At 41.7% G+C, this 423,737-nt stretch overlaps 3 protein-coding genes and 1 pseudogene across 6 annotated transcripts; 3 read left to right on the forward strand and 1 right to left on the reverse strand.

The window, feature by feature from the left end:
- Nucleotides 1-51,730: 51,730 nt before the first annotated feature.
- RCAN2 (regulator of calcineurin 2) lies at nt 51,731-318,122 on the forward strand. 2 transcript variants are annotated; one of them, XM_028097869.2, is made up of 5 exons: nt 51,731-51,811; nt 92,727-92,953; nt 292,465-292,638; nt 296,825-296,996; nt 315,524-318,122. In XM_028097869.2, the coding sequence occupies exons 2-5, from the start codon at nt 92,729-92,731 to the stop codon at nt 315,682-315,684; spliced, it is 732 nt and encodes a 243-aa protein (XP_027953670.1). In that variant the 5' UTR covers nt 51,731-51,811; nt 92,727-92,728; the 3' UTR covers nt 315,685-318,122. The 2 variants fall into 2 exon arrangements, with proteins under 2 accessions (XP_027953670.1, XP_027953671.1); XM_028097870.2 differs by lacking the exons at nt 51,731-51,811; nt 92,727-92,953 and adding an exon at nt 219,810-220,078.
- A 40,978-nt stretch (nt 318,123-359,100) lies between these two features.
- ENPP5 (ectonucleotide pyrophosphatase/phosphodiesterase family member 5) lies at nt 359,101-369,295 on the forward strand. Of its 2 annotated transcripts, none has more exons than XM_028097737.1 (4): nt 359,101-359,252; nt 361,482-362,345; nt 363,760-363,936; nt 366,868-369,295. In XM_028097737.1, the coding sequence occupies exons 2-4, from the start codon at nt 361,517-361,519 to the stop codon at nt 367,293-367,295; spliced, it is 1,434 nt and encodes a 477-aa protein (XP_027953538.1). In that variant the 5' UTR covers nt 359,101-359,252; nt 361,482-361,516; the 3' UTR covers nt 367,296-369,295. The 2 variants fall into 2 exon arrangements, with proteins under 2 accessions (XP_027953538.1, XP_087880075.1); XM_088023949.1 differs by lacking the exon at nt 359,101-359,252 and adding an exon at nt 359,259-359,914.
- On the forward strand, nt 359,884-360,055 carry LOC114204702 (U2 spliceosomal RNA; annotated as a pseudogene).
- Nucleotides 369,296-376,257: 6,962 nt separating the features above from the next.
- ENPP4 (ectonucleotide pyrophosphatase/phosphodiesterase 4) lies at nt 376,258-391,625 on the reverse strand. Of its 2 annotated transcripts, none has more exons than XM_028097790.2 (4): nt 391,416-391,625; nt 382,710-383,568; nt 381,890-382,060; nt 376,258-379,766 (listed from the first exon to the last, which is right to left on the reverse strand). In XM_028097790.2, the coding sequence occupies exons 2-4, from the start codon at nt 383,533-383,535 to the stop codon at nt 379,402-379,404; spliced, it is 1,362 nt and encodes a 453-aa protein (XP_027953591.1). In that variant the 5' UTR covers nt 383,536-383,568; nt 391,416-391,625; the 3' UTR covers nt 376,258-379,401. The 2 variants fall into 2 exon arrangements, with proteins under 2 accessions (XP_027953591.1, XP_027953592.1); XM_028097791.2 differs by lacking the exon at nt 391,416-391,625 and adding an exon at nt 391,335-391,402.
- Nucleotides 391,626-423,737: the final 32,112 nt, after the last annotated feature.

The raw sequence follows: 423,737 nt of genomic DNA on the forward strand, positions 1-423,737 counted from the left end.
TGGGAAACTTGAAGAATCAGTGTAGTGGGAACAGATAGTTGGAGACCCGGGAGGGTAGAAGTATGTGGCCAGAGGACAGACTGTCTCAATTTAAAATTTCAGAGGACAAGCAGTTAGGGGTGGGATGACAGTGCTCGAGGGGAGGCTGACATGGTGGTCAGGCAAGGAGAATGGAGTTGAGAATGTAGCCGTGGTGGTATTTGGCATAGCCACCACCTTCTAGCTGTGTCCATATGGCGGAAGGGTGCAGCATCTCTGTGAGCTCCCTTATAAGAATAGTAATCCCATTCGTAAGGGTTCCCCTCCCCCCCATGACCTAATCACCTCCCAAAGGCCTCACTCCTAATGCCGTCAACTTTGGGCATTAGCATTGTACCATATGAATTTGTCAGGGATACAAACATTTAGACCATGGCAGGAAGTAACCCCCACAGTTGCTTACCTTTCTAAGTGGAGCTCAGGCTACGGATTTTGCTCTGATAGAGGACCCTGGACAGCACTCAAAAATGCCTCTCTGAAAACAAACTGGTGGTTGCCAGAGGGGAGGGGGATGGGGAGATGGGCAGAATGGGTGAAGGGGAGAGGGAGATAAGGGCTTCCAGTTATGGAATGAATACATCATGGGGATGAAAGGCACAGTATAGGGACTATAATCAATGATATTTGTAAGAGTGATGGAACAGGACAGGTGGTAGCTAACACTGGTGGTGAGTACCACATAACATAGAGACTCTTGAATCACTCTGTTCTATGCCTGAAACTAGGGCAATGTTGTGTGTCAATTATATTCAAATAAAAAAAAATAAGACCCTACCCCACAAATGCTGCTCTGGGTCCTGTGCCTCTTGGTGTAGCAGTCCGGGAGATGGTGGTCACCTCTGCTACCCCCACGAGAGTGGACCATGGCACCCGGCTTTCATCAGCACAGTATCTTTTGTTTTAGAAAAGGTTTTAGAATACACATCCCCATATTTCTCCATTAATGTTGGCTTTGGGTAATCAAAATGAACTTGATTGGAGTTTTGTTGTTAGCTTTACAATCTCATTTTTTGGTATTTTAATAAATAGCTGAAGGTTATTACTGACTCGGGGAAAACTTGTATAAACCATTTTCTTGACAAAATAACTATTACTTTCTCGAAACCAACAGTAAGACTTTTTGTCACCTGAGCAGTTACTATAGGCCACTCACTTGGCTAAGCCCACCTCTCCTTCCATTTACCTTAGTCTCATAAACACATTTAGTCTGATGTGTTCAGTTTGTTTCTATTATGTTCCTATTTTACAAATGAGAGAAATGGAGCTTGGAGAGACTGAGTGACTAACTCAAGATCACACGGCTAGTAAGTGTTGGAGGCACGATTTGAACCCCGGGCTTCTGGCTGCAACACATGGCCTCATAACACCACACAGTACTGTATTCTTCCATAAGACAAAATGTTACCTACAAGTGACAGCTCTTTTGACCTTGGTGTCATCATAATCCACAATCTGAGTTCTCTCTTAACTCCCAGGGAAAGCGTGGCTCGCTTGTGGTATAGCCTAGATTAGCAAGGAGGAAGAGGACTCCTGTTGTGCACCAGTTTCCTTCCTCCTCAGCTTCCTTCTCCACCCCAACCCCCAACCCTCATGAGAACCTCCACATTGACCGGCTTAGAGTGAGACCCCACAGATGGCAGAGGGGGCCATCCACTGTTTTAAGGAAACAATCTGATAAAAAGTGCATCTTTTGGTAGGGGTATATAAATGCAAATATTGAAAAAATATCGTAAGTTCCAATAATATATCATGTGTTGTCTATTGAGACAGCCTTTGGCCTTTTTTTTTTTTTTTTAGCATTGTTCTACCTCCTTCCTTGACAAAAACAGTCCTTGACAAAAATATTGGTCATTAGGGACCCAATAGGCCATAGGGTAAGAAAGATATATGGATTTTCTCTTCTGGCAGAGTCAGGTACTAGCTAAATACCAAATCGTCTTAGTTTAAGCTTTGTCTTCAGGTGACTTGGAACTTTGGGAAGAATTCTTTACAAGTGACCTAAAGCAAAGGGTGTGGTGTTTGCTTCACGATGCATATAAACTCTCCTTTGATTTTTATTGTTGTTGTTACTGAAAGTAAACGTGTAGAATACATAATTTGAAGATATCAGCCTAACATCTGGTTTTACTGCTTAAGAAGCTAAAATCCAAGCTGGAGAATGTTTTGTGCCCTTGTAGGATGTCCCGTGTTGGTGAAGACAACCCTCTGAGCGAGACGGTTTAAGTGAGTGTTTCTCTGAAGACAGAAAAATGGAACAGATAAGTAAATTTCCAACTTCTTTGGGCAGCAAAACTTTTCATTGCTCAACACACTGATGTGTAGATCTCCCAATAAAAAGTCAGATAAAAGCGGTAAGTCCAACTTAGCGTTAGTTGACTATACTTCATTGTTTGTCAAACCCATTACATGCACACCTCTGCAGAGCCCCAGGGATCAAAACAGTACATGCTGAAAAATGCTGGACTAGATGAGCTCTGTGTGGCAGAGACATTTAATGCCTGCTGAATGGCAGGCGCCTCCCCAAACTTCCCAGGACCCGACAGTTACGCAGGGTCATGTGACTAGTTTGGGCCAATGGTCCATAAGTAGAAATGATGGGTGTCAATTCCAAGATGAAATATGGACATAGGGATATAAATTGTCTTTATTACCCTCTTCTTTCCCTGATATTGTGATGGGGGAGCTAGCAGCAAAAAGAAGGCAGCACCTCTATCAGCCTGGGTCCCTGAGTGTCAATGAGGAGGAAAGAATCCTTTCTCCAAAATTTGCATGAGACAGATTTGCACAAGTGAGCAGGAAATACTGATATTTGCCAGACTGCCTGAGCAATCTCAGAAAGGAAATCTAAACTCATGTTCTTTTTCATGCCTGTAGTCTTCTTTTCTGCAATCTAAAAAGCAATGAAATATTGGTAAATGCTACAACATGGATGAACCTTGAAAACATGCCAAGTGAAGAGGCCAGATAGAAAGGACTATGTATTGTATGATTCTATTTATACTAAATATCCAGAAAGGCAAATCTGCAAAGAGAGCAGATTAGTGATTGTCTAGGGCTTGGGGAGGGGGGAGAACGGTGAGATGCTTGAACGAGTGACAGCAAAGGGGCATAGGGTTTCTTTTGGAGGCCATAAAATGTTTTAAATTGGTTGTGGTGATGGTTGTACATCTCTGTGAATATATGAAAAGCCACTGACTCTTACACTTTAAATGGGTGAATTATATGGTATATCAATTATATCTTAATAAAGCTTGCCATTTGCAATGATGTGGATGGAACTGGAGAGTGTTATGCTGAGTGAAATAAGTCAGTCAGAGAAAGACATGTATCATATGACCTCACTGATATGAGGAATTCTTAATCTCAGGAAACAACCTGAGGGTTGCTGGAGTAGGGGTGGGGTGGGAGAGATGGGGTGGCTGGGTGATAGTGGGGAGGGTATGTGCTATGGTGAGCGCTGTGAATTGTGCAAGACTGTTGAGTCACAGATCTGTACCTCTGAAACAAATAATGCAACATATGTTAAGAAAAGAAGAAGAAGAAGAAGAAGAAGATAGCAGGAGGGGAAGAATGAAGGGGGGAAATCGGAGGGGGAGACCAACCATAAGAGACCATGGACTCTGAGAAACAAACTGAGGGTTCTAGAGGGGAGGAGGGTGGGGGGATGGGTTAGCCTGGTGATGGGTATTAAAGAGGGCACGTTCTGCGTGGAGCACTGGGTGTTATACAAAAACAATGAATCATGGAACACTGCATCAAAAACTAATGATGTAATGTATGGTGATTAACATAACATAATAAAAAAATAAAAATAATAAAAAATAAAGCTCTGAAGAATAAGCAATGTGGTTTGACTCTTAGAACACAAAGCAGATGTGCAAAAAACACAACTTTTTTCTTTTTAAAGTTTATTTATTTGGAAGAGAGAGAAAGAGTGCATACAAGCAGGGGGAGGGGCAGAGGGAAAAAGAGAGAGAATCTCAAGCCAACCACCTTCTGAGCATGGAGTCAGACCAGGGCTCAATCTCAGGAGTGAGGAGCCTGACATGGGGCTGATCTCATGACCCATGAGATCATGACCTGAGCCAAAATCAAGAGTCGGATGCCTAACCAACTGAGCCACCCAGGCGCCCCTCAAAACCGCAACTTATTAAATACTCTATAAAACATCAGAGTTCCAGATTCTGAGGTCCTGTTCTTTGGGGCCAGCAGCAAATCCTATATGAATAATTAATTCTGAGTCCCCTCTATCCCCAGAATCACAGTAAAATTAGGGATGTTCCCAGGTGCATAGAAAAAGGGACAAGTGCCCCTAATCACCAATGCTTCCGGTCTACCTCTGGCCTCACCGCCGTCCACTAAAGTCCCACGACTTCTTGCGGTCTCTGTGCCTCCCTCCGCACGGCTAGAACCCTGGAGCTCTTACATCTCCATCAAACTCTTCGGGACTCGACTCTCCCAGACTCAGCCACCTCCCCCCTTGCCAGGCCAGTGGGAGATCTTTCTTGTTCGGGAGTACTTTTTGCTTCTCCAAACTGCACCGCAGTGTCCCTGACACTCAATTCTCCCTGTTCTTTAAGAGTTGGCCTTGAAGGCTCATAAAACCCCCAAGGTAGCTAAATTTGAAGGACAGACGGCATATGGTAGTGTATCAGTAGGTGCCCACTACAGGCAGGATTTCTGGGGAGATAAGTCCCAGCTACAGGCTTATCTGCATCTTCTGTCACGAAAGGAGGAAGGGTGAGGCAGCTCGGAGCAGTGGAAAGAACCGAGTTTAGACTCAAACCCCTACATCCCAGTCCTGGCTCGTGCATTTACTGCTTAGTGTCTCTCAGCAACAGTTTCCCAGCAGGCTAATTCCAACAGCCACCTCACCCTAGAGCTCAGACTGAATCACTTTGTGAATTCTGCTACCTATCCAGTGCCATATGGCGATAAGACGCTGTGATGATTAAAATGTTTCTGGATCGACTTCTTGGCCCTGTACCCTCCCCTGCAAACTGAAGCCTATATTCACTGCAGCCCTCAGCACTGCTAGACCTAGGAAATTTCTAGCTGTCATATTTTCAGGAACCCCGCTGTGTTTTTCTCCAGGAGCTGTAAGCCCTGCCACTCTGCTCTTCCTGTGACAAATGTCCTCTCACTTCAGTTTTAGACAAACAAATCTCTCATCTGAGCCCCACGCCCTTCACATTCTCCTCGGCCAGCCTGCTGTGACCAATTTCACTTCTCTGACTGACTGTCTTCCCCTCTGCTTTCTCTTGGGGAAGAGGCCACAGTGAATCCCGCAACGGCCTCCTCCGTGAACATGCTCTTTTTGTGTGAGGTGAAGACCAACACCAAACACAAAGGACAAAAAGACTTGTCTAGTCCCCAGTTGCATTTCCAACATTCTTTTCCCAGGCTGTGCTAATCTGTCATCTGGCCAAAGGGAAAAACAAGTACAAAATCAAATAAAAATAAGTCATTATCCCCCATACGTCAGGATCTGAAACATAAATAGATTAGACATCATAAAAATATTTCTAGATGAGCCCCCAAACCACAATCCAATTTGTAAGACTCTACACAGTGAGGTTTTGCTGAGGTTTTTCTATGTCATAATGTCTTTCAAGAAAGTATCTTTGGGGCGCCTGGGTGGCTCAGTTGGTTAAGAGACTGCCTTCGGCTCAGGTCATGATCCTGGAGTCCCGGGATCAAGTCCTGCATCCGGCTCCCTGCTCAGCAGGGAGTCTGCTTCTCCCTCGGACCCTCCCCCCTCTCATGCGCGCTCTCTCTATCTCATTCTCTCTCTCAAATAAATAAATAAAATCTTAAAAAAAAGAAAGTACCTTTGAGGATATTCATTCATTCATTCATTCATTCATTCATCTAAAATGAGCCAACAGAGTGTCAGGCACTGGGTAAAGAGAAAGAGAGAAAGACAGGGAGAGAGAACACATTCTGCTCTCAAGAATATCCATATTAATAGAGGAGTCAGACTATCTTCCTCCCAAGAGCCCTTTTAACATCACATACCCATTACAACCCTATGATCTATGATATAGGTACTAACATTCTCTCCATTTTCAAAGAGGAAACTGAGGCACAGAAGGGTTGAGTAACTTTCGTAAGTCACACAGGCAGCAGGTGGTAAGCCAGGTGTCAATCTAGGCATTTTGGCTCCAGGATCTGTGCTAGCTTCAGCTTTGCTTCTTTTTCTAGTCACTGTTCATATTTTACCCCAAAGGAGTGAGTCAATGCTTCAGATACTATGTTGAAGCCTTTCAAAGTCCCACACCTCTAAACACCACATAGGAAATCAGCTCTTCCAGTAACTTATAAGCCCAAGCATATCTGAGACGTTTTAAGTATCAGGGAGCAGTTCTGTCCACCAGGAGGTTGATTGAGTGCATTTTTAGTTCTTTAAAAAAAATCTGTTTTCGCTAAATCTTTGGGAGGAATAACATATAATCAGAGAAAGGAGACATGAACCCTAGTAAAAAGTATTCACTTTGTCTAGCTTGCTAGCCGTGTTATCAAGATGCTTTGGCAATTTCACTGTGCAAATATCTATATCGAATCCCATCAACATTCCATTAACCCACAGGACCAATCTCCAGAATCTATGTATGGTAGATGTCAAGTACAGTAGACAGCTATAGAATTTGGGTTCATTTCCAACAAAACAGCCACTAGCATTTATAGTGCTTGATAGTGTAGTTGGGGAAAAAGTCCATTCAACCTTCTACCAATTCCCCCACGTAGTTCGTTTCTATGAAACATTGCACTGACTGCTGGATCTCAGCTCCCTGTCTGCCTCCCTTCTCAACAGCCATCCATTATCAAGCCCCCACCCCAGCACACACACACACACACACACACACACACACATACACACACACACACCACATATTCTTGGGACTTTCTGAAATATGGGGCGTGTTTCCTTATCACAAGATTATATGAATACATTTCAATATAGAAAAAGAAAGCAGAGCATCTTTAAACACAGTGGATGCAGAATGAACTGCTGCTATCAAAATCCCAGAGTGGACGAAGGACTTGTGTCACCTCCCAGCGAGGGACATCATAGCCACACCTTCCAGAGCCCAGAGGAGGCTCTCCTGTTGTGATGCCCAGCTTCCATGTGGACAAAGTCAAAACCGCAGACCCCTTGCTTTGTGCCTTTTCCCTTCATACAGTGCCACTTTCTCCTGTTTCCAGTTTCCCTTCACTGACCCAGGAGCCTTTTCTGATTGTCACTGAGGTCGCCAAACACTTTTCCACCAAACTGTGTCTCCTTTCCTCCGGGAGACTCGGCATTACATTTCCCAGCCTTTCTTGCACTTGGGTGTAACCTAGTTCTGAGCAGTGGAATTTGGACCTGAGTGGAAGACTTCTAGGCGAGCCTAGTAAAAACTTCCACTAGAAGAGAGTACCACTCTCTTCTCTCCCTCTATCTGGGTATCTGGGTTTCAGTGAATGGCCCTGAGGCCCCAGTGGAAGGTGAAACCATGGACGGGAGAAGTTGGGGTCCCTGAATGACTGTGTGGAGAAGGGTCACCTCCCACCAGCCCAACCCACATTGAAATGTAAAGAAAGTACTTGATAAAGATTTACAGTGTTAAGCCACTAAAATTTGGGGATAGTTAGTTCAGCAGATATCCAACCCCATGCGTTTACATAAGAATTGTGTAATATAATTTAAATGCTGTGCTGTCCTCTGAATCAGATTTAAATAAACGTCAGTATCACTTGAAAATTATTTCTGTTACCATGCCATGAAGAAAACTAAACTGAGTTTTCTTAGTTTGGAGTGCAAGTACCATAAAATGAAATGAAACAAAATTAATTTAAACCAGATTAAAATTTTATCTGATTTGATGTACTGCCTTTCATCCATCAATAAATGGAATGTGGTGAAATATCTTTATATATCCTCCAAATGTTTATGTTCTATTTATATGACTCTTCAAGAGCTATGTCCCAATGAGCTTGTTTTTGTAATTCTGATCTCCTTCAGAAAATAGTTTTATATTTAATGCAACATGTTTGATTGTTGCTAAGCATCCATTTGGTGCAAATTAATAAAAACACAAGCACTAGCTTCAAAAGCCAAAAACAGAATGGGGTTGGAGAGGAGTCCCTAGAATTATTTCCCTCTGATTTGGAAAAACAATGTTTCACATGTGAAACCCTACCAGGTTTTGTTTTTGTTTTTTCTTTTTCTTTTTCTTTGCTTTGCTTTTGCTTTCCTCCTTTACCAGAGGCTTCTGCTCTAGTTGAGAAGAGAGCATAAGTGCAAAATTGTGATTGTTACACACTTTATTTTTTTAAGTTTTTATTTAAATTCAAGTTAGTTAAATACACAGTGTAATATTAGTTTCAGGTGTAAAATTTGGTGATTCATCACTTCTATACATCACCCAGTGCTCCTCACAAGTGTACTCTCTACTCCCCACCACCCGTTTCCCCCATCCCCCACCCACCTCCCCTCTGGTGACCATCAATGTGTTTCCCCGCTATGTGCATCTTTTTTGCTTCTTAAATTCCACATATGAGTGAAATCATATGGTATTTGTCTTTCTCTGCTTGACTTATTTCACTTAGCATAATTCCCTCCAGTTCCATCCATGTCGATGCAAATGGTAGGTATTCATCTTTTCTGATGGCTTGAATAAATACTCCATTGTATAGATGAACCACATCTTTATCCATTCATCCATCAGTGGACATCTGGGCTCTTTCCATAGTTTGGCTATTGTGGACATTGCTGTTATGAACATTAGGGTGCATATGCCCCTTCTTTTCACTACATCTGTATCTTTGGAGTAAATACTTAGTAGTGCAATTTCTGGGTCATAGGGTAGTTCTGTTTTTTTTAATTAATTAATTATTTTTTTATTATGTTACATTAATCACCATTCATTACATCATTAGTTTTTTTTTTTTAAAGATTTTATTTATTTATTTGACAGAGAGAGACAGCGAGAGAGGGAACACAAGCAGGGGGAGTGTGAGAGGGAGAAGCAGGCTTCCCGCCAAGCAGGGAGACCGATGCGGGGCTCGATCCTAGGACCCTGGGATCATGACCTGAGCTGAAGGCAGACACTTAAGGACTGAGCCACCCAGGCGCCCCACATCATTAGTTTTTGATGTAGTGTTCTGTGATTCATTGTTTGCGTATAACACCCAGTGCTCCATGCAGTACGTGCCCTCCTTAATACCCATCACCGGGCTAACCCATCCCCCACCCCCTCCCCTCTAGAACCCTCAGTTTGTTTCTCAGAGTCCATCGTCTCTCAGGGTTCGTGTCCCCCTCCAATTTCCCCCCATTCATTTTTCTCTTCCTACTATCTTCTTTTTTTTTTAACATAAAATGTATTATGTGTTTCAGAGGTACAGGTCTGTGATTCATCAGTGAATTGTGTAAGACTGTGATTGTTACATGCTTAGAGGTTGATTAACTCCTCTCTAATTCTTCAGCCAGGGAAAAACCTCATCTGCAGCCGGGAAGTGCCTGGCAGGTGGAGAAGGATGGCAGAGCCAGGACTGGACTGACTGCCGGTATGAAAGGACAAGAAATGACTCCGTGTGGTCATTCCAGGCAGTGGAAGCTGCAAAGGAAACCAAGGATTAGTTATTGCAGGAGAGACAATTGTAGGCATGTGAACCCGAAAACAGCTGCGAAGCCAGAAGATCGGAGACGCAAGTCCAAGTTTAACAAAGATATGCGTGACCACACTGCAGTTTAGGGAGACTCTCAGGTTGCATGTGGCTAGCCCACCCAAGTCCCAAGTCTAGAGGCTTCCCCTTGACCATTTAGCTCCCCTCTGCAAGCTTGGTGGGCTCCATGGGGTTTATGAGTGCTTTGAGCAGTGGACCTGCTGCCAGTGGGGAATAGGGTAGGGGATTCTCCCCATGCACAACAAGTCAAACTGGGCTGAAGCTAAGACGCAGGGCTCAGACCAGGATCACTCTCTTGGTTGACAAATAGTCATCGTGCTGATTGCTGATAAGGACAGTCTTCGTCCTATGCCGGCAGGAAGGAAAACTAGCGTGGCCCTTGAGTACAGATGTACAGGGCTCACAAGGTTGGAATGTAGGACACCAGGTTGGCTCCTCTTGGGCCCCTGGCTATGGCTCATGCACCGTGTTAATAGTGAAGAGGCCAGGCCATCTTCAGACACTGAGCCTGCTCCTCTGCCTGTTCCCTTCAGATCATGCCCACCACCCTCTCTCTTTTCCCTCTAACCTCTCTTGCTCAATTTCCCTTTCATCTTTTCTTTCCTTCTGCCATATGATCTTTTCCTAATCTGGAGACTGTGGTGAACAGAAACCTTTCTTTTTCTCAAGTTCTATTTTGCCCAGATTTCATTGGCCAAAGCAAATCCTATGCCCTTGCTGAATGTCAGTGCGGTGAGCACTGGGGGGCGGGCAGTGGGGTGAGCGTCCTCGTGCAGGGAATGGCCATCGTCCGGCTCCAGCTCCTTCTAACAAGTCAGCTGTGGACAGGATTGGACCTGTAGACAAGTGAGGGGACCAACTTATTCCACATTAGGGCATCAAGGGGGCAGAGGGAAGGGAGTTTGATTTGAAGCTTGAAAGAACTATTGAAGTCAGACACCAACCAGATTTTGGCCTCGGTGAGGAAAGAGTAAACCTTGGCATAATACTAGGATTAGTGAGCTTTAATTGATAAAATTTAGTTAATGGATGAACTATGTGTTTGGTCAAATTAACTTGAAAGGGAAAAATGTTAACTAGCCTATCATATGCAATAGGAACTTTGAACCTTGGTTTTATGGGGTTTCGTGGGAATGGCAGCAGATGGTAATAATGAAATCTTCGGGAAAAATTGTATTCGATGAGCCAGGGGACCTCCAAAGATACTCAGTTTGACAAATATTACTTAAATGTCAAATGAAGAGTTTCAGTCTATATTGGAAAGGAAAATTTTCTTGTCTTGTTTGTTGTTGCTGTTGCTCCTGTTCCTTTAATTTCTCTTCCCCTCCTCTCCCCTCCCCCTCCTCCCCACCCTCTCCTCCCCCTCCTCCTCCTCCCCTTCCCCCTCGTCCTCCTCCTCCTCCCCTTCCTCCTCCTCCCCCTCCTCTCCCCTCCTCCCCCTCCTCCCTCCTCCTCCTCCCCCTCCTCTCCCCCCTCCTCCTCCCCCTCTCTCCTCCTCCCCTACTCCTCCCCCTCCTCTCCCCTCCTCCCCCTCCTCCCTCCTCTCTTCCCCCTCCTCCTCCCCCCTCCCTCCTCTTCCTTCCCCTTCCTCCTCCCTCTCCTCTCCCCCCTCCTTCCCCTCCTCCTCCCCCTTCTTCCTCCCCCTCCTCTCCGCCTCCTCCCCCTCCTCCTCCTCTCCCCCCTCCTCCCCCTCCTGTCCCCCTCCTCCTCCCCCCTCCTTCCCCTCCTCCTCCCCCTTCTTCCTCCCCCTCCTGTCCTCCTCCTCCCCCCTCCTCCCTCCTCCTCCTCCCCTTCCTCCTCCTCCTTCCCCCTTCCTCCTCCCCCTCCTCCTCCCCCTCCTCTCCCCTCCTCCTCCTCCCCCTCCTCCTCCCCCTCCTCCCTCGTCCTCCTCCTCCCCCTTCCTACTCCCCCTCCTCCTCCCCCTCCTCTCCCCTCCTTCTCCTCTCTTCCTATCGTTTTCTTCTTCTCCATTTCCTCATCACTATTTCCATCATCATTTTTTGACTTCTTTGAATGTTCAGTCAAGTCCTGTGGAGTTCTTCAAATTGTACTTTTTAATACTAGAAATGTACACCATGGGGCGCCTGGGTGGCTCAGTCATTAAAGGTCTGCCTTCGGCTCAGGTCATGATCTCAGGGTCCTGGGATCGAGCCCCGCGTCAGGCTCCCTGCTCAGTGGGGAGTCTGCTTCTCCCTCAGCCCCTCCCCCTGCTTGTGCTCTCTCTCTCTCTCTCTCAAATAAATACATAAAATCTAAAAAAAGAAAAAAAGTACACCAATTTTCTCACTTAGCATTATATTTGGCTGCATAAAAGGAAAATTCCAAAGTATCAGTGATGTAAACATACAAGGGCTCACTATGTCCCATTAAAGACATCTGAGGTCAGCAGCCCAAGACAGGCTTGACACTCCATAGTGTCACCAACCTGACACAGAGAAAGGCAAAGAAACCTGATAAGGTCACACATCAAGTTAGTGGCTGAACTTGGACCACTGGAGCACAGGACGAATTCCATAACTTGAACAATGAAACTCCAAATGATTTCTAAATTTAGCTCATTTTGAGCTTGCTTTTTTTTTCTCCTAACCTCCTTCTTTTCTGTGATTTCCTTCAGCTCCTTTGTTGGTTTCATCTTCCCTTTGCAGCTTCCATGTGATGAAATGCACTGCTCGGTCTTATTCACCAGGAAAACCGGAGGTGTGAGAAACGCAGAAGTCACCGCCTCTGAGGTGACACAGGCTACCTCCTGATGGTTCTGACAGGATCCTTGAGAGGTAAGAAGAAATACTGCCCAGAGCCCAGAAACGGAACGTAAGCGAAAAAAAAAAAGAGTTACAAAATGGGACACAAAGGTCCTGTTGACTTAGTCATTTTTGGTGCCTTTGACCTTTTCCCCCTATAAATAACTGTTGGGCTAGACTAATATTATAAGAAGGCAGTAGATGTGGTAGAAAAGGAGGCAGGTTTAATCTCAGAGCCTCTGGGCTTACATTCAGATACCACCCATCTCCTAATTAAATGTCTTGGGCAAATTATTTCCATAGCCTCAATTTCCTCATGTGTCAAATAGAGGTAATAGTCTCCACTATTAGTAATAGTTTCCACCTCCACAGGCTGGTTGGCGGGATGAAATGAGACAATATAAATAGACATTTTGGTCCTCCTACTTTATTTATTTACTTACTTACTTATTTAATGTGATTTTTTTTTTTAGAGAGAGAAAGAGCAGGGGAGGGGCAGTGGGAGAGAGAGACTCTTAAGCAGACTCCACGCCCAGCACAGGGCTTGTGCCACCACCCTGAGATCATGACTTGAGCTGAAATCAAGAGTTGGAGGCTTTAACAAACTGACTGACCCACCCAGGCACCCCACTGGCCCTTCTACTTTCAACAAATGACGGTGAACTACAAAGAAAACAAGTCATATGGAAATTCATGTTTACAGAATTAGGTAAATTAGTTACTGATAATTTGAATTTTTAAATAATAATTACAGTGGTTTAAAATATTCTATTCCCAAAGGAAGTGCGGTCATTCAATTTTTTAAAAAAATATCCAATGTACAAACAATTCAAGGAACAGACTGACATCTATTTTACTTACTACTGTGTCTAGACTGGAATGGTTTGGGGTACATGATAAATATTCAGTAAATATTTGTTGAATGAATAAATACATGAATGAATGAAACAACTTTCATTTATTCTCGATAAACTTGGCACTACAGTTGTTGCTGGAAACATAAATAAGACTCACCTTTCAGGAATCTCAAATTTTAAGTATAGACAAACTAACAAGATAATTTCAGGTAATGATTAAGTGCTATGAGGAAAATTAAACAGGATTATATGATAGAAATTGACTCAAGAAATGTGAGGGGGCAAAAAGAGCTTTAGAGGTGATGGTCAGAGAAGTCCTGAGTCTTAAAGGAACACCAGTCACAGGACGATATAGATGTATTGTTGAAGATTTCTTCAACAAGCACCGTATGTACATTTATTTGACTTAAATTAATAGAACTCTGTTTAGTTCATTTTGGAAGTGTTTCTCCAGGTATTCATCACAAGTCTTCTAGTCACAGATATTGCTCTCTTCCTAAATATTGCAAAACTTGAAAATCCTGAGGCTTTAGGATATCCATGGGACAACTTTGAAATTGTTGTATTGGGCAGTGTTTTCTAAAGTATGTCTTCATGAAACATAAGACAGTCATAGATGTCTGACAATAGAGTAACATGTATTACATACATCCTGATGTTTTCTCATCCTTCTTTTCTTTAGAGACAGAAAGAGAGAAGGAGAGAGAGAGAGAGAACATGCACAAGTGTGGGGGGAGGCAGAGGGAGAGAGAGAGAGAGAGAGAATCCCAAGCAGGTTCCACACCCAGCACAGAGCCCAACATGGGGCTCAATCTCATGACCCTGAGATCATGACCTGAGCTGAAATCAAGAGTCAGATGCTTAACCAACTGAGCCACCCAGACGTCTGTCTCATCTTACTTTTAAATATTTATTTTATTTTTTTAAGATTTATTCATTTATTTGGGAGAGAGAGAGAGAGCACCCATGTGCATGGGTGGGAGGAGGCGCAGAGAGAAAGGGAAAGAAAGAATCCTCAAGCAGACTGCCTGCTGAGCACGGAGGGCTTGATTCCAGGACCCTGAGATTATGACCTGAGTTGAAATCCAGAGTCGGCTGCTTGACCAACTGAGCCACCCAGCGCCCCAAATTTTATTTTAAATTTATTTTTTTCCTCTCTGTGTACACATATTAACATCAAAATACAGTTTGGGAAATACTGTTATTGTGTAAAAGATGAAACTTTGGTACAAATAGAAAGGGAAGAAGTTGGTCCTTTGTCCATAAGCCTTGCAATTCTAAAATGGGATATTTACACAGAGCTTTCAGAAACTTAAAATAAGCTCTAGATATCATATTTACATACATTACCCACTTTGAATCCATTGAACTGAAAAGAATTACTCATGTTTAGTTTTTTTGTTTACTGGAGGTTTTCAAAAGTAGTCCTGATGTGAAAGGGGCATATACTTGGGTTCCCTTTATTTTTGCTTCATGAGTATTAACAACATTCAAGCAGATCTGTCTTTGGTTTGGTTGGGTTGAGTTGGGTTTGGTTGGCTTTAGCATAAGGCAAGCAATGAAATATGGCAGAAACTTCATGAGTTTTTTTTTTAAGATTTTATTTATTTGAGAGAAAGAGTGAGTGAGAGAGAGCACGAACAGGGTTGGGGGGTCAAGGGGCAGAGGGACAAGAAGACTTTATGCTGACTAGGGAGCCTGACTCAGGGCTCCATCCCAGGACCCCGGGATCATACCTGAGTGGAAGTCAGATGCTTAACTGACTGAGCCACCCACTTCATGAGCTTTTACATATGAATACCACACTCAGTTCCTTTGCTCTATCACTCACTAGAGGTGATTTTAGACAAATTACTCAGACTCCCAAAGCTTCACTTTTCTCACCTGAAAATAGGGACCGTAATCACCATATCCTACTTTTTGCAGGGGGAGTCAAGCTGATGGAAAGGGCCTGGAAGAGAGTGTCATTCTAGCCTCTTTCAGAAATGTTAGCATGGGAACTGTATATTCTCCCTCTAAACCTCTTTTCAAACCCCCACCAGAAACTCAATGAGAAAAACAGAATGTTTGCTCTTTGTTCCTGCAATGATGACTCACAGAGTGCTGATTTATTGAATCAATTAGTGAAGAAGTAAAATTAGTGTCCTATTTTATAGGTGCAAAATGAACTATTCAGTAAGTACCTTCTAGGTTATACAGCATTCTAAGCCAGCACTTTTCTAGATACTTTACTTTGCTATTTCACCCAAACCAAACTAACAGGAGTTCAAACTAACAGGAGTCCCTGGCTAATAAAATAATTTCTCCTCCGCTGCCTAAAATGTTCTAAAGATGTAGAAAACCTCAACAAGTAATGACTGAATTCATCACATCAGCTGTCTAATAATAACTATGAGCTCTCAACTGTTCCCACCACAGCATCGTGGAGAAAAGTCAGATTGCCTACGTCTTGGATGACTATACCATTTCCAGCAGACCACACGCACAAAATGCAACACAATTTAACTTTGATAAGAACTGATTAAGTTAACAACACCATTTTAGAAGATTGTTTAACAAAACATATTTTTAGGCCTTAGAAAATGTCCATGAAGGATTTCAAGCCCACTCGTCCAGAGCACTACCATAGCACACAATGTTTTCAGTTCTCAGGAATTGTTTCATGAGTCATTCCTAATATTAACCCAAAGTTGAACTAGTGGTATGTTCCTTTGCTTGGATTACTTAGTTTTAATCTAAATGTTGATTTCAGAGCTGCGGAATATGAAAGTAGACTCATACCAACTGGCATGGAGAAAGAGAAGCAGTGTATCATCGGAATGAGGGGAGCTGGAACATTCATTCCACCACATATCCTTCCTTCTTCTAGGATGTGTTGCCTCCTGATGGAAAGTGGCTACAATTATTGAGTGCATCCTGTTTCATCAGAATACCATAGGAAAAATAAATCATGACCAAAGTAGGAAAAATCCTGGACATAAGAGACAAGCCACTCTCTGAGTTTTACTTTGTTCTGTAAACTGATGATTTCATAGATTATTTCTAAGAAATCTTCCAGTTTTCTGATTCTAGCATGGTCCAAAATCCATACATAACTTTTCTCTTTTTTCTGACTTCTCAAGGCATCCAGATACCTTCCATGTTCTTTCTTTACTTTGCTTTCTGTTAAGTCTTTAACAAGAAGCCAAGTCAGTCTAGTCTCCCCAAGACACCTACTGGATTATTGGGAGAGAGGCCAAGTAGTGTTTGCGATGGTGGAGACCGAGTCCCTTTTCCTGAAACAGAAAATCATGAAGTTGAACCTTTAGTTCTACCTGTTGGTCTTTTTCACTACCTGATGCAAATAAAGTCGGTCATTAACTGGTGACCCTTTCATCAATCAAAAAGTATCTTTTACCATCTTCTGTGACATGAATGATACGTCAGGAATTACTGGAATAGTAAGAAACGTTAAGGGCTTTGTCTTTATTACTGAGGTTTTTACATTCCAACAAGAGTGAAAAGGCTTGTGTAAATAAACCGTTGATACCATAGACCAAAAAGATAGCATGTGTTAAATTGTGTGGTATTGGCAATAAGTGCATAGAAACACCTTTGCAAGTTTTGTTTTTGTTTTTGTTTGTTTGTTGTTTTTGTTTTTGTTTTTGTTTTGTGGGGAAAATAATTGGGGTAATGCTCCATGGAGAAAAATGAATGCTAAACGTTGAGAGTGGGAAGAATTAGGACGGAAATGGCAGACATTGTAACAATTGAGGAAAGTTTAAGGAAAAAGATATGAAAAGGTGATGGGTAGGAGCACTGGTTCCCCATTATCTTCTCATCTTGTCAAATAAACCTTGCCAAATAGTGGCTCCAAGGACAAAGAACAACCTGCCTGGCAAACATCTAAGGATGAGGAACTTTCCTGAAACAAAAGGGAAAGGGGATGCATGCAGGAATGTACGATGCTGTCTGCAATTAGAAAATCCAGTAATTAACTTGAGTTTTCCCTAGCAATTGCAATAGTTGACTTTATCCCAGGGCCTAAGGAATTTCCACATTTTAAGAAAGATCCTACTGGCTCTCCTTGCTTCATTAAGGTTACCTCTCATAGATAATGTGTCTTTTTCTGGGCATGTAGGTGAGGATCAGAACCTTCCTTAGGCATTGAGATAGAAAGGTGGCAGGAATTAATTTATCAGGTCCAAAGGCTGTTGAGAAATGTGGCAGTCATAGTAATTTTTTTCAAGCTAAAAGGGACACTTAAGATTATTGAGCTTTTCATTTATATATGGGAGAATAATGTCCAGAAGTTTAGGTGACTTACCCAAGGTTGTCACAACCATTTTTATATGAGAACAGTTTGGTTATAATTTCACTATATGTTCTTCTTTTAGTGAAAAATATTTATATTATTTCTCCCATCTCTCTGCTAGAATGATAAAATCCTTTTCTGATTCTGTCCCAAACATAACCATTTTTTAACATCACACGTGTACCCAAATTCTTGTCCTTGGACACTAATTTGAAGAAAAATTGCACAAGGGATACATATTTCTTGTGGAAAATTTAAAGAGACAAGTAAGTACAAAAGCAAAAATTAAAACAGTCTGCAATTTTGTCCCTAGAGAAAACCGTGGCTATATATTCCATACATCTTTCTTATGCGTTGTATACATATTTTTAATCTAAAAGATGAGATTTTATTGTTTTAATGGTGTGCTATTTTTCAGTCAATATTTGTAAGTAAGTTTTAATGTAAGTGCACATACTTCTAAGCCTCACTCTTGACCCTACATTAAAAAAAGGAGTTGTAGTCATCCCTGGTGAATTGCTTAAATATATTCCATAAAATGCAAAGTTTCTTCAAAACTACTGACCTTGCTTGAAAAAAATATGCATTTGAGCATAGATATACAGAAATGTGAAGCTCTTCCCCTTTTAAAATCAGATGATATTATCAACTCCTATTTTAAACTTGTTTATGGAACTAGAGTAATACAGAATATAGATATATAAAGGTGATTACAGCAGTGGAAGTTTGACCTTTGAAAAATCCTTCCCTGTATAAACAAAATCCGGAATGTTTTAAAACTTCTAAGCCAGTCAGTTTCTTTTTTTATTTATCACAAACCTGGATCAACATAGAATGTCCCCTTTATTTAGAGTATGAAATGAAAATGCCTCCATTCCCTAACCATACCTGAAGGAGATGTCTTTGGACACCATGTGTTCCTTGCCTCAAACCCACCTGGCTCTGCTGGACTCTCAGGCCCTGCAAACCTGGCCTCACCCTGCAGCCCTACCTGACTTCGCCAAATTGGTGGACCTGCTTGTTTGGTTCTGCTTGAGTTTTTCTTCACTGTCCCACACCCATCCTGTTCTTGCTCCCACCTCCATTTTTATACTGATAAGGCTTCCAAGGAATATCCATCCTTTCCTATTCCAACCTACCCTTCCTTTACATTACTTCCTTTACTTTAGACCGTTTGGTATCCTATGTGTGCCAAGCTTCTCCAAAATCACTTAAGACAAGAAATTTCTAAATCCTATGGTAAGTCTTCTAATGTCCTCTTAATGCCATGCCACATTATCTCCAAGGACTACATTCTCCTTTACTGCAGTGAGCATAAATTCAGCTTGTTTAACTACAGGCATGTTTATGGTGGTCTTTCGCTGGAGGACATTGACACCAAAGATTCTTTGAGCTATTAGAATCATAGTCCATTATCTTGATTTTATTTCTTTCAGGGAATGTGTGTATTCTTTTGTTTCCTCCCAAGTAAAGTCTCTAGACCAACAATGAATGAATGGAATGTGAAATTAAAAACATAATACAATTCACATCGGTACCCCCCAATAAAATCTCTAGGTATAAATTTAACAGAATATATATAAGATCTGTATGAGTAAAGCTACAGAACTCTGACAAAAGAAATCCAAGAAAAGCTAGATAAATGGAGGGATAGTCCATGTTCATGGATAAGAAGACTCAATGTGGTCAAGATGTCAGTTCTTCCCAAATTGACCTACAGATTCAATGCACTCTCTATCAAAATTCTGGCAAATTATTTTGTAGGTATTGACAAACTGATTCTAAAGTTTATATGGAGAGGCAAAGACCCATAATAATCAACACAATATTGAAGGAGTAGAAAAAAGTTGGAGGAGTGATGCCACCTGACTTTAAGATATATATAAAACTACAGTAATGAAGACAGTGTGGTGTTGGTGAAGGAATAGATCAATAAATCAATGCAACAGAATAGAGAGCCCAGAAGTAAACTCACATAAATATGTAACTGATCTTGGACAAAGAAGTAATGACAATGCAACTGAGCAAAGACAGTCTCTTCAGCAAATCCTCACAAAGATATTTACAACGTTATAGCAGCTTTATTCATAACTGGTGAAGTATCTTTAAAAACGATTAATGAATCGTTGAACACTACATCAAAAACTAATAATGTACTGTAAGTTGGCTAACTGAACATAATAAAAACAAAAAACAAAAAACACAAAATCTACAATGCCCAACATGCAAAAAACCTAGGTGTTCTCATAGCCTGCTAGTGAGTGTCCATTGCTAAGAATTTTGAAGGGGCAATTTGGCAACATATATTAAAATCTACAACAATAAACATAAATCTGTTTTAGGAATTCCATTTCTAGGGATTGTTTTAACAAAATTATAGATTATGAAATGATTTATAGTCAGACTAGTTCATTATATTATTTATAATAACAAAAAAATGAGAAACAAATATACAACAGAATGGGCCTGAAAAATAAATTAGTTTTAAACCCAAATAATGAAATACCATTATGCCATTAACATTCAGATTGTTGGGGGCGGAGCAAGATGGCGGAGGAGTAGGAGACCTGGATTTCGTCCGGTCTCAGGAATTCAGCTGAATAGGGATCAAACCATTCTGAACACCTACGAACTCAATAGGAGATGGAAGAAGAGAGTAGCAACAACTCTCTGAACAGAGAAGCGACCACTTACTGGAAGGTAGGACGTGAGGAGAAGTGATTCCGAGGCGATATTCGGGAGGATAGACGGCGGGGGAGGGGGCCTCCGTCGGCCACTTCTGGCAAGTGATAGAGCCGCGGAGCACAAAATTGGAACTTTTAGAAGTTGGTTCCGCTGAGGGACGTCACTCCAGTGGCTAAGGGGGAGGTGGAACCCTCGCGAGACAGTGTGGACTCAGGACCCTCGGGGTCACAGAAAGACCAGGGGTGCCTGAGTGCAGCAGAGCTCCCAGGTATCGGAGCGGGGAAGCCGGCTGCAGAGACGGAGCCCGAGGCGCGGGCTCTCAGCTCGGGGTTGCCATAAACTGTGATCCGCGGCCCAGTCGGGCCACTGCGCCTCCAGCAGGGACCCAACAAGCGGCAGAGCCGGGGAGACTCCCCTTCCTCCCCAGGGAGGAGCGACGCAGGAGTGCACCGCAGGGATCTGCTGGGTTTAGAGACTCCACACGGGGTTGGGTGCCAGAGATAGAAACGCTCGGTCACAGGCCGGGTGAGCACGGAGTGCGGCCGGAGACTGGGGACACGGGAGTGACTGCTTTTCTCTGGGGGCGCACTGAGGAGCGGGGCCCCGAGTTCTCAGCTCCTCCGGGTGGAGATTGGGAGGCTGCCATTTTCACCCTCTTCCTCCAAAGCTGTACCAGGGCTTGCAGGGAACAAAAGCTCCTGAGAGCAAACCCAAGCAGCTTGCTTAGCCTGGACCTACGAGGGCGGGGCAATTCAGCCTCCGGCAAAGAAAATTTGGGAACCACGGCAACAGGCCCCTCCCCCAGAAGATCAGCACGAACAGCCAGCAAACCAAGACCAACCTTACCGATCAAGGAGAACGGGAGAACTCCAGCGCTAGGGGAATACTGCACATAGAATTCATGGCTTTTTTACCATGATTCATTAGTTTTTCAAAGTTAATTTTTTTAACTGTTTCTTTTTTTTGAATTTTTCTTTTTTCCTTTTTCAAACAACATTTTATCAATCCCTTTTTTAAAAAAACATTTTTTATTTTTCATTTTTAGAGTCATATTTTATCCCTTCATAGTAGTTACCCTTATTTTTGGCATATATATATAAGTTCTTCTCTCTCTAAAATTTTGATATACAGTTTCTTCTAACAGATCAAAATATACCCTAAATCACTAGTGTATGGCTTTGTTCTAGTCTCCTGCCTGATCACAGTCTCTCCCATTTTTTTTCTTTTTTTTTAAATCTTCTTCTTTCAAACAACTTCTTATCTTATCAATTCCGTTTATAAAACCTTTTATAATTTTCATCTTTACAGTCATCTTCCATCCCTTCATTCTATCAACCCTTATTTTGTACATATATGTCTTTCTTCCTTTAAAATTTTAGCAGGCACTTTCTTCTAACAGACCAAAATATGCCCAAAAGCTAGTGTGTGGCACTGATCTATGCACTAGCCTGATCATATTTGATCATATTCTGTTTTGTTTTGTTTTGTTCTGTTTTTGTTTGTTTTTATCTTTTTCTTTTTCTTTTTTTTCTCTTTCTTTTTTCTTTCTTTCCCTTTCTTTTCCCCTGGTTTCAGGTCTTTTCTGAATTGTATAGAGTATATTTGCTGGGGACATTGTTAACCTGTTAGCATTTTGTTCTCTCATTCATCTGTTCTCCTCTGGACAAAATGACAAGATGAAAAAAATCACCTCAGCAAAAAGAACAAGAGGTAGTACCGTCTGCCAGGGACCTCCTCAATACAGACATTAGTACGATGTCGGACCTAGAGTTCAGAATCGTGACTTTAAAGATACTAGCTGGGCTTGAGAAAAGCATGGAAGTTATTAGAGAAACCCTTTCTGGAGAAATAAAAGAACTAAAACCTAACCAAGTCGAAAACAAAAAGGCGATTAATGAGGTGCAATCAAAAATGGGGGCACTAACTGCTAGGATAAATGAGGCAGAAGAGAGAATCAGCGATATAGAAGACCAAATGATGGAAAATAAAGAGGCTGAGAAAAAGAGAGATAAACAACTACTGGATCACGGGGGCAGAATTCGAGAGATAAGCGATACGATAAGATGAAACAACATTAGAATAATTGGGATCCCAGAAGAAGAAGAAAGAGAGAGAGGGGCAGAAGGTATATTGGAGCAAATTATAGCAAAAGAACTTCCCTAATGTGGGGAAGGAAACAGGCATCAAAATCCAGGAGGCACAGAGAACCCCTCTCAAAATCAATAAAAATAGGTCAACACCCCGACATCTAATAGTAAAACTTACGAGTCTCAGAGACAAAGAGAAAATCCTGAAAGCAGCTTGGGAGAAGAGATATGTAACCTACAATGGTAGAAACATTAGATTGGCAACAGACCTATCCACAGAGACCTGGCAGGCCAAAAAGGACTGGCATGATATCTTTAGAGCACTAAACGAGAAAAATATGCAGCCAAGAATACTATATCCAGCTAGGCTGTCATTGAAAATAGAAGGAGAGGTAAAAAGCTTCCAGGACAAACAAAAACTAAAGGAATTTGCAAACACAAAACCAGCCCTAAAAGAAATATTGAAAGAGGTCTTCTAAGCAAAGAGAGAGCCTAAAAGCAGCATAGATCAGAAAGGAACACAGACAATATAAAGTCACAGTCACCTTACAGGCACTACAATGGCACTAAATTCATATCTTTCAATAGTTACCCTGAATGGAAATGGGCTAACTGCCCCAATCAAAAGACACAAGCTATCAGATTGGATTAAAAAACAAGACCCATCAATATGCTGTCTGCAAGAGACTCATTTCAGACCCAAAGACCCACAGATTGAAAGTGAGGGGGTGGAAAACCATGTATCATGCTAATGGACACCAAAAGGAAGCTGGGGTGGCAATTCTTATATCAGACAAATTAGATTTTAAAACAAAGACTGTAATAAGAGATGAAGAAGGACACTATATCTTACTTAAAGGGTCTATCCAACAAGAAGATCTAACAATTGTAAATACCTATGCCCCTAACATGGGAGCAGCCAGTTATATAAGGCAATTAATAACAAAAGCAAAGAAACACATTGACAACAATACAATAATAGTGGGGGACTTTAACACCCCCCTGACTGAAATGGACAGATCATCTAAGCAAAAGATCAACAAGGAAATAAAGACTTTAAATGACACACTGGACCAAACGGACTTCACAGACATATTAGGAAAATTCCATCCCAAAGCAACGGAACACACATTCTTCTCTAGTGCCCATGAAACATTCTCCAGAATTGATCACATCCTAGGTCACAAATCAGGTCTCAACCGATACCAAAAGATTGGGATTATTCCCTGCATATTTTCAGACCACAATGTTTTGAAACTAGAACTCAATCACAAGAGGAGAGTCGGAAAGAACTCAAATACATGGAGGCTAAAGAGCATCCTACTGAAGAATGAATAGGTCAACCAGGAAATTAAAGAGGAATTAAAAAAATTCATGGAAACCAATGAAAATGAAAACACAACTGTTCAAAATCTTTGGGATACAGCAAAGGCAGTCCTGAGAGGAAAGTATACAGCAATACAAGTCTTTCTCAAGAAACAAGAAAGGTCTCAAATACACAACCTGACCCTACACCGAAAGGAGCTGGAGAAAGAACAGCAAATAAAGCCTAAACCCAGCAGGAGAAGAGAAATAATAAAGATCAGAGCAGAAATCAATGAAATAGAAACCAAAAGAACAGTAGAACAGATCAACGAAACTAGGAGCTGGTTCTTTGAAAGAATTAACAAAATTGATAAACCCCTGGCCAGACTTATCAAAAAGAAAAGAGAAATGCCCCAAATCCACAAAATCATGAATGAAAGAGGAGAGATCACAACCAACACCAAAGAAATACCAACAATTATAAGAACATATTATGAGCAACTCTCTGCCAGCAAATTAGATAACCTGGAAGAAATGGGTGCATTCCTAGAGATGTATCAACTACCAAAACTGAACCAGGAAGAAATAGAAAACCTGAACAGACTTATAACCACTAAGGAAATTGAAGCAGTCTTCAAAAATCTCCCAATAAACAAAAGCCCAGGGCCAGATGGCTTCCCAGGGGAATTCTATCAGACATTTCAAGAAGAATTAATACCTATTCTCCTGAAACTGTTCCAAAAAATAGAAATGGAAGGAAAACTTCCAAACTCATTTATGAGGCCACCGTTACCTTGATCCCCAAAACAGACAAAGACCCCATCAAAAAGGAGAATTACAGACCAATATCCTTGATGAACATGGTTGCAAAAATTCTCACCAAAATATTAGCCAATAGGATCCAACAGTACATTAAAAGGATTATTCACCATGACCAAGTGGGATTTATTCCTGTGCTGCAAGTCTGGTTCAACATCCGCAAATCAATCAACGTGATACCACCATACATTAACAAAAGAAAGAACAAGAGTCATATGATCCTCTCAATAGATGCAGAAAAAGCATTTGACAAAGTACAGCATCCTTTCTTGATCAAAACTCTTCAGAGTATAGGGATAGAGGGTACATACCTCAATATCATAAAAGCCATCTATGAAAAACCGACAGCGAATATCATTCTCAATGGGGAAAAGCTGAGAGCTTTTCCCCTAAGGTCAGGAAGGTGGCAGGGATGTCCACTCTCACCACTGCTATTCAACATAGTATTAGAAGTCCTAGCCACAGCAATCAGACAACCAAAAGAAATCAAAGGCATCCAAATCGGCAAAGAGGAAGTCAAACTCTCACTCTTTGCAGATGATATGATACTTTATGTGGAAAACCCAAACGACTCCACCCCAAAACTGCTAGAACTCATACAGGAATTCAGTCAAGTAGCAGGATATAAAATCAATGCACAGAAATCAGTGGCATTCCTATACACCAACAACAAGACAGAAGAGAGACAAATCAAGGAGTTGATCCCATTTACAATTGCACCCAAAACCATGAGATACCTAGGAATAAATCTAGCCAAAGAGGTGAAGGATCTGTACTCAGAAAACTATAAAATACTCATGAGAGAAATTGAAGAAGACACAAAGAAATGGAAAAACGTTCCATGCTCATGGATTGGAAGAACAAACATTGTGAAGATGTCAATGCTACCTAGAGCAATCTACACATTCAATGCAATCCCTATCAAAATACCATCCACTTTTTTCAAAGAAATGGAACAAATAATCCTAAAATTTGTATGGAACCAGAAGAGACCCCGAATATCCAGAGGAATGTTGAAAAACAAAAGCAAAGCTGGCGGCATCACAATTCCGGACTTCCAGCTCTATTACAAAGCTGTCATCATCAAGACAGTATGGTACTGGCACAAAAACAGACACATAGATCAACGGAACAGAATAGAGAGCCCAGATGGACCCTCAACTCTAAGGTCAACTTACCTTTGACAAAGCAGGAAAGAATGTCCAATGGCAAAAAGACAGTCTCTTCAACAAATGGTGTTGAGAAAATTGGACAGCCACATGCAGAAGAATGAAACTGGACCATTTCCTTACACCACACACAAAAATAGCCTCCAAATGGTTGAAAGACCTAAACGTGAGACAGGAGTCCATCAAAATCCTAAAGGAGGACACAGGTAGCAACCTCTTCGACCTCAGCCGCAGCAACTTCTTCCTAGAAACATCGCCAAAGGCAAGGGAAGCCAGGGCAAAAATGAACTATTGGGATTTCATCAAGATAAAAAGCTTTTGCACAGCAAAAGAAACAGTCCACAAAACCAAAAGACAACCAACAGAATGGGAGAAAATATTTGCAAATGACATATCAGATAAAGGGCTAGTATCCCAAATCTATAAAGAACTTATCAAACTCAACACCCAAAGAACAAGTAATCCAATCAAGAAATGGGCAGAAGACATGAACAGACATTTTTCCAAAGAAGACATCCAAATGGTCAACAGACACATGAAAAAGTGCTCAACATCGTTCGCCATCAGGGAAATCCAGATCAAAACCTCAATGAGATACCACCTCACACCCGTCAGAATGGCTAGAATTAACAAGTCAGGAAATGACAGATGTTGGCGGGGCTATGGAGAAAGGGGAACCCTCCTACACTGTTGGTGGGAATGCAAGCTGGTGCAACCACTCTGGAAAACAGTATGGAGGTTCCTCAAACAGTTGAAAATAGAGCTACCATACGATCCAGCAATTGCACTACTGGGTATTTACCCCAAAGATACAAATGTAGGGATCCGAAGGGGTACGTGCACCCCAATGTTTATAGCAGCAATGTCCACAATAGCCAAACTGTGGAAAGAGCCAAGATGTCCATCGACAGATGAATGGATAAAGAAGGTGTGGTATATACACACAATGGAATATTATGCAGCCATAAAAGGGAATGAGATCTTGCCATTTGCAACGACGTGGATGGAACTGGAGGGTGTTATGCTGAGTGAAATAAGTCAATCAGAGAAAGACATGTATCATATGACCTCGCTGATATGAGGAATTCTTAATCTGAGGAACAAACTGAGTGTTACTGGAGTGGTGGGGGGTGGGAGGGATGGGGTGGCTGGGTGATAGACATTGGGGAGGGTATGTGCTATGGTGAGCGCTGTGAATTGTGCAAGACTGTTGAATCACAGATCTGTACCTCTGAAACAAATAATGCAATATATTTTAAGAAAAAAAAAGAAGAAGAAGATAGCAGGAGGGGAAGAATGAAGGGGAGTAAGTCGGAGGGGGAGACGAACCATGAGAGACGATGGACTCTGAAAAACAAACTGAGGGTTCTAGAGGGGAGGGCGGTGGGGGGTGGGTTAGCCTGGTGATGGGTATTAAGGAGGGCACGTTCTGCGTGGAACACTGGGTGTTATGCACAAACAATGAATCATGGAACACTACCTCAAAAAGTAATGATGTAATGTATGGTGATTAACATAACAATAAAAAATAAAAAAACATTCAGATTGTTGTAAAAAAAAAGCAAGAATCATGAATGTGAAAAAATGTCTATAGATTATTAAATAAAATAAGCAGGTTACAAAACATAATGTATAATATAATCTCACTTTGTTTTTATGAGAGTGTCATGTTCTTACAACTTTCTTATAAATTTGAAGTTATTTCCAAAGAAATTTAAAAAGAAAGTATGTTTGTAGGTAGATAAATATAAAAACAGATAATGGATAGGTGGAAAGAAATACTGATATATAGATGGACACATAATCAGACAGCAAACACGAAGGTGGGGCTTATTCTTTCTTAGGGAAATTGTAAGCTAAATATTCCAAATATATAGGAATAGACTGCCTGATCAACATTAAATCAAGGCCGGTTAGGAGACAGAGGACTGGAAATAAATACACTAACACATCAGCAGTGGGTATCTTCAAATGGTGAGGTTGTGCTGATCTTCATCTTTGCACTTTCTCTCTCTCCTCTAACCCCTGAAGCACCCACATTTGGAACTTGGCATCTGCTGATCTGTGATATTAGTTTGCTTTTTATATCTGAGTGTTCTGCTTCTCAGAGATATTACAAGCTAAATATCCAGGAAGTATGAGTGGACTGCCTGACCAACATTAAGTCAAGGCTGGTTCCAGGTCAAAAGACTTTAAATGAAAAAATGAAATGGAAAGCATAGGGGTTACAATTTCCTGTGGTAGTTTAAGGAAAGCACACATGGTGAAGTGGGAGACTTACTGCTTCAGTGAGTCCAGACCCTGAAGTGGTTCAGAGCACAGGTCTGAAGCCCGGCTGCCTAGCCCCATGCAACTCCGCTCTGCCTCAGCTTCCTCATCTGTAACGTGGGGATATTAACACTGTCCACAACAGAGAGTTGATGTAAAAGTTACAACAAATTAATACTTGTAAAGCACCTAGGATAGTGTCTGGCACTCAAACGTTAGTTCTTATTGTAAAGAATAATGTGTTTCTTTTCTCATTGTAAACATAATGCAGAAAATTCAGAACGTAGATATAAGGAAAAATAACTATCCATCTTCCATATTGCTAACGCTCAGATATAAGGTTCTCAGATAAAATTACTCTTATATTCTGACACACATATTTTCAATTTGTTTCTCTTTCTTTGTATGTATGTATTCACACATATTTTAACTCTTTTTACAAAAATGGAATCATACCAAAGAGAACTTTACAAACTTGTCTTTGTATTTACAATATGGGGATTATTTTTTATGTAATTGAATATTTATATGAACATTTTAAGATATCCTAGTGTTATTTGACAAACAACTAAACCATAAAATAAAATTAATAAAAAAATTTAAAAAAAACAACTAAACCAATAAAGGCAGATTTGGCAACTTGAAGTATCGAATGTCTTTCATATGAGTCAATAAAGAGAATGAAAACATAAGAAAAATGTAATTGTCTACTCTAAATATTCAAACAGTAAAATTAGGAAATGTCAAGAGATTGTATATAGAGCTTTTAAAGTGCTAAAAATAGTATTAAGGACATTTATAAATCTAGCCATGTTCTATTAGGAGGAATTTGATTACTTAATTTTATAAAATAAAGTATTAAATTATTTTCCCTCATTTTTTATTTTATGGCTATTTACAGAAAGAGAAATAGTTGTACTTTATTCCAAGAACAAGGAGATTTGAGCTAGTTCTTTGAATGCTTTTACAAATTTAGCCGTGATCTGACAAAATCAAATACACTCCTCCAGCTATTTAAGAGTCTCATTCCAACTCCAGTGCAGGCGTATTCTTGCCAGGTGGGAGAGGGATGGTCCCCCAGACACAGAGTAAGTGCTCTGGTGTGGTGTTTGCTGAGGAAAGAGAGCATGGTGCAGATGATCTATGGGAGCTAGAAGGGGTGGGGAGGGGGAGGTGGCAGCTGGAGCACCAATGACTTGGATTTCGGCTCCATACATGGCTCAGGAGCCAGACGCATGGGATCTAATCCTGCTACTTTAGCAATTCTGTAACCTCAAACAAGTCATTAACCTCTGGGTGCCTCATTTGCCCCTGGTTGTACCTCTCTCATAGAGCTCTAGTGAAGACCGCAGGGAAAGTGCTCATAACAGGATCTAGAGTACACAGACTGTGCATCATAAGGGTTAGTGCTATCATCATCATCATCATCATCATTAATTTTTATGTTTTTTTTAGGATTTTCCAAGGCTTAGACCTCCATGCTCTGCTGTAGATATCTGCGATGAAAAGAGAAGTCAGCAGGTGGAGAGGTCCTGGACCATCTCTGCATGTGTGTATGTGTCAGGGCAGAGACCTGAGGAAAAGCAGTTTGCACTGGCCCCTTCCATGCTACCCTCTGCCTATACCCAACCATGGAAGAGAAATCGCATAAAATAAAGAACACTCTAAATGGGAAAAAAAAGAGCAGAACTGTCAGTGACTGTCAATGCATAAGCTTGCTGGGGACCAGGGGGTCTGACATACCTTGAACATGTGAAGGGACATGGGTTGACTGTCTAGTTATAGAGATGAAGCCCAGGTTTATATTCATACCAACCGCTAAAGCCTCTCCTCACCAGTACCCCCTGAGCCATGGCCCAGCAGTCGGGAGTTTTGGAAAGCCCCCCTGCATTTTCTGTACCCTGAGGTATAGAGGAAAGGAAATTTTCAGCTGAGGTGGGAGGTGTGAGACAAGTAGAAGGCAAGAGATCCAACATCCAGTTGTGAAGACAATTTCCAAGGCATAACTGTCCCCTCTCCCATACTGCCATGATGCTACTTTCTGTGCCATCGACCCTGCAAGACGGTTTTCTTTCCCCCTTCGTCTGAACTCTGCCTCTGAGATCCCCTTCTCACTCTTGGCTTCCAAATGTCCTTCTGTGTGGAACTCCAGAATCAGCTTTGAAAACTAGACTTATATTCCTCTGGTCTGAGTCTCTTGGCTGTCTTGGGAACACCCCCACTTGAGTATCTGCATAAAACGAGGAGTTCAACTTTTTAGAAACAGAACCATCCCCTCCAATTCAAATCAATTCAATTCTGAAAATGTTTCCTGAGGGCAAAGCCCCTTTCATGCAATTGAAATTATTAGTTTACTCGTTTACCTTAGCCTTACCCACTAGGTAAGGAACATAGGACCATGATTTTGCTTTTTTGATTTATAGCTCCAGTGTCTGTCATAGTACTTGGTAGGTGGTGGATAGTAAACGAATACTTTTTGAATGAATCGTAGATTGAATGAATGAGTGAATGAATGAGTAAAAAAATGATACAAAGATGAGTGTGTGCTGCTCCTGCTCTCCTCAGACTCTCATTTCTGTTTAAGAACACAAAACACGCTGCAACAAGGCTATACAGAAGCACTTAGGAAGTGAACCAGGAGAAGAAGGGAGAGAATAAGTTCCATGAATGATCTGAGGAAAGGAGGAAAGACTTGGTCTTCAAAGCCCTGGTAAGCCCTTCCCCAAATCGCCAATGACTGTCAGTAACACCACTGAGATGCTACTACAAATAATATACTACCCTCACACTCTCACCTGGACATTCTAGAAATGATAGAGTACTTAGAGGTTGTTTGGGCCCATTCCCCCATTGAGCATATTAATCTTGCCTATAGTATACTGGTCTGGTGATTATGGAATCTCAGGCCAGATTACAGTTTACAATTCCAGATCTGGGATTAAAAATTGAGGCCACCCAAGAGATAATGATTGTTCTCTCTTCCTTAGGGAATATTATTCAACCCTTGCCTTTCAAATCCAGATGATTTCCAAGATCTTTTTTTTTTTTAACTTGAAATGTCTGTGATGCAGTTGTTTCTTATAGCAGATAAGGTCTCTGTGCCTTTGAAAGAATGAAAACTTTGCTAGAACTGAAGTGAACACTTTATATATCTAATTTCCAATCCTCACTGCAACTCTACAAAATATGTATTTTTATATCAGTTAGGATGCTTTTTGGAAAGTGACACACAATCCAATTCCAACTGTTTTAAGCAAAAAGAGAGAATTTGTTGGCTTATTCTGTAAAAAGCTCAGTTTGTGGAGTGCAGGCATGACTGTATCCAGGAGTCCAAACACGTTCTTTGACATCTTCTATCTTAATTTTTTTGGTCCTGCTTTTTTTCATTGTGCAGGCAGGTTCTCTCTACATAATGATCTCCATGAGCTCCATTCTTACATCTGTATGGCTCCAAGTCTAGGGCAATAAAGAATCCCTCAGCTCATAGGTCCAAATCTTAGCTAGTATCTCATTGTCCCCAGTGGGGTCATGTGATCATCCTAGATCTAATCATTGTTATGCTCTTATTGGCTGATCTTGGCTACAAGCTCAATCACATGCTCAAACATCACTGTGGAAGAAGTGTTCTTCCCTCCAACATTTAGGATAATGAATAAGAGACAGGTTTGATCTTAATTTCACCAATGAGGTAGGTGAGACTCAAAATAATTAAGGTTACACATCCAGAGAGCAGCTATACCAGCCAGACTCTGGTAAGAAACAGAATCGAATTCAATGGGTTAAAGACCAACAGGCCACTGAGGCCCTGGGAACCCAGGCACAGCAGAACCACTTTGAGGCCTGAGGGGCAAGACCTGTATCCCAAGAGGAGAGACCACCTGATAGCAGCAGTAGCAATGGAGGGACACCACTGCCAAAAATGCAAAGTGAAGAGGGAGCATGGGATGGAGGTGAGACCCCTTGACTTATTTCTCCCACACCCCAATCTTCTTCCCGGTAGGTTCCACTGGGAACTAGGAACCAGCCAGTTTGGGATGTAGCCAGAGCACAGAGCCAGGAAGAGAGGGCCTGGGATGGACAGAGAAGGAAAGAGGGAGAATAAGGAAGCATGGCAGCTATGTCAATTTCTGAACCCAGCCCCAAGTGCTCCAAAAGTTTTGCCTACTCCCTTACCCACATTTTATACTTAGGAGGAGTGTGTGTGGTTAGGACCTCTAGGTAAGAGCCTCTAGATGATGAATCTCTAGGTAAGATGTTTCTCCCCTGCAAACTTAACTGACTGATCTCCCTTAGCTTCTGACTCTTAGATACCTTGAATCTGTAGCTTCCGGTGTTTGTTTCTATGGTGAACTTCTTCATGGCAATACTCATCTCATCATCCCAGCACTAAGATTCAGAATGTTTTTATTTGTTCAGTGCTTCACCAGAAAAAAGCTTAAGCTGGAAGGAGTGCTAGCAGGGACCTTTCAGATGTAACCCCTTCTTTCCATCTAAAGGAGAATGCATTGATTGTCTTTCAAGGAACCTCTGAGATCTGTGCTCGAGTTAAGATAGCCTGCTGGGCTACAGGGCTCGGCATCTTAAAAATATAAGACTCCAGGGTTTATGTTAAATAAGGAAATGAAATGAGAATTCTGACCATTGAAGCAAATGCCCAATGTTATCTAAACTTGGAGACAATTGTTTTTCTGGCAGCACTGACACTATACTTTCTAATCTAACACAGTGTGAACTCTCCAAGCCCTTCTCCCATAGGTGCGTAGAGGATATTTCTATGTTTTGACACAGAGATAGCTGGTATACCTTGTGATTATTTTGCATTCCAGAAAATACACTGGGTTCCATCTCACAAAAGATGATTGCTTTTGAGAAACCGAGGCAGATTAGCCATTGGCAGTCCTGCTGCTTGTCTTCCTGAAGGTTGACTAGCATCACCTCTTCTCGCCACCATCCCAGTGGTCTGCACTTGGACAGTTGTGAACAGTCCTGCACCCGGTCAGAGGAAGAGTGGGCCCTGGATCTGAAGGGTGCATTGAGGTCATCTCTACCAAAGTTTCACCTAAAAGAGGCTGCAACGTGGTCTCTGCCTGAAGATTTCAAGGCACCTGCCCTTTCCCTAAATTTGTGTTTAAAAATCCCTGTTTTATGGTAAAGTGGAATCCCATTTCTATCATGCTCTCTGGTGCTTTCCCTGCCTTTGACGTTGACGGTGAATAAGCTAACATTGTCTTGACCACATTTCATCTTTTCAAATCCTGAAGATAGCAATCTCTTGTCTTTTTGATTTTTTACAGAAACTCAAGTTAAAAATGTCTATTTTCTCCTAACCACTCATCACATGATTTGACTTATAGACTCCTTCTATCTTGGTTTCCCAGCAGCAAACACTTTCTAGTTTATCATTTCTCCAATAAAATGTGACTTATACTCCCAATGAGGCCTGACCCATGCAGAGTACCATGAGGCCACAGCTTCCAATAATCTGTTAGGGTTTTGTTTTGTTTTGTTTTGTTTTCTTGCTGCTGTGTCATGAACTTGGCTCACATTGAGCCTGACTTCAATAAAACCCTTGGATCTTTTCACAGGGACTCCTGCCAAGCCACAGCTCCTCCTTCAGTATTTGTGGTATTGATAGTTTAAAAAAAAGTTTACATTTTCTTTTATTATAAAAGCAATACACAATAATTAAAGGGAATTTAGAAAATACAGTTAGGTAATTTGCTGACTTTTAAAAAAATCAGTAACCATCCCACTATCCAGAGATATTTGCAGCTAATACTTTGGTGATTATCAAGGTAACAAAGTAAAATGCCAAAAGGGTTCAGGCCAATATTGTAAATTTGTGAAACAGGCTGGGAGTGAAACAGTAGGGCATGGGTGTGCCTATTGTTGGCTAAAGATGGCAGCCATTACTCAGGTTGGGTCACCTATTACTCTTTAGAGGTGATGGCTCCAAAAACCCAGAACCTGATATTATGATTTTCTTTTCCTCAGGAGACACTGTAAATGCAGAATTTTATGAGAAATCTGCTTATTAAATATTGGAAACCAATTTATTTTCATTGAAGTATTCATGTCTTTGGACTCTCTTGGGTCTTTGAGCTACTAGTTGGGTGGTTTCTCTGGTGCCTATCCTTCCACCTTGCTTGCTTTCTTCTCTCAACCTCATCTTCTTTACATAACTGACAACAACTTGTGATCACCTCAGTTAACTCTAGCTATCTTGGCCTTGGCCAACCATCCTCATGGGCTCCCTTCCCAACATCGCTCTTCTCCTCTTGGATGGCTTTCAATCCTGTCATCCACATGTCTTTCTCCTCCCTTCCTCAGAGCCTGTACTGGGTTATATCCCTCCTGAGCTTCATTCCCTTTCATAACTCTCACTCCAATTTCAATATTTCCAGCAAGATTTGGTCCAAAAACCACCCTCTTTTTGCTGTTCCCACCACTTTCATGCCATGGAAAGTTTCATCACTTAAAGTCTGAATGACCCAGGCTCAAACCCAGATCTGTACTTGACTAGGTGTCTAACTCTGTGGAAAATTGCTTTGATATCTCTGAAACTTGGTGTCCTTAGGCATGATGTTGGAAATAATCATGTGTACCCTGAAAAACAGTTAGAGGGTAAATAACATACAGAGAGCATCTCAGGAAACCATAACTTGTGATACCATTATACTTTATTTTAACCCAAGTGTAATTAACATTCAGTGTTATATTGGTTTCAGGTGTACAACATAATGATTCAAGAATTCTATACATTTCTCAGTGCTCATCAAGATAAGTGTACTCTTAATCTCCTCTTTTATACTTGGTTTTAATCATCATCATAAGTCATAAGTGGATGCTTACATTAACTATTCTCCTCCCACTTGATTAGGAACTTGTAGCTACTTTAAAATATTCATTGAATACGTGATTAATAAAAGAATGAATGAATGAAGCAAAAGCTACAAGAAGGCTGAAGGATTCAAGTTATTCTGAAATATAGAGATACAGGGAAGCAATCCAAACTGAGAAAGGAAGAAAAGAGCTCGCACTGGGTGATTCTTTTCTTTACTATCTGATACTATCTTTTTATGTTCCCAAGAATTGTTGGCACCAAATCAAGTATCTCATCAGACTGGTATTAGTGGTAACAATTAGTTATTAAATAGCTCATGGATTCTGTAATTTTTCAAATATGTAGGAAACAAAATTTTGAATTCATACCTTTTGGAAATATCTTGTTTTATTAGAGACTTGTCCTTCAGTTGTCCAGCGGCAGACTTTTGCAGGAACATTTTATGAAGGCCTAGGAATACATATACGGCAGTGGCAGTCTCTGCACACAAGCTCACCCTGCTCTGCCCACTGGAAGCTCCACCCAAGCCCTGAAGCCAGAAAATGCCACAGGATCTAAGAAGGTATCTTGTAGACCTAATAAATATTTTTTGAGTAAATTAATGGACCAAGAGAAAGTTCATGGAAAGAGATAAAAATATACTTTATTCATTCCATTCTCACTCCCTGCTCTTTACTAACTGTATAACCCTGGAGAAAGTTATTTTAATCTCTCTGAAACTTAGTTTCCTTGTCCATAATATCAGGAATAATGATGCCTGTCTCTCACTCTCTGTGACCTCCAAGTTAGGTTGCTTTGGGCTGCAAGTAAAAGAAAACCTGGCTAAAAATGGCTTAAACAATTGGGACACTTATTATCTTACTTCCCAAGATGCCCAGATGGCCCAGAAGTTTGCTTATGTCTGGGGCCTGAGACAGCCTGTCTATGGTCCTCCTGGATCTCGTTATGGCCATACCATGGCCACCATCACATCCCCTCACGACAGCATTCAACATAGGAGGCAAAAAACAAAAAACAAAAAACTTCCTACAAGCTACCAGCAGATTTCCCCTTAGGTTGCCTGGCCAGACTTCAGCCACATTCTCATGCCTAAAGAGGGAAAGGAATTATTATGATTGGCTTATACCAATCGTGGTTCATCCCCTGGGGCTAGAGTAGAGAGCACTTCTTCCCCGAGTATTTTGCATCCCCATATCTGAGTAAAATGGGGTGCTGAACTTCTAAGAAAAGGAAGAAATGCTTATTGAATAATGACAATTAATAGTAATAGCTATGTGCCAAGTTAGCTCTGTGCCAAGCACTGTTCTAGAGATTTGACATATGTGAATTCTTCATAACATGTCTTTGTGAGGTAGGTGCTATTATCCACACTTTACGGATAGAGAATCAGGTGTTGAGAAGTCGAGTTGGTCTCCCAAAGGTACACAGGTAGCAAGCTGATAATAGGCTGATTGGCTCGGACACCCATGTGATTAACCCTTAATCCATGCAGCTTCTCGCATTGGTCTGTCACCCTTTCCATTTGACAAAATAGTTCTGGACTCTCCAAAGTGAGGTCTTAGGAAAGTGAAATGAGTACCTGACAATTGAATAAGTACTTGAGTATTGTTGCCAGGGCCCATGCCTTGTGGATAATTTCCAACAATAACAATAATAATAAGACCTACCTATTATAGGCCAGGAGTCATTATGATATTATCTCGTTTGATCGTTTGATTGACAGCAAGTTCATTATTCCTCCCCCCCATTTTACAATGGAAAATGAGGTCAATTAACTTGCCCAAGGAGGTGAGACCTGGGTTTGATCTCAGTTTTCTTTGATTATAAGGTGTGTGCTCTTCCTTCTTCACTCCACAACCTATAAAAAAACAATAAACTAATAAAGCTTACAGCTGCATTAGTCAGGAATCAGAAAGCATCTCTAGCATGGAGGGAATCCTACCAGTGAAATACTGACCAAACAGAGTCACCATTCAAGGAGGCAGGAATTGTAATGTTGTGCGAATTAACCAGCCAGTGGATTTGATCATGGACAACAAGGGTCTTTATGAAGCTGGTCCTTAATATCGGGCTGACAAGAGTTTGCTTCCACTTCTATTAAGATATTTACTACATTCCAGCCAATTTATAGTAAACTCATTGCCGTCTTAGTCTCAAAATTAGACTAAGTTCTTTGAAGACAAAGTCACGTTTTCCTTATCTCTTGATCTTTCATGGCGCCTAGCACAACTTTGTATTTACTGCATTCCCAAGAACTATGTGTGGTATTTAAAAAAATAATTTTTTATTTTGGAATAATTTCAGACTTACTAAAAAGTTGCAAAGATGGTACAGAGAGTTCCTGAACACTCTTCCCTCAATTCTCCTGGTATTAGCATTTTACATAAGCTGCATTATCTTTGATACCAAATTAACTAAGCTGTCAACTTTATTCAGATGTCACTAGTTTTTCCAGTAGTGTCTTTTTCTGTTCCAGGATTCAATCTAGGATATCACATTGCACTTAGTACGAGTGGCATTTTATTTTGAACATCTTTTATTACTTCAAATGTCTAAATGTGATAGGAAAGGAGCAATATAAGTACATAGAGTTTCTGCGTGTAATAGTAATCTTAAAAATAGCCAGCAAAAAATAAATAAATAAAAAAATAAATAAATAAATCTTAAAAAAAAATACCCAGCATTCACTAAGCTTTTACTAGGTGCATTCTGGGTACAGTTCTAAGAGTATACAATCTCCTTTTTTCCTTACAAAAGGTCTGTGAGGTACGTGCCATTATTAACTCCATTTTATGGATAGGAAACTAAGGCAGGGGGCATCAGGTCACTTAGCTACTAAGAGCCATGACTAAAAAGACAGTCAGACTCTCAAGTTGGATATAAATGTGATATTTGAGAATAAGCTGCAAAGATGTGAAAGAATGATTAAGCAGGCTTGTTTTACTATTGTGTTGTGGTAGTAAGTAAGTACTGAAAAACTTGCTATTCCTTCCAGACTTGTTTTCCAGGTCTTTGATTTTTCCATCCACCTCTTGTGAATGAAGGAAGGGCAGCAGCATGCCGGGACCCTGTGACTTTCAAAAACAGAACTGAAGGTCCTGACACCGAGTCTGAAATTCCCTTCCTGTCTTATGCACCAGAGTCTCGCGGCCAAGCCTGAGATATAAATGATAAATGAATGTGGTTGGTCATCACTTTTTCCCATCATAAACCTCTGCCCAAGGGCTATCGTGCTGGAAGGGCAGAGGTGTTGAAAGAAAGAATGGAGGTGAACTGGCAGAATACCACAGAGAGGCTCGAATGGCAGGCTGGCATCTGCCAGACACAGAGTGTTCTAAATGTGTCTTAGTTACAGTGACTCAAGCTCCATTTAATTTACAATGGGGAGACTAATAAAACATCAGAAATGGAAAAAAATCCAAAAAATGCAAAACAAAATGACTGTTCTTTAAACTTCCAAGTTTTCTTTTTCTTCTTCTTATTCAACACAAGAGTCCGTAAAATCGCTTTTCATTCAAAAATTCCTATTGGGAGCATAGAAATTCACCGTGTAGGTTTATAGTTGTGGTTGGTGGTTGATAAACAAGGCTTTATATATATATATATATATATTTTTTTTTTTAATGATGGCAGTGGGACCAAGGAGTTAAGGGGTGGACTCACAGCCAGCTACCAAAACAGATCATAACAGATTCATGTATCCGTTCATTATTCTTTCAACAAACATGATTGAGTCCCTACATGTGTCAGACATGGGGCCACATCCTCTTTCTCTAGAAGAGGTGGTAGACATGAGACTAAATCACTGAGTAGCACAGTCCCTCTGAAAGAAATAGCTCTGCACAGCTTTTACAAATTGTCAGTTATGACCCTTATAGCATGCCAACACATGAAATAGAACAGATTAATGTTGAAAATATCTAAGTCCATTGCACAGAGTAAATAAAGGTATTCTTTCACAAACCTTTCATTTCAGCAATATACGGTGTGTGTGTGTGTGTGTGTGTGTGTGTGTGTGTGTGTGTGTGTGCGTATGTTCAGGTGTGTTTATAAAATATGTTTCTTATCATGGCTTGCCGTCAAAGAAGTTCCAGCAGCATCGATCTGACCTTTAGTGGGGAAAGAGAAGTGGAAGTGGTGAATTCTCTCTTGGAATAGAAGGAGGGCAGATAGAAAGAGTCTCCACAATATTGAGTTGCATCTTGAAGAATGGTTTTCACCAGGTGGATTATCAGACAAAGGACATTCTCAGCTAATGAGAGCAGAATAGCAAAGGCAGATGGGGACCCAGCAGCCTGACACATTGTGGACACGGTAAGTTCTGCCTTTCTCCTGAGATGTGAGCGCTAAGGAATCTTCAAGGCATACACCGTCAGAAGGCTGGGAAGAACTGCTACCCTGTGTGTGCCTGAGAGCAGAGCTTCTCAAATTCAGTGTGTACACAAGTCATTGGAGGACCTGGTTAAAATATACAACCTGGGGTGAGCCCTGACACTCTGCATTTCTAACCAACTCCCAGGTGATGATGATGCTCTGGTCCAGGGACCACACTCTGAGAGGTAAGGCCACTGTGTATAGGTTCTCAGTGGAAACCTATAGCGAGCCTGGCAGGTGTGCACTATACTCTTCCCATTTTATATGTAAGGAAATTGAATAACTTCCTCGAAGTTGTAGGGCATGGTGGAGCGAAGAGTCAGATCTCAGGCTCATAGAGTCCTGGGCTAGGTGAATGGCTGGTATTGACAGTACATGCAGTCCTATCTTTTTTCTGGGCCATTTGCTTATCCTTGTTCAATTTTTTTTCTTCTGTGAACTGGAATATAAGTGCTTATGAAGCAAAGTGGAAATAACACATATTTCACTAGGTTGTCTTAAGGGTTGAATTAAATAATGCATATAAAACACTCAACATAGTGTCTGACACACAGTAGAAGGCCTATAAAGTATTATGATTTAGATTCAAACCCTAGGCCTGAGACCTGAGATTCCAGAGGTTCTAGAACCAGAATCGCTTGTTCTCCCAACCCCCAACAATTCCCCAGGATTCTTAGACAGCTGGCTAGAAAGATGGTGGGGGTTGGGGAATTTTTATTGTGCATTATTTGGGATAATTTTTGCATTTGTTTTGTTTGTTTTGTTGTTGTTGTTGTATGTGTGTTTGTTTTTAGGGAGAGAAAGCAGAAGTTTCTGTTCTTAACCTGGTCAGAGAACTGAATCTCATTAAAGATATATGGCAGTGGAAACGAATCAGATTTTCTTGAGGTTCCTAATGCCAACTTTAGGTATATCCTTAGCCTATCATAGGGGCATGGTATCCTTATAGCTGACATGGAAATCCTGAGCTCAGATTCTACCAGATGGCACCAAACCCAAACCCAAACTGGGTGATGATAACCACATTTCCTCACTTCTTTTCCTCTAGGTAGTATTACCTTTGGCAGAGGGGTACTCTATCAAAGAAACAATAGATTTTGTTCTGAGTTAAATTCCAGTCTCTGGTGGCACATGTTAAAATTAAGTGTATTGGTTCCTTTTAAAGGTTTTTTTTCTGAAATAACTTCAAATTCCCTTGAATTTTTAAATTCCTTTCCTCTTTATACCTTGCATGTGAAAATTCTGATAAATTATTATTACTTTACCACTTTGATCCTTAATTTGCTGTGTGTTGAGAAATGTCTCACTGAGTACAAGGCTTAAACCCAAAGAGCTATTTATTTGGCTGTGGGCAAGTGAGAATTAAATGAAATAAAATTAATTTAATAAGAGTGCAATAGCCAAACTTTGGAAGGAGCCGAGATGCCCTTCGACAGATGAATGGATAAAGAAGATGTGGTCCATATATACAATGGACTATTATTCAGCCATCAGAAAGGACGAATACCCAATTTTTACATCAGCATGGTTGGGACTGGAGGAGATGATGCTAAGTGAAATAAGTCAAGCAGAGAAAGTCAATTATATGGTTTCACTTATTTGTGGAACATGAGGAACAGCATGGAGGACACTAGGAGAAGGAAGGGAAAAATGATGGGAGGGAAATCGGAGGGGGAGACATGAACCATGGGAGACTATGGACTCTGAGAAACAAACCAGGTTTTAGAGGGGAGGGGGGTGGGGGGATGGGTTAGCCTGGTGATGGGTGTTAAAGGAGGGCACGTACTGCATGGAACACTGGGTGTTATATGAAAACAATGGATCGTGGATCACTACATCAAAAACTAATGATGTATGGTGACTAACATAACATAATAAAATTTTTAAAAAAGGGTGAAATGAAACTGTAACTTCTCAGTCTTGGTTCCTTTTGGTGCATCTTTGGGCCTGAGATGAGATAAGGTTTCAATATTTTGCTGGCAAGTAGCGAAATGTAGGAGAACAGTTGGCAGACTGGCAAATCTTTTCACAAGGAATTAGAGGAAACTATTTTTATTGAATTCTGGAATATTAGATCTAGAAAGAACTTACAGATTGTATAAACCACTCCCCTTTCCCAACATTTTACAAATGAGGAAAGGGAGGCCCAGAGAACTTAGCTTCATGTCACACAGCTACTTCATTATAGGCCAAGGAAAAGCTAGAAATTTGATTCTCTTTTCTACTTTTCAGCAGCAGTTTTATTTTTAGTGCTTATTCCATATTCCTCCCCAAACTATTATTCTAGGTGTGATAGGGGAGGTGGTTACAGTTGCCTTGAAGTTGAAACTGCAGGTTGTATGTTTCCAAAACGCAGGTAAGAGGATATCAGAGGTTAGTACAAGCACTGCTGATCTGAAGAGCTCTGAGCTAAGGTCTGGGGCAGCTCCTGACCACACGAGTGGAGGGAGTAGGGTTTCATTGAATCCCAGGTAGTCTTCCTGGAGTGATAACTTTTTCTATCAGGTGACTAGTAGCCACCAAATGTGTGTGTGTGTGTGTGTGTGTGTGTGTGTGTGTGTGTGTGTGTTGAGGGAGGGAGGAGGACCAAGGCATGTCTCTGATACTGCCACAGCCCAGTCTCACCCAGAAGTCACCGTGTTCCCATAATCCCCAGTTCCTAGTTGCTTGGGGCCCAGCCACGTTTCCCATGGATGTCCGTGTAGCCCATCTGAACTGCTATTTCAGACCGAGTGTTCTAAATCAGGTTTTGTATTTTGGCAGAGGAATGGAACACTTTTTCTAATATTACTTCTGTGGGAAAGTGTTTTCTGAGTTCCAAACAACTTAACTTACAAATACATTTTTGGAATCTGACCCATTTATATATATATATATTGAGGACTGCCTGTTCTGGGGGTAAGAACAACTTTACCATGTACAGCTCAGTGTGCCAAATGCAGGTGTATCTTACATGAACTTATTCAAGGAATTTTATACAATAGGCTTAAAATCTGAAGCATGTCTAGGCTTTCTTCCAGGAAGGGTTGGCTACAGGGTTAGCAACTCCCCATAGGATAGGATATAAGGGTACAAAGAGCCCCCCTTTCCCCATTCCTGCCCTCAACTTGGTCTCACCAAACTATCTGAAATTGTCAGTGCCAGTTAAGGCAGGGGGTCTATAGGTACAGAATCAATTTGTTGGAAAAACTTTTTCTTCAACCCAGGTTCTTTGTGTGGGTTTGATTTTTATACTTCAGATTTCCAGGCTCCACTTCTGGAGACTGATAAGTAGGTGAGGGATGAGATTCAGAAAAGTATTTTTTTTTTTAAAGCTCTCTGGAAAACACTGGTCAAGTTACTTCTGAGTCAAGACATTTATTGATTCACTGATCAATTCATTCAATTATTCATTCCTTCATCAAATACCAAATTTGCTCATTGCAATATACATATTGGTACTAAGGATAGAATGACAAGAAAATCATGACTATCACAAGAGAAGAAAGTGATGTGAGTACTATTGATGTTGTCTGGTGAGATTTGGGATTGAAATCATAAGAGGCTTTGCAGAAGCATTGATCCAAAGGGTGACATAGTTGAGAAATAGAACAACCACATTCTTGGGCCAGATTGCCTGGATTCAAAGCCCAGCTTTGTCACTTACCAGCTTATGACCTCTGTCAAGTTGCTTAAACTTTCTGTGCCTCGGTTTCCTCATCTGTAAAATGGGGGCAATCTTAGTACCTCCCTCAGAGGGTTGTTGTGAAAATCAAATGAGCCGATGTAGGACAAATGCTTAGAATACTTGTTTCGAGCTTTAGCGTGTGTCAGAATCCCTTGGAAGTCTTGTCAAACACAGGTTTCTGGATTTTGCCCCAAGTTTCTGAGTCAATAGATCTGGGGTGGGCCTGAGAATTTGCATTTCTCACTATTTGTCCAGTGATGCCAATGCCACGGGTCCTGGGACAACTCTTTGAGAATCACTGTCTTAAAATGTAGCACATAGCATTTGTTGCTATTATTTTCAGTTGATCATTGATGGAAAATTTTGAGCTTGCCCAGCAAAGGCACCCAGGCAGAGGGAACGGCCAGTGCATAGCCTGGGAAACTGAAAGCAGAGGGCATGCTCCAGGAACAGGGAGAAACAGGCTGGCAAAAAGACAGGATGGAATGTGGCCATCACACTCTGAAGAACCTGGCCCCATTTAAGTATAGATGTTATCTGAGAGTAACCAGAGACCCTATTATCAGCCATTACCACCTTAGCACAAATTAATTTATCAGAGTAATCTGTCACCTTGTCAAATCCTAGAGGAATCTGACTAATGCCTGGCAAATAGGGATGCCCTATGGGTTCTCCTTCTTTGGAAAATCAACCCACACTAATGAGTCACAGGTGTCCTTGAGGGCGATCAGTCATCCATACCCCTGCGGGAGGACTTACCTCACTACGGGACTTGGGGATCTGTTATCACACCTGGAATCAGCCTATTGACATCTGCACACTCATACTCCTGGTCCCCAAAGCATTTGCTTTTCTTTGCAGATTTAAAAATAGTACAATAACAGGAGAAAGCTTCTTGTGTCCATCTATGTATGAATATTTTCCACACTATGGACCATGAAAGACTTACTTATATATACATTTTCTACTCCATGGACTGTCAAAGGAGCATTAAAACCAAAACACAACCTATCTGTCTTTTTGTTTTTCTTTTTGTGGGGTTTTCTTTCCCTTTTGGGGAAAACCAAATCATTCATGAGTTTCAGTTTAACAGACAATTCCCATATCGCAGCCAGCCCCTTGCACATTCTTATTTCTGTGAAGGAAGCTCAGATCAGCCTGGCTGCCCTGTGGCTGTTCTTGTGCATGTCATTCTACCAACACTTTAACTGTATAACTTTATATACTCCACATGCTCCAAAGCCAAGTAAGATCCAACCTGGGCAATAGTGGCTTTTATCCTGGCATGGTGAACCTGAAGCCACTGTGAAAGCAGACTAGATTATTTCGGGGCATAGCATGCTGTAATGAATGGGAAAAGTGAAATCTGAGCGGTGATACCGATGTGTCATGCAAAAATGAAGAAGGAGTCAGACAGAGGGAAACTGCTCTTATTGCTGCATCAAAATTGAAGGAGGAGGAGGTTGTGGGCGTAGAGAAATCATTTATAGGAGAAAATACTCTGGTAGGCAGAAAGAAAGAAAACCCACATCTAAGTTTGCAGTTGACTGCCTGTACATTGCTCTTCAGTTATAGGTGTCTTTGTGAGTGTAGGGTGTATGCATGTGGGTGTGCGCGTGTATGTATGCATGCCCACGTGAGAGCCACAGGGCTGTGCAGAGAGGCTCTGTGCTTGCTTTAACTCTCTGCTGTCATCAGCTTGAAATTCTTAATCCCTTTTGATCAAAGGGCCCTGTATTTTCATTTTGTGCTGGGTCCCCCAAATTACATACCTGGTCCCAGAGAGAATTAGTTCCATTGATCTGAGATGACTGGGATATGGCATACAATTTTAATTCTTAATTTTTAAGACTATTTAAAACAAATGTGTGCTTCAACTTACCTGTTCAACTTTTTCTTACTACTTTCTGTACTACCTCTGTGCTTTTTTCACATGAAAGTCCTTACAGCTGCCAACACAGCCACAGTCATTTGATTTCTTTTCTTGCTATAGAGTAGAAGTCGGCTTTTTTTTTTTTTTTTTTTTTTTTGTAGAAGAAGAGATAGCAAGTATTTTCAGCTTTGCCGGTCTTGAAGTCTCTATCACAACTACTCAACCACCGTTGTAGGAGAAACAGCCATAGACAATACATAAATGAATGAGTGTGGCTGTGTTCCAATAGAACTTCATTCACAAAAGCATGTTGGGGCTGGTTTGGCCTGGAGGCCATAATTTGAGGACCTTTACCTTAGAGCATTCTCCTCTTTTTGATGATGGTGATGCAGCCAATAATGAAACAGATGATAGTGATGATGATGAGGATATGGTGATGGTAATGATGATGGTTATGATGGCTAAGTTTTACTGAGGCCAGACATTGGGTCAAATGCTTTATAAACATTTTAGTATAATTTTCACAACAATGTATAGTATGGTTACCATGATCCTGACTTCACAGACGAGAAAACTGAGGTTTAGAGCAGTAATTTATTTATTCAAAGACATCCAGCTAGTAAATAGCAGAATTGAGATGAAAACTTCAGACCTGCCCTGGGCCCCAGTATTTTCAGTCCTTCACTTCTTATATCCTTGTTGCAATTCAGCTCCATGCTGGGCTCTAGAATTGATCCAAACTTTAGGCGAGAGGGATGTTATAAGGAGCTCCAATCTCAATGATACAATCAAGCTATCCTTAGAGCCTCCTGAGGCTCTTGGTATCCAAGGACCATTTCCCATCTTAGGATCTTGGTAATGGAGTCTCTCTCTTGTCCTTTCTCCAAGCTTTTTGTTTGTCAAGATAAGCCAATGTTTCTGTGGGAGACTTCTTAATGACAACAATGTGCTTAGACAGTTATTTTTGTCTTTTATGGTGTTATTTGAGGTCACAGTGAGTCCTTTCGACTGGGTTTGGCCCAGTGTTAGACGAATTTCCTCTCCCTCTGCCTCCATTTATTCTCCATCTCCATGCTTGTCCAGCCCTAAAGGTGAATCTTGTCCTGGCTGCTGCCCCGGCCCCGCTGTCTCTCCCATGTTATAGTAAAGTTAACAAGGCCACAGATCATCCTCTACAGGGTTAGTGTGGCTCTTGAAAGGTCCACTGCCCAATCTTTTGTTTTTCTCTAGTTGTCTTGGGAGACTTATACTTATTCATTTCTCTTTCAAAATCCCTGTGAAAGCACACATATTACTTTTGTTTATTTTTTACTTGTAGAAAGCGTGGTGGACATTAGGTAGTAGGTATTATTGATTATTATTAGGGATTATTGATGGACTGGTAAGTTACATGAGATTGCCAAGGTGAGAGAGAGTTTATCTGTCACAGTGATGATATGTCACTAGTGAGAAAGAGAAAAGTGGCCTGAACAGCTATGATCTGTCAGGCATGATCAGCTTCGCCTTGGTGTTCTCCTCTTGAATACAAACAGTTTCTCAAAATATCCTAGGACCATGAGGCATCAAGACAACAGCAAGAGCTTCTGCAACCACATATAAACAGAAAGAAAAATGTATCCAAACTAGAAAAAAATGATCAAACATTCCACTATCCTGGCTAATACGAAGAGTCTTTCCTTTGCCAAGTATAGCTGTAGACTTACTTCATTTCTCCTGCCTTATAGATAAGATTTTTTAATATTTATGCAAGCAAATTAGTATTCCTCCTTTCTAAGAGCATCCAATGTAGAGCAAAGCATTGCTTCCTCAAACCCTCTCCAAAATCACTTAAGACAAGTCAAATCCTATGGTAAGTCTAATGTTCTCTTAATGCCATGCCACATTATCTCCATGGAGTACATTCTTCTTTATTACAGGGAGCATAAATTCAGCTTGTTTAACAATAGGTGTGTTTATGGTGGTCTTTGACTGGAGGACATTGACACCAGAGATTCCTTGAGCTATTAGAATCAGAGTCCATCATCTTGACTTTATTTCTTTGAGGGAATTTGTGTGTTCTTTTGTTTCCTCCCATATAAAGTCTCTAGACCACATACCAACAATGAATGAATGGAATGTGAAATTAAAAACACAATACCACTTACATCAGTATCCTCCAGTGAAATATTTAGGTATAAATTTTCTATATATATATATATATATATATATATATGTATATGACATATATGGGTAAAGCTACAGAACTCTGATAAAAGAAATCCAAGAAAAACTAGACAAATGGAGAGATAGTCCATGTGCATGGATAAGAAGACTCAATGTGGTCAAGATGTCAGTTCTTCCCAACTTGACCTACAGATTCAATGTACTCTCAATCAAAATTCTGGCAAATTATTTTGCAGGTATTGACAAACTGATTCAAAAGTTTATATGGAGAGGCAAAAGATCTGGAATAGCTAACACAATATTAAAGAAGAACAAAATCAGAGGACTGATTCAACCAGACTTCAAGACGCACTATAAATCTACAGGGATTAAGAGAGTATGATATTCTTGAAAGAATAGATCAATAGATCAATAGAACAGAATAGAGAGTCCCTAAATAGAGCCACATAAATATAGTTAACTGGTGTTTGACAAAGGAGAAAAGGCAATACAATGGAGAAAAGATAGTCTTTTCAAGAAATAGTGCTGGAACAACTGGACATCCACATATGAAAAAAATATGTTATACACACAGACACAGACCTTACATCCTTCATATAAATTAACTCAAAATGTATTATATACCTAAATATAAAATGCCACAAAATATAAAACTCCTAGGAGACAAAATTGGACAAAATCCAGATGACTTTGGGCATTATGAAGACTTTTTAGATAAAACACTAAGGGCACAATCCATGAAATAAATCACTGATGAGCTGGAACTCAATAAAATTAAAAACATTTTTTCTGTAAAAGACACTGTTAAGAGTATGAGAAATCCAGTCACAGAGTTGGAGAAATTATTTACAAAATACATATCTGATAAATAACTGTTATTCAAACTATAAGAGAATTTTTAAAACAATAACAACAAGAAACAATAAGAACAACAAGAAAGTGAACAACCCAATTAAGAAATGGGCAAAAAATCTGAACAGACATCTCAGCAAAGAAAATATAGAATTGGCAAATAAGCATATGAAAAATGTTCAACATCATTAGGGAACTGTAAATTAAAACAATGGTAAGATTCCGTTACACACCTATAACAATGGTGAAATTCTAAAACACCGACAATGACAAATGCTGGTGAAGATGTGGAGCAACAGGATAATTTCACTCATTTCTGGTGGTGATGCAAACTGGTGCAGCCACTTTGGAAAACAGTTCCGTGTTTTCTTACATAGCATAGTTTTACAGTATGATCCAGCAACTGCACTCCTTAGTGTTTACCCAAATAGGCTGAAAATTTATGTTTGTATAAAACCCTGCACACAGATGTTTATAGCAGCTTTATTCATAATTGCTAAAAATTGGAAGCACTCAGGCTGCCCTTCAGTAGGTGAATGGATAAAGAAACTGTGACACATCTAGAATATGGACTATTACTCAGCGCTAAAAAGAAATGTGTTCTCAAACCATGAAAACACATAAATGCATATTATATCTTTTTTCTTTAAAAAAAGAAAGAAGTCAATCTGAAAAGGCTACACACTGTATAAGTTCTACTCTATGACATTCTGGAAAAGGCAAAACTTATAGAGACAGTTAAAACATCAGTGGTTCTCAGAGGTTAGTAGGAACACAGAGGATTTTGAGAGCAGTGAGACTCTCCTGCATATGACTATAATGGGGGATATGTCATACACTTGCTAAAACTCAAAGAATGTACAACACCAAAAGTGAACCCTAATGTAAATTATAGTATCAACTACATGGTTGAAACTGATGTGTCAAAGGAAGTTCATCAATTGTAAGAAATGTACCAATTTGGTGGAGAATATTGATAATGAGGGAGGCTATGACTTTGTGGGTGCAGGGAGTATATGGGATATATCCATAACTTCCACTCAATTTGTGATGAACCTTAAACTTTAAAAAATAAAGTCTATCAAAAAATAAGAATACCCTCTTGCACTGTTGGTGGTAATGTAAACAGGTGCAGCCACTCTGGAAAACAGTAGGGAGGTGCCTCAGAAAGTTAAAAATAGAACTACCCTATGACCTAGCAATTGCACTACTAGGTATTTATCCAAAGGATACAGAAATACAACTTCAAAGGGGTACATGCACCCGGATATCTATAGTAGCATTTCAACAATAGTCAAACTATGGAAAGAGCCTAAATGTCCATCAACTGATGAATGGATAAAGAAGATATGGTGTATGTATTCGATAGACTATTACTCAGCCATCAAAAAGAATGAAATCTTGCCATTTGCAACGATATGGATGGAGCTAGAGTGTATTATGCTACGTGAAATAAGTCAGTCAAAGAAAGACAAATACCATATGATTTCACTTATATGTGGAATTTAAGAAACAGAACAGATGAACATATGGGAGGGGGAAAAAAGAGAGAGATAGGGAAACAAACCACGAAAGACTCTTAAGGATAGAGAACAAACTGGGGGTTGACGGAGGGCGGTGGGTGGGGGAGGGGCTAGATGGCTGATGCATATTAAGGAGGGCTCTTGTGATGAGCACTGAGTATTGTATGTAAGTGATGAACCACTCAATTCTACTCCTGAAACCAATATGTTAACTAACTAGAATTTAAATTAAAATTTGAAACAAACAAAAAGAATACTGTATCTCAGTGGGAGGAAAATGACCATGTTCATTTTTTATAATAGCTAAGATAAATTGAATGTTACATGTATTAATCTTCACATTGAATCTTACGTTTTTCAGAGTTTCTGCAATAAACATATTACTTTCATCACCAGAAAATTTTCTTAGTAAATATATATTTACAAAATAGATGCTATTAAGATCAGTCTTCAGGTTGGTGATGATTCTAGGAATTACTTACTGCAAGTGAGATTTTGTCTAAAGGATTAAGGATGTTTTCACAGGAGGGTCTTGGAGTGAGTGAGACATGTTGACTATCTTTACATATTTGAAACACAGTCAGTTGGAAAAGGAGTTGGACTCTGTCTCCATGGCTTCAAAAAGTGAATAGACCCAGTGAGTGAAAATCCCAGGAAGGTAAGATTGGGCTCAGTATATGAATGCCTTTTCAGATGATTCTTTTTTCTTCTTCTTCTTCTTCTTTTAAAGATTCATTCATCCATTTTAGAGAGGGAGAGAGAGAGCATGAAGGGGCCTGGGGTGGGGCTGAGAGAGTGGGAGAGAAGCAGACTCCCAGCTGAGCTTGAAGCCCACACAGGGCTCCATCCCAGGAGCCTGAGATCATGACCTGAGAGGAAATCCAAGAGTCCTTTGCTTAACTGACTGAGCCACCCAGGCACCCCAGGCACCAGAGAATTCTATTCAAAATTGTAATTCATCTAAATCAGTGAATATTTATGAATTTATGCATCCAGAAGTTTGGAAGAGTAGGAGTCTAAGGCCATTTTCAACTCTGAAATTCTGTCTTTATTTATATTAGTGCAGATTAATCAGAGTGAAGAGCTAAGGTTTACCTTTATGTTTTTGTTGTTTCTTGGTTTTGTTTAAGATGAAATTTTACATCAACCTTGGAAAACACAAGGTGGTGTGTGGGTGAAGGAAGAATAATTGTGAAGCTTATCCACGGCTTCAGTGCAATTTTAATATTGTTATCAGGAAACAGAAAGACATAAAAAGCAAAAAGAAAGAGGCCTATTTATATAGCAATGAGAAAGATAACAGAACACAGAACTGATTTAAATATTATTTATTCCCTCTTCGAGTTGGTCCGCACTCCTACCCCCACCCGGCCCTTCTTTCTTCAACTTTCCCCACTTTCCCTATTCTGGTGTTGTACAGTATTGACTTTCTCCTGCCATCAGCCCTTGTCACCCATGAGCCACAGGCTTCCTCCGGCTCTGAATTGCTTTATTTTGTAAAGCAGACGGTAAGTTTGTTGAGCAAACAGATCTAGCCTAGAATCTGCTTCACATTCAACCGTTTACTGTATGATAGCAGCCTCCCACTTGTCACCGGCTCTCACACAATAGGAGTCCTTGAAGCCCTCTGTCCCCAGGTCTGGTGGCTGCGAATCCTGGCAAAGCCAAGGAGCCCGCGCAGGGCACCTTCAGCGCGTGGGGCGGGGGGGTGTGGGGGGGAGGGCGGGGGCGGACGCAGGTCTCCAGCCAGAGGGCGCCGCACCCACCCCCCCCGCAGACGCCCCAAGGGCCGTCCAGGCGCTTCCCGACCTTTCCTCGACCAGAGTCGGGGGCTCAGTCTGCGTGTAAGGAAAGTCTCTCTTCCATAACTCCCCACCCACAGTTTGCTTCTCCGGCAGTTTCTTCTGGACTGTCGCTGCCCAGTCATCCCTAGCTTCACAATCCCTGCCCACTCCGACACCCCAGGAGGCCCCCCAACCCGGCGGTAACTCCGGGGAGCCCCTCCCCGCTGGGCCGGGACTCCTGAGGACTGGCATCTGCGCTAGGGGTCCAGAGGGGCTTCTCCGCTTCCTGGGCACCCCAAGGGGAAAGCGGGGTGTGGCGGGGGGAGGCTGAGGGCAGGGTGGGAGCCCGGGGAGCGGAGCGGGTGCGGGCTCGGGAAGGGCGCCGGGTCAGGCGGGGAGGGGAGGAGAGGAGGCCACCCAGGGGCTTTCGGTTTCCTGGGGTCTGATTGGAGGTTGGCCCGATGAGTCGGAGCTGGGGGCGCGCCCATCTCCGCTGGCTCCTGCGAGAGCCGCCGGCTCGGCCCCTCCCCGGAGCCGCTTTGTCCCGGCTGACGGCGGCCGAGGTTTGCGGGGAGGAGCGGGCGGGAGGCCGAGAGCGGGGGACACAAGGACCTCGAGACCGGGAGGCGGGGCGCGCCGCGCACGGCCCCACGCCCAGGCCCGCGGGCAACGCGCCCGCCCCCACGCGCTCGCACCGGCGGGCAGGTGAGCAGGCAGCGCCGCGCCCGCAGTAGCCGGCCCCGCGGACGCCCGAGCCGCCGCCTCAGCCTCTGCCGGCGCATCGCGGACGCCCAGCAGGTCGGTTATGTAACCGCGCTGGCCCGCTTGCCCCTGCGCCCAGTCCTGTCGGGGCTGCGCGCTGCGCCCCGGCCGTGCCGGAGGACGCGGCAGGGGGCGGGCGAGCGCGGCGTGGTTCCGGGGCCGGGCAGGGGGGAGGCAGCGGCGGAGGGGCGGAGGGTGGTCTGCTCCAGCTGTCAGCCCCCGCGGCGGCCTGGGGGGGTGGGGATGGGGGACAGAGGTCTGCCTTGACCCCCCCCCTCTAGAGGGCGCGGGTCTCAGAGAGCCCCTGCCCCATTCCTAGTGCCTCAAAGGTTCGCCTTTCCAGTAGCAGCAGGTGCGTAAGTAGAACAAGCGAGGATGACGCCTGTGGCCCCTGGGACTGAGGTTTGGAGAGAGGGAAAGGGCAGGTGGACTACACTCTGTGAAAAAAGGAAGAAAACGGAGAAACTCCTTTCCCAGTGCTTACAAAGAAGTGCCGGGGACGAGGAAGGTACTTTGAGGCACAGCGGGCTGGGAATTGTCCTGCCTGGGATTAGCGGGCATGGGTCATCTAAAAATAACTTCAAGTTTGAAAAGTGAAATAGAAGGGAGTGCAATGTGCCGAGTTTGTCTGCCTGTGGGATGCTTCGCTCTAGAAGTCACCAGAGGGAACTGGCAAATCCCGGCCGCCTGGCCTCACTGGTTTCCAGGGTGTCTCAGTTTGACTTTTAGTTAATGATTTATTCTCCAAGGTACTGTCTTTTTCTTATCCCAGAATGAATTACAGCAGAGTGCATATTTCAAGTGTTCAATGGACATCTAATTTAGAGTTCCCTACCTGAGGTTTTTTTTTTTTTTTTAGTAAAAACAAAAGTTTCTGGGCTCCCTTTAACATACAGTCCCACAAATGAAGGTGAAAAAAATGCTACAACGTTCCAGTCCATACTTCTTCCTTACTTCAGCTAGAATCCCGCTTAACCTGTCACACAGAGGGTAGGCTTTAGAAAAAGTAGGACATTTTTAAAAAATGCCACTCAACTTTCTCACATATTACATCAACATCAAAACACAGGGCAAATATATCACAAGTACAGGGCAACACTTGCTAACTGGCCCCCCTCCATTCTGGGGAAACAGTCAAATCAGAAAATTTCAGAAGCTGGAAAGGATCAAGAAGCAGGTCAGCACTGACTGTGGAACAAGGCAGGGGAGTAAGCATTTGGCTGCTTCTCAGTCTAGCCATTGATTTTCTATAGCCTTAGAGCTATTATCTTAAGTATAATCAGTCATTGCATTGAGTTAGTCTACAATGTGAGTTGCACTTTGCTTTCAAATCCACTGCAAATCAAATCAGCATTTATTGAGCACCTACTACCCAAGTCCAGTCCAAAGAATTTTGTGAGGGGAAAAGTGTCCTCAGATAAAGCTACAGGATTGCAGGAGCTTTCAGAATGTCTGGTGTGTGCAGGTCCTGCAGAACCCAACTAAATCTGGGAGGATGTGGTGCTCTCTCTCCATTGATGAACATTTAAGAAGCCTAAGTGGGAACTTGAGAGATTCGCCATTTGCAAGTTCTTATCACACTCTTCTGAAAAGTATTTACATAATCGTTTGTTATATATATTACAGAAATGAGCTTTAATTGAGATCAGCTTTGATAGTCACTGAGGTCTCGTTTTTTTTTATTCCTTTTACTTTGGGTACCATCCACTTGGTTTATTCAGCAATTCTTTGTTACGCATGTACTGTGTGTTATGTAGGTCCTGTGGCAGTGGATAAAAGAATGAGGCCCATGCCTTTCAGGAATCAATCTAGCAGAAAAGAAGGATAAGAAAATAAGTGATAGTGATCATTGTGGTGAATGGTTAGTGGAGATAGGAACAAGTTCATTGGAAGCCCAGAGAAGAAGGGTGGAGGGAATCTGAAAGAGCTTGCAGAGAAGTTCATGTTTGGACTACACTCCAGTAGGCAGTTGCAATTTTCTAGAGAAGGGGCTAGGTAGGTGTTCCACATGGAAGGAAAGTTTGTGTTGAAAGAACATCTGGGTGCTCTGAAGTGAGGGGGTGGCAGAGAGTTGTTGGGGGGGGGGTGTTTCAGTGAGCCTGGGATGTGAATATACCCTGCTGAAGAGGAGAAATTATACAGCATTTATGAGAGAAATGATTTTATCTAATTTGTATTTTGCACAAGTGACTTTGGAGGTGGTAAGTAGGTGGTGTTGCAAAAGGGGAAGGAGCTGAGATTTTAGACTACTGGAGTGATCCAAGCAAAAATAAATAAATAGATAAAATTAGTTGTGCCTGAACCAGGTAGAAAAGAGAAAGAGAAGAGAGATCCTCAGAGAGCCATTTCAGAGGGAAAATCAGAGGCGCTAGGTCACCAAGTGGGTAAGTGTGTGTAAGGAGTTGATGTCTAGATGGATGGTCAGGTTTTTAACTGAGTTAGGAATTAAGTGAGAAAGATTAGGTTTGAGAAAGATGGGGAATTTTAACTGAAATATTTTCCTCTAAGATCAGGAACAAAACAGGGATGCTCACTCTTGCCACATAGTTCTGGAAGTCTTAAATACAGAGCAATTAGGCCAGAAAAATAAATAAATTGAAAGGCAGCAAATAAGCAAGGAAGAAGTAAAACTGTCTCTATTTGCAGATGAGATATATATATATATATATATATATATATAAAACTCTAAAGACTCCACTAAAAAACTGTTAGAACTAATAAACAAATTCAGTAAAGTTGCAGAATATAAAATCAATATACAAAAATAAGTTTCATTTCCATACACTAATAATGAACTATCAGAAAGGGAAAGTAAAGAAACAATCCCATTTATAGTTAAACCAACAAGAAAAAATACCTAGGAATAAATTTGCTCAAGGAGATGAAAGACTTGTACACTGAAAACTATGACATTGATGAAAGAAATTGAAGAAGACACAAATAAATGGAGAGATATTCCATGCTCATGGGTTGGAAGAATTCTTACTGTTAGAATGTCCATACTACTCAAAGCAATCTACAGATTCAGTGCAATCCCTATCAAAATGCCAATGGCTTTTTTACAGAAATAGAACAAACAATCCTAAAATTTGTATGGAACCACAAAGACCCCAATAGTCAAAGCAATCTCAAGAAAGAAGAACAAGCAGGAGGCATCACACTTTCTGATTTTAAACTATGTTACAAAATTATGGTAACCAAAACAACATGGCATAAAAACACATACATAAATCAGGGGAACAGAATAGACATCTCCAAAATAAACCTACAAATATATGGTCAATTATTTTATGATGAAGGAGCCAAGAATATACAATGAGGAAAGGATAGTTTCTTCAATAATGGTGTTGGGAAAACTGGACAGCCATATGCAAAAGACTAAAACTGGACCACTGTCTTATACCATACACAAAAATTAATTCAAAACGGATGAAAGTCTTGAATGTAAGATTTGAAGCCATGAAATTTCTATAAGAAAACATAGGGGGTAATGTCCTTTACATTGGTCTTGGCAATGATTTCTTGGATTTGTCAACAAAAGCAGTGAAAACAAAAGCAAAAATAAATGGGACTACATCAAACTAAAACTTCTTCAAAACAAAGAAAACCATTAACAAAATGAAAAGGCAACCGATGGAGTAGGATAAACTATTTGTAAATCATTTATCTGAAAAGGGTTAATATCCAAAGTATATAAAGAACCCATATAATTCAATAGCAGAAAAACCCCTAAACGATCCAATTAAAAAATGGACAGAGGATCTGAATACACATATTTTTTTTTCAAAGAACACAGGCACATGGCCAATAAGTACGTAGAGAATTGCTCAACATCACTAACCATCAGGGAAGTGGAAATCAAAACCACAATGAAATATCACCTGACACTTATTAGAATGACTATTACCAAAACAAAACAAAACAAAACAAAAAAACAAGAGGTAACTGTTAGCAGGGATGTGGGAAAAAGGGAATCCCTGTGCACTGTTGGTGGGACTATAAATTGGTGTGGCCATTATGGAGAACAGCATGGAAGTTCCTAAATGAATTAAAAGTAGAACTATTACATGATCCAGCAACCCCACTTATGGAAATTTATCAGGAGGAAACAAAATCACTGTCTTGAGAAAATATCTGCACCGCATGTTCACTGCAGCATTATTTACAATAGCCAGGACATGGAAGCAACCCCAGTGTCCACAGATGAATGAATGGATATATATGGAATAGAATAGAATAGAATATTAATCAGCCATAAGAAGAAGAAAATCCTGTCATTTGCAACAACATGGATGGACCTTGAGGGCATTATGCTAAATGAATAAGTCAGACAGAGAAAGATAAGTATTGCATGATCTCATTTATATGTGGAATTTGAAGGAACCAAGCTCATAGATACAGGGAAGAGATTTGTGGTTGCCAGAGAGTGGGGGATGGGAAGTGGACAAAATGGGAGAAAGGGGTCAAAAGGTACAAACTTCCGGTTATAAGATAAATAAGCCCTGGGGATGTAATGTATAGCATGGTGATTATAGTTAATAATCCTGTACTGTATATTTGAAAGTTGCCTAGAGAGTAGATCTTAAAAAAGTTGTCATCATAAGGAAAAAAATGTGTAACTATGTGAGGTGATGGATGTTTACTAAACTTATTGTGGCAGTCACTTTGCAATATATACAAACACCAAATCATTATGATATACACCTAAAATAAATATAATATTATATATTAGTTATATCTCAATAAAACTGAGGGAAAAGGGAAGTTAATGAGAAGGTAGGTTTGAGAAAGATGGGGAATTTTGACTTTCAACATCAAACGAAAATGCTCCGTAGGCAATTTTGTTTTCAAAGGTAATTTCTTTATTTCTGGTGCTAACCTTCTACTCATCTCACCTTCATTCCCGAGACTGTTAGGCCTGCCTTTAGAGAAGATGGAGATGAATTTGATAGCAGGAAGTTGTTTCTACCTCCTTCCCCAAAGGTGAAAGTATGAGCTGTCAATTATCTGAACTAGACTAGTAGTAAGAGTAAAAATAATTTTAATGATAATAATAATATAACATTCATTCATTGTTTATGCTGAGCACAAAGAAGTTAGAGCCCCGTGAATTATCACATTTGACCCACACGATAACCGAATGAGGCAGCCGCTATTGTTATTCTCATATAATTGATAAGAAACCCAAGGCAAAGAGAGAGTACCTTATCTAGGCCACACAGTAAGAGGCCTGACCAGCACTCTGAATCACCAGTGTGAATTAATACCATTGGAATAAGTCCTATGAGTCTGGAATGTGTTTTTTACCCTATGTTTGAATATTTGTGGCTAATGCTGTAAAAGAGAACAGCCCTGAGTCAGAAGTCCTGGCTCTATTCTGGGCTCTACACCTGATTTGTTGTGTGACCTATGCCAAGTCACAGCCCTTCTTAGGTGTTGGTTGTTTTAAATCTGTACGTTAATGGGAGAAGAGGTTGACTAGATGATCTCTAGAGTCTTGACATTTTGAAGTCCTGCCACCATGTCTCAAATTTTACATTAGAGCCACTGATTTAGGTTAAAATCATGCCTGCCTGGTCACTTTTAGTTTATTCTTATTTTAATTTTTTTTTTTTTTTGAGAGAAAGCGCGAGGGGGGAGGGGTGGATGGAGAGGGAAAGAGAATCTTAAGCACATTCCACACACAGCGTAGACCCCGTCAAGGGGCTCAATCTCACCACCCTGAGATCACGACCTGAGCTGAAATCCAGAGTCAGATGCCCAACTGACTAAGCCACCCAGGTGCCTGCTCACTTTTAGAACAGGAATACGACTGCTACTACTGTTACCACTGCCTCTTCTTTTTCTTCTCCTCCTTCTTAATATAATGATTCAATGGTTCTATACATTACTCAGTGCTCGTGGCTAAGTGTACTCTTAATTTAATCCCCTTTATCTATTTCACCCATCCCCCCACCCACCACCCCTCTGGCAGCCATGTTTGTTCTCTGTATTTAAGAGTGATTTTTGTCTTTTTGTTTTGTTTTGTTTCTTAAATTCCACATACGAGTGAAATCATATGGTATTTCTCTTTCTCTGACTGACATATTTCACTTAGCTTAATACCCTTTAGATACATCCATGTTGTTGAAAATGGCATGATCTCATTCTTTTTTATGGCTGAGTAATACTCCATTGTGTGTGTATATATATATATATATATACCACCTCTTCTTTATCATTTCGTCTATGGATGGACACTTGGGCTGCTTCCCTATCTTGACTATTGTAAATAATGCTGCAGTAAACACAGGGGTGCATATATCCTTTTGAATTAGTGTTTTTGTTTTCTTTGGGTAAATACCTAGTAGTGGAATTCCTGAATCATATGATTCTATTTTTAATGTTTTGAGGAACCTCCATACCATTTTCCACCAACAGTGCCGGGCATGGAGCCTGCTTGAGGCTCTTTCCCTTTCTCTCTCTTTGCCCCTACCCCTCTCGTACCCCTCCAAAATAAATAAATAAATCTGACAAAATTTAAAAAATGAAGAAGACTAACTCAAATGGTGGCCTGTCCTCAACAGTGTGATGTGAACTAGTCTATAGTGCAGGTACTAACAGGGGTGTCTGATGTTGGGGGAGCCCAGTTCAGTGAGGGGAAACCTGAATGAGCCCCTATGTGGAAGACCGTTCCATAGTCACTGATCAGTTTCTCTTAGATGGGTCACTCAGCTTCTATGGGACTCAGTTTCCTCATCTCTGAATAATTGGGATGATTAATGTACATGTTGCATGGCTGCAGTAAGGAGTGACACAGATAACATAAAGTAGGCACTGCATACCGGAGTGCCTCAGCCAACGGGAGTCCTAACCCCTCCCTCCCAGCAGAACAGACAAAAGGAGGTAGAGCGTTTCTTAAGAAAGCCTTCTCCTACTTCATAGGTTGGCTCAGGGCCACCCCTTAACGAGCATCATTTCTCTGTCTTAGAAAGTAGTAGATATTGGGGATATAAAAACCCGCGGCGCGTTAAAAACCTTCCAAGATGTGAATCTCAAAGTATCCATTAGTAGATTACCCTCTTCCATGTAAAGAAGCTTCAACATTCCATAACAAAGTTTTAGGCTCCCCTTTTGTCAAAGCATAAATAGGCGAAGATTACCGTTAAAGAAATAGTATGCCTAGGGTTGGCAATCCTGGATCCCATTATTACGGGATTATTACTATGGCATCAAATAAATGTCGACAGAGTTTTCTTATGAACTTCCTACTCTGTGTTTGTGTGCATGTTGCCTTTGTCTTTAACATGTTCCCTGTCCTTGTGTTGTCAGCCGCCACGTGTCATATGTTTTAAGTTAATTAATCGAGTTGAAGCCTTTTTTAAGAAGCAGCCTTGCACTCAACCGAAGCTGTTTTTCAAGTTCCTTAAAGTGTACCATCATGAATGGTACTTTCCGGAAGCTAGAGAAAAGTTTCCAAAAATAGCTCAAACTTCCTGAAGTTCAGAATGCCCACAGAAAAGATTTTCTATTATTAGTATGGAAAAGGGACTTATTTTCACATCTGATTTCTGCCTACACAACTCACTTTGACACGGGGATGGAACTTGGGTTTCCTGTGCTTTGGAATGTGTGCATAAGAAGATAGCGTAACAGTTAACAGTTGCTGTTGGACCAAAGAATTGCATGATTTGAGAGCTGTATCCTAGTTTTTATTCCAGTTGCCTTAGCTCTTTGTGGGAATAACTGCTGTATTACATGTACTTGAGATAGGCCTCCTACAAAATATTACAAGTTCTTTGAGGGCATGAGCCATGCCCTAATACTCCTCTTAGGGTGTTAGGGACAAAGTAGAAAAAGTGTGGACTTGGCATGAAAAGGCCTGCATTCTCATCCTGGCGCTGTCACTTCCCAGCTATGTAACCTTGAGCTTCTCATTGACCTAACAGTTATAGGAGGTGGTATTTGTTGAATGCTGCCCTTGTTCCAGACACTGCGCTCAGCACCCTGCATATGTTATCTCATTTAATCCTTACAACAACTCCACCATGCGGGTGTTATCCTCACTATTTACAGATGGGCACACCCTGACGATCGGGGCGGGGTGTGGGGGGGGGGGAGCAAGCCACTCAGAGCCCATTCTCTGAATCGCAGTTTCCTTAGCTGTACAAAATTAGGAAAAGAATACTTGATCTTCCCACCGTACAGAGTCATGAGGATGAAATGCTGTGAGTCTGTGAATGTGCACTGAAAAATGCAGAGCCCTGCACGGATGTTAAGGATGATTGCCACGGTGGGGACCTCCCAAGAGATCGGTTATAGTTGGGCCTGGGGTAGTTGGGGAGGGAGGGCCACTGTGTATAAAATGCTTTTATAGAATGCATTACGAAAACTGTATTTCCTGGCCCTGTTTTTTGGTAGTTTGTTTATGATGCCTGTTTTTTTCAAGGGTAACTTGTTGTCTATACCAAGACTTGACCAGACGGGGCCAGGAGGAGGCTGACCAGGCAGTAGAAGTGGGTCCTGCTGGTGAAGAGGGGGTGGAGAACAAGATTTACAGACAAGAGGTAACTGCCAGAGGGGTGTTTTAGTATAAACAGAGAAGGCTGAAAGTCAAAGCCAAGGTCGAGAAAGGCATAGGCATGATGTGGAGTATAAGAAATCATCACCAGGGCTTAAGTGCGAGAGACAGGTGGGACATAGAATCTGCTCAGGAAGGCTAGAAATATTCCCCCAGTGTCTGCTGAGATCTGTCTCCTTGGCAGGAAAACAAGAGACCCTCTGGCCTGATTTTTTAATGGTTTCTTTTTCTTGGACGTAGGTGCTTTCTATAAAATTAAAACAGAAGAGTTTAAAAAGAGAAAATTAAAATCACGTGTATTACTATGAGCAAATGATAATTACTACTAACATTTTGTTGTATGTCCTTTCAGGCTTTTTATATGCATTCCCAACGTAGAATTGGGATCGTACTCTGTGTATAGAATTTTACATTCTGTGCATTTCACCAAACATTTTAAATAACTTTTCATGTAAAGTCGACAATCTTTGTGAACATCGTTTTCAGTATCTGCATAGCATTCCCTTGTATGATTTTACCAAATTCATTTACCTTCCCCCCTATTTTTGAGCATTTAGATGATTCCCAATTAACCAAATTATCAAATTACTTTAACTCAAACAGATGGACCTTCTTAAGGCTTTCTCTGCATGTTGATGTTGCATTTAATTGTTTTTCCAGGAGGTTGTAGCAATTAACAGCCCCACAAGCAGTGCGTTAAAATGTAGGTCTCACCTCTGTCCTGCTTACAGGCACTTTTTTGGTGGAAGTGAGGGATGGTTGGTATTAGTGCTTTCCAGAGATAACCTTTACTATGGAAATGTGCCTACTTAACAATTACTTCAGGGAGGTTGGGCTTTTTTTGTGGGAGTTGAGAATGTGTGGGCGAAGGGATCTGGTAGATTTTACATGCATGATGAGGGTTTGTAAGAGAGTCGATGATAGTGGATTCACTTTTCTCCCTGTGGTTCTATTATCAGGGGCTTGGCATATGATGCCCTGGGCTGTGTGGGGCCGGAACCCTGGCAACTGTCATTGCAGCCTCTTGAGTTACTAAAGCTGACTTAAACTAAGTAGAATAAGCAACCTCTGCTTACGGGAGAATTGGTTCAGTTTGCCTTTAAATCCTGAAAAATAGGCACAGCAGGTTTGCATCCTTATTCGCTTGAGTTGGGTTTACTGGTTCCCTACCACTGTTGGCAGGGCCTTTGGGGCAAGCTTCAGACAAGCATGTCTTTTTCACCTTCCAGGAAGTGGAACACAATGCAGAGTAAACTATTTTGTATAAATAGCTAGGATTTTCCATTGGAATCTTCTTAAAAATCACTTGCATGGTTATCATTCTAGAATTTTAACTTGATGATTAATCAGATTAGTCTTTCACCAAAAGTCTCTGCATTCACTATTAGGCTGTCATCAACCATGTTGGCTATATTGACCAATTTATTGAAATAAACAGCCAATTTGTATCATTTTCCCCCCATGAAATTTTCTGCAAGACAGGCTAAATGAATATAATTTATTTTTTATTTTGACTTCTGTAGCCATTAAAGATAAAAGTCTAGTAATGGGGGTCTCATCAGGACAAATCAAAGTCTAATTTATACGTATCTCTTGAGGTTTAATAATTTGTCCAGAAAGAAATTATTTATTTGATTATAGGTATCATATGAATTTTGAAATAGAGGATGGTAAATTCAGATGAATTAATGGTAGTTCAGACAAAAATTTGGATGCTCAAGAGCAAAGTCCCAGCTTTGACAAGACAAGTGAAAGCAAAGTATTAATTCATGACTATGTTAATTTTTTCCTGCTGTGTTGCATTAATGATATTCATTTGCTCTTTTATGATGTACGGGCAGCCGTTTATAAAAAGATTAAATTTTGGTCAGGCAAGATATTCAGCAACTGATCTATCATAAATGTGTTTATTTGGTATCCTTTATTTTCTTATTTTTCTGTCTCTCAGTGATTTCTGTGCCACACACAGCTGTTGTTCAGCATTAAACCTCAAAATTTGACAAGGTGACATTTGGGTGAAGCTCTGTATTGAAATACTCGGTCAGATTTTCAAGGCGTACCTTCTGACCTTGCGTCTGAGGGCCACAGTTCATGGGGACCCCAAGGGGATTCTTGGCTCACATCTTGGATGTCGGCTTGGGTTCTGCCTCCTGGGATCTCATGCGTGGGGAGAGGGGATTCCTCGTTCTGGTCTGCAGCTGCACTGGGAGGGCTGGTGTCCTTCTGGAGGGCCAGGGAGGTTGGCACGGCCCCCACCTGTGTGTGGACCGATTTGGAAAGGTGGTCTCCTGGTAGAGGTGAGATAAATGGTAAACCTGGACAGCTCGCCTCGCCTCCCCTAGATGCAAGTTACTCTGATTCAAGACTTCCTTCAGGCTGTGTGAAAACTGTTCAGACCATTAAACCAGAAACTGAGGACATTAAGAAACTTAGCCTGGCTCTACATAGGCTCAGTTGTGTATTAGTGACATTATTAATAGCTTACATGGGACATGGGACAGTCCACAGTGGTCCTGTGGGAAAACCCAGCTGTGTGGTTTTGCCTGATTGGTGCTCTGCTTTTTTCATGCTTCTTTTTATTAACCTAAGCAGCTCCCGGGAGGCTGCAAGGCAGCTGCTATAGGAATGACCCTCTTATTCCTGAAATGGCCTTCAGGGTCTCCGAGTGTGGAAATCTCCAAATGTTGTGGTTCCTCATGAGGCTTCTAGTTTTATTCTTTAAAATTGCTTTTTAAAAATCTCACATTTAAGTAGGACTCTACTTTTGGCAAAGGCTCTTGTCTTGGTGAGAAGGCCCAGTTGTATACCAGGCCTTCAGTGTTTCTTCTCACCTTGAATAGAACCTCTTCCTCACAGGACGCCTGGGGGGCTCAGTCGTTAAGCATCTGCCTTCTGCTCAGGTCATGATCCCAGGGTCCTGGGATCGAGCCCCGCATCGGGCTCCCTGCTCGGTGGGAAGCCTGCTTCTCCCTCTCCCACTCCCCCTGCTTGTGTTCCTGCTCTCGCTGTGTCTCTCTCTGTCAAATAAATAAATAAAATCTTAAAAAGAGAGAGAGAAAGAACCTCTTCGTCTTAGCCCAGCTGTCACGATACTCTCACAGCCGTACCTGGCTACTGTCTTACAACTCAAGCCAAGGTGTGATACTATGAGAGGGTGATTTTATCTGAACAAAATTAGAAGTAGGTTAATGGATATTCATGAAAACCAATCCAAGGTATTTTTATGACAGTGTAAATTTCAAGGACATATCATTAAGGAAAGAAGATCCAAAGAATAATAGAGATTAGAGACATTCACTGACTGGTGTTTGGGGGCTGTTTCCAGTGTTTCTGCCAGCCTGATGTGGTGGATTTCCCAAGAGATCCCAATAGCACCCATTCTGCCCCGCCCCCCATCGACCATGAGCTCTCTTTGAGTTATTCTATTTCTAGAAGGCTGATTCTAGATCATGACAGTCCTCCCTTTGACTTTGTTCAGAGACTTTCCCTTTAGAATCTGTCACCCCCATTTTTCTTCTCAGGGCCCCTCATCTCAGTGATCCTAAGGCTTTGAAAAGCTAAAATAATACTTCGTCCTTCTAAAAGACTGGATAAACAAGTAAAGATACAGATAATCTTCTTCCTGCAAAAAAAAAAAAATGATGTTCTGACGGTAGAATATAAACACTTAGCTAAAGGATATATTTTTTTAAGATTTTATTTATTTATTTGAGAGAGAATGAGAGAGAGAGAAAGAGAGAGAGAGAGAGAGCATGAGATGGGGGAGGGTCAGAGGGAGAAGCAGACTCCCTGCGAGCAGGGAACCCGACGCGGGACTCGATCCCGGGACTCCAGGATCGTGACCTGAGCTGAAGGCAGTCGCTTAACCAACTGAGCCACCCAGGTGCCCCTAAAGGATATTTTTTTTAATGTAAAAAAAAGAGAAACTTGTAGTCATTTGAAATCATCTAAATTTAAGAACATCTAGTAGAAATGGGTCATTATCTAGTGTGGTGACAGATCCTTCCTGAGACAGTTGTTTTCCTTGCCAGATGTTTTTTTGTTCAGTTTTAATTACTCTTTTTTGATCAGGCCAGTCCTTTTAGTGATTTTCCAAAATTATCTCTCTTTTTGCTTTTGGGTTCCTACTATTGAGATATTTGGGGTTTTTTTTAAAGATTTATTTATTTGAGAGAGAGAGAGGAGAGAGAGAATGAGCCTTGGGGAGGGGCAGAGGGAGAGGGAGAAGCAGACTCCCTGCTGAGCAGGGAGCCCAACCCTGGGCTGGACCCTGGGATCATGACCTGAGCAGAAGGCAGACAGTTAACCTACTGAGCCACCCAGGTGCCCCTTGAGATACTTGTATGCAGTCTTTATAGTATCCTACTCATTGCTTAAGGCATTCATACACCTCTTTTCTTATCCTAGGATTGGTGGTGGCTTATTTTTAATATACTAATACCATTATGAGGTTATTCCTCGTATGTTGCAGAGCTTCTGTCAGTCTTGCCTGCTGTCAATCATGTCAATGTGAGCGCTGCCAGATATGCACATTCCTTTCCTAATTACAAATTCACTCTTTTATGGCTACTTATTAGTGAACCCCAGGAGACCAATAATAATCATTGAGACAGGGCTGCTAGAGACCAGATATTTGTTCAATTTCCTATTCTAATAAATAGTGAACCACTAAGTTGTTTATAAATAAATCAAAAGTCCTTAAATAACAAAGAAGCGGTTGCGTACAATTTGCAGATACAGAATGTTATAGAAAGGCTACACATAGTAATAATTAGGATAAGAACCGTTTTACTAATGAGAACTAATTTAGAGCACATTGCAAACGGTATAAAATTATAGGTGGACATTCTCCTGTTTCTGCTTCTTAAAATTCTGGTCTTCCTTCAAGTTCCCTCTTTTCTAGATTTCACCAAGCCCTGAGCCCTCTAAAGAGCCACTCCTTTTTTTTTTTTTTGAACCTGTATTTATGGCACATACATGGGCTAATCTTTATATCTCATTCACTCATATATTCATTCATTCATTCACGCACACCTATTATGCACCAGGTCTGTGTTAGCCACTGGGGTATGAAAGCTAGTAGGGCGGAATTCTTGTCTTTAGTGAGGTTAGAGTCCGTAGATTTGAAGCTTACTTGTTTACCTACACCTCCTCTGGACACTAAGTGCCCTGAGGATGAGCTGCCTCTCCTCCTTGGTGCTGTGACCCCCGCTGTACTCCTCACCACGGCCGGCCTTCGGGGGGCACTCAGTCAGTGGTAAAATGAACTGGTCATTAAATCCATCCTAAATAATTCAGAAGCACAAGAATAATGATTCCACCACCTTCCAGTGTCTTGAAAGCCTTTGTTCTCCTCACATAATTGCTAACTGTAAAAATAAGGAACTCCGAAGATAAGTGTGTCTGCTTTTACTTGGTGTGTCAAAAGGCCTTGTCTCAGAAGGGGGTCTGCTGTCGCGTCCCCCTTCCATTCCACAGCCCAGGGATGGCCCGTGGGGTGTCTGGACCTCCCGCAGGGAGACATCCTAAAGGCTTCTGTCTCAAACTCAGATTATTTTGAAATGCTTCTGTTGTGGTAAGACAGTGTATTCTGTGCCCCCCCCCCCCCCCCGCCGCTTTTTTTTTAGTGAGGCTGGGATGTGTGACTAAACAGAAATAATTGTGGCTATTGAGTCCCTGTTAAGCAGCAGGCATCGGGCTAAGCACTTTCCACATGTTACCACACATGTCGTCTCTTCACAGCCCGCTGAGCTAGGCTCTATTTTTATCCCTATTCATTTAGATGCGGGGACTGAGGCTCAGGGAAGTAGAGTACCTTGCCTAAGGCTTGCAGGTAAACACGTGGTGGCACCAGGCTTCACCAGGGGCCCTTCGGCCTCTGCCGCCCATCACTCCCTGTCACAGTGAGGCTTGTGGAGGCGTTCCTGGGCGAGGGGCATAGGACTGATGCGTGGGGACATTTAAACTTTGCGGGCTTTTTTACTTCACTGATAATCCAAAAGGATATTAGCCTATTCTGGGTCATCCAGATGACCATCTATTAATGAATAATAGTGCCATGTGATTTTGGTGCCTGAATTTATGTTTTTGTGTCCAGTCACATTGGTGCCCATACTACTTTTGTTGCTGTGGGCTTATAGGAATGGACATGGGCTTCTGTCATTTGCCACACGTGAAGGCACGTGATGGTGTGGAGCACTAGTTAGTTTTGCGGGGAATGGCCTGCAACATGAGGGAAGAGAGGCCTACTTCAAGGTGGGCGGTGGGAGCATTCAGAACTCCAGAACATCCATGTTGCCGTTCTTAGTATGAGTCACAGTGAGAGTGGAGGGTTATTTTAGCAAAACAGCATCACCTGAATATCACATCAATGTTGTTCATTTAAATAGGATTTTTATTTTTATTTATTTATTTTTTTATTAACCTTGTTTCAAACTTTATTCCCAGGCTTCTTCAGCTTAATTAGCTGCAAAGAATGAATTGTGTATAAGCAAAAACTGAAAAGAGCTGCAGTGTCCAAGGGGCTTGGGCTTAAAAATATTAGAGATCTAGATTTTATCAGATCCATGAACAAAATTTTAAAAAGCAGTCATAATATAAAATAGCAGCTCCCAGTAACTTCTTCAAGTTTTATGTTCTTCAGAAGTTGACTCAATTCAGTTTGCTTCATTCTTGGAAGCTTCATCAAAATTCTCCACAAGATCTGGAACTTAATCATCATCATCCTCTCCGGTAGCAAGTGGTGCTTTTCCATCCACAGACTGGGCAGAGCTTCAGCCAGTCTTCTTAAACTAGTCAGACTGTCTGCACCAAGTTGGTTTAAGATACTGGGTAGCATTTCTGTCAGCTGCTTTGTCTTCAGCATGGCCTGTAATGGTGAAAGTGTTCGCTGCCAGTGATGCCTGAACTTTGGGGTTGTTAAAATGGATCACTGTTCCTTGGTTTGTGAACATATTCACTTTTTCAATACCAGAGATATTGTTTACCCCTAACTTCTCTAAGGAGAACTGAAGTTTTTTATCATCTGCTGTAGCCGTTCTATGAACCACCTCCTTCTTTCGGCGAGCAGTTCCTTTCCCGCCAATGCGCACTTGTGCTTGCAGTTTGGCGAGTTTCTCCTGGTTCATGATAGTTTCTTTCATCTTGTTGGAGCAGAAATGGGACCGTGCGGGGGAACAGGGTTGGCGCTCAGGGGGTCTCAGGAGGACCAGCTGAGATTAGGTGCATACACGCGGGGACGCAAGATGGCAGCTCTAAATTGGATTAAAAAAAAATTTTCCTTGTTAAGCATCTGCCTTGGGCTCAGGTCATGATCCCAGGGTCCTGGGATTGAGCCCCGCGTCGGGCTCCCTGCTCAGTGGGGAGCCTGCTTCTCCCTCTCCCACTCCCCCTGCTTGTGTTCCCTCTCTTGCTGTCTCTCTCTCTCTGTCAAATAAATAAAATCTTTAAAAAAAAGAAAATAAAAAAAATTTCCTTTGTATTTGGTTAGACTATTTAGTTGGAGTGTGATGGTTTCAGAGGAATTGAAACCTAAGAACTTATTTTCTGTTTGGACATATTTAAGTATTGTCACAAATAAGAATGGTTTAAGTCAAAATTGGGACAGAGGCAGTATACATTTCTGTTCCTAAAAAAAGCGGTCTGTACATTTTTCAGATCTGAGCAAACTGAATTCCTCTGCACTCCATGGTGAAAACTTCCAAAACAATGCTCCTCCACCCACCAGGGGTCTGGCCTTTAGGGGTGAGGCATTGACATTTCCTTTCAACCTGTCAACCGCATCTGGGAAGGTTAAAGTCTGACCCTAGAAGAAATTCTCCCTTGCTGTGGTTCTCCACTGACCAGCCCTATCAATCAATGCGCCTTTATATTCTTTGTTACTCTTTGTCCTGACTCCAATAACTGACAGTGGTGTGTGCCCATCACCCGCGGTTTATAATCACTTTCTCAGCACCACCATGAAAATTTGTGAATGCCAGCTAAGAAGTAGTACCAGCCCCACCTAAGCAGGGAAGATAATGACAGTGTATTGAGATTTAAAAGGCTTGATTCAGAAGGTTTGAAAGGTCTTTCATTCTGTCCAAAATTACTACATTCGTTGCTTTTTTGGGTAAAGAAAAGGAAAGCCCTGTTAAACGCAGACACTCAGAGAGGAGAGAATATGTGACAGCGTGTTTATCCTTAGCTCTTTAGTATTGCTTCCGATGAATCCCCGGTAAGAATTTTGGAGCCCTGGAACAGAGGCCAGCGAGTTGTGATGCCAAGAGAGGAGAGGTCGGTTTTATAGCACGTGGGCAAACAGCATGGCTTGTGGGCTGAGGTCTGGAAAGCTGGGAAATAAATCTGGCATGAGAGCAATGCCAACCTTGGGGAGCTTTGGAGAGCCTTTAAAAGAGAGGGCATTTTTTTTGTTTGTTTCTGTATTCAATTTATTGGCCTTCTCTTATGTAAAATTTTAATAAGATTTCCCTATTTTAGTAAAATGTGTAGAAAAGCGTCAAACACCTTGAAGTGCCCAATCAGTATATGTGACTACTATTACCACCATCTGTGACTATCCCGACAGCCTGCATGGTACAGAGAGAACATTGCGAGGTGCAGAGCAGGGAAATCAGAAGAGCTGGGCTTTTGTCCTGGGTGGGCTGTGATATCCCTACGAGAGATGGGGCCTTCCCTTACCACTTTGGCCTCGGATTTCTAGTTTATTCCATTAAGGGGTTGGACAAATTCACAGCCAAAGTTCCTGCCAACTCTTTCATCCTTTATATATTCTCGTCTTTGAACAGATTATTATAGCGTCCTTAAAACTTGCATTTCATTAATGAGAATGGCCATCTGTTATTATTTTTTCTAATGCTCATCTTGAAATGCAGGGCTCTTCTTAGGCAGGGGCTATGGAAATTCTTACTTTGGTCATCTCTAATGATAAAGGTATTCAGTAGCTTTCCAGGACGTCATTGGGAAGAGCTTGAACGAAAAGCTCAGCAAATATTTCCATGTGTTTAGAGTTAGCCATTAAATGGTAGGAGCTGTGGCCATTCCTTTCTTCAACGTTATTTTTAACTGCACTGCCTTCTGCAAGGGTACTTTCATTGTAAAGATGGCAAGATGGATGGATCCTAAATCCCAGCCAAGTCCTCAACTGACCTTGGGGAGAAAAGGATGGCACTGATTTTGTAAGAATCATTAACTTTACCTTATTTTTATGCCTTGCATCTCTTTTCAGTAGATAATATTTATATTACTAGGTAACACCTGTCTAGCTTTTATTATGTGCAAGGTGTTAAGACTTTTACCTGTAACATGACTTTGATCATTACAATATCTCTATCCGTTTTGGACCGATGAAGACATTGAGGCCTAAGGAAGTTAACTAACGTCCCCAAAGTCACACAGCTGATCAGTGGCTCAGCTGGGATTCAAAGCCAAGCAGTAGTGCTCCAGCAGCTGTGGTTTTAACACTATTTGACACTCGCTTTTATACAAAATTACACAAAATGTCATGGACTCAATTTTACTGTTTTTATGAATTGAGCCTTAAAGAGCTCACCAGTAATTTTATCCTGAAAAGGATCAGAATTTTTGCCCCTGCATCCCCATTTTTGACTTTTTATGCTAGTAAGTAAGCTATTAGGAATCTGTAGAGTTCTTGCAACATTAAGTTCTAGAGTTGTAGAGGGGAGAAAGGAGGACTCTCTGGAAGGAGAGACGCTACTGAGCACTAACTGTAGCCAAGGCTTTCATTTGCTTTCTTCCTGTTTACTACTTTCATGACTTCAGTGGCACAGAGGCCTGCACCCATCGCTCAATACAGATGTACTGAGTGCAGAACCAAGGTAGGGTAGGGAGCTCAAGCCAAAGGACCTGGCCGCCTCCAGGAACCTTACAACCTATGAGGGTCGCTTCTGTGTTTGATGACTCACCATTGTGTCTACTATGCGTGAGTGCCTTGCATATTAGAAGCCCTCATGAAATATTATTGGAAAGTTTTGGATTGATTAGGTGACTGTTGATAGCATTGTAATTATGTTACTACTAGTATTCACTGTGTTGTTTTCTACCTGATCATCAAAAGAAATCTTTCATAAGCTTTATGGATCATTTATTTTAGTTGCATGCCATGTACATGGCCATGCATGAACTATATATATGTATATATAGATATATTTTTTTTTTAATTTTTTTTCTCATTATATTAAGATTCAGGAGATCTTCATTCTAGTCCCGATTCTGCTATTCTAGCTGTGAGACATTGGGCAAGTCATTTAACCACTCATTTTCTACTCTGTAAAATGAGCATTGTAATATCTGCCCTGTGATCTCATAAGGCTGTATGGAGGATCAGATAGGTTTGGGGATGACAAATGAAAAACAGTAGTATTTTCAGCATCACCCACCAGTGCTTCCTCATTATCTAGTCCTGACTCCTTCATGGTGTCACCTTGCCCATCTGCATATTTTTTCTTTCGTTTCAAATTTTAAAAAGGAGTCCATGAGCAGCACACCTGTTAGACTAACACTGGAAAGGTAAAAGAGAAAGAAGACCCCTTTTGGTGACTGATGACATCACTTGGCTCTGAAAGCTTTGACAGCACAGATCTTGGTTGTTCATTTTGCTTTGTTTTGCTCATCAGGAGTCTGGTAGACCCTCAACATTTGTTTGTTGAATGAATAAACATAACTCGACCCCCCCAGTGTTGGCTCATGGAATCAAAGAGCCATCCTGCTCTGCACCAAAGCAGAAATAGCAGTCATCCTCAGACACTGGAGAGTATAGCATTCCAACAACTCTTTTTGCATAATTCAGAAACTAACCAGAGTGGAGGGAGATAAGTGATTATAGCAAACTAAATATTAAGTTGAAATAAATAAAGACTGAATTCCAGTTGTTTTGCCTGTTTGAAGAGAAGTGAAGCCTTGAAAATCATCCTTAACTTCCCTTCAAGTAGATTGACCTGGAGAAATAAGGTATTCCGGAATAGCAACCTTCTCTCATCTTCTTTAAAAAAAAAAAAGCACCCCCACCCAACCTCCATGGACTTAACAATTCACTGCCTGCTGGCAGTTAAAAATAAGCCACTGATATTTACTGTCAAGGAGTTAGCCTGGGCAGAAAATGACTTTTAAACTACCAGAAGTATGCTCAAATGAGTTTTGTTTGTTTGTTTTGAAAAATGGCCAAGAGATGCTGCTATGATCCTGTCCATGCTTACTCCTGTAGAATTAGTAGAAGGTAACATGCAACTATTACAGGGTTTCTCCTTAACTAATAGCCATAGACTCCTAAGAAAAGGGTCCTCAGTCATGTGCAGAATGACCTCACACCCAACCTGATTTCCAGGTGACCAGTTACTACCAGGTGGTTACTGACCTCCCTCTAGGACATGTGCTGGCTGCTGAGGGTGAAATGTGGGCCCAAACTGTGTTCTTTCCATGGTCAGGTGGGGCCTCTTCCTGTTGGAATGTGGAGCAGAGCTGAAAAAAAGAACTTTTTCTATCTAAACTGGTTGGGGGTTAATGATGCCAAGGCCAAGGAGGAAATGCTCAAGTCAAGAATGGGCACAGTATTCTTAGGCAGGTTTTGATGTTACTCAACCCTGAACAACACCGATGCATGTCAGGGCTTTCTGGGGATTTTTTTGAAAATTGCTTTAACATCACCTTCAATGAAATAAAGGATTTTCTGGTATTTACCTGGACCAAGAGGATACATTTCCAAAGCTTCTGGGAGATCCTTATGCAGAGAAACAGGAAAGTCATTTTTTTTTTTAAGATTTTATTTATTTATTTGACAGAGAGAGAGACACAGCAAGAGAGGGAACACAAGCAGGGGGAGTGGGAGAGGGAGAAGCAGGCTTCCTGTGGAGCAGGGAGCCTGATGTGGGGCTCGATCCCAGGACGCTGGGATCATGACCTGAGCTGAAGGCAGTCGCTTAACGCCTGGGCCACCCAGGCACCCAGGAAAGTCATTTTAATCTGGTATTTGTCAGCAATTGAACAAAGCACCTAAACAAATCCTTGGAAATCCCCACCAGTGCCTGAAAGAACTGCTTTACAAAAAAAAAAAAAAAGGCATTCATACCATAAAACAGATACGTTCACCTAGAGAAAAACAAGCCTTGACTTTCTCCTAAGGATACAGTGGGACTTTGGCATATCGTATCTGGAAAGAAAATTCTATACCTTTTACTGCCTGTTTTCCTTTCCCAGCTACTCCTTTATCTTGTACAATTTATCTTTATTCCTCTTTTTTGTAGCTGACCTTTTAAAGATCATGGAATCCGTAATCTGGAAACCAAGGTTACTTTTTAGTCTTTAGCTTCCCCTTGTACGTAGCATGAATGCCATTGACCATTCTTCCCTTCTTGAAACCCATTCCCTTTGCTTCTGTGAGGTTTTTTTTAAAAAAAAGGTTTCAGGTTTCAGATTTTAAAACAAAATCAGGAAACTGATTTCCCACCTTATCCATCTCCACCCATTTCTTACTTTTCAAACCTACCATCGCTTCCTGTATTTGTCAGCTCAGGCTGCCAAAGCAAAATACCATAGACTGAGTGGCTTAAACAATAGAAATTTATTTCTCACAGTTTTGGAGGCTGAGAAGTCCAAGATTAAGGTGCTGGCTGGTTCTGTTCTTGGTGAGAGCTCTCTTCCTGGCGTGCAGACAGCTGCCTTCTCACTGTATCCTCCCATGACCTCTTCTTTGTGGCTTTGTGGAGAGAAAGAGAGAGAAAGAGAGAAATCTTTCTCTTCCTCTTCTTATAAAGTTACCAGTCCTATCAGATTAGGGCCTCATCCTTATGACCTCAATTAACTTTAATTTTCTTCTAAAGAGCTTCTACAAATATAGTCACATATTGGGGGTTAGGCTTCAATATATGAACCGGGGGCGGGGGGGGGCGGAACACAATTTGGTCCATGGCATTCTGCTCGTGGTCCCCAAAATTCATGTTCCCCTCACATGCAAAATACATTCACTCCACCCCAGTACCCCCAAAGGCTTAACCCATTCCAGCATCAACTCTAAAGTCTAAAATCCGAAGTCCCATCCAAATCAGTTATGGGTGAGACTGGAACTCAAATCATCCTGAGGCAGAATTCCTCACCAGCTGCAAACCTGTGAAATCAGACACGTTGTGTGTTTCCAGAATACAATGGTGGGACAGGCATAGGTTAAACATTCCCATCTCAAAAGGGAGACACCAGAAGAAAGAAAGAGGTGAGGGGTCCCAAGCAAGTCTAAAACCTAACAAGGGAAACTCCATGAGATCTTGAGGCTCAAGAATGATCCTCTTTGGTTCTGCCCTACAGGCCCACTGGGCTGGCAGAGCCACTCCCATGACTCTGTGGGATGGCCCTGTCCCTTTGCCCATGGCGTGCCACGCCCTCACCTGTCCGAGAGGGCCTCCCCCACGTGGTTCCGTGCCCAGGCCAAGCCCTCTGAAGCCAAGTAGGAAGCAGCTCTTCCTACTTGGGCCAGAGGTGGGACTGGGAGCCCTATGATCTCTAAATCATCTTGGGGTTCTTTCTTCCCTTTTCTTGAAGGATAAAGCATGTTTATTCCATTCATGATTCTTTATAGATTCTCCATGAAGGTGGAAGCTTTCTTTCTAACTGTCTTCTTTTTCTGAGCTATCACCAAAATCGCCTTTAACCTCCACATTTCTACCAAGCGTCCCTTCTTGGCAATCACGCCTTTCCTAGCATGCACCTCAAAACTCTTCCAGCCTTTGCTCAGTGCCCAGTTCCAAAACCGCTTTCATAGTTTTTAGTTATTTGTTATAGCAGCACCCCACTTCTTAGTCCCCAAATTTCTATTACTCTGAGTGGGCTGCCATAACAAAATACCATAGTCTGAGTGCCTTAAACAAAGAAGTTTATTTCTCAGCATGCCTGGAGGCTGAGAAGTCTAAGACCAAGGTGTCAGTTGGGTGCCTGATGCAGACTCTCTTCTTGACATGCAGACAGCTGCCTTCTTGTGTTCTCTTATGATCCCTTCTGTGCGGGGTGGCGGGCGGGGGGGTTGGTATGTGAGCTCTTCCTCTTCTCATAAAGCCAGGAATCTTATCAGATTAGGGCCCCACTCTTCTGACTTCTTTTAACCTTAATCACCTCCTAAAGACCCCATCTCCAAATACAGTGAAAGTGGGGTCTAGGGCTTAACATATGAATTTGGAGAAGAGGGACCACAATTTAGTCTCAAACACTCCTTGCAGAATCCAATTGATAGCTGCTTAGGGCCACTTCCAACCATATACCCCTCTCACCCTTACCTGAGTTCTTGGGAATTGTGTTAATAAACTGAGTATCTAATGGAGCACTCTGCTGCTTCAACAACATTCCCCAGCCCTGGCTTTTACGATTCCGCAAGATGCAGGTTTTATGTCTGAAATGTACATGACAAGATGGCCTCACTCCCACTTCTCTCTCATGCCTGAGTCTAAACTCCTGTAATTTTCTGAATATTCCCGGAGCTCTCCCTCTTCCATGCATTTGCTCAAGATTTTCCTTCAGCCTAGAGTGTTCTTCACCTCTTCCCACTCTCCTTCCCCTGCCCTTTCCCTAAATTTCTGCTGCTTCCTCACTCTCTATTCCCCAATACTGCCTGCTTCTTTTTTGGATTCTCCTCTCCACCTGGATCCCTGCCTCCTTTGAATCCCCAGAGCACTGCCTATTCCTCTCTTCTATACTCACCTCCTCCTCATCGCTCCTTCCATCCTGGGTCTGGGTGTCCTTCTGGAATCACGGTGCCTCTCCTTTACCACCTGCTCAGCAGTGGGTCTTTCTCTCCCAACTCCAAATCATCTAAGAGGTCTTTGCACACAGTAGGTTCTCAATACATAATCTTGAAGGGGGCATATACGAGGTTATATGTAATAGCCAAAAGTTAAAATAGTTTCTCCGTTTTATAAATTCGCTCTCATTCTTTTCATGAGGAGTTATGTAAACTGTGCTCATAAAGATGGAATTACAGAAGAAAATGGTTTACTCCCCATGGATATCTTAAATAAATTATTCAGACCTGAATGTAACCAGCAGTCTTTCATTATCTACTGTAAAAATATTTCAGTGATTGATCTGACAGTTATCAGGTGAAAAAAAAAATCCCACGTTAGTTTTAGATAACAACATGTGGTTTCATCTGTAAAAATACTACTCAGGCCATACACTGGCTGAGCCTGTGCTGCACAGGCACTGTCACTGATGGGCATGATATTCTCTTGTGATGACTTTAGGTTCCTGGCGGTGACATGGACAAGTCCAGACCATTAGAATTCTGAGATTTTATTGGTGACTTATAAATTACAGTTTCTCGTTAAAAAGAATAAAGAGAGGGGTGCCTGGGTAGCTCAGTTGGTTGCGTGTCTGTCTTTGGCTCAGGTCATGATTCCAGGGTCCTGGGATCGAGCCCCACATAGGGCTCCCTGCTCAGCGGGAGCCTGCTTCTCCCTCCCTGTGCCTGCTGCTTCCCCTTCTTATTCTCTCTCTCTCTCTCTCTCTCTCTTTCTCATGAGTGGCACGCGCGCTCTCTCTGTCAAATGAATAAATAAAATCTTAAAAAAAAAAGAATAAAGAGAAGAAAAAAACAGCCAGTTAATTCAGTACACGAGACATTGGTTGAGTGCCTATTGTATGCTGGGTATTGAGATATAAGACTGTGTGTGTGTGTGTGTGTGTGTGTGTGTGTGTGTGTGTGTGTGTGTGTGTAACATAATCCTTGCTATTGAGAAGCTATAGAGTAGGGTCATAATTGATCTTGGTGAATCAAACTGTACCATAAGACACTGCATATAGCAGAAGAAAGGAGAAGAAAGCATGGATATATTTTAGGAGTCCAAATTAATGGGAGAAGACATAAATGTATATGTACATTTAAATATGGTTTATAGCAACAGAAAGGCATGCATGCATATAACTAGTCAAATTGTCCTAAAGCATGACTCCGAATTGTTCAGACCTGTGAAGCCTGGGGAAATCACATTGTCATTTAAGCAAAAACTACAGACTTGAAGCTTGATACTCAGGCAGCCCCGATGCTAGTGCTGTGAATACTTTACTTCTCTGTGGGCTGCTAAAAGCCACACCTAGTAGTTCTACTCTGGAAATAAATACACCTATCTTACTACTACAGAAGAATGCTCCTCCCGTACCTTCCTTCTCAGATTGATTGGCTTAATTCATTTGGAAGAATTCTCTGGATTCCTTCTTCTTTCAAGGAGGCTTATGTGTCTTGGAGTGGGCTAACACCAAGGTTAAGTTTTGATTTCCCCATTCATTCCAGAAATTCTAGTGGTTCCCAACTAGGTATTATAGATACAGCCCAGCATTTGCAGACTTCATTGGAAAGAAGGCAATTAAACAGTTACAGTACAGCAAGATTAGGGCTGTGATGGAGAAATACAGCATGACAGAGAATTTATCTTGGGAGTTAAAAATTTTCAGTGGCCTATTTGTTGCCTGGGTGAGTACTGGGGATGGAGTGAGGAGAGTTGAAGATAAACTAAGACAGGAGCTACAAAGGGACTATCTCTGGACTTTGTTAGTTGCTGTTGGGTATCTAAAATATAACTATAGGTTACAGAACGTTGCTGTTGAAAGAAGGTGCCCATATATCCACTTTTAGAATTTATGTGGTGCTTTTATGTTAGGAGGCATCTGCCACCTTTTAAAATATAGGTTTCTGTTGGGTTGTTTGGAACTTGAAAAGTATTTTCTCGAAGAAATCTCAGAAATTATGACCAGGTCCCCCAGTCTGGCTAGCCCAAAAGGCTATTATATGCATGATGTACTTGATATAAAGTACCAGATTTTTGGCTTGAGAGATCTTAGAAACTGTCTATGTTGCTGCAGGAAAATGTTCAGAATTCCGTGTTGGAATCCAAGCAAGAGAGTTTTTTTCCTCTGTAGCCTTCATGGGGACAACAAGATTTCCTTTTTACCCACCCCCCCTCTTTACTATGCAACATGAAGAGGAATTCTACCAGGCTCAGGGCCAAGGGACTTGGGATTGGTGCTCTAGTAGAGGTAGGGGCTGGCCGGTGGGGAAAAGTGTGTATGCATGATTGTTGATTGTTGAAGGAGGTCCTCAGCAGTATTTTAAGTGTTTTACGTGTATTATCTCATCAAATTGTTACAACACACCCAGGAGATGCTACCATTGTGATTCCTGTAAGATGCTGGTATATTCCGGCACTCAGTCCTTGGACTTCCACTCTGTCTGAACTCCCTTGTCCAGTCCCATGGCTTTACGTATCATCTGTGTTATCCCCCTCCCCGTTAAACTCTAGACTCAGCACTGACTGCTCATACTGAGATGAATGGTAGGAATCCTGTCCTTTTTAAATGTCCCAATATGAACTTCCATAGTCTTCTCCATCTTTGTAAATGGCAGCTTCTAGGTGCTTCTAGGTATTCAGGTCAACACTGTGGCATCATCCTAGAATCTTCCCCTGTTCCATATCCAGTCCATCAGCAAATGCTGCTAGTGCATTAAAACTATCTGGAATCCTATTGCCTGTCGCTATTTCAATTGCTACTGCTCTGGTGCCTACCACCATTATCTCCTGCCTGAATTCCTAGCAGTAGATTCCTAACTGGTCCTCCCCTGTCCTTGCTGTCTTGGTCTACTCTCCAAAGAGCGGCCAGAGAAATTATTTTAAAACATAAGTCAGTTCATGAACTCCTTTATTCAAAATCCTTGGAGTAAAAAGCCAAGTCCTCTCCAAGGCCTTGTACTGCTAAGAGGAGCACGTGTCCTGGCCTCCTGCTTTCCCTCTGGATGCATTTCCTACCACCCTCCCTTCCTCACCATACTTCAGCTACAGAAGCCTCCCAGCTGTTCCCCAAACACACCAAGCTCCTCTGGCTGTGGGCCTTTTTCCTCTTCCCTGCTGGCCTCTTTACCCGATCAGTCCTTCTTCTAGATACCAACATGGCTCACCCACTTCCTTCTTTCTCAGAGACGGAGTCCTGACATCTCTCCATAAAATATATGAAAGAACAAGTGGCCTATACTAATCACGCTACCCAGGTTTTAAGAGACTGGAGGAGTCCTCTGAAGGGTATCTGTGCCTGATGGTGTGCAGGGTCACAGCACCAGGAGGGAGGGGAACAAAGACTGAGCTGAGCAAGTTGCAGACAGACTTCATTCTCCCCCATGTCCATGTCAAAGCCAAGCCATCTTTAAGTGGTCATTACACTTGTTTTTTTTTTTTTCCCCTCATGTGATGCACTTCCCATGTCCTTTTTTAAATACCCATACACTGAGTACATGTTTATTTTACTTTTATTTTTATTTTATTTTGAGGGAGAGAGAGAGAGCACACACATGTGTGCACAAGCCATGGGGGAGGGGCAGAGAGAGAGGGGGAGAGAGAATCTCAAGCAGGCTCCACACCCAGCACGGAGCCCTCCACGCCCCAATCCCATGCCCCTGAGATCATGACCTGAGCCGAAATCAACAGTCCGTCGCTTAACCGACTGAGCCACCCAGGCATCCCCCACTGAGTACATTTTTAGTGTTTTATGTCTAGCATTTGAGGTAATTGTACATTATAAGTGAAAAGACTACCAAGGTTCTGTTTGGAAGAAGAGAAAATCCAGTTTTAAGAAGTGTTAAGAAATGGAGGAGATGAGAAAGTACAGGAACTGGTGGAGAGAAGGAAAATGAAGAATTGTCTGGGATGGTGAAACAAATATTTTTGGGCATCTGCTCTGTGACCGACACTGTCACCCAAAAGGCAGAACTACTAGGTAGCTATAAAAAGAGACAAACAGCAATGGTTTCTCAAAAAGCTACACTAGCCTAAAATAATGTCACTCATCTTTCCTACTCCCCCTGTACTGAGTTAGGCTTTAGGGATCTGGTGGGGTCTTTGACCATCTTAATAAGAAACTTTGACATCTTAATGAGAAGCTTCAATTTTGTTGGCTCTTTTCCAGTTAAACATGTGAAGTGATGCTGGGGTTGGCTAGAAGAGCAGGAAGTTGAAGGGACCCTAGTGTTCTCCCCTAATGTAGAGAGCTTCCAATGCCGTGCTGGAATGCTTGGCACGCCCCTCAGACTGTTCTAGTTGTACTGGCCAGGAGTCTGCAGGCTACAGTGGTGAAGCTGCCATTTGACTATCATGGTGTCTGCCATGATGATTTCTGCTCATTAAAGGTACAAGGGTTTCCATCTGCTCTTTTGGAGAAGTAGAGAGATGATTTACAATCTCCTCCACTTCATTTCTTGTTTTTCTTTTTGTACTTTTAAGTTTTTATTTGAATTCCAATTAGTTCCCACTTCATTTCAAGCATGGCCTTTGGCGTCAGGCCACGTAGAAGCCTTACAATGTAGAGCAAAGGTGGCCACCAGTTCTTAGAAGGTATATAAAGTGATTAATCCACTACCTGTGTCTTCCACTGACTCAGTGTCTCTCCCTAAACCTTCTGTTGGTCTCCCCCAGAAACCTTTTTTTTTTTTTAAAGATTTTATTTATTTGACAGAGACACAGCGAGAGAGGGAACACAAGCAGGGGGAGTGGGAGAGGGAGAAGCAGGCTCCCCACTGAGCAGGGAGCCCAATGCGGGACTCGATCCCAGGACTCTGGGATCATGACCTGAGCCGAAGGCAGACGCTCAACGACTGAGCCACCCAGGCGCCCCTCCCCTAGAAACCTTACTGCCAACACGGGTTCTGTCCTCTATCCTCCATGAGCCCGGCCCCTGATCTGTGGCGGGGAGAGTGAGAGATGGGGTGAATTGGCCCCTCGAAATAAATGGTCCCACTTGCAGCAGGCCAGAAAGGACGTTAATGAAGGTTTTGGTTTGTTTTTTTCCTAAGCTAGAATCTGGGTCAGCTCTGTCTTGTAAACAACACATGGCACCAGAAGTGGGGAACTAATTTTGGATCCTCCTGACTTGTGAGTTTCTGACAATGTGGAGGACACAGACCAGCCTGCGTTGGCTTCTCCAGTTGGGGCCCTTGGTTGAACAGGCTGAGGGCAGGCAGCTGGACTTAGAAAGAAGATATGCTCCAGGGTGCAGCACAGAAGTCCAGTCAGCGTTTGCTCCTGTAGGAACCTAATAGATACTATGCTTGTAAGTTTGAAAGAGGGAGAGGGGGGAAGGAACGAACATTTTCAGCCAAAAAATATAAAAAGGGAAGGATTTTAAAAGTGAACCGAAGCCATCAGGGCTATGACTTACTTTCAGATCAAGAGTGAACTGGTAAATGTGCCAGCAATGAATGATAAGGAAAGAGAGGGTGGGAACGCACAACCTGGATTTAACACAGCAGGAGACAATGGAAATCTGAGACTCAGGAAGTCACTCAGTTGAGAAAGTAGTAATCAAAAGGTGAACAAAGCTCTGGGACATCTATTAGGAGAGAGAGGTTGGGGGGGGGGGAGAGGGACAGAATGAATGGGAGAATAGGGATAGCTCTGGGTGGGTGGAGGCTGGGGTGTTATATTCCAGTAGTCTTGCCAGCACAGCGGATCAGGAGCCCTGCTGGGTGCCAGCCATTACAGGAAGAAGCAAGAATGCTCAACATATGGGAGGAGATGTAACAATGTCAATAAATGGGTTCCCTTTGCCAAATGTTGTAAATAACAACGCATGTGCAGAGAGGCAAGCGGAGGGGAGGCGCTGGGCAGCCCTCCCAGGGTGGAAGATGCATGGCTGGTGTTGGGGGGCCTCTAGCAGTGGGGAGGACTTTTCTGTGAAGCACCCTGGAGCCTGGTTGAGCATTGGTGGCATTTTTAGCTAATTTGGAGAAGGGTGCCGAAGGGAAAGAGAATGGCAAGTGACACTTTTAAGTCTGAAGCAGGGAACATGTATTAGCAAGCTAAATACACAGGCTGAGAAACTCCAGCAAAGTCCTAATTCTTACTCTTAAAGTCGTGTGAGACCCTGGGCCTAACACAAAATATGCCTTCCTTGGAAAGTAAGCAATGATCTGAGAACATGAAGTAGTTAAAGGTGCAAGCAACCGTACGGATTAACTAGTGCAAGCCAGTGGTCCTAGCAAAGGCTAGCGTTTCCTGAGTGATTATCGCTGCTGCCTCTGGCCTAAATTCTTCACCAGGGGATGATCTCACTTGAACCTCTCAAAAGCTTTCTTCCCCTCCCCCGCAACCCCCCTCCTCCCCGCCCCAAAGAGAGAGAGAGACAAACCAAGAAACAGACGCTTAATTATAGAGAACAAACTGATGGTCGCCAGAGGAGAGGTGGTTGGGAGGATGGGGGAAATAGGTGATGGGGATTACAGAGTGCACTTTCTATAATTAAAACAATGAAAAAAAAAAAAAAGAAACTCTCAATAGTCCTGATTTATAACTCTGGAAACTGAGGCTTTGTGAGTGAAACTAACTTGCCTAAAATCACCAAGTAAAATGGCTGTGGAAGGAGGATTCAGACCTGGACCCTAGAGCCCAGCCACCACCACCAGTCAGCAATGGGTGGAGAGCTAGGATTTGAATCTGGGTTTGTCTGACTTCTGAGTTCTTGCATTTCTTACCATAGAAGCACAAACTCTTCTAAAGACCTAAAAAATGGAATGCTCACCAAAAATTTGGGCATTTGGGAGTGGAGGAAGGGTGTGTCTAATCCATATAATAACTCTATGAAGTCGGTGCCCTTATGGTCTCCGTACTGCTCAGTAATATGTCCGAGGTCACACAGCTAGACAGTAGCAGTGCCAGGATTCAGACCTGATAGACCAACTCCAAAGCCCACACTTGACTTTCCTCTATACTCTGTGCCTTGCTGTGTAAAAAGACTAATGACTCCAGGAACGAGAAGAAGATGTCGCCATATGAGAGACAGTTACAGAATTGCTCTGTTGAGGACGAAGATGGCCAATACTAAAAATTGTTAACATTTATTAAGCACTCACAGTGTATCCTAGTCATTGTTCTAAATGCTTTATTTGTGTTAGCTATGAAATCCTCAGACCAGTCCTGTTCCCTACTGTTAAAGAAGAAAAATTCACCTAAGTAAATTTGAAGATCTAATTGGCTTTATTAAGTGATTCATGAATTGGGCAGCATCCCATCCAACGAGTAGAGGGAGCTGCAAAGGGTTGTACAACATGGAGGGTAGGACAAGAGAGTAATCAGCCACAGGAGAGAGAGGATTGTTTCAGGCAAGATCACCTTCCCCTTCCTGGAAGGCCAGAGGGTCTTATCAAGTGGATGATCATATCTTCCTTTGGGGGCGGGAGGGGGTGGAGAATGGAGAGGGCCCATGTGACAGGTTACCATTGGTGCTGGTCAGAAAATTCCTGACTAACTGGTTAAGACCTCATTTGGGGGGGAGGTTGAAACTACAATTAGCTTCGTATTAAGCCCGCATTTGGTGACTTGGCCTTGCCATAAGGGATGCCAGTTCAGGCCCTTGGTTTTCTTCTTAATGCTACTTTATGGGTAAGGAAACTGAACACAGAGAAATTAAGTAACTTTCCAAGGTCAGGCACTTAGTATGTTGGGAAGCTGAGAATCACATTCAGAACTTGAACTCCGTTCAATTCAAGAAAGGCGACCTTCCAAGGATAGGGTCCTGTTTAGCAGCTACTGGTGTTATCCAGGTGGGGAAGACCCAGCCACAGCCCCTGCCCTCAACACCAGGAGGGCGGAGATTAAGAAAAGCACAAGGAGCAGCAAAACGAAGTGTCTTGAGAGGTGGGACAAACATGTGACAATGGGGTCAGCCAGGGATGATCTCATCTCAGTGCAGTGCGGCTCAGAGTGGGGTCTGAAGGCAGTGGCCCCAGAAATGACTTCAGGATGAGTGGCGTGTTGCTAGGAGGGTCTGGGGGCTGGCAGGAGCAAAGCTGAGAAGTGAGGAAAGCTCAAGGAAGTTGGTCAGGGCCACCCAGCCATCTGTCAATGTCATACAAAAGGAGCGGTCAGTAATTGCCTGATGCCGTTTTTGTCATTACTGAGAGAGCGGGAACTTGGGGCTGAGACTAGGAAGAATTTTCCTTCTCGGCACTAGTGAGAGAGTAGGTCCATTTGGACAGGAAGACTGTCATCTTCTTGTGGGGGTCCTGGTTTGCTGGGCCGAAGAACGGTTTTTATTGCATTTGATAGGTCTTAGGGAGTTACGGAAGATTTTTAATGTGGAAGTGACATGGTCGTTTAGCTGTATTTGAGGGAAAAAAGTAGCGTATTGTATGCAGGGCTCTGAAATAAGGCTATTTCTCTCTCTCTTCCTGATTCTTTGCCCTATTGCATTAAAAAGAGCTTACAATCAAGCGGATCATCCTCTGCTAATCTTATCAGAGAGAGTGCTACCTGCGTCCTTGGCCTCCTAATGAGTTCTGAGCAGCTCTCTATCCCTCCTCCTCCCCCTCTGAGCAGCCTTCCAGTCGGCCTTTTCTTTCTTTCTTAGAAGGTCTGAACAACTCTGACCCTTCTTGGCTGGATTTTCTCAGAGGTGGGACGCCCCATCTCTCCCTCTGTGCTCTAGATCCTTTTCACTGTGTTTCTCCCCAGTGCTCTGAAAGCAGAAGGTGAAAGATGACAGGATAAATCTGACTTTAGCTACCATAGCAACCTTCACCTGCTTTGCTGCTCACTTTTGAAGTGTTACCCTCCTGTGAAAAGTTATTTTGCATATAATTGCTAGGCTCATCCAGAGGCTTGGGGCTTTCTTTAAACTGCTTCTGATAGCAATAATGAAAGGATGGTCTTGTGCCTCCACACTGGGCTCAAGAATACATAGTCCACAATGGTGCACACACATGGTTGCTCATTCCCCTTTCATTCTTCCTGTTCTTAAAAAAACACACAGTAAGAAATGGTGAATCTGTGGCGATGTTAATACAGGCTGATTTGAGCTGCCATTTACAAATGACTCAGGTTTAAATACTTAAATCAAGTTCTATGAAATGTTTAGATTACTATCCAATTATAAAGACCGTGCTTGATCTCTTCACTTGACCCCAGGAACCTCTCTCTCCATCACTTCCTGTTGTGTACTGTGCTCCCAGTGGCTGAGCCATACGCTCCACATTATAGTTCCCTTGCCCTCTGGTTTGCAATTGGGTCTGGCCAATGGAAGGTGCCAGCAGGTCACAGAAAGAGAGCAAGATGGGGATATTTATCCCTCTAGTTCCCTCTTTGTGGTGCCACTGTGGATTGGCTATACCCCTCAACCAAAGGTCTGTCAGGGGTCGTCTGCTTGTAGCCCCTGGTGTGTCCCCATTCTGCAAAACCCCCTCCCCTCTTCCCACCTCCTGAGGTCTAGGGATAGTGCTAGCCCAGGGTTTTGAAATACCTTTTGTGGTTTCCTTATCCCCTGCCCACACTTCTGCAAACTGCTGCATTATTAAACTCTTTTCAAATGATCCAGTTTGAGTATGCCATCTGTTTCCTACTGGGACCTTGACTAATACAATGACCAAAGCTCTTCTCTTTTGGATGGTATGTTCTAATTATTGCTTATTTTATTTAATAAATTTAGGGTTCATTGTAGGTCATTCTTTTAGAAATAGATTTTCCCGTCGTGAAGAACAACCTCCTCAATCCTCCCACCTTTCCTAAAAGATGGTGTTTTCTCTACTTGACTCTTCTCTTGCAACAAGTCTATTTGAAACGCGTTTTCTTGACGATGTCAGTTAGTGTTGTGGGAGTGGAATACGAATGCCCTATCTGCTTGTTCCATCTGACCCTGAGTGAATTTGAGATTCTTCTTTCCCTTTTTATTTTGCCCACTGGAAGAATATTCAGGATTTGCACATATTCCTGGGAGACCGCAGGCATTAAAACCCTGCATGCACATTATTCTAGTCAAGTTTGTAGACCCACCACTTCTACAGATTCCAGTACAAAAGGAGATGATGGAAACGACTCCTCCTCCTCCCCAATTTCATCAAAATTCCTGAGAAGCCGCTTCTTTGGGAAACTGAATTAATTGAATTATTTTCCTGTGGGAGCTTAAGGTAGAACAGTGGTGCCAGAAGGTGTCCTGAAGGAAGCCATGACTGAGGAATGTGGGTAATTTCCTTTGAAAACCATGAGTGGAAAACTGCATGTTCCTGATTCTTTCAGATCCCAAATGGTATCAAGAATAGCATGAAGTTCACGCAACTCAGCAGGTGTGAAAATTCTGCCACCGAATTAAATAGGTCCCATTATATTTCAGAAAGAGCTCTAATGGGTTTCTGTGGAGCAGAGCCTAAGAATATCATGTCTCTCCTTTGTCTGTCAGGATGGCTCGGATGGTTTGTTGTTACTAATATTATATTTCAGTCTCCCTTTAAGATGGACAAAAATGATCAAAAGGCCTGGTGTATCCCTAAGAGGGTCTAGATATTAAAATACCAAAAGGGCATCAAAAAGACCTACCCATTAGGCTAGACCAAAAATGATAGCTGAGGATATGATTTAATTTAAAATGATTATTGTTGTTCATATAAAAGTTTTCTTCTTTGTCCCAGCTATCGTTAAAGGATAAATTTTAGAGCCAAAGGGATTTTAAACATTGGAAAACTTTGAGTTTTCTATTCTTTGAAAGTTTGAACTGGATTCATTTAACCTTATATTCAACTTAAAAAAAAATAGCTGTAGACATTTCTTCTCTATTAATGCAACATTGCATTCTTAGTTGTTATCCTTACTAAGTCAATTTGGCATTGTCATATTTAAGTTCCTCCAAACCAACAAACCTCCCACAATCCCTTGACTTGTTTTTCAGTCAAAATTGAACTTAAAGTCAAAGTGAATTATTCATTAATCATTTCCAGCTATCGTCTTTCCTTATTTATCCTGCTTAGCTGGCCATAACATGGAATTGAGGTATTTTTTTTTCCTGTTTATTGCTCTTATTGCAAAAAGTCTTACATTCCTGTTCTTCACTGAAAAAGCAGACAAGTTAAATCTTTAACATTCTTTTGCCTAAGGAAAAATAAACCCAGTGTAAGTTGTTTTTTTTTAAGTCTAGCTCAGTTTCCCCCCTTTGTGGATCAGTATTTACTGTTTAAAAAATTCTTACTTTCTGGTTTGAGTAACCTGGAAAATGAAAACTATAGGCAGATATGAGTATCAAATTAAAGGTTGCAACACTGGAGAAAGCTTTTGTTTAAAGGTTATAAATCGCCCTTTCTTGAGCATTGTTAAACCCAGAGAGAAATAGTTACCTCTTTTGTGTATTTTTTTCTAATCATGGAAAGAGAAAACTCTCCAGGTAAGAAGAGACCATAACAGAAATGCCCCCTAGTCCTTGGATTCTCTCTGGGACGTTCCGCTGGATGTTTGTCACCTGCTCTGTGGAGCTTACTCAGTGGCTGTCACTGATGTAAGTTGCTCACTAAGACATGAGGCAGGACTTTTCTGTTTCAACCTGAATTGTTGAAAGATCCATGGCACCTTTCATTAAATTGTATTCTTTCTCCTTGGTTTGACTTCTTTCTTAGCACCATATACAAAAATTCTATTTCCTCTTTCAGAAGTTGAAGGCAAGTATGACTTCACTCAAGACTCCTTTCCTCTGCTTTCCTAGGCTGTGTCTTCCCATGCCCCTGTTTTTCAGATGACATGACTTTTGGCCCCTGGGTAAGCCTAAATAATGTCCTTAGAAAGACTTCTAATTTTTCTGTAGTGAGTGGTACTCAGAATTGACCGTGATGTTCTCTCCATGTTGAGGGGACTCAAGATGAGATTACTACCACCCTAGGCCTTCCAAGGTGGTATTAGCCTTTTTATAGGACACACCTCACACTATTAATGGGATGATTTTACTTGATAGTGAAGCTAGTATAAATATGAGCATCTCCATGGAGGTTTACAGTCTGGTTTTTGTTTTTATTTGTTTGTTTTGTTTTGTTTTGTTTGCCATGGCTCTCTGCTGTTCTCATGGGATTATTTGTAATTACCCCTCCTTTTATATCCAGACTTATATAAGACTTTTTTTTTTTTAAGGTTTTATTTATTCGTTAGAGAGAGAGAGAGAGCACAGGCAGGGGAAGGGGCAGAGGGCGAGGGAGAAGCAGGCTCCCTGCTGAGCAGGGAGGCCAGCACCCCAAGACTTTTTAGACCAGAAATCCTGTGAGCAAATACATGGCTTCCTATTTGCATGAGTTATACCCTATTCCCAGAAAGGTGGGATTTTTTTAGAATTCTGAATTCAGAAATCTGAATCTCATGCATATTGTTAACACTGTGACAATAATGATATCCAACAGAATCAGATGCCTCTATGAAGTCCCATCTCCTGGGTTTAAGTGTACCAAATAAATGTTTGCAGGGAATGAAAAGTAGGGGTTTTGGAAAGCTTAAATCCTTGTGTAGAAACCCAGCAATACATTATTCTTGTTTATTGAGGGACAATTTATTCCCTTATCTGTGCAATAAACATTTATTCATTTGCTAATTCTTTGATACTACGGGCATCTTTAAGTTTCAGGTGACTAGTCTTCATAGTAGGAGCTGTACCATCTTCAAGTCTTTTAATGTTTAATTAATAAGTGCTATAAGGTTATCTGAGGATCTTGGATAAAATCATTTTCACATTATAGCAAAATAGTGAAATAGTTGAAAAATCTTCCTGTCTTCAAGCTTCCTCCTTCATTAAAATGAGTCAAATTCAAACATTTATATTCTCATTGCTACTAACTTTGTAGGATTATAACCATTATGTCTTGTTAGTGGTGTTTGGGAGGGACAGGATTGTTTGTTTTCTATTTTAATTGCTCCCTTTTGTGTTACAGTCATCCTTCCCTACTGCTGGAGTCACCAGCCACACTCTTACCAAATATTGGAGCAGCAGCTCTATTCTTTTTTCATTTTAATGATATGGGCTTAACCCTCAGGGACACTCACGTGTCCACACACTTACCGGTAGTGGATGGCAACCACCTCCATGGGGCCAGATTCTTCTGCTATTGCCTTGCTCTGGATGAGCCGAGAAGGAGTAATAAATAGCTTTAATTCACATATTATTTTGGAGGCTTCAAAAGACATTCATGTGCTTCATCTCATTTGACGGTCATACTTGACCATAAGACAAAGTCACGTTCTTTCTCCATTTTGCTGATGGGAAGACCACAGTCCAGAAGGCACTCAACATTGAGAAGGAGTGGAGCCTAAGTGTACCTGTGGGGCCCCTTCCAGAATCTCATAAAGATGTGTCTTCTCTGCATGTGAAGAAGTTTTGAGGTTCTTCCAGGGGACCCTTTATATTTTAATAGTGAATAATGGTTTTCCTTTACCAGATGTACATGATGATGGAAATTTATGCTTTCTGAATATCAAATAACAGAAGAATGGTTAAATAAATTATGACAGATCCATATACTGGGATACTATGTGTCTATTAAAATTAGTGTTTTCAAAGAATGTATAATGGTACAGGAAACTGCTCTTGATTTTATCAATGTTTCGAGAAAGAAGTGGGTTACGAAACAGCAGGATCCCAATTTTTTTCAGAAATTATATGTGTGAAAAAGCACTAGAACTAAATATACCAAACCATTAGTACAATTTTCTCTAGATAGTAGGATTATGGTTTGCTTTTATTTTCTTTTTAAAATACTTTTCTGAATTTTTCAGTATTTTTCTTCGGTGAACTTGTATAATTAAAAAAAAAACAAATGTTATTTTAATTACACACTGCAGATTTTTCATTTTAGCTAGAGGAATCCTTTGAGTGGTTCTTGCTATCTTCCATTTTTAAAATTCCATTTTATAAATCTAACCTTGACATCAAAGTAAGTAGGTTGTTTTCAGTATTAGTGGATACATTTGAAGTAAATATCATTCATGTATATATTTTAAGTTGACCACTATAACTCATTTGCTTGTCTGTTATTTTTTGAACATGACTCCTTTTCACATAATTCATTAATTCTGTCAAACATCATTTTGAGGCCTTTCTATATGAACCAGGCTGAAGGTACACCGATGAAGACAGGTCAGTCTCTCTTCTCAAGAAACACCTAGGCTAGTAAAGCAGTAAGCACAGTGCAGGATGATCCATGGGAGAAGGCTGCGCAGGGCGCTCAGGGCAGGCAGAGGAAGGAGGCCATGTTCATGGGCCAAGGGGGAGGTTGGGAAACCTTCCCAGAAGAGGTGCCTCTTGAGCTGAAGGCAACTCTTCTCTTTTGGATGACCAACCTCAGACTTAGAAGTAAGAATCATATATGTAAAGGCAACTATTGCTTCAAAGTTGTTTTACAACAGTTCAGAGTTTTGAAATGAATTTAAAAAGATAAACTAGTTCTTTGGGGCTATATAGGACCTTTACATTACTTTTTAGGAGTTCTTTTGGTCTTCAGAGCTTCCCTTTCTTTCTGTTTGCTTGCGTTTGCAACGGTTAGTGGTAACACCAAGGCATAGTAGTCTTGCTCTGAAATTATCATAATGTCGTGTTTTTACAGCATTTTATATTACTTACCCTTTTATGTAGTGGTTAATGCTGATATTGATCATCTTCCATTTCTCTTTCATTGCCCCACCTCTTCCTCCTCTGCAGAGGAAGGGAGGCAGAGAGATGTTTTTGTTCTCCTTTTATAAAGATAAACTGAGTCATCAAACGATCGATTGACTTCTCCAGATTACGAGCTGACTCAGTAATGGGACTGGAAAGAGAAATCAGGGTTCCTTTGTACAAAGCTCTGACTTCTAAAATACTTCTCCATATAAGTAGAGTAGGTTGTTTGCCAAAAATGCATCCACCTTTTAAATCTTTACTCAAGTAATGAGCTTAAAATAAAGTCTCTTGAAGATAATCGTGTTGTTACAGCTTAGAACAGAAGTTAAGGCTATTTGAGTAGATGAAAATGAGCCCTGAGTAAGGCTTAGTATTCCATCTACGTAATTAATTAGTTCAGCAATGGATTTTTATTTCTTTCGGAAAAAGAGTAATTGAAACATTCTCGGAAAACATTTAGGAACATTTTGGGATCAGTTTTGATTAATTTAATTTTTTTTAAATAAGAGGGGCAGGATTAAAAATGAAATCAGTGTTGACGCATAATAGCTATACTTCGTGCTGTCGGAGGGTTATGACTTCGTTATTAGGAGGTTTCCTCGGGGGTGCCTGGGTGGCGCAGTTGGTTAAGCGGCTGCCTTCGGCTCGGGTCGTGGTCCTGGAGTCCCGGGATCGAGTCCCGCGTTGGGCTCCCTGCTCGGCGGGGGGTCTGCTTCTCCCTCTGACCCCCCCCCAACGCCTCGTGCGCTCTCTCTGTCTCATTCTTTCTCTCTCAAATAAATAAATAAAATCTTAAAAAAATAGAGGTTTCCTATAATCCACTGATGAAAATGATACTATTTTAATGCTCATAGTAATTATTCTTACTATTAAAGAATTAGTACTCTAATAATAAATGATGGTTATTATGCATCTTACAGTAGATATTTGAAGCAACAGTATAAATATGAATATGAAGGAAAACAAATACAAGTATTGCATTGAAATATTTGTAATTACAAATATTCATATATTTTGGATTAATTACAGAATAAAACAAAGCTTGAAAGCTGTACTATATTTTTATTTAAAATAAATACTTTGTTGGGGCGCCTGGGTGGCTCAGTTGGTTAAGTGGCTGGTTTCGGCTCAGGTCATGATCCCAGGGTCCTGGGGTCGAGCCCCGGATCAGGTTCCCTGCTCGGCAGGGAGCCTGCTTCTCCCTCTGCCTGCTGCTCCCCCTGCTTGTGCTCTCTCTCTCTTTCTCTGTCAAATAAATAAATAAAATCTTTAAAAAAATTAAAAAATAAAATCAAATAAATAGTTTGTTGATTTAAATGTAGCAAATGTATTAATGAGAATTTTAAGAACTTTAAAATACAGGAATGGTTCTATTATATTTTATATGGAGTAACATTTTTATTTACCACAATTACAGTGATCTGCTTAATAGAGTTATTACCTCAAATTTTTAAATTTTTGGCTCCTGTCCCAACCAGGCCCAAGATTTTTTATGAAATGCATTATTTATATTGCCATCAAGTGATGCTTATCAGGTTCCCACTTGGGCTTTGTTTCTAGGAAAAATAGAAAGAGAAAAACATAACCTCATCACCTGAATGATATATTCAGAGTTCAAGAGAGATATACATGGAAACCCCTACTTGTCTGGGGATAAGAATTTGGGTCTAACAAATGTCATGAGGGCAGAGAGATATTCTGTGGCACCCACCGATCTGTCCTGTACTCGGCAATGCTGGGACTGGGGAAATGGAACTTATTGAAGATGACCCATCGGCCACATTAGAGGTGTCTGTTGGTCTCACTTGTGTACCCGTGGACAAATTATTTCACCTTCAGGGCTTCTAATTACTGAGCATGACAGGCATGAAAATAGATACAAAAGAAAAATGTAGATACTGTCCTCAAAAGTGTGTGGGGAGACATAAAATCTATTGTAATGTGTCAGTATCAAAAAATGATAAAACTCTCCAGCTGGCTGCAGCTGGGTAGAATTTTGAAATGTTGGAGTGAGGAAATAATAGAATGAATACAGCTAGGTAAGATGAATACTAGAAAGTTCTGTGATGGGGGCAATGAGGAAAGGGAATCTGTATTTATATACTGTGGATTAACCAAGGTAGTACTTATTTTCAAAATCCAGGATTCACAAATTACTTAGGGTAATCATGCCAGGCAGAAGGCAGGTGTGTGTGTGTGTCTTCATTATGGATAAACCATTAACTATTAGAGTTACCACAATCAGGATTTGGGTGGTGATGAAGTAGATTGTGCTTCCTTAAATACAGACTTGCACTGATTTTGTCCTATTTCATTTCTGTGGTCCAGGGCAGTGAGCTCTGGTGCCAAACTCTCTGGGTTTGAATTCTGGTCCTGCCATTTTATCATTGACATAGTAAAAGTTACTTCCTTGCTTTGTTCTTCAGTTTTTCCATCTGTAAAATGGGGATAACACTGTTACCAATCTCACAGACTATTGTGAAGATTTAATAGGTTATTTGATGCATGTTGATCATTTGGAACAGTCCCTGGAACTCGATAAACGACAGGCATTATTAGTAGTGTTGGTGGTGGGAGTGGTATATAATTCATCCTCTAACTTGTCAAAGCCTTTCCCGAGTCTGTTTGATTTTCACAAGGAAGCAAAGGCTCACATTAACTTTCCCAGGTTCCGTATCTAGCAAATGCTAGGCAGCTGAGCTAGAGCCCCCAGCCTCCAATTCATACCTTGGTTAAGTGGGTTTTTTTTTACCACAAAGCTGACTGGATTGTTGCCTGGAGGCAGAGCTGGATGGAAAATAGTGACTCCGAGATCAAGGGGGTAATGTGAACATTTTGGGTCTTCCCCCTTCTCATAGTCCCTGCTTCTAATCACACTCCCCTGTGCTGTCCCGCACACTCCAGAACCGTGGCCTTAGAACCAAGTGTGAAGGAATCAATGTCTACTCTAATACACGTCTGTCTTTGTGTCCTCAGGAATGAGGGGAGAATCTTACTTCATTGGAATGAGGAGCCTGGGGCAGCAGGGGCACATCCCAGAGGATGGAGGACTTTTCTTGCTCTGCTGCATAGACAGAGACTGGGCTGTAACTCGGTGTTTTGCAGAGGAAGCCTTTCAAGCAATCACTGACTTCAACGACCTCCCCAACTCATTGTTTGCGTGCAACGTTCACCAGTCAGTGTTTGAAGGAGAAGAGAGCAAGGTAATGAGCCTTTTTTGCTCCAAAATCATGGAGAGATGTGGCATTATCCCAAAATATTTCCATGGCTTATTTGTGATTGATGTTTTGAAGTTTTGGAAAATATGTGGTTGTCTCTATTCTTGGCATGCATAGCAGGAGGAGAAAAACCTATTCTGTTATCAACTAACTATGACAAGGTTGTAGATGTTGAATCAGATCTCATCCTCAGAGACTCACTGGCCTATCTAACAGAGCACGTGGTATTAGGAATAGCGATTGCAGGAGATACCCCTTGGGCTAGGAAGCAGATGTTGTTTAAAAATTTTATTTTTTCCCATTCTGCCAAAACCATGATTTGCCTTTCTCAAAATGGCACAAGCTCTCTTGTACCCCTACCCCTCCTGCAGTGTGGCGAATGTTCCAAACATAGCTGTGAGCTGAGTCCTACAGGTGTTATTAGAAAGGTAAGTTGGCTGGCCATCTGAGTCTTCGTTTGCTCAGTGACACCACACAAGGTGGAATTGTTAAGTGTGTGGTAAGAATTTGAGGAAAAGTTGTTGATTTGAAATGATTGGGCAATGAGGTTGTCTTGTGTACAAGTATTTTCCAGAAAATGAAATTTCTCATTTTAAGAAATAAACTTGATTCAAGGTAAGTATTCTTGGAAATCAGAGTTAAATATTCTGCTTGGAGATCTTTTTAAAGTTCATTTTAGATTTCTCTGACCTTTTTAGTGGGGTTTCTGAATAGATCAAACCTTCCCTGTGGATGTGGATTTCTAATTACAAACACCCACTATTATAGTATATTATAAAACATGGGCAACATCTTTTGAGGGGAAGGGCCTTTTTTCCTAAACTAAAGTATATGCCTCTGTGTGAGATGTAAGAGTAGGATTTATGATTGCCATTTCACAAACTTGGGCTGATTTTGTCAATTGCTGAACTCCAAACTCCTTTGCCTGAAAACGATTACTGGAAGTCTTTTTTTTTTTTTTACCCTGGATTTTATTGGTTTTGTAAGCAATTCTGATAGCCTGGAGGATTAGGAATTATAAAGATAATTTTATATTGATATTACTTTGGAGTTGAACATTAAAATGATAGGCTAAAAATAGCTTGAAGTCCAAGGCCTTAGATGATTAGAACCTCCAGTGTTGTGATCCCTTGACTATTTGGAGTAAGAAAATGACACATGATCTCTTTGAAAGGAACTGAGAATTTTGCTCTTGGATTATAACCAGTTTATAACACAGATTATAATTTACTCAGAGCCAGTAATTTCCCCCCTGAAATCTACCTGACATTAACTATGAAATAAGATTCTGTGTTTTCTCATTCTATCATCTGTTTATCTAAATTAATCAACAATTAGAAGGATTTTCCTTAGAGGCCAAAAAAGGATTTTGCTTCTTTCCTAATTAAATACTTCTGGTACCTGGTAGATTGAAACACTAAGACCTAGGGAGGAGCTTTTCCCATTCTGGAGTGCTGCTCAAGCATGACTGATCTACTGAACCAGGATTGGTTATATAGGAAGACAGAAGCTTGGGGAGAGTTCCCTCATCTATTCTGATACTCTGATCTGTGATTGAATCATGGATTACAGAATACCCTCATTTAATTTGTATACAAAGTTGGTACATTGCAGCTTGACCAAAGTATTTGGTTTTAAAATGACCTCGATAAAATATTGAGTTGAAATCAACAAGATGTAGTTCAACGGAGCCAGTTTCAAATTATTTAGACTACATTTTTATAGCCAAGGAGGTGAATTTTATAATTGGCCAATGTCTACATAATTAGACTTATTAAATCAGGTAGAAAGTCTTCTACCTTGAGTGATTTTATGGCCCCCGTTTGAGGAAAGTCTATGGGATATCAAATAATCTGATCTAGATTCAGTTTTGATTCAATTCTATGTACTAACTATATCTATATCTATGTATATAGATATAGATATAGTTAAGGATGACAAAGCAAGATGATCAGATACCAAATGAGTTGACAATAGCAAGGAGGCATGATCATGGGACACTGGAAAAATGTATTTGGGGAGCCTTGGGACCCCTCATTTTCCCTGCAACATCTTTCTCTTTAAGTTCCAGACCTATATAGTCTTCCTTTTTCCTCCATTGTTTTTCAGTATCTTAACAAAACTCATTTGTTTTGTATGCCAATCTCTCAGGAAATTCTTTCCACAATGTTCAAAGTTCATGAATCTAACTCACAAAGTCTGATCATCATTATCTTTCCCAAAGGGTGGACATTTTAGGCACTGTGCTAAGTTGGTGAAGAGATATTTTTAGGTGGAGGGAAAAAGAACAAGAAGCATTTCTAGCACTCCTGCGTTTGCCCGTGGACAAAGATGGCCATGGTGATGTTCTAAAATATTTGGCCTTGGGAAGATGCATTTAGCAGCCTGAAGTTAATACCAGGGGGATAAGGCATTGGAAATGATGCTTAGTATTCATTGCAGAGGTCCAGGTGGGTAGCTGGCAACATATAGAACTTGTTAGGGCAGAGCCCTTTCTTTCTTGGCACAGTCTACTTCTGGTTCATTGTTTCTTGATATTGATGGACTATAGTTTAGATTGTTTCTTGCAGTTATTATAAAGCATACATTTTAACTTCCTTAGCTGGCTAGGAATTTAAGCTTTTGCTTTCTGACTATCATGAATGAGTCTTGCACCAATCTCTTCTCTGTCTTCCCACCTGTCTAAGATGATTTTTCTGAGCTCTTCTCCTTTCTGAACTAATTTGGAAGCCACTAAATTGGACTGTTAATATAGGTAACACCATAGGATATGATCTTATTATGCTTGTTTCTGTTTATCAAAGTAATAAATATTCTGACTGTTTATCCTATTCTGACACCTAAAGAACATTTTAAAAACTTCTTTGTGAAAATTGTTCACTCCAATCTTCTGTTAGGCAGAATTCTGTGAGATTATATTTTGATTTGGTGCTTTTTGCAAGGAGTGAGCACATACTTCAGAATGGCTTGTTGTGGTCCAGATGGTTGAGATTTGTTTATATAACACAGAAGAGAACTGGAGCTGGAAGAAATTGGCATCTGCAACCAATAAATGCAGATTGCTGTTTGCATGCTACAGCTTGAAACATAAATATTTTTGTAGGAAGCACATTTAGAACTGGGATCTTCACAGCATGCAACACCTAAAAGTTACTAGGGTTCATTTCCCTTTGGCATGCTCCCCTGGGTTTGCCTTTCTGGATCCAGCTGGACTACAGAGACTCATCTTGCGACAGGTGAGGCTGGAGGGATATCCTGGGGGCTGCCCTGCATCTGTTCTAAAGGTAGGTGAGGGTTTGCTCAATGGGATATTGGCATTCACTAGTAGCTAAAGGAGAACAGGAAAACAACCACCGTGAAACATTTAGTCAAATGAAATTCAGTAAGGAGAAGCCTGACTTGATAATGGCCTCCAAAATGATGAATTTATTCAGTTTAATAATAATAATAATCAGCAATAATAGCAGCAAATACTTATGTAGCATATAGCAAGGTGCCAAGCGCTCTTCCAGATGCGTTACAAACATTAAAGCCTTTAATTGTCATGACAACCCAATAAGGGTAGTGTCTTTCTGCTTCTCTATCTCCTGAGCCTTTATCAGAGTTGTCTTCCCTGGACCCCTCTGCCTAGTTCTGCCTAATGTGTAAGCAGAAGTGACCCGTCACTTCCAGGTGAAGCATTTAATTATGAATGTTTGACCCTGAAGAATGTTCTTTTCATGCTGCTGGGGCAACTGGCATTGTGCCCCGTGGTGCCTGCTCAGGCAGTTTGGGTTGTGGGGTGAGGAGAGTGATGACACAGAGTGGAGTCCTGGCCAACCCATGAGGAACATGTAACATGACAAGAAAAAAACTCTCTGGGTTTGAATTCTGGTCCTGCCATTTTATCATTGACATAGTAAATGTCAATGTTGCTTTAAACCACTGGGAGTTGGGGGTTTATTCTTAAGAGTGTAACTTATTCTCTCTAGGTTGGTACAGTAAGCACAAGTCCTCTCGACCTTTGATTCTAGTTCATTACCCACTGTACCTCACTATTTCTAAACTCTACTATGGAAAACAGGTTCTAGAAATAAATTTGGCCGTCCACCAGCATGAACATTCAAGTAAAAGAATATAAGGCAGAGAACTCAGGTAATTCAATAGCAAGACTCAAGCTAAACGTGAATGCGTCGGTTGAGTCCAAATCAGTCTGCAAAGGATAAACAAGAAGATGATTTACTATAGTTTAAGTGTCGCTGAAGATGGGTTGAAAAAATAAAAAATGAAGTAGTCTATAGTGACCTCAGGGTGGGAAAATGATAACTGAGCATTTGTTTTAAATACTAAAGCAGTTAACAGTTAAATTAGCTACCACGTATAAGGAATACTTGCAAGTTTCACTGTTTTTCTTGTGCTATTCATCCTTGATAGGTGAAAGTGACATTTACAAATAGGTTTGTTGCTTTAAAGAAGATCTAAATTTGTAAAAAAGACAGTGGGTATCATTGTACTCAGTTAAGTTATTCCCGTTTTGTCTTTTCTCTGGACGATGACTGGGAACCATAATTAGTCACCGCTAATCACTTGGGGGCACCTGCCAGATGAGAGGCCCAGCGAGGGGCAGATTTGAAAGCTGCTGTAGGACATTCCCCGGAACCTTAACCTTTCCTAAAGTGACTGAAATATTCCAGAGGCATATTTAGAGTCTTGCTTCTCCACAGCACTGAGTGACCCCCTGGGGCTCGAGCGTCTGACAAGCCACTCTAAATGCCCCACTTAACTACCTGAAAATAATTGAGGCAGGGGAAAGAATTAAGCCTGATGCCTACAGAGTTGAGAGTATTTGGTTTCTGTGCCAAAGAGCAGGTGAGTATATATTCTTGATGGCACTTGGGGAAAAACGGCTGCCATGTTCCAATTAGTCCAGGATAGTATTAAAGAGGGACAGGAGGCTTTTTTCCTTTCTTGGAAAAATGAAGGTACTTGGAAACCATTTCAGATGGTTTCCATCAGAGCTGCTGCTAGCTTATACAGAGACCCTGTGAATTATGAGAAGGCGCCCCCATGGGCAGAAGCAATCTTAGGACATACTGCCTGGGCCAAGATGGGTGAATTTGAAAAAATGGTGCCCTTTTCCCTGAGCTGAAGGGGTGGATGAAGCCCTGAGCAGTTGTGAGTGGCTTCACAGGTGGAGGGCAGGCTCAATTTCATTCTCTACTTTCTTCCCAGGCCAGGAGCCCCTGAAAAGTGCACCCAAGGCACAACCATCACAGTGGCCCTAGTCATAATGGATAATTTTCAGTTACTTCAAATTTAAAAGGATGTATAAATTTAAGGATAACTGTTGAGTTGTGTCGCCTAAGAACTTTCTTTTTTTAAGAGGGAGTTTCAGAGCTGGAGCCCCAGGGAAGAGCAGGGGAAGGAGATTTATTATTATTTTTCTTTGCTTCCACTGGCTGAAAATGGCATTGGCTTCACTCTACCTTTATGGACTTTTTTGATTCTGTTCTTAGGCCAGTGGTCTGAAATTCTGGACCTGTTCAGAGATAACCAGAGAAAGAGAGTTTGGACATGAACTTTAAAGCAACACCCAGGTATCCTTCACAGCGGGCCTGACATTTAGCTCCATGGATGAGATCAGTGTGATATGGATGAGCTGAGAACCGATCGCATTAATATCATACGATCTTTGCTGTATGAGAGTGGGGTTATTAGTGCACTGCTCATACTTCACTGTTATCTACTCATTTATAATTATCTACCCATTTATAATTTTGCATACAGTGTTCAACCATACTCTCCTGCCTTTTAAGAAGAATGGATATATAGAAACAGAACCTGTGTAGTTTATTTTTTTTTTAAGTTTGATCAATTTCTGGTGATGTTTTGGTAATATGTTTTGCTGGGGATGTTTTATTATACAGCATAACCATTGTTTGAACTATAAACACCATAATCTTCCATCCATGTTTTGAGGTGGAGAACCATTGATCAGATACATGACATGGGTAAGATTTTTCATCAAACATGTTGAAATAACATATCTTGTACTTTGTTCAAAGCCTACACTTTCCCCCCATATTTGCAGCTATTACTAACTCCAGGTCATTTAGTCTATTATTTATGCATAGAATACACTGCCTTATATGATGGTTTGGTCTTACATTCCAGCTGGATGATTGCAAGTGTCTTGAGGGCGATAGAGTAAGCTCATGGTTCTTCTGCATCCTGTAACCTTCCCCGAGGTCCTGGATATAACATGGGCACTTACACATTTACACCCTGTGTGAGGACTTTGGATCTAGAAGCACCTGGGTCCAGATCCTGCCTCTACTGCATACTAGTTAGGTGATCTTGGCCGACTTAACCTCTCTGAATGTCCGTTCTCTTATAAAATGGGGTGCACCATACCTTCTTTATAGGTTTGTTATGTGATGAAATGAGGTGAAATGTGTAAGAGGAGGTGGTACAATGCTAGGTCTTCTTGGTAAACATTGGTTCCCTTCCCCATTCTCTTTCATTGCCCTCCCCACCACCCAGCCTGCGACTCTCTGTCTCTGGTTCCAGGAAGGAAAGCCCAGATGGCCCATGTCCTGTGGAGGTACGAAGAAAGACTGGATTTAGCCACTCTTTGTAGAATCCTAATGAAGTTGTGCTTTCCTAGGATAGCCTCGGGTTTCAAGAAAGTTTAATTTCAGCCTTTGCCACATGAAAACTGTTTTTGTGTTTGTTCTAGGATACATGTTGTTCAGGGTTCCCCAAATAAGGTTCATGTGTTATGTTTCTTTCAGAACATAGTACTGAGAAAACTTTGTTTACTTTGGGGAACTCGTATTTTTCTCACTAGGAAGATTATGTAACTTACATGTTTTTTCTCTTAGCTTCCAGGAAGCTCAAATTAAAAATTAATACTCAATCATGGCTACTGTATTTATTCTTAGTGGTCTTGATATTCTGTTTCTTTTGGAGTAACCTAATTATGCATAGGTATAATGCAAGAACATTTTCTGAATTATCTCATCAAACTTTCCTCATATTTTCATGAGAACTTGAACTATTGTGTCTTTAAATAGATAAGGAGACTGGCCAGGAGTCACTAAGGTTATATTTTGCAAGACGTTTTAAATTCCACTCTGAATAGAGAAAAAAAAAATCACCTAAATTAGTAGAGTATATATTTTTAGAATAATATATACACATTTTTTTTGCTATAATTCATATTGTTTGGAAGAATGGTTTTAATATATCTTCAAGGAAAAAAGTGTAATGTGGCAGTCACAGTTAACAATACCTCCCACAGCACATGTGGGCTTTATGTGTTTAGAAAAGCACCTGGTCACATAACTTCAGCTTGACTCTTAAAACTGATTGTTATTCTAATATTTAATTGGTGAGAAAACGAACACATATAAGCCATTTGAGGATATGTGTATTTAAGTTTGAGCTTCTAACGTATCAGTCTAGTCTTGACTCCTAAACGCCTAGAGCCAAATTATTTCATGGGAAGGTGCTCTGATTTCAAGGCCTGATCCTTGAGAATTATATTCTCTCTTCAAATAGATGATATTACTCCTTGGTACTACATTCTCTCCAGTTGTAAGACTTGGACCTGAAGTGCATTTTAAATTTATCGCTATGTGGATGAAGTTCGAGGTTTTGCGAGGAGCATAGAAGAAGAAAAGAGTTTAGCACTTCAAATAGCTTCTTTCAAAAATTTCAGAGGAACGAGCCTTCAATGTGAGAAATTTGGCACCGGTAACTAGCTTTCATTAAATTTGCTTCCTACCCCTAGTCCTGCTCTAAATGTGGGAGTCGCGGGGGGGTGGGGGAGGGGGCGGTCATCATGATTTAGAAAGAGGGGGAAAGGTGAGTTTACATTTGGTTTCCTGGCCATGCCCTCGCCCTGCTTCCTGTTGTCAAGTGGGCTCTCAGCTCCATTGGGGTTGTCTTTCCCCTAAAGGAACTTCTCTGAGTTTACATATCTAAGCAACTATGGTCTCTTTCAAAAGGACTCCTCTTTGGGCATCCCTGGTAGCAGGCTTTGTAATGTTTTGAGTGATTTGCAAAGCCTTCGTATTTAGGGTGGGCTTGAAGTTGTGGAAACAAACTTAGAGCCCTGTAAGGTGATTCAAGGGGGTAACCAACCCTAGTAAAATAATTTTTATTAAAAAGCAACATACCATAATGAAAAATCGCTACAAAATAATAGGAATGGTTTTCTTTTGGAGATTGGGACCTGACTTTGGGGAATTCCAGAAATACACGATGAAAGCATTGTTGCAACAAGGTCACCTTTTTGAAAAATAAACAGTCTTACATGTAAGACCTAGTGTATTGAATAGGATGCAGTTTTTTTTTAATTGTATCTATTTATAATGCCCCCAGCCTTGACCCTCAAACCCCTGTCTCTGGCTTTGTTTCTTGCTGAACAGAGCAAGCCTTAAGAACAAGTACATTGGCTCTGTGGTGTGGGGAACATCGCGTTCTCAAGTATCTCCTACAGTGGTCTATAGTCTTTTGGACTTGAAGATTATTTTTTTCATTTTTTAAAAAAATTCAATAGCCAACATATTAGTTTCAGATATAAAGAGTTCAGTAATCAGTTGCATATAACACTCAGTGCTCATCACATCACGTGCCCTCCTTAATGCCCATCACCCATTTACCCCAACCCCCCACCCACGTCCCTTCCAGTAACCCTCAGTTTGTTTCCTACAGTTAAGAGTCTCTCATGGTTTGTCTCCCTCTCTGATGATTTCCCATCAGTTTTCCCTCCCTTCCCCTATGATCCTCTGTGCTGTTTCTTATATTCCACATATGAGTGAAACCATATGATAATTATCTTTCTCTGATTGACTTATTTCACTCAGCATAATACCCTCCAGTTCCATCCATGTCGATGTAAGCGGTAAGAATTCATCCTTTCTGATGGCTGAGTAATGTTCCATTGCATATATGAACCACATCTTCTTTATTCATTCATTTGTCGATGGACATCTCATCTCTTTCCATAGCTTGGCTATGGTGGACATTGCTGCTATAAACATTGGGGTGCAGGTGCCCCTTCAGATCACTACTACATTTATATCTTTGAAGATTTTTTCTGATCAAGAATTCCCTTTTTAGTGAACCCATCCCTAGAAGATACTATATCCCAAGATATACTTAAGATAAATCCTAAGATGTACAATCTACATACCCAGGGAAGGGCAGTGAGTCATTAGTATGGTGGCAAGGAGAGAGTACTGCATTAATTGAGAAACAAAGGCAGAAGAAAAATTGTTAAATTTCTTTACTACTTAGCCTGTTGACAAGTCCTTGAAACAAGGAGAGTGACATTCCTCTAGGAACTCGGCTGCCTCGATGTTAATACTTTGATAAGGGCAAAAGACAATCTTAGCCCAACCCCGGGATCCCGTAAGTCTACTTTAACATATAAAAATTCCTTTGGAAACTTCCTTTATCTCAACCCTCCACCCCCAAAATACATGTTGGCAATCATCCTCCGAGCATATGACCCACCAATATATATTTTAAGGGTCTCATGACTGAGGGTTTATTACGCAATAATAATGACATTTTCCTAAAAATAACTAGCCCCCTCAGGATCCTGGAAACCTTGTTTCCAAAATACCTGGGAGGCTTATGCCGCTATCCCTAACCACCTCCCAACTCGAAGGTATAGAGTGGGCCACTCCTCATGACCCCGGTGCAGCTCTTTCTGCCCACGGCTCCTGTCCCCACGCTTTCACAAAACCACCTTTTTGCACCAAAGACGTCTCAAGAATTCTTTCTTGGCCATCGGCTTCGAACCCTAACATCTTTCCTACATCATTCATCAGTCTACTCACTCCAACCATCAAATTTTAAATGATTATTGAATATCTACCATGTCCCAAACATTGCTCTTGGCGACCGAGAGTATAAAAATGCATGAGGTGTGAGCCCTCACGAAGCGTAATGTTTCCTGGGGTCTGATAATGATAGCACAAGTCGGGTGAAGTGAGAGTTGGAGACGGGTACAACATATATAGGAGCCCAGGGGAGGGGCACACCTCAAAGGGGAGGGAGAAGGCTCTGGGATATGTTTTTGTTTTTTGTTTGGAGCCCCTACCTTGCCCCTGTACAACAGTCTGGATCCCAATGGACCCATCCTTTGCAGTGCAGTGTGCTGACTGCGGTGTCCTGAGGACAGATTTTTCAGCCTGCCTCTTGCGTAATCAGCGCTGTTGTCCTGTCTCATAGGCCCTGCTCTGAAAGGACAACTGATGTGTGTGGGTGGTAGAGGGAAAGAACGGGCTCTGACTCTGGCAGGGGCTTCCTCAGCGAGTGAACCAGGCCACCATGACATGCGACGTGTGGATGGAACATTCTATATGTGACCCACGTGTCCTGATTTTCTCCTTCAGTGTGTGACATTTTTGCTTTCCTCAGAAGGTGAGCTGTGAGCTTGCTTCTTTTAAAAGCTGCAACCTGTGAAGAGAGAGGGTGTTCTTTGACAACATTACATCATTGAAGCCTCTAGGTGTTGAGTCATCATTATTTTTAGGCAGCTCCATGCTTTTTTTGGTTGTTCTAAGAATAGCCCTTGTGTCTGGACTCTACAGAAAGTCACCTCAATAAAGATCCTGTCACCACTCCACAGTTGGAATGGAATGCTTTCTTAATTGCCAGATTCAGGGCACACTCTTTAGAATTTTACCTGCCAAACATTCTGCATTTTTAGGTTTTCCGCAGTCAACATGATGACTTTGTCAGGAGCTGTCACTTGGATTTTTTCAGCCCTTTGTCAAACTTACATATTGTTGTAAACAACACCAGGAACAACAAAATAAAAAGCCTTCCTCCCTGAAGGGCTGGCTCCTTATCGTTTTTACTCAGTGCCCATTTTGGTTTGTGAATTCCTTAATCAGTGACTTTACCCGTTTTGAAACATTTCAAGACATATTTCCATGCCTTGTATTTTTTAAGCAACTCTAGATTCCTCACATTTGGAGCAGGGTAGAGGGTGCTACTGTTGGCATCTATGCAGGATCAACTAAAAGCAGCCAAAATAAATGTTATTAGAGCCTGTTAAACTAAATAAGCATATAAATTGTAAACCGTATTAGAACTTGAGGACAGGGCAATAGAAAGGACTGAGCAAGCTTAGAAATGGAACTCTGTGGGTCAATATAGAGGCTGGTTTTCCCATTGCCTATTCAGAGCATATGCCCAAATATGATCAATTTATTTTATGTGGCACTTTTAAGCCCATAGGAGTACTAATGGCTTGTGAACATAGCCAAATGCTATTCTAACTGAAACATAAAGGGAAACAACTGCTTGGAATAAAATGAGCCAGTTGTTTAATATCATAGGATAGTATACCTTTTGTGTCTGGAGGTGACAGAAGGGCAATCACGAGATCTGTGTCTATGTATGGCTGAAGGCACCAGTGTTGGTGTAATGGACTTGCTGGGAAGATAGCTTTGTTTTGAGCCATCCACAGGGTCAGTTCTTCTTTTGTTATCTCAGATCTCAAAACCCTCCCACATGGGCCATCCTGTCTCTAGAGAAATGGTGTAGCACAGTGATTAAGAGAGAGAGACTCTAGCACCTTTTAGCCTGGTCTAAAACCCAGTTCCACTGCTTGTCACTTGTGTGACCATGGGCGATTTATTGAACCTTTCCAAACCTCAGCGTCTTCACCTGTAAAGCATCAAGTAAGAGTATTTACCTCATAGGGTGGTTGTGAAGATGTAAGTGACATAATCCATGATGCCTTGATCACAGGAACTGCAAATGTTGGCTAGTAATAATAATTTCTGACCATTAGTCTGATCTTTTGCATTTGGCATCATTTAAAACTCATAGGACTCGGGGCGCCTGGGTGGCTCATTCAGTTAAGCGTCTGCCTTCGGCTCAGGTCATGATCCCAGGGTCTTGGGGTCAAGCCCTGCATCGGGCTCCCTGCTCGGCGGGGAGTCTGCCTCTTCTCCTTCTGTCACTCCCCCCTGCCCATTCTCTCTCTCTCTCAAATAAATAAATAAATCTTAAAAAAAAGGAAAAAGATAAAAACCTCATAGGACTTTTGGAATCTGAACAAATACCAGTTTATTACCAAGAACCGGCCCAGAGGAAAGCTCGTTTGCTATCTGTCCTACATACAGTGCCTTGAACAGCCATACATGACTTTATCGCACCAGTAAATTGCCAATCCTGAATTGTCATTCTCCTAACACCTACTAGAAAGCTTCCTTTTCTTTTATGTTGAATGTCAAATTAAAAAGGCTAGCTGTAGTCATTTGGCTATTCCATCTATATACTTCAATGAGAAGCCTGATGCATGTTGGACTTTATGTTACAGTCCAAACAATGTCCTTAGAAGTTTCTTGAAAAGACAAGGGAGTTTTGCCTTCATGATTTTCTTCCCATTTGGTCTATCATTTCATCAGTTTCCAAGAAAACTGGCTTGGTCAACCAAGCCTTCTTTGTGAGTAATTACAGTCATTTCAAATTTTAATTTCAGGAAACAGAAGTCTACTGAATACAAGATATTTGTCTTTGCTGGTGTCTCATTCTTACTTGTTACAAATTTCGAGTATGTGTTAGTTGCGATTGGCAATGTAAGTGGGCCCAATTACTTTAGAAGGGATTAACATTTACATTAGAAAGAGAAGGTAAATAAGAAAATCAGAATATGATTTTTTTTTTCATATTCATTAAGTACTTTAAGAGTTTTGCTTGGAAGGTTCTTCACTTAATCCAAGCATAATTTTCTGAAGAAAATAGTACAGGAAACATAACAAAATAGATGAATGAAAAGTGGCATTTCTGTGGAAGAGAAACATCATTATAAAGAAGATTTAAATTTGTCTGAATGACTTTGTTATACTTAAAGAAGTGATCTAAATATTAATTCTCCAGAGAATCCTATACAATTGAGGTAGACAGAACAATAGTTCATGCCATTTATGGTAACTTTTTAAAATTTCCTTTGACACAGGTTGTTATTCCTGTAATACTGATTATTGCTTGGCACAAACAAGGTGTGAGGATTTATGTTCTGATCTATACAGAAATCTCATCATTAATAAATAATGCATTGCAACAACATATTTCACTGTCAGAGATTTTGTTGCCAGGAACAGATGTAATATGGGAGGCATAGAGCCATGGCCTGATCTAGTTCAGGGCTTCTCCACTTTGTCACTATTGACATTCTGAACTGATAATTCTTTGTGTGGGGCTGCCCTGTGCATCGTAGGATGTTCACTAGCATCCCTGTCCTCTCTCCCCAGTAGATGCTGGTAGTATCTTCCCCCACCCCACCCACCAAGCTTTGACAGCCAAAATGTCCCCAGACCTTGCCAAATGTCCCCTGGGGGGCAGAATCACCCTGGGTTTGTGAAACACTGGTCTAGTTGATAGTTTCTAACCACAGATTAGAGGAACTGCCTGGGCATTTCTTAATCCCAATTCTAGGACCTCATATCACTGGATAAGAATCTCCTGGGGTGAGTTTCTGGAAGCAACACTTGAAGAAAAAGTTACAATCCAATTGTTGACATCTCATTCTCAGTTCGTTTCTTTCCTCCATTCCAAATGAGGAGGCTGAAATTTTTCAAGTTTTCTCTGTAAACCTCCTTTGGACAGTCATTGGCTTAGTGACATGGAGACTCCTATAAGGCAGCCCTCTGAGAGGTTCTTCCTTCATTCCCAAAAAGCTCTTTTGGAAGATCACACAAGAGTGTGTCTCCTCAGACCACAGGAGACACTGAAGCCTCCCATTTAGCTGCTGCCGTGACTGCCATGACTGCCCCACACCCAGGATGCCAGAAATGGTGGCATTCAGGCCAATGAAGATTTTTGAGAGAATTTGTTGAGTTATCATTGATTGGTATCACTGGTATCATGGGTAGCAAGTCCTCATGTGGTGGGACTCAGCACTTTTAAAATTTTGGCATATATTTGGTGTGCCAGGAAGAGCCGCTGTCTTTGTCAGGCATGTGGTGTGAATGGGGCTTGAAGAAAGGTGGCATTGGAATAATGGCTAATCAGCACATTCACCAGCTGAAGGAAATTTTAAAGTACTGAAGATAAATTCATGACCCTCTGAGAATGACACGGAAGTCTCGGATCAGGGTTTTACAGGTATCCTCTGTTATTAGTGCCATTTTATGGTTATACCCAGTGGTATGTTGAAGTGAGTTCTTAACAGCTTAGCAGATTGTGAGCAGCATCTTACAGTGTAGCTTAAAATTGGCCATGGGAATATTTCCACTATGGAAATGAACAAGCTCTGTAAATCAGGTTTGTTTGTTTTCCTACAGTATTAGTGCCCTGTAGCTGCTGTAACAAATGACCACAAACATATAATTTTCAGCATTGTAAAAAGGAACACTAAGATTTGATATTACATCCCTGATGATTATTATCATTAACCTAAATTTATATGACACATAGAGTTGAAGAAGTTAGTTACTTATCCAAAGCCACCTTGAGAATGCTCATAATTTAGGGCTTTCTTAATTGGTGAGCCAAAGTTGGTTGGGTTTTTTTTTTTTCCCCTCAAAAGTAAAATAACAAGTATACTTAAAATCCAAGGATAATGTTCGATATGTTACAGAGAGCACACACTGGTTCTCAGGTTTATACTAACTTAACTTTTTAACTCTTAATAGAGCAGAATGACATATATATCCCACTTTCTCATGCATGAGTGGTGAAATGACACAATTAAACAAGCCTCCTCAACTAAATTATTTATTATCACAATTTATACTCTGGTTTCTCTTCAAATCGTATAAATCTTTTGCCTTTCATTATCACAATTTAAGATTTTGGTATTGCTAATACCTTCAGTGCATTATCAGTTGCCTAATTATGGTGCTAGTTGAGTTAATGAACCCATTGGCCAAGTTTGCTGCTACCTGATTATTTTTAAGCTTCCTGTGCAGCATTGTTTTTAAAGACATGGATGGCTTTTGATGAAGCACATAAAACAAGTAGAATCAGAAGATGAAATTAACACACAAATTCATTATTATGGTAAATTAGCTTTCCTAAGCTGATACAAAGTGTAGTTAAAATTTTAAGTACAGCTTTTAAACTGTCTTGAAGAACAGTGTTTAATTCATTAGTAGAGAAGTGGAGTAAAAGCAACTGAGAACATTTCCTGTAAGCCTTCTACTTCAGTCCCAACATTTTTGTCTCTGGGTTTGGGCCTCTGTCTATCTAATTTTGAACAGAATTGCCATGATTTTGATATACAAATATGCAGAGGTAGCTTGTGATACAAACTCAAAAAATTCCAGGGCTTTCTTTTTCCTATTTTAATTGGAAATTACATAAAATTATTCTGATACTGTGAAAGTAGAAATTCGTTCTAGTGCTAATGACACTTTTAAATGTTAGCTAGAACATTGGCCTGGGTGAATCAGTGGACACTCTAGGGCCTTTTTTCCCCTTTTTATCTCTAACTTTTAAATCAATGTGAGGTTGAAATGAAAAGAGGCCAGTAAATAAATGGCTTGCTGCTGTTCTACTTATGTGAGGACTATAATGTGTACACTTCTTGTGGAATTCGAGAGCAATTTTAATAATATGACATGAATCGCTTTGCTGGTCCCTAGGAACAAATACTTCTAGTTCTTCTAATACTTGAGAGCACCATGAAGGCACATGAATCACCACCAGCATTTCACTGTTGTTGAGTCCTAACCAGGACAAGGAGTTGACTCTTTAAGGTTGTTTTCCCCCGAGTGAATTTATTGAGGGCTGATATATATTAAATAATACCTTTGGTATAATGTTATTTTTTTTCTCTAGAGGTTTTCATTAACATTTAAAAGTGAGTCATTTTTCTTTTTAAATAAGGATCTGCCATGATGTCTAAAGTTCAAACAGGAAAATACAAGTGTGTGTGTATATATATGTGTGTGTGTGTGTGTGTGTGTATCTATTATATATGTATTGATATGTATAGATACAGATGTATATATAGATATATATAGGTAGATACAGAGACACACACACACACATATGATTCTGGGAAGATAGTTAACGAGAAGAAAATCATTTAGCTGTTGCTTGAACTTTCCAGCAAAAAATCCCTCCAAGAGCACCTCTCACTTCCATATTCTGTTTCTGCCATAATTCATTCATTATTTACACCAGCCATATTCTTCTCTGCCAGAGATCATTCTCCTGATTGATGGCATCTGGAGCCCTCTACACAGAAGTATTTTAAAGGCTGTGTCAGGGAAGATGACTTTTTCTTTCCCTCGTCCCTCAATATTTAATAACTCTTAGACCCTAGAGCTAATAGCCTCCCTTCGTTCCCTTCTCTGTAGTTAGCCATTTCATACAGATGTGCTGGGAATTTGCTATTGCTCATCTCTTTAAAGAATGCAAACTCTTATTTCTCAGTCAGAATAAATCAAAGGGAAACCACACCAAGTAGGTGATAGGGGGTTGCAAATACAAACTGCCCATGAGAAGTTCAGTTTTAAACCACATTAGGGAGACTAGGTGGATTCAGTTTAACTATAAACGTAAGTGCATATATTCCTTTTGTCTCTCACTTTATTCTCCTGAACCGTTTCCTCCAAGCCTTTAACTGCCCCCTACACCCTAATTAATAACTGCCAAAATTCTTCCCTGATCTAAACCACCTTCCTGAGCCAGGTAACCAATAGCTCCTCTTGAAACTCAGCATGTTCTAAATTAAACTCTTGCTCCTTTCCTGCTCACCAGGTTTCCTTCCACTGTTCCCTGCGCTCCTGACCTGAACGCCCCTTCACCCAGTTCTTCAGATGAGCAGCTGTCCTCTCCCTCACCCTCACCATCAACAACCAATCCTGATGATTCTACTTCCTAAACTCCTGTCCAGTTTGACCATTTTCTTTTATCCATGGTCCAGGTATCTTCCCTGTGGACTGTTGGAGTTACCTCTTTCCTGATCTCTGAGTAGCTCCCTCTTGCTGCTCTTCAATCCATTTCACTCTGTACATGGAGTCTTTGTGTTGTTGTTGTTGTTACTGTTTCAAATCTCAAGTCTTATGTGTGTAATACTCACCAAAGTCTTCCCATTCCCGATTTAAAGAAATGATCCTTTAAATCATAGTATTCTTGGCCTGGTCATCCAGGCCCACCCACCTCATAGCTTTTCCCTCACATCCTCATATCCCCTGGGCTTTCTGCCTTCTTTCGGTTTTCAGGAGTTGTCATGTCCCCAGGGCCTTTGCATGTGCTGTTGCATCTGCCAGCATCTGCCATCTGCACCCCCATCCCTACCCCTTCCGTGCCAGTCCCAGACCTCATTAATTCCCCTGCTATGCATTTTCATGGTGTGTTGTTTCTTTCCTTCAGAGTGCTCATCTCACCATGAATGATCCATCTATTTATAGGATTAACGAAACTGTAGGGTCCGTGAGAGAAACATGTACGCCTTACTTGACATTTTCCAGCACTTAGCACAGTGCCTGGTGTCCACATTTGTTGAGGAAATGAATGTGTGATACTTTTAATATTTTCTATACAAATTTTTATATTTGTATATATTTCGGTATAGATATCGGTCCCTCCAGTGCTGCTTATACAGATGGAGACATCTTACACGGAACCAATCTATTTCTTCCAGAAATTAAAACTTTGATTACTCTAAAGATACTTTTTTCCTTCTTCAGTATAATAATTAAGACAACTCCGAAGAGTTGGCCGCCATCTACAAAGGACGTCACCTGAGTTACTTCATTTGAGTCCTACTGCAAAGATGTGAGCTAGAAGATGTGGTGTGCTGGTATTCACAGAGATGTGGCATAACCCAGGCTTGAACTGTGTCTTTTGGTCCAAGACCAGATGCTTCTGTTGTGCTAAGTTGCCTCTTAAATGGCATGTTCAAGGTATACCCCCTAGGTGTGTTTCTGCAATTCTGTTATTCATGCATATTTTGTATCCTGTGTTCCCCTATATTGAATGGAATACTTTAGGTGCAGTTCCCTAATGGACCCTGGTTTTCATAATCTTAGGTCATCATAGTTTCTGCCTATTTCTCACCCTGTGGTTTGCTTTTTAAATATAATTTATATTTTATTTTAAGCTTTTACTCAGTTGATTGCCTGCACTACTTCTGAGGCTGAGGTCATCTGCCTTTATCTTCAGAATATTTATGTCATTTACATTTAAAGGTGACATCTTGACTATATGAATTTATCTCCTCTCATTCTTGATAGTAAAGATGTATTGGTTTCTCCTGTTTCTCTTGAAAAACCAGAGCCCATTGTTGGTCATATATCAATACAGATATATTGCTTTGAAGGTCATGTGACTCTGAGAGCTGGGTTAAGGAAGTAGGATGTTAATAAGCATTTAGAATGTGCGTTGTTATAGTCATCTGATAGGTATGTCATCATTTATTTATTCAATACAGATACTTATCCAGTCCTGACATGCATCAGGGCCTTGGGAAACAATTTGATGAAAAATAATTGCTAATATTTATTGAGCTCTTACTATATGCCTGGCACTGGTTTAGTTATTTTATATATATGAACTCCTTTAGCCTTAATAACAATGCAGTGCAGAAGGTACCACTATTTATGCTGACTTACCAGTGAGGAATTGAAGCACAAGTTCTGCAGCTAGTCCAAGATCAAGTAGGGATGGGGATCTAGAAAATCTGGCTCTAAAGCTTATGCACATAACCACTAAGCTGGGCTACTGACAGGAATCAGTAGCACTTCTTAATGAACATCAAATGAACATAGTAGTCAAGGACAATGTGGTTTTCGAAAAAGGAATTGACTATAATTTTTTGTGATTATTTACTTAATTTCCCTGAGATTTTGGCTTACATGGTTCATTTAGTCAGTCTTTAAAGAATGTGTAAGCATTAGTCAAGATTCCTTATTTTTAGGATTTCTAAATTCAGTTTTAATTATTTTAGGGGTTCAGGAAACCATCTCAGTGATGGTCCCCCCGCTTCATCCCCCTTAATGAGGTGATCCTCCCTCCCATCTACTCCCTATGACCGATCCTACATGGGAGGGGCATTGTCATCACCACTCTGTTTAGGGAACTGAAGGCACTTTCCCAAGGTCACATAGCTACTAAGTGGTAACAAAAGGTTTGCAGACTCAAACCCTCTGCTGTGTTTGTTACAAGTCTCCCACAGTTCAAATCCTTTCCCTACCACTTCCTAACTGTGCCCTGGAGCCAGGGATTTAATATTTCTGTGCTTCAGCTTCCTCATTTGTAGTATGAATGTAAGAATAACTAAGGGTGAAGATTAAATAATTTGTATAAAGTGCATAGAACATGGCCTGTTTTGCAGCAATTGCTCAATAAAAAGTACCTCCTCTGTGACCTGCAGATCTGCTTGTTCTTCTTTTCCCTTCCAGTATGCTAGGCGAGTTTTGTATTGAGGAATTTTGGTTTTTCATTCATTTACCTTTACATCTTTCCATTAGCCAGCTGTTCCTTTTCTTCAAGACTGCTTTGCACTATGGAGTGTTCAGCTGCGTGCTGTTTTCCCATATACGTTAATGAAAGTGGTCAGTATGGAAAGCAATAAAATTGAATGTCTTTTTCAAAAACTGCTTGAGGATGAAAAGATTACAGTTGCAGAAAGCCCCTGTTGTCTTCAGAAACATTTATTTTATAGGAGTACTGGACATAAAACTTAGGGAAGGACCTTTAAGTATAGTGAAATGCAGTTCTGAAACCATTTTAACTGTCTAGAAACAGAAGAATTTTATTCATTTAAAATAGCAATTACATAATGATGTAATTTCTTTGGGAAGGAGTATGGCACACCTTTCAAAGAAGTCATCAGTTTCTCTCTGAACCAACTCTGAGAGTTAAAACTATTGCTAAGTGAACCACTGAGAACTGTTTCATGTATCATCTTTAGTAGGGAAGTAAACTCTATTTCATAAGGATGGCTGGGCTTCTGAAGATCAAGAATTAAGGTTTTGATATTTGCTTGTTTCTTTTTTTCTTTTAAGGTGAGTAGGCACTTAAATATGCAACTCAAGAAACGAATCATAGGTCCTCGTACTTTATGTAGTTCAAATTGTAATTTAAAATTTTCAGCTTCTGATTGTAGAAAAATAAGCAAGAAGACATCAGTCGAGATGGAGAAGTAAATTTAAATATCTTTTTGAGGGGGAGCGCTGGGGTGGCTCAGTCAGTGGATCATCCAACTCTTGATTTCGGCTCAGGTCGTGATCTCAGGGTCATGGGTTCAAGCCCTGTGTCAGGCTCTGTGCTCGGTGGGTGTGGGTGGGGCCGTGGGGAAGGAGAGTCTTCTTGAAGATTCTCTCCCTCCCTCTCCCTCTGCCTCTCCCCCCACTCGCATTCTCTCTCTCTCTCAAATCTTCAAAATTAAATAAATATCTTTTCTTTAAAGCTGGTGTCAGTCTAAATATGTTTTCACTAGAATAACAGTTGTTAAAGTATAGTCTGAAGACCCCCGGTGGTGCCAAGACCCTTTTAGAGGTCTGCAAAGTAACCACAACACTAAGACATCTTTGCCCTTTTCACTCTCCTTCCCTCACAGGTGCACGGTGGAACTTTCTAGAGGCCGCATGATATATGATGATGCCATCACTCCAACAACTAATGTGAGGTGCTCTGTGCATTCTCGTGTTTTAAAAATTATCTGTTTGAATTTTTAATGTGGAAGATATCTACTGATGTAACCCAAACAAACAAATGCTGTTTGGGGTCCTCAATAATTTTTCAAAGCATAACAGGTCCCTGAGACCAAAATGTTTGAGAACCTCTGCTCTAGAAAAATAAATTCAGACAGGTGAGGCAGTCATCTTGCAAGTGCTGCTGATGTCCAGCCCGTTGAAGACAGGGAGCCACAGACATGGCCATAGACATTTCATTTTCATTGCCCATTGCATTACTTGATACATGTCTTGTAGCTACGGGCTCCCAGGTTTTGTGCCAGTCCTCCCCACAAGAACAGCAGCTCCGTGAGGGTGAGGGCTCTGCTGCTTTGTCCACTGCCACTGCCCAGTGCTTACAACGGTATCCGCGAGCCCCCCAGTATGTCTTGTCGAAGGAATGGATTTTAAACCATGACACTGAAATCTCTAGGACGATGAGCTAATTGCATGATGCGCGTGATCTCTCCTATTCCCATCAGCCCTGTGTGGGAGGTGCTGTTGTGACTCCATTCTGTCTCTATTCTGCAGAAGTGGGGCTCCTTGCCCGGGCCACATAGCTAGTCCGTGGCAGCTCAAGGACTGACAGGGTCTGTGGACCTCACTGCCTGCCCTCCACGTGAACCACTCTGCTCTAGTGGCCCCTGGTTCAGGTCAGGTAAGCCGGGGCTTTGGCAGGCATCACAAAGCTAAGGAATTCCATCTAGAGAGGTCCATTCATTCAGGGAAAAAAAAAAACAAGGAGTACCAGGGGAAGGTGGCAGGCAGGATCTTGTGTCAAGTTTGGGCCAGAAAGGAGGCACTGGAGGTGGACTGAGAGACTGACTCCATGACAGAGGCAGGCCACTTCCTGGCTGGTTTCACGCTTTTTGCTTGGGGGGTGGGACTCTGTAGTGGTTAAGAAGGGAGGTCTCCAGAGCGAGGCTGCTCAGATGTGAGACCCGGTTCTTCCGTCTGCTCGCTGTGTAACCTTTGGCAGCTTGCTGAAGCTTCCCTGTGTTCTTTGTACAGTGAGTGCGATGATAATATTTTCACCTACCTCATAGGATTGTTTGAGATTAAATGAACTAATAAGATACGTGTAACCAGACGGTGCATTGTTCTAGCAAATTCTATGTATGTCAGTGAAAGCGGGAGCTGTTTTTTTTTTTTTATTGGTGATTGTCTGGGACTCATCAATGTTGACTGAGAGCAAAAGAGGTGAATCCAGGTTCCAAGAGTCAGAAGCAGGGCTGTTAGGATGGCGTGGCTGAGCGGTTAGCACACAGGCTCAGGAACCAGAGTTTGGCTATTTACTCGCTGTATAATCTTGAATTATTACCTTTTTGTGCCTTAGCTCCCTTCTCTGTGAAACAGAGAAGAGTGCTCACCTCAATGAATTATAGAAAACAGTGAGTTAATGAATAGAAACTGTTTAGAGGAGTGTCTGGACCACAGTAAGTACTTGACATAGTTCATGCTGTGTAATCGAATTATGTCTTCAGTGATTGGAAAATACAAGCTCAGTCCAATCTCAAAAAATCAAAGAAGTGGCAAAAATCATAATTATTTAAGACAGTAAGATTTTAAAGAGGTTAATTCAATCACAGTAAAAACGATGAACGAATGGGGCTCCCACAGTTTGTACAGTGGGTAGAAAATTTACAAAGAAGGCAGAGCCCTGTGCGTAGATTCCTGAAAGGAAGGGTCCGTCTTCTTTTTTTTACCTCATGGCTCCCTAGTGCATGAGGGAGAGAGTAGGGTTGGGCCAGAGCTGTGGCCAAAAGGTCAGGTAGGAAGCTCTCACTCTGTCTCTTTTCCTTTCCTTTCTGCTTCATCTGGAAACCAGAGTTTCAGTTCGGTCTGCCAGAAGGAACAGGGTGACCCTAGATAAGCCACTTGACCTCCTGGGACCACGGTCTTCTCATTTGGAAAGAGGAAGAGCAGATTGAATTATTCTTAAAGTCCCTTCCTAGGCTTACTCTGGGAATTCACTTGAGCTATCCAGAAATACTGGGACTTCTGGAGTGAAATTAGGAATTCAGATGGTCTAGAACACGTGCTTAGGCCCACCCCTTCGGAGGGCACTGGATATCCCAAACGAAACATCAGGAGATCCCCGGGAATGAAGGTCCTCCTGATCCAGTGGCCTGGAAACCAGGGGAGAACAGCCTGAGGCAAGTTTGTGAGCTGTGTCCTGAAATGACGCCGCCGCACTTAAGTAGTTCATTATCTTAACACAGTCATCACTCCCTATGAAAAATGCCCTTGAGAGCTTTCTCTCCACTTCCCCTCCTTGTCAGTACCTCATCAGGACTCCTGTAATCTCGGTCCTATTGTTATCATATTTTAAAATTAGCTTCTTGTGGGCGCCTGGGTGGCTCAGTTGGTTAAGCGACTGCCTTCGGCTCAGGTCATGATCCTGGAGTCCCAGGATCGAGTCCCGCATCGGGCTCCCTGCTCAGCGAGGAGCCTGCTTCTCCCTCTGACCCTCCCACCTTCTCATGTACTCTCTCTCTCTCTCATTCTCACTCTCTCAAAATAAAAATAAATAAATCTTTAAAAAAAAAAAAGAAAAAAATAAAATTAGCTTCTTGGGACCCCCTGGGTGGCTCAGTCAGTTGAACGTCTGCCTTCAGCTCAGGTCATGGTCCCAGGGTCCTGGGATCAAGCCCCGGGCTCCCAGCTCAGTGGGAAGTCTGCTTCACCCTCTGCCTCTGCTCCCCCTGCTTGTGCTTGCTCCCTCTCACAAATAAATAAATAAAATCTTTAAAAAATAAAATAAAATTAGCTTCTTAATCCTTCGGGTATTTTCAACTTCTCTGCCTTGAGATAGGCACGCACTTGGATGCGGTTTTGTGCAGCATTTGCGTAGCATGATGGCAGGTAGAGATCCCCTCCCTGTCCTTGATTTCCTCACTCAATGAAGTACATTTCCTCATTGTTGTTATTTTTATTCTTGGTGAAATAAACCGGAATTTTCTCAAATAAGTTTGGCTTTGAAACTCAATGCCTCGTTCTTTATCTTCATTCACTTAAATGTCTGTAGCATTTTAAGCCTCTGCCTGGAGTATGTCCTCCGTTGTGAGTGATGGCACCCTTTTTCTGTGAGGCTTTGACTTAGTTTCTTTTCCTTCCACTTCCTTTCTTCTTTTTTTTTTTCCTTTCTTCTCTTGACTGCCTCCATTTGTCCTATCCTTAGCTCTTGCTTTTTCTTTCTAAATATTCTTTTTTTTTAAATTGTATTATGTTAATCACCATACATTACATCATTAGCTTTTGATGTAGTGTTCCATGATTCATTGTTTGCATATAACACCCAGTGCTCCATTCAGTACGTGCCCTCCTTAATGCCCATCACCAGGCTAACCCATCCCCCCACCCCCTCCCCTCTAGAACCCTCAGTTTGTTTCTCAGAGTCCATAGTCTCATGGTTCATGTCCCCTTACTCCTGTTGAAAAACAAAATCTAACCACGTAGATTGGAAGATCAGACTGGCTTTATTAAGCAATGTATGGGTAGCATCCCATTTAGCAAGGGGAGGGGAGCTCCAAGGAGCTGTGCAAAATGGCAGGTTTTTGTAGGAAGGTGGGTGAGGCAAGAAAATTATTAGCAAAAAAAAAGATTGTTTCAGGCACGGTCACCTTCTCTTAGGGGGAAAGAAAGGGGGTCTTATAAGGTAGATAACCTCATCTTTGGGGGATGGAGAGAGCCCATATGACAAATATCCTCACCACTGCTGATCTGAAAGTTCCTGACTGATAGGTAAAGACTACATTATAGAGGATGGGGGCTGAGGGGGTAGTTGAAACTGCAGTTAAGTTAGGTATTAAGTCCAGATTTGGTGATGTGGCTTAAGTGACACTGTTTTGAGCCTGGAGTTTTCTTTTTAACACTTGGGAATTGTGTGTATTAATAGCTTCATATCCCCTTTAAGCAGATGCCTTCCAAATCCTGTATTTTGATATTTAGATTTTTCCCCTCGGTTAGTTATGTATATCGTTCACTAGACATTTATTGCGTACCTTGAACAGTGTACCGTGTTGGTGCTGAGGATATAAAGATGGGTGACTTCTTAACATAACATAATAAAATTAAAAAAAAAAAAGATGGGTGACTTTCTCTACTTTCAGCGGTTCAAACTATGGAGTCCAATTGAAGTGCCAGACACCCAGTCTGATAAAGCCAACCCAAAAAGACGGTGCTAGAGTATTTTAAAAACTACTTTTGGAATATGGGGAACTAAACAAATCTCCAAGGGCTATCAGACAAAGGCTTCCCAGACAAGAGGTCATGGGAGGTGGATCTTGAAGGTTGAGTAGGAGTTTGTGAGCTGTGACATCCCCAGACTTCCTTCTGTTATATTTTTCTGATGTTCTACTGTCACCTCAAACTCAACATGTCAGAGTTAAATTCTCCATTTTTTTCCCTAAATTATATCACCCACTTGACTTTGCTATTTAATTCTTTCCCCCTGAGTCATTCAGGGAATACACTGTAGTCATTTTTGTCTCTTTTCTCCTTATTGCTCTACTGTCAGAGAGTCATCCCCATTTTTCGTTCGTCTTTTCCTTCAATCATGCCCACTGCCCCAGTCAGCTCATACTCTGTCACCTGCTGTCTGGATTATTCCCATGGACTCCTAGCTGGCCATTCTGCCAGAGGTCACCTTCCCCATTTAATCTGTCTTTGAAGTCATTGCCATATCAGTCTTTTATAAACACATTTGATTTTGTCACTCATCTACTCAAAAATAATGGCACCCTGACATTTGTTCAGTGCTTAGTTTGTAAAGTGCGTTTCTTTATCTTTTTATAAAAGATTTTATTTATTTGTTTGACAGAGAGCACGTGCGAGCACACAAGCACGGGGAGCAGCAGGCAGAAGGAGAGGGAGAAGTAGGGCTCCCTGTACGAGGGGCTTAATCCCAGGACCCTGGGATCATGACCTGAGCTGAAGGCAGAGGCTTAATGGACTCAGCCACCCAGGTGCCCCTAAAGTACGTTTCTCTGCTTGACTTACTTCACTTAGTATAATCCCCTCCAGTTCCATCCATGTCGATGCAAATGGTGGATATTCAAAGCAATATCACGGAGGACCATAGGGGAAGGGAGGGAAATCTGAAGGGGGAGAAATCAGAGAGGGAGATGAACCAAGAGAAGTGACTATGGAGTCCCGGAAGCAAACTGAGGGTTTCAGAGGGGAAGGGGGTGGGGGGATGGGGTAACCCGGTGATGAGTATTAAGGAGGGCACCTGTTGTGATAAGCACTGGGTGTTACATGCAACTAATGAATCATTGAACACTACATCAAAAATTAATGATGCACTATACAGTGGCTAACTGAACATAATAAAAAAAATTTACATTTTATAATCATCACATTTTTTGCTGTGGGATTAAAAGTTATTTGAAAATTAAAAAAGTGTGTTTCCTTAAACGATCTCATCTAATTATCCAAACAGTCTTGTGAAAGAAATACTATGCTTTCCTGAAGATCTCTTAAATTTAGGATCCAGTAGTCTGTGAGCTCCTGGAGGCAGAGATGACATTTTGTTCATCTTAGCATCCTCAGTGCCTAGACTGTACTACCAGAAATGATGTCCAGTAAATACTGTGCTGTGTATTTGTTTCTCCCTACTATCTGCACATCGTATGTGCCCCCAAATTATTTTGATCAAATGTCATTGAGATTAAGTCATAAAAAGGGCAGTTCCCCCCTGTTTCAGTGCTGATACTATTTGTCCATGCACCACCCAGAAATCAATCACCTCCTTAGGCCAGGACAGTTACTATTGCTGGACCGCCCTGGAACCTCAAGATCCCTAATGGATTCTGGACATCCAGTGCTGTGTAGACGCAGAACCACTCCTCGTGATTAGCTTTCCTTAATTAGGCAAAGACCTTGTGCACACAGTAGGTTTTTTAATATAATTCTTAAAAATATATTTATTTATTTGAAAGGGAGAGTGTGTGAGCTGGAGGAGGGGCAGAAGGAGAGGGAGAGAATCTCAAGCAGACTCCCCATTGAGTGCAGAGACCTACATGGGGCTCAATCTCATGACCCTGAGATCATTCCCTGAGCTAAAATTGAGAGTCAGACACAACCGACTGAGCCACTCAGGCACCCCTTTTATATCATTCTTAATATCAGACTCAATTTACTTGCCTTGTACGGTTTTCGGTGATGCTATATGATAGTATGGACCTAGAGAGTCTAAATGCTCTAGTTTTTCATGTTTAAAAATGTGGGGATTCTGTGGCTTATAATCTGTTCTCTTTATTTCCAGATCTTGTGTCCTGAATTAATAAGAAAACTGGTTGTAGAAGTGATAACATTAAAAAAACTTAAACACCTTAATGAAGTAAAACAGTTTGGATCTGAATCTGTAAGAATTTGAAATTTTGAAACCTGGCAGCACAGGATAGCCAGAAACTCTACTCCTGTCAGACAGGGACCAATTTGCATAAAAAGAGTGAATAGCTTTTTTGGTTGTTACTTGCCTTAGGAAACCATAGAACATAATTTGTCTTGCATTTTATTTTTTTTTCATAATCTATCTTGCATTTTAAAAGGCAGTTTGCTGACATGAGGAATATGATGAACCAGCAAATGACTTGGAAATGTGCTAGACTTTGCAATAACAGTTGAAGTTCTTTCTTAGCCAAAATGCTTTTGAACGTGTCAGGCTTTCTTTCGAAGAGCCCCTGCTGCCATCTGCTGGTCTGCATTCAGCAGCACACTTCTAAATGAAGGGATGACATGGTTAAAGAAGGTGTTACTTTGAGAAAAAAAAAAGCATCTAGTTTAATCATGTTTTAAAAATAGAAGTAAACACTAAAATGAGATGAGGTTACAAATAAATCCCTTAGAAAAAAGTGACTTTTTATAGAATCTTGGACATAAATATAAGATAAAGCAGGGATTTGCCCTGGGTCCCTGGAAAAGTCGTACATTTTCCTGTAGAGGAAAAGTATAAGAAACACGGGAAACTTACTTCTATGGGTGAAGTCAGGTTGTGTGAAGCAGAGATAGATTTGAAGTGAGTCAAGCTCCAAACTTAGGCATTGTGCGTGTGAATGAGGGAGAATTGGACTGGGTAGTGGTAGAGGGAGGGTCCAGGGGGATTGGAGATGGGCAGGAAAGGCCTTCTCAGCCAGCCCGCTCCAACACTAGCTGCATCAGAATCCCCCAGAAGGCTTGGTCAGATGAAGATTGTTGGGCCTCATCCAGTGATCGACTGAGAAATGTTTAATAGCTGGCTCTTTGGGAAAAAAAGACTTTGATTTGTAGCAGTGGCTGATACCCATAGTGTAGGTTCTCCCACTGTGGATGATTTCAGGCTACCCACGTGGCACCACTAAATGCCGCGTCAAGAAGAGACGCACTGTAACACAACAGCATACAGCATTTCCACCATACACCTGTGCTAGGTGCAAATAACCTCAAGGGCAGAGCTAATAATAAAAGGAAGCATTGAATTTCGAATATTACTGTTTCCATTCCAAATGCAGTTCAGCTACTTGAAAGCTTATATAGTTTCATATTTAGCAGCGGTTGTGTTGAACAATCAGCTGGTAGAATTCCTGGGAATTTCACAGTCCGGTCTCCAACGTGGGTGGGAGCTGGCCTCAGCGCACACTCCATCTCCAGAGTGACCTGGGTAGATTTCTGGGGTCTGGGGTGAGGCCCAAGAATTTGCATCTGTAACATTCCCAGGTGATGCTGGTGCAGCTCTCCATGGCCCATCCGAAGCTCTGCACTCAAAAGGAACACTGGAAAGTGACTGGGGGTGTTGAGTTTGCATGGGGAAGGGAGGTTTTCTGAGAGGGAAACATTTGGACAGAGCCCTGAACCACGAGACAACTCCAGCCTTGGAAATGCTGGGATCAAGGGCACCGTGCAGGATTTGCCTTGCATGATGGGAGCAGGGTTAGCTCATCCAGCGTGACAGAGATGGGCAGTTATTAGGGGGAGCAGGAAGTGAGCCAGTCCCTGTAGGATTGCTGCCTTACTCTCCACTCTGAAGAGGGCAGGCTCCTCAGCCAGAGGTGGGGAAGAGCATTGTGTATTTGAGATGCAAAGTAGCCATTTTGGAGTGGGAGAAAAACAGATATCCCAAGGCAGTCTATTTAGAATTCGACAATGTTAAGTGGCCGTTGGAGATTTTTGGTTATGAATGTAAAGTGAGATCAATTGGCAAGACTTGTCATTTTCTCTAGTAAAGCTGAGTTGCCAGGGTGCTGGTACAGAGGAGGTGGGCGATGGAGGAGCCTGAGCTTGGTCAGACGGGAATCATGGAGGAAGGGATCTATGCAGTGATTAAGGGTGCTGGCGAGGCATCTGAGTTATGTGAGGAATTAAGGACATGGGGTGACCTCGATGCCGGATGGTGGGAAAGTGGGAGCCCCACTGATCAGAGGGCTGAGAGAAGTGCAAGAATTGTTGGAAAGGTCAGAGAGAGAGATGCATAAAGTGTTTTCTTTAGACACTCAAGTTGTTTTTTTCTCTGCTGTCATCATAATGATACACTTTAGCCCACTACAGTATTTAAGATATTTTGTTGAGATCCTGGAAAATCCCTCTATTACAATAATTTTCCTTTCTTGAAGTTCAAGTAAGGTTAATAATGATAATGATACTAACTTGTTTCCCAGATTGTTAATGTCAAATGACATGCCAGATTGGGGGTGGGGGGGGATTTGCATGAGAGCACAGTGGTATTAGCACCAGGCAGCTGGACTGGAGTGTCAGATCACTTCATAGCTGTGTGGCTCAGGGCACAACACAATGGCTCTGAGCCTCAATTTTCTCATCAGAGAAATAGGTCTGATAGGTTCCTCCATGACATGTTAGCGTTAAGTGTGTGTAAATCATGGCACAGTGCCTCGCTCTTAGGAAATGGCAGCTTCATTCTTATTCCAGTATCATTAGACCTCGAATACAAATACTTAGGAGAGAGTTTTAGCTTGTTTCTCTGAAATACACCACCCTAAGTGACATCGAATATGTTGGATCATGTCAATGAGATGTGTATAAAGAATACGAGAAAATTGGTGCATCAAGTCTTTTGCCACAGCTCCTGTGATTGCTTGGGGGAACAACAGGGACTTCAGAAAACGACCAGAAGGATTAATAGCAACTGAATGGGAGAGAGATTCTTTCCCTGCAGTACTCAGTTATCATAAATGAAGAGCTCCTTTCTCTTTGTCCAAATTGATATGTCCCTCTGTTGGTTTTATAGAACTAAATTTTAATCTGTGTTCATTTTCATAATCTTTTTTCATCAATCTGTTTCTCTCTGTTGCCTTTTTAATCAGGAAGCTTAGAAACAAATCACAGATCTTGAAGGAGAATCTTATTTGAGAACTCTTTGAGCTAAGATATGCAAATTAAACCAACAGTGAGATACGGTTTTTTATCTCTCCAATAGGCAAAGTGAGTGAAAAGAAAATGATAATACTCAGTAGGGGAGGACGTGCAGTGAATCCCCGCTTGAAGGATTGTAAATTGGTACCATCTTTCTGAAAATCCATTTGATAATACAGCAAGTCATAAAAATGCCCATGTATTTTGACATAGCAATTTCCCATTTAAGCATATATTCCAAGGAAATAGTAAAACGGTGTTGGATAAGAATTTAGGAGTAAATATATTCATTACAATGAAAATAACAAAATAAATAAAGGGGCGATAAACCAAAGTCTAGCCATAGGAGAATGATTTTTAAAATGATGACACATCCATATGATGGTAAAAATTGAATGTTTTTTTTAAAATGGATATAAAACAGAATGTTTTTCATGATTTCAAGTCTATAAATAATAAGCACAGAAAAAATGTACTGAAATAAATCTATCACAACACGAAACATTGTTATCCCAGTACGGTAGAAAATTAGATGATTTTCATTTTGTCCTTTTTTTAAGTCCCTCCACATTTTCCAAATACTTCACAGTAACAATGTATTGTTTTTATTTTAAAGATAAAAGATTAAGAGTTGTTGAACTTAATTGATTAAAAGGTACAAGACTAGATCCTTCCACTTTTCAACCCCCTTTTTACTTTCAACAGTTGGATTCCTGCCATTCCTTCTCTACTGGAATTGCTCTCTTTTTAAAAGTATGTATGTATGTATGTATGTATGTATGTATGTATGTATGTATTTAACAGAGAGAGTACAAGCAGGGGGAGCAGCAGAGGGAGAGGGAGAAGCAGGCTCCCCGCTCGATCCCAGGATCCCAAGATCATGACCTGAGCCGGAGGCAGAAGCTTAACTGACTAAGCTACCAGGCGCCCCAGGAATTGTTCTTTTAGAGGTTATTTGTACCTTTAACTGACAGCTCCACAGCCCTCAGTCTACTTAATTTCTCTATATCATCTTACACAGTCGATTATCCCTTTATTCCTTGTTAATACTGGCTTTACTTAGACATATTCACATACGATAAAATTCACCCTTTTAACATGTGCAGTCACACCTTTATTAAAATACTCTTCTTTTTAAATTTCTATGGCTGGGCAGTATCCTGGTTTGTTTGGTTGTTGGTTGTTGGTTTGTTTTAGTCATTGGGTGTCACCCATATGCCAGGCACCTGTTCTCCTAACTTCACTCTGCCATTCCTCTTCAGTCCTCTTTGCTGGTTCCTCTTCCTCTGCCCCGTGAAGCATCTGTGAAGCTCTTTTCTCTCTCTCAGCATTGTGCCAGTAGCTGGTCTGGTAGATGCTCTCAGCTCACCTCAGCCCAGTGTATCTCCTGAGTTCCTTCACCCACGTGCACTATTAATGCCTGCAGGCTTGCAGGTCCACGGCTACACTCGTCTCTCCGTGTCCCCAGCCCGACATTTTCATTCCTGTGCCCCTTTCTGTATTTCGAACCTGATTAATGCTGTCACAGTCCTACAAGTCAATCACAATAGTTCTAGAGGCACATGTGATTATGACTGTTTCTCCTTGACCACCCTGTCTGTTTAAGGTATCCTGATGCTATAGCTTTCATGCCATTCCTAATCCAGTGTCTTGGGTGTGCCCTTGTTAGCTTGGCCTCTCTCATATGGATAAAGCAGTCGTCTCTGGGAAGCCTGTCTCTTATTTTCCACACAGATGCCAGAGTCCTACTCCTAATGATTGTCCTGGTTATATTGCTCTTCTGCTCCAAAACCATTCCATCAGAATAAAGCTCACGCTCCTTGGCTCAGGCGACATACAAGACGTACACGATCTGGTCCCGGACTACTCTTCCAGGCTGACATACTGTAGCGCCCTGTAACTCACCCGCAGTCCAGCCCAGTTTGAGAATTCATGATCCCTGGGCACACAGCCTTCACTTACCCATCACGATGTACTTATTTTCACCATTCACTTTCTCCTCTGTCTCTCCTCATTAAAATATGGCCCATTTTCCAAGACCAGTTCAAATAAATGATCCACCTTCTAGGAAGTCCTTTGTCATTTCTCTAACTGTGAGTAACCGTTCCCACCTTTCACTCCCGTAGCTATTTGTCTGGAAACTTCTAGCACTTGCCAGAATCTACAAGCCCTTTGCAGTTTTGCCATTTGTGTTGATCTCCCTCTTATACTAATGGAGCCACTGTGCCTTACTTCTCTTTGTATAATTCATGATATTGGCACAGGGTGCTCTGCAAAATGAGCACTTAATAAATATATTTAGCCTTGAAAGGGAACTCAGCATACTGGCATTTTTGACCCTAATCTGGTTTCTAATGCAGTGTTCAGGGCCCCTACGGATTGGCAGATTACCCCCACCTCCTTGCCACCTTTTGATATCTCTGAATGTTTTGAAATAGAGACAAACACTTAGTTACTCTTTTTGAGGGTCAAGTGGCTGACCTCAGGGTCTTGTCACCAGACTCAAACTGATGGGAAAAACTCTAGGACTGGTCACCAAGCTTTGTCTGGGCCCCATTCCTTACTCCAATCCACCAGTGATATCAGGTAGCACTTCTCCCTCATTCAAGGAAGTCACACTTTCACTCTGCAGGGGGTTGATCCGGCCAGTTGGGTCAGCAGAAGTAGTTCAGAACTGTGTGCCTGTTGGGTAAGCAGAAGTAGTTTGGAACTGTGTGCTCTGCTCTGCAACCATAAAGAGACTTCATTTTCCAGAATCTTCACCTGTTATCATCCTCAGCAGGGGGCAAAGAGAAAAGACAGGAAAGGGGCATTTAGTGCTCACTACTGGAGTCAACTTGGATCTAAAATATCCATCAACATATGCTCTTAGAGGTTTTTTACAGTCACGAAGTTAAAAAAAAAAACAAACAATAAACCCAAAACTCTTAACATATCAAATCGCACTCATGCTGTTGTTCCATTGTAATGATTTCCTTCAGTGGTATCTTCTGATTAAGCTAATCCACAAGTTAAGAGAGGACTTTTAACTGCCCTACAGAACTGGAGGGAATTTTCCACCTAAAAATCTCTAAACAAGAAATCTATCTTGATTTCCTAATTTAATTAACCTAATTAATATATGTAAGTACTGCCTATTAATGTGTTTTCAAGATGTAATTTGTTCTTTAAAAGACACACACACTTCTGTTCTTGTATTATTTTCATTCAGTTTGTCTCTGAGAATCTTTTGACTCAATGCTGCCTCTTTCCTTGTGGGGGGAATTTTGTTTATATATATATATATAATATATATATATATATATATATAAAATGAAGTTTTGTTTCTCTTTTTTTACTTATATAATGTACCAGTATGAGTGAAAGTGCTTTTCTTTAGTAGAAGTTAAATCTTTGATACTATCCAGTTTATTCATTGCATCTTATTAGAACAGCAATTCTGGCTAAAGAGAAGAGAGAAAGGATCATTTTTGAAATGAAGAAAAGGGATTAAGTATAAGAACACAAAATTATGGAATTTCTTTATAATTTATTCTTGGCTTGTTTGGTTCTAAGTTATTTGAAATAAGAAATTTGAAAATAGATGTGCAATATTACATAGAATGGATAACTATTAATTCCTCTTGGTAACTGTATAGGCTAAATTTAAATCAAGAGAATGAATTGTAGCATCAGCTGTAGGGGGAGAAGGGTCAGTAATGGACTAGACACAGCCTAAGTTTCTTTCCCCTTCTATGAGCTCTTAAGCTGCCATTGGTGATGTAAGAATAACCATGGGTACGCCCAACAGGCAGCCAAGATCGAGCACCTGCCATGTGCTAAGCGCTTTACGTATGTTATCTCTAACCTTTAAAGTAATAGGAAAGGTTGACCAGCTCTATTTTATGGATAAGAGCTCAAGAGATGTTACATGGCTTGTCCAAGGGCATCCAGAAAATAAGCAGAGTAACCAAGTTCAATCTCATAGGGTTTAGAACTGGGATGACACTAAGAAGAGGTGGTAGAGTAAGTCATTCCTTGTTGAGAGGATGTTCTAAGTTTAAATATTTGACTCCAAGCATCCCACTTTTTATCCTTAATTTATGCGCACATTTCTACTCTAGCAATTCTTGAGTGCCTCAAGTCCTTCAGGACAGACCTCCAATCCATCCCTTTTCATGACCTTACTACCTCCTTACCAACTTAAAGTTTATGCCCCATCACTGTAATGGCCTCCTTCGGAATGCTCTCAATATTTTTGCTACCTTTATTATGTTCTCCTGAAAAAGCCTTCATCCTAGCTTACCTCAGTTCATGAGTCTCCCCCTGCTGGAGAAGAATACACAACTGGCTGATTTTCTCCCTTTGTATTCATTATAAGAGACCACAATTGGACATTTAATCCTACGGGTGTTTCTAGTGTAGATGTTCACTTTTTCACTCTTTTCAATGGTTGTTTCACACCTTCATCTTTCCTCCAGAGCCAGTCTCAGATGATGATGGTGCATCATGCTTCATTGAGGAGCAAGCAGGATCTCTCCACCCTCATCTTTCTTCATGCCTCCCAGTGTACCAACCCGATTCCATATTAACTCATGCTCTCTGCCTTGTCTCCTTTTGCAAAGGTGGAAGTATCTCTGCTCCTAGCAAGGGCCCAACCTTTTCACTGTGCTCAGAGTCCCAACCTATCTTGCCTCCCAGACTTTTTGTACCTACAGTGAGCCTTCACCCCCACATGATGAATTGCTTTCTTTCTACTGGATTTTTCCTATCAGCATATAGAGAGATCTCTTGTCCTTGAAACAAAACAGTCTCCTCTCTGCCCTATGTCTTTTTTCAGCTCTTTCTTTTGTCCCCTTCACAGAAAATCTTCTTTTTTCTATAATCACTGTCTCCCTACCTCATATGGATTCCTCAACCTCTTCCAATCAGACCTCTCTCCCTGTTAATCCACTAAGAAGCTGTCATCAAAGTGATAATGACCTTCCTGTTGCCAAACCCAATAGTTATCTTTTTCCATACCAATCTTGACCTCTCAAGAACATTTGGCAAAGTTGACCATTACTTCCTCTTCAAAATTCTTTTGTCTTTCATGACACTGTAATCTCCATTTCTCTTTCTTACTGATTCCTTCTGCTCAGGGCCCTGTTCTCCTTTCCCTCGTCTAAACTTGAAGTGCCCCTTAGGTACGGAATTGGCCACCTTCTATTTTTTATCTATATACTCTCCATAGGTGGTCTCATTCAGCCATGTCAATGCCAGTGACCGTTTGACTGCCTACCTCTAGCCTTGTCTATACTTCAGAACTCCAGGCTCAAAGATTTAATTGTCCACTGGACATTTCCATATAAGTTGAAACTTCTCCTCAAACTTCATGTGGGTAAAGCAGACCTTTTGGTACCCTCTCAGGAAGCCTGTTTGTCCTGTTACATCTTCATAAACACCATTACCACCCACTCAATTATTCAAGTCAAAAATCCGGGAGAAACATATAATCCTCTATACAAGTTCTGTAGGATCTGTGTCTTAAAAAATCCTGGATCAGACTTCTGCATCCTATCTCTACCACTCTCATTTCAGATCAAGACACCATTATCTCTTGCTTGTAATAGTCTCCTGGTTGGTCCTCCTGCTTCTGCTACTGGGCTGTCTACAATCCATGCTCCTCACAGCATCCAGAGAGACTTTTACAAAGTGCAAATAGGATGATTATGTCAATTCTTTATTTAAAGCCCTCCAGTCACTTCCCAACATACTTAGAATAAAGTTCAGAGCTCCTTACTCTGATGATGCCCTGCTGACCTTTCAGATATTGTCTCATCTATTCTTCTCACCCATTATGTTTCTGCCACACATTCTCTCTCTTTCCCTCCCCTACCTTCCTTGAACCAGCTCTTCTTTCTTCTGCAGACACTCTTCTTGATCATGATAGGATTGGATGTTTCTTTTCATTCAGATCTCAACTTCAGTGTCTTATCCTTAGAGATGAGACTTACTCTCATATCCCTTTTTCATTCTGTACTTGAAAATGATCTGATAAAAAATCGCTTATTTTATGATTTGCTGGTTGGTTAGTTAGTTCATTTCGCTCTCTCCCAATCAGCTCCATGAGAGAAGCACCTTGTGTGAACCCCTTTCTGCTCTATTCTCCATGCCTGTATCCATTTTGTTGATGAGTGAATGAATGGACCAGTATGCCAGAAATAAAATATACTCACAAGTCTTATTTCAGGGATAGAATGGCCAGCGAATGAAAGGAGTGGTTTGGTACAAGAAGCAATGAGACTATGCTTGTCTTGTATGTTAGTTTGAGGAACTTGAAATGTATGAAATAAAAACAGTAATAAGCCATTCAGAACTACTGAGTAAGACTGGGGAGGGGTCAATACGCCACAAACTACCCCGAAGTAGCTGCTGTGTTCTGGTGTTTTCGATATAATTTAATTTTGTTTCCCTGTCACGGTGGAAGGACCAAAGAACAATGAAATGACCCAAGCAGGAAAAAAAAAAAAGCAACATTAACTCAAGTAATCCACGGATGAAATGACCAGCCCTTAAATAATTGAGAACTTACTACATTTTCTAAAAACATTGCGTATAATAACTTTACTGTCTTTTGCTACCCAAGGATCCGCTGAGTAGGTTGGGCAGCTGTGAGTACTTGAGTAGTGCTTCTTACCCAAACTGTGCCTCTGCAAGTGTGTCAGGGGGATGCCCCGGTCCTACAGAAGGAATGGGGTCCCCTATGACGGTCCATTGCTTCCTGTGCCCTTACTGTCTTTCTAAGGGCAGACCTGCTATTGTGTTCTGGCTGATCGGTTCACTTACATGCTTACTGAGGACTTGCATGTACCAGGCACTGTGCTGGGCCCAGGGCTACTGCTATTGCCTTCCCTGCCTGCCCAGTTGCTTCATCTCCTTCGGGTTTCCCACATACTTCCACCTGTCACACCACTTTGCCCCTGAGCAAATGCATTAGTAGGAAATATTTTTCTAGCATAAAGATACTTCCAAGGCAGAGACTGACTTTTTTCATTGATTGTTATGGCGGTGGCTGTCCATGATCTGTATTGGTAAATATTTTCTTGTAACTGTCTTTTAATTTAGTTGTGTGGAGTCCATTGATTAATGGATTGATTCCAACATTTCCTTAGTTTCAGGTACTGAACTAGATGCATGGATGCAGAGAGCAAAAGGACCCTGTCTTTGCTCTCTGAAATTAAATCTGGTGAGGAAAACCATGTTTCTGCTCAGCTTCTAACCATGTATTTTTTTGAAAATACCAAAGAGTGACCTAACTCCACACTAAAGACCTAGGGCAGATCCAGTAGATAATTGCACAGGCTCCAGAGACCTGTTGAAAACCCAGCTCTGCCACTTAGTAACTGTGGCCTTGCAGAAGTTCCTTAATATCTCTGACCCTTGGTCCTTCATATGTTAAATGTCAGGAGAGTTAGAATGTAGGAAAAGTACACAAAATAAGTGTTCATAAATAGTAGCTACAATTATAATAAGAAATAATTGTTACTTGACACTCTTATTTAAATATTAAAAAGTCACTTAAGGGTTCCTTTAAACAAAAAACATGATATGTAGATGAATAACATTGTGACAGACCCTTCTTAATATTTTTGTTTGTTGAGTTGTTTCCTGGCGGGCGACAACAATCATGTCTCTAATTCAGGCCTTTTGAAGTTTTTGCTTATTCTATAGAGAACCATAGTACCCTGTAGTGAAATTTTTGAGCATCTTCATGTGAATAAAGGACTTCACTGAATACCCCATCCAACCCCTGTTGATGCTTTGCTGAAGGCAGGTTTTGGCTACCTTCCGTAAGTGCTGCACGTACACACTTTCCCCACTTCCCTCCACTCTGTTTTCCACCACCTTCCAGTCCTTCCATCACCAGCCTTTGCAAGGAGCAACACAGATTTATGACTTTCCTGACACACCAAGCAGGGTACCCAAACTCTACTCAGGGACCTGGTCTCTTCATGCAACCTAGTCTGGTTTATTAGTATGGATGACTTAAAATCTGTTAGTCCTATTCTATGACTAAATGACAATTATAGGACTCTATTTTATAGCGTGAGCCATCTCCTAGACTCAGCCAATGGCATTGCCTTTGAAAACTTGAGTTTATATATGGCAGAGGGAGGTGCCAGCCACTAGATCATAGAAAGGTGTTGGTCATAATTCCTTGTGGGTCAGAGCCTTGGTGCTGGCTTTGATTTTTTACCTTAAAAGCCTATCTCTCCTCAAGTAACACAAGCAATGGGAGCCACATTCTTTTCAAATTCACCAGAAAGTTTAAAACTTGCCTTTAGTGGGCATGACCCCTGTGTTCTTAGTTGGCATATCCTACATCAGGGTACAAGCTCTTGAACTGTCTCTAAACAATAAAAACCCCTATGGACAGACACACCTCAGTCAGTCTGGTGGAGAGGTCTGGTAACTTGCTTTGCCAGAAAAGATAGCTTCTGGTCCATCATTTAAAGCCCCTAGCCTTCATTTCATTGATCATTGTTAAATGATCAATGGCAGCACTATAGCAGAGTAGGTGTTCACCTGACACTTAACCGTGGGCCAGGTGTTTCTCTAACTTTGTGCGTGTGTTAAATACACATAACATTCATGAAAATTCACCATTTGGAAGTATCCACCTCAGGGACAGTAAGTACACCCACACCGTTGTGCAACACATCGATCCCACCATCAATCTCTGGGAATTTTTTCGCCTTGTAAAACCGAAACTCTAGAGCCGTTAAAGGAATTCCCCATTCCTCCCCGCCCCCCCACCCCAGCCTCTGGTACTCTTGTGTCTACTTTCTGTCTCTATGACTTTGATTACTCTAGGTACTTCGTATAAGTGGAATCGTGCAATATTTGTCCCTTTGCATCTGGCTTATTTCAGTTAGCAGAAGGTCCTCGAGATGCACTGATGTTGCAGCATGTGCCAGAATTTCTTTCCTTTTTAAGACTGAATAATATTTCATTGTACGTATATACAGTAGTCCGTTTATCCACGGAGGATATGTTCTAACACCCCCAGTGGATGCCTGAAACCGCGGATAGTACTGAACCCTATATGTACAATATGTTTTCCTATACCTACATACCGATGGTAAAGTTTAATTTATAAATTAGGCACAGTAGGACATTAATAACGACTGATAATAAAATAGGACACTTATACAGTATACTCTAATGAAAGTTATGTGACTGTGGTCTCTATCGTTCTCAAAATATTTGATTGTGCTGAACTCACCCTTCTTCTTGTGATGACGTGATATGATTACATGCCCACGTGATGCGATGAAGTGAGGGGAATGACGTAGGCACTATGACGTAGCATTAAGCTGACCTGCTGTTGATCTTCTGATGGTGTCAGAAGGAGGAGCATCTGCTTCTGGGCCTCAGTTGACCGCAGGTAACTGAAACTGATGGAAAGCAAAGCTGTGGGTAAAGGGGAGGACTACTGTAACTCGTTGTTTATTCATCGGTCAGTGGGCGCTCTGTGTCCTTTTAGATAGGGTATATTCTATCTGATCTTCCCAGCCACCAGAGGTTCTTCTTACTGTTCGATATTTGAAGCAAGTGTCTTCAAAAGTTTCAGGTACTTGTTCCTGGTTCCATGCTAAAAAGTGGAGTTGCTGATAGGCAAACCTATCCCTGCTGAGCTACAGAGCACGTGAGTTTTCTCCCCCTCCCAGCTTCCTGTGTGCACCAGCCACCGTTCAACGGTAAGGATGGCCGACATCATGCATGCAGAAGGACTTCGAAACCCACAAATTGACAAATAGCTTAAGATCATATTATCCTGTTAACATTAAATATTTTCCAAATAACACTTAATTTATGTGCTTTTGAATTACCCAAAGAAGATTTGCTCTACAAGGTAGAATTTTTCACAGAATAATCATATTTCCTACAGGCTATTCTTAAGAGTCTGCTTATTATCTGGAACCATAACCAAGACTAGGCACTAAGAAAATATTTGAACACTGCAGTAACAGGCAAGGGATTGTATTTGTAAAAGCTGATCTGGTCCCAGAACCGGTTGACTTTTTGTCAGGCATGCATTCTGCCTTGTGGCCAGAAGGTGGAGCCATACGATTTCAAATACCCTAGATGCTGTTTACTATTCAGCCTTTTTTAGTATGTCCTAATCAACTTCAAATAGAATGGGGTCTGTTAGTGATAATATCTCACATCACCTGCTATCTCAAACCTTCGGTCCAAAATATTTTATGAGTTTTTACATAGAGAAAAATTTGTAAAGGAATGCAAGAGAGAGTAAAATATTAGCGTAGTTCCGGGTACATCATGGGCTCCTTTTACATAGTGAAAGAATGAAGGAATGAATGAATGATTCATTTGAAAGCCTGTTATAGAAAAAGTGAGATTGGAGAAAATGGCCCATGGATGCAAACCACAGTCCACCTTTTTTGGCCTCTCCTCTCTTAACGTTGTGGAATGAAAGTGTGGGGTCTAGTTGTAAACATCTATACTACACGTTTTAGAAATGCAATGCCACGGAAGTCAATTGAATATGTAAACTGCAGCCAGAATTGATTAAGTGGTATTCGAAGCCCATAAAGGAGTTAAGAAACCTTTGAAAGGTGAAGAATAATAATGTAGAACAAACTCTGTTAGATTATTTCTGGTTTTATTATATAACTTCTCTGTATCTACTAAATGTGATTTTTAGTATTGCATTCATATTTGCTCATAGAATTATATACAAAAGAAAGTTAATCTGTAGGATTCTGGGATTGGATGAGAATGTTGAAAAATCCTTTTAGGCTATTCCCTTTCTTTACACAGAATGCCTAATATTTATGAACTATGTTCCTAAAAACTCTAAGATAACGTCAAATAAATCAACATAAAGGAATCCAGTCTATTAGCATAATTTAAAAGACATCTTAAATCGCAAGTGATCTTGGTTTGGATTTTTGTGGTTTGATATAACCCTATGAAATTCACAGGCCTTGGAATGTCTCCCAATTTCCAAGGTTTTAGGTGATGGTTGGCCCTTTCTTCACTCCTCTTGACGTTCTGACATAGAAAAGGCAATGTGCAGGAGTAAATGTGATGCTAGCCATCCCTAGGAGGATGGCATTTCTCTTGGCCACACTCCTTCCTGTTGGAAAAAGCAAAAACAACAAACCAGGTAGAAATGTCCTTCCCTTGCCAAGCCCCTAACCAATCCATTTCATATTCCTTATTATCTGGAAACTCAAAGTGGTTGAATAACTCAGTCAGGTAGAGCGCCAAGATAGAGAAGCGAAGGAGATGAGTTCCTTCTCTGCGTGGCGGGAGGCTTTGCTCTCTTTGGCTGGCAGGAAGGAGCTATACCCTAACCTTGCTTCCTGCACTAGGAGTCCTAGTGGTGCATTGGGCATCAATCTGTCACCATCACCAGAAATAGAAACAGTGCTGGAAATACTCAAGTTACACGTGCTTCCCTCCTAGCAGAATCTTCAGTACGTGAAAGGCAGCCCATCCAGCTCTGCTTTTGTAATAGAGGGAGGCAAGGCTAACGTGCGAGCTAACTAGTCACCATCTTCCATAGCAGGACAAAAGAACCCGTGCTGCAGTCTGAGCGGCTCACCAGCTGGTACCATCTGCGGCAGGTTGCCACCAAGAGCCTGCAGACATTCCAGCTGTTCCGCCCTGTATCAGATGGCTCTAAACACATCAACAGGTACCCGGGCAAAGTAGGGAAGTAATAGGAACATTGTCAGTGAAAGCTGTCTCTTCCAGGTATCCGACAGAGGCTGCCTAGGAAACAAAATGTTTGTGATTCCAGAAGGACTCCGACTAGAAAAGCCTCAGAAGTTGTTTTAGAAACAGCTTCTCTCCTGAGGGAATAATCATGGATTTTGTAAATATCAATCTCAACAGACTGATGACTTTGAAAAATCAAAGCTGCTTCTTTCCAGATGGGCAGTTTCAGGGTTGGACAGCACCATTCCATTTTAATCTCCAATTTCTTATTTTATTATACTTCTTTGGGACATACTCAGGTTTTAATTTTTATATAGTCCTCACTCAGTATTATTCTTTTTTTTTTTTTTCCTCCTCTTTCTCCCTTTAGAGGCATACTTCTAAAGGCCTGGCCCTCTGTAAGATCAGGTCATCTCACCTTTATTTTTATCGAGTACTGTTAAATCACCCATCCATTGGAAAGTCTCTGGAATTGCCTGAAGAGACACCTTGGGAACTTTGGCATCTCTGGAGGCCCATGTGGCTCAAAACCTGAGCTGTATCCCACTCACCTAGCTTCCAGTTAAAACCAGCAGGCCCCACCCTTAGGGATTCTGCTTCAGTAGGTCTGCCAAGGGGCCTGAGCCTTTGTGCATCTGCCAGGTTCCTGGGAGTTGCTGATTTTGGTGCTGCTGGTGCAGGGACCACACTTGGAGAACCACAGCTGTAGGTCAAGGTATGGGTTTCCAGACTCGGTTGGAACATAAAATCACCTAAAAAACTTAATGACAAATGCAAATTTCCTGACCCTGTCACAAAATAGGATATTAACATCTACAGAATACAATGATATACAATTATCAATCTTGAGGTAGATTTCTTTCCCCCAACCCCCACAGATATTTTTAAAAATCCTTATCCTTCAAGGGACTCATGGGTGACTCAGTCAGTAAAGTGTATGACTCTGGCTCTCAGCTCAGGTCTTGCTCTCAGGGTCACCAGTTCAAGCCCCTGTGTTGGGCTCTACACTGGGCATGGAACCTACCTAAAAAAAAAATCGTTATCCTTCAAGGTCTAGTACTCTGTCCATGAAGCAGTTCCTGGCAGCAAGAATGCTTTCATTCTTTTTTTTATTTTTTTTAGATAAGAGGAAAAATTTTAATGTTATGATTTTATATTGATGAATGTTTTCCCAGACACAATATAATATGATAGATCATACAACCTCAGTGACTACTGATAAACTTTTTTTTACTTTTACTTTTTTAATGTATTTTTTAAAATTTTATTATACTGTGTTATGTTAGTCACCATACATTACATCATTAGTTTTTGATGTAGTGTTCCATGATTCATTGTTTGCGTTTAACACCCGGTGCTCCATGCAATACGTGCCCTCCTTAATACCCATCACCAGGTTAACCCGTCCCCCGACCCACCAAGAGTGCTTTCATTCTCATGAACAATCAAAATATTGTATTTTTCCTGTTCTTACTACTATTTGAATGTAGACTTTTTAAAAGATGAGGTTTTGCCTGAGAGTTCTTGGAATTCTTCTTGAGGAGTTAGATAAAGCAACTGTTTAAAAAATGTTAAATCATTACTTTCTTTCTCATGAAAAATCCAAGTTTCATTTCCACTGAGGTCTTTGTAGTTGAGTGGCTGCTACCGTATAAGGAAAGATGCAGTTTTGTTTTGTTTTGTCTTGTTTTCAAGTAAGTGTGTATTACCACTAACTCCTGACTGCATTAGCTTCGGACCTGGTTTCATGTAAACCTGGTTATGGTGAGGATGCTAAGAGGGAGCTCTTGCTGTGCTGCGTTTCTGCGTGTTGGGTTTTATCTCTTTTGGTGCCTCCTTCCACGTCCTCACCCCTTTGGGAGTCTATGGCTACTTTACCAAGCAGTCCACCCAGATGAGTTGATGAGGAACAGAGCCACTGATTGTTTTCTGCCACTGGGGGACAGTACAACCTCAGTCCCATGCTCCAGGAGCTCAGACTTTGGGGTTTTAGGGTCAGTTTTAGAGGTTTTTGTCACTTTTATTAGACAGTGAAGGTCACGGGACCCAGCTTTTGGATATTTGTTGCTGAATCCCCCAGCACCTAATTGTATAACTAGTTTCCAAATGAAATACTGTGATTTTTATTTCAGAGAAATCATCAGCTACTTGTCTAGTTTTTTGAAACATAAAATGATGGGAATAAAGCATAAAGTGGAAGGGATTAAAGTGCTATTATTTTCGCTGAAAGTTCTCTGGTATTCAAGGAAGTAGCCTCTAAAACTGTAAAATGTGTCTTTTAAAGTGTTCACAGACAGCTTATGTTAAAGCCAAGGGTTTACTAAAAGCAGAGCGCTAACACCTGTTTCTCTCTTGAGTCATTTGTAAACATTAACAAAAAGAGGGGACAGAAACATTTCTTTCAAATTGCTGTAAACGTCAAACAGCTCTCCCTGGTCTCCCATTAAAATTCTTAATTCCTGTGAAGGCTGAGTGGTCAGTGAGGTTTGGACTAAAGGTTTATGCCTTTGATAAGTACATTTGAAGCCTAAGAAAGAAATGAGAACAGACCAAGAAATATCTGCCAGAATTTAATGACATTTGGAGCAATGGCTTTATCTGAGAAAATTAAATAATACTATTTTTTTTTTTACATTGAGTATACGTGGGGACACTCACATCCAAATTTGCCAAGCCTGTTATAAGATGGTAGAGTGAATCTTGGCAGATTAAATGTACTGGTATGCCATCTTTTATTGCAAAATAGATTGCATCCAGCTATTGCTTAATTTTTACAATACATTCATGAGATCATAACTGGTTTTCTTCAGAAGAAAGAACTGCTCAGAATTCAGGGAAGTGCTTTTATCCTGGCATGTAGAAAAGGAAATGAGAGCTGTGATACAGTCTTACAGGGGTTATATGGGGTTTTTTTCTACAACTTCCTATGGAGAAACTGATATGGCAATATGGTAAGCAGTCTGCCTAGTGTCATATAATTCAGATTTCCTAGACCCTGCCTTCCATTTAACTACCAGGTTGGCTTTTTTCCATTTTTGCAATATTTAACCTCTAACAATTTGTTTGTGTTACATTTAGAAAGGAATTGGTAGATTCAAAATCAATGTATTTGATGTATCCCAAAGAACTACTTTTCTTTTTTTTTTTATTACTTTAAATTCAACTAGCCAGCATCTAATACATCATTAGTTTTTGGATGTAGTGTTCAATGATTCCTTAGTTGCATATAATGCCCAATGCTGATCACATCATATGCCCTCCTTAATGCCCGTCACCCAGTTATCTCAAGGAACTCCTTTTCTGAACTGTATTAAAAGTATATTTATTTTGTGGATTGTACTAAATTTCTAGAATAATTTTTATTCCAACCCACATTTAAGAATTGAATATATAGCTAGTACAGTACTCTAGACTTGGCTGCAGGGTGAATGTTGACAAGAGTAGGGTTTCAAGAACAGCTTTAATAAGCAGATCCCAAATAACATAAACAAAAATATACTTAAGTACTTACTTTATAACAAATTATCTTTATATAGCACCTTAGATACAAATACTTAGTGGTTATGAAATTATAAAGATTGATATTTCTTTTTTTTTAAGATTTTATTTATTTGACGGAGAGAGAGAGACAGCGAGAGGGAATACAAGCAGGGAGAGCGGGAGAGGGAGAAGCAGGCCTCCCGCGGAACAGGGAGCCAGATGCGGGGCTCGATCCCAGGACCCTAGGATTATGACCTGAGCCGAAGGCAGACGCTTAACCGTCTGAGCCACCCAGGCGCCCCTAAAGATTGATATTTCAAGCAGCATGGTCTGTGACCAAAAGAGAAATCACATTCCTCTTGCAAATCACCTGCTCTAAGCTTATAACCTCTCCCCACCCTATACCCTGCCTGAAAACACAAATGCCAAGTGGCCAGTCCCCACCTCAGAGGCCCAGAACACTTGCTCTCTGTACAGTACTGTACAGTGATCTTGGGAGTTTTTGGTAAACTTTTTTGTGCATGCCAAACTTTTGCTACCGTTAATAACTCACTTTGTGTGAAGCTCTATTTTAAATAGTGTGTGAGCAGGTAAGAGTAGATAGGAATGAAAAATATATTCGCGATTCCACCCTTTGATGACACATCCCACTAACCAGAATCTAGCCAGGAGGCCTTGGAAAAGCTAAACATTCAAAGTCGAGAACTACCCAGCAGTCGGGCCTTGCAGAATTATTTTTTATCACAACACACACACACACACACATCTAGCCATACAACACACAGGTAAAATTTTTTTTTTTTCTCACGTAGTAAGTGCTTGGTAACCACATGCTGGTTGGTGAGCTGAATCCAGCTCTTTTGGGAATCCAGCTCTTTAGGGTTTTGTACTCAAACTTCTGCTACTTGAGCTTTTCAGATGCCACGTTTGCCATGTAACTAAAGATGTGTTAACAGTTGTGGTGGATTCGGAAAGCTTACAGGAAATCTTAGGGCAGAAATGAACTTAACACCACCTACTTGCGCTTGCACGGTTCACGAGTGACTTTGAAATTCACCTGATCCCACTGGGGGCAGCCCAGGCCAGCCTCCTGCACAACTCAAGTCAGACTCAGGCACATGCCCTCCTGGGGAAAGCTTTAGGGGGGGTCTCTTGCTGTGCTTTTTTTCTCTCTGTGCTTCTTAATACCTTGGACAATGAGCGCTCGTGGGGGAAAGGCACCCAAATCTCAATGTTCTTTCCAGAATTCAGACTGTAAGGAGACCCTTGGGAGCACTGGCAATGGCCCAGTAGTAGGGACGGGAGACACATTCCCCAAACACGAAGCAGAAAGAGAGAAGACGGTGGGCTGGTTCCTGCCCAGGTGGGAAGGATGGAGGAGGAAAGGTGATTCTGGAGCTGTGAGGGTCTGGTGCGAACCTGTGAGCAGTGTTGTGCTGCAGGAAGGGCTCTGTGGGGGAACAGCTTTGCCTAATTTCATGCCAAGAAACATGGCTGTGCTGTTTACTTGTGATTATACTGGGAGATGGTTCTCAGAATCTAGCGTGTGGGAGTACCACTGGGAAACTTGCTAAAAAACAGAGTTCTAGGTCCTTTCCCAGAGGTTCTGTTATAGAATTGGGCTTAGAAGGGTGCATGTTTAACCACTATTAGGGGTGTTTCTCATTCGGGTGGTCAGGGAAGGAGATAATATTTATATAATATATAATATATATAATTATATATATTATTTTGTATGTTATATATAATTGTATATAATATAGAATTATATATTAAATTATATAATTATATATATTTATATATACAATTTATTTATTTAAATTCAATTAGCCAACATATAACACATCATAAGTTTTTGATGTGATGTTCACTGATTCATTAATTGAGTGTAACACCCAGTGCTCATCACATCACGTGCCCTCCTTAATGCCCATCACCCAGCTGTCCCATCTCCCACCCACCACCGCTTCAGCAACCTTCAGTTTGTTTCCTGGAGTCCCGAGTCTCTCATTGATCGTCTCCCTCTCTTACTTCTTCCCCTTCAGTTTTCCCTCCCTGTCCTTATGATCCTCTGTGGTTTCCTTATATTCCATATATGAGTGAAACCATATGATAATTGTCTTTTTCTGATTGACTTACTTCACTTAGCATATGCCTGGGTGGCTCAGTTGATTTAAGTGGAAGGTATACTTTAAGGAGCACCGTCTGTCGCAGAGAATAGGGTCTGAAGCAGAAGGAAGCCTTTCTTTTCTTACAAATATTGGTCATTTTTTTTTTCTTGAGTATGGCCAGTACCACTTTGTCCCCCCACTGCTATGGGATGGTAGACACGGGAGCCTTAGCCCAGGGCTCCCCTACCTGCAGTGGGGTGTCGAAAATGCCCTGGGATTTCTGGGCCACAGGAGTCAATGCTGATGTGAGGGCAGGGGCAAGAGGAAGAAGCAATGAAAAGCATCACCTGTCAGGAACTAATGAGAGACACTGACTCCCAGGCAGGGTCAGGCTGCTTTCACCTCTAGGAACAACCAATCATGTCCCCCCAGTGTTTGCATTCTGGTCCAAGATAAATGGTAGTTGAGGATGAGAGCGGGTAGGGAATGAGCTTTCCCAGAAGCCTGGACTCAGTGGGCTTTAGTAAATGCTAAGGAGAATGGAAGACCAGGCCAGGTAGAGAAATCAGTGAAAGCCAGGCAGCCCTCTCCGTGGAGGTGATCATATGAATGGGCAAAGAAGAGGGGAAACTCCCGTTTTAGGCAGAATACAGAACCATGGGAAACCAATGACTAGAGGTAGAATCCAGAGCCTGGAGGAGATTTCCAGATATAGGATGTTTGTTTCTGGCTAGGAGATGATGGGTGGGATACTCGGTATTCCATGAACGAGAAAGTTCGCTTTGCAATTGCCCTTGTGTAGTGCTTTGAACTGTGCCCCTCCCCCAAAGGTAAATCCATCCAGTACCTGTGAATGGGACTGTATTTGGTAAAAGGGTCTTTGTAAATATAATTAAGTTGAAGATCTCAGGGTAAGATCATTCTGGACTAGGGTGAGCTCCAAGTCCAGGGACACGTGTCCTGAGAAGAGGAGAGGAGAGGCAAGGGGAAGGAGAAGGGGAGAAACGTGGTGGCAGGGATCGGAGCGCTGTGTCTACGAGCCAAGACACAGCAAGGATGGCCGGCGGCCCCAGAAGCTAGGAGAGGGCTTAGAAGGGGACCGTCCCCTAGAACCTCCAGAAGAAACCAACCCTGCCAACACCTTGATTTCAGACCCCTAGCTTTCAGAGCTGCGAGAGAATGAATTTTTGTTGTTTTAAACCATGGAGTTTGTGGTAATTTGCAACCCTAGGAAGCAAATACACCTTTCCTGCAGTTCTCCATGTTATAGATTTGGGCAGCTTGGCACTCTGCTTTGAAAATGCAGATATCTCAGAGTTAAGTGGTTATTAGCCATTTGAAACAATTTTTGTTAATTAAACATTTTTCCCTCCTAATAATCTGGGAAAGAAAAATAGCTGTTATTATCAGAGATTGGAGGGAAAAACTCAGGGAATTGGAATCAAACACTTATACCTCAGGCCTATTTTGTTACTAGCTATTTGACCATGGGAACGCCACTTAACCTCTCTGAAACTCAGTTTTGCTATCTACAAAATGAGAATTTTAATGCTTATTTATCAGGCTGCTGTGATATGAGGAGTCAGGAAGATAGGCCCGGTGAAGCTGTTTGTAAACTTTGGGCAATTCTATGTATGAGCGCACTTGTTTTGCAGCAGGGAATACTTTTAGAGAGAAGAGTTGCTAGATTTGGGGAAGAGGTAGAGCTAGAATGAAGCAGAAGCTAAGGACAGGTAGCCCCAAACCTCTGCTATAAAATGTTTCCTGGTCTAATGAAAAATGAAAGGAAAACTTGCCTTTTAAAATGTACCCCAGGATACATCATTCTTCCTAGCCCAGGAACATTTTATATTAAAAAGGCTTTGGTCGGGCGCCTGGGTGGCTCAGTTGGTTAAGCGTCTGCCTTCAGCTCAGGTCGTGATCCCAGGTTCCTGGGATCGAGCCCCGCATTGGGCTCCCTGCTTGGCAGGGAGTCTGCTTCTCCATCTGCCTCTCCCTCCTGCTCGTGATCTCTCTGTCTCTCATGCTCTTTCTCTTTCTCTTTCTCTCTCAAATAAAGAAATACAATCTTTAAAAAAAAAAAAATAGAAGGGGAAGGGCTTTGGTTGACTGATTGGGGATCCTAACATGGTTTTTAATATAATTTCTGTGAGTAAAAAAAAATGTATTTGAGGTTCCAAATAATACAGCGCCCAACTTGTGGAACTGGATCCCTTTTTCTGTTTGTGACATGCTGTTAGGAGCGTCAGTGCACAAGATGAAGTGACAGCTTAGCGTCCTGAGTTTATGTAGCTTCTAAAGGTACCGTGTTCATGTGTGGGGAGCATTTTTTGTTCTAGAACAGTGCTTCTCAAACCTGGGCAGCGTGCAGACACTTCAGAAAGGACAAAGATTTTTCTAGACTTCAATTTAATATTTTTCACAGTATGCTACTTAAGTGAATACAACACAAAACTCAATAGGCACAGGATCTCATTGAACGACCCAGCTCTCCAGATTGCTGTTTTCTTTGCAAGCTGCACAAGGCCCACCTGGAAGCAGCTACATCTAAGGGACCTGCAGTTGGCATTGATCTTGGCACCACCTCCTATTGTGTGGGTGTCTTCTAGCACGAGAATGTGGAAATAATTGCCAACGATCAGGGAAACTGAACCACCCCAAGTTATGTCACCTTTACTGACATCAAATGACTGATCAACAATGCTGCAAAGAATGAAGTTGCAGTGAACCCCAACACAGTTTTTGATGTCAAATGCCTGATCGGACATAAAGTCGATGATGCGCTTGTCCAATCTGATATGAAGCATTGGCTCTTCATGGTGGTGAATGATGCTGGCAGGCCCAAGGTCTAAGCAGAATACCAGGGAAAGAAGAGGTATCCTCTGTGGTTTTGACAAAGATGAAGGAAATCACAGAGGCTTAGACAGAAAGGTTGGAGCTGAAAGGAATGTGCTCATCTTTGACTTAGGAGGTGGCACTTTGATGTCTCAATCCCCACCATTGAAGATGGGATATTTTGGGCCAAATCTACAGCTGGAGACACCCACTTAGGTGGAGAAGACTTTGACAACCGAATGGTCAACTATTTTATTGTGAGGTTCAATTGCAAACATAAGAAGGACATCCACATGGACAAGAGGGCAGTCCATCACCTCCAGACTGCTTATGAGTGTGCTAAGCATACATTGTCTTCCAGCAACCAGGCCAGTATTGAGATTGATGTTCTGTATGAAGGAATGACTTCCATACCTCTATGACTTGTCCCCGATTTGAAGAATTAAAGGCTGACCTGTTCTGTGGCACCCTGGACCTTATAAAGAAAGCCCTTTGGGATGCCAAGCTACACAAGTGTCAGATCAATGATTTTGTCCTGGGGTAGTTCTACCCATATCCCCAAGATTCAGAAACTTCTGCAAGACTTCTTCAGTGGAAAGGAACCAAACAAGAGCATCAGCCCTGATGAGGCTGTTGCTTATGATGCAGCTGTCCAGACAGCCATCCTTTCTGGAGACAAATCTGAAAATGTTCAGGATTCCCTGCTGTTGGATGTCACTCCTCTTTCTCTTGGCTTTGAAACTGCTGGAGGAGTCATGACTGTCCTCACCAAGTGCAATACTACCATTCCTACCAAACAGATGCAGACCTTCCCTACCTACTCTGGTGTGCTCGTTTGGATTTATGAAGGTGAGTGTGCCATAGCCATGGATAACAACCTACTTGGGGTACCTGGGTGGCTCAGTCGTTAAGAGTCTGACTTCGGCTCAGGTCATGATCCCAGGGTCCTGGGATCGAGCCCCACATTGGGCTCCCTGCTTGGCAGGAAGCCTGCTTCTCCCTCTCCCACTCCCCCTGCTTGTGTTCCTGCTCTTGCTATCTCTCTCTGTCAAATAAATAAAATCTTAAAAAAAAACAAACAACAACCTACTTGGCAAGTTTGAATTCATAGGCATACCTACTGTCCCCTGTGGCGCTCCTTCTATTGAAGTCACTTTTGATATTGATGCTAATGGCATCCTCAGTGTCTCTGCTATGGATAAGAGTTCAGGAAAAGAGAACAAGATTACCAGCACTAGCGGCAAAGGCTGCTTGAGCAAGGAAGACATTGAGCACAGGTCCAGGAAGCCGAGAAGAACAGAGCAGAAGATGAGAAGCAATGGGACAAGGTGTCTTCCAAGAATTCACTTGAATCCTATCCAGTCAACATGAAAGCAACTGTTGAAGATGAAAACTTCAGGGCAAAGTCAGTAATGAGGACAGACAGAAGATTCTTGATAAATGGAGTCACGAACTGCCTTGATAAGAACCTGACTGCAGAGAAGGAAGAACTTGAACGTCAGCAGACAGCTGGAGAAATTCTGCAACCCTGTCATGACCAAGCTATACTAGAGTGCAGGAGGCACGCCAGGAGGAATGGCTGCAGGCTTCCCTGGTAGTGGAGCCCCTCCCTCTGGTGGTGCCTCCTCTGGACCCACTACTGAAGAGGTTGGATAAGCCAACCTGAGGATAGGTCTAACATTGCTCCACACAAAACATTTGAAGGACCCAAATCTGTAACAATTTCCATGGCAGTTTTAAAGTTGAGCTGCTATAGTAAATACACTGGGCATTCTTCGTCCTTGAATATGGAATATGTGCACAGGGAAAGGAAATAAACATTTCACTTTATACGCACTGTACTGTAAGTAGAAAATGCAATATCTTAAATAAAACTGAATTTAAAATTGGCAACAGAAAATAAAATAAATAGGCACAAAATCCCTGTGCTTATTTCTTTCACATATGCCAAAACATTAAATACAATAAAAACTAAAAACAACCGCTATAAAACACTGGTTAATTTAGTGTGACTGATGATACTCTTTGCTACAGTTTAATCACTGATCACTTTGTGAGTTGGATACTGAATGCTGACACAAGTTCTTCTTCTTTTTTTTATTTATTTGACAGAGAGACAGTGAGAGAAGGAACACAAGCAGGGGGAGTGGGAGGGGGGGAAGCAGGCCTCCCATGGAGCAGGGAGCCCGGGACCCTGGGATCATGACCTGAGCTGAAGGCAGTCGCTTAACCAACTGAGCCACCCAGGTGCCCCCAAAGGCAGACTCTTAACGACTGAGCCACCCAGGCGCCCCATGACACAGGTTCTTTTGAGTTTGGCATGCCTGGTATTCTCCAGAACTTTCTCTATTGGAAATTCTGCAAACCCTAATTTGTGCAGTGGGCTGTGGCCTTTACCAGCTGCAAATACATCACCTGATACATTTGACTCTTTCTTTTCTCATTAGTCTGTGAGAATTAGAGTGGTAGCACTTGTCAACCTTGCAGACATAAAACTAAATGCAAATATGGGCACTGGTCATCTCTAAGATACCATGATCATCCAGATGATCCAAACTATGTCTATATCATTATGTTAAGGTTGTCATCTTAAAACACACACACTAAAAATTCTCATAGTGGTAGTCATGGACCACTTTGAATACATCTTTGGAAGTCCAGCCACTCCCCACAGTTGAGAAACACTGGTATATACAGAACTGGGTTTAATATATGCATTACTTTTTTTCATTTTACATTTATTACAAATGTAACAAATATTCACTGTAGACATTTGAGAAAATTGAAATAATTCAAAAAATAAAGAACCATTGTAATGGCATCAAACAGAGAAAAACTACCATTAACATTTAAATATCTCTTGTTTCCCTCTGCAAATACATTGTATACATATTGTTCTATACCCTATTTAAGAACTTTTTCTCACTTAGCCAAACATTGAGGGCAGCTTTCCGGATTACTAAGTATTCTTCTACAATAACATTTTGATTGCCTTCAATTTGTCAGTTTTGGGTGTCTGTCAAAATGTTCTTAATTGAATATACTGTTTCCAGTTTTCTGCCATCACAAACTTGCTGTGATAAATGTGTTTATTCCTAAGTTTTGTTGCACATAAATAATGAGCCTATTTCCTCGTAGGATATTTTTCTAGTATCAGAACTTCTCTATGAAAGAGAATTTAGGGGGCACCTGGATGGCTCAGTCGTTACATATCTGTCTTCGGCTCAGGTCATGATCCCAGGGTCCTGGGATCAAGCCCCTTATCAGGCTCCCTCCTCAGCGGGAAGCCTGCTTTTCCCTTTCCCTCTCCCCCTGCTTGTGTTCCCTCTCTCTGTGTCTCTCTGGCAAATAAATAAATAAAATCTTTTAAAAAAGAGAGAGAATTCAGAATTTAAAAGATTTGTGCACATACGAATTTTGTGAATCAAATATGTTATATAAAGATGTGGCATTGGTAACTCATAACTTGGTGAGGATGCACAGCTTAGCTGATGACCAAAAACTAGTTGTCATTATTGGTACTTTGGGACAGAAGAGTTGACTTAAAATGGAAACTTTTTAATATCATAGGACATCAATTTATTTACATATAAAGGGTCTATTATTGCCATTGCCTATTAAATAGTCTTCCTTTTTTGCTCTGATTCCCCACACAGGAATGAGAGAGGTCCTGTTTAAAAGGTAAGGCAGATCCTCTCTCTCCTTTCCTCCCAACCCTCCACTGGCTCCCATTTCACTAAGGAGGAAAGCAAAAGGTCTTACGGTATCCCACAAGGTCACATGTGACCTACTTTTTATGGAGAAAATTTAAAAGAAAAAGAAACATAGAGGGCATGAATAAAAACTACAGCAGTATCTCGGACAGGGAGGAACTTCCACTTACCTATTAAGATCCTGAGAATCAGTTATACATAACCCATGTCTATAATAAGAAATCTCCACATGAGCCTGAATGTCCTAACTTGGGGACCAGTTTTTTATCCACTGGACTGAGTTCAAGAATTATACCACACCATGCTTTTATTCTTCTAGCGTGCCCAGCCACATTTTGAACTAATAAGTCCTAAGTGTGGGACTGGCATAGGCTTTAATGAAAAGTAATGCAGGACTTATTCAGCACATTTTAATTTACGCAAATGCCAAATCCTAGACGCTCCACTGACGTCTCTTGGTTAAGACTCGTGTAGGACGACCTTATTTTGGCACCTTTTTGTCTAAATTTACTGCTGCTGATGAATCGAGTTCTTGAATTCTAGGGTGCTCAGCACCTGTCCAGGACTTAAATCCGATCACTGTTAGTAACAACACAGTATCACTTCCTCACCAAACAAGAGAAGCATTAGCTATTGTTACAACAACGCATCCTTTTGAGTAGACACTGCAGGGTATTGTCACAAAGCATGGGCCTTGGAGGGTTGACTGGTGGCTCAGCTTTCAAACATAAGTCATCTTGCATGTTACTTAGCTTTCAGACTTGAACTCACAGGCCTAAGAACCTACATTTCCTCAGCGTTCAGACATGTTCCATTGCCTGCCAAAGAAATGAAGCAAGAGTTGTTGATTTACTGTGGAAGCTTGCTAATCCTGTTGACCACTCTGGGGATGGCAGCAGGCAGGGCGGGGAAGAGCTGAGGGGAAGCTGTACCACTGGTAGACTGGGGAGAAAGTGGGGAGGTGGGAGAGAAAATGTAGGAGGCTCCACCAACCACCACAAACTCGACAAACTAAAATAAAGCAGAAAAAGAAAAAAATAAATGACAGGGAAGAGGCTCCAAGAGGCAAGAAAAAAAGTAGTAAGGGGTCAGGCATTCACTGGAGAAGCCAGTAGGTGCTAGAGAAGGTAGGCAACAGAAGGCAGAAGGAGGAGCTTAGGGAAATGAATAATGTGGAGGAGGGCATTTTAGGAATGAGAGAAACAGCCTTTTAGGAAACCAGCCTTTTAGGAACTAGCTGTGATACTTGTCTACTTCCCTGGCAATTGGGGCCAGGGTTTCAAGTATTACATGCTAAAGAAAGCAATCTGTTTCTTTTCTTTTCTTTTTTTAAATTTTGTTTTAAGAGAGACAGAGTGTGCATGTGCAAGTAGGGGTGAGCAGTGGAAGGAAGGGGCAGAGGGAGAGGGTGAGAGAGAATCCGAAGCAGGCTCCACGCCCAGTGCAGAGCCAGCCCTAGGGCTCAATCTCATGACCCTGACATCATAACCTGAGCCGAAACCAAGTCAGATGCTCAACCAACTGAGCCCCCCAGGTGCCCCTCAGTGAATTCTTATAGCACCACAAGTCAGTAATGTTATTATCCCCATTGTCACAGGGGTCGAAACTGAAAGTTAAATAGCTTTTCTGTAGCTGGTTTGAGCCGTGGCTTTAAATTCACAGACATCAGCTCCAAAACCCCACACTTAAACAAATGTACTACATTTTGGTAGTGCATAATCATTGGAAAACTATTAGGAAGAATTTCAAGGTCATCTGGTTCTGTTTTCAAATTCCAGGCTCTGGACTATTTCAGGCTGAAGATGAGATTTTTGATGGTCTGCTGCAAAATTAGAAAAGTAAGGCCAATGTTATGAAATTTTAATATAACCAAATTTACTTAGAGGACTTTTTATTCTGATATTGTATCATTCTTTTTTTGTAAGTCCCTAAAAAATGGCATTTTTCTAATGAGAAGGTGTTTATAATAGTAGGGTTTCTATTAATGTACTTAGGAATATAAAAACTTGGTGATCCTGTGTTGCCACCTGCCATGTTTTTAATTGTACTGGTCTAGGAAATCCAAAGCTCTTGGGACCACTGATCCATTTTTAACTCATACTTAGCAATTCCTTGCAACAGCCCTGAAAGATGGCCACACAGGTTTTGTTTTTCACATTTCCAATGATAGAATTCACTACTTTTTGACAGAGTTCATGCTCTATTGGGAGAAATTTCTTCCTTTTATTGAAATACAGTCTATCTTTATCCCATTAATGGAACAACAAAGAATAAGCATATGCTACTAGATTTGAAGGCAAATGTGTGAGGCACACATCATGTACACTTTCATCCTTCCAGAAATTATTCTCTGTTTTCTTGTGTATTGGCTGTCTTTCCCATTATGCATTCAATGTCAGCTCCATGAAGGCAGAGACCCTTGCCCCAGCATCTAGGACAGTGCCTGGCACAGAAGCGGTGAGCAGTCAATATTTGTCAAATGAGTACTTTGTAAATAGAGACATTCAATAAGTACTTACTCAGTTTAATAATAAAGCTAATTCATCGTCTGCTTGATGGCACTTCAACTTTTACATAGTCAAAGTCAGCTCTCATGCCCCCAATAAGTCTTCTTTCTTTTTCCAGACTAAGAATGATCAGTCCCCTGAGTTGCTTCGCTGTGGCAGAGTTTCCAGACTCTCACTGGTGTTCTGCCTTTGCACCACCCAGAGCATCAGTGGAGGTCCTATTTGGGAGCATTGTCCAAACACCGAAGAAGACAGGGCACCATGAGGCTTGGCCATGGCCAGCTCCTGGGTCTCTTTCCTCTCTGACCTTCATAACATGGCTGAAGTCTGTCTTGCTTAGGTCACAGCATATGGTTATCTGTTAAGCTTGTCCTTGAGACATCTCCTAAATCCTTGTTGCATTTATTTCTATGAGGTAAGATGTCCGCCACTTGGCAAAGCTTAATATGTATCACCTTTCTATTGCATCTGGAGTTTTGACCTATAATTTAGCCTATTGAAAGCTTTTTAAATCTTGACTTTTCATTCATTCATTCATTCACTCAACCAATGGTTCCTGAGCAGCTACAAAGCATCAGGACTCCTCTTCAAAGCCCGCCTCTTCTCTGCCTTTGTGTCACTGGTGAGCACAATAAACACACTTGTATTGTCATCTCCCTGATCCACTACAGTCTTCTGAGTTGACATCTTCCAACAATCAGTACTCTTGTGATTGGTAGCTTAATGAGCTGTGAATCCCCCAGCTTCTCCTGTCATCTAGCCCCTGCTCTGCTTACGACAGAATAGGAGTCTTGTCCATGGTTTTGTTAGCTCTTGCTCTCAAGATGTGAAATGTGGCCCTGGGAACAGAGCAGATCGCCCCCTGAAGAAGGAAAGAGATGGAAAGGTACTCTGCTATTCATGTCAGCCTCATAAGCAAAGACTGCCCCCCCCCGACCCTGTGCACGCACAGCTTCCAACAGAGCCAGGTATCATAACTCTTCCTGAACACTGTGGGCCAAGGACATCAATTCTCTTACACCTGCCCTGCCCTTCCTGCCCATCAGCTGCCATTTAGCAGCCACATCTTTGGGGAATCCTTATGTGCCAGGCACTTTCCTTTTGTGACCTGAGTCATTTCCTACAACTGCCCCATGAAGTGCAGGTACTGTTATTAACCCCATGTCACAAACAAGGAAACTGAGGCACAGGGTGGTTGTGAAACTTGCCCAAGTCTGGGAGTTGGAGAAATGGTGCTGGCGTATGTGCCAGGCTGCCTGAGCCCACAGAGCCCACCTCTCCCCTCTGACACAGGAGCTGTGGTTTCGGGGCCTGGCTGGCCTTTGCCTCAACTTCCCTTGCTCAGGGCTGTCCCCAAAGACTCTCATTCTCCCCGCCATTCATTTGGCTGCTATGACATCCAAATACCCTGCTGTCCACTTCACATACATTTTTCTCACTCAGCTGCATACAAGAGAGCTGTTGTTGTTACTGTTTTATGGGTCAGGACACAGAAAGAGAAAGTAGCTTTCTCAAGATCAGTATGTTTCCAAAAAGGATTCTCCCCACTCCTGGGTCTCATTTGCTCTGCTTCCATCTACCTACTTCTTAGGCCTCTAGATGAAGTCATTCCCAGCACTCCGCTGATGCCATTCCCTGAGAGTCTAGTCTTCTTAATAGAAACGAGGTTAACATGACTCAACTGCACTTCTGCCAAGCGGTGGAAGTTTATAGCAATTGCAGTTTTTTTGTTTGTTTTGTTTGATTTTTAATGCTAATAGGCCAATACCTAAACTTAAATGCATTATGTAAAAAGCTTGAAAAGAATATAGGAAAGTTCCAAATGTCACATCCCCTGGAGAACCTACCTACAGTTGTGTTTTATGCAAAGCAAGGTAATAAAGGTTGGATTTTCTATTTAGAAGGCCTTGGCCCTAGCGTTTGAATCAGTGTTCTAAAAGGACCACAGGTACAGTGGGAACATTGTCCTGCTCATACAGTATATTTGGTGCTCCATTTGTCTGTGATTTATAGAATAATCATAGTTTGGGACAAAGGTGTCAGGTGGGACTTGGAACAATTTCGCAACGTTACAATCAGGGGCGTAGAATTTGTGTTCTCTCTGCACCCTGAGTACTCTTCAAGTTGCTTCCACTTCAGTAAGATCATTTTCTGACATCAACTGCTTGAAAACCCCCTCCCTCTGGTTTTCCCGTGATCGTATTTTCAACAGTTTTGCTTGTACCATCAGGCAAACCCTTCACACTTAAATATTATAACCAGAATTAGTTCAAAGAGAGTGGTCTGGTCAATTTTTCAGTTTTACTTGCTCTTGAATAATGATGGTATTTCTCTTTATTCTTGTCATTTCATAAGGCAAAGGATCATTGAGGTGGATGTTTGACAAAAGCACTTCTTATTATGGGAGAGGGGAATTTTGCCATCATTCCTTTAGCTTCCATCCCCCAAATCGTCTGACCTGCTAGTGACAGAGGCTCTTTGGCAATCTCGATACCCACTTGAAATACTGCTCCGTCAGAACGTGGTAACCTAATCGAAGGCAAGACATTCGGACTCAGTGGAGACAGTAGGTGGAGGACATTGGTGAGTCCTGAAGCAACCTCAGGAAGGCTATAAAGCCACTACCTCATTTTCTTTGCATTCACAAGCCACATAGAAAAACCAGCTCCAGAACAGCTCTACAAGAGTGCAGCAAAGACTCACCATGCACCTGCAGAGCCCTAAGCCCCAAACACGGTCCTGCAAGTAGAAAGATGTATAGCACAGGATGGAGCCATGGAGGAGCTGAGGATGGACTAGTGGGGAGGCTAGTACCCAAGCAGATCATGTCACTATCATCAGCACCGTGGGAGCATCGAGGGGGAGACCTGAGGTTCGGGGGACCCTTCCCGAGGGAAGTAATTGCTAAGCTGAGTAAAGCAGGACATTCCAGTGAGAGGGAACAGCAGGAGGAAAACTGAGGAGGCCTGGAACAGCAGGCGGAGTGCAAATAGCTACAAAAATGTTGCTATCAACAGCGTGCAGAGAAGGAGCCAGGAGAGATGGGAGATGAAGCTGGTCTGGCGGTTGGCACAGAATCTGGCTTGCCTTCCTCCTGCGGAGTCCAGACTGCATCCTATCGTCACAGGAAAACTTTGCCATTTTTTGTTCTTTTAAATAATTAGTATTTGCCTGATCTTCGTCTTCTGGCTTTTTGTGTTGTTGGTTTTATTTATTTATTTTTTCACTTTCCTCCAGAGTTGCTCACAACATTTTCTGCTTCTAGAATTTTGACTCCTTTGCGTGTCTTCATATGTTTTGCATTTCTCCTTCCTCCTACCAATCATGCTCTGCTCTTTCCAGCCTGAGTAGTATTTATGGTGATAGAAAAGGTGCAAACTTGGAGTAGGGCAATGGATTGAAAGCAGTTCCTCGGTATGTTGTAGGATGCTGTGGCTTCTCTGATTGGCTGCCCGGTTCCCCTTCTTTTGGATTTGTACGGCTCAACTGTATTTCCCTTGGGTGGGAATCGTCCTCCCGTGTTTGAGTATACTGCAAAAGGTTTTGGAGCAAAGTGGTTGGTAGGAAAAGCTTGAGCTTAAAGGTCAGAGAAACCTAGAGATTCCTTTGATCGCTTTTCTTTTTCTTTTTTTTTTAAGATTGATTGATTGATTGATTGATTGATTTGACAGAGAGAGATGGCGGGAGAGGGAACATGAGCAGGGGGAGTGGGAGAGGGAGAAGCAGGCTTCCCGCCGAGCAGGGAGCCCGATGCGGGGCTCGATCCCAGGACCCCGGGACCATGATCTGAGCTGAAGGTAGACACCCAGTGACTGAGCCACCCAGGCACCCCCTTTTGATGGTTTTTAATGATGTTTTATTATGGACACTTTCAAACACGTATGATGAGCCCCGTCACCCAGCTTCTGCCGTTCCCAGCACTCTGCCTTTCTTCTTGGATCCATGACTCCGCTCACTCCTCATGCTTCACAAGATTGGTTGTTTTCAGGGTTTTATTTGCGATATAAAAATATTTATTTAAATATTTCATTTATTTCAGTGTAAAATATATTTACAAATTTGTACATACATTGTAATGTGAAATTTTAACTATACAATTTGGATAAATGTATATTCATCTGTGTGCCCACTCCCCCTTTCACCACAGAGACCACTTCTCCAGAAAGCTCCCTTGTATCACTTCCCAGCTCATTTCTCCATCACTGAGAGGCAAACAGTGTTTGATTTATTTCACCCTTGGTAAGTTTTGCCCATTCTAGCAGTTCATATAAACGGAGTCATGGGGACCTGGGTGGCTCAGGTGTTTGAGCGTCTGCCTTCGGCTCAGGTCGTGGTCCTGGGGTCCTGGGATCCAGCACCATGTCGAGCTGCCCACTTGGCGGGAAGGTTGTTTCTCCCTCTGCCTTCCACTCCCCCTGCTTGTGCACTCTCTCTTTCTCTCTCTCTCTGACAAACAAATAAAATCTAAAAAAAAGAAAAATAAATTTAAAAAACAGAATCACATAGTATAATTTTTGTGCAGGACCTCATTTGTTCAGCATCACGTGACAGACTTGTTTTTGATTTTTGTTTCTTTTGTATCTGTCATTGGATGAGTTATGAGCCTCTTTGAGACTCAGTTCCCTTCTCTAGAAAACAGAATGGCAATAAAAATTAACAAAAATTAAATGGGCTTTACGGTAATAGAAGTGTCCTCTGTAAGGCTAATACTAATCATGTTGTACCGAGATGTGGGAATGTGGTCACCTTCAGAGTTTACTTCTTGTCTGCAAAGATAGTCCATATTTGCTAGTTTTTAATCGATAACTGCTTGCCTTCAAATGTGATACCTGGATAGGCATAATAGATTGGTCAGTGTCCTGGCAGGAAAACAGACCTCGTGCCGAATGGTTCATTAGAAGGAATTTAATACTGGGAACTAGTTGAAAGGTGTTTGAAGCGCTGAGGAACCAAACAGGAAGCTACGAGGCAAACTGGAAATTAATGAAGCAGGAATCTAGCTGCACTGCCAGAGCCCCAGGGCTGTCAGGAAGATATGGTGTCCCCAGGGCCCAGCAGTAGGGCCACCTGCAGGATCTGGAACCTCATAGGAGGCTGCTGGGGATATGGAAAAATGCAGCCACTGACAGGAATGCCTCCCAAAGCCGAGGTGGGTGTGTGTGTGGAGGTGGGCCCTCCCCTGCCTCTTGCACCCAGACTCCTGCTAAGGTGTCCAGTGTCTAGGGAGCCTGGGAAAGAGACAGGGGCCAGTGATCCCCACTGACTCTCCGTCAGGCTAAAGGGAAGTGAGGGATCAACAAGAAAATGATCAGCACGTGCAGGCAAAAAAAAAAAAAAAAAAAAAGACAGAAGAAAACATAAAACGCATATAGAGATAGTTAAGAAAATTGTACTCAGTAATAACGTTTGAGATCATTCTAACCTTCCAGGTGGTACTGACAGAATTTTCTGTGATGATGGAAATGTTTTGTATCTGCACTGTCCCTTAAGGTAGCCACTAGCCCCATGTGGCTACTGAACTCTTAAGTGGCTAGTGCAACAGAGGAACCGAATTTTTCAATTTTATTTTACTTTAATTAATTTAAATTTGAATAAATGGCTAGTGGCCACCATATTGAACAGAACAGCTTATAGAACATCCGTTCAGTAATTCATGTGTATATTCAGTAAGCATCTGTTGAGTAGCGGGGCCCAGACACCATACTGGGAACAAAGAACACCCAACAGACTAGAACTGTGCTTCTGATCTTGAGGGACTCAAACTTTCCTCGTCCAACAGGACAGATTTAAGAAGTGGCGTTGAAGAGTCATTTCCTTTGGAAGGTGTAAGGGCTGGGGAAGAGAAATCGGCTAAATGGCTACCTCTCAGCCTCTGTGTAACCTGTGTCTGACTCCTGGGTAGTCCTCCCTCCCCAACCCTGTTCTCTCAGTCTTCTCTTCCCAGCTCTCCTCTCTTTGAGGCACACTTCCGGTGTCGCCTCCTCCACTAAGCCTTCCCTGGTTGCTTCTCCAGCTGTTTAAAATAAACTCCTCTGGTATTTTGTCTCCACTCTCACCACTTTTGTTATTTTCTACTTTGTGCTCAAGTTCTTTTTTTTTTTTAAGATTTTATTTATTTATTTGAGAGAGAATGAGAGATAGAGAGCACGAGAGGGAAGAGGGTCAGAGGGAGAAGCAGACTCCCTGCCGAGCAGGGAGCCCGATGTGGGACTCGATCCCGGGACTCCAGGATCATGACCTGAGCCGCAGGCAGTCGCTTAACCGACTGAGCCACCCAGGCGCTCATGCGCTCAAGTTCTTGATCTAGCTTTGTTTCTCTCTCTGACCAGCCTGTTAGCTCCTTGGTGAGAGGATTTAGGTTGGTTCTGTCCTTTGTCCCCCGTAGCATTTAGTACCAAATATTGCATATGGGAGATGCTTTGTACTGTTTGAAGACTGGTTGGGGAACCAAGCCTTCCGTTTCTTTTTTTTTTTTTTTTTAAGATTTTATTTATTTATTTGAGAGAGAGAGAGAGAGAATGAGATAGAAAGCACGAGAGGGAAGAGGGTCAGAGGGAGAAGCAGACTCCCTGCTGAGCAGGGAGCCCGATGTGGGACTCGATCCTGGGACTCCAGGATCATGACCTGAGCCGAAGGCAGTCACTTAACCAACTGAGCCACCCAGGCGCCCCCCAAGCCTTCCCTTTCTGCCCCTGTAGCTGTTGAAGGGTGAACAAAAGACCCCTCAAGCACAAGTCCACCACCTAGAGGCCGTAGGAAGTAACTTCAAGCTGAGCCTGTCAAGGAGAGAGGTTTATTTTTCTCAGGCTGTTGTTTTTTGTTTTTTGTTTTTTGACATGTTTCCAGGAATCAATTGTAATGAAAAATCTGCTTTCCATTTCCATTTCCATATACAGGCCATTCTGTTCATCTACAATTAGAATTTATTTTGACATGATAGTCTAGACTACTTTTATGTGGTCTTATTTTGCTTAAGAAACACAGGAATCTGACCAAAATACAAGATGACTACAGCAGTATTTAAGCGAAATCATGCACCGGAGTGCTTTTATTAATAGAACCACTCGAGGTAGGCAGTGTGATGTCTCTAAACTCACCTGGAGTTTGTTTTGCTGGGTTTGCATCATTTGCACATGTGCCGCTGGATCAGCTTGAGTTCAGGAGAGTACAAATGGGACTGTTTTCATTCTTCTGGGAATTGTGAGCTTTGGGTCAAGGGGGGGAGGTTTCTGTCTCACCATGGCTTCCAGAGGACTCCGGGGCTTCGTTGAAGGTAGTTGCCATGACCGAAGCTGGAGAGTAGCTGGAAAATGGACGTCACATTTCAGTCAGGAGCTCTTGCTGTGTGAGGTACTGTTGTAGGTAGTGGTCTAGATTTTTACTGAAGAATAGAATTTAATACTCCTGGTCACATTGTGAGAAAGGGACTACTAGTATTCCCAGTTTACAGATGTGCAAATCATAGTCTGGAGAAGTTAAATGAATTAATCAGGGTGTAAATTAACTATTGGGAAGCAGTCGAATGCCCAACGGCCCCTATCCTCAAACACCTCACTATATTGCCTCCCGCATGAGCATGTAAAAACTAGAAAGCGTGTGTTAAGAGATTATCAGCCAATGCCTCAGAGGGCTATTTACTTTGTAGGGTAATTGGTGAAGCCAAGAAAGCCCGTGAAGACATGCCTTTGCCAGATAAGAGACAAAGTGCCAAAGAGTTTGGTTCAGACAGCTGGATGCTGTTACCCCTGATCCAAGGTGAGCATTATAAGATGCAGTGATCTTGGCTGAAGTTGCATCATTGCACTGCGGCCACAGCAAAGAGAATTCCTGTAAGGACTGAGCTTTCCTTTGTGAGACTTTTTGTTTCATAGTATCAATAGCCATTATGGGAAAGCCACTGCAAATAAAAATCTTTGCCTACAATGTGGAGCCCTAAGATATAGTAGAATTACGACAGAAAGGCTCAGTACCCCGAAACCCAGTTCAGCTTGTATTTCTGTTTCCCACCTGGTTTATGGAATGGGAGACAGCTCATCCCATGTTCATTCTCACTGGATTCCTGTATTTTCTTTTCTTTCTTTCTTTTTTTTCTTTAGAGAAGGTGAGAGAAAGGGAGGAGGGGTAGAGGGAGGGGACAGGAGAGAGTCTCAAGCAGGCTCCAAGCCCAACTTGGAGCCAGACACAGAGCTCGTTCTTACAACCCTGAGATCACGACCTGAGCTGAAACCAAGAGTTGGACGCTTAACCGACTGAGCCACCCAGGTGCTCCAGGATTCCTGTGTTTTCACCCCTGCCCTCAGTTTGTAGAGTTTAATTCCAGGAACTGGGGGGGGGGGGGGAAGCAGCAGCTAAGACACCTGAACTAGAAAAGCAGTGCTAAGAGCTGGGAGATGATGCCCAGAGAGAGCAGAGGGACTTGCACAAGGTCACCCCATTCACTGGTGGCAGAGCTGGGATTAGAAGTCAGGTTTCCTAGGGCGCCTGGGTGGCTCAGTTGGGTGAGCGTCTGCCTTTGGCTCAGGTCATGATCCCAGGGTTCTGAGATCGAGCCCTGCATGGGGCTCCCTGCTCAGCGGGGAGTCTACTCCCTCTCCCTCTGACCCTCCACCCAGCTTATGCTCTCTCTCTCTCTCTCTCTCTCTCCGTCTCAAATAAATAAAAACTTAAAAAAAGAAGTCAGGTTTCCTGACTCTGGCTCTTTCCATTGTTTTATCTGCCTCTGGGGATTGTTCTCTTTGCTCCAAACAGCAGAATGTCACCCATCTTTCAAACTTGTAAGTCTTTTCTGGAATGATATGGGGTAGGGCCTATGAAAATGTATTCACATACATACTTGATTGAATATTTCAGTCTCTTCGCATATTGTCATGTTATATTGTGAACTGAGTGAGAACGTGACTTGGAGTCTCCCAGAGACAGGACACCCAAGGGTAGGAAATATTGTGAGCACATTTTTCTTATATCATTTTTCCAGGCATGGAAGTGCCATTTTCCACATTTAACTTATTTGCTTTCTCTTATTATATATCCTTGATCTCCTAATTAACTCACGTTCCGCTTAATACTGATGTTATTTCATTCTTACTTAAAATAACTAATATATACGTAGTACCTTATAGTTTAAAAGGCTTTTTTACATGCACTGTCTCTTTACCTCTTCAAAACAGCCCTGCTAAACAAAAAGAACAGGTAGACCCCATCCTCACTTGGCTGATGGGAAATTGATTTCCTTAAAGGTTCTGCGTCACAGCTAGTTAGTTAACCAGGAGTTAACCAGGACTCCAGTCCTCTTTGCTCCTAGACCAGTGTTTATGCTAAACCTTTCTAGGAATGGTTCTTGCCCCGAAGTGGGTTTCAGAATCTCCCAGAAGACTTAGTAAACACAGATTGTTGGGCCCCAACTCCAGAGTTTCTGATCCGGTAAGTCTGGGGTGGGATCTGAGAATTCCCATTTTTAACACATTCCCAGGGGACGCTGATGCTGCTGGTCTAGGGACCACACTTTGAGAACCACTGCTCTGCAGCTTGGCCATAACACCTTTGAACATTTGGCAGGTAATCTGTCCCTCATCTGCTCAGTGCTGAAATCCAAAAATCTCTGAATACTGAACATTTTTTCCTGAAGGTTGGCACGGTCTCACTTGACAGCAAATCCCGACCTGCACTGAGGTGGGACTATGTTGTCTTTCTTTACCCCTTGGTGTGACTATTCATACAGTTTACTGCAGAAGCATTTCTCTGTTGATGTCCCACACCTTTCTGGGGTGGGGGGTGTTCTGTAACACACCCGCCATAATTCCTTTTAGAATCTGAAAAACCCTGAAATCCAAAATGCATCTAGTGCCAAAGATTTCAGATAAGGGACTAAAGATGTGTACTAACCTGATACAAGGGGTCACATTCTTTGCTTTTGATGCTGGGAAAGTACCATTTTGGGAGAGCCACAGAAGCAGACACATTTGAACTCAATATATACCTTTTGAGACATCTTTTTGGAGGATTTTTTCAAAGGCTTCTGTCCTTCAGCTGCAGAAATGTTGCTGCCTGCTGAACTGTGAGAAAAAAGTGTTGAGCAGACCTTCCCCCCAGATACCTGGGCAAGTCCCAAGGACATGGTGATCTGAAATGAGTATTTCCTGCAGCTTAATTACCTTTAATAGGGACACCATCAATAACAACATTCACGCTTATGATCATACTTCCTCTAAAGCTTTGATTTTCCACCTGGGAACGAGATGCCATTAAGGCCGCAGATCAGGGTGAGGAGGAAGGAGAGGAGAGCTTAGTATTTTTATTTAATCATGAGTCAGGCTTAAATCATGAGACAATTATTCCAATCCCCCAAACATCATTTCATTTAAATGAGAATGCTTCTTAGACCTATTATAAAACCATAAAAAGCACATTCATCAGGAAACATGAACACATATTGTAACTGGATTGCATGAGATTGCCTGAGCTAAAATGAGTTACAGAGAAAAAAATATTTTAAACCCTCACGATTCATTTGTCTGGAGCTTACAATTTTATGTTCTAATCCCCGGATCATTGAGGTTCATGGTTACTGAGCTGATGTAGCTTTGGTGCCTCGCCATGCTTTCCAGAAGCCCCTGTCTCCTGGATGGCGCTCTAGAGACCCAGAGCAGTTTAATCATTTTTGGAGATTGGTGTCTCGTGTCTGGAGAGTGGGGTGCCTGGAAACATCAGCCTCCCCTCCCCAGCAGCAAGGAGGCTCTTTGTTGTCTGGTTTCTGGCCCATGTTTCACATACCCACGTAATGAGCAAACTCTGTCTGCCCTCGTGAAGACTTCTTTCTCCTTCCTTGCTGTGTGATGCTCACTCCCTTGCCTTCTATGTTCTAGATCTGTGTGCACTCTGAACAAGGTGCAGAACACATTTGCCTGAGTAACCATATCACACTTACAAAGCTCATTGTGTCCCCTGTTCGGCTACCAGACCCTGGAAGGCCTATTTCATGTGTCAGGCCACTGTTCCAGTCAAATAATTTGATTCAATGTGTACTTTAGGTCCAGAACCCTGTAGATAGACCCAAAGTATAATTGATCCAGTTTTTCAAAAGGAGTAACTCTCTTTTAGCATGGTAAGACAACTTGTTGTCAAACATCTCCTCAAAATGGATACCAGTTGTGTTCTTAAGAAACTTCTCTTCTGGGTTCAATATCTTCAACAAGAGCAAGGATTCATAGTCAAGCACTGTTTAGCAGGGCTGCTGCAGCATTGATTTCTACACTCCATAATCCTCAGGGCCTCCTGATTCGTGCGACTGGTGCCTGGAAGTTTGTGCATTGTGCAACCTGCAGAACCAAATATGGCAGCTCTTGTTAGCCTCACCCTTTATTAGTAAATATTCCAAGAATACGGGACTTAATTGAACCATCTTCAGGTCCATACATCCCAATATGTATGGGATTTACATAAATCCCAAGTGGTTAATTCTGTAAACCCTGCATTTCTGTCTGGACAGGATCATGATACCGGAAGACCAGGTTTCAAGCTGAAGCCATAGAATGATGATCATAATCGCACCTACCACTTTTTTGAGTGGCTTAGGCCTTGGGCCAGGTATCCGCTAGCTTTGCTGAGCAGCCTGCAGCTCCAGCTGTCAATGCTGAGTAATGTCTGTTAAGTTGTCTTTCATCACTTTCTATTCCCTGTCTCATGTTTACTCACTCATAAGAGGCAGTTTATAAATGACAAGCCTTGACTATTTATAAACAAATCCTGAAACTCATGACATCTGTAAGGCCAGTCTCAGCCTCTCTGAACTGGCACCATGATTAGCAAATGAATGGCCATCAGCTGAATGGTAAGAAATTAGCTAATCTAGCAGCACTGATTTCGTTAGCATCTACTACGTGCTAGCTGCCATGACTGATGGGGGTGCAGATACTTAGAGGACCTTTATGAGGTCCCTGGCAGTATCTCTATTTTGTAGAGGGGGGAATAGAAGTACAGAGCAGATAGAGTAACCCAAGCTCACATAATTAATAAGTGGTCACATGGGGGATTGAACCCAGGTTTTGCGGGCTCCCCACTTTGTGCTCTGAATTACTATCCTCTACTATTCTTTCCTCCCTGACCTCCCAGGCTGGCCAGGAGGTAGCCTCTGTCTTTGTAACTTGTTCACTAACAGGCTGATATAACTTTAGATAGAGTGAATGCAAATGCTTTATAACCCGCAGGAAGTAATATCCTTATTTATGCCAACTAAATAGTATTGATAGCACAAATCGGGAGTGACCTCAAGAGGCACTCTGCCCCATTAGCTAATTTCTGCCAGAAGGAGACAGCTGGGCTCTTGGCTCTGATGGTCTTCCTCGGTGAGTTAATCATAAATAACTCTGCACACCAAGTCCCTTGTTCTTTCACTTGGAACTACACTTCACAGCTGACTCACCCTGCCTGTTCCACCGGGAGTTATGCTACTCTGATCTAGTCATGTTAAAAAAGCATATGGAAGTGTTCCTCCTGCCAGGATGGGACGTTGCCCACTCTGAACATTTTCCAAGCTAGAGTCATCTCCACAAGGCTCTTTGGAGGAGCTCTCTGGGGCCTTAATTAAATCCTTGAACCAGCAGTTAAGGGGCATCCAGGCTTCCCCTTTGAGCCCACCGGTGACTTTGTGGGTAGGCTCCCCTGAGCCTCTGGCTGGGGCACAGTGTGTTCCGGTCCTTCCATTTTCAGGAGAGAATGCCAGTTCTATCTTTCTCTCATTTAGATGCCATCCCTTGCCAGAGATCTAGCCTGGGGCCTCCAGCCTATCAACCGTGGGACTCCGACCTTGAAGAAGAAGCATTGAGGAAGATGGGCTGGAGGATGTGGGTCCCAGAGTCTGCCTTGGGTATGTGCTAAGTTCTGTCTTGGTTTCAAATCAGAGCTCCAGAAAGCAGCATCCTGGGACCTTTTCTCCTCATGGAATTGCCTTTGCATTTCCCAAGGTGTTCTGAGAGAGAGCCTTATAAAAATCACATTTTTTTTGTAATATTAATTGTCATGCAGCACGGTATCCAGCCTGTCACCAAATGCCCTACACAAATTTCCACTTGAACAAATGCTTTTAAAACCTAATGCCAGCGGGGAAATGTCACAAAACTTTGCTTCTGTTCATGTTGTCTCTTTCCTCCTTTCTGATAAGACCTTGTAACTGTCACCTTTGCCTTTTAGCAAGGAGGGCCAGAGCCCAGCCTCAGTGGTGTCATCAGCCTTTATGATGTGCTCATCCCAACTTGTGTGGTCTCAGCACTCTGGTTTGACTTCTTTATCAATTCTCTAGGTAGGTTTTGGAAAGAGGCAAGGAATTGATTTTTATAATTAAATAAACATTTACTGAGTGTTGATTCTGTGCGAGGCATCGTGTAGCAGTGGAAAGAGTTGAATTAGACACAGGATCACAAAGAATTGTATCTAGTGAACTTGTACATAACAACAGGCAAAGCTGACTGTATCAGGTTTCTTTTTGGGGAGCAGAAGGGAAGAAGCACGGGGAACCTCTGAGAGGAATTGATGCCTATTCCAGGAAGTATGGTATTCAAGCTACGCACTGGAGGATGAAAAGGAATTCATAGATGAGAAGAAAAGAAAGACATGGCAGGCAGGACAGGTGGAATGTCATAGAACAGAGGTTCACACACTTAAGACCTGTAGGCCGGATCTGGCTGACTTCATGTTTGTGTGCGGTCTGGGTGCTAAAAACGGTTTTACATGTTTAAATGATTGGGAAGAAAATCAAAAGAAACATATTTCATGACATGTAAAAATGATATGAAATGTGTTTATTTTTTTAAAGATTTTATTTATTTATTGTCATAGAGAGAGAGAGAAGGAGTGGCAGGCAGAGGAAAAAGCAAGCTTCCTGCTGAGCAGGGAGCCCAACGTGGGGCTCAATCCCAGGACCCCAGGATCATGCCCTGAGCCAAAGGCAGACACTTAACCGACTGAGCCACCCAGATGCCCCAATGATATGAAATTTAAACTTCAGTTTCTGTAAGTGAAGTTTTACCAGAACATGGACGCACCCATTCTTTTACATATTGCCCACGTACTGGTGACGTTTGCACTAGGACTGGCAGAGTCGAGTGTTTTTTTTTTTTTTATGTTATGTTAGTCACCATACATTACATCATTAGTTTTTGATGTAGTGTTCCATGATTCATTGTTTGCGTATAACACCCACTGCTCCATTCAATATGTGCCCTCTTTAATACCCGTCAGCAGGCTAACCCATCCCCCCACCCACCTCCCCTCTAGAACCCTCAGTTTGTTTTTCAGAGTCCATAGAGTTGCGTAGTTTTGACAGAGACTGTATGGCCTGCAAAGCCTTAGATACTTCCTCTCTGGCTCTTTACTAAAAACGTTTGCTGAACCCTGACAGAGAAGCATAAATATGGAGTGTTGTTTTCCTAGGATGGCAAATTGGGCTGATAAAGTTGGTGCATGGGGCAGAGAAAATGCCAGAAAGAAAACAGGGGCCACATTTAAGAAGGTTTTGTCTTTAGAAGGTATGTCTTTAGAACTTTAGTTTACAACTAATATGTTGCCATTGAAAGACTATGAATGAGGGAAGGGTATGATCGTCGGGAATGACATGATCATGTCTGTGTTTGAGAAGAAAACTATGCAGGTTGAGACAGGGCAGGATTGAAAGAGGAGGCCAAGCACAAGAAATAGTTATGGGAAGAGTATTCTGGGCCAGTTTTGTTTTCCAAATAACCATGTGGTGATTTTCATGGACGCTTCACGGGTTGAACTTTAAACTGAGTACCAGACGTGGAATCTTTTTCCTTGCCAGCAAAGGTGTTTACTTTCATCTTTCCTAACTATCTGAAAAATATGCATTGCATTTCTTTGGATTCCAGATTGTACTGCTAGAAATGTGGTTTGATAAGGAAAAAGAAAGATGCTGGGCTATGTCAAGCATACAGAGGCAGGCTTCATGAATTTAAGTGTAAAATAGGAGGGGGTGAAATTTTCACACTGGTTTTATTTATTTGCATTGTCAAAATTTAGGCTTCTTCACAGTGTTAGACCTATGGAATCTAGAAATCATTTTAAAAAAACAAAATACAATCCTAGATTCAAAAGGCTGAAAGTGGTTGTGGGTGTTACAGTTTATCAGCCTCATATTTTATCTGTTCGTTGATACAACAAATATCAAACATCACCCCCTCCCTCTCTTTCCCTCTCCCTTCCCACCCCCCCATATATACCTAAGGCTTTGCGGAATAGGATACTAAAATATTAAAAATTATTTTCTGTTGAAGAGCTGGAGCAACATGTATGATATGTTAAAATAATGGTACCAGATAGAACATGATTATGCACCATAGAAATGCAGAGGAAGAAGCAATTGGAGTGGCCTAGGAAGATGGAAGGATTTGTTTAGCATAAAAAACCAGGGGAAGATATTCTGGCAGAGGGCATAGCAGGTGAAAATGGAAGAGGTTTTGAGGTAATAGGTATTGGGAGACCCAGAGCAGGTTTGGGAGCAGGTTCATGTAACCAGTAGTTTAGTAAATGTGTTCTATGTACTAAGCACTGTGCTACACCATGGGGAGATCAAGATGAATAGGGCATGGTCCCTGCCATCAAGGAGCTTACAGTCTGCTAGGGAGAGCAATTAAATAATTACAGTAGATGTTGAGTTCTGTAATGCAGGCAGCATTACAACCCATCCTGCTGGACTGGCATGGTGGAATAGGGTTTTAGGGATGTTTCTGTGATGGCATCTGTTGGCTGGAACATCAGGGGATAGACTTCCCCTGAGTATCCAAGACAGGACTGAGACTGGTTCTAAAGTTGAGGGAGAAGGGAGTAGGGGATAGTGGTTGGGGGTGGGCTGGAGTCAGGGGTGGAGGGAGAAAGAGAGACAGAGATGGACTCATCTTCTCTTTTCTCATATATCAAGGGTCTCGGTCAACAAGTTCTGCCCTAAGGCTGTGTTTGCTACTGTTCTTAGGTGTCCATGTCTCTCTTGTTTGTGTCTTACTGTATTAGTAAAGTATCGTATCACCATCTTCTTTGAATAATTATTTGAAGATAAGGAAACATATGGGGACAACTGTAGTGATACATTTCCCTCTGCTTAAGGACTAGTTAGTTCTCACTGTGTGAAAAGAAAATACCAACCTAATAAAAGCAGAAGATTCTCAGGTTTTATGTCTCTTGACCCTGTAGCTTAACTTTAGTTTACCGGCCAACAGGCGAACTGCATATCAATCAACAAAAATTTCTTAACAGTAATTTCTTGTAAATTCAAAGAAAGCAATCTTCATGAAACAACACTAAACTGTCCGATGACCTCACTGTAGCTTACTGCTGGGGTATGTTCATGACTGATGACATATCGAGTGAACACCAGCCCAACAGTGGAAGAAGACCTGGATGCTGATTCCAGCTCCCCTATTTACTAGGAGCATGGTAAGGCACTAGGGACTCCCTTTCTCCAGGACTCATTTTCCTTTGATCCGAGGATCTCTTCTGTCTCTTCCAGATCCAAAATACCATTTTGTTTTTATTTTCTTAGAAGCTCAGAACACTTACCTTATAGTCTCCTTGGGGCAAATGTTCCTTTCATTATTTTACAAGTGGAATGATCCGGACTTCTGATAGTAAAAGGATCCAGTAGGACATGAGCTGAGAAATACAAAGCTCTTCTTTTGACAGATAGCCCTTGGCATGGCTTTTTTTTTTAAATTAGTGTCAGAGGTAGAATTTAGTGATTCATCAGTTGCGTGTAACACCCAGTGCTCATTACATCGAGTGCCCTCCTTAATGCCCATCACTCATTACTCCATCTCCCCCACCTTTTCCAGAAGCCCTCAGTTTGTTTCCTAGGGTTCAGCGTCTCCAATGGTTTGTCTCCCTCTCAATGTTCATCTTATTTTATTTTTCCTTCCCTTCCCCTAAGTTCATCTTATATGAACTTATATATATGAGGTTATATATAACCCTCACTTTGTTTCCTGAGATTAAGAGTCTCTTATGGTTTTTTTCCCTCACTGGTTCCGTCTTCTTTCATTTTTCCCCTCCTTTCCCCTATGATCCTCTGTCTTGTTTCTTAAATTCCACATATGAGTGAAATCATATGATATTTGTCTTTCTCTGACGGACTTATTTTGCTTAGCATAATACCCCCTAGTTCCATCCATGTCATTGCAAATGGTGAGACTTCATTCTCTTTGATGGCTGAGTAATATTCCATTGTGTGTATGTATATATATATATACATACAAATCTCTCTTTCTCCCTCCACCCCTGACTCCAGCCCACCCCCAACCACTATTCTTTATCCATTCATCTCTTGATGGACATATGGGCTCTTTCCACATTTTGGCTATCGTGGACATTGAAGTTGGCATAGCCTTTGAGGAGCCATGAAGACACATGGCTTTCTGTTTTCTTGGTTGGAAAATGACCAGGGAAAGTCTTGGGCTGGCTTCGCTCCCAAACTGGAAGGACTCCACTGTAGGTGTGACAAATCCTTTTCCTCATTTTGCAATATCCAAGAACAATTGACAAGGACACTTTCTGAGTGATCATATCTGAAATAATCTTGACCACTTAGCAATTCATATAATGCATGCAATCTAGAGATTTTGCTTAGGAAAAGGAATCCTGGGGTGCCTGGGTGGCTCTGTCAGTTGAGTGTCTGCCTTCGGCTCTGGTCATGATCCTGGGGTCCTGGGATTGAGCCCCACATCAGGCTCCCTGCTCAGCGGGAACCTGCTTCTCCCTCTCCTCCCTGCTTATGCTCTCTTCTCGCTGTCCCTGTCTGACTCTCTCTCAAATAAAAAATAAAATTAAAAAAAATAAAAAGGAAAAGGAATCCTTTAGAATTTCTGACTCTGCAGCACTACTGGAGGAGAAGAAGAAAAGAAGAATCCCTGAGGTGGTCTTGGTTAATGTCCATGACTCTTAGTTTGGGGACTGCAGAGTGACAAACTTGGATTTACAGGTAATCTTGGGCAACAGGCTTCACCTCCAAGATTCAGTGTCCTGATCTGTAAATTGATGAAATAGTACTTAGCTCATAGAGTTGTTGCAGTGTTTAAATTAAACAATAAAATGTATTGAGCGTCAAGCACACTGCTTGGCGCAAACAAAGTGCTCAAATCATGGTAGTTGCTGCTGTTGAAGTCTTGACCACTTTATTCTATCTCATCCGTTTTGTGTCTCTAGTCCCAGTTGACTGCTAGGAAATATGATTATTGCAATCAGGTACAATTTTTCAGCGTTATCTTTTCCACAGGTAATGAGAAACACCCTGGGCATGGTGCCCAGGAGAGAATTCTTCCTTTGGTAATATTCCATATAGTTCTCATACATTAATTTTGAATTAGAGTTGGAAGGGATGTCTTTGGTTACCTAGTCTAACCCTGGTTCCAGGTGACACATGTGATGGTTCAGTAAATTTGGTTTCTATTCAACACATGTTTATTGAACATTTGTGCTCTGCTGCCTGTTTATGAGATCTGATTGATCCAAACTAAATTTCAATGATGGACCAAAATGTTACTTTTACAGAGACATGCAGTCATAAAAGGAGGAACAACTTTGAATGTGACAACTGTATTGGACATTGTCGGTGTTCCACCATCAACTTTCCTTTCCTTAGAGAACCCCATTTTTTTTTCCAGGTATATCCACTGTTCCCACATTCAGTCCATATGCATCAGGGGAAGCTCACCCTATCTTGATCTCCACCATAAGCCTGATGAGTCCAAGAGTAATCTTACCCCATTTGTCAGGCACTGGCACACCAGGGGGGATCCAGGCTTCAAGTTAGGTAAACAAGACAATCTACATCTGTCTAAACGGATTTGAGTTGGGTTTTCTATTATTTGAGGTCAAAAGCATTCTAACTGATATGCACATTGAGCATGAATCAGTTCTGTGTATGAATGATGCAGATTTTTTGACCTGTTTGTCCCTCTTACAAGTTGCGCTCAACATTGAGTGGCAAATGGCTGTCAAGTAGAACTGGCCTGGAGATACCATGAGATAGAATGACTAAAGCCTAATACCTATCCCCAGGCAAGGCCAGCAGCCCTGTACTTATATTTCTAAGGTGTCATATGACAATATTAAGTAATGTAATTTAGAATCTTGTATAATTTAGGGCAAAGGGTAGGAAAAAAAATACGTAGCTTATTGGTAGGGAATTCTTCTGCCCCTCTGTACTTACTCACCCCTGAGAAGGCAGAGTGACACATTTAGTTGATAAATGTGGGGAAAACAATTGGAAATGTTTAGCTTAGCTCATCATTTTCTTCTTCCTTTTGGGATTGGGCCTGCCTAAGGGAAGCAGAGATGCTCTTCTATCCTCCATGTTTTAAGTCTTACTTGGACAACTCATTGTGGAAAAGTCTGCCCTGACCCAGCTTTGGATTGTGATTGGATGAGCAAGTCTGGCCAGGCCCATTTGGCTCTTACTTCCTAAGTTACTTAGCTTACCCTACACTTGCCTCTGTGATTAATAAGAGTGATATTTTGGCTACCATCTTCACTTGCTTAATTTATTCCCCCAATTGTTTAGAACCTAGGTTATTTTTTTGACACCCAGCAGAGTTGGTTCTCATTATAAATAAGGAATTGTCAGAATTCACTGCCTAGGGTAAAAACACTGTAAGAATCATATGCCACTAATTAAAATGGTAGAACAGGTCCCCTCTTGCATATCTTCCTTTCCATCTTTAGTTAAAATTAATTCTTAGCCATTTGGGTCATCAGTCTTTTGAAAAGTTGGTGAAAAATTCAGACCTTCTCCCCAGAAAAATGCACAAACACACAGTTTTCATACAGTGCTGGAATATGTATGTATCACTCTCCAGAGCTACCCGTGTAACCCTATGGGTCCACATACCGCAGGTTAAGACCCCTGAGGTATATATACCTCACTGAGCAGTGAGTATAAATTGAAGAAGAAAGAAGCCTGCAGAGGACAAGGCTGTGGTGCTGAAGGTGACTCATGGTAGTACCCTGGGAAAGCACATCCAATATGGAGAGGGAAGTATGTATTGGAGCTGGGTACTGACTAAGTCTGGGAGTACTACAAAGGTAAAAGATCAGGATTCAGGCAGGATTCTAGCAGGAAACAGAATCACTCAGAAGCTTTAAATGAAGGGACTTCAATGAAGAGATTACCCCCTGAAATGTAGGTAGTGTTACAATAACTAAGTGGAGTATTGAGGCATTCAGGCCAGCAATAGTAGAGAAGTGTTACCCTCAGGGCCAAAGGAGCAAGGAGGCGAAATAGTATTACTAGGCCTTGTCGGGCTTGGATAGTTTGCCTAGAGGGAGTCACACAAGATTGCAAACATGCCCCCAACACTCTCTCCCTGCCCACTGAGTTCTTGCTGGCACCTCCCCATTGGCTGCCCTCAACCAGAAGATAGGGGAGCTGGTGGGATGCATTCCATGGGGGCAGCCTCCTGGGGCCCAGAGTAGGGTAGAGAAGAGTAAAGAATGAATATAGGACATAAACAGAGAACAACCAGGATAGAGGATGAGGGAAAACTAAAGAAAAGGGCAAAGTGAATGGTACTTACAGGTGCTAAGGAGGCACTGGCAGGGGCTTGTCTGTGTATGGACTGGAGATGTGTGCTGAGGACCAAGTCCTCAAGAAAGGTAATCTGAATGTGGAAGAACCAATGCCAAGAGCCCTTTACAGAAAAAATTTGCCCACCTCTGCCCTAGACCAAAAGATAAATAGCTCTTAAATTATATATCTGGGTGCTATAAGCAATTTAGAGCAGAGAGTAGAGAAAAGTTTGTTGGAACCAGTTGAATTTGAGAGGAATTTCGGAGAAGGCAAGCCAAGATAACATTTGTTTTTAATGGTCTTTTGCTTATATATGAGTTTCAAAATGCTAGAATTAATTTCCAGCTATGTAAACAAAAAATGGAAATTACAGTATACATAGAAAAGAGAAAAACATTTCAGCCTACATGTAGTTTATTTTTATGATCTTATAATCTGAGATTATACCTATTTCAAGAGTAAGAAAAATTAAATCAGCAAGAAAAATCCCATACTTAGTTTAAAAGATGATGTGCAGAGTAGATCACCTATTGCCATTGATAAAAGATCCAGCCATACGAAAAAAAAAAAAGAAAAAGGAAGAATGACTCTCCATCTTGACTGAAAATAATGGGTGAGAATAATTAAATGATTTAGCTTAATCTTGAGCTGACATTTCAAATTCATCTCAACCTGCCAAGCCTTTGAAGTTCCACAGTGACATAATTTTAATACTGGGGTTTTCAAGAGCTTTCTAAATAGGTCAGCATTTCATGTAATCTTCAGACTGTCACTAGATATTTTGGGTATTTTTTTGGTAAGAACAGGTGTTCTTTTGAACCTTCTCCTTTAAAAAAAAATACAGTAATTCCATCTGATGGCATGATTTATAAGCCTAGAATTATCAATGGCTTGTGAAGAAAAATAACCAAATAAAATGCATGCCTGATAGTACATTCAGTCAAGACTTTTCCATTTTCAAAACCATTCCTTAAACTAGACTAGTAATAATTTACATTTGAGATGGTTGCTTCTCTACTATGAGCCCCCTAATGTTATAAACAGAAGTCCCCTTTCATGTTCCATTTGAATTTGCATGTGATACAAAATGATTAAAGAAGACAATGTAGGTGTTACAAACAAATTTTAACACTTTGTGAAGCAATCTCTATTTGGAGAACTGGAAAATGGGGCAGAAGACAGGAAGCTAGTATAGGATAAAAAATAAGGAGCAAGGAAGTGTATATGTCTTGGTAATAGCTCTTTTTCTGGGCCAGGTCTCCTATCTAAATTCTTTTAGGTAGTTTAAGGGAGCAGTAAAGTTTTTCTTAAGTCTCAATTGCCTTCAGCTCAAAATAATCCATATTCCAAAGTGGCATATTTGAGAAGACTTCTTTTGAACACCTTCAGTGATTAAGGAAGAGAAATGAAGAACAAATATGTGGAGCTTAAAGTAGATCCTTTAAATCTATAAACTGAGATTTTAAATTCTTAGGTAAGTACTGGAAGAGGTCGTCAAGAGGCCTTGGCCTCCAGTTGTCGTGCAAGCTGGACCTGGTAAATCAGGCTCCTCACTCTCTCCCCTTTGGAATGTATGCTCTGCCCACCATTCTCACAGTAGGATGCAGCCTTGAGAGATCAATGTGTTGTTGAGACCATCTGGACTGAATTTATGACTGAACCCGGTTAAGACCTCTGTATAAACTTTTCAGATTCTTGTTGGCTGATACAGAGATCTACTCATCTTGCAGCCACCCAAGACAGAACTCATATGTAAGTTCCTTGCTTATTAAACCTACCTACCCATCTAGAGTTGGTCTGCCTGTTTCTTCAATCTCTTCTTGCCCTCCGTGTATGGGGGCCAGTTTCAAATTTCAGCCACAAAACTTCCAAGGTTGGGAACTGACAATAAGGAAGTAGAAGCAAGACCACTGAAGAAATTCACAGGTTCCTGACAGTCACCAGTATTTTTCAATATGCTTTATAGTAAAAATGAAAGAAATGCTCAAAATTCTCATCAGTATTTAGATAAACCATTAAGACTGGTCTGGTGGGTTGGCAGGTAGGACAAGCAACCTGAAAGCAAAAATTTGTATAAGGTTATCTGTACAGAGGGAAGGTGCCTCCTGGGAAGAGGTAGAAAGGATGGCCTGCCTGCTATAGCTTATCATCCACGAGCTCTTGTACCAGCGATTCAGCTCCAGACACTGGAGAATCTGTTGTTACAGAGAATATTACATTAAACACACACACACACACACACACACACACACACACACACACACACACACACACACACGGGCAGTGCTTAGGGAGAGAGATCTTCTCATTTCATTCAACATTTAATCAATACCTCAGCACCTCTTATATGCTCAGCATTGTGCTGGACATGCAGTAGTGAACAAAATAGACAAAAACTTCTGCCTTTGTGTGTATTCCATGGTGATGGAGGAAGTCCGTATGGGTAGGAAAAATAATTTTCCCTCTACCCCTCCAAGGTCTTGGCTGAGACCCCTATAATAAAAGGCAGATTAACAAGAGAAAAACACTTTAAACAAGAGAAAAATAAATAGAAGTTTAATATCTCATGTGTACTTGAGAGATACCCAGGAAAAATGATAAACTTCCCCAAGGTGGCCCAAGCTTCTACCTTAAATACCATCTTCTGCTAAAGACCAAGAAAAAGAAGTTGTATGTATGTGTGTGTTGTCGGGGGGGGGGGGGGGGGGGGGGGGGGAGTTATGGGAGGTTACCAGGAAAAGCACGGTAAAAAAGGATAAGGTTGTTACGCAGATTTAAGTCAGTGTCTTCTTCATTGATTAGATTTTCTTGTGACTTACAGTCATGCTTCTCTTCCTGGTATGTAGAGGAAGACACATACAAATGGAGATTTCCTTAATTTATGTAAATTTCTTTTACAAAAGGGTAGCTTATAGACTGTTTTCAGAGATTCTCCTCTGTCTGCTGTTTCTCAAAAATAACCAGCTCAAAACAACTCTTATGCCAAAGACACATATTTTGGGATGGCATATTTTACTCTCCTTTATCAGACAAGAAATAAGATAAGTAAAAGTATGTACTATATTGGACTGTTGAGAACTGATAAGAAAATAAGCAAATAAGCAGGACAATATGATGGGAAGTGTCAGGGTAGGATAAGGTTTGTAATTTTAGGAAGAATGGCCAGGGAAGGCTTCAGTAAGATGGTGACATTTGAGTGAAGACCTGAAGGAGATGTGGGAATGGCTTATGTTGGTACCTGGAGGAAGAATAGTCTGGACCAAGGGAAGAGGCTGGTGTGTGCCCACTGGGTTCAAAGAATAGCAAGGAAGCTGTTGTGGCTGTAGCAGAGTGAGCAAGAGGGAGAATTGTGATGTAGGAAAGATGTTAGTGTTCGAAGCTGACAGCCAAGAAAGAATTCTTGAGACGTCTTTGGTACAAAAAGGTCGTTTTATTAAAGCATGGGGACAGGAGCCCTGGGCAGAAAGAGCTGCACCAGGGTCATGAGGAGTGGCCCATTATATGCTTTCAGGTTGGGAGGGGGTGAGGGATAGCCTAAGTCTTAAGGAATTTTGGAAGCAAGGTTTCTAGGACCTTGAGGGGGCTAGCTATTGTTGCGAAAAGGTCATTTATTACCATCTAATAAAACCTTAGTCATGAGACCCTTCAGATGTATATCAGTGGGCCATGTGCTTGGGGGATGATTGCCAAAACGTATCTTGGCGGGGGGGGGGGGGGGGGGGTGGTTTAGAGATAAAAGATGTTTCCAAAGGAATTTTTATACCTTAAAGTAGACTTACAGGATCCTGGAGTCAGGGGGGTGGTTCAGGCTAGGATTGCCTTTTGTTCTTAGCAAAGTATTAACATTGAGACAGTTGAGCCCCTAGAGGGATGTCACTCTGCCTGTTTTAAGGACTTGTCAGTGGGCTGTAGGTAGTAAGGAAATTTAATAATTTTTCTTCTTCCTTTGTTTCTCACATCAAATTGTATGAGATAAGGTCATTTCTTCCTGGAACCTTGGCCCACCAAGGACTCCAGGGAACATAGGGCCTCCCTGGCCGCTGAGGGATAGTAGTTAGGGGAGGTACTTGATGATACTGCCCCTGGCAGGGGCATCAGAACTCTCAGGGTGGGCATTAGCAGCAGGGGCTGCAGTGAGGAGTTCTCAAGCAGCTTCTCAGACAGCAGGTACCCTCCCCTTGGCCAGAGAAAAAGAGAAAGCATGCATCATGTTGCAGAGACTAAGGGACAGGTTTGGGAGACAATCTCTAAGGTCTCAAGTTGAATTGGGTGAAGCTAATCAGACAGCTCAAGTCCCACACAATCTGTGGAAACAAGAGGCTATGGTGTTTGGATTACCAGCAAGCTAGCGAGTATTGGAGAACCTGGAGTTATATCAGATTATCTAGTTTACACCTAACCTATATCAATTTAAAAATTCAGCTTACATTTCCAAGCTTTTCCCCTTTCCTTTTGTTTGTGTTCTTGGAAGTGATGTTGAAAGGGCCAGGACAGTTGTGGGTTGTTATCTAACTACAAAAAAATAAAAAAATAAAATAAAACCAGGGAGGAAATTTACATTGTGAAAGTATGATCTGTGTTGGGAAGGAAACATTTTACCCTACCTCTCAAGATTCTATTGGCTGGTCTAAGAATTAAATTGACATGAGGCAGATTAACAGGAGAAAATAAAATTTAATTACATACAATATGGGAAATCTACATAAACATGAGCGATTCCAAAAACAGGCAAAATGAGGTATAGCTCTGGGACTTCGAAAGGAAAGAAAGCAATTCACAGAAAGTTGAAAAGGAATAAATGTTTGCTGGGCCATATAGAAACAATAGGACATAGAGAGGAATTTTAACAAACAGATTTTGCTAGGTTACTCCCTGTCTACCATTCTAGTTCATATTATACTATAGTTATCTATGGTAATAACTCCCCTCCTGATACAAATCTTCTATCTGAAAATTTTTAGGCAGTTAGGGGGCGCCTCTGTTTCTTCTTGAGACCCTGCTTCTTAAAAATAATCAGCTTAAAATAATCCACATGCCAAAGAGACACATTTTGGGGTGGCAAATTTTGTTCCTCTATATCTGCTTTTGCATATCACACCTTTGTTCTCCTTCACCCCCTTTTCTTTAGTTCTTTGTAAAGGTTAACCAACATGAAGAGAACAAATTTATGGCATAAGTCAATATACTATAGAGGAAAATTGTTAAAGACTTTGAAATGAACCAAAAAGATGACTTGAGTGTCATCAATGAAGACTAGTCATTGTCTAACATATCCTTCCTGGTTATCTGATTCTATAGCCTCTCTGAGTCTTTCATTCTCTTTGAACTATTTAAGACCTAAATTGTAGGTAACAAACAGCAGTGCGAATGTTCTTGTCCGCAGACATGCAAATGACTTTTTTCTAGTGGAGGTTCTATTTATTTACCTCCCTCACTGTGGAAGAAGTCAGTTTTGTATCTCTTAAAAAACAAAATGCAACTGAGTAAATTTTAAAGACCTTATTGCCTTTATTCAGCAACTCATGAATTGGGCAGCACCCAATTTAGTAGATAGAAAGGAGCTCAAAATAGGTATACCAGTCTAAGGGATTTTATAGGCAGAAGGGAGCAGGAAAAAAAACAGGTTAGTTATTCCCTATAGAGACTGGCAGGGGTCTAGCAAGTAGATTACCTAACAGGGATCAGGTGACTTCTGATGGACTGGTTTAAGATTCCATTTGTGGCAGAGCTGAAACTGTAATTTTTTTTTTTAAGATTTATTTACTTATTTTGAGAGAGAGAGCATAGGGGAGGGGCAGAGGGAGAGAGAGCCTTAAACAGACTTTTGATCTCACAACCCTGAGATCATGACCTGAGTTGAAACCAAGAGTTGGCAGCTTAACCAACTGCGCCACCCAGGCACCCCTGAAACTGTAATGAAATCTCTGTTTGGTTGCTGAGAACTAGCATAAGTGACTCCATTTTAGGCCTATTATTTTATTTTTAACATATCTATTGACCAAATTCATTTCAGTATTCCTGAAATATGTATGTGTTTACATTTTGGATTCTTTTTTAACCTGGTTTTAACATCTTCGTAGTTCCCTTATTAATGAGTTAAGCAAAACTTTTTATCTTATATATATTTATACATATACATATTTATGCATATACATACATTTTATATGTTTGTAAATAACCACTTAAAAATCACTTTTTTTTTTTTCATTATGCGGAGGGAGTTATGGGGAAGGGGGTCATGGGAAGGTGGTCAGCAGGAGAGGGTCAAGGGGAATGGGGTCAGTGGTAGAGGGTCATGGGAATAGAGGGTCAGAGTGGGGGCTCATGGGAGCAGAGGCTCAGCGGGAGGGGGTAGCCCAATAGTGTGGCTTGGTGACCATCCATGGTGTCACCTTGGGTTCCATGACCTCACATTAGGGGTGCTGGTTCTGCAGGGATAGGAGCAGTGCAGGGGCCTGCTTAGTGCCCATCCTGTGCCCAGTGTCCTAAAGTACCCCAGAAGTACGGGTGTGAAGGCCAAGAAGAAGAAGAGAGCCTGCAGACTACCATGAGGAAGACTGCGCCTTCTCCTGTCCCTCTTCCCAGCTGGTCCACTTCCCCCAGGGGCGTTTCTTCCCTGTGTGCCCCCCCTCCAACCCCACTGCACCTTCTCTGGGGCCTTGATTTATTGTTTACCCCTCTTCTTGAATTGACTTTTTGGAAAATATATTTTCCCAGAGCCTGTCCATGTGAGGCACTGTTCAGGATGCTGAGAATATGTCATGACAGGTCTGATGATAGGGGACAGGAAAGGATGAATTGAGACAGCATGTCACATGGACTTGAGTGTGAGGAAGCAGGTCCAAAGTGGGGAAGGGGAGTGTCAGGAAGGTTCCACAGGAAGGTTATTTGATCCAGGCTTGGAGCAGAGACAGCAAGGATTGGTGATAGCTAGGCAAAGCATGCTCAGAGTAGAAGGGGGGAAAATGTCCCTTGAGACTCCTGGGGGGGATGTCAACAACAGGGCCAGTAAGGGCAGAGGCACAGATGCCCTCAGGAAGGAAAAAGGCCTCAGTGTTGGGGCAAGGGCCCAAAGGGGATTGTATCGACTTCACATTTTCCAGTGAGCTGTGGAAAACTATCAGCTGCCTGGAGGAGAAGAGTGAAATATATATTATACATTATATAGTGAGTTAAACAAAACCTTTCATTTTATATTTGTAAGAGTCGTGTTTTTACCTTTTTAAAATAATCTTTTTTTTTTTAATTTGGGGAGACAAATTAATGTTCAGAGACTGGTATTGTCTTTGCCAATAGTTTATCTAACACAAGTTCACTGTGGGAATTATTCTAATTTCACAAGCCAGAATCATACAGGATAATGTCTCTTAATAAACTACTAAGGAAATAACCTACTCCAAATCAATAATAGATTAATCACATTATTGTTCCAGGTAAGGGGTGGTGAAAGGAATAACATCCAAATTTAGTTGAGGTGTATACCTTTATGTGAGTCGGTACTCAGGAGAAATAGCTTAGCCAACCAAGAACTGAAGTCCAGTTGCCAGTGCAGAAAGTAGAAGTCCCTTGTTGCTAGGGCATGTTGCTAGGGAACGATGGTACTGGTGATGATGGGCAAGATGATCTTCTTCTCGGGAGATTGCTCTGATACCACTGCTGATAAGGAGTCACCTTTACCATGTCAGGAGCTAATTGCCCCAAGGTCTTCAGAGAGCTATTTTATTTTTCAATTTTTTAAGTATTTTAAAAAATTGTTGAAGTATAGTTGACATACAATGCTATATTAGTTTCAGGTGTACAACCTAGTGATTGGACGATTCTATATATTACTTACTACTCACTACAGTAAGTGTAGTTACCACCTATCACCATACAAAGTTATTAAATATTATTGACTGTATTCCCTATGCTGTACTTTTCATCACCATGACTTGTTTATTTTATAATTGGAAGTTTGTACCTCTTAATGAGTGTGTGTCTTCATCTGTTCCTGAGCCCACCTCCCCTCTGGCAACCACCAATTTGTTCTCTGTATTTAAGAGTCTGTTGTTTTGTTTGTTCACTCATTTATTTTGTCTTTTAGATTCCACATATAAGTGAGATCATATGGTCTTTGTCTTTCTCTGTCCAACTTCTCTCATTTAGCATGATACCCTCTAGGTCCATCCAGATTGTCATCTCAGACCAATCAGAATGGCAAGTATCAGAGACAACAAATATTAAGGGTTGGTGAGGATGTGGGGTAAAGGGAGCCCTCCTGCGCTGTTTTTGGGAATGCGAATTGGTATAACCACTGTGGAAAACAGTATGGAGATTCTTCAAAAAACTAAAAATAAGAATACCATATGATCTAGGAATTTCACTATGGGGTATTTACCCAAAGAAAATGAAAGCACTAGTTCAAAAAGATATGTGCATCCCAATGTTGCATCATTATTTACAATACAGTAGCCAAGATATGGAAGAAACCCAGTATCCCTTGATAGATGAATGGATAAAGAAAATGGGGTATGTATATGCAATGGACTATTACTCCGTCATAAAAAAAATGAAATCTTGCCATTTCAGAGAGCTATTTTAGATCAACAGAGTTCTCTCACTCAGACTGAACACTCTGACAGTCCTCACAAGCTCTTGGTATTTATAGTCTAAATGTCCTTTGCCATAGTTGCTTCTTCATATGTTTTTATCAATAAGCCACCCATGAGGCCCCACAGCAGCTGAGCATCAGTGAGAACTGATGAGATGACATCTGACACAATTGACTTCATTCTTATATAAAAACAACTCTTTTTTTGGCCTTTGTCATAAGTGAATTAAAACAGCTTCGTTTCAGTCATAAACAAGTGGATTTGAAATGATATCAAACCAATACACATCTTTTAGCCATACTTTGTAGTTATACCTCCTATAAAATAAGTAGTAAAGGAAGTCCCCAAAGATAATATGCAAGTGCCAAAATTAAAGTCTGTTAATTTCCTTCTATACTAGTCCCTTCATTTCTATGGTTTTGAGGGTAAGCTCCTTGATGCATGCCTAAGTAAGAAGAGGAAATAAATCATGGACCTTACCTATCCTTCAGCTCAATTCCTATTTATAGGTCTTCAGAATTTTCTTCCTACTTCTCATGGTTGTTTTAACTTACTGTCCTAGTTTCTTATTTTGAGTATGATTTAGCTTTTTTTGTTTTTAAAGAAAAATGTGCTTCTAAGTTGGAATTCACTAAGTTGGAAAATTGTAAGATTAGAAATAATGTGTTTCTTTCCAAATTCCTGAAATACTTACTATTCATTATACTGCAGCCTGTGCTCAGCTCAATTATACAATATGGTAGAACCTCAAAATCTGATTTTGGATACACACAAGAAAAGAAAGTCAAATGAAACAGCCCATTTAGACACTGGTAGTGTTCTTCCCTATTTGAAACAAAAAAGAGGTGGTGGTTTTCATAGAAATTTGAGTTTCCTATTAATTCCTCCTTTATACTCCTGGATTATTTTTGTTAGAGAATTAGTCAGTTTTTTTTGTTTTTGTTTTTTGTTTTGTTTTTTCCAAAAGGCATAATTATCATCACATGCCATTGAACAGAAGACAAACTCCTTGAAAAGTTTCTATTAAAGTTAGTCTTAATAATTTCTGCATCACACAATACAAATACCATGTATAGTAAATGATAGTTCAAGATCTGTGTTATCAGTGCTTCATACCCTGAGGGAAGGAATGAGCTAAAGCAGGCTCACTGAGTTTTCCATGGGTATGCATGAGAGCAGGATGCTGTGTATACATTTTGGCATGAAGGAATGTATTTATTCCATTAACAATGAAAGTGCATAAAAGGGAGAAAATTACTGCAAAGTAACTTGTCTTCTCGCTGTGATCATGAAGAAAATATCAGCTAGGTCCATATATATCATCATCATGCCTTTCCTTAGGTTATTTGGACTTCCCCTCTGAAGTCAAGTTACAGTCAGAGGGGGAAAGAATACAAAGTTAAAATACAGAACCATGACATAATCAAATTACTAGCATAATGCTGGCTTTAATAGAATGGTCAGCCTCCTGTATAACTTTGTGGCAATATAAGATTGCCACCTCTTCAAGGATTTATTTGGTTTGTCACCTCATTGATTAACATTTCCTTATGGTGAATGGATGTCTTACCATATAATGAAGGGGAAATCCTATAGCATTTATGATTTGCAGAAAATCCTGGCTGGTCCATTCATTTTCTCTAAAATAAATCTGTGTTGCTTAGATTCACTCCTCGGGAGCAGAAAAAAGTTATTAATAAATTTTCCCATTTAAATATAAAGCCTTTGATCATGTATGGTCCCCAAATGGGTGACACATTCATGGCAGAGGTGTTGTCACTGTCCTAAGTTAGGTCTATGACAAACATCACTTTTTGGTCCTGTCTGATACTAGACATCAGAATCCTTCTCAACACGCTAGTCCATAGAATTGATCAGAGTCAGTTTGTGAGATGAAACGTATTTCAAAGTCCAAGGCTTTAGTAAAGATTTAAATTTCAAATCCCTGTTTTAGTGTTGTTTTTCTCTGTCTCATAAAACTTTATCTGCTGAAATTCTCAAATCATGATGATAGGTGTTTGAAAAGTTCAGATAAAATATGTAAGCTCTCATTGTTTAATCTAGCTAAAGAAGAATGGCCATGGATTAGGATTCCCCTAAACCCCTCCTTAGGTACCAACAAATATCTCTAGTCTTTCTCATCTCTGAAATAAAACCTTCAGTAGCAGGGACTGTGTAAAGACAACCTCTTGGCATCATTTCTGCTAAGAAAATTTAAACTAATACATAAGTCAACAAATCTAGGTGTTACTTCACCCCCAGAAAAATTGGCGCCCCAGTTCTTGAGTAAAGCACATTATTAAAAAGTGTTAGTTTTCCAGATTTACAAGATAGCTCTTTCTTTCACTAGGCAGACATGTCATTTTGTTCAACTATAATCTTGACTTATTTACAGGTTCCTTGGTAAAGTCAAGAGCCCAAGGCAACATCAACATGACTTCTAAAGAGCTTGTTTAATCATTATTTCAGATAATAACATAGTTAAACTAGTTTTCTCCTAAAAATTTTTTTAAAAATAAAAATAGTTGGTTGATTGGAATTTTTACTGGAACTTGTGGAATGATAGAAATCCAGTGTGAACTGGAAGTCCAGGTAGTATAGCTGAATCCTGTGTAGCTTTCTATTTCTTAGTTTAAAACCTGGCTCTTGTCAAAGAGCTCCCTGTTCCTGTATATTCCTACAGACTCTGGCAGTGTCATTCCATCTTAATTCTTGTCCCCAGAGATTTCAGCTTATTTCACTTTGATTTCCAGTGTCATTCCAGGCAGCTCAACTTTCTCTTGCCCTTCCCCCCAGGACAATGTTCTTTGTGTCGCTTCTCATACTCTGGGCCTGCTGTGCAGCCAAATCGATTTCCTCTTTACCATGTCAGGGCTGCGATCCATAGAGAAATTCTGGAAACACAGAAATGTTTGAAAAATACGGGCATTGGCTGGGAACAAGGTCTAGCCTAAAACCACTCTGTGATGGAAAGAGCATCCTGATGTTTTGACATAAATCACTCTTGCTGTGTGTGGTCGAGTTATTTTTCTAAAGACCCAGGTGGAGTTTTACACATACATGGGTGTAAGGGGAAGGCCTGTCATTATATCATCTCTCTGCAGCCAATGCTGTACAAATGTAATGAGAATTTAAAAACATACATTAGAACCATAGACGGGTGCACTTCTCTCTCTTGTATCAACAGGTAAATCATCTTTCCAGATTCTTCCCCACTGTAGCCAAGCGGAAGTTCATGGGATTGAACTCAATACGGATTATGGTTCTTTGCCTATTTGGTACCAAACAGATGGTTGATTGACTATTTACAAGCAAAATGTAACCAGCTGTTTTTGTATTTTGTAAGCCCCACTTCTGCTCCATTTCTTAACCTCCATTTCTTAAGCCAATGACATCTCCTTCAAAGTAGTTCTTTTGGAAGTTTGTTGTTGCCTTTTCTCACTTACATAAAGCTGTCTTTCAACCCAGGCCTCCTAAAACCTTGGTATGAAGTGTGATTCATGGAGCAACAGCATCCACAATCACCTGGAGCCAGTTTGAAAATGCAGAATCATAGGCCCCACCATAGAGTCTGCATTTTTCACAAGATCCCTCGGGGATTATCATCACATGAAAGTTTGAGAACCCTAGATTAGGAAAGCTAGTGATTTTCCAGAGCCCCTGAGTAGGTGAAACAAAGGAACAGGTTATGTGTGGAGTGAGGGACAAGAGATACAGCAATGGAATGTGCCTGGGTTTTGGAGTCAAGACTTACCCAGATTCACATCTTGGCTCTTGTTCCTGTGAGCTCTAGAAGCTTAGACTAACGACTTGTGATCTCTGACCCTTGGCTCTAGCATCTATACATTGTAATTCCTGTTGTCATACCACTTTTGATGAGAGATAAACAAGATATAGTCACACAAATAGGATATATTCACAAACAACTGATGCTTAATACATGTCAATCTCCTCATCCATCCTCTGCCATATACCTTTTCCCCATTCTCAATGGTTCTGTCTTTTGAGCATTCCAAATCATTCAGAGCAGTGATTCTGCACTTTTTATGTGTTCAGACATAGCTTGAATATATCCAAATATATATGTCCAGAAAACCATCATAAATAACCTAATTCATAAAATATGAATAGTTGAAAGATTATAAACAGATTCACTGCAGAGTTCTGACAGAATTGGCATGAAATTATTGATGAAATCAGCACAGGCTCCGACATTTTTACCTTCTGTGATTTGACTGGCTAATAGCTCCAGGCGTAAGGTCCATTGTGGACAGAGGTGGAGTGTGTCTTTGCTATCTTCTCACTTCTCATCTACTTTGCATTTGCATGCCCGGTGTCTCTACAGCACATTTTAAACCATCCAGACTGCCTGTGGGGCTGATCCTGGCAGCCCTGTGTAAGTGTTTTTCTCAATTATTTGTCTCTAACAAAAATCACTTGTCCTGGGTTCTATTCCTGATGCTGTTGAAGTCGGTGTTCACTGTGCCTTAGAGCAGTGGTCTCCACAATGTGATCTCTGGAGTGGCAGTAGCATCACTTGAGAACTTGGTTAGAAATGCAAGTTCTTGTGTACTTATCCAAGAACTAATGAGTCAGAATGTCTGGGGGTGGGGCCCGGAAGGCTCTGTTTTCACAAGCTCTCCATGTGATTCTGATAACGCTCATGTTTGGGAACCAACTGCATTAGAAGGAACCAGAGTGCTAGAGATGGATGGGACTGCAAGACCCCCCCCCTTTTTTTTTAATTTGAGAGAGAGAACACACAAGCAAGGGGAGTAGTAGGAGGCAGGAGGGAGAGGGAGAAGCAGGCTCCCCAGTGAGCAGAGAACCCGAGGTGGGACTCAATCCCAGGATCATGATCCGAGCCAAAGGCAGATGCTTAAAAACGACTGAGCCACCTAGGCACCCCTCCTGCAAGACTTTTAATGCAGTAGGATTCGCCTGCTGTGAGGGGCCCCTAGCCATCTCCTGACCCAGTGATTTTTCGCTCTGGCGGCATATTTGAATTACCTGGCAGCTTTAAACAATACTGATTCTTGGGTCTCACCCCTGAGGATTCTGATTTCATTGGCTGGGAGTATAGCCTAGGCACTGGGATTTTTCCTAATTTCTCAGGTGTACATCCTAAGATGTACAGCCTGGGCTGGGAACCACTGATGGAGACCACCATGGGCAGCATAGTCAAGTCACCTGGGGCTTTAACAGTTCATATAGCTGGGCCCTACTCCCAACCAACTGAAACCAAATCTCATGGAGCCTGAGCATCTGTAGGTTGTAAAAGGGCCTCTTCCCTGATGCCTGGGGGAAGATACATGAGGATCAACCTCATCAAGTTTAATGCCTCACTTTATAGATGAGAAAATGTGAAAACTCTCCAAAAGTTCATGTTCAGGGGTCAGTATCTGCTAATGTTCCCACTACATTGGGCATTCACATTTTAACTGGGGACTTGTCAGTTAAGACTAGACAAGGTCAAGGGTAGGAGAATCCCAGGCCCTTTGACCAGCCCTTGGAGATTTCTGGGGGCCTGGGCCCCTCCTCCCTTGGGGAGGGGGCTGTCTTCCCTTCTTCCATCACCATCCCTGCCTCAAATAAGCTGCCCTGAGAAACCCTTCTCAGGTGCGCTTATGACAGTGGGCAGGAGGCCCCAAACACGCAGTATGATCATTATTGAAGTGTATTTTTCATTGACTTGATAAATTCTGTCTTACCCCATAGGATTTACAAAAGTAGAAGAAGGGATTTCTGTAGCAGGGTCTAATGAGGTTTTAAAATGTTACAACCACCATTCCTAGGACCACAAAAGTGCTTTTGCCTAGATAAATGTCATCCTAGACCTAGGGCACCACCAGGATTATAACGTTATTGAATTTTCCGTCTGTACCTCTGATTTGCATGTTGTAAAAATAAACTAAAGATTTTTATACAAAAATTAGTTCTGAGGTGACCGGATAGATTTTTCCAGTTCACATTAAGCCTATGTGTCCTCTGGTGAGGAGAAGGAAAGATAATATCTTGGCTGGAAGTTGGGAGTGACTCCAAGACATTTCGAGTCTCTTTCTGCCCTGGACAAGGTGACAACTGAACTACTTCAAACACTTTTCCTTGTTCTAGCCTCTTCTTTATGTGGTCTGCCTCTTCCGGGCAGTTTGCAATTCCTCTTGCTAACACCTGCCAGAGGGTTGGTATCCTAGTTAAGAAATCCTTATGGGGGCGCCTGGGTGGCTCAGATGGTTGGGCGTCTGCCTGCGGCTCGGGTCATGATCCCAGGGTCCTGGGATCGAGCCCCACATCGGGCTCCTGGCTCAGCGGGGAGCCTACTTCTCCCTCTTCCTCTGCCTCTCCCCCTGCTCATGCTTTCTCTCTCTCTCTCTCTCTTTCTCTGTATCTCTGTGTCTCGAATGAATAAATAAAATCTTAAAAAAAAAAGAAATCCTTAATGAACAATTAAAACCATCATCACTCAACACATACGTGTGACCTTGAACATGTCAACCTCTCTGGGCTCCTGCAGCCCTATCTCTAACACAGGGAGGACACTGTACGGCCTCTCTCACAGGGTTCCCGAGGGGACTAGATGGTTATTATGGGTTTTAAAGCACTCAGTGCCTGGCATGCAATAAGCAATATATGAATGTTTTATGTTTTATTACCATGATATATTTACAATCATTACCTAAATGTTGCTAGCCAATACCTAACTCCCGAACTAAGGCCTGGTTTCCATTCCATAAATTATCCTGGTGATAATTAGGAACATTTTTTATGAACCACCTCCACATTTCCACCAGAATTTTAAAGACACAGCCAAGATGTGGATAATTCTCTAGGGCCTAACATCTCCTCTAACGGGAAGCCCCAGGTTCAGCCTTCTCAACCCCCATTTGGTTGCCCTGAGGTTTGTCTTTAGCTGGGATGACCAACCATCCTGGTTTTCCCAAGACTGATGGGGTTTCCAGAATGCAGGACTTCCAGTGTTAATGCTGAGGCACACTCAAGCACGGTGGGGATGAGTTTGCCATTCTGTCTTCAGCCTATGGCCAGCTGGGCCCTCAGGTCTTGAGCAGTGGCAGCTGGGTGGGGCAGCCTGCTCCACTTACTCCTTACTAGTGAGATAGCCTAATCCCTGGTAATACCCGACCCACATAGCAGGGAGGGTCAAGTTCATCACAACAGAATTATAAGAACTGAATGAATCAAGACTGGCCTCAGAAAATAAATATTGGAAAGACTAGAAAGTTCTATTTAATTTTCTAGCCGATACACTTGGACAGATCCCTTCACCTCTCTGAGTTTCAGTTTTCCTATTTGGTAAAATGGGTATAATACAACCTTCATGTCGCATGGGGGGTTGAAATGCCTGCTTTGGACAATGTATGGGGAAGCAATGTCTGTATCCCTCTGTAAGTGTTCATTGCAGAGAAACAGCATGCTGGTGTGTGAAAAGCCAGGCCCTGAGTTAGAATGCTGTTTCTCCCATTTGCTCATTGTAGGACTTTGGCAAGTTTCCCTCCCTCTCTGAGTTCCAGTTTTCTCCTCAATGACATTGAGAATGCCAGCATCCCCCTTGCAGAGCTTTTCCAGCCCACCAGAGAATGGACCTGCACACGTGTCCAGATCCCTCCATGCCTCTTCCCTGACCAAATGGAGTGCATCTGTATCTGAGAGGAGTGGTTTCCCTCAGGAAACTTCTGGTGGGCTGGAAACGAGGTTCTCAACTCTGGATGCACATTATAGAGTCACTTGAGAAAACTTAAAAAAAAAAAAAATACCACCCTCTGGGCTTCACTCCAGACAAATGAAATCCAAGTCTCAGGGACTGTGGTCCTGGAACCACTGAGCTAGAGGGAGGGCACACATCTGACCCAAAGAGCAGAACAAGAGAAGACAGCTATTTTATGGGTCCCAGGTCAGCACAAGAAGATCAGAGGAGGAACGTGAATCAGAATCGGCCTTTATATTTGTCAGTTCAGTTTACTGAGCTGGCAGGTGTGTGAATAGGAACATGAACTCTGATCCTTCGTGCCAACCATCCTATTTCACTTAATTGCTGACTCGCTGACTCAGTTTCCAAGAGTGAGTTGTGAAGTAGGACCATCATATGAGCCTTTCCTGGTCCTCAGGATGATTCATGTCTGTGTCTTCCTGGCAGATGTTCTAATCCAAGACTACTCTGTGGCCTTCCCCTTCCTGAGGCAGCCTTTTGGCTGTGGCAGGTAGGAGATTCAACCATCTGGGTCAATAAGAAAGGGCTTGGCCAGTCTGAATGGACAGTACACCAGCCCCTAGGCCACTCAGGCCAAGCGTGGAAATACATTATTTTCCCACTTTGATTTTTGAGCATTTTCACCAAAGGGCTTCCTTAGGTTCCTTGGATTGGCCTCTGAAGGTCACCCCAAGCTTTATCTGAGTCATGAGTCATTGCTCAACATCTTTTCATTTCTCTGCCTTCCTCGAAACTCTTAAAAGTAAAAGATGAGTTTCTTAGGTGAGAGTTTCTCACCCAGTGAGAAGTGGAAATGGTAGTACTAAGGATTTCCCAAAGCTGAGTTCATGACTAGCTACTTTGTGACGCTGGGCTTTGTGTGATGTATGAACTGGCCAGAGAATCAGTGATTTTTAAAAGTATTTTAAGCTGTAACATCTGAACTGAGTGAGCTTGGGTTTAATCATGACCTCCTAGAGGGAATAGGGTCATAGCCACCATTGCTTCTTAACTTACAGACAAGGATGCCAAGGGCTGGTGTAGGGATGCCCCTAGCCCTGTGTCCAGCCTGGTTGACCGAGGAGCCAGAGCCCCCCTCCCCGTCAGAATCCAGAATAGCTTCTATTAAACCCTGCAGCCTCTCCGACAGGGATTCTGGAACTTACTGAGAATCTATGAACCACTTGCTTTTGCATCTTCCTATTGGAGGAGAGAGTCTCTAGGTTTCATCTTATTCTCAAAGTGGTCTTTGACCCAAAATAAATAACCAGTGGTCTAGTGCTTTGCCACATAAGTTTACTCTTTCAAATTTCTTTCATAATGGTTATTAGACATAATGTGTGGCATACTAAAGAGATAATAATTACATTACGATGCCAATCCTACAAGTCATAAAGCACTACTTTTTGTTTGTTTGTTTGGGGGCCAGGACTGGGATTCTCTCATCCTAATGCACTAAAACACATAAGAAATTGAAGCACAGAATTCTATGAAAACTCCAAGAAGATTTTGAATAATCCACAATTTTAGATTCCTGTTTCTATTTATACTTTTAAAAAGGATACAGTTCTCTATTTGGCACCAAGAGGAAATGAAACATATCTAAAGTTATTTAAAGACAAAAAGAACCTGGGCTAGCTTTATCATCTTCCCTCCTACCATGCTGTGATATCATTCCTGATGCCACTGTCACAAAGACACCGTCTGTGAGGGTGGTTGTGATGAGATAGTTGAGGGTGACCACAGCCTTCACCTGGGCACTCTCGTAATATGGTGGCATGACATAGACTGCTGGCTGCCCACATTGGGATGGTCCTCGAGCAGCAGCAGCCCCAGTCCCTGGGAGTTGTTAGAAATGTAGAAGCTCAGTTCTACTCCAGACCTTCTGACCCGGATTCTGCGTTTTTATGAGACCCTCAGGTGAATTTGAGCACAGTAAAATCTGAGAAGCATGGCTGTATATGGTCGAAGAAGTCAGTTACAAATAGCAAGTCTGGGGTGAGTACAGTTCACAACACTGTATTGTATACTTGAGGGTTGCTAAGAGAGTAGATCTTAAACGTGCTCATCACTTGAAAGCAGCATCATCTACAATAGCCCAGTTATAGAAGCCGCCCAAGGGTCCACTGACTGATGAATGGATAAAGAAGATGCAGTATAAATATACAATGGAATATTACTCAGCCGTAAAAGAGAATGAAATCTTGCTATTTGTAATGAAAATGGATGGAGCTAGAGAGTATCAGGCTAAGCGAAATAAGTCAGTCAGAGAAAGACAAATACCATATGATTTCACTCACATGTGGAATTTAAGAAACAAAGCAAATGAGCAGAGGGGAAAAATAGAGAGGCAAACCAAGAAACAGACTCTTAACCATAGAGAACAAGCTGATAGTTACCAGGGGAAGGTTAAACAGGTGATGGGGAAGAAGGAAGGCACCCGTGATGAGCACTGGGTCATGTATGGAAGTGCTGAATCACTATATTGTGCACCTGAAACTAATATTACACTGTATGTTAACTAACTGGAATTTAAATAAAAACTTTTAAAAAAAGTTCTCATCACAAGAAAATAATTGTAGCTATGTGTGGTGATGAATGGTAACTAGACTTATTGTGATCATTGTGCAATATACACAGATATCAAATCATTATGTTGTACACTTGAAACTAATATAATGTTATATGTCAGTTGTATATCAATTAAAAAATTGGGGTGCCTGGGTCGCTCAGTCGGTTAAGTGTTAGACTCTTGGTTTCGGCTCAGGTTGTGATCTCAGGGTCGTGGGATGAGTCCCCCCCCCCGCCACCCCGCCGCACTTGAATATTGTCTCTCTCCCCTCTCCCTCTGCTCCTCCCCCCACTCGCACGTATGTGGTCTCTCTCTCTCTCTCAAATAAATAAATAAATCTTTAAAAAATTGAAAAGACATACAATTATATTCCCCCCACTTTACCCCATAATGTGGTGTTTTCCATGTTTTTCTGCCTATATCATTATGTGCTTGGTCCCCACAGATGTTGTTTATGATCAACGGGCCTGGAAGATTTGGCTGCCCCTCTAGTTCTGTGGTAACTAGAAAAAGAGATCAGATCTAAAACTGGGCTAAGAAGGTATGAATATAGGTGAATCACTCCATTGAATATACCTTTGAATTGGTTACCATGTCTGCTTGTGTTTGTCCTAAATTTGCCTTGCTGAGAACTTGTAATAAAAATACTCCTTACCCTTAAAAGAAACCAGCAAGCCCTACTCCCATGGTGATCTAACAGTGTCACTGTCCTTAGGCTTGTTTGGTGACCATGTCAATGTAGGTGATAGGTTAAGATCAAGTATAAATTGTTAGCTATTAGTTTTCTTTTACATCGCTTACCTATCAAATTATATACGTGGACATGCAAGTGGCAGCTATTGTGGAAAAATAATTTGTCTTCTTTTTTTCATTTTCATTTTTCACTGTATTCCTCTGGAGCAGCCTTACTTCCCATACTATTGTACATTCTCATGTGGAGGACATACTACTTGTGCAGAGCCCTATCGGACACATATTTTTAGCCATTGGGGAATGGGAGCTATGTGACTAATTTAGTCTCATTAGAAACCTCTCTGGGTCTCCTGACCATGGAAGGCTTCCGTGTTTGAAATATGCTCTATTTTGCCAATGAAGGAAGCAATGACTTAATGATGCAATTTTTTTTGCATCATTTTCCAATTTTCCTTTTTTTCTTTTTGCAATACTCCTTCTCAGTCTGCATGCATATGGATATATGGAGAGGATTTCCTGAGAGTCTTTTAATAACTAACATCACATAGGGCTGATACACAGCAGTCAAGACCGGAGCTATAGAATTTTAGATTGAGAAATAAATTTATTGCAAATTCACCTTCATTTTAGGCTGATATCTAAATAAGATCTTTTGCCTTTATTTATTATTTGGGGAGACAAATTCTGGTTGTGCATTGCAAAAGTTTTGAAGCTCAGTAGTATCTATTAACAAATAGAATATTCTTTTATTTTTGGTCCACTTTCATTGTGGGAAAAGTGTGTCTATATTTTTATTTGCAATGGTAATTATTTAAGTCTCTAGGCCATAATAACATGTTCATTCCTGCTACTGTGAACAATTGCTGGGAAACCCTTAGGGTGAACGAATGTCTGTTCAAATACAATTTAGGAATTATTTACAAAGTTAACAAAGCATTCTGCTTAAAACATATATATATATTTGCCTAGAGTATTAGTAAGCTCATAATAAATATTTTGTTCAGTAATTGAAATGTGCTTTATTACTATTAAATTGATAAGTAACGTGTGAGGAGATTGTGAAATATGTAAACATCAGGTAACTAGATGGAAAAGATCAGTGATTCTACATTGGCCTCACTTTGTAATCACCTGGGGAGGGGGGAGGCTTTAAAAAAGATTGACTCCAGGGTCTCACCCCAAGAACTTCTGGTTTAATTGGTCCAGCCTATGGCTTGTGCTTCAGGATTTTCTGACTTTTTATTTTGAAATAATTATAGACTCGCAGGAAGTTGCAAAGATCATGTAGAGAAGTCTCTTGTACCCTCCAGCCAGCTTTTCCTAGTGGTAACATCAAAGCCAAGAAACTGACATTGGAATCCTAATGGTAACTAGAGGACCACAGCCGGTGTTTGGATGTCACTAGTTTGATGATCAGGACTTTTAAAAGCTCCCCAGGTGATTCTACTCCATAGCTGGGGTTGAAAACACATGGACAATATGCGTAGATGAGTGTGTGCAAATGTGGACCACGCTCACACGTCCACACCCTAAACACTTAAAACTTTTAATAACAGACTATAGGATAAAAGTGACTGACATTTAGAAGCAAACTTAACTGCTGGAAAACTACACTTCACAACTGTACCAAATATATCTTGGTTTAGATCCTACATCAAACAAAATATGTCTACACACCTGAGGAAGTAAACTAGGGGTTATGACTCCCAGAATTAAGGTCTGTATGAGGAACGGGAAGAAAATTTGTGGGTCTTGAAAATGTCATTTATAGACAATTTAAGTTTGAAAGTCTGATAACATGGAAAGAGACTTCTTATGTCCATAATTATGTATATAAAATTCCCCTTTATCATGCTCCAAATGCAGGTAAGCAACTGCTGTTCTCTTTAAATAAATCAGTATTTCCTTCTTTGCCACCTAGGAAATTAAACACTGTCCTGGGCAAGTGTCCATACTTTTTCTCTTTAAAAAGGGTTGAAATGAGTATTAATCAGTTAAGCAGTGGGAGTAATGAATAAACCCCACAGCTCATCCTAGTGTCTACTCTCAGGCATTAACTTTGAGGTTAAATAGGGACATTTATAACCATAACAAGCTCTAAGCCGAACCTGGGTCAGAGGGCAAAACTTGCCCTCACCTTATACAAAAAGGAGATTTCTCCTTATTTGAGGTGAAATTTTGATCAAGTTAATAGCAAACCTTGCCCTAGTGGCTGGGGTTCATTTACTAAGGGTTGTCTGTGCAGGACCCATCAGCCTTCACTTGCTCCCACCTACAGCTGCACTGGTCTGGAGGTCTTCCAGAATGCCCCCTCCAAGAACAGATCATGGCCGAAGGTTTCAGATGTGGAATGGGTGACTCTTGTCTTCGGAGGTCTTCTTCCTTGTCAGTGACAGAGCTCTGCTTTTTCTCTGATCCCTCCAAGGTACTCTGTGTCCCCAGGTTACCCTGACAACTTCCTGTTCCTGGCCCGGAGCCTGGATCTCCCAGGGGAATTTTACTTGGATGAGTTCCACCAAGTTATAGAGCATAATGAATGTTTGAATCAGAGTTTTGAGAATATTTTTTCTATCTAATATTCTAGGGGAAGGTTCAGGCTTGCAATGGCATTTATAGGAGCTCAGGGAGGCCTGCTGAAGACCATCATATACTTGAGCCAAGGGGAAGAGGCTGAGGGAGCCTATTCATCCAGATGAGGAAATCAGTCCTCGGAGGAGAAAGATGGGCTGGGATGGAGGGTAACGGGCCATTCTTAGAGATTTTGGTACAAATAATTATTCTTCCTCTTTATCCTATTGATTAACCCATCATTTTTTACTTAAAGCTGTGAATTTATAGCCCCCTGGTTAAAGTCATTGGAACATATTATTATAGATCAGCTGGATTAAGACAACAGTATTTTGGATGTTCATCAACTCAAGACTTTCCTATGAACAGAGATGATGATTGGCTAGTTACTGTGGTTTCAAAGATCTCAGTAGGGGCCTACTCTAGCATTTCCTTCTTCCACTGGGGAATACCCTAATGGTACACCTTAATGTACACCTTTATGCCCATGGCTTATGCTTAGTGGGGGCCTGTTGAAATCCAGTTATAATCTGAAATGGGTAACATTATTTTAAAGATAAAAGTCATTTAGTCACAGTATAATTGGTAGTGTCTGACTCCTTCTAGAATTCTGGCTTCTAGAGGGAGAGGAGGCTTCTACAGGGAGAGGAGGGGGCCTGGGTGGTGCAGTTGATTAAGCATCCGACTCTTGGTTTCAGCTCAGGTCATTATCTCAGGGTCGTGAGAGGGAGCCCTGCGTTGGGCTCCATGCTCAGCGTGGAGCCTGCTGGAGATTCTCTCTCTCCCTCTGCCCCTCCCACTTGTGCACACATACTCTCTCTCTCCAATAAGTAAGTAAATCTTTTTTAAAAAACAACAGGGAGAGGAGATAAGGCGCAAAGAACATTCCAAGTACACTGAATTCCTGAGGACATAGGAAGGGAAGTCTGGAGAGCTGATTGCCACAGAAAAATGCCATTCCTCTCAATTTCCTGGCTTCCTACCCACCCCGCCCTAATTATAAAAATAAACTAAAACAATCTGCACCATCAACTCCCTGAACCACCTACGACCACATGCAGGTGTATTTTGTTTTGTTCATCCATCATTGCCAACGGTATTCATTATCTGGGTCCCACTGAATCACTTATTTCCCTGTCTGTGAGGTAGCCTGTTTTGCCAGCTTGGCGGTATGTGCTGTTTACTAGAGGAGCTATTAAATTTTTCACCTGTATATCTTATGAGAGCTGCAGCTGGAAGATAAAGCCTCTTGGAGTGTGGAGCATTGGAATGCGAGAGACTTTCAAGGACATGGCTTCCTTCAGATCCCTGCTAAGGCATCTCAGAATAGAATCGAAATGGAATGTCCACACTAGCTGCCCTTATGGTGTCAGCACTCCACCATAACAAGACATGTTCCAGGCTTGAAACATTTTGACTAGAATGCTAGATAATTAACAGGTTCTACATACAGAATTAGATCTATAGGCAGGTAGCAGCAAAAAAAAAACCCGCAAAAAGCCTGACAGGAAACAGAAAGCTTTGACTGAGAATTGTCAGATACCAGAAGGATTCCAGCAGTGTTATCAACTGACAGGAGCTAGCAAGAGTGTAAGAATAAGAGCTTTGGGGCTAAAATCCTGGCCCTACTTACCAGCGAGGTGCCTCTGGGAAAGCTCTTTAACACCTGTATTTGATCCGGTAATTCCATTGCTAGGAACTGATTCTACGGATACAGTGACAATAGGTAGCATGTTTACTGTGTACCAGGCCCTTTTCTGAGCACTTACATATGTCAACTCATTGAAGCCTCATGACAACCCTAAGAGGTAACACTGTTGTTATCCACAGGAAACTGAGGCACAGAGAGGAGGGCCTGCCCAAGGTTGAGTGAGTCAGCACTCGTGGGAGGCAGCATGGCGCATGGTGAACCGGGTGGCCTCCTGGGCCAGACTTGTTGAGTTCCGCTCCCAGCTTTGCTGTTAACTAGCTGTGTAAAGGGCTAGCATCGTGCCTGCGACATAAGAACTCCCATGCAGTACTTTACTCTGAGGGAAATAGAATTTCCCCTTATGTCACTGATGCATGCAGTGTCGGCTGATTTCAAAGTAATTTCTGTTTGCAGAAACAAGAGCCATGGGAACTCAATTTCTTTAGTGGCAGTGACTCCTGTGTGTCCTATTTAGTGGTTTTATTCATCCCATAGCAGATCCGTTTAATATTCTGATTCTTTAATATTCTGATATAGACCCTATTACCCAGAAGCTATGTAATTTATACCAAATGGCTCTCCTCAAATACTCTATTTCCAGGATCACTCGCTTCCCTCCCACCATGTAGCTGGTGGGTTTGCATGCTCCAGACCCAGGAGGACCTGCCTTCAACATGAGACAGACATACCTCTGTCTAGGCTGCTCACCTCTCAAATGGAACAAAATCTTTTAACATCAACCATGGTCCTGGCAGATAATCTAAAAGTGGGGACACACACTATAAAATGATGTTCCTTGGTGTTGTTCAGTATAAGGTTTTTCTCCAATTTCTAGCTGTCTCCTACATTTATTCATTCACTCATTCATACACTTGTTGAACAAGCATTTATTGACGAGCTACTGTGTGCCTGCCACCCACGATTACAGATGCGGGGTCTGCAGCAGTGAATGAAACCTTCGGTGTTCCTGCACTCAGAGACCTTATGTTCTAATGGAGAAACCAGTAAAAAAGTAAGCAAATAAATATATGATGCGGTAGGTGGTAATAAGTGCAATTGGGAAGCATAAAGCAGGGTAAGGTGTTAGGGAATGGGCAGGTGCTGTTTTGGACAGGATTGTAAGGAGAGGCTACCCTGAAGAGATGACATCCGAAGACAGGCCTGGATGAAGTGAAGGAGTCATGTGAAGGTCTGGAGGAAGAGCATTCCATCCAAAGCTAGCAACAGTGCAAGGGCCCTGGGGTAAGGAGTATGGTTGGTGGGTTAAAGCAACAGCGAGAACATCTTAATGGCTGGAACATAGTAAAGAAGAAGCAGAGTAGTGGAAAATCAGGTTGAGTGGGGGCCAAGACCAGAAGAGGTAAGTTCTTTAGACCATGATGAAGAGTTTGGATCTTGTTCTCAGTGTAATAGGAAGTCATGGGGAGGTGAGAACAGGAAACAGCATGGACTGATTGGCTTCTGTAAAGTTGTGTATTTCTGGCTTCTGTGTGGAATAGATTGTATTAGAACCAGAAGGGAAGCCGGGAGACTAGTCAGGAGGCTCTGACGTTAGTCCGTGTGAGAGAAGATAATGGTTTGAACCAGGGTGTGAGGGGTGAAGAGGCAAGAATGCGCTAGATTTTGAAAGTTCCATCAACAGGATTTGCATATGGGTTGGATGTGGATGAGAGAGAAAGAGAAGAAGCAAAGAGGACTCCAGGATGAAGAGTGCTGTCTTCCTCTGAGATGGGCATCTCTGTGTTGACCTCTGTTACCTGGGTATAGGTTCCTTGCCTACTAGATTTAACACTTCTTGAGACCGGGAATCCTTAGTTCTTCTTCTTAGCTTTCCTCTATCTCTCCCCTTTGTAGTGACTCTGCCAGTACTTGCACAAGGCAAATGCACAATAAAAGCTATAAAACAAGTAATAGGATGCATAAGATGTTTATTAGTGAATAAATGTTCCTAAATTTCAACATTTGTTCTGGATTTGCTGTATGGTTTAGAGAAAATGGCTCACTTCCCGGCTGAATTTTCTTATTGTGAAATAGGGTTCATAATACTTGCCTTTATAATGTAAATGCAACATCAATATACCTAATGCTGGATAGCAAACAACATGGGGATCTGGGATAGAGAGTCTTCAATTATCTGTAGTGAGGGAGAAAGAATAGTGGAAATAATTTGGGGAAGATGTCTTACTGAGGTGTCACTCAACACCATGATTTCAGACTAGGAGGTTTTATTGTCACCACTCTCCTACGCCACAGACAGACTTTGCTGACTGAATGTCCTTTTGTGGGAGCTCTGGAAACAGCCTCAGCATCATTCTCAACAGGGCACTCCATGTGGCTCTCCCTGCCTCACCCAACCCACTCATCTAACAGTTGAGGAAATGAAAGCCCAGAGGTTATAAATGACTTTCCCCATTCCAGCCAAGCATAGAGGGCAAAACCAGAGCCTGAACCTGTTACGTGTTTTTAAGCCTGAACCAATGTGCTTTTAAGTAGATGATTAAATGATAAAGGCTTATGCAGACAAGGTCAGATGTGACAGGAAGAAGCTTTATGTGTGGGTGAAGGGGGTGTGTGAAGGGTGGTGAGTGGGGCTTCAGAATCAGCCCCTCAAAACAGGCTTGGAATAGAAGCAAATCCCAGAGTCCATTGCCCCAAAAGATGTTCCCTGCATCTCAGAGGAAAGCTGACTGTCACCTAGGATTCTCATTTCACTTGATGACTGTTTAAGGACAAAAGATATACACATATCCTCTTTGATCCAATCAAATCATGGAGAATGTGATCTGACATACTGATCTTGTCATTGAGTGTGGGTTTTTTTTTCTCCTTTTATTAAATGCTTAAAGAATTAAAAAGCATTCTCTCATTGTTTACTGAAACTGGGTTCAGTCACCTTAGATCCAATACAAATTGACTGTTTAATTTCCTCAACACAGAAAGCGATACAAACATTTTTTTCAGTTGCTTTACTAGATGTCCTGTCAGTGGAAGTCTAATCTTTATGGTTGAAAATGATGGCTGCTTTGATTTAAATCACAATATAGGATTCTGCTCCGGTCTTACAAATAGCCAAGCTGTCCTCTTCAGACTGAACAATAAAGGGTCTTGGTTATTCATTCTCACACAGGCTCAATTTACTCATTCATATGCCAGAAAAGAAATATATACCTTCTGTTCTTTAAAAAAGTTCATATTAAACAGATATCTCTTAGTGAGTCAATCCAAATTCTGGATGCAGGAATGATTTTTAAGCTGAACCTTTCATTGAGTGAAACCTGGACACTTTGAACAGTGACTAGTTTTCTTTTCTTTCTTTCTTTTTTTTTTGTTGCAGAATTCTTTGATAGACTGTGCAACTTTTTTTGTACAGTTGACAATTCTAATTGTGATGGATTATATTAATTTGAGATTTTAGTGAATTGGAATATTTTAGGTAACCAATAAAAATATTAAAATTTAAAATATTAAAATTTAGGTAGAAAAAAACCCATTCCCTTGTAAAATATATAAAGGTTACTTACCCTTGCATTTTTGTTGAGATGGTTAATAGTATACTTGTAAGCATAAGTTTAAACTTATGTGCTTTGAACTTATGGCTTAATGCAGAATCAATCTCCCAGTGTCAAAGGCCAAAGGCCAGTGATTACATCAGAAGAATTTTTGTACACCTGACGACATATGTCATTTTCCTCACATTGTGCTCTAAAGTGAAAGGCATGGTATTAGGAGGAGGGAAATCCCGATTCTAGACTTGATTCTATGACTAACTCTATGCATAACCTGATGCACAAGTTACATATGTCCACCCAGGAGGGGGAACTCGATTTCCCCGTCTATAAAATGCAGGCTTAGAGCTGATTAATTTCAAAGGTTCTTCAAAGAAGTACCATTCTGTAAATTATGGCGTTGCATTATCCAGTTTTTTTAAATTTTTTATTGTTATGTTAATCACCATACATTGCATCATTAGTTCTTGATCCATTATCCAAATTTTTGTTTAAACAACTGATTGGATCTTTTTTCTATTATTAAAGTGGCACACTTATATCACAGATGATTTGGAAAGTACAGCAAAATAGAAGACGAAAACAAAATTACTAGCAATCCCTCTAATCCAGAGTTAGGCGTTGCTAATGTTTTGGTGCATTTCTTTCCATGATTTTTCTATGGATGTATATTACACTACAGTAATGGGATCAGACTACTTTTTTTTTTTTTTTTACTTATGTCTCTTCCCATGTCATCAGTTCCTTTGAGAACATACTTTTAATAGATGCATAATGTCTCACCGTCTAGATTTGTCATAATTTATTTAAATGGGCCCTAATAGTTGGACATATATTTTTACTGTTATAATTCTTGTGCATAAATATTTATAAGAGATTTCTAAACATGTTACCTGTAAAAGATTATACATATTTAATGTCTTGAACAACATTTGGCATCAGCATTATGCTGCCCTCATAAAATGAGTTAACCAGTGTTCCTTCCTGCTCTATTTTCTGAAAGATCTTGTGTAAAATTGGTGCTTAGTTTATTAATTTTACTGTTCTTTTCAATATAGCACTTAAAGCTATGTATTTCCCTCTATGCACTGCTTTAGCTATGTCCCATAAATTTTGCTATATTATATCACTATCATTTGGTTTAAATTTTTTTTAATTTCCCATTAGGTTTCTTCTTTGACTGAATGCTTATTCATAGGAGAATTGTCTTATTTCCAAATACTTAGGAGTTTTTACGTGTCTTATTTATATTGACTTCTATTTTAATTTCGTTGTGTTCAGGGAATATATTCCATATCAGTGGCTCTCAAAAATTTTGTATTACCATCTTTATACTCCTAAAAATTTTTAAAGACCCCAAAGAACTTTCATTTATGTGTGTTATATCTATTTATATTTGTCATATTACATATTAAAACAGAAGCTTAAAAATATTTACTAAGCCATTTAAAAATAGCATTTTAATGTAAATAACATTTTTATGAGAAATAATTATATTTTCCAAGACAAAAAAAAAAATAGTGAACCGAGTGTGACTGACTTCTATTTTTGTAAGCCTCTTTAATGTCTCACTTAATGGAAAATAACTGAATTTTCACACTTCTTTTTTTTTTTTTTTTTTTTAGATTTTATTTATTTGACACAGAGAGAGACAGTTGGAGAGGGAACACAAGCAGGGGGAGTGGGAGAGGGAGAAGCAGGCTTCCTGCGGAGCAGGGAGCCCAGTGTGGGGCTCGATCCCAGGACTCTGGGACCATGACCTGAGCCGAAGGCAGACACTTAACGACTGAGCCACCCAGGCACCCCTCACACTTACTTCTTCATTCAGTCTGTTGTGGTAGCACAAGTCAGTCAGCTTCCGAAAAACTCCAGTATACACTCATGAGAGAATGAGAATAAAAGAGAAAAATTATGTCTCAATCCTTCAAAAATAGTTTTGACCTTTTGAACCTCCTAAAAGGGTCTCTGGGATCCTGTGGGTTCCCTGGACCATATTTTGAGAACCTCTGAGCTACATGATTTTGATCCTTTTCAACTTATTGACACTTGTTTTATAATGCAGCATATGGTCTGTCATGGTGAATGTTCTGTGTACTTCTGAAAAGAATGTGTATTTCTGCAGTTGTTGGGTATAGCGTTCTATAAATGTCAAGTAGGTCAAATTGGTTTGTGGAGTCGTTCGAATGATCTTTATCTCTTTATCTCTACTGATTTTTTCTCTATTAATTTGAGAGGATTTTATTTTTTTCTTCTAATTTCCATTAATTCCTGAATTAATTTTCTACCAATTTCTATTGTAAAATATCCAGTAGTAATTGTAAATCCTTATTTCTCCCTTTAGTTCTGTCAAATTCTGCTTCATATATTTTGAATTTTTGTTATTAACTACATTCATATCTAAGATTGTCATATTTTCTTAAATGTATATTTTTTTAAGATTTTATTTATTTATTTATTTGACAGAGAGATAGAGAGAGAGCACAAGTAGGCAGAGTGGCAGGCAGAGGGAGAGGGAGAAGCAGGCAGGGAGCCACACGTGGGGCTCGATCCCAGGATCCCAGGATCATGACCTGAGCCGAAGGCAGCCGCTTAACCTTTTTTTTTATATATCCCAGAAATATAAGAAAGGAAAAGGGCAGGGTGAGTTAAGATATTTAAAGACAGAGACAAAGAAAACTTTATATTCTCTTGATTTTAAAATGATAAAATATCTATTCTTATATCCTTATCTCTGGTAATTCTCTTTATATTAAAGTCTACTTTGTGTGATACAAATATAGACACACCAAGTTTCTTATGCTTACTATTTGCAGTTTATATTTTTCTAATCTTTTATTTTTAAGGAGTCTGTCTCTTTAGATTTAAAATATGTTTTGTATACACGTGTGTATGGGTAGAGATATAAAGATATTCTTGCTTTCTTACTTTTTTATCCAGTGTGATATTTTCTGCCTTTTAATTCAAGTGTTTACAATCCGTTCACACTTAAAGTAATTATCAATATGGTTGTGTTTAAGTCCACCATCTTGGCATTTGTTTTCTATTTGTTCCATCTGGTTTATGTTACTCTAGTTCTCCTTTACTGCTGTCTCTTGGATAAATCAATTATTTTTTTAGTATTCCATTTGATCCCTTTCTGTGGACTTTTTTGCTAGTCCTCCTTGTGTTATTTTTGATGATTATTCGTATTATAGAGACTACAATATGCATCTTTAGCATATCACAGTTTACCTTCAATAATATTGTATTACTTCACAAAGTAAGAACATCACAATGAAATTCCTTTCTCACCTACCCAATCTTTGTGCTCTTGTCATATAATTAACTTCTGCATATACTGCAAACTCCACAATTCATTATTGTTATATTACTTTAAAAAATGAATCATTTTAAAGAATTTTAAAATAAATATAATATGAAGGTCTTGTATATTTACCCATAAATTTACCTTCTAATGCTCTTCATCCCTTCCTGTCAATCTGATTTTCCACTGGGGATTTACTTCTCTTCAGTAGAAAGAATATTCTTCATCATTTCTAGTAGTTTAGATGAATAGTAGATGAGTTCTCTATCCTTTTTTTATTGTTGAGTATGTTTTTTAAATTTTGTCTTCGTATTGTTTAACAACTTTATTGAGGCATAAATTACATACCATAAAACACACCCATTTTAAGTGTATAATTCAGTGATTATTAGTAAGCTTTTAGGGTTGTACAACCATCACCAAAATCCAGTTTTAGAATATTTTCATTCCCCCAAAAAGTTTATTCATGCCCATTGCAGACAGTGCCCTTTTCACCCACAGCTGTAGGCAATCATTTATCTATTTTTATGAATATTTCATATAAATGAAATTATACAACATGTGATCTTTTGCTTCTTTCCATTTAGCAAATGTTTGTGAGGCTTAATGATGTTACAGCATGTCAGTAGTTCATCCCTTTCTATTGATGAATAGTAAGTATTTTATTGTATGAATATACTACATTTTGGTTATCCATTCACCAGTTGACAGACATTTGTCTTGTTTCAAATTTTTGGCTGTTATAATAATGCTACTGTGAATATTGGCATACATGTCTTTGTGTCAACATATGCCTTCATTTCTCTTCGGTAAATACCTGGTAGTAGAACTTCTGGGTCAAATTTTAAACTAATGTTTAACTTTCTAAGAAACTACCAAACTGTTTTCCAAAGTGGCTGTACTATTCTACATTTTCACAAGCAACAGATAAGTGTTTGCCTTAATATGTGAAAGTAATTTTTTGTTGGATATATAAATCTTGGTTGATAGTTAATCATTTTTATGTCTTTACTTTAAATATGTTTTTCCATTGCATTATGGCCACCATTGTTTCTCTAAGAAGTCAGTTGTCATTTTCATTGTTGTTCCCCTTTATGTATTATATCTTTTTCTTGCTCTTGCTTTTAATATTTCTCTTTAGTTTTGAATTTTAGGAGTTCAGCTATAATGTATCTAGATCTGCTGATCTTCAGGTTTAATGAGGTTCTTGGGTGTATGCACTGATATCCTTAATTTAGAGAAATTCTTGGCCATTATCTTTTCAAATATTTCTTCTGCATCATTCTCTCTTCTATTTTGGGCACTTACGCTTTAATACTTTATAGTGTCCCACAGATCTCTTTTTCTTTATTTTAGTTTTGGTCTCAATAAACTATTGGCTTTACAAACATGCTCTTCGTCTGGGACTCTATGGGATTCAAATCCATTATTCCAGCCCACGTGAAACCATAAACGTTCCTGAGGAGTTTATCTCATCTCTCCCTATACCTGTCTCTGGTAAATTCTTCTTTCTCCCACTATTACACGAATGATGAAAGCATACGTATATTTCTTCTCTCATGAGAAGGGCTCATTACTTTATGGAATTTAGTTCGCTTAGGTTTCTTTTTCCTTAACTCTCTTATGGGGTGTTTAAAAAGCTGTGATTGCATAGTTTGTGTGACTTATTTTTTTTGACAGAGTGAAACGATGGCTTCTTACAACTTTTTGTATTTAACAGGAAGAAGAAGTTTCTGTGTGTTTTATTTATTTATTTATAGATTTTAAATATTTATTTGAGAGGGCACATGAGAGAGAGAGAGAGCATGAGCTGGGGGGGTAGGCAGAGGGAGAGTGAGAAGCAGGATTTCTGTTGAGCAGGGAGCCTGGTGCCGGGCTTACTCCCAGGACCCTGAGATCTTTTTTTCTCTACTTTTGATACCCCAATTCTATGAAAACACTCAAAAGACATATCTCAGTCGAAGAAAGAATGTGATTTCTCAAAGTTTGGGAAATTTCCGAAGGTATTGCCATGCCCAGCAGACATCCCCAACCCAAATCCCAATCTAGGTGGTATGAACGTGTATAATCAGCCTGACATCTAATACCAGAAACTTTTCTTTTGTGCATTCCATCTGGCTTCTTACCTCTCTCTCTTTACCTTTCTCTGTTCTGGTTTTACTACTTACCACAAAAAAAAGGGAACGTAAAATGAAAGAAGATATGCGTTATGAAAGAAGGTTGACTTTTGTAGGTGCCTTCCTTCTTAGGCTAGCCCTAGAATGTTTAGAAATACAGAGCAAGTCATTTGATGTCCCTACCTGACCTTTTATAGGAGGATGGAATCTTCTTAAAGTGTGAAGTATTATCAATCTGAAGCTTGACAAGATCCGGTGACATAATCATAATGTATTTCTCATTATTTCTAAGTTATATTTCTTATACATAACTCTAATGATTTATTTATTTGAAATCTAACCAGTCATAATCAATGTTTATTTCTAATTCCGTTGTTTAAAAAATTATGAACTTTACCAGAAAATCTTTTCTGATCTGATTCATTTTATCTTTTATGCTTTCCAGCTCTTTTCTCAAGCTCCATTTTTTTCCATGGTCTCTGTGTTGACACATACTGACCATTATACATCAAATAACATTATGAGTACCTGCTTACTTGCTAATTTAAGACATTCACATTAAATTTTAAGATGAAAGATTTTCCACATTCAAGGATTAGTCTTCTTTAAAGAAAAGATTTTATTTATTTATTTGAGAGAGAGAGAGAGAGTTGAGAGAGAAAGAGATCACAAGCAGGGGAGAGGGGTAGAGGGAGAAACAGACTCCTGCTGAGCAGGGAGCCCAATGTGGGGCTCAATCCCAGGACCCCAGGATCATGACCTGAGCCGAAGGCAGACACTTAACTGACTGAGCCACCCAGGTGCCCTAAATAGTCTTACTTATGGTTCTATCCCCATTTTGTTTTTGATTCTGTATAAAATTGGATTTTGCTTTCACACACATTTTCATACACACACATGGATGCTGTATTAGTTACAGTGATGATGTCTGCTGTACCAGAGATGCTCTAAAATCTCAGGGGCTTAACAGAAAAGAGGTTTATTTTCCACTCATGTAAAACCCCATTAGAAGTGTGGTAGAGGAGGGTGATGAAAGGAATAAGAATGTGCTCCATGCAGTCATTCAGAGACCTAGGCTGACATAGTCTGTACCATCTTCAAAACTCGGCTCCAAAGATCAGTTTGAAGAAGAAAAATGAGGGTCCTGCAGCTGGTTCTTATAGTCCAGGCCTGAAAGTGGCATACGTTAATTCTGTTTCTACTCCATTGGACGGAACAATCACAGGATCACCCGTGGAATGAGAACTATAGCCCTGATGGGAAGCTACAGTTCTATACTATTGAAGGAGCACAAGGCTTTGGTGGACTTTCAGCCACTTCTCTTTATACACGTAAATGCATCTGAGTCTTCATGGCTATGCTTCTTAGTTCTTCTAGGGTAAATCTCTAGGACTCTCAAAGCTTGAGGAGTTAAAGAATAGGGTGGTGGGGCAGGGGACTTAATGCTAAGCACCAAAGTCTAAAGCAAATAGAGCTGTTGCTATGGTAGAACAACTCAGAACTAATCCATCCATAAAAGGAAGTGAGAATGGCATTAACTTGTTTTGTGTTTCACTTACGCATTCTTTTACCCATTTATCAGACATTACCTTGATTACTTGCTGTATGCTTTATGCTTAGCAACATGCTGAGTGCTGAGTATACAATAAAACATTTAAACCATTCGGTGAGGTAAGAGCTATAATGGATTTGTGTGCATTATGTATATGGAAGTAATGTGCATTATTTTAGTGGTGGAGGCTGACCTTCCACTACGGTAACATGAGAAATTTCCAGCACAAGTCTTAAGGGCCTATTTGCCTTTTGGGTTTTTAATATTTCCTTACTATATTCTTTTGCCTATAGGTAGCCCTGGTTCCAGCTTTGTACTACACTCTTATAAATAGTAATATGATTATATTTCCTTAGTAGAAAGATCTGTCTGGCCGCGCATGGTTTGCAAGATAGATATGATAGCAGTGAAATTAGAAGCAGGGAGAGTCAAGGGGTTACTATTATAGCCTTCATTGGTTCTCTCTCTCTCTCTTTATGGAACAAAATTGAAATTCCTATCTATAACTCACAAAACTCTTTATGGTCAGGCCTTTGCCTAACAGTCTAGGTGCGTTTTTCATGGCTCTCTACCCCTAATCTCTGACTCCACCTGGGAATTTCTGCAATATTAGTCTACTCATCATTTCTCATACTTCGCTACATCATGCCATGCTCCTGCCTACACTTAATAGTGACTTCCTTCCTTGCTTGCTCATCTGGAAGACTAACAAATTACTTAATTTTCAAAGTTTAGCGAAATATTCCCTTCTTAGGGAAACCTTCTCTAAATGCCACCTCTCTAAGGCAGACTTAGATGCTTCTTATCCTATGCTCATACTATACTTTGTACCAACATCATTTGTAGAAAATATAATTTATGTTACATAATATTCTATTCTGTCCTAGCATGTCTTATCATATTGTAATTCTTTACTACCTTTACCATGACCTCCTTGAGGAAGGAGATAGTGACTTATCTTTCTATGGCCAATTGCCTTGCTGTGTACTGGGTCATATAGTATGTTCAGTAAATAACCACCGAATGGAAGGGGTGGTTTAATGAATGAATTGCAGTGATAGGAAATAACCTATGCAAAGCAGAGTAGTTTTAATAATATGGCATATATCAAGAACTTCAGTTCATTTGGAAAATAGGATGTGTGCAGAGCAGTAGTTAGAAAAAAAAATGGTTGGAGAAGTAGGTTTGTGTCACCATATTAAAAAAAAAAAACATTTAATTCTACCATCACTAAGAAAGCAATGAAGATACTGAACCAGGGAGTAGTATCACCAGAACTAGTTCCAGATGAATCCGGTGGTATTAAATAAAAATTAAATAAAAAGATGAGTGGGCAGGGAAGCATAGTGGATAGGAGGCTGATAGTAGAACCTTGTTATTTTTGAGCTGTCCAGCATCCCACCCCTATTCTATGTTGGGGAAGTCTCCCCTCTATGATCCTTGGTGGGGCTACCACCTCTTACTAAGAGGCTATGGACCAAAATTTCCCTGACTAGATATCCTGGCAGCTGGGCTTGGGGTACATGACTCAGGCTTGACCAACTGAACATCACACTCAGAGAGTATTATACAAAATCACAGGAACTGTCAGATATCACTCAGGACAGCAGAAAAGTGGTGAGTCTGATAGTTGTGGGTTCCAGTGGTAGCATCCTATTTCATTTGTTCCTACAGCATCATCTCAGAGGTCATCTTCTGTAGTTTAGACCCTCTTCATTCCAACTGACTTTCTGAAGCTGTTTCTCAAAATTGTTAATTCTGTAGGAGTTGCCTGCTAACTTCCTTATATGCTGCTTTTCTGCTAGTAGCCAAGAGCAGTTTCTATCATTTGCAACTGAAAGCCTATTCTGAAAGGTATAGAATTGAAACAGTGGTAGACATTGGTGCATGCCCATCCAGCATCCATCCCTCTCCTAACCCAGATACTTGCTTGCACATCCATCCGTTCTCATGCAACCCTACTTCAAGGAAAACCAACACTACTTCTTACTGGAGGAGTGGATCCAAATTGGCTTAAGCTAATCAGCATATTCCTTACCCCAGACACAGTCATGTACAGAGGGTGAACAGGTGACCTAAGTGGGCCAGTTGTAGAATGAAATAGAGGCAGTGCTTGCTACTGGGAGCCATCCTGGGAATCAGGTTTAGAATGACACTGACCTTCAGAAGACAGAGTCAGAGAGACAGAGCCCTTTGACAACCTCACTGAGCCTCTGGATCAATCAGCTCCTCTGGGCTGCCAGTGGAAGGAATCAAAGGTGACTAGGGGTATGATGCAAGGTGACTGGGTGGAAGGTGTTGTCACAATTGAGAGAGGGAGCACAGGAAGAGTAGCAAACTTGGTTATATTAGAAGTTCAGGTCCAAAAATGGTACATTTGCTTTTCCAGAAGTATTTTTGTGCTTCATAAGTTGTTAGTTTCAAATAAAGAGTAAGATTTACCAAATACTTTCATGTATTTACATGTCAAACTAAAGCCTCAGCCTTTTTAAAACAGAGTAGAGATAGTTGTGTGGAATGACCACTGTTCATAGATTTGCAGGTTATTTTTTCCCATGTCTTAGGTTTTAACATGAGAAGGAGAATGAGCTGAGATGGGGGGATGGGGGGCATGTTTCTAGAGTTTTAACTAGTCAGAACTATAACAGTTTTGCAGTAATGTCCATCCCTGATTAATACCTATAAAGACTAGTACGTATTACCACTACAAGTCATAATCCCAGGTTTTACCTTTAGCCTTCTTTTTTGCTTTTTTGTTGCTCTTATTGAGGTAAACATTAATGATATTAGCTAAAGATTGAAATGAACAACTGTAAATGTGTATCTGTCATGGATATATAAAACTGATCACATTTTAACATACCTAAGTTATTTCAGATAAAGTTAACCATATCTACCTAGGCTTAGAACCTTAGAATCTCCTTCTCTCCCTGCGTCCCCTTCTCTTTTTTTCTGGTATCTCCAACCTGCCTCCCTCCTCATGTTACTCCCTATCCCCAGACCATTACATTGGCAGCCAATTAATTGTTAAATCCTAAACATTTTATCTCCATGGTGTTTCTCATATCCACCCTTTTCCTTAAATTACTATTCCATCTCCATAATCCATCCCCTCAGTGCCTTCCGGCAAGAGTCTAGAATTATGAAAATTTATAGTCCTTTTTCACTCCAATTCAACCTAGTGCACAGATCTTTTCATAATCTTTTGAAAGATCCCATACCTTACTGAGTGAAATATACTCACTATTTTCCCTGTCACTCAGTCTTCATCTATGTGGCCATGACCTCCCTTTAGATCTTATAACTCACCATGGCCCTCTTCGCTCTTCCCATTCCAACTAAATGGCCTGTACACTGGCCTTTAAACCACTAACCTTTCTCATAAGACCTGGATCCATCTTAGTTCTACCCAGTATCTATATCAAATGCCCTTCTCTTTCATGAAGGCTTTCTTGATTTTTGTAAAGATCGCTTGATTAATTTAGAGAGAGAGAGAGAGAGAACACAGAGGGGAGGGGCAGAGGAAGAGGGAGAGAGAGTCCCAAGCAAACATGCTAAGCACGGAGGGCTCGACACAGGGCTCAATCCTGTGACCCTGAAATCACGACCCTGAGATCACAACCTGAGCCGAAACCAAGAGTTAGTTGCTTAACCGACTATACCACCCAGGCGCCCTAAGGCTTTCTTGATTTTGCTGGTAGATGGAATCTTTCATCTCTATAAGAAACCCGCTCTTGTCACTGGCACCATCTCCTTGAAGATGAGACTCTGATACTTTCCAATCCAGCCTTCACATCACCACTAGAATGCTTTCGGAAGTGCAGATGTGTTCATGTTCTGTCCCCCAGAACGTTAAAGTTTATGTAGCAGAGAAGTTAAGAGTTCACACTTGGAGATAAGTGGTTTAGATTTAACCTAGCTCTACCACTTTCTAGCTACTTCACCTAAGTCAAATGACTTCCTCATTCTCTAAGTGGGGCCTATTGTGAAGTTTAAATAACACAATGCTAATGAATTAGGTTAGCCCTAATTAAATGATATATGACAGGATGGTAAATTCCAAGTTGCAACTGAGACACAATAAAATAAAAATATAAAATTCCAAGTAGAGGTAGGTATCAGACCAATATGCAGATTTTCAAAGCAGGTGACCCAAATACTAGTTAGATAGCTCCAAAACCTGAAAAGGGGATTAGCAGGGCAAAACCATCGGAGATGGCAAGATGATTCTGTGAGGCAGTTTTCTTTGCAGAGATCCATCCTGGGACTCCTGCTGGTACTTCAGGAGGGCTTTAGGATGGTGCCACCTCCCTCATCCCTAATGTAAATAGGAGGAGGGGTAGTTTCAATGAGACAGTTGGAAAACCTGATGAATGACTCCCACTTTATTGTCCCTTTGTCCCCTGTTATTTAATCTAGGGCTGTGTGTGTGTGTGTGTGTGTGTGTGTGTGTGCATGTGTATGTGAGTTAGCTAGGACTTTTTTGGTTGTTAGTGACAGAAATAGTATCTGAATTGGCTTGCAGAAAGAGGGAGGCATTGGTTGGAATAATACTAGAATATCATTCTAGTGATACTAGATATTCTCCTGACCCAGTTTTGGTTTGGAAAATCCTCACGAGAACTCTGACTGGCTTGGTCTGATCAGGGCCACCTCAGATGAATCCAGGATGGAAGGAGGAGGAGCAGTTCCCAGGGAATTAAATGTCCAAAGACAGGAGTGCTAAGCAAACAGCCTATTTGTTTCTCATCCCTGTCATTTTTCAAGTACATCAACTTCTTAGGCATAGCACTGCCTCTATAAAAATGCACCATCCGATTCAGATGTGGAGGTTCAAAAGGGGAAATATGTCTTCTTAAAGGAGGGATCAAGGCAGGGATAAGACCCTGGGAACTGGGGAAGAGGGCAAGGCAAAGAAGAAATGATGATGGCTTCCTCAGCGTGCCAGTTGGGATTAGTTGTCAGAGATTTGTAGGACCTCAGGAGGTGCTAACTGCTTACATACCCACAGTAATGGAATGGCTGTCCTTGAGTCTGAATGAGGGCATTGCAGCTGCCACATGGCGTGGGGCTGTCTGCTGCAAACGGGGGCATTTGATTTTGATTTTGTGTCCCTCTTTCTCCCCTTTCAGTGTCCCTTTTGCTTCTTATGGACCTGCCCTGCCCCCACCTCACCATCCCCACTGCCCAGTGACCTGAGCCACCTTCATTGGCCTCATTCTCCCTCCTCAGGCTCATTCTCCTTCACAGGGACCCATTTTATACACTTACATCTTGTCCATGTCCCCAGCAGCACCTGTCCTTAGTCACCACTCAGAGCAAAAGATTTCACTTATTCAATTATTCATTCACCCAGCACATGTTCATTAAACTCTCATTGTGCACGAGGCCCCATTGTAGGCACATAGGGAAACCATAGTGAACAAGTTAGGGGAGCCCTGCCCCTATGGAGCTTGCATTCCCATGGGAGAGATAAAATGAAACTACACAAATAAATGTACACCATCAGTTAGTGATAAGTTCTTTGAAGAGAAATAAAACAAGAGGAAGAAGATAGTCAGAGGGTGCTACTTAGTGAGAGATGAGTGAGGGCAGACTTCTCTGATATGGGCCATTGAGCAGAGACCTGCCTTCTGTGGAGGAGTGAGCCCTGCTAAAATGAGGGACATGGCATTCAAGGCAAGGGATGCCACCTGCAAGAGACCTGGGGTGAGAATGTGTTTGACCTGTGATGACCGGACCCAAGTGAGGTATCACAGAAAAAGAAGTGTAAATGGCTCTTAACTGCACTAGCCAGTGCTCCACTTTGCTCATAAAAGTAATGCAAACAAAGCTCATTGAGGCCTTTTGGAGTGTGTTTAGGATGTTTTGCTTGCTCAGGTGAGAAACAGAACCTCAATTAGCTGGAAAAAGATAGTGGGGATTGGCTAGAACAATGCTGTACTAGTGCACATACAGAAAGACCCATAAATGTGTCCATAATAAGGGAAGTGCAAATCAAACTCCACACTAGACTAACTACATCTTGCTCACCAGATGGGCAGATGTCCAATACATTCCGTAACACATGCTGCAGGGAGATACTTTCTCATAAATTGCTGGTTGGGAAGCAAAATAGCACAACTTCTATGGAGGAGAGTTTGGCTGGATCTAGCAAAATCACATATACACTTGCCTTTTAACCCAGCAATTCCACTTCTGCAGTCTGTCCCAAAACATGAAAAGGCATGAACAAAGTTATCCATGGCTGCACTATTTAATAGCAAAAGACTGGAAACAGTCATAGTGCCTATCAATAGGGGCCTAGTTTCGCAAACTTCATAAATGGTGGAATACTATACAGCTATAAAAAGGACTAGGAATATTACTGTATATTACTATGGAATGATCTCTAGGGCCACATTTTTTAGTGATAAAAGCAAGACAATAAAGTGTGCAAATATGCTGTCATTTGTCTAAAAAGGAGAGGGAAAATAAACATATATATTTGCCAGTTTTGCTTTTTTTGGTAACAAAAGAATGGATAAACAATAAAAATGAAATAACAGTGACCTGTATGGGAGGGAGGAGGGGAATGGGGTGGAGGACACAGGGATAGAAGCTCTATTTCTTTGTAGATTTGTAGTTTTGACTTTTGAACCATGCAATATTTTTTATGATTATAAAACAAAATTAAGTTTAATGGGAATGATAATCCTTATGAATTCAAAGATTTTATTTTGGAAAAAAAGCAAACAACTTTGGAAACATTTTAGAAACAAATTAACCTTACAAAGTAAATGTTTCTAAAAGTAAAAATTCTTGAAACCAATGAACCTAACTTTTTATCCAGTTGGTGGGATAGAGGAGGAATTCTTAATCTCAGGAAACAAACTGAGGGTTGCTGGAGTGGTGGGGGGTGGGAGGGATTGGGTGGCTGGGTGATAGACATTGGGGAGGGTATGTGCTATGGTGAGCGCTGTGAATTGTGCAAGACTGTTGAATCACAGATCTGTACCTCTGAAACAAATAATGCAATATATGTTAAGAAAAAAAAAAAGAAGATTGCAGGAGGGGAAGAATGAAGGGGGGAAAATCGGAGGGGGAGACGAACCATGAGAGACTATGGACTCTGAAAAACAAACTGAGGGTTCTAGAGGGGAGGAGGGTAGGGGGATGGGTTAGCCTGGTGATGGGTATTAAGGAGGGCACGTTCTGCGTGGAGCACTGGGTATTATGCACAAACAATGAATCATGGAACACTATATTAAAAACTAATGATGTAATGTATGGTGATTAACATAACAATAAAAATTTTAAAATAAAGAATCCACTATGAGGGGAGCACCTGGGTGGCTCAGATGGCCAAGCATCTGCCTTCAGCTCAGGTCATGATCCCAGGGTCCTGGGATCAAGCCCCATGTCAGGCTCCCTGCTCAGCAGGGAGTCTGCTGCTCCCTCTTCCTCTGCCTCTCCGCCCTGCTTGTGTTCTCTCTCACTCTACCTCAAATAAATAAGTAAAATCTTAAAAAAAAAAAAAAAGAATCCACTAGGATGGAAAACATTTAATTCTTAAAAAAAAAAAAAAAAGATTCTTTTCTTCCCGTTAGTAGTAGTTTTGAACATTAGATATTTTTCCCCCCATGGGGTCAGAAGGTACCTAAGCATATGATTGCAAGTGGAAAAATAGGGGACAGAGATCAGGTATTGGCAGTTTTTCCATTTTCATTTGTATGTGATTTTTTTAATATAAATGTGGGGACATAAAGCATTAATGCAAATCAAAATATTTCAGTGAACAAGTTCAACTTTATAACAATTATACATAAGCCTGTTAAATTTTCCTGGGGGAAAAAAAATAAAGTGAAATTTGCTCCTCCCTGCATGGAATTTATAACTTGGTGGGAGAAATGCCAAAGACAAGATCACAAATGGATATAAAAGAGCAAATTGTGCTAAGTGCAATGAAAAAACAGTGTGGGTACGAGGAGACAGTATAGGAGACAACCGTTCCTAGCTGGGTGGTGTGTTCAGGGCAGGTATCCCTGAGGAAGACCTTTAGGATGACACTTGAAACATGACTCGGCATTAAGCAGGTGGGGAAAGAGGGAAAGAGAATCTCACGTAGAGGGAACAGCAGGTCTGAAGGCAAATTTTGGGAAGGCTTTTTGAAATAGTGGCTGGAAGTTAGAGAACAGAGTCACAGGGGAAGGGGCTAGAGGGTAGCGCCTTGTGAGCCATGATGGGAATGTTGAATTTTATGGTAAACAATGAGCAAATGAATGGAAAGTAGGGTTACAATTAGTTTCAAGCCCTTACTATTATTAGAACAGATCCACCAAGAGCTCTGCTCCAGGTATTACTGGAAAACATTCTACTGCTGTTGTCTCAAAGGCCAGTTGGATATCATATAGTCCTGGGGCTACAGAGATAAACATCCCAAAGAAAAGAGAAGGCATTTCACCAAGAAAAATGTTTGGGACTCATCACTGCCTCCTAGTGTCTCATAACACAAGAGGAAGTCTGCAAAGTACTGTTCAAGTTCTCGGCGGAAGGATTTTTGTTTAAGCCACAAAGTGAGATTCATAAATCCCATTAAAACATTATCAAAAGAAGTTTGAAGGCCCCTGAGCTATTCCAATCGCCTCTCTTGTTCATTTCTCCTAAAACTCAGATCTTTGTAAAATGCTGATGACCAAGACAGAAATGTTTTGTTGAAAGGAGCATCACCTTCTCATCTCGCCCCACTTCTCCATCCATGACAGAGGGCTCAAGGAGCTTGATTTGGAAAGATCACTGTCCAGGTGATATCCGTATACCCATGCAGTCCTTATTTCTTAGACCACATAATCAGGCTGGGGCGCCTGGGTGGCTCCGTTAACTGTCTGCCTTTGGCTCAGATCATGATCCCAGGGTCCTGGGATTGAGCCCTGCATCAGGCTCCCTGCTCAGTAGGGAGCCTGCTTCTCCCTCTGCCTCTGCCGCCCTGCTGCTCCCCCTGCTTGTGATCTCTTGCATGCATGCGTGCTCTCTCTTAAATAAATCAATAAATAGAACACATAACAAGCACAGCTCACCTCAGGCCATATAAGTATTGACCTGCTGACAGGGTCTTTCTGCTGAGAAGTACATGGACCTGAGGCCATTGCTAGGTATATTGGGATGGAAGCTTCAAATTCTTTTTCTGCATCTATGGAGATTATCACATGACTTTATGCTTGAGTCTGTTAACATGATAAATTGTATTGATTCTCCTTAGAATGTTGAACCGATCTTGCATTTCCATGATAAACTTCACTGGGTTGTGATGTATTAACCTTTTTATACACAGCTGAATTTGATTTGCTAACATTTGGAGGGGGGTTGTATCTATATTCATGAGGGATACTGGTCAGCACGTTTCTTTCTAATGTTTTTGAGAAGTTTCCTTTTCTTCCATTTTCTTAAATGATTGTGTAAAATTAGAATTATTTCTTCCTTAAATGTTTGGTAGAATTTGACAGTGAAATCTTCTGGGCCTGGAGTCTTTTTTATTGCTTTAAAACAACAATAACAAGTGTGAATTCAGTTTCTGTAATAAATTCATCAATATTCAAGTTAAAAAAAAGTAGAGGGACTATTTCAAATGACTGTAAGACACCGTAACTTGTATCTCCCTTATGGGATATACCCAAAGGAGAAAAAGAACTGGAAAAAAAAATCTTAAATTGTTCCTTGTAGTATTAATAATGTGATTCCAAGGCTGCTGTACAGATAGTATGGGATAAGGCAAATGAATAATTATGTTTTTGGTAATGGCCAAGATATTTGATATAGAAGGAAGGGGATACAGATATAAGACTGATGTGTCTCAGCAAAAACACTGTAGTCTTGGGTTTGAAATCATCAGTCTGAACTCCTATGCTATCTTTTAAATACATTTATATAATTCCTAGCTATGTCCACTGAAATGCTTATAAATAATAACCAACCCAGTGTGAAGAGCACCTCTCTATAAGTATATAAATTATCATCTGAAAATACATTAAAATACTTGCTAAATGGAACTGAGCCTCCTTGGAGAAATTGTTGATTCTTCATCTGAAACAGGAAATGGACAAGATGAGCCTGGAATATCTTGTCATGCCAGAAGGAGAGGTAGCCCTCGAAGACACTGGGATTGTGTCAAAAGGAGGAGCCAACCTGATTAGACTCTCACCAACCAAAATGGGCAATTGAAGCATCAATAAAATAAAACTACAGTGGATTTAAACTCACTATTAGACTCTCACCAACCAAAATGGGCAATTGAAGCATCAATAAAATAAAACTACAGTGGATTTAAACTCACTATTAGACTCTCACCAGCCAAAGATGGGCAATTGAAGCATCAATAAAATAAAACTACACTGTATTTAAACTCCCTAAATATATTTAATTCATGAGTTCATAATAACACTTAAAAAAACCTCAGTGATCTTCTTTGAAGGATAATAAGGAAACAAATTATTTTTAAAAACTAGCTAATAAAGGAAAAGAGTAAAGTGTGTATTTTGCCTGTCTTACACAAATGTAGGTGAGTAGTTCCTCTTCATGGAAGTAGTCCATGAATACATGAAGAAGGAGTACCATTATTTTGCAAATGCTAAAGAAAGAATGAGTCTAGGCATTTGCATGAGAGGAGAGACAGCCTGGCATTACCTACTCCCTGATGGAAGAACACAACACCATCTAGGAAGGAGTCCTGCCACACCTGAATCCATCAGTCTTCTGAATCTAACTAACAGGACCTACAGGTAACAGAGGAACAAGTTAAATGACACTGTGTGGAGCTCATCATGAAAATACAGACTGGGGAAACTAAAGGACAAATGGCATGATTTCATCATCAACAGCAAACTGCAAGGAAGGAAAAAAAAAAGAAGGGATGTGGGAGAATTCTATAGATTAAAAGAGACAATGAAGACACCACAGCTTGGATTCCAATTTAAACCAACAAACTTAACAAATGAAGGAAAGAAGGAAGGAAGGGGACAGCAGGATGAGACAGGGGAGGGAGCAGAGAGTGGATGAGAAGAAAGGGAACATTGGTAGTTTGGAGCAATGTGCACGCTGGCAGGATATTTGATGATATACTGAGGAAGTAGTCTTTCTTTTGGGTTGTGTGATGATAGGTATTGTGATTTCCAAAGAGGAACCCTTATCTTTTCGAGATATATACTGAAATGTTTACGGGAGATAGGGTCAGACGTCTGCTTCAAAATAACTGGGAGTGAGTAGGGACATGAAGCAGTGATCCTCAGACTTGGCCTTGCATTGGAATCACCTGGAGGGCTAATTAAAATACAGATACCAGCCTCACCTCCAGAGATTCTGATTCAGTCTTGGGTGGGATTCAAGAATTTGCCTTTCTAGCAAGTTTCCAGATGATGCTGATGCTGTTGGTGGGGACCACACTCTGAAGCCCACTGGCAGAGAGGAAGCAAGATTGGCCCCCAAAGTTATTCTTGCACCTGACTGGTGGGTATGTGAAGGCTTATTATTATATCCTTTCTAGTTCTGAATATGTTTGAGGTTTTTGATGATGAATATTAAAAACAAGTGATACCAAAAGACATGTAGAGGAGCAAAGCCTTTGACATCCCATAGCTTTCATGGGAATATTTGTGCTCATTAGCAAGGCAGATTTGGCTGCTGCCTCTGGATGAAAAAGGTGCATATCTCCTCCTGCCTACTTAGAGGTGACTGTAAGAATGGCTTGGCCAGAGGGGCAGGAAAGTGATCTTTGTCTAAAGGGTCTGCATCATGTTGCATCCATTTTCTTAATGTGGTCAGTCATTGGAAAAGCAGTGGTTTGGATGAATTGTATGATTTTATGGCCACTTCTGCTGGGAAAGGGTGCTCCTGAGCAGAGCTGTGCCAGGATTCAGCTGTCAGAAATGGGGGTGATCACTGAATTTCTATGCCCATATACCTTCCTGCAAGGACCTTTCTAAAACTAAAACTCCTAGATCAGAAGGCACCTCTTTTGGGTTGAGTCCCTCTACTTGTCTTTTAAGATGCATTTATTCATTTACTTATCCATTCATGCATCAGATATTTAATAGAACACCTCCTAAGTGTCAGGTACTCTTCTAGCCCTCGAGAATAAGCAGTGAACAGAATAGGCAAAATCTCTGCTTTTGTGGAGATTAAATTCTAGTTGGAGGAACAAACAATAAATAAAAAAGTGAACAGTAATTTCAGAGAATGAAAAGTGCTATGAATAAAATTAAAATGAAGATGCTGGGATAGGGATTGATTCTGTGTGTGTGTGTGTGTGTGTGTGTATGTACATGCATGTGTATGTTTGTGTACACATTTTATTTTAGGTGATCAGGGAGAATTTCTCCAAAGGGATGGTATCTGAGCTGAGAGATGGATGATAGGAAGGATCCGGCCATGAAGAGATCTGGGTATGTTCAGACAAAGGCAATAGCAAAGTACAAAGGCCCTGAGATGAGAAGGAACTTGGTGCTTCTTTGGAATGCCAAGAAAACCAGTGGGTCTGGGAGATGGGGGCACAGGGAAAAATGGTATAAGATGAGATGGGAGAGTGGGTAGGAGCCAGGGCATGTAGGGCCTTATAGTCATCAGCCAGCGTGCTTATATACATACCCCAGACACCTCCAAGCCTGTCAGTCATCTCCCAGCTATAAAATCTACACTCTATCTAGAGAAACAGGACACTATTTTAACATGGAGGCCCCTTAGGGGCTCTGGTCTATAGGAAAATGACTGCCTTTGTAGAGGCAATTGAATTGTATTAAATATCCAATTTGTTGAACCAACCTATTTTAAAAGCGCAATAATTTTATTTTAGAATCACCATATGCTCTCAATGCATATAATTCCACCCTAAAAACACTATTTACTCAACTTAATATTCGGTCCCCTTGTTAAAATACAGATTCCTTTGTGATGGGTAATACTCTGAGTTATCAGTCATTTCATGCTAATATAAATGAGTTGATACCTGTATCCTTGAAAAGAGTTTTAAGAGAGGAAAGCATAAAGTTAGTGGTTTCTGGAGCACAGGAAGGAATCTCCAGTGCAGAAACAAATCAGAATGGAGAAACTAAGGATGCATCAGAAAAAAGTACTTATGTTACAATTTTGAGTGGGTCTCTGCCTCCTGGATAGACTAATGTCCTCCTGCCAAGACTTATCATAGCATGGCTGTTTTCTTGAAATAACAGATGTTAGTCCTTTCTAGCTCTTTCCTACATAGAAAGTGTGAAAGAATGCACAGATCCCAGTGATTACAATGCGGTGTTCCTACTGCCCTGCTGTTCCTTGATGGGCACTGGACATGCATGCTGGACCTAACCTCTGCAGATGAAATGTTTTCAGGACTGAAACAGTGGTCCACTGCAGGCAGATCAGTCAGCTGATGTGAACAGACCATAGGCATCGCTTCCCAACTTCGCATTCAAGTGACTTCATATTAGTTGCTTTCAATCGGCCCTGATAAGAGTATTTACACCACAGAAATCAGCAAACACTAGACCCTGGGCTTTTCTTTTCAGCGAGCTGATTGTTAGACACTTAACAGCATGCCGCTGGTGTGAAATTTTACAAAAGTCAATTTTAGCATATGCCATGGCATATGGAAAGAGTAGTGATGTCTTTGTTTTGCCTCTTGAACAGATGTCGATGGTATTCAAAATTATATTCATCTTCGTATATACTTTACATTTTAGCTATATTTATGTATATATATAAGCTCCATATATGTTCTCAAAAACTTTTCCTGGCATTCCATGGTCAACTGAGTAGACACTAAGGGTCCCTCAAGGCTTTGAGTCATCTGTCTCTTGTTCCCTTGTCTACTCCTGGCTACAGTCAAATTTGAGCTTCAGTATGCCTTGCCCCTCAAATAACCTATTCTTTTTTTGGTCTGAGCATTTCTAGTCTGCTGCCCCTATCTGATGGGCTCCCCTCACCTTCTCTGTCTACCGAGCCCTACCCATGTTGCAAGATCAGAGCAGAGGCCATGTCCTCCTTCTTGATGCTCACCTGCCGTAACTGCCTTCATTAGCCATTGCTCTTCCTCCAGGGTTGCCACTAAATGCTGTCTGTAGCTCCTCAGCCACCATCTCGACGGCCACTGGCTCATTGTATAGATGTTTGTCTCCATGTCTTATCTCCTCCACTGGATTTTAAGCCCCGTGAGGATAGTGAATTTTGCCTATTCATCATTTTACCCTTAAGAGGATCTGGTACAGAGCTTTGCATATAGTCATCACTCAATAAGTGTTAGCTAAATTATCTGCATATATGACTTCATACTCCCCAAAGTGGCCTGGACACCATAGTAAGTGCCACACAGACACACACAGATACACACAGACAGACACACCCACAAAATTTCATCAAATATTTGTATTTGTGGACTGCTTTCATTTAGCATGGGAAATCTCTTACTGAAGGGGAACGGACACTAAGTCCAATTGTAATCCAATGAGGACCAACCACAAAACTTGTACTTGTGGTCTGAAAAGTCACCTTTCTCATCTGCATGCAAAATGGGAACGCTTTGTCCAATCATGTGTTAGAAAGGTGCCAATCTGATGCTCTCATGGCCACCAAAGATGCCACCGCATTCCCAGGGGGAATAAATCCTGCGAGAATGTTAGTGAGTTCTACTGGGACTTTTACAACTAATGATAAAATAAAAACTCATCTGATATTTTCTCTTTGCTCACCCCTGCCATCAAAGAAGGCTATTCCTGTTTAGTTGATTCATTCATTAAACAATTGTTGCCTTCTCTTTCCACTCTGCTCAAGTCTCAGATACAAAGGTGAATTATCCGTGGCCCTGCCCCTCAGCGATACACAATCAGGAAGAGAGACCAAAAAAAGCAACCAGACACATTCAAAGTCTCAGGCGAAATAGAGCCCCGAGGCTCTGACAGTGACCCACATCAGTGCATTTGCCCATTAGACTCTGCCATCTGTCCCTGCATGAGACGTTTGCTCTAACTCCTTTTCCACGATTGCTTTTGGTTTGAATGACCTTGGAGATAGTCTGAAATCTCGTGCTTGGAAGGGTGCTTTTAGAGTTACTGGTCTGCACTTATGTGCTTCAAATAGAATTTCACAAACCTCTAATTATCTTCTCCTACCAGGCCGCCTAAATGACTGACGACCAGCTCTTTAGTCACTCCAAGAATGGATTTCTATTCAGCCCGTGCCCGGGATGCATTAGGATGTCCAGAACATGTGTGGCTGCTGAGCGGCACAGGGCAATTAACAGAAGCCAAGCAATTTGCAAAATGCCTCAACTTCCTGCTCATCTCTGAGGCAGAAAATTGTCACACCTTAACCTCAGGAGGCTCATCTGCAGAATTACTTACCCACCCTCCCGAAGCAGAGCCTCTCATGTCAGATTCTCCCCCTTGCTTTTTGCAAACATAAGCACTCGGCTGAAACAACAGCTATGACTCAGTTCCTAGCGAATGCCGCCTGAATTGATTTAGTCTGAGTTCAGATTTAGCACATAATCATGTTCAATTTGCTCCACTGCACTGCCTAGAGATAAAAGGCTTGGGGGAAAAAAAAAATAGCTTCAGCTTGTGTCAGTCTTGGTGGTGATGTCATTGCCATGAGAGAGCCGGGGCCGTTCATTAGTCGGCTGTGCAGCCTCAGACGCGGGCTGCGTGCGTGCAAAGGGAGCGGGCTCCAGGTGCCGAGTGCCGGAGATCCCCAGGGCGAGGCGGCACCCGGGGCCGGCCACGGCCACATCCACCTGGAGGCTCTTCCCATCACGCACAGCTCTGAGGTCGCCTAGCTCTTGATTGAAAATTCAGGAGGGGGAATGCCAGCCCCTAGCATGGACTGTGATGTTTCCACTCTGGTTGCCTGTGTGGTGGATGTCGAGGTCTTTACCAATCAGGAGGTTAAGGTATGAACCTGCAATCTTCCTTTTCATTGTTGCTGGTTGTGAAGCTGCTCGGCAGAGCCTTTTTTAGCTTAAGGAGACAGGCAGGACTTTGGTTAATAGTTTTCAGCTCACAGTCTGCGCTAGGAATGCAAGCGGTGAGTGCATGCCTGTGTTTAATTAGAATAAGTTAGAAGAGGGACTGGCACATGAATTTCGAATGTGATAAGGTCCACCATTGTCTTTTTTTTGCTTGTCTCTTCTATTAGGTGACCCTCCCCCCCCCAGGCATCCCTTTCACAGTAGACATGTTTTCGTTGTCTCGTATCTGTGTGTCAGTAAGGAGAATTTGCCAGTCCTTAGTGTTGAGAGGGTTATTGATCACGGATTCAATGAAGAAGGCACACATAATAAACGTCCCACCCAGGACACCCTGAGAGTGGGACAGTAAGCCCTTCAGGGCCCATCACTGCACTATGCCATGATGTGGTCTTCCAGTGGAACAAAAGCTGTTATACAGATGACAGGTTCAATCTCTAGCTCTCTGGAAATCAAAGTTGCACAGCAGCCGCCGAAATTTTCTTTGTCAGGCAAAGGAAGCAAGTCATTTTCCCTCAGCAGTTGTCCATCAAGAAAGTTCAGCCGTAAATAAATTTTGCATCTTAAGATGTAGGACTCCAGGCCGTTGGTCCCCACAGATTGTCTGCAGCAACCATTTAATTGTCTAGGTAATTGTCCCCTGATGAGAGTCGGTCTTTTTTTCCCCTCATTTGGTTTTATGTTATGAAAAAGAGTCCAGGCTTGGAAAACGGGGATTTTACTTTCCTTTTTCGTATGGCAAAGAAGAGCTAGCAGAAGCCTTTTACTTGAACAGTTCACACAGAGAAAGGACAGTTACTCATTGTGTAACGGGAGGAAGCAAAGGGGAATTACAGTGCATAATCATTTTCCGCCTTCACCTTAGTCTGTACTCAAAGGAAGACCCTGCATTCTGCATTGTTGAGTGTGTGTAGGTGACACCCCTGGGGCTTCCCAGGTGGGGATTTATGCTTTCACTAGCATATCACTAGCCTAACACTTGGCTCTGTCATTCAGGACTGCGGTTTCGAACCCTCTCTTGACATGGATTCGAGAATCCGGTTTGTTGTTCCTGCATATTTCAAATGTGTGGCTCCGTGTTTACCAATTCTGCTGGTGCTGTGCCTGTGTCTACCACCTGTCATATTGAGGTTCGTAAAAACAGGATAGCATGGTTTAGTGCCGCCTCTGCTTGTGTCCGAAATGGAAACGTGCGTGCGGAGACTCCCAGTGCTGCGAGTCACACCTGCCAGAAGCACCCCAGGAGAGAGCACAGCCATGAAAGCCCCTCCGGTTTAAAACCAACTTCCAGTCCGGTGCAGGTAGCTGGATAGAGAGACATCTTCCAGCAACTGCTGGTACAGAATTATGTGTCTGTCGAGTCAAACTTCCTAGTTCCCCTCTGTCCTTAACAGTTATCTGTTGATTACATGCGTGCTCAGCAAACGTCATAAAATAATCTGAACTTTTTTTAGTCCGAGAAATGATAGTGAGAACATTTTCATTCGGGATCTGCAATATGCCAGGTATTGTGCTTATTCAAGAGGGAGCTTAAAATATGTTTATATGACAGATGGGTCTGTGATAAAGACATACGATATTTCTTAAAGATGGAGTGTTTTGTGGAATTAAGGGGACACAACATTCTTACAGCTGGCTGTCCTTGAGTGGCTGGGAGGGCTTTGTGGAGAAAGTGATACTTGCACTTGAAGGTGGGTAGATTTTGATACAGAAGAGGGGTGGCATGGGGATGGAAAGCATTCCATTTTGCAGTTGGGTGAGTCAATGCATTTGACTGCAGTAGGTTCTCTGTGAGGGATTGGAGGGGAAACCGGGGAGTGAGTCAGGGCCAGATTATAACGCAGCTGACACTGTTCATCAGAAATGTATGGGTTTTTCTGGCAAGACTCTCCCCAGAAAGATGTGTTAGATGTCTTTACTGCTAGACACCACTGAATCACAATGGATTTGTTTCTTTGCGGCAAGTTACCTAATCTTTCTTGTGCCTTATTTTCTCACCTGTAATGTAGATACAATAGTAGTTTCTACCTCAGTGGCTTGGTAGGAGGATTAAAGAAAATTATACATGTGAGATAATTAACACAGCGCCTGACACATATTTAGTGTTCAATAACTGTTAGCTCTAGCTGTAACTGTGTCCCCCTCATCTTTTTAGACATCCTCTGAAGGTGATAGGTTCCTTTTGCCAGTTAATTGGAATGTCTTAACTCCAGCTGAGTTTACAGTGACAATCCAGGACAGTGAACCTGCTTTCCCTCCCAAATCCCCAAATACACACACACACACACACACACACACACACTAGCAACTTAGAAAACACAGCACTTCCTTTTGGACACTTAATGTGAAATGGTGACATTATTGGGGCGCCTGGGTGGCTCAGTCGTTAAGCGTCTGCCTTCGGCTCAGGTCATGATCCCGGGGTCCTGGGATTGAGCCCCACATCGGGCTCCATGCTCAGTGGGAAGCCTGCTTCTCCCTCTCCCACTCCCCCAGCTTGTGTTTCCTCTCTCTGTGTGTCTCTCTCCGTCAAATAAATAAATAAAATCTTAAAAAAAAAGGTGACATTATTATTAAACAACGATCTACTTTGTGCTTATTAAAAAGGGGGAAAATGCACAAACTAAGGCGGGCCAAAGAGGTTTGTTGAGAAAAACCACATGTTCCTTGTTTAAAAGTGAGCATTGCTTCTTGTCACGAAGAGATGTTCAAATGTAAAATTCTGGCACCGAAGTTTCTCCAAAGGTAAATTTCATTAATTACCAATCTCCTATACGTGGTGGAGCCAGGAGTTCCTTTCTTCAAAGTCTTTAATATTTAGTGTTAGACAAAAGGGAAGCACTTGGGGCGGGGGGCATTGTCTCACATGCCTGCAATCCAGCTTGCTTGATCTCAGGCTTTCTTGCATTTTACAGATTCTCCCTTTAAACAGGTAGTGCCCTTGGGAAAGCAACCACATCAGGGTTATGCAACCAGCAAGCACTCTTCACAAGTGCAGTGGTTTATTTGAAAGGAGTGGAGACATATGCAAATCTAACATCCTGTTGCAACTTAGAAGACCTTATCCTCAGCGGGGGATCTCAGCTGGTTGCATTGAGGGCCCTTTGGGCTCCAATGTCCTAAATTTCATCAAAACTGCTAGAGCAATAGTACCAAAAAGAGGAGGAAATCAAGCAAATAGAGTTCTGCCATATTTGTCTTTCTCCAGAAACTCCATTGGTGGTGATATGAACTTAGCTGTCTGTCTTATGGCATAAGAATGTTCAGACAGATGAAGAAATTTGAAGCCCTCCCAATAGAAGGAAGATGATATGATGAAAGGTAGATTTTGCGTGTGTGTGTGTGTGTGTGTGTGTGTGTGTGTGTATGTGTGTAGGGTTGGTTTTGTATGGTATTCTTCCCGTATTTCTGAAAATGGTCTTCCTCCTCCACAAGGAGCCAAATCCTTGGAAAAAATGAAAGGGCTCCAGATATGGGTAATGAAATTAATACTTTGCTTTAATCCATTGGTGCTTAACCCTGCTTGCCCATTGGGATCCCCTGGAGAACTTTAAAAAATATTGACAATGGCCAGGCCCCAAGCCCAGAACTTGGCCGGTGGGAATGGAGCCCAGATACAGATTATCCAATAAAGTCAGGATCTTGTCTCTTCTAGGCTCAGATGGATGCAGGTGGGGTCAGGGAAGAATTACCTGAGTAACCTCTGCTTAAACACTTTGACCCATATCCCCCAAATGAAGATTTGGCATATGCAGTTTTAGAAGCAGTGTCTCCAAGCTGTCAGAAATGTTGAGACTCACCCAACATTTTTTGACCAGTTCACCACACCTGCAGTTCTTCCACCTGGTTCCCAGCCAATGATAAACACTCTTCTCCACTGCTGGCCACCGTGGGTGCCTTCCCAGAGCTGCAGAGGCAGCCTGCGGAAGAATGTCCCCCCTCCCCTTTTGGACAGCCTAGCCTGGGGCCATCCCTTCTCTGCAATGAAAGCTTCCCCTATGGAAAAGAGGTGGATGCCTCCTCTCTGGGCTAGAGGGCTTCTGTTTCATATTCCATGGATCCAGTCTTTTCTCCATGGACATTCATATGGGGGACAAGGAGCTCACAAAGCTCCTTTCTGCTCATTGGGAAACAGGCAGAAGGCATGATAGGTCTTATTGGAAGAACAAAAGTTTCAAAGACTGTTGGAGCTAGAGATTTGTTCATTCCTTCAAGAACATGTGTACGGTGCACTTAACCACTAGCCAGGCAATCCTTTAGGCACTGGGAGGTGGACAAGACAGACATCCCTGCCCTCACGGAGTGTATATTCCAACATGGGAGGTAGATAATCAACTAGTAAACAGATAAATGTATTCTGTAATTTCAGGTATAATAAGGGCTATGAAGAAAAATGAGGCAGAGGGAAGATAAATTATTGGAGGAGGGGTTGCTTTGGGGGTCCTTTGAGCTCCGATTTCCTAAATTTTGCTAAAGCTGCCAGAGCAATAGTACCAAAAAGAGGAGGAAATCAGGAAAATAGAGTTCTGCCATATTTGTCTTTCTCCAGAAATTCCACTGACCGCTTTTTGAATGGATGGCCAGTGGAACCATTTCTGGGAGGTGACAGTTTATTTTTTTTATTAACATATAATGTATTACTTGTTTCAGGGGTACAGGTCTGTGATTCAACAGTCTTACACAGTTCACAGCACTCACCATAGCACATACCCTCCCCAATGTCCATCACCCAGCCACCCCATCCCTCCCACCCCCCTCCACTCCAGCAACCCTCAGTTTGTTTCCTGAGATTAAGAGTTTGTTATGGTTTGTCTCCCTCTCTGGTTTCGTCTTGTTTCATTTTTCCCTCCCTTCCCCTATTATCCTCTGTCTTGTTTCTCAGATTCCTCATATCAGTGAGATCATATGATAATTCTTTCTCTGACTGACTTATTTCGCTTAGCATAATACCTTCTAGTTCCATCCACGTCGTTGCAAGAGGTGACAGTTTATTAAATGTCATTGTTCCAATGTCATTCAGAGATCTAAATGAAGTGAGTGAGAGAGCCATGTATAGTTCTGAGGGCAAAGCATTCCAGTAGAGGGAGCAGTAAATGCAAAGAGAGGCTATCTTATTTGAAGTTCTTCTATTTTACTCAGTCCCTCATTTAGCCTATTTCAACCATTCATTCATTTCAGGGACCTACTGAGGCTATTACTATTTTATGTCATTATGTAGATTTTTAAAAGATGCTCCTTTCTAGAAACTGCTTAAGCAGATTTCCTCATGCTACATTTTATGCAAGTTGGTTCTCTTGGGTGAGGAAGTAATATAAGCAGAAACTTGTTCTCTGCATAATAATTCTTCCTATGCTTGGAATCTTAGGATTGCTATAGGACTCCCCCTTGCCCCCCATTTCTGAAAGGCCAGGGCCTTTTAAGGTAACCCATAACTCCTATTTTCTCTCCTCTGCTTTTGAAAATGTCCCAGTATCCTTCCAATCCATGTAACCTTGGGCAAGTCTCTTAACTTTTCTGGACACATGATAATCATGCTGAGAAAATGCTCAATGCTTCGTGTATTTTGTTTTCCTTTTCACGCAATAGTATGAGATGACTGACTCATGGTCTTTGTCATGCTGTTGTGTGAGTTTTGTAAGAAACCAGCACATCGAGGCCACTTAATACAATGAAATCTCTGTCATTTTGAACCACCGGAAATTTCAAATTACTTGTTTTGTTTGGTGGGAGTTCGTAGGAGAAGGATGGAGCAGAGCTGGTATGATACACTTTGTACTCTGCTTTGAGGAGAGACAAGTGACACAAGTGAACATGTGGGTGATGGATATCGCGGATCAATTTGGAAGAAAAGCTGTGAGTATTTGTCAGGGGAACCACTCAAGCCTCGTGCCTATTTCTCATGCTTCTTGCGAACACAATGCTGGGTAGAAGGTCTGACCTCAGCCACGACCTTATGGCTCTACAGAGCTCTAGAGCTCTTTCAGAGTCTTCAGAAACCATTGTGCTCACTCGGTAACTTAGATGACTTTGAGCTGTACATGATTTAATTTCAAAAATTGAAACCTTCTAGAGTATTCGTGGTAACATGGCATAACCAAAATGTTAACAGAATTCTCATACTGTCATGGATGGCTATAATATTAAACGACATTTGTTTCATGTATCTGTCCACCTTTAGTTTCTGAAAACCAAAAGGGAGTGTATGGGAGGGTGGGTGGGTTGGCATGTTCATAACAGATCTTACCTCTCTAGCAAAGCAAAAACTTGCTCTTTCTCACGGCGCCTGGGTGGCTCATTCGGTTAAGCATCTGCCTTCAGCTCAGGTCGTGATCTCAGGGTCCTGGGATCGAGCCTGCATTGGGCTCCCCGCTCAGTGGGGAGTCTGCTTCTCTCCCTCTCCCTCTGCCCCTTCCCCCCATGCGTGCTCACTTTCTCTCAAATAAATAAAATCTTCAAAAAAAATTGCTCTTTCTCTGATAATAAAATGGACTGGAACTGAGGCCAGTTTTGAAAATAAATGAATTAATGCAAAACTGAACGTGAGAAATTAACCCTAAAAATACTTTAAGAAACTTAACATTCTTAAAGGGCCATATTGAATATTTTCTGAAGAAAGTAGCAAACATCTTTCACAGAGTGGGAAGAAGTGATTTTATGCAAGTGACAGATGCTCCTTGAGAAGGTTAACAGATTTCTCAGCCACCTGTCATGTTAGGAGACGACAAGGTATAGTATTCAACTAATGACATTGTCAAGCAGGAAAGTCAACTAAAAACTTATCTGTTTAAAGAGTCTTTTAACTGTTGGAAAGTAACTGAGACACTGACAGTTTCTACCTCTAATCTAAGTGTCGGATTTATTGAGCAACAACAAGGATGCCATAACATCCTCCTTAACCTCATTCTCCTAAAGCAATAGATTTGAGTGTAAAAATGGGAGTACCATTTACATCTGATTCTGTTCAAATACAACCATCCATAATTTATAATAGCCTGTTTTAGTACTTTCTGATGAAGCTTAAAATTGACAATAAGAAAGAAAATGACATTTGAAACATTTGTTATCATTTGTTCTGTTTAGATTGTAAGCTTAAGAGACATCATGACTTTGTGGTGAGCAGCTCAGCTTTCCAGGGAGGTCATAAACTCTCCAGCCCATGCCTGGCCTAGAATTTCTTTATGTAAAGGGAACGTATCCCTTCCCAGCTCTAAATCTAAGATCATTCCAAATACAACTTAAAAAAAAGCAACATCATTTAATGAGGATTTTTTAAATTTAAATTCAGTTAGCAAAAGTATAGTACATCATTGGTTTTTGATATAATGTTCAATGATTCATCAGTTCAGTATAACACCCAGTGCTTTTATTTATTTATTTGAGAGAGAGCACACAAGCAGAGGGGAGGGGCAGAGGGAAAGGGAGAAGCAGACCTCTGCGGAGCAGGGAGCCCAACACGGGGTTCATTCCCAGGACCCCGAGATCACGACCTGAGCTGAAGGCAGATGCTTAACTGACTGAGCCACCCGGGTGCCCCATAATGAGGATTTCCAGTGGGTAAAAGTTATGTCCTCTCCACTCTGTCTAGAATGGAGAATTTAAAAGTAGTTGAGAATAAAATATCTACCAAGTTAGACCTTCCCTAGAAAATACTCACTATATGTGCTTTCATAGTCCTCTTTTGACTAAATGTATCTAGGTGGAAAATACACACATACACATGCACACAACATACAAACATATGATGGTGTAAGGCATATATATATATACTAAATATTTTTCTTTCTTTTTCTTTTTTCCCCCTTCCACAACCATGGAATGTTTCTTCTGTACTACTCTGGCCTATCTAACTAGATCTTAAAACTTGTTAGGGGATTAAGAGTCCAGGGACAGTGTTGATGAGCACTGGGTGTTACATACAACTGATGAATTGTTGAACACTATATCAAAAACTAATGTTGTACTCTATGTTGGCTAACTGAACATAATTAAAAAAAGAAAAAAAGAGTCCAGAGAAGGTTCCTGGCAAAAACGGCTGAACAGAAGTCTAAACAATTCCTACAGGCAGGGGAAACACTAAGAAACCCATTGCCTTTTCTCTTATTATTATAAACCAAAGGGATGTATACGTTCTTATAGTCTAGCCCAATTACTTTCTCCAGAATCCAATATGCCAGCACTGAATTGTGAACATTTTTTAAAGGTTTTCAAAAAGATCTTGACCCTTCAGCTTCCAGAAAGATGATGTTAGCGAATTTATCCTTCTCTGTTAGATTGACCATGGACCAGCTTTCATCCCTCCAAATGGCACCTTCCTTAATATTCTACTTGTCTCAGCAATAGGGTAGTTTGCTGCTTAGTTGTAAGATTTTGTTTCCCCCCATCTCTGGTGGTTCTAAAGGAATCAGTGGGCAGTGTTCCTTTTGTGCATCAAGGAGTTGATTTGGGGGAGTCATTTAATAAGTTGATCATTAAACATGACAATAGATGTAAACCCCAAGAGATTTTCATCTCCATAGATCAATATTATATGTTATCAAGATAAGCAATTTAGAAATTCTAACAGGGCACCTGGGTAGCTTGGTCAGTTCGGCATCTGCTTTTGGCTCAGGTCATGATCCCAGGGTCCTGGGATCGAGTGCCGCATCGGGCTCCCTGCACCTTGGGGAGCCTGCTTCTCCATCTGCCTCTGCCTCCCTCTCTCTCTCTCTCTCTCTGTCTCTCATGAATAAATAAATAAAATCTTAAAAAAAATAGAAATCCTAACAGCTCCTCCCATTCACTGAGTACTTCTAAAGGCCAGGCACAAGGCACACGCCAGGTATTCCTTGACATCCCCAAAAGAGACCAACGCATTTATTTTCTTGCCCCATTAGAAACAGGTTCCTGATCAGAGAAACAAAACTTTTGCACCAGATTACACAGCTAGGACTTGGAAGAACTGGAACTCAGACTTCAGTTTGCTTCATTCTTCTGCTACTAAAATATTCCTAAGGATTAATTAACAAGCCATTAATTAATTATTAAGAACAAAGATGTTAAGTCTTAGAGGATCAGACATTGAACTCATATGCAGTATTTCTTCTAGTGTCCAAAACAACTCTTTGGTTTGTATTTCTTATCAGAGGCAGGAGTACTTGTTTTATAGAAATCAGTAGTTGAAGTCATTTTACTTTTCTCAATAAATCTAACATTGTGACCCTCCTAGGCAGAGCATTTGTTCTGGATTTCATTTTAAAATTTGTTTCAAAATCCAATAATGCCATCTCGTCGGGGAGAAAAAAAAGTAAAGTCTGCTGGAAAACCCAGGGGCTCACTAACAGGCTGATAACACCTGGCATGACAGCCCTTTTGCCCCTTTCCTGGTGTCACTGAACATTTTCCATTGAGGGAGAGGGGTGATCTGTTAAGTGTGGAGCGGCAGTGGTGAGAGTGTTAATCAGAATAATAGTATTTGACTCGTGGACGGTGCTTTCCGAATTATGCAAAACTCTGCTTTATAGGACATCTCCAAGGTAAATAAGATCACACAGTTCATAAGGGGAAGCTGGAACTGGGATTTTGTTCACGAGGCAGGATCTCGCGGGGGTATCATTGTAGCCTGATCAATAGTACATCTAATAGAATTGATTTCCTCTTCTGTGACCTCCATGTGCCTTTAGGTGTTGCTAAGACAGTCCTCGCAGGCCCCCTTTCCTAGAACAGCAAAGGCAAGCAATGAGCACACTTAATAATTGCAACAGTATATTGAGTACTTACTATGTGTCAGGCACTGTTCAAAGTGCTTTTATTCATTAATTCTTTCATTCATTCATCCATCAAATATGTATTGGGTGCCTTCCTTGTTCAAGGCTTCACACAAGACTCCAGAGACATGGAGATTAACAGTCCTGTTGGGTACAGAAGCCTGTGCTCTGTCATGATGCAGTGTTGGCCTTTATTCCAGTCCATTTCATTTTTCCCAAAAAGGACCATGCTGTTTCGACCTCTAAAGAAGCCTCCTTCGCTGACATGGGGCAAGTGAGAAGGAAGCAAGCCCGGCCTCCAAGTCAGACACCCTACTGAGAATTCTCTATTTAGCTCCTCGGACACTTGCTGACTGTGTGACCTTGAGCAAGGAGACTTATACTTTGCCTCAAGTTTCCTCAGCTGCACAAGGAAGAAAATACTAGTACCCTCATCAGTTGGTGGTGAGGAGTACATGCATTTAAGTATATGAAAAACTTAACACAGTGGCTAGCACACAGAACAGGCACCAGTGAAGTTAGCCTTCATCACCACCACCATCATCATGCTCAATAGTAGTAGACTTCTTTTTTTTTTTAAGATTTTATTTATTTATTTATTTGAGAGAGAGAGAGAGAGCACAAGCAGGGGGAGCGGCAGGCAGAGGGAGAAGCAGGCTCCCCACTGAGCAGGGAGCCCGATGCGGGACTCCATCCCAGGACCCTGGGATCATGACCTGAACTGAAGGCAGACAGTTAATCGACTGAGTCCCCCAGGCGCCCCAGTAGTAGACCTCTTATATAGTTTTGGGTTATCTTGCCGGGGCAAGATGTGTCCGTCATTATGTCAGACTCTTGCCCTGCAGTTTTCCACTCCGCTTTGCACAGGGGCCATGGTGCATTTCCTCGGTGACACTCTGAGGTCACAGGAACTGGAGTGGGAAGCCACTGGCTCAGTGAAGGAGCGAGGAGCCACAGACCCAGACAGGCGGCACGGATGCTGTGGTTGTCGGGCTGTGTCTCTTCCCTGCTTTGTGACTTTTCTTGTCTTGTCCAGATGTCCCTAGGTCAGTGCCCCCTTGAGAGCAGGAGGCAGCAGGAAATGAGGTGTCTGGACAAACAGGAAGTATCTCACTCTGCAGCCACTTGGGGTTGGGCGGGGGAGGAAGCCATTCGGAAGTTGCCTAGATGACTGAGTTAATGGAAAGGGAAGGAGTCTGGAAACCCCCCGCCCCCACTTGACTAAAAATCAGAGGCTCAGTTGTTCCCATCTCAGAACAAAACCCAAGTCCTTGCTGTGGTCCTCAAGGTTCATCTGACCTGCCCCAACTGCCTTGTCCATCTCATCTCTTCTGTGTATTTCTTCCTCTCATTTGACTCAAACTACCTTGCTCCCTGCACGTGCCAAGCATCCCCTTCAACTTGTGTTTGCTGTGCCCTCTGCTCTGAACGCTCCTCCTCCTAGTGGTCCACCTGGCTTGCTCCTCTGTTATGCAGCCATTCCTTGACCATCCAATCTAAAAGAGCACAGCCCGGGGCGCCTGGGTGGCTCAGTTGGTTAAGCATCTGACTCTTGATTCCGCTCAAGTCATGATCTCAGGGTGAGATTGAGCCCCACATGAGGCTCCCCGTTCAGTGGGGAGTCTGCTTGAGATTCTTTCTGTCCCTCTCCCTCTGCCTCTACTCTTCTGCGGCTCTCTTTCTCTCTGTCTCTAAAATAAATAAATAAATCTTAAAATAAATAAAATAAAAGAGCACACAGCCTGCTGGTCACTCCCCACCCCATGCCCTGCCTTGCCTTCTATCATGGCACAATCATAAGTTGACATACTGTGAGTTTATTTTTTGGGTCATTGTCTATAGCCATCCCCTCCTACCAAATGCAAGCTTCATGAGGGCAGGGGCTTTTCCCTTTGTCCACCGCTGTGTTCCTAGAGACTGTCATGCAGTAACATCGAGAAGATGTGTGCTAACAAAGGAATGATAGTCTCCAATTCTCAGTATCCTTGAACGTGCAGTTAGGCCACCTTCTCTGAAAGGCAAGTGAAGATTCGGGTTTCCAAGTAAAAGTCCAGTTTTAATAAGCAGTCAGAGAAAGGTATGTATGGAGAAACACAGGGATTTAAGGCAAGATGCCCATTAATGTAAATAGAGGTTGAACATAAAACCTAATTTTTTCAAAATATATTTAAACACCTCTCTCTGAGCAGGAATTTTAAATGGGCTTATAGACTTATTTTCACCACAGTAATGCTAAACTATAATTGCAGTTCTTTCAATATTGACCTTCACTTCTCATTTCTATTTTAAAACTGCAGAGATAGGTGGAAATTAAATTAATTACCCAAGCTGAGCTGAATTTCTCTTTTGCTTAATAGGCTTCTTGCCCTAAAAACTTTGTATCCTGCCATGTGCACCTACCTCTGACTGTTTATTCACTTGTGTCATAAAACTAGTAAACAGTTCTGTGATACTTAAAACAAACAAAAAAGAACTGAACTAAAAGTGCTACTATTCATTGCCTGAATAAAGAAGCAGTAGATCTGAATTATTAATGAGCAGGTTAGTGGATGTTCTATTTTATATTCTCACATTGTAAGGAAGTGCTCCATACTTTATGGTGCTCAGCAAAATAATATTCTATATTTAAATAACACTTACCCTGTTATTAACAACAATCAACATTTATGTAAGCCTCAGAGGACTGAGCCTTCTTTCATTGAATGCTTATTCATGCCAACCCTTTGATGCAGGTGGGAAGTATTCTCTCAATGAGGGAATTCAGGTTAGAATTGTTCCCCCAGATTATGTACCCAATCAACAGAGACTTTTTAAAGTTTGGTTATTTTTCTTTCACATTCTCATTGCATAGTTCTTGGAGGTGGAACCAAGAAGCAACTTGGTATAATGATTTAGTGGAAAGAAACTTGGTCTTTGGAAGCAAAAAGACCCGAATTCATGCTACGTCTTATTAATGGATTTTCTTATTTATGTAAAGAAAAGATACACATTTCGGTTAAGGGCTATTGGAATATAGGTGATCAATACATTATTACTGATGTCTGTGAGGCATCTCATCCATTCCTCCCATATTTATCAAAGATGATGGAGCACTTGTTAGATAGTAAGCACTGATTCCATACTTGCGAATTCAGGAATGGAGACATGCCTCCTGCCCTCAAGGAGCTCACAGGTTGATGGAGAAGTAAAGGTGGTAAAAAGATACATAGAGTTTAGAAAACGCTATGGTTTGGGTAAGCCTAGTATGCTTTGGGAATCTATAATAAGGTGGTCTGGGATGATGAGGAAAGGCTTCCTCAAGGAGATAACTCTTGAATTACAGCTTTACAGTTTAAGTAGGTGTTTGATAGGTGAAGGAAAGATGAAAGTAGGAGGAGGGGGTATTTCTGGGGGTGGAAAGGGCCTGCATCAGAGCAAAAGTGCCAAGGAGAGTGGTGATGCTATGAAGAAGTAGCACCTGGGTGGATGCTGGATTATACAGAGGCCAGGCCCACATTATAGAGGAGTTGGACCTTCTGCTTCAGTCCAATCGGATTGGGCCATGGCAACCATTGTAAGCAGAAGAGTGACTCATCCTCCTGCTCTGTCAGTCCTCTGGAAAGTCCTCTCTGGTTGTAGCATGACTGTGGCCACACCAAGGCTGATGCTGCAGAGCCATGGAAGAGGAGGGGGCTGCCCCATCCCAGCCAGACAGGAAGAGGGCCTGCAGACCCAGTGCAGAGTCCCAGCATCTCCAAATTACCTTGTTAGTTGTCTTTGGTTATCCCTCTGCCTTTTCTTTTTAAAGAGGAAAGAAGTCAAAATAGAAAAGCAACCATCTGGAGGATGTCATTAGATTGCCATTCAGCAAGGTTGTTCTTGGGGAAAGGAAGGTATATATGTTAGCACTACACCTAGGGTATTCAGGAGGTACATTCCCTTCAGCAGGCATGTATCGATTGTCTTCTAGAGCCAGGAATCTAAAATCATGAATCCAAGCCCTAGTCCCTGGGGAATTGCTTAGTCTGTGGGCAAAGGAAATGAACTTACAGGCCCAGGTGGATGTCCTTTTCCAAAAAGTCTGCCCTAATGCCTCTTCAAATTTTTAATAACTTGGGAAGAGAAATTCAGTGATGTTAATTGCAGGACCTAGAATATTCTGGCTCCCACCACGAAAGCAAATAAACATGCAGAACAAACAAACAAAAAATAACAACTTAATATTCTGTTATTGCAAAAATATGTTCACAGGGGCTAAGATTCCCTGCATACATGAAACAAAGAGAAAAAAACATTTGCTGCCATGTCCTTGTAGTTAACTGTTGCCATCATGCCAGCAGCCTTACCTCAGTACAGTAGTCAACATTTAATAGATGCTGAATAAAAATGAAATGGGGCCATGAATTAAACGTGCCTGAGTTTGTGGCTGGTCTTGTTTTAGGCAGCAGGATAGAGGAACGGGGAGGGCAGGGAGCCTCTCTGCCTGTCAGGGCAGGCTCCAAAAGTTGCACTCATCCATATCACTTAATCCCAGATTCAGCTGGAAAACACGGATGCATGGACACAACCGGATGCAAGAGAGTCTGAGAATGTTCCTGGTGGCCCTGTGACCAACAAAATACCAGGATTATAAACAGAAGAAGAGGAGGGTGGATATCAAAGGATGAATGGCAATTTCTAGCGCAGGTGACAATATACCCTTTAAATAAACGACTTTGGAACTCAGGTTCCAGAATTCACATATGTTGAATGATAGCACAGGAGTTAATGAATCCTCAAACTACACAGTCTTAGGAGAAATTTGTCCAGTTTCAGGAAACAGGGAAGCTTTGATCTGGGGTTTGAAAAGCATGGCTCATACTACACGCTGTCCAATGTAGCTGCTTCCTTTTAGATCAGCTGCTGAAATGAGAGCCCAGCAGGCAGCCTCTCCAGTGCCATCTCAGTGCCGTGGCACTTGCCATGTGCCCATGCTGACTGGGTGTCCTACACGCTTATCCTACTTTATGTATGGCTGCTATCCACTTGGGTAGTTCTGTCTGTTTGCAGATAGATCTTTATTAACAGATGTCGATTGATCTCTAATCAGATCCAGAATATCATTCAGGTCCTTTGAGGTCATTGGATAGGGCTAGAATAATGTTAAATAAGCCAGCAAGTCTCTGCCCCCATGGCTACTGAGATGTCTTCAGCCTTCCTCTGCCTTTCAGAGATGCAACAAAGCCCATGATGCACCAAGAGCTGTAGGGAGACAGAAAGGACTGAACCAGGAGCAAGTAGTTTAATTTCCCTGATAGTCCACTGGAATGCAAGACCCCCAGATGAGCAGTGGGTAGCATGTAGAGAGAACGGGTTTTAGAGCCAGACCAGCCTGGGCTGGAACCATGACCCTAACAGTTACCAGTTTTGTAGTCTTGGGAAGTTTTCTTTATCTCAGAGTCACAGTTTTCTCATGTGTAAAGTATAATCATGCTGTTCTTCAGGGTGTTGGAATAAGAATGTACTTAAGTACACAGCCAATCCATAAATGGCTATTATTTTTTCTTGCCTCTTTCCTCTCTAAACCTTGATGATAAATACCTTAAATTCCACTGAGTCCAATCATGAGATTTAGCTCTGTTAAAGACACAGCAGTTCTTCTCTATTGTAGATCACATTTTAGCTCCAGCCACAAAATTATATGTCATTTTTCTGAAATCCATGAATTTTCTGAGTAACATTCCTGCGTAGGGCATCAGCCATTTTAGTGAAAAAAATAAAAATCCATCAAGTCTTTCAAGGCTGCAAAAATGATAACACAGACAAATTCTCCCATGAGGTTGCTAATATTGATGATACCAGTTGCTTCCTTTGGTTCAACACTGTGGCAAAAATCGAAAATTGTTAAGAGCAGCTATTTATTTGCCAATACTAAGGTGAGATAAACAAGCAGGAATCTTGTGTTAGGTCAACTAAGAGATTTCTTTGGAAGAATTATGATTCCGTCTTTATTCCTTTTTCACGAATATCGGGAAACAAAGTTTCTCCACTGAGTATATTGGACCAGGACAGTATGTGCCCTCATTCAGTCCTCCTTCTAATTTGTGTAATAGAATAGAAGCTCTAAGCACAAAAATTCTATAAAGACTTCCTGGTGGTGTTCCAGCTCCAGATTCTTTCTTGTACATGGAAATAAAATAAACTCAAAAGTACTTTACACTCTTGAGTCTGAATGAGTATAATATAAAGCGCTGAATGTCTCAACTTCCCCTTGAACCTTCTGCTTGACCCACCTACACAGTTTTTCCAGGCAATTATTGTCATTACCCAGACTTGGAGTCTGGAACCTTTCTCACCAACCCCTTTTATTGACTTCAAATGTAAGCAAAACCAAATCTTTTCAAGTCTTTTTCTACTAAATCCAAGTTCACAAATTGTTCATAAGTACCTAATCTGAATGGAGCATCATGTTAATCCTCAAAGGCTAGAAAACTTGTTCCCTCAAAATCATAGAGTCTGGCAGGGCTGACTAGTGTAAGTGCCCGGAGAAAGGTGCACATTTAGTAATATGGGGCTTCCAGGAATCATGGCTGCCTTCAAGTTGGGGATATCAAGAAGACGAGCTTCATCTAAAAGGTACATCTTTAGATCAGAAGTTGCAACAGGGCCACCTATGAATGAGATTTATAGGTTGGTTTTACTCATCCTGTACCATGTTGTTTTATTAAATTTAATGAATTGCTAGCCTTTAAAAATTAGGGAAATTTTATATTTAATATCTACATCCTATCTTCTCTTAAAGGATTGGTAGAACTGGCATCATGGAATCTATTTTCCCATAGGCTACCACTGACTTCCCAGAATTATGGTGAGAATTAAACAAAACATTTTGGACAGTCTATAAGGACTATATTATTATCACCCCCTGACTCTACTTCTTAGCTCAAGATGAGCTAAGTCTGCTCTTTTCAACAAAGCAAGCGTTCTGTAATCCCCACCACTCTCTATTGTGCTACACATATCCTACTGCAGTATATGCAGAGTAGGGGAAGATAAGGCTGTAGAGGGAGGAGTGCGGATGGGTAATGTTGCGGATGACCTTGAGCAGCAACCAAAGCATTGTAATTAATCCCATGAGCCATATGAATCACTAGAGTGTTAAGAGCCATAATTTAGGAAGATCACAGGACCCCAGGAGTCCAGCCTACATTGGAGAAAGGAGAAAGACATGAGGAGGGAGAGGGGAGAGGCAGGGAAATCAGTAAGGAGGCTGTTACAATGGTTTAAACACCCATGTCTCCATTTTTATCCCTCTTTCATTATCCTGCATGGAGATTGTGTAGAGTGAACTGAAAAGAATGGTGGACTAGAAGTTAGAAAACTGGGCTCAAGTTACAGGTCTGCCCTTGCTAGCAGAATGCATGGGCAAGACCTGAGCTTTCTAGGTCTCCTTTGCCCATGATTGAAAGGGCAATGAGGGTAATATTAATCCAGACCTATGGTGAGGATTGAACAAAACAATATTTGGGGCAGTCTTCATGGACTGTATTATCATCACCTCCTGATTTTATATCTACAAACCTCCTTATCAGCAGGTTCACCTCCATCTCTTATCTATTGATCAGCTTAGAGTTTATTCAAAGTATTTCCAGGCTTGGAGCCCTCTAGGGCTTCTTACTATTTTTTGCCTCCTTTGTTGAGGCTTTATGTCAGGACTTCAGGGTTGGGAAGAACTTGAGAGACAACAAAGGGCCCCCTATTTGATGTAGCCATCTCCCTTCCAGTATTCCAGCCTCTCCTTGAACCCCTGCAATGATGGAGCCCTCCCTTATGCCTTAGTGTGACTGTTTTCATGCTTCTTTGTTTCTTCTCTGCAACCCTGTAACTTTAACCCATTTGTCCCTTTAGTAGTAGTATGCTCTGTGAGTAAACAGAGCAGGTTTGCTCTTTCTTTGCCAGAAAAATGCTTTTGTTCTTTGTTTTCTGTTGTTTGTTTTTTAAGGAGGCTCCGCACCCAATGTGGGGCTTGAACTCATGACCCTGAGATCAAGAGTCACATGTTCTACTGACTGAGCCAGCCGGGCACCCTAGCTTTTGTCCTTTGAAGACGGTTACTCTGTCATCCTTTGCACATCCAGAACTTCCTTTCCAGACTAACTTTGAAGTTTCTTCAGCTTATTGTTTACATGACATGGCTATAAATTCCCCACTCCCATCCTACAGGTCTGCCCAGCTTACACCCTATTTCACACTGTCAGCAGCTGTTCTTTCCTTCTCTCACTCGCTCAGCAGTTCTGGGTTTAGATGCTTTGGTCTCATTCCACCCTAGATTCTGCCAAAAAAAGCACCCTCAGCCCTACCCAACCCAACATTTGCCTCGCCTCTCCCTTAGTTCAGACTTCTCACATTTTATGCTGCAAAGAGGCCAGTTGGTCTAAGAGAAGTTTACGTTCTCTAGGGTCATTGCAGAAGCCATATTTGGCTTCCTAATAACATTTGACAGTGATGTGTGCTTGCTGCTTGCCAACCCCTCTCCTTTAGTGTGTTTCCATATCATCTCACTGTATCTTCACACTCCCGTGGAAAGTAAGTACTCTTATCACCATTTCTCTTTCACAGTGGGGAGAGTAAGGCTTTGCAAGATTAAGGAACTGCCCAGGTCAGCCAGCGCAAAAGTGGCAGAGCTAGGATCCCAACTCTAGCTGCCTGGCTCAGCGCCTGCGCGGCTCAGCACCTGCGCGGCTCAGCACCTGTGCTCCTCAGGACCGCGCTGGGGCTCCTCTCCACATCTTTGTCTGATGCCTATTTCTGAACATCCTTTCCTTTGTCTATTTGTTGGATAATTACTTTAGGGCTTTCACAGGAAAGTCCTTTTTTTAATAGAAAGTGTTATTACTATTATCATTACTATAATGCATGAAGGCTTCTTTCCTTCTTCCTGCTTCTTTAAGAAAGCCTCTAATACCATAGGCAGACCACCACCATCTGCAAGAAAATTTCTAATGGAGTTATTGGAGATGATCCACAGAGAAGTGGATGTATTTGAACGCTGAGCATTGCAGTGCATATCCTCATCTCTCTTTGCCCCTCTTCCTTGTTCTGTTTTTGTCCATAGCCCTTATTTTATAATATATTATATAATGCACCTATTTATTTCATTAGCTGTCTCTTCTCACTATAACATAAGCTCCCTGAGGGCAAAAGTGTTTGTCTTTTTTCTTTATTGCTGCATCCCACCTTGGCACAGAATAGGAACACAACAAATACATGCTGAATGAATGATACAATAAGAAAACAATTTCATCACCTTTTGAACATAGATTTTTGCGCTTTGAGGTTCATTGTTCTCAACTACCACCATGACCCTGCGCCTTCTTCTCTCTATCTTCACATAGACTCTCTGGTTAATATCTATTCAGCCTTGAAGCCTCAGCTCACCAAGGCTTTGATTTCCGCCATAGCCCTAGCTGATCTTTGAGGCACACATGTTCTCCTCTGTGTTTCCTCAACGTCCTGTGTTTGTCTCTATCACTGTACCTGCTGCATTGTATTACAGTAGCCCATGCTTGTAGAAGTCCCCACACTAACCCTAAGCTCTTTAAAGGCAAGGACCCTATCTTCCCTGACTTCTTCCTGTTTGCTACTCCAACACCCGGCACAGTGCCTGACATAGAGTCAGTGCTCAATAAATAGTTAATTTGTGAATTAAAAAAATATTGTTTCTCTAAATGGAGATTTGGAACCACAAGGGGAGGCATAAACTAGCTCTGAGTGGGTTTAAAAACAGAAATTGCCATTTGGGGATGGAAGTTCTTTAGTCAGTCAGAATTTACAGAGTGTCCATTATATGCCAGGTCCTATTCTACATATAGGGAGATGTCAGCCAACAAAGTGACTACCATGGAACATTCTAGCAAGAGGAGAGAGATGATAAGGAACATAATAAAAAGTTACATAGTGTGCTTGCAGTGTGCTAAAGAGAGAAGGTAAAAGCAATGTCAGTCACTGATATGAGGAATTCTTAATCTCAGGAACAAACTGAGGGTTGCTGGAGTGGTCGGGGGTGGGAGGGATGGGGTGGCTGGGTGATGGACATTGGGGAAGATATGTGCTACGGTGAGCACTGTGAATTGTGTAAGACTGTTGAATCACAGATCTGAAACAAATAACACAACATATTTTAAGAAAAAAGAAAAAGAAGAAGATAGCAGGAGAGGAAGAATGAAGGGGAGTAAGTCAGAGGGGGAGACGAACCAGGAGAGATGATGGACTCTGAAAAACAAACTGAGGTTTCTAGAGGGGAGGTGGGTAGGGGGATGGGTTAGCCTGGTGATGGGTATTAAAGAGGGCACATTCTGCATGGAGCACTGGGTGTTATGAACAAACAATGAATCATGGAACACTACACCAAAACAAATTATGTAATATATGGTGATTAACATAACAATAAAAATTTAAAAAAATAAAAAAATAAAAAAAAAAGCAATGTCAGAATGGAGGGTGTTGTGAGCTGGGACGGGAGGTGGAATTTTTAATAGGGTGGCAAGAATACCCTAATTGAAAAGATGGCATTTAAGCAAAGGCTTCAGAAGCCTTCCAGAAACATTTTTGCTGAGGTACTGCAATGAGCGAGGCACTGTGTGAAAGCCTGAGAATTCCAAAATAGAGCTCTCACACTAGTGAGAAGACTGTCACGTCAACCAGAATATGATAAACGTGAGGGCAGCTGAAGTAAAACGGGACGCCAGTAGGCTGTGTGAACAGAGAGAAGTGATTTTCAGAAGCTACATGAATGTCACCATTGCCATCCTCAGCCTCACCTCTCTTTAACTCTCCCCTGCTCTTTTCTCCATTGTCTCATGGCCTTTAAAATCGCCCACAGCGTGAGGATGGTCACTCCAGAATATGCACATTTATCAGGAAGAGTTATAAAGTGTAGCTCTCTGGGACTGCAGGAGCCTTGAGGGTTTCAGGCAGTGACCACGGGTCTGGAAGTGTGGGTACGCCTTCTTCATTTGGTGATGCGCAACATCACTTTTGCCCTGGGATTCCTGCAGGAAAAGTGCACTGAGCAGGCCAGGGAGAAAGTGATTTCAATTGAACCATCTGTTGACAGCCCTTGTTGTTTGGCTCTTTAGACATGAAAACAAGCCAATCTGGGAGTCACACAGCCCCTTCAGATGTCACACTGTTATTGACACGCTGCTACTTCTTACTGCATTCCTTTACATCAGGTGGCATTTTGCACAAGCACAACCCCACTCTGTAGCACACTGGCTCTATCCACAGCACACTTTCACTACTACCTTCGCGGTGCCTATAAAGGCTCCCTCTTGACCACCTCTGCAACATGTTCTGAGTACCTCGGCTTACCAGGAGTGGTACCAGGCATACAAGATGGCGATCATGACCAAAAAGGCCTCCATTTGAGAACAGGACTATGCCATGGTTGTGGGAGCCAATGATGAGTTCCCATTTCCTGGACAGTCAGCTTCTTACTGCATTTCCCACATACCAAATTGGTTTAACTGAGTTCAGTGCCTTGATTAGCTCATGAACCAACATAATTTTGATCCTGGTCTTGGGCCTTCTCCAACAGCTGTCTACAGAGAAATATTTTCAACTTTGTGGCTAACAGTGAATCATGTTGATTCTTAAATAAATTATCCTTGTAGCGACGTAGGTAGCTGATTGGTCAGATTTTATTCATAATGGTGTCTTCCCTATAAAAGGTATGAGTCTTCCTTTGACGCTATATAAGTGTGAAATTGATCCACATTTGAAATCTAATGAAGTCAAATGAATCAAGCAGAAATCTTACTGATTGCCCTCTTAGCCTGGGTGCCCAGAAAGCAGAGCCTGAGATAAAAGCTGGAATGCACGTGTTTTACTGGTAAGTGGGAGCTCAAGACCAGGGATGGAGGCCACACAATGGAAAGCAGGGAAGGAACTGGAGCCAGTGCAAAGATAATGGGTAGTGGAGCAGGCCCCTGCTATGGTGACTGGTTGCTGTATTCCATGGAAAGCCTGAGAAGCTGTATGAAATAGGATACAGAAACTTCTGTCCAAGGAAGGGAACAGGGAATCCTTTACTCATTGGCTCCCAGCCACCATGGGCCCAAGTTTCTCCCCACATATCATAACTCCCCTGCCCTTCAGAGTTGTGCATGCATGAATACCAAATATGTTCTTGGGGTACCTGCCTCTGTATCAACAGAGAAGCCTGGGATGGAAAGAAACAGGCACTGAGGTAGAACAAGACCCTCAGACTGCAACTGCATGAAGCTGATCAGAACCCACACAGAACTGGTTACTGCAGCAGTGGTTGGAGTAAGACATAGGTGGGGCCAAGGGAGTGTGAAGTGATGCACTAGAAATATCCAGTACAAACACTGGATACTTGTGACTCTTTATTTATTTATAGTCCACCTTGTTCTAAGAAAGGCAGAAGGTTGTTTGTACACCTACTGTTTGTGCAGCACTCTGCTGGGACCCTGTTTTAAACCTGGTTAGGAAATTATAGTAACTGCTGAGTGAAATGTTGACTACTGTATTTATCAAAAGCGTGGGGGTGGTATCAGTGCAAGGCTCAATGTGGGTCAGATTTCTCTGATGGTTGCTACTGTTATTTTCTCTCAAGAAAAAAAGTCTCCCTACCAACTCCAGTTATAAGTCCTTGATTTCTGCCTTCCTCTGCATACCACCAAAGCATCCCATACATTGTCATCTGCTTGGGCACCACTGTGCTCCTTCCCTGCTGGCCTCCCAACACCTTTCTTCTTGTATGCCTAAAAAAGCTTAATTGTCAGCATTTTCCAAACCTGTCAAATACACACAACTTCTAAATGGTTTCTGAGCTTCCTGAGTTTAAAGAGGCAAGATTTAGGGTGGACAAAGTTTTCTTAAACAAGACACAAAAAGCACTAACCATAATAAGAAGGTGGATAAATTGGCCTTTGTTAAAAATTAAGAACTCTTTCTCATCAAAAGGTACCACTCAGAGAATAAAAGGGCAAGCCACAGACTGAGAGAAGATATTCACTATATATATATATATATATATCTGACAAAGGACTCACCTCCAGAATATATCTAGAAACCCTAAACATTACTAAGAGGAAGACAAATAATCCAACTAAAAATCAGCAAAGTACTTGAATAAACATTTCCAAAAAGAAGATATCCAAATGGCCAAAACCATTATTCATCAGGGAAATGCAATTTAAACCACAATGAGATACCATTACATAGCCAACAGAGTGGTAAAAGCAAAAAGACAGTCAATGCCAGGGGTTGGCAAGACTGTGGAACAACTGGAACTCTCGTTTATTGCTGGTAGGAGGGAAAATTATTACAAACACTTTGGAAAACTGCAGTGTCTTCTAGAACTAAATATATATCTACACTGTGATCTAGTAATTCTATTTCCCTAGACAAATGAGTATATATGTTCACGAGGCAACATGCATGGAATGTTTATAGCAGCCTTATTCATAGTGGTCCTAAAGGGGAAAATACCCAAATGTCCATCACCAGGAGAATGGATGAATAAGTCTAGATATATTCACACAATGGAATGCTACACAGCAATATATAAGAATAAGCTACTATATGCAACATGGATGGATCTCACAATTATAAAGTAAAAGAAGACAGATTTTAAAAGTAAATATTCCATTTAAGTAAAGTTTAGGAACAGACAAAGCTAATCTATGGCTATCGACTTAAGGATAGTGGTTATCTTAGGGAATGGGGAAGGTGGTTATTGTCTGGAAAGGGGCAGAATGGAGCCATATAAGGTGCTGGAAAGATTTATGTCTGGAGCTAGGAGTAGTTATATTGATGGTGGTTATACTGTAAAAATTCATTGAAGTGGATGCTTAAGATTATGCATTTTATATATGTATATTAAATTTCAATAAAAATAAATTAAGATGGGGCAAGGTTGAGAACAGGAAGTTGATGACCCATCTCATCAGGAAAGGCTGCAAGACCTCATTGTTAAATGGGAGAGGAGATGGCACCATAATAAAATTGGAAATTTTTGAATTAGACGTTGACTCAAGAAACCTGATCTTTAAATTTTAACTGTTTACTAATTAGCCATGTAATCCTGGAAAGTAGCCTGTTTAGACCCAGTTTCCCAGCCTGTAAAATGGCTGACTGCTGAAGATACCTTGGGTCCTCCCGAATCACAAGGTCCCAGCGAACTGCCTTCCCACCCAAGGCCAGTATGAAGATATGTGTCTTGTGTTGGTTCTGCTCTGCTGAATGACCCTGAGGAGCACAGGGTCCCAAGCTGAAGAGGGGATAGAGCTTGGAACTCTACACGTTCTATGTAGAGTCCTACCATGGCAGATTGTATAATAGCCAGTGCAGTTCCCATACCGCCACCACATGGATCATGAATTTTCTTTCAGACTCTCACTGAGTCATCTCTAGTTATGGCAGGGAAAACCCGCTCTAGACAATGCAGAGCAGTGGTAACTGATGCTGTATTTGGGGGGGTCAACGTGATCTGGGCTTGAAACCCAGCCCTAACACTGTTTATGACCTTAGGTCACATAAGATCCTAAGCCTCAGTTTTCTCATCTGCAAAATAGGATAGTCACCACTAGTTCAGAATTGTTCTTGTAAGGATTAAATGGGATAAAGTGTGCCAAAGCCCTTAGTACATGGATCCTTCATCACTTGTACTCAATGAAGTGTAGCCATTATTCATTATTTTTAGTGTAGCCAGTGCCTTCTTTGCCCATCATCAATGACCTAAGATTTGGTTGACATGAAGTTTAGTTATAAAATAGCTTTTTAGATTCATAAAGTAGTAAAGCAAGAAAGCACCTTAGAAATGATCTTCTTAACAAGGATTTGTTAAAGTCCTTTTGGGTTGCAAACAACAGATGGTGAAAAGCTAAAAAGAACAATTGATTGAAAGGATGCAGGAGCATCTTATGCAGTCACAGGAAAAGCTAAACAGCAGAACTACAGAATGGCAGAAACCAGGACTTCCTGAGGACAGCAGGATTTGCAGATCCTCACCTGGACGTCACCATTAATGTGACTCAGCTCTGACGTCTTTAGAACCGCGACCCAACATGTCACTTGGTGTCTAATACAACATTTATATGTAACCTGGTGAAACAATTCTGGTTAATCCCCCCCAAACCTGCTCCTCTCACAGTCTTACCCATTTCAGGAAATTGTACTATCAGCCACTCAGTCACTCAGACCATGAGCAAAACAGTCTTTCCTGACTATTCTTTCCCATACTCCCCATGTCAGCAAATCCTATTGATTTCACCTCCAAACTCCACTTCTTACACCCATCTCCCCACTGTAACCATAGTCATACCACTTTCCTTCTGGACACTGAAGTCATCTCCTGACAGGTCTCTTGCTTCCTCCTTGCTCTCCTATAATCCAGTCTCTACCCCTGTCTCTGGATCACTCAGCCAGAGTGATCTTTTGAAACCACAAATTGGGTCATGTTACTCTCTGACCAAACCTTCCAGTGGCTCCCTCTTGCACTGAGGATAAAATCCAAATGCATTACCATGTCCTATAAGGCCCTATGTGATTTGATCTGTTTGTCTAAACTCATCTCTACTTGTTCACTCCCTAGTCTTATGTTCCAGGCCACACCAGCCTTCTTTCTGTTTCTGCCTGGAATGATTTCCCTTAGATTTTCTATGTGATTGACTCCTTGTCATCACCTCCCCAGAAATACTTTTCCTACCAACCAGTTTGAAGTAGCTGCTTACTTGCTCAGTCCCTCCTCATCACTTCTCCATTGTTAAACTTTCACCATTGCATAAGATCTAATATTTCCTTGTTTGTTGTGTGTATCTTCTAATAGAATGTAAGGACTAAGAGGGTAATACCTTTCTCAGTCTTATTCAACAGAGATTAGAGCAGTGCCCTTAGTAGACACTCAATAGATACTTGTTGAATGAATGAATGAACGTGTTAACTTCTTTGTGAAATGTCAAATGCCAGAGAGAATCTGATTGTCCCAGCTGAGGGGCTACATAGCCTACCCCTGGGCTAGTCACCTCTGGTCAAGGTGCCAGGGTCCCTGAGCACAGGCACAGCTGTCTGGAGGCCCATCCCGCTGTATCTTTGCAGTCCGAACAGCCACCCTAAGAGGGTTTAGTCCTCACTTTACAGATGTAGACAGTGAGGCACAGAGTGATTAAGGGACATTCTCAGTTATTGAACCATGTTATTTTCTGTTAGCAGACTGTGCTTTATCTGTTCTTGTTGAAACAACTCCACATCTCTGTCTTTTAAAACCAATAGTGTTAACTCTATGTTGATAAATATTTTCCTCCATTTACACCTACTCTATGTTAACACTAGTGCTGGGATTCTCATTTCCTCCTACAAGAAAGAAATATGGCCCAGATTTTCACTGTGGGACAAGATGTTTCGGTTTACCCACGCCAGGCTTTTTTTTTTTCTTTCACTTCTGAGTTTTTTTAAATGATAATAGAGTCTTGCTGCCCCTTCGGTTGCTACAATCTTACTTTAGAAAGCTATCTGTTTTGTTTTACTTTGTTTTAATTAAGGCCTACACTGCCTGGGGAATTCTGAAAATAGGATCCCATTTTAGTTTCCTCTTTTAGCTAAATGAAATCTTTAGAATGTGGTCATTTAATAGTGAAAGATGTGCCTAATCCATGACAGGAATTCAAATTTGTTTTTAGCTGGTTAGAATTCATATACAACTTTCAATCTAACATTCCTGCTCAGAGATTATTCTATTTTATCTGAATTCCATCCAAATGAATAAATGTCATAACATATGCTTTCAGAGAATAAACTAAAAAGGTATTAATAAATTTGATATGGTAGCTCTCTAGCATATGAGACAAGGTATTAAATGAATTCAGTTTTATTTCCTAGTCTTATTTCTCAGGGCTCTGTGAGTTCTTTAACAGGGAGATAATTAGAGAGCAGAGATTTAGATACGGACATGGTGATTGTACATTTTAAAATTTTATGTATTCATTTCTGTGGTAATAAAACTTTAATATAGCCCTGCCAGCTTTTGCTGTTAGTGTTTACATGTTATATCTTGTTCCATTCTTTGACTTTAAACCTATAGATGACTTTGTATTTAAAGTGGACGTCTTGTCAGTGGCAAAGAGTTGGGTTTTTTTACCCAATCTGATAATCTTTGTCTTTTAATTCATTTGTTTAGATCATTTACATTTAATGTAATTACTTCTATGATTGGATTGAAGTCCATTATATTTCTAATTGTTTTCTATTTATTCCATCTGTTTTTATTTGTTTTTTTTTTCTTTTTCTGCCTGCTTTTGGATTGAGTATTTTTTATTATTCCATTTTATCTCAACTATTGGATTCTTTTAATATCTCTTTTTAAAACTTTACTAGTTGTCCTAGAGTTTACAATATACATACACTATGCACCTTTAATTAATTAGTCTCTCTTCATGTATATGACAAATTTAATATAATTAGATTCTGAATCATTGGTATGATCACCTTATTATTAATTGAGCATTGAAGCTGTCTCTCAGTTTCCATATTTATATTTTTCTTAATCATTGTATTTATAATTACAATAATAATATATGACAACTAAAAGCATTTACTTTGTGCCAAACATTATTGTGAGAAGTTTTACATTTATTGATTTATTTGATCCTCACAATAATCCAGTGTGAGTAGGTCCTGTTTATATATCTCCATTTTACAGATGAGAAAGAGGAGGCAGAGAGAAGTCAAATAACCCACCACAGGTTTCAAGGCACTAAGTGGCAATATTACTTTTACTTTAGGAGAAAAGAACAGGATAGGATTTATTCCATAAAAAGGGAAAGGAGACTGAAGTTTCTTAGTTGCTCAGGTTCCCATGCAAGAAAAGGAGGAAAAGCTATATTCTCAGGAAAGGATGGTAATGGTGAGCCACACTGGAACGATCCTGTGTAGATAGGCCAGCACCCCATTATCCCTGCGAGCCACTGCTAATTTGAAGTAGTACTGGTTTTGTAATTTGTATCTAATTTGACCATATGGGTGTTTTTAAAAAAAATAATTTTACAAGAGCTTTAAGAATAAGATGGTTATACCTAGTTCTATGTTCATGCATATTTAAATAACATTAAGATAAAAATGAATTAAGTCAGCACTAGAGATCTTTGAGAATTTTTTTCTGTATATGTGGTCTATGGACCTTTTGGTTCAAGGACACACTGCCCTCCTAAATGTGATAGCATTGTCTCAGGTTCCCTAATTTTGCTCAAGTGTAGGTGAGTGATTCAGATGCTTATCAACTTTAAATTATAAGCTTCATACAGGGATCATTGAGAAGAGTGCTGAGTGGCTGACATCTATCCATATTTTGTTCAGGTAATTTTGCTTTACTATTTCCAGACATTGTGTAGAGTCCTGCAAAGAGGCTTCTGGAGGTCTCTGGTTTCTAGATGTGTAGCAAGCCACCCACCATTTCTCTGAAGTTCACTTTTCTCATCTATTAAATGGGAATAAGACCTACCATGCAGAGTTTTTGTGGTATTGAATGAGATCATACAAATTAAATGTCTGATACAGAGTAAGTACCCAAACGGTATCAGTATTATTGTTGTTATTGATAGCAATTCTGATCAAGTTCTCTAATATGAACTACAAGTCCTGAAACTGTTTGCATTAGAGGGGCCAGTAAGGTACTCTTGAGAGCCATATGCATTGAAAATATGACCCTAAGAAGCCAGCCTTCAAAACTGCACTATGCTTATGTTCAGATGATATTTTGATTTCTGCTATGGACTGAATGTTTGTGTCCCTAAAATTCATATGTTGAAACCTCATCTCCCATGTGATGGTGTTGTTGGTGGGGACTTTGGGAGATGCTTAGGTCATGAGAGTGGAGCCTTCATGAATGAGATTAGTGTATCTTATAAAAGCTTTTATAAAAGCTCCGTTTGAGTTCCCTTGCCTTCCACCCTGTAAGGACACAGCAAGAAGGGAGCCATCAATGAACTAGTAAGCAGGCTCTCACTAGATACCAAATCTGCTGACACCATGATCTTGGACTTCCCAACCAAGTGAGAAATAAATTTCTGTTGTTTACAATCCACTCAGTCTACTGTATTTTGTTACAGCAACCCAAATGAATTCAGGCAGTTTCTACTCTTTGTAAGTTGGGTAACTTTTTGATTAATTTGTATGGTGTTTACCAAACTGAGAAGCTTTTGGCCTGTAAGAATATTAAGGTTTGTCAAATTTAAAAAAAAATATTTGTTTAGCATAAGTACTAGTAGTATTGCATTGTAAAAATTGAGCCATCAATAGAAAATAGAGTTTAAAGTCAAGAAGCTTAAGCCAGACCTCAAAGAGCATGGTACCTCGTTTGCTTGCTATTTCCCTCACTGCTGCTCCCAGCCCAACATTATTTTTAATTAGTTGAGCACTGTCATGATGCTACCACCCTACACTGAGCGACATTTATGACACTCCCATAAAAAAATCAGTCTTATTTACAATTAGGAATGAATGTCACCTAACTTGGGAAAGTATTTACAATATCTCACAGTATTGAAGGAAAATTTTTTTCTGAATTATTTTTAGGATTTTATTCCCTTGTAAGCTGCTGAGAAGGAAATTGCATTTTGAAACCACAATATTAATGTTAGGCACTCTGTCGTTAAGGATTAGAACAGACTTTGTAATGCAATTTACATAAATTATCAACTTTCTTCTGATGTTTGTTGGACCTTCAGGACTTGACTAGTGCTTTCAAGCTAGTGTGACTTCGGCAGAATATTGAGCAGGTAAAATTTATTTCAAGATGTTCCACCTCTACTTTCTCTCACTTTTTCCCTCTTTGGGGGGAAGTTCTCACTGCAGACTATTCTTTCTCTGCTCATTCTCTCTGTTAAACATTTTGGGGCAGAAAGAATTACAGTTAAATGACTTTCACAGAAAAGTAGAATCAATGCCTTTATTTTAACTACTACTTATTTTAACTACTTTTTAATCTGAAAATATCTTAAGACCTTTCTCTCTCTTAGTAAATAGTATAAATTTAAAAAGATGGAGTTTTCTTATCAATTCAGAGTTAGAGACTGATAGTCTTCATTTGCCATTAGAATGATTGAATCCACAGTGAGAAATATTTTAGAATACATGGACAAATTCAAATATAATTTGGTCCTTGAGGGATTCTGAAAAAAATATATGTGTTCTGTGCTTCCAACTATGGAAAATCCTAGCACCTCTTAACATTTCTCTCCCACATTATTTTATTTGTTTATTTACTTATTTTTGGTTGATTCTATCTGTTCAGACTATTTAGTGGTAGTTATTTAAGTAAGAACTCAGACTTGGGGTTGGTTAGCACTTCTGCACCCTATGGAAGGTAAAGGAGAGACATTGGTTGTATACAACCCTTTCACGGTTCCATGGCTAAGGAGCTGTACTCTGATTATTCCCTTAAGGAGAAAGGGTAGCCTTACCCTCTGAAATGATAAGAGGTTGCCTGGCAGACCTGGCAGAGCCCCTGCTGAGCCAATCAGTGTCTGCAGATCCTTTGCCCTGAAATTCTTTTTTCTTTTTTTTTCTTGTAAAACTGGATGCCCTACCAGGGTACCTGCTTCAGTGAGAGGGTACCTGGGCTGCAGAGCTGGCCAAGTTCAAGACCAGGCCCTTAAAACATAATAAAGGGATGCTGCAGGTCACATGGAGGCTTTATCACAACATTCTGTTGGGGAGGGTTCAGAAAAGAGAAAAAAAATTAGGAGAGTTTCCACTGTAAAGAAAGAAAATGAAGAAGGAACTTCGAGTATCTGGGGTGGTGCATCAGGGTATAATGTAAAGAGACAGGATTGGACTTCTTCAAGGCCTGACTTGATGGGCTACCTATGCAGCCACTCCATGAAAAGCAGAAACTCCTATTTATAGGAGATACATTTTTTAACTTATTGCGTTAGAGGATGGTTTAGTATTAGAATGAAACTTGTCATGGGTGGTTGGTAATTCGTTTATTTTTTATGCCATTTATCTTTGCCTGGAGCTTTTCAGAACATCATAGGCACTTGTTCAGGGAATATTTATGTACAAATAAGAGGCCAGATGGTGGGTCAGATGGCCTCTGGGTGTCAGATTAGTTTATCCTAAGCTGCTATTCCTCCCTCCATTATGATTCAGGTTTTAATGATTCATAGTGGAGAAAAATTGTTTTATGTTTTAAAAATTTATAATAAAATATAAACTTCAATTGGATACTACAAATCATGTATTAAGTAAATGCAGCCTTAAAGAAGGAAAGAGAAACATAAGTATTCATTTGTTTATTAGGTATCTTCAAAGTCAGATGGGATCTACTCAGGATTAATTAAACTCTCTGTTTTGTGTAATTATTTTTAAGTAAGAAGGGAATGTGTGATTCCTAAAATTTGCCATCAGAGAAAGCAACAGGTGGTGTCCCCAGATGATCTTGTGTTTGTGGGAGTCTTTATTACATCCAGCAAATAACCCTCCATTTTTGTGACCCAGAAAGCTGGTATTGTCAACATTCCAAGAGTGGCTCAATCTCTTTGGACCACGTGCAAACTCATAAGAGACTGATGTATAAACCAGGCCACTTCATTAATATGCACTGAGGAATAGAACCACAAAAGTAACTGGGTATTCACATGCTCTGACTAGCTCTCCATGTAGGGAGATCAATGTGGCAGGCCAAAGATAATCCCAAGATTGCTTGATGATCATAGAACCAGAGCAAGGGTTGTGTGTTTAACGGCTTAGCATTATGGCTATTGTACTAGTTTGCTAGGGCCACCATTAAAATGTACCATAACTGGGTGACTTAAAACACAGAAATGCATTGTCTTATAGTTCTGGAGGCTAGAAGTCTGAGATCAAGGTGTTGGCAGGGATGGTTCCTTCTGAGTGTTGTGAGAGAGAATCTACGCCATGAATCCAGCTGAGCTACTGGCAATTTGCTGGCAATCTTCAGCATTCCTTGGCTTGAAGAAGTGTCACCCCAATCTCTGCCTTCATTTTCACATGGCATGAAGTGTGTCTGTGTGAGTGTCTCTCAATTTCCCCTTCTTATAAGGACACCAGTCACATTGGGTTCAGGCCTCCCCTAATGACCTTGTTTCAACTTGATTGTCTCTCTAACAAATTGTATCTTCCAGATAAGGTCACATTCTGAGGTGCTGGGAGTTAGAACACCAACATATATTTTTGGGGGAGACACAATTCAACCCATCACAACTGTTATATATCTCCTTCTGGATTTGAGGTGGATCTGCTGGAGACCCCAGCCTCTACAGAGTACAGAGAGGGCCCAGCAAACCTTGGCCAATTCTGGCCGGGCATGATATCCAACCTCATTTTGAAACCAGCGGCTTCGGATATGCTCAAGGTTATGCCCAGGGCTCCAGATTAGGGTACTTTTCAATTACATGTCTTATTGCTTGGTTAATAGGTGACTTTCCACAATTTCATCCTTAAAAAGCTATCCTGATTTTTAAATTTTGGGGAAGACTTTGCTATGATCCTTGTGTAATTCATTTAAACAGTCCTATCCTATTACACATTTAGGGGGCTTTCAGTATCTCACTATTAGAAACAACACTGCAATAATAATGAGGGCTTACTCTCTACTACTCTATATGTATTGGCTCATTTATAATCCTCATGACAAGAGGACAATTCAATATCATACTCATCTTTTCACCGATGAGAAAACAGACCCAGAGTGGCTCAGTGTGATAGAAGCAGAATTTGCACCCAGGTAGTTTAGCTCCAGAGCCCATGTGCTTAGCACTGAGTCATCCCAGCGCCCTGCTTCTTAGCCTCATGATCTTATGCAAATCTTTGAAGCCAATAAGCAAAAGCGGAAATAATAACAGGACTTACTTTATGAGATTGCATCTTAGAACAATAACTACTATATAGTAGGTGCACAGTAAGTGTTAGCAAAACAACCCCGTCCTCCTCTAGGTCTCCCACCTCCCCAAATGGAGTACAAACCCAGACAGTCTGACTCTAGGGCATTCTTAACCATTGCGCAAGAGTTGGCCCTATAGCCAGAGTAATGCTTTTGATTAAGTTTGCCTCTTCCTTCTTCCCTCCCTTCCTATTTTACTGGAAGAAGTATTTCTTCTTTAGCCCAAGATATCACTTGGTTCTAGACCCTGTCTTCTGCTGCTGCCCTCTCAGATCTGTCACTATCCTTCTTACCCCTGAATTTTCAAATGCCCCCTCTTCCCTGGCTCCTTTCTGTCCAGCTACAAACTTGTGCCCAGGTGTCCTCTGTGTTAAAAATGGCTGCAGTCTTGAAGCCATGCTCCCTCCAGCCACTTCCCATCTTTTTCCCTTCTCTTTGCTGTTCAGGGTCTTTAAATAGCCGACTGTTTTCCCATGCTTTCTGTCTCTCTTCAATTCACTGAAGTCATGCCTTCATCCTCTGCCTATGGAAACTGCCTTTGCTTACTGCCCAGTCTGATGGACACTTCTCAGTCTTGACCTTGTCCCTTCCCTCTGCCTTTCACACAGGTCACCCCTCCCCACTTTCTGGCATGAATTTCTTCATGGGCTCCTATCGGGCTCTTCTTTTATGCTTTTCATCTCTTCTCCAGCTACTTTTCATCTTCATTCTGATCTTCTTCCATCCTTCACATCAATGTTAGTCTTCCCAGGTTCTGTCTTTGGCCTGCAGTTCATCTCTATGTTATGCATCCCAAATTCTGAGTCAGGTTTTACATATGTCCTGATGACTTTCATGTCTGTCTCTCAGACCCAGTCTGTCACCTGAGGCCCCAATCTGTAAAGGGAACTTTTAGCTGGACATCTCCACATGGATAGTCCAAAGGCACAGCTAACAAAACATGTCCAAAGTGGAGTGTTTCATTTCTTTATTCCTGCAAATCTGATGCTCCTTAGGATCACCAGGAATCTGAGAGCCACCCAGGTCCTCCTTCCTCTTGTGGCCCTGTCCCAAGCAATATGGACTCTTCTGAGGACTCTTCCTCCTTAATGTTCTTTGAGCCTTTCTTTTCTTCTCTGTCCTCCTGCTACCACGTTGGCCTGGGCCCCTACTTTTTCCCTTTCGGATTACTACAGCAGCCCCTGAGCGTGGGCTTCCTGTCTCAATTCTCTGTCACCCTCCAGTTCAGCCTACACATCACAGGTAAATTAATATTGCCCTTTTTAGAAATAATTGAAAATATAAAAATGGTATGTGCTCATACTATTTTTCTTAAACCTTGGGAAATGGCTTGTAAATATAACAAAGAAAATGAAAGCTTTTCATTATCTTAAAGCTCAGATATAACCATTATAAACATAGAGATGCATTTCATTCCAGCTTAAAAAAAAATGAATGCATAGTTTTTTCTAATCACCACTGGGATCATGCTCCATATATCGTTTTATTGCTTGATATCTTCCCATAACACATAATGCATTATCCCATATCGTTAGAAATTATTTAAAAATATTGTATTAATGACTACTTCATAGTCTAGAAAATAAAACAAATAAACCATAATTTAATGGCTCCTCTATTGTGGAGCATGTGGATTGCATCTATTTTTTTATTATTTTAATTAACAATAAGTGAACAACTTTCTGCTTGGGTCTTTAACTCTTACCTCTCATTTCCTTGGGAGCAATTGCTAGAAGGGGAATTATTGGGTTAAAAAAAAATGAGTATTTTTGAGGTTTTCAATATATTTTACTCAGTTGCTTCACAGGAAGAAAGTAACAAATTATTCCCTCTGTAATGTTCGAGACTGAATGTCTCACTCACACTTGTCAGAATTGAACGTTCACATTTAAGGAGTGTATTTTTCTGATTCAGTAATCGACAAATGAAACCTTGGCACTTTCTAAATGAAGTCGGACGTGTTTTCATATGTTTATTAGCTATATTGCCTATTTATGTTTTCAGTTTGTTTTTATATTAAGGTATTATTATTACTTTGTATGAGTGAGCAATCATTCTGAAATTCAAATCCTTTGTTTTCCCTATACTCTCCGAGTAAAGTGGAAATCCGCTCGTTTGGCACACAGTGCCCTCTATTATTTTGCCCTTGACCATCTGCCCTTGCTGTGCCAAGATGCACACAAATACACCACAGGCTATTCTGAACTATTTCCAGTTCTCAGAATAATGTATTTGCTCTATATGCCTCATTTCTGTGCAACATGCTCTCTTTTCCTGCCCCAATCACCATTTTGCACCTGTCCCCTGTTTTGCCTACCAAACTGCCAGTCACCTTCAGACTCACTCAGGACATACCTCTCTTAGGTGGGAACTCCTTGTGGCTCTTGGTCTGCATTATGTGTCTCTCTACTCAGAGCTCTTAGAGCATCTGGGCAAGCCTCTTTCATAGCCCTCACCACACTGTATATTTTTTCCTAGTCACAGAGAGGACAAGTCTTGTTTCTGCTTTCCCAGGGCCTAACAATAGCTAGCAGATAGGAGATACACAATAAAGATTGAAGAAACAGAGGGAAGAATGAATGAAGCTGTGATTCTGTACCTAAAAAGGGCTATATTGGAGGTGCCTGAGTGGCTCAGGCGGTTAAGGTCATGATCTCAGGATCCTGAGTTTGAGCCCTGTGTTGGGCTCTGCACTAAACATGGAGTCTGCTTGGGATTCTCTCTCTACTCTCCCTCTGCCCCTCCCTCTGCTCATGCTCACTCTCTAAAATAAATAAATTAATAAAATCTAATAAAAAATTAAAATAAATGTGGGCTATATTTGCCGTGGGAATTTTATCCCAATTTGAATGCCCTATCTGAATATTGTAGTAATATATTCTGACTCTTCATCTGTCCAAATAGGCAGTGCTCTAGTATTTTGCTTATTTATTAAAGCCCCTATGTATAGGATTTGACTACCATACATGTAGTGTCCATACTTTATCATGAAGTGGTTGAAAAAGAATTCTTTAGCATGGATTTGATTATCTCCAGAATTCATTTACTTTTAAGCACAAAGAATTAGAAATTCATGAGCTTAGTTATCGTAGTATTTTATTGCTCAACTTAATTCTAAGGAGAACACAGTGAGATGTGAAGAACATAGAGAAGGGCAGGAGGGCAGGATGATAAATGGATGGATAGAAAATATATCTCACATTTACTTGTTGATTAGAAAACATGTTCATTTGGAAAAGATAAACTTACTAATTGCCTTAGTCCATTCAGGCTCTTATAACAAAATACCATAAATTGGGCTACTTATTAACAACAAATATTTATTTCTCATAGTTCTGGAGGCTGGGAAGTCCACGATCATGTACATAGTGAAAACCAGCTTTTTGAGAGACAGCCATCTTCTCTCAATAACTTCATTTGGCAGAAAGACACTAGGGAGCTCTATGGAGTCTCCTTTTTAAGGGCACTAGTCTCGCTCATGAGGGTTCCACCCTAATGACTAAGCACCTCCCAAAGGCCCCACTTCCTAATATCATCACTTGGCTATTAGATTTTAACATATGAATTTTGGGATAGGAGGACACAAATATTCAGGCTATAGCACTCTATTGTCTAAGAATACATCTGTATCATTTTGGCAGGCTATTTGAGTTTCAATTAAATTACACACTAAAATAAAAAATAATTAAAACTTTAAAAAGGGAAACTGACAAAATCTTGTTGTACAATTAGAACAAAACAAAATTAAAAAGTCTTTCCCAAGGATTTGTCAAACAGAGAGCATAATAAGAACATCCCAAATCAATTTATTATAATAGAAAGCCATGATTCACTTTTTTTTGAGGAGGCTCTACGCCCAACATGGGGCTCAAACTCATGACCATGAGATCAAGAGTCTCATGCTCTACCAACTAAGCCAGCCAGCTGACCCTCCAAGATTCACTTTTGAAACACATTTGTCTTGGAGAAAATTGAAATAATAATTGCATGCCTATAATTTAGTTGATTGGTTTGCTTAATGATTTGGACACCAACCAACCTCTCAAGTATGGAGTCAGCCAAGTTTGTCAATGTCTGTAGCCTTCATAATAGCTTTCTGAGAGCTGCCATTTTATCTGCTCCTCTCTATGGAACAGGAAAGAACTTAAATGGGCATTATACGATTTGCCTGACTGACTAATCACAATTCAGTGTAATAAGTTTGCGGATGGAGCAATTTCGGGAGGTATTTGCATTTTCAACCTTTTAATTCCAGTTTTGGAGTGTAAGAAATTTTAGGCATCCATAAGCAACCAGAAAGATCCAAGCTATCTGTGCTTGTTGCTGAATACTGTCTGCTCACTTATACTTGAAACAACCATTCATCACTTCAAATCCCTCCCTTACTGGCCAGTGGTTCCTAGTGGAAAAGTGTGTGTGCTGCCACCATACAATAAAGGTTCCTTGTTAGGCATGCATCCGACACAGCAAAACTGCATTTCCGGGACAGATATATCCTTGAAAGTCATTGATGAAAGGAGTTCTCACAAAATAAGGCTACAGAATTGCAAAACGTGTGGTTGTGAAATGGAATGTCTTCTTCTAGATGAAGGTGACCTTGTCTATGGGGGCGGGGAATAGAATTTAAGGTGAGTATGTGTGCAAAATTCTTTTTTTAGTTATCAAGAAAAAGACACCAGCTATCATTCTCTTTCCTTCCTAAAGCACCCTCAACTCTGAGCTTTTAATCAAAGCGCTGCAGTGCCTGGGGAGAGGGGGTGGGGAGATCCCAGAAGGGAACGGCACCTGACCCCACCCACCAGCTTTGTGTTGGCCCTGTGGCACTCCAGAGCGGCCTCACTGCGAACCACTTGTTACTCAGCATCAGGAAGACTCGCTCATTCCTTCTCATTTTCCTTCCTGGTTTCCCACCCTACTTGCTTTTATTTAAAAAGCCAGAATAACAGCAGTGAAAACACTGGTTAATTATACTGAATGTCTTTCAGTTCAGCTGGATTCAGCTCTCTTGGTAAATTTTTAAGATGTTAATAAAAGACCTCTAAGAAACACCCTGATTACATTTCTTCCTTCTTATTTCATGATTGAAGCCTCTCTTGTCCTCTTCTACCCTTTCCTAGACCTTAGGGAGCTGCCTTTCACGTCCCCTGGACCCGAACTCCGGCTCTTGGAACTTCAACTTATCTGTTAGGTGCTAGAGTGGATGTAATTGGGCCCTAGTTATGCTTATTCTTAGTTTATTAGGTCAGGAATTATGAGGAAATGGCATAATATCAATTTTACTGTTCCCCATGAGTTTTAATAAGGATTCCAAATCCTACCCTGAAATTTTAAAATTTCCTCTAAGTAATTTTACTTCAACCCTATCATCATGATCTTGCTACTCTGTTTCCTCAGACTAATGCTGACTGGAGGAGATATAATTCTTTCCTTCAGGCTTCCATCTTCCTGTGTTTAGGCATATATCTTTGACTAGAGCCTATGAACTTGACAGTGCAGTATTCATTTCCCTCTACGCTTTTCCTGGATTTGTGAGATAGATATTCCCCCCCTTTTTTTTTAAAGACAAAAATTATTGGAGAACACAATTTACTGATCCTTAAAACTGTTGTGGAACAATAGTTCACAGAAAATGGAAGGATGACATGACTTAACAGTGAAGGGGGGAAGGAGTTCAAATGAAGTTCTAGCGATGCCGAGTTTCATTTGTCACTGAACAGAGCAATAAACCAAGAACAGATAAAGTGGCCTCCTGTAAGCTTCACCCCCATTCATCTTGCTGTTTGTTTCTCTTTCTCATAATTTGACATCTCAGCACTGACTTGTCATGATTTTCTGTGTTTTTCCAGCATATTCCAAGCATGCTAGATGGATAGAATTCTCTATTAATTCTCTATTATTAAAGCACCATAGAAAGAGAACTAAAGATGTAGTGCCTTACATTAGAGGGAAATGTATTTCTTTGCCTAACAGTTTGGGAGTAGTCGGTAGTGCATGGTGGGTCAGTAACTCTGCTCCACCGTGTCATCCAGGGATCCTGGCAGCACGCCTTGCCATATTGCCTGCATGGCTCCACCTCTGGGTGCAAGGTGGCTGAGTGCTCCAGTTTTCTCCGTTTCTCAGCCTAGACAAAAGAAAAATGTGGAATAGGGACAACCAGGTTTCTTTAAAAGTTAGACTGAGAAGGTGCATGCATCACTTCCACTTATATTCCAGTGGCTCAAACTTAGCTTATGGCCTTACTTAGCTACAAAGGAGGTTGGGAAATGTAGTCTCTAGATGAATAGCCATGTTCCCAGGGCCTCAGCATTAGTAGCCTAGTCATCCAGTGTTAAAATCCTCTAATCAGCCTCTATTTTCCCAGAGTTACAGGGGTATACAAGGTTGGTGAACTCAGGACCTGCCTTACAGGTGGGCAGTGGGTGCAGCCACTGGAGGTTACATACCAGATCCAGGAAGCTCCCCTCTCCTCATTCTGCCACTCCCGTTCTCCCTGCTAGAGCCTTAGATTTCTTAGATGGGAGGAATTCCTCATCAGAGATGAAGCTTCAGTGCCAAGAAAGCTGGCTGACCCTCCAAAAGTCACTGCCATATTTGCTTATTTCTATTAGCTGTTTCATTTAGTTGACTGTTTTGTGTTGTTTCTTCATACAGTGTTTTGTGGGCTGTGTACTTTCTCCCTGCCCCAGCTCCCTGTTGCTGCCACTTGAGAATGGAAGGCACAGAAAGGGACACTGAGGGGCAGAGGGTTTGACTGCATTCTTCCTGAGATTCTTGACGATAAAGAATGCTCAGGAATATATTTATCTGGTAAATAAAGGTAAGACCCCCCACTCTCCCAGTGTTTCCCAAAGTGTGATCTTGGACCACTGCCTCAGGTCACTTAGAGTGATTATGTAAAATGTAGAGCCCCAGACTCCATCCCTGGAAATGTGATGGAACTTATTATCTGTTTAATGTAGTTAAATATACATTTTATTAAATATATTACATGTTGTTGTGGATAATTTCTCACACAGAGCACGGGGTTCAGTAAGGTTCCAGGTTATGTGTGTCTGTGTATGTTCAGGTGAAGGTAAAGAAATGAAGAGCTGGTCTCTATTAGAGAACCCATAAATATTAAGGAAAGCAAGGCAAACACATATTGAATAGACATGATAACATTGCATATAATCAAATACTAACTATGTGGTATAAAATCTGATTCCACTGGTTGTAATTGCTCCATGTCCTAGAGCTTCATGTCCATTCAGGAATCATCAAAACTCAAATGTCAGTTCCTCAGGTACCCAAGTGCCTGGTATGGCACTTACCTATGGGCTCTGGCCTATTGAATTTTATTAAAATGAACTATTTTTCTTCCCTTTACCAATTTTGAAGTCCATGTTTACAGACCACTCACTCCCTTTCAACTAAATATTCTGACACTGATTATAAATAAATAATAGACATTTCTTTTGCACTCAACAGTTTATAAAGGGGCAACTCGGTTACTCTTGCCTTCCTTCTTCCTAGCCCCAAGCTTTAGTCAAATACTTCTTTTACCTCAGCCTAGAGGATTCTAGGTTGGGATCTAGAGTCCTCTGGATTTTAGAGGTAACATCTTCCTGAGGCCACCCATGATCAGAAGGTTTATGATCAACTCCTTCCAAATGCAGCTGTGGCTACTTCAGGTCCCAGACCTTCCTACACAGAGGACAGCTGATTATCATCCCTCCCACCACCACCATGGCCACTGCCACTATCCAGCATCCATATACTAATATCTCTTAATGGTTGTCTCCTGGACTCTCCTTTTTGTTTCCAATTACGTTGGCAGAAACTCAGAAGGAGATTAAGAAGTGCTCCCTTCTTTTTGGTATTTAGAGTTCTTAACCCTTCACCACCGTTTTTGCAAGGAGAAGGGACAAATTCACTGCTCCTCTTCATTTTAACTCAGTCCCTTTATCCTTTAAAGCTACACGTAGTTCAAACTATCCTTCAGTTGTATAAAAAAACAATAAAGTATTCTCTGAAGGAGCTTGATGTTATAACCAAGTTTACCAGAGCATTATTTCAAAAATACATAGAACACTTATTTCCTTTTTTTTTTTCCTTAATCACTTGGCACCTGCAATGTGACCAGCTCCACTCTGGATTCAGTGTTTAAGTCTTTAGGAAGGTTTGTGGAGTATGAAGGAAACCCAGCACACAGTAGGTCCTTGGTCAGTACTTACCATGTTATTTCTGCCAAAGGAAGGCCCACCTCTTTTTTCTCCACTTGAAATCCATGTGATGATTTTGTAATATTTATATTTAATTACAGTAGTCAGGAATTCTCTTAAAACAGTATAAGCAGCTAACTGAACATGATGATAATGATAATAAAAAAAACAATATAAGCAAATGGAAAAGGATTCTATCTCTCAGTTAACTGGGCCTACAGGAACTATATCCAAACTGTTATGTTGATGGCAACCCACCATCAAGGTAGGCGAGTATTGAGGACAAAGAAACAAAGTAGTTTTGATTAAGACCACACATGCATCTTGGGAGGGGAATCAGAAAACCAGGGGTTTTGGATGCTATCCTGAAGTTCTTTCTAACCCTAAAAACCTGAGGTTTTATTTTATACGTTTAATATTTAGAGGAAAAGACAGGCTTGGCTTGGAGCCAGAATTCTGCCTTTACCCCTGAAATTGGCTTTTGGGAAAGGGTGTGGTGCTCTATTTGTATTTGAAGGCTGGGAAGAGGCCCAAAGCCATTCTCTGCCGAATTGATCTGAGGCTTTGGCCCATCAATAACTCCCAGTGCGAGATTACTATGGCACCCTCATTGCATCATAAAGATGGATGGTTCTTCCCAGGTTCTAGTTCAGTGGTCCACAAAGCAGGCTTTGGTTTCATGGTGCAATTTAGAAAGTGAATACAAGCATTTTCAATAGATGAAGATAGAGAGAGGGCTTCTTTACAGAGGAATTTAAGGATTAAGATCGCATCATTTTCTCTTAACACATCGGATGACCTATATTTGAGTTATCAGTAACCACAAGAATAGAGCAGTGACCTAATTGCATGTTGGCTATTTGAGTGGTTTCTTTTTGATAAGCATATTCAAATCACTAGGGAAAATGTGAATTATTTGTTCTAAAACACACATCTTGAAACTTTCTATTTTATGCAATTAGAAAAAAAAAAAACAATTGGGCAGCTCAGGATTCTGCTAGACCTTGGGAAAATGGAAATAAACAAGATGGAAGGGGTTCCGGGCCTCATGGTGCTTCCAGTATATTGGTTAGTCATTGAAAGAAAGATATCATTTAAGGTGATAATGGGAGGCAGATTAGTAGAGTGGTTAATAATGTAGGCTCTGGGGAAATGCAGTTGCTTATTCACTCTGAAACCGTGGTCGAATTAGTTACTTAACGTCTCTGAGCCTTGGTCTCCTTATCTGTAAAGTGGAGGCAGTAATACTTACAAGTCTTTTGATAAAATAAGAAATACTAATGCCTTATTGTGTCTTTGGAAGGATCACTCACGTGTCGTAAGTGCTAATACGTACTATCTCTGACTATTAATAAATTAAGTCACCAATAAGAATAAACAAAGAAAAATGAGGGGGAAAAGGTTGAGCTTAGTTCTCTCCCTTTAGCGCCTTTTGGAGCACGTGCTAATTGAAAGCGTATGAATGCTGTTACATCACATCTGGGGTGATTCAGATCTTCCTTTTCACTTGGTGTAGAGAAATGCCATCTTTCTGAACCATTGGCATCTTCCTGTTTTTTTAATACACTTTTGAGGAATAGATCAAAACTGTAGATCCTCAAGCATCACCTGGGAAGCTTGTTTAAAACACACATTCCCAGACAGCCACTCCAGGAATGTGTAATTGAGACAAGCAAACCGAGGGATTCTCATGCACAGAGCAGCTGTGCACACAAGTTTGAAAAACTCTTCCCTTGAGAGCCAGATGTGAACCTATGCTTATAAAATAAAGCCAGATGTCATATACTGGACATCCACACACACCTGTAAAAATATCAAGCTAACTCCCTACCACTATTCCTAACCAGCTGCTGCCCAGAGTCCTGAGCACTCCTCTTTCCCCCTCTTATCCGCACCCCCCCGCCAGCCGCCTGACCCTTCCCCCCAGGACCCTCCCAAACAACCAGGAACAAAAGAGCCTAGCAGGGCATGGGCCTCCGCCATTAGGGATGTGGCTGATGTCTGCTCTAGAACTGGATCATTGATACATCGCTTTAATATTGACCTTGAAAAGGGACCGATCATAAGGAAAAGATGACAGTTCCATTCCTGGATAAAAAAGCCACACACACACACACACACACACACACACACACACACACACACACAGATACCACACCATGTGTATAGATGCTTGTGTGCCCACACACCCCACCAAGGTACCTCCAGCTTGCTAACTACTTTACCAAGAGTCCTTCAGTATAATTAATACCCAACTTCTTTACTGAATAGGATGACAAAGGCTGCCAACCCGCAGGATATGATGAATGAACTACTCTGGCCTATTACTTCATAAGAAGCTACAGCCTCTTGGCAGTAGAAGTAATTCTCCAAGGCTTCATAAGAACGGATAGAATCCCACTTAAATTCAGCTCTGTAGGGAGAGCAAGATCCCTTACTTCTTTACCTTATAATATTGTGTGCCTGGCAATGCCTGCTCTTTGGTATAGTTTTTTTAGCCCACAGTAGTCATATCCACTATGTTCATCTGCCTGTTTTCATAGACAGAGGTTCTTTTAACAATTAAGGGTTGACATCTTACAAAGGCCCAGGTCTGGTATGCCAGTTCTTCGCTTGAAGAGATTAAAGTATTCCTAATACTTTTCTGTTCCCTTTTTAAAAAATTATTTTCGGAGGATGGTACTTAAGAGATTCTGTGCCTTTAAGTGCTCCCTTGAACAGCATTGTTCCCACTTTTCTAATTCAGAAGGCTTAATCACCTCACCTGCATTGCCAAGTTGTGGTTATTACAGCTCTGCACAGAGCTCATCTGGCCAATAGCTTCATCTTTCCTGGAATTGTCATTGATCTTTTAAAGCTTGGAGTGGGGTAAAGAACATTTTGCTGGGAGTGTTAAGGCATGGGCTCTGCTCCTAGTTCTGCCATGTAGCAGCTTTTCGACCTTGACCAAGACTTTTGATCCCTCGGTGCCAGAATTTCTTCATCAGTGAGGATGATGACAATGACCGCTAATATCTACTGAGATCTTATCATGTGCCAGGCACTATTCTCATCACTTTACAGGAACTATGTCATTAAGAAATCCTTTTTTGAGCAGATGTTATTGACTGGATACATTTTATATGCTATCTTGTTGCATTCTCCCAACAGCTCTATGAAGGAGCTATTATGATTCCCATTTTGCAGACGAGAAGACTGAGAACTACAAAGGCTGAGTTCCTTGAGCAAGGCTCTCCTACAGAAAGTGGCAGAGCAAAACATTGAACCCAGTACAGTCTGATAACTAAGCCACGGTTTATAACCACGTATACATTATACTGGCCCTGATCCAGCTAGTCTTAGAAGACAAGTGGAATTTAGACAGGTGGAGATGGATGTGAAGAGTAGTTTGATCAAAGGCCTAGAGGCAAGTCTAGAGCAGTGGTTCTCAACAGGGGGCAAGTCCCACCTCCCCAGGGGACATTTGACAATGTCTGGAGATAATTTTTCTTGTCACAATTAGGGGATGCTACTTGCATTTATTGGATCAAAGCCAGGACTGGCACTAAACATCCTACAATGCACAAGACAGCCCCACACAATAAAAGATTATCTGGCTGCAAATTTGCCCAGATGATAGTGCCAAGTTTGAGAAAGCTCTTGCTCTAGAACAAGACCATTCTGCTTGTGCATCTCCAAAGGAGATGATTGGGCACTCTATTGGTGTCGTCTGATGATATAAAGTACCCACATACGTTTATTAGATAATATAGAATTCCAGCTATCAAGTGGTAGGGCACAGTGAGAACCAACAAATCTCCTTGTCAGCAAGCAAGACTTTGGCTTTTATTAATCAAGTTTAATGTAAGATGGGTTGAATGGAAAGATCTTCCAATGATGTGAGTTCTCACATTTGCCAAGAAAACTTAACACCTGTTCAAAGGTGGGAGGCAAGGGAGGGAGGGAATCCCTGGCTGCGCATTAAAATCACCTGGGAAGCTTTTTAAATACCATGTTTCAGTTTCAATCCAGGAGATTCTGGTTAATATGGTCTGGTGTGGTCTAGGTTGAGAGTCACTGGCTATATTGGACCAGTGTGGACAGTTGCTGAGTAGAAGATGAACCAGCAGCTTTAGGGATGAGATGACCATTAAAAAATAAGCATCCAGTACAGGACACTTTAAAACACTTGCAACAGCCTTCCAGAGATGTATGACCTGAGCCGAGTCATGAGGAAACAGCAGACAAACCCAAACTGAGGGATATTCTAGAAAATACCTGGTTTGAACACTTCAAAAATGTCAATTTCAAAAGCGGAGGAATGTTCTAGAACAAAGAAGACTAAAGAGACATGATAACTGAGTTCAACACATGATGTGGGATTTTCTCTTACTGTAAAGGACATTAATGAAACAGTTGGCAAGAATTGGAAGTGGTTGGTAGATTATTGTATTGATGTTAATTTGTGATTTTGATAACTACGGTGGCTATGTAAGCAAATGTTCTGGTTTTAGTAAACATACATGAAACTTTTAAAAACAAAGGGCATTTTATCTGCAGCATTTTTCCAAATGATTCAGAAGAAAAGTGTGTGTGTGTGTGTGTGTGTGTGTGTGTGTGTGTGTGTGTGTGTGTGTGTGATGCAGGATGGGAGGGATTAAGGATAAAACAAATGGGATAAAATGTTAACAGTTGAGGAATCTGGATGAAGAGTATATGGGGGTACTTTGTACTATTCTATTCTTGCAATTTTTCTATAAATCTTGAAATTATACCAAAATAAAAAGTTAAAACACTCCAAAGACCGTAAGGAGGGTCCTGTCTCTGGAGTCCTTGAGAACTAAGATACATGTCCACCTTTCACGATGGGTGACTTAAATGACATATTTTGTGCAAAGAAAAGGGAATAGATGGAAATGCACCATGGGAAGCCTGAAGATTGTGAAGTAACTTTTTTTTTTTACAGTCAGGGAAATTCGTTGTGACTTCTAAGACCCCAGCCCCCAAGTTAGTCTTCTGATAGAGCTAAGACACTTCTAGGGAGATGCTCTTTCATTGATCACCTAATGTGAATCAAGTTTATCTATGTCAGCCCTTGTGACGTCCTCATTACCTAAGTGCTATAGCTTCCATTAGCATCTTGTCTCAGAGAATATGTTACTCCTCATTTTAAATTCCTTATTCATGACATGGGAAGGGGGGATGGGAGGAGTATATGAGGCCCCATCTATGCCTCCCTCTGGCATAAATAAAAAATAGGTGGAAAAAAAAAAAGAGTACAGGGATTGTTCCTTCTCTACGGACAATAAAATAGGAAATAAAATTAAAATCTACTTTCCAGTAAAAAAGAAAAAATGAAGTAAATGAGCATTTCTGGACACAAAGGTCATTATCTATTTGGGGAAAGTGATTTTGTTAACTGTTCTTTGTGATCCGTAGGCAGGGTGACCACACATCTGCATTTGCCCAGTACAGTCCCAGTAGGTACCAGTCCTCCCAGCAGAATTATCAATGCCTCCTTTCACACTCACAAATGTCCCAGGTGGGATATTACCTCCTACAGCCATCCCCTTGAGGAAATAGCCATTCCTCCTCCTGTGGGAGAATACTGTACACCAACACCAAGGTTGGTATTTTACTCAGATCCCTGGGCTTCATAAGAGAAAAATTAACCAGATCTAGGTAAATCACCATGTGGAAATCTGAGCCCATTTGAGGTAAGAACAGTGATGGATATACAAAGAGAAAGGAAACATGTTCTACAAATGAAACAATAGGAGACTTGAGAACAGAAAGTCTATTCAACAGGACGGTTTTCCTGATCTGTTTTCCCCAACCACCATATTCTAAATTATTTTTTGGCAGAATAAAGCTGTGTTTCCTCCTGACCTTCCAGGCTGAGCCTCACATTCTCAGCCACCATTCCACAAAAGGGCCCAACAGTACTGATGGTATCTGCCCAAGAACTTAATGAAACTCCCATCGAGTTTCAGAGGAAGCCCACCCAGGTGTTTGCTGGAGGCTGCTACTCCCTGCCTCTGAATCTTTCAACCAGCTTCCGGCCTCGCTCACAAAATGATGCCCACACTCATGGCTCCTGTTCAACTCATCTGGGAAGCCAAGGCTCCATCAAGATGAAATAAATTGTCGCTGATGCATAGCCGAGGGACGACTTAACACAGTCCAGAGAGTTTTCAATGCAATTTCAACTTCCATGCTTGAGCACTGCAAAAGTGTGACTGCAGTTTAAATTATTTATGAGAGTATGGGATGGCTCCTTTCAAACACAAACAGCCTTTCATGTTTAAAGTGTTCCCCAAAGCAGCATTTTGAGGGAAAGACTGTGGGTAGATCATAAGATCTGAGACAAGGACAGTTTGTGACGAGATTGGAATTTAAACACCTTCTTCCTGTTTTAGCTGAGGCAGACCTCAGGTCTCATGGATGCCTCTTATGACGGAGGAACTAAAATCCTGGAGCTGCAGAACCCCTTGCTAATGCCACACCTCACAAACTCCTGGACACAGTTGTCATTCCTAGTGGTTTATCTCTCCTCAAATACTGTGTTGTGGTAAAATATGCCCTATGATGGGCACTGCTGACTTCCATAGCTGAAGGCAAATGTTATAAGCTCTGTCCTAACCCTTTAGGAAATCTTTTAGTGGTATATTAAGACATCCAATAGAATTCTCCACATCAAACCTTGACCCCATATTTCTTCCTCTGGAACACTTTTCATTTGGAAAAAGAAACCAGCTCACTGAAATGCTGATGAACTCATAGTGGATATTCTACCATTTTTGTCCCAGTTGTAGATCATATCCCATGTTTTAGGAAACTTTCTAAACTGATTTTACCGTTTTTATGTGCCATTTGTATGGATTGCACATGAGAAGCTAACCAGCTTCTAAGAGTAAAGGGTGGGGAAGAGCCTGTGTTTCAGTAGCCATGTAGCAAAATGGGGCCTTAGTTCTGCGGTCATTCCATAGCGCTTTGTCATCACTGGCCTTGACATCCAAATAGCTTTTCTCTTTCAAGAATTACAAAATAAATGATGTTTATACCAACTTAACAAAAAAGCACTCATTACTTTTAGTGGCTTAGAAAAGTGATTATGTGTGCCATCTGATGGCTTAGATGAGGTCTGTGTTTGGGAGAAGATGGGGGCCAAGTCCAGTCTTGGCAAAATGGCCGACTGTATTTCATTGTGACTGCAATCTCATAGGGAGCTCTCGAGGGGCACAGAAGGCACAGACTTCATGGGCCATTGACTCGGGAATATGAAAGCAATAAGGTCCTTTATTTTTGTTAGCCAAAATAAATAGTATCTGCTGTGAAACTCTAGCCTGCTGATTATAAAAATCACTCTGGCTTTTCTCGTAATTGCTATAGGGTTTTCTCAGTCACTTTAGACCACATCCAAACCAATGTGGAATGTAAAACACTTATGCATGGTCACAGTGTTGAGCTATGGTTCTTGAGGGTGAGGGTGGCCTTGTTTAAATGTAGCCAATCAAAATCCACTACCGTAACCTCAGGCTGCTGCTCCCTAGTCATCTGCATCCGTCTGTCCCAGCATGAAGTGCCCATGTTTCCATCAGCAACCCTCTTAAAAGACTGGGAGGTTACTCTCTATTCTTTTTTTTTTTTTTTTTAAGTTTTTATTTAAATTCTAGTTAATTAACATACAGTGTAATTTTAGTTTCAGGTGTACAATACGGTGACTCAACACTTCCATACATGACCCAGTGCTCATCACAAGTGCCCTCCTTAATCCCCATCACCTATTTCCCCCATCTTCCTACCCACTTCCCCTCTGGTCACCATCCATTTCTTCTCCATAGTTGAGTCTGTCTCTTGGTTTACCTCTCTCTCTCTCTCTCCCTTTTTTTCCCCTATACTCATTTATTTTAGGTTACTCTCTATTCTGGTTCTGATTGTGTCTCCTGGGTCTCCTGGCCTCCCTTCCCACATTGGCAATCCTCTTGAAAGAACTCAAAAAGTGTTTAGAGCTCTTCTAACACTTTTGACACTCAAGAACTATGGGAAATCCACTGGGGCTGCCTTGGGTGCTCTCCGCCAGGACATGCCCCACGATCATGTCCACTCTTCTATTCCTGTACAAGATTGTATGTGTGGGGGTGTGCTGGGGATTGTTCAAGGGCCTTACTGCTCTCCTGGACACCCTTCTCCTCCGAGTAAGTAAGACACAGTACTTTCTGTCCTTAGATCTCCAAACTCATTTGGGGATCGCAGAATTCTATCTGTCCCTTTGAGGTTTTGGCTAAGATTGGGGCAGGATATAGGGCCCCCACTGAGACCTATGGCAACACATAACTGTATTTCTCTCTTCTCCAGCTCTCTTTCTCTCTCTCTCTAGTCTGGAGACTTTTGTCTTCTTTGATGGAAACATCTGACTCTGCAGATATTCTAAATATTTTATATTGGCAGCTGGGACCATATCTTTTGAACTCTAAAGCTGAGAATCTGGCCCCCTTGTTTTCTACTTTCACAGTTGAAGGAGTGGATGATCCACATTTAGCTACCTGAATAGAGTAATGGGATTCGAAGAGTTAATACATCCCTCAACAAATACAACCAAACTTCCAAAAACAGAAGTTCAGCAAACACTTTGCTTGTGTTATCAAAGGTTTGCATGTTGAACCCCTTCTTGTCTGAACTAAGTTCTGGGTTAATCTCTGGATCACAAACAGGAAAGCAGTTAAACTGCTGCTAGGAAGTGGATGGTAAAACAGTCCACGATTTGCTGGCCACGTGATCCACAGGAAACCTCCATGCTGCATCCCATTCAGCCAAAATTCTCGTCATCTTCTTTATCAGCATTTTATGCATCCAGCCTTTCACAGAGCTGACTAAAGGCCAGCTCTGCCCTAAGACCCAAATACAATGGTTAGGCTTGTTCACAAAAGAAACACACAAATCATGAGTTTCCCCCTTTGGCCACATTCTTTCAGCTTTCTAAAGAGGAGATGATCATGATTTGGGCAACAGCCACAATTCCATTTAGAGAAAACACCCATGCCATAGATGGGACACAGTCACAGCTAAGTCTACATCCATATCCTTTCTGCACTGTGTAAGAAGGAAATACATTCATGTTTGCAGATATGTAGGGTACCATTTACATCTGTTTACATATACCATCCAGGCATTTTTAAAATCCTGCACAAGTAGATTTTTTTAAGCAATCAAAGAAAGATGGTAATAATTTTCAGTTACTCTAACTAGAAGGAAGACATTGACTGCAGCAGAGGAAAATCACTCAAGCTCCTTAAGTCTTACTTGATCTGAAAAATGGTAATAGTAATAATGCTTCCCCTGGGGCACCTGGGTGGCTCAGTTGGTTGAGTGTCCAACTCTTGATTTCAGCTTGGGTCATGATCTTAGGGTCCAGGGTCATGGGATTGAGCCCCACATCAGGCTCCGTGCTCAGTGTGGAGTCTGCTTGAGATTCTTTCCCTCACCCTCTGCCTCTTCCCCTGCTCATGTGTGCTTTCTCTCTCTCTCTAAAACGAAAAAATAAATCTTTAAAAATAATGTTTCCACTACATACCTCAGAGGGTTGTGAACATTAAGATATAATCTATATCAAAGATAGATTACATAGGTAAAAGCAATATATAAAGCCTGAAGTACAATAAAAACACCTGCTGTTCATGTTTTTATCATCATTAGTGGTAGGATATAACACGTTTTCATGGATGCAACAGAGAAGGAGAAGTTCTGAAGTTCATGCCTTCATCTTCAATGAAAGGAGAAGCAAATTTTTGAAAGTCTGTTGGTCCAGTTGCTTCACTGGCCAAAAGGACAGCATAATGTTGATACCATCAGGAAGGGCACTAGGAAAAATGGTGTCAGCATGAACCCCCCACGTCCAATATTTGGAACACCAGCTCCTAAAATAAATAACAGCGCAGCTCTGGTTATCATTCCTTGAGATAAACATAGCCAAGGCCTACAAGGGCATAAAAGCAGGACGGGTAAAATATTCTAGAACATTTGAAAACATTAGGTACCCTTAAACTCAAACAAAAAATGCTACGTGAAAGATGCTTACCCAGGGGGCCTACATGGGGTGAACAAAGCCCTTATTCATAACTTGTTAGTGTAGCAAAACCATTAGAAACTTACAAAAGCCAAACTCAGGACAAAAAAAGAAAAAAAAAAAGAATCTTACTTTTACAGAAATATCTACTAAATCTGGAACAAACATGGAACTAATTCTTTTAGGGGTGATGCAGGCTGAAAATATTATTTTAATTCAAAAAGTCTTGTTTCACCCTTAGTAACATTTATGTTTTTTCTAATTATAGAAACATGACATATCTATAGAAAAAATGAAAAAAATACCAAAAAAGATAAAGAATATTAATTTAGTTCCATAACAGAAAAACATTTTGACGTATCTTCTTCCAATTATTTTCCTTTTTGTGTAATTTATTTTATAATATTTAACATAAATAAAAGTGTTTACTTAACATATATGTAAGTTGTGAAGCATAATAAAATAAATCCCTATAAACCTACCAGCTAACTTAGGCACAAGTCATTGTTCCTTGTCTCAAGAGGCTAATACTATAGTTTCATCAGAGGTAAGACTATAAATTGGTGCAGCCACTGTAGAATCCAGTATGGAGGCTCCTCACAAAACTAAAAATAGGAATGCCATATGATCTGCCAGTTCCACTTCTAGGCATATATCCAAAGAAAATGAAATAACCCTTGAAGAGATATCTACATCTCCATATCCACTGCAGCATTATTTACAATAGCCAAGACAAAGAAAGAACCCAAGTGTCCATCAACGGATGAATGGAGAAAAAAATGTGGTATTCATACACAACGGAACATTACTCAGTCATTTAAAAAAAAGGAAATCCTGCCATTTGTGACAACATGGATGGACCTTGAGGGCATTGTGCTAAGTAAAATAACTCAGACAAAAAAGAAAAATACTGTAGGTATCACTTATGTATGGAATCTAAAAAAAAAACCAAAAACTAAAAAACAAAAAACCAACTCATAGAAACAACAAGTTGGTGGTAGCCAGGGGCAGGAACAGGCTGTGGAGTGCGGAGGCAGGTACAGACCTCTAGTTGTAAGAAGATTAAGTTCTGGGGATATAATGCACCATGGTGACTGTAGTTAACGATACTGTATTATATATTTGAAAGTCGCTAAGAGAATAGAGTCTCAGTACAAAAATAAAAATGGTGAGGTGATAGATGTGTTAAACAACCCTAAGGTGATAATCACTTTGAAATCTATACATATATCAAATCATTATGTCAGACATCTTAAACTCACACAACGATATATGTCAACTGTATCTCAATAAAGCTAGGGGGAAAAAAAAAGAACCTCATTAAAAAGAATGATCAGAAGAGGCTGGGATAGTTTTACCAGGCTGTGGGTGAGAGCACAGGTGGAAGTCGAGAGAGACCTTCTGCATTTAACTTCATTCTGAATGTTTAGATGATTGTTAGGAGGATAATATTTTGCTACATCTATCTTTTTAGAAATACCGGCTATTTTGGATAACAATGGGCAGCATGTTGTGAGCACTTGAAAAAGTCCTGCTATATTGAAAACATTGGTGTTAAAACCCCAGCGGCTTCTGGCAAGGTCTTTAATTTCTTTACAATAGTTTCTTCCGTAAAAAGGGATGATCTCTGTTACAGTTTTAATGACATGGAGCTTACACCTAAAGAGTGTTAAAGGTTGGCGTTAAATGACCCAGTCACCACAGTGTAGAGCCAGGTCCTCTATTTTGCTGTCCCTTGAGGCGGTGTGTGTGACACTCAACCTGTTTTTAAGAGACACAGAATGTTTACCACCTGTCCCCTTTGTGAGAGGAGGGCGTCTACTCAAAGATGGTTTCCCATGTAACAGAAAATATTAAGAGGAAGATAGGAGATACAAAAAGTGGTAGAAATAACCACTAGTAAGAATACACTGGTGGTCGTCAGAGGGGAGGGGAGTGGGGGATGGGCAAAATAGATGAAGGGGATCAAGAAGTACAAGCAGCCAGTTGTAAAATAAGTATGTCACGGAGATGAAAAAAACAACAGCATCGGGAATATAGTCAATCATATTGTAAGAACTTTGGTGACAGATGGTGACTACACTTACGTGATGAGTATCGCATATATATATATATATAAATGTCAAATCACTATGTTGTACGCCTGAAAACTAATATAATATTGTATATCAACTCTACTTTCATAAGCCAGTTAGGATGTCTAACTTGACAGCGTTGTTACAGAATTAAATGAAATAACAGAGGAGAAAGTGTCCAGCACAGTGGTTTGATAACACAGCAGAGCTGAACTGTAAGTTCCCTGCCTTGGAATTGGAGAATGAATGAATTAAAAAAAAAAAAAATACCCTTTTTTAAAAGTTGATGATTCGTGTTATTTCCTTAAAGAGAGTTATGAAGGTATTCCTTGGTTTATCTGGTTTATTTTAGGCCCCGTGGACTCAGGGTTTGTTAGATTGAGCCATGTGAAATGGCCAATATTCGATGGTTTTTAAACTCCATAAAATGCAATTCCATGTGGTTCATTCAGAGGGGAGGAGGGTGGGGGGATGGGTTAGCCTGGTGATGGGTATTAAGGAGGGCACGTTCTGCATGGAGCACTGGGTGTTATACGCAAACAATGAATCATGGAACACTACATCAAAAAGTAATGATGTAATGTATGGTGATTAACGTAACATAATAATAATAATAATAATAATAAAGTGTTTAACTGCTCTCTCTACTAAAACGTCTCTGAGATGCCAGGAACGAACTTAACAAGAAGCAGCCGCAAGCCGTGGCATTGGAAATCCGAGCGAGTGCCATGTGAGCAGATCAGAAGTCCTGGAAGACAGCAGGCAGGTGGGAGCCCCTGGGCAGGAGCAGGCTGCCCCAGCGATGGCCCCTGTTCTCTCAGGCCCCAGAGGAGCACCCAGTGCTCTGAGCATCGCTCTGGCCAACCAGGCGGAGTGGCCCGGGTTCCACAGGGCAGCCACGGCGGGGCCTCTCTACATTCACGCTCGCAGCCTCAGTATTTGCTCCCAGGCTGAACCCTGTGGGTAAACAATCACGAAATAAAGTGGGGAGTCAGCCTTTGAGGTTTCTTAAAGAGTGTTGGGGATGCAGGAGAAAGAGCAGAACCTGAGGGAATCTGAGTTAAATCACTTTCAGAATGACACTGAGACAGAGCTGCAGGCTTGGCCCCCATCCCAGAGTCAGGCCACCCTGGTTGGCTAGCCCTGAGTTCCTGTACTCAGCGGACTCCTCCTAGCGTCTGCATTCGGCAGCCTGTCAGTACATCCCCCCTCCCCCCGCGCGCCCTCAGAGTCCTCCAGGTCCTCCCAGCACGCAGGGAGGCGTGAGGCATGCATGCCCCAGTCTCAGAAGCATTGGCAGTGGCAGGTTCTCAGCTGAAGAGAACAGCCCTCAGCCCCGGGGGGGGGTGTGGGGGCCACCTCAGCATGGTCATCGTCCTTCTGGAGGGAGAGTTTTCATCCAGTGACTGGCCTAAGGGATATAAGGCGCTGAACCAGAGACACCACAGGATTTGCTAAGGTCTTTGTGGGGACCGTCAGTCTAATGCGATGGCAGAATATGTACATATATGTTAGTGCGGTGGCTCGGAATGTCCACTCACTGTCACCTTTGTGGGGGAGGCCGTCTCCTCAAAGCCGTTTTCCCATGTAACAGAAAATATTAATTCAAGAAAGAGAAAGATAGGAGATACATAAAATGGTAGACATAACCCAAGACTGAGATAAAAAGGAGTCTTGTCATGACTGATGTACAACAGGCCTAAAATTGAACCAGTGGAATCCGGGCCTCAGCATTGCTGGGGTTCTGTGGTGAGACACTTCAAGAATCCACTGATATAAAACAAATTGCATAATTAGGACCTGGACATAAAATTTCACGGTGTTACTAATGGAATAAAAGCTTATCTCTCTTCTCTCAAATAAAAACAGAAAGGCATTTAGAAATTCTAGGAAGGAAAAATGAGACAGATGTGATTCCGTGATGAAACAAGCGAAAATGCGTGCCCTTGATGAAGTGAAACAAATAATGTTTTCCGAAAGGACAATTCCAAACCCCCATATGTCAAGAAATTTAAAAGGGAAGACAATGAAGAGTGTCGCAAATAGTTGGTCAGTTTACTTAATGCTATTATGTGTCCAACTTGTGGTTACTTCCCCATGCCGCTATTTCTTTCCTACTAGTGCTTTTGGTTCTATTTGCTTTTTGCTGTAATTTTTTTTTAAGTAGACTCAGGTTCTTTTTTTAATTAAAAAATAGAGGTTTTAAATTTTGACTGAGACATCAGCATTATCTTCTGATTTTCATGAGACGGGGGACTTAGGTGTTATACCTGGAACAAACCCATTTTTCTTCAGACCTTTTCTTTAAAAGTTCAGAAGACTCCTTTGGGAGGCTACTATTCCTTGTGTTGAAGAAACCTTTTTCTGAAAGCCAGCAATTTCTTATCTTTCTTTAAGTCTTTTTTTCTGATAAATTTAAGTAAAATTGATCAATGACATATTATTGTTGCGTGCCTTTAACCTTTAACAAATCACTTCTCTTTTTGGCCTTGGCTTTTTGATAGGGAAAATTGGGATGAAATTTGTATTTGAGACTTTCTTGAAAAAAAAATTATCACAGACCTGTGTTTGTTAGGGAATATATGATTTCCAGCACTATACAGCTGAATATCTTTGGCTTATTCAAAGCCTTGCATCGTTCACAAGGTCAAAACATATCAGAGGAGATTCTTGTTTTTTAAAATTGCTGTAATGTCTTCTTGATTTTAAAAATCGTGTCTGTACATTCAAGACCCAAATTCAAGTGCAGTTTTGCCTCTGACTAGTGATGAAGCCTTGGGCGTGTTACCTCCTGCTCTGTGCTTTACGTCTTTCGGTTTTCAAGTAAAGGGGTTGGAACAGGTCACCTCTACTGTCCCTTCTAAGAATAGAGATGAAAGTGATGTTGCAGAGAAAACTTGATCACTGGGAACCTTTGGGAAAAGTCATTAAAACTGAGTGAGCGTTAAGGAGGGCACATGATGTGATGAGCACTGGGTGTTACACACAACTGATGAATTATTGAACACTACATCTGAAATGAATGATGCACTATATGTTGGCTAATTGAATTTAAATTAAAAGAAACTGAGTGAGATAAGGAGGTCTGATGCTTACATTCATGTTGCAAAGCTAAGGTTGGTATCGTTCTTATGTAAATACTGCTTAGTCTCAAATGCACCTTGATTAAGCGACACGCAGCAGAAATAAACTATTCTGAAGATTTTCAAGGCAGATTGCAGTTCACGTTATTGATCAACTGAGGCCCAAGCTTGTACTATTTGGAAATCTTTTCAGGTTCTCCTCTTTACTTGTTCATGGGAACCTCCCACACAGTGCCCCACCTACCCGATGGGCTCCTTCTTTGTAGTGGGAAAAGAACCAGTGAAAACAAAGAACTTGCAAAGAACAAGATAATAATCAAAGTAAAAACAATGTAGTGATGGTATGAGCAAAGCAATCAACGGGTGTCATCGCTCACCAGAACTCTACAAATGTATTGATAAGTGCAAAATATTGAAAACCGCTCATCTCCAAGGACAGCACTAATAATTTCCAGTAGCACAGTTCCATAGATCAGTGTGTTCTCTGAGTTGGGAAGCTCGTATGCCTCAAATTGTCCAACCCATGTCTTCCAGTCTGATGCTACTCAAACGTAAATGGGATGGTGATCATCTGGGGATCTTGTGGAAATGCAGATTCTGAATCAGTGGGTCTTGGGGGTTTATGGGACTGAGATATTGCTTACTTAACAAACTCCCTGGGGCTGCCGCTGCTGGTCTGTGGTCTATAGGTTGTACTCTCAGGATGACATACAGCACTTAGAACCCTGCCTGCACTTAGCGAGGTTTGTTAAGTGTTGGTGATGAAGGCGATAATTTCCGTAATCCTTAAAAATTTATTCTGTCACTGTCTCATTCGATTACAAATAAGTAGCCCTTAGTAGAAGGAAAAGTCTCTAATATGTGCATGCCTTGCTGCTATGAACAGCAGAGCAGGCAGGCACGTCCAGACAGGATGTACCCATCAGCAAGACTGTCACATCTTCCTAGGGCTCTGGGGACCACAGTTTTGGAATTACTGGTTCAGAGGCTCAGCCAGCTGATGACCACATGCCCAGCATGCCCTGAACAGTCCTGATGTTACAGTATGATCAGTGGCACTCCCCCTTCAAAGTGTCCTGGCTCCGGCAAGTCATGGTATAGTGATTCTCATTCTAGTGGACACTGACGACAGATTACTGGCTTCATCCCATTTGCATGCTTCTCCCCAAACTTTCTGTCACAGGGAAAGAAGGGAATGTTTAGGCAAATCATTCTTCTTGGCTGACAATGATTTTGGTCCTAAATCAGGCTTATGTCTGACAGTCCTGAACTTCTGTGTGTAAAACACACACACACACACACACACACACACACACACACACGTGGGTATTGTGGGGAAAAAAACATACTTTCATTATTATAATACTATCTGCAGCTACTTCTAGTCTGAAATGCCGATGTGAAGCTCCTATCCTTTCGACAGGAGAAGCTTCTTTTCAGGCTCCAACCATTTCTCCTAGGAAGACGCCAGAATTCTTCACCCTGCTGCTGCTCTGTGAGATGTGCATGAGCAAGGTTGACTGAAGACATAAGATGCATCCATCTCATTGGGTTAGATGATATGATAAAGTCATATCAAACCAGCTTCTCTCTGCCCTCAGTGGGGTAGCCTAGAGGTTAAGACTAGAACTCCAGCTACTGAACTATCTGGGATGAAGTGTGCATTCTCTCCCTGACTGGCTGGCCACATAAGGGAAATGTTGAGGCTCTCAACCCATTTCTTCATCTGCCTCATGAGCTTTATTGTCAGACTGAAATGTATTGTCACATGTAAGGGGCTTAGAGAGGGGTTAGCTGTTTCATAAATGTCCAGGTGAGAATCTAATCACTGTGCAAAAGTGCAGTCCCAAATCATGCTCATTGTGAGCTACAGCTGCAGAGTTGGTGTTGTTTTTAGTAGGTCCCTTTCAGCCAGATGTTGACTGTCATGTTTCAATCTGGAAAGCTTTCATTCAGGTAACTTGTCTCCCAAATTTGTAACAGATTGAAACAATCATTTCAGGCTCAAATCTCAAGGAATTTGAACATGAGGGATTTAATTTTATATAAGGTTTTGTCATTAACAAGTATTCTTTTTATGTAATTATATAAAGAACAGAGAGAAAAGAAGCTAAATAAACAAGAAAAAGCATAAATGAGAGGAGGAAAAAGAACAGTGAAGAGGACCATTAGGAGCATAGCAAACTACATTTTCTTTCTAGATTTAAAGATTGAGTCATAAAAAGTTGCTCATATGTGCGTCTCAAAAGAATGCAAATGCCATTTGAATTTCGAATAAGTTAGGGATACCAGGCTGCCTTTGAAAAGCTTACTTTGATCCTAAGCCAAATGGTCAAATGAATGGATTAAATTTTAAATTGCCTATCTTCAGAAGGATGCGATATGGAACATATTTAGGATTTAGCCCTTTAATTTAGCATTAAACACACTAAAAATGTCCTCATCAATTATTGACTGCCTGTTATTAAAACAGAGGCTTCACTTCAATCCGGGGAAGACAGAACACTATTTGTTTTCAGAGGTGCATTTCCTACCTCTTTCGGTTACAACACGGTGTGGCATTCAGGAAAGGGGTCATTTCCAAAATTGGTCTCTGAGCCGGTGAGCACTTTGTCCCGTGTGCATCAGCCGGCGCACGACACATAGTTTAGAATTAAAATAAGATGCAGTCAGTGGAGCATATCGCCAAGGAAATAAATGCTGTAAGAAACACGCAAGAGCTGACTCTTAAAATAATAGAATCTCAAATCTCATTTTTGTCGCATTTTCCACAATTCTGTAAGTATTTAATAACAGTTATGAGTGTGCCGCAAGGCCAGGCCTGAGGAAATACGGCTTAGGATCAACTATTCTTTTTGTTCTCTTTTTTCTCAGTCCCCCGATATGCCCTGACTTAGAGGTGACATCAGATTCCTAGGAATATATAAATGCTTTGATCATGACTGCTGTCCTGCCTGGAACAAAAAGCTTCTTCAAAAGTCCCCCCCCACCACTCATTTTCCACACATCAGTATTCCATCCGTCTGTCATATACCATTTCTCCCTGAAGTCTTTCTTGACCATGCGCATGCACGCGCACACACATACAGACATACTTTGATGACTCATTATTCTGAAAGGGGATTCTGAGTGTGTGAAATAATCAAAGGAAGTGGAGGCTAACCCCAAAGGGAGAGAGGGTATGTCAAGGGAAGTGCTCAAGAAAGACTTCAGGGAAGAGGTGGGGACAATTTCATGTTGGCTTCCCTATTATAGTACGGAGGATCTTCGCCCATGTGTTTAGTACACATTTATTGATTTTATTGAAGGGTGACTTGGAAGAAAAGAGAAGTTACACCAAAAAGCATGGGGGAGGAGGGAGGTCTGTTCTCTCCACATTGCCTTGTTCATTCATTACCAAGAGAGTCCTTCCCATAGCGCAGGGGTCCTGCATGGTACACAGTTGGCACTCAGTAATGCATGCATGTGAAAAGGACAACAAGGGTAAAAATGACACCATTTCTGCCCTTGAAGTTTCTAGTTAGGGAGGAAGCAGTTACCTTCACTAACTAGATCACTGTGTTGTTAGGGGCACAGTGGAAGAATGTCTTAACCTCCGCAGGATTCGGGAGGGATTTCTCAGAAACAACACCTTAGCTAGAGCTCGGGAAACCGTCAGAAGTTACCTGATAGGGTGTAATGTATGGCACAATGATGGTAGTTAACAACACTGTATATTGTATATTTGAAAGTTGCTAAGGGAGTAGATCTTAAAAATTCTCCTCACAAGAAAAGAACTTGGTAACTGGTTGAGGTGATCTATTTTAACTAAATGTATTATGGTGATCTTTCATTTCCCGGTCTATACATATCTCACGTCATTACGTTGGACACCTTCGAATTGTGCCAGGTTAAATGGGCCAAGTATATTTCAATAAAACTAGACAAAAGGAATATGAGGGTAAAAGTTCCCCAAAGGAAAAGGGTGTCACTGGCAGAAGAAGGAGCAAGTGAGAGAGGGCCTGGAGATACAGAATCGCCTGCCTTGGGAGGCTGTGAGTGGGAGTTTGGCTGGCATACAGGAGATGGGTTAGGAAAGGGGTAGAATATAAGCTTCGTGGGGTGAGTGATGGCCGTTTTATAAAGGGCCTTCAGTGCTAAGCCAAGCTATATTCTAAAAGCCATGTGAAGCGATTGAAGGATTTTATAGAACTGTATAATCAGGATGTTGTCTTTTAGAAAGACCTCTCTTGAGGCGCACTTTCAGAGTTGAGTCTAGAGAGACCTGGTGCCGTTAATAGCCGAGACTTGGTGGAAGGGTGAAGGGTTGGAAGAACACGGGGCTTGTTAAGTGGTAGGATGTGGGAGGGATGTGGGCAGGATGTGAGGAGGAGGGAGAGGGAAAAGACCAGGTGACCCACAGCTTCCAGGCTTGAGCAGTTGGGTAGGTGGAGGCCATTCGTGGAGAGAAAGGGGTAGCAGATTTAGAGGCCCCAGCAGAGAATTCGGCTTTGGAGCTATTAAGTTTACGGTACCTATTGGATATCTCTAAGGAAATGTTCAGGGAACAGTTGAAGGTGGGGAATAGAGTTCTGGAGATGGGCTTGTCTAAAAGGTAGTTGAAGTGTGTGACAGAGGCAAAAGGAGCCAGGTGCGAGGGGCTTCATGAATCTCTTATGTATCTGAACTTCAAACGCTTCTGGTGGTGACGCCTTTGTCATGGGCTTACTATCTCTCTGAGGCCCGGCCCCTGCTGATGGCACGGGATCTCCAAAGGGAACAGTTGACACCAATTACCCTTTTGATACCTCCTTAGAATTATTGACTTTACCATGCTGTTTTTGGAGAGAAAACTTTTAAAGCTTAGCATCCAAGAAAGAAATCATGATGGTTAATTTGGACTCAGTGACTTGAGTAGATAATAACATCAGTAAAATCATACTAGTATAATTAGTCCTAACTTTATATGAAATATTACTCTGGGCATTCCTATAATTGCTCCTTACAGTCTGTAAGGATTAGATACGGGTAGTAAGTATAGATCTTGATCTGGATATAGGGAGATTTGCGCATTTAGGGCTAGCAGGCCAAATATAGACATGTGAATTGTTTTTCTTCAAAACATTGTTCTTCTTCCAATCTGGTATACGTAACAGTACCAGCTTACACACACACCTGTGCTTAGTGCCTTCCTAAGTGATTAAAATAGACTAATTCACTTGATATTCGGGAAAGCCCTATAACATAGAGGCTGTTATTCTTCTAGTCCCATTTTACAGAGATGGAAGCTGAGGTGTCAAATAGATCAGTCAATTGCTCAAGGTTGCACAAATCCTGGGTTCAGGATTTTAACTAGGGAGTGTGGCTCTAGAGTCTGTGCTAGTAACATGGCTTTATGCTTTATCGAATAGATAAAACGATATCTAAATGAATTTAAAATGCAATTCCTGGTCTTACAAGCTATAAAGGACGCTGTGCATTTCATCAATTACACATGCACAATTAGAGCTTGTATCTAGTCAGGGCTGGGGACAGCCATAGGCGCTCTTGCAGATTAATGACCAAAGAAGAGGAGTTGATGGCCCAGAGAAGGATAAAGCTGTCATTCGCCCTCAGGAAATGCCCTGAACCAAGGCAGCCTTTTTTTTTTTTTTTGATAGTGTGCACTGAAATGGGGCAGCTATAAAAGGGTCATTAGATCTTCCTTTGTATTTAAAAGCATGCAGATATGTCCAGTTTGCAGCATGTAACAGAGATCTGTGCTCAAATTACTCTCTCAGAGGTCTGGAGTTTGCCTCGTTTACCCCCTCCCCACCCCTAATACATGTGGGACTGCCCCCTTCCGCTCTTCCCTAGGTATTCAGAGACCCCTTGGGATGCTTACAAGCATCCTGCGGCAGGCAGGGAGCATGTAGGCATCCACAGATGGTATCTTGCTTGGTACAGAGAGGATCCATACCCCCTGGGCACTCTTGGTAGGGGCAGGGTGACCCACCAGAACCAGCCCTGGGTTCAGGTGCTACAAGGGTCTCACTCGCCCAAAGAGTGGGCATTTGCTGCGCAGAGTTAGACCCAGCCAAGGTCCTAGGCACACAGACAGTGCCTCTGGGAGGTTTCTATCTGAGTCATCATCAAGCACTCGTCATCCTTTATTGAACAGTTGCTGGGACAGGTTCCAAGCATCCAGCTTATTGGCTCCTCTGGCCTCCATCTTAGGTATTTACAAAATGGGTTCTGTCTGGTGTGTGTGGCAGGGACAGCCTCAGCCATGTCTGTGATCCACGTACTGAAACTCTCCAGATTCGAGTTTCTTGGCTTTCATTCTGGCGATTCAAACGTCGAAGGAAAGGGTCCTCATCAGCTGAGAGTGATACCAGCATCATAGTTGTTTTAGCCATCTTGTACACCTGGACTCCAGACTCCTTTGTGATGGCACAATATTCTTGTCATTCTCTTAGGCATATTTCCTGGAAATTGAGTGAAGTTTCAGCTTTAAGGTCCTCTTTGCATGGGCCTATACCCAGGCCCTAGCAGGGCCCTGACAATGTGTTTCACAGGGTCATATATTTTTTTTGTAAAATTTACAAAACCTATTTCTTATGAATTTTTTGTCCTCATTAAAAAATATTCCATTTTGGTACCTCCTTTGCATTATTTTGCCCAAAGAGGGTGTCCCACATCATCAAAACTTTAAGCTCCACAGAGTTGAAGTTGACCGCCATTCAAGGATCATTCCAGTTTGTAGCCCCTGCGCATTTTCTTGGCTTAGAGGAGTTTCGGGGGGTTTGTCTTTCCAGTTCTGAATGTGTGGGTGGCAGCACAGTGAAATCAGGGAAATGGAGACTTCCTTCACTGGAACGGAGTGAACGTGAGCTCTCGCATAGAAATGTTACCCAGCCACCGTGGGCTTTGAGGGTGGGAATGAACGGACAGACTGGGACGCAGACCCTGAGAAGCACTCTGCTGGGAGAAGCAGCGGATGAGGTTTTAGGGCAAAGTGGGTCCTTTTAGAGTTTGGAGCTGAGTTTTAGATCTTTGTCTCTCACAAGGACTCCGCTGAGAAGGGAGAAAGGCTTTTGTGCCTGTACCAGCTAATTCTCTTCTCCCAAAGCAGTCACGTGACACGAGGTCTGTCCACTTCTTTTATCAGTGAAGAAGGGGTGAGAACCTCCTTTTCATCGTGATTTTCTATTTGGTTAACATCAGGACCACAAAAGAAACAAAGCATGATCTCATACCAATCTGCCTGGCCTGAGAAATCCTGACAGGTTAAAAATCCAGATGTACAAATCCCCCTCTGCACTCCTACTGTCCCTTTCGCTGAAGCGGTCTGCATTATGGCAGATTATCAACAGCAGTCCTTCTGATAGGAGGCCCTCCCGAGCGGCCTGCAAAATCCAATGTGATCCCTAAACATGGGATTTGCGCAGGACTTGTCAGTGGAACCCATTGAGAGGTGATAAACCGAAATGAATTGTCTCATTCCTCAGCAAGTTCTGGGAGGTATTATCTGCCCGATGAGAGCCCCGTGATTTTGAGAGAAGCTGAATTTCTTCTTAAGATAATTTATACCCAAAGGGATTGTAAGTGAGAAAAATTGAAGCATACATAAAGGCATACAGCATTGTTTGGAATGCGGATGAAGGCAGCATCGGGCTTCCCTAGCAGTGGGATCTTCAAGGATAGCACTCTTCCTTCAGATTGACAAGGCTGGCTTTCTTACTCTCATTTTTCAGACTGCTCACTTGTCTGCATGTTCTCAGTGACACTTACGTCATCTAAACGACTTGAGCTTACTGGTTCTGGTTTTGCTAACCTGGTAGTTGAGTGACTTTGTGGAGGTCATTAACTTCCAGATGATTCATGTGTTATTCAAAGACAATAACAATCTCAACTCTCCCTCAGACAGTCTGTCCAGAAAAGTGAGCATTCAGTGACATAACAAAATTGTTTATGTGCAGCCAGTCTGGCTTGGAGTTAAACGGAAAGCAATATTTTAGTATTCTAATATTCTTTCTACAAAATACCTTGGGGTTTTGTAACAGCCAATCGAGTAGAATACATTGAGCACTTCCTAAGTCTTCCTAAGTTTACAAAACAAAGGTCGCTTCCATTTTTTAAAAAGATTTTATTTATTCACTTGTCAGAGAGAGAGAGAGAGAGAGCACAAGCAGGGAGAGAGGTGGAGGGAGAGGGAGAAGCAGGCTCCCCGCTGAGCAAGGAGCCCGATGCAGGACTCGATCCCAGACCCTGGGATTGTGATCTGAGCTGAAGGCAGACGCTTAACGAACTGAGCCACCCAGGCGTCCCAGTCGCTTCCATTTTGTTTGGAAACTATAATGGTTCACCTGCGTAATTTCTGAGGACAGTGTTCTTCACATCACTGGAGCTTCTTGGTGAAGACTCTGGACAGATCCACCTGCCTGGTTTTAAGACCAGGCTCATGTTTACCCTCAGGACCCTGAGAGGATTGTGTCTCTGGTGAGGAATGCCGTATCGTGTTAGCTTTGAGAAAGATTAGAAGCAAAATGTTGGCCCACGCATGGCCCATGTTGAAGACCCCATGAGAAGCTTTTCCGGTTTTCAGGAAGGCGTCCTGTCAGAAGGGCTGTTATCGTAAATCTTTCATAACGTAGACTCCTCATGTGAAAAGAATAACTAGACCTTCTTGGCTCCAATTTACATTTCTACCCTTGTTTTCCTCCTTTATTTCTATACTCAGTTTCTATTTTATTTTGTTCTTATATATCTTCATAAGCCATGTTTGAATCTTTTTAAAAATGTGGGGCACGGGGTGTCTGGGTGGCTCAGCCAGTTAAGCATCTGCCTTCTGCTCAGGTCATGATCCCAGGGTCCTGGGATCGAGTCCCAAGTCTGGCTCCCTGCTCAGCGAGGAGTCAGCTTCTCCCTCCGCCTTCCGCTCGCCCTGCTTGTGCTCATGCTCTAGCTCTCTGTCAAAAAAAAAAAAAAAAAAAAAGAATGTGCAGCATAAATAATACACAAATGAACAAATAATAATAACAGAGATGAAGAAGATTAAAGGAAAACTGCAATGAGCTTCTCCAAGTAAAGCAATGCACACTTTCATTTGTAGCAGTCCATCCATTCGGGTCTCCACAATTTCCAGACTGCTCAAGAAAAGCAAATACATTCAAAGTTAGGGAATTTAAAAAGTGTTCATGTCTGAGACCAAGTTACCCACCCCCCGTTGTGTTCCACTCCCCCCCATATATGTTGTATATACACACCTGTCTTGCACAAGCCACTCTGGAATGAGCCGGTATCCCCTTAGCACTCACCTGGGGGAAAATGGCAGAACTGCATTGACTGGCTCTATTAAAACCATCTGATTCTGAGTTTGATTTGGTCCCTTAGTATTGCATAACTGCCTGCATTAGCGTCCTAGGGCTGCTCCCACAAACTACCACAAACAGAGTGTCTAAAGTCACAGCAATTTATTACCTCACCGTTCTGGAGGCTAGAACACCAAAATCAAGGTGTCAGTGGGCTGTGCTCCCTCTGACACCAGTAGAGGACTCTTTCTTCATCTCTTCTTAGCTAGTGGTAGTTGCAATCTGCCGGCAATCTTTGGCCTTCCTTGACTTACAGAACCATCACTTCAATCCTCTGTCTTCACATGACACTTTCCTAGTGTCTCTCTGTCTTCCCATGGCTGCCTTCTTATGAGGACAACAGGCATCTTGGATTAGGGGCTCCACTCCAGTATGACGCCCTCTTAACAAGTTACATCTTCAGTGACGTTGTTTCCTGATGAGGTCATATTCTGAGGTACTGGGGACTTCAGCATAGCCTTTGGAGGGGACATAATTCAACCCATTACACTGATCTTTGACTCATCCACATTTTCTCTCCTTACCTCTAGCTCCTCAAGCCCTCAGTCTCCCTTTACCTCCCACTTCCCTGAGATGAGAAAGCCATTCAGTTTTACTTGTTCCATTTCCAGACGCCTCCATCCTGACCTATCAGCTCCTCTCTCACAGGACGAAATGCCTACAAGTCTTTCTAAAGCCTCCTCTTCTTGTCCCCACCACGCACTACTCCCTCTCTCTCCTGTCTCCTCTCTTTCCTTAATCATAGTTTCATCTCGTCAACCAGTGTCTCTCCGCACCACTAAAAATCTTGTGATCTGACTTCCCGTGTATTTATCACCTCCTTCTTTCTTGTTGAAGAAAGCTCCCTCTTTCTTGTTGCCAGGCTATCTTTCTCCACCTTTTCCCCTCCATTCACCCCTCAATCCATAATAATCCGTATTTCACCTCCACATCTGTTCAAGTAGCTCTCAGGAGGATCGCCAGTGGTCTCCCACTGGCCAAGACCATCTTCATTCTCTTCATCATCCCTGCAGCATTCAGTGATGATCACCACTCTTTCTCGAGTGATAGCTCTTCTTTGATTTCCATTATGTTATATCCTTAAGAGTCTCACTAGAGGGGCGCCTGGGTGGCTCAGTTGGTTAAGCAACTGCCTTCGGCTCAGGTCATGATCCTGGAGTCCCGGGATCGAGTCCCGCATCGGGCTCCCTGCTCAGCAGGGAGTCTGCTTCTCCCTCTGACCCTCCCCCCATCTCATGTGCTTTCTCTCTCATTCTCTCTCTCTCTCTCTCTCTCAAATAAATAAATAAAAAATCTTTAAAAAAAAAAAAAAAAAAAGAGTCTCACTAGACCTCTTGTCTTCAGCCCAAGCCAACTAAATCCTGACTTTCTCGGAGATGTTATGGTACCACAGTTCTCCAAGGATGGTCTATAGACTCCTACAAGTTCCCAAGATCATTCTCCATGAGGTCAAAACCATTTCCATAATAAGACTAAGACACTCTTTTCCTCTTCAGCTGTGTTGACATTTCCATCCATGGTGCAAAAGCACTGGTGGTTAAAACTGCTGGTACTTGGGTCTGAGTCAATGCAGGCACAGGAAACTATACCAGTATTACTTGTATTCCTCACAGCCACACACTCACAGCTTAACAAAAAAAAAAAAAAAAAAAGGAAAAAGAAAGTAAGAAAGAAAAATTAATGGCCCTGAGGAAGCCATAAAATTTATTAATTTTATTAACTCTCTATCCTTGAGCATATACCTTTTTAATAATCTGAATAACAAAATGGGAAGAACACATAAAGTATACTTCTGCAGCATCCCAAAATACAATATTTGACTTGAGGAAACATTGGAGGCTGTTCTAAGCTGAACTAGACATTTACTTTTCTCATGGAACATCATTTTTACTTGAAAGAACAACTAACAAACAAACTGTAGTTATGCAGACTTAGGTATTTGGCAGACATTGTCCCAAAAATGAATGAATGGGCATGTTACTCCAAGGAAAATAACTGGCAGTGTTTGTCTCCAATGATTAGGAAAGAGGGATTCCTGGGTGGCTCAGTTGGTTAAGTGTCTGCCTTCAGCTCAGGTCATGATCCCAGGGTCCTGGGATCAAGTCCCACATCGGGCTCCTCGCTCAATGGGGAGCCTGCTTCTCCCTCTGCCTGCCACTCCCCCTGCTTGTGCTCTCTCTCTCTCTGACAAATAAATAAAATCTTTAAAAAAAAAAAAAAAGAAAGAACTTTCAAGCTAAAAGTAGAATTTTGGGAAACCTATATTAACAACATGAATCTGACAGCTTTCCAATTTCTAAGGACTTTTTAATAATATAGGTGATAATATTAATGAATGTGATTTTTTTATACTGTGTAATGAAACATGTCAACATTTGGAAAATCTGCATAACTCAAAGAACCACAATTTTTCAAGTGACCAACGTACACCATTTCAGAATTGTGCATGGGTGAAAAAACCCATTAAAGGTGCAAAATAGATAAATAGATCTTAATATAATCAAATAAAAATGTTACTTGAATATAGCTTCAGATATAACATTGTAATATACTTTAAGAAACTGCCACTTGTCGAGTTTTGATGAAGTATCAAGAAAGGCTATTCACAAGGAATTTCAAAGAATATTTGAAAGGCTATTAAGTTACTCCTCCCTTTTCCCACCCTATATTTGGGTGAGGCCAGCTTTGAGTCACACCCTTCAGACAAAACAGTATAGTGTAACAGACTGAACATAGAAACAAATGGGAGATTTCAGGTCTCTTCTATTAAATCAGAAACTGAAGAGATTTGCAGAAATGTAAAAGATGCCGATCTCACTAAACTCTCTCTTGTTTTGGAAAACAGTAATTTTTCATAAAAACATTATTTTAACATAGAATGGTCTTATTATTGTTACTTTATATATATTTATAAATGTATATTTTTTAAAGTTTCTAGTACAATAAACACTGGTAGATGGATCCCACCTAAACAAAAATTCTTTAGGATTCTTCATAATTTTTAAGTGTGTAGCGAGGTCTGGAGACCAGAATTTGAGATCACTGCTATGGAACTTTATTCAAACCAGTGGTTACAAAGAGAACTAACTGTTGAGGAAATGAGGAATTTTATTGGGTTTGTAGGGTACCAGACTAGAGGAAACAGGCAGCCAGAAGACAGCAAAGTATCACTGTGTGTCTGGGGGCAACCTGAACATCGGAAGCGTAGATTTGCTGTACAGGCCGCTGAGAGACCCCTGTGGCTGGCTCTGTTCAGGACGCTGTGTTGCCTAAGGGTAGGTCACTGTGCTGCACCTGCCTCTAACCAATTTCGTCTCGTGTTCTGTTGCCTCTGCCAATGAAATGTTTATCATGTCACTAATGGAAGAAAATAGAGGTGGCCGATGAATCCCCAATTCTTGGCCAGCTGTGCCCCCTGCCACTACAAGTTCCCAAAAGACTTGTGCAGAGAGGACAGACCGAGAAAATGTCAGTCGATGGCGATGATGATGATCACTGTAGAGTTTGTGAAAACCCTGGCCCCTGAGCTCTGGGCTGCACCCCAGGTTTGGTGAAAGACCTCTTTTGATTATCAGCCTAAGCCCCAAACAAGGGATATCAGAGAGGTTCTTGTCACTTGCCAACTCTAGCTTGATGCAGTAGCTGCCTGGGGCCCTCTTTTGAGGATCAGCGGAGAAAACAATTGCATTCAGTTATTGACATCTGCCAAAGCCTCCCAAGGAGTGGGCACATAGGCCATTCATTGTCAGCCCTCCCCTAAGCCCAAAGTCAGGACTCCGTGATTTTTTTTTCCCCTTATCCAAGCTCTTGAGGCCAAACAGCTCTGAACGACTGAGATGTGAGACATAAAGAAGAAATATAAAATGCAAACAAGGGATTAGAGTCAAAGGAAAAGAACACCTCCCCTCCAAGGCTGGTCTCCATGCCCACGCTCAGGCCCTGGGGAGGGGGTGGGGAAGTGAAACTGGCAGTGGAAAAATATAGAGCTACAAAGACCCAAGAATATTGTCCTAAGAAATATGAATATTTCTCTATAGAAATGAGCTTTTAATCCCTTCATTCCTGAAAATTCCCCATATTAATGAAATCATCAACCGTGATATGACCAGCTGAGAATACTGTCATTGTGAGGAACCAAAAAACATTGTATTTACCAGGACTCCTATTCAGGAAAACACAACATTGTTGGGAAATAATTCCTTAATGAGCCCTCTTGGAGTGGTGGTGGAGGCCCCAGGCCCAGGGGTTGGCTGATCCCAAGGCTTGAGAGATGAAGGAAAAACTGCCCAAGGAACAGACAAGGAAAGATTCTTGTTTTGTTCTTGAGAGGGAAAGGGGACTAAGAATAAGAAAAGGGGAGAAAGAACCCCTCAAATCTCCAGGAATGTCATGAAACTTAAAAAAAAAAAAAAAAAAAAACCTTGCTCTGAATGTATCATTTGTGGTTCTGGACTGGGTAGAGGGGGTATAAAGAGAAAGAAACAGGAGTCAAAAATGGGAAGAACTACAGGCATACCCGGGGAATCTCAAAAATGGGCCAAGCATTTGGAAGGGTCACAGGCCATGGTCTTCAGGGTCTAAGACATGTTCATCTGGGTGCCCAACAGACAAGGAGGCCTTCTGTAATATCTGGGTGGGGTCAGTGATGTCCCAGCCCCCCATCACGTTGCTGATTCTTCTAGATGTGGTCACACCCGAGCCTTGGGTCAGTTTATTGCTCCGCCTCTCTGACTCCTGCTACAGCACTTCTCTCTTTGTCTCAGTCCAGCAGTGTTAATTCTTTACAGAGTGGAAAGCATCTCCATAGTCAGGGTCACAAGGACTTTGGCCTTGTGGGAGCTCTGCCACTAACTGCCCATGTGACCATGATGGGTCCTTGTCTCTTCAGACTTCAGGATCCTGATCTGTAAAATGATAGAGGTGAGGAAGGAAAAGGTTAATATCGCTTAGGTCCCTGACAAATCAAAATTCAGTGACTCTTGCAGCTCCTTGGTGCATCTTCGTTCCCACTTATACTCACACTTGTGATACACCTTTCATTGTAGAAATAAAAGAATCGGGGTTTGTTGGTTTGTTGGTTTAAAGAGAAGTTATTTACTTGGTAGCAATTTTCTCCACTGAGAACATAGAGTAATTTAACAGGCACTGGTTTTGTTACTTAGAACAAGAACTTTTTTAAAGCTAAAAGGAACCAGACAGATGGTGTTCATATCTATATAAATATATATTTTTTATTTTATATTTACATATAAATTCATATTTTTAAAAAATATATGAATATATATTTATATATAAGTTTTACATATATATGTGTGTGTGTGTGTGTGTGTGTGTGTGTATTTAATTCTCTACTTCTCCTTTTATGCCTTTCCCCAGTCTTATGGGCATTCTCTTATGTGTGTTTGTATCTGCCTCTCCCAATAGATTGTTAGACCACTGAGAGTCAGAACATAATGATACTCATCTCTGTATCCTCCTAAAGCCTAGAGACCATGCCTTATGTAAAGTGAGCATTTAATAGAGATTTGTTTGGTTGAGCTGAAATTGTACCGAATCAAAATTTTTAAATGATTGCCTTGTACTGTAATAGGTTTGGTTATGCTGTGGGAATAACATAATCTCCAGATCTCAGTGATTTAATGCAATAGAGGTTTGTTTGTTGCTTTTTGATTTTGGGTTTTTTTTTTCTTTGCCAAGGCAAAGTCAACTATAGGTTGGGTGAAAGATATTTCTGCTCCACAGAGGCCACTCAGGGACCCAGACTGAGGAGAATCCTGCTTCCAAATTGTATACCATCTGGAATACATGGCATCTTCAGAGAAAGAGATAAAAAAATTCCTAAGCGCTTTTTTTTGCCTTCACACATTTCATGAACCAGGACTAATCAAATGGCACCATTGAACTAGCGCCACCAAGATTGATAATCGCTAATAATATCTATCACATACTTTACTCGATAGCTCTAATATTTCAGCAATAATGGACTTCTTTGAGAATCTTCTGACAACTATGATCCCTCTCCCCAGAAAAAAAAAAAATACATACACACAGAAACTTATTCAACACTTTGCATAATTTTCAGGTTTTTTATGCATTTCAAACCTCGTTGGCTGCTCTTCTACAGATCTCAGGACGCAGGTTATGAATCCTTCCACTGAATCCACAAGCATGTTTAACACCTGGTAACAGACCAACAGATGAAAAAAAAAAAGACATTACTAAGACGAAATCAGAGGGGGAGACAAACCATAAGAGACTCTTAACTATAGGAAACAAACTGAGGGTTGCTAGAGGGGAGGTGGCTGGGGGGGGGGTAAGTGGGTGATGGGCAATAAGGAGGGCACGGGATGGAATGAGCACTGAGTGTGTATGCACCTGACCTCTACATCTGACCTCTACATCTGAAACTAATAATACACTATACGTTAATTAATTGATTTTAAAATAAAAAAATACATTACTAGTGTTCTGTTTTTTTCCTTTAAATTTTTTATTATTGTTATGTTAATCACCATGCATTACATCATGAGTTTGTGATGTAGTGTTCCATGATTCATTGTTTGTGCATAGCACCCAGTGCTCCACGCAGAATGTGCCCTCTTTAATACCCAACACCAGGCTAACCCATCCCCCCACCCCCCTCCCCTCTAAAACCCTCAGTTTGTTTTTCAGAGTCCATTGTCTCATGGTTCGTCTCCCCCTCCGATTTACTCCCCTTCATTCTTCCCCTCCTGCTATCTTCTTCTTTTTTTTCTTAATATATATTGCATTATTTGTTTCAGAGGTACAGATCTGTGATTCAACAGTCCTGCACAATTAGTTCTGTTTTATGTTGAGAACAGCCTATTTATTTACTTAGTTACTTACTTAATTTGTGTCAGATCAGGCATCGTGCAAGATACATGACCAATGGATTTTCCTCTGTTTTTTTTTTTTTTCTTAATCAGGAAAAATTTGAGGGTCTGTTTCGGACTTACGATGACTGCGTGACGTTCCAGCTGTTTAAGAGTTTCAGACGTGTCCGAATAAACTTCAGCAATCCCAAATCTGCAGCCCGAGCCAGGATAGAGCTTCATGAAACCCAGTTCAGAGGGAAAAAATTAAAACTCTACTTTGCACAGGTAAGGTAATTCTTGCTCTACACTATCTTTTGCTTTTTTTTTTTTAAAGATTTTATTTATTTATTTATTTGACAGAGAGAAACACAGCGAGAGAGGGAACACAAGCAGGGGGAGTGGGAGAGGGAGAAGCAGGCCTCCCGCGGAGCAGGGAGCCCGACGTGGGGCTCGATCCCAGGACCCCAGGATCATGACCTGAGCCGGAGGCAGGCACCTAACGACTGAGCCATCCAGGCACCCCTATTATCTTTTGCTTTTTAAAAAATGTAAATGGAGCCCTTTCTACTTTCAGGCTGGTTTGTAGTCTATAATTAGTTCATGGAGAAATAAACCTACACCATAGATTCCCAGGCAGGGACATCACAGAGGTTTAGAAAGCAGGCTGACAGCCTGGGCTCTCACCTGGGCAAGTTGCATACTTTCAGTGGGCCTCAGTTTCCTCACCTGTAAAAGGAGCAGGATGATACAAACCCCAGACTATTGCTGGGAGGATTAAATGAACTATTGTGTGTTCAAGTGCCTGGCATTTGGTAAATGCACAGTAAACACCAGCTGGTGGTTGTAGTAAGAATGGTCTATTCACAACTACTCTTAAACTTCCTAGCAGGGTTGTGATAAAATTTCAGTTATATCCTAGTTTTAGTGGACTGTATACCTTTCCAATGACTCCTATTCATGAGAAAGCATGACAAACAGATGGAAATCAGTTTTGTGTTTTATTTCATCCAGAAATACTAGCTTTCCAAAAGGGGATGGGCACTTCTTGGCAAGACTCACAAAGTCCACAGCAATAGAAAATCAATGTCCTAGGGGCGCCTGGGGGCTCAGTCGGTTAAGCCTCTGCCTTTGGCTCAGATCATGAGCCGCAGGGTCCTGGGATTGAGTCCCATATCAGGCTCCCTGCTTGTGCTTGCTCTCTCTCTCTCTCTCTCTGACAAGTAAATAAATAAAATCTTAAAAAAAAAAAAAAGAAAATCAGTGTCCTAATATTAGTTCCATCAGTGTCTTCCCTTCATCATCAGATATCTTGATTCATCTCTTGTTGGTCAGTAAGCATTGTTCCCATCTTTGAACTCTACAAAGATGGCACAGTGAAAAAACATAGACTTTGCTTCTTTTTAAGGCTGATTAGTATTCCATTGTATGTAGATGACACATTCTCTTTACCCATTCATCTGTCGATGGACATTTATGTCATTCCCACATTATTATGAATAGTGCTGCAGTGAACACAAGAGTGTTAATATTTCTTCAGAAGCCTGATTTCAATTATTTTGGATTAATACCCAGAAGTGGAATTGCTCAGATGGTGGTTCTCTTTTATTTTTTGGAGGAACCTCCATTTTGTTTTCTATAGTGGCTGCATCATTATGCATTCCCACCAACAGTATACAAGGGTTCCAATTTTTCCACATCCTTGCCAACACTTGTTGTCTTTTATTTATTTATTGGATTTTGATAATACCCATCCTGACAGGTGTGAGGTTATATCTTACTGTGGTTTTGATTTGCATTTTCCTGGTGCTTGGTGGCCTAAATATTTTTTCATATACCTGTTGGCCATTTATGTATCTTCTTTGGAGAAATGTCTATTTGAGTCTTTAGATCATTTTTAACTGAGTTATTAGGTTTAATTTTGGGGTTTTTTTGTTGTTTTGGGGATTTTTTTTCTTGGAGTTAAGGAGTTCCTTAACTCTTTATCCTATACATGGATAAGGAGATTAACCTATCCTCTATATGATTTATAAATATTTTCTCCCATTCGCAGATTGCCTTTTCACTTTGTTGATATTTCTTTTGCTGTGCAGAAGACTTGGTTTGTTGTAGTCCTGCTTGTGCTTTTGGTGTCATATCTATGAAAACATTATCAAGGCCAGTGTTATGAAGCTTTCCACTATATTTTCTTCTAGGATTTTTGAAGTTTCAGGTCTTATGTTTTGAGTCTTTAACCCATTTTGAGTTAATTTTTGTATATGGTGTAAGAGAAGGTTTCAGTTTCATTCTTTTGTATGTGCATATCCAGTTTTCCCAACACCATTTGTTGAAGAGACTATCTTTTCCTCATTGTGTACTTTTAGCACCCTTGTTGAAGGTCACTTGACCCTATATGTGTGGATTCATTTCTGAGCTCTCTATTCTATATGTCCATTGGTCTATATGTCTGTCTTAATGCCAGTACCATACTATCTTGCTTACTCTAGCTTTGTAATATATTTTTAAATCAGGAAGTGTGATCTTCTTTCTCAAGATTTATTTGGCTATTTATGGACTTTTGTGGTTCTATATGAATTTTAGAATTGTTTTTTACTATTTCTGTAAAAAAAAGCCATTGGGATTTTGGTAAGGGTTGTATTAAACCTGTAGATTGCTTTGGACAGTATGGACATTCTGCAATATGGATAAACCTTGAGGACATGAGGCTAAGTGAAATAAGCTGGCCACAGAAAGACAAATATTGCATGATTCCACTTATTTGAGGGATCTAAAATCCTAAAATTCATAGAACCAAAGAGTAGAATGGTAGTTGCCAGGGACTAGGAAGAGGAGAAAATGATGAGTTACTAATCAACAGGTATAAAATTTCAATTAAAGAAGATGAATATACTTTAGAGATCTACTGTACAACACTGTACCTACAGTCAACAATAATATACTGTAGACTTAAACATTTGTTAAGAGGGTAGATCTTTGGGGGGTCCTGGGTGGCTTAGTCAGTTAAGTGCCTGCCTTCAGCTCAGGTCATGATCCCGGGGGTCCTGGGATGGAGCCCCCTGCTCAGCAGGGAACCTGCTTCTTCCTCCCCCTCCCCCTGCTTGTGTGCTCTCTCTCTCTCTCTCCCTCAAATAAATAAATAAAATCCTTTAAAGAAAAAAGAGGGCAGATCTCTTGTTAAATGTTCTTATCACAATTAAATTAAATCTAAAAAAGAAGAATTTAGACTTTGGTCTCAGACCCATGTTTGAATCCCATGCTTCTAGTAACTATGTGTAAAAACCTGTTTTTATCTACTGAAACCCCACTTGTTTCTTTACAAACAGAGAGTTACCATCTGACCCAGCAAATACCCACTCCTAGGTATATATCTAAAAGACTTGAAAATAGATCCCAAAGGGCGCCTGGATGGTTCAGTCGTTAAGTGTCTGCCTTCAGCTCAGGTCATGATCCCAGGGTCCTGGGATCGAGCCCCATACGGGGCTCCCTGCTCCGTGGGGAGCCTGCTTCTCCCTCTCCCACTCCCCCTGCTTGTGTTCCCTCTCTCGCTGTGTCTCTCTCTGTCAAAAAAAACTTAAAAAAAGAATCCCTTAAAAAAATTAGACCTCAAAAAAATACCTGTACACATATATTCATGGTGGTACTATGCACACTAGCCAAAAGGTAGAAACAAGCCAAATGTGCATCATTAGATGAACAGATAAACAAATCATGGCCCATCACTCATTGGAATGTTACAAAACCATGAAAAGGGCTGAAGTACCGGTGTGTGCTCTGACATGGATGAACCCCGTAAATATGCGAAGGAAAAGAAGCTAGACACGAAACGGTCACATATTCTGATTCCGTTTCTGGGAAATGTCCAGAACAGGCAAATCATAGAGACAGAAAGCAGATTGGTGGTTGCCAGGGTCTGACTAGAGGCAAACATGGTAGTAACTGTTGAATGAGCACAGGGTTTCCTTTGGGGCAATACAGATGCTTTGCCTCTAGGCAGAAGTGGTGATTGCACCACACTGGATGTGTCCTCCATGCCACTGATTGTTTCCGTTAGAATGCTTCATTTCCTATGATGGGAAGATTACCCCCAAAAGAATGAGAGAGAGAGAGGAAAGAAAGGGAGCAAGGAGTCTGGGGACCAACAGCCTCACCCTCATGTGGGTACTTGCTCACAATGCAGATTCCTGGGCCCCACTCCAGCTCTGCTGAATCAGACGCTCCAGGAGTGGGGCTCCACTCTGCTTTTGGAAGCTGTCCAGATAATCACCATGCATGCTACAAGTCGAGATCCACAGTTTTAAGGATGAGATAGGATAACTGAGCATCTGGTGGATGGTAAGCAGTGATTATTTTCATAGCCTCCTTCACTGGTTCCTTTGTCACAGGCTGAAAATGAGATTCTGCATCTTCGGGTCCCAACACGGCCCATCTGAGACCCTAATGAATCCTGTGTCTTCGTTTCTCCTCTGTTTGAAAGGTTCAGACTCCAGAGACAGACGGTGACAAGCTGCATTTGGCACCACCGCAGCCCGCCAAACAATTCCTCATCTCACCCCCGGCATCTCCTCCCGTTGGCTGGCAGCCCATCAGCGACGCCACGCCAGTGCTCAACTACGACCTCCTCTATGCTGTGGCCAAACTAGGACCAGGTATGCTCTGTGACCCCTTTGGAAAATAAACATCGTCGGCAACCTAGAAAAGCCAAATGGGATTAACAACCTTGAAATCCGGGGCTCATGGTAACATGTGCATTTCTAATGGGTTTATTGCTGTGTGTGGATGGCGAGAGGGCTGATGGATGAGAGAGAAAGAACCAGCACTGGACTTTGTCCCTGTTTAACAGCAATTTGGGAACGGGGACTAAAATGTCTGTCCGTGCAGCTTCTGCATTGCAACGCAGATACTTTACAATTGGAAAGAGCTACCTAATTCTTACGGGATTCCTCTCTATACCATAAGGAATTTTGGTATATTTGGTATATTCCAGTATATTCTAGTTTTCTCAGAATAGGCAAAATAAGCTCTACCAGCTGGCATGAGGCTTCTATGCTGTGCAACGTTCTTTTATTGCTGCCATAGGAAAGCCCAGGAGAACCCTCTGAAACAAGACAGTCGTCCTGCCAAGGTGAAGCCTCTTGGTCTCTGAGAAGCTGGTCATAGTAGCCTTTACCTTAAGAAAAAATCTTATGGTCCCTTTCTTCCAATGTTGGTATATGTGGCCCAGATTCTCTCGTTTTCAGGGCAGTATAGTATTCCACTGGACAAATAAATACACACACACACACACATATACACACACACACACCATCACACTTGATTCATCCAGTTTCCTGAGTTGGACATTTAGACTGTTTCCAGTTTCTCGCCATTCTTTTTTTTTTTTTTTTAAGATTTTTTATTTATTTGACGGAGAGATAGCGAGAGAGGGAACACAAGCAGGGGGAGTAGGAGAGGGAGAAGCAGGCTTCCCCGCAGAGCAGGGAGCCCGATGTGGGGCTCGATCCCAGGACCCTGGGATCACGACCTGAGCCGAAGGCAGACGCTTAACGACTGAGCCACCCAAGCGCCCCAGTTTCTCGCCATTCTAATCAAAGCTACAGTTAACATCCTTGTACATATCTCCTATGCACTGATCTGAAATTTCTTTATGTTGGTACCTAGAAGTGATATCATCCTCACATTCAGTAGACATTGCCAGCTCGCTGGAAAAATACTCCCAAGTATTGTGATAGGTGAAATGAAATGGGGTCACTTATGTCAAGGGGCTTTTTTTTTTTAATTTTATTTATTTATTTGAGAGAGAGAGAGAATGAGAGATAGAGAGCACGAGAGGGAAGAGGGTCAGAGGGAGAAGCAGACTCCCAGCTGAGCAGGGAGCCCGATGTGGGACTCGATTCCGGGACTCCAGGATCATGACCTGAGCCGAAGGCAGTCGCTTAACCAACTGAGCCACCCAGGCACCCGTCGAGGGGCTTTAAAATGGAGTTGGAGGGCGCCTGGGTGGCTCAGTTGGTTAAGCGACTGCCTTCGGCTCAGGTCAAGATCCTGGAGTCGCAGGATCGAGTCCCGCATCAGGCTCCCTGCTCAGCAGGAAGTCTGCTTCTCCTTCTGACCCTCCCCCTTCTCACGTGCTCTCTCTCGCTCTCTCTCTCTCATTCTCTCTCTCTCAAATAAATAAATAAAATCTTTAAAATAAAATGGAGCTGGAAGGCCCGTTAAAGAGATGGGACATAGGCACATCCTCACCCAGTAGGACCATGAACTTTTGAACTGGGCCCAACCACATATGATATTCCAAGAACTCAGCCTGCAACTTTCTATACTAAGAGATTTTGCTTAGTGACAGCCTTAGCGACAAGTCACCAGCAACAGGCCCCCTCAGCTGTGATATTCTGCCACCAACGCCCATCAAAATTCTTCTTAAACAGCGTATACAGGCATTCCCTTTTGTCTTTAAAAATGCTTGATTTTGTTCCCAAATGCTCACCCTAGGGTGAGCAGACTATTTGGTTTGCTGCCCATATCTGTGTTCCCCAAACTGCAATTCTGAGACCCTAAAGAAATGCTTTGGTTTTTATTGGCTCAGCCTCTTTTTTCGGTTGACAGTATTCTTCCTGTATTATAGCAGGAGGGGAAATGGTGGGAGGTGCAGGGGTTGCAACCAGGTGCAGCTGAGGGTTTAGGCACTGTGGATCCGAGGGTAAATAATGCCCATCATGTCTGCTACTAGCTGGTCTCCTGGTGTGAGAGAGGGCTTTAAAAATACAATCCCAATGCCCTGACTGCACCCTAAGAGATTCTGATTTAATTGATTTGGGTCAAGTTCAGGCATTAGTATTTTTTTAAAAGCTCCCCGGAACTCTCAAAAACCACTGATAGCCAAGTGACAAAAGAGCAGTGATGGTAAACATACAATGAGTTGCTACCAGTGTTTCTTGGTGTGCTCAGGAAGATACTTGAACCAGAATCACCCACCCCAGAAGTCTGCGGTTTTAATCATCACACGTGATGATTCTTATACCCATGGAAATTTGAGGACCCTGGTTATTAGGGCACCCACTCTGAGGGCGGTTCAGAACAGTGGTTCTGTTCTGGTTTACCCAGGACCGAAGGCTTCCTGGGAACTTTCAGTGTCAAACACAGGAAATCCCCAGGCAAACCAGGAAGGGAGGGCACCCTAGTGGGTCCTCAGATTAGGATGAGGCTGGTTTGAGTAATAAGCTCTCCCTGCAGAGACTAACTGGCTATCCCTTGTGGCCCAAAATTTAAATTATAGCACTCCCGAGGGCAAGCTACCTGGGGTTTCTTTCTAATTGCCGTCAAGGCACTCAGCGTCTCAGGGACCTTTACACACTGGCCATGGGTTCCCCGCCCTCAAAGAGCCGTTGTGAGAAGCAGTAGGTGCCTAGGAGTTGCTGAGGGAAGAAGCAATATAATAAGAAGAGTGGTATTCGTGAAATGTGATTTCTTTGAAAGCCTCCTCCACGTACAGGAAATCCGGAGCCAATGTACTTCCACATGTCTGTGATATGAATGAATGTGAAGTATATACAATAAGTTGGGTCTGCCCAAGTCAAGCCTTGTGAAAGCATTTGCCACAGTAATTCAGGACACTCCAGAAGCAGGCATGCACAGCCCCGGATGGACCGGCTGGAGCCAAGGGACTTGGAGCTGCCAGCTTGAACCTCCTGCACAGATGCTGACAACATGTTTGAACACCTCGTCGTTCAGTTGCGTGAATGTCAGGAAGGGGAGCTTCAGAGAATCACTAAGGTCTTGGCTGGAGGACGTAGGAGTCCCTGGCCTGGCTGCATTTTACAGGAGGCAGGACCGAGAGGCCCAGACAGGGGGGAAGCCACTTGCCAGTGACAGAGCCCGGGGGTCCATGGCAATGCTCTTCCTCCTGCCCTGTGCATGAGGGAGGCCCAGGGCAAGCCAGACGTCCTGATCGCCAGATCCCAGCTGGCCTCAGGCACGCTCCTGGAGCCAGGAATCCAGTAAATGCAAATCATTTTCTCCAAAATGGGAAGGAGAATTCGTGTGTAGTTAATGTTCTCAACGCTTGATGCAAAGATAGGATGAGGGCGGGTCTCCGATACCCTCACTGGCTAAGGGAGAGGAGTCCCGGGTCTGGAAGACACGGCCAGGGGCGGGGGTGACCTGGAGCCGATGGAGGCAGAAGGAACAGATGGAGTTAGGAGCTAGACCTCGGAAGGGAGGCTTACGGAGCCTGGCACGGGGGAGGGAGGAAGGAGGAATGAAAGGGTCTTCAAGAGGCAGAGAAAACAAGGGGCTTCTTTTGAGAGCTGTGAATAACTTATCGACAGTGGTGAAAATGCATGCCCTTTACCTTAGTGGTGCTGCTGACCTCTGAGCCTGGCTCTCCCTTGCCCAGTGAATGTACTCTAAAGCCCTTGAGAGAGCAATTATTAGTATTCCCATTCCCACTGGGAATATTAATGGCGCTCTTCTGTAATGTTCTTACAGATCAGAACACTAAGCTGGAGAGAGGTGAGCCAGTTTGCCCAAAGGGACACAGCTGGTTGGTGGCAGAGACAAGTGTCAAGCCTGGCTCTGCTGACCGCCCCCCCATGGCCAGATCCCCTGGCCTTTGACTGAGGACCCTGGTGGCCTCGGTGGACATGAGGCCCCCTCTGCTGTGACGCTGACAGAACATTTATCCTAACCGTGAATTGACAGTTAGCCCTGACGCCACTGTGACTCTCAGAAAGCCAGACCCAGGTGTGGCAGGCATGCAAATGGAGGCCCGTGCACCATGTGTGTGTGCAAGGGCCAATAGCGAGGGTCTTCTGCTTTTGAAGGATGACTGATACTGTGTCCCGAGTGTGTTCTCTGGGATGTGGTTCCCTCCATTCTTTGCCAGCAACTCGAGGCTGCTTCTCTTTATTTAGTTTTCCACTTGTCTTCTTCCTGTGTCCTTGAAGCTTCTTTACCCCACACAGATAGATGATTTGCAGCCAACAACTGAGCTGAAACTATCATGGAGGCTGTGTTAGAAGCCGGGGTGTCTGTAGCTGTTTCAGCCACAACAGTGAAGGAACATAGCCACACCTGTGTCCTGGGCGCCCCCCCTCCCCATGCGGTGCCAAGGCAGGGACTTGTTCCTTCAACCTCCTCATGGCACTTTGCACAAGTGCTCCCGCACTCCTCCTAAGGTAATTCTCTATTGTTCAACTCACTGTCTTCTCGACTTTTGGTACTCCCAGCTCCTGGTATCACCTTGCACATAGGAGATGCTCAATAAATATTGAATGAATGCATGCATGCATGAATGAATGAATAGATCAGAGCCCTCAGCCTGCCTAGGGATAATTTGTTCACCAGCAAATTGTTGCTTTCTTATGGCTTTATCCAGACTGAGTCAGGCAACACTAAATTAATGTTTTCTTCCAGGAGAGGTCTTTGAGCATTTCCGTTTGGGAAAAAAAAAAAAAATTATTTCGTGAGGTTCATTTTTAGTCCTTTGGCAGAAGCATTTCAGTAAGGAATTATAACTCATTCCGTGTTAAGGGATGGCTGCCTCAGTTCCGGGAGTATAGAAACACGGTAACATCAGAGCAGAGAAAGCAACTCAAAGGAATGGAGTTTGCTTCGGAGGAGTGACTAACACTGCTAAATTGGGAGAGCTGAGTGACTGAGAAGAGATGTGGGAATTGAAAGATGCTGAGCTAAAGTAAGTCTGAAGAAAGATCATCATGGAGCAGGGATCCAGGGCAAGATGGCGCTCGGGCTGAGTGAGGATCACCTCAGCAAACCAGCTGGCTCATGGGAATGGAAATGTGCCCACCCACCCTGAAAGGCAAGGACGTGCATTACTAAAACCCTTTCATGGAGGCTCCGATGAGCAGGAGCAAAACAGGACTCCCCTTCTTTGGGAAAGGAACAGTGGTGACCCTCTTCCAGACAGGAACAGCTCATGCTCATGGAACTTGTGGAGAGGCTCTTGAAATAAGCATGGAGAGTGCAATTACAGTGGAACCATGATCAAACCCAAGCCTGTGGGATTCCTTTGAAACACTTTTTATGACACAAGGGCCCTATAACCCCGGAGAAGCAAGTCTGGTTCTATTTATTGCAGTGAGAACAAGTTTATACTCAAGAAAATGTGAGAGGCACCATTTCAAGCATTCTTCACTGTGTCCCCATGACTGTATGTTCTGTTTTTGATCCAAAGTAAGTAAAATAGACAAATTAGGAAAAAAAATTTTAAATAGAAACAGCAGTTAAAACATATATAGGGCTTACTGTGTGCCAGGCACTGTTCTGGATACCTCACTATATTATCTCCGTTAATGCTCACAGCGACTCCATGAGACAAGAATTGCTATTCTCCTCGTAGATATAGCTGGGGCATGTGAGGCACAGAATGGTTAAGTAACTTGCCCAAGGCTGCACAGCTGGTAAGTTAAAATAGGTTCCTCTGCCACTGGCAAGAAACAGAAAGAATTGATTGTGCTAGCACCTTTGCCCTGAGGAGTGAAAAGTTTGAGAAACCAGAGAGATCTCTTGAATCGTAAAATTAATTTCTCTAGAAGAAATTCAAGACTGTTGCTAAAGGAAATTTTTAAAATGCAAAACAACTTACACAATGTGTTCCTCCACCTTTCATTTCTGCGTTTATCAGCACCCCCCGCCCCCAAACACAGCCACTGGGTCAGGCTTTAAGGGCCGTTCAGTGCTGTTCTCTGCTGCCCCGTGGGATGCGGGGATCAGAATTTGCCTTTTGCTCTGCTTAAAGGACAGTTAACGGGCTCTGTAAAACAGAGGCTTTCTACATTGCCATTAGTCCTCCTGGTGAATTTAGAGAAGCCCATCATCTAACAATCATCTAGACAAAAGAAGAAGGGCTTTGACCTAGTGGAGGATGAATCGAATATTTATTTTGGTTTATTTTATAGCTATTATTCCTGACTCCAGAAAGAGGACGGTGCTATGTTCTTTTCAGATATAAAGCAAATAGGAAAAACAAAAACCCAGCCCAGCAAGACAGCTTATCTCTACCAGTCAGCCAAAATGGAAACACAAAGATGTTACAATGTACTAAATGGGTGGTAAATCAGAGGTGGGATGCGAAATGCCAGGCTTTATTCTGCTCTCTAGGATGGTTCTGGAAGGTCATGTTCATTGTCACTGAAAATGCCTGCAGGGAATGATACGAAAGTCATTGTCTATTCCTTTTTTTTTCCTCCTGCTATTTTTAGCTCTTGTTAGGGAGATCAATTTTAGTTAACTGCAGAGGAGGGCTTAAAATGGTGCCCAAGTTTCAAGTTGCGTATATCTGCTATATTTAGCCTTTTTTTTTCCCCCAAATTCTTCTCCATCAAAACATGACATAGTAAAGCAGTTTTGCTGGTTTGCTGCCTAGTGGACAGCGTTTCCTCTACATGGAAAATATATTTCATTAATTCATGTAACTTACAAGGAAGAAACAGTTTCTATTCCTGGCTCACTGATTCAAAGGTAGAGAAAATTCCGTTTTTTAAATATAGATGAACACCTATATTTTGGGCGCATGTGGTATGACTATTATATAAGCTTCAGTTCTTGTTCAACAACTGCTATTTTCTGATCACAGATATGAAAAGCAAATAAAACAGTCAGGCTCCAGCGTTCCCACTCGCGCGGTCTCTTCCGTCATTCCCCACCCAAGGCACGCAGATTTGTGATTCTGGACCACATGCTCAGAATTTTCCATTTCCTTTCAAAGAATTTTCCCTGGAGGGGCGCCTGGGTGACTCAGTTGGTTAAATGTCCGACTCTTGATCTCAGCTCAGGTCTTGATCTTAGGGTTGTGAGTTCAAGCCCCGCGTTGGGCTCCACCCTGGGCATGGAGCCTACTTAAAAACAAAAACAATAACAAACAAACAAACACAACCTATGATGTAAGAAATTTACCTGGGGGGAAAAATGTCTGAAAAGCTTTTCTTCTCAGCATATACTCCACAATTATTTTTAATCACTGTTGAGTGGCAACATAAAATACTTCTTTCTCTTCTTTCACAGGTAAAATATGCCCATGGTAGAAAAATAGAAAAGACACATGACCATCCCCAGAGCTATGCCCTTAGCCAAGCCCCTAATATCAGGAAAGGTCAAACAGGATGGTCATTTCTAGAGAGGAAAACCTCACGCCTCTCTGACCAAGCAGCTCTTTCTCTCCTTTTGTTGGTACTTTTCTGTCACCTGCGTGGATGAGCCCTACCTCACGGGCTTCAGAGAACCCCTTTACTCGGTCTCCCTTTATCTTCCCACCCCTACTCCCTCCGTGGTTTCCCTAGTCTCCTTGGTTCATACCTTCCCTGGAGCGTTCCACTTCCTTGCCTCAGCCCTGAATTCAGGTCCTCAGTCAATTGGTTGTCCCCATGAAGTACTTTAGATCCTAAATGACCTAGGAGGGAAGGAAGATCCATGCCCCTGCTTCATCCAGTCTGAGAGGGAAACCCCCACAAGATAAACAAACTTTCCGTTATTGAAATAGAACACCTCTTCTAACTGATAGATCGAAGAGTTCTCTTTTCCTTCGCCCTCTCTTCGGCATCCCCATCTCTTCCTCTCCTCCCACCCCATTTTACCAAGGGGACCCTTTCTGTTTTCCTACTTTGATGTGGGTTGGGACTAAGGATGGGAGGGAAGGAGGAAGAACCCCCAATGTTTATGTGGATAATAGTTTCCTGACGTGAGCTCATGCTAGACCCGCTGAGGTAAAGCCTGTGGGCCGCCCGGATGTTTTGCCTGCACCATACTCACCGTAATCCTAAACGAGAGAGGCAATATGGCGGTCATGCTTTGGCCTCGGCATACCTCAATTGGAGTCCTAGCTCCACTTGTTTGAAGTGACCTTGAGCAATTTACTTCATTTCTCTGCACCTCTTTTTTTTTTTTAATGGTGATTTTTGACAATTTGCAAGGTCATCATGAAGATGGAATAATTAATACACATGAGGTACCCAGTCCAGTGCCTGGCACACAGGAACTACCAGATCCTTGGTGGGTGCGATGATCATTTTGCTCTGAGCAGTATCGTTTAGTAGGACACCCTCTGAGAGATGTTTCCTGTGCCAGTATATATACTGAAGTATGGAAAGCACTTGGAATAGTGTCTCCCAGCCAGCGAGAACAATATTCCTATCCTTTGTGACGGTGGTGGTGGTGATTTACCTGGGCTTGTTCTCTGAACTTTACATGGGCTTGGGGTGGTCTGTGCTTTGCTTTATACTCTTTACCTCCCGAGCTTAGAGGACATTCTTTGACAGAAGCAGCAGCTGTGCAAAGGATAAGGGACAGAGTTGCCATTCAGTGATTTGACCCCACCCTCAAAATTACCTACAGCACTTTTCTCTGGGTTGATCAAAATGAAATATGAGCTCATGGAAACACAAAGGTGTGGGAGAGAAGAAATGTGCAAAGGACTTCTCTCTCTGGAATGTTTCTTCCTCCTGGGAATATTGGTTTTAATCGAGAATCCTCTCTTTCCACTTCTACTTAGAAAATAAGTTCTTTCTCCACTCCCAGACTGAGCTTGTGAATAGGCAGTTGTAATATACACATCTCCAGTAAGCCCCTCTGCCCTGGGAGACCTCCTCTTCTATTTTGTAGCTGTCCGTGAGTCTCCAACATGAAGAAAGATATTTCTCTTGCTTTACGATGATGACTAAAATTCGGAGTGTGAGTTTGAATCCAGGCACCTCCTCTTACTAGCTGTGTGACCTGGAGAAACTTTCTTAACCCCTCTGTGCCTCCTCAGTAAAATCAGATTGTTAGAGGTATCAAATGAGATAACCCGTATGAATCTGTATGTCCAACACAGGATGTGGTGAATGCTCAGTGTGTGTTACCTATTTTTGGTCACTTGATTTTTAAACCATATCTTAAGTCTTTTATTAAAATGTAAATGTGCCTACGTTAAGCTCTTCGCTCAGTGTTTCTCAGTGCGAAAGCTGTGATATTTTGGAACTGACAGTCCTACACATTGCAGTCCATTTAGCATCTTTGGGCATCACCTGCTAAATGCCAGTATCCACACACAACCCAGTCCCTGTGAAAACCAAAAAATTAAAATTAAAAAAAAAAATCCATGTTGCATTTCCAGACATCACTGGCAGCTTAGCACCCTTGTTTGAGAACAATACTGATTACACTTCTGCACTATTTATCAGGTGGTTCTCAAATGCAAGAAAGACATAGAGGTAAGGAGTGCCTAGGAAGAGGTCAAAGGTGCCAGTGCGAAGCAGACAAAGGAGGAGTGAGAGAGGGGAGCAGTCCAGAGAGGTGTCACCGACCCTCCTTCCCGAGACCCACCCACACACTTTCTTTCCTCCCCTTTGGAACAATAGAAGAAGACGAGCTTGCTGGTAGATAACTTAAAAATACCGTTGAATCATGTATGGGGGCGGTTGGTACAGCTTTTGGAAACTTCCTGATGTTTTACACTATAATTCCTCCTTTTCTTGGGGAGAACTTTTGGGCCCAAAGCAAACCAGCATTAGCCCTGCCAGGACTAAGAGAGGCTTAAAAGACATGGTGACTTCAGACACATCCAGGGTCTGAGAGGAAGAAAGGAAGTGCAACTCACTGCACCCCTGCTTCCTGCAACTGCAGGCGGCTCTCCTGCCGCCCCCCCCAACTCTGGCCCTCTCCCCCATCTGCCCCCCACCAAGTCCTCTGAGAGCTGCCTCAGGGCCAGGCACCTCTGTCTCTGCTGTTGACAAGGGAGTGGTAGAGTGGGGCTTGGCAGCCTAACTCACCTTGCCCACCCTGCCGAATTGAAGTCCCAAAGCTAATACATGAAAGGAAAGGAAATCTAAGCGTGAGCACCTTTCAAGCACATTTCAGATTACACACACTCTTCCCTCAGTCCATTTTCAATCCCATGAACAGGCAGCATGCTCAGTAAATCTAACACATAGAAATTCCATGTTTTTTTCCATAGATCAGGACGGATGCCCCCTCGTTCTCTTGAAAATAGCACATTTCACAATAAAAGTACTGAAGAAAGGGGTTTGTAGTGCCTTCTATGAGAAGCCTGAAATCACTTTAATATTGGAATCAACCTTCCTCATCTTACTCAAATATAAAGGACTCTTAATTTAGATCAAGTTTAATGCGTGACACACAACCCTGCGTGGTTCTGTGTTCAAGGGTCCTGTTGGAAATGTTCTTCGAACTTGCCTTGATAAGCCATCATCCACTCTTAAAATTCAGTGCAGATTAATAACAGAGGCTTCTCTTTCCCTATTCGGTTCAGAACTCACTAAGACTAAGGCAGAGGAGATGAATAATGCCAGCTCTGTTTCTGAGGCTGTGCTGAAGCCCAGAATGTGGCTGAGTTGAGCACCAGCCAGGGCTTGCCAATGCTGAAATCCAGAGCCGAGCAGTCGGGACTCCCCCTGCCTGCCCACAGACTGCCCCACACAGGGCAGGGTCTCCTGTGCTGGCCTTCGCACATGGCCGAGAGCAGAGCAGGGCACAGGCCCTTTGCAGGCAGGGATGGCCCAAAAGGCAAAGTGGAGAGGGTGAGCTGAGCCGTTTCCGTTCTTTTCCCCTAAGTTGTCACTCTGCTTCCACTGGAGAGGAGTAAGAAAGCGGCCACAGAGAGAGGTCCCAGGTGGCTTGCTCATGCAACTTCATCCATAAGGAAGGAAGGATGGAGACTGGTGTGGTATCCAGTCTAATGTAACACGTGAGCAGAGAAAAGAGGATAAAGCACAAGCAATTCATTTCGACTAAAGTTGTAGTGGCTTAGCTTGCTTCTGAGCAAAGAGAACTTGTATGACCCATGACTTATCAATTGCCACATAACAGACTATCCTGAAATGAAGGCCTTAAAACAAGAACTATCTTTTTTTTTTTTTTTTTTCTCACAAATCTTCTATTTAGGCAGGGCTCAGGGGGACACCTCACCTCTGCTCCATGCAACATTGCTTGGGCACCTCAGCTGGAGACTGGCAAATCAACTTTCCAAGATGGCTTACTCACATGGCTGGCATATCGGTGTGGCTGTTCGCTGAAAGCTCAAACAGGTTGTAGGTGAGGGACCCTGGTTCCTCTCCATGTGAGCCTCTTCATTGGCTGCTTGCGCTTCCTTACAACATGGACACAAGGTTCTAGGAATGAGCATCCTGACAGAGCAAGGTAGAAGCGCGTGTGTTTTTGCGACATAACCCAGAATTCATACTGATTACTTCTGCCACAGTGTATTAGTGAAGGCAGTCAGAAAGGCCTGTCCAGATTTGAGGGGAGAGGACACAGTGGGAACAATCCTCCATGAAGAACAGGCAGGGTTATTGAAGAGTAATGATTAGGAAGAAATATTATGGCCGTCATTGGGAAACACAGTCAATCCACTAAGACCCTAACTTTCCTATTGAGAATTCACTTTCAGTATGAGAGATAATAAAATTAAGGCCAGAAGGAAAGATAGAAAATTTTTTTCCAGAGTCCCAAGCTACCATAAGAGATGTAAGTCAAATCACTTTATAATATATAGCCCTTTTCTTTTCATAATTGATTGTTATCTTTTGAGATGATTCACTGTCAAGGAGACCATGCCTAGAATAACTACCAATTGGCCAGAACAAAAAGAGGCAAGATGTTCCTCTTTAGCTAGAGAACAAATATTCACTAAATGTAAGTTGCCTTAAGGACGTATTAAAAGTAAAAGTTAAACCCAGCTACCTCTCAGGAGTGTCTCTTGTCAAACATGACCCAGTGGGAGTCAGAACGGGCAGCGCCGGAGCGTGATTATGAGCACATTCTTTGAGGTCTGACGGGCCCGAGTTTGAATCCTGGCTCTGTCATTTACTTCCTCTGTGATCTCAATTTCCTCTTGCATCAACTAGACAGGATGCCACCCACAGTACAGAGCTGTCGTCGTCATTAAATACCCAGTTGATGTGAAGTACTGAGAGCTGTGTCTGGCATTTAGTAAGGGTGTGGGAAATAGTCGTTGTGATATTTAAAGCAGATGGCAAGTTTCCACGACACCCCCTGTGTCCTAGCCCTGCCAGCACACTGAAAATTGGGTAAATACTTGCACTTACTTGGTTTTCAGCTTAGCTGAAAATCTAAAACTTACACATCTTATACACTAAGAGAAAAATTGACATGGCGAGTACGTAGTGGACATTGTACAAGTAAACAGCCAAGGTTGGGGCCTTTCATAAGTCAGCAATGTATTTATTGAGCATTTACTTGTACATGAAGCTGAAGCCATCACTGAAACCACCACTTTAGCAGCTTAGAATATAAAACATCACCAGATGAAACAACTAATGTATAATGTAAAAGGTGATATGATTAGGCATTACAAATAAATGATTCAGAAAAAGAAAGAGATCTCGTTTAAAATCAATTTAAGAGTTGGTTCCTTCTCATGGGGACACAAGCGTGGAAAAGATGGGGAGAGAGGAACTTACCGACGGAGGGATGGGCAGTATCGAAGAGAGCAAAGGTCATTCCATCTTGAAGGTCAGAATTTATGACACTCCCCTGTGCATTTGAACTGAGGGACTCACCCTTCTTGCTGTTTACAGCCGCGACTCCACCGAGTAGAAGCTCTTTGGAATTACTCACCTGCTTAATTCTTCAGCTGCTTTGTGGTGTGACTAGATGAGTTCATCACATTGAAAACGGAAAGTTATTTGGGGCAGCAGCAGCACTGATGACCACGTCACCTTAAATCATCATGTCATGCATCTCAGGAGGGCTTTCTAATGTATCTGACAAATATTTATTTCGTAGCGTCAGTGTGGTTGTTATTCCCATTTTGCTGATGAGGAAAACAGGCACAGAATGTTATGTGTCTCTCAGCCTCACGCCACTACTACTACGTGATGAGGCGATGTCCCCAAATGTTGTTTTAGGAAGCTTATTCTGACAGGGAAGATTAGTTCCTATGGTGGGGAAACCAGCTGAAAGTCGTCGGGGTGGGAGGAGGTGAACTGTGAATGGGGGCATTACGAGCAGGAGGTTGTGAGGGAGCCTGTGGAGAAATGTTTCAAAGCAGTACTGAATAACACTCTGGGGCATATTAAGTACCAGGGATGGAAGGCAGAGGAGCTTCCAGGATGACCAACTCTACGGACTGGCACCTAGAAGACGGAACCTCCCAGAGAAATGTGATAGCTGGAAAGGAAACATAGAGGGACAGGGAACGTAACTAGTTCTACTTTGGATATGTGAGTTTGGAGAAGAGTGGGAGATTTTTGTAGAGATGCCCATATAAGGCCAGATGCAGGTGTGAGTTCAGGCTGAGGACATACCACCTTGTAGAGACAGACATTGAGAGCTCATGATGCTCTAGAGAGAGACTCTTCAGAGAAGAATGGCAGCCATGCGAGGCATAAAGCAGACCATCACCTCATGCCTGCTCAACTCTCCGGTCTTTTGAAAGCCTCTGGGACGGGGTTCCATCTTCTGGAGCTCCAGCTCACATGAGGACCTGCCCAAGGAAAGGAAACCCTTTCCTTCTATCTCAAGAGTTTTCTGATTAGGAATGTGAACCGTCTCGGCTCTGCTGTCATGTGCATAAATATAGCTTTGTAACCTCTCCCTGCCCGTACCACATCTCATTATGCTGATTTTTAGAGACCGTGCATAATCACAGTGGTTATTTTAGAGAGAATTCAAGAAGGGCCCAACTCCTGGCCCACAAGCCAAGGGTGGCAGCGTGATGGGGAACCTCCGGGGGTACTCGGACCAGCGGTCACCCACACACGTCATCTTGTCCCCCAGCCCCCTGCTCAGAACAGGGGTGTGACCGTCCCCCTCCTGAGAGCAGGAAGCAGCCCTTCGACACCTCCACTTCCTCCAGACTTGCAGGAATCGGGACGTGGCGGAGGGTTAGAACACAGACATAAGGATTGGGAGTGTCATGGGTGACCCTCCGCTCGTCCTTTCAAAGAAATGCTCCACTGGCGATGCTCCGTGTAGTGTGGCAGCACCAGCCCACCCTGAGGGGACAGGGCCCCCACGGGCTCCTTGTCCCCTGCCAAGCCCAGTTGGTCACCCTGCAGGGTGACAGCATTGACGTCAGCCCTCATGGTAGAGGAATTAGCTGAAGCCCAAAGGGAAAGAGAGGCTAAAAAAAGAAAACTTCAACCCAGCCACACCAAAGCTACTTCTTTTTATTTTGTGGGGCTCTTAGCAGCTGTTGAGCTTTGCTGGATTTTGATAGTAAGAAAGTTTCCAAAAATAGAACAGTGAAATGTCAGAGTTAATGGGATCACAGCAATAAAATAGCTCTACTACTAAGCAGCCTGACTGACTTTGTTAGCTCGACGCGCTCCACAACGTGAGTTGCCCAGCATCTTTCCCGCCCCATCCTGAGTGTGCCCTCAGCACACCGACTGGAGAGGAAAGCGCTCAGGTTTGAATTGGTAAACACATTGCAACTAGAGGTATCTTTAAGGCAATGTTCTTTATCCAAGCCAGGGCGAACAAATGGCTTAATTAAAAGGCTAGCTTCATGAAGTATATTTTACTACAATATAAACATAAATATAAATATATATATAAAGCCAGCTTCTTGCCGACAGATGAGGAAAGGGGCAGGGTGTCTGGTCAGCCCCCTAGCTGGGGTCCCCGCTGCCCCCCCTTCACCCCCCGCCCCGGCCCCACCATCTGCAGGCTCGCTGCAGGCAGATTAACTACCATGGATGGAAGGCAGAGGAGCTTCCAGGATGACCAACTCTACGGACTGGCACCTAGAAGATGGAACCTCCCAGAGAAATGTGATAGCTGGAAAGGAAACATAGAGGGACAGGGAACGTAACTAGTTCTAGTTATGTTCTCTTCTGTCTCTCCTGTCGTCCCGAGACCACCACCACCTCACCCTGCATCACACCCAGCAAGGCGCCGGGCTCCAGCAGCCACTCCGGTTTCCTCTCTAAACCGGGAGAACTTCGAAGAAATCCCGTTTGCAACAAGAATGACCTCACCATGTGTTTACTCTCTTTCTCCGTCTCTTGTTGGAGAGCGTCTCTCCTTCAGAATTGCAAGGCATCCCCAAAGGAAAGAGAACATTTTGGAAACCGCAGATACGATGAAACTCATCACCGTTTCCTGTGGAAATTCGAGGGGCTTGTTGCTCTCCCAGAAACAGATGAGAAAGAAGACCACTGATGAAATCGTGCTGCTGGCTGGGGGTGGCCATGGGGCTGATACGGAGTCCCTGCTGCTTTTCCTTCCTGCGTCCTCAGCTCCCTACCTCTGCCCTTGACCTGTGCTGTTGGCCCTTTCCCATGAAAAACTGACGATGCAGAATGGAGGGAGGGAGGAGGCAGGTTAGGTGCAGGCCAGCACCCCAAGCGGGATCGCAGCCTCCTGCCGGCCACACAAACCCGTGTAACACCGGCCGCCCTGAAACATAGGGAAGTGCGTCGGGGCGGGGGACAGTGCTGGGTTCCAAAGGAGATGTCACCGAGTCAGAATTTGCAGCTTTGCAGCCTCATCATACCAGTACACTCTGTTATTTATTTATTAATTCATTCATTCATTCATTCATTCATTTATTGGGGGGGGGGGGCCGCGGGAGAGGGAAAGAGAGAATCTTAAGCGGGCTCCCTGCCCCGCGCAGAGTAGGACATGGGGCTCGATCTCACCACCCTGAGATCATGACCCAAGCCGAAATCCAGAATCCGACATTCCACCGACTGAGTCACTGAGGAGCGCCTCCAGTAAATTCTGATTTTAACAAGCACCTCCAGTAAACTGTCAGAAATTTGAGAAGCGCTGCTCAAAGATGCCGTCAACCAGGTCTCTGCCCAGTTGGGGCCCGGCGCTTTTTAGGCAAGAGCTGATGTCCTGTAGATTCCGCTCCTTGGCAATAAATAGCTGAAGCGGTTCTTTTCCCTCGACATTTTGATAAACGGGACAAAATGCTTTAAAGGAGAACGGAACACAATTCAATGAGCTGTAAATAGCGTTGCTAGGTCCACCACAGCCGTGCACATAGGCCTTAGAAGGACTTCAGAGGGGATCAAGGAAGCAAAGCGGAGCTCCAGTGACTCAGGCAGGTGTCTCTTTCCTGGTTCTTCTCCGTAACCCGTGGTTTTGTCACTGTCCTCTCCTGAATCCAAACTGGTCCACTTATGCCAGAGATTTCATACTTGCTGCCACAATTCTCTCTACCTACAAGTTCACCAAATCTAGACTTTAAATTGCAGGGTCTTTAGGAGCCATATTTCTATGGCTCTGGCTAGTTCGGTCCCTCTGGCTACTACCAATATCCAGCGAAATCCTGGAGCTGAAACACTCCATTTCTGTGAAATATCCCTGCCCTCACCCAGGAAAGCCTTTGCTCTACACCCCAGGATGTCAAAGGTGGTCCAACAAGGATTTCTCGGACTCTTGACAGAAAGAGAACACTCTAAGCAGCACATGGCTATATTAGTTTGCTAGGCCTGCCACAAAACCAAGTACCGAAAACTGAGGGGATTAAAAAACAAGAATTAAAAAAAAGAAATTAGGGGCGCCTGGGTGGCTCAGTCGGTTAAGCATCTGCCTTCGCCTCAGGTCGTGATCTCAGGGTCCTGGGATCGAGTCCCAAGTCGGGGGCCCCTGCTCAGTGGGGAGCTTCTGCCACTCCCCACCTGCTCCTTCTCTCCCTCTCAAATAAATAAATAAAATCTTAAAAAAAAAAAAAAAAGTTGCAAGACATCACAGCAAAGGACATTCCAGATAGTTACAGATTTTATCTTAAGCTTTTAGTATGTGCAGGGCTATCTGACCTTAATCTTATCGGAATCAGGGAGGTGTTTTTTGTTTTTCTAATGTTTACCTTTGGAATGCTCCTTCTTGGTTTCCTTTGTTTGTTTGTTTTTTAACGAAGCAGACTTACAATGTGTGCTCAGGGCAGAAATACAAGCCCACGCTTTGAGGTTTTGCCGAGTCATTTTGGCCTTGGTAAATGTTAAAGGATAGCTTCCCTGGGAGACCAGGAGCAGAGCCCACAAACACTAAAGTCGGAAATTTCCTTTATCAGTAGGTATGAGGATGCGGCTGTCGTGACTGGTAAGAGATTGTGCAGGGTCTCCTGTCCTAATCTGAGAAACAAGGATTTGATCTGGTGAGACCTGGAAAGCCACTGACCAGGAGGATGTCTGGGAGACACTGCGTTTAGATTTTCCCCATTTGTGAAGGATGGGGAGTGAAGGGCGGGATGTCAGGGGAAGGTGAAGATGAGTATGTCAGCAGTTAAGTTGAGAAGTGAAAAGCATGCAGATGGAGAATGCTCCCTCCTCCTGCCTGACCACCCGGAGGTCTTCTACTTGTCTTTTAGACCTAAGTCAATTTCACCTCCGCCAGGAAGTCTTTCAGTGTTACCTTCTCCTTACAATTTGGTGCCATAGTCCTTGGCATCTCTTGCCACGCTAGCGCTTACCATGGTATTTTGTAATACTTCCTGTTTCTGCATGTGGCCACTGGCCTGTGCTCTTGCGGTAGACACAAATATTTTTTAGTGTGCCTGTAGCCTTTATCACGGCAATAGGCCAGAACATGGGGAGTGCTCAGTAAATACCTTCTGAAGTGAAACAAAGACAGGAAGCCAGCCGGCTAACAGCCATTTGGCTATAAGATGAGCCAGTCAAGAAGGACAGACTCTTGGAACTTGAAGGGACCTTGACAGTCATCTAACCCCCGTCACCCAGTAGCCACCGCAAATCCCGGACAAGGGATGATCCTGCCTTAGTCCATCCTGGGGCAGCTCTTACTACTAAAGAGTGTGGCTGGAGGACACTTCAGAGACTGCCCTGGGGAGAAGGTGAAGAAGTGAAGCCATTGGGCCAAGGTCACTCAGCAATTAGCAACCGATGATGGGAAACAGAAGAGAAACCGAGAACTAGCTGCCAGACCCACTCAGCCATCACCACGATCCCGTGGGCTGTCGCTGTGACCGTGTGGAAGTTTACAGTTGAGGAGGCGGAGGCTGCGAGAGAGTGAGTGGCCCGTTGCAGGTTGTCCAGTTGATAGGTGGTAGAGATACAGGGACCGAGCGATCTCACTCCATTTTGCGATGCCCCGTGCCGTTCCCGGATAACACCCGGGTTTCCTGAGACCCTGTAAAATGTTCTCCTTACTTCCAGAACAGACGTTGCCAAAGAATCTGCTTTGAGCTCCCTTCCCCTTTATCATCCCCCTTTTTCTTGCCTTTCAGGAGAGAAGTACGAGCTCCATGCAGGAACTGAGTCCACCCCAAGTGTCGTCGTGCACGTGTGCGACAGTGACATAGAGGAAGAAGAGGATCCAAAGACTTCCCCAAAGCCAAAAATCATCCAAACCCGGCGTCCCGGCCTGCCACCCTCCGTGTCCAACTGAGCTCACCGCTCCGCCTCTACCATAATACCTGTCTCCTCTTTATCATGCTTTCTTGCCCTCTGTTGGTTGTTTGTCGAAAAAAAAAATAATTGCCTTTCAATCCCTGGGTGTTTGGTTGTTTGAGATTCCTTCCTTGTAATCAAGCCTCTCGGACAAAAGGGCTAGGAAAAGGTGATAAGTTTCCTGATCATATCATACTCATATCATCGAGTAATAATCCATTGTTTAGAGGGTTCTAGGAAAAAAAGGTAGTATTTTCTTATCAAAGTCTCAGCACAGCCTATATCTTCATTCTCTCATGTTGAGCCAAGCCAGAGACGTCAGTAACAAATAGCACTCGTGTTGTTTGTGATCTGTTTCGGTCCCAGTCCTGACGTGTGTGCATTGTTTCTTCCTGGCCACTTAAGTAGGACCATACGTAAACTTGACTTTGACTGCATGAGGTATCCCTGTCTGGTCTCACTCAGTCCTCTGCACCCCAACATTCCCAGGACATGCATGATCACCAGCATTTATTTTCGTGATTCGAGGATAGACTACAACTCACAGATTGTCAGCATCCAGCCATGTCCTATCTAGACTAGAAAAATGATCAGCAGCATCCAGCTCAACAAGTCTGGGTATATCCACTATTTTGAGTCAGTACTTCATAGCTCTATTAAAATTCCTGGAGGCAACACTGAGCTTGGCCCCAAAGATATTCCTCCGTAGATTTTGAACACCACCTCCGTAGAGTACTTTCCCAGACTCAGGGGGGAGGCTTGTCCAGGGTGATAGAGACCGATTTCAGACAAACCTATTTATTACAAAAGTTTCATGGTGTCTGAATGATTGTTTTTTCTCTTTGTATATTTGTACAAATGTTTCAGCTGTGCTTTTAAAATCTGGATGTTTTTTATTTAGTGATTGTTCAGCCATTAGCTGCTTAAAAACAATATGTGCATTGCTTATGAATGCATTCATATACTAATACAGATAATCTGATAATATTACGCTCTATTATGGATAATGCTGAATTTTGGAAGGGCACAAAGCTTCTCCTGCCAATATATAAATGATTAGCCAACATCTTTGCTATCAAGAACACTTGTTTTTAAATAAAGTGAAGAGGCAAGTGTCCGTCGTAGACAATTTGGATGAAGCTAGATCGCCAGAATGTAGCGGCCACTGAGTATTTGAAAAAGGAAAAGGATGGTAGATCAACAAACATATACCAATCCTACTCATGCAATGGCCATGTTGCTCAAAAACATTTGTTTTCGTCACATGTGATATTTCTATTTCTGTAGCCCGAAGTGCATTACCGAAGATACACCTATAAAACCATTACCTTCTGCTCTATGTGCAAGGCCTCATCTCCTCCTGTACATTAATGAATTACTTTAGATGCAAATGCCAGTTACAAGGGAGTGGGGAAATACTTTCATTACCCAAGCCTCAGAAAAACACGCGAGAACAGTAACACAGCCATCTTACGGAAGGATTGTTGTGGTTTTTGACTAAGGTGTACGTTAGTTTCATCAGAAACTTACAACAGACTGATCACTCAGAAATTAAAAGTCCGTTCTACTGTGAATATAGCAATATTGTACTGGACACAGTACAGGTGAAACTGAGGACAGCGTTGCTTGTAAAACCCTGAGTCTCCATGAGAAGAAATGCAGGCTCCTTTTAAAAATAAAATCTGAGGAGTGTATAATAAGCAAATGCTTTGACTTGACTTTGCTGTGGAGGTTTTTGGTTTTTCATTAGCAAAAGAAAGATTAGACTTAAAAGTGGAGGAATGCTGCCCTCTAGTGGAGGAAATATTTTCTGAGCTCTTGAGACTGAGGGAGAACGGCCGCCTTCAGCCAGCCGTTTTGTGCTGACCCTCTTCGCAGGCTTCTGGGCGTCATTTGACTTTTTAAGCTACTCAGAGTTTTCAGAACGCAGGTTCTAAAGAAACATGGATGAGGAAAACGTATTTGGAAATAATTTTTTAAGTGTTTTAAAGCAGATACCATCAGTCATTGCCAGCCGAATTTAGCCAAAGTTGAAATGACCATCCTGTGTAGTCACAAAATAAAAACACAGTGGAGTGGATGACCTAAGTGGTTAGTCTTGGTGAGATTTACTGCAAAGTTTCCATGTTAATCTGTCTCAGGTTAAGTAGTTCTTTCATTAGGTTGGGTTTGGGGAGAGGGAAAGAGAAACTTTTCCCAGGAGAGTGGTAAGAAACGGGGAGTCCTTGGTTTCCGGGGGGCCTCTCTGCACTGTGAAAGTCAGAATTGCCTCAGCATTTCCATGACGCACCTTATGCAAACCTCTTTAGCACTACTTTCCGTTTGAAAAGTTTAAATATGGAGGGGAAGGGGGAGATTTCCACCAACTGAATCATTTGTGCATGTGTATAGCTCAAAAGAGCTTAGACTTCAAATATACCTGGTGAATGACTCTTGTCCGTGTAGTATAATTTCTGTGCTGTCCGTCTGAGCTATTTTTGAGTGGTAATTGTGGAAGAGTGCAATTCAGCCTATAGTCTTTCTAAAAAGTTACCAACAGATGGGATTAACTTAGCTCAGTGCTTATTGAAAGGAGCGAAGGGGGAAGCTGGTTGGCAGCCATCTCACGAAGGAACGGGAATTTGAGCAAGGTCTGAAGGGATGGGTTGGGCTCTCATAAGGGGAACTATTTTACTGTCATGCCTCAACCACCTTGGTCCGAGGGCCATTTCAAATGTACAAAGGACTCTCTTTAAACATCGCTCCCACACTATTCTTTTTTAAAACACTAGAAGAGACCCAAAGTAGGAAAAATTTTATTATGGAGAACACGAAAAGCACTATCATAAAATAAAAGATGGGCACATTGTATTTCATGAGGAGCATCTGTTTACCAAATTATATCATTAGGAGAGTGAAAAGGAAAGTCTCAGACTGGGGAAGATATTTGCAATACATATAGTTCTTAAATAACTCCTAACCAAAACAGAAGATGAACTCCTACAAATCAATAAGAAAAAGACACAATCCATCTTTTGAAAATGGCCAAAATGTTTTAAATAGGGACTCCACATACACAGACAATTCACACATACACACACACACATACCTGAAATACCCATACGGCCCATACACATTAAAAAAAAGTATTCAGCCTCATTTTGCATCAGAGAAATGCAAATCAAAACCCAAGGAGGTATACCACATGCCTATCAGAATGGTAAACGTTGAGTGTGGGGAAGTACGAAGTGCTGGTGACAATATGGAGCAAGACGGAGTAAACCAGTACCGCCACCTGGGAACACTGTTTTGTGGTGTCTACGAAGCCCAAACATGTGCCCACCTGGAAGCAGTTCCCCAGCAGATAAGAGTTCTCATGTCCACCAAAATACCTGTACAGTGATGTCCCCAAGATCACTGCTTACAACAGCCATTAACTGGTTACAACCCAAGTGTCCTTCAACTCTAGAATGAATCAATACACTGGTACATTCACGCAAAGGAATATCACAAAGCAATTCCTGAGACCAGCAAAGAAAGATAGGCATGAAAGAATACCTGAGGTATGACTCCACTTATGATGTTCAGAAACAGTCAAAAGTGACCTATACTGATAGAAATTATAATAGTGGTTACCTTTTGGAAGGCATTGACTGGGAAGGGGACACCTGCCAACCTCCCCACAAGGGAAGCTATAGACAAACATTCCATCTAGCTCTCCACGGATGGATACATATGTAAAAGGCATTTAAAATGTGCACAATATACTGCATGTAAATTATACTTCAGCCACCATGAGAACAGGAGGAAGGAGCCATTAGTTGCAAAAAGGGTTTGGAATGTCCCAGCCTAAAACACATCTCATCCATCCTGTGTTTCTGGGATATTTCTACATAAACAGCGCCCTCCTTTAAAATCTATAAATATTTTGTAAAATAGGAAGCAGAGGACTTAAGCTCTGGGTGGGGGACAAATATTTCCCAAAGAACTACTGTGACCTGACACGGGGAATGGTGTGACCAGGGCCCTGCCGATTTAGGAAGGAGGGTCTGGTGTGTGGGAAAGAGATAATAAACAAAGAAATAAGCAAATAAATAATTACAAGTTTTGAGAGGCACACCCAGTGAGGAAAAGCAAGAGCACACTGGGAGGACAGAGCTTATAAGTGGAAGAGCAGGGTCCGGGACGGCCTTTGACCTTGAAGCTGACCTGTAGAAGCAATGTGCCACTGAAGGGCGAGAAGAACATTCTAGGAAGCAGGGGTGGAGGCCGTGGATTTGGAAAGTCCTCCTCTTGTTGGAGGGACCTGCAGGGGGTCATCAGCATGGCGGGGTATACAGAGAATGGGCTTGAGCATGCCCCAAATGAGGTGGGGAAAGGGGGCAGGGCCTGGGCTACCTGCAACTTGGCAGGCCAAGCCAGGCGGGGTTGGGATTCATTTTAAGCACAAGAGAAGGGTTTTCAGCTGGGGAATATGTGACTAAATCCATCCTGTGGGTCATTGTGCTCTGGGAGAAGCTTCCTAACACAAGGCAACAGCCCTAAATGTCCAGACACTCTAGTGTGAGGACCTGCCCCCCAGTGTCCACTTTAGGCTTGATAAGATGGCTTTGAAGAGCTGTGTTTATCATCACTGTGGTCTGATCAGCCAAGTGAATTCTCAGCAACCAACCTCAATATGCAGTATCTTCCATGGTTCTAGAAAAGTTTGGGTGTTTTTTTTTTTTCTACCCCTACCCAGATCATCTAGAAGGCTGTGGCACAGGAAAGGGGAAACAGAGCGAGTGATAAAGAACGATAAGTCAGTGTTTCAGGAAAACATTCATTTAGCTGCTGGTACAGAGTGTCCCTGCCAGGAACCACCATGCAGAGCATCACTGAACACTTGGCAGGCTTTCCCCTCAAATTTATGTAATCTGAGAAAGGGGAACATTTCAAGCAAACTTTTCTGTCAAACTCATTCATCTGCTCCTTTCAAAGATAGTCTAGGGAGATGTTATTGGAGTTGATTCAGGAGCTTATGTTTCTAAAAAGAAGTTATACCCAAGGTTAACTCTGTGTGTGTGTGTGTGTGTGTGTGTGTGTGTGTGTGTGTGTGTACCCAAGCGCATTTGATATAAGTTGGAAAGAGAAAACCCAGAATGGGCTGAAAGGGCTGAAATACTTCATGCTGACAATTTGCACACACAGTACCTCCTTAGCTCTTTTACATTATTTTCTCTTCCCACCCCAAAATTGAGCTTGAAGTCTCTTAGGGCTGGGCAGGAGTGTGGGGCCTCCTTGGTTGGTTGCAATCATTAATGAAATCATTATCATTTCACAAAGAGACTTTGCATTTGCCTATGGGGTCATTTCTTCTTGAAGCAAGGTTGTAGCTGTTTTTATAATGCTGCCAAGCTCAGCACCGGCTAGCCTACATGATGTGCCGCCCGGGAGTGGGTGCTGTGGTCTGAGTCCCAGCTCTGCCTTCAGAGTGGAGTCACTGGTGCCCCTGGATGCTGGGGTGTTGGTGGCTCACAACCCTCTGCTGAGTGGCCAGGCACTGCACTCCGCTGGACAGAACCGCCCTCCCCCCAACCCGACAGTCACATGCCCTGCCCCAGGGACAATGTGCATGCAGTGACCAGTCATGTGGGAGTGGGAAAGCCCCATCCTATGGCTCTGAAGGGCCACCCCAGCTCCAGATACACCTGTGGGCTCACCTGAGGTCTCTGCATCTCAAGTCAACTCTCCCTTCTGCCTAAACCTGTGTCTTCACTTCACCACTGGTGTGGACACTATGGCTCCCCAGCAAATGGCCCGCGTGCACCTCTCCCTCTCAGAGTCCGTGCATTCTCTCCATTTCTTCGAGCTGTCTAGAATTGTACCACCTTTCTCCATCCAGGCCATTGCCCACGCATGCCTAACAGGAGTTAGTCGCTTTTCCAAAGCAACACAGCAAAGTTCCACTCTGCGCTTTCTTTCTGTTGTTCCACAGTGTTCAGGCGGCAGGGAATAGAAGCGCAAGTCCCACGGTGAGAAAGGAGGGCTTCTCTCAATCACCCCCATGGTGTGAGAAGGACCGCCAATACTGTTCAGCAGTTGTCAGAGACCCTTATGAAAAACACGGGGGTCTGTGGCAAGGAGAGGAGGACCCCGATTCTGACCGGCGTGCCTCGTACATGAGAAGGGGATAGAGATTGTGACATTAGGTAAGTTTACTATAGTCCCCCAAACTGCTTTCTCTCCTATAAAATGGGTATAAAACCCCACCTTGGTTATGAGGACTTAAAAAGACAACACTAATAACAGTAACAGTTACAGCTGGTGACTAAATTCACAGATTTTGGTGCCACATGATCTGGGTGTAAATCCCAGCTCTACCACCTAGCAAACTTGTGGTCTTCTGCAAGATTCTTAAGCTAAGTCTTGGTTTGCACATGTGCTAAGAGGGCAGGATATTAGTACCCACCTCACAGAGGGACAGGAATTAAACGAGAAAACACACCAAGGCCGGGCACATAGGAAGTCCACGGCCAATGCTTCCCAGGCATCAGTCCTCACGTGGAGCACTTGACCTTCATAGTCTCACGTGATCTTCAAGGTGGTGCTCTCATTGCTCCCATTTTTCATAAAAAACAAACAGTTTATCGAGTGCTTACTCTGCAGCAGGTGCTCTTCTAACATCTTTACATTCTAGGAGGAAGGTACTAATGTCCCGTTTTACATGTGAGGCAACCAAAACCTGGAAGTGTTATGTCCTTCATACTCAAAGGGTGTTCCCCTCCACTGCCCGCATCTGCATCGGCTTCCCCAGAAGCTGGTGAGAGATGCGGAGTCTCAGCCCCACCAAGATCTACTGAATCAGAATCTGCATTTTAACAAGATCCTCCCTCCCGTGATATTCCCATTCACTTTACACTTTATTTTTTTTTTAAGATTTTATTTATTTATTTCAGAGAGAGAATGAGAGAGAGAGAGAGAGCATGAGAGGAGGGAGGGTCAGAGGGAGAAGCAGACTCCCCGCTGAGCAGGGAGCCCGATGTGGGACTCGATCCCGGGACTCCAGGATCATGACCTGAGCCGAAGGCAGTCGCTTAACCAACTGAGCCACCCAGGTGCCCCACTTTACACTTTAAACAGCACCCCAGATCAAGGGCCAAAGCAAATCCACGGCCAAGCTAGGACAGTAGAGCAGATACTAAACTGCTTCAACGTGTAGGGTGCTCACCGAAGAAAGTGCCCCAGGTATATATATTCCCTTCCCCCCGTAATTATTTATTTGGCCAAGCTGCCTTCTCTCGACCTATCCACACGCCATCCTTTGCATTTTGCTGACCTTGGTGGTTTTTTTTTTATTTTTTATTGTTATGTTAATCACCATATATTACATAATTTGTTTTGGTGTAGTGTTCCATGATTCATTGTTTGTGCATAACACCCAGTGCTCCATGCAGAACGTGCCCTCCTTAATACCCATCACCAGGCTAACCCATCCCCCTACCCTCCTCCCCTCTAGAACCCTCAGTTTGTTTTTCAGAGTGACCTTGGTGTTTTGACTAAAATGCTCAGGTGTCGCTGCCATGCTCCAGGCTCAGATAAAGTTTTGCCGATGGCCATTCCAATGATTTCCAGAAAATGTGCTTCTGAATAAGTTCCAGGGTGATTTCCAGAAAGGAAGTTATGCCCTAGGGGCCACACCAGAGTTCTGGGGGACAGCCACTCCTGGTGCTACTAGGAATAACGGGACGGTCTCAGGCCAGCGTGCCAGGGCTGCCTGTTCCGGGCTACCCCAAAACTGAAGTCCTCTTCCCCAACCAGGGTATGTGAACCACCTAGAAAACCACTGTCTTTATTCTTACTCTCAGATACCACGTGAAGAATATGGGAAGCCACGTTAGGGTACAATGCCAACCCTGATGACCTGGGACCAAGATTGATACGTTACCATTAACTAAAGTTCATAGGCGATCAGTTTATCCAGAGAAGAGTTGTCCAACCTCCTGCCTAGAGGGTTGAGGTCTGGCAGCCTGTATTCTAGGAGCCAACAGAGAGGCAGCCTTCCAGCCTGTGGACCGTTCTCGGTGCAGGGGCTCACCACACCCACCACCACAGGCCTCCAGCTGTACCCACTCTCCCCGATACCCAAGTGCTTCTAGTAGACTCTCCCCAGGGAGTCTGGCCTCAAGGGAGTCTGAAAACAGGAAAGGCCACAACAGAAAACACCAAATTATATCCCCAGAGGAAGTAGGAATCTTTATAATAGAGCCCCAAATGGCCATAGTCTATCAAATGAAATCCTGTGCCTGAAATCCTAGGCAGGGAGGCTGTGTGAGGATTCTAACTGCCTGTTATTTATTCCATGTTTCAAATAATCTTCTTTTTTTCTAACCTACCTGCACTCCCACTTTCAGAGGGACCTGGGGCTTCATATGACTGAGGTCCTTCCCCATGCGCTAGCCCCAGCCTGCCTCCGGCACCTACTGAGAGTTTAGCTCTCTCTAGTCTGGGAAGTAAGCAGCCATGCTTTCTTCAGCTGTCTAGCTTCCAAAATGTTGTTGCTCTTCTCCTTTCCCATCCCCCTTGTCCTTGTGGGCTTATAACTATCTCTTTTTTTTTTTTTCCATCAAGATTTTGAAGAAAGTAAAGATGAACTCATGAGTTTAATTCATCACGTGTAGCCAGAAATTGGAGTGATTTTCGTAGGCATCTTTCTGACCAAAAGACTTTGCTATTCCTTAGATTGCCAAGGGCTCAGAGGCATGGAGTCCTCTCGAAAGGAACATTCTAGTCCATAGCCTTTCATGCCCTTTCACCTCTGCGGGATTACGGAATGTCTGAAAATGGGACTGGAAGCTCTTCTATCTATTGGATATGTCACAATGAGAAATATGTCACCAAGTAACCTGAGTGAAGCCAGAGAAGAAAGAGGCAAATGTTTTAAACCTCCCTCAGTTTCCCACAAACGGTAACAGTGCTAGACAAAAGTTTTCTAAAGCCTGTGCTTTCCCCAAGGCCTTACACGTGATTTCCTTCAGGGCCGAAGATCTCCCCTCGCCTACAGAAGTGCATTATCTCTTTTTCGTTGCTCCGTGACAATTCCTACTATCTAAACGTACCGTCTGCTGGCCTTTAGCTGGACCGCTGCAATCTGTGTGATGGTGCTAACTCGAAAAATAGCATAAAGGAAAAGAGACCAAAGACAAGTTAGCACCCAGCTCTGCCCACTGGAGGAACAGTAAGGAACATGGATTGACTACTTTGTTCCTGGTCCTGTCCTTGACAGACTTTTCCTCATTTACGTCTCATGACAGACTACAGAGTTGGTCCTTCTTCTTATTCCTCCACTTTGCAGGTGAGGAAGGCTGGGTTCACAGAGTGCTCGTCTTCAAGCTCACACGGTCTGGGTGTGAAGCCCACAGTTTGAAACAAGACACGGTGCTCCACTCCCATGGGAGGTGTGCTTCTGATGGTACAGAGGCGGCTACAGCCCCTAACTCATACATCCTCACCGTACCTTCGGCTTGGTAAAGGGCCCTCACGCGCGATGTATTGTTTGACCTCACTGAACGCCCACAGGAAACGAGCCGATGCCATGGGTGGAATACCCTACACTAAATAGCAGAGACAACGCAAAGCATGAAATCTCTAGGGAGAACGGCAGCAGTGCCCAGGCGTTACCGTCACTCCTGTTCTTGGATCTGCTCTAGCCCCGCTCTGGGTCGGCTCCCAGCTCAGCGATTTCCAGGAGAGCACGCAGCCTTGCTTTGTGTCTAATGAACATTGTTTTTGGTCCCAGAAGGAGGCTGACTTTTCCAGGATGGGCAGGCTCAAGTAAGGAGAGCTCAGATCCTTGTTCCTTCTCCCCGTCATTCTTTCCTGCTAAAATTGGACAGTGGAAGTTGACGTTGGGTCCTGTGATTCATAGATCCAGGAGCAGAAAGAAACATGAGAAAGGCCGGGGATCAGTCTCCTATGCTTGGACAGGATTGTATCTGATCTATTCAGAGCCCATGGGAAGCTAGCCAAGTCATCAAACCTGAGCAAAGTCATAACAAAATAAGTGGGACTTTGCAAAAATGCAAAGATGTAAGATGTGAGTCATATTATTTCAAGATTAATGAGTGACTGGGCAAGTCTGAGCAGCCGGCCAACCTTGGGCTCTGGAGGTCTGGCCGCGATTCCATCTCGTAGTGGTTGTCCTTGCTAGCTTAAATATCCGTAGTGAAAATTCTGGGTTCTGTGGCTGTCTGAGAATCCTAGGACAGCAGCAAAGATTCAAGGGACCTCACTGTAGATGTTGGCCCAGGATGAGGTAAGGTGAGGTGGATCCTAAGAACATGGAGACCCTCCCACCCCTTGCCTGCCTCTGGAGACAGGTTGCCCACCATGCCCCACCAGGCCCTTCCATCCCTTCCTTGTCCTCCTTTCTCCCCTTCCTGAACCTTTAAAGATAAACATTTGAACCTGCTCCTGTTTGTGTGTAAGAGAATAGCAGGAGATGGGAGCCCATCACCAAAGGCTCCTTTTGTAGTTTCTCAGCTGCCTTATAGTAGAGTTTTATACGAGTGAGTTTTAAGGCATTTCTTGAGCTTACCTGAGCTACTTCCATCAGCCCTTAAAGAGCTCTGCCATAAAGAAAGCTCTACCATCAGCTAGCAGGTATCCTTTGTGTTTTATATAGGATTGTATTCTCTTATTAGTCCAAGGGCAGGGAACCGATCTTTTCGATAGTTCAGCTATGTATATTATAATTGTGTGGTTACCTAACTGCTTCCTGTGCTGACCACATCCCTCAGTAAGTACATGACAAGTGCCTTGAGAACAAGGGTAGTGCCTTATCCTGCTTAGCTTGACCTAGAACACCGAGTCCTGTGCTGAGCATCTATCAAGTGCTCAATAAATCTTTGGTGAGTAAAATGGGTAAATAAATCAGATGATTTAAAATCCCAATGATATATACAAATCATAACAAAACTGAAAAGAAAAAAAAAAAACCTTCACACAAGATTACAAGAAAACTGTCCGTGAAAAAATAAATACCTGGCTACTTGACCTATTCTCATAGACTTCTTCAATTGCAATCCCAATTTGATGGAAGAAAACAAGGCCATCATTCATTCACTCAACAAATAACTTATTGAGGACTTACTATGCTCCAGGCACTGAAATAGGCCTTTGAAAAACAAGACATCTTGGTGGAAAAGACAATCCAAGTTCCTGCCCGAACTGAGCTTAATTTTATAGCGGTTAGTGGTTGGAAAGTGTTATGGATTGAATTGTGTCCCCCAAAATTCATATGTTGAAGCCCTAGCACCCTATATGACTGTATTTGGAGTTAGGACCTTCAGGGAGATAGTTAATATTAAATGAGTTTGTGAGTGTGGGGCTCTAATCTGATAGGATTGGTATACTTATAACAAGAGGAAGAGACACCAGAGATCTCTCTCTGCTGAGAAAATAAATTTCTGTGTTTGAGCCACCCAACCTGTGGTATTTTGGTACAGCAGCCCAAGCAGACCAATACGAAGAGTGTCAGTGTAAGAAGAGAGGAGAGGAGAAGTTTCCACGATGTCCTCTAACACCACACACTTCAGGGTGTATTTCCCACAAACCAGGACATTCTCCTGGGTCACCACAGGATCATCTCTTAGTAGGTCTCATGGTACCTGAATGCCTCCTCATCCTCAGACTCTGCTTCAAGTTGTTCCAGCAATGTCCAATACGGTCAGAGAGATCAATGGACGTAGGTGTTTTCCATTTCCTGGATGTGCTGAAGATGAGGGTTTTGGTTGATGGGTTTAATTTTTAAATGTAGGTGAAGAGATTTAGATTTAGGAGGCCACTGTGAGTGTATGTTGTCCAGAATTTCTCAAATATATATTTGAAGGCTTTGTTCAAAAAAAAAAGAAGAGAGGAGAGGAGAAACGCAAGAAAGGAAATTGCTTACAGAACAGGATACTGAATGATTTTGATCATCAATTCAAGTTTTTGTCATTTATTTAATGAGTTAAGATCACTACTATTTTTAGGGATTCCAGGAAAGGAAAATCTACAACTTCCCTTGATAATCCCCTTGAAGATTACTTAGCTTTCTCAACCCTGTCTAAAGCCTTTCACTGCATGGTTATGTTTAATGTTTATCTACCTCCTGAGGCTCCTAGCCTACTCCCAAAGCAAGTCTCAGCCTGGTTCACATGCAGCTTCCGCTGCTCACAGTCTGGCCTAAATATAGCTGCATCCCTCCCAGGGTTTTCTCATTTCTCCTGGGAACCAAATTCTTTGATTCTCAGTTCTGGTTTTAATTGGCCAACTGGGTAGTTTATTTCCACATATAAGCCATCTCTCTGCAGTATTTCTGAATCACCAAAGAGAGTCTACCTTCCCTTGGCTCTTGGAATTAGGTAAGCATATACCCCAGCTAAATGCTACATGGGCCTGGTCTCTGCTCACACAGCTAAACTTGGCATGTTTACATCTATATCTATTGCCACTTAATAAATTAAGTTAGTGGTTTAAACAACACAGACTTACTGTCTCCGTGCTTGTGGGTCAGGGATGCAGCCTAGCTGGCTCCTCTACTTCAGGTCTCTCACAGACCGCATAAAGTTATTGACAGGACTGGGCTCTTATTTGAAAGTTTGACTGGGGAAGGATCCACTTTCCAGTTCACTCAGATTGTTGGCAGAATTCTGTTCCTTACAGGCTGCTGGACTGAAGACCTCGGGTTCCTGACAGCTGTTGGCCAAGCCCACTCTCATTTCCTTGCCACGTGGTCCTCTTCAACATGTTCATTACTTCAGCAAAGCATGAGAGCCAAGAGGGCACATAGAGAGAATCTGTTAGCAAGACAGAAGTTACAATCACTTGTAACTTAATCATGGAAATGACATCTCATCACCTTTGCCATTGTCCTATTGATCAGAAACAAGTCACTAGATCCAAACCACTCAAGGCAGTTGTGGGTTGATTACATGAAAATGTGAATAGCAGGAGGGGGGCATCACCAGGGGCCATCTTAGAAGCTACCCACCACGGTGTTGGTGAGCAGAAAATAAGCCACTGTGATCTCTCAGTCATCTCTACGTTTCTCCTGCATACCTAGAAGAACTATTTACCTTCCTGTTCCTTAAGAAAAGGAAGTCTAGGAAGGTGATATCGGTTTCATTGTGACCATCAACCTCTTAGAACTCAGAAATTCTACCCATGCGGTTTCTCCTGCACTCCTCACATCCATTACCCTCGGCCACTTGGCTGACTGACAGGCACCATCTATTAAATGCATCCTGGACAGAACTTACATAATGTCTGCCAAAAACTACTCTTCCTCTCCCAGGAGACAGACCATCCTATAACAGTTTCTCAAGCCAGAAACGATAAAGTTACCCTTGAGTCCTTCCTTTCTCTCTCTCACTGCCTTCGTGGAGTAAAATATTAACAAGCAGTTGGATGAAGTATGATAAGTTATGTGGCACGGGACCTACATGCCAATCGGGGTAGTTATTTGGTGATATTGGTGCAACAAGGGGATCTCATGTGATTTGGGTAAATTAATTTACCTCTCTAAGGTCTAGTTTTTTTTAACTAAAAAAATGTGGGTAATAATAGGAGACGTATGTCAGAGTTGTGAGGATAAAATGAGATGACGTCTGTAAAAAGCTTAGCATGTTATCTTACATCTTATGAGCCCTCAGTGTATGTTTGCGGCTGTCCAGCGATTAGGGAGCCACACTGTGGCCATCTTCATTTGCTCACTACCTCAACAGTCTCTTCTCAAAACTTCCCCTTTAGAAGCTAAGAAACTAAATACACATTTTCCCAACCCCTTGTGTAGCTGTGAATGCCTGGGGACACAGTTCTTAGAAATGTTTTGTTCTTCTGATAAGAATCTCTTCCTTCCTTAAACATGGATTGCTGTCTGCAGCTTTAGCAGCCATTTGCTTCCATGAGATACCAAGCATGTGGTTGAAGAGCCACACACTAAGGGTGGGGGAGGAGAAGGAGACTGTGTCTCTGATGACATTGTCCAACAGCAGAGCCAAAGCCAACATCCAGCTGCCTTCAGGCTTCTTGTCATCGAAGGAAAAGAAACCTCTGAATGGGAAAGCCACTGTTGGTCAGGCATTCTGTAATTTGCAATCGAAAACTCTCCTCACGGGTACGTGTTTCAATACACTGTAACTCAAATAGCTGAAATTTTAAGCCAGAAAATTGGACGAAGGTCACAATCTCCATCAATCCAATTTTGAAATTCTATCTTTTTCCACATTAGGCAGCTTCTTACAGATGGTATAAACACAGGAAAATAGTGTGAACTTTATAACCTGCTCTATTTGTTCTTCTCATTATTAATTTATTACATATATTTAAAAATTATATTCCTGACAGTGAAAGAGTTCTAATATTATGTGAAAGAAGCAGCAAAGAGAAAAGGCATGAGCAGAAAAAAGAGGCAGAACGTCTGAGACAACAAACAAAAGAGGGAGAAGAAAAGTATATTGATATAACCATACACAGCATCAGCCCTTAACTTCCCAAGTTTTTAGAAAATTGATCTTAGACTTTGCCTCCAAGGGTATATATTCATTATGAGACTTTCCCCTCATTTCATCTCTTCCTAAGAATTCTCAACAGTGGCATTTGGGGATCATGAAAGACATATATATATATACAGTTATCAGATAGGCAATATGCGAAGTAGATTTGTGCCTGACTGGTGTAAATTCAGGACCCAATGAGGACTTGCCTGCTGCAAAATATCTCATCCACAGTCTTGCCTAGAAATGCTAATACCTAGCTGAAAATGCTGCCATGAGAATTCCTACAGTGCAGCTGACCCACCAGAGAGACTGGTTCTAGAATCTCAGTGACCACTGGCTATGAAACACTTGAAATATGGACAGTGCCCCACGTTGAAATGAAAATATTTGGTATACATTTTAGAACATAGAATAAAACATGTTCTAAAATTAATTTAATCTGTGTCCTTTATTTTAATATGGTCACTAGAAAATTTTAATTTATCCATGTGCCTCTTGCTACATTTTTATGAAAGTCCTGCTCTCAACATGCCTCTCACAAGAACAGTGACCCAACTTCATTTACCAGGTTGAAAGAATTGAGCTCCCAATGGACTAGCCACTGGGTGTGGACATTTCCATATGCAAGGCAGATAGGGCTAAGCAGAAATGGGTATGATTCTGACAAATGGGGAGCATGCTTAATTAGGTCTACGAGAGGCTGGGGAGTGTGGAGGAAAAAGGAAAATCCTTATGATAGTTGGCAAAATTTTGTTCAGGCCATGGTACAATCCCACCCAGGGCTCATTCCATCCACCTTGGGTTGTTCTCTGCTTCTGTACTCTCTGTCCACCTTGGTCACCTTCCCAGGGATGTTTGGTCTCCGTGAGCTATTTCACATAGCTGCTTCTTCCGGTGCCTTCCATGCCTGCCAGCATGATGAAGGATTTCAATGCCCTGAGACCACTGCTATGGAATTCTAGTTGCAAGGTGAGCAAATGGAGCCAAAGTAACAAATGTTTTGCTGCACAGCAGAGATCCAGGCAGTTAACTCAGACACAGAACTGCTGAAATACTCTTGAAATGAGCTACGGGTAGAGAGTCTCATCCATCTTCTGCTTGGAGCCCTCAAGGCCTCCATCCCCCGTGACATATTGTCAGTTACCATTACGAGCCTGGGGTCCCATAGCACTTCCTCTCTGAAGAGCATCGACTGTGCTAGAGAAACTCATTAAACGAACAAGTCAGTGGAGCTTTAATAAACAATCAGATTAACGGCCCAGTAGGAGAGTTATAATCGCAAAAGTGTTAGATTTAAAACCTCACTAGGCCCAAGTTGTGGGTCAGCAGAAGCGTTTGCTTCCAAATGATTTTTGGACAAAAAGCCATTACATTACCTGGCAGTCTCAGTGGGTTCCTTTTAAATTTAGTCTTATTTGAGAGTATTTACCGAAAAAGGTATTTTCCAGATGACAAGACTTTTGTTTTATAATGTTCTGTGAGCCAAACCCCAAACCATCCACATTTTTAAAATTAATGAAACAAACAAACAAAACAAGACAAGACAAAAAAAAAAAAAAAAACACATTTACTTGGGGGTGGAGTTGCTAGTCAGATTTGAAGGATGTTTAACTCCAACAAATGCCCTCTGTTTAGGGGGTCTCCTGGCAAGGGTTTCTCTTTATCTTTGTAGTAGAAGCCAAGCTATTCCAGGGCCTTGGGTCTTCAGCCAGCTTAGTTAGTATGAAAGGGAGGCAAAGAGTCTAGAAGAAAGCTTCCCTCCCCTTGTCCCAAATCAGTTGGTGAACAGCTGCCAGGAAGGTCATGTATCATGTCTGAATTAGAGAACTGGAAATAGAGGGAAGCCATTTATAAGGGGGTGTAAAGCTGAGACCATACTTCACTTGCCTGTAGACAGCATCCAGGAAGACAGAACCAGGAGTCAGAAGACAGAATGCGTTGGCTGACGTTGCTAAGGAAACTCACCTACCTCAAGAGGAATGTTCCTTGCTGTGTGCTTACTTGGGAAGGTCAGCCAAGCCATGGCTGGGTAAAAATTCACCCTGGGAAAAGTGGCCCGTTTCCTTGGCAGTGTCTCTATGCTCCCTCACAGAAGGACGTGGGAATCCACTGACTTGCTTGGTGAGAAAGTTGGCGTGATGCCCCCATGCTGGTGTTCTTGAGGTACCAACATTTGACTCTGGGGCTTGGCCAATACACTATGTCCACGTCTATCTCCTTCCTATGGTCCATGAAGTGGTCACTTGACGTCTGTGGCAGATGTTATTGGTTGCTTTTCCCAAATCAGTACCTCTGGGTCAAAAGCAAGGTGTCAGCATGGCCACACTCCCTCCAGAGGCGCTAAGCACGGGTTTCTTGACTCTCTCAGCCTCCAGTGGCTGTTGGCATTCCTTAGTGTGACCACACCACTCCAGTCTCTGCCTCTGTGGTCACATTGACTTCTCTTCTTTTGGGTGATGTCAACTGTCCCTCTGCTTTCTTCTCATAGAGACACCTGAGATGGCATTTAGGGCCCACGCGGATAATCTGGGAAGATCTCCCCATCTCAAAGCCCCTTTTTTTTTGGCCATATAAAACTAACATGCACAGGTTCCAGGGACTAGAGTGCAGATATCTTCGGCGGCGGGGGGGGGGGGGGGGGGGTGCTATTTTCCAGCCAACACATTCCCTGTGGAAATGGAGGAAGGATGAGATGTTCAGAGCTGTGGATGCCAACTAATGATCACAGAGGGACAAGCCGGAGGGCCAGAGCAGAAGGAAGGAATGCAGCTGGATTCTGACCCAGTTATGCTGCTGACATAGCCAAACCTGGAATCATCACCCCTGGCCTTGCATTTAAGTGAGATAACAAACCCCATGGTTGAAGCTACCTGGAACTGAGGGTAATGTTACTGCAGATTGGTTCCTAATGGACACAGCTACCAACTTTTTTTTTTTTTTTTACCTAAGACGATGATAAAGATAAAGATGATATGCTAAATGTCGGCTAACAGACACCTGAAAAGATGCTCAATATCACTCATCATCAGGGAACTACATCATCGGGAAAATACAACTCAAAACCTCACACCTGTAGGAATGGCTAAAATCATCAACACAGAAACAACAGGTGTTAGTGAGGACGGAGAAAAAAACACTCATGCACTGTTGGTGGGAATGCCAACTGGTGCAGCCACTCCGGAGAACGGTATGGAGGTTCCTCAAAAAGTTAAAAACAGGGCGCCTGGGTGGCTCAGTTGGTTAAGCGACTGCCTTCGGCTCAGGTCATGATCCTGGAGTCCCGGGATCGAGTCCCACATCGGGCTCCCTGCTCAGCAGGGAGTCTGCTTCTCCCTCTGACCCTCTTCCCTCTTGTGCTCTCTGTCTCTCATTCTCTCTCTCTCAAATAAATAAATAAAATCTTTAAAAAAACAAAAAGTTAAAAACAGGAACTGCCCTGGGGCACCTAGGTGGCTCTGTCGGTTAAGCATCTGCCTTTGGCTCGGGTCATGATCCCAGGACATGACCCATCCCAGCCCCGCATCGGGCTCCCTGCTCAGTGGGGAGCCTGCTTCTCCCTCTCCCTCTGCCTGCTTCTCCTCCTTGTGCTCTCTCTCTCTAATAAATAAATAAATAAAACCCTTAAAAAAATAAAAACAGAACTGCCCTATGACCCAGCAATTGCACTACTAGGTATTTACCCAAAGGATACAAAAATACAGATTCAAAGGGACACATGCACTGTGATGTTTATAGCAGCATCATCAACAAAAGCCAAGCTATGGAAGAGAGTACAGATGTCCTTTGACTGATGAATGGATGAAGATGTGCTATGTATATACAATGGAATATTACTCAGCCATCCAAAAGAATGAAATCTTGCCATTTGCAATGACACGGATGGAGCTAGAGAGTATAATGCTAAGTGAAATAAGTCAGTCAGAGAAAGAAAATACCATAAGATCTCATTCATATGTGGAATTAAAGAAAGAAAACAGATGAACATATGGGAAGGGGAAAAGATAAAAAGGAGAGAGGGAAAAAAGCCATAAGAAACTCTTAATGATAGGGGCACCGGGGTGGCTCAGTCATCAAGTGTCTGCCTTCGGCTCAGGTCATGATCCCAGGGTCCTGGGATCGAGCCCTGCATCGGGCTCCCTGCTCAGCGGGAAGCCTGCTTCTCCCTCTCCCGCTCCCCCTGCTTGTGTTCCCTCTCTCGCTGTGTCTCTCTCTGTCAAATTAAGAAAATCTTAAAGAAAAAAAAGAAAGAAACTCTTGATGATAGAGAGCAAACTGAGGGTTGATGGAAGGAGGTGGGTGGGGGATGGGCTAGATGGGTGATGGACATTAAGGAGGGCACTTGTGATGAGCACTGGGTGTTGTATGTAAGTGATGAGCCACTGAATTCTACTCCTGAAACCAATATTGCACTGTATGTTAACCAACTAAAATCTAAATTTAAAAGAGATAATAAGCTAAATGTAAAGGGGTCACTTTTACCATTATTCTTATAAAAGATTTTGTGATTCACACAATCTTTTGATGTTATTCCCTTTTATAATATTCTAATTGCTTTCCTGCATCTGTATTATCATCCTCACAAAACAGAGAGCTCGATAGGAACAGGGGTGCTAAATCATTTGACTCTTACCTATGACACACTGCTGGGGCAAAGGAAATACTCATTAAATTATCAGCTACTCAATCAATTTGAATATTAAAGTCCTTCATTAGAATTGATTATATTTGGATTATCTGTGGATTTCCAATGCAAATGATAAGATAGTTTCCTATAAGAATTAATAACTATGCTGTGTTCACATTTCATATGCAGAATATAGTTTCCATTATTTTCTTGAGGGTTCATACTGCTCCAAGCACTCTGCCAAGTAAGTAACATTCCCTGTCTCTGTCTCTCCCTCTGTCTCTCTGTCTCTGTCTCTTTCACACACACACACACACACACACACACACACACACACACACATTTCTTATTTAACTCTCATACCATTCTTCTAGAAAATTACCTCCAGCTTACAAATGAGGAACCTGAAACACCAGTTGGCTAAATAACTAACACAGAATCACAAAGCTAGTAAGGACCAGAGCCTTGATTCAAACCAATATCCAATGGATTCCAAATTCTGTGAGCTCTCTCTCACACATGCTGCCTCCCACATTCTATATTATTTCCATAACGTGATCCAAGATCTTTCTCAGAAAGATTTGGGGGGAAAGGATTTAAGCAAAGGAAAATATAAATAAATGCATACATACATACCATTTGGGCCGATTGCCTTAGCCCACATTTGAAGCCAGGAATAAGAAGAAAAGTGGGAAAGATACTGTGGAAAGAAGAGAGGAAATCAGGGAAAGGCCGGAGAAGAGGAAGAAGGTCTTCGCCAGTTTGGAGACGTGCCTTCTTGATAATGGTAACCCTGGGAACTCTGGCCAACCACGTTAGTAGAAATCACCAGTTTCTACCTGCGATAATTTATTTGTAACTGAACATGCCTCAATCACCAGCATTTCAGAACTAAGGCTGAGTTTACCCCTTAAAGTACAATGGAAATGTCATTGCCTAAGACCGGGCAAAGCAGTCATCCAGTGCCGGGGAGGATTTTCCCCAGTGATAAAGTTTAAAGGGAGGACAGGAAATAAGAACAAAATCCTGCCTATTCAAAATACATATATTGCATATATTATGGGGGTTTATATTTACATTTGAGTAACTGTATATAATTGTGTATATATGTTTACGTATTTCCCAAGACATACTATTACCTGATAAAAAGAATAATGCATACAACATAAATACCACTTATGTTAAAAAAGAACAAACCAACAAGTCCAGAGTATTCTTATTTTGACTTTCCTTATTCTACCTGAAAATTTTCAGTATTTAAAAATTCCAATAAAATTCAACGACCTAATCCCAATTCCAAGCATTCCTTTTCTTTCACATTTACCGCCTCCACAGTTTTTAAACACAACAGTGGTATCTGATAGTATGTCATTAATGATGCCAACTCTTTCCAAAAACACTAGACAGGATGGAAATTAACTATTAAAAAATCGTAAAATCTTTCTGTCTAGAGATTCTATTTCAGCAACTTCACAATGGCCAAGATAAGTAAACATTTTACGCATGGGTCAACGTGACTTAACTATTCCAGAAAATTCTTGCTCAGGGAAATGAGACTGTTAACCAATAAATAACTTGATTGTTGACAGGAATTCCTCCAAGTACAAGTGTCCAGAAAGGCGTTTCCTTAGATGGAGAAGCAGTTCTTCTATTGAGACAATGGCATACTCAGCAGTGCCCTTATCTAGACTCACTTCCGGATCCATGCTTTGTTGTATCCACCAATCCAAAATACATGATGCCATGAATTTTATCCAATTCTCAATCAGTTTTCTGCCTTGAAAAAACTGCTTTAAACCACTTGACCCCAAGCAACAAAATACAATATATAACCACTCTGCCCACCCTCTGGGGCATGTTAAGACTGTTAAAGTGAAATTCTCCTTCACTGCAGTGGGTCTAATAAACTTAGCTTTATTTGATCGATAGGTTTTCCAGTGGTCTTTTGGGGAGCTGACAGTCAACACCTCTACCAGTCTGTGAGTTACATTTGTTTCCTTAAATAAGATTCATTAAGTTCCAAATTCTGGTCGGGTCCATGGGGGGGGGGGGTACAATTGTAGGTGAGGGATTGCAAACCGTTGCTCGTTCTCATCTGACATCTTCCTTCTCAGCTTCCCAGAGGCCACTCTGTGGTTTCCTGCTCCCACTTATTCTCAAAGAGAGGTTCTTCCCACTGCAGAGAAAGCCATTATGGGGAAGCAAGAGAAGGGCTCCTCCAGGTAGCTGCACTGGGGGTCTTGTTTCTTTTGTGCTCCCAGGGCCTGACAGAGTGCCTGTTTTCTAGTTCTCTCAAATGTGCCACTGAGGCCCTTACTCTGAGAATGATGCCCCATTCTAAAGGCACTAGGCCCATTCCTCATGGGACCTAGTTACAAATAGCACAACTGGGCCTGTAACCTCTACCCCATTCCCCACCTCCAGCCAATAAAAGAGAAGACTGTCTGTTTGAAGGTGGGCTTGGTGACTGCCATCAGGGTAGAGGGTTGCCAGCCTGGTAAGTGTGGCTATTGCATTTCCTTCCCTGCCCCACCTCGTTTTTTAAATCGGTTTATATTGGGACCCATAATTGAAAATACATTTCAGACTTAGGCTGCAGTAGTGTTTTTCTAGGTATGTCTCTAGGGGAAGGGAAACAAAAGCAAAAATGAACTATCGGGACCACATCAAAATAAAAAGCTTCTGCACAGCAGAGGAAACAACAAAACTAAAAGACAACCTATTGAATGGGAGAAGATATTTGCAAATGATATATCCAATAAGGGGTTAGTATCCAAAATACATAAAGAACTGATACAGCTCAACACCCAAAAAAACAAATAATCCAATGAAAAAATAGGCAGAAGACGTGAACAGACATTTCTCCAAAGAAGACATACAGATGGCCAATAGACACATGAAAAGATGCTCAACGTCACTCATCATCAGAGAAATGCCAATCAAAACCACAATGAGATATCACCTCACACCTGTCAGAAGGGCTAAAATCAAAAACACAAGGAACAACAAGTGCTAGCAAGGATGTGGAGAAAAACGAACCCTCGTGCACTGCTGGTAAGAATGCAAACTGGGGTAGCCACTGTGGAAAACAGTATAGAGATTCCTCAAAAAATTAAAAATAGAATTACCATATGATCCAATAATTGCATTGCTGGGTATTTACCCATAGAATATGAAAACACTAATTCAAAGAGATATAGGCACCCCTATGTTTATTGCAGCATTATTTATAGTAGACAAAATAAGGAAGCAACCCAAGTGTCCATCAACTGATGTAGGTATAAAGATGTGATAGATAGATAGATAGAAAGATAGATAGATAGATAGATAGATAGATGATGGAATATTATTCAGCCATAAAAAAGAATGAAGTCTTGCCATTTGCAATGACATAGATGGCATTGCCATGGAGGGCATATAATGCTAAGTGAAATAAGTCAGTCAGAGAAAGACAAATGCTATATTATTTCACTCATATGTGGAATTAAAGAAACAAAACAAACTATCAAAGAAAAGAAGAGACAAACAAAAAACAGACTGTTTTTTGGGGAAAGTGAGTGGGGAGATGGGTGAAATAAGTGAAGGGAATTAAGAGTGCACTTATCATGATGAGCACTGAGTAATGTGTAGAATTGCTGAATCTCTGTATTGTACACCTGAAACTAATATAACACTGTATGTTAACTACAAGAATTAAGAAAACCCAGTAAATTTTTAAAAAGAAAATACTTTTTACATCGAGACTCATTGCATGAATACATATGTGTGTGTTTAAACTGAAATAAAGTTTTTACAAAATAATGCCTGTCCTCATTACATGCGATGCACTCTGATATTTTCTATTCCAACACAGTGTATTCTATTATTTTTAAAATGTAGTCGCAAACCACGAAATGAATTTGACAACCAATGAACCACAAGCCCCAGGTTGAAAAACAATCTCAGAGATACACCTATAGAGACTGGGGCGCCTAATGAAATGGCGGCCAGCATCTTAGTCCCGGCTGGGTGTTGAGAATCTCAGCTTTGACTTTGGACTCACAGTCCAAGGAAGTCACGGAGCCAAAATGAGTCAGGCTGAATTGATTTCCGGGCTTCCTAATGGATCACAACCCATGGAACAAAAAATAATAACAAACCCAGGTTCTTTCCTAGACTTCACTCAGATTGCCAATTCCCCATTTGGATAGGGTTGAGAGAAACAAGATCCATTCACCCTCTCTCTCTTGCAGAGCCAGTTAATCCTTGGGACACAATTTCTCACAGCTTTTATTACTATCGTCCAGAAAAGAAAGACCTTTCTCCATGTTGAGAAACCACTGTACAGAAAATTGTTTAAAATTCTAAAAATCCTAATAATGAGGGTGAAGCAATATTGTAAGCACATCCTTTGACTTCTGTTGAGAAAAATAGCTGTATGTGTAAAAATCAGAAAAATAACTTTCATTATTCTAGCTATATAAAGAGCTTTTTTCCCCCATCTCTTCAGAAACAAAGACACTAATGACCCGTTTCCTAACCAGCTCTGACTCCTCCCACTGAAATAGAATGCCACATTTAGAGTCAGACATGAACAGAAGTTGTGAAATCTCATTTTTATAAAGATCAAATAGATTCTTAGTTCATGCTGAATGATTTAAGCTAGAAAGTAGGAAGAGGGTAAGAGAAATAGAATATGTAACTGTTCCTACATTTGGCAAATTTGACTTTGCCCAAGCAAGAGCATTCTCACTCTGAAACCAAGCTAGTTATGGAGAAAGAAGTTACCCAGAGAACAGAAGCATAAAAAACCCTGGAGGGACATGTGCATCCAATTGGCTCAGAAGCCACCACATGGTCCAAACCATCACAGCAAGCGTCATTGGACTGTCCCTCCCTGCTGCCTTACAAATCCCTCTGGTCACATGCTTTATGGCTCCTTTAGTCCCTCAAGGCCCCCGACTACACTCCCCTTAGGCTGGGGACTGGTTGGGGCTGGAGGCAGGAGAGAACACAGTGTAACTTTCCCTGGATTCATGCCCCCAAGGGCCGTTCTGTGACTTCCCCTGCAAGGCTGATAGTGTCTGGGAGGGACGGTGATGCACACAAAAATAGAACACCCCAAAAGGAGCAAAACACTCTCTCCAGTAGCCACCTCCAACAGCCCCGACACAGTTCACCTCTCTGCTAAAGTAGGGGAAATAATAATTTTAAAAACGTGATTAATATATCCTTTATTATTTAACCTTATGACAGCACTAGGAAGAGAAGCAAGAGAAAGATCAGGGAAATTTCCCCATCCTACAGCTAAAAAAACCAAGAAGAGAAGTAGAGATTTTCCTAATGTCACTCAGTCTAGTTAAGAGGCAGAACCAAGACTCAAGCCAGTTATCACTCCAAGGTCAATATTCTCTCTCTCCTAGGGCTTCTTGGGTGAAGACGGGGCAGAGGGGCTCTGGAAGAGAAACAGTGAGGTAAAATGACAAAGGCCTGCCACTGAGGCCAAGGTGTCAGCTCAGCATCCCTCTGGGACTGAGATTCTGAGATTCTAGAAAATATTTCATTCTGGGAGAGGGGAAATTATATTAACTCCATGTTACATTTTATTAAACACATTTACCTGTGTTTAATAAAACTCTGTTTGGGATGAAACACATTTACCTGTGTTTAATAAAACTCTATTTGGGATGAAATAATCTGTTCAACCATTTTGGAATGAAATGATGTAATCCTAAAGGAATGTAGGTTTTTGTTTTTTTTTTTATTTTGAAGGAGAATGTGTAGTTAGTTAAATTCTTTCTCGGGTCATTTGAATTAATCTTAAAGATACGCTTTAAAGCAGAGAAACATCCAGACACCCATCTCACATTGTTCCCCAAGTTTTTCTAATGCAGAGTATTTCTGTATCAGAGTAGGTCCGGGACATTCTGCTTCATGGTTTACATATCCTTCCTTTGGGGCCAGGAAAATTTTAATCTTACTGTTTTTTACTTACTCACTTAAGAAATATTGAGCTGAGTGTTGTATGGCTGTTAGGAACACACTGGTATCTGCTCTCAAAAAACCCACAGACAAGTGGAGGAGAAGGGCTAACGGCATGATTTAGACGATGAAGAGAAGGAAAAACCTGCCAATCTGGTGCTGAGCACTTAAGCCACTTCTGATTGCTATCTCACTGGTGATTTCATTGGTGCTATCAGTAGGAACAGTCCCACTATGTATTGCTTAACTTTACTGTCTCAAATGGGCCGAATGCTGGCCGCTCTGTGGAAACTTTATAAACAGCTTCTTGTAAAACAGTCGCCACTTTGGGCCCAGCTCAAGAGCTCACTGGTTGGGAAGGAAGCTGGAGTTTCAAAATGGAGTCTCTCATGTCCCCAAACTTCACACATCCCACAGATACGTCCTGCCACATAGGCGTCTTGTGAGGATTGATAAGCAAATACATGTAAAAACCAGGCATCACCTGGAACATGGTAAGATCTCAGGAGGTATCAGTAATCATTAGCATTGAGTGTTACAGAATCACCGAGCCCCTGACTGAGCCTTGACTGAGGAGAAGCAGGAAGGCCCTCCCCAGAAATGGGGAAAACAGGGCAAAAAGTGGCAGCATGATGAGCGGCGGTTCTCCAGCAGTAAGTAGAGACATATAGGAAGAGTCATACGAAGGCCAGAACTTGCCCCTCCCCTGGGGACATTAGCAATGTCTGGAGAATTTTGGGCTCTCACCAAGAGGGGTGGATGCTAATGGCGTCTAGTGAGCAGGGGCTGGAGAAGCTGCTAGCCTGCTACAAAGTGCAGACAGGCAGCCCCGAGACAAAACCTGGGCAGGTCCTAAATGTCTGTAGTGCTGAGGTTGAGAGATGCTGGTGCAAAGCATGGGTTCTGTGGCCAGAATGCCTGGGTTTTGTGGGGGAGGAAAAGCTTTCTCCTCTGTTGTCAGGTTTAATGATGAGCCTGCCAATTAAACTGGTGATTCTAACAGGAGCCAAGGGTATATTCATTTGCACACGGAGGCCCACACACGATGTCACTGGCTCTTTCAATGAAGTGAAAGGCTTTATACAGCTAACTTAGTAGAGGCAGAGAGAGGGGAGAAAGGCTTCCATGGGAAGAGCAAATAGGTTTCTTTAAGAAAGACAAATGGGGGGGCGCCTGGGTGGCTCAGTTGCTTAAGCAACTGCCTTCGGCTCAGGTCATGATCCTGGAGTCCCGGGATCGAGTCCCACATCGGGCTTCCTGCTCGGCGGGGAGTCTGCTTCTCCCTCTGACCCCCTTCCCCCTCGTGCTTTCTGTCTCTCATTCTCTCTCTCTCTGAAATAAATAAATAAAATCTTTAAAAAAAAAAAAAAAAAGAAAGACAAATGGGTCTTAGAAGAACAGGAGATGAAGTTTGAGACAGGGGAGTGGTCTTTCTGTCTTCTTCAGGACCGTACTGCTCCCCCAGAGAGGTGATTTATGGCAGGTTTACTCTTGGTCGCTCTCTTGGGAGTAGAAGTTGTCCCTAAGGTGGATCTTAAGGCAGTCCTCATTTCTCAGAAGTTTCTGCTCTGGGTCAGGTAAGGGAAACTCCGAGAAGGCTTCTTTCTACATCTGTTGAATTTCAATTGTCTTCAGCTTAAAATAACCTATACCAACTCTGCAGTTCCAAGTGTGCCTCCACAGGATTAATTCTGGCTCTGTCACTCACTAGCTGGGTGACTTTGGGCAAGTCACTGAACCTTTCATTTACCTCGTTTGTAAGGGAGCACTTCAGAAAACTGAGTTAACGTTGATAAATAGCGAGAACATAGTAAGTAGTACTACGTTATACTTAACATAAATTCCAATGTCTGTGTTAAGTCCTAAAGCATATTTTCCCCCAAATCAGGAGTAATCACCTACTGACACCCACTCTTTCTATGTCCTATATAGCTGCCAGGGAGATCATTCTGAGTCCCATGAATTTTTAGTAGTTCTTTCCTTTGGACTCTGTATCTCAGTCTCATCCTGGCTTACTTGGCTCAGCCCAGTGTGATCTAAAAGTCACAGACAAGATGTGCAACAGAGAAGCCCGGCCCATTTGGGATGCTGCTGGAGAAAGGGCGGGAGGGGACAGGGAAGAAGCAGAGCCAGGGAGGGGACCACCACTAGCCTTCGCCTCTGTGACTCTGGCTTTTTTTATTTTTATGCTTTTTTTTTTTTTAATTTTTCCTTTCTATTCAAGCCTTCTATTTCTAACACCCTCAATATGATCCTCTGCTACTTTTTTCTTAAGAGATACTATGATAAAGCGTTTATAGCTTCTCTCTGCTTAAGGGTATTTTAGAGTAACAACCTGTGCTGGGATTGTTGAAGAACAGATGAGAAGTCAGAGTCTTGGATTTCTTTACGATTTAAAGAAATCCTTTAAAATTCAGTCTCTTCACTGAGCAAGAGGGCAGCGCACAGACAGACTGGGACACAAACACCCGCGTGTGAGCCACTCGTGAAAAGGAAAGACTTGGAATCACCAGCCTCTGACAAGCGAGCTTTGTGTTCTTGTTTAAGATTTATTTATGTATTTTAGAGAGAGAGAGAGCGAGCAAAGGGAGGGGCAGAAGGAGAGGGAGAATCTCAAGCTGACTCCCCAGCGCAGGGCTTGATCTCACAACCCTGAGATCATGACCTAAGCCCAAACCAAAAGTCTGACGCTTAACCGACTGAGCCACCCAGGCTCCCTGACAAGTGAGTTTAGTATAGAGCATGGAGCAGGCTGTAAGCAGGATGATGCTTCTTTTCTCTGAACACTTCTTCTGTACTCTTTTCTTCCCCATGCCTCGTGATTATGAAAGTCTGTCCTTTAGGCTGTATGCTTGCAGAAATTCCATCTGCACTCCTCTCGAGACTTTTCGAACCTAACCGAGAACCCAGGGAGGGCCTTGAAACTTGAACCCACTCACAGACACAGTCGTCCCTCTTCCTGAAGACGTCCTTCTTCTGGATCATTTCACTGTCTCGTTCCTCGTTTGTTTCGGTCCTCAGGCCAGAGAAACTCCAAAGCATCAACACCATCTGAAGGGTCAACCAAATCCAGAAATTCTATCAGGACATTCAAAACAGGATGAGGGAAGGGCTCAGCTCCACAATGCTTTGATGTCTTGATGTCTGCACAGTATCAATCAATGTGTTGGATGAGACACAGCCCATCAGGTTGCTTATTTAGTTTCTTTAAACAGCCAATCCAAGAAGGAACATCAAGGTCGTTAGCCTAAAATACTTTCTCTCTTGCCCAAAACATCTTCCAAAAAGTTGAGGTCGGTAAATCTACTTCCTTGTAAGAAGCCTATGACAAGGAGTAGGTTCCATTTTTCCATTTACTACTCTTATGAAGTAAGTTGTGGAATTTATAGACTCTTGTGGTTCCCCTTTGATCAGAGCTGATTTTACACAATATAGTTAAAAGTATCTCATTTTAAAAACAGGTTCCTGTGCAAATATGTTCTATGATTCTAAGAAATGGGGCTGATTTGGCAGTATTCCAATCTAGGTAAAATTCAACCTGGAAGAATAATACCTTGTTTTCTTTTTTAAATAAACAATCAGGAGCTCTTAGTAAATAGCCCTGGGTTAATCTGGTTTTTTTGTTTCTACTGCTGCTTTTTCTTTTCCCTTGCCTCCCCTATCTCCTGGCGCTTCTTTACAAAGACCTTGAAAAGACTGACATTTCTCTTGTTTCTTTGTTTCTTACTTGAGATTCTATCCCTGAGGTTAACTAATTTATTTAGGTTTTTGTGAGGTTACTAATACTGAGTTTTAGCAAAATTAAATGGTTAATATCAAAATTTGCATTTACTATGACCTATACATAAAAAGAACATTGGTAATGATGTAAAGAAAAGGGGTCAGGAATAATTTTATTTGTGGGCCAAATCCCTAGAATAGAGGTCATAGGCCACAGCCATTGGGCTAAGAATGTTTTTACATTTTGAGATGATTGTTAAAAAAGAAAACAAAAAAACCCAAACAAATACAACAGACCATTTACAATTTGCTCTGTACAACAAACATTTGCAGACCCCTGTTCTACTGAATCCTTCTTTTCCTGACCTGATAGATCACTAATCTATTCATCTTCAGATCATTAAATTAAGCTTACATTTTCTATTTGCTCTATGCTTTTGATCTGCAAACACTTGTAATATTATTCCTTAAATTTATTTTTTGCGGTGACTAATTTTCTGATGCCATCATACGTTTATACTTATTGAGTTCCTACCATGTGGCAGACACTGAGATATTACTTAGTAAACTAAGCTGTGGTTTCCAATAGAGTCCCAAATCCAGGGACTCAATACATTGATACATTTCAAACAGATAATAGACTCATTTAAACTTCTTTTAAAAAAATACCTCTTCTAGTAAATATATATTCTTGTTATTTGACAACTCAAAAGCCTTCCATGGTCTCCCTTTGCCTACAGGACAAACTGCTTGGCCTGGCTGGCTTCTAGAGCTTTCCACAACTGTCTCTATCCTCTCCCTCCCACGACTTCCCATAAGAAATCCACACAGGATTAGTTGAGCTATGCATCAGCCAAACATAAGTTGTTCTTTCTATATTCATTCTGTTAAGCATGCCAACCTCTCTGCTTGGAAACACTCCAGATATTTCCACTAAAAATAAAATGAGTGGGTAGAAACGCTGCTGTGAGTATGTGGCTACCAGGTGTGGCAGACCATTTGGATACAAGCCTTGTTCCCCCTGATGAACAGTCTCATCCTCAAGTAGTAAAGAACAGTTAGTTCAGATCATTGAACAAGACTGATGTGTCAGGCCCGATGCTATGAAGGGAGCACAGTCCTTGATTTCAAAGGACACCAAAGTTGAGAACCCAACAAGGCAACTCAACACTCGCCTCATCACTTACTCACTTCGTCATGCGTTCAGTCAACTTTTATTTAGAGGTTATTGGCCCCACAGGACTTGTCAGCCCCAGTGTTGGCTACCTGGCACATTAACCAACACTTATAAGTGCAATAGCTGAGGTGTGCAGGGCACTCTGGGAACATGAGGGAGAGGTGTGCAACCAGGCAGGGCTGAGCGTGGCGGAGTCTCCCTGCAAGAAGGTACTCATGAGTTTGGTCTTTAAAAATTTGGGGGAGGTAGCCAGGCAAAGGGTAGACAGAGAACTGCCCAGACTAGATTCCTCACCTCCACAATTTCATCTATAGCTATGAATATTATTCCTTTCTGGAAGCACCATGCTTGTCCAAGAACTGGGAGCAATGTTATAGAAGGGGTTGGGGCTTTTTTTCTTGATTTTTCTTTTCACTAGATGGCATGGCTTGACAACAGAAGATATATCTTGCTCTTTTGTGTATTTAGTTTTTTGCCTTAAGTAATAAGTCTGAGTTAAACATGTACCAGTGAAGCTATGAGATTCCTAAATTCATCCCCATGTTTCTGATAGGTTGAGAAGGAATCCTTTCAAGAAAAGAAAGGAAAGCAAAGGAGAAAAGGAAGGGAAGGAAAGGGAAGCGAGGGAGGGAGGGGGGAAGGAAGGAAAGAAGGAGGGAGGAAGGGAAGGAAGGAAGGAAGGAAGGAAGGAAGGAAGGAAGGAAGGAGGGAGGGAAGGAAGGAAGGAAGGAAGGGAACATCAACTCTAAATAGACTTAAAGGAAATGCCAAAGTGGTGGCTTGAAAATGCAAGCTAATGAATTGCTTTAAAAATCATCTTTGTGCTATTAGCATCATAGGATGTACTAGAGGCAAGATAGAGTTTAAAGTGTGCACTTTAGAACCAAACTTCCAAGGGTCAAATCCCAGCTCTGACAACACCTAGCTGTGTGAACCAGGCAAGTTGTTTAATATCTCTGGGCCAGTTTCTTCATGTATAAAATGGAGAATCATAATGGGAGCCAGGTCACTGAGAACTAAAGAAATTAACAGGAGGAAGTGACTTAAGTAAGTGAAGTACATGTTTGATACAGACTCTGCCATTAATAAATCGATGAGTAGCTTCCTCCAGGGGGATTTTGTCAAGCAAGGCCCACAGCAAGTCATGTTTTCCAGGTTCTGGAATACTATCAGTATGGAGGGACGGGGATAGAATGTAGGAAGGGAACCACATCCCGGTCACCTTGGGGATTCTCCGTGGCTGGTCCATGAGTGTATGCTGCAGCTGTATTTTTTCTTAAGAACAGCCATGTTCACAACCGGTCCAAGAGCTATAGGGAAAGTGTAGTAGCAATCCACTTTCCCTCACATGGTGTTCAATTCAAATACGCACACTCATGTTCACCAGTCTCTACTTAACACCTTGTCAGGTAATACCCATAGGGTTTCCTGTATTTTACTGAGCCAGTGATGGCATGGGCTAACTCACCTCTTTTCAAGTGTGAGTGTGTGAGCATCCCTCACCTCCTGATTTCATTTCTAACCTCCTCCAGGTGTGCAGCCCTCTCCTCTCTAACTCCAGTGGACCAACATTAGATAGTGAGTCTAATGTACCACATCGTGAAATTTCTCAGGGAAATTATGGACAAGTGAATAGAAGATATGATAATCTTGGTAAAGTTGGTCCTGTTTATTTTGTTTTCTGCCCAGTTTTATATAGAGGAAGGTAAGTCATCATGTGAATATAAACAGTGCTCCCAGGAGAGTGACACAACCATTAATCTAGAGGGCCAGGGAATTCATCTAATATCATTTATAAAAATTTATATGGCCAGCTCTGGGGTACAAAACACATCACCGTGTGTTCTAGATAATGCTAAGATCCCATAGAGGAAATTAAATGTCATGAAATGCCCTTAATCATGAGAGATGGCAAAATTGTTCCTCACAGAGTCCATAGCAGCATAAAGTGCATCATGTGAGCAAGAGAGAAGAGCACATAAAGGGCAGAGTATGGGGTCAGAGTTCTGGCAGGACTTTCGGAGATGACTTGAGCCTCCAGGATTGAACTCTTCTGAGAGAGAGAGAATATGGTATCTTGCTAGTCCCTCTACTAGAGAAGGGATTACATATGCAAATCAAGCCAATTCCCAAAAGGACATGCTTTGCTTCAGATTTTGGCAGTTTGTCCTCACCGACTTCCAGGAGCTCCTAGTCTGGAACACCACTCGGGCTGGTGCAGGACACAAAGAGTTGTGTCCGGGAAAGCACAGTTGGTGGGGAGGACAGTGGGGAAATGGAATTGCCTGGTAATAAAGTCACGAGGGTTGGGGGACTGAGAAGGCAGTGTCACTGTGTCAACTTTGCCACATGAGTGCCTCACACAGAGAACCAAGGTGATAGTGGAAATATGTCCCCAAATAATAACAAAGACTGAAGGAAGTTCAGCAAAGAGTAGTTGGAAAACCAGGAATATAAATACTATAAATATCAGGATCCTTCTGTATAAACAGTTTTCTAAACTGCTCTTCCCTTTTGTCATAAGAATTTTCCCTTATTGGGACACCTGGGTGGCTCAGTCAGTGAAGCATCTGCCTTCGGCTCAGGTCATAATCCCAGGGTCCTGGGATCGAGCCCCGTGCAGGGCTCCCTGCTCAGCGGGAAGCCTGCTTCTCCCTCTCCCACTCCCCCTGCTTGTGTTCCCTCTCAAATAAATAAAGAAATAAAATTAAAAAAAAAAGAATTTCCCTTATTATTAAATATTCTTCAAAAATATGCTTTTTAATGGCTGAATAGTAGCCATCATATGAAAATATCAAAATGTTCTTAATCATTTCTTTTTAGGAGATACTTAGGTCATTTCTCATTGGAGAGTATTAGTACTAAGATTTTGGTGAATATAATCATGCCAAAATCTTTGTCCCCATCTCTGACAGGATAAATTCTTTTTTTTAATATTTTATTTATTTATTTTAGAGAGAGAGAGCATGTAAGAATGAGCAGGGGGAGGGGCCAAGGGAGAAGGAAAAACAGAATCTCAAGCAGACTCCCCACTGGGCATGGAGCCCAATGTAGGGCTAGATCCCACCACCCTGAGATCATGACCTGAGCTGAAATCAAGAGTCAGGCCACTTAACCAACTGAGCCACCCAGGTGTCCCCGACAGGATAAATTCTTTAAAAATAGACTTACTAGGTCAGAATTTATATTTTTTTCTTAAATTACTTAATTATGACAACAAGGACTACTGGCAAAAATTGATACTGCAAAAAAAAAAAACAGAGCTGACTCTTGATAAGCCTATGAATCACCTAGCAGAAGCAGAAATGTTAGATGGGAATAGTAGCCAACAAGGTTTACGAGACCATGGGGTAGCCATGGGGTAGCAGTCAATATGATTTGCAGAAGGAAATAAGAATGTAGGCCATTCTGGTGAGTCAATTAGGTGTAAATAGATGAAAGTTTCTGCTGCTTTAGGCAAGTCACTTAGGCTCTTGTAAACCTCAGTTTGCTCATTTTGAAACTTGGGGGGTACTTACTACCTTCATAGGTTGGAATACTTAATATTGTTAAGTTAAGTTTTCTTAAATTACTTATAGATTTGATGTAATCTTAATTATAATCTAGGCCAGCATTTCTGTAGAAATAGATGAGCTGCTCTTAAACTTTATACGAAAAGCAAAGGAACTAGAAGAGCCGAAAAAATTTTGAAAAAGAAGAACAATATTAGAGGACTCATACTACCTACCTCCAGATTTATTATAAAGCTCTGGTAACCAAGTCAGTGTAGTACTGGCATAAGGATAGACAGATCAGTAGGCCAGAATGGAGTGTCCAGAAATAGGTATGTATATGGTAAATAGTTTTTGACAAAGGAACCAAAGAACTTCAAAGGCAAAGGGAATACATTTCAACAAATGGTATTGGAAGAAGTAGTGGCTCTCCACATGAAAAAAAGAAACACCAACTTGGATCCCTATTTTACATCATGCACAAAATATTTTTCCGGTTGGTAGAAAGATCTGTAAATAGAAATTTGAGAACCCTGAAGTATGGTTTATAGGAAGAAGCATCTGCCCTCGGGCTCAGATTCTCTCTGATCCTTAAACACATCAGGATTGATTTAGATTAGGTTAGAGCCTGGCTTTCAGTTCTTTCCCATTCCTTGTTATTAGCATACAGAGAAACCCAAATTTGAAGTCCAAAATTATCATGTATCTAGGGAATACAATTGCTTCAAACTCAAAAAAGGATAGAAATCTTTAAGAGGTTTCATCTGAAGCAAAAATATTGAAGAGGTGGATCAAGAATGTTATGTAAACATGATAAATATTCTTAAAGAAATAAAGCAATATATTAGCAATATAAAAATAATTATTAAAAATGGAAATATGTAAAGTATAATAGCTGGAAAAAAATACACAAAAATGGGATAAAGAACAGAATAGATGCAGCTAAAGAATGAATTAGTCAACTGGAAAACCAGAAGGAAATCTCTCAGTAAGAAAAAGGATTAAATAGATAGAAAATTGAGAAGCTAAGCATACCCCATCCTGTCCCTATTATATGGTATCAAATCTCCCCTCTCAGGATAATCAGAGTCACTTATTCCCCCATTAATGTAACTCCCTTCTGATCCACTGGTATAAGCCCAAAGTGGCCAGATGGTGACATAGCTTCAAATTTAGTAGAACCCTTAATTTCTCTGCTAGTCTAGGCATATTCCCTCCTGGGAACTGAGATCTTTAACCTAGCAGCACCTGAAGTTATGAAAATGGGAAGAGCAAATTCCACAAATGGGTCACTGGGATCAAAGGTATAGGGACCACTCCTACTTCTGCACCTTGGTTTCCAGACCTATGAACTCTAACAATTGAGGATATAGCACCATATATTGCCTTTATTTTAGTACATATACACCAAAACAGAGGACTAAACTCTAACCCTCACGGTGTGTTCTTTGAGAGGCCACTGTGCTGTTCAACTGGGGCAGTCGCTTCTGGCTGATGGGATATATGGTGAAACTGGTGAGCTCTGTGACCCCTGCTGCACCTCCTTTGCAGTAAAATTAGTCCCTCACCTGAGGAAATGTTGCAGGATACCATGTTGATAGATTAGACATTCAGATGCCTTTTGATGGAGATACTGACTCGTAACTAGTGTAGATATAAATTCTGGTAAGGACAAACTGCTTTTCTCCTCATTAGAGGGCTTAGCATTGGTCTCTGGTGCTGATGTTCCCCAGTGACTGGATAAATCTTGGTGGGCTGAATTCCATTCGATTACACACCAAGGTTTTTGAACTCCTTCTCTACCTTTTATTTCAGTGTAAAGTGACCATCCTTAACCCAATGTCATTTCAATTCTAAAGATGGCTCCTCTCTGGAGAACCACTCCAGTCCCATTTGCTTACCGTCTTACACAGTGTCTGTGTGCTGGCTGTTGAAGAAGAGACTGTGAGATCTCCCTGTTTCTGTATCACCTGATAATGGAACTGAGTTATTCAACTGGCCCGCAAAATACCAAATCCTCCTTCCATAGATGTGGGCCTGGGCCCTGGCACTCCTCCCCTGTGCTCTACTCCCCTTAGATTCATTCCATGGAAGACCTCCAGGCTGAGGAGGAATTCCAGAATCCCCAACTCCGATGTGAAGACCACAGACCCCTTGTCAGCAAGCACCTGGGTGTGGTTCCTACAGAGCTAAGGTCTTGTCAGTCTGAAGACCAAGTCTGTCCCCAGAATATCTCTCTCATGTCCACACTTTGGGGTCTTACTGAGCTGAACTTATAGCCTGGTCTGCCACTTCCTAGTTGCGTGATCTTAAGTGAGTTACTCAGCATCTCCAAGATCCCTTTTCCTGAGCTGGCATAGGAAAAGACTTATTTGCCTTTCACAAGGCTGTGGTGTTGCTTGACACAGTGCCTGGTATCTGGTTCCCACTAAACAATAGATAGTTATTATAATTTTAGTAATATTGTTATTTACCTCGTTTCATGCCCACTTGCCCTCCTGTGCAGGTGACCATTATTCCAGCTTTATAAGTGTCCCACAATCCCCATCTCTTCTATATTCCTCCTAGTCCTACATACAGCTGCCTAGTGGACTTGGCTTTTTTTTCTTTTTTTTTTTTTTTTGGACTTGGCTTTTTTTCAAGGAGGCTATAGTACCTGGCAACTTTGAAAATGTCCCTCCTACTTTTCTCCTTGCCTTATACACCATCTCCTTTTCTATTGACTTTATGATTAATAAAAATGTGCAAACAAACTGACAGCATATGACAATGAAGTCGCTTCCACAAAAGACTGGAAAGCATACATCCATTTGCACTGACGTGCCTATTTCTTCTGACGCACAAGGCTGTGATTTAATGACAGGCTCATATCCTAAAACTGGGGTGGCACTGAAAACATGACATGACAGCCAATGCCACACAGTACACTAGAAAAAGACCAATAGATGTCACCAAGAAAAAGCAAGAAAAGTACATTGATCTCAATGCGTACTCAATGAAAAGCCCAAGTACTTCACATTTTTCAGTAGAAGAGTCCAAAGAATCGGTTGGCCTGAGCCATAGCAGGAGAACTGGCAATTCCTGCCAAATGAATTTGTTAAGGAAGCAATGTCCATTTCAATGTCAATTAAACATGACATTAGTTCAATGTCAGCTTGCTGGGCCCCTGGGCCACCTAGCACCACTGGTGATTCAAACATGATTTTCACTGCTTTCGTCACAATGTGCGCTCCCACAGAAACCTTCAACTGCCCCCCTACTGTCCACAAGGACAACTCCAAACTCCTAGTTCAGTTTCCAAGACCTTTTAGCATGGGGTTCTCTATTAGCTACCCCCGAACATACCCTGGACTTTCCCCCCTCATGATTTTGCTTACAGTCTTCTCTGTTCCATCTATTCTGTTGAAATCCCACCTGTCTTTCAAGCCTCTCCATGTCTACTACCACCATGAAATCCCAATGTCTTCTTCAGTCAGAGCTAATTTCTCAGTCCTATGTATTTCTCTATTACTTCTGTTGTTCCTCTCTTCCTATATTTTGCCCTGTATTCAAATGTTTCAATATGTAGCTTTGGTTAAGTCAGTCATTCCCACTGAACATAGAGAGCGGCCATGAGAAGCAAACTGAACAATGTTGGCAAAGGTGTTCAAAACATACATCAAAAACTATCAAGCACTGTACAAAGGTAAAAGGGTCTCATTATTCTATTCATGTCCTGTGAAGGAATATTTGGTTGATTCCACAGAATGATCATTTTTAGTGACATCACTCGGTTAAAGCAGGCCAAGGAAACCTTATATGGCGGTTAACACTGAATTTTATACTTTAAATGGGTAATTTCATGTTATGTGGATTATAGCTCAATAGTTATATTGAGCTATAATATTTAAGAAATAGTAGGTTGAATCTCTATATAGATGAGTCAGCAAGTTTACTGTGCCCCACTACCGTGAGCAGAGCTCACTCTGACCAGTGATGAATCCAAACGTGCATACATCTTTCGTTCTAAACAAGAATAGATGAGTAAATCAGCAAAACTCCATTCACACTGACTGGATGGATCCTCCTATGAAACAAGGTCACCATTAGAGAGCAGAGAAGGAAAAAGCCCAGCAGGTGGCTCACACCCAGCTGAGGTGGGGATGGAATCCTTTGTGAAATTGGACAACAGGTGACAACAGGTATAAATGAATAAAGATGAAAGTGACTTGAAGAGTAGCAAAGCTCTCAAGGATTTTATATGAGGAAATTCATGAGATGTTGAGTTTTCTGATGAATCTTGACATTTACTATGAATTTTCTAGACCAAAGGCTATTCCAAAAAGTGAAGGAAAAACATGAAGCACCTCCATAAACCAAATGTTCCCTTTGTCACCTGTGACTTTATACCTTCTTTCAGTGGTCTGCTGCTTAATGACAGTCGAAGAGCAGAGTTTGCCTTAAGCAAGTTATGAGAGATGTCAGCTTTGGGTTGGCTCCCCTTACTTTCTTTTTCTGTTTTCACTTTCCTCTAAGTGCTGGTCTATTTACTGATCTCTCAAAAGAAAACGCCCAACCTATTGATCCATTCCTCGTGGCCTTTCTCTCCAGCAAAATATGCTGCTTTGAGTGATTCAGAGAGACTTAGTCATACACATGTGTAAGTAAATGGCCTAGTAGAGGTGAATCTGACATGGTTCCTGGGAAAAAAGCCATAAGGCAGAGAGATGAATTTCTGATTATGACATTGGAGCCACGCAGGAAAGGGGCAGGGAGAAGCCTCCCCTGATTTCCCCCTGCACTCCAAGAAAAACCATAGAGCTATGAAGCAATCGCTACCTGCTTTGCCTCTTAGTAAAGTGTAATACTTGGGGTGCCTGGGTGGCTCAGTCAATTAAGCATCTGCCTTTGGCTCAGGTCATGATCCCAGAGTCTGGGGATGGGGCCCCGCATGGCATCGGGCTCCCTGCTCAGGGACAAGTCTCCTTCTCCCTCTCCCTCAGCCCCTCCCCCTGCTGTGTGCTCTCTCGCTCTCTCTCTCTCTCTCAAATAAATAAGTAAAATCTTTTTTTAAAAAGTGTAATACTTGGGCGCCTAGGTGGCTCAGTTGGTTAAGCGACTGCCTTCGGCTCAGGTCATGATCCTGGAGTCCCGGGATCGAGTCCCACATCGGGCTCCCTGCTCAGCAGGGAGTCTGCTTCTCCCTCTGACCCTCTTCCCTCTTGTGCTCTCTGTCTCTCATTCTCTCTCTCTCAAATAAATAAATAAAATCTTAGAAAAAAGTGTAATACTTATCAAAGGCCCCAGTGTACCCTCAAGCAACATATTAGTTGCAAAGGATGTCTACGTGTACATTTTAAATGTAATAATACCTAGAGTGGAAAGAAATGTCTTTTTGATCTGGGAGGAGGACAATATATTTTAGGTCCTCCTACACTCACAGTAAGTTGGCAGAATTATAACACCCATGAGAAGCCAGTACTTTTCCAAGTAAATGGTGAGGTTACGCTAAGTGCTCTGAGGCTTCCTCTGGCTGTCTTCTTCATGAAGACCGGAGGGCGTGGCTGTGACTAAGTGCGTTCACCCCACGCGCCACGAATACACGTGCAGTTTTGTACTGAGAATGTGTCTTTCAAAATAGGCCTCCAACCAGAGACCAAAAGACAAGTGTCCCTCTGCCTGCATGAGCACATCCATGACTGATGGAGTTATGCAACGGATGACATTCAGTCCCAGCCTAGAAAATAATAATTCTTTCTTTGTTGAGTAATTCCCAGACGTCACTCCATAAGGTGAAAGAACACGAAAACCAGCAGAGCTGGGCCCCAGGGGATTCCTACACTTGCAAGTTCTGCTCTCCTGCAGACTGTGCTAATAGGCTTTGTGACACACCAAAAAATGACCAAGAAGAAACAAACACCACTAGGCCTGATTCGTGAACCTTTGGGTGGGTGATCACAGATTAGGACTTATTTTTTGCTACTATTGTTTCTTGAGGTATAATTTACATACGGTAGAATGAAATATTTTCAGGTGTATCGTTCTCTGAATTTTGACAAACTTAGACGATCAGATAGACACCATCACAATCAAAATTCCCTCACATCAGAAAGTTCCCTTGTGCCCCTTTGTAGCCAATGCCCTCCCTCTACCACCAATCTGATTTCTGTCCTTATCATTTTGTCTTTTCTAGAAGGTCATATAAATGCAATCAAACAGGAAATAGCCAATGTGTATTTGACTTCTTTCACTTAACAAAATGCTTTTGAGACTCATCCATGTGATTGTATGTATCACTACTTCATTCCTTCTTATCGATGAACAGTGTTCCACTTATGGATAGACCACAATTTGTTTATCTATTCACAGTTCAGGGACATTTGGGTTGTTTCTAGTTTTTAATGGTTATGAATAAAGCTGCTACTAAAATTTGCTTATAAGTTTTGAGAGGTCATCTTCTTCATTTCTCTTGTCTAAATACCCATGAGTGGAATTCTTGGCTTACATGATACATGAATATTTAACTTTGTAAAACACTTCCAAACCATTTTGTAAAGGGGCCATATCATTCCCGCCAGCAACATATGATAGTTGCAGTTCCTTGGCATCCTCCTCAGCACTAGATGTTGTCAGTTTCCTTGATCTGAGCCATTTTCATAATTATTCATGAACTTTTGATCCAGGCTGAGCTATAAAATTAAACATTCTGAAAAAAAATAAAACATTCTGCTAGCTACATATACTGGGTTGAATATGTCTCCCTCAAATTTGCATTCACCTGGAACCTCAGAATGTGACCTTATTGGGAAATAGGATCTTTGCAGATGCAATTAGATTTGTTTAGATGAGGTCCTCCTGGATTAAAGTGGGCCTTAATTCCAATGGCTGGTGTCATTATATGAGGCCATCTGAAGACACAGAGACCCACAGAGGAGACCACCACGTGGCCATGGAGGCAACGGATGGAGCTAGCTGCAACAAGCCGAGGAACATCAGAAACCACCAGAAGCTGGAAGAGACAAGGAAAGATTCTTAGAGCCTCTGGAGGGAGTGTGGCCCTGCCAACTTCTTGATGTCAGACTTCTAGTCTCCAAAACTGTGAGAAAATGAATTCCTGTTGTTGTCAGCCACCTAGTTTGTCATAGTTTGTTACAGTAGCCCTACGAAAATGATACACTGTAAACACAATTTACGAAATACAAGAATACGAAGAACTTTAGAAGGTTATATTTGGCTTACATAAAGCTTTCTGAGGATAAAAATATAATAATTGTGTGAAGAAATAGTTTTAAGAGGTACAAATATATCATTAGCAGCCTAAATTACTAACCACTATTAACTACTTGGACTAAGTCTTGGATAATCTATAATTCAACTTTTTATTCATCAGGCTGAACTTCTGTTAGTAAGTCCAAATTAGTGAAGACCTACTTTTTATCAAGAATCAAGGTCAGTCCAGAACCAGAGTCCCAACGGTTCCTAACCTATGGCTATTGAATATGTGAGACCCACATTTTGCAGACTGTTCTATAAAGGATCATGAGGTAGACTTTGGTTTAGTTTGGTAGTTTTTGTGGTATAACGTATTGCAACCTTACAGGCATTGTAAAATAATTTGTTCATTTCCCCTGCCACAGGACAGAGACTAGTTTTGAAAACAAAACTTCTGTGGCAGAGCCAGTCTTGGCTATTTTTTTCATAAAGTACACTTCACATTTCAGCTTTCACACAAGCCTCTTCCAGCTCCTCAGGAAGAAAATAATCCGGCCCTCAAACCCCTATCAGACTTCCTTAGGTAGGCAGAGGGACCCCCTTCCCACTCCAAAACTCATGAAAGAAGTTGATTCTTCTTGTACTCCATTACTCAGAAACATATTCCTAGCTCGATGATGATTATCTTAACTCAATAACATAAAATAAGGGAATAGTCCGTCAATAACAGTCAGTAGCAGGTTGCAGTTTATGCCACCATGATGTCCTCAGTAGTTGTTACAACAGGACAGAAGTTCAGGCAACAGGGCAGGAGACCTGGTACAGATGTAAGCAGGAATTCCATTTTTTTCACAATCATTCCTCTTTATACTATGAAAGCCTGATTTTTTCCTCCCATTCCCGACATGAGATATACAACAAGCTATCAGTCGAACACCACATGTTATATGGAGATCTGGGAAGAGTCTCTGGCCTTTGCTGAGCTCCTCCTGAGTCATTTTCCGTATCATGTGCTGTGGGGAACAGCTGTACCATGCCTACATCACTGGGGTAGCTGGTGAACACAATCACGCATTCCATAAAAAGTTTGCAGAGTAAGGCCAAGTGTCATCACATGAACAGAGTCCAAAATTGTTCAGTGACCCAGATAAAAGTCTGGTCTTCACTCCCCCTGCTCGTTAGTCAGCATGCAGTGTTCTTTGAGTGTCTGGGAAAACACAGGGTTGGCCTATTGGTTGGGGCAGTGAGGGGGTGGGGGAGACAAGGACTTATAATATTGGACCACCCCGTTCCAAGCTTGGGCAACTTCAAAGGACAGGGCTTAAGGAACTTGGAACAACCTGTACAACTTCACTGTCGCTGGCTCTGGCAAAACACAGAAACCAGCCTCTCTAATCCCCACCCCACCTGTGGAGCACCATAAACTCAGGTTACTACAAATAAAAGGTCATGGAAGAGTGCCCAGATGCCCTTTGGGATGTTCGATGCAATCAGAAGGGAGCGATTGGGGTAGGGGCTGTCCTTCCACAAGAAGTTGAGGGAAAGAGAAAAAAGCCATGACCAAAATGTTTGCCTTGTTTAAATATCAGCAAGAATGTCTATTCATTTTACAGTTCCAGTACATTAGACAGGTAGCTGGGGGGCAGGAGCTCCAGAGAGGAGCCGAAGCTGCTGGCTTTGCTCTATTTTATGGGCTGACTAGATGTTTAAGATTGTGACAGCCAGGCACATATTATTTTCCATTGCAGGGTGGTCAGAATTAGGCCTGGGGACCCTGTAGATGAAGAAATCCTTCCAGGGAGCTCAAGGTCATTGTTACAACTTATGACAAACCATGCCCTTGCCCACACACAAACAGGGCCCCTACCATACCAGAAGACTTCCTGAGAGAGGAAATGAGACCTGATGTTTGTAGTCTGCGTATTTGGAAACAAAGCTAGAAGCAGTCTCCAGTCTAGATGAAAGCATCAGAGTAGCTGGTCAGCCTCTACCCCTGAGCAAATTAACCTACTCCTGAATCTGGCTTGGTTGATTTCGAGCAGTTTCAGGTACCACTGAGGCCTTACACTGCAAAAACCTGGTGCTTATGTTGCAAAAACCTGCAACACTGGGGCAGTAGAACTGACCGAATTAAACCCTTCTAAATCAGATTTTTCTGAGATAAAGCAGGTCACACCAGCTAATGAAGAGTTAAAATGTCCATTGTCCCATCGACTTTCTGGGGCGTTCGAGTGTTCCTCAGAGCAAAGTCCAGGGTACGGAGTCACCAATTTTTGATAAGAAAAAAACGGAGTAACAAAAAAACCTTGAGAGATCAGATAAGAAAATAAAAGTACTTTCAACCACAACAGTTAAGTGTTGACAAACCACTGGGGTAGGGCTTTTATACTCGTTCTACATCACCGACGACAACACAACTGCCCGGCAAGAAAAGGCCACACCGCAGGAGGATGTGCGACCGGGCAGACAGGGGACCTCAGCGAGGACGCAGCAGCGGCCATGTTGACCTCCGCGACCCCTGGGGCCTCGCGGCGACCCTCTGCTCCCGCAGGCTGTGCCCCCTCCACCCTCCAGACGCAGGCAGCGCCCGCCCCCGGGGCCCGCTGATTGGCAGGCGGTGCAGCGACTCCCTAGGGCCCGGCTTTGGTTGGGCAGGTCCGGCGGAGGGCACCGTCCCACCCCAGCCAATAGGAGGTAAGAGGCGGGACCTGCGGCCGGGAGGCGGTGCTGGTCAGGTGCTCCGCGCCGAGGCTGCGTGCAAATGAGCCGCTGCAAGTTCAAGGGGCGGTCCTCGCTTCCGCTACCTCCCCGCTATTGCCCCCGGGTCTGCGTGACGGACCCCCCGCTCCTGACCCTCCGTCCTCTTGTCCCAAGCTCATGCGGACCGTCCGGATCGATGCGAGGGTAAGAGTTCAGGGGAGTGGGCTGCTTCCCTCCCGGGGACCCACACGGCTCCTGTTGTCCTCTCAGACCACCACCCCCCCCTTTCCTCTGCACACGCACACAGCCCACGTGGGGGCACCTGCGGGCCTTGGTGGGCGGGAGGTCTGCGAATTGCGAACGTATTCAACGCCCCGACCCTGCCCAGTGATTAGGTTGGAATCCCAAGGGGAAAGGTGGGGCACTACATCGTTCTCTCGACGTCTAGTCCCTCTAAACACACCGACTTCTCCTTCACTTGCCCTTTCTCCGCGCTTCTTGGCGCCCCTTCCCTCAATTTCCAAGGCTGCCTGTGGGGGAAGTATTGGAGGGGAGGAGAAACTGGAAAGCAGCCCGGTGAAATCTGGACCCAGAACTAGGAATTCCACTGCACTGTGCAGCAGTTTGTGCGTGGAAAAGAACGAAATCTGCTATTTCTTTCATCCCCACCCCCATCTCTCTCTCCATTACTTTATGTCATCGATGTGATGATATTGATTCTTCTTACCAAACATTCCTAAGCTGTAGACAACACTTAGCCTTTGTTTATTTTCTTTTGTCCAGGAAATCGGTTCTTTCCTGCTTACCACAGTTGCTGAATTAATTTACTTAGGGGAGCGATTCTCGGCCTTTTGGCTAAGATCACGGTAGTATCTGTTCTTACCAGTTTAATTTACTTAGAGGAAAATCAGGTGTTTCATGTAGTTGATTTTTTTTTTTAGCCTTAAATTATATTTGTTTCATAACAGCTTTCCTTCCTTGTGTTAGGAAGGTGAAGGAGAAGGGAAAAGGGAGAGGAGACAGCATCCTCAGCCAGATGTTAGTAAATATAGTTGGAGTTCCTTATTGGAACTGATTTTGATTCCTTCCAGAATTGGAAACATTATTGCCATTTGAAAATAGTTTTTAAATTTAATTTTTGAACCATTGTCTGGAGACCAATACCTAACGCAATTTCAGTTTAGGTAATGTTCTAGGTATGGTGAAATCATAGTTAAAAATTACTGTATCTGAAAGCAAAGCAAACACAGCAAGCAGTTTTTATTTACCTATAGCTATAATATAGCAAGCAAGGCAAGACAGGATCTGTTTTTGAGGTTTAAAATATCTTCAGCATGTTCAAGTTAGCAAGGTGTCAAAAGCTGAATTCAAGAGACTTCTTGGCACAGAAGTGTGGATAGATCCAAGTTTCGGTGGGCTTACAAATACCTTCGTGCAAGAATGGACAAGAAAAGGAGAGAACCAAAAATACTTGCTTGATTTGCAAGCCCAGTGAGAGCTCACAAAATTTACATACGTGTTGTTTATCCATATTGCCTTTTGTTAGCTTTCTTGAATAGAATGAAAGCTTTTTAGATGTATATGCAGATTTAAAAAAAAAATGAACCAACCAACAACCTTGATCCAAAGGGAGCCTTTAATCCTGGCAAGTGCCTTTTCCACACATATCACTAAGATTAAATATTGATGAATTTTAGCTTTCAGAAAGTCAACACCAAATTTCAGAATTATGTTTCTGTTCATACAGAAACTGTTTTAGTTTAAAGAAGGCTGTGCTTTAATTATGAAATAAATGAATGCAGTTTACATTTCACAAGTATATTTGAGTATCACAAATTTTTTGTCACTTCAAAAAACCAAGTTCATCTATTTTCTCTTTTCTTGAATAATATCCCTAACCATGATGAACCAAACATAAGGCTTTGGCTTTGAAAAATAGAAATGTATATGTTTTTTTTTTTTTAAACACTATTATTGTATTTGCTAATGGTATTTCCTTGTTTCTAGGTTCCTGTATTTGGTCTAACCGTAATGATAAATACATTCATAGATATTAATTTGACTATATAAACTTTACTGGCCAGAAGTCAGAAGTCTGGGTCCCCTGCAAAAGTTTCTGAAAAGTTTTTGTTTTTCTCAAAAGTAAATTATATCATATTTTAAAATGATATTTGGTGAGTTTACTCAAATAATTACTTTGAGAAATGTTTTGATAAATTCTTGGAAAGTAACAGTTTCTAAAATGCAACTAAATTTCTTAGCTTTATTCTGTAGGAAGCCCCAGGTCTCTTGTTTAAGATGGAGCAACATAATTCTTCCAGGCTGTGGTTTATTATATGACTGGGATTACTAAGTACCATCACTGTCAGTTTTGGGTAAGGTATACCGAAAAAAAAGATATTGCCGTTAACTTCTATATGTTTTTTTATACAGATTGTCTTACACTGAACTGATCAAATACTTTGAAAATGACTTCAAAACTCCTCTGGGTGTCCTTCATACTTGCTGTACTAATACTCTCAGTTACATTTTCTCTCCAACCAGACCAGCAAAAGGTTCTACTGGTTTCATTTGATGGATTCCGTTGGGATTACTTATATAGAGTGCCAACACCCAATTTTCATTATGTTATGAAGTATGGTGTTCATGTGAAGCAGGTTACTAATATTTTTATCACAAAGACCTACCCTAACCATTATACTTTGGTAACTGGCCTCTTTGCGGAGAATCATGGGATTGTTGCAAATGACATGTATGATCCCATTCTGAATAAATCTTTCTCCTTGGATAACATGACGATTTATGATTCTGAGTTTTGGGAAGAGGCAACGCCAATATGGATCACAAATCAGAGGGCAGGACGTTCTAGTGGTGCAGCCATGTGGCCTGGAGCTGATGTAAAAATACATAATAGCTTTGCTACTCACTACATGCCTTACAATGAGTCTGTGTCATTTGAAGATAGAGTTGCCAAAATTATTGAATGGTTTACATCAAAAGAGCCCATAAATCTCGGTCTTCTTTATTGGGAAGACCCTGATGATATGGGCCACCACTTGGGACCTGAGAGTCCGCTCATGGGGCCTGTCATTTCGGATATTGACAACAAGTTGGGATATCTCATACAAATGCTGAAAAAGGCCAAGTTGTGGAACATTCTGAACCTAATCATCACAAGTGATCACGGAATGACCCAGTGTTCTGAGGAAAGGATAATAGAACTTGATCAGTATCTGGATAAAGACCACTATATCCTGATTGACCAATCTCCAGTAGCGGCCATCTTGCCAAAAGAAGGTAAGTCTGACTGAGTGGTGATCTGGGGCTGGGGCTGGATGTGCCCAGGGCAACTGAATGGGGAAGTTTTGTTTCTGTATCTTCAAAATATACTTGCCTGTGTCATGGTAATATTCTAGGGTTTAATCCTTAGACTCTGAAAAGAAAATCTTTTTTCCCAGCATGTAATTTTTCACTTTTCCCAAGAATTTTGAAATTGATGTTCTCTCTGTATTTATGGCAGATGGATTTAACCATCTTGGAACCACCAAAGATGATGAAAGCTATAGCCTCCTTTCTCAGAAAAATTGAGATGGAAAGAGACATACAGAATTTGCATACGATTACAGTGATTTTATGGAAGCCCTAAATTTAGCCTACTGTGGATCCTTTTGTAGGACCTGCTTATTAGGGAAGCAGTGCAGTAGAGGAAGGAGAAAGCATGGATCAAGCTGAAGATTTCTTTTCCCTGCTTATAAATCGAAGTCATAACAATACGTTGAACTTCTTACAAACCTTTTCTCAAAGCCTCATAATTGTTGTCACCTAGGTGTTACTTCTGTTTTAAAGACAGGTGAACTAGCTCAAGTTTAACCTCCCCAGATCACGAAGTGCAGAGCAAGACTCAGACTTTTGACTTCTATTTTATCACCATCTAGAGTTAATCTAGATATCAAATGAGAGAACAGATTGCCTTATATCCCTCACAAGGGAATCAAAGAGGATCAAATGAAACAGCGAATGTTAAAATACACATGTGCACCTGAACACAAACTTAAAATTTTAACAAATTTAACAAATAACAAGTCTTTTGTTGTTTGAGGAAATCACATTAACTCTTCAATTTTCCTTATAAAATTGGAATGTGTCCTGTGTTGGGGTGTTGCGAGGCAGGGAGGAAGCCCCAACAGATGGATTTGAAAAACGAGAAAAGGCTGCATTTGAAGTTACAGGGAGTACCTCTGCCACACCTCCGGGGTGTTAAAGAACTTTTCCATTTCAGAAGCTGTGTTCCGGTCTGCCCTTTCTCAAGTGCTGCCTCACCCTCCAGTCAGACATTGTCTCTCTGTGCTCCTAATTATCAGAACTTAGCTCTTCGTTTTCATCTGAGTAAACATTTTACTTAGTGCCGCCAATTGGGTGTGTGTGTGTGAAGTCTTTACATTAGAGATTTCTAGTTCTATACAATGTCCTCTCAGTTCTGTAGAATGAATTTACGTCCAGCAGAAGACGAATCATTTCTGTTTCCCCCTCAAGATTCTTTCCTCAAGCGGGTAAGAGTCTTCAGGTGTCTGGCTGCATTTCCCTACGTTCTGCCCGCTGGTGGTTTACCTCAGGAAGACACGTTCATTGGCCTCTGCTGCCTGGGTGGTTTCTTTGATTGTAACAGTGAGTGCCTGGTTCTGAGTGCCTCTCCGTATCCTTCCTCTTTGAGGTAAATTGGATGAAGTCTATGAAGCCCTAGCTCATGCCCATCCTAATCTTACTGTTTACAAAAGAGAAGAGATTCCGGAAAGGTGGCGTTACAAGTACAACACTCGAATTCAACCCATCATAGCCGTGGCTGACGGAGGGTGGTATATTCTACAGAATAAGTCAGATAACTTTCTGTGTGAGTATGTTGCACCGTTTCTCCCCATTATGCTCATTGTCTGTTGGAGTGGAGGCTGTGGGTAATAATACAGCAGTGTATTTACTAATCAAATAACTGGTGTCTTACAATAATAGCAAATCACAGATCCTTGGGACTTTAAAAAGAGGTAAGCCCCTAAACATTCATTTCTCTGGAAGTCATCAGACCAAAGATATGCAGAGTGACCTCAATGGCTAATTACAGCCATCATGTTCCTGAGAAAAACCTAATTGGAAATTTATAAATTGAATGATTTTCTGCATCCGTTTTATGTTCTAATTTCATAATAATGTAATCCCTATTTTTATTTGCAGTTCTTAGCTTTCTAGTTTCCTCTGCCCTTCTGGCTCTTCCAGATACACGCCACTTTGTTTTAACCCTTGGAAATACTGCAAAAAAGAAGTGCGTATGGCATGGAGGATCATATATCAAAATGTATTTTTCTAATACCTAGTGATATAATTTTGGAGATAATTTCCACCGGATTAATCTTAGATATATTGGACATCCCATTTGAAATTCAAACATGCAAAAGAAGGGGATTTCTGCCATCCTTAACGTGTAATTTTTCTCTTATATAGCTTCTAACAAGGTAGTCAAATGGAAAAGCCACCCACAGGATTTTACTCATCTTTAATGGGCCCGCCCGCCGCGTGCCTATTTGCTCTTTAACTCCCCGCTTTGTATTGCCGGGGACTGACCTCTACAGACTAAATTTCCCAGGCTCCTTTGCCAAGTGGTTTCTGGTTAGATGTGGCCAAAATTGTAGAAGACACCCGCAGGAGTTTGGGAGGCAGGAGTTGGGAAGAAGCCAGGGTATTTGCCCTGCACATTCTCTGTCTTAGGTGATGTCACTCAATGGTGACTTCATTTCCTCTGTGATCCCAGGTCCCTCTGGACAGCTCCTCTCTCTACAGCCTCAGCTCCTACTGGGCAGTCCTGGCCTTTGGGCTCTGGTAACCCCACCTCCTCCCTTCTGTCCCTCCAGCCATCAGGGGGCCAAGGGGCTGTTCCTAATCCCTTGCCATCATCCTGTGGGTACTTCTCAGCTCTTAGCACTTTCCCCATATGAACTGCCGTCTGGTGGACTACCTTGCACGCCTGTGCCTTTGTTGGTGGACGTAGATGTTAACGTGACAACTGATCAGCTCCCGGGGACTTGTTTCTCCTCTGTTACCGGGATAGTGAAGGAACCACATTGTATCGAAACTACACAGGGATGCTTTCTTCAGCCTTGGTCTGTGATATATCTAGGAGATGTACAGAAATGTCCTCGGAGGTAGAATTGGGTTCCTATCGTATTTATTGACAAAAAGAAAAGCGGTTGCCTGATCATGGCATTCGTGGTACACGTGGGAGTCACAGTGGCAGATACGGATGCCTGGTTTCTGGCTCTTAACACAGGTTTTACACACACAGAGTGATCTGTAAGCCGATATTTACTCACACCAGGGAAGCTGTTTTAAGAAAGCCTTTAAAAAATAATCTTTTGGGGGCACCTGGGTGGCTCAGTCGGTGAAGCATCTGCCTTCGGCTCAGATCATGGTCCCAGGGTCCTGGGATCGAGTCCTGTGTCGGGCTCCTTGCTCCGCGGGGAGCCTGCTTCTCCCTCTCCCTTTGCCCCTCCCCCCGCTTGTGCTCTCTCTCTCTCTCTCTCTCACTTTCTCTTTCTCTCTCTCTCAAATAAATAAAATCTTCAGAATAATTTCTTTCAAAAAAATTTCTTTGGCCATGAGAATAATTCCTGCTTTTATATGTTCAGATTCTCATGTATTGTGCAGATAGCTCTTATGGTAGAGGGGTTGCTCAAAAAAGGGCTGCTATCTCTGAGGAGATTTGTACTTTTACACTTAATGTAAATCTGAGGGGCTCTCTTGAAATTTTGGTGTGGTGAACTACAATTACACAATAGATGGGTCACACCTGTTTTTGATAGAAAGCCTTAATAACGCTCCCGTTTATGTTATATTATGTTCAACATGATTATTTCTTCAACAAATAATTAAGTGTTGGCCAGTATATTCCTTCTCAACCCGAGTTCCACAAGAGAATGAAGTCCTAATGTCCGAAAGCAGTGGTTCTCAAAATATGTTCCCTGTAGGGCGTCCAGGTGGCTCAAGTAAGTTAAGCGTCCAACTCTTGATCTCAGCTCGGGTCTTGATCGCAGAGTCGTGAGTTCAAGCCCCGTATTGGGCTCCATGCTGGGCATGGAGCCTACTTAAAAAATAATAATGATAATAAAATAAAATGTTTTCATGCTTCAATTTTATATCTCTTGATAAATCAGAAGACTTCTAAAGCTTTTACTTTATTTGTAGCTGCACAAGCACACAGTGCTAAATTGTATTTTGATCTGAACCACCAGTATCAAGATTTTACCCAAAAGTCCTGACCTTTATTTATCCATCGTGGATTATAGCTGTCAGTAGGGGTTTGATTTTTGTGGTGTCTTTTGTTTTCTTTATTAATTGTGTTTCTCCTTTTGTTGGTAATGATGAATTTACTGTCTTTATGACTAAGAGCACCTTTATCCCTTCCTCTTTAAAACATAATTGGAACAAGATAGATACCTAACAAGTAGTGAATATTAGTTTATCTGCCACCAAAAAAAATAAAGAAAAAAATCACTTTCATTTTCCTCTGACTTGGCTCAGCTTTGCTGTTTACCCCTCCTCTGCTGTTTCAGGTCGCTTCCACCTGTGAGAAAGATTTGTCATCACTTTGACTTTCCATTTTCTGCAGTGAATGATGATGTTGACAACAGCAGAGATTGTTCCTAAAAGATTATTTTCTTTTAAAAGATCAATGAGTTAAACTTTGCATTTAAGTTCAGAATTGGACAGTACAACAGTTATTTTCATTTTAATTCCCTCCAGTGGGCTAACGTATTCATTCATGTTATCTTTCCAGTAGGCAACCATGGTTATGATAATGCACTAGCAGACATGCATCCAATATTTTTAGCCCACGGTCCTGCCTTCAGAAAGAATTTCACGAAAGAAGCCATGAACTCCACAGATCTGTACCCTCTGCTCTGCCACCTCCTCAACGTCACAGGCATGCCACACAACGGATCATTCAGGAATGTCCAGGATCTGCTCAGTTCAACAAGCCCGGGAACACGTCCTCACACACCAAGTCCTACGCTCCTCCATGGTAGCGTCAAGCCCGGAGAAGATGAGCGTGAGGAGTCCTATGCTTATTTTCTAGGGGTGTCTCTCGGCAGCATTTTGGTGATTGTATTTTTTGTAATTTTCATTAAACATTTACTTCACAGTCAAATACCTGCCTTACCAGACATGCAGGCTGAAATAGCTCAACCATTGTTACAAGCCTAATGCTACTTTGAAGTGGGGATGGTGTATTTATTTCAGTGTTTAAAGGTTTCAGATTCTAGGAAACCAGTTTCAGGCATTTGCCCAGATCATTAGGCGGTTATATACATAGACAGGCGCGCACACACACACACCAGAAAGGATTAAAGTGGGGAAGTATGAATCTGTTATTCTCTCTGGCTTAGGGGTAGATAAAATCCTGCTTTATTTGGACATGGCACGTATGATATATTTAGCACCTTTGCACTATTTAAAGTACCTTATGTATTGCACTTTAAATTACTCTCCTAATGGGTACTTTTATATGAAATGCACTTTACTGATGATTGTCTTACAATTTGATTGAAGAAGACAAATTTTTTTCTGCCCACATCACAGAATACTTGTTATTTGTTGTTAAAACTGAATGAAATTTCAAATTCCTGAAGAATGTCAAAATCTGTCTCCTTAAACCAGGAGTGCAAAAAGAAAGTCAAAACTGTTGGAAATTAAATGCGACAACCTTTGTACATCGAATTTTGGAGAGATGCATTCCCAACAGCAGGATGCATCTGTGGGCATTCCTTCTCGTACTTCTTTCTAAAAGTCATGGGTTTTCATTTTATTTTTCTTAAAAAAAAAAAAGGTTCAAGTACTGACGGATTCATTCTAAACATACCATATCTGTCATGAAATTCATGATTGCTGTTTTCTGAGGAGTCATTTTGCTCTGATTCTATAATAATGAAGACACCATGATACCCGTGTCCTTCCTGTGTAGTCCGTGTCCTTCCTATGTAGTCTGCTGTGAACAGAAGCCATTGGAGACCATCCCAGCAATAAGCTTTTCTTCTTGTTCTGTAGTTATCTGCTTCTTTGAAAACTAAATCACTATTAATCACATTAAAAATCATATAAAATACGTTTTCTTTTTGGTAGCATGTAGTAAGAGAGCACGAGCATCTTTAAGACTTGAGCATTTGCAGATCCAGTCCCAAGAGAGCACAAGCTCTGTTAGGTAAAATGTAGGCCACTTGATCCGCTAGAAGGGCTGTGCGGAACTAGGGAAGGAAAATAAGGTGGGACCTTGTCTGAGATGTTCCCACTGCCCCTAGAGCAATGCTGAAGGATGCCTCATGGCAGAAATCCGTGAAATAGCTCTTAGCGGGGACAGGTATTGAAACAAGAGGAGCTGAGATCCTAGCCTCAGTTCATGAAATAGTGGGACACCCGCTCACTGGGTGCTCAGAGGGATCAAAGATGAAGTCAGGTTCACACACATCTGTCTGGTCACTCAGCTCCTCTCGTTTCAACCACCAAAGCTGTGCTTTGGATCTCTGAAGTAGTCAGGTTGGGGGGACCTAGGCTTTACCTGTCGTTTCTTAGAGGAAAGAGAAAACCCTGGGAAGAACAGCTTTCTTTGAACAAAAAATTATATAGACAGATGGCCCATAGATGATATTGTGATTTTGTGTATATTAATGCACCAACTGGCTCATGATTAGGTAAAATGGTATAGGTATTCTAGAAAGAAAAGGTAAAGCAGATATAAAGAACAAAAGTAGTTTCACCTTCAAAAATATAGTTGAATTTAAGTACTATTTAGAATAAAGTGAATGCGTTCTTTTTTAAATGATACCAATAAAGAAGTTTGGCCCTTGATTCTCATTTCATTACAAAGCCTTTTAATCAAATAGAATGGAATTCCTGGATGTGTACTGACATTAAAAAGCTGAAAAGTTAGATGGTAGATGACAAACTCAAGAAGTCTCTGAATGAGACATTTTAGAACCTCAGTGGCCACTCCTCTTGGCTTGCTGCATAGCTGTGAATTTTACCAGCATTATTGAGATGCCAGGATGATGACCGAAAGATGAAATTGGTCGATTTAAACGCATTACTGTTTAAAGATACTGTCTGTACATTTAAAAATTGTTGCATTAAATTCATTTTAGAATTGCCTCAGTGGTAAGAGGAAAGCAAATGCTGTACCATTGATGAAATCATTAAAATTCTGATCTGAATGTTGGATTACTGCATGGTTTCTTTTATTTACACGTACTTAGTTTACTGTAAAATATCAGCAGGAAAGTTTACCTGAAGGAAAGGAAAATTTTAAAGTTTCGGTGGGACATCTAGTCACTCATCACACCTTGAGAGCTTTTTTGTTGTTTTTTTCTGCACATCTGCATGGTCAAGCTTTGTATGCCCTGAACACAAATTAGCATATAGAAATAAAATTTAGGCTAGCTAATCTTAGTAATTGTAAGTGAGAACTTTTTTAAGGTCAGAAGAATGCAGTACCTCCCCTCCCCCAACCCCACCATTTTTGCTGAACATCACCCATCAACCATTTTGTACAATCTATTAATTGATAAGATTTGTCTTATTCACTGTACGTTTTGCAATTTCTTCTCCCTTTACCACCTGACGTTGAAATTTAAACCTGCTTTTCAAAATGCTCTCTCACCTCTTCAGGTAAAACTCGGATCCCATTAACTTCAATTTCTTACAAGAACCTATTACCTCTAGAAAATCTAATGGAGGTACTAGCTCTTCAAGTTGGTAAATTTTTCTAGCTGTTCATTACCTAAGGGGGACAGACTCGAGAATCCCTAGAGCTGGGAAGGATCTTAGGGACCGTTCAACCCCCTTGACAGCTGTGGAATGACGCACATGCCCGTAGGAATGTCCGCTGGAAGCAGGACCCAAGATCAGATCTGATGCGCGCTGGGCGGGACAGGACTTCAACAGAATGAATGTCGAGGGGACACAATTCAGTGCATTTGGCACTCAGGGTAGTTGGATGTTGAACCTTCTGACTTGGTTGATTGTTTATCTCCTTGAGTATTTCCCAACTCTGTTGCTGTTACACCACTTGAGAGACTTCATCTTGCAAGCCGTAGCCTTTTCATTTTTTTCTACACATTAAAAGTCAGATTTTTTAGTTTTCCCAAGTTCTTGCTTGTTCTGTTTCTTTGTAATACTATATTATTTAACTTCCTTAAAACATACTCAAAGGTGTACAAAGGGTAAATGAGGCCAATTATCAGAAAGTGAGCAAATCCATGTAACTGTCACTTTAGAGGAGAGAGAGAAAATACAACATTACCAGTTCTCCAGAAAGATCCTCGGTTCTCTTCCCAAGCACTCCCTCCTCCTTCCGGCTAAAGGGGACTCTGTCCTGACTTGGAATGCAATAGAATAGCTTCCCTATTTTAAATGTTATCTAAATGATCAATATGACATTTTTTTTTTAAGATTTCATTTATTTGTGAGAGAGTGTGCAAGAGTGGTGGGGAAGGGCGGAGGGAGAGGGAGAAGCAGAATCCCCCCTGAGGTGGGGTGGGGGAGGCTCAGTCCCAGGACCCTGAGATCACGACCTGAGCCCAAGGCAGATGCTTAACCAACCGAGCCACTCGGGTGTCCCGATAGGATATACTTTTATGTTTGTTTTTTTCACTCAAGATTATGTGAGATTCATCCATATTCTTGTGTGTAGCCCTGCTTTATCTCCATTGCTTTATGGAATGACATTATATGAATATACCTCAATCTTATTTATGTATTCTGGTTTTGGATATTTTGATCATTTCCAGTTAGATGTTACTATGAATAATGCTGCTATGAGTACTCTTTTACATGTCTTTTGGTGCATATATGTATACATTTTTGTTGGCTATATTCTTTATATCCATGATTTAGCTAAGTTTTCCCAAAAGCAGAGTCTGAGACACAGGCCTGTTATACAGGCAACTTTTGTGTGAATTGATCACCAGAAGTAAGAGTGAGGAACGGAGTGAAAGAGCCGCAGAAAAGCCTATACAAGTGTAAGTCCGAGGATTGACCACTGTCAGGATTGATTGGAGCTCAGTCCCGCAGCACCTTTGGAGGAGAACTGTCTGCCTGAGGAATGCAAGAGGGAAGCAAAGCATTTATCCATCAGCTTCCCAATCCCGACCCCCTCCCCCATTAAGAGTGGCTGCATGGGTAGGAACTCCACATACTTCTGGGTAGTGCATGCACAAGTGTAAAATGTGACCTCATAGGCATGCAGTGCCTATGGCCAGGAAGAACGAGGCTAAGCATTGTCAGGTTGCATCTGTGGGAAGTTGGTCTGTGCCAGGATGAAACTGGAGGTAAGGGGTGGGCTGAGTGGATTTGAGACATCAAATGGGTGTCTGATACACCCACGTGTGTATGGATTCTTCATTTTAACCAAGGTCACCATACTGACTTAATTATTACAACTTTATGATAGTTCTTGATGTCTGATGGAGTAAGTCCTATCATGTTATCTTTAAGATTGTCTTGGCCTTTTGCATTTATTTCTGTATCAATTTGAGTCAGCTTATACAATTCCATAAAAAATAAATAAAACTCTGCTGGAATTGCTTGGATGCAATGACCGGTTTGAGGAGAATTGACATCTTTACAATATTGAATCTTTCAACCTATAAACATGATACAGCCACCTACTATTTTGGTCTTTTTTTCTTAAAGATTTTATTTATTTGAAGGGCAAGAAAGAGAGAGAGAGCATGAGTGGGGGGCAGAGGGAGAGGGAGAAGCAGACTCCCCGCTGAGCAGGGAGCCCAACGTGGGGCTCAGTCCCAGAACCCCGAGATCATGACCTGAGCTGAAGGAAGATGCTTAACCGACTGAGCCCCCCCAGGTGCCTCTATGTTGGTCTTTCTTAATTCCACTCGATGCTATAATTTCCTGTGCAAAATTCTGGAGATATTTTGTTAGACTTATCCTGAGATATTTCGAAAATGCTTGTCGATACCGGTATGATACCAGTTTTAAATTTCCATTTTCTGATGATACATAGAAATACACTTGATTTTTCTATATGGACCATATACCCAGCAATTTTGGCAAGCTTCTAGCTTGATTCCTTTGGGTTTTCTGTGTATGTAATCATGTTATCTGTGGATATGACCGTTGTATTAGTTTTTGAATCTTATAGGATTCCTTTCTCCTGCATTACTGAGTTGCTAGTACCTCCAGAGCAATGTTAAATAAAAGCAATAACAATGGACAGCCTTGCCTTGTTCCTGATTTTAGGAGAAAAACATTGAGCATTTCACCACTCAGAATATTAGCTGTAGGTTTACTATATTGTTATATTCTGATTCAGTATGATACTAGCTGTAGGCTTATGGCATATATATCAGCTTCAAGGTCTCTTCCAGATTTGGTGAGTTGGGCTTTTTTTTAAATAATAAATAGGTGTTGAATTTTGGCAAATGCTTTTTCCACATTTATTAACATGATCTTGTTTCCCTTATTAATAGAGAGGATAACACTGATTTTCAAATATCAAACTAATGCTGCACCTTTGGGATAAATCCTACTTGGTTATGTGTATTATCCTTCTAAAATACTGCTAAACTCAATTAGGTGTTTTGTTAAAGAATTTTTTTTCATTTAGATATTGTTCGATGGTTTTCTTTAAACATCTTTGTCAGATTTTGGTACCAGTGTTACACTGGCTTCATAAAACCAGTTTGGATATATGTTCCTTTCTTCTCTATTTTCTGTTAAGAGTTTGGGTAAAATAATTTCCTCAAATGTGTGATACAACTAATCAGTGAAACCACTTGGACTTGCGAGTTTTCTCTGTGGGGATGTTTTTGATAACAAATTAATTTTTGTAATAGACATAAATAAGGCTATTAAGATTTTCTATTTAATTTTGTATCAGTTTTGGTTAAGTTGTATTTTTCAAGGAATTTGTTCATTTTACCTAAATTGTCAAACTTATTGGCATAATATTCTCTTGATATCCTTTTGATAAAGGTAGGATCTGTAAGTGATGGCCCCTCTTTTATTACTGATCTTGATAAATTTGTGCTATCTCCCTTTTGTTTTTCTTAATCTTATTAGGGGCTTATCAATTTTATTAACACTTACAATACCAAAATTTGATTTTATCAATTTTATTTTTTTCTATTTCATTGATTCTGATTTATCTTTATTATTTTCTTTCTTTCACTTGCTTTGGATAATTTTCTTCATCTTACTAGCTTTCTAAAGTGGAAGCTTAAATCATTGATATTGAACCTTTCTCTCAAAGACAAGCATTCAAGGTTATAAATTTCCATCTTAATATTGCATTAGCTGCATTCTACAGAATTTGGTATGCCATTTAAAAGTGTATTGTTCAATAGACAAATATTCAAGCCTTCTCTAGATCTGATTGAATATTTTAATTCAATTATGGTCAGAAAACATACTTCATAAGATTGCAGTCCTTTGAGATTATTTACTGAGACTTGTTTCATTGTCTTGCATATGATCTATCTTGGTGATAATTGTGTGTGCCCTTGAAAAGAATATGTCTTCTGCGGTTGGCGCTGTAATCTCTAAATGTCAAGTAAGTAAATGTGGTTGATATCACACTCAGGTCTTCCACATGCTTACTGATTTTTTTCTTGGTCTAGTTGTTGTATCAATTACTTAAGAGAGGAGCACAGAACTTGCCAATTTTGTTTATGGAGTCTTTCTTGAGTTCCATCACTTTTTGATTCATGAACTTTTAAGCTCTGCTTTTAGGTATGAACACTTAGAGCTGTTGTCTTCTTGATATATTGGTCCTTTTATCATTGCGCAATGTCCTTTTCTATCTCTGAAAATTCTTGTCCTGAAGACAACTTTACTCCAGCTTTCTCACAGCTAGTTTGCATGGTGTATCATTTTCCATCCTTTTACTTTCAATCTGCTTTTGTACTTAGAGGATAACTACAAACAGCTGGCTCTTGTTTTTTCATCCAGTCTGCCAATCTGCCATTTAATCCAAACGTTGTCCATTTACGTTTAGTTATTGATATGGTTATTTTCCAGTTTGCTTCCCCCCCCTTATTCTATATTGGTCTACAGTTTCATTTTTGGGGTGCTACTTTTATCAGGTTTGATATCCATGTAGTCACCTCAAAAACCCACATTTTTTTTTTCTAAAACATGTTTTGTGAGGCAAATGTAACATTTATAAACCTAATGAAGAGGCACTAAAAAAGATTACTGGCTTTTGGGTCTGGACTTTTTTTTGTACAGTAGTTTATAATTTGCCCAATCTCTAAATCAGAAATTAGTGTTAGTTTCCTTTACTGAAATCAATTTTGTTCATTTTTTTTCCCTAGGAAATTATCCATTTCATCTGTATTTTCAAACTTATTTGTGCCAAACAGTATAAAGGCGGCTATTAAGATTTTTAAATGTCCTGCTTTTTTTTACATCTGTGTTTTCGCTCCTTCCACATCTCCACCCCTTTTTTGATTATGTTGGCTTCAGAATTTACAGACGCCATCGGGGGCTCCCTTTTATACATTTACTCCTGAATTGTGGCCTTTTGATCCCTTTCTTGGTAATTTCTCAATGCCTTAGCACAGGTCTTTTATACTTTGTCCAGATTTTCTAGTCCTCAGCAAGAGGGTTGAATTCATACACTACCATTTTACTGAAAACAGAACTTTTACTATTAAAAAAAAAAAAGGCTTCACAAAAAGTTTGTGTAAATATCTCCTCAGTGGAAAATTCGAACAATGTGTAAGTCAGTACTACTGGGTCTGGCTCTGACCAATAGGAACCATTTTATAGAATGTTTGTATAGTGGGGTTGTCTGGATTTGCTTTGGGGTTAATTTCTATTGATCAACTTTCCACCACCCCAGCCTATGAAAGTGAAGTAGGCAAGGTAGAGAAGAAAAGCATGCTGATTCAGATCTTCACCACAGGAGGGCGGTCTGAACCGGAGACATCTGTAAACCACCCTTCTCGCGCGGTCAATGGAGGAGCTCACTAGATTGTTTATTGATGCCGGAAATCAGGTTTCTGCAGTCAAGGAGGTAGAAGATATGTGGAAAAACAGAAGGCCTGCCTGGCAGTTTCGCTTGATTTTTGGGTAAGACTCTGCCTTTGCCAGGTCATGTGGCCATGAGACATGAGTCACAGAACTGAGCAGTTTCAACACCAACCACCACCTGCACACACACATCCATCCATTAGGATACAGAAAAAAAAAAAATATATATATATATATACACACACACACACGCATATTATGATCAGCATGTTTGTGGGCGATATTTTGCCTTAATATCTATTTTTCTTGAAAAATGTTAACTAAACCATTCAAGTAAAGAGAATGTTTACAGAACAATTAAAAATGAAAATCCAAAGGGTTTATGCCAAAAAGCAAACCAGTCTTCTGCAACCTAACTCAATAGGACCCAACAGGCTCATGTGGATTCTCACATGTTCTCTGAAGCTGAGAGAGAGAGAGTGTGTGTGTGTGTGTGTGTGTGTGTGTGTGTGTGTGTGTGTGTGTGTGTGTTGGGGGAAGGGAGGATTGTTAACGATACCCAAGTACAGGTACCAAGGAAGCAGGAGGTTGGGGAAAACTTCAGAACCACGTGGCCTGGAAAATGGCTCCATACCCAAGGATTTCAGCAGCAAGAGTCAAACCACGAGTAGACATAATTTGTTGGTATAAAGTTTTACCACTTCTGAGATGCTGCAGAGCTCTCTTCAGAGTAAAGAAAGTACCTTTTCTGTTTTCTCCCACAGGTCCTAGCAGTGTTCAGAGTATGAATATAGGAAATGAATTTATCACACTGCTCTATTTTGTTGAATCTATATTCAGTTAGTATGGCTATTTATAAAACACAGTTTAAATGCTATAATCCTCCCTCACCTCTAGAGTTTTGTAACCTGCTTTTTCCAAACTTCTTCCCTTCTACTGTACACCAATAAATTATAGTTATGGAAGCTCTGCAAAATTTATCTTGGCTTTCTTTGCAATGATGTCCTCATGCTAAATTGTATATTTATACACAGTCTTAAAAATTTGGTTAAATGTTTTATACTTGATCCCGGTTTTTAAAAAATCTGTAATGAATGCCTCCATGGATTCTTGGAAGTATTATTGGGCCATGTCAACATCTATCACAGTAAGTGTATTTTGCAGGATGACAAAAAATCAATTAACATTGCGTTCTATATTTAATAATTACAGTAAAAGTATTTTGGTAGACTTTATTCACATAAAATGTTTTAATCATAAGCAAAATCATTGAATTCAGACATTATAGTCAAAATATATTTTACTTCAACTTAAGGCACTACATACGATTTCTTTAAAGCATACTCATGTCATTTTATTTACACACTATTTTAAGAAGTGACAAAAAAATACATACTTCCCATCTTTGTCCTTCATTTATAACTTTATGTATTCGCAACGACGTAAAACCCTCCAAATAAAAGGAATTAAATGCCATCATCCTTAAAGCTTACCAAATATGGACAAGAGAGGGAGACACCCAAGAACAATGCAAAGGCCTTTTTAATCTTTTAATGTTCCAAGAATTTTATCTTTAAATTCTTATACCAAGCTTAATGAAACAATAACACAAAACCTACAGTACACAGCATTGGAATAATTTATATTAGAATTCTATTGCTGTTTACCAGAAGAACTTGCACATTAATAACAGCAGAACTGTCCTTTATAAGTAAATGCTCTTACTCTGAATTCACTCACTGAATTAACAAAAACCACTCAGTAAGTTTTCCTATTACCTTTGACTATCGTTGTCATAAACAGTTAAATGTTTCCTGGAGCCAAATACTTTCCATCACCTAGAAAACATGGCAGGATATTAGCCAATTATTTAACAAAATACATACCAAAACCTCAGTGTAAAAAGCTGGCTTCACTAAAGGATTTTCTGTGTACTCATTGGCTTTAACAGTGATAATTTTGTAAAGATACAAATGAATTAACATAAAGTTCAAAATAATAACATATAAACGTCTCTGTGATTAAATAAATACTGTTTTCTCCCATCAGCATATATACAAAAAAATTTACAATTTTAATTAAAGTTAATATTTTGAGAATGGAATGAAAGACAAGACAAATAGGTAAATGTCTTGTTCAAAGGGTTAAGACATTGACAGAGTATCCCTCCCATTCCATCCCATATGAAATCCACTCACAGGCTAGATGCTACATATAGATTTCTGAAACTCATAACCACCAATCAAACTAATGTAATCACTAAAACAGCACTGCAAGGACCAAGCTCTACTGAACTAGTATAAAATATCCTATTATTTTAGATACTTCAAAAAGTGTCCACTGTGTTAAATGTGACTGTCCTTTTTTTAAATGGAAATTGAGACAGAAAGAAATTTTTCTATTATTTTGTTCAGAAGACCTCTAGGATAACTTTTATGTGAAAAAAAAATGAAATAAAATTTGTCAAAAAGTAAAATTAACCCTACTGGTTTTATTTCATTTATTTACTATGCTATTCTTAATACAGTCAACTTATGACCAATAGCATGAACTGTTTATACAGGCTGCAGAAATGCTTTTCAAGAACCCCCAAAACAATAGGTACCGAATCCTTGAATCACAAAATGAGCAGTGACCAAATAGGATGAATTCTATGTCTAATGATTAGTACCATTGTTCTTTACCATCACAGATAATCAACACTTAATTGGGTTGCATATTTATTGTACGTAATTTTTTTATCTGTAAAAGTTACCTAGTTTATTTTATACTGTCAAAACTTTAAATATCACACTATTAATTGCTTGCATCAGGTCCTGATGGATGGTTCCTGAACCCCATTTTTCCTTTAATAGTTACAATCTTGTCTGCCACAAGTCAGTTTCTGCATATTACTTTTGATTATTAGAAAGTACCACCTAGCAAAGTTGGATGGCAGTTCTTCACAACAAATCCTTAGCTCTGAACATGTATGTTAAAAAAAAAATCAGAGCAGGGTAAATACTTCTGTGAACCAAACACTGGAGAAACAGCAGGGGCAGCACTCAGGCTACATACAGAATGTTAACAGCGCTTAGAGTTTATTCTGCCACTTAACACAGGAATAGTGGGAAGGATGCAAAGATACCAAATTCCATTTTAAATTTAACTACTTATTGCCTAAAAAGTAAGGCATAGACGTCCCAAAGGTAGATATCAAAATCTCCCTTCCTCGTTCTGACCCAACTGAAGCCAGATTCGTATTCAGGTCATACATTTTTTTTTTTTTTTTAACAGCACTTGGATATCTCTGGTTACAATAGCAACATGAGAAAGTAAAACTCAGTAACAAAAACTAAGGAACTTTCTTAAGTTATGACTTTAGCTTGTGAGTCACTAAAGAAAGTAAACAAATATGAAGTGCAAATATACCCTTTGCTGAGAGCCACATTCCGTGGGAATGTGGAAGTCAGCCCACAGACCAGCCACTCTGACCACCTCGGTCAGTCACAGGAAGTCTACACATTCATACACACAAACACACTTATGCACACGTGCACTTGCGTGCATGCACGCACACACACAAAGGAACTTCCACGATGGCATTAAGCACAGAGAAAAGCAATTCTTTCCATTTTCTTAATTTCTTATTAGCAAAAATCTTCAAAAGATATCTTTCCTGACTTCAATAGCTTATGAATCTTAACAAAAACACAACGGTGAAGACTCAAGCTTTGTATCACATGGTCTTTGTTATGTTTTTTATAATAGTTTTTCTTAAAATAATTTCTTCAAATGCTAGATCTGTTCTGCCTGGTAAACCAATTTTATTAACCATCACAGAGGTCCTCCTATGTCACAGGTTTACTTGGGATATAAACTCTATTAAAAGTTATTAAATATAAAAATATAGAAAACTTTTCCTTCCTGATACACAAAATCCACTAATTGCATAAAGATTTCTGTTATTTCAGTTACAAATATAAAAATCTATTAGAAAAGCATGCCTACTAAATTTTGATATATTTTTATTTAAAAATGTGTCAAATCTTCATTGCAAAAAAAAAAAAAGGCAGAGGCAATATTTTTCATAAAAAAAAAGTTTCCAGTTAAGAGAAATAGTTGGTGTTAACTAATGATTTACTAGCAATTTTTACTATGGTCAGGGTTTTTTGTATTAGCTGATGCACCAAAACAAAGCACAAGGAAAAACAAAATAATTCTAGCATACTTGGTCTAAGTTCTTTGTCTTTCAAGGTATATTTTTCATCGTTAGAACACCATTTCTTGAGTATATTCTTGGTATTGTGACTAATCAAAGATACTTTATAAACTCCAGCACATGTTACTCAATTAAAGGATCATCGTCGTCTTCTTGCAGCTGAAGTCGGGAAAATGGACGGGGTACGGACAGTCTATTCTGCATGATTATAATGAGGCACGTTAGCGTGGTTAAGACCAAGAGGGCACCGATAACAATTCCAATGGCTTCCGGGAGATTAATGCACCACTGGTCAACTAACAAACACTTAGTATGACCAAAGGTTCCATTATTGGGATGTGGTTTTAATCCCAGGATGTGGCACATCATTGGATAAATATCCACACTGTTAATTGTGCTGTGTTTGTAGCCTTTGTGGAATGCTGGACCGTGGGCAGCTAGAAATGGATGCATACTAGACAAAGAATTATCATAACCATGGTCACCTACTGAAAAAAAGAACAAAATTATGTTAGTTCCTAAAAGAAAGACTGATCTTTCTATTACAAAATAACTTCTTCTAGTGTAAATATACTGATTCTTGCCAGTGTAATTTCCATCCATTAAAATTCTGATTAGTTGGACCAGATGGGGGCCAGAAAGAAAATTTTCTGTTTTGTTCAACTCAGCCACGTCCCCTATTTCACACATATACCCCTTTTCCAAGTGGTCATGACCCGAGGTTTAAAACTATTTCTCAACCTGATGCACCTGTCAGTGCCAGCCCCACTCATTTCACCCATCAATGTCCAGCACGGTGTGCATGCAAAGAGCACTAGTGCCCAGAAGCGAGTAGCTGGGCTGAGGGTCCTAAATAACTGGGGAGAGCAGAAGTGAGTAAAACCAGTGAACAGGGAAGAAGTGCATCTGCAGCCTTACCTACATCAATTGCTCCCATGATAAGAGACAGGATTATATTATATACTCCTGGTTTACTGATAGTGAACGAACCCCTCGACCTCTGGAGGGCCAAGTGAGAATGTTAACTAAAGGGGTTCTTGTATTCAATGTGAAGTCTGACCACTTCACCAACCTCTAACTCCAAATCGAACTCACAGAAAAACATGACAGTCCCGGACAGAACCCCAATACCAGATTCTCAGTTTTTAGCTTTATTTTGGCAAATATTCCCTTTTAGTGTATGCCTGTTGCATTGATAAGCTCCTGCTTTCGTATGAAGTACAAGTGACTGAGTGGTGAGTATATCAGTTTGTGCCATATTATCCCTAAATTTCATGTCTGAAATATTTCATAATAGAAATAATGAATGTGGGGCGCCTGGGTGGCTCAGTTGGTTAAACGACTGCCTTCGGCTCAGGTCATGATCCTGGAGTCCCGGGATCGCGTCCCGCATCGGGCTCCCTGCTGCTCAGCAGGGAGTCTGCTTCTCCCTCTGACCCTCCCCCCTCTCATGTGCTCTCTCTCGCTCTCTCTCTCATTCTCGCTCTCTCAAATAAATAAATAATCAAAAAAAAAGAAATAATGAATGTGATCAACATAATTAACAGAATATATAACTTTATATAGACTTTATAATTTCAATAATGTAAAAACATACATGTATATGTAACAGAAAAAAGTTTAGAAGGGGGGAACTCCATACCTCTGTATTGACAGATTTTTTTCTCTTTTCTAAGCTTTTCTGTGTTTTCTAAGTTTTCAACAGTGAGTATATAAGTATAAATAACATATAAATTCCATTAACCTTTAGTCTTATCCTTGTCTGAAGCTTCTGATTTGCTATAGATCAAGGATCTGCACACTATAGTCCCTGGCCAAATTCAGCCCTCTACCTGTTTTTGTAAACAAAGCTTCATTTCAACACTCCCACATCAGTTTGTTTAATGTCCACTGCTGCTTTTCCAGGACAAGGCAGAACTGAGATAGAAACCAGCTGGCCTATAAAGCCTAACATATTTACTATCTGGCCTTTTACAGAAAAAAGTGTTCTGACTCCTGCTACAGACTACAAAACCAGTTTTTTTTGTTGTTGTTTTTTTTAAAGTACTCAAATTGAATTTAACATATGGATAAATAAACTTCGGTTCAGGGGAATCTGTAACTCCCCTCCTCTATATCTCCTCAGCTCTAGGAGAGGTTTTGATACACCTGTTCTGGTTTTTGCCCAGTGTTCCAAATAGCTAGAGCACTCAGGTAAATGATTTCATCATTGGGGAAAGACCTTGGGTTACTTGGACAATGCTTTTTAACACATACAAAATTTAAAAAAGCATTTAAACTATCAAATCTCTCCCCTTTTATTTTGTTTCTTTACTTCTCTCTCATTTTCTACAAATCAAGAGAACCAACCTTGAAAAGTTACTGACAGTAACTGCAGTGTGGGTAAGAAAATAAAACTATACCTTTGCCCTTAAGGTCACCCGCCCTCCTCATCTAAGGGTAAACTGTGGTTATAAATTACTGTTGAATGAAAACCTGAGAATTAATCCAGTCAAAAAGTGAACTGATTAGACAGTGTTAATATCTCTAAATCAAAGTACCCCGTTAACAGAACAATGTCACAATGTGTGATTTATCCCCAGAATACAAGAGAAATATCCTAAATACTTACATTTTGGTAATGACTTATTTAACACAATTGTCCAGCCTTCATCAGCAACCAAAATAATAGGCTGAATTCGATCATTATGTTGGTAATGAAATCTGGCAGGAATGTCTTCTTTGAGATAAACATTCATGTGAGGGTTACAGATTTTCAGTTTGTTATAAACCTCTGTTGTATCTGGAAGAAAAAGGAAACAGTAAAGGAAAAAAGTCATGATTGGCTGATAAGGAAAAAAAATACTTCTAACTAGAATAACTGGAAACAAATCCTGAACAATGTCGTCTATTAAATCACTTTTAATTCTTAAAAAAACAGAGCAATAATTATGTGACACTGTTGGACGGACGGACACACACACACACACACACACACCCCCCTACCTTTCAAAGCATTCACATATCTCTTTTTCATTTTGTGATTCTCTCTGGTGGACTTTTATACAAAAGGGGACATTTTCATGTATAGCTTCCTAAGTAAATATAAACTAATTACATATTGCTGCTAATTACTAATTCTAAGATCAATAGATAAACAGTACACCTCACACAAAAATCCAAGATGTTTTTTAAGGATAAAAATTTCCTTTTTCCATTAGTGTGAATAATTAAGAAATATATCGAAAAGCAAGGAAGTAATCTCTTTGAACATGAACCTTAGACTAACTGCTTAAAGACTTATTACTTAAGGGGGAAAACATATAATCGCACTCCGAGTAAGAATATATGGTACTACACTACAAAAAGCCAGAGGCTGTATTCTTTTACAAAACCCTCCCTCCTCAATCAATTGCTTCCTTCAAATATCCCTCAGCTAAAAGGTTACTTACTTATTTTGGGAAGTATAGCAGCAACTGGAGTCAAATCTACAAGAGTGTAGCTTGAATGATCAATGCAGAGATCCAAGTTTATCAGTTTGTCCTTAGAGCACTGGGTCATCCCATGATCACTTGTAATGATCACATTGAGATCTTCCCACAATCCTAGCACCTTGAGTTTGTGGACTAGCTCACCAATAAGGTCATCTACTTCTTTCAACACTCTGTACATGTTTTCTTTATCTTCGGGTCCATATTTGTGGCCACTCGCATCTGGCTCTTCCCAATAGAGTGTTGCAAAGGTAACTGGTGGGTTCGAATTCATCAGCCACATGGTAATATTATTTAGTCTCTCCTCAAATGACACTGAAGAGCTATAATTCATAAAATAGGAAGGTGTGGTATTGTGAATGGGTACGTCTGTTCCAGGCCACATAGCAGCGGCACTTGATCTGTTTTCCTGAAGCTGATTGGTCACCCAAATAGGTACTGCCTCATTCCACCAAAAAGGATCCTTGTCATCAAAGTCAGAAAAATGTTTCTTTGTGATTACATCATACATGGAATTAGCCACGATGCCATGGCTTTCTTCATACAAGCCTGTCACAATACTGTAGTGGTTTGGAAATGTTTTTGTGATAAAGACATTTTCAACATGCTCTACCAGGACTCCTTCTTTGATAAAATTCTGGAGATGAGGAAATTCATAGTTCTGTAGATAGTCAGCTCTGAAACCATCAAAGGATACCAGTAGTAACTTGGGTGGCAGGTTATGGGAAGAGTTACCTCTACAACCAGTTATAAGTCCAGAAAATAAAAGTATTACTAATAACTTCATAATGAATGTGTTGAAGGAGAGCAATCAGGGTTCCTAAAATATAAAAACACAGTTCATAAGTGGTAGTGCTGTTGTAATTTGGATTAAGTTTCAGAAGTTTAGCCATCAGGAGAAGAGAAGCAAAATTCATAAACTTTTTATATACCAGCTTTATATCAACTTAAAATTAAGTAAGGTCATTTACTGAAAGATAACTGAATAAAGCTAAAATTGGGAAAAAAAACACAAAAATTGTCTTTACTTGTCCAATTTCCTATTTATACATGTCCTGCCCCATCCTTCATGCTCTGAAGGGGGTATGGGCCATTCTTATACGCCACAGAAATACTCCTGTTTGTTGCTTTGCTTTTCTGTAGTAGCAGACATTATTCTAAAGACTTAATAAGAACAGGGCTGCCAGGCTGGTTCAGTCAGTGCACAAGCAACTCTTGATCTCAGGGTATAAGTTCGCACCCATGTTGGGTGTAGAGATTACTTAAAAAGACAATCTTTAAAAAAAAACTTAATAAGAACAGATGAAGAAAGAAAAATGATCCTTCCAGGCCTTCAGAGGCTCCAGAGAGGGAGATTCTTTTTCTAGTTTAACGACTGGTAACCTATATTCCTTTTAAGCCACAGAAATAGGTGGTGGAAATTCTACCATGCTGACTCACCACCAGCTCCTGTTGGAGATACTGGCATGAAAAAGGGGGGTAAGAAATAAATATTACCTAAGAAAAAGATCCCACCTTAATCTATACATACCCAGTATTTACAGGAGGTTGACAGACAAAGCCTACAGGGACTTGGCTGCCACAATGACTTCTGAAGAAATCCAACAGCTGTTGAAATGAACTTCACCATATCCCTTAAACTTCCTCTTTACTATCAAGGACATAACTAGTTTACCTAATAGCCCAGGCTTAGAGCTCTGATTTTGCATTTCACTGATTATAAAAACAGCTTTCCCATAATAAATCTCCCTGCCTTCAGTCTCTATCATCTTTGGTCCTTCAGGAAACAGGATAGGTGATTTAGGTAGGATGATCCACTTTAGTTGGACAGGATATGTCTTCCACTGTAATAGGAGAGAAGGAGCTAAAGCTAGGTAAGCTAACAGGTCTGAGGGTTGGAGATGAAGGGAGCTGTATTCTCTGTGCTGCAAAAGGTAGGGGCAATTATTGAGAGAGAGGAGAATGGTAAAATGTTCAAGGGTTTGAGAAACAGAATGTCTGAAACGGCCAACATGGAGAATGGGAGAGCGTACAGGGCAACAGGAGGATGGGTGGTCAAAGCTGAATTTTTAGTGACACTGTTGACTGGTTTTCTCTAGCAATTTAGAGGCCCTGGCACAGGCCTGAACAAAACTGGCAGCTGATCGTGCCTGCACTTGAGACTCTGTGAGAAACTGAAGTATAACAAAGGCAGTTCAAGATCCTGACTAGGGAGTGACTAAAATCTGAACTACAGCATCTAAGCTCAAACTGATACAGATTGTGAAGTAGAGAGGTTCTGAGGGAAGTTGCAAGGATGTGAGGCTGTAGTCAGAGTGAGGTGAGTGAATTCATTATCTCAGAGTAAGAAGACCCAAGGTATGGCCGTGGGGGGTTTGCACCTTGAGGTCCCAGACAGAAGCAGCCACAAGCTAACTGACATGATGATTAAGTTCAGGAGCCATTTACTGTGTGTTCTTCTTTCTCCCAACTAAACCACAATTACTTGAAGGCAGAGACTTTCTTTCCTTCAAACATACCAGCTAGATGACCTGTGTGTACGCAGTCATTCAAACATCTGCTGACTGAAGCTGGGACCATCTCAGAACTAGGAACTTCAAATTGGGAAGACCAAAGGCACAGAATCTTGTTTGTGAGAGTCTTTGGGTCTGAAAAGTCTACATTTTAACCTGAGACGGGCTGTCTTCTGAGTGTGGTGCATGCATCATCTGTTGCTGATGCCATCCATGAAACCCAAAACAGGACGGAATAACAAAATCAAATCAGCTCTCCAAAGAGAACAGTACCAGTGCTGTTTGGTACAGGAGACACACTGTACAGACACGGTCCCAGCCATGGCTCCGCAATATCAACTCTCAAGGATCGAGACAGAGAACGGCATTTCTCTTCTCATTCAGTATTTGGTGCCCCCAACCTAGTGTCCACGCACAACTCCCCTCCTCCCTCAGTCGGTCAGTGTGAGTTCAGTCACACGGCAACAGTATGCAGGCTACTGCCCTGGGCTCCAGCAACGGGACAACCTGTGAGGAGGCCACACTGGTCTCCAGGAAAGCTGGGACTGAGCTGCTTCCCTGTTTTCTGAGTACACAAGTATTTGTTTCCAGTAAGAGTAGACTGAAACAGCAAATCGGTGGTACCGTATCTTAAAGCTACCCATAAATCTATTTTGTACAAACTGTCTTTTTTTTTAAAGATTTTATTTTTTTTATTTGACAGAGAGATAGAGAGAGCACAAGCAGGGGGAGCGGCAGGCAGAGGGAGAGGGAGAAGCAGGCTCCCCGCGGAGCAGGGAGCCCGATGCGGGGCTCGATCCCAGGACCCCGGGATCATGACCTGAGCCGAAAACAGCCGCTTAACCAACTGAGCCACCCAGGCATGCCACAAACTGTCTTCATGTACTGCCCTGGCTCTTTCCCTCCTCAGCAACCAGTTTACATTCCCCACCAATTCCACCGCACAAACTATTCTGCGGGCAAGGCAAGCCTGATGTATGTCAAACTGAATGCATTCTCTGCACCTCCAAATCTTTCTCCTTTCCTTCGTTCCCCAGCCTTTAAAACAGCTTCCCCATTCTCTCACACCAGAGCTGCCCTGAGCAAACCATCCGTGCCAGCCTCATTGATTCTATTTGCATATCACCTACCACAGCACAGTAGACAGAAAAATCACTGAGGGGAGCTGGTTACAAGTGCAGCGGCCCAGTCTGTACACCTAGGAAATTCTGACTCAGTCAGGCTAGAGGAGAAGCCAGGAACCTGCCTTTTGAACAGCTCCCCATTCTTTCCATCTCTGCTGCTGCTGCCGTACTTCTAAAGGCCCTTAATACCTCCCGTGGGAGCGCTTCTGTCTCTTACCTGACCTTCCCACCTTATTCACCCTCCCCTTTGTTACCTAATATCTGCTCCCAACTTAATCTTCCTGGGTGGAGCTCTGTTCATAACACTCCTCTAGAAAAAAATGTTCACAGAGTCCCCTTGCCTACACAAACACTTCAGCCTGGCAGTCAAACCCCTGCGGTACCCAGGCCGAACCCACATACACATTACTGTGAAAGAGTTACAGAAATCATCGCCAACCGTGCTCTCCTTTACCATCTTTCATCATCGCCATCTGCCTCAAATATATTACAAAGACGTGTAAAAGATAACGGGCATTTATCTGAGTGACTTATAGGTGACCTATAACAGCTCTTCAGTAATAGTTTGTGCTCCCAAACATCCTGAAGTTACCTCCCGCACATGAAGTCTTGCCCAAACACGCTTTTATTTTTTTTAAATCACTCAATACATATCTAATATAACGAAGATTATACCACAAAAATGTATGAATGTGCCATGAGGGCTTTACACTTTTCAAATCTGTCATACTCACAATTGGGGCATAAATAAAGTAATGAATCAGGCTGTCATCCTGAAAGAACAAAGATAAGGGTGAATGAACTCTGTTCTATAAGACCAAAACTTCTTTGTAACGCTGTGTTTGAGAGCCATACACCAGTAAGTCTTGTTTCTAACACGATAGCCAAACCTTTTTCAACAAATTTATCTCTAAGAACAGAGGGGTACCAAATCAATTCAAAAATGATGCCTGGACAGTTGTAAATCCACATGCCAGAGAATGAATTTGGACCCCTCATCTCATACTATGCACCAAAATTAACTACAAATGGCTGATGGACCAAAATTTAGAGCTAAAACTATAAAACTCTTAGAAGAAAATATAGAAGTAAATCTTCATGACCTTGAGTTAGGCAAAGCCTTCTTAGGTACAGCAGTAAAAGCACAGGCAACCAAAAAAAAAAAAAAAAGAAATAAAGAAATTGGACTTCATTGAGACTAAAAACCTTTGTGTTTTAAAGGATACCATGAAGAAAGAGAAAAGACAACCCACAAAATGCGAGAAAATATTTGGAAATTGTCTGATAAGTGATTTATAATTAGAATATATAAAAAATTGTAGCAACTTAAAAATAAAAAGTCAAACAATCCAATTAAAAAACGAGCAAAGGCTCTGAAAAGACCTTTCTCCTGTTAATCTTTAACAGGTGGCAAGTAAGCACATGAAAAGATGTTCAACATCATCAGGGAAATGCAAATCAAAACCACAATGAAATACCACTTCAGACCCAGGAGGATGGAGAGAATAAAAAAGACCGATAAGAACAAGAGTTAGGGAGGGTGCAAAGAGAACTGGAACATTTATACAGTGCTGGTGAGAATGTAAAATGCGAGAGCCACCTGGAAAACATTCTGGCAGATCTTTAAAAGTTTAAACAGAGTCACCATATTACCCAGAAATTCAACTACTAGGCATATGTCCAAGAGAAATTAAAACAGATGCTCACACTAAATAAAACTTATACACACAAATGTTCACAGCAGCATTGTTTTTAAGGGCCAAGAAATGGAAACAACTCAAATGCCCATCAGGTGATGAAAAATGGACAAATAAAATGTGGTCTATCCATACCGTGGAATATTATTTGACCATAAAAAGGAATGAAGTGTTAACAGACACTACAAGTGGATAAACCCTGACACATTTTGCTAAGTGAAAGAAGGCAATCACAAAAGATCTCTTACCCTATGACTCTTTAGATGAAATGCCTAAGACAGGCAAATCTATTAGAGATGGAAGTACACTGGTAGTGCTCGGGCAAAGGGCTGGGAGAAATGGGGAGTAAATGCCAATGGTATGAGGTTTGTTTCTGGGGAGATGAAAATGTTCTCATATTGACTGTGGTGATGGTTCCATGATTCCATATAACTGTACACTTTAAGTGTGTGAACTGGATAGAGTGTGAATTATATCTCAATAAAGTTATTATACTAACAACAACAAAAAGAGGGAATAAAATTGTAATCTTAAAAGCATCTGAAATGCCCTGCCAAAAAACAGGAAACAGGGCGCCTGGGTGGCTCAGTTGGTTAAGCGACTGCCTTTGGCTCAGGTCATGATCCTGGAGTCCCGGGATCGAGTCCCACATCGGGCTCCCTGCTCAGCAGGGAGTCTGCTTCTCCCTCTGACCCTCCCCCCTCTCATGCTCTATCTCATTCTCTCTCTCAAATAAATAAAATCTTTAAAAAAACAAAACAGGAAACATCTTTGATGTCTCAATTTACTCCCAAAATTATATGAAATTTATATTCCATAATAGACTTGGGTGTTTTAACATGAAAATGTTTTATAACACCTTCCAAATGCAAAAACTATAGCCAAACAAAAACCTGTGTCTGACCCTCTCTCAGAATACATATAAATCAAAATATTTCTTCCCTAAATCTTGAGTGAAAATGATGTTCAATTACATATGCTATTTATCCTGGGGTTCAGGAATGCATTAGCACACTGTTAGGATCCTTATGCCCTAGACAGAGCAGCACAGAGCAGAAAGATTATAGGCCCTGAAATCAGAGAAATTTCACATTTACATTTCACGCTAAATGTGAAGTAAGTCCCAGAACTTAAGCTCACATTTAGTCGATGGGCAATTGTAAGCAGATCTAACTTCTCCCAGACTTAGTTTTGGTGTTTGTGAAATGGGGATGCATATAGTGTTACAGAACAAGCCCTCAAGTTTAGTTTCTTTTTATCCATTTTCGTTACAAAGCTGCTTTGTTAGCAAAAAGTCTGAACTATGACAGGCAGAATATTACTGTGCAACCTTAAAATAATTAGAAATAATTTAGTCCAACCCCTTTTTACATATGATAGAGCTGAAGTCCAGTGACTGGCCAAGCTCAGAAAGCAATTTAGTAGCTTTACTACGCACTTACGAATTCATGCCCCCAACAAGTTCACAAGTCTATTAACAGCCAGTTAACAAGACTAGTAATAAACTCCAAATGATTACCGAAACTTTTCCTACGACAACATGTTCATTAGCAATGCCTCTATCTACGTCTACTGCATTGTTTCATTCAAACAGGGGGTGCTGTTGTTGTTGTTTTTTAAAGATTTTATTTATTTATTTGACAGAGAGAGAGAGAGAGAGTGAGAGCAGGAACACAAGCAGGGGGAGTAGGAGATGGAGAAGTAGGCTTCCCGCGGAGCAGGGAGAAGGATGCGGGGCTTGATCCCAGGGGCCCTGGGATCAAGACCTGAGCAGAAGGCAGATGCTTAAGGACTGAGCCACCCAGGTGCCCCTAACAGGGGGTGTTAATCGATAAAAAAAATACCAGTGAAAAGTTCTCAAGTAGTTTTCAAGGAAGTAAAATCACTAATTGTTATATGACTAAACTTTGAGAAAAATTCTGTTAATTTTTCAAACCAAAAAAAAAAAAATAGTGGAGGGAAGAGACAAAAAAAAAAAGCATCTGGACTACATCCAAATATCCCAACAGCCACCAGAAGTAGTAGGTAGTCATCTTCCACTCAGGGGACAAAACATGCTCTACCGCGAGTGGGATGACTGTTTCTACCTGGATGGAATGCATGTCAGGCAATTCCCACTGGCATTCTTAGCCCAGGTGAAGCTGGGAGAGTATAGCAGTTACAGGAAATGGTGAAAGATATTTGTCACCATTAGCTGGCCATCTGCTTTGTAATACAAAAGCCCTAAAGACTTCATAAATATTTATAATGAAACTTTTATACAGCTTTAAAATAAAATAGCATTGTCTGCGGACATGGGAAACCTTGATTTCCTCTGGATTATTATTTTCTTATTGTTCTAAGGAAAAAAAACTAGAAGACTTTCTCAGTCCTAAAAATTCTGGGATTCTAAATAATTCTCCCATTTTTAAGTGCGCATAAAATTTTCTAGTATCTTCAAAACTATCTTACCTTCTACATAGTAAAATATAACCCCTCAGGTACTTCTTGAGTTTTCATCAAAATTTCTCCCAAATTATATTTTGTAGCTAAGCTAAAATACATAAAATATCTCCTCTTTGCTTTCAAACGAGCTTAATTTCCTTAAAATAGCCTGGAACAACCTCTGGGGGAAAAAAGGAAGAAAGAAAAGAAAACCATGACATTAAAACGAGCCCCTGACTTCCTATAACACTGAGCAAGTTTGCAGGCTTAGGTCCAGCAGATCACATTAGTAGGCAAAACCACTCTGGAGTCGGCCCTAGTATAAACCTGCATCTGCCTGTCACCAGCTGTACAATGTGGAACACGTCTCCTCACTTCTCGGAGCCTGAATTTCCTCATCTGCATAATGGGACGTTATTATCTCACAGGGTTGCTATACCGAGAAAAGGAAACACTGTTTGTCAAGGGCTTAATATGGTGTCCAGCCTATAAAAAGCACTTAAATGTTATCTTTGCTGTTTGGTTTTCTAGGAAATTAGTTCTTAAATTTGATTATGTAATTGCCATGAACTCCGATCTAATATTCAGTGGTGGCAAACAGCCCACCCCCCCCGCCCACCTCCGCCCCCCCGCCGCCGTCAGCCCACTGCCCTCCCCACCCTTCACAGCACGGCCTCCCCCCACCCCAAACCACCTGCCAACTGCTCTTTCCTCCCCCCACACCGCCCTCCGCCTCTCCCAGCCCAGCCCTCTCCCGGCGCCGCCGGGTCCCTTTCGCGGACGACCCGCCGGCGCCCCAGGCGCTGGGGGAGGGGGGGTTCTCATCACCTCTAGTGTCACAGCCCCAGGCGACCGAGGAGGGGGTGGCATCTCCCTCCGGAAGGCCGGCCGCGCGAGGCTCACACTCACCCGCTGCGGCCGGCGCGCGGAACTCAGCACTGGCGGAATCCCGCGCTCGTGGGCCCTGGGGGCGAGGCAGACCCGAAAGGACACGCGCGAGGCAGAGATCTTCCTGAGGCGCCTGCGCAATAGCAGGCGCCCCCGCCGCGGATAACAGCCCCAACCTCCCAGAGAACCGCTTTGTTGGGGGCGCTCTGGAGTGTGCGCAGCCGCCCGGCGCGCGACTGCGGAACCTGCTGCCAGCCGGCTGGGACCCGGCGGGCGGCGGAGGCTGAGACGTGTGCTCGGATTGGCTGCCGGAGCCGCGTTAAATGTAATTCCCTTTGCGATTGGTTAGAGTCAGGTACCACCTGGATACAGCTCTTTTGGTGGGGTCGCATTGGACCTCGAGGAGGTCAGTTCCCATCTCCCACCACGCCCCTCTTCCATCATCCTAGGGCTGGATGCCCTTCAGGAGACCTGAAACCCAGCGAGTCCCGGAAAGGCCCCTAGCTATTGTCAAGCGCAGTTCGCTCCTACTTAATAGGCTCCTGGCGACGTTGGTGGCCTCAGGCAAAACGACTTTGGTTGCACCAGGGCGCAGCACAGGTCTAGAGCGGTTTCAGCTAGTTCCAGTGAATTGAGGTAAATGCGACGTGATTCTACCCAAAGTACCTGTTTCACTGGAAAAGTGAGCACCTTTACACCCAAAGTTGAGTAGTAGGCAGTTTACAGGTGAGGTCACAAGAAACACAGAAACAATCCTTGCAGTAGGGAACCAGCTGAGAAATGGGCACGTCTTTTGACAGCTGCATATGGGATTGTGCTCCTGCCTTTAATTGGAAACTTAATGGAACGGAAGAGTGTATCTTTAAACTTACTAGTAGGAAGAGAAATTACCAAATGAAGTAGATTTATTTGTTAACGCTTGCGTTCCCCAGGCGTACTTGGTTAAGAGTGGATGGTATCTTTTTTTCTCTTTGGATTTGCACTGCCAAATACAGGACCTGGAGTCGAAAAGGAACTTACTAAATGTTTATTGAATTTAATGGAACTTTTAAGGTGCTCTGGGTTCGTGCCTCCCCTCACTTTAAAATGCAAACTCCAAGGGGATATTTTCTTTCATATTCAATAGTCTAGCTCCAGCAGTTGCTTAAAAACATGCGATTAAATGAATTAAGAATATCAGTCATATGTTAATATTTTCAGGTGTTGGGGCGCCTGGGTGGCTCAGTCGGTTAAGCGACTGCCTTCGGCTCGGGTCATGATCCCGGGGTCCTGGGATCCAGCCCCGCGTCGGGCTCCTTGCCCTGCCGGGAGCCTGCTTCTCCCTCCCCTCCCCACTTGTGCTCTCTCTCACTATCTCTGTCTCTCTCTCTCTCAAATAAATAAATAAAATCTAAAAAGAAAAAAATTTAAAATAAAAAAATATATATTTTCAGGTGTTGAGGATTTACTGGATGTAAACCCGGTACCTGGATTAGTAACCTGTGATAGTGGACCTTTGAAATCAAGTTGTGTGGGGCACCTGGCTGGCTCAGTCGATGAAGCATGTGACTCTTGATCTTAGGGTTGTGAGTTTGAGACCCACGTTGGGTATAGAGATTACTTAAAATTAAATCTTAAAAAAAAAAAAGAAATCAAGGTCTAAGTTCTGCATCTTGGCTGTGAGTTTTAAAGTATAGGCATGGCTGGTGATGTAGGAAAGACGATGTTAGGGTTCCAAGCCAATGGCCAAGAAAGAATTCTTGAGACGTCTTTGGTGCAAAAAGGTGATTTTATTAAAGCATGAGGACAGGAGCCCTGGGTAGAAAGAGCTGCACCAGGGTCATGAGGAGTGGCCCATTATATGCTTTCAGGTTGGGAGGGGGTTAGGGATAGTGTAAGTCTCTAAGGAATTTTGGAAGCAAGGTTTCTAGGACCTTGAGGGGGGCTAGCTATTGTTGGGAAAAGGTCATTTATTACCATCTAATAAAACCTTAGTCATGAGGTTTGTATATGTATATAGATGTATATCGGTGGGCCATGTGCTTGTGGTGATGATTGCCAAAACGTATCTTGGGGGGTTTAGAGATAAAGGAAGTTTCCAAAGGAATTTTTATACCTTAAAGTAGACTTACAGGATCCTGAGGGGTGGGGGGGGATTTCAGGGTAGGATTGCCTTTTGTTCTTAGCAAAGTATTAACTTTGAGGTAGTTGAGTCCCTAGAGGGATGTCACTCTGCCTGTTTCAAGGACTTGTCAATGGGCTGTAGGTCGTATGGAAATTTAATAATTTTTCTTTTGCCTTTGTTTCCCACATCAGCTGGGACCCCAGAGTGTGCAAGCAGCTGCAGAGACAATTTGGGCCCACTGTATTCTGTTGATGATTAATTTGTACCTTCACAAGTTAATTCCAGTGGCAAACCTCAAGGCTGGCCTGTGCACTGGTGAATTGGGCATCTTAGATCTGTGGGTTGTCAGAGCGAGAAGGAGTGGCAGCAGAAGCCATGTAATTCAGTCCCTAGAATCTGCCAGACCCGAGTTGTTTGGATTGCTGTATTTTTAAGATTTTATTTATTTATTTGAGAGAGAGAGCTCGCACACACACCACACACAGGAGTGGGGTCGGGGGACAGAGGGAGAGGGAGAGGCAAACTCCCCACTGAGCAGAGACCCCAGTGCAGGGCTCCATCCATCCCAGGACCCCGGGATCATGACCTGAGCCAAAGGCAGACACGGAACCAACTGAGCCACCCAGGTTGCCCCCAGACCTGAGTTTTAATACCCACTCTGCCACTCAGTAAGTAGCTCAGAGATCTGGGGCCAGTGTCTCTTACCTAGAGGAGCCTCCAGTTCCTCATCTGCAAAACCAGCCCTCCTACAGTACCAGCCTCTTTTTCAAATAAATGAGACAAAGCAGTACCAGCCTATTGTCAAACAAATGGGACAAAGCAAGTCAAGTACTCAGTGCAGTGTTTGACACATGGTAGGTGTTAGCGATTATTATCACTATGACCAGAAAAACGTTCCCCAACCTGAACAATGGTCAGCAGAAGTCAGAGTTCTGGGGGAATTTACGTAATGCCCAATTTAGTGGAACTTAAATTTTCTGGCCTTTGGGGCACATGATTATGCATATCCTGTTCGTTCATTCATGAGCTGCATGATTGCTTAAAGAGTAGACAAAATGGACTTCCCCAAAGGTCAGATGTGTAGTGGAGACAGCTGGCTGGGCATAGGGCAGAAAGGCTCCCTTCATCCACGGCCACTGCCCACGTGGCTGGGTCAGATCAGGGAGTCCTATTCAGTCAAGTTTCCTTCTTGTAGATAATGTGGTTGAGAACAAGGGGACAAAATGATTCACGAGGATTTTTTCACTTCCACTGAGCAACAGAAGTGACTTCTAGGTTTCTTTTCTCTGTCTCAGGAGTTTCCAGCAACCTTCACTTACTCTGACTAGAACTGCATCCTATGCCCAAATCTAAACCAGCAAAGAATGTGGAATTACCAGGGGATCAAATGGGTCCAGATCGTGAGCTGAGATCTTTCCCAAACTCTGGTTCTTTTCTCAATGGGAATGAGGGGGAATGAGTGCAATTAACTCCCCCACAAAGCATGCTCTAGATTCAGTGGAGGAACTTAATGATAATGAAACAAAACATAACAGTCTCATAAATTCTTCCTTTCCATAGTGATTTTTAGCATGTATATTGTTTCATTTAGTGGGCAAAATGATAACATTCATTTATACATGTTCTTTCAGCTCAGCTTTTGAAAAAGAAATTTTATATAAATCCTAGAAACAAGGAGAAAGTTTAAACCCATTTTGTGTCACAGATTGAAATGAACTAGGAGCAATAATCTGAACTCACCATTTACAAATGACTGTTGTGCCTCAAAGAGAATTGACTTGGCTAAATTCACAAAAAGTAATTTCAATTAGAGTCTTTGCCCCCATAGCCAATGTCAGGTTTGGAAGCAGTTATGTTAGAAGCAGTTTTTCCTCCCCCTTCCCCCACCCCATTTACTACAAGATTCAGCATTAACATACAATACTTTAAGATTTTTATCCTATTCTCTAGACCAAAGACATAGCTCTTTATGTAGCTATTTCTTTTTTAAACTCCTAATTGGGATGCATAACTCATTGCTGGAAGGGATGGGTCAGAGGTTAGAAGTTACAGAAAAAAGTTTCAGAGGAAAAGCCACGCCCTGACCAAAGAAAAACAATTCTAATCCACTGCTCAGTCTGATTAAATAACAAAACCGAAACTAGTGAATAGAATTTCAAATCACTAGAAGGGTATTTTAAGTTTCACTATTTATTTATTTATTTATTTATTTATTTATTTTAAAGATTTTATTTATTTGACAGAGAGAGACACAGCGAGAGAGGGAACACAGCAGGGGGAGCGGGAGAGGGAGAAGCAGGCTTCCCGCAGAGCAGGGAGCCCGATGCGGGGCTCGATCCCAGGATCCTGGGATCATGACCTGAGCCGAAGGACTGAACCACCCAGGGGCCCCTAAGTTTCACTTTTTAATATATATTAGATGTTAATGTAAACACAGTACCAGTTTTATCTTTAATATTAGGGGAGTGGAAAGGACAATGGGGGGATCATCGTATTTCAGTGACTTTGAAAGTTTAAAACTCTCCACCCACCCCATTTTCTGCAAGATTACATTTTAATAATCTCAATCAGGTAAGATTGTAAACTATTTTTAAATGCACCTGTTAAATGTGATTCTGTATTATCTGTCATGAACTAGTGTTAAAAATTCCTCACTTACTCTAAAGGAATTTTTTCAAGGATTTCATAAAGTGGTGCAAGAAACAGTATAAGTTCTTTTGAGGCTTTCCTAAGTAGAAAGCAACGTACTCAGCTTTTTAAAAGACACAAAAATGAGTAAGATTCAGTCTCTGCCTTCAAGGTAGCTCTAAGCTGGAAAGGTGAATGGAGAAGACATCTCTCTGTTGCTTTTGCCCATCCAGCATTCATTTCCTCTTCTTCTTGTGGTTCCTCCAAGAAACCACTTCTTTTTCAGTTTTAGTCTGTGGGAGTCATTTGGGGCTGACCACATCTCCCCTCATCTCTAGCATGGAGGCCCAGGGTAACCAACTATCCCAGTTTGCCCTAAACTGAGGGATTTCCTTGGGGCATGGGACTTCTAATGCCGAAACCAGAAGAGTCCCAGGCAAATTGGGATGAGTTGGTCACTCTTACTCTGACCAAAGCCTGGCCTATGAGAGCCAATTCCACTCCCTTGACCACAGGAATTGGTTCGGTGATGGGGATGCTCCAGACCAGACCCAAAAGACTCAATCCTGAAACTTTTGTTGAAACAGTTGAGAAAGAGTCAGTCTTTCAGCCCCCACTGCTAAATAGGTAGACTATAAACCTGCCCCAGCTGCTGGTGATCATTGTTTTTACTACACATGGAAAGTCTACCTGGGAATAAAGCCAACACAGAGAACACAGAGCCAAGAGATGGAGTGTGATACCTCATGACTTTGGGCACTTGGATCCAAGTTTACCTGAAGCTCCATGGCTGGGCTTTTCCAGTCACATTATTCAATACAGTCTTCCTTGCTTAAACTAGTTTTAATTGGGTTTCTATCACTTACGTCTAAAGAGGGGGAACAGAGAAGCAGATATTTGCTTACATTAACACTGAGTAAAGTAAATGCCATAAGGGAAGCCCAAAGAGGGAGAGGTGAAATTCTGCAGAGCTTACATTTCAGCTGCTGGAATCTGGAAATGGTGGAGGATGAGCTGGGTTTTGACTGGTTCTCGCAGGTTAGGCGGTGAAGTAGTTTCCTGTGGCTGCCATAACAAATTACTACAAATGTTTTATCTTATGGTTCTGGAAGTCAGAAGTCTAGAGTAGGTTGGCAGGGCTTTGACCCTTCTGGAAACTCTTAGGGAGAAACCATTTCCCTGCCTTTTCCAGCTTCTCGAGGCCAAGTAAATTCCTTGATTTGTGGCCCCATTCTATCTCTTCACAGCCAGCAGTGTAGCATCTTCTAATTTCTCTGACTCTGACTCTTCCGTCCCTTTTTTTCCTTGTAAGGAACCTTCCAATTACCATTAAGTTAGGCCCACCCAGGTAATCCAGGACATTATTTCCCCATCTCAAGATCCTTACGTTAATCACACCTGCAGGTTCCTTTTACTATGTAGGTAACAAAGTCATATATTCTGGGCATTAGGATGTTGAGATCTTCAGGAAATTGTTACTATCTGGTTTTCACTTTCCAAAATGTCCTGGTTTGGATGATGAAGTATATGGTCACCCTACTTAAGTGCCATCATCCTCAATATCTATTGACTATTGCCAGGTAGGAGCTCTGTGTTGGGCCCTGGGGAAAAACAAGAGACAGAGGCAAATTTTCTGTGTTCATGTTGTTTACCAACTAGTTTTAGAGTCCAAAGATGTTTGTAAAATGATAAGGTAGAACAAAAATTAATTGGTCAAGCAGGCAGCAACATAAATGCTAAGCAAGAGAAACAGAAGAAAATAGGGTCTTCAGATAATCAGAGCTGTAGGAAGAGAGATATCTCCACAGCCTGGGTAAGCAGGTGGGACAGACTGGTTGGCTACTGGACCTTCAAGTGTGATCTGGCTTGTGGAGGTAGACAAGCAAGAGGGTACACTGAACCTAGATCACTTGTTGTGTATCAGTAGGGATGGAGGAAAATGTCATTGTCTGGTGCTTCATTTCCATATTTCATTGAATACAAAATACTGTGTTAGGAAGCCCTGTTATTTGATGTGTCACTAAGAAAAATTGTAGCCAATCACCTGTAAGATCATTCTGATTTCAGAGATGTTAAAATGTAGGGGGAAAGGTATATATTTTAATCACTGAGATATCTCTTCTCAAATGTGAAGACTTTCGCTAAAGTGGCACATTTCTGGACTTACGTAGGTTTAATTACTGTACATCCTTTTATTATTTGGTGTTTCTAATCATTTGATCACTTTACAGCTTTTCTTCCAAGGATATTCAGATCTCTCTTAAACTATGGAACTGCAAAACAATGTATGTAGAATTTAATAAACATTCCTCTTAACAGTGTGATTTAAAGAATTCTCTTTACTCATACATAAATCCTCTCTAGGGTTCTTCTTGGAATTTCCAGAATTAGTATAACTCCTTTAGGATATTTAAGAAGCTGAATATTTTAATTGGGTTAAGTACAGATAGAGTAATATATTAGTTAACTAATGCATTTGCATTCATTAGTTTACTGTTTCCCAAACTTGCCAAATCACAAAACCACCTGTGACTTTTGTTAAAAATGTCCTAAGTCCCTCCCCTGAAGACTTGGACCTAGTCAATCTTGTGTAGCATCTGAGAACTCTATTTTTCACAAACACTGGATGTCTCATGATGAGACATGTTTGGAAAATATTGGGTTAGGTAGTAGTTGGTAACCTGGTATCCTGCTGTGTTACCCAGTGAGTGCAGCTAACAGGACACCAAGGGGACCCTTGGATCTAGGAAAGGTTATTGCGTGATATGTGGGGCTTTCTGCACTAAATATAGAATAACCTCAAATTGTCAAGGAGCAATTTGAGGTCAATAAATGCTTACAGTGGGGACGGAGGTCTAGGATAATAATTGAACTTGGATGGTTTGGTGCTTTTCAGCCTACAAAGGGCTTTTACATAAAGGGTCTCTGGCTTTCACATCTAGGTAGTAAGCAAGTGTATCTTTTATACCTGTGTTACTTGTAAATCACAGAGGTTAAGGTGTTTGTCTGAGATTCTGTGGGAATATCAAAGCTAAACTCTAATCCCTGATCTGACCCAGCCATGTGGGCAGTGGCCGTGGATGAAGGGAGCCCTTCTGCCCTATGCCCAGCCAGCTGTCTCCACTACACATCTGACCTTTGGGGAAGTCCATTTTGTCTACTCTTTAAGCAATCATGCAGCTCATGAATGAACGAACAGGATATGCATAATCATGTGCCCCAAAGGCCAGAAAATTTAAGTTCCACTAAATTGGGCATTACATAAATTCCCCCAGAAATCTGACTTCTGCTGACCATTGTTCAGGTTGGGGAACGTTTTTCTGGTCATAGTGATAATAATCGCTAACACCTACCATGTGTCAAACACTGCACTGAGTACTTGACTTGCTTTGTCCCATTTGTTTGACAATAGGCTGGTACTGCTTTGTCTCATTTATTTGAAAAAGAGGCTGGTACTGTAGGAGGGCTGGTTTTGCAGATGAGGAACTGGAGGCTCCTCTAGGTAAGAGACACTGGCCCCAGATCTCTGAGCTACTTACTGAGTGGCAGAGTGGGTATTAAAACTCAGGTCTGGGGGCAACCTAGGTGGCTCAGTTGGTTCCGTGTCTGCCTTTGGCTCAGGTCATGATCCCGGGGTCCTGGGATGGATGGAGCCCTGCACTGGGGTCTCTGCTCAGTGGGGAGTTTGCCTCTCCCTCTCCCTCTGTCCCCCGACCCCACTCCTGTGTGTGGTGTGTGTGCGAGCTCTCTCTCTCAAATAAATAAATAAAATCTTAAAAATACAGCAATCCAAACAACTCGGGTCTGGCAGATTCTAGGGACTGAATTACATGGCTTCTGCTGCCACTCCTTCTCGCTCTGACAACCCACAGATCTAAGATGCCCAATTCACCAGTGCACAGGCCAGCCTTGAGGTTTGCCACTGGAATTAACTTGTGAAGGTACAAATTAATCATCAACAGAATACAGTGGGCCCCAATTGTCTCTGCAGCTGCTTGCACACTCTGGGGTTTTGGTAATGGCTCTACTCTAGAGCTCAGACCAATAGGGTCAGGGACCAGTTCTCTTAAATGCTGAGGCACGCACTCTCATAAAACAATACAAGTATATCATAGAAGAGGATGTAAAAAAATAACATGACTTTTTATAATTGTACCCAAGACTTCCAAGATAATTTTAGATTTGCTTTGAACTGCCTTGGATTGTTTTTAGGCTGCTATCCATTCCTGAAGATACATTTTCCCCTCTTCTTTGCCTTGAGCAAAACTGGCTGGGCCTTTTTCCATTTCTGACCTGCCGTGAATGCAATCTGGCTTACTTAACCTAAGGCATCTGGGCCAGTTATGTAACTGGTTTTGTTAGACATATGTAAATATTTTTTCTCAGGGTACAGGAGCCCTGGATATTGTGATGCTTTCTGAGATCCATTAAAAATAAAAGATGCTTGTGTCATTGGCATATTTTTCAGAGATAAACAGAAGGTTGCTTCCGTCTCCTAGAAGTCCCTTTTTCAGAAGGAGCACAAAATTGGTTAACATTAATTTAATTGTGTTAGTGCTTCACAAAAGTAAAATCATTTGAACAGAATGGGAACTCTTTTAATAAATGTAACTCTTTATAGTAAAACTTAAAAGTTAAAAAAGAAAAAAATTATCATTACAAAATTATGGGGCTAGATGAAAGCAACCAGGTTTGGATCTGGTCCTCCAGCCTGCCTGCCCAGCCTAGGCCAGGTCCTAACAGATTCTGCAGACCCAGAAACGGATTGGGTAGCAGAAAATTTAGGAAAGCCGAATATTTGGTAGGAAGAGAAAGTCAGCTTTTGCACTCAGGTACTGCCTCAGTGAAGGAGGAGGTGGATTTTTGGCCCTTCTTTCAGGACCTGGTAGAGTCCTGACTTCTCATTGCTGTTTTAGATGATAGTGGTATCATTACTGACCCCACCCACAACACCCAGGCCAAACTCCCCAAGTGACACTCAGCATCATGGTTTCTAGCTGCCCTCCCAAGCTTCTCAACCACTGTAACAGATGCCCTCCAGGGTCAGCTGCTGTGGGCCAGCCTCTAGGGATTCAATGGAGTCACCAAGCTGCTCACCAAAGTCCCCTATTGGCTTGTTTCCCTTCCACATAACTCATCTGCAGCACCCTGTTATTCTTGTGCCAATGAACTGGTTTGCTATCATCTAGATTTTGGCCAGGGCCACCTGGTAATTTGCAGAACACCCCCCAGAAACTCATGAACCCCCTTGTCTCCCCTGGACTCAGCAGCCTCCCTCAGCTACTTGCACGTAGCACTTGGACCCTGCAGGACCTCCCAGAGATTTACAGAAGTTGTCCACCTGGATTAGGATGCCAGGGCCACCATAACAAAGTGCCACCGACTGGGGTGGCTTAAACAATAGGAATGCATATTCTCACAGTTCTGAAGGCTAGGCGTCCAAGATCAAGGAGTCAGCTAGGCTGTTTTTTTTTTTTTTTTTTTCCTGAGGGCCTCCGTCTTTGGTTTGTAGATGGCCATCTTCCCCGATGCATGTCTGTATCCTAATCTCTTTTTATCAGGACACAGTCAGATTGGATTAGGGCCCAACCGTAGGACCCCATTTTACCTTAGTAAACTCTTTAAAGGCCCTCTCTCCAAATGCAGTCACATTCTGAGGTACTGGGAGTTAGGACTTCAACATAGGAATGGGGAGGTGGGGGGGTTGGGCAGGGCACAATTCAGCCCCAAATACCACCTACTTAAAGATGGCGTGTCCACTTGCAGTATGATTTACCTGCTTGCAGATGTGCCCTACGTGCTGGCCAGTGTCCTACAACTGCTTGCTCACATCACCCACCTTCCTGCTGACAAACCACCTACCTGTCTGGGCGACTAGCCATTGTACTAAAGAAACCCCCGGTCTCCTAACACCACAACCTGACTCCCGACATCACCTGCTGCAAAGCTGACCCACTATTTGCTTCTTATCCCCTTCAACAATACCTCAGGTCACCTCCTCCTCTTCCCTGGACACTGCTACACCCACCTTCAGAGCTCCTTGCTTCTTTTCCTGCCCTTTACTCTCTGGTCCTCACGCAGGACCCGGATGCAAACTTTCAGTTAGAAGATCACTGCCCGTGGCTCACCTGCTCACACAGCACAAATGATCTCTCATCACATTCGGAATAAATCCAGGCTCCCTACTGTTGCTGATCTGGTCCCATGTCACCTGACCCCTGAATAGTTTCTGGACCTCACTTCCCTCTAACTCCCTGCGTCACACACCTCATTCTTGACAAACTGGCCTCTCCACTTGTCAGAGACCTGGAGCTCTCGGCCCCATTCCCACTGCCCCGATCACCCTCCACACCAGCTTCCCGCGTCCCCCTCCCCATCCTCGCTACCTCTCTGCTTAAATTGAAAGTCTCTTGCTTCATATCGTTTCTACAATTGTCAGTAGTTTCAAATGTTTTGAAAACTGCAGTTTTGTAAAAACTTCAAGTTAGAGGGATAAAATGTGTACTAATTAATGTTCTTTTTAGGAAGAACTACATTTAAGGTCCCCTAGGTTGGCAGGGTTTTTTTGTTTTGTTTTTATCTTATTCCTCAAAGTCCCACAGGAAAGGGAATTATATACAGTTTTCCAGAAGCCCATGCTTTTGTTGAAAGGTCTTAATCATGAGTTCTGTCAAAACTAGTTATGTGGCTACAGACACATTACTTAATCTCTTCAAGTCCCTTGTAGAAAGGAGTGTTTTCTGTTTGCCATCCTCAAAAAGCTGTGTGATAGTCACATGGGACATGCTCAAATGAAAGAATACTTTGAGCAAGTATTGGGCAAGTCAAGGAAGAAAGAAATTTTTTTCCCTCGTTGGTATATTTCCTGTAGTGTATGAATATGTGCCTCTCCCCAAGGGGAGATGCAGAACATTAGTACTGATCCTTCACGTGGTATTCTTTGTTGAAGTTTATCCCAACCTAACCTTGTTTATCCCTCCTTTGATTTTTATGTATAGTTTATATTATGCCACCTTAAGTCCGTTCCGGAACAAGGTGAAGTTACATATAAATACATTTTTAAAAAGCACGCATCCTTTGTATACCTGACTCATGCTTTACAAATTTCATTTAAAAATTCAACTACACTTTGAGCTCTGTGATGTGTCTTTTATTAGTCCTTTTCAACCTATAATTTGAAGATGGCTGCAGTCATTTTAAAAATAAGAACTGAGAAAAATTTTTAAATGAACTTGGACGTGAGTTTCTCCTTCTATTACCTCACCCCCTGCACACACATTTTTTTTCTTTTTGATTTCTCAATATGTGCAGAATGCACCTGCAATGAACCTAAAAATATTTCTTCCCTAAGAATGGCATATCATGGATGAAATGATATCATATTTAAGTTTATGAATGATCAAAGAAAGCCAAAAAAAAAAGAACTCCTCAGAGATTATTGCATTCAAGCCTGCCTTTTACAAGTAAGAAGAAGCTTTAATTACCTGCTTAGTTCTAAGTAACAAATTTGAGACACCCATTCCTTCCCTGAGGACATTATAAGGTTGTCCAGTTATACTCTGCTCCTTTGAACAGTCTGCTGAGGCACAATTGTACATGCTTCTTGGGTATGTTAGAAACTATCCATGCAGTGGAGCTACTTTGTGAACTGAAGATTTCCATCTGAACAGGTTCACGTGTCTGGATTTGTTCACTTAGCAGGTTGGTATCAGACACATGTCAAGCCAGGTTTGATTAGATGAGCACAGAGATTTTTCTCTTTTACAGGATGCATTTCCAACCCCAAAGTTTCCTTGGGACATTCTTTGTTCCATGGTGGATTAGGTGGGAAAGGTTGCATGTCTCGATCCAAATCTTTTCATTCAGTACATTATTGAGGGTCTCCTGTGTGCATAACTCTGTGCTACCCCAGGAAAGAAGTCAAGAGTCTGCTTCTGCAACGAGTTTGTAATCTAGCTATCCATCACCCCAACTAGGAGAATATCACCCAGCCAATGCCTGAATGATGATGGTCAACTGCACCATCTTGATTCAACATGCAAATAGGCTGTTTCCGGGTCTTAATGACCTGGTGGAGTGGCTTGGGTAAGAACGAAACTAAGTGGTTTCTCGTGTTTCAGTAATGGAGAAAAACGCAGACTCATCCAATATGAAAGCCAAGCCGGAAAGTACCTTAGAAAGTATGTGAGTCCATCCCGCTTACTTGAGGAGGCTGGTGAGGAGGCTAGGGGCCAGAGTGGGGCACGTTCAGGGGCACATTCAAGACCACAGCTGTGGTCTACTGTCAGACCCAGGACGTCCGCCTGGGATCCCCTCAGAAGTCCGGAGTCCTTCTCTCTTCACTTCCCCGTCACTCCCTCTGCCTTTAGGCAATAGCTCGGTGCTCTGGGGCAATTGTGCTGGTACAGCTAATGTTGAGGTCCTGACGACAGGTGCTTGGGAGATCCCCACCAATGTTAAGGCAGCCCAGGAAAGCATGGGGCAGATTTCCTTGTTTTATTCACTATCAGGGTTGTATTCTTCATCTTAAGGCAGAGTTTAGGGTGGAAGTGCCCTGAAGCTGCACCCCCGATGATAGATCACAGGGCTCCTAGCACACCACTCACTGCACATGTGAGTAAGGGCCAGGTGGGGCCAGGTAGGGAGAGACAGGTAGGGGGGCTATGGGATCAGGCTCACAGAAATCCCAGAAATGCTGGGGCATAACAAAACCAGAGGTAAGGAAACAAACCAGGCCACCCTGCCCTGGGCGTCTCGGTCTTGTTATGGCAGTCACCTCATGACCAACAAAGAATAACCAGACCCCAAAGAAGAAGTAAGCCATTAAAGATGTGATCACCAGTCCTTACTCAAACCAAGACATCACAAGAATGATGTCCACAAGCTCCCTGGTCAACTCTAAGTAAAAGACTTGTCAGTGGAGGCCCATGTTGGCAACGCTGTCTGGACCCCTCTCACTCCTGAGAACTTTTATTTTATTTTATTTTATTTTATTTTAATTTTTTGTATACTTGCTTAATAAAACTGTATCACTTTACTAACTCTCCTTTGTCTGTGAGAGTCATTCTTCAACTCCGTGAGACAAGAACCTCGCTCTCCTGCTTCCCATGGGCCACAGGATTCAGATGGTTGGAGAAGAGAAATACGACCAGTGACACTGGCAGTCAGCTGGAACTTTCCATGTGGCTGGTGCCCAGTGCTTGTAGAGTGTGTGCACAGAAATAGCTGGGAGGTTGCCAGTGACCTAAACTCCTTCCACAGCTCTCACACAAGTGTTCTGGACTGGGCATCTCTGCCACTCCTGCCTAAGATGTCAGTTGATGTGGCCACGGTAGCTGGCAGCACCAATTTCTCTCATGTTTTTGTGACCTGCCATATCTTTGGACATAACTAGTTAACTGGACCCATTCTCAGTGGGGAGGGAGGTGCTAAACAGATGAGTAGGGTTGCAGATGCAGGAGGAAGTTCATTCTAGTATACAGAGTGCTGTGTTGGGGCGGTCTACTGTAGACTCTCAGGCTCTACTCTTGGACTCTGGGATTCAAGGGCAGGGGACATGTGAGAGCAAGGACAGGCCATCAGATTAAGAGGATCTGACTTGCTGGGCATGGTACCAAGAAAGTGACCTATCATGGATCCACTGATCAGATCTAAGGTATAAAATCAGGATTGGGCCCTAGAGGCACACTGTAAAACCCAGGAACAAGGTTTGACCAAGATGAAAAGCAAAGTTGATCTGATGCTGAGTGACAGAGTGCCGGGGACGAGCTTCTGAAAACTCTCCTTCTTAAGACCAGTTTTGGTTCTAGAGATGAGAAAGGAGGTGTTCAGGGTCCACCTGTGGGAAAGGAAGAGATGAGAGATGGAAGCCTAGGCAGGCCATGAGGTGATCGTAGATATCCGGTGCTTGAATAAAGTCTGTTGACACTTGGGCCCTCTGGCCTATTTTTACGACCACCACTCTTAGCCAAACCCACATTACTATCCCACTACCTGGAATTGTCATCCTTACGAGCTAGATAGACTAGCTTAGGTCCTCATATTTATATAACATTCAGCTGGAAAGAAGTAGGAGAATGGGAGCCATAGCAACCATTTTGACAATTGTTTTACTGGACAGTACGTACCAGTGATCTTGGCGGTTACCTCTGGCAAGGTGAGTGAGACTGAGAGTATGTGTCTTGAGGCAGGAGGTAGAGGAGCACAGAGAGATGGTTAAGAAGAATTTTCACATTACTCAGCCATCAAAAAGAATGAACCCTTGCCATTTGCAATGACATGGACAGAACTAAAGGGTATTATGCTAAGTGAAAGACAAATACCATATTATTTCACTCATGTAGAATTTAAGAAACAAAACAGATGAACATAGGGGAAAAGAAGGAAAAATAAAATAAGATAAAAACAGGGAGGGAGGCAAACCATAAGAGACTCTTAACTCTAGGGAACAAACTGAGGGTTGCTGGAGGGGACGGGGTTGGGGGATGGGGTGACTGAGTGATGGGTATTAAGGAGGCCACTGGATGGAATGAACACTGGGTGTTATATGCAACTGATGAATCACTGAACTCTGCCCTGAAACTAATAATACACTATATGTTAACTAACTTGAATTTAAATTAAAAAAATAAATAAAAATAAAGTATCAACTCTTAAAATAATTTTCACTTTTTATTTTATATTCTTTTATGTTATTTGAATTTCTTATACTGTTTCCGTATTTGTATATTTCTTACATAATTTAAAATAGAAAGTATATAAGATGACTTTTAAAAATTAGAATAAAATGGAGTTCATGAATGGGACCAGTCCACTTGGGCCCCAATAAATGGATGTGACTCAGCGCCATGGGCCGGAATACTGAGGAGGGGCTGGTCAGACGAGAGGGCAGGTGTAAATCCATAGCATGGGTAGAGAGGCTCCTGCAGCCTGAGCCAATGCCGATGTCACCACCATGGTGCGAGCGGTGCTGGAGCAAAGTTGGGGAGCTATATTACTTGGGGACAATCCCAGTACGTTGCCAACCAAGTCTGTCGCTTCATCTCTAAAATGAGAGTAGGGGCAGTGATACCAGTCCTAGCTAACTCACGAGATTTGGGTTTGGTTTTGTTTTTTTCCTTGGTTTTGCTTTTTCCTGGCTACTTGATATTGCCACACATTGTAGCTGTGACCTAGTGACTGAAATTGAAACACAGCGAAGGGTTGAAGGCAGACAAAATGACTGGATCCAAACTGGGATGAGTTAATAGACGGATACATATTGTAATGACCTCCTTTTGCTGACATCTCTGGAGAGCCAAAAACGGGACCATCATTTCCAAGAAAAGAAAACTAATGACATCTTGTCAGAGTGGCAGAAGAGAGGTCTTGCCCTGTTTCTGATGGTCTTACGAATTTTAAATTACCACAAGAAAGCATTGGAGACTTTTCCAATGATCTCTCCAATGAGGGAGAGGTAGAAATCTCTCCCTCTGTCCTTTTAGAAGGCCCCATTAAGAATATTCTACAAATGATCACTATTCTGCTAGCCATGTTAATGAGGAAATGTGCATTGTAAAAATTTCCCACACCCCCTCCTCATAGAGAGAGGGCACGGAGAATGCCAACTCAAAGGCCCATGTAGCCACACATCCGTCCAAAATTAAACACCCGGGCAAGAGCATACATATATTGGCAATTTTAAGCTGATTTTCCTGTAGAGCTAGCTTCACACTTTTCCTGAGTTTTGGGCATGCACGGTCTTTGTACAAATGCATACATAGGTGCATGCATAAAATAAGTAAGGTGGTCTAGAAATGTAGGAAAAAAGAGAGAAATATTCTTCCACAATCCTGCCGCTCAGAGTTAATTGTTCATGAAAGTTTTGTGTGTATGTAGTTTTGAAAAGTCTATTTTCTTTTGCACATATTTACACTATTTTCCTGTATAGATACATCAGAAAGACCAGTAGCAAAACTATAGCTGTAGAGTTTTTACCTTCTCAATGGACAGTGATAATGTTCCCCTTTCCAGAAAGCCCTGCTTCCCAGGGAGGTTGCCTTCCTGGAGCCTTTCTCTTATTCACAGAATAAGGGGGCTGCCCTGCAGCTGAAGGGATTATTCCACAGTGTCCCTGACACTCAACTCCGTCTGGTCATTTTTCTGCCCTTCCTGTTTGCTGCAGGTCATACAACATGAAGGCCGAGAAGAGTTCTGACATTTAGGCAAGGCTCCTCTCTGGGAGCATCTCTGCACACTTATGGTTTGGTGGGATACACTCCCCACCTTTCTGGAGTTTACTGTGTTGATATGATTGCTGCTGGCCAGAGTTTTGTTTTTTGTTTTTTGGTTTTTTTTTTTTTAAGCCATTTTCTGTCCTTTCTTCTCGAATAAGAGAAACTCTGAAACCTGTAAGTTCTGCGAAATTTCTAATCCATCTATTATGCACCTGCTGTGTGCCCCGCTACCGCCACTACCACCTCCCGGGGCAGGCAGTCAGTGCCGGTTCTCCACACCTGGTCACCAGGCTCTGGAAGCTTCTCAGGGCCAGCTCTGTCCTGGCACCAGGCCCTGCTCAGCAAACAAAGAACAATTAACACATTGTTCTCCATCCAGTTCACAGTGTAAAACGCTCTGGGCCAGGCACAAGCTCCCTCCACTCTCCTCGGGTACTTTGACTTTCTAATTGACTGGTGCTGACACCTGGCAGGGGAGAGGCGCATGAGGAGAGAAGGTGGCGCAGGAAGTTCTGGTTGTGCCTTCCGGTCAGAAGCACCTTCCACTCCCCAGCCAGGCTGGGAGCACCTTTCCTGGAGATCATCCTTGCGAAGGCCACCGTCCCTCCCCGCATCCCATAGAGAGAGTAAGTGTGAGGGATGCCGATGTCATTCTAAGTTCTTAAAATATAATGACTCCTTCAACGGTACTTTTAAAATATCAGACATCTAATTTTTTCCCAAACAAATATTTTGTTGCGTGCCCTAAACACATGCTCAGCTCGCCTATAAGGTAATCCAGTTAATGCTGACAGGACACACACATGAGAATTTGGGAAACTAGTACCATTTTCATAGATATCAGGTTCAATAATATTGAAATAATTTCCACCAAGGAGATCTCATTATTCCTGGGAATCCAAAACTCAAGTTTGTTCTATTTTTTTTTTAAGATTATTTATTTATTTATTTATTTGACAGTGAGAGAGAGCACAAGCAGGGGGAGAAGCAGAGGGGGAAAGAGAAACAGGCTCTCCGCTGAGCAGGGATCCCAATGCGGGGCTCGATCCCAGGACCTCAAGATCATGACCTGAGCCGAAGGCAGCCGCTTAACCGACTGAGCCACCCAGGAGCCCCGCTTGTTCTATTTTAATCCGAACTCATAGACCTATCACACTTTGATACATATCTCTCTAAGACCTGGAAGAAAAAGATGCCCATAAACCTTAAGAAACTGTATTGTAAACAGCAATGTTTTTAAGTAGAATTACATTTTCTTTGCAGTCCCTTTGAAGATTTTTTTAGCTTAAAAAATAGTAAGGTCTACTTATGGCATAAAATATTAAAATAACCAGGAGAGCATTTAAAAAGTACAGATGCCTAGGCCTCTCTCCTACCCACCCTCCTATGTTGATTCAACTGTCCTAGGGTGGCCTGGCATTGGGCTTTACAATCTTTAAAAGCTCCTCAGAGGACTCTAATGGGAAGCCAGTTTGGGGAACAGTGTTCCACCCAGAAGCAGACGTGCCTCCACCCCATCAGATGGTTCAGCACTATTTAATACAACGACTGACTCATCCTCGGTTTCCACCTGAAACCGATGAACAAATATACCATTTTGGGTTCTCACCGCAGGAAAAAACATGGATTAAATATAACAAAACATGCCAAAGTGTTAGATTTATGCATAGAATGGCAGGCATTTCTAAGTAAACTATGTCAATATCTATTGAATTTTAACCGTTGAGACATTTCATTTGGGTTCTTATGAATCATGTAGAGCCTGGAGGGATGAAGCTCAGTTCTCCAACCAACTCTCCTGTTCTGGTCACTCTAATTGCCACATCAGAACACCTCACCTTGAAACATTTCAGCATATTATTACAGTTCAGAATTTGTTTAGGCTTCCTTTTCTTTTTAAAAACCATTTACAAAGACTGAAATGTACAAATCTTAAGCCTCCTGAGTTCTGACAAATACATACACCTGTGTAACTCAAAATCCTATAGAATATACAACATTTAACACCCCCCCCCCAACGAAAGTTCCCTAATAACCCTTCCTGCCTTACCCCTGTTCCCAGGCAACCACAGTTCTTTTTTTTTTTTTAATTATAGATCTGTTTTGCCTTCTACAACTTCCTATGAAATGAATAAAATCATAGATAAGTAGTCTTTGGGGTCTGGTTGTTTCACTCAATATAATGCATTTGAAATTCACCCATATTTTTGTGTATCAGTAGTTCATACCTTTTCATTAGGAGCCTTTGGCCCAACATTGACCAAGAAGGCCTCATAGCAGGTCTGGCAGCAGCTTGGAGGCAGGTGAGGCCACAGCAGGTCTTTCTCTTGGGTCATTCACATGACTGAAGTAAGTGGTCATGTCATGAGGCCACTCCAGCAGCTCGATGAGAAGACCACATGACAAGGAATGGAGACCTCATGCCAACAGCCATATGAGTGCGCCATCCTGAAAGCAGGTTCCGCAGCCCCAGGCAAGCCTTCAGATGCTTGCAAACTCACGACAGAACCTGAGCCAATATCCCGTAGTACGGAAATCGATGTCATCATTGCACAATGTGGACATACCAGAGTTTACCCACCCAGTTACCAGTGAATGGATACATGGGGTATTTTTGGGTTTGGCTATTCTGAATAAAGCTCTTTTGAACATTGTCATACAGGTCTTTTTGTGGACAGAGAAATATTTAGGAAAGGAGCTGCTAGATCATGGGGTAAGCCTATGTTAATTTTGTTAAGAAAAAGGCAACCAGATCATTTTCCAAAGTATGGATGCTATTTTACATCCCCACACACATTTGATGAGAATCCAGGTACTCAGACGCCCTCACCAACATTTGGTGTTGTCATATTGGTACAGTGTTATCTCATTGTATTTGCATTTTGCTCTTGCTTTTTGACTTTTAATTTTCTACCAGGTGTGAGTTAGCACCTGCCATGTGCAAAATGTTACTCAAGGGGTAGTAATGCCTTGCTACTCAGATAGTACTAGTCCATCAACCAGTACTATCCATATTCTCTGGGAACTTGTTAGTAATGCAGAGCCTCAGGCCTACCCCAGAATCTACAATTTCAACAAGATCCCAGATGGTTCTTATGCACATTCAAGTTCAAGGGGCACTGTTTTAGGGTATATAAAGATCCGCAAGAAAAGGTTATTGTCCTCAAGAAATGGGGTAGGAGAGGGAAGGTGGTAGGGAGGGGCGCCACGGGAGCAAGGTTATCACAATGGATAGAACATGGTGCTTGCACCAGCAGACCCTGGAGACCAAGTCTGGAGAGGTCAGAGAGGGTCTCATGGGGAAGGCATTACTTCCTTGGGTCAGGAGTGATGGGAAGGGGGGAGGGCGATGCACGTATTCCTAGCTGCACTGCGGGACGCTTAACCCGGCAAAAAGCGGGCGTTAGATTGCGAGGAAGTAGGGGAGAGAGAGAGAGCAGTTTTTGGACTAGAGTGCCAGTCCAAATAAGAAAGGAAGATGGAAACCACAGGGGCCCTCGTGATCCCCTATCTTATAATTGTGCATGTATAATATTGTATATATATATGGGAATATATATGGGCATCTACTGATATGTTCATTCATTCAAGGAGAGGTCTTATTTTAGTTTGAGACTCAGGACATAAAATGAATGGAACAGATACTGTGTGCCGTGCTCCTCAGGGACAGCGGATTTTCTTTAGTGAGAGTAAAGAAACTGCAAAGATTAAGACACAGGACACCAACAGCACCACAAAATATTGGTATGGAAATTGAGTATAAATAAAATTTTATGGGGCCCTGGCTGGCCTCAGTCAGAAGAGCATGAGACTCTTGATCTTGGGATTGTGAGTCCGAGCCCCAGGTTGGGTGTAGAGATTACCTCAATAAATAAATAATTAAAAAAAAAACAACCCACGGGTATAATTTTATGTGTTTACATTCACACGTATATACACATACCCCAAACGGAACAGTTCTGATTTTAGTATTTAGATAGATAACCACTCCATATTTTCTGCTTGGTTTGAACATTATGAGGGCTAGGAGCTAAGACTTGGAGTAAAGTTTCATGGGTACTTAATTACTTAGGTAATAAGATAAACCAGGGCAGGAATAAAACACATTTAAAGCTAGTCTGTAGATTAACTCTGGGGAAAAAATAATTAAAGAGAGAAAAACTTGTAAAAGACTGAGAAGGATCTTTGTGATTGGAATTCTTAAAACATGCTGTCTCCTTTGTTACCATCTAACAAATCTAAGAAGACATCATTGGAATTTAATAACAGTTTCCCCCCTGGGAAATGGAGTTATTATAACATAGAGTGTAGTTAAAAAGAATTTGGGCTGGGATTCTAACAGACTTGCGTTGGGGTCTGACTTCCCCGCTTACTGTCCACCTGACCTTTGGCAAATTATTTTCTCTGAAATTCAGTTCCCTCGGGTGCAAAATAAAAAAAATCAAATTGTCCTATAAGGTTGTCGTGAAGATCAACTCTTCCTCACAAGCCCCTTCCCCCCTTTATTTAAAAATATTAAGACCCATTAAATGAACTGTAAGGCATTTTTAAAAGGAGGAGGGAGTATTGAGCCCTAAACCGACACATATATAAAAAATATTTTAAAGATGTGTTGACTAGGAGGCCCCTTATTCTCAAAGCAAAATAATTGGGAAACGGGGAAGGGCCATCAGACCGGGGAGTCTGTGAACTGCCCCTGTCGCCTGGAAGGGAACCGCTCCGACGCGGCGCGGAGTCGGAGCCGAAGGCGGGGAACAGTGCCCTCTGGTGGACCGCTAATGCAGAAACCGCTCAGACTCCCAAATCCTGCCGGTGATTTCTGAACTGGATCCTTTTCTTGCGTATTGTGTTCGCCCTTGGTAAAAATAGGTTTGTTTTTATTGCATTATCTATAATTCTGGTTCAATTATAGGCATTTCATGTTTTCCCTGATTTTATAGACCTACTTTTACAGGGCATACATTTTAAATGGTTAATGATTACAGCAGTTTTGTTTAATGCTTGCAGGAATTTTTAGCTCTGGAAGCTCGGTGTCACCTGTTAGGGGACCCTAAGTTTCTGAGCCCTAGTCTCAGGGATATAAAGACTCACCAGGAAAACAGCCTGAGCTGCAGATTTCATGTCTGTAAAATGGATTTGCTAATCACCCGTCTGACGGTGTTCTTGGGCAAATCATGCAAAACAGTATCTGTAAATATCTTTTGAAGGTCGCAATTACCGCAAAACGCAAAATGTAATTATCACGATTTAAATCAGGGTTACTGAAAGAAATTAATTCCAAAAATTCAGAGTAATAAATGCAACATGGAGTAGAACTAAGTTGCATGAAGATACTAGCATGTCTTGATTATGTATGTGACTCGTACATAACTTTTTTCCCTCCAGAATGTCTTCGTTCTGAGCTCTCAAACCAATGCTGCTTAGTCATGGGAGAAGGATTGAAAACTAACACTGAGGGGCAGCTGGGTGGCTCAGTCGTTAAGCGTCTGCCTTCAGCTCAGGTCATGATCCCAGGGTCCTGGGATCAAGCCCCGCATCCGGCTCCCTGCTCGGCAGGAAGCCTGCTTCTCCCTCTCCCACTCCCCTTGCGTGTGTTCCTGCTCTCGATATGTCTCTCTCTGTCAAATAAATAAATAAAATATATATATAAAAAAAGAAAGAAAACTAACACTGAACCCACCTATATTATCTGCCATGCTCTGAGGTTTCACACATTTTCATTTAAACTTTCCACCAATGCATGGAGGAAGGTGTTGTTTCCGTCTTCACAAATAAGGAAACCAGGGCTCAGAAAAGGTAAGTGGCAGAGTCAGCAATTCCACTCGGGTCTGTTTGGCACAGAAGTTTCCTGTTCCCCATGTTGCATGTCGCTGCAACAATATGCAGTTCATTCTCCCTTCATCTTCATGATTTTTGTTATGCAAGAAACACCTCAATAAACTCCAAGGTATTACTGTGGTTGTCTTCATCCCACAACTCCCTAATTTCTCTTCTCTACTCTCCAGGTCTGCCCACTCTGCACCCAAATGTAAACCAAAACCAAAACGGAATTTTTCACATGTGTAGATAAATTGAGTATACTATCTGTAGTTTGGGAAACTTTGAGGGGAACTGTAGGCAGTCTTGAAACCTTGCAGAACATTCAGTGAGCCGAGCCCTGCCCTGCTGTGGGCATTACCTACTATTGGCTGTAGGGACACAGGGTCAGAGCCTGAGAAGGGCACAGAGGCAAGAACAGGGATAGTTTTCCATTTTATTGGTTGGTTGGGCCACCCACTTATTTAAACAAAACCATTTGCCTTTTACGAAGCCTTTTGGCTCAAAGATATCTTTGAATCTTCTGCATTCACAAATTATATTAGCTAATATTTGAGTTTACTGTTTGAAAAATAGTTTGCTGGCCATATATAAATATGCCTCCACTTCCTGTACATACACTATATAATGTCAAATTTTAACAAAGCAGAATACAAAGATAAACATGATTCCAATTAAAACTGTATACATATGGGTAGAAAAGGAGTAAGAGATGTTAACATGATTATCTTTGGGTAGTGCAATTACATATGATTTTTATTATCTTTTTTGACAATGAACATGAACTACATTTGTAATCCGAAAGAAATCTTCTTTTTTTTTTAAGATTTTATTTATTTATTTGACACACACAGAGAGAGAGAGAGAGCGAGCAAGCACAAGCAGAGGGGAGGGGCAGAGGAGAGGGAGATGCAGACTCCCTGCTTAGCAGGGAGCCGGATGTGGGGCTCAATCCCAGGACCCTGACATCATGACCTGAGCCGAAGGCAGACTGTTAACTGACTGAGCCACCCAGGGGCTGCCCTGAAAGAAATCTTCTTAATATAAAAATACATATATCTTTGATGCCATAGCAGGGACCCAAGCAGCTCAAAATCACAGCTGTGTACATATCTCAAGGTTAGTATGTTTCTTGTGGAATAACTTGAGGGCAATAGTCTTGGGCAATACTATTTAGAAAATGTAGAACTCAAATATGAAAGCACAGCTTACTTGGGGTGTGTGTCCCCCACCCAGTGGAATTGCAGGAGTCAAGTTGCATTTTCAAAACCCACTGCCCTGGGGCGCCTGGGTGGCTCAGTCATTAAGCGTCTGCCTTCAGCTCCGGTCATGATCCCGGGGTCCTGGGATTAAGCCCCACGTCTGGCTCCCTGCTCTGCGGGAAGCCTGCTTCTCCCTCTCCCACTCCCCCTGCTTGTGTCCCTCTCTCACTGTGTCTCTCTCTGTCAAATAAATAAACAAAATCTTTAAAAAAAAAAAAACCCACAGTGCTTTCTGCATCTTTCCTGGATGGTTCAGGTAACAATTTGCATTATGTTTGTTATATAAGGAAGTATATAATATACAGAGTGTTTGCTCAGAAGATTCCTGAGGTAGATCACTTTGGGTTTTATAATACAGAACCAAACTTCCCATATGTCTTCAGAGAAAAAGAAAATCCCTAAACACTAACATCCTGAAAAATTTCAAATCACAAAATAAAATCCTCGAAGATGGAAATATATACCGGAGTAAGGAACGGGGTGAGAGGGCTCAATGGGGTCAAGATGTCCGTGGCAGAAGGAAAGTACATTCCCCTTGGGCAGAATGATGGAGATGAAAAATAGTCAGCCCAGAGACACTCCATTAGGCTACTAAGTAAGCTTAGTATTTCTGCAAGCTCCTTCAACACTCATGCAGTGTGAATTTACCCTTGTCTGCAGAAACCTGGCAAAGAGGACGCCCCCTTCTCTTTCCCCTCTTTGAACCCGGCTATCTAGGCACCTCATTCTTTGGGCATCTGTGAGTTAACCTGCAGTGAGTTGCATTTTCCCTATATTGGAGGTTCTAGAGAAGTGACAGAGAGCTACTAAAGGGTCAGACAAGGAAGCTTTGGTCATGTTGGAAACAGCAGAGGGAGGAAACTAGACACACTCTGAATAAGGAGGAAGGACAAAGGGACGGCCGGAGGGCATCCCTGAGAGTGGGGCTTTCGGCTTGGGTGTTAGTCCGGGTCTGGGTGAGATGGCAGTAAGGAGCCGGGAGAGCACGAAGCAAGGATTGCCCTGCCTGAGGCATGTAGTTTGAGGGCATATAGGTCGTCCGGTTTAAAAAAAATGATGTTGTTTTTGGTACTCAATTTCTTTATTAAATTACTTAAATCACTCCTTGTCCCTTCCCATTCATGTTAGATTATTTGAGTGAAGAGGATCCCATCTGTCACACCCCCCAATATTTAATAGTCCCCTTTTTCCTATTTTCTTTACTCATATCCTCTAAGTAATGAAACATCATAAATGATGTCTACTGAGCTCTTCCAGATTGTATACTCTACAATAGATAGCACTGAGGTGGACCAAAATGTAGTGAAGAGTCAAGGTCTGGATAACTGTTTACAATTTGGAAAGTAAGACAGTTGGGGGTTCATGTTCAAGAAAGCATTTGTGAAGAGCAACTTCTGGTGGGGTCTATGCCAGGATCAGAACCACGAGGCATGAAATTCAGCAGGCTGGAACCACTAGATGAAGGCTATGCATTGACTGGCTGGCAGCAGTGTTTGGTGGAGCACCAAGAGGTGAGAGTGCCAGGAGAGAGCATATTACAGTGACGGGAATGACTCAGCAGAACCACCGGAAGTTCTCAGGTGGCTTATACGCAATTTCCTCCCTGTGACCATATTGCAATGTGGATGTCATGCTGTGATGTGCCAGTAGACCGAGTTGTTCCAATAAGCAATACCAGCTGCTGAAAATAGTTTTTGCCAAGCACCTGCCTCCATCTTGAACCTAGCTGGAGTTTAAATGGTTCTGGAATTGAGTTTCTTTCTGTGTTAGGTGTCTGCTCATCCTCAATATCATCCTATGGCATCAAATTCAGATTTCTGAGCCTGCCGTTCCAGGGTGTCCACAGTCTAATCCAGTGCTGCCCATCGTCTCAAGTTTTTCTATAGTCTACATGCTCCATCCAATCTGATTTACTCTATCATTGTGAATTCTCAACTCGGCAGCAGCACCTCATACCTTTCCCTCCCTTCTCCACTCCATGTATCTAAGTCTCATCTACCACCCAAGATACTCACTTTCCTGGAACCCTCACTCCCAGCCCAGGGTGACCTCACCCTCTTCTGAAATCCTACAGTCCCAAAGATCAGTCTCACTTACTCGTCACTACACATAACACCTCCTGTTGCCAGTTAACACTTTTGATGGTTCATTACATCCTATACTCAATTAGATTTTAAACTCTTAAAGCCATAGACTATATTTAAGAGCCCTTTGTAGTCTCAGATTTCATGTCTTTAGATGGAGCCCCAATGTTTTCTTATTCCTCTAAAAAAGACAACTGAATTCATACTGTTATCTAAGGAGTAAGGGTTAGCAGTAATAACAGTTGTAGTAGTAATAGTGCCAATTAAGAGCCTCTCAGGCACTTCAATAAGCTTCTTACTGACCTTATTTAAGTAAATCCTTCAATAACACATACTATTATTCTCATTTTATATATGGGACAACGGAGAATTAGTAGAGAAGACAAGAAGTGAGAAATAGATCTTCCCTAAAGAGTTGGAGTTGAATATTTACCATTAGCCATTCATTCCTTTGGCTTAGACTTTGCATTTTTTTTTTTTGACATGAAAAAATTCCTGAGAGGGTAAGCCAGTGGCTTGTTGAGAGCATGTGGCTCATCGGAGGGCAAAAGCAGTGATGAGGGGATGGGTACAGTGAAGAGAGGAAGGCAGAAAAGCAAGTGGAGGTACTGGCATTGGAGATAAACTTGCCCTTCCTAAAATAACTGTTCTGTCTTTCCCTCTCTTTTTTTCCCTGCTCATCTGAGGCCAACCATTTGTGCTGACCTTCCTGAAACCCACCTGCTCACTCAGCTACCTCAGGCTAGAGGGTCATGTTTTAAGTCACATGTTTACCACATGTAGCAGGGCCCAATCAATCATTCCGGGACCTGTTGTAGGATCTGACCTCAGTATCTCTTCCTATTTTAGGAGTCTGTGGTTTGATAGCTCTCAGAACTGGCTGGAACAAACTGATGTTAAACTTATTATTTTAGGAGTCTATGGTTTGATAGCTTTCAGAATTGGCTGGAACAAACTGATGTTTGATAGCTTTCAGAATTGGCTTGAACAAACTGATGTAAACTGATGTTAAACTGAGTACTGCTAGTGAAAGTCATATATTTGAGCTCTGCAGCAAATTTAGGCCTATAAACTGTCCTCATAGCCTTCACCTCAAAATGTTGAACAGATTCCAAGCCCTTTTCAAGCAGCCATTTCTGACATATCCTCATTTCCCCTTCCCCATCATCTGCAAACCACTGATAAGAACAACTGTGAGGAGGGAGAGCAAGGCAGGACAGCACTCAAGGTTTGCTACCTCAGACTGACATGCTCTGGCTATGCCCATTGTCTCTGGGAGCTGAGCCATTTCCATGCTTTAAAGATCAAACAATTCAGAGATACCGCTGCTGTTTGGAAAGGCTTGGCCACCAGGTCTTCAGTGGCCACCAGGAAATTGCCACATCTGAATGTAAATGCAACATGGTAGAGAGTATCATATCCCCGGGGATTCTCTTCAGAGAGGGTACTGAAGACACGAGGGTCTGAAGACATTTTTAAAAGCCTGATTGAGAAGGAAGGTGAAGAAGAGACCCGTCCCCCAAACCAAATGTGCGTGGAGTTAGTCTAAAAAATAGTCTGTGGGCGAAACTGGGAGAACTGATGGTTCCTCTGAGAGTGGAGGAAGGGAGAAAGGAAGAGACTGAGGAGAGGGGTGGGGTAGAGGGTGGGCCAGTGAAATGGTGCCACCGGACGTGACTACTCCCTGTGAGCCCAGAATCTCCATGGAAGTTTTGGGTGTGAGTAGTTTGTTGTTGTTGTTGTTTTTTGTAGAAACTGATGAAAAGATGGCATTTTGCATCTGAGTAATACATAGATGGACCTAGATTCAGAGGAAAGGATGAGGAAGGAAACTATGAAACTGGGCATTTTAAGACCTATTTCTTCAAGTGTGTAAGGATTGGGGCATTCTTTGCTGATGCCTGGGTTGTATAAACGGGTTTAATATACCCTGAAAGTTTTGTAATGGTACTATTGATGGTTTCTTAGCAGCACCGGTGGTCAGGATGTTGCTGGCACCATGAGCTTCGTGCAAATTCCTTTGCCTGGCTTGTTCAGCCTGACGGTTGTTTTCCAGGGAGGGGAGTGGTTTTAACTCCCATTACTTAATAACAGTAACCAGAGAAATTCCACTCCCACAGGAGGAAATTTAAGACAATTGTTGGCATGGGGCATTTCTTACCCAACAGCTATGGAAGTGAGCCTTAAAATCTTTTGCTCAAGTACCCATTAAAAGAATGATTAGAAATCCTATAACCCTTGGTATGTTTTTAAGTTGACATAATTATATGGACTCATTTAGTATATTCTTTTATGTCTGGCCTTTTTTGCTCAACATAGTGTCTCTGAGATTCATCCATTTTGTTGTCTGCATCAGTGATTCATACCTTTGGTATCGCTGAGTAATATTCATTACATAAGTACACCACAGTTTGTCCATTCTTCTCTTTCTAGAAGTTTCCAGTGTTTTAGATTATGAATCCAATTTCTCTAAGCATTCTCATACAAGTCTGTTATGGTGATTTTTCACATTAATTTTTTTTCTTGGATACAGTTCTAAGACTTGCTGGAATTTCTGAGTCATAGGGTACGTGTATACATGTATATTTAATTTTATAAAAAATTGTCAATTTTACAAAGTGGTTGTACAATTTTATACTCTCACCATTGGTGTATGAGAATTCTGGTTGCTCCACGTCCTCACCAACACTTGGTCTTGTTAGTCTTTTTAATTTTAGCTGTTCTAGTGGTATTAAGGGATCTCACTGAAGTGCATTTCCCTCATAGCTAATAATGATGATGTCTCCTTAATGACCTTATGTAACATTCATATGTTACTTTCTGGTGAAATTTCTATTCAAGTTTTTGATCATTTTTAAAGATAGAAATTGTAAGATAATATATTTAGCCTAAATGCACTGCAGTTGTATTAAGTGTTTCTAGACCAACTACTCAAAGGCAAAAATTGTCAGACTGAATAAAAATTTAACCATCTAATGCTTATATATAAGGACACACAGACGTTGAAAGTAAAAACTTGGGAAAATATATCCATAAACACTAACCAAAAGAAAACTGATATCAGAAAAAGGCAAAAAATATTACTGGAGATAAAGAGTAGCATTTTCTATTGAAGAAACAGTCCATGTACCAAAATGATATAACAATTCTGAATCCGTGTGCACCTAAGAATATAGCCCTCAAAACAAAACAAAAACCAAGAGAACGAAAATAAGAATTAAATCCTTTTGACTTGGATGACCATAAAAATAAAACATATGAAATCTTGCGGGATCCAGAAAAAGCTGTGTTAAGAGGGAAAAATTAATGGGCTTAAAAGCATGTATTAGGAAAGAAGAAAAGCTGAACACCAATATATCCATCACAATTATCTTGGGGTAAAAACAGCAAAGTAAAACCAAAGAGAGGAAAAGAAAGAAAATAAAGATAGGAGGAGAAATTAATGAAAGTGCAAAAAAATGCGCAATAGAGACTATTAATAAAGCCAAATGTTTTCTAAAAAAATAATGTTAGTAAGTACTTAATGAGACTGATCAATATAAAAAGAAAAGGCACAATTCACTGATATTGGGCTTAAAAGGGTGGGTATTGTCTCAGATCATGTAAACACAGATCACATGAACATAGTATGAGGACATTATCTTAACTGATTCCTTGTGTAGACTTAGCTAGCGTGAAGAGATTATGCTTCTTTTTTTTTTTTTAAGATTTTATTTATTTATTTGACAGAGGGAGAGACAGTGAAAGAGGGAACACAAGCAGGGGGAGTGGAAGAGGGAGAAGCAGGCTCCCCGAGGAGCAGGGAGCCCAACACCGGGCTCGATCCCAGGACCCTAGGATCATAACCTGAGCCGAAGGCAGATGCTTAACCAACTGAGCCACCCAGGTGGCCGATTATGCTTATTTTCTTAAGGAGCTATTCAAGTCAATTTGGCATTTTTTTTTTTTTTGTAGTAAAGTAATACCTTGGCATTTTAGTTGCTAATCTGATGTTTTTTCAGTTTAGTTAGAGTGACCCAGTTCTACAATGTTTGAAAAGCCCTGTGCAAACCAACCAAGTTGAGTCTGCACATGCAAAGCAGAAGACCAGACATCGGCTCCAAATTATTCCAGATGATGGGCAGGCCTGCCATAGGCCCAGTTGGATCCTTTCTCTTGAATTTTAATGTGTAAATTTCCTCAGTTATACGTGCATATAAGATGATGTCTTATGTATATTTATATCCTGTACATAGCAGAATGAGTAAAATTGTGCCCAGTAGAGACAACAGAGGTGCAAAAGTATAGGGGCAGGAAATAGCACACTGTGTTCAGGGAAGAGCAGCTTATCTGGCTGCAGAATAAAACATTTGGGGGAGGGGCGCCCAGGTGTATTATCAAATACTAGTATTATCAAATACTTTTATAAGTAAACAAGCCAACTTGCTTTATACAAAGTGCCATGGAAGAAAGACCCAGATATTAGTTCTCTTCCTGTAGGAGTTTAAATACAGTGAGGACATACTATTTATACACATAATACAGAAAGAAAAATGGACCAGGGGTAAAAGGACATGAATTCTAGCTACAGCTCTTCCACTTTAGATGTTTATAAAACAAATATTTAGGGGCACCTGGGTCGCTCAGTCAGTTAAACATCTGCCTTCAGCTCAGGTCATGAGCCCGGCGTCGGGCTCCCTGCTCGGTGGGGAGCCTGCTTCTCCCTCTCCCTCTGCCACTCCCCCTGCTTGTGTTCTTTCCCTCTGTCAAATAAATAAATAAAGTCTTTAAAAAAGCCCAAATATTTAATAAACATCAATGATGTGTCAGATATCTGCTAAATTTTAGGTATATACTGATCGGCTAAATAGTCATGGGCTTTGTTCTCATGGAACTTCTGTGTTCAGTGGAGGATAAAGATATCAATCTCTATATATCTAAACAATCACCAAAATTTATTCAACAAATGTATATTGAGTATCTAATACATACCAGCCACTGTTCTAGGTGCTTGAGGTAATGACGAAGAAGCAGACAGAGATCTGAGACCACTCAGGGTTTACATTCTAGTGGGAGAAGACAGAAAATAAACTCTAGACAGAAGTAAGTAATGTATCACATCTTATTAGGTGATAGGTATTATGGGAAAAGAACTTAAAAGTCAGGTGAAGGTTTTTAGTAATGGAGGGGGTCGCAGATCAGGGTTAGAACGGGTTGACATTTGAAACAGGACAGAGTGGCCTCATTGGCAAGGGGATGTATAAGCAAAGACTTAGAAGAGTTTGGGAAACTGACTATGTAGACATCCAGGGGAAATTTATTTCAGGTCAAGGAAACAACCAATGTGAAGATCCTAATACAGAGAGCATTCTGGAATGGTCCTGGCACAGCAATGAAGCCAGATCATCTGAAACACAGTAAGCCGAGGTGGGGGGTGGAAAGCAGGTATAAGAAAGGTGGTGCAGATTTTGTAGGATCTTGTGGGTCATTGTAAGGACTTTGACTCTTACTGAGAGAAATGGGGAAGCATTATAGGAGTTTGAGCAGAGCTGACCGGCATTTTAACGGGATGACTGGCTTTATAGTACAACCTGTAACCAAAACATGATAGCTGTGCCCTGAGGTGGGAAATAGGAGGCCGAAATTTATAAAGTATCTGTGTGATATTAACCTAAGCTTAACCAGCTTCCACTGCCTGGCTGGGTCATCGTGGTGAGGACCCAGTAGCCTGCTGCGTACAATACGCCCACGTTGTAGAATATTAGTCCTTGGTAATAATGCAGAACGGCATGTAATCCAGTGCTAGATTATGAGCTACACTCCAGAAATAGTCCAGCAGTAAAAGCATGCATTCTCAAAAGGAGCAAGACCACCCCCAAAGGGGTGAACATTGGGCCTTAGGGAACCAAAAGTTTATTCTTTTCCTACATAAAAAGCACAGGTATGCATAGAGAACACAAACAGATATGTAGTATATCAGCAGTATTTTCATTTCATGGGAGAAAATATCTGAAAAGGATTCTTTGGGGACGGGTTGGGGTGGGGGCTTGTGTGATCAAGAATATAGGTTGGAAAACACTGACTTCATGAGGGAGCGAGTAGCTGAGACCACCGAGCTGGAGGTTAGGAAATCATCGCTGAAATCAGCTCTATCATTAACTCTCTGTGTGAACTTGGACCATCACCTCCCCTTTCTAGGTTTCAGGCTTTTCCCCAATAAATAATGAATGTTAGACTAAATGGCATTCTAGGTT

This window comes from Eumetopias jubatus, unplaced genomic scaffold (genome assembly GCF_037043125.1).
Source record: "Eumetopias jubatus isolate StellerSeaLion01/CBP00866 unplaced genomic scaffold, mEumJub1_p1.0 scaffold_6, whole genome shotgun sequence".
Classification (NCBI taxonomy): domain Eukaryota; kingdom Metazoa; phylum Chordata; class Mammalia; order Carnivora; family Otariidae; genus Eumetopias; species Eumetopias jubatus.

Coding starts and splice junctions, on each gene's coding strand:
- RCAN2 (XM_028097869.2), top strand. CDS start 92,729: ATGAGGGGAGAATCTTACTTCATTGGAATGAGGAGCCTGGGGCAGCAG. Junction 92,954..292,464: donor TTGAAGGAGAAGAGAGCAAG/GTAATGAGCCTT, acceptor TTTCTTAATCAG/GAAAAATTTGAGGGTCTGTT. Junction 292,639..296,824: donor TAAAACTCTACTTTGCACAG/GTAAGGTAATTC, acceptor TCTGTTTGAAAG/GTTCAGACTCCAGAGACAGA.
- ENPP5 (XM_028097737.1), top strand. CDS start 361,517: ATGACTTCAAAACTCCTCTGGGTGTCCTTCATACTTGCTGTACTAATA. Junction 362,346..363,759: donor GGCCATCTTGCCAAAAGAAG/GTAAGTCTGACT, acceptor TTCCTCTTTGAG/GTAAATTGGATGAAGTCTAT. Junction 363,937..366,867: donor TAAGTCAGATAACTTTCTGT/GTGAGTATGTTG, acceptor TTATCTTTCCAG/TAGGCAACCATGGTTATGAT.
- ENPP4 (XM_028097790.2), bottom strand. CDS start 383,535: ATGAAGTTATTAGTAATACTTTTATTTTCTGGACTTATAACTGGTTGT. Junction 382,061..382,709: donor TGCTATACTTCCCAAAATAA/GTAAGTAACCTT, acceptor TTTTTCTTCCAG/ATACAACAGAGGTTTATAAC. Junction 379,767..381,889: donor AAATAAGTCATTACCAAAAT/GTAAGTATTTAG, acceptor TCTTTTTTTCAG/TAGGTGACCATGGTTATGAT.